Source organism: Peromyscus maniculatus, chromosome 1 (assembly GCF_049852395.1).
Source record: "Peromyscus maniculatus bairdii isolate BWxNUB_F1_BW_parent chromosome 1, HU_Pman_BW_mat_3.1, whole genome shotgun sequence".
Taxonomy (NCBI): domain Eukaryota; kingdom Metazoa; phylum Chordata; class Mammalia; order Rodentia; family Cricetidae; genus Peromyscus; species Peromyscus maniculatus.
The window spans coordinates 190,687,886-191,206,419 of NC_134852.1; the positions used below are offsets into that span (position 1 = coordinate 190,687,886).

At 43.1% G+C, this 518,534-nt stretch overlaps 3 protein-coding genes, 4 long non-coding RNA genes and 1 pseudogene across 9 annotated transcripts; 4 read left to right on the top strand and 4 right to left on the bottom strand.

Moving 5' to 3' along the window:
* The first annotated feature begins 14,158 nt into the window (after nucleotides 1-14,158).
* On the top strand, nucleotides 14,159-15,344 carry LOC121826897 (uncharacterized). Its single transcript, XR_006069056.2, has 3 exons — nucleotides 14,159-14,240; nucleotides 14,704-14,797; nucleotides 15,056-15,344. It is a non-coding gene; the product is annotated as an uncharacterized LOC121826897 (long non-coding RNA).
* Nucleotides 15,345-46,881: 31,537 nt separating this feature from the next.
* Nucleotides 46,882-54,922, bottom strand: LOC143271129 (uncharacterized). Its single transcript, XR_013048345.1, has 3 exons — nucleotides 52,821-54,922; nucleotides 51,677-51,964; nucleotides 46,882-49,585 (listed from the first exon to the last, which is right to left on the bottom strand). It is a non-coding gene; the product is annotated as an uncharacterized LOC143271129 (long non-coding RNA).
* Nucleotides 54,923-57,743: 2,821 nt separating this feature from the next.
* On the top strand, nucleotides 57,744-75,381 carry LOC143271130 (uncharacterized). Its single transcript, XR_013048346.1, has 3 exons — nucleotides 57,744-58,696; nucleotides 59,500-59,699; nucleotides 74,862-75,381. It is a non-coding gene; the product is annotated as an uncharacterized LOC143271130 (long non-coding RNA).
* Nucleotides 75,382-95,978: 20,597 nt separating this feature from the next.
* On the top strand, nucleotides 95,979-104,638 carry Slc35g1 (solute carrier family 35 member G1). The gene is made up of 3 exons (XM_076563011.1): nucleotides 95,979-96,273; nucleotides 99,773-99,953; nucleotides 101,840-104,638. The coding sequence occupies exons 1-3, from the start codon at nucleotides 96,102-96,104 to the stop codon at nucleotides 102,576-102,578; spliced, it is 1,092 nt and encodes a 363-aa protein (XP_076419126.1). The 5' UTR covers nucleotides 95,979-96,101; the 3' UTR covers nucleotides 102,579-104,638.
* A 67,860-nt stretch (nucleotides 104,639-172,498) lies between these two features.
* On the top strand, nucleotides 172,499-475,273 carry Plce1 (phospholipase C epsilon 1). Of its 3 annotated transcripts, none has more exons than XM_042263101.2 (33): nucleotides 172,499-172,722; nucleotides 212,648-214,173; nucleotides 308,739-309,027; nucleotides 335,543-335,859; nucleotides 380,894-381,039; nucleotides 384,696-384,954; nucleotides 386,542-386,747; nucleotides 399,518-400,193; nucleotides 405,023-405,205; nucleotides 409,083-409,200; nucleotides 409,928-410,036; nucleotides 412,866-412,988; nucleotides 413,076-413,212; nucleotides 415,739-415,977; nucleotides 417,416-417,477; nucleotides 417,560-417,725; nucleotides 428,995-429,102; nucleotides 430,406-430,522; nucleotides 431,677-431,835; nucleotides 436,831-436,960; nucleotides 440,917-441,038; nucleotides 441,879-441,996; nucleotides 449,267-449,398; nucleotides 450,466-450,756; nucleotides 456,411-456,574; nucleotides 458,269-458,530; nucleotides 462,223-462,341; nucleotides 463,532-463,660; nucleotides 465,778-465,987; nucleotides 470,397-470,555; nucleotides 471,532-471,750; nucleotides 471,995-472,217; nucleotides 474,216-475,273. In XM_042263101.2, exons 2-32 carry the CDS (start codon nucleotides 212,977-212,979, stop codon nucleotides 472,181-472,183), a joined length of 6,855 nt encoding a protein of 2,284 aa, XP_042119035.2. In that variant the 5' UTR covers nucleotides 172,499-172,722; nucleotides 212,648-212,976; the 3' UTR covers nucleotides 472,184-472,217; nucleotides 474,216-475,273. The 3 variants fall into 3 exon arrangements, with proteins under 3 accessions (XP_042119035.2, XP_076419132.1, XP_076419131.1); XM_076563017.1 differs by lacking the exon at nucleotides 172,499-172,722 and adding an exon at nucleotides 194,392-194,605; XM_076563016.1 differs by lacking the exon at nucleotides 172,499-172,722 and adding an exon at nucleotides 194,392-194,605 and having other exon boundaries at nucleotides 471,995-472,207.
* LOC121823645 (uncharacterized) lies at nucleotides 360,284-367,338 on the bottom strand. The gene is made up of 3 exons (XR_006065143.2): nucleotides 367,208-367,338; nucleotides 361,808-362,025; nucleotides 360,284-360,792 (listed from the first exon to the last, which is right to left on the bottom strand). It is a non-coding gene; the product is annotated as an uncharacterized LOC121823645 (long non-coding RNA).
* On the bottom strand, nucleotides 423,246-423,619 carry LOC107401180 (cytochrome b-c1 complex subunit 7 pseudogene; annotated as a pseudogene).
* A 3,754-nt stretch (nucleotides 475,274-479,027) lies between the features above and the next one.
* Nucleotides 479,028-512,244, bottom strand: Noc3l (NOC3 like DNA replication regulator). Its single transcript, XM_042263120.2, has 21 exons — nucleotides 511,915-512,244; nucleotides 510,777-510,984; nucleotides 509,830-509,962; nucleotides 507,793-507,950; nucleotides 507,200-507,253; nucleotides 505,409-505,539; nucleotides 502,980-503,141; nucleotides 502,722-502,815; nucleotides 500,573-500,748; nucleotides 500,166-500,294; nucleotides 495,440-495,571; nucleotides 489,376-489,456; nucleotides 488,965-489,065; nucleotides 487,545-487,617; nucleotides 487,401-487,464; nucleotides 487,252-487,323; nucleotides 486,757-486,938; nucleotides 485,337-485,465; nucleotides 483,509-483,606; nucleotides 481,153-481,237; nucleotides 479,028-480,229 (listed from the first exon to the last, which is right to left on the bottom strand). The coding sequence occupies exons 1-21, from the start codon at nucleotides 511,921-511,923 to the stop codon at nucleotides 480,101-480,103; spliced, it is 2,400 nt and encodes a 799-aa protein (XP_042119054.2). The 5' UTR covers nucleotides 511,924-512,244; the 3' UTR covers nucleotides 479,028-480,100.
* Between the last annotated feature and the right edge of the window lie 6,290 nt (nucleotides 512,245-518,534).

Below are 518,534 nucleotides of genomic sequence, written 5' to 3' on the forward strand. Positions count from 1 at the left end.
AGCAACTTTAGAAGAGGTTTCAGTCAACTAAAGATAGTCCTCTAGAGAATGGCATCTGTGGGATGAGTGCGTGGACTGGGAATGTGAGTCTGGGTTGGGTACCAGGAGCCTATGCCACCACGACAGCGACCAAGGAGCTGAAGCCACCATTTCTGAGCAGTTGTGGTGGCCTCTGCACCAGGATGCTGGTCAGAAGACTAAGAAGAGAAGCAAAGGTGAAAAGCTGCAGAGTGTGTGGGAGAGAGCAGAGAAAGGGGAAGGAGGAAGAGAAAGGGTGAGAAAAGAGGAGAGGAAGGGAGGGCAGATGGAGCATAAAGGAAAGGGAGGCAGGCAGGGAGGGACAGAGACAGGCAGATGAGGAGGTGTGGGGTACCGGGGTAGGCTCCCTGACAACCAAACTGTGTAGGACTGTTGCGGGGGCATTTGTGGGGCACATTCATGAAGTCAACATCTGGGAAGGAGGGAATGGAAGCAGGATTAGGCAGAGGGACGGGATGCCAGCGAAAGCCCCTGATGGCTCTGTCTTGAGTTCTGGGATTGAGATGTCTCTTCTCAGTGATCCCAAGCTGGAGCAAGGGAACTCGCTTTATAGATACACAATCCCCTTAGATATGGAAGATTGCCATTCCGGAAGGAAGCATGGGATCAGGGAAGGCTGTGGCTTAGCTGAAGCCATCTGCAAAGACATCAACCAGCAGAGCCATCTTCTCACTGAACTCCTTGAAGCTAGACAGATACGGCCTATATTCCTGAAGAGGCGTCTTGGCAGCTCAACATGCCCACCCCACAGGGGAGAGAGGGAAGAGGAAGGCAGCTAGTCCGAGTTTTGTTTCCTGCGCCACACCTCAAGACATCTGGTTGTGCTTTCTGACCCCAGTTATCTGAGATACTTCTGTAATCATCCAGTTCCCCCTCCACACACACACTTTTTATTTGAATCAATTTGAAAGATTTCTATATTGTTATCAATTATCCCCAACTAAAAATGTGTAAGCGAAATTTGCTGTGCTAGAGACGTGATGGAAGTACTAGATAGTTCAACCTCTCTCTGCGGTTCAGACTACATCATTTCTATCACTGTCTTCAAGTTCATGGACTCCTCTTGTGAAATTAATTTAAAAATTATTATTTCAACCAGAATAGGATTTTTCAACTTTTAAAACAAAATTTCAATGCATCAAAATGTTTTGGGCCATGGCAATTAAAAGACTTCTGATGTATTTTGAACCTGTAGATTTCTAATTATATTGTAAACCAATAATTTTTGCAATTCAAATTAATCCAAATTACTGGGGAAATGATCATATGCTTTGTTGCCATGACAATGCCTCAGATTTTGTTACCTCACCTCACACTGATTCTAAACCCGTCTTGTCTGGCGTTGGTCCTAAGAGTGCACCTGTAGGAACACCACACTAGCTAATTATGGTTCAACTCACTCAGCTCAGCTATTACCATAGTATGTCAGTCCTAATGGGTGTGGTGAAGGCATTTTCATGTGATTGGTGCCTATGACATTTGGTCTTTTAGAGATGCCATGTTTTGAAGTTCTAAAATGACCCTTCTCCTCCTACCCCAGCATTCTTTGTGATTTACACACTTCTAGTTTCTGTAACTATTTTCCAGTCCCCGATCACCAAAGCACTACATGATTCTATGCCCAGGCTGCTCAGCCACCTCTTACACTCTTTCCCCAAATTTCCTACATTTTGGAATCTCTATCCATATCTAACTCATTACCATTACATGTGATTTCTCCTCTTCTGGTTTGCCAGCCCATTACTTTTACCATGAACAAGGGTCATGATTCAGTCTGCCATGATGTGGTTAGTTGCTGATATTCCATCTTTCCTTCCATGATTGCATCCTAGGCTCCTGCAACTCTTCCATCTCGTTCTACCTGAAGCGTAAGCTCCTGAAACACTGCTACCTGGTGAAGGACCCATAAAATGGGCAGAAATCAAATAGCTAGAGTACACTCCTGTCTGTACATCTAAGGAGCACCTCCTGCTTTCCAGTTAGTTCTCAGCCCCGCAGAGAATCCTGCCCATGGATCACGCACAGGTCAAGAGCAAAGGGGCAGGAAAGTTGACAGCAGGGCTTTCTTAACATCTATATCCTTTGAGATGGTTGCTCTAGAGAGAAATGCAGACCCACAGCCAGCTAGTCAGAGCATCCTCCCAAGCTGAGGACCTAAACGTCAATCTCAGCAAATCTGTGCCTTAGGCACTGGGACCTTTTATCTTTAATTTCCTTTACCCTGTATATCCATATATACTCTCAGCAGTTATAAATAAAGTACCCATAGCATAGAATGCATCCTTTAATATTTTAAATATAACAGGTGATGCTTAGTGGGTACTGACTATGAGCCAGCTACTATATTAAGTGCTTCTTCTGCATCATTATCCCCTCCTCTGTAATTCTAAGATTACAGCATTGTTTCACAGATGGGAAAGTGTTTAGAAAGGCTAGATAACTTGCTTATGGTTGTCTAGCTGGTTAAGAAACAAAGAAAGATTCACTTGGATAGTATCTATCACTGGTAGCATTCTAGGAACTGCCGGAGAACAAAATTTAAATTAAAAGTCCAGGACTCTGTAAACTGCCAGAGACACAAGTACACATTCAGGAACTCATCCCCAGTAGCACACTGGTAAGTTTCATACTTATGGATGCAGCAGGTTCAATTGTATTGAGGATGTTTTTTAAACACCTACTATGTGCAGCACACTGTGGTGGACGACATAAAGAAAACAAACCGTGCCAAAGTTTTCTCTGTCCTTAAAGGGTTTGCTGACATTTATAAAGCTTATTTATAAGGAGCAACATGCAAATCATGGACAAATATGGCAGAAATAAGTCCTTTAAGAGCCTAACAGCAATAGCAACCACGCCCCCCAGGAGTTCTGTGGTTTATAGGCCAATCCTGCTGCTACCCCCAATATTCCTCTTTCTGGGTCAATAGATGTAGTGGTAACACGTTTACAGTTAGGGAAACCTGGGTTTGTATCTCAGAATGTTTTTTTTTTAACTAGTTTTATGATTATAGACAAGTTAATTAATGTTCTATAAAATAGATAATGCTAATTATAGGGAAGGTTGGTAGACTAAACCTAAGCTTATGATTCTAAATGATCCTATTAGATGGCCACACTTCTTAAAAAATGTGTCTCTTTGAAATTTTTTTTACATTTTACGTGTGTGTATGTGTGTGTGTGTGTGTGTGTGTATGTGTGTGTGTGTGTGTGTGTTGCATTTATGGGGGTCAGAAGACAGTCCGAGGGGTCAGTCTCCTCTTACCATGTGGGTCCTAAAGATCAAACTTAGGTCATCAGTCTTGGCAGCAGGCACCTTCAGCCACCGAACTGTCTCCCTGTCTCTTTTTATTTTATTTTGAGTGTGTGTATGTGTGATGTGTGTGTGAGTACATGTGTGAGAGTGTGCCACAGCACATGAGTAGAGGCCAGAGGAACAACTTTGAGGAGATTCTCTTCCATTAGGGGTCCCAGGGATCAAACTCAAGGCACGAGACTTGCACAGCGAACACTTTCACCCCGAGCCTTCTCTCGTGCTGACGTGGCGTCCTTAATAGCTCCTCATTCCGTGCAACTAGCGGTTCTGACTGGGACATGCACTGGTCCGTTCCAGTTTGTTCCCAAGGGTGGTACTGGGTAGCTGACCGGCTATGCCCTGCTGTGTGGGAGCTATAACAAGAGGGTAAGTGGAAGACTACTATATGTGGTCTCATCCTTCTCTGTGACGGCCAAGGATGTATGTGGGCTTCTGGAAGAGGAGATGAAACAAACCCCAGTAGGTTCTGGCATTACAGTCCATCAAATTTAGTAAGTGGGGAGAGATCTCAGACACCCAGGGTGAAGCACTGGTGTCAGTCTTATGTTCCAACACAAAAGACAGCAGTGAGGCAGGCTTTCTTGGACCGCCAGCCCCCAAATCGTGACACAGAGACTTAGTATTAATTATGAATGATCGGCCTTAGCTTAGGCTTGTTTCTAGCTAGCTTTTTTTAAAACTTAAATTAACCCATTTCTATTCATCTATTTGCTGCCCCAAGGCTCCTTCACATCATCTACATACTGTCCATCCTGCTTTCCTGCTTCCTCCGTGTCTGGGTGACTGGCCCCTAGCCAGCTGGCTGGCTGGCTGGCTCCATTTTTTCTCTCTGTCCATCAGCCCTGTCTATTCCTCCTCTGCCTAGCTACTGGCTGTTCAGCTTTTTATTAGACCATCGGGTGCCTTAGGCAGACAAGGTGAAACAGCAGCATATCTTTACATAGTTAAACAAATGTAGCATAAACAAAGCAACACACCTTTACATAATTAAGCAAATGCAGCATAAACAAATGCAATACATCGTTTCATAGTTAAACAAATATTATATTCTCCAACACAGCAGGACTGTGTTTTTCACGGAAGGACTTTGGCCTCTGGGAAATTACTTCTATTTTAATAGAACTTGCTTTTGTTTAAATGTGGCCAATGGTGTATCAGTGAAGGGAACACTCTGTGAAAAATAGCTCTTCAAACTTCTGTCTCCCTTTTGTGCCAATAAAAGTCAAACACGTCTGAGTGACAAAATGAAGCAATCTACCACAGTCCCCATGAGCAGAGTTAGATTCGGAAGGGATGTGTGCCTTCACTTTTTAAGAAGAGATGTTGTGATTTGTATGTGAAAGAGGACAGAACTGAACTCAGCAGAGGTTTCCTGCATTCTAGTTGTATGACTATGGCTGAGTTTCTTAAATGAGTTTATGTTGGTCTTAAGTAGAAGTGTCCAGTGAGGAAAAGCAGACTCCCATTTCCTGGTCTCAAATGACAACCACCCATTCAGTGGATGTATCAAAATTATCTGGATTTTTCCAAATGCACATGACTATGTCTCTACCCCAGATTTGGATCTCTATGGTATCAAAGCAGTCAAGAGTTCTGTTGGCTGCATTACAGAAACTCAACTGAGCTAGTTGAAATGTGGCATGCACTGTCTCAGGGTTATTATGGCTATTAAAAGACACCATGACCAAGGCAACTTATAGAAGAAACAGTTTATTGGGGATTACAGTTTCAAAAGTGTGTTCATTCATAACCACGTGATTGGGGGCATGGCAATAGGTAGGCAGTTGTGGTGCTGGAGAAGCAGCTGTGACCTTACATTTTGGGACAGTAACCATGAGGCAGAAAGAGAGAGCTAACTGGGAATGCCCTGGGCTTTTGAAACCTTAAAGTCCACTGCCAGTGGCACACCTCTTTTAGCAATACCACACCTCCTAATCCTTCCCAAACAGTTCTACCAACAGGGGACCACACATTCAAGCCTATAAGCCTATGGGGTCATTCTCCTTCAAACCACCACATTTATCTAGCTTCAGAAATGCCTGAACCATATAACCAGATGATTTTTCCATAACTCTGCCATTCCTTGTCCCTTGGGTTTTTTGTTTTTTTGTTTTTTATTTCTGTGTTAGTATCTTCCTAAGTCTTCTTTTGTCTGTGGTGGGGAGACATTCACAAGCAGCTCCAGTCATTGGTCCCGTCAGGTTATCCATGCCCAGCAGAAAGCCTGGAAACCACTTTTTTCCTGTAGTTCTAACAAAATCTCAGTGCTGATGCTCATTGGTTCATGCTAGATCTGACAGTCATTGTGGCTAAAGGGTAGAATTATCTTGTTAGAGAATATTTGTTTACACTGTAAAGATGTGTCTTTGCCTAAGGTGCCTTCTGATTGGTTTAATAAAGAGCTAAATGGCCAATAGCTAGGCAGGAGAGAATTGGCAAGATATCTGGGCAGAGAAAGAAAAACTGAGAGAAGGAATCCAGGCATGCAATTTCATCAGCACACTTGAAGCGTTTCGGATGTGCTATATTAAGAAGAGGTAACCAGCCGGGCGGTGGTGGCGCACGCCTTTAATCCCAGCACTTGGGAGGCAGAGCCAGGTGGATCTCTGTGAGTTCGAGGCCAGCCTGGGCTACCAAGTGAGTTCCAGGAAAGGCGCAAAGCTACACAGAGAAACGCTGTCTCGAAAAACCAAAAAAAAAAAAAAAAAAAAAAAAAAGAGGTAACCAGGCCACATGGGGCAGAAAGTAGATTTAAAAAATATATATGGTTTAATTAAGTTATAAGAGCTAGTTGGGGAAAAGCCTAAGTTAAGGCCAAGCTTTCATTAATTAATTATAAGTCTCTAGGTCATTATTTGCAGACTGGCAGTCCAAAGACAAACCAACAAGAAAGCTTGCTACATGATTCCATTGGCCAGTATGGGCCATAATGCTTTTCCCTGGAACCCGTGGATGGAAACTAGATAGACTAAAGGTGAGTTAAATGATTACCAGAAGTAAAAATCAAGCTATTGTTATAAATAGAAAGGGAATGCTGGGACAAGCAAAACCAGACGATGTCACTGGTAGGTCTAATCTCAACTCCTAGAGGTAGATGCTCAGGCCAGGCCACATTCTCCCATGTGTCTAAAAATCTCTTTACTTGGAGGTTTCAAAGCCTGTGTTTAACTGGCCATCCAGCCCAGGGAGAGGAGCCAGTGTTCCTGTACCATGTCCTGTTCTTCTGCTGGCTGAGCTCCTGTTTCAGATGACTGTAGCTGGAAAGTTTTTCTCCGGGTCCACCAAGCCCCTGCAGTTCTGCAGCCCACTTATAAAATAATCACTCAGAAGCTCATTTTAATTAAAAACTGTTTGGCCTAATGGCTTAGGCTTCTTGCTAGCTAGATCTTACATTTAATTTAACCCATTTCTATAAATCTGTACCTTGCCACATGGCTCATGGCTTACTGGTATCTGTACATCTTGCTTCTCATGGTGACAGCTGGCAGAATCTCCTGACTCAGCCTTCCTGTTCCCAGAATTCTCCTCTCTCTTTGTTCCACCTATACTTCCTGCCTGGCTACTGGCCAATCAGTGTTTTATTTATTAACCAATCAGAGCAACACATTCACAGCATACAGAGCGATATCCACAACACATGACTCTCTTCCTGGCAAAGACAATATGGCTGCCTTCTCTCCTTATTTTGGAATTAAAATCTCAGGGCTTCCTCATAGCCTAGACTTACTCCTTCCTGACCTAGCTTTCCTGAGGCTATCTAGTCTTTTTTCTTTCTTTCTTTTTTTTTTTTTTTTAATTATCTTAAGCCAGACTTAGAAAAGAAGAGTGATTTGGGCATCCACAGAATCACATGAGAGCTAACAGAACATGGGCCAAAGAGATGGCTCAGTAGGTAAAGACACTTGCTGTCAAGTCTAATGACCTGTGTTCCATCCCTAGGTCCCACGTGCTGGAAGGAGAGAACTGACTCCACAAATTGTCCTCTCACCTCTACATACATATGTACTTCCTCCCACACATACACAAATGTAATTTTTACAAAGTTCCTTAAACAGTCTACACACACACACACACACACACACACACACACACACACACACACACATGCACACACATATCCCTAGAGTCTAGGGTCCATCCTCATACACACTGCACCTGAAACTTCAAAGAATGAGGCAGGAATTTTCATTTTTTTTTAATGCTCCCTTGGAGGATACTGAAGTTGACAGCCTGGGTTTTGGAACCTCTGGGTTAAACAGCCACATCCCAGGAATAGTAGTACCCCAACAGTACCAAGCCTGTTGTTGGGAAAGCCTCCCTAAAGCTCTGGGTACAGTGAAGTGTCACCCAGAATATAATGTTTAAGTTTCTTTGGGTTTCAATTTTTTTTTAAATAAAATGATCCTAAAGTCCTGTCCAGTTCCAAACAAAACAAAAACAAAAACAAACAAACAAAAACCCCAAAATAGTCTGTTGTAGAGGGTTGGCGGGGGAGGGGGAGGATAAAAATTAAAACAAAACAAACAACAAAAACAAAACAAAACTTAGAGTTTCAAAAAGCTTGACCCTATCCGACCTTCTTTAGAGATGGATTCTGGGTGTCCTGCATCCCGAGGTGGTTCTAAGATGACTGACGACTTAGCTGAGTCTGCATTACTTGCTGAGATGCCCGGGATGAAGCCACAGAACATTCCAGTTTCCTGCTCACTTGGCTTTGCCTGGTTAAGGATCTGCAGGCAGCATTTGGTATGTTGTTGTTTGACAGGTGTGACATTTCACTCACCAAATGGGACATATTTTTAGCATAGAATCACCAAGGTTTAGAGAAAAAAAAAGACTAGTATTTGGAATAGAGAATGAACAAGCAGACATACTCTATTAAAAGAGCTCGTTCACAAAAAGCTCATGTTCACCACATAGCTTCAACAACTCCCTCTCTCCCATGTTTCCCAAAAGGCAGTTTTCCACTTAATGCAGTAAATTCTGGATCATGGATATTCCTCCTGTCTTTAGATGGTCCAAGCACCTGTGGTCAGTAGCCTGAAAATGTTGATTGAGGTAAATTCTGGAGCCAGCCGGTGATGGCCCACGCCTTTAATCCCGGCACTCAGGAGGCAGAGGCAGGCAGATGTCTGTGAGTTTGAGGCCAGCCTGGGCTACAGAGGCAGATCCAGGACAGCCAGGGATACACAGAGTAACTGTGTCTCCCAAAAACTATAAATTTTTGGGGAGAGAGAGAGAGAGATTGAGAGAGAGAGAGAGAGAGAGAGAGAGAGAGAGAGAGAGAGAGAGAGAGAGAGAGAGAGATTCAACTTTCCTCACATTTAATCATTTAATTATCACAATAATATTATTATTGGCCCTACTGTACAGAGAAAGAAATGAAGATTCCAGACCCAGGCACACAAGCATGGCAGAGACCAGGGTGAAGCACAATTCTTTAAATGAGTGAAATGCCTAGAAACCAGAAAACTAAATGGAGGGCCCTCCCAAGCCTGTTTTCCTGACTTATTGCCAGACAGAAAATGGAAGTATTGGGCTCACACAGTGCCATAATTTTTACTTCCTATGAGTTTTTCCCTAGAAGATACTGCAAATGTCCTCCATCAAAATGTAGGAATAAACCAAGGAAGCAGGGTACACAGGATCAGGAGTTGAAAATAGAATCAAGGCTGAGGAGAAACAGCAGGGGTGTTGTGAAGATGATGTGGCATTTTCAAGATTTCCCTTTTAGAAGATGTTTTATTTATTTATTCACTTATTATCTATTTATTTGTGTGCATGCACATACCACAGCCCAAATGAGGACGTTCGAGGACAACTTGTAGGAAATGGTTCTCTCCTTCCACCACGGAGGTCCCCAGGGTTGAACTCAGGTTGTCGGGTTTGGCGGCAAGTCCCTTTACTTACTGAGTCAGCTTGCTGGCCTTTGTTCGGAGATTTCCATGAAGATAGCAAAGACAACAGAATGCCCAGGAGGTGGAAGTGACTGGAAGCGTCCTGGCGTTGAGCCCAGGGTTAAAATGGAGGTGAGCGATGATTGATGCTTTGTTGCTGTTGTTGAGCTTGAGGAGGATTCACAGAACACTAAGCAAAATGATGCAGTTATTAACTTCATGGGAACAACTCCTGAAAGCAGGAAAACTGAGCAACAATCAGCAGGAACTAATATTTATGTATTTGCAGTGATCTAAATACAGAATCTATGTGTGTGTTCTTGTTTACGCGTATATGTGTGCACACAAGTTCACACGTATGTATGAGTGCACAACTGCATGTGTGTGTGTGCGCGCGTGCACGTGTACACATGTAGACTAGAGAGCAATGTCAGGTGTCTTTCTCAATTCTCTATGTTATTGTTTGAGACAGGGTCTCTCACTGACTGACCAGTGAGCCCAGGGGATTGATTCTCCTGCCTCTGCCTCTCTAGCACGGGACCCCTGGGTAGGGCTGCCAGGCTGGTTTTCTTCTCTTTTACAGGGGTGCTGAGGATCAAACTCAGGTCCTCAGGCTTCGGTGGCAAGCACTTTACCAACTGAGCCATTGCTCCAGCCCCTAAATACAACTTTTTAATTTAACACTAACAAAACCTAACAAGAAGCCGACATTGCAGAAACATTTGCTCTGAGCTAATGTTACTGCTCCTATGGTTTAACCCATTCAGTTACTTCGCTCACCTAGGTGCCCTTTTCATCAACATCCTGTTAAGCTGGATAGTTTGCATGCATTTCCTGAGGTCACAAAGCTGGAATGCGTATTTAAGCAGCCTGTACTCAGAGGACCTGCTCTTCATGCTATTATGCCATCTCACACGGGTCCTGTGGAAAGGGAGGAAAACGGAGCGGCTACTAGGAGATAGTGCCGAGAAAGCTAAATCTTCATCTACTCTAATAATAAATCGACAGATGCATATCCAGAGCAGATAATGCAAGGAATGTCAGCCCATGCATACTACTCCATTTAGAAGACGTAAGTAGGTATCATTAGAAACAGATAAAACAGCTGAAAGTATCCGTTTCTGGAGAAGGAGACTAGAGAGGGGTGGGGAAGGGAACTTGTGCTATTACTGGAATTGCTTTGTTTAATTTTTTTGTGGGGGAGCAGGCTTCTGAGACAGGGTTTCTCTATGTGGCCCTGGCTGCCCTGGAACTCGCTCTGTAGACCAGTTGGCCTTGAACTCAAAAAAGTCTGTCTCCCTCTGCCTCCTAAGTGCTGGGATTAAAAGCATGCACCACCACCACCCTATTGTTTTGTTTAATTTTTAAAGTGACTTTCTTTTTTAAATAAATTTAGTTTTGCTACCTTAATCTATTGTATATGTATATGCATGCATGTATGCATATGTGCATGTGGTGTGTGTGTGTGTGTGTGTGTATGTGTGTGTGTGTGTGTGTGTGAACACCTGTCAGGGGTCCATTCTCTCTTTCAATCATGTAGGTCCTTAGGATTGAACTCAGGTCAGCAGGCTTGACAGCAAATACCTTTATCCACTGAGCCACCTTGCTGGCCCTAATATGACTTTCACATAACACTTGAACAGCTTTTTAAAAGAGAAATTTTCCTCACAGAGAAAAAGGTGCCAAGTCTCCTTGCCATCCAGTCCGCTGTCTTGTGGAGACCACTGTTGGCTTGATGGTGGTTTTGCTGCCTCATACCCCGGAACGAGGCCAGGTATCCTGGCAGTCATTGGTGACTGAGCCAGATGTTCTCTGTTACATTTATACTGGGGGCAGCATACAGACCACTTATAACAGATCCATCTACTGAAAAGGCTCCCATGGCCAAGACAAGCACATCTACCCAGAACTACACCCCCAGGTAACTACCTGCATGAGACTTTCAGTCACTATAAAATGAAACTTGGCATGCATTTCTGATCCCAAGTAAGCCAGCACTCTGAACTATCTAAATTCAGTCTTCTCTATTTCTAAGATTTCAGATTTCACTCCCTTGGCATCTTCTGAATCTTCTCCACTTTTTTCTCAGCTTAAAGAGTCAACCTGGGGCTGGAGAGACGGCTCAGCAGTTAAGGGTACCTGCTGTTCTTGAAGAAGGACTGGGTTCAGTTCCCACCTGTGCCTCCAGTTCCACCAGTTGAATTATGCCCTATTATGTCCCCCAGAGACATCTACACACACATAGTGCCCATAGACTCACACACATACACATAAATTTCAAAATAAGAATGTTCAAAGGAGGTGACTAATGCTGATACTGGAGATTTCTACAATCTCGGCTACTTTGTCATGAATGCTATAAGTGAGTCACAGCAATGACAATTATTACCACACTGTAGCGAGTGGCTTTGTCCTTAAAAGGCCCTTGAGTTAGAACTACCACAATACATGGGTACAAGATGAAAAGATACCATTGCCTGACAATAAATCGAAGAAGAACCAGAGCACAGCTGATGACCTCAGACATTTTTCTGACTGTACTTTTGGGTCCTTCCCAGAAACAAACCATTAGCCAGTATGATGAATGCCAGAATCATTCATCCAGGAATGATGAAACTCTACCTGGAAGCTGCAGTATGGCTCTATGCCATAGATCTTCACAACAGGGCCCTGGTACCTGTTAAAGGATTCTGAAGAAGGAGACTTGAACAGCGTAAACCATAGCTTTTGGGGAAGGAGACATGTCTTAAGAAGAACAGGTCTACTGTGCCCACCAGAGAGCTGCCAGCCGAACTGGCCAGCCTCTTGCATGTAGCTTCAGTGGCTGTATGTGGTAGCTGTGGACATCCACACTCCAGGAAACAAAAATTAAAAAGATTTGCCTAATGTGGGCAAGAAGTTTTGGAAAGGCAATGTCTTTCCAGAGAGTAGTCCAGGGATCTCTGCTGGTGATTCCAAAAACAGAGTCCCAGGCTACCTAGAATGATTAGCTTTTCTGAATGTTTGCCGAAGCCCTGCCTCCGCTAAATGAGAAGGATGGTTGTGGGAGACAGAGGAAGAGCAGGGAAGACAGTGTAGAGCATCCCAGTTCGTGCAATGTGAGTCTGTGGTAGAGGCTGTTCACATCACAGCAGATCAAAAGGCAAAGTTAGGACAGGCATCAGATGCTGGGCAGCACCTTCAAAGACCCACCTCTGGTGACCCACCAGCTAGGCCCCATCTCCTAAACATGACCTTCTGGTGAACGAGCATTCAAAGTATGAGCCTGTGAGGGAACATTTCAGAGTCCAGACATAACAGCTCATGAGGTATCAACTAAGATATGAACAATTCAATCACCCGGAAATGATCACACAGCTTTTCCTGTGTGCCAAAACAGAGGCACTATTAGGATACCGTTGTTTTCCTGCCCCCAACAAAGAGGGATGACGTAAACACGTTGCTTTCCTCTTCCCCAGAGGCCTTCAGCTTCCCATCCTATTATCAAGAGAGCAACTTCCTGACCTATGTGATGGGTCACACAGTGAGAGAGCTGCCTCCAGAGACCAGCATAAATTGTCTCTTTCTTAGATGGCCAAGTGTGTGGAGACTGAACGTGGGTGAATTTGCAGCAAGGCTCAGTCTCACGTATAGGGAGCGAGTGACAGAAGAGTCACCAATACTTGAGATGCCTGTCCTGTCGTTAGGTGTTTCAGAGAAATCATGACTACCTTTGCTCCTGTTGCTGATTAGGCCAAAGTGTTGCTTTCAAGTGTGTTCCCAACTCATCCAGGAGCCCTCTGAGTTGAATGTCTGGCTTTCGCTACTCCCATGCTTTCCCACAGCCCTCCTGGGAGCTGTCCGGGGACCTCTGTGAAGCAGAAATGAGAAAGACTGATGGAAAGAGCACAAAGTCGGCCAGAGGATAGGCTGGGGGAGGGGTCAGTGGTGTTCTGAAAGCCAGGGGTCCAGAAAGGAGCCTTGTAAGGAGGGAGAGTGGGTGGGGATGGGGCGGGGGTAAATCTTGAGAAGTGTATCTGTGGGTTACAGCCCTAACACCATTTAAAAGCACATCGCTGGACCATGTTCATCAGATGTGTCTTCTTTGAGAATAGACTCCATGAATCATAGTTTCAACAGAATTACGGAAAAGACTAACATAATTCCGCTGCTTCCTTTGAATGAGCATTTGCATAACTTGAGTAGGTTATCTTGTACCTTAAGAGAAGCCTGGAAAATTACCCAACTCACAGGATCCTAAGCAACCAGAAATCCAGCAGACGGATCCCAAACACTCATCAACACACAGCTATCCCTGCTCTTCTTATCCATGCGACTGTACCAAGGTCTTCCAGAATCATCTTTGCTACTCAGAAATCAATGGAAATGTTTCCCCTCTCTGTCTCTGGAAACCTTGGCTTTTAACCTCATTACAGGCTGTAGGCTGTTCCCTTAGAGGGCTCAGCTGTGGCTTGGGCTGACTTGGTTGACATTTTGCATTGATGTCGCCCCCATGTGACAGCATGGGTTCCTACTTCAGGTCACTGGTCTCTAAGAAAGAGACCCTTTTAACTTCCCAAATTGAAAGAACACAGATATTTAATGTTTTCACAAAACCAAGAGCTGTTTAGTAAGTGTATGTAGATTTGGGTTTACAGCAGAGGAGAAGGCAAAGGCTTTCTTTCTCTCATACAAAAGAGAGAGGAAACAACCAAAGTCTGGTATCTGAGCTGTCTCTCTCTCTCTCTCTCTCTCTCTCTCTCTCTCTCTCTCTCTCTCTCTCTCTCTCTCTCTCTCTCCTTATTTGTTGATGGAAAAGGATGAGGACAAAGATAACTGAGTTGGAATTCACTGGGAAATTACTCCAGAAACTATGGAACAGGGCAGCACAGAAACTGGTCCCCACGGTAACCATAGTGACAGAGCAGCAGGAGGGTGGGAGGTGTGGAGAAGAGTGGGCAAAGAGCATCACTGGACGAGGACAAAAGAGAAACGGAGAGAAGTCACCAGGTCAAGGGTTCAGGGGCAGGGGCTGGGAATAGCTGGAGCTAAATTCAGGATTTTAAAGGAAGAATTTTAAAAGTAAATTGCAGTGACTTAGGAAGGCAGCCGCTCAGACAACTGTGGCTGGCCACATTCCTTTACATTAGAAAGGCGGTTTACACTTGCGGATGCAGCGGGATCGGGAGGCAGGTGTAGAAGCTGTAGTTGGAGAGGAGACCAGGAGGCGCCCTTAGGGCTGTGGGAAGGCGACCACAACACCCCAGAATTGCTTATCTGGGTGACCACGGCATAGGGCTGCCCCCTGGTGGCGAGTGTCTCCAAATACCAGGAAATTTCGCTCTGCAGCTGAAGTGACCAAACCCTACCAGGAGGGATGGACAGATGAGAGCATAAAAAAGCCAGAACGATCTGTAAAATATAAATAGTAAGCCAATGATGAGTAACGGACTTGTCTGTGCTTCTCCCGCAGCCCAATAGGGTGGCACACGCTGATTAGATTTCTTCTTGCTGCCTCATCCTCTGTGTGATTAAAAAAAGAGAGGGAGGAAAGAGAGAGAAGAAAGGTATCTTCCTTTCCCTCACCCTCTTCTTCTCCTTCACCCTATCCCATCCCTCCTCCTCTCCCTTCTTCCCACCTTTGTCCCCCAACCTTTCATTTTAAGGACTTACTTATTTATTTTACTTATTATATATTTATGCCTTTCAAAATAAAATGAAATCAAAACAAATCTCTTAAAAAATAAAATAAAGAGGAGGTTGAACCCTGCCCTGGACTGTTCCATAAAGGCAAGACCTGTGCGGATCTTCTCTGCGTATTTCAGGATCCTCGAGAGTGTCTCAGCAGCCCCACCCAAGCTGCTAGCTCCTGTCAGGCCGCTGCCAACAGCCCCCCATGGCGGTCTCCCAGCTCCTCATCCCTTCCTGGCTCTCATCCTGGCTCCTGGTCACCCGTCTGCAGTCTATGGATTCTCGTCATCTGCCAGTTCTCTCTAGCTCCGCCTCTTTGCTCCCTCAACTGCATAAGCTCTGATGTTGAAAAATCTGTTTGATCATGTAACAAGGGAGCTCCTTTCGTCACTTGTCTGCCATGACAATTAAGATTTAGAATTAGTCGCTTTGTGGCATGTGTATGCATTGTCTAATCACTATACACACACACACACACACACACACACACACACACACACACACACACACACACAAACCATCTTAAAATTTCATCTCCATCTCTCAGCTTTTTGTCAACCTACTTATATTCCTTCCTATTATAAAAATAATTCCTAAAGGGGCTGGAGAGTACCTCTGATGCTCTTACAGAGGACTGGGGTTTGATTCCCAGCACCCACATGTCAGCGAACAACTGCCTGTAACTCCAGTTCCAGAAGGTTCAGTACCCTCTTCTAGCCTCTCTGGGTACCAGGCATGCATATGGTATGCATAAAATAAAATAAAAATATTAAACACTTTAAATGATTCCAAAATAGAACATGTATTATTGAAAAATCAAGATATAAACAATTTTTGCTTCTGAAAAAGTAAAAAAGTCACCAAGAGATTAGCAATTGTAGCATTTTGGTGTGTTTTCCATCATTCTATCTTCTTCCTGTGCTTTTATTGATTTCTTTTTAGACACACATGTGTGAAGTAACAGCAATAACAAACTAGCAAGAAAGTTAAAGATGTGGCCCGGGAATGTGCCTGGTGTCTTAGTTACTTTTCTACTGCCGTGTGTACCATGACGGAAGTAACTTAGAGTAGAAACAGGTTGGGAGCTTACAGTTACAGAGAGTGAGTCCATCACTATTATGGAGGAGAGCATGGTAGCTGGCAGGCAGGCATGGCACTGGACAAGTAGCTGAGACCGTGTATCTGATCTACAAGCACCAGGTAGAGGGTTTTGAAACCTCAAAGCCCACCCCCAATGACACACTTCCTCCAATGGGGCCACACCTCTTAATTCTTCCCAAACAGTTCCACTAATTGAGGACTAAGCTTGCAAATAGATGAGCCTATGAGAGTCATTTTCATTCACACCACCACACAGCATATATAATGTCTTGGTTTGATTTCCCAGAACTAAAAACAAACAAACAAAAAGTAGTTAAGAGCAATACTTTACTTGAAAATCATTATTTTATACTTGCTAAATATTTCTCTGCTGCTAGAAAATGTATTGTGTCCAGATCTTTATAATAAGGTATAAAACTCCCATAAACATCTTTGTCATGAGCTTTCTATTCCCACTACTTGGTTTCCTTGAGTGAGATTTCTGGAAACAGATCCTGGCCCCCAGCACATGTTTTCCAGTTCAGCTAAATACTGTCATCCTTAACTTTTCAAAGGCCTGAAGGGCAGAACCCTCAGAATAAATGAATCCATGCTTCCCGTTCTCTATGCTCTAAGTTCTTCAGAATGAGAAACAGGATATTTATATATTTACATGTGTCTCCCAAAACCTAACAGGAAAGTTCCAGTGGCTCAAAACAGTAAAACTTATCATTCAACCAACGTAGGGACAAATGGTGGGGTTGGAGTCCAGCAAGTCCCCTGGAAGAAGACGGACCATTCCTCCTGGCAATACGAACCCTCCTCCCCAGCACAGTGGACAGACCAAAGAGCTCCCCAATACAGAGCACACACACACACACACACACACACACATACACACACACACCCCGCACCCCCTTCTCAGCACCAGTATCCAGAGCTGAGTCTGCTGGGAGGAAAAACTTTACATGTCTTGGTTCGGAGACTAGGAGGAGCTGATAATGTAAACTGACAAAGGACGGGTCATCGGGTGGTGGTTTTATTTGAGCAATGGAGTGCTCAGAGGCCCTTCCTTGCAGGGCTGGTTAGAACTCGGGGCTTGACAGGCGGCAGTGGCCCACGCCTTTATTCCCAGCACTCACTCGGGAGGCAGAGCCAGGCAGATCTCTGTGAGTTCGAGGCCAGCCTGGTCTACAAAGCAAGATCCAGGATAGGCTCCAAAACTACACAGAGAAACCCTGTCCCGAAAAACCAAAAAAAAAAAAAAAAAAAAAAAAAAAAAAAAAAAAAAAAAAGAAGAAGAAGAGAAGAAGAAAAAGAAAGAAAAAAGAGACAACAACAAAACCAGAACTGGGGCTTATTGACTCATGGTGGCAAAGGAAACAGAGGAGGAAGGTAACACAAGTGGCCCATTAGAGAAACAATGGGGTACAGAAAAGGATGTGGCAGTGGCTGAATAGACAGGTGTGTGTGTGGGGGGGGTTCCTCCTTCCCCAGGACCATGACTCTGCCCAGGAGAGGGGAATGATGCAACTTCATTTTTCAAAAGTTGCTTTTAGTTTTTTAAAAAAAGGGAGAAGCAGCAGCTCCAAGAAGGCTATTGACTCTCTGGCTCTCAGATATCTTCAGTTTGTCTTTATACCAACACTGGGGTTCTAAGTGGGTCCCCACACTGCCCCTACCATGTGGGTTTTGGAAAGCTGTCACTCCAGAAATGAGGCCTCTAGGGGAGCTGAGAACTTCGGCAAACGTTGAGTCTAGTCAGCCCAGGAGACAGGCTGAAGCAGCCACAGCCTGAAGGTGCTTGATGGGCTGGGGGTACCCGGGGGAAGCGTTCATCCCACTGGGAGAGAATAAGACCACCGCCACAACTTCTGAGCCAAATCTGAAGCAAGCTTTATTAAATACTGGCCAGGACAATGGACACCGGCCAGATCCATACCCATGATTCCCAGAGTATGGTTCTGAATTACATCAGTCAGAGACTTATAAAGGCAAAACCCACAAGGCTACATACTTCCACCTTCATCCAATCAGGGCCAAGCGTAGATCCTGACATACTTCCTGCCTATGTACCTCCCACCTATGTGTGATCAAGCACTTCCTGTGCAGTTGGGGCAGCCAAGCTTGTTTACAGAAGCTACACGTGGCTAGTTATCTTACATGAACAACAGTCTCCAGCATTCCAGGAAGTTATCTGTCCTTGGGCAAGCAGGGCTTACAGGTTAGAGGCATTTTTTGGTTTATAGATCTCTTAAGCACAGTAATTTAAACTTAAAACACAACTTTAGCCATCACAGAAGTCTAAGAAGGCTAAAAAAAAAAAAACAGACTTTCCCCTTTTCATTTACATAGAAGTGTGTGTGTGTGTGTGTGTGTGTGTGACTCTTTCCACGACATCTGTGTGGAGGTCAAAAGACAAACTATTGGAATGAGTTCTCTCTTCCCACCACGCGGAAAATCCTGGGTAGTCTGCAATCCTAGCTCTTGGGAGGCCAGTCTGCTCTATTAGAGTTCAAGGTCAACCAGGGTTACATGACAAAGACCCTGTCTCAAAAAGCCACAAAAACAAACAGTAATTAATAATTAGTACATCTCAATACAGCCACATATGTGTGAGGGGTTATCACGAAAGCCACTCTGTATCTGGAGGCTATAGAAGAAGCTGAAATAATCTTCAAGAAAACAAAACAAAACAAAAAAGCAAAGCACCCAGAAGATAATATCTGCAACAACATGGGTAGGAGATTTGAAACTGTAATAGGGTAAATAAAATAAATAAATAAAAATGAGAAGGGCCAGCAAGGTGGCTCAGAAAAGATAAGTGCTTGATACCAAGCCTGACAACCTGAGTTCTACCCAGGATTCCATGTGGTGGGAAGAAAGAACCCACTCCAACAGTTTGTCTTCTGACCTCCACACAGATGTCATGGCAAGAATCACACACACACACACACACACACACACACACACACACACACACACACACACACACACACACACACACACACACACACACACACTCACACACTCACACACTCACACACACACCCTTCTACGTAAAAGAAAAGGGGAAAGCCATCTCCCGGGGATTGCACTTCACTACACTGCCAGAAGAGGGCGACCTTGAGCTGGGAATGGTGTGCTATCCCCGATCCATGAAGGTGTGTCAGTGAAATGAAACAGTGTGGATCTAGACAAAGTCGTGCGGGGGAGGGAGAACGGGAGAGGAAAAGGGGCTCAGCTGCTGAAATGCTCCCCAAACACGAGTGCATTCCCTAACGTGTCCCCCTGGAGCGTTTAAACCTGTCATCTACAGCAGAGACTCACTGTGTTCAAGCCCTGGAAGACGCAGTACTGTTGAGATGGCCGTTCCCCTAAACTACCAACTTGACTCATTCATTTCCTTTCAAAAGTCAGTAAGACAATAAAGCATAATGAAAAACAGCCTCACAAACATTCCTCCGCAACAGAAATGCCAGGTACAGACAAGCACATACCTCATGATCTCCCTTGTGTGAAGTTCTGCAAAGGCAAATCTAATCTGTCACAACCAGAAACTTGATCACTTGGGTGGGGGTGATGACAAAAGAGGCATGAATTTTTTAGATGAAGAAATATTTTTGTTCTAGTGATGGTAACAGCATGATATACATTCGTTAAAGCTTATTGAACTGTCCAGGCAAAACTGGTTCATTTTATATGTGTCAGTTAAATTTTAATAGCTTGTTTGTTTGTTTGTTTGTTTGGAGACAGGATTTCTCTGTGTAACAGTCCTGGCTGTTCTGGAACTCACTCTGTAGGCCAGGCTAGCCTCAAACTCACAGAGATCTGCCTGCCTCTGCCTCCCGAGTGCTGGGATTAAAGGCGTGTGCTACCACCACCTGACTTAATAGCCGATTTTTAAAGGCATAATCTAAGGAAAGTTCTAAGAATAAAGAGAAAGGGATCTGAATCTATCACTTGAAAGAGATCATGGAGTTCTTGACAAATCAGACCAGGTCCCTGAAAATATGACAGGGCTGTGATATACACAATTGTAATGTATTTCATATGCCAGAAGTTACATTCCCGTTCTCTCTGAGGGTTGCCTCTCATTCTTGCAGACTTAATCAGGGTATGCCAGGCTACCTACAGAAACTGAGTATAAGATTTCAAGAAATCCCTTTGTTCAGATAAAGAGAACAGGGGGAGTCTCGGGAGGCAAACTAGGGAATCTACTGTGTTACTGTGCCTGTCTAAAACACCTGATGGCCTAATAAAGAGCTGAACGGCAGGAGAAAGGATAGGCAGGGCTGGCCGGCAGAGAGAATATATAGAAGGAGAAATCTGGGAAGAGATCTAGGAGCCAGGGAAGGAGGAGGACTCCAGGGTCAGCCACCCAGCTCCACAGCCAGCAAACCATGGAGTAAAAGTAAGATTTACAAAAGTAAGAGAACGGGAAAAGTCCAGAGGCCAAAGATAGACGGGATAATTTAAGTAAAGAAAAGCTGGCTAGAAACTAAGCCACACTAAGGCCAGACATTATAATGAAGAATAAACCTCTGTGTGTGATTTATGTGGGAGCTGGGTGGCAGCCCCCCTCCAAAAAAGAGTAAAATACCAAATACAACAGTACTGTCAAAATAAATGACCAGGATGAATAAGCACAGACTGATGTAGTCAAAGACGTTCGAAGGAGAAACTCTCTAAACCCAGGAGTTTGGGAGAAGGAGCCAAGAAGACCAGCTGAAGGCTATTTAAGTAACTCCAGTAAAAATGATGGTGGTTGGGGCCAGCAAGATGATGCAGTGGGTAAGGACACCTGTGGCCGGGCATGATGACCTGAGTTCAGTCCCTGGAACCAACATGGCGGAAGGAGAGCACCAGCTCCTTCAAGTTGTCCTCTGACGTCCACGTGCATGCCATGGGATCTGTGTACCAGTGAGCACGCACATGCATGCACGCACACTGACACTTACAATAATAAAAACAAGTGGTGAGGGCTGCTGTGATTTGTGATTTGTGACACAAGAAGAGGCGGCAGGGTAAAGGCATCTAGGGACACTGATGGGAAGAAAATCCAGCTTCCTAATGCAGCCTTGTATCATGTGATCAATAATATACAGACAGATAAGACAAATTACAGGCTCCAGCTCATTTTTAAGAAAGTTAGCATTTTATTTCCCTCTTTTGCATAAATAATCTCTAATATGTGTTGTTGGATTGGCAGAAACAATTATTGGATTTATGGAGTAGCTTTTAAAGTTTGATTCTGGGGACTAGAGATCCACTGCCCCCATCTGGCTTCTGCAGGCACTGCATTCATGTGCATATAACACCACACACACACACACACACACACACACACACACACACACAATTTAAAAATAAAATAAATTTGAAAAGTTCCAGGACAGCCAAGGCTACACAGAGAAACTCTGTCTCAAAAAAGCAATATATATATATATATATATATATATATATATATATATATATATATATATATATATATATATATATATATATATATATATCTTAATCCTGAGCAATGTATTTCACAGGGTTGCCTGCTCAAGGTTCAGGACATTAGACTGACTTCAGTCCTCACTCTCTGGATACCAAGATGACTTTGCTTAATGTGATGGTTTGCATGAGAATGCTCCAAATAGGCTCAGATACTTGAGTACTGTGTACCCAGTTGGCAGTGCTGTTTGGGGAGGCTTAGGCGGTATAGTCTTGCTCCAGGAAGTATGCCATTGGGGGCAGGATTGAAGTTTTAAAGCCTTATGCCATTTCCAATTCTCCTTCCAGCCACCATGCCTCCGGGGTGCTGGGATTAGGTATGAGCTGCCACACCCAGATGCCACCCCTTGAAACTATTGCAAAAAAAAAAAAAAAAAAAAGTTAATCTCTGTATTAGAAGGGCTCGTTCCTCTAACACAGCATCTTAGAGTGTGCTGTTGTATCTGCATCTTTCAAGGGACTCTGTCCCCTTCCTATACTGTGAGAAGGTGGCCAGCATTCGAAAAATCCAAGAGTGTGGCAGCAGAGGGGTGTGTGCGTGTGTGTGTGTGTGTGTGTGTGTGTGTGTGTGTGTGTGTGTGTGTGTGTGTGTTCTCTCACGGTGGTTGGCACTTTGAATGTTTTAAGCAGATTTGTTTTCCCCTCAGAAGACCTGGTGATTCGGTGATAAACAGTTCCTGAACACCTTGCTGTGCTGGCCTACCTCAGCTGCTAACCTTTGAAGTTGCTATGGGAACCAGGAATTTTTTTTTTTAAATAAATTATTGATGTAGACGAAAGAGAAGCTGGAATGCCTATCTCAAAGAAAAGCAAATGAGGATTGGGAAGACGTTTAAAAATGAAAATATTGACAGCTTTTTTTTTTTTTATCTTCACTCAAATTATACAACAGAGGTTTCTCAGAAATTCTTTTGTGTGTGAGGAGTAAGCACATATCCTCTCTCAATTAGCATTTGTTAGATGGATGGATGGATGGATGGATGGATGGATGGATGGATGGATGGATGAATTAATGAATGAGTAGAAAATGAAAGACAAGGTAATCCTGAGACAGTTTTAGGTAAACTGTCCTGCTCAGAGCTTAGATAGAATTGAAGGTGTCTATAACCCCAATAACAAGCTAGAAATCCTGCTTCTCTTCAGCACGTTTTTGTGGTTGTCTTGTTTTTCCAACTCTGGAGAGTACCCTGTGAGTCACTCATTCATTCTCAGAATTCTTTTCTTCTGGCCTGTGAGGGTGAGAACGCTGATATCTCCAAAAAATACCCCAGTGTGAACCATTCAGGAGAGCCTGGGGCAATACATCCTTGCAGGCCAGAGGCCTCCTGCCAAATCAGCGTAACCGCCGTATCCAGGTATTTATCGTGCTCTCTCAAGCAGAAAATAAGATTGCATGCATTTTTAATGTCTAGAACCCACACCGCCTTCATTTCTAGATCTCAGAGTTGGCGTGCACACAAGAGATCCGCTGCCTTCAAGGAAGATGGATCCCTTTCCAGGAAGGACTCTCCTGGCTGCTGGGAATGCAGGGTCCCTTCAGCTGGGGCCACAGTGGGCCTCAGCTGCAGAGGAAGGCTTCACTCGAGGACCTGCCCCTCCAGGGCCAGTTTACGCCCAATGGTAGATGGGCGCTGAATACAAAGTCCCAATCATTGGTTTTTGTCTGACCGGCACCTGTGATTGGCTGGGTCTGCTGGGACATCTCTGCGGGAACCAACTTCTTTCTCCTCCTTTTGACGTGTGTACATCTCCGGAATGCTCCTCCGTCTCAAGCTTAGCTTGCCAGAAGCCTCACCGGCAGGATCTCCCGACCTGTACCGATTGCCATTGAAAGACAGAGAACGCCCAGTTCAGATAACAATATGTAATTTCAGTGTAGTCGTGGCCAGTTCTTTTTTTAAGATTTATTTATTTATGATGTATACAGTGTTCTGCCTGCATGTATGCCTGCCCACGAGAAGAAGGCACCAGATCTCATTATAGATGGTTGTGTGTGGCTGATATATTGTGTACCCCAATAAATTTTTCTGGGGTCAGAGAACAGAACAGCCACTAGACAGACATAGAGGCCAGAAAATGGTGGCACTCACACCTTTAATCCTATCATTTGGGAGGCAGAGATCCATCAAGATCTCTGTGAGTTCAAGGCCACACTGGAAACAGCCAGGAATGGTGACTCACGCCTTTAATCCCTGGAAGTAATGGCAGAAAGCAGAAAGGTATTTAAGGCGTGAGGACCAGGAACTAGAGCTGGTTAAGCTTTTAGGCTTTTGAGCAGCACAGTTCAGCTGAGAGGCTTCCAGTGTGAGGAAACAGGATCAGCTGAGGTATTGGCAAGGTGAGGTGGCTGTGGTTTGTTCTGCTTCTCTGATCTTCCAGCATTCACCCCAATACCTGGCTTTAGGTTTGATTTTATTAATAAGACCAGTTAAAATTCATGCTACAGTTGTGAGTCACCATGTGGTTGCTGGGAATTGAACTCAAGACCTCAGGAAGAGCAGCCAATGCTCTTAACCTCTGAGCCATCCATCTTTCCAGCCCTATGACCAGTTTTTTTTTTTTTTTTTTTTCTTCCCATGGCTCTGATCCATGTTGCTCATGAGTGTTTGGCTTAAGCAAATGTTTGTTGGATGAATGAAGATTTTAGGTTTTTAAAACAGAGCTCATTATAAGAAAGAAGAGGTGGGCCCTCGTCACATAAGCATCTCTCAAAATTTCCACAGATCAGTAACACATCAGCATCCTCATTTACCTGATGGTGCATGTTATGGATGTAGATTTCTGGTACTTATTAGATTTACTGAACAAGAGTCTCTGGGGATGATCCCAGAGATCTACACTGAGGTAGGCCCTCTAGGTAGATCTGTCATGTAAAGTCTGCGAACCTTTTCACACAGAACAGTGAATGTAGGAGGCACAGAATCAGGCCCATCATCCCTTCCCTTTCCTCAATCTCCCTTGGATGGGAGTAAGTGCCAGGACCAGGCTGGTCCTTGTCTACTCTGGGAGTGTTGTGAGAACACAGATCTACAAAATCACAGATGGAAGGAAGCAGGCTAAGTGGGGGAGGAGAGGTGAGAAGCCTTGGGAGGAAATGGCTTGAATCAGCAGCAGTCCTTGCACTGTGGGGTTGAGCATTCTAGAATAATAGAATCTACAGGTGAATACAAGCATAAATTCTCTGATGAGAAGCATGGGTTTCAGATCCACTCTCCAAAATACATACAGATCATTGTCGATCCTGAATTACGTTTGAAAAACTACTGACTGTACAAGTTAGTCAAGCTGTGTGAACCTTCTGATTTGTCACAGACAGAAAAGAGGAAGGAAGTTTCTATCCAGCATAAATCCAGAAGTGAGAAATGCTCCCGACTCTTGCTTTTTAAAACCCTCAACATGAAGAGCCTTAAGACAGATGAATGAATTTTTTTCAACTTTATTTTATATCAGAAAAAGTAAATTTAGGTGAGTCTTCCTTATAACTAAAAATCAACTTCCAAGAACCTGTAATTCCAGCACCTGGAAGACAGACACAAGTGGATCCCTTTTTGAGGGCAGTTGGAAATTCCTTGTTCACACAGGGAGTTTGAAAGCCACCTAGAGCTACATAATAAGACCTTGTCTCAAAACAAAAAAGGGTAAGTAAAGCATCCCCTAGTCTGTTGATTGATGGAGAATTTTAAGTTAGGTGGGAAGAAACTAATTTGTATTAGCCACTGGAAACGCAGAGTGCAGTTAACAAAAGAGAAGTAGGAAACAGAATTTTAAAACTTTCCACACGCCAGTGAAGTGAAGCGTGCCCACTAGTTTCCAATATGAAGATAATGATATTCAAAATTTTAGTTATCTGTTGCAAAGGGTGATCTCTTCACAGCAGCAAACCATAAAGTTTTTCAAAAAGGGGCGGGGAGAGGGAGAAACTCGTGACTTCTTTATCCTTCTGAAGTCTATGTGTGTGTGTGTAGTTACGACTTGATGTGAAAAGGGAGGCAGCTGAATTATCTGCGCCATTTAAAGAACTATCCAAGAGTATGATTAAGGGGCCTGGAAAGAGCTTAGTTACTAAGACTGCTCGTTGCTCTTCCAGAGGACCTGAGTTTGGATCCCTGCACCGTGTCAGGCCCATCACAATCACTTGGAACTCTAGCTCCAGGGGATCTGACTCCCTCTTCTGGCCTCCACAGATACCTGCACACATGGGGAAACACACACACACACACACACACACACACACACACACACACACGTAAAAATGAAATAAGTATTTTTTGAAACAAGAGTTTGATTAAGACTATCAGTTTGCTAGGTGGTTAACTAGCTTGACCTAGCCTATTTGGGCTCTTGTTTTTTGCTTGTTTATTTAGTCTTTCATTCATCTCTCTTTTGTTATTTGAGTTGTGGGTCTTTTTCTTATAACTGAATAATGTTTTATCTAGTTAAACTTAAATTTCAGAGCTTCTGTATCCCTTGCAAAGCCTATACATATTAATTAAAAATAAATTTTCCAAAGTGTTTTGTTACAATAAACTACATGCTACAGTAGACAAAGACCTCTGCCTTCAGGAAGCTTGTATGCTATGGAATCAGCAGACAAATCATTATGTAAATTAATAAAATAAACATTCCTGTGTTTTGGTCCGTTTTCCATCACTATTAAAAAAATAGCTAAGACCGGTCATTTGTAAGAACAGAAGTACTGGGTTGGAGGCGTACATATTTAGTCCCAGCACCCAGGAGGCAGATGCAGCTAGATCTCTCTGAGTTCGAGGCCAGCCTGATCTACATAATAGGTTCCAGGTCAGCCAGGGTGCTAGACAATAAAACCTTGTCTCAAAACAAAACAAGAAGCACCCAGGCACTTACTTGTCTCACAGCTCTGAAGGCTGGGACATGCCAGAGCATGGTACCAGCTGCTACTCTGAACCTGATAAGGATCTTCTTGCCTCGTCATAACCTGTTGAAGGGCATCACTTAGAAAGCCAAAGCAAATTTGCTAGCTCAGGTCTCCTTTCCTTTTCTTTTAATGCCACAGATATCATCAAAGGGACTCTTGCCCTCATGAACTCTTCTAATCTCGGTTACCTCTCAAAGGCTCCACCTCTAAATACCTCTGCATGTAAATTTAAGGATTAAAGTTCTTAAACACAGACTTCATGACACATTCACACAATAGTACTCTGCTAGACTGAGGAGGGTCCATAGAAAACATTTATATGGATAGAGGGGGAGATTTTAAGTAGCATGGCCAGAAAAAGGCTCAGAGGAATGAGATGGCTTATGAATGAAGATGGGTGTGGTAATCTGAACATAATTGGCCCCATGAGCTCATAAGGAGTGGCACTGTTGGGAGGTGTGGCCTTGTTGAAGTAGGTATGGCCTTGTTGAAAGAAGTGTGTCACTGTGGGGGTGGGCTTTAAGGTCTCTTTTGCTTAAGTTTTGCTCGGTGTCACAGTCCACTTCCTGTTGCCTTCTAATCAAGATGTAGCCAGCAACATGTCTGCCTGCATACCACCATGTCCCGTCATGATAATGGGCTGAACCTCTGAAGCTGTAAGCAAGCCACTCCAATTAAATGTTTTCCTTATAAGAGTTGCCGTGAAAAAAAAAAAAAAAAAAAAAAAAAAAAAAAAAAAAAAAAAAAAAAAAAGAGTTTCCGTGGTCATTGCAGGCAGACTTTTCTTTCCCACCCTCCAGTTCCCAAATGACTGACACAGAGACTCAATTTTAATTATCAATGATCCATTGATAGCTCAGGCTTGTGGATGTGTCCACTGATAGCTCAGGCTTGTTACTAATTAACTCTTACAACCTAAATTAACCCATTTATATTAATCTACATTCTGCCACATGGTGTTACCTCTCTTTCATCTTGCACCTCCGGTTTTCTCTCCGTGTCTTACTAGCAACTCCTCTGACTCCGCCCTTCTTCTGCCTAACCTTATGCTGTCCAGCTATTGGCCATTTCAGCTGCTTTATTAAACTAATCACAGTGTAATTTACACAGTGTATAGAAGGATTATTCCACAGCAGTTCATGATGTCTATTTACAGCAATAAAAAGCCTAACTAAGACAATGGAAAATTAGAAAAGTATAAACACACTCATTATGTGTGTGTGTTACACGCACGCGTGCATGCGTGCGTGTGTGCGTATGTGCATGTGTGTGTGTGTGTGTGTGTGTGTGTGTGTGTGTGTGTGTGTGAGTAATTGAACCACAGAGATGGGTTCTTGGCTCTCCAGTGTTTGATATTTCTACTCCTCTCCAGAGCTGATGTGCCTATTTGTAGAAGTCGACCCTTCCCAAAGCTTTTGGAACCTGTTCTCATTCACAGTCTGTATATTTGTACAGCATGATCCTGGAGGTGGTGGAAGTTCACATCTCCATCCTCAAGAATGAATGAGTCTGTGTTGTCAGAACTCAGATGGACGCACAGGAGTTCATGCAGCAGCTCAGATTCAGGAAACAGATATGAAACCACCTGCTTTGTAGGGAAGGTAACAGTGAATAGAAAGAAAACAGGATAGAAGGATTCCATGACTTCCAAAGGCACAGACATAGACACAAATAAGTCTTGCCACTGAGAGTTAAGGGACTTTGTTTTGCAGTGTTTTGAGACACAGTCTTATTATGTAGCCAAGCCAGCTACACTCTCAAACCTCTTGCCTCAGCAAGAGTACTAGTCACAAGCCCTAGTCCTAGTGTGAACCACCATACTGGGCCTGGGTTAGGTTTTAATCATAACAGATTCAGTTCTGAACCAAAGAGAATATGAAAGTTCTGTAGGTAGAAATTTCTGTCCTGCAAGCTGCTCCCAAGTAACCATACAGAAGCTTAATATTAATTGTAAATGTTCAGCCAATAGCTCGGGCTTGTTACTAGCTAACTCTTACATTTAAATTAACCTTCATTTCTTATCTATGCTTTGCCATGTGGCTTGGAACCTTTTCTCAGTATGGCATACCCATCTTGCTTCTCTCTGCATCTGCTTGAGACTCCAGACTCTGCCCTTCTTCCTCCCAGCATCCTCTCTGTCTGGTTCTCCCACCTAACCTTGTCCTGTCCAGCTATTGGTCAGTCAGTTTCTTTAATAAACCAATCACAGCGACATATATTCACACGGTGTAAAGGAATGTTCCACAAAGCTCCTTTCTCATTGCTGTAGTTTCTGCTGACTCTGCCCCAGCCTTGTCTAGTGGGTTCTTCTTGTGACTCTGCTGCCCGGGAACTCAATGCTCTTTAGCACATGCAATGGTATCTGACCTTTTGCCTCCTGTTCATTCTTCCAAGACACACCTCAGCATCTCACCTGCTCTCTCAAAACTCACTGGATTCTGACACTTAAAACGGGCTCTACCTGTACTTCAAAAATGCAAAAGTTATAAAGATAATCCATTTTCCTCGATACTCCTTCCTGGTACCACCTCCCACCCTCACCTCTACCTCATCAAGGCTGGCCATCAAGTTGGGCAGTTCCAGGACCTGGGAGTGACCTTCCCAGTGAGCGAAGGAGAAAAAGCAAGTATTTAAGTGCTATGCACTATGGATCCTCTTTTCAGCCACAGGCAGGCATTTTCCACTCCTTGGGCATTTGTCCATCAATGCTATCAAATTACTAAGAACTAAACATAAATTTAAAGTTTTCTTTATCCTTGATTCCTTCTGGGAACACTAATTCAAATTTTGGATTCTAGCTCTGGCATGTCTCTCCCTGTGGTTGGTATTTTTGTTGGTATCGTTCTTGTTGGATACAGGGTCTTGCTATATATCTCAGGCGGGCCTGAAACCTACTAGGTATCCTAGGCTGGCCTCATAATCATGATCCTACTGCTTCAGCATTGTGACTATTACAAATCAGGCATGTGCCATCACCCTTGGATCCGTTCACTTATTTATCCGTCTTGTAATGGTTAGTTACACAGCCTCTGAATCTCAACTGCCTAGCTTAAAATTGTGATATCATAACATACCAGGCAACCTTGGACAAGTTATTAACCATTGCAAACCTCCACTTATTCACTGTGGGGCGGTGATGATCTATATTTTATAGAGCTCCTCAGAGAAGGAAATGAGTTCATGCATTTAAAATACATAAACAGTGCCAGCATGTGATGAGTGTTCAATAAATGTAAAGTGTTACTAATTGCTCATTAATATTTCAGGGCATTGAGTTTGACACCATGGAAAAGTAAATAAGATGGGACCCTAACTTTAAGGAGCTGAGGGAAGGCAGACAGACAGACTGTCAGACAGACAGGGAGGCAGAACAGGCTGGTGTTATGACAAGGCAAGTCTAAGGCCTGTGGGCCACAGAGAGTGTGACGGTCTTACGGGCGAGCCTTCAGCAAGGCCTATCAGAGGCAGAGGTTGATGGACCATGTCTTGCACGTTATCTGGCCCCTTCTGCTCGCTCCCTCCATTTCACCATCCAGCTGGCATCTTTGTGTCTGGCCCAGCTTTTCTGACTGTGTCCTGAAATGACAGCTGGACCTGGCCATTTGTATTACTGTTCATGTCTTGAGTCCCCTGTGACCCTCCAGAGCACCAAGCCTCTTCCCTAGGAGTGGGCTGAGAAGACCACTGCCCTGGTAATATGTTGATAAATGTTATATAGTCTTCGTTTCATTCGAGGCAAAGGCCTCACAACAGCATTCCCCGAGTTCCCACTGTCACATCTCCAGCCTCTGCTGGCATGCTCTCCCCATCCTCACCTGTTCCAGACCGTCCTGAGATTCTTGAACATACCAGGCACATTTAAAGCCCCAGAGCTTCACATTGGTTCCTCTATTCTCTGCAACACTTTGCCACAGATATATTCAAGGTTGCTCTTTCCCGTTCAAATCTTTGTTCACATAGCAACTGCCATACTGACTTCCCCACCTAAAATGCACCTCCTAAAGACTGGCCAGTGCTTTCAAAGTTAGAGTTTGGAGTAAGAGGTCCTGGTGTGCTATTGCACAGTAGTGTGACTAAACGTACTATGTATTTTTAAAAACTAGGGGGGAAGAGTTTCAATGTTTCCGCCATAAATAAATGATAAATTCTTGAGGACATAAATAAGTTTAACCTGATTTAAGCATGATATAATTTATCTACATATGGAAACAGTTTGTGGTATCCTATTAATGCCCTCAATTTGTATGTCTTTATAGGTTAATTACAATAATTTAAAATTTCTTGGGCATGGTGGTGTATGCCTGTATTTCAGGCACTCATGAGACTGAGCCAAAAAGATAATAAGTTCTAGGTCAGTCTGGGCTGTACAGCTTGACCCCATCTCACAAAACAATTTAAATAAAGTTATTTAATTTATACAATTTTAATTTAAATAAATACACGAATAAAAGGCACCACCTAGTCTATAGTTCTGTTATACTTTGGTCCTTAAGTGTCCTCTGAAGGTTCACATGTTAAAGGTGTGGTCACCAGCCTGGGCTGCTGCCAGGAGATGGCGGGTGAAATCTTCAGGAATGGAAAAAAGTCCAGTTACTGAGGCGTGACCTGGAAAGAGATATATTAGGAACCTCACCCTTCCTCTTTCTCTTTGTTTCTCGGCTGCCATGAGGTGAGAGGCCCTTCTCAGGCACGATCTCCCACCATGGTGTACTGTGCCACCGCTGGCCCAAAGGGATAGGTAGGGCTAAGTGACCATGGACTGAAAACTATGAGGCCGTAAGCCAAAGTAAACTCTTCCTCCTCCTAAGTGGGCTATGGTGGGTAGTGTTTACAGTACTGGAAAGCTGGCTAACATCACCCCCCAGCTCCCATACTTTGCTCTGTTTTCCTCTAACGCACACATTATGTTCTGTCATTCCACATGGTTCACTTATTTGTTGTTTCTTATCTCCCTGCTCTGCTAGGCTGTAAGCTTCAGAAGAGGAAGGACGTGTGTCTGCTTTGGCCACCAAACAGTCCACATCAGTGCTAGCGCATTGTGATACTCAAATATTTATTAAATGAAAGACTATTCATCCAGGGTATGGTGCACACATTTTACAATCCCAGCCTTCAAAAGGCTAAGTTAGGAGGCCAGGCTTGGCTACATAATGAGTTAACTCCCCAAAAAGCTTGGTATTAGAAACCCTAGCAAAGTTTATCTGAGGCCTCCCACACTAGGAAACACAGAGCTACCTCCTTGCCTTTTAATCATTAAGCCGCTCAAGTGTAGAAACTCATTTTCATTTTACCCTTCAGTCAACAAAGCAGTGAAGGTCCTTAAACTTGCTTAATGAGTCCATGAGAATGATAGCTAATTAACATGAAGTAGTCTAGCAACTTTGTGGCTCAGATTGCCCAGAGTCTCAGACAGAGAGCAGACCTCTCCCAGGGTCCCTGTGTATTTGCCTGCTTGTCCAAGATGACGGGAGGGGGGGGGGGGGGGGGGGGGGGGCTTTGGGGTCTTCCAAGAAAAGCACAGCCAGATACTCCAGCTCCCAGCTGTTCCCTTGCCTATAAGGGCCCGGGAAAAATACTCTCTCAGTCCAGGACAAGGGTCCTGGGTTGCTAGATTTTCCAGATACTGGTCCTGGAGCCATTTAATTGGAATCCAGTCCTGTGGTTACATCAGGAGTCACAGGGTAGTTTGGGTGGGAGCTTGCTCTTTGCGTCTTCCTTTGCTGGTTTTTCTGCCTAAGGAATGTCTCTGATTGTTCAGACTACAACTCTAAAATGGATTGCACCAGTCACTCTCGGTCTGAATTCAGGTGGGCCACGACCTGGCTGATTAACTTCGGACAGGTTGCTCAACCTTGTGACAACAGTGATTTTTACTTGAGCTCTGAGGGGAAAAAAAAAAGTTAAGAAACTCTTCCACCTTTTGTATTCTCAAAAGCAGTAAAGGGCCACGCTCCCCTCCCCGATTTCTTCACAAGACCGGTCTGTCCTTCCTCAGACTCCTAGCTGGCTCACCCACTTCTTTCTCTGACTCTATAAAAGCCCGAGCCCCCTTCCCTTTCTTTGAGATCGTCTTCAAAATGAACATTCTCCTGCAAAGCCAGAGTAAAATTTCTTGAGGGCATTCATTTTATCTTTCAGGCTTTTAAAACTTAACTTTCCCATCTATAAAAAAAAAAAAAAAAAAAAAAAAAAAAAAAGCAATCATTGCTACTTTTTGTTCAATTGTTTTGTTTTGTTTTTTCAAGACAGGGTTTCTCTGTGTAGCCCTAGCTGTCCTGGAATGCATTCTGTAGACTAGGTTGGCCTCGAACTCAGAGATCTGCCTGCCTCTGCCTCCCGAGTGCTGGGATTAAAGGAGTGTGCCAGCACCACCCCTCCCAAGTGCTGCTTCTTATGGAAAGTAAACAATGAACATAAAGTAGAATAAATGCTCAGTGAAAATTTTGATGGAATTATTAGTCCTGTTTTTAATTCTGACTACCACCACCACCACCACCACCACCACCTCCACCACCCAGCTCTGGGCTTGGCAGTATTCTACACTCACCATGTCCAAAGGAAATGAAAACTTCCTATTGTTACACATTTTCCTTGATGGACAGAATTGTGCCAGACATTCTTGCAGTTTAGTCACATGTAGCCTACTTAGCCACTATGAACTCCACGAGTATCCTAATTGCATTGTCTAATGCAGGCCCAAACTAGAGCTTCCAAGTTCCCTGTCCATCTTGAAATAGGGAGACTGGAGCCACTTCCCTAATCTGCCCACACGGTTTTCTTTTCATGCAAGACCAGCCCTGCGTCTCCTTTTGAATTTGACTCTGCATGATTTCTGTAGCTCTGGTCGCCGCTCACCTGTTCTCAGCATAGGGTAGGGCCACTTTGCTTTGAGGGAGTGTTAGGGCTAAGCGCATCCTTGCTGGGCTTTTGTAGGGGACCAGTCCTCAGGACTGGGATCTCCTGGGGAGCTTTTAAAAGACACTCCTGATGTGCGGCCAGCTCTCCAGAACCTCCACTGTCAACACTTGAGTTGTTGGAGCAAATACCCTTTGGTATAATGTGTTTGTTCACCATTCCCATGAGACGAAGACGCTTGCTTAATCTGCAATCCATAGACCACCCACGGGGATAATAAAAATTTGTAACCAGAAAATACTGAGAGTCATTCTTCCCAAGCCCAGGAGCATCTTGAGAACCAAGCCTGTGGCTTCTCCACCGAAGTAACCTCTGTGCTAACAGCACATGTGGTCATTCAATAATGCAACATCATTCATCAGTGAACCAGGCGCTGGGGGACAGCACTCAGGAGGCATTGCTGAGACATTGTTTGTGGGGGAAAAATAAAAACTGGGTTAAGAGACAAGCTGGGAAAAATGGCTCCTGCCTGTAATCCTGGCACTTGGGAGGCTGGGATAAAAAAAAAGTGCCTTGAGTTAAGGTCAACTTGGTATACAGAATGGAACATCATGTAATAATAATAAAATGAACAGCATAAAAGTAAGCAAGGAGAGAGATAGAGAGATATTAGATATTTAAAATGCCCCAACATTTGCCCAGGCTTGTCTATTGGGATATTTGGCTGCCAAAAACAAAACAAAACAAAACAAAACAAAAAATTATAGCTCTCAGAAGATGTTCAGTCTCTGAAGAATTATTGCAAGATGCTTGTACCGATGATCTGTTGCGGCAATAGACTTGAAATTTATTTAAATATTCATCTATTTTCCTTTTTCTTTCATTTTATTAGGATAGTGAGAGTTATATAGAATTTTTGAAATAGAACTACTTTTAAGTTTTTTTCTGTACATTTGCACTAATGAGCTGAGGTCTCAACATTGTCCCTGGCATGGAACATCACACAGAGATCAAATGCTTGGTCACATCACTGGCAATTTCTCCTACTTATTTGCTCAGTGTCTCCGGCTGTCTTGATAGGAGGAAACACTGTAACTACTTTCCTGAGTTCTTAGGGAGTGCATGCGCGTGAGAGAGAGAGAGAGAGAGAGAGAGAGAGAGAGAGAGAGAGAGAGAGAGAGAGAGAGAGAGAGAGAGAGAAACTGTCAGTCTGGAATCCAACAAAGTGGCTGCTGCTACGGGGGCAGGGGGCAGGGAGGGAGAGGTGGGGGTGTTGTCTTCCACTGAAGGCAGCCAGTATCTGCACTTCCCCCACAGAAAAGAACTTCCGGACAAGTAGGAACAAGGCAGTCAGCAGGTCAGCAGGTTCACTGACAGGGCAGACAGGCACAGTCCTAGAGTAGGTGCAAGCATTAGAACAATGCACCCTAGTGCCTCAGCATTGTGTGTGTGTGTGTGTGTGTGTGTGTGTGTGTGTGTGTGTGTGTGTGTGTGATGCACCCTAGTGCCTCAGCAGTTCTGTGTGTGTGTGATGCACCCTAGTGCCTCAGCAGTTCTGTGTGTGTGTGATGCACACTAGTGCCCCAGTGGTTCTGTGTGTGTGTGATACACACTAGTGACCAGCAGTTCTGTGTGTGTGTGTGTGATGCACACTAGTGCCTCAGCAGTTCTGTGTGTGTGATGCACACTAGAAATGCATTAAGGACACTGTCAGCAGGTGAAGAAGGGAATGATAGAAGAGATAAAAATACCCATCAAAGGACCCTTGCTTATACATGGGTCATACGGAGATTGGATTTGAGATATACATGGTTCATTCACCATTTTGACATCTTATTTGTGAGATGTTTCTCACTTCTTTTGCAGGTGATCTGAACGGTAATGCCTAAATTCCAAGACATCAGCTCAAGAGTGACAAATCAGAGCCAGAGTTAGATGTTAGAGTAAGGGGCTCTGGGCTGGAGAGACGGCTCAGCAGTTAGGCACTGACTGTTTATCCAGGACTGGGGTTCGATTCCCAGTGCCCACATGGCAGCTCACAACTGTCTGTAACTCCAGTTCCAGGGGATCTGGCACCCTCACACAGACACACTTGTAGGCAAAACACCAGTGCACATATCTCTCTCTCTCTCTCTCTCTCTCACACACACACACACACACACACACACACACACACACACACACACACGAGTAAGGGACTCTTTCTATCCTCATATCTCCTCTATTTACTGATTATCTATCCTCCCTCAGGGGCAGCTCATGATAACCAGCTGCCATACTCTGCTGCCCTTGATGGAATTTTATTTTTGGCATTCTGATGCTTAGATAACCTGGCTCACTAACCCTAGAATGACTGCCCCTTTGGTGTTAACCGATTTCCAAAGACAGGAAACCTCTCAGGTAATGTGCCTGTCTTATGCAGACTAACCAATCCAGAGGCTGCCTGTTGCCACTATTCAGAAACCTTTAGGTCAGTTATCAAATAATCAGAGACAGCCCCTATATCCTAGACCAGCTAGAATGACTCAGACCAGCCAAGCTTAAACCTTCTTGCCGACAATGAAAACTACCTAGCATACTGAAGTTCTGGCCACTACTCACACTTACAGAATAAAAATGGGCGCAGTAAAGAAACTAAAATACCATAGTTAGAGCCAGGGACCTCTGGGAGAATCCAGAGTGAACATGACCAGACTGAGCTGGGTCATGTGGGGAGAAGGAGAGGAGAGAAAGAGGAGCCAGGTACAGCAGCCAGAAAGCCAAAGGTACAAAAAGGGCAGGTAACCAAAATGGCTGAATTATATTAAGAAGAGCCTCTGGGGGAAGGGCAGTCCAGCCCCTGGGCTGGAGAGTTCAGGGTAGAGGGCAGGATATATCAGCCATGCCCTATAACTGGTAGGGACTGAGGGATGCTGGGAGAAGCTGGCAGCCAGGTCCTCTTGGATCCGTTAAATAGGCACCTCAGCCGTTTGTCCGGGTTTCAAACTTAACAATAAGGAAAATGGCTCCTCCAGTGGACTGACTTCACAAGTTCCTGAGGAATGCTGACGTTTGTCTGACAGCCAGAATTTGGGGACATAGAGTTTCCTTTGGACCTGACTGCATAAAATTAAAGCAGATCTTCAAGAGGTCTGCTACAGCCATGAAGAAGGCTGAATGAAAAAAAGAAATAAAAAGGAAAGGAAAGGAAACATGCTCCAGGCATGGGGAGGAGAAAGTGTGTTATAGATATGTGGGAGATCATACCGGTCACAGGCAGGGACCTCTGGGAGAGTCCAGAGTGGACATGACCAGAATGAGCTGGGCCATGCGGGGAGGTAGGGTTGGGGGGAGACAGGGGAACCAGGTATAGCAGCCAGGAGGCCTAAACTACAAAGACAGTAGGTTACCAAAACGTCTGGGTTATGTAGGGAAGAGCAGCCCAGCCCCCGGACTGGTGCGTTCAGGGTATGGGGCGGGGTATGCCAGCCAGATGGGCCCTGTAACAGGTAGGGGCTGGGGGGATGCAGGGAGACCCTGCCAGCCAGGTTGGCTTTGATGTGTTAAATGGGCACCTAGGCCATTTGTCCCAGGTTTGAAACCTAACAAAGGCCTGCTTGGAAAGACTTATGATGAGCTTTAGTTTGACTCTGTCTGAAAGGATCCTCCTTCCAAGGGGAGTGCGTTAATTCCAGGACCACAGCAGAGAGGAGAAAGGGAGGAGGAGGTGGGATGGGGAGTCTGGCTGAAGGTGAAAGAGTGGGGGCTGGCCCCAAGAACCCAAGGTTCACAAAGGGACCACGGGGTGCCCGTTAGTTCATAAACAGCTCAGGACTAATTGATTTCTTGCTTTAGTGTTTTTGTTTTCTGCAATCAAGAGCCGTAATGCATCTCAGCATCTCCAAGTAGCCAGCAGCCTTTATTGGGAAGAACAGTCATTTACCACCTGCAGGTTGCTGTTAGCATAAGCTATACAGATAGCTTTTTGTTCTGGGAAGAAGAAGAAAGAAAGAAAGAAAAAAGGCTCTCTGTAGCTTGAGGCAATCAGACATTCTGCTTAAGAAAGACAGAATTAATTGGCCGCGGAAACTAAACCCACGTTCTGCTGCAACAGTCCCCTCGAAGAGAAGGAATCTTCAGTGGGTTTGTCACTGGCTCACTTAACATGATTTTTATTGATTTAAAAGATTCTATGAGCTCTTGGAGGTCAGAGGCTGCTGGGTGATGAAGTCTACCCCAGGTGAGATGTCACACATTCACACAAACACACGTCATGGCATCTTTGTTCCCTGTCTATTACTTACTCCCAGTGGCTGCTGATGGTTCTGTAAGGGGCACTAAGCTAGGACACCCCAAGGCGTATTTTCACATTTCTAGTGCATTTCACTAATTATCTCTTAACACACAGTTTTTGTGATTGACCCCCATCAGCTCGTTGGTAACGGGAAGACTGCGAGGAAAACTCTGGTTTCAACATTCTAGTCTACCTGATGGCTGGTTTAGCAAAGGAAGCTTGGAGACAGTGACCAGGGAGCCTGGGATTGATAAAAATGCGGTGAGCAGTGGGCGGTCTTGGAACTGAGAAGTTAGGAGTTCAAGTCCCTCTCTGCATAAGACAGGTTGATCAGATAACGTCTGTTCAAACAAAGGTGCTTCTGAAAGTTCACCCAGGCCTGCGAATGGGAACTCCTCACTACAAGTTATGTCTCACAGACTGACTGACTGACTGACTGACTAGAATTTCAGTACTGTGGAGATGCTGGAATGCTGCCGGGCCAGAAGCTAAGTACCTTGTGTTGGGCTAGTTCTAACCCTCTGGAACAGCCATTCCTTGCTCACCTCTGCAAGGTCACTAATATTAACAGATAAAAACTTTTGCAGACCCACTGGCTTCTGGGGGGCCCCCAAACAGCTTGACCACACAGCTGCCATGACAGGCTTCAAAGGCCCAGACACAGCTTCTGTGACAGGATTACTGACAGGCAACACCCAGATCCAGGAAGAGCCATAAGCTGACCCTACTCAGGGAGGGCCTGTATCTAAGGGGAAATACCTGACATTCCAAACATTCTCAGCACACACCTATACTCCTAGACAAATGTCAGCCAATCAGGGTCCTAAACCCTGGAAATCCCCTCACCCTAACCTCTGCTATGATAAAAACCCTACCTGCCTGAGCTCAGGGCTCTATGCTCTCACCTTTGCATCAGACAGACAGAGAGACCCAAGCTCTGAGCTTGAAATAAAGGCTCTTTGCTTTTATATATGGGATTCGGTCTCTGCGATGGTCTTTTGGGGGTCCCCGAGATCTGGGCATAACAGCTTCCACCAATCCCAAAGCTAAGGATGTCATCAGAGAGCATCTTGGACCTATAGAGAAGCCTCCCCCATCCTGCTGTACCTGCCTCTCTGATGTACCCACAAATGTACTTTAAACTTGCCGTGATTTATGACTTTCTTTGTCCTGCAAAACTATAAAAACTTCTTGAAACCGATTCCACATGATCATTCCAAATGGCTCTAGAATAAATTATCCCTTATTTTCTTTAAGAAGACAGCTGTGGCTTTTACATTGCCAGATAGTACCAACTGAACGGGGTGTCTGAAGAACTGGACAGTCTTAGCAGCATTGTGACTTTAGAAGGTCACAGTGTCAACAATTGGGGGTTGCCTTAGTTTGAGTTTCTATTGCTGGCAACTCTTACAAAGAAAACATTTAACTGAGGTGGCTCACTTACAGTTCAGCACTTCAGTCCATTATCATCATGGTGGGACATGGCAGTGTGCAGGTGGACCATGCTGGGGAGGTAGCTGCTACATGCTGATATGCAGGCAATAGGAAGTAGACAGTGTCACACTGAGCAAAGCTTGAGCAAGAGAGACCTCAAAGCCCTCCCCCACAGTGACATACTTCCTCTAACAAGGCCACACCTCCTAATAGTGCCACTCCCTTTGGGATTATGGGGGCCAATTACATTCAAACTACCACAAGGACACTGGTAAAAGAGACACAGCTCCCTACTGTTACCCTCAGCAGCCTAGGGGAGTTTAGAGTTTTTGGACTCTCAACTCAAGTCAAACCAACATTGATAAGAATTCAGGACTAGTAAGTACGGTAAAGCAGAGTTGGGCATTTTATGGAAGATCTTTTTAATACGGGTTTAAGCATGAAGAGTAAGAGAAAGGGAGGTACTACAGGACACTAAGGCATACCCAAGAGAAGCAAGTAGCCCTCATCATTTTTACAGTAGTCATGTTTAAAATTTTGTTAGAATTTGACATTACTACCTTATCACTGGGTGGTTCCACAGTGAAAGCAGACAGCAATACAGAAGATTAGCTCAAAGGTGACCCCACCAGACTAGAGGAAGGTAGGCTATCTTTACTATGGATGAAATTATGTTTTGTTTGAGATTCTCAGACAAGGACTGACTAAAAGGAATGAAACTCTGCCCACGGTCCTGCACATTCAGGACTTGAGCCTGGGCTGTTGCAACTTTAGCATAAAATAGTATGTATATATGCCAGGGTTGTTAACGCTGCCGACAGCCTTTACAGCAAGTGTTATTTTGGGTTGGGATCCTTGCTTCTCAGCCTGCTCCAATCCTTTCTTGTCCCTTAAATCTCCCGGTCTTTCCATCCTGCTTCAAACAGACTTTGGGGAAAGAAAAAATTAGCCGTGAAATCAGTGCTTAAGAGAGCTTTCCAGACAGTCTAAACGCAACAGGGCCAATAGAGGTCTCACGCACTCTTTAGCAGTGGGCACTCCTGGTTATGCACCGATCGGCATCTTGAACGACTGGCTTGACGCACATCAGAGACTCCAGCTGGATGTAAGGAGGCAGGGGCACAGGTGGGTGCTATGAGGTTGCTGAGGAGATAGCTCAATGGGTAAATCGTTGGCAGTGCAAACACAGGGACCTGAGTTTAGTGCCCAGTGCCCATTGAAAAGCCGGTGTGGAGTGCATGTCTGGAAGCCCAGTGCTGGGAGTCAGATACAGGAAGGGGCTTGCCCAGCAGCCAGTCCAGCTGAAAGAGCAAGCTCTAGGGTCACTGAAACCCGATCACAAGAGCTAAGGTGGAGAGTGGACGTCGACCTCTAGCCTCCCCTCGTGTAAGGACATGCACACCGCACAGGCGTATGCCTACACACAGACCCAAAATGTGCACTCACAGGCAGGCGTATGCCTACACAGAGACCCAAATTTTTAAAAAGAAGTTGTTGGGTTCCATTATGATATTTTCACTATGTTGTGTGAACTATTTTATTGGTTTATTGATGGTTGATTGTTTGATTGAGTCAGAGACTTGCTATGCAGCCCAGGATAGTCTGGAATTCATTCTGTATCCCAGATTGGCCTTGAACTTGTGATCCCCTTGTATCCTTCGCCCTACCCATCACATAGCTCCACCCTCCCTCTAATATTCAAGGCAATTGCTACAAAGGTAAATCTGCACTATATCAGTTCCCACACCCCCTACTCCTTTCCATAAAGCTATATATAGTGCTTTCTGAACCTGTGTCTCTGAATTTGCAATCCTAAAACACCACCACTACCAATAAAGTTCTTGTATAATCTCATTTGTTGAATTAATGTACATTTCTGAGCCTACTCCTTGGCTTTATACAGTCTTGTATTACCAATCATGAGATAAACACAAATGCACTTTATACATCGTAAACGTGATAATCATGTGAGGCACTATCATATTTGATGAAGTAAGGCTGGGTTTACTGCTTACCATGAGGAAATGGAAACATACAACCATCTCTGAAAACAGAACTTTAACCCAGCAGCTGCTCAGGGAACTAACCTCCGGTACAGTAAATAGCTTGCCAAGTCAGCCTGTCCTAAGGCCGTGCCGGTCGCTGTTGCTAATCTCAGAAGAGCTCTCTCACAAGCTCTTTACAATAGCTTCCCTATCAGCCGCCAGGCTCTTCAGCCCTTGACAGTGACTGACACTTTCCTAATCCTCTCAGCTCCCTGCTTTCAGTTCAGTACTGATAAAGGCAGTCAAAAGTGCATCCCAGCCAATCCCAGAGGATGTCTTACTTTATGGTAGCCCACCACAGCTTCTGCATGTCAACACTCTCCATTCAGGACAGACTTGTTTCCCACTACTTAAAGCTTTCGTACTCCTTGGAGTCTCTGCCAAAACACAGTGGTGACGGCTCACTCTCTTGGGTCAGTAGATCAAAAGAAACAGCTTTTGCTCTCCTTATCTGTTTGCTCTACACTTTTCCATATCTCATATTTGTGTGTAGAACCTCGGTCCACAGGCTATTGAATGGGGCTCTTACTGCAGTCACGGAATTAATTAGCAAGTTCTAAGCTAAAGCTGAGCACTTAGGTGCTAAGTCCTCCTGTAGAACTGAGCAAGAGACAAGTCAGCAAGTCCAACCATGACATCAGGTTTCCCTGCGGCCAGGAAACAACAACAAAACAAGAAAAAGAATATGCATCCAGAGACCAGAAAAACAGATTCGCTTTACGTAACTTCAGTCTTCTGAATTTAAATTTGAAGTCTGGGTGAGCAACGGTTCATTTTGTGGTAGACACTGACATCTACTGGCCACAATTGGTAGTTAAACATTTAATATATTTTTGCCCCAAAAGAAGAAAAGCTGTGATCCTGATCGTGGAAGATAGAGTCAGAAGGGCTGGGGTGGGTTCAGATTGCAGCTGTGTAAGGGTAAGAAGAGAACCAGCAGGAAATGAGGACCTGAGGATGAGGACAGGTCCAAGGAAAGGGATCACGGAGTGGATTCTGGGATGCCGTTGGAGTTGACCCCAAACGCCTGCCTTGTTAGTCTTAAGATTCTTGCCCTAGGATTTCTTATCTCAATTTTCTAAGAGATTTTTCTTCAGGTGCACAGTACATTTTAAAACCACAGGTTCTGGGGAGAACTATCACCCAAGCCACCTCAAAGGGAAGTGCCCCTTGATCATGTAGTCAGTATTGCCAGGAGCTTCAGGGTGCCTTACTCAGTACTTCCGTGCTCAGTGCTTTATAAGTAGACAGCCTGGAGTCAGGCTGCCCCTACACAGACACCGACTCTGTCATTTATACATTGTGTGACTTCAAGTGAGTGTCTTCAAATGAAGATGGCAATCATGTCTTCCACACACATTCTTGAAAGAGTTTAAATAAATCACATATGGAAAGTGCTCGAAACAGGAGCTGGGACATCCTAAGTGCAAAACAAATGTTAGTGTCATTACCTACATTTATCTTCACAACATTTTGAAATAAATACTGTATCTCTAATACTAGGAAAGAGTCTGGTGGGAACTATTTTCAGCCTCCAGCAACAGAAAATGTGACTAATGTTTTGTGGCTTGTGTTTTTGTTTCTTCTCTCACGTAACGAGCATAGCAATCGGTCTAGAGGTAAGTGGTTGCTGGCCCTGGCTCATGCCTCAGAGATATCAGGGCCAGTGTCTCAGAACTTCCTAGGCCTTTCCTTCAAGGAGGTGAGGTAATACTCTACCTCCAGTTCCAAGCATCATGTTCATCAAGAACAGAAGCAGGGGAAGAAACTGGAGCCCTGGGTATCTATTTGCTTTTTTTTTTTTTTTTTTTTTTTTCTGTTTAATCAGAAAAGCAAAAAGATTTCCCACTAAAGTCTTCTTCTGTTTGGTTGGCAAGAACTGTCACTTGGCTCCTCCTGGCTGAAAAGGCTCCAGGGGAAGTGGGTCTTCAACTTGCCCAGTTTACAAAATGGGCAGCAGAGAAGAAGGGAGTCGGTGATGACTGTCGTCAGCCCTCAGTCTGTGTGCCACACCTCAAAGGGGGATAACGCGTTTGCTCAGATGGTACAGCTCCCGATGCTGCCATTCACACCAGGTAGCCCGGATCCTGGTATCCGAAAGTCTACACTGTGTTAATGCTGTGTTGGGTAGACTGTGGGATCATGGAAGTCTACTCCACTAAAACTCCGGTACCAAAGCCTGCAGCTTCAGGCTTCCTGGTGGCTCAGCCATGGTGTTGGAGGTTAGGAGAGAGTCTTCACTCCCCCGCCTCTGGGATGTGGCTAGCAGAGGTTAGACTCCTGTGCTGAAGGCCTGATAGGCCTAGACTCACTCCAACCACCTCTCCCCATCCCCGTGTCTCTCATTATTTAAAGGCAAAGCAGGTCGGTAGAGGTGACTTGTTGCAGATGCAAGGCAGGCAAACAGGAAGAGAAGAGTGAACCACAGGAAGAGGCAGCCTGGGGGCCAGCAGGAAAGGGAAGTAGCAAAACAGTCAAGAGAAACTGTGGAAACTTCACCCAGACAGATGAAAAAGTGAGATATAGGAAACTTAGGCTGGAACAAATAACAACAGATAAAGGGAGAACACAAGAGAGGCTGGGTGTCTGCTTAGAAAGATTTAACTAGAAAAATCAGACATCACAAACTGAACTGTGTGGGGCTTAACTGTCAACAGATGTCTTCCGATCAAAATCCATATGTCTTGCAGATCCCAACTTTTTCCATTCTAAGGTGATGCCTGTATTGGCGGAGCGTCATTGGGAGAACCTGTGGTGCCAGAATGGGAGCGAGGCTGTATGCCGAAACTTCAGTAGAATGAGAACCTCTGAAGAACACCCATAAAGCATACTGCGGGACACTGTGTGTCAGTGCGGCATTAGCCTTGGTCAGGAGTCTGACGGGAAGCAGGTGGCATATTAAAGTGGCAATGCCAAGTGTAAGAGATTGACCATGGAGTGACGTCACTCGGGCTGTCCGTAGCAGAGAGCCATTGTCACCTAAAGGAGCTGAAAGGTGGTACCAGTGGACACCAGTAAGAGAGGCAGTGGTAGGGTGGCTCCGTGGGTAGGACTTTTGCTTAGCATGCATGAAGTCCTGGGCTAGATTCCAAGCACCACAGAAACCATGTCTGATGTAATCCCAGCATTTGGGAGGTAGAGGTAGGGGGATCAGAAGTTCAAGGCCACTTTCTGCTACATTGCTAGTTCTAGTTTCAGACCAACCTGGGTTACGTGAGATACACACACACACACACACACACACACACACACACACACACACACACACACACGCACGCATGCACGCACTCACGCACACACACACTTTATTTGTAAGTGTTGACATTTTAATAGGAGAAGTCTCAGATAAAGTAAACATAAATCCTGAAATAGCAATCACAGGGAGGAAGACAATTGTTATTCATAAAGCCATTTGTTTTTATTGTGATAAAATGTACAAAACATAAAATTCAACATTTTAGCCTTAAAAAGTGAATAGTTCTTTGGTAGTGAGTACTTTCACACCACTGTGTAGCCATCATGACGTCCATTTCTAGAACTTTTTCATCTTCCTTACTGGACTTTTGACCCATTAAACACCTACTCCTCCTTCTGTCCTCTCTCCAGGCTTGCCCACCACCGCCTTGCTCTCCTATCATTTTCACAGAATCACTATGGCTGTTCAGAAGAATCAGCTTGGGCGAGCTGAACATGTTACAGGATGTCCTGTGTCTCTGACTGGACCCATTCACCCGTGGACTGACCCGTTTCTGCTGGGCAGTGAGCTGCATGCCTGTGCTCTGCTGTGGTGAGCCTGAATGCCACTGTAAAGATGCCAAGAAGGAGGGATGGTGCCTCAGGGGACATTCTCACCTCTGCTCCCACGGGCTGCCTTCTGGCTGTCCAGTCTTTGGTCCGTGAAAAGGAAACTTGGACCAAGGACTACAAGCTGTTTTCACTGAAAACAAGTTGGTCAAGCTATATAACCAGTCTGTCCAACCATGAGTCACCGGCAGTTAAGGCCACGTTAAAGGTAATGAATCGTATTGCTGAAATACAGCCTTTTAAGGCAAGTGTTCAACAGAGGCCGGAATGACTAGTATTGGGTGGCAGCGAGGGTGGGTGGTCCCTACAGCAGGAATTACAGATCCGCAACCTGGAGGCCAGACTCAGTCCAGACGCATCTCACTAGACCTGTGTGCAGTATTTTCAAATATGATTAGCTGGTGGATTTGAAAATCAAATTTCTGGTTTCGGTTGAAAAAATTTGCAACGTGGCCTGGAATCCTGCCTGGTAAAAGAAATAAGGCTTCCCACTCCTTTATTTCCCTATATCCTGGCCCAAGGGGCATTGGGTTGTGACTCTTGTCCCTGGGGGTTTTAGAACCATCTTTTGGGATACATTTAACAAGATATTAAAGAAGCAATTAATCATAGCTTGAAAATAATTTTTAAACCAATTAAAGGAAATCTTTGAAGATGAACACATTCTATGGGTGTGATAAAAAGGTAGTTAAGTTTCAAGTAAATTTGAAAAGTTGGTAAAATAATAGAAATCATATCTGAGGAGAAAAGATCAGTCAATATGTATTTGGGGGCACGTGTAACATCCCAGGATTTTCAGTCTGCACTCTGAATTTTCCCACAAGCACTGGTCATTACTAAGCATGCTACCGGGTACTTCAGGCTTTAGTTATGGGTTAGATTTATATCTTTACACATGGTTATCATTACAGCTGAATAAATATTATTTGTGATATAGCTATTTGTGATAGCTTATTTTCTGTTTTGGTTCCACTAAAATATAAGTTTACAAAGAGTACACTCCTCCATTTTATTTCCAGAGCTGAGGATGATTTCTGGCACAATAGCAGATATCCAGTGACTATGGGCTGAACAGATGTAATTTCTGAATGTATGTATGTATGTGTGTGTAATCTAGTATGGAACTGAGGGATGTTAGCTGTATAAGCCATCCTCTTCATATTCAGAGAGCTCACTGTAATTATAAAACAAGATAGAAGCTGGGCATAGTGGTACATGCCTTTAACCCCGGCATTCAGAAGGCAGAGGTAGATGAATCTCTGTGAGTTTGAGATCAGCTGGTCTATACAGTGAGTTTCAGACAGTCAGAGCTACATAGTGAGACTCTGTCTCAAAAAATAAATAAAATAAAATAAAAACAAGATATAAGGAAGAAGACAACAATGTAAGAGTTTGTGTGTGTGTGTGTGTGTGTGTGTGTGTGTGTGTTTAAATTGGCAAATGATTAAAGAAAGCAAAATACTACAAAAGTCTGAAAGAAGAGATATTTTGCCTTAGAATGAGCACCCGAGAAACTTCAGAAAGAAGGCGGATTTGACACAGACTTGGGAAGAAGGGGAGGGTTGGTGGGGCGGTAGGGAAAAGCACATTAGGAGAAGGATGGAATCTACGATAGAAAATATTGGTGAAATAGTTTGATAGCATTCTACAAAAACTTCCCGCCTGTAATTTCATAGCCAGAACCAAAGTCTAATTCGATGGGTGTGTGTATTTGTCTGATCAGAGGTTTCTGAGCAAGTACCTTGTACTTTGGAAGTTCCGCGTCATACCCAGGAGAAAGACAAGTCCCTAGGACGGAGTTGTTGGATGCAAAGGAAAGGAAAAGTCTGGGAGGTTCCACAGCTTGTTAGAGTATCTCCTACAGGAATGGGGAAGTCGGGACAGGTTGGATTGCAAGAACAGAAATTCAGTTTGAATTCCTGGGAGCAAATGCGCTTTATCACCCCCATAAAACCAAACTGCAGAGAGAGTGGATGGCAGGAACAGTCGGCAGCAGGACCCTCAAGCCTACCCCACCCTCCATCTGCTGCTGCCGCTTCTCTCCACATCCACTTCCTTTATGAAGGACACTAGAGCCACATCTGCCCGTCTTTCCCAGACCCTCATCCTCCAACTCCGCCCCCAGTGGTGGGTGACAAAACTTGCTTGCTTAGTGCCAAAGGGCAGTCAGTCACACTTTGTTTTGCTGCACTAAAAGTGAGTAAATAGCACACTTCTCAAATCACAGAACCATCTCATCTCAGGGCTCCATAAAAGTCATCGGATCTCACGACCTGATCCAACGTATTAGTCATTTCTGGCAACATTCCCAACAAATGATCTTTCAACAAGCACTTAAAACACTTATGTCCCATTCGGGCACTCCATGTCACTGTAAAAGTGCTCCAAGCTGTTACAGAGTTGGTCTTTACAGCCAGATAAGATCTACCACCAGTTGCCAGTGGCCTTCCCCGGTACATCAGATGCTTGAAGAGTCCCTTCCTTGCCAGTGAGCCGTCGCAGGCTGAACTTCAATTTCCTCTCACTATTTCTTAGGCGGCATGGAGTTTACATCCCTTTGGACTTTTTCAATGGGCTCTTTCAACCTCCAAGAAGTATTTATCGTGCACTCTTTTCATTCTGAGCAGTTAACTAGGTGTGAGGAAGAAGACAGCAAGGAAATCAGGTTCTTGGCCTAATACAGTGTGGGCTTTTGAAGAGCAGCAGATGGATATTAGACGGACAATCCCACTAACGGGAGACTTACATGTTTCAGTGTCACAATTAAATGTGTGTGGTCTTACTGCTATGGTTTGGATCTGGAAGGTCTTCCTAAGGCTTGGTCCCAGGCGATGGTGCTATGGAGAAGTGGTGGAAACTTTAGGAGGTAGGGCCTGGCTGGGACAGTGGGTCACTGGGAAGTGCTTGAATATCTTAGGAACCTGGCCCATGAACACTCAAGCTTGGTGAAATTATTAAGGTCACTCCACGTAGTTAAAAGGGAGGTTTATTTTGTGGGGTAACTAACAAGTGAAGGGATAGTTTACAGGGTCTGGGAAAGGTGTGGCGCAGTCCGGCGGTGTTCTCTGGAGAACTCTGCTCGGTCTACCTCCAGCGTCCAGGGTCCAGGAACCAAGGGAGCGGTGCATCTGGATCTCGGGTCTTCAGGGTCCTCTCTTGGCCCCCACCTTGTAGGTGTGACCATTACCTAAGCCTCAATGGGGGTTGGAACTTCCAGATCAAAGCTGGAATGGCTACCTCTCTCTCTCTCTCTCTCTCTCTCTCACTCACTCATCACCTCTCCCCTTTCCTTCTCCTCCTCTCCCCTCCCCTCCCTCATCCTTCTCAGGGGCAGGGGATGAGCTGCTGTACTCTATCGACCATTCCCTTCTGTAGGAAAGTTCTGCTTCACCACAGTCCCCAAAACAAAGGCACCAGCCAACCAAGGACAAAAGTCTCTGAAGCCAGGAGCCAAAATAAAGCTTTCTTCTTTTAAGTTGATTTTTTTGGGGGTGGGGGTGGGGGGTGGTATTTGGTCACAGAAATGGAAAACCGACTCACATGTGAACAGGGGGTGGTAAAACACACCCACAGATTGGTTTTCAAAAGGTACAGTCCTACTTTTGAGTAAGAACTGAGTTTGTTTAAAAAATAAATTAAAAAAAAGAAAGGATAGGATCTGAAAGAAAAAAAAAGGATTGAGTTTGTGATTGGCTTTTGACAAACAGTGAAGAAGGGAAATGCCTAAGTGACAGATTGCAACCTCACAGACACTGTCTAGCCTTCCTCAGTCTGGCTCCTTTGGCTGCCTGTACCATCCTGGCTCTCTTTTCTCCAGGTTCCGTAGGAACAAGATTAATTTTTCCTTTTTAGGGCAGGGTGTGTTTTTTATTATCATATAACAATAAGGGCTTCATTATGACATTTTCATTCATGGATATTACATATTTTGATCATACCCCCATCACCCTCTCCCTCCCTCTTCTCAAGTGGCTCCCTTCTATTTCCATGTCTTCCCACGTTTGTTTCTGTGACTCATGAGTTGATTAGAGCTGTTTCCGGGAGCACGGATGAGTGTTTGCTCACAGGAGCATGGCCCCCAATTGGCGGCCACACCACTGAAGAAAATGCCTCTCCCTCATCGGCCCTTAACCGGAAGAGTCTTAAAGAGGGTTCCCTATGTTTTCATCCAGAAGCGTCAGGATTTCATGTCTGAAATTAAGATCTTCAATTAATTTCTAATCGATTCATGAAATATATTTATCTATGTTCATTTTTCTCCAAATGGAGATCCAGTTTTCCTTTTGTTGTCTCTTTCCCAGGGTGTTTTTGTCTCCTTTGTAAAATGAGATGGAGTCGGGGTTGGGGGGACGACTCCAACCCGAGCACTTGCTGCTCTTGCAGAGAACCTGGTTTGAGTCCTCGGCACCCACGTGCTATCCCACAATCTGCCATTACTCCAGTTCTAGGGGATCCAATGCCCTCTTCTGAAGGCACCAGGCCCACACATGGTGCACATACATCTATACAGGAAGACAAAACACTCATCCACATAAAATAAAAATAAATGAATTTTTTGGAAAATAAACCTCTGCTGTCAGTTAACTTCTCGGCCCTCCAGTCGACCTCACTGGTTTACCACTTTGTTCTTACGCTGGTACCGGGCTGTCTCTACCACTGTGGTTCTGCTGTATAGTTTGAGGGTGGGTATTTTAATACTTCCAGCGGTGTATTGTTCAGCTACTTGTGGTCTTCTGTTCCATATGAGTTCTTGCATTGCTTTCCCCCTTCAAATCTGTAAAATATAACACCAGGGTTTTCATAGGTATCACATCAAATCTATAGATTAATTCCAGTACCAGAATAAGAGCAATTTCATAGGATGAATTTGGCAGTGTTCCTTAACTTTTGTGGAATAATTTAAGAAGAATTGGTGTGAGGTCCTCTTTGAAAGTTTGCTAGAACTCAGCAGGGGATCCATCTGGTCCTGGGTTTTCTCTGAGGGGTGGCTTTTGATTACAGCTTCTAGTTCATTGCTTGTAACTGTATATTGAAATTATTTCTGTCTTCTGCCTCTAATTTTGTGAGATGATATGCAGTTAGAAATTCTTCTGCTTTTCTAGATATTTGGAGTGTATGTTTCATAGTAATCCCAGTAAGAGTTTCGGCACAGCAAAGGGAACTTTTGGAAGCGCTCACAGATGGTCCACAGAATGGGGGAAAAAGCTTTTGTCAGCTATATTTTAAACAAGCGGTTAAAAACCCAGAATTTACAAAGAATTGCAGAAATTAAATAAGGAAGTAAAGCTGTCAATCAACAAATGAGCAAATAAATGGAATAGGCAGTTTTCTAAAAAGAAAAAGAAACAGGTATAGCCGAAAACTACTTTTGTTGTTGTTGTTGTTTTTGTTTGTTTGTTTGTTTTGTTTGAGACAGGGTTTCTCTATGTAGCTTTGCGCCTTTCCTGGAACACGCTTTGGAGACCACACTGGCCTCAAATTCACAGAGATCTGCCTGGCTCTGCCTCCTGAGTGCTGGGATTAAAGGCATGCGCCACTGCCGCCCGGCCAAAAACTACTTTTAAAAGTATTCAACATCCCTAGCCATCAGAGAAAGGCAAATTCAAATTAATTTGAGATACTGCCTCACCCTCAGTGAGAATGGCTATCATCAAGAAATCTGACAACACTTATTGGAGAGGATGTGGAGAAAAAGGAACCATTATTCACTGCTGGCTGGGATGCAAATTAAAATGGCCATTATGGAAATCAATTTGGAGGTTTCTCAGAAAAATTAAAAATAGAAATGCCATATGACCTAGCTATTCCACGCTAGCCTATGTCCTGAGAACTTCATACCCTACCACAAAAATAACTGTACACTCTTGTTTAAAGCTACTCTATTCACTATAGTGGAATATGGAAACAACCTAGATATCCATCAACATCTATGTTGAATGGATAATGAAAACCTGGCACATACATAAAATAGTGTACTATTCAGCTCTAAAGAAGGATGAAACCACAAAACTTTCAGGAAAACAGATGCCTCCACTCCTAATCTCCTACCCCCAATGCTAGATACCCAAACTTTTGTACAACCCCAGGGAAGCAGTGAACCCCAGATTGACCAAGAGTCAATGGCTCCCTCCCAAACCAGAAAGAAGCATGCTCCCAACAGAAACTCAGTTTGTAGAAAACTGTTTTTATAGTCTCCCTACCTGAGTTTATGTGTCAAGCTAAGATCTGAAAAATGAATAACAATTAGAGATTAAGCCAAGTAAAAAGAAAGGAAGAAAATTCTAAAGAGAAGAATGCATGTGGTCTTATTTTTAGGAAATTGTGCAGCTCATTTAAAGTAAAATTCTACCAAAAGACTTCTAGTGTGTATGCTCTTAATGTCCTCAAGGGAACAGCTCTCAAAATCGACCGAAACCAGTGGCTCCTGACTACCAAAGATGAACTCTATATTCTGTTAACACAAAAACAACCAAAAGAATGTTCTCCAAAGAATAATGATATTGACATTGCTCGGCTACCACAAGCATTGTAACAGTTATACCCACGGCACGGTAAATGCTGTGTGTGTTCAAAGAGGATGAGGAAGGAAAAGGCTTCAAAGGCAAAAGAGGAGATAGCTATACAGATCCCGGAATACTAAGTTCACTGATTTCGGAGGACTCAGCTCATGCATGAACGTGCCACCTCTGGGCAAACACTCTGTCCAGAGCATCTTGTTCGGTCTTTACAGTCTTACCACATGCTGAAGATGATAAACTTTGCTACCAAAACTGTCCATACATAGGCAGCAGGTGAGCAAAGCCTGTGGTGTCTGAGAATGTGAAAGTCTTTTGCGCTGCCTGTAAAAAGTTCTTGAAGTACTTACCTTAGACAGTACTTCCCACTTATGACTGCGTCCAGATCCGACAAGATTGATTTCATTTTCCTGTCATCAGCTGAGCCAACTGAGCTCTCATGGTATTAGGGACCACCATGAATTTATGCTGTTCCTATGCCCATGCTAGTGTGTCACTGCCGTGACAAATGCCCAAGAGAAACTTTTAAAATAGGAGCATATTTCTTTTGGCTTCTGATTAGGTAGCTTCATGAGAGGGGCGGGGAGCTGTGAGGCAGATTATCATGGCAGATGGGTAAGGTAGGGCAGTGTTATCACCTCATGGCAGCCAGGAAGAAGCCAGGCAAAGAGACAAGAAGGAACACGAGGTAAGATATTTTTCCAAAGCCATATCCCCAATGATGCATTTCTTCCTTATGAGGTCACAGAACTATTAATCTATCTGTGGATTAATTAATGAATGGTCCAGAGCCCTCAGGATATAATTAGCTCTCAGTGATTGGAACCACCAGCTGGGGACCAGGTCCTCACCACAGGAGCCCTTTGCAGGACCCTTCACATCCAAACCATAATAAGCCTTATTCCACAGCGCCCCTCTTCAGAGTGAATTGATGATTCAACAACCATGCTTGTAATAAACAATTAGAGATTATGAATTAGACCAGTAGAGACATCTGGCCCTATTTGGAACAATCAGATTCACGACTGGAAGTTAAGTCTGATGGCTTCCAAATTAGTAATTCTCAGGGTGCAGCTGGAACTAAGCGCTCTCTCTCTCTCTCTCTCTCTCTCTCTCTCTCTCTCTCTCTCTCTCTCTCTCTCTCTCTCTTTCTGTGTGTGTGTGTGTGTGTGTGTGTGTCTCCACACACACCATTATAGATGGATAGATAGATAGATAGATGATAGATGATAGACAGACAGATGATAGACAGATAGATGACAGACAGACAGACAGATGATAGACAGACAGATAGGAGATAAAGCTAAGAAGCTTTCCCTAATTGAATAGAGCAGTAAAGAGAGGCAGCCTGAAGAGTTAGGGAGAGCTAGTGTCCAGACCACACGGATCTGAGAGGAGCCCAAGGTTACCTTACTCATGATGACCTAGACACCCAGCTTGGTTCCCGCCCCAGGATTCTGAGGTGCATTCTGCAGGTCCTGAACTCAGCCTTACCTCTTTTCTTTCTGACACTAGCTCAAGTGAATCTCCTTGCTCGGCAGTCAGAGTTGAAAGATTGAACAATGAATAGTTGTGATTGTTTGCTTCCTTAATGGGGCACCTGGTAGCAGCTACATGCCCAAGCAGTGAGATTACAAATCGCCAGGCCAGTTAAGATTATCTGCTCTTTAACAGGCATGCTATGACTCAGCAGTTTTCTCCTTTTAAAAAAACAAATCTCCATAAAGTCCTGGGAAACCTCAGAAAATTACTTCCCTCTCCACATTCCCCAGTTAATTAGGGTGGCCACTTGTACAGTCTCAGGGCACATGTAAGCAAGTCTTCTAACACCAGGATTTGTTGGAAGACCTACCAAGCCTCTACCTGCCCCCAGACTGGTGAGGGGACACCAGCCATGAAAAGAAAACTTAAAATTCTCTTTCGATGCTGTTTAGCCCTGAGGAGGACTGCACATTACAGAGGCATGTAGCAGGGGTACGTCTAGTCAGAGAAGGAGAAGAGAAAGTTATCTTTTGATAGAGAGCACGATATGGAACCCATCAAAGTCATCATGTATGTGGTGTTTACTAATGCCATATGTTGTTTAAAGACATATACATACAAAATTATATCATATATACGCCCACACATATTAATTCAACCATCAAAGGCTAAATACGTTGTTGCTCTAAATTAACAAGTGTCTGTAAATATGTAGCTAGCACTGGCGGAGCCAAGCTTCAAATTCATATTAATAATGAATGTTTGTTTATTGATTACACAGCTACACAGTAGATAAAGTACATAATGCTTATCTGCCCTCGCATCCCCATGGAGGTTATCTTTATTCCAAACTGTAAATATCTTTAGGCTTTGAAATGTGCATCTAGTATGACCCAACTCTGTGCACAGAGTCGATGTGAAGAGGGCTAAAAGGAGTATTTCCAGGCAATTCCACCATTTTATCATATGCCAGAAAATAATGAGCAGCCTCCACATTATTTATTATCTGCAGTGACCTCTACACTTGGGGAGCAAGGAAGACAAACAGATCATTTCAAGGTTGTACCAGCTGCCAAATGCAATTACTCCATCAGGGGGAACTCCAGAGGAGGGTTGCTGGGTAACAGGAAGTTTGTTTACATGAAATGTCTCTTTTTGATAAAAATCCCTCCAGGAAGATTTTTATTCCCTTATTTTTAAAGCTGATTTTGTAACTTCATCATAAATGCTTATTTAGTTAATTTATCTAACGAAGTGTCCCTGCTGAAGTTCCTTGTCAAGCTGTCGTCGCTTGGCTGTTCTGTGTTTGTTTTTAATTAGGAAAAAACTGTGTGCATGTGCGTGTGAGATTGTGTGCATGTGAAATAAGTGTGTGTTAGTGTGAGGTGTGCATGTGTGTGCTACAGTGTGATGTGGGAAGGTGAGAGGACAACTTGCAGACTTGGTTTTCTTCTACTTTGCTCAAGGTCTCTCTTGTTTCTTTTCTCTGCTGTATTGTACTCCAGGCCAGCTGGCCTCTGAGCTTCTGGACGATTCTCCTGTTTCTGCCTCCCACAGCAGCAGAGTGATGGGATTATAGCCTGTGTGCTAACACACCCAGTTTTTCATGTGGGCCCTGGGGGTCATTAGGTTCTTGTGGTAAATATTTCCATTCACTGAACCATCTTTCTGGTCCTGTTTTGAGTTTTTGAGACGGGGTCTTGCTACATAGCCTAGGCTAGCCCAGAACTCTTGATCCCCCTGCCTCAGATTTCTGACTGCTGGGGCTAGAAAGGAATACCCCCACATCTGACTGACAGTTTAAATTTGTTCCTGCTTTTCTTTCCTCTGTTTCCATGTTTTTCAGTTCACATCTGCATCCCTCTCAGAGATTTCTACTTACTCACTTCTGGAAACTTTATAGTATCTAAGCAAGAGCTAGCAGTCTGGTTGGGGCTTTGACTTGCAGATAAGTGACATTGCTATCACTCACCTCCCTCGATATCACCTGTGTGGCTGTCATTAGGGCTGTTCACACACATCCAGCACGCCTCCTGCTCACACGTGACAGGACTGTGTCTCCTACCTGTCTTGATGGTTCCTGTAGTCACGTGACTTGCTTTAGCTGCTGAAACAAGAGGGGTGGTCCAAATGTCTGAAGAGCATGCATCAATTCTAATAACAGTGGCAACAATTTCTTAATGGAAAATAACAAGAGGCGACGAAGGCGTAGAGAGATGGATACCCGTGTCCTGCTGGAGGGAATCCAAAATGCCGTAGACCTTTGGGAAACATTTGATCGCTGCGTAATGAATTAAATGTGGAGCTGGGTGTGGTGGGGCACACCTTTCATCATGATACTTGGGAGGCAAATAGAGGTGGATAACTGAGTGCCAGGTCAGACAGGGCACACCGAGACTGTCTCAAAAAAAAAAATTGCAATTGTCATGTAAGCCAGAAATTCTATTTTTTTTTTTTTTTTAAGCCCTGGCTGTCCTGGAACTTACTCTGTAGACCAGACTGGCTTCAAGCTCACAGAGATCTGCCTGCCTCTGCCTCCCAAGTGCTGGGATTAAAGGTGTGTGCAGTAATTCTACTCTCGGGTATATACCTGGAAGAGAAAATAAGCATTCAACAGGCCTGTACACAAATATCCATAGACGCTCAACTACAATAGCCAAGTTCAGATAGACTATTATCTATCAACCTATTAACTGGTAAACAAAATCTGATGCATATAAAATGAGATATTATTTAGCCATAAACAAGAATGAAGTACAAATATATGCAGCAACACAAATGATAGCTGACGATATTAGGCTAGTGAAGAAGTTAGACACAAAAGGACATTAATGAGTGATTCCATTCGTAAGAAATGCTGGGAAGAAGCAAAGCAGGTTGCTAGCTTCCAGGTGCTGGGGGATATGGGGGTGGGCTGTGACCGCACAGTAAGGAGGGAGTTTCCATCTGGGGCTAGAAGGGTTTTTCTGGCTCTAGACAGTGGTGATTGCTTTCCATAACTGTGAATACAATTAATTCCACTAAATGATAACTATAATTTGTTAAGAATGCTTCTGTTTATGTTATATGTTCTAGATCGCACATTTAAAAAGAGTATGGGGACTCGAGCACACACAGTCCTTCAAAGTGGTCACAGACAGGTAAGCTGGTAACAGCATCCGTAAGTCAGACCTTTTGACACTAGTCTGATTGGAACACAAGCTTTTGTGCTGCCATTTGTCCCAGCAGCATAACCTCGCCATCCCCGCTGTAAGTATTATGTTGGACTGGGTTCACCTAGCTTCTCCTTCTACCTCCTTTGTGCCAGACAGTGGGAACACAGAGAAAAAGCCTCAAGCCATTTACAAACTAGCAAAGGAAGTAAACATATAAATCAGAAGATGTTCTTCAGTGTGATGGCAACATAATAGAGGTAGATTATAAGTTATAGTGAAAGCACATAATGGAGGGGATTATGAGCTACGGTGGGAACACATAATACAATAGATTATGTGTTAGTTACAGAGGAGACACATAATGGAGGGAAAAGTACATAATGAAGCTGGATTATGAGTCACAGTGGCTGGACTGGCCAATTCCACCCCCCAAGCCCAGAGAAATCTACTCAAGAAGGCTAAATCTTGAATTTAAAAATTCAAAAGATGTGTAAAAATTTGCCGGGTAGAAAAAAGCAGTCCACTTCAGGTTGGGTGAAGAGCTTGGCCTCTGTGCAACGATAAAGGCTTGCAACAGCTTGGCATGCAGGGGGAATGGCAATTATTTGATAACAGGATACTGGCGATGAGATCAAAGAGGTTGGCAAGGGTCTGGATTTTAGACAAAATCTTGTTACCAGTTCTTTCTAAGTTTCTGTTCACTCTATACAAGGGAAATGAATGCATATGCAATATGCTGGCTTATGGTACACCTTGCCAAACTGGGCACATCTTAGTTCATGTGGGAATGCCTTTGGGAAAGACTCTTATGGGTAATGGGGAGCATGGATGGCACTTGTTAGGGTTGCTAGTGCTGTGATAAAACACCATGATCAAAAGCAACTTGGGGAGGAAAGGGTTTATTCAACTTATATTTCTACACTGTAGTTCAATATGAAGGAAGTCAGGACAGAAACTCAAGCAGGGCAGGAACCTGGAGGCAGGAGCTGATGCACAGGCCATGGAGGGGGGCTGCTTACTGGCTTGCTACCCATGCCTAACTCAGCCTGCTTTCTTATAGAACCCAGTACCACCAAGTCAGGGGTGGCACTACCCACAATGGACTGGGCCCTCCCACATCAGTCAATTGAGAAAAAGCCCTACAGGCTTGCCACAGACTGATCTGATGGAGGCATTTCATTTTCTCAATGAGGTCCCTTCCTCTCAGATGACCATAGCTTGTGTCAAGTTGACATAAAACTAGCCAGCACAACACTGAAGCTAAGAAACAGGATGATCAGATCCACATTCTAAGTCATGGTTTAGAAGACAGAGCTGTATGAAAAATAAGCATCAAATCAGAAAGATCTGGGTATAGAGGAGGAAGAAGAAGCGTTTAAAATGGCTCCCAGGCTGAGTGATTGGTAAGGAAAGGGACGGCCTGGCCTCTCACCGTTATAAACCTGTTGATTGGCTGTGCTGGAGGAAGCATTTGATGGATGCTTAAAATCGGGGTACTTATAAATGGATTCAAGGAGAGGACTGGATAGAATTAAAGACGTAGGCGTTCTGGGCTCATACGTGAGATGGTTAAAGCCTAGAGGATGGTGAGCTGACTGAGAGAGACAATAAGAAATTAAAAGAGCTGAGGGCATTCAAGGGGAGCCCAGAGGAAGGAGAGCCTCTGGGAAACAGCAGATTGGCATTTCTTTGATGCCTAATGGGATCTTCTCAACTGACTGAACACCGAGACTCTTTGAAAAGAGCGACTCTCTTTAATCTGACTAAATTCCACTAATACATAAAGGTACCTCTGGGATTCCAGATGCTCGGTCCCTTGTGCAGGTTGACACTTTTTGTTAAAATGGCATGTTTAAAAGATTATACTATTTCAGTAATTTTAACAAATCCATAGCTATCTCAAACATTCCAGCACATTGTCATTATTTATTTATCTTCCTGCCCTTCTAACTGGGCTGGAAAAATGCTCAAGGGCCGCTGGGCTTCACATCTGACGTGGTACTTGGCATATATTTGTGAATAAATATGTGAGTTTTAGAGTCCAGCCTAAGGAGAGAATGTGGTAACAGTTTTTGAAACTCAGGTCCAGTCTTTCCAAGAGTTTGCAACAGAATCGTAGTAAGTGGGCAAGAGCTATATAGTTCTAAACATGGCAGTGTCCTTTGTACTAGTCAGCGTTGATGACGATGCCTGGACTCTGTTTAGAATGTAGTCTCACACAGCAAATGGAACGAATCAACCGGAACCACTGTTACACATACGAATCTCGCAAGTATTAGTGGAAGAAGTCACATAAACGCATGCTCTCCCAGTCCATTTTGTACTGCCATAACAGCAAACTCAAGACTGGATGCCCTTTTGAAGAATAGTTTTACAGTTTTCTTTTACAGTTCTGGAGGCTGGGAAGTCCAGGTCAGAGGGAGGGATTTCTTGCTGCCTCACCCCAGGACAGAAAGCAAAAGGGCAAGAGGGCACATGCAACAGAGGGTAGAGGGCGGCAAATTCATCTTTCTTACGATCCCATTCTCCTAGTGACTAACCTACTCCAGGATAATGGCATTAACCCACTCAAGAGGGCCGTGCTCTCCTGACCTGATCATTTCTTAAAGGTCCTGTCTCTCAACACGGCAACACTGAAGATCACATTTCCAATATGAACTTCTGAGGACACACTCAAAGCATAGCAGATGGGAACTATAGAAAACACTTGAAGTTTAAACAAGCAGGACTAAGGTAGTGTTTAGAAGTCTGGAAAACTCTTGTCTTTGCAGGGTGTAGTGATGGGAGGGCACAGGGGATGGACTTCTTGAGAACTATGCTCTATGTCTTGATCTGGGTCATGTTTACATGAGCATGCTCAGTGTGTGATCTTGCATTGAGCTGTACCTTTTTCAGTATGATTGACGTTTCCATGTGTTTTTTGAAAATAATTACAGTATATAATACTACAAATATGTAGAAGCATTATGGAAAAATTTTGACATGAGTACAGCATTAAGGCGGTAGCTGAAACCACACTATCAAATAGTGGATTTCATAAGGCATGGGAGAATTGGCTGGTTTATAAGGCTAAAGATTTCATATTTTCTGGGGAAAGGGTGTCTGTCTCTTAGTGGTCCATACTTGGCTGGCAATATAGCAAACAAATAAATAAATAGGTTCAAGAAACTGTTGGTAACTGTTATTTATATATTATTATGGGTTCTGTTAATATTGTTATAAAATTGCTTTTCTTCATTTCATAACATTCTACTCCAAGAAGACAGAGATTTTTGAAAGATACCACAGCTTTAGTGCAAACCACATTAGTATCACTATCGTAGCAAAAGCTGGCAAAGGATGTTGCCAGTTAAGTGGTCTCAGAGTTGAAGCCAGAAGATCAGGTGGAAAAAAAACTGCTATAATGAGGTGCTCTCAGAAGCCAGCAATCCTGTTAATTAAAGTACTGGCCAAGTAGCAGGACAGAGTCGTCCAGACCACCCACTGAGGTGTCTAAGGTCCTGAATTCTAATCCTGTCTCTGCCCCTCCCTCTCAGTGTGACTTTAAGCAAGCTGTTTGACATCTCGAAGCTTCATTTTTCTCGTCTATGAGATGGAGATAAAACGCACACGTTAAAGAAAAAAGAGCACTTAGATCTGCTGTTTGCCATGAATCCTCTCATCTTCTTCCATTTTATACTTGAGAAAAAAACAGAGGCTCAGTCGGGGGTCATCACTTGGCTGAAGTCACAAGCTGGTAAGTGGTATAGACAAACAGGACGCCCGAGCCCTGTTTTTAACAATTACTGAACTGTTGAACTACCTGGCAAAGTTCCCCGGGGGTTAAGTGAACCGATGTACCTAATTGTGCGTGACATATTTGGAGTATTTCATAAACGTTAATTATTAAAACAAGAACGGAGTGGAACCCAGATTTCAAACCACAACAAACCCGAGGTTGGCATGGATCATCCAGGGTCAAGTCGAAAGCTGAAAGCCGGGCATGCCCCGTCTCCAAGCATCTACAAACGAAAGCAAGTTCTTAGCAAAGGTCCCAGGGTGTCAGGAATAATTTGTGTATGTAGGAACCACCTGTGTGGGAATGGATGGGAGGGAAGTAAAATGAGCAAGGACTGGAGGGTGCCGACATGGAAGTAGGGAGCAATGAGGCCTGCGGGTGCCCTCTGCCCAGGAGACTGCGAGGGGGTACAGCCCTTTGACTCACTGTGGAAGACATGGAGGCCAGAAGAGCTAGGGGAGCCACCTGGAGCTCCCCAACCACACATACCAGGTGCCCTGACTCCCAGGCCAGTCTGTCAAACTGGGAGCAAACAGAGCCTAGGTCTGGACGCCCTGCGTTTGCATGTTAGGTAATGACAGCATTACTCCTCCATCACCTCTCCCCACCCCTGAGAGGTCAGGAGCCCTGTCTCTTCTGTTTCCCACTTAATCTGCTGTCATCCGGTGAAAGCACTTAGACATTAGTCAGGTCTGTTACAGTTTAAAAAAATGGGATAAGGATAAATATACTGGGGACTAGAAAGGAAAACTGACATAAATATTTCAGATGGAACACAGGACTTCAAAGTCACTTCCAAAATCTGATAAGGGCTGCACACCCTGTCTCCAGAGATTAAACGGTAGAGCCCCAAGTTCACATTTATACGACTGGTAATGTTTAGCGAGAAAACACTGAAAGGCTGGGAAGGCACCACACCAGGTTTCCTCTCCCCTTAGCGTTTCCTTCTCTGATGTTCATCGTTAGATCCCAAGCCAGCTCAGGCGGCTGCCCAGGTCCAGCTCATCTGCAGCTGGATCTCTCCCCACCCTCAGAGCTGACTTTTCGAACCGGTCCCAGGTTAATACAGTCTCCTCCTCCCATTTGTTACCCAGCAACCAGAGATAGCCCGACTGCCAGCACTCTGTTAAGGACTCATCATTCACACGGCCTAGACCCTCTCTCCTTCCTCTGAGACCTATAAGAAGGGACGCCACCACTCCACTCAGCCATGTGGGCCTGAATTTTCCTCAGAGTCCCCATCACATCTGCCTGTCTGCCTGTGTATAGTGTTAATTGCTCTCCTAATAAATCTCTTACCCCCAAAGACAATCTGTCTCAGTGTCCCATAAACTCAGAATGTTTTACTCATCTTCCCTGTAGTTATGAGCCAAGGTTGGTGCTAAAGAACATAGCTCACATGTCTTGGTGGGGATGAAGACCCAGGTTAACTGCAGCTGTGGATCTATGCTCCCGTGGAGCCTTTTGTTGATGCTTGTTTTATTTTGAGAGAGAGTCTCACAGTGTAGCCCGGGATGCCCTCCAGCCCCCCATACTCCTGCCTCACACGCTCTCGTATGGGGATTGCAGGCGTGTGCCACTCTGCCTGGCTCACACTGCTAATTGATTAGCTGACTACTGTATACTCTCAGAAGGGTTTTCTCTGGGAGTTTTTACCCTTTTAAGATTAGTTGGGGATGGAGGTGTGGCTAGAGATGTAGTTTAGGTAGAGTGCTTGACTAGCGTGCAAAAAAGCCCTCGGTTCTATTCCCAACACTGCATAAACCAAGAGTGGTGGTGCATGCCTGTAATCCCAGCCCCAGGTAGGTAGAGGGAGAAGGACCAGAAGTTCTTGGCTAAATAGAAACCTCCAGGCCAATCTGACCTACATGAGACCCTGTCTTGAAGATAACTCACTAAGTAATTTCATAACAAAAAAATTAGACATTCCCATAACGGTTACAATTTTTACTATTTTGAACACAGAGCTCGGAGGTATTAGTATTTATATCACTAGACAAACATCACTGCCGTCTACCCACAGAACTCTCTCATGCTGTGGAAATTAACTATGTAAAGATGTGTTACATTTGTTTATGCTGTGGAACATTACTTTAACTGGGTAAAGGTGTGTTACATTTGTTTCCGCTGCATGTGTTTGGTGATGTAAGGATGTGTGTTTAATTATGTAAAGATGTGTTGCGTTTGTGGCACCTTGCTTGCCTAAGGCACCTGATTGGTCTAATAAAAAGCTGACTGGCCAATAGCTGGGCAGGAGAGGGATAGGCGGGGCTGGCAGGCAGGGAGAATAAATAGGAGGAGAAATCTAGGCTTGAGAGAGAGGAAAGGGAGGAGAGGAGAACAAGGGAGAAAGAGAGGGACATGTCCAAGGCCAGAAGCCACGCAGCTGCCAGCCAGGCAGACATAGAATAGAATATACAGAAAAAAGGAAAGGTCAAAAGCCCTGAGGCAAAATGTAGATGAAAAGAAACAAATAGTTTAAAAGAGCTAGTGAGACAAGCATAAGATAAGGCCGAACATTGATAACTAATATTAAGTCTCCATGTCATGATTTGGGAGCTGGTTGGGGGTCAAAAAAAGAAAGCCTGCTACACTCTCATTTACCCAAATTAAAATTATCCCCCTAAACATCAATTCCCCATCCCTCCCCCACCCAAGGCTCAGAAACCTCTATTATACTTCCCATCTCTATGAATTTGATTTTGTTAGGCCACTCTAACAAGTGAAACTATACAATGTTTGTCCCTTATGTTTGATTTATTTCATTTGCATAAGATTAGTAAGATTCATCCATGTTGTAACTTGGGTCAAAGTTTCCTTTTTAAGGCTGAAGAATATTCCATTATATGGTGTATATCATATTATAGTTATCTATTGGTTCATCAGTTGACATTTGAGTAGTATTCACCTTTTATCTTTGTAAATGATGCTTCTGTGAACCATGTGTACAAATGTCTGTTCAGGCCCCTGCTTGGAATTTCTGAAATCATGTGGTAATTCTCAGCGTAACTTTTTTGATGAGCTATTGTAGCATGAATATTCAAAAGTCTTATTAATAAAAACAAACCCAGAGCCATGCACTGGGGTGAAGGCTGGAAGATTAGAGAAACAGAACAAGCCACAGCTACCTCACCTGGCCAGTTCCTCAGCTGATCTCGTTTCCTCAAACTGGAAGCCTCTGAGTCCTCACCCGAATGGATCTTAGCAGAACTGCTGCTAAAAAGTCTAAAAGCTTAATAGACTCTAGTTCCTGGTTTTCACGCCTTATATACCTTCTGATTCCTGTCATCTCTTCCTGGGATTAAAGGCGTGTGTCACCATGCCTGGCTGTTTCCAGTGGGGCTTTGAACTCACAGAGATCCAGAATGCTGTATTAAAGGTGTGTGTGCCATCATTTTCTGGCCTCTATGTCTATCTAGTGGCTGTTCTGTTCTCTGACCCCAGATAAGTTTATTAAGGTACACAATATATTGGGGGACACAATATCACCACAAGCTATACTTACATTCTTTCTTACTACATTTCCAGAGACAGTTACCTATCTGAACAATCTATTTTGCCTTTCAAGTGTACTAGTGTGCCTCTGTCCTAAGTGACCTCTCTTTTGCTTGTCCCTTCTTTAATAACAAGGTTATTTCAAAACATGATCTTAATGTTCCACTCCACTAACTCTTTCAAAACAGAAACATTAAGCTTCACTCTCTGGAACAAATTGCTGTTTCCTAAGTCATGCAGTATATATTTATACTTAAATGGATAAGAATCTATACTTTCATGGTGAGAGTGTAGGGGAGACAGTCTTTGAAATCACTATCAAGATGCCAGTATAGCTGTGTTGGGGCATGCCGGTAGTCCCAGCTACTCAGGAAGCTGATGGGGGATGATTGCTTGAGTGGGTGAGTTTCAGATCAGTCTGGGAAACTAAGAAACTAAGATTGTTACCAGACTTAGAGTCACAGCTTGTTCTCCAAGGAGCCAGGTTTGGATACTTCTACTCAAGCCGTTAAAAGTGTTAAATTAATAGTGAAAAGCAAACAAACAAAACAGAGAAAGGAGCTTTATTCAATGTAGCCACTTAGGAAAGAGTCACAAAGAAATCAAGCTGCTTATAAGTCTATCTTATCAAGCTCCTAACCTGAAGCTAAGGGTATGCATTAAAAAAAAAAAGCAGTCTAGCTAAGGTTTGGTCTCCATCCATCACCCACAGCTTCAAATCACTCTTTCAAGCCTGACGGTTTCTAAAACTTTCTCCAAGAGAAAAGCTCCTGCTCTTGCTCCCCCATCCAGGGCAAATCCTGGTTTCTTGGGGTTTATTGTTTCAATAGTGTGGTATCCAAATGGAGGGGCACAGACATTTCTTTAGACTATAGTCAGTCTTGCAAGGCAGCTTGGTTACCAGGCTTGCTTGAGTAAAGGAATTTAGTATTAGCCTAGGCAACAGAATGAGACCTTGTTTTTTGTTTTGTTTTGTTTTGAGACAGGGTTTCTCTGTGTAACAGGCCTGGCTGTCTTGGAACTTAATTTGTAGACCACGCTGGCCTCCAACAGGCAGAGATTAAAAGGCTGCTCCACTACACCCTTCAAGGTCTTGTTTTTATTATTTAGATAAAAACCAGAGTGCCTACCTGTTCTCTTGATACAGTGCTCTGGGATAGCAACCTCCTGATTAGATTCTGTTTCTTCCTCTTTCGTAGGTGGTGGTCATGGGGGTGGGGGTGGTTCCCATTTTCACAGTCACCATCTCAGCTGTGTATAATTTTGTAAACAGTCTTAAATTATTTTTCAGACAAGGCAAAGCCATAGATTAGTCAAGTTAGAATCGAGACAGTCGCTTGCCTTAGTTTGCTCAGGACAGTTCCAGTTAACCCCTCTTGCCCTGCAAATTTTAAGAGCTCCCCATCCTTGTCTAATTCTAAAATATAAAGACAATTTCAGTTTGGAGGATAAATTCCTGATTCAGCTCAGGTGAAATACTCCTTGATCTTCCAGAGAAGTTTGCATGTTCTGCTCTGAGCCCGAGTTCTTGCATCTCATTTACTAACAGCTCTGCAAAGGAGGCAGAGACACATTTCCTCTCTCTTCAGTGAAGGAGGAAATCAAGGCTTCCAGGATGCAAGCTGACTGAGGCCCTGCCGGCAGACCAGAGCTAGAATTCTCGACTTCAAGTCCAGTATTGTTTCTGCTATGAACCGGTCTGTGCCGGTGTCTGTCTACAGTCTAACTTCACTTCCTCATTTGGTAATCTGGTCGGCTCCTGGACCGAGAACAGTTTAGGCACGTCCATCCTTGTCCAGAGTCTAGGCAAGCACTGAGATCGAGCAAAGAGATGGGAAAAGGTGGATGAGCCCAAGAAGGGCGTTAGCAAATCCTGAGACAAATGAGGTTAACCCTTTGACTCTACTGGATTGTGTCAGGTTGTTTGAATCTTACATCTGGCCAAATTAAGGATGGAGTGAACAGGAGCAGAGGAGAGAAGAGTAAGAGAGAAAGAGGGGAAGAGGGAGAGGGAGAGAGAGAGAGAGAGAGAGAGAGAGAGAGAGAGAGAGAGAGAGAGAGAGAGAGAGAGAGAGAAGTGCATTTTGAAGAACATATATTTAAGTTCTGCTCTGTCTTGTATATTTTCCCTTTATCAGATGAGACAAAGGTATGTATTCATCAAGTAAGAAGTATCAAATATGACTCTTTTCCATCAAATACTATAAAACTTACGTTTAGGATAAGGAATTAAAATCTTTTTTATCACCCCCACCTTGTAAGACCTCTGTGTAAATGTTTTAAGCCTCTAACCCAGTAAAATCTCTGTTTATACAAAGGCCCACTGCTTATTCCAGTGACAGATGGAGATATGTAATAGTGATTGACAGATCATAAATTTGACGAAAAGGATCAAAGGGAATGTTCAAAGGAAATATTGGAAGTTTAACCAACAAGGGAGCTAAATCCATCCCTGACTTAATACAGTTACTAAAAGTTGGCTGATGTTGCAGGGCATTGTGGGGCACACTTTTAATCCCAGCACTCGAGAGGCAGAGGCAGGTAGATCTCTGAGTTTGAGGTCTGCCAGGTCTACATAGTGTGTTCAAGGACAGCCACGGGTACACAGAGAGATCCTGTCTCAAAACAAACAAGGAAGTTGACTGATTTCTTTCACCTGTGAACACACACACACACACACACACACACACACACACACACACACACACACACACACACAAGGGTTTTGCTGGATAAGGATCATTAAGGTCACAGGGTATAAAAGAATGTAGGAGTGGATGAATACGATAGAGTCTGTCTTCTTCACGGTCATTAATGAAGAAGTGAGGATACAGGCATCCACACTCATCTTAGTCAAGAGGCTTATCTAATAGGTCTACTTTTCTCATGGTTACTTCTGAGAAAAGGAATAAAAGTTAGGAACTCTTGAGGGGCAGGGGGTGCTGGTGGCACTCGCTTTTGATCCCAGCACTGGGAGGCAGAGGCAGGCGGATTTCAGTGAGTTTGAGGCCAGCCTGGTCTATGGAACTAGTTCCAGACAGCCAGGGCTACACAAAGAAACCTTGTCTCAAAAAACAAAAACAATGAATAAAATTAAACTTAATTTTTTAAAAAGGAGGATCCTCCAGAGATGCTATGGAGAGGAAAACAAAGATCTGGAAGTCATTCCAATAATCTTTTGTCTCACAGATGGGTACCTGTCCATGAAGACTCCCCCTCACTGTGCCCTTACCCACTGGGTTCTCTTCCACCCACCTGCCTAAAGAAAGAAACGTCTGATATTTTTCCATACACGGATCTTGCCTGAATATGAACTAGAGGATAAAATGTGGCTTCTATAGAAAACTACCATTATACTGCCCTACAATTGGATTTCTATATGGGAGGGAGGGCACTTACCACAATTTTCAGATTGTCTGCCTCCATTTGCAGCTGCACCTGTACTGACCGTGGTTATTGGTCACTCCAGGTCTAGCCAGGGAGGGTCCTAGTCTGAACATTTGTAAAGACAGATACTTCTGTTGACTTGATCCTCCTTCATGATGGATTCTAACTGCCACTCACCCATGATAAACCTAGCAGAGGATGACCCTTGAAAACAAATGTGCTGTTGGTATAGGATCCTATATCTATATCTATAACATCTTTATTTAGCTATAGCTATATATTTCTTTTTCTGTTTCTTTTTAATTCCTATCCCAAATGCATTACCAACAGATGGTAAGACTCTGGACAAATCAGAAACAGCTGCTTTTGGTCCAGCCAGTTGTCATTGAACTCAACAGTGAGCCTCTTGTTCAATGTAAACTAATGGGTTCAGATTTGTAAAGGAACAATTATTTTGTGTACACTATTATTATTGCATGATTTAAAGATGTCTATAGTAAAAGCAGATACTTGGATGCTCATCCATGGAGAGGATAGAGATGATCTCTCTCTAAAGATCTCTCAATAGTAACTCCAATATCATAATTTTAGCAGGAATTCCTTGGTGAGTAAACATCAGTTCAATAATGTTTTACTGCATATTTACTGATTCTTTGTATCTGTGGTATATATTTAAAAAAGCACAGTTATGGTAGTGACTCTTTGCACTGAGTAAAGACTGTCTTGTGTTTTTCTAGAAGGCTTACCTGGGAACTTTTAAAGCCTCATAGTTTAGCAGTATGTACACAGGTAATATAATATTAATTTGTTACATTATCCTATGTATATAGCTTTTTTTTTTATAAAGGTGGTGTTGGACAGCATTGTCATAAGCCAAACAACTGCCATCTTCATAAGGTCAGCTGTGCCTGCTTACAGAAGATGACCATCCCCGGGCTTGTTGACTGTTGATGCTCCTTCATAGAAGGGGTGGGTGAGGAGAGTCACTGGGTCCTCACCTGTGTGTCCAGCTTCTCTCCCAGCAGCTGTGTGCAGTTTTGCCCTAATCACATGTGGCCTCATGGTATTGAGGAGGAGCTAGAGTATACAGGCTGGAAAAGACTTGGGGTGGGGATCTCTGATCTCCACTGATGCAGCTGTGGGAAAACCATTGTACATACTGGGTACAACTTTTCAGTGTGGCTGTTTTTGGGTGCTCACACACCTCTCAGTAACTCTCACACACGCAGAGGAAGTCCAATAAGCTCATTGGTTCACCAGGGTGAAGACTGATGAAACTGAACTTTGGTTTGTCATTGGGACCTGATGAGGAGAGAATAGACATTGCTTAGTGCCCCTCCCCTTCCAGGGAGATTTTCACAATAGATAGTAAATTCCTTTGTTAATACTATTATGTCTTATGGTATAAGAAAGGAAACCTGTAAGTACAAATAAAACATTAGAAGGACGTATACATGGAAATTGTTTTAGTAAAGATGGATTTATTGCATATGAAGATTAAGATGGCTGGATGTTTCCTGGATGGGAAAGAAGAGTAAGTTACTCAAGGTACACAAAGGATGAGACTTAGAGATGATATATATGGTATTTAAAGTTTCTAAGGTCACTGGACATGGTGGCACACACCATTAATCCCAGCACTCAGAGACAGAGGCAGGCAGATCTCTGTCAGTTTGAGGCCAGCTTGGTCTACAGAGTTCCAAGACAGCCAAGTCTACACAGAGAAACGCTGTCTCGAAAAACAAAACAAAACAAAACAACAACAAAAAAAGTTTCTAAGGTCAAAGATCAGTGAGGACTACAAGATCTATAAGGACTATCTAAAATCAACATCTTTTTTATTTATTTTTATTTTTTATTTTTTATTTTATTTTATTTTACAATATTATTCAGTTCTACATAACAGCCACAGATTCCCTTGTTCTCCCCCTTCCTGCCCCCCTCCCCTTCCCCCCAGCCCACCCCTCATTCCCACCTCCTCCAGATCAAGGCCTCCCCCGAGGACTGAGATCGACCTGATAGACTCAGTCCAGGCAGGTCCAGTCCTCTCCTCCCAGATTGAGCCAAGCATCCCTGCATAAGTCCCAGGTTTCAAACAGCTAACTCATGCAACGAGCCCAGGACCTGGTACCACTGCCTAGATGCCTCCCAAACAGATCAAGCCAATCAACTGTCTCACCTATTCAGAGGGCCTGATCCAGTTGGGGGCCCCTCAGCCTTTGGTTCATAGTTCATGTGTTTCCATTCGTTTGGCTATTTGTCCCTGTGCTTTATCCAACCTTGGTTTCAACAATTCTCGCTCATATAAACCCTCTTCTTTCTCGCTAATTAGACTTCCGGCACTCCACCCGGGGCCTAGTCGTGGATGTCTGCATCCAGATTCCTCAGTCCTTGGATGGGGTTTCTGGCACAACTGTTAGAGTAAAATCAACATCTAATCGAAGTTTGTTTAGAAGTACCTAGGCGCTGGGTGGTGGTGGTGCATGCCTTTAATCCCAGCACTTGGGAGGCAGAGACACATAGATCTCTGTGAGTTCAAGGCCAGCCTGGGCTACATAGTGAGTTCTAGGAAAGGCACAAAGCTACACAGAGAAACCCTGTCTTGGAAAAAAAAAAAAAAAAAGAAGAAGTACCTAGGCATTAAAATATTATACAATAGTATAAAGTACCAGACAGTTGGAACTTGATCTTCTGGGTGTTTAACAACCATAGTTGGAGACTATTCTAACATGATCAGAGGTACTAAAAGGGAGATTATCTTCCCCCTTGCCCTTTAAGATCAATGAAGTCCCAGGGGACTGTGGACAACTCTCAAGTTGTCCTGTTGTGACTGGAGAATCACATGCTCTCTTGTTCTGGGAGGCCATGGAAAATTTACTCCACTCAGTGAATTCTAACCAATATCCTGTCTAAAAAGAGGAGGGTCAACACAGAGGAAAGATTTCTGTATACCTATTTTTCTTTGGGCCAACAGCTAACAAGGCAAACAAACAAACAAACAAACAAACAAATAAAACACGACACAGAGACTTTTTATTAATTATGAAAGCTTGACCTTTGCTTAGGTTTGTCCCACTAGCTTTTACAACTTAAATTAATCCATATTTTTAAATCTATGTTCTTCTACATGGCTCGGTTGCCTTTACTGTGTACTACCCATCCTGCTTCCTCAATGTTTGGCTTTTTCCCAGAGCTCTCTCTGTCCAGAAGTCCTGCCTGTGCCTCCTTCCTAGCTATTGACCATTTAGCTCTTTATTAAACCAATCACAGTGATACATCTTCACACAGTGTAAAGAAATATTTCACAACATATTTCTTCAGTGATTCCAAGCAAAGCCACTGTCAGGTGAAGCAAGGCCTTTGACTTATCCTCACATAGATGGACAACTGGCAGAAGAAAGGCTAGCAGAGCCTGAGGTTCCTCTGAAGCTCAGTGATCCCAGAGGACCAGATCCTCACCTGGCTTTGATAATACAAAAAGAAAAGAAATTTTGGTCACATGCATGGTCTCAAATACTCAGCAGGAAAGTATAACCAGAGACTAAGAGAACTGGTAAAAATCCAAGGGATTGCACTGCCCAAATATTAGGCATAAGTCCACAAGAGATGTTATTTAGACAACTATATCTCAGTGGTATTTTTATCTTGATAAAAAGATGTTGTCCAGCCAGGCATGATAGCACACACCTTTAATCCCATCACTTGGGAGGCAGAGGCAGACAGATCTTCCTGAGTTCAAGGCCAGCCTGAACTACATAGTGAGTTCCAGGACAGCTAGTGCTGTGCAGAGTGAGATTCTGTCTTGGGCTGGAGAGATGGCTTAGAGGTTAAGAGCTCTTCCAACTCTGGACAATTATATGTTACATTTACAGGGTCCGACCCATTCTCAAAATACATAACAGTTTCTCTTAGACTGGAGATGTCACACTAACTGGCCAATGAGTAACACTTGGCCATGCATGTAGCCTGAGTGGTCAGGGCTCCCAGACAGAAAGTGACTTGAAACCCAGAACCTAAGCAATAAACAATTAGTTGGCTGAACCTTGAGTGGTAGGAGTATGTTCGGAAAGTTCATTACTGCAGAGGGTTATGTCTACCAAAGTTGCTTCAAGTCTAACCTTGATTCAGCAAACACTTGGGAATTTGTCTTTGTGTATTCTCTGCAGGGACAACTAGTCTGTTCTGAATTTGCTTTGAGGTCTTAGCAAAATGTATAAAAGGCTGTCTTTGTAGCTGAGAATTTTCCTATGTCAGTCTGAGTATGAAAAATATCCTGGTATTATTTCTATTCATCAGAATTATACAGCTTAAGCAGAAATCATCGTCCTGACCATCCACAGCTATATGTGTGCCCAATAGATGGAATATATTCAAGAGATAAACATATAAGCAGTGGGAAAACACCAATAGCTGTTTTTAGGGAAGATAAGTAGTGGCACATGAGAACAATTACAGACAAGCAACTAGTCCAGAGTCTGCGGTTCTGTAAGACTTGCTTGATGGTATTCCTCCATCGGAGGGTTACTCCTCTAGTGGGCTGACATCTGAATTATTAATTGCCATCTGTTGTATAGTCCCACAGCCTCTGGTAAAGCCATTGCCACCAGCAGCTCTCAGCATCTGTCCAAACCCCACCCTCTCAGCAAGCTTCTGAACAAATCAGAGGCACCAAAAAGTCCAGTTCCAAATTCTTGTCAGCTACTGCAGCTCCTCCCCTGAAGTTTCCTCTGCCCAGGTCCCCACCTAAATTGCTCAGCTTCTGACCACACTTGGGTATACATCCAGCTTGTGGCAGACACATTATCACTCCTCACCTACCACCTATAAAGTCTCCTGCTTTCATTTGTGGGCATGGCTTCTCCAGCCTTGATCTCTGGGACTGGAGAACCCACCTGGGAGTTGCTTTGTGCAGATAAACTGGTTATTACACTTTTTCAGTTTGGCTTGATCTGGCTTACTGTGTTGGTGGAGAAATATATTATCAGGGGACAGAAAATCTATTGTCTTGGTGCCAAAACCCAGGAGGAGTTGAGCTCTCCGGCCCAGTGGACCAGGCACTCTGACCATATGGGAAGCCACTCCTCTCCCTTTATCTTTCTCTCTACTAGACATGATTGACTTTAGTTGTCACCCATTGCCCAGCCATTGCCTAAAGAGATACTGGGTACCTCTTCTGGGTCTAGGACCCCTGGGATCACTTGCCAAGCTGTGGCTGCACCAGGGCACACCCTATCCCTTACAGAGCAGAGACAGTCTTCTGTCCTTCCCAAGAGGCTAGCCCACCCCCTAGGCTATTGTTTAGGATGCCTTGCCCTAGTCCTTGGTCTCTGTCACAGGCTTGGAAATGGGTGATGCTGGGTCTACATCTGATCCTCAGTCAGCCCTGGGGTGTCTGCTATGAAATCTATCTACCATTTGTGGCTGTCTCACACCATATGCCCAAAACAAGTGATTTGAACTCCCTTATGCCCAGGGGTTTTGAGCTCTGCATTCCTGCCCCTCCCTCTGCAGCGAGTGCTCAGCAGCCCAAGTTTTGTTGGCCAGGGTTGTGATAGCTCCAGATGCCTTTTCACTGACAGACTGACCCTGATCCCTCTCCTCTGACTGAACCACCCGAGTCACTGGTACACCACACCTCTCTTCTTCCTCTTGTCTCTTCCCTGTTCTGTCTGTTTGTCTGTCTACCTGCCTCTATCATGTCTCTACTCAGAGATGGTCTTTTGTTCTTTCACTCTCCCCATCCCCCAATCAACCTCTTGTACTAACTCTGTTGTGTGTAGTGTGTTCTTTTAGTGGCATACCTTGTCAGGGCCCACCAAAAGGTACCCACTTCACTTTTTTCCCCTTTCCATTGGTGCCAAAGTCTCACTAGGATCTCCTGGCATTTGGTCTGGCCATGCTGGGATCCTACCTGCCCACTTCATCTGAAACAGATCCAATATCCCTGTTTGTTTCTATCCACTCTCTCACCCTACCATGCTTGGATCCACCTCCTCTATCCACAACAGATCTTTTTGTTTGTTTCTGTCTGTTCTTCCACCCTAAATTGTATAAATGTCCCATCCATACATTTGTTTTAACATATGAGTCAGAGCTGGAGAAGCCAGCTTCTGTGTGCCCAGAACACACCTGTTCTCTGTTGCAGTATCTACTGATCTAGCCTTCAATAAGGTATGTACAGATCATCTATCTGTCTATAAATTTGATTCCAAATTTTAGAGTCTGATTCTTCAGCTGCTGCTTTCCTCTGCCCTGTGTTACCATCCATGTGGGCGCATATGAGCTTGTCTGGCTCCTGCAACCTGCAGCACCCACATGGACATCTTTCCTGCTCTCTTCCCCTCTCCCAGCAGCCTGGGAGATCCACAGCTTAAGCTCTAGGCCACCATATTCCATGTGGCTCTGGATCTTTGACCTGCTGACCCACATGGACACATCCCTTCTCTTCTCCTTCCTTGAAGCCAGCCTGACCACACTCACAGTGTTCCACTTTGATACCCTCTCTCTCTTGTTGAATATTTGTCTACACTGTGTGAATATATGTTGCTGTGATTGGTTTAATAAAGAAGCTGATTGGACAATAGCTGGACAGGATAAGGTTAGGGGATGGGAAGAAGAAGGATGGAGTCAGAGGAGTAGGGAGAAGATGTAGAGAGAAGCAAAATGGACATGCTATACTGAGAAAGTTACCAAGCCATGTGGCAAAGTGTAGATAGAAATGTGGATTAATTTAAATTTAAGAGTTAGCTAGGGGTTAGGGATTTAGCTCAGTGGTAGAGTGCTTGCCTAGCAAGCACAAGGCCCTGGGTTTGGTCCTCAGCTCCAGGAAAAAAAGAGTTAGCTAATAACAAGCCTGAGCTATTGGCCGATCATTTATAATTAATATTTAGTCTTTGTGTGTTACTTGGGAGCTGCTTATGGGACAGAAGCTTCTGCCTACACTCTCTTTCTCCATGGACTCAAATTTTATTTTAACAGCTTGGCTTCAGTACAAATCAATTACCCAAATTAGCAAACTTGATTTCAAAATTCTCACAAATTGTTAACTGTTATTGCTGCAAACAAACGATCCCCAAATATCTTATACCTAAACTTGCTGTGCTACACTTCCAAAGTCCCTTACCTCTAAGGCTTTACTTCCTCCCATGACCTTGTCCAGACTGTGGACAAACAGGACGCTGGGGAGTAGATTGCCCCACTTTGCCTAGATGAGGTAATCCAGTCCCCCCAGGTTCCTGCTTACAGGAATGTCTGTCAGATCTTCTGGGCCTGGCAGTTGAGGACTGATGCTGCCCTGGGACCTCTGACCCCAGTGACCATGGAGGAACCTGGGGTAGCTGTCTTGGTAGTTAGTAAGTCCCTGTCATTTTTAATAGGTTCAGAAGTTGTTTGGTCTGCATTTCTGCTTACTCAGGTGAAATTTGTCCTCAGATCTGATGGTGTTTGATGACTAGACTACTGATAGCTTCAACAGTTTAACAGCACCCTCCCCACACTTCCCACCCTGCCCCAAGGCTAAAACCATCTTGGTAGTTCATTAGTTCATTCATTAGTTAAGTTTCTAGTTAAAAAATACAGACAGGTTTGCCTTATTCGCAGGCTTCATAGTAAAGGATAAACAGGTTTCAGATGTAACTTTTCACTAAAGGAACCCAGAATATGATTTGAGATGTATAAATGCAAGTTGTAAAGGCATAAGTAAACTATTGAAGGTGTGTAAAGATGTTTTGACTTCTGTCTCCTTTCTATGCTATTGTTACGCAGGGATTTTGGCAATTCAGAATTTTAGCATTGATAAATGGAGTTCCGAAAAATGGATAGAGCACTAGCTACTATTCAGCCACAAGCTCAAGGTTTTAAATTTCCTTTGGTTGTCCTCTAAGTATAAACTTAAAGATGTATTTCATTGGGTTAAAACATGTATCAGGCTCTCTAGACACAGAAAAAAATGTTCATGCCTTTTAACCCAAAGCCATGGCCTTTGCTATGACACAGAGGTGCAAACCTGTTCCAGCTATTTTGCAGGCACCTGCATGTTCTTGGGGAAAGAGTATTGCTACTGTATGAAGGAATCTGGCCTGGTGGAAACTAATTATCTAATTGTCTCCACAAATTATCTGAAGAACTTTGCCAATACAACCAGGGCACACCTCTGTTCCACTCTTTCTGGTGTATTCACTCTTTCCATGTCTAGTCCTGTTCATAGGGCTGGTGGTAATAATCTATTTTTTCTCCTAGCACCTTGCCTTCTCTGCTGCTTCCAGGAATGGATTCAAAAGGTCTCCAGGATGGTGGTTAATGGAATGCTTCTTCACCCTACCTCCTGCTGAGCATGAGCTCACCGACTCCAGACTTTCCCTCCCCATGTCGTCCCATGCCAACAGGAAGTAGCCAGATTTGAACCAGCACCCATATACCCAAAAAGGTTGGGACGTTCTGTTGGAACCTTCAGCTCGCTCCTGCATGGTCTGAGAAGCTCCATTCCTGTCTCTCCAAGCCCACCCACTCAGAGAATCTCCAAACATGGGAAGGCACCAAAAAGTCCAGTTCCACATTCCTGGCAGCTATTATAGCTTCCTCCTCTGAAGTGCCCGGCTTTTGACCATCCTTGGGCATAAACCCAGCTTGTGGCAGACACATCATCACTCCTCACCTACCACCTATAATGTCTCCCTGCTTTTGTTTGTGGGCATGGCTTCTCTGGCCTTGATCTCTGGGATATGAGAACCTGCCCGGGAGTCGATTTGTTCAAATAAACCTGTTGTTACACTTTTTCAATTTGGCTTGATCTGTCTTACTGCATTGGCAGAGAAACCTATTATGGGGGTGGGGGAATTGTTAGCATTCTTACTCACCCCTTAGGGGCCCGCCCAGTGTCCTCCTGATGCCATCCTAAGTTTCCTTTAAGTAAAAACTCCTCCCACTTCGCTTTCTCTCCCCCTTCTCAACAAGAGGTTGCGCACACCTCTTTCTTTCTCTCTCTTTCTCTTTCTCTCTCTCTCTCTTTCTCTCTCTCTTTTCTTCTCTCTCCCTCTCTCTTTCTATCTCTCTCTCTTTTCTCCTTCCCTCCATTCCCATTCCCCTCCCCCCAAACCCCAAAATAAACTTGCCACGTGGACATCTAATCTACATGCATGGCATGTTTCATCCGCCGTGTGGCACCTTGGTCCAAAACCCACCAAGGCCCTCCTGCACGCCATATCATTACATTGGTGTCGCGACTCGGATAGGCCCTCCCGACAGCCCCTCCCGTGCCAGGATCCTGGACCTAGTCTACCCACAACAGGCTCCAGCTCACCCCATCACTCACCACCCCATTCACTAATGGAAATCTCGTAAGTTTTAATTGGGTTGTTACACCCCCTCCAGAGCTGCCCACAGCTCCTTTAGGCCCTTCTGGCTTTTGTGACATGATCCCTGACCTTTTCCTATGGATGTGATTCTCTCCTGGAGCTCGGTTTTTGTTCTCACCTCCTCAAAGATCTTAGTCCTAGGTGCCGAGACTTCTGACTTAGCCAGGCTAAGTTGACCCCTGTTGAGTGTGGCGATGGCCCTCTTCAAAGGCTTGATCCTCATTCTGTCCTCTCTCTAGCCCCTGGGGACACCCACAGCTACAGGCTGTAGGGATTCCTTTCCCCTGCCTCATCCATGGGTACCATGATTTTGGGGGGGGCATGTACGACATCTGTGAATGATCAGGGCCTGTCCCCACTCTCATGTGGTCTTTCACTCTTTTCCTCTCTTCCCTCAAACCTCTTCCACTAACTGCTGCATGTGGTGTGTCTGTTTGGTGGCCTACCTTGGCAGGGCCCGCCCGCCGAAAGGTACCCACTTACTTGCCTCAACCCTCGGCAGATCTGCTCCCTCCCACCTGTAGCAAGTCTCCTTTCTCTTTTACTGACCACTTTGCCTTCCATTCAGTACCACCACTCGGGGCTCTGGAGGAGCTGCCCACTTCTGACCTCCCATCACATGGTCAGGCGGGCACCATCTTGACTAAGGTCAAAGACAGACAGGTCATATGGCTCCATCGCCATATTTGATAAAGGCAAGTACATGGTCAGACAGACGTCTTGGCTAAGGTCAAAGAGGGACAGGTCCTATAGCCTTATTGCCATCTTTACTAAGTGTAGATGTAACCAACCGTCTTATTAAATAAGAAACACAGAAACAATGTAAAAGAGAAAGCCGAGAAGTCAGAGCTCAGAGCTAAAATCTCACCCTTCCTCCTGCTGTCCCAGCTTCGCGAAAAGAGACCTACTTCCTATCGGTTCGTTTTTTTATAGTATGTTGTTCTGCCTTCTCATTGGTTGTAAACCCAAACACATGACTGCCTCGTCACTGTCTGAATGTACAGCCCCCTAGGTCTTAAAGGCATATGTCTCCAATGCTGACTGTATCCCTGAACACACAGAGATCTTATGGGATTAAAGGCGTGTGCCACCACCGCCACACTCTTGCTATGGCTCTAATAGCTCTGACCCTGAACACACAGATATCTAGGGGATTAAAGGCATGTGCCACCACCGCCACACTCTTGCTATGGCTCTACTAGCTCTGACCCCCGGACAACTTTATTTATTAACATACAATCAAAATAATAATTCAGTACAATTAGATTACCACCACATTTCCCCTTTTCTATTTTAATAAAAAGAAAAAGAAAGCAAAAGGTTATAACTAACAAAAGAAAAACTATATACAAAAGTACAATAACTATATACAATATATACAAGTAATAAATACCTAAACAGGTATTTGGCAAATCAGAGAAAATAATTCCATTATCTATCCTATTTTGGTAATTCCAAGATGTATCTAATGTACTTTCTATCCTAATTAATTTTCAACTATAACTAACTAATCTTCAACCATAACTAACTAATCTTCAACTCCCTCAGAGACCCAAGAAGGGAATAATATTAGCTAACAAAAATAAAAACAGGAAGTGCATGCAAGCAACTTCCAAAAAATTTGTGAGTTGACAGAAACAGCCAGCTGCCTGGGCAGTCACCTGAGGTTTCTCCGTAGTGTTGGGGCATCATCTTCAGCCTATAGGCTTAGTGTATCTGACAGACTCATTTGTGATGTAGGATGTACACAAGGTCAACAGTTCAACCTCACATTGGGTGAGAGCAGTCCACGTACCAGAAACACCTGAATTCCACTAGTGTCCTGTCATGATTCAGGATTTTAAATTCTGGAAATTGTTGACAGTTTTTTAATTCAGCTGTCCATTCTTCTTGGCTGTGTATATATGGCTTCATCTCAGCATCCCCTTCTTCTCCACATCCCTCTATTAAATGCCAGTCTACTTTTGAGAGGCATGAGCTTTCAGCTGCTGTTACATTGTACAACAGAATCCATCGGCCCTCTGCCTGTTAAGCTGCCTTAGAAGAAAAGGGCACTGTACCTTTTCCAGATGCGAAGGCCACTTCAGGGATGGGGCCATATTGTCCTGGCCTCAGAAGATGCCTTTTGATAAAGCCATAACCACACTTGTTTTGGCAAGAATCAGTAGTCCCTTGTTTCGTGATCTGTCTGTCCATTTTGTCCTGTTGATTCGAGGATACTTTGTTGTCCAGTGGCTAACTTTTGCCAGAATGAAAGTTGACTCCATATGCAGTTTCTTCAATGCCCATATTTTCTCTAAAGTAGATTGGTACTGCCAGGAGCCAACATGTCTCAAAAAAGAAAAATTTTCTAAGTTATTAAAACATTTTAAATGCCATATTCTGTAGATCTCTGAAGGGTTTGAAGATGACCTGTCTAAAACATCTCTGCTCAATTTTTAAAACATATCTAATATGATTACAAGTTCTATGATAATGTCTAACTACTAGCTTTCATTTCTTTATATCCTAATAGTTGATAATAATAACATTCAAGGATCAGAAATTTGCATTACATTGTTAAATGGATGGAATAAATACAATTAGAAATATACATATAGCATTTTCTTTTTTTTTTTTTTTAATTTTTTTTTGGTTTTTCGAGACAGGGTTTCTCTGTGTAGCTTTGCGCCTTTCCTGGAGCTCACTTGGTAGCCCAGGCTGGCCTCGAACTCACAGAGATCCGCCTGGCTCTGCCTCCCGAGTGCTGGGATTAAAGGCGTGCGCCACCACCGCCCGGCACATATAGCATTTTCTAACAATATCAGTTTCAAATTTGTGTACAATATAAAACAATTCAATCCAATGTAAAGTATTTAAAACTAGTAATTGTCTTTTTCTTTTCTTTCTTTCTCTTTTTTTTTTTAAACAAGAACCTTAAATCTAATCTCCTTTGCTTAGCCTTTTTCCTAACCCTTGACAATAACTTGTAACCAACCCCCCTAAATACTGAAAATTATCCCAGACCCAAAACCCATTAAAAGGACCAAAAAACCACCCACCCCACACCACCTCTTTGGGAATGTGGGCGTCGTATTCTTAAAATTGCTTCCTGCTGGGTATGGGCGAAGTTTTCTTTATCCTGAAAGAAAAATTTTAGGTTAATTGTCAAATTCTAGGAGAGGTAACTATATCCTTCATTATCCAGTCTGTGTATAATGCCAAAGTTCAGGGTTTATCTCAAGTCCTTATTCAAGTAGTCTTTGAGACTGGATCATCTCAGCTAGTCATCTCAAATTTGCTCTGAGCACCTTGTAGTTCAAAGCTGATCTATGGATGATGTTTGTCAGCTTAATGATATTGTTATTGTCCACGTGGAATTGTTGTTGTTGTGGGGCCCCATCTTCTTTCTGGAGACTTCAGTTGATGTTAGGCCTGGCCATGATTTCCTGCAGAAAACTGATAAGAGACTCGAACACAAAAACATATATATGCAGCTAGCCTTTTTTCTAGAATTAGTTAGTACTCTATGTGACCATACATATCTTAACAAAGTTTAAAATGTATATATATATTAATCTTGTAAATTTTGATATAAAATTTATACTTTGAGAAAAGTTTAAAGAATCAGAATAGAATCAAAGAGTTGAGATTAGTAATAGAATAGTCCCTTAATTAATTTTGGTTTTGTCCTGTACCATAGCAGAAGATGGCTCTTATTCTGGCATGATACAGGGAGTTTGCATTTTCCTTTTAGCAACATGCTTGAGTTTAAAGAAGGAGAGAGCCATTCTCCAACTCCAAAGTCAGCTTTAAATTTTAATTGAACTGGGACTATTAGAAAACCAATAGTGTTAAATCTTTAGAGAAAAGCAGAAACAAACATTTAGGAAGACATAAAATTTTTTTAGATAATATATACCCATACACCGTTTCATTCTGTTTCTTGGGATAGATGATTTGTCCCTTTTCTTCAGGTGTCCCATTTGTCTAGTGTTCTTCAGATTCCTTAACCTTCATTCTCCTACAAGACAAAAACAAAAACCTTTCCCCAAGACTAATTTTGGGGATGTTCCTTTTTGGCAAGTTATTATCTGATGAAATGAAAAGGCATGTTTTATTGATACAAGTTAGTTTAAATTGGATGTTCATGCTGGTTGATGAACTATCACCTCCTCTAATTAAGAGGTCTCTCTTGTTCAAATCGAACCTTTATCAATTTTGATGGTACCCACAGCTTATCTTCTCCTGTAGAAACAAAAGCAAAACCACGTCCCCAATGTAATACATACCCTGGTTTCCATTCTGAGGTCAGCACATCCTTAAAGTATATAGGCTGATTTAATTCTGTAGTTTTTTCTATTATCCAATGTCTCTCTGCAGCTGTTGTTCCTTTCTCATTGGCATTCAGAAAATTCAAAGTTAGAAGAGCATTATGCAGTCTATTTCTGGGGGTTTTTGTTACCCATTTCTGTTTATTTAGCATATCCTTTAGAGTTCTGTTTGATCTTTCTATAACTGCTTGACCTGTAGGATTATGTGGTATGCCTGTAATATGCTTTATATTGTAATAAGCAAAAAACTGTTTCATTTTAACAGAGACATATGATGGAGCATTGTCAGTTTTGATTTGTGCAGGTATACCCATGATGGCCATAACTTCTAGCAAATGAGTGATTACAGAATCAGCTTTTTCAGAACTCAAAGCAGTTGCCCATTGAAATCCTGAATAAGTATCGATAGTGTGGTGTACATATTTCAATTTTCCAAATTCTGCAAAGTGAAACACGTCCATCTGCCAGATTTCATTTCTCTGAGTACCCTTTGGGTTACATCCTGCTGGTAATGGCGTCTGATTGTAGAAGGAACAAGTAGGACATTTCTTTACTATTTCTTTGGCTTGTTGCCAGGTTATGGAAAAATCCTTTTTTAAACCTTTACTATTAACGTGATGTTTTTTATGAAATTCTGAGGCCTCCAGCACATTTCCTATCAATAATTTATCAATTTCATCATTGCCTTGTGCTAGAGGGCCTGGCAGACCAGTATGGGATCGAATGTGAGTTATATATAAAGGATGATTCCTTTTCCTGATTGTATCTTGTAATTGAATAAATAATGAAGTTAATTCTGAAGCATCAGGGATAAATTCTGCAGTCTCAATATGTAACACCACTCTTTCAGCATACTGAGAGTCAGTTACTATGTTGAGAGGTTCTGAAAAATCCATTAATACCAACAGAATAGCATACAATTCTGATTTTTGCACTGAATTATACGGACTTTGAACCACTTTACTTAAATTTTCTGATTTGTAACCTGCCTTTCCTTCTTTGTTGGCATCTGTATAAAATGTATGAACTCCAGATATGGGTTTTTGCCGTACAATTCGAGGCAAGATCCAATCAGCTCTCTTTATAAGATCAATTCTATTGCTTTTGGGATATTTGCTGTTAATTTCTCCCAAAAAATTACTGCAAGCTCTTTGCCAAGGTTCACTTTCTGTCCATAATTTTTCAATGTCCTCCTTAGTTAATGGTACGACAATTTCTGCTGGGTCTATGCCTGCTAATTGACGAAGTCTCAGTTTTCCTTTGTAAATCAAGTCAGAGATTTTTTCCACATAAGTTTTTAATTTTTTATTTGGTTTATTTGGTAAAAATATCCATTCCAATATAATATCTTCCCTCTGCATTAATATTCCAGTAGGAGAACGCCTAGAAGGTAAGATAACCAAAATGCAATCCAGTTTTGGATCAATACGATTCACGTGTCCTTCATGCACTTTCTTTTCTACCAAGGCTAATTCTTTCTCAGCTTCAGGTGATAATTCTCTTGGACTATTTAAGTCCTTGTCACCTTCTAAGGTTTTGAACAAATTAGTCAGTTCATCATTTTTTACCCCAACAATAGTTCGTAGATGAGAAATATCTCCAAATAATCTTTGAAAGTCATTAAGAGTCTGTAGTCTATCTCTCCTAATTTGCACCTTTTGGGGTCTAATTTTTTGTAGCTCTATTTTATATCCTAAATAATTAATAGAATCTCCTCTTTGTATCTTTTCAGGAGCAATTTGTAATCCCCAGCGAGGCAAAATTTTCTTTACTTCTTCAAATATTATTTCTAAAGTATCTGCATTTGAGTCAGCTAGTAAAATATCATCCATATAATGATAAATTATAGATTTAGGAAATTTTTTACGTATCACTTCCAATGGTTGCTGTACAAAATATTGGCACAGAGTTGGGCTATTCAACATTCCCTGTGGGAGGACCCTCCATTGAAATCTTTTAACCGGTTGAGAATTATTATAAGTAGGCACTGTAAAAGCAAATCTTTCTCTGTCTTTTTCTTGTAAGGGTATTGAAAAGAAACAGTCTTTTAAATCAATAACTATGAGAGGCCATCCTTTTGGTAACAGAGTAGGCAAAGGCATCCCAGATTGTAGAGAACCCATTGGCTGAATTACTTTGTTAATTGCCCTAAGGTCTGTTACCATTCTCCATTTACCAGATTTCTTTTTAATAACAAATACAGGAGAATTCCAAGGGCTGGTTGATTCTTCAATATGCTGAGCATTTAACTGTTCTTCTACCAGCTCTTCTAAAGCCTGGAGTTTCTCTGTTGTTAAAGGCCATTGCTGGACCCATACAGGCTTGTCTGTTAACCATTTTAAAGGTAGAGCTGTTGGTGTCTTTGGAAGATCATCAGTTATTGTGCCCTGTTCTTGTATAATATGGATGGCTGGTGACCACTCATTAGAACAATATCTTCTAATATTTCTCTCAGTAACATGTGCTAGTTTATGATTTGTTTCTGAGATTGGAGGGATGTTAATCTGAGTATTCCATTGTTGCAACAAGTCTCGACCCCACAGGTTCATAGTTATGTTAGCCACATATGGTTTTAATTTTCCTCTCTGTCCTTCTGGACCTATACATTCGAGCCATCTTGCACTCTGTTTCACCTGAGATAATGTCCCAATTCCTAACAGTTGAACGTTTACCTCCTGAAGAGGCCAAGTTGGATGCCAAAATTCTGGTGCAATTATGGTAACGTCCGCACCTGTGTCTACCAGACCAGACAACAAAACACCATTTATTTTTATCGTTAATTTTGGTCTTTGTTCATTAATAGAAGTTTGCCAAAAAATTTTCTTTATGTTTTCTCCTGAATTTTCTATTCTCTCTGTTTCATCATTCTGACCAGCATGATTTATTCCAATAGGCATTTGGTTATTTAATCGCTCTCCAGAGCAGGCATTTCCTCTATGGCTGCAGGAAAGGTTTGAACTGGATTTGCACTGGGGGCCTGCCTGAGGCCCCTCTGGGAGTTTCCCGAAGACTGAGGCAAAGGATTACCCTGTCTGTCCTTTGTTGATCTACATTCGTTGGTCCAGTGTTTTCCCTTACCACACCTTCTGCATACTCCAGAAGGAAGAGGCATTCTGTTGCCATTGTTCCTTGAAGAAACATTGTTTCTGGAAATGACCTGTCTACAGTCCCTTTTCAAATGTCCTTGCTTTCCACATCCAAAACATCTAACACTCCTCAAACCTTTTGAAATTACTTCTCCTACCCATGTATCATCATGCTCATCAGCTTCAACATTAATTGTTTCTCTAATCCAATCTTCCATATGTAGATGTAACCAACCGTCTTATTAAATAAGAAACACAGAAACAATGTAAAAGAGAAAGCCGAGAAGTCAGAGCTCAGAGCTAAAATCTCACCCTTCCTCCTGCTGTCCCAGCTTCGCGAAAAGAGACCTACTTCCTCTCGGTTCGTATTTTTAAAGTATGTTGTTCTGCCTTCTCATTGGTTGTAAACCCAAACACATGACTGCCTCGTCACTGTCTGAATGTACAGCCCCCTAGGTCTTAAAGGCATATGTCTCCAATGCTGGCTGTATCCCTGAACACACAGAGATCTTATGGGATTAAAGGCGTGTGCCACCACCGCCACACTCTTGCTATGGCTCTAATAGCTCTGACCCTGAACACACAGATATCTATGGGATTAAAGGCGTGTGCCACCACCGCCACACTCTTGCTATGGCTCTAATAGCTCTGACCCCCAGACAACTTTATTTATTAACATACAATCAAATTAATATTTCAGTACAAATCAAAATAATATTTCAATACAATTAGATTACCACCACATTTCCCCTTTTCTATTTTAATAAAAAGAAAAAAAGCAAAAGGTTATGACTAACAAAAGAAAAACTATATACAAAAGTACAATAACTATATACAATATATACAAGTAATAAATACCTAAACAGGTATTTGACGAATCAGAGAAAATAATTCCATTATCTATCCTATTTTGATAATTCCAAGATGTATCTAATGTACTTTCTATCCTAATTAATTTTCAACTATAACTAACTAATCTTCAACCATAACTAACTAATCTTCAACTCCCTCAGAGACCCAAGAAGGGAATAATATTAGCTAACAAAAATAAAAACAGGAAGTGCATGCAAGCAACTTCCAAAAAAATTTTGTGAGTTGACAGAAACAGCCAGCTGCCTGGGCAGTCACCTGAGGTTTCTCCGCAGTGTTGGGGCATCATCTTCAGCCTATAGGCTTAGTGTATCTGACAGACTCATTTGTGAAGTAGGATGTACACAAGGTCAACAGTTCAACCTCACATTGGGTGAGAGCAGTCCACGTACCAGAAACACCTGAATTCCACTAGTGTCCTGTCATGATTCAGGATTTTAAATTCTGGAAATTGTTGACAGTTTTTTAATTCAGCTGTCCATTCTTCTTGGCTGTGTATATATGGCTTCATCTCAGCATCCCCTTCTTCTCCACATCCCTCTATTAAATGCCAGTCTACTTTTGAGAGGCATGAGCTTTCAGCTGCTGTTCCATTGTACAACAGAATCCATCGGCCCTCTGCCTGTTAAGCTGCCTTTGAAGAAAAGGGCACCGTACCTTTTCCGGATGCGAAGGCCACTTCAGGGATGGGGCCATATTGTCCTGGCCTCAGAAGATGCCTTTTGATAAAGCCATAACCACACTTGTTTTGGCAAGAATCAGTAGTCCCTTGTTTCGTGATCTGTCTGTCCATTTTGTCCTGTTGATTCGAGGATACTTTGTTGTCCAGTGGCTAACTTTTGCCAGAATGAAAGTTGACTCCATATGCAGTTTCTTCAATGCCCATATTTTCTCTAAAGTAGATTGGTACTGCCAGGAGCCGACATGTCTCAAAAAAGAAAAATTTTCTAAGTTATTAAAACATTTTAAATGCCATATTCTGTAGATCTCTGAAGGGTTTGAAGATGACCTGTCTAAAACATCTCTGCTCAATTTTTAAAACATATCTAATATGACTACAAGTTCTATGATAATGTCTAACTACTAGCTTTCATTTCTTTATATCCTAATAGTTGATAATAATAACATTCAAGGATCAGAAATTTGCATTACATTGTTAAATGGATGGAATAAATACAATTAGAAATATACATATAGCATTTTCTAACAATAGCAGTTTCAAATTTGTGTACAATATAAAACAATTCAATCCAATGTAAAGTATTTAAAACTAGTAATTGTCTTTTTCTTTTCTTTCTTTCTCCTTTTTTTTTTTTTAAACAAGAACTTTAAATCTAATCTCCTTTGCTTAGCCTTTTTCCTAACCCTTGACAATAACTTGTAACCAACCCCCCTAAATACTGAAAATTATCCCAGACCCAAAACCCATTAAAAAGACCAAAAAACCACCTGCCCCACACCACCTCTTTGGGAATGTGGGCGTCGTGTTCTTAAAATTGCTTCCTGCTGGGTATGGGCGAAGTTTTCTTTATCCTGAAAGAAAAATTTTAGGTTAATTGTCAAATTCTAAGAGAGGTAACTATATCCTTCACTATCCAGTCTGTGTATAATACCAAAGTTCAGGGTTTATCTCAAGTCCTTATTCAAGTAGTCTTTGAGACTGGATCATCTCAGCTAGTCATCTCAAAATTGCTCTGAGCACCTTGTAGTTCAAAGCTGATCTGTGGATGATGTTTGTCAGCTTAATGATATTATTATTGTCCACGTGGAATTGTTGTTGTTGTGGGGCCCCATCTTCTTTCTGGAGACTTCAGTTGATATTAGGCCTGGCCGTGATTTCCTGCAGAAAACTGATAAGAGACTCGAACACAAAAACATATATATGCAGCTAGCCTTTTTTCTAGAATTAGTTAGTACTCTATGTGACCATTCATATCTTAACAAAGTTTAAAATGTATATATATATATTAATCTTGTAAATTTTGATATAAAATTTATACTTTGAGAAAAGTTTAAAGAATCAGAATAGAATCAAAGAGTTGAGATTAGTAATAGAATAGTCCCTTAATTAATTTTGCTTTTGTCCTGTACCATAGCAGAAGATGGCTCTTATTCTGGCATGATACAAGGAGTTTGCATTTTCCTTTTAACAACATGCTTGATTTTAAAGAAGGAGAGAGCCATTCTCCAACTCCAAAGTCAGCTTTAAATTTTAATTGAACTGGGACTATTAGAAAACCAAGAGTGTTAAATCTTTAGAGAAAAGCAGAAACAAACATTTAGGAAGACATAAAATTTTTTTAGATAATATATACCCATACACCGTTTCACTCTGTTTCTTGGGATAGATGATTTGTCCCTTTTCTTCAGTTGTCTCATTTGTCCAGTGTTCTTCAGATTCCTTAACCTTCATTCTCCTAAAAGACAAAAACAAAAACCTTTCCCCAAGACTAATTTTGGGGATGTTCCTTTTTGGCAAGTTATTATCTGATGAAATGAAAAGGCATGTTTTATTGATACAAGTTAGTTTAAATTGGATGTTCATGCTGGTTGATGAACTATCACCTCCTCTAATTAAGAGGTCTCTCTTGTTCAAATCGAACCTTTATCAATTTTGATGGTACCCACAGCTTATCTTCTCCTGTAGAAACAAAAGCAAAACCACGTCCCCAATGTAATACATACCCTGGTTTCCATTCTGAGGTCAGCACATCCTTAAAGTATATAGGCTGATTTAATTCTGTAGTTTTTTCTATTATCCAATGTCTCTCTGCAGCTGTTGTTCCTTTCTCATTGGCATTCAGAAAATTCAAAGTTAGAAGAGCATTATGCAGTCTATTTCTGGGGGTTTTTGTTACCCATTTCTGTTTATTTAGCATATCCTTTAGAGTTCTGTTTGATCTTTCTATAACTGCTTGACCTGTAGGATTATGTGGTATGCCTGTAATATGCTTTATATTGTAATAAGCAAAAAACTGTTTCATTTTAACAGAGACATATGATGGAGCATTGTCAGTTTTGATTTGTGCAGGTATACCCATGATGGCCATAACTTCTAGCAAATGAGTGATTACAGAATCAGCTTTTTCAGAACTCAAAGCAGTTGCCCATTGAAATCCTGAATAAGTATCGATAGTGTGGTGTACATATTTCAATTTTCCAAATTCTGCAAAGTGAAACACGTCCATCTGCCAGATTTCATTTCTCTGAGTACCCTTTGGGTTACATCCTGCTGGTAATGGCGTCTGATTGTAGAAGGAACAAGTAGGACATTTCTTTATTATTTCTTTGGCTTGTTGCCAGGTTATGGAAAAATCCTTTTTTAAACCTTTACTATTAACGTGATGTTTTTTATGAAATTCTGAGGCCTCCAGCACATTTCCTATCAATAATTTATCAATCTCTTCATTGCCTTGTGCTAGAGGGCCTGGCAGACCAGTATGGGATCGAATGTGAGTTATATATAAAGGATGATTCCTTTTCCTGATTGTATCTTGTAATTGAATAAATAGTGAAGTTAATTCTGAAGCATCAGGGATAAATTCTGCAGTCTCAATATGTAACACCACTCTTTCAGCATACTGAGAGTCAGTTACTATGTTGAGAGGTTCTGAAAAATCCATTAATACCAACAGAATAGCATACAATTCTGATTTTTGCACTGAATTATACGGACTTTGAACCACTTTACTTAAATTTTCTGATTTGTAACCTGCCTTTCCTTCTTTGTTGGCATCTGTATAAAATGTACGAACTCCAGATATGGGTTTTTGCCGTACAATTCGAGGCAAGATCCATTCAGCTCTCTTTATAAGATCAATTCTATTGCTTTTGGGATATTTGCTGTTAATTTCTCCCAAAAAATTACTGCAAGCTCTTTGCCAAGGTTCACTTTCTGTCCATAATTTTTCAATGTCCTCCTTAGTTAATGGTACGACAATTTCTGCTGGGTCTATGCCTGCTAATTGACGAAGTCTCAATTTTCCTTTGTAAATCAAGTCAGAGATTTTTTCCACATAAGTTTTTAATTTTTTATTTGGTTTATTTGGTAAAAATATCCATTCCAATATAATATCTTCCCTCTGCATTAATATTCCAGTAGGAGAACGCCTAGAAGGTAAGATAACCAAAATGCAATCCAGCTTTGGATCAATACGATTCACATGTCCTTCATGCACTTTCTTTTCTACCAAGGCTAATTCTTTCTCAGCTTCAGGTGATAATTCTCTTGGACTATTTAAGTCCTTGTCACCTTCTAAGGTTTTGAACAAATTAGTCAGTTCATCATTTTTTACCCCAACAATAGTTCGTAGATGAGAAATATCTCCAAATAATCTTTGAAAGTCATTAAGAGTCTGTAGTCTATCTCTCCGAATTTGCACCTTTTGGGGTCTAATTTTTTGTAGCTCTATTTTATATCCTAAATAATTAATAGAATCTCCTCTTTGTATCTTTTCAGGAGCAATTTGTAATCCCCAGCGAGGCAAAATTTTCTTTACTTCTTCAAACATTATTTCTAAAGTATCTGCATTTGAGTCAGCTAGTAAAATATCGTCCATATAATGATAAATTATAGATTTAGGAAATTTTTTACGTATCACTTCCAATGGCTGTTGTACAAAATATTGGCACAGAGTTGGGCTATTCAACATTCCCTGTGGGAGGACCCTCCATTGAAATCTTTTAACCGGTTGAGAATTATTATAAGTAGGCACTGTAAAAGCAAATCTTTCTCTGTCTTTTTCTTGTAAGGGTATTGAAAAGAAACAGTCTTTTAAATCAATAACTATGAGAGGCCATCCTTTTGGTAACAGAGTAGGCAAAGGCATCCCAGATTGTAGAGAACCCATTGGCTGAATTACTTTGTTAATTGCCCTAAGGTCTGTTACCATTCTCCATTTACCAGATTTCTTTTTAATAACAAATACAGGAGAATTCCAAGGGCTGGTTGATTCTTCAATATGCTGAGCATTTAACTGTTCTTCTACCAGCTCTTCTAAAGCCTGGAGTTTCTCTGTTGTTAAAGGCCATTGCTGGACCCATACAGGCTTGTCTGTTAACCATTTTAAAGGTAGAGCTGTTGGTGTCTTTGGAAGATCATCAGTTATTGTGCCCTGTTCTTGTATAATATGGATGGCTGGTGACCACTCATTAGAACAATATCTTCTAATATTTCTCTCAGTAACATGTGCTAGTTTATGATTTGTTTCTGAGATTGGAGGGATGTTAATCTGAGTATTCCATTGTTGCAACAAGTCTCGACCCCACAGGTTCATAGTTATGTTAGCCACATATGGTTTTAATTTTCCTCTCTGTCCTTCTGGACCTATACATTCGAGCCATCTTGCACTCTGTTTCACCTGAGATAATGTCCCAATTCCTAACAGTTGAACGTTTACCTCCTGAAGAGGCCAAGTTGGATGCCAAAATTCTGGTGCAATTATGGTAACGTCCGCACCTGTGTCTACCAGACCAGACAACAAAACACCATTTATTTTTATCGTTAATTTTGGTCTTTGTTCATTAATAGAAGTTTGCCAAAAAATTTTCTTTATGTTTTCTCCTGAATTTTCTATTCTCTCTGTTTCATCATTCTGACCAGCATGATTTATTCCAATAGGCATTTGGTTATTTAATCGCTCTCCAGAGCAGGCATTTCCTCTATGGCTGCAGGAAAGGTTTGAACTGGATTTGCACTGGGGGCCTGCCTGAGGCCCCTCTGGGAGTTTCCCGAAGACTGAGGCAAAGGATTACCCTGTCTGTCCTTTGTTGATCTACATTCGTTGGTCCAGTGTTTTCCCTTACCACACCTTCTGCATACTCCAGAAGGAAGAGGCATTCTGTTGCCATTGTTCCTTGAAGAAACATTGTTTCTGGAAATGACCTGTCTACAGTCCCTTTTCAAATGTCCTTGCTTTCCACATCCAAAACATCTAACACTCCTCAAACCTTTTGAAATTACTTCTCCTACCCATGTATCATCATGCTCATCAGCTTCAACATTAATTGTTTCTCTAATCCAATCTTCCATAGGTGCAGATCTTGCCCTTAATGGCCTGATTATTCTTTTGCATGCTGCATTCGCATTCTCAAAGGCCAAAGATTCAATTATTGCCTTACCAGCTTCTGAATCCGAGACTGTTCTCTTTACTGCTGAAGCCAGTCTTTGTAAAAAATCTGTAAAAGACTCTTTTGGGCCTTGCTTCACCTTTGTAAATGACTCAGATTTTTTTCCTGGTTCCTCAACTTTGTCCCATGCATTCAAGGCTGCCGTTCGACATAAAATTAGGGTTTGGACATCATATAAACATTGTGCTTGTGCTGAAGCATATTGGCCTTCGCCCATAAGCTGATCCTGGCAAACTTGTACTCCTTTATCCCTCCATTGTTTTTCTATGTTTTTAGCCTCCTCCTTAAACCAAGTCAGAAATTGAAGTCTCTGGCTGGGTTCCAGAACACCTTGTGCGAGGTCCCGCCAGTCCTGTGGTACTATCCTATTATATGTTGACCAAGTGTTTAACATTTGCTTTACATATGGGGAATGCATGCCATAAGATACTATTGCCTCCTTAAACCTTTTTAAATCCAACATTTCAATTGGAGCCCAAGTATTTTGTGTAGCCATTTGATCAGGCATCTGCTGTACTGTTACAGGATAAATTAAGGGTGACTGTGTGAAAACAGGCTTTCTTTCTGCAACCTTATGATCCCGACTTGAAACAACTTCACTGTTAATTTCTTCTGTCTGAATTTTTACAGGTTTAACAAGTTCTTCTAACGCTGTTATCCTGGCACTTAAATTGACTATCTTTTTAAATATTAAAATGTGGATTATTATAGTGATGAGGTGCATAATTCCACCAATACTAATATTATATAGTTGTTCCATTGCCAGAGTGCCTAAAATTTCGAACAAAAACCAATTTTCTTCCAATGTACACATAAAACCCATTTGTTTTTTAATGTGGAAAAAAATTCTCTTTTAGATAGTTTCCTTTAAAATATCTGATATATTATGACTTACCAAATCTGCGTAGAACAGTAGAAATCCGAGGGGATTTTCAAAGCAGCCACCTAGTGTCCCAGGTGTAAATCCAGAGAGAGAGAGAGAGAGAGAGAGAGAGAGAAAAGAGAGAACGCACAAGAAAGCGCAGCCAGCTAAAGCTTAAATGCAGCCACGTGTTCCCTCTTGTGCCGAGTCAAGGCTTGGGTCTGGTTTCCTTAAGCTCCGACCACGTGCGTTGGCTTTACAGGCAGGGCCCTGTTCGGCAGGGCAGGTCTGAGTTGTTTGTAGCACCGGCTTTAGGCAAGCTGCTCACAGACCTAGGCCCGGGCTAGAAGTTGCTACCCGGACTAGGACGCCAGCAGCTCGGACTAAGAAGCCGATCGCCGCCGGCCGCCGTGTGCCGCCGCTGCCGCCGCCGCCGCGGGCCGCCTGCCGCCCTTGCGGGAAAGCGGACCTGCCGCCAAGCCAAGCAGTTTTTAATGGATTCTTGTCACGTTGGGCGCCAGATGTAGATGTAACCAACCGTCTTATTAAATAAGAAACACAGAAACAATGTAAAAGAGAAAGCCGAGAAGTCAGAGCTCAGAGCTAAAATCTCACCCTTCCTCCTGCTGTCCCAGCTTCGCGAAAAGAGACCTACTTCCTGTCGGTTCGTTTTTTTATAGTATGTTGTTCTGCCTTCTCATTGGTTGTAAACCCAAACACATGACTGCCTCGTCACTGTCTGAATGTACAGCCCCCTAGGTCTTAAAGGCATATGTCTCCAATGCTGACTGTATCCCTGAACACACAGAGATCTTATGGGATTAAAGGCGTGTGCCACCACCGCCACACTCTTGCTATGGCTCTAATAGCTCTGACCCTGAACACACAGATATCTAGGGGATTAAAGGCATGTGCCACCACCGCCACACTCTTGCTATGGCTCTACTAGCTCTGACCCCCGGACAACTTTATTTATTAACATACAATCAAAATAATAATTCAGTACAATTAGATTACCACCACAACTAAGGGCAGCAAAATGTCACTTCCTGTCCATGGTTCAAGCATGAGCAGAGCACCTGGCGCTTGGGTCCTATGTATGGGGGAGGTCAGGTAAGCTCTGCCTCGAGCTTACAGAGTCGAGGACCTGAGCCTCCAGTCAAGGCCTGGCATTCCTCCACAGCTACTCTCAGTTAATATGGGCCGGGCCCAGAAACCTAGCCTCTCCTTCCTGGGCTCTAGGGCATCAGCAGTGCCACATGCTGGTGATCTGATCAACTTGCTGCTCATTTTATGGATTAAAAAATCAAGCCTTACTTTTCCTAGAGCTACTAGGTCCCTTGACATAAATAAATGATTTAAATGCTTCAGATTACTTTCCTCTTCTATGATATTGCTATATTAAGATTCCAAAGGTTCAGATTTTAACATTAATAGAATTCTGATATTCTTTGGGTTACAAGCTTAGGATTTTAAATTTTACTTGGTTGTCTTCTAAATATAAACTTAAATTTCTCACCAGGCCAAAGACATCTCTGTCCAATCTGTACCTGGACAGCCCTCAAATACTTTAGAGATCTGCAGAATATTGCATTTAAAATGTTTAATTAAAAAGTTTTCGTGATAGAGAGACATTCTGGCTCCTGGCAGCACCTTTATTTCCTCCAGAGATGATGGCTGGGCACAGAAAAACCTCCACCCAGAGCTTGCTCCAGAGGGGCGGCACCAGCCACTGAGATGGGCAGAGAACCTTGACTGCTGCCAGGGCCTTCTTCAGACCACGGACAACAGGACTCTGGGAACCCATTGCCTCACTTCTGCCTAGACAAGGTAGGCTGGTCCTTCCCACAAGTTCTTACCCCACAACTGTTGGATCTTCTGAGGCCTGGCAGGCTTAGGCCTGGCAGATGAAGACTAATGTTGTTGCCCTCAGTGACCATGGAGGACCCTGGAGTGGCTGTCTAGGTAGCCAGCAGGTCAGTCTCTGTCAATTTCAATCGCTAACTCAGGTAAAATGTATCCTTCTCAGATTTCTGATGCCATCTGACAACCAGGCTTTGCTTCAGCTGCCTTCTCAGTTCTCTGTAAAATTCACAGCCTCACTCTCTTAGGGCTACTCCTGCTCTCACTGTCTTCTGGTGAATTAGATAAAAAGAAACAGCCTTAAGGTTTATGTATGTGACGCTAGGAACACTGTCTCACCTCTGTTCACTCTGATGATGTTCAGGGAAGCTTCTCTCCTCCTTCACTCATTCAACCACTTCCATTCAGTAAATTTCCTCTGGTTATAGATTTAAAGATATGTTTCACTGGGCTGAAGCCAGGAAATGTTCATACCTTTTAACCCAAAGCCATAGACTTTTGCAATGACACCAGGATGTAAAACTATTCCAGCTGTCTTACAGATACCTGCAGGCTCCTGGGAAAAGTTCTGCTACTGTATCCAGAAATCTGGTCTGATGAAGACTTAGTCTCCAGAGCCCATTTTGATGAAATAGATGCAATAATTATTGTTTTAGGCTAGGGGCCTAACTCAGGCTCATTGAGCTGACCACCAGCTAAACAGTATTATCTACCTATTGCAATTTCTTACACCAACGTAGTATAGAAAAAGGGCCAGTGTCTTAATTAATTTGAAGAAGTGTTTTTGTTTGTTTGTTTTTGTTTTTAAAAGGAGTTTAAAATATTAAATGTGTTTAGAAGAAAGGATTAAAGTCTGTATCTCTCCCACCTTGTAAGACTTTTATGCAAATGTTTTAATCCATTCCATCACCCAGTAAAACCTTTGTTTACACAAAGGCTCATTGCTGTATCCCAGGAATCAGATGACCAAGGATCAACCTTCTGGTTAATCTTCCTCCTTCATTTCCTGGGCCCTGATTTTTTATTTTATTAAGAAAAAATTTCCATTCATTTTACACACCAATCAAATCCCTCTCTTCCCTCCTCCTGTCCCCCCAGCCTCCCCTCCCAACCCACCCCCACTCTCCCCAATAAGAAGGCAAGGCCTCCCATGGGGAGGTACTTGCAGTAGAGGCAAGTCCAAGCCCCCCCCCCCCCCCCCCCCCCCCCCCCCCCCGCCGCCACCCTCAAGGCTGCACGAGGTGTCACATCATAGGTAGTGGGCTCCAAAAAATCCCGCTCATGCACCAGGGATTCTGATCCTACTGCCAGGCAGGGGGTGGGGGTGCCCAAGCAGATCAGGCTACACAACTGTCTGGCCATGCAGAGGGCCCAGCCCAGTCCCATGCAGGCTCCACAGTCATTGATCCAACTTTCATGAGTTCCCACTAGTTTGGTTTGGTCGTCTCTGCAGGTTTTCCCATCATGATCTTGATGCACTTGCTCATAGAATCGCTCCTCTCTCTCCCTGACTGGACTCCTGGAGCTTTGCCTGGTGCCTGGCTGTGGATCTCTGCATCTGCTTCCATCAGTCATTGGAAAAAGGCTCTGTGATGACAGGGTATTCACCGATCTGATCTCTGGGGCAAGCCAGGTCAGTTCAGGTACCCTCTCCATTATTTCTAGTAGTCCAAGTTGGGGTCATCCCTGGGGATTCCTGGGATCTTCCCTAGCACCCGGTTTCTCTCTATCCTCATGATGTCTCCCTCTATCATGGTATCTATTTCACTGTTTTTCCACTCCATCCCTGGAGGATGAGAACATAAGGGAACGGAATGGCCCCTATTTTTTAAAGACCAGCTGTTGAATAAGACTGGAGATCCAGGACAGGCACCAAAACTACACGGAGAAACCCTGTCTTGAAAAACAAACAAACAAACAAACAAACAAACAAAACAAAACCAAAGACTGTGAGGTCTGAAACCAGAGAATGGGGGAAAGACACAGTCCCATCTGAGTCAGGATAAAAAACACAACTGCTTCCTGTCCTGTGTTCCATCTTCCAAGTGCACCCTCTTAATCAAAAGTAAACTTTGCCTTGCTCAGACCCTTCAGCTGGAGCAGTAGTCTCTTCCTTTGCCATCCAGAACTTAACTTCTAACAGAACTGAGGCATCTACTTGTCTCAGTTTGTTCCAACAACCTCCTCTGCCCTGCAATTTTTGTTTGTTTGGTTTTTTGGAGACAGGGTTTCTCTGTGTTGCCCTGGCTTTCCTGGAACTCACAATATAGACCAGGCTAGCCTCGAACTCAGAGAGATCCTCCTGCCTCTACCTCCCAGTGCTGGAATTAAAGGCATGTGCCACCATGCCCGGGTGCCCTGCAATTTTTAAAAGCCCACCCTTTTCAATCTATGCTTCTCCATGATGATTACACTTAAATCCTATTTCCCTTGGTCAGGTAGCAGTGTGTTTAAAAACTGACATAATACTTTGAAGTCCCCGGACCCCACACCAATAAACAGACACCCAGTCTTTTTAAATTTCATTTAATCCATTTATTTAGAAACAGCGTCTCACTAGGTAGCCTTGGCTGGCCTTGAACTCACAGAGATCCACAAGCCTCTGTCCCCAAACCCTGGGATTAAGGGCGTGTGCCACACCACGCCCAGATCACACACAGACACACTAGTCTTTCTAAAGCAGCAGAAGGCCCCAAAGAAGACCCGCGGCGCCGGAGCTGAGAAGCTCCAAGACAGAGGAGGACCAGTGTGCAGTCTAGCCGGACTGCACCGGAGGGACCGCCGCCGCCGGGCCAGCTGTGGCCACCGCAGCCCGAGTGCACGAGCGCAGGCGGCAGGCTCCCCGGGGGCGGGAGGGCAGCGGAGGACAGGCGCGCGGAGCCGGGAGCGGGCGCACGCGCACACGCACCGGCGCGCCGGGGGCCGGAAGAGCTGAGCGGCCCGGCGGCGGCTGCGGGCGCCAGACGGCGCGCGGCTGCTGCGGGGAGAGCGCGGGCTGCGGGATGGGGCCCCCGGAGAGCGCGGCGGAACTCGGAGCCGACGCGGTGGAGCTGCGCGAGCCGGAGCTGTGCGAGCCGGAGGCCGCGTCCCCCGACGACGAGCACACGGACGCCCCCGGCCGCGGCAGGTGCTGGCCGTGTGGAGCCTGGGCGTGCTGCTCGCGTGGGGAGCCGGGTGAGTGCGGGGCTGGCGGGCCGGGCGGGGCGGCTTCTCTGCGCACCCGTGGGAGCCCGGACCCAGAAAGTTTCCGAGTGTCGCAACCCCAAATTGGTGGCCAGGGCAGGCCCTCGCGGTCCAGGGGCGGTCAGAGGTGAAAGGTCACCGAAAGGGGCAGGCAGCGGCTGGGGAAGCCGACCAGGAGGAACCCTCACCACGAGGGGAAACTGATCCTCCAGAACCAAGTTGGAAAGACTCGGGTTCTGAAAGTGTTTGTCCCGGAATCTTAAGCATCTCAGAGAGGAGCGTGGAGGGGACCACACTGGTCCTCAAGCTTTTTGGGATAGGAGGACTTTTTAGCTACGGGCTTAAAACAAGGTACGCCTTGTTAGAAGCCCGGGTGAAGAGCCCTTGTCTTTTCTTCGGACTCCTCTTACACAGGGGTAAAGTGAGGTCGTGGAAGATGAGGGCTTCGCGGTTGGGTCTCACCCCTACTTCCATCTGCCAAGGTCTGGGTAGGGCAGGTCCAGGCAGTACTAGGTAGGGCTCTGCTTTTGCCAGGGACTCCGCCTAGGGCCCTTTCCATTCCATAGCTTTCCTGAAGAAACTCCAGAAGGTCTTTGAGAACCGAGTTAGCACCTTTCGCCATCCCAACGCCTGCAATATGCCCGGGGGCTTCTGTGCCTCCTGTCCCACCAGTTTTCCTTTCTCCTCGGTGCGCTTTTCTGAGTTTAGAGAGAAAAGTCCTACGGAGGTGATTGTTGCTACATTTCTGTCCTTAAAGCACAGGGTTTCTGATTATGTTTGCATGGGCTTTGGCTCCAGGACAGGGTTGCTCCGTACTGGGCTGACCAGATGGGCAGCTCATGAAGAGGTCAGCTTCTCACCTAATCACCCTTAAGGCTGCATGTCATTTTGGCTTAGTGTGGAACTGGTCCTTGCAAATTCTTTAGTTTCCCATTTATGAATTAATGAGGGGGTCTGGATACTCAGGCAGCACATGGCAAAATGTCAAACCTGTGTGAATGCTCAAGAACTTTTGACTGGCTTATTTTAGACTTTTTTTTTTTTTTTTTTTTTTTTTTTTTGGAGACAGGGCCTCCAGTTCAGGGTGGCTCACACTCAGTCCTCCCTAAGCCTCCTTGAGTGCTGGGATTAAGGGCATTCAACACCATGCCTGGCTTTGAGATTCTTGATCTAAGTGGTTTCTTAACCAAGCTCATCTTCAAGTTTAGGTTGGAACTGGAGAACCTTACCGGACAGTTTACAGCTGTCAGGCTACCTGTTTGCCGTTTTCGGAGCAGTGTGGATCTGGTACTAAAGGGAGAGATGTCAGCTTAGCCTTGTGCCTCACACTCTCCTGTTGGAGTGAACACTACTGCATCACCGGACCTCCAATCAGCTTTTACAAAGTTCCAGAAGTTCTGGGGTGGGGCCTGGAAATGGAATTTTTAAGTCACTCCCGTGGTTCTCAGCCAGGTCCAGATCACTGGCTTGAAGCCAAGTGTGGAGAAGCCAGGGAAATGGGTTTTTACTTTCTTCTAGTATATGTTGTACGGTGACCACTTAATCTGAGTAGTGTTCTTAACTTGTGTGGAGTGATGAGACACACTTTCTGTGAGTGTGGAAGTGTATCTTGTGAGCAAATCCCTCTTTAGACTGCTCAGCTCATCGCCATTGTCAGAGGGAACTGGAATGATCATTTAGTAAGAAACTGAGGTCAGAACATCCTTGCCTTCAGTAACAGTCAAGTTCAGTTCAACTTTCTGTGACTTGCCTTTCCCTAATCAGAAAACACAGAATCTTAAATATTTGCTGGTTTTTAAGCTGGGCACGGTGGCACACACCTTTGGAAGCAGAGGTGGGCAAATCTCTTGAGTTGGTGGCTAGTCTGATTACATAGTGAGTTCCAGGATAACCAGGGCTACATAGAGAGACCCTGCCTCAAAAGAAGTGTGTTTTTTCTTAAAAGTGTTTTAAAGTTGAAAGCTAAATTATACTGTTACACTTCTTAAAGAAAAAGCCATTGAATTTAAGTTGGAGAAGATCCTTGGATTATAAACCTGGAGGGTGTTTTCTGTCCTAGGACTTTTCATTCTGTTCTGTCTGAGGGTGGAGGTTTCATTTGAGAAAACTTGTTTTATTTGGATCTAAATTTTGTAATTTCAGAAGCCCAACTCTTAGGCTGACCACAGCCAAGGCATGTATTTTGTGGTGCTTTTGCCTGGAAGTCTCCTGAAGTTTCCTCCTCGGGGCCTGAGTGGCTGTTTTGTAGTTCATTCCCACAGTGTTGGAGCACAGGGGTAAAGGTAGCATGGAGGAGAGCTTCTGGCACCTGTAACAGAGGAACAGTTTCAAAGCAGTCCCTCCACCTGTGTGCCTAGAACAGGGAGGTTTCTGTAAAGGGCATCTGAAGGCCAGGCTGTATGGTGTCACCAGAGAAGCTAGCTGTCTTCATACCTTGATCACGATTTGCAGGCACCTGTGGACAAAGGTATCTGCTGTGAGGATGTTGAAATATATTACCCGGTGTATCATTTATCAGAGAAGGGCATTTTAAAAAAAGAGAACATAATTATGCAATAGAGTTCCGTAGCTGAGTAACACTTTGAACACTCTGAGTGGAGTGGCTGACCAAGTTCAAAGTAAATTGCATCGTTCGCAGGTTTCCTGTCTCCAGCAGACTCTTAATTGACGAGAATCACTTATTTTCCTTATTACTGTCTCTTTTTGGTGTTCATGAGGAGAGAGTGGGGTGTGTCCATACACTGCGTGTGTGACTTGTCGTTAATGCTACACAGGATGTCAGTAATAAGTTACATATTTGAAGACCTTCAGAAAGCACAAGTGTCCTGGTTTAGATTAAGGCAGGAAGGAGTTAAAAAGTTAGCAGCTCACATTTACGCAACAGGAGAGCCTTTCCAGTTTAATCTTCTTGCCAGTAATGTTAGACCCTTGTGTCTTTCTCTGGAGTTCTCCTATTCTTTCCTTCACTAGATACTTATTCAGGTTGCGTGTGTTCCAGGCATGAACATGACAGCTGAGGTCCCAGCCCCAGAAAAGCTCATAGGCCTGTAGAAATCAGATTATCAACAAATGACCAGATGAAACAGTTGTAAACGTCCTTCCCGAAGCTCCCCAGTGAGAGAATGGAAGGCTCTATATCACTGAGAAGTGCTTTTCACTTGCATTTGACAAGTGTTTCTTAAAGATCCTCTCACCGTCTTAGCAAGATTGTCTTGACTTGTAAAATGAGGGATGATTCTTAGTGAGCCAGAAGGAATCATCTTTTATTGGGAGAAATGTCATCTTTTAAAATGTAGTTTTAAATTGTTAACCACGCCTATGGACTCTTCGTAATGGGTAGGGAAAGTGGTACAAGACCAGGGATGTGAAGGTCTTACCTTAACATCTAGCTGTTGGTTAATACAGTGCATCTTCCTCAACTTATTTCTAAGTGAAAGTGATGAAACATATACTTGGAAGCAAGGACTAACCAGAATTTAATCTTTTTCAGAAGCCAAGAAGAAAGCACCCTGTCCTGGACTTGGCTTGTTTTACACAGTGTTGTCTGCCTTCCTTTTCTCAGTGGCCTCTTTATTTGTTAAAAAAGTGCAAGACGTCCATGCTGTAGAGATCAGTGCATTTCGATGTGTGTTCCAAATGCTAGTTATTATTCCTTGCTTAATATACAGAAAGTAAGTATGTTTTAGAGTGAAGTAGAGGAGATTAATAAGTGTGTGTAAATCTTTTGAACTGCCTTGATATTTTCTCTGTAGTAGCTGGTTTATCATAGAGTGACCAGTCTGTTCCCCTTCACCCTGATTAATGACATGTTCTCAGGATCTACTCACAGAAGATTCCACCATAAGTACATACCACATGCCCATCAAAGGAGAACAATGGCATGTGGTTGTTCACCCTCTCTGTTTGAAAACAAAATTCTGGGTGTACCACCTCCTTCCTTTACTTCGGCATAACTGGTATTTTGGAGATTAAAAAGTAAATGATAGGAGTTATGTAGTATCAGGTTTCTTTCAGTGGGACAGACTGCCCTGCCAGATCATGCCAGTAAGATGGCGGTCTTACAGAGGACGGCAGGCAGGACCTTGAGCAAGGTCTTTGACTACTTTGGTATTCAGTTTCTCACTCTGTAAACTGGAGGGAGTGGCGCTCTCAGGGCTGTGCCCCAGAGCAGGTTGCAAGGGTTAGATAAGAGTTAGGTTAGGGTACTTTCTGGAGACTTCAGCAGACAGGTACTTTTATTGTCCCCTCCCACTCTCCTTCCATACTTGACCCCTTTTCTTCTGTGTGGAACCTGTCATTCTCAGTAGGGCTGGAATTACGAATACAACCCCACACCCCCGCTTGTAACTTACACATACCTTCGTGTTCTTTGAACCCTGGGAGGAGACTACCTGGGCCCTGACTGGCTACCTGGCTCTTTCTGTTTGGAAGCTGAAGATGCTTAAATCTCAAAACAAGTTTCCATTGCCTGCCTCCAGAACCTCCTTGTCTCCATGCTGTGATGCAGATTCATTTAGAATAGTGCCATTCTGTATCCTGAGAAATTGGTTAGAAAGTGACAATCTGCAAAGATTCATATTGCCAGCAATTCCCATGTAAATGTATAAGCCGGAGTGCTTCCAGAAATAATGGTGAGCTGGCACCACTTTCTAAAGGAGGTAACAACACTGGGGTTAGCAACCATATTCTCCATGTTTCAATAAAAATATCCAAAGCTAGAAAGTATTTTGAAAATCTTTGGCTCTAATCTGTTTTGATGTTGTGTTCACTATCATGGAACATTCATAGCTTTTCCACATACATATGGGCCACAGATTTGTTCTGAGTCTAGATACACAAAGATGTTCATGTTTACCTGGATGAAGTCTGCTGTAGCCTGAGTCAGTGAGTTGTACCTAGCTAGGAACTATCAGAGTAGGTTCTGAGTGTTTAATTGAAAAAAAAAAAAAATCACTAGTTTTATGTATCAATCCACTGCTTTTGTTTTTCTCACTGTATTTTAACTCATAAGAACAATGAAAAGTTACCTTATATTCAGTGACTAAATTCTAGCATTGTTCAACTTTGATAGAAGAGTTGATTCGATTGAGTGTACATTAGCCAGGATTAAGCTGCCTCATGTAGTGTCACAAAATCTCGAAATTATGTTTATTATAAAACAATGTATTTTCATCATAGAAAGTTTGGGGGAAATTACATAATCCTACAACTAGGATATATAACATCTCTTCACATCTAGTCCTTTTTGTCTTTATGTTTCGCAAGAATATACATGGGGAAAACAATTATCTATATTTACCGACTTTTTGTCATGCTGTTTATGAGGTTCTGTGTTCTCTTTTTGCTCCTGCTATGAACATTTTGAACCATCATTATCTATACCTAGAAAAATATTTTTAAAGGATTCATATTATTCAACAGTAGGTAGCATTTACTATTTATTACTCCCTTATTTTTAATATAATGTACTTTTAGAATAATGTCTGATTAAACATTTTGATTTGAAAGCAATGCCAAGTTCATTTAAAATGCATTCTTTTTTCATTTAAATTTGCAGAACTGGGTTCATAGGTCCCAAAGGTCAACGACTTTTCCTTCTTCTCAGAGGGGTCTTTGGTTCCAGTGCCATGATCCTTATGTACTATGCTTTCCAGACGACGTCCCTCGCAGATGCCACAGTTATTGCATTTAGCTGTCCAGTGTTTACATCAATATTTGCTTGGATATTTCTCAAGGAAAAGTATAGCCTTTGGGATGCTTTCTTCACATTGTTCGCGTTCGTTGGAGTGATCCTTATCGTGAGACCGCCATTTTTATTTGGCTCCGACACTTCAGGCATGAGAGAAAGCTATTCAGAGCACATTAAGGGAACATTTGCTGCAATTGGACATGCTGTGCTAGCTGCAATGACTCTGGTTATCCTAAGAAAAATGGGAAAATCTGTGGACTACTTTCTGAGCATTTGGTATTACGTCATACTTGGCCTTCCTGAATGCATCATCATCCTCTTTGTCATAGGAGAATGGAGTCTCCCGTATTGCGGGCTGGATAGGCTGTTTCTCATACTCATTGGACTCTTGGGTTTAGGGGGTCAGATATTTATCACTAAAGCGGTTCAAATAGAAAAAGCGGGGCTCGTAGCAATAATGAAGACAATGGATATAGTCTTTGCTTTTATCTTCCAGATTGCTTTCTTTGATAATATGCCGACCTGGTGGACGGTGGGTGGGGCTCTCTGTGTAGTCGCCAGTACTACCGGAGCAACCATTCGTAGGTGGGTCCAGAGTTCCAAGTGAAATGTCCCTGTTGAAATCTATATTTTTTTTCAAGTATGCCATCACCCAGCTTAGACATCTTACACACCTACACACATACCTGGAAAATCTGCATTATTCATCGGTTATATTTAATAAATTTCATAAATAAAGTACCATTTTTGAATATGGTATCTTTTTAATTAAGAGTAGCTAGTCTAGCCTAGCAATTTTTGGATAGCTTTTATTTTTGCTTTGGCTTCTTGGGGTCGGGGTGTCATTTGAGAAGATAGCTCATTTGAGGAATTTCAGAAATTTTTATGAGTACAATTTTTAAAACTTTATTTTTGACACAGGATATGGATGGGAAATACTCTATTTTAGCGGTATAAATAAGAAGCTTAATGTTGACAATGCTGCTATAATTAGTACTGTGTTAATCCTTCATTTGCAGTGTGATTCCATTTAGGATGCCAAAGCTGAAACTTGGTACAGGTGCCTATTTCCCGATAGGAATATAAGTGAACCAGCCTTATTTTCAAGGATCTCCCAGATGGTCATTACACTTTTAACTCTTATTTGTGCCTTTTTGTTTTGAGGCTGGAATTTTTATATGTCCTCTCTGAACAGAGCCTTTAGCTCGCCACACGTGGTTAGCAGTCCTCTCTTTCAGTCTGTTAGTAACTCTGGCTATCATTTTGAAGTTTTAATGGTCTCCTGTTTTATTGAGATTGCACTATTTTTTTTCTCACATTCTAAGATTTCCAATCTTAAAATCATGAGAGAGAAATCTTGGCGTGACTAATGTGCACATTCCCATCCTGAGGTGTTTACATTTGAGATGTGATGATTTTCTACAAATTCACTTTGAATTCATAGTGTGATGCCAAATACAGTTTCCTCAGGATTGTTCTAGGTTAGGCCATATCAAATTGCCCAGATTGTACCATTTTCATTGACAAAAGCTCTAGCAGGTAGCCCCTTTAAAGTTCAGGTCTGTTATTAAACTTACTCTTACAGTCTTCTTCCATTTTGGAACAATACATTATAACATGAAAAATGTAAAGACCTATTAATCCACAGTAGATTGACTTTCACTGTTTCTTGCATATATAACACAAATCACAAATAAATGCTAGTCTTTGACTGACCGGCTGTACCACAAGACTAGTGTGAACTCAGACAGTAGACTCTAACTGTGGAGCATCAGCAGGCCCCTACTCTCCTGTGAAAGAGGCACGTTTGGGAGATTGGTCAGGGTGTTGAGAGTACATGACCATGCGTCTGTCCCTCTGGATGCCTTTATGGTAAGGCCATAGTGGCTGCCACGTCTTACTCTGCCAGACAGCCTCTATTGTTATCTTCAGCTGCAGAGTTGGGGGGCTGTCTGTTCTTTCCCAGTCTCCCACAGTTCTTCCAAAGGCAGGAACCGGGCTCCTGGGACTTAGATTCTGTTAAGAGGATCTCCTCCAGTAGTTCCAAAGAGGAACTTTAAATGCTTTTTTTAAAGTACTTTCCATCTGACATCCTAGATGATACTTGTTTAGCTGAGTCATCTAAATCACACTTGACCTGACTCATACTCTTGGAACTTAGATTTGCAACCATGTCATTCTATCAGCATCTCAGAAAACACAGTCAACAGCCTTTTTGAGCTCAGAGCTGTCTTAGAGATCATCCTGTGGGGGCCAAGCTCCATAAACAGGGATGACAGGATGGAGACCCGCAGTAGCTGGGTTTCCGTGGCAGCCTCTTCTCAGTTCCACCTATGGAAAGTCAGACACTCCTGGAAACACCGACTAACTTACAAAATAGAGGAGTCTCTGGTACTGTGGAAGACAAAACCATTTGGAAACATGTTTCATTTTTGGCTGTATCTTAAGTACTTGAATGTCACAATATGTGGCTGACATTGTTCTTATCCCAACCTTTACAGGGTATGATTTTTAAACAATGTTCAAGTGGTATACAAGGCTATGTATTGTAACAAGTATGGGGGGCTATGTATTTTCCAAAGATTGTAGTTTCTATATCTTGCAAAGGAAAATATTTTTCCTAACTTGTTTTTATTTTGTAAGTAATAAAATTATAAAAGAAAGTGATATGTTGGTTTTTATGACTATAGAAAAAATGTCTCAACTCATTTCTCAACTGGGTGCTTCAAATTTTATTTTCTATAGGAGACTGGCTTCTAGCCATTTAGCCAGGCTGTGATCTTAAAATTTCAAACTATGTCCGTTCCTTATACACAGTAAATACAACAGCTGCAAAATAGAGTAGTCTAGCCCACTGAATTAACTAAGCAGGCCTCACATGGGCTCCCAGAGACAGAAGCTGCAAGCACAGGGCCTGCCTGGGTCTGCACAGGACCTGCCTGGGTCTGCACAGGACCTGCCTGGGTCGTCTGCACAGGACCTGCCTGGGTCGTCTGCACAGGACCTGCCTGGGTCTGCACAGGGCCTGCCTGGGTCTGCACAGGACCTGCCTGGGTCTGCACAGAGCCTGCCTGGGTCTGCCTGGGTCTGCACTGGCTCTGCACTGGCTCTGCACAGGGCCTGCCTGGGTCTGCACAGGACCTGCCTGGGTCGTCTGCACAGGACCTGCCTGGGTCGTCTGTACAGGACCTGCCTGGGTCTGCACAGGGCCTGCCTGGGTCTGCACAGGGCCTGCCTGGGTCTGCACAGGACCTGCCTGGGTCTGCACAGGACCTGCCTGGGTCTGCACAGGACCTGCCTGGGTCTGCACAGGGCCTGCCTGGGTCTGCACAGGGCCTGCCTGGGTCTGCACCGGTCCCTCCTGCATACATGTTGTGGCTGTTAGCTTGCTGTTTTTGTGGGACTCCTGACAGTGGAAGTGGGTGTGTCTCTGACTCTTCTCCAGCCTGGATATGAGGACTTTTGCCTTGTCTTACTGTGTCTTGTTGGGTCCTGTTTGCTGTCTCTTGGAGGCCTATACTTTTCTGAAGAGGAAATGGAGGGGCATTGGATCTTGGGGAGAGGGGAGTTGGGGGGAGGTAACTGGAAGGAGTGGAGGGAGGGGAAACTGGTTGGGATGTATTATATGAGAAAAGTCTGTTTTCAACTTAAAAAGACTTTAAAAAGAGGTGGCAATTGGTTCAGAGACCTTCCTTTTTCTAGACCCCCAGACTTAGCGGCTTGGCGCTTTGCTGTCTTTAGATGGTCTGCTGAGTTCTGCAGTGTCCTTGCTGTCCTAGGAATTCATTCTGCTCTCACCATGTCCACTGCTGCCGACCCGGTTGTGACACCTGCTTTTGTACAACTGAATTTCTAAGCAAGCTGCCTACTTAAGACTTTGACTTTGACCCAGGTGTCAAGGCAGGACAGTCTTCCCGAAGCCCTGATGCCACTCCGGTTCTCAGGAAGTCACTGTGGTGGCTGATAGTCACACTGTCATGCCCATCTGACCACACTCCCTCTTCACCCTGCTTTCCCACATCCCAGCACAAGGTCCTTGGGTCAGCCTTTCCATCAGCTCACATCTGTGAGAAGAGTCCTTCCTCTTTCCCCTGCTTTTCTTAGTCTTGCACGTGTCCTCAGAGGTCTAGTAGCCTCAGTGGCTGAGCTGAGACTTGTGATTCTTATGTTGCCTCCAGTGACTCACCCTCATTGACCCGTGTGGAGAAGAGGACAAAGTACTGGGTTAGGCACCTGAGGCTAGGTGGAGTTTTGCTACTTTCCAGTGAGACAAACAATGTACCTGGGCTATTTTCATTTGGTAAATAGATTATTTTTGTTCAAATCCTTCTAGCTGGTGAGTGGCATAGACTTTACTTTAGTAAGCCAAAAAAAGAAGCACAGAGGGGTTAAGTGTTGAGTTGTGGTTAAGATTATTCACTCTCAGGGGCTGGAGAGATGGCTCAGCAGTTAAGAACACTGGCTGTTCTTCCAGAGGCCCTGAGTTCAATTCCCAGCAACCACATGGTGGCTCACAAACATCTGTAATGAGATCTGGTGCCCTCTTCTGGCCTGCAAGGATACATGCAGACGTTACACTGTATATATAATAAATCTAAAAAAGAAAAAAAAAAGACTATTCACTCTCTTAAAAATGATGCCTCCTGTGGGCCCTTCCTCCTGAGGAGCCTTGCCCAGAACTACGGGTACAAATGTCTTAACGCAAACTTCAGTCGGCCCCTCTTGTAAGCATAGACTTGAGTGGGTGGGCACCTTTTCTGTTCACTCTGAGCTGCCCACAGAGGTCTGCCGAGGGCCACTGCTTCTCTTACCTTGTGCATAGGAGTGACCGTTTTCCCAGTTGGCTCTAAAGCTTGTCTCGTCGAGAATGATGTTTGACTAGGCCAACCCTCGTGTGCTTCCTTTGTGCTAAGCATGATTCTTCTAGCTTCTTTGTTTATCTACTAGCCATGACAAGTCTTAACAGTGGCAAGAGAGCTAATTTTCCCTGATAGCATCCGGTCTTCTCCTCCTGGAATGTGCAAGTTCACAGTCAGTAGAATTGACTTATTGCACATAAGCAAATTATTAGAACTGGTTTATTATGGTATCATTTGGACATGTGATGCCTGCACACTACCCCCAAGCATGGTTTTTTTTTTGAGGGGGGGTCCTTTTGGTGTTCTGTATCAAATCTAATACAGCCACCATACTTACCTAGAATTCTACAGAATGCCTTACTAGTGACTCCCTGTGATACCCAAAGAAACACTCACCTGGCCTATGGCCTATTTGAAACTAGACTTGGAAAACTTCACAGAGAGCCCATGATATGTGGTACAACCTTTTATCTAGAAATTGAGGGTAAGGGTTAGAACAGGAGGGTAAAGAGCAATTAATTACACGTGATATCAAGGCAGGACAGGTAACATGGCAGCCTGGACAAGAGCAGATGTGCTGAGTCATAACCTTTCATGACTCATAACCATTCATAGTCCCAACATGTAGCCATAAATCACAGGAACTAGCCCATATTTGTGATGATTTGCCAGGGTGGGGTTAAAAAAAAATATAGATCCACATTTGAGAAAAGGTAAACATGGGTGGGAGAAAAATGTATTGAGGTTATCAGTACAGAATCAAAGAACCAAGCCAAGGTCAGATGCAGCAGCTGGAGACTGAACTCAGGGCCAGAGAGAACACTGAGCCAAGAGGCCTGTTCCTGGTGCTCTAAGTACCCAGCTGTTCCCACAGGTGATCAAAGCATTCAAAGCCCAAGCAGTATGTGCCAAAACACACCAGAGGGATGGAAACAGAGGGTCTAATTATTTGGGGTTCTTTATGATTACACCAGGTGTTACCATGTTAATAATAGAATCAAATTCAAAGCATGAAGTCTTATTCAGACTTCCATTTCTAATCTGGTCTAACCATTTCTCTCATGTGATGCTCCCCCTGGGAACCCAGTTGCGCTGCTGTGAGGAGGCCAGGGCCACATACAGAGACCCACATGAAGAGGAGTCTCCACCCCTCAGGCCTTTCTGCACCCCAGCTGACCGCTCACACTGGCTTGCCAGACAGAGTGTGCACAGTGGGAATGGATCCTCCAGCCCTCAGGTAGGCTACCCCGACTAATGCTGTGTACAGAACACCCAAACCTAGCCCTCCACTGGGTTCTCGGATTGCAGATTTATGAGAATAATAAATTGTTGTTGTTGTTTTAAATTACTGAAAAAGATAGAGAAAACGTGTTTGAATCTGTATGTACCCAGTTATACATTATCACAATTATATATAGCAAAACACTTCAATATAAGAAACAAAATAATGAAAAGGACAAGTAAACAGATTAAGTTGTCAGAAGTTAAATATATAGGGATAAGAATAATAAAGTTATCTAAACCAAGTCTTCTCTAATACCCAAACTATTTTAATAATGATGCTGAGAATGTTGATGTGTCTTACACTCTTTCATTGGTATATTGTAGAGTTTTCTAGAAGTTATAAGATTTAAAAAAAAAAGCAGATAGAAGAAGCTAGCTCTCGTCTGTTAAGCTAAATTTGTAACGTGTATTTATGTAAAATGGTGTCACTTTCATTTTGGGGGAAATATTTATTTATTTGACAATAAATGGTGCGTTGTGATTATGTTCACTCTCATCACCCTCTCCTTCCCTTCCCACTCCTTCTGAATGGAAAATACCTTAATAAAATATTGCTATTGACAAGAAATGGAGTTTGCGTGTGTGTTTGCAGCCTGGGGAGTCCTCCTAGGGTCTTGTGCATGGTATTCAGGGGCTCTGCCACTGAGCCATATCCCAGCCCTGGCTTAGAGTTTTTTTTATGTTAGTTTTGCTTTTAAATATGGTAATTATATAATATATACATAGAAGCTCTTTGACATCTTCAATATTTTTTAAAAGTTATTCCATTTTATTTATTACCATTATTGTTATATTTTACAGACAATCGATTTGCTGCAACATGATCTGACCAATAATATTTGAGAGTACAGGGGCACAAGGACAAGATGTGTGAGAACAACACATTTAATAGACATAGTAGAGGGGCAGAGGGTCTGCTCGGTGATGGAGTACCTGCCCAGCATCTGTAAGGCCCTCAGTCTGATCTTCAGCATTCAAAACAGGATTGCCAAGTTTGAACTCTTGAGAAAAGTATGGAACACAGAGAACTGCCTAAACTAGACACATCTTCACTGATGCTCCCTTAGAATGGTACATTTGAACCACTAGGTCACATAGAAGTCCTTCAGAGGTCCATAGTTCGTGCAGTTTAGACACTAAGGGCACTTGAACACTTACAGCCTGTGTGCATAGGTACAACTGTGAAGCTATTTGGTAGCTTCTATCAGATTTACAGATGCACACACTGCACACCCCCAATATTCCATTTGAGGAATTAATCTACAATATATCTGCTTATGTGCAAAACGGCATATGCGAGACTATTTGCTGTGGCCGTGTTTGTAATAGCAAACAATTGAACAAGCCTGATGTTCTTCAGTGGAGTACTGGCTAGATAAAGCATGATGCATATGCAAGATGAACTAACACACAAGCCTGGTGTTCTTCATTGGAGTACTGGCTAGATAAAGCATGGTGCATATGCAAGATGAACTAACACACAAACAATAGCAAGACCAAGGAAGCTTTTCATCCATGGTTGTGGACGCCTCCAGTCTGCTAAGTGAAGAAAACAAACAAAGGTTCTGATCAGAGTGCTCATTTATACAAAAGGGACCCTTTCAGGGGGACACACACAAGGTGTTGACATGAGCTGTCGTTGGAACAAGGGATCTGGTGACCGTTAAGGAAGCTTTTCACTGAATCCCTTCTATATTTTGCATTTTGAACTATGTCAAAATAACATTGGTGAAATAAAAGCTAAAAGCTTTTTATTAAAATTTTATTAGAATAGAAAACAGAGCTAGAGGCATGCACACACTTTTTTGGGGGGTTGCTTACTATAATTTGGGGTGTCACCCTGCTCACCTTCTTGACTTCTTCATGTTGTCTCCTTCCTCTGCCTCACGCAGTCTACAGACCAGACTTTATCCCATTGGCTCCAGGACTGAAGAAAATACAAAAGATAAAGCTGAATCTCAGATTTTTAATAGGAAGAGGTCCTCCAACGATGCACAGGAAGCATGGCCTGGCCCTGATGCGGATGTTTAATTTCCAATAGAAAACATTTCTCTCCTAGAGGAGACACGGCTTTTGAGTAAGCCCTACCCAGACCAGGAGCTTCTGGACATTTTGTCATGTTTAACCCTGGCCCATTCTAGAAAGGCCAGTTGGTACCTGTCACTGTGGTAAAGGATCATTTCTTGGAAACTGGGGGTATATGTGTCCCTCCACCTCCATCCTTAATATAGGAAGAGCTAGATGTGAGATAGAATAGGATGACCACCAGCATATGTATTTTAATTTTATTTCTTCAGTATTCTTTAACAATGTCAAGAAGCCCCATTATTGCCGAACCCCCAAGTCAGTCATACCTATAAGGAAACATGAGGTGTACACACTATATATATTCAGCATGTATGGATGCTGCCTGAGAACTTATTTTTGGATTGACTTCCTTCTGCCTTCAAGCAGGAAAGAATGGAGCTATGTGAAGTCCCCATATACACAGATATAAACTCTGAGCTGGCTGCATTCAGCTACCACTTTCCTAAGATGCACTGGGGACATTGCTAAGGATGCAGAGTAGGAGGGAGAAGCAGTCAGTCTCAGAAGTGAGAATGGAGAGCGGGAATGGTGGGCTTCTCCCTATGCTCGAGATGAGATACACCAAGATGGCACACTCCCCGCTGTTCTTCCCACTGGAGGCATGGCACGGGTAGATTTTTGTACTCTCGGGATCCTTGATTCCTAATAACTTTGCTGTGTTGTTTAGAGGATTGTTTGTTTTTTTCATTTTATTACTGAGGAACCAGAGACTTGGAGACATCACATGACTCGGCCAAGGACACATTGTCAACACAGGTAGGAGTCTAGGTCCTCGCAGCCCTGGCCTCTCAGACTCCAAGCCTGGGTTCTCAGCTCTGTCATCCCACGGCTTGCACTAAGTCTAAAGCTTCAATCTCAATACTTCCTTAAGACTCCATGCTTTTTTTTTCTCTCAATTGGTGTAATTTTTTTTTTAATGTGAATGACTACTTCAGGGTACTTAGCTTTTATTACCCAAATCTTTGCTACTATAAGAAGGTGTGTCTTGTTTGTCCCTGTCTCAAGGAACCCTTGACCTCATTTGGGGGGACATGGCTCAGTGATTAAGTAATCAAATCTTTATGCAATTGAACAGCACAATTATAAAACAAATGCCCCTGTGTTTTGTATCATGTTATTAGGTAACCACATAATTATAATTTTGGCTTCTCATAAGGGTTTTCATTGAATATTAATAAAAATTTATGTTTGCCCATTATTCTCTGTATTTGGTTTTTGTGGCTCTTCCTAGGGAGATAGAATCTTATACCTTTTTTTGCTGAGTGGTAGTCTTTCATTAATCAGATAAATTATGCTAGCTACTGAAACAATGACCCCCCCAAATCTCAGTGGCTTAACAGACTTGTGTTTCTTACACCCACCAGTCTGCTACAAGATGCTATCTTTTATGAACCGCCCACCACCCACCCGTTCCTGTGTTCGAGTCCTTGGGCGCCATCTGGTGGTGCTGTTTTGGGAGGTTGCAGCTTCTTTGGGGTGAGGGGCGTGGTTGGGAGGGCTGAGTTCCTGGGTGCTGGCCTCTGGGTATTATTTATATCTTGGCCCTAGTTCTGGCTTGAACTCTCTGCTTTTTGGTCCACTGAGATGTAAATAAATGTTCTGCAAACTACCACCACCACCACCACCACCACTGACTGCTGGTCCAGCCACTGCACCTTCCCCTATTGTGATGGACTGGACCCTCTAAACTCTGAGACAAATTAAACTCCTCCCCTAAGTTGCTTCTGCCGCATACTTTGTCTTGGTGATGGGGAAAGTAGCCGATACAGGAGAGCTGTTGTAGCTCTCCTTCAGCACTGGTCCAGGACTCCAGTCTCCTCCAAGCTGCTGGTCCAGGCATCTTAGCATGTAACTTCCAAGCTTGTCAACATTCTATGTGCACAGGGGCTTGGATGTGGACAGGCATCATCACCCACATTTTAACCTAACTGAACAAGAAGGCAAGAAACAAAGTTTTTCCTTATGCTGAGGAACAAGGAAAGGAATTTGGGGGACATGAAGTAATGGTCCAGGGGGAATGGCCCAAACTCCAAGAAGCCTAAAAAGCCAGTGAGGATCCTGACTTGAGCTCACCAGTCAGGTGTGTCAATCTGTGTCTCGAACAGAGTCACACAGGCAGATGTGCCACAGAGTGGTCTAGGGGTGGTGCCCAAGGACCTGGCTTTCAGTGCCGGCTCTAGAGCTTCTTGGCTACACTGTTGTTCCTCATACCCAGTCATCTAGCTGTCCTGTTGAGTCTGAGATCCTGGCTCCCTTTCCCATGGACTCCCTATTCAGTTAGAATCCATTTCTAGTGCTTGCATTCAGAGTACCTTAACAGTACCCAGTGGTTGCCACTTACATGCGGATCAACCAGATTTCTGTTCCCTTCAGTGATTTGGCCCTGATCTGTGAAAATCTTCCTGTGGAGAAGCCTTTCCACCAGGGCAGATGGCATTTCCAGGCATTTAAAGCTAAATCAATGGTAAAAACGGGGCATCCTTATGAGCCAAGTCTGGGCAATGGAATCATATCCATGAGCGGTTGATAAAGATCCCACTCAACAACTTGTCAACCTATCTCACAGACAAAAGTCAGGATCCTGCAATAGTGCTGTTCAGTAGAATGAAAATTTGAATTTTCTGGGAGCCATATTGAATAATGTATCAAAAAACAGATGAAATTAATTTTAACAATATTTGACCCAGTTCCAATATATCTAAAATATTACCCATCTCAATATATAATCAAAATAAAACTTAGTAGTGAGATGTTGTATATCCTGTTCATTATTCAAGGTTGAGAGTCTGTTTCATGATGGTTGAATGTCTCAATTAAGATCAGTAAGATTTCCAGTGTCCAGTGGCCATAGGCAGTAGTTACCAATCAGCACAGATGCAGCAAATGCAGAGAGGAGGATGCTGCAGGCACGGGCAACACATGCCAAAGCTCCTTGAACGTTCTCCCTTGTGACCCTCTGGAAAGCCCTTGGAAATGATTATTTCCCCCATATTGCAAATGAGAAAAATGAAGCTTAGGGAGTTCCGACATCTGTCCGAAGTCACACAGCCAGCAGAGGACAGACTGTGCACGGGCCTGTTTGTCACACAGCATCTTCTGATTATTCTCACCCAGAGATACAAGGCGATGATTTGGACTTCCCCCAGGAGACTGCAGGTCAGAAAAGAACCTAGGCAAAGCTCAGAAGTGTTGGGAGCACAGAACGAAGGTCCCTGCACCCACAAATCTCCAGAGAAACCAGGAAGGTTAAGATGCAGGGTTGCCTTTCCAATGAGAAAAATGTAAAACCAGTTATTCCAAACAGAAAGCTGGGGATTAGAAGTGATTAACAGTTTAGTGATCAGCACACGCCTTTAATCCCAGTGCTAAAGGCCCATGATCTCTGTGAGTTAGAGGCCAGCCTAGCTACAAAGACGTTCTAGGACAGCCAGGGTTGTTACACAGAGAATCCCTGTCTTGAAAAACAAAACAACAATAACAACAAAAAACCACCTAGTGATCTGTGTTATCTGTTGGACCAAGTCACATAAAGCTCCTATAACCAGGATGGGGATGGGAAGTGGGGGGTGGGGATAGAAGTGATGGCGGGGGTATGCAGATGGTTCCCCAAGCTCCCACATCCAGGATGAGAGGTGGCTAATAATCCAAATGACCTCTACACTATTTGTATGACTGAGAGCAGCTGGATCCTTCCTTAGGCTCTTAAGCTAATACAGGTAGAACCCATCTTCTTGGAAGAAATGACATGCACCCTGAGTCGAGTTTCAATGTAATTATGCTTTCTTGTGCACCGGGGATTGTATTACACCAGGAACTTAATTTGTTGGGAATAAACCCCCTGGCATCAGACTCTCTGGAAGTTTGATCCAGGTTGACGAAGTCAATGTGAGCCAAGTTTTCATTCTCACCTCCTTGCAGTTTCCCTGCCCGACACCTGCAGAGACCCCCTCACAGAATGGCACAGCGCCCAGCGCCCAGCGAGCATGCAGCCAAGCCAGCCATCCCTGTGAAGGCAGAGACAGCTAACACACAAGTCAGAGGTGTAGAGACGGGTGCGGATGAGTTCCCCAGCCAAAACCCAAGAAGCGGGGCTGAGACTAAAGACTCCCAAGAGAAAGGCGTTTGAACATAAACAGGGCAGAGTTGGTGATAAAAAAAAAAAAAAAAAAAACATAACATAACCTTGGCAAATGAGCAGTGTCAATAAAGTGACTGCAGGTGAACACCCATGGGGTCGTCCTTGTGATGAGGTGCCAGCAGCCTGGAGCCAGGGCGGGACAGGCAGCCTGGTCAACTGTAGAGGCAAAAGCCAAATGAGCCAACGTCACCATGGAGCAGGTTGGGATGTACAGCCATCCCGGATGTGAGTCTGGGATGCAGCCAGGGAGTGATGGTCTGTACAGGCTACCGAGAAGGTTGTACTCAGCTGGGACAAGCTCAGAATCTAGACTGGAGTCCATGCAAACAGCGTTCAGTGAGGTGAAAACAGCCTGGCATTCATCCAGCATTTGTACTGTGCCCTTTCTCTATTATTTATGACACAGTGGTGGTAGTGGGTAGTCATCGTTTGGCTGACTTTGTCTTCCCCTCTTCCCTCAGCAGGTGTAAGTTAACATGGGACCAGTGAGACGGCTCAGTGGGTAAAGACACTTTCTGCCAAGCCTGACAACCTGAGTTTGATCCCCAGGAAGGAAAAAGGACAAACTTGATTCTCACAAATTGACCTCTGACCTCCACACAAGTGCCATGACAAATGCTCTAATTCACACACACACACACACACACACACACACACACACAGAGAGAGAGAGAGAGAGAGAGAGAGAGAGAGAGAGAGAGAGAGAGAGAGGAGAGAGAGAGAAATAAAAAAGATACAATAAAATGTTAACATGTAACAACTTCATGTTAGCTCTCCAATACAAATATACATATCACACACACACTTGGAAATGATAGACAAAATTCTGGATCCTACAATAGTACTGCCCAGAAGAAATATAATGCACACCGTGTGTGGAATTTAGAATTTCTTTAGGAAGCCATATTAAATAATATATAAAGAAATAGATGAAAATGTCAAAAATACTTTATATATGTATATACACATATACATATACATGTATCTCTTCAAATATATATATATATACATATATATGTACTTACATACGTACATATTCTGAAATAGGGGCCAGGCTGGCTTTGGATTCACTATATAGCAAGATAACCTTGAACTTTGGATCCTTCTGCTTCTACCTCCTAAGTGCTAGGATTATAGGTACGTTCCACCACAGATCATTATGCAGTGGTGGGAATTGAATCCAAGGAACCAGGCAGGGACTCTATCAACTGAGTTACATCCCTAGCTCACCATACATCATTAATAAGCTCAAATTTCTTCCCATACATTATTGGTAAACTCAAACTTCCTCTTGGTATAGAAAAAGCAATTTGAGATTAAAATGGTGCCAGGCAGTGGTGGTGCATGCCTTTAATTCTGGCACTCAGGAGGCAGAGCTAGGCAGATCTCTGTGAGTTCAAGGTCAGCCTGGTCTACAGAGCGAGATCCAGAACAGGCACCAAAACTACACAGAGAAACCCTGTCTCGAAAAAAACAGAGAGAGAGAGAGAGAGAGAGAGAGAGAGAGAGAGAGAGAGAGAGAGAGAGTAAAATGGCAAGGCCAGGAATGCTAGGGAAATAACCAGCTGGCCAGCCAAGGGACAAGATGAACTCTGGTGACTAGGTCATGCTGACAGACCGGCTGTCTCCCCCAGAAGCTCCTGGGGGACATAAGCAAAAACCATTGTCCTCAAATATTCTTGCTTTTAATGCAGCAAATTGTAATAGACAAAATAGTAAGTAAGGGTTGTTTCTAACAAGCAGATTCCATCTAGTCCAGGATGAAGACCACCCCAGACACCCCCTGAGGTTGACTCAAGTATGAATTAACCAAGAAAAGCTAAAACCACATTGTAATGGCTGTGATAAGAGCTACTCCCTGCCAGTAAAACTACAGGCTGGTCATGTAAACATGATAACGAACGGAGCATCGTCTAATTAATGGTTAACAAACTCTGCCAAGCTCGAAGAACAGCAGCCCCTTCAAGGTCATAAGAACCATCTACAAGGCTAACAGTCAAGCTAGCCAGGCAAGAGAAGAGCAAAGCCTTCAAAGACCCTAACTGGCCGAGTACTGTGTAAACAGTGCATTATTGTCTCTCCAGTTAGACCCTGACATGTGCACATTGTATGTGGGTTCTCCATTGCCTCAATGTGGGAGACGGTCAGATCGAACTCTCAATGAACATGGCCTCAGACTTTGTTCGATGTCCATCACAAGTCCTATAAAAAGTCCCTGGACACTCCAGTGGGTTTTTCCCTCTCCCAGGAGTCTCATCTGGAGCTTTGCTTGCTTGAAGAGCTCTGCTTTTCACAATAGGTCTTTCCTCTTCCTTGTTTGGTCACCCTCTCTCTAGAATAAGAACTTTTTTTTTATTAATTCCATCTGCTCACTGACGATACCATGAATGTATGGAACACATTCCCATCATTCCCATCCCCCACCCTCCCTTGCTTCTCTCTCTTACCCCTGTCAATCCCTGCCCCCTGTAAGTCCCTTTCCCCTGGGGCTGTCTTTTTGTTCTGTGACCTGCTGCTGTTGCTCAGGGTCTTCTCTGTGACTGTGTTTAGGACTATCCCATGGAGCCTGGCGGGTTCACCTGTGGGCACACAGCTGGAGACAATGACTCTTCTCTCCCCCATCGGACCTGTGAGCCCTTCCCCATCCACGGCAGACTGTTGGCAGGTCCAATCTTGTGAGGGCCAGGGCTAGACACTACAGATGCTGTGACTTCATGATTGCGATAGCTATGTCCAGCCCAGAAGATGGCATTTGTGGCCGTCTCCCTGTCTTCTGATTCTCACATCCTTTCTGTTCTGTCTCCTGCAGTCTCCCTGAGCCTTAGAGGGGGTGGCATAAATGTGTTGTCTAGGGCCAAACACTCGACTCTCCCTCACTCTCAGCACCCTGAGCAGCCATGAGTCTGTTTTCACTACTGTTCACTGCAGATCGAAGCTCCTCTGATTAAGGCTGAGAGCAGCCTTCATCTGTTGGGTATGAACTTAATTATTCAGAAATTATTTAGTTTGACATCATGTCAATTTTGCTAAACAACAGCAGTAAGTTTCCCCCAAGGGCTATGACTCCCAAGCCATGGTTTTTTTTTCTTGTGTTTTAAAATCGGACATTTTTCTTTTGAAAACTCATTTGTTCTATTGTCTTGACTTTCATTCTTCCATTGAGTTCATAAGACAGGGACCCAGAGCAGAGGCACATCTCACTCACGGATCCTATCCTTTCTCTGCTGAACTATTAGCTGCTGATGAGGAGGGGAGGGTCATTGTCTTCAGAGTCAAGGACTCACCCCTTTCCTGATTTCATTCTGAAATCAAATCAAGCTTGCCTTAACCCACCCCCACCCTCTCCAGGCACACCTCAGCTCTTCATCAGTTACCATCTTTCCTCCACTTTCTCACATTGGCAATTTAATATAAACAACTGAGCAATAGCTTTTCCACCCAGGGAAAGACATATTACTGGACTTTAATGTCGTCGTCCCCCCTCACCCCACCCCGGGGTAGAATCCCTAGTAAAACAGTACTGCTTTCTTCCCATTTCGCCCTTGGAAGGTCAGAGTATTTCAGCTTCACAACACGTACAAGGTCTTTGTTGGCAACCTTGGTGTCTTAGCCAAGGTTATGTGGATGTGAAGGAGATAAAGCTGTTCCAAAACTGACTTTCAAATACATTTTGCTTCTCTTTTAATTTTTTTCACTTTGACAAAAATTCAGATTTACAGAAACACTGTAAGAATTGTACAAAGAATTCCCATTACCCTTCACCCAGATTTCCCGAGTTAATAGTGAGAGTTGAAAACATGGTGCCATGTTCACACAGTACAAAACCGGATGGCCTGAAAGTTCATGCAGAAACTCATTTGCAGTCTAGCCTGGAGTCCACAGGACAGGGGACTGAATTCAAGCAGAGTTTCTATGTTGAAGTCTTGAGTTCCAAGTCTTTGCTACTACGCGTTTGACTGGAAGGCTGAGACCCACCCATATGCTGGGACTATTCATCGCTTCATAACACTGCTGTGTTATTCATGGCTCACAACCATTCGATGCCATATAAGTTACCTTAACACCATACCTCGCCAAGGTTCTGTGTGCAGATTCGCACTTGGTCCCTTCAAAGTGCTGCCTGGCAACTCCCTCTAGCTATGATTTTTCTTCAAAGATAATATTATTTCAAACAGAAGAGACTTAAAATTCAGAAATCATTAACAGGAAAGTGATTTTAGTGAAATAGTTTGGTGTGTCTTATTAGCAAAGAGTGTTGATTTGGGTATTTGTCTCTCTGTGTGTGTGTGTGTGTGTGTGTGTGTGTGTGTGTGTGTGTGTGTGTGTGTGTGTGTGTTCAAATAACTGATACTAGACGCTGGAAATTCCCTTAGTGAACAGCTTGATCTTACCAGTAGATGTCACTACAGTCTAACATTATTTTAGAAAATCGAAGGGAAAATCAGACTGATGAGCAGCTCCTTGAAGGTTGAAGGCTAAAGGCAGAGCAGCCACTAGTTCTTCTCTGTCTAAACAACATGTTTCTTTCTCTCCCTTTAAGAAAAAACAGTCCAGCAGTGGTGGCACACACTGCTTTAATACCAGCACTCGGGAGGCAGAGACAGGAGGATCTCTGTGAGTTGAAGGCCAGCCTGGTCTACAGAGCTAGTTCCAGGACAGCTAGGGCTGTTACACAGAGAAACCCTGTCTTGAAAAACAAAAAGAAGACAAAAGAAAACAAAAAAGGAAAGAAAAACAATCAACATGCAATATGATTCACTGTATGAATTTGTGCAAAAAAAGCAACATGTACAGGATACTCTATCTTCACAAATAAGCTGTTTTAATAGGAATGCCAGAGGAAAAGCTTTAGTTTACAAAATGACACTGAGCTCTGAAGCATAATAAGACAAGGACAGAGGAAATGAACACAGCTCAGAATCCTTTCATGAGAAAGTACGTAAGCATTCAAGGAACTCAGCTGACGGACATCAGTGCTCCTGACCATGTGCTAGGCACTGAGCCTGTTCTACTAGAAACACGGGAGGAGATGTGGTACCCAGAGCCCTTCGGGAAATGAGACAAGAGCCTTTGCTCTGTTCGCCATCGATGGCATGGAAGAGGAGGAGAGGTTATGGGTACCAGAGACAGACAAAAATTCTAAAACCAGAGCGAAGGAACCAAGAAACAACTCCCGCGCATACTTACCTGCAAATGACACACACACACAGAAAGATGAGCTGCAAGCCTTCTCACAGGGCTGAAACAGTGGACAACTGTGACAGTGTCTGTGACCGCCACGCTGGGTGGTTAAGTGACACATCTCTTAACATCTCTCTCTGAGCAGTTTCTCTTCTTAATCCTCCCGAGAGCTCTAAACGAGGCAGGAGTTGTTTTTTTGTTCTGTTTAGAGGGAAGCGATCTGAATCAGTGTGAAGGGTTAAATAACTTATCCAAGGCCATTCAGTTAATGATGGTAATAACTCGGTTCGGTCTGCCTCAGCTCATTTGCTAGGGCAACAGGGTAAGTCCTGGCTGACTGAAGAATAGACTCTGGAATCCATATCCTCAACTGACTTTCCCTAATCACTGACCTAAAAACCATCTTAGTGAACCCTTCCCATCAGCAAGGCATTCTTTAGGAGAGTCAGGGAAGTTGGTTAACTGAAAAGAACTTAGAACTATCCTACCAAAAACAATTGGGGGAAAATGTCAATGTAATGATGCCTAAACCATAGTCTGCTATATACTCTTAGATTGGTGACTACCCAATTGTCATCAGAGTGTTTTCATCCAGTAACTGATGGAAACAGATGCAGAGACCCACAGCCAAGCATGGAGCCAAGAGAATCCTGCAGAAGAGCGGAAGGATTCTAAGAGTCGGGGGTCAAGGTCATCACAAGGGAATGAACAGAAACAACTAACCTGGGCTCATAGGAGCTCACAGAATCTGGACCAACAACCAGGGAGCCTGCATGGGACTGAGCTAGACCCTCTACATGTGAGTGATAATTGTGTAGCTTGGTCTGTTTGTGGGACTCCTAACAGTAGGAGCCGGGGCTGTCCCTAATGCTTTGGCTGGGTCTTGGGAACCTAGTCCTCATACTGGGTTGCCTTGCCCAGCCTTAATACAAGGGGAGGAGCTTAGTCCTACCTCAACTTGATGTGCCATGCTTTGTTAATACCCATGGGAACCCAGCCCCTTTCTGAATAGAAACAGAGGAGGAGTGGATGGGTTGGTGTGTGTGGGGGGGTGGGGGAATGGGAGGAAAGAAGGGAGGGGAAACTTGGGCCAGGGTGTAAAATAAATGAATAAATTTAATTAATTTTAAAAAAGGTTAAAAAAGAGCGTAGAACTGACTGCAGAGGGCAGCACTTGGAGATAAAGATGAACCTGAATAAAGGTCACCCAGCATCTTTCTGTGTCCTCTATACAATTTAAAAGTGTTTAGAGGGGCTGGGAAGATCAGTTAGTGTGTACAGTGCTTGCTTGCCACACACGAATGAGGATCTGGTCCCCAGAACCCATGCAAAAACACTGGTCATGGTGGCTTGCTGCTGTAATCCCAGCACTGAGGAAGCAGAGGCAGGAGGATGCCTGGGACTCACTAGCTACAGTTGAGCCTAATCAGTGGACAGTGTCTGAGGAGAATGATACTTGAGGTCATATTCTGGCCTCCACATGCATGTAAAATTTACATTATAAACATACACCTGTACACACACACACACACACACACACACACACACACACACACACACACACAATTTGGGGAAAGCAGAAAAGGTTTGGACTGAAGAGGGAGGGGACATGAGCTCTCTTGGACGTGGAAGGCTTCCTGATGCACCTCATGGTTCGGCGACCTGGTCTGGAACTTTCCCCATTTTTCCCTGGAAGGCAACGGCATCATTTCATTTTGTATCAGTGAGTCTATTTTCCCTAAAGAACTCCTTAATAAATTGATATATATAGACCATTAAGGCTTTCGTTACACTGCTGTGAAGAACGTTCTAGGCTGAGTGATATTTCTGGAGGGAGAAGAGACTTCAGAATTAACGGATCTTATTTTCTCAGATTTTCCAACATAAAGTTCACCTCCAGCTGACACTCAAGCTTGAAGACTCAGCCCAAAATTCACTCTTGTTTCTTGAAACACTATCAGCACCCTTCATTACACACACACACACACACACACACACACACACACACACACACACACCACAAAATAGATGATTGTTTCACACTCTCTGAAGAGGAGGATGACGTGCAGCCTTGGCTCGGAGTATTAATGAGTTATGCAGCTTGATTTCTCCTACAGTCACTCTGCTCTGGAACAAGGAAACAGCCACGTGAGTCCAACCCTCAAGGCAAACTTGTGGGCTGTCTGTGTGAGCATCTTCAGGACCTGTGGGTCACAACAGCCTGTGTGAGCATCTTCAGGGCCTGTGGGTCACAACAGCCTGTGTGAGCATCTTCAGGGCCTGTGGGTCACAACAGCCTGTGTGAGCATCTTCAGGACCTGTGGGTCACAACAGCCTGTGTGAGCATCTTCAGGACCTGTGGGTCACAACAGCCTGTGTGAGCATCTTCAGGACCTGTGGGTCACAACAGCCTGTGTGAGCATCTTCAGGACCTGTGGGTCACAACAGCCTGTGTGAGCATCTCCAGGGCCTGTGGGTCACAACAGCCTGTGTGAGTATCTCCAGGGCCTGTGGATTACAACAGTCAAGACAATGTCATGTCTCTGTGTTCTTCCTAAATATGCAGGTATTTTCTGGCTCCACCAGGCTGCTTTAGTTTCTGCCTCCACACTACTTGATACATTTTATTAAATTGTCTCATAGCATTTTGTGTTTAGAAATGCTATTTGGGAATTCTGTCTCGTTCCTGGGGAGCAAGTTAAGTCTGGTTGAGTGTTAATTACTAATAGAATTTCATCAGAATCTTCCCCACACACTTCACCCAGGGGCAGGTAGAAAAAGCTGCTTGGAAGAAAGGACAGGATAAATGTCTCTAAATCAACAACTCACTGACCAAGTCCTCAATCAGTGTAGTGTTTTTCCAGAACTGCCGTCAAAAACCATGTAAATTCATCATGAATGCCCTAAGTAGTCAGAAAATCTTTTCCTAACAGGAAACAAACACATTCAAAACATTCAGCTCTACCATAGAGAATGAAGTACTGGAGCAGTGACTTCTTCTTACCTGAACTCAGAATTAAAGGTGGGCTTGTTAGTTTCTAATATAATATTGATAGAAGGGTTCAAATTACCAGGAGACACTGGATCTATCTATATATATATAGATATAGAGATATATAATATTTATTAATATAAATGTTTAGTATTTCCTTTGGCCCAGGAACTCAATTTCTTAGACTTTTTCCTTAAAAAAAAATCAGAAACAGAAAACAATTTAAAGATATAATTTTTATAATTTATAGCAATAACAAAACTATTGCTTTAGTTGAGTACATTAGGCTAAAAGAGCTTCATACCTTCATAAATTAAAATCTTACACATTTTCACAACTATATGTATAAAGTAAAAGGAAATTGTGATGTGATATTAATGGACAAGAGTATAAATATAGTTGCAATATGTAAAGTATAGATGAACGTTTATCTCTCACACACAGACACACAAGTACACTCTCTCTCACACACACACTCTCACAGACAGACACAGACACACATGCACTCTCACAGGCACATAAGCACACACTCTCACACATACACACTCTCATTCATAGACACAGAGTGTCTCTCTCTCTCTCTGTCTGTCTCTCTCTCACACACACACACTCATTCACAGACACAAACTCTCTCTCACACACACACTCATTCACAGACACACAGACACAGACACACAGACACAGACACACACACAGACACACAGACACACAGACACACAGACACACACACACACACACACCCCTCTGTAAAATGACTCTGGTGCCTGTAGTCTGGCTGTACAGAGTGTAGTTGGCTACTCTATCAATGTACTGTCACTGTGTAGGCTGTTACTGTTGGGAAGGTACCTGAGCTCTAAAATGATGGCGTGGACACTTAGCACTTAATTAGCAAAACCCGAGACAAGCTGAGGACCTGCCTGGGACTTACTAGGCACATATTCTTCGAGATGGTCCAAGAGGGAAATTGAGCAGAAAGGGGAAGCAGTGAGCTAATGTGAGGCCTCTGGTGAGTCTACTAGGCTGATCCTAGGAGTGCCCACGCTTGCTGGCTGTCCCGTCAGAGTTCCATCCTGAGAGCTTGGGGAACCTGTGAGCCCTTGACAATCAACACACTCAGCAGCCGGGCAGTGCAAAGGAAAGGGGATGTGGGCTGCTGCTCAGAGGCCATCATCATGTCCTCTAAGCCACAAAGGGGCAATGTGAGGGCAAATGACGTCACCGTTGTGGCCTCACAAGAGCCATCGAGGACCAGCTCTTCTTCCTGTTGACTAGATGGATTTTTAGCACCCACAGCTAGTTTTAGCTGCATCTACGAATCTGACTCTTCCAGGAGCTGGTCCAGTTGCTGCTTCTTCTTCACACTTCCGAGGAGCACAGGCACTATGACTAAGGATCCCCGCACACAGACACCGCTGCTCACAGGTCACCTGGCTCCTGTCTGGTTTTACGTATTTGCAGAAAAGGCAGATGGAGCCAGCATCGGGAGTGCGGTCTTGGGGTTGTGAGTTCTCACTAAGTGCCGTCGTGGAGAATCTTCAGGGAGCATGTTCAAAATTTAGCAAGAAAAAAAAAAAAAAAAGAGGAAGAAGAAAGGAAGGAGGAAGAGAAAGAGGAGGAGAAGCAGGAGGAGGAGGGACTTTCTCTAATTATGGCACCTAATTTTTGTCTGATTTTTAAGAAAGTGGACTAAGAAAGCTACTTCAGGCTTCCCCCACTCAGAGAAGAGAGGCAATGCCCAAAGAGAAAATATTCCGGATTTAGGATTGATTTGAACAAAGATTTCCTTGGTCTCACTTTCCTGCAACAGCCATTCAGGTTTAAGATAACCAAAGGTGACCCCCAGGACCCTGCCGTTTCACAACTATACGGTTTCATCTCCCCCACCGAACTGTGCGGTGGGTGCAGAAGAGGAAACCCACAACAATGATGTGACTCATTCAAGATCCAATGGCGCCCTCTTGTGGTTCGGAACTAGATGGCCTAGATATGCATAGCCTGGATCTTTTTTTGGAAAAAATCTTCATTGAAATGATCATACATTATATTTGTAATCTCATCACTCGGGAGGTCAAGGTACAAGGATTGTAGACTTGAGTCCAGCCTGGGCTACACAGAAGACCCTGTCTCACGCATATTTGCTACTAGAAAAGAATTCAACAGTAGTGGATGTGGAGAGAAAGAAAACCTTGCCACTGAGGATAGGTATGTAAATCGCGGCAGCCACCATGGAAAAGGGTCTGGTGGCTACGTGGAAAACTGCAACTAGAGCTACTTTGTGATTCGGCAACCCCACTCTGCATCCATACAGCCAGAGGAAATGGGAATCGGGATCTTGAGATATCGCTGATTATCGCAGGGGAATCCACAATAACCAAGCCACGAAGTTCACCATGTGTACTGTTCAAGAAGGGCGACGCCCAGACCATGCTTTTTTCTTCTTTTCTGACATCTACACAGACAAGTTCTTGGAGTTAATTCCAAGGAAAAGCACGACGTTACTCAGCTATCCATGGCTGCTGGTGTCCTGCAAGGATACCAGTGCCCACCACCACCATCTTAGATGTTAAACTGACCTGAAGAAAGGGCTTCGTTTTCAAGCTAAGAATTCAGAGTGGAATGACTTCCTTTTTCCATTAAAGTGATATGTGCACACACTAAAGGAAAAAACACAAAACATGACAAAACATTGCACAGCATAGACAATTAAGAATTAAATCTCCTGTTCCCCCAACATTTCTTGTTCTGGTTCCTTGCTCCATTTAGACATCTGGTTTCTGGATCTTTGATTGGCTTCTCCCTGTAGACACACAAGTCAACTTGTGACTTACCTAAGAGGAATTTGGAAGCTGAGTAAGGAAATGAAAGCAGTCCAGGTTTATTTCATTATGCTAAGATGCCCGAAAATAAATCTAGATCATCATTATGTGCCCACAAAAAGAACAACTTGGCACTGATGGAGAGGTATTTCATTATAATTTGGATGTGTTACGGCATTCGGTGTTTTGTTTCATTATGCTTTCATTTATTGACAGACCAACACGACCACAGAGAATGTGGAGTCCCTGCCAGTCCTTTGCTGACCTCCAGTACTGTTAGGGGAAAAAAAAAGAAAAGAAAATTAGTTGAACAGAGAATATGTCAAAATTTTGCTTTCATACTCAGCTTTCACGTGATGTTGGGGAGGAAAACTGCATCTTATTACTCACTTAAGCATGTTACACAGGCCCAGACTCAGCCCCGGTTACAGCCTTTCACCTCACCTAGAATGAGTCTGTCCCTCTTGTTATCACCCTGTCTTTCCGTGCTGTCCCCTCTCTGCCTCCCAGCATCTCTCCTTCTGTAGAGGCCACCCTCATTTCAATAACCTTATTAGCGGTGTATTCTCTGCACTCCCTTAGTGGTTTGTCTAGTCCGCTGGCCAGGGAGCTCCCTCAGGGGCCAAAGAATGCAAGAACAGCCCTGTTTATTAGTGGGATGTCCACACCAATGAGTCCTATGCAGCATTAGGGCCGCTATAATCAAGATGCCAGACACAAGCAAACCTTGGTAAGGATGCTGAGAAAGGAAAAATTTGCCAGGGGGAGTATAAAATGGTGAAGTGGCAGTGTTAGGTAGGGTCTGGCAGTGAAACGGAACCTAGAGAATGTATGGATGCTCTGAAAGGGCATTCACTAGAATGGCTGACATGATAGATGGCCAGCAGGGACCTTCTGCAAAGTACAAAGGCCGAGGGTCCTGCACCTGCTCAGTCTGAAAAGCTGGATGCCCCTGTGGTCTCAGGCTGGCTCTGGAGCTCTGCTGGATTCCTGCAAAACCTTTGCTCCTCAGCTTCCGTGGCAAAGAGGAAGAAGCTGCAGCAAGAACAAGGTTAGATCCGGTCAGAAACAAAGGGAGAAGGCAGGCACGCCTCTCCTCCTACTCCTTTACATCTACCCACCTCCTCGGAAGGTGCCCTCCACTCTGCAGGGGTGAGGGGGGTCTTCTCCCTTCAGTTACTTCTTCATGAACATGCCCCCACAGACTCACTCACAGGAGAGTCTCTTGGTTGATTTTATGTCCAGTCAGGTGGACAATCAAAGTTGATGCAGGGGTTAAGAGCTCAGAGGACCCAGCACCCACACCTAGAGCTACAGCCATCTGTAAGTCCAGCTCCATGGAATCCAGTTCTTCTGGCCTCTGTGGGCACCTGCACTCACATGCACATATCCACACACCAACAGACACACAATTAAACATAAAAATAAGGCCGGGCAGTGGTGGTGCATGCCTTTAATCCCAGCACCTTGGAGGCAGAGGCAGGAGGAGCTCTGTGAGTTGAGGCTAGCCTGGGCTACATAATGAGTTCCAGGAAAGGCTCCAAAGACACAGAGAAACCCTGTCTCAAAAATAAATAAATAGATAGATAGATAAATAAATAAAAAATAAACATAAAATCTTCATGCAAAAAAAAATAAATCATTTCTGCCACTATGGAAGACAGCCTGGCAGTTCCTAAAAGGATTCGTGGTTGCATTTATTGAGACAGTAAACTCCTAGGTCCATACCCAAGAGAAATGGAAGCATGTCTACACAGAAACTTACACGTGAGTGTTATAGCAGAAATTTACAGCAAACAAAAGCTGAACACAACCACAAATCCAGCAGTCGATGAACGAAGAAGAATGAAGTCTGTTGTATCTGTACAGTGGAATAAAAAGGACTGAGTATTGACATGTTATAACTCAAATAAACCTTGAAAATATCCTGCTAAATGGAAGACAACAACCCCTAAGGACCACATGTTATACTCCTGCCTGCATAAAGGCCCAGATAAGGCCAATCTACAGAAACAAAACAGGCTGGTGGCTCCCGAGGGTTACAGTTGGGCGGAAATGGTGACTGACCGCTAGTGGGCACGGGGTTTCTGTGAGCTCTGAAATCAACTAGTGGTGCTCACGTGACTCTGATTACCTAGAAACAGAGTGTGCAGTGTGTGAATTAAAGGTCAACAAAGCTCTATAGAAGAGCTGGTTAATACTACAAAATGTGGTTCTAAGATTACAAAAAAAAAGTACAATTTATGATATGGGGGTTGTGAAAATGTGGAGCAATAGTTTATTTTTTTCAGAAAGACTCCCAAGAAGGATAAAGGAGAAATCAGTGGTGATTCTGCAGGAGAGCAGGGACTTTGTGGCACACAAGGTATGAACAAAAAAGGCTGCTGTTGTATCTTCTGTTCCCCAGGAGTGCAGTGGCCAAGGGGGGGGGGCAGACTCACTTCTAATAAAATTCTGTATGGTTTGGATCCTTTGAACCCATGTTAATGTTTTCCCAAATTCTGCCCCCCCTCCAAATTATACCAAATGAAGTTGGTAGGAAAATTAAATTTCACACACCGAGTGCAATTGAACTATAGATCAACATAGGATAAATACATAAATAAAAATAGCTGATTCGGGATTGTATGACAGTTTAATGATGACGCACCTGTAAGTCCATCTTCATCCTTCCTTAGGAGGTTTGCTACCGGCAGTATTTTGTTAACACCGAAGGAGGAAGCAGCAAATCACTCAACTTGTGTCTAAGGCCTTTGAAACTGGAGTGTTTGCCATTGGAAATGGAAAATGCAAATGTGAAATAGGGAACCCTCCTCTAGGCGTGATGTCAGAGGGAACCCTCCTCTAGGTGTGATGTCAGAGGGAACCCTCATCTAGGCGTGATGTCAAAATACATATGCACAAATTTTCTTTCTTAATGGCTGAAAGGGTCCAGATGCTGTCCACAAGGGATCCTTCTACAACACAACTCCTGCACCTAAGCCTCGGGCATCATTTCAGAAGAGGGGGCAGGGAGATTTGTAAGAGCCAGAGGAACAGCAAGTTTGTTGTAAGGCTGTCTCTCTAGGAATCAGAAGCTACACCCACAAAGTCTCACCAAAATGGCTGCCTAAACATGGGCTCAACAAGGACGACACCAGTAGGCATGCTAACCCGGAAGGGGGGAATCTCACGGGGTGTCAATCCTAGACAAGAACTATAGGCAACAAAGGGATGCTGAATGGAGAAAGAGTCTTCCCCAAACAAGAGGCCCAAATTGGTTATCCAGTGCCAAGTGGCCAGCCCTGAAATCGTAAACAAACAAGAACCTTGATACTGACTGGGCAGGATGTGTTTATGTTTTTAGGAATGCACATACATATGTGTGTATGCATGTGTGTGTGTGTGTGTGTGTGTGTGTGTGTGTGTGTGTGTGTGACAACATTTAAAGAAACAGAAACCACGAATTTGAGGCAGAGCAAGTATGTGTATGGGAAAGGTTGAAGGGAGGAAAGGGAAAGGGGGAATGATGTAATTATATTTTAATTTCCAAAATAAAAGGCATTTTTACGAAGTTCAGATACCACTCAATGACAACAGCACACCTAACATCTTGATCTTGCTTACAGATTCCTTTCCGATTAAGCCAAAGCTTCTTGAGGGAAAAATAACCAACACTGAGCCAGAACAAAATGCAGGAGTGCCCTGTCCAGAGAAATGCCCTGGGAGTGGTAAGGACCTGTCAAAAAAAACCTCAGCTTTCGGGGATTCCCAGAACTGACCAACTCAGGGACCATTTGGGTATCAAAATAGGTATCATTAGCAATAGCTTTTAATATGTTCAAATAGAAATCCATGAGCTTACCATGACATTAATTTTAACCAATAAGTTAGCTATATATATATATATATATATATATATATATATATATATATATATATATATATATATATATATATATATTATATGTATGTATATGTATGGTAGATAGATAGATAGATAGATAGATAGATAGATAGATAGATAGATAGATAAATCTTTTCCTAGCAGTAGATGGCCAACTGGGGATTATAAACAGGATGATGAAATCAGAAAATCAGTATTTGGCAACTGTCACAATAGCAAATGCAGCCAAGAAATATCACTGAATGATCACATGGCTGAGTGGGTGTTTGGTGAGGAACACATAGTCACATGATCTCAAAGTAGCATTACACAAAACACGAAACATTTGCCAAGTATGGAGAGAAAGCTAATACGGTCAAGAAAGTTTGAGTCAGAATCCCCTTTAATCAGGCAATGAAGCTTAACAGCAGCATTAGACGATCTAAAATTATACACTACTTTGAAAGAGACATTTGAGGACACACACCATTTCCATGGCATCCCTACCAAGATGCTAAGCCATCTGCTCAGGGAAGCAGTGGGCAACGGTAGGGACATTCTCAGAGTGTCTAGGTCATTGTTTTAGTTACTCTTCTGTTGCTGTGATAAAATACTATGACCAAATGTGAAAGCAAGAGTTTCTTTTAGCTCACAGTTCCAGAGAAATGGAGTCCTCAGGGCAAGGATGAGAGATGAGACTGTCCTAATTCTAGGGAAATATATGTGGGGTGGAATTGATCTTTTTAACTTTATCATGGGGGTGGGAAAGAGAGTACTGAGTCAGAGGCGGTAAAATGTCAAGTTTTTAAGCAGGGAGTGGTAGTTTGAATGCAATTGGTCCCCATATTCTCATAGAGAGTGGCATTATTAGGAGGTATGGCTTTGTTGGAATGGGTATGGCTGTGTTGGAGGAAGTGCGTTACTGTGGGGATGGGCTTTGAGGTTTCCTATGCTCAGGATACCGCCCAGGGGCTCAGTCGACTTCCTGTTGCCCATAAGATGTAGGACTCTCAGCTCCTTCTCCAGCACCATGTCTGCTGCATGCTGACATGCTCCCTGCCATGATGATAATGGACTGAACCCTGAAACTATAAGCCAGCCCCAATTAAAGGTTTTCCTTATAAGAGTTGCCATGGTCATGGTGTCTCTTCACAGTAATAGAAACCCTAACTAAGACACAGGGTTTGATGGTCTGCACCTGTAATCCCAGCGCTTGGGAGGTGGAGGCAGAAAAGGCATGGTACGGTTCAGTCCAGCCTGGTCAAGCAATGCAAGGTGATGCCCTGTCTCAAACAAACAACCAAACAAACAACCAAACAAACAAAACTAAGGATTTTAAGTTGTTAAGAGACTTCCTCATTCATTTCTGTATACCCAACATTTCCTAGCACATGTTTACCTGATGCTCAAGTTATGTTAAATTTTTGAGAGAGAGAGAGAGAGAGAGAGAGAGAGAGAGAGAGAGAGAGAGAGAGAGAGAGAGAGATCAGTATATTAGCTGTAAAGTAAAGTTAAAGGGCACTTGCCTCAGGCATAGCTGGATCCAGGGGCTCAATAATCCATGTAACCAAGTGTTGTGGAGTATTAGTTGAAGATGTGTTATATTTGTTTATACTGTGGAATATTTGTTTAATGATGCAAAGATGTGTTGCATCCTTTTGTTTTGTTTTGTTTTTCAAAACAGGATTTCTTTGCATAGCTCTGGCTGTCCTAGAACTCACTCTCACAGAGATCCACCTGCCTCTGCCTCTCTGAGTGTTGAGATTAAAGATGTGTTGCATTCTTTTATGTTGCATTTGTTTAACTCTGTGAAGCTGTATTATTCTGTCTGTCTAAAACATCTGATTGGTCTAATAAAGAGCTGAATGGCCAATAGCTAGAGAGGAGAAAGGATAGGCAGGGCTGGCAGGCAGAGAGAATAAATAGAAGGAGAAATCTGGGGTGAAGATTGAGGAGCAAGAAAGAGAGAAGAAGAGGATGCCAGGGGCCAGCCACCGAGCCACCCAGCCAGACACAGAATAAGAAGGAAAGAAAAGATACACAGAAATAGAGAAAGGTAAAAGCCCAGAGGCAAAAAGTAGATGGTACAATTAAATTAAGAAAAGCTGGCTAGAAATAAGGCAAGCTAAGGCCAGGTATTCATAAGTGAGAATAAGTCTCCCTGTATTTATGGGAGCTGGGTGGCGGGCCCCCAAACAGCAAAGAGTAAAGAGTAAAAACAAATAAGCAAGCAAACAAACAAAACAACTACAACTAAGATCTGTCTATTCTCTCCCACCCTCTCTCTTGTTTTCTCTTGATTTCTATTTTCCCTTAATATTGGCTCTATTCTCTCTTGCCAGCCCAAGGAAATAAAATTCTGTTCTTTATAAACTTCACAATCTCAGATACTTTTGTTCTAGCACCACAAACAGACATAACACTTGCCAAGGTTTTAAAAACTGGGCAAATTTATGCAGTACCTGCTGTGGGATAATGCTTTTGTACACTGGTTTAATAAAACACTGATTGGCCAGTAGCCAGGCAGGAAGTATAGGTGAGGTGAGCAGACGAGGAAAGTTCTGGGAAGAGGAAGGCTGAGTCAGGAGTCGCTAGCCATACACAGAGGAAGCAAGATGACAAGGCAGAACTGAGAAAAGGTACCAAGCCACGTGGCTAAACATAGATAAGAATTATAGGTTAATTTAAGTGTAAGAGCTAGCCAGTAATAAGCCTGAGCTAATGGCCGAGCAGTTATAATTAATGTAAGCCTCTGAGTGATTATTTTATAAGTGACTACAGGTCTATGGGGGCCAGGCAGGACCTGAGAAACATTCCAGCTACAAGTATGTGTTTTGGTTCTTTTTTTTTTTTTTTTTTTTTTTTTGGATTCTGATAAACATTCAGGAGACCTAGTGACTGAGTTCACACATTCTGTCGTGGTGAAAGTTGGCTGGAGTCTCCCAGATGGGATGTGCTCTCAGGCCAGGACAGCCCTTGCCCATAGTGTCCTTACACTGAGCACAAGTCTCTCACTTGCATGTCCTGTGGGTTCCTCAACACAGAGGCTCATGATACCTGTGATGACACTTTATGTTTCCTGCCTTAGCCCTTCTTTACCCCTCCATCTTCTGCCTTCCAACTTTCTGTTCTCAGCAAAATAATTAATCAATTAATTAAAGAATAATAAAAAAATAATTAAAATTAATTTAATTAAAAAAAAAACATGTATGGGTGTTTTACCTGAATGTATGCCCATATATTCTCAGAGGCCAGAAGCGGGCATTCGATCCCCTGGAACTGGAGTTACAGCCCTTTGTGAACCTCATGCAGGTGCTGGGAATTGAACCCCGGTCCTCTAGTCCTCTGGAAAAACAGCCACTGCTCTTAACCACTGAGCCATCTCTCCAGCTCTCTGTTCTCAGCAAAATTTTATGAAAAAAAAGAAAAAACCTGAATAAAAAATTGTAAAGAAGGGACTCAGAAGGCTGATGAAACGAAGCGTGTGCCTGACAGTGACAGAGCAAGCAGCCAGAAGTATTTTACCAGCCTGCCTCAGTTTCCCTAATCTTGCCTTAGTTGGAATACGCTAGCAGCAAAGGTGTGGTTTACCCCCATTACCTTCTACCGCACAGCCTCACAAAAACAGCCCCAGGACTTCAGTCTCTTTAAGGGCATCGGCCGCATATTTTTCTTATCTCCGTTCTCGAGGACTTTCAGAAACGTAACACATGTTGGCTGTGGCAGGTGTGATGCTAATTTTAACATGGGTGGGAGCCTGCCTGGCAGCCATCTCAGAAGGGCTTAGGGAGCTGCGTAGAGCCTCGGGCTGGCGGGAGCACTGTGCGGCCTGAATGAAACCCCATGTGGCGGTGAGGCCGTTGAGCGGCACTTCCGTCTAGCTGCTTAAATCCCTTGAGCGCTGAGTGATGAAGGGAAAAGGGAGTCTGCACCTGTTGCGGCTTCGGAAAGAACCTGAAATAGAGTGAGCATCTCTTGCGAGGGCTCAAAGGCGTGTGCAGTTGCTTCCTGAGCATCAATCGATTCCCGGCGATTACATAACAGGAATAGGATGACCTTTGCCCCCAGTCTAGGCACCACTTCTTCTTCTAAAATAATAATAATAAATAATAATAATAATAATAAAAACAACAAGAAAACCTTTTATTTATTTTATATGTGCGGGTGCTTTGCCTGCATGTATGCCTGTGTACCACTTGCCTGCCTGACACACTTGGAGGCCAGAAGAGGGCACCGGGTCCCTGGGACTAGAATTACACATGGTTGTGAGCCACCAAGTGGGTACTGGAAATTGACATCCCACCTCCCCACCCCGTCCCTGTCCTTTGGAAGAGCAGTGAGTGCTCTTAACCACTGAGCCAGGGTGCCAGGGTTCCAATCACACCATTTTCTGAGTTCTCTCTCTCTCTCTCTCTCTCTCTCTCTCTCTCTCTCTCTCTCTCTCTCTCTCTCTCTCTCTCTCTCTCTTTTGAGACAGGGTTTCTCTGTGTAGCTTTGCACCTTTCCTGGATCTCACTCTGTAGTCCAGGCTGGCCTCGAACTCACAGAGATCTGCCTGGCTCTGGCTCCCGAGTGCTGGGATTAAAGGCATGCGCCACCACTGCCTGGCTCCCACCAGTTTTCTCCTCAATGAAAGGAAGCTTTTGAGCACTTCTGTGTGGAGTGAATGGGGAAAAAAAAAAAATCACAGGAACGTAAAGCTTTGCTCAGAGCAGGCAATAACCAACAAAACAGAGTTCAGTTTAGCACAACAGTATACAAATTTCCACTCTCCCGACAGAGAGATGGGGAAAAGGGAGAGCAGAAAAAGGGATGAGAGAGACGGAGAGGAGAGAGGTGTAACGAGTGAAGTGGACAATGGTGGAGACAAGTAAACGTTCACCTGACCTCTCCAGGAGTCCAGGAGTCTTCGCAGCTCTATATCAGTTCTCCCTTCCACTAGCATTCCGTGCTTCCTGATGAACGGTGCTTGAGATACAAAGAATAATTAGATCCAACGGAGGACTTCACATATCAAATCTCTAGTAACCAGACCATCAACCACAGCCAGAATATTTTGCATATGACCCTGTTTCTTTCTGTTTTTTTTAATTAAGAAATTTTTTTTTCATTCATTTTACACACCAATCAAAGATCCCTCTCTTCCCTCCTCCCATCCCCCCCCCCCAGTGTCCTGTGTGCAGAGGGGTGGTGGTGTTACAGGTGCATACCACTACACTCAGTTTTTCACAAGGATGCTGGGGGTCTGAAGTCAGTCCTCAAGCTTGGTCTGCAAGCACTTGGCCGACAGAACAGTCTCCTCAGCTATTATATTTTCTTTGCTAAAATTGTCTGACCTTGTCCCACTGAATTTAAGCTCCCTATGTGTGAAATTTTACTCTTCTTTTTAACCACTTCTTAGAACACTACCATATAATAAATGTATACACATGAGTGGCTCAAAGAATGCTGATGTTATTAAGCAAATGGGAGAAAACATTTAGTTTGTCAATTGGGACTTAGCTTACAGGGAGGTTAGAAAGTTCCCACAGTTTGTGCCTTTCCTGTGACCCTTGTTTTCATCTGTAAAATGCTGGGGTTGAGCCATATTCCTGGATCTTTCCAGCTCTATATTCCATATCCATAGCAAAAAAAAAAAAAAAATTGAGTGACTTGATGTAAATAGGAAAAATAATTTAAAATTAATTTTGAAAATTAGACAATAATCACATCTTTTCTTAAAAGTTTATTTCACTGTTTTTAGCCTATCTGAAACTTGCCACTCTGTCATTCAAGCTTATGAGAGAGCATGGAGTGACTGGATGGGGCTCCTGCCTGTGCCTTATTCAAGGGAGTTGTGGAGTGACACTCTACGTGGCGCTAAGGTGACATTCAAATGGAGGTAAACATGGTCCCCTCAAGCAAGGTGAGGTGCCATTGTTGGAAGACAGGACTGAGACAGGGTGGGGAAGAACTACAGATGTCGATGACCCTGGTGTCAGGAATTTGCTAGGGATCTATGCAATGAGTTGGACGCTAGAGGCTGATATGAACCGTGAGCAGACACATAGATAAACACAGTATCAGGACTGTGGATCAGGCCAGGAAGGTCCAGACAGGCCTGAGCCAGGGGAGGAAGGCCCTCAGAGCTCCGAGGGTGAGCAGCTGTACTTTCCAATACACATTTCATCCCTCCGCCTGCACTGAAAACCCGGCACATGGTCAGTGGAATGGAATCTGGAGCCGACACAAGCCCCTCAGAAGGCACAGAAACCTGATAGGCCGGCTTTAGCCTAGTGTTCTTACAGGCATTTCCTCTCATTTGATTCCAATTCTTTGTGATGTCCAACAGAACGAGGTCTGCCTACCATGCCAGAGGATAAGAGCTAAGTAGACGGGGTAGTCAGGCCAAAAATGCCCATTTAGGTGAGATGAGGAAGTCAGTTGAGGCAGGGAGAACCCTTTTTTAAATTAAGCTGGACTCACTCAGTTGAATTAGAGATGGGCCCTGGTTTGGTTAGAAGGTGCTGGTCCCAAGGAGGGACACTTACCGAGACAGATGTGTGCAGTGAAGCTGCCCTTGGAGCAGCATCGAGGATAAACAGAACAGCATCAACTGCCAGGTCCAAGAGGTCAGCTTGAGACTGTGGGCATGAAGGAAGGAGGAAACAGGGATGGATCTGAGATTGAGAGGAATCTGTGAATACACCAGGAAAGAAAACAGCTTGATGAAGTTTAGGATGTATGTACCGAGCAGCCCTGGAGCTCAAAGCCTTGGTCTTATTGGGTGGCAGGCTAATAGGGCCGGGCAGGGGGAGTGTACCTTGGTGGCAAAACACTTACCTAACATGCAGTGTTCTGGGTTTGATCCTAAACACCAAAAGAAAGGAAGAAAAGAAGAAGGGACGGAAAGAAGGAGGCAGGGAGAGGGAAGGATATCGTCAAATACCCGAGTTCACTCCTGCAGCTAGTCTAGAGAGGTCAACACCTGAACGAACCGCAACAGGAACCAGAGGTCTAAAGTACAGAATCCAGAGGTCCAAAGCCAGACAAGATAGGTGGCCACTGGCTGGCAAGGCGACTTCTGCTGTTTTAGGACACCAGATGTGTTAGTTAGCTTTCTGCCGCTTCCAGATAACATAGTTAAAAAGGAAACAAATAGGCCGGGCGGTGGTGGCGCACGCCTTTAATCCCAGCACTCGGGAGGCAGAGGCAGGTGGATCTTTGTGAGTTCGAGGCCAGCCTGGTCTACAGAGCAAGATCCAGGAAAGGCGCAAGGCTACACAGAGAAACCCTGTCTCGAAAAACCAAAAAAAAAAAAAAAAAAGGAAACAAATTTATTCTAGCTCAAAAGCTGAGTTTTTGGTCCTTGGTCACTTGGCTCTGTTATTCCTGGGTCTGCGTGAGACAGGAGAGCATGGCCTGGGACACATGGTGGAGCGAAGCCGCTCCCTCGTGCAAGTGGGCAGCAAAATGAGTGAGTGACTAGGTCCGGTCCCGGCACCTCTCAAGAGCCACCCCCCTGTGGTGCAGTTCCTCCAAACCCTTTCCTCCCATTTCCACCATCTCCCACAGCACCGCCAGCCAGGGACCGAGCCCTTGGGTGATACAACAGATATAAACCACAGCAATGAGTCTTTGCAATTGGCAGTGACATCTAAATGTGAGCGATGGTCTGACTGAGCAAATGTGGGTGCTTAACAAAGACGTGATTTTCACATAGAGAGTCTCCACGATCTCTGCACACTGGAGTCACTTGGAGGTTTAAGTAAAGTGATGCTTCAGGACCTTCAGCAACCTCGTTTATCTGGTCTGAGGTGCAGCCTGGATTTTAGATGGGGAGGGGACAGTTGAAGGCATCTCAGTGAAACTACTGTGCAGCCAGGGCTGAGGACTGCCCTCCCGACACTGGGTCCCAACAAGCACCCCACGTATCTTCACTGAAAACCAGTCTCCACATCCACAAAACAATGTCACTATGGACATGTGCTGGATAGTTTTATGACAACTTAACACAAGCTAAAGTCATCTGAGAGGAGGGGATCTCAATTAAGAAAATGCCTCCATAAGATTGGGTTGTAAGACAGGCTGGCAAATCATTTTCTTAATTAGTGATGGATGGGAAGGACCCAGCCTATTGTGGTGCCATCCCTTGCCTGGTGGTCCTGGGTTCTACAAGAAAGCAGGCTGAGCAAGCCATGGAGAGCAAGCCCATAAACAGCACTCCTCCATGGCCTCTGCATTAGTTTCTGCCTCCAGGTTCCTGCCCTGTTTGAGTTCCTGTCCTGACTTACTTTGATGATGAAACTGTATGTGATGTGGACACTTTAGCTAAATAAACCCTTTTCGCTCCAAGTTATTTTGGTCATGGTGTTTCATCACAGCAATAGTAGCCTTAACTAAGACAGGAGATGTAATCATTTTCTAGGGACTTTTCAGAAAAATAGCCTACCCCCATGCCTTAATAAGATAACTTCTACATTTAGTAAACGATCCAGGTTCTAAGCATACAGTTTCTTCTGACAAGTGTATACATCCAACAGTTGATGAATCTCTGTGAGGAGAGTGTAGAAGGACCCTGTCCTAACTGTTCTGTAAGTTGACAATATACCAAGGCTACTCCAAAGTATATGCTTTTTGGGTCATCACTTAAAACATTCCCATCACTCTATGCAGATCTCTGGTGCCCTTTCCAGTCACCACCAGACTGTCGCCTGAGACACCCATAGATATTTCTATCACCATGGCTAAGCTTCAGCTGTTCTAGTATCTTATAACGATAGTATCATGTGGCAAGAATTAGTTTGTGCAAGCTTGTTCCCCTAGACACAGTGTTTCTGTTGTGTTTTGTGAGTTGGTATTCATGTTTGGGAGGTCCATACATGTGAGTGGTTCAGCAGTTCATTGCTATTATAAGCAAACACTCTATGAATTTTTTTTATGGTAGTGGAAACACTCTTTCATTCATCTTAGGCACAGCAAGATTTTTTGTATGCATGTGTGTGCATCAGATAATCATCACACACACACACACACACACACACACACACACACACACACACACACACACACACGCTGAGACTCTAGTCTGTGAGAGGCTTAGAGCTGCCGATGGCTGTTTAGTAATTGCTGTATTCATAGCGGTACCAGGAGTGTATTACCGCTGACCCATTTCTTTACCCACGCTTTGCATGTCTTTTTCAGCTATTGTAATCAGTGTAAAGTGGTACATTTTTGTGGTTTTAATTTGTATTTCCTGACTGCTGTTTATTTTAAGTACCTTCTCTTGTGCTTTCTGGCTACAGGAAGCTGAAAGACCACATAGGTTATTGTGTGAAATGATTTAACTCTGTTGCCTAAACTCTTGGTTTTATCTTTTTGTTTGCTGCTTAATTGATCTCAAGGAGCTATTTATTCTTGAGTGCTCTGTCATGCACAGCTTGCAGTCTACTAATTTCCATTTCAAACTTTTCTCCCCTCCTTCTCTTCCTCCTTTCCCCTCTTCTTGTCCCTCTCCTTTTCTTTCTTTTTTTTCTTTTTGAGATAAGGTGTCTCCTATTCCACTATATATAGCCAAGAATGACTTTGAACTTCTATATTCCTGCTTCTGTTTCTCAAGTGCTGGATTACAGGCCACATGCCCAGGGCTCTGTGCACACTAGACAGTCACTCCACCAACTCAGCTGCATCCTCTCCCCTCCCTCCCCCTCCCCCGCTTCCCTTCCATTTCCAACTATTTTTTTAATATGTCTTATGTTTAAAGTGTTTCATGTGATGAAATTAAAATTTCTTTTTATTTTCTTTTCCTTCCTTCCTTCCTTCTTTCCTTCCTTCCTTCTTTCTTTCTTTTTCTTTGAGACAAATTCTCACTAGTATCCCCAAGTCATTTCCAAACTTGTGATCCTCCTGCTTCAGCCTTCTGTGGGCTGGGGTTGCAGGAATGTGCTACCACACAACAAGACAGTGCCTAAGAGGAATACATGCCTTTCCATCACTGTGAAGAATGTTTGTAGCAAGTATTGAAAATAGAAACGAACTATGCATTCTCCTGGCCACTGAAGTCAAATTTGTCTCTTTCTAATGTTCTGCTAAGATATTTTTGCCCATCTCAAAGTCATGAAAACACTATTATTTTTTTGAAACTTGATGGTCTATGCTTTCTTATTCAGGCTAATCAATTGATTTTGTATTATGAGGATTATTTAATCTTCATTTCCCCAAATATTTTTGGTTATGAAATCTATTCCCTTCATAACACCCATCTCCTCGCCCCCCCAATTCACATATAAAACAGTGAGAAATGGGTGCTCTCCTGAAAGAATCAGTGTAACAACCCAAACTGACCAACTGGACTTAAGTCCATCAGATCCCTTTAGTACAACTTGGGCCAAATGAACAAGTCACAGACTTGAAACCTTGAGTATTCAAAACATGGGAAACTCTCAAATGTCAGCTAATTTTCCTGTGAATGTGTTGGTCAGCTTTCTGTGGCTGGCACAAAATACTGAGACAAGTAGCTTAAAGAGAAAAGGTTTATTTTGGCTCCTGGTTTGTTATAAGGCAGAGAACGTCACGGCAGGGAGCTCAGAGTGGAAGAGTCTGCTGCCTTCGTAGGAGCTGGGAAGCACAAAGGATGGCTAGGAAGCACCAGATCCCACCATCCTCTCACAGACAATCCTCCCAGTGACCTGAGTTCCTTTCACTAGGTCCAACCCTAAAGATCTCCAGCAGCATTGGGGGCTGGTGACCCAGCCGTCAGCACTTGGGCCTTTAGGAGACATTGGAGATCCAAAACATAGCACCCAACATACTAGCTTTGGGTAAAAAAAAGAACACGAGTCCTTGGAAGCAGTCATCTCACCTTCTCTGAGAATCTAGACAGTTCTGAACGTCTAGAAACACTCTCTAAGTATATATTATATTAATTATATTATATTATCATATGTGTGTTGAGATTATATAGCACAATTTGGCCTTGAAATTCCTATATAGTCAAGGCTGGCCTTGAAATCCTGATTCACCTCCCTCCACCTCCCAAGAACTAGGATTACAGGTATGTGCCACGTCATACCTAATTAATAAACATATTTTCCTTTGAAATATATAATTTCTTGAGAAGTTCATATTAAGATGTTTAATCTTTCTATTGGTGGTGGGATGAGTGACTTTTATGTTAATGCTTGTTTGTTTGTTTGTTTGTTTGGAGACACGGTTTCTCTGTGCAGCCCTGCCTGTCCTGGAGCTTGCTCTGTAGAGCAGACTAGTCTCGAACTCACAGACATCTGCCTGCCTCTGCCTCCTGAGTTCTGGAATTAAAGGTGTGTGCCACCACCATTTATGTTCCTTTTTAAATCTCCATATTTGTATTTTCTAGAGCAGTTAAAACACTTGTTGCACAAGCATGAAATCTGGAGTTTGGATTCCCCAGAACCCACATAAATGCTGGGTGGGCATGGCAGAGGACTCCTGGAGCAAGCTGACTAGCCAGAGTGGCCATATTGTTAAGCTCTAGGTTCAACTAGGAGGACTTCTCCAACAAATAAGGTGGTACAAGTGAGGAAGACCCTTCTCACAACACATACACACACAAACACCTACTCACACATGAGCATCCACATGTGTGCAAACATGAGCATATGTATGTACACACCACAAGTGCATGAAAAATAAAATAAAACGTACATACATACATATAATACTGATTTTGAGGAACCCTTAAGCCTCCATTAGGAGAAAAGACAAAGCAACTAGTCTTATTATTGCTTAACTAATCTCCAGTTAAGTAACTTATTTTAATATTAATGCCAGGATAATATTAAAGTAACCTCAAGGTTACTTTCCTATTGCTGTGAAGAGAAACTATGACCAAGGCAACTTATAAAAGCAAGCATTTCATTGGAGGCTTGCTTACATCTTTAGAGGGTGATTCATGACCACCATTCCTGCGAGCATGGCGGCAGGCAGACAGACATGGTGCTAGAGCAGTAGCTGAGAGCTTACATCCTGATCTGCAGGCAGAGGCCGAGTAAGAGAGAGACTGGGCCTGCCAAGTACTTTTGAAACCTCAAAGCCCATCCCCAGTTACACACCTCCTTCAATAAGGCCACACCCACTAATCCTTCCCAAACAGTTCCACCAGCCAGGAACCAAGCATTCAAATATATGAGCCTATGGGAGGCTATTCTTACTCCAACCACCACTGGTTCTGTTATTTAAAAAATTAATAACTAATAAAAGTAAGTGGCCAGGAGACTATGTTTTGCAAGTATGTATCAAATATATGATAAGGGACTCAGAAATGGAATGATTTATAAAATAGGTGGGTGTTGATGGCTGCAAGATCTGATGTTGCTTCATGTCAGTTTACCTTTAAACATCCAAGATTATGATCATGGTAAAGACTATTGAGCTGGGTGTGGTGGCAAAGGCTTGTAATCCCAGCACTAAGGCAGAAGTACAGGGATTTGAGGCCAATCATGTATGTTGAGCAGGGCCAAAAAGCCAAAACAAAATAAAAGAAGAACACAACTACTCATCAAAATGCCTGCATCTCAAGCAATTCATTTAAGGCTAATGACTTTTCAGTCTTCATAATCTATAGTGACATTGGCCAATGAGAGCCAACTGTGATTCAGAGAATTCTTGGCTTTTAATCTGTCACTGGAACCATTGTGCCTTGTAAATTAATCAAAATGTAATTAGACTGTGTTTACTTAAAAGAAAAGAAGACATTTTATTTATACTAACTATGGAGCCCTGCACAGTCAGACAATGTGGTATGGAGAGGGGCCCACAGTAAGCCCTTGTGAGTATGAATGCTTTGATATAGGACTGCTTGTCACTGTATTAGGCATTTTCTACCACCAATAACATAATACCACAGACTAAATTAATTAAAAATGGACATTTATATTGGCTCATGATTCTTCAGAGAGAAGGTTGAGGGGTCACATCTGGTCATGGTTGTCCTGCTGGCAGCAGAGTCCAGAGGCAGTACCAGGAAGCACACGGCAAAGTCAGAGCATGCACACATCTCTTCAGGTCTCTGTCCTTCTTAGAAAGTCACAGGATGGAGTGATGGGGCTCCACCCTGGTGACCTTATCTAGCCCTAATCCTCTCCTAGCTTAGCTTCTGAATACCCCCTTAATGCTTCACAATGGGGGTAGAATTTTGGTATATGAATCCCCCGAGGGACACATTCAAACCAAACCTAAGCCACAGTACTTGCCAAAAATGAATACTTTCCACAGCCAAATGGGAGTATTCTTTTCCTTCAGAATGGGAAGCAGTTTTCCTTATTCACTTTCTTAAAAACAAAGAAAAATTTAAATATAAAATTTTTTAAAAAAAGAAGGTAGTGAATGCAGTAAAGTGATACATGCCAATATTTGTCTATTGATCTGTTTTGTGGACTATGTTGTGGAGTCCTTGCTGGAATATTAAGTAGCTGCTCTTATGTTATTATGATCATAGGAGATGATATGTTTAGATTTGAAAGGAGTATTGTGGACAGCAGGGCTATAGTGATTGCTCCAGCAGGACCAGACTGGGAAGAGCTGGTTTTACAGAAAGTTGGAACAATCCGGCTTCAAATTTCACTCATGTGACCCAGCAGGTTGTGGTAGGTGGCCAGGATCAGTCTGGCAGCATAGGTCCTGTGGCTGGATTTGGGATCAGCTTCTCAGACAAGGACAGAGCAGCACTCCGCAGGCCTGTGTTCTGCTGCCGCATCTGTGGTCAGAGGACAGTTCTGAGAGCCATTTCTCTCCTTCTACCCTGTGGGCCCTGGGACCAAACTCAGGCTGTCCAGCTTGGTGGCAAGGGCTTGTACATGCTGAGCCATCTCACCGGTCCCTGGTATTAGTATTACTTTAGTGACAATTATATGACAAAGGGATGCAACTCAGGGACAAGCCAGGTGGAAGAGACAGAGAAGACGAAGTATAAGGACTTACGGCACTTAGTGCTTGGAAAACTCTGAGGTGTCCTAACTTCAATTTCTAGGGCTAGAAGATGGAGATTACAACATCCGCTCCAGAATACGAAACGCTCCATTGTTGCTTTGACTCAAAGTTGTTGCCTGATTAGTGACACTCATCACCCTTCCATCTTGTAACTCCTGCGGACTTTCCTCCCATCTCCACACTCCCCTGCCCTGTGTCAATCCTCCTTCTTACCTACAGCCAACGGAGATTCAGTTTGTAGATTCACGCCTTCCTCTTCCAAATTCTCTTATATAAACGGTCTGCTGTTGGATCTGGTGGACATCTTTCCTATGGCTCTCTAGCCTTGTTGCTGGTGATTGTGAAACTTGTCCCAAGATCTGGTCCTTTCCCTAACTAGCATCTGTAACATCTCTTGTTCATACATTTATTTTTTTTGTTTTTGTGCTGGGGATTGAATCCAGGCTTTTGTGGCTGCTGCATGGCGCTCAGCTATACCCAAGCCCATGAACTAGTTCTCAATAGATTCCTTTATCTCAGAGATGCATGGCATCTATGTCCTCTCAAGCACACTATCCCATCAGCATGCTGTGTGTCCATCAACCTAGAAGTGAATCAAGTCTCCTTACTTGGGTTCCTTACAATTTAATCTTAGCACTCTCTTTCCCCTGAATGGGCAGTAGCCTGGGCTGAAAGTTACAACCTTCTCATTCCTTGGTCTTTGTAGCAGCCAGACCCATCCTGAGGCTACCTAGGGATCAGTCTGAGTTACCTCATTAACATAAACCCAGGCTAGATCAAAAGGCACTCCTTTTGGAAAAACAAAAGCCAGGTTCTGTCACTCAGGAAATTCCAGAGGTTTTAGGAGCTCTGAGCCCAGAGTCAGGTACAAAGACCAAATATATTTCTTATTACACCACGAATACTTTTTCAGTGATGAAATAGCTATGTTTAAGAAAGCACATCCAAATTTTGGTAAGCCAAAACCATTCCTTTCTAATCAAATGGGGCCAATAACAGACTATGTTGGAATAGTGTACCTCATGTCAAGAGATGTTTTAATGGTGCCTCAAATAGTGCGGCCTTTAAGAGGGCCCCTGGAGCAGGTAGTTGATCTCAGATTTTGGAGCAAAGGGAGGTCATAAGATGCCAGGGGACACACAACTACAAAATTGCAGAAGTTTAGACTTGAATTCATATTTTCAGATTCCAAATCCAGTGCCCTTTACCCTATACCAGACCTTCCATCTTAATCTTAAAAGCATGAAACAGGACTAAATGTGGGAAACAAAATGATGGGCCCATTGTTTCAGGCTAAGGTCCCAGGGGTTTGGCCCCAAAGGACCAGGCTAACAACTCAGAATAGAGTTCCATATCACCAAGAACCAAACTGTTTATCCAGCCTTTTATGACTTTGGGATTAGAGAGGGAAAACAGGTAAAGGACCCCATCATTCAGATTCTGATGGGTGGACATGAGGTACCCTCTGCCTTCACCCTAGCACACAATAGAGTGACCTCAATTCATCCGACACCCATCAGCTACTTTTCTATTGTTCAGTCTCTCTCCCAGCCTTACGAAGAAAGGAACTTTGACATCGACCTTCTGTTTTTGTTTCTACAACCTTCAACCCTTGTCTTATCAGCTCATTGAAACACTTATTCAATTTTCTGAAATGAAACATGGCATGATTATAAAATCAAAAGTATTGCTCGGGCTGACAAACTGGCTCAGCAGATTACAGGGCAAGCCTGGTGAGCTTAGTGTAATCTCCAGAAACCACAGCAGAAGAGAACTGACTTCCAAAAGTTGTCCTCTAACTTCCACAAATGCACTATGGCGTGTGTGTGTGTGTGTGTGTGTGTGCATGTGTGTGCGCGCGCACACACATGCACACACACACACACACTAAAGTGAAGCTAATTAAGAGTTTTACATTTCAATTTTGTTCTTTTCTATTTTTATGGTTTTTATTTGGGGGGTGTGTAATCTTTTACTGTTCTTGTGGTATATGCCTACCTATGTGTGTTCAGAGGCCAGAGGATTTTGCATGTCCTGTCCTATTCCTCTACCCCTTATATCCTTGAGATCAGGTCTTTCTGAATCCAGAGCTTGCCTCCTCCCCCTAACACTGGGATTGCAGGCACACCCACCATGCCTGGCTTTTTATGTGGGTACTGGGAATAGGAACTCAGGTCCTCATGCTCAAGAAGCAAGGGCCCTTTTGAGCCATCTTTCTACCTGGTCCTTACCTTTTTTGAGGCAGGGCCTCACACACTGTATCTAGGCTGGTCTGGAATTCATTATGTAGCTCAGGTGGGCCTCAAACTCACAGCAATCCTCCTGTCTCAGCCTCCCAAGAACTGAGATTACAGATGTAGGTCCCTGGCCTTGATTTGTAAATTTGTCCTTTGACAAAGGCAATATTAGTCGTTTTCATTCATACATCATAATTCTGTGCTAAAGACAACTTGAGAGAGAATTTCCTGAGCTTTTGAGCAACAGCATCCTCATTAGAGTGCACGTTTTCTTGAAGAGCAAGCAGGTGGGTTTTCTGCCTCTTCGTATACATAGCTGAGTTTCTGGAGTTCCATTATCTTCTTGGCCCAAGTGGAATGATTTTAAAATGCTCACTCCCACAAAAATCATTATTCAGGAAAAATATTGCAAGCGTAAGCGATCCAGCAGCTGCCAGGGGGAGAACTGCAGGACACCTAATAGATGTCGACATAACAGAAAACCAGATTGGTAAGCTGCTTTTATCTGGTTGAAGAAAAACACGTTAGAATAACACCCATACCTCTCCATCTTCAGAAGAACCTCATCACACTTGGAGGCCATCCACTAGAAATAACAAATTATTAAAGAAATACGAGAAGGGTGTTCCCCCAACTCACTTTCTCCCTCCCATGTCTGGCTCTTGACCATTTGTTCCAGTCATACCCACCTTTTTCCTAGGCATGGTGACAATATGTTTGAAATCAGGCTATGATGAGGTTATATTGAGATAAAAGTGTCTGTTGTGTGGGTGTCACAACTGGTCACTGAAAGGCCCGGTGCTGGTGACTCACAGCAGCTCGGCACAGTTATTACATATTCAGGCGTCTTGTGAGCCAGTTGTTTAAGCTGTTGATACTGAAAGCCAGCCTCCGTGTGAGTGTTTACTATAGAAATCCAAAGGCCTACAACTCGGACCTCCGCCTCTGCCCTCATCCAAGCCAGCTGAACCGCACATGCTGGCCTGAGATGGTAAGAGCTGGGGAAGAATGTTGCTGCTCAGCACACACATGCTGAAAACCACAAACCAAGATTTCTCTGTACTGGCAGAGACCAGAGATTCTGCCAGCTTCTCTGGTGACTCGGGATTTGGTGTGTACATGCAGTTTTACTTCTGCTGGTACAACAGGACTGCACGTAAGTCTATCTCCATGGTGCCAGTCAAACATTTGCTATGACAGAGGTCATCCGAAGTGTTTAAAATAAATTGTTCAGTTTACCTTTAGGTTAAAATAATGTAAACCGGTCATTACGCATCATTAAACGAGAAAAAAAATCAATCTGTAATCTATGAATCTGTGATCCAATGTTAGCAAAGACAGTTTGGGGACATGTGTATTGCAGAAGGCCACATCGGATTGACTGTCTTTTAGCAGAGTAGGGATGGGGATGAGTAAACAGGGATGGTTACTCATTTTCCTTCTGAATTGGTCTTAGTTACTCTTTCTGGAAAAAAAAATCAAGCACTTGATTTTCTTTTAGTTAAATACTACTTTTGAGAGAAAGATGAGATCCAGCAGTGTCAGACAGATTTGGTCATGCTCATCATTCGACAACAGCCTCTCCAAGCTCAAAGCACATCCAACTGAGCCACGCCGTCCTGTTTCTTACAGTCCAAACCTACTTTCCTAGTTGTTTATTTATCTTTAGACAGTCTCACTATATCACCCTGGCTGGCTTGGAACTCTATGTAGACAAGGCTGGCCTTTAACTCATGGGGACTCGCCTGCTTTTGCCTCCTGGCTGTTACTTTTCCTCTTCAGTTTGTGTTTTTTCAAAGATGGATGCTTTTCTTGATAAACTGGATACTCAGTTGTGCTTGTTTCCGAACACTTTTAAATCAGTTTCTGCACAACACTGGCACTCACTGCTCGCACTTTAGGGATTGTTAGATTTTTTGGTTTTGTCTTGCTTGTCTTGTCTTGTTTTTTATAAAGATCTGTAGCCCAGGATAGCCTCAGACTTGTTATATTGCCAAGGATGACCTCGAACTCCCGACCCTCCTTCTTCCAACTTGGTTGCTAGGGTGACAGACCTTTCCCCACCACACCCAGTTTATATGATGCTGAGACTTGAACCCAAGGCACACTAGACAAGCAGTCCGACAACTGAACCACATTCTCAGCCTGGTTAGGTCTTGAAAGCCAATTGCTGTGGACCTCACAGGACTCTTTCCATGTGTTAGCAGGAGACAGATCTGGCAAAGCTTTTCTGACATGCTGTTTCATTTTTGTCAAGGGGGATCGAATATAGGGAGTTGATGGTTGGGAGCGTCTCTGGCATCAAGGGGGTTGGGCTGGAGTTCTTGCTTGATGGGGGGGGGCTTTGTAACAACAGGGGGGTGTACTATAGTTCTTGTTTGAAGGCAGGGCTGGGCTGTAGCTCTTGTTCAGCCAAGGAAGAACCGTGTGACTTGGAACAAATCATTTAACCTTTTAAAGTCTCATCTGAAAACAGAAATAATTTTGTCTCTGTGATTCTGTGACTCAGAGACATGTGTTTTTTTCTTGTAGTTTATTTTTCCTGAGATGGAATATATCTAATTAAGGTGGCTGGGCTCCGGGCCCAGCATGGATACCCCAGGGTGAGACACAACTGGTCCTACCTAAACTTAAAAGGAGATAGAGAAGGCTGGGTGTGATGGCACACACCTGCAATCCCAGCACTGGGGAGGAAGAGGCAGGAGGATGGCCAGGTTGAAGTCAATTTGGGTTACATAGTCTGAAGACAAAACCCAGGCTACCTACGGTTCTTTTGACATCACAGCGCAGGGGACGTTTGCACTGATCTAAATACACACGCTTATTTACATTTCTTCCTGATAACTATCAACTTACACTTACCCTAACAGGAGTCTCTGGAGGGCTGATTAATTACCCACACTGTCCTGTTAACTAACAGCAAGCTCTCTCTAATAACTGTTATTAAATTGATGGTCTTCAATTAGTGACATATTGAGAAGGGAGAACGATATGAGCAGGCTAATGTCATTGAATGTTAAATAAAATTATGTCTTCATCATCATCATCATCATCATCACCCTTTATAACACAGAAGCTGACGATGACTTTCCAGAGCTACATTTCATTTACAGTCCCTGTGTAAGGAAGACAGGAATGCCTGAGCTGATGATTCTTTATTTTCTCTGAACCTCAGAAAAAAAAAGTCAGTGCCTGGAGTCCCAGATCAACTATAAACTCTCTTATCTATAATAGGCTTGGGTCTAAGTCTTTGAAGTGTTATGAAAGCATCCCCAATGAGTCTGAATAGTAGTTCTTGGTCCTAACTACACCTAATCAGAGACCACCACAGCTCAGAATATGTATATCAGCAATGAAGACAGGGGGATTTGGGCAACAAGAATGCCTTCTAACAGTAAATCCCAAACAACAGAACCAACTGGGACGCTTATAATTAAATTTAGACTCATGTGTACCATCTCCTGAGTTCTTAGATGTGGAGTAAATGCCCCAAGGTTTGTGTTATCAGTGTGTTCTGGTAGTTTTGGTGTAGTATGAAACATGGGAATTGCCAGGGTGTGGTGACCAGGCTGCCAGAAGATCAGGGAGCTACTTCTGATTGTTACTTAGTTTTATGGACGTATTTTTCCTCCTCGATGAGATAGGTGATTGGACAGATGCTCTTAGAGATAACAATTGTCCCTCTGGCTCCAACAAAGGGAAGTCTGAGTCATTGTCCTGCTGTTTTGTCTGTTGAAGGCAAAATGTCCTCCTCTTCTGGGAAATCCACCTCCCTGTGATTCCAGGGATTTTCTTGCAAACATGGAACTGCTTTAGTTTGCATATCATGCCAAAACGGGTCAGTTGGAGCCGTTCTGTAGGACTTGAACTTGTCCAGAGAAGCAAAGACTCATCCTTCTACAGTGACAGAGCAGGAGGAAGCTGCCTCAGGAGGTTGGGCCCAGATACCCTTGGAAAGCTGCCTCAGGAGGTTGGGCCCAGATACCAAGGAAAAGATGGGAAAGAAGTGGACCCAGTTGGAATCTCTTGTTCCAAGGATCTGTGGCATCAGTAAATTCTCAGCTTCCTAGTATTTGAGCTCAAAACAAATAAAACACAAAAGCACAACAGCACCAAGAAAGAAAACCTTCCAGTTCCTACAGCTTGTCATCACTGAAAATGGCACTCTATTGTTTACATATGCTTTCCCGTATGCTTTTCTTACCACCTTCTAAGCACAGTGCCTGACCCTGCTTTAAAAAATGAGATTCAGGACTTGCTCAGTGGTTAAGAGCTTGTACTGGTCTTGTGGGGGACCTGGGTTCAGTTCCCAGCACCCACATCAAGTAGCTCACAACTGCTTCCAGTTCCAGGGGATCTGCTGCCCTCTTTTGGAATCTGTAGGCAACCTGCATTCACATGCATATAGCACCATCACAAAGACACAGACATTTTTTTTTTATTTAAAATAAGATGTAATTCAGATGCCATGAAATTTGGCATTTTAAGGTATATAATTCAGTGTTCTTTAGTATATTCATAAGGTGTGCAACCATAGCAACTACCTAATTTCAGGACATGTTATCAATCCAAAAAGAAACATCATACCGAGCTGTCTTACATTCTTTGTCTGTTTCTGAGATAAAATACCCTGATAAAAGCAACTTACAAGAGAAAAAATGTTTATTTGCCTCACAGTTCCATGTTAAAGTCCATCCTTGTATGGCAGTTAGAGGAGCAGGAACTTGAAGCAGCTGGTCACAGCACATCCATAGTCAGGAGTAGAGAGCAGCGGATTGATTGATGCATGCATGCTTCTGCTTAGCTTGCCTTCTGCATTTCATATAGTCCAGGATCCCCTTGCTCCAGCCCCCCTGCAAATACGATGGGTATTCCCACATCAGTTAGCATAACCAGGACAATCCCTCACCGACATTCTCAGAGGCTAACCTTAAACTAGACAACACTCACAGGTTGGTGTGACACCTTACCTCCTAGGTGTCAAATGGACAATTAATAGTAACTGTCACATTATTTGTAGACAGCCCTTTCCTCCCTCACCCCCCACCCCATTCTTACCAACCCCCGTTTAACTTTTAGTGCAGGTGATTCCATCCTTCATTTATGGAGAGGGAAACGGAGAGATAGCTTTCTTATAAGAGTAAAGCTGGGATGAGAACCAACTAATTCATCTACCCTTTTCTGAGCATATTTTCATGCAGTTTTTATTGCCCCGAGTTGTTATATTTGCTTGCTACTATAGACCCTTGCATATTGTTGTCTCTCTTTGGAAACAGTATTGGTTATTCTGAGAGATTAAGTCACCCAGACATGGGCTGCCTTGTATTTGATAACCTTGTGTTATCAAATGAAATGAAAGAGATTCTTTGTTTGTTTGTTTGTTTGTTTGTTTGTTTTGTCTTATTTTCTTCTGCAACTGGAACCTACTTGACCTTCTTAGGAAAGAAATAATAGCTACAGAAGGAAAAGTGATTTTCTTGGAAACCTAAGGAAGAAAACAAGCTGATCGTCCTTGTCAGAGCCACACTTCTTGTGGCAAAATGTCTGGCTACAGTTTTTAAGTGTCTAATCAAGATGAATATACCTTGCCTCACAATTCTCTGTTCAAATCTTCCCTTGTATGGCAGTTAAAGGAGCAGGAACCTGAAGCAACTGGTCACAGCACATCCAAAATCACAGCAAAATTAAGGGAGAGTTCAGCGGGAAACGCAGAGGGAGGAAAAGAAGATGGTGGTATTATACTTCGAATCATTTGGCGTTCAAACTTAGAGGTTCTCCTTCGGGCGGATATTATGTTAATAAGACTAATTGCCCACTGGTTGCTTTAATGGAATCTCAGAAAGCAGTACGTTGCAATCTGATATTTAGATGATGAAAGACAGCGGAGTGGTTTGGAGACACCAATGTGTCCGCATGCCGTTTTTTCTGTGTTTAACTTTGTGGGAAACAGAGATACCCAATCTCTACTTCAAGGGTAAAAAGGCATCAAGGGCTACGCCCCATATAGCTGGGTGGGTGCCCCCTTTGTGGCCTCTTTCCATGACCGGGAGTCTATTTCTGTTCCCACAGATAATACCAGGCCTGCACACCCCAGGCTCCAGAGCCCCCCCAGGGCAGAAGACTAAAGAACAGCAAGTCCTGGGAACAATTGGGGAGCCTGTTCAGCTTTGGCTGTCTGTGTCACAGCCTTGCCAGGCTGTCTGAAGCTCTTGGGGGAACACCCAGTCTTTGCCAGGACTTGAGCGGCATAGTAGAAAACAAAAAGTAAATACCCTCAAATTTCCCAGAAACTGAGAATTGGATCCTCTACTCTCCTGCCGCATTTGAATCAGAAGAACCTCTGTTCCTCAGCATCCAGACTCCTTCCTATCCTAGTGTGGACATGCTGGTCCAATGGTCTCTCTAAGGACCAATATTAAAATATTTTCACGTGTTTGCTTCCCAAACCATGGAGGCCTCCTCCAGACCTGTCTTTCATGTTGCTCGGCTGGCGCATTTGAACCTTGCTGTCTGCCAGGCTCACTCTAGGTTGTCCTTGTATAATCGGACTCTCGTCTCCTGTTTGCTAGGTTTTTCTAACCTCCTCACTGCCGTTCAGTTAAGTCACCTCCTCAGGGCAGCTCCTTCCATCCGAGTCAGTTCGCACCTTCCTAGTACGATGGCTTCTGGACTTAGTGATGTGTTTAATTTGAGTTCCTTAGACGGTTCCTACAGGGTCTGACCTGCTCTCTCTCTGTATCCCTGGGACCTGATAGCACTCTTGTCCTGGGCATCCTATCCACTCAGAAATGAGTGTTGGGTCCCTGAGACACAGCAGGCAGTATGGAGGGGTTGCAGCAAACAGCATGCCGCTTTTGCAATCAGGCTGAAGCAGTAAGGCTTAGTATGAACTAACTTCAGAAGTCTTGGGCCACTTCCATCACATTTTGTTGTTTAAAAGCAGTACTCAGGGGCTGGAGAGGTGGCTCAATGGTTAAGAACACTGGCTGCTGTTTTGGAAGACCCAGGTTCAATTCCTAGGACCCGCATGGTGGCTCACAACTGTCCGTAACTAGTTCCAGGGGAGCCAAGGCCCTCTTCTAGCTTCCACCGGCACCAGGTACCCAAGTGGTAAACAGACGTACACGACAACAAAACGCCCTCACACAAAGTCATTTTAAAGCAACAACAACAACAACAAAAAAAAAAAAAAAAAAAAAAAAAAAGAAAAAGAAAAAAAAAAAAAAAAAGCAGTGACCAGGGACTGGAAACAGGGCTCGGTGATTAAGAGCACTCACTGCTCTTCTAAAGAACCTGAGTTCAGTTCTCAGCACCCATGTTTCGGGGCTCATAACCACCTCCAGCTCCAGTCCAGCAGAGCCAACATCCTCTTCTTATCCCTAGGGCCCTTCAACGGACACCCTTGTGCTTGTCCATTTGGACACACACACATCAATACCAATAAAATAAGAATCACATAAGCAATTTAGTTAGCAGCATCTAAGGAACATGTGACTCAGAGCAGAGGCGTACGTTCTCTGCAGCAGTATCGAAGGTGGAAGGAGTCTCCTAAGAAAGATGCGGAAAGCGGCTTCGGCCGGAAAAGCCGCTGACTCCACAGTTCCGACCTAAGTGGCAGCAGAGAATAGCTCGGAACAGAAGAAAAAAAAAAACATAAAGCACACAGTAAGTGCCAAATGAACGGGAGCTGTGGGTTTCACTCTGTTTCTTCTGTAAATTGTGTGTTATAAGATAGTAGTGAAAACACAGCATCGGGAGAAAGAGAAGCGGTCAGGATCGGACCACCGTGGTGTGTTCTTCTTTTGCATCTTAAGCCATCTCTCTGACATGGCGTTTTTCTTTTTCTTTCTTTCTTTCTTTCTTTCTTTCTTTCTTTCTTTCTTTCTTTCTTTCTTTCTTTCTTTCTTTCTTTCTTTCTTTCTTTCTTTCTTTCTTTCTTTCTTTCTTTCTTTCTTTCTTTCTTTCTTTCTTTCTTTCTTTTTCTTTCTTTCTTTCTTTCTTATGATTAGCTTATTTGTTACTTGATATTTAGAATCTTTGTCAACCGGCATATCCTGAAATATGATGCCTTTCCACAAGTTTATATAGAAATAAATGTAACTTTCATGAGTTTTTTTTTTTTCTTCTATTGCATACATTGGGGCAGCTTCAAATGACTACTGGAAAAGATTCATATTTCTGAAACCCTAATTGAGTGAACTAAATGTTTACATAAAAGGTGTTAGTCTTATTTCCTTTCATGCTTTTTATGTTCAAATCGCAATCACATCGTTTCATATTTTATTAAATGCTAGTCACAAGTTCTTAAAAATCTTTTATCATTTTGCATGTTTGTATTCATGTGTGTGTTTGTTACACATGCATGACGTGTCTGTGTAGATGCACAGATGCTATAGTGCACATGTGGAGGTCAGAGGACAACTTTGTGGAGTCATGTCTCTCCCTTCGCCTTTACGTGGGTCCCGGGGATTGAACTCAGGCTGCCCGGCTATTACGGCCAGCTCCTTTCCCGCTGAGCCATCTCTACAGCCCAACTTCTGCTTTTCATTTCATGAAACTGTAAAGCCTGTGTGTAGTGTTTGTGTAGTATGTCATCAAGTAATAGAGTGTAATTTCTTAAACCTAACCCGCCAAACATTTGCAGTGTTTTCATTTCTAATTTTCAGGCACATTTTTATTTATCATCATTATTATTATATCATCATTTTATTTTTGTCAGCCTAATACCTTGAAAAGAATCCTGGGGGAAGTGACTGTCTTCACGGCATGAAGAATTCCTATATGATGCTGCATTTTGGTCCCAGCAAGCCAAGCCTGTGGTCCTGCCTCTAGCAATTCATGTGGACCAGCCTCCCCACCACCTTGGCAGCATTTGATGTTGTTTCAAAAAACCAACCACAGTGAGGTGGGAAAAACTGGTTTAATAGACACAAAGTGATGTTTGCCTTTCTTTAACTGTTTACTTTTCTACCGTTATTTTCTCCAACTTTTTACTTCAAAAGTTTTAGGATTTACAGAGAAGTTGGAAGAAAAGTATAATAAGCACATCTTCCTTAGCTGGATTCACCTGTTGCTAATATTTTCCACATTTGCTTTGTTTTCCTTTCCCAACACACACACACACACACACACACACACCACAGATACCACATACATACACACAAACACAGATGTGAATACATACACACATACGTGCATACACCTACATTCAGACAGATACACACTCACACAAATTTTTTTTTGGTTAAACCAGTTGAAATGGGAAGACATCATGATACTATATCTCTAACCTCTCCATCATGTTCCTTCAATAAGCTAAATAATAACCATGCACACCATATACAAGAAATTTCATCACGGGATATGACAGTGTATGCCGACAACCCCAGCACTTGGGAGGCTGAAGACAGGAGGATTGTGAGTTCACTAGCCTGGGATACATAGTGAGACTGTACTGGTGGTTTTGTGTCAACTTGACACAAGCTAGAGTCATCAGAGAGGACGGAGCTTCAGTTGAGGAAATGCATCCATGAGGTCCAGCTGTAAGGCATTTTCTCAATTAGTAGTCAATGGGGGAGGACCCCGCCCATGGTGGGTGGTGCCATCCCTGGGCTGCTGGTCCTGGATTCTATTAGAAAGTAGGCTGAGCAAGCTAGAGGGAGCAATCCAGTAAGCAGCATCCCTCCATGGCCTCTGCATCAGCTCCTGCCTCCAGGATCCTGCCTTGCTTGAGTTCCTGTCCTGACTTCCTTCAATAATGAACAGCAATGTGGAAGTGGAAGCCAGATAAACCCTTTCCTCCCCAGCTTGCTTTTTGGTCATGGTGTTTAGTCACAGCAACAGAAACCCTGACTAAGTCAGAGATTCTGTCTCAAAAACAAAGAAGATGTGACTTGGTGGTTAAGAGCGCTTCTGCTCTTTCAGAGGACCCGGGTTCAAGGACCCAGACCCCACGTGGCAGCTCACAACCATCTATAAGTTCAGTTCCAAGGGGTCTAACACTCTCTTTTGGCCCTACAGTGACCAGGCACGAAAGTGGTACACAGATACACGTGCATGCAAAACATCCAAATACACACAATTTTAAATAAGAACAATCTGTAAACAAACAAACAAAAAAGAAAAAAAAGGAAAAAGAAAAGAAAAAAACTCCAAGAAGGTCCCAAGTGGCTCTGCTTCAGATGGAAAACTAGTAAAGACATGCATGCATGCGCGCCTGGGGTGGGGGTGGTGTGGTGTGGGGTGGGTGTGTCACCTAGAGAGAGGCTGGCTGAAGAACAGCGTAGGTGCTCAGGCTGAAGTCCCATCTGAGGACAGCCACGTGAGCAAGGCCAGCTGGCACCATGAAGAGCAACAGGAAAGCCCCCAAGTCATAAGAAGTTATAAAGCGTTACTAATTTGGTGTCTGTGAGGTTGTTAAGTTGCGACAAACAGATAATACAAAAGATACAGCTGAGGGAGGCGGGCATCTGCTTTGTTTCAGATGTATTATAGTCTTTCCCAGAGCCAGTGATCAAATTCAGGCCATCAAGTTGTATATTGATACATTATTAAAAAGGCAAAATTTTCAGGCTTATAGCAATGGTTTATTAGTATACCTTATGGTTTAGTTGGTTAAGAATTCAGAAAAGATGCCTTGGGCTTTGTTGGACCGGATGACATTGTGGTGGTCCCCACGTGGTGCATGAGGGCTCCAAGAGTGAGAATGGAAGATCCAAATCTCTTAAACTCCCAGACCGACACAGTGTCACTCGGAGCAGCAACAGAATATGCCCATGTTCACCTCTCACCCACATTGTATGTTTTCTTTAAAGATTCATTTTTATTTTGTATGTATGAACCCTTTGTCTGCATGCATATGTGTACCATGTGAGTCCAATACCCAAGGAGGTCAGAAGAGGGGGTCAGATCCCCAGAAACCAGAGTCACTAACAGTTGTGAGCTGCCATGTGGGTGCTCAGAACATAATGAGAAACCTATGCAAAAGCAGCAAGTGTCTTTAACTGATGTCTCTTCAGGCACTTGGTGGGTTTTTGTTGTTGTTGTTATTGTATGTCTTGTTTTTAGTTAAGAACTTACTCTGTAGTCCAGGCTGGCTTAGAGCTCACTATGTAGCCCATGCTGGCCTCATACTCACAACCTATCTTAATCTTACCTGGGGTTATAGGTCTGTGCCACCCTGCCAGCTTTCTCCCATTTTAAAAATTTATTTATTTATTTTTTAATGTCATACATGTGTACTGTGTTTACATTATCCCTCTCCAGCCCTTTCCATGCTCTCCATCTCAAATTCATGGCCTTTTTTCCTTTAAATATTTATTTATATATTCATATTACACACACACACACACACACACACACACACACACACACAATCTGCTGAGTCTATTAAGTGTTGCTCTTCTGGAAATATTTTAGGGATAATTACTTGGTATTGGATGACCAATCAGTGAGTTCACTCCTGGAGAAGACGGCTGTCCCTCTCTCGCAGTCATATTGCCTGTAGCTCTTCATCCAGCAGACAGAGACCATTAAAGAAAGCCACAACTGGGCAAAAGCCAGGGGACCATCGACCATAGGGTGGTCAACCGATGTATCTACAACACCACTCCTATGTCTAAGACTCAGGGAATACCACAGAAGAGGGAAAGAGGAAACACTGCGAGACCCAGAGGGCCAGGACATCTATATTTGATAGGAAACTTTCACCCATGAACTCAGAACAATACGGCCGCTCAAACAGGACCTGAATAATGACAACACCATTTGACATACCAGTGTGAGTGGAGGAAACCTTGTCAGGTTCCTCCCACCTTTGAAATTAGTTTTTGAAATTGATTTCCATGTTATGTGCATGGGTGTTTTGTCTGCATGCATGTCCATGCACCGTGTGCGTGCTATGCCAGTGGAGGACAGAAGAGGGCACTGGACCCTCTGGAACTGGAGTTACAGATGGCTGTTGACGGTCATGTGGGTGCTGGAAAGAAAACACAGGTTCTCTCCAGGAGGACCATCTCTCCAGCTCCCTCCTTTCCTCTTTTTGTTGTTGTTGTTTTTTAATAACAGAAAGTTGTCAAAGAATTTGTGACCATCTTTTCCATATTATCCCTTCTTTTTTCATCCTTTTTCCCCTTCCTCTGGTAAACCATTTGAATTACATCGGTTTCTATCACCCCTAAATAAGCAAAACATCTGTAAGTCTTTTTCTTCCTTTTTTCTATATAATGAGAAGCATAATCTAAACACTCTTTTGTGAGTTGCTTTGCTCGAATAGCTTCATCAATATATGGCTATAGCCAAAAGGTATAAATTTTTTGTTTGTTTGTTTCTTTTTCTTTTTGTTTTTTGAGACAGGGTTTCTCTGTGTAGCTTTAGAGCCTGTCCCAGAACTCACTCTGTAGACCAGGCTGGCCTAGAACTCACAGAGATCTGCCTGCCTCTGCCTCCTGAGTGCTGGGACTAAAGGTGTGCGCCACCACCACCTGGCTAAGAGGTATAATTTGACACATTTTTACCTGTGTATACATCTGTAAGCCACTGTATTAGGGTTTTCTAAAGGAACAGACCCGATAGAATGAACGCACGTGTTGTTATATTTGTATATTTGTTATTAAACATAATTTAATGAATAAATATTATTTATATAAATTAACTATTAAAATACATGGGAGGGATTTATTTGAGTGGCTTACAGGCTGTGGTCTAGCTAGTCCAACAATGGCTGCTTACCAACAGAAAGTCCAAGAATCTAGTAGCTGTTCAGTTCACAAGGCTGGGTGTTTTAGCTGGTCTTCAGTATATGCAGGACTCCAGAAGAAGTAGGCTCTCATGCCAGTGAAGGAATGGACTTGCCAGCAAGAGTGAGAGCAAGCAGAAAAGAGAGAGAGCTTCCTTCCTCCATGTCCTTCATTCAGGCACACACATGAGAAGGTGTGGGCCAGATTAAAGGTGGATCTTCCCACCACAAAAGATCTGGATTAAAAGTAGGTCTTCCTACTTCAAATGATTTAATTAAGAAAAAAAGAGTCTCTCACAGGTATAACCAGCCACTTGGGTTGTAGTTCATTCCAGATACAGTTAAATTGGCACCTTCCAATGCAATCAAGTGGCCCCATCATCCTAAGGTTTCCTTCTAACTTTTTGCAATCCTTCCTTCTCCCCTGGCCCTCCCCAGGCTCCACATCATTTAACAGAAATATGTTGTATTATCTATGTTGTTTGTACGGTGTTTTGTTAAGTAGCTATGGCCATATTTATTCAACAATCCTTTTAAACATAACATAGGCTATTTTCGGTATTTTATATCTTAGTGTTACAAACAGTGCTTTATTGAATAACCTTGTATATATATCTATGTCTGTCTTGTAGATATGCATCCTCAGAGCAAATTTTGCAAATTCAGGCTGCCTAATTTTCAGTTAGTTTCAGATATAATTGTGTGGATGAGGCCTAAGCTTGCTTAGCCATGTTAATTAGCTGAGTTCTTTCAACCATGTATGAATTACGTTGGTGCTCTGCGTAATCTAATCACATCTTTGTATTTCCTGATGCTAATTCTTGTTTTAAAAACAAAAGGAATCTTGAGGTTCAGGGAGATAATTCAATGATTCTGAAACACGTTTGTGTCTGGGCCTTTATGACAATCTGATTAACGCCACGAACTTTCCTTGGAGAAATTCATCCACATAACCTCAGACCTCCAATTGCTGGACATTCACAGATACTCCTGTTCTTAGACACTAATCCCCACAGTTAGAGGTAGACAGGAAGCATACCTGTGATTTATACTTTCCTTCATCCCTCTTGCTATCAGGCTTTACACTTCTGATGAATGAAGTGATCAGCAGAGAGAGAGAGAGAGAGAGAGAGAGAGAGAGAGAGAGAGAGAGAGAGAGAGAGAGAGAGAGAGAGAGAGAAGCCCTTATTTGTCCCTGCAGCCTGTGTGGCGTGTTGTTGCAGAAGCTACAAAAAAAAAGTACAGGCGATATCATAACTACAAGTCTATATTCCCTTATTGAACATTTACTATGTGCCAGTTACTAATCTAGTTATGGTGGATACTAGGTAAATGGTACAACTAGTCAGTAACCCCGTGGAACATTCAATGGTGGTGATTGAATCTAATCAGCTGCCGGAGATAAGTATCTCGGAGGAAAACAGAAGAGAAGGTGGATCTTCTTTTTAAAGGGGGGCTTCGGGGAGATGGGAGGCACTGGAGGTTTTTGAGTGGAATGTGAACATTTTACGGCCCATGCTTTGAAAGGGTCACTCTGGGTTCTGTTTGACAAAAGGCTGTGCAGGGCAAGAGCGTAAGCAAAGCGATCAGCCGTTGTTGCTGGGCGAACAGGTGAAAGCCAAAGGTGACTGCGGCCAGTGAAGGGATGGGAAGAATGCCATCTTTGGAGCAGTAACTGAGTGTCTTTGCTCGTTTCCTGGTGGCTTGTGACTAACAGGGTATCCACAGGATACATGAACCCCACCTGCAGGATTCCTAAGTGAACATGGGTTCAGACTAGGAACTGCTTTGTTGAGGAAAGTGTATGGTCTGTGTTGGCTGGTTTAACCAGACAGTGTTGAGCTTAACAGAGATGAAAAATGAAAAACATTAATGAACTATGGCAGCGCCTCCTCTGCCTTCTAATAAATCTGAGCCTTACTGCTCTTCCAGCCATGGAATTGTACTTGGAGTTTGGACCAAATTGCATTAACTGTTGCTTCCGTGTACTCAATAAAAACAGAAGAAGAAGCATGACTCACAGCCCCACTTATAAAAGTAATGCTTTTCAATACTGAGTGAGGGCTGCAGGAACGGGTCCAGATAGATCTCAAGACCTTTTTCCTTGTGGATCACCATGGTCAAGGGCGGGCTGTTCTCTCTCTCTCTCTCTCTCTCTCTCTCTCTCTCTCTCTCTCTCTCTCTCTCTCTCTCTCCTTCTCCCTCTCCCTCTCTCCCTCTCCCTCTCTCCCTCCTTCCCACCCTCCCTCTCTTTGGTTAATGATTTAATGTGTTCCGTTGACCCCAAACCACTCAGAAGCTTGGCCTGCCTCAGGGGTATGTGGTTAAGCAGCAGCCACATTGGTATATTCCAGCGTGAGCCAGAGCCTGAAGAGGACAGTGAGATGTCAAATAGCTTAACTGAGACGCCACAGTCAGCACCAGGAGCTCAGGAGGAAGCGGGGTCATCAGAGACAGAACACCGCAGTCATTAACTACGTTTAATGTTAATTAACATTAAATTCGGGGGATTTCCTGAATTCACACTGATTCTGCTCCTCCCTGCCTGGGCTTTCTCTTCCTGTGCCTGGATGAAGTGAATTAAGACAGTGCCTGACATATAGTAATGAATCAGGTGATAAATGTGTTATTATCTGATAGTAATGCAACTCAGAGAAGAGCAAAGATAAGCTAAGTCAGGACAGGTGCCGAGGGATGGGATTGGAGGAAAGGCCTCAAACCCTGTCTAAGGTCCGAGTAGTGCACCCTAGTGACACCCATGTCACAGCCCTTGGAAGAGGTGAGCATGTCACTCACCGTGCATGGCAAAAGAGCCTTTTCACATATGACTGTGTTAAGGATCTTGAGATGGGGAGATTGTTCTGGCAGGCCCAACATCAGTGAGGCAGACAGAGGACCAGAGGACGAAATGTAACACCAAGATTGCAGTCACTGGGGCCAGGAGCCAAGGAAAGCAGGCAGTCTCTAGGAGCTGGAAAGATAAACTACTACTAGTACTACTACTACTACACTACCACCACACTACTACTACTACTACTACTACTATTACTACTACTACACTACTAAAAACAGGTTCCTCTCCACCCTCCTGAAGGAATTAGTCTTGCTGATGCCTTGCCTTAAGTCTGATGACACAGAACTTGGACTTCTGACCCCTAGAACTCTAAGATAACACATGTGTGTTGGTTTAAGTCGATGGTAATTTGTCACATCAGCAACAGGAAACTAACACTGTCCTCAAAACTCCAACAAACACCCGTACTTCTGTGTTATTGCTGGGGTGGGGGTGGGCTCCTGTTTCTTGGTAACAGACCACTCCAGCAAGGGGTCTAAGCAGCCATTGCACATCCCTCACAGGTTTCTGGCCCCTTCAGCCACAGAGGGAGGAGTTTGCTTTACTTCATTCACTGACTGGGTCACATGGTAAGAATCTAGATCCTGGAGTCATGGTCCAAAACGTCAACTGACTGGAAGAAAGGAAAATATGTTTGCATAATTTATTTAAGGGTATTTCAGTTTATGTAGGAGTTTGTTCAAGTTTTAAGCCTTCTTGTTATTGTTTTGTTTTCATACAGTGTCTCTCTATGTAGCACAGGCTTGTCTCAACAACATGATCCTCCCACCTCCCGCCCATGTGGAGTGCTGGGATTTCAGGAATTTACCACCATACCTAGGGGGTAGTTGTAGTTGATGAAAATGTAAGTGTTTACCAGTGGATGACTCAGGCACCAGTGTGAATATTTTAAAATCTATAATGAATGCTTTTGAAATGTTTGCAATAACTTTTTACTTTACTGATTTTTCTAAATCAATATTTTTTGTCTTATAATTAGAAATATATCAATATAGAACCTGTAAATTTTGAGTTTCACTTACGGTCTCTCTTATTCATTCATGCCTTCAGGTGACATCTGTGGAGCCATTTACTGCCAACATGGTGACAAGGGAGCCAGACAATGAACCAGCAGGGAAGTACAGCAGCCTACCAAAAGCCATGACGAAAGAGCATGATGCCCAGGTATTCCCCACCTGATGAAAATCCACAGAATGGTAATAACAGAAATCCATTCCTTTACTGTCCCAGAGGCTGGGAAGACCAACATCCAGTCACCAGCACACACAGTGTCTCAGGGCTGCTTCTCTGCTCCCAGTTTATATGGTCCCTTCTTATCAGTCTCTGGTAGGGTTACACTTGGCAGGTGGGAGAGTGTTTTGCCTGAATGTAAGTCTGGGCAACACATGCATGCAGTGCCCATGGAGGCCAGAAGAAGTCACCTGATAACTTGGAACTGGGGTTAAAAACCAGTTATGAGCCACCAGGTGGGTGCTGGGAACTGAACCAAGGTCCTCTGCAAGTGCTCTTAACCACTGTTAGTTAGAGCCTGGTAAGTAATCTCTCCAACCCCCAGCCTTTTTATAAGGAATGAATTCTGTCCGTGATGATGGAGCCTTCATGAAGACCCTGCTCTCAAAAACATTGTACTGGCAATTAAGTTCCAACATGAAGTTTGGAGGGACTCAGACAAACAACAGTTGGTTGTGTAGCAAAATTGAAATACAATCTAAACACAGTGAGACTGTGTCCTGAGAACGCTTTATCACAGCTCAGAGATGGGGTCCAAGAGGGATGTCAAACTGTTAACCCTACAGGTTAAGCTGCTTATCCCTTTTAGGATAGAGCTCCAGTCTCAGCCTTTTGGTCAAGATCAAAGTGAAGGCAAGAGAGTTGTTAAAAGACTTTCACAAAATAGACTCACACTAAGTATGGATTTGTATTACTCTTGTTTGTTTTGCTTTTGGTTTTTCAAGACAGAGTCATTGTGTAGCCTTGGCCAGCCTGGAACTCGCTCTGTAGATCAGGCAGGATTCAAACTCACACCTGCCTTTGCCTTCCCAGAGCTGGGATTGTTTGTGTTACTTTGAATTGGTCAGTACCCTGCTCTCTATTGCATACTTTGGTTCAGTCAGTGAGTGAAATTTAAACTGAACAGGTATTGGTCTCACTTACCAGGCAAGAATCTGTCCCAGGTTTTCATAGTTGAAGGGAAGGGATTGGAAAAGTCATCTGAGTCCCTTTGGCAACCCCATGTAATGACAATGGTGGTGTTCACTTCTCAGAGGCAGGTTCCTGTACAGTGTCACCTGCCTGTGACTAAGGTAGCTGCTGTTAGGTGTGAACAGCTTTTACTCAGCTTAAAAGGTGTCTAATATTTCTCCAGGCACAGGGGAGACACTGCCATGGTTAGAGACCTTTGAATCTGTGTCCCTAAGCACAAATAAGGAACTCCCTCACATGAGCTGGCATTTTCTCATTTTTTACTCATTTCCCCCTTTGCTCCTTGCTGTCAGCTTTGGGTTTGGCTATCAGATCTACTTTTACAGTGGTGACCTTAAATCTTTCAGCAATGATCACTCTCTATCTCATCTCTGGGGCTTCATGGCTCATCTCTCTCTCTCTCTCTCTCTCTCTCTCTCTCTCTCTCTCTCTCTCTCTCTCTCTCTCTCTCTCTCTCCTAGCATCCTTGAGTTTACTTCAGCTCTTCTGAAGAGGTGACTCCATGAGGCCACACTTGTGTGAACGGCCCCAAGTCTTCCAAAGTTCCCTTCTGTGAGCTTGAAACTAAGAATTCAGAGTTCCTCATGGAATCAGATAATGGCTGTATCTGAAAGACAGGTTGTTCAAGTGGGCTTTGTAATGGGGATGGGGGACAGGTAGGTTAGGGGCGCCACCAACAGTGCCAGGAAAACACACCCTGGCATTGAGAGCTTGCTTGGAGGCTCTGCCGGGGCACTGCTGTATGTAGATTCTTCATGAACAAATAGTCCGCTGCTACAGAGTGTACCGCTTGCTACAGAGTGTACCGCTTTGGGGAAAATAAACATGCCAAGAGAGATGTGTATGTCTCCATGAGAGAGGAGAAGGGGATTCCTGACTGGCCAGATCAACTGCCTAAACCCCGGGGACTAGTGGAGTGACAGATGTTTTTTTTGTTTTTTGTTTTTTTTTTTTTTCACAACCACATTACCTCACAGGCAATGCATCAATCCTGACTTAGAAAAGTAGGTCTTCCACTTACTAGCTGTGTAATGTGGGCCACCTCCCCACTGTAAGTCCCAGCCTGCTAATTAAAAAAAAGGGGTTCATGACTCAATGGCTCAGGTAGATAGATAATGTTTAGGGTTTGGTACATAGTAAGTAATGATGACCACCACTGGCTGCCACTCTTGTTTCTTTGGCACAAATTTGCTCACCAACATCATAATGACCTCCAAGTGTCTACGGATATCTAACTCTCACCAGGTATAATGCAAAATAAGTGTGAGCTTTTTAACACTATTTGAATACTGTTGGAAATCACAGTGGGAAAAATGTGCAGTGGTGTGGTTCATGAGAAAGATGGTATGGTGGTTTTCTGGAAGTTGCTTACTCACTGCACATGGCAGATCACAAGTGGCAGAATGGGCTGATCCAAAACTTCGTAGGGACTACACTAAGTACATCCTTAGCCCAATGGAATAAATGGAGCCTAATGCTGGAGAGTTCCTGCCCAGGAGACACATAAACAAATGTCCACCCCGTTGTTCTCTACGGCTCCAAAGATAAAACAAACTAATTCCAGCAGTCTCTCTTGTAGAGCCAATGAGTTTATTGGACTTTCTGACAAAGCACGAGAAAGGAGTTACGGGAGTGTGGTGACTCCAAAGCAGCCATCACCAGAGAGTCTCGGCCCAGCACAGAGGACAACCAGCTGTCCCCTTCCGTCAACCCCTTCCAGTTTATGTCCTTTAGCAGCTCCCAGGACCCTGATGCTACAAATAATCAGGGTGGATTTACATACAGGTGAGTGGGAAGTGCAGGAAGACACTGCTAGCATCTCAGATGAGGGAGGGGACATCAGCAGTCAACAGGTCCACTAGGGGTCTCTTGCAAGCAGTCTCAGCAGATCTGATGAAAATGGTGAGTTTGTTGGTTTGTTTGGTGGACTGTGTTCTACAATAGCCAGAAAGGTGTCATAAGGTATGGAGAGATCCTTGAATGGTAGCTTAAACAATGGACTGTGCGTTCTAGAGACCTAGGGCCCAGGCATGAATTCAGGGTCCACTTCATAATAAGAAGGGAGTGGCACTCAAGCATTGCATAGCATTTTATCTCATGAGTAAGCAAAAAAACATTTATATTCATCTATCTCCAGAAAGTGGACATTCAGGTATGTTGCAGTCTGTCAATTTTGTTTGGGAAATTCCTAAACAAACTGCAAAGAACTCACAGTGTATCTCATTATGCATACATGAAATTCCTCTAGAAATTTCTAGAATTCTAAAAATTCTTCTGGTGTATAGACATAGATATGAACCTGGATTTGCAGTGTAAGATTATCTTCTACAAGACCGGATATCGCTCTTCACATGGTTGTACCAGTTGAGACTCTCATCAACATGGCATGAAACATTGCAGCTTCTCATCTTAACATTTGCTCTCACAGTCTTGAAGGAGTATTGTTCCTGTGCCAAGTAGTTTGTGTAAAAACGTATCCCATGGGAGGGGTGAGGGTGGATCTTGTTTATTCCTTTCTAGAATATAAAATAGGAACCTGAATGCTCTTATTTGTTCATATAGTTTTCCTACTTTCTATCTTTCTGATTCGAAGACGCTCTCTGAAGGATGGTAATGATTCACATCTTATGCAAGCTGCAACTTTCATTTCCAAGTTTTCTTTGCAATTCACTTTATGCATTTGTGTTTTTTTTCCCCTGTGGTTGTGCAGGTTACATGGTGTAGTCATTATTTTTGTGTTTTTGTGACCAAACTATCTGATGGAAACAAGTTAAGGCAGTAAAAGTTTCTTTGGACTCATGATTTCCGAGAATTTCAGGGCACCACAGCATGGAAGCCAGAGGGGAGCAGCTCCCCTGACCACGACAGCGAGCAAATGAGGAGGAGGAGGAGGAGGAGGAGGAGGAGGAGGAGGAGGAGGAGGAGGAGGGCAGCTGCTCACACCTCAGAAGCCAGGAAGCAGGGGAAGAGCTAGACTGTGACCTCCAGGAGTCCTTCCCTATTCCCACGAGCTGGGACCCACCTCCTGAAGGTTCTGCACCCCTCTCAAATACTGCTACTAGCTGGGAAGCATAGCCCATTGGGCGACATTTCAGATTCAGACCATAGCGTACAATTAGAACTAAATTTGTCTAATTAGTCTCTTTTGAAAACTGGAAGTTTTAGAGCTTTTTGTATTGTTACCTGCTTGCTACAAGAGTCGGCTTGACTCTTGTGTATGTGTTAGAAGACATGGGCCTTTAAACCCTCAGGAAAATGATCATATCATCTAAAAGTTGAAAGAAAATAGGCCTCACACAGCCCTTAAATACACCGAGCAAAGGAGCCGAATACAGTGGAGGCCAAACAGGTGTGGAAAGATCTCTAGTAAGGATACCCTGGCCAGCGAACCTCCCACAAAGGAGGCAGGATGCCAAGGTAAATGACACACCCAGCAGGGAATGCCAACAGCCCCTGCTGGAATAGCCTCAAGAAGTCTGAAAAGGACTTTGTTGGCCAAGAGGAGGGAAAACAAGGACTCACATACATTGCCAGAGGAAATATAAATGGTTACAACCTCTATCACGGTCAATTTGGCATCAGCCTTTAAATTTAAAACGTCTGAAGCCTTTTGACCCAGTAGTGGGGACTTGTAGCACTCTACACTATAGAAATATTATTCATCTGGAGATGAAATGATATGTGCCCAGGCTGTTCATCACTTTTTTTTTTTTTTTGGTAATAGAGAAAGGTTGGAAGCAAATTTAATTTCCATCAGCAGGAGACTGGATGGGTAAATAATGGCCTGGCTATAGAATAAAACACAGTATTGATGAAGGAGGAGGTTCTCTGTGTGCAGGCACGGGACAATCTCCAACATACAGTGAGAGATGGAAATGCCAAGGTCCATGTAATATGGCAGGTGATTAATAAGATATCAAATAAGATACTCTAATATGCACTGAAGAACCTTGGGAGGGTGGGTACCCAAGTGGTTATGTCTGAGTGATGGAAGAGGTGGTTGAGGATAATGAGGAAGAAATTTGTTTGTTTATTGGCTGGGATCAAATCTAGTGCCTTAGATGTACTGGGCAAGCATTCTACCACTGAGCTACACCCCAGACTATTGACTTTTACATCTTTTGAAAAAATTTTCCATACTCTTTCATCTTCAGACACAAATGGATTCAGATGGATCTACGGGTTCAATACAACCCCTATCAAAAGAACAGCTTCCTTTTTACACAAATTGATTTTAAAATTCAAATGTAAGTGTAAGGGACACACGTTATCAAAATAACCTTGAAAAAGATCAAAGTTGAAGGAGTCACACTTCTTATCATTAAGTAAATTTGTTTAAAAAAACAAAAACAAAGCTAAATGGCAAATTTCCCATTTCACTTCTTTAAAAAAAAATAAGTGGTATTCCATATTTCTCCATAGCCAGCTGGGGTCTTCTGGCTATTACTCACTATGGCCACCATCTTTAGCCTAATGGCAAAGAATAGAAACCTGTAACCAAACTACTTGATTTCTTTTACAGGTATTTATGAACCAGGCAAATAGCTCCACACTTCTGTGCCCCAGCTTCCTCTCTCATTAATAGAAATGACTGCAGCATTTATTTCATAGATTTGTTGTAGAATTCAAATGAGTGAATTCATGCCAAGTACTTAAAACTTAAATATCTGGCATTAAGTAACCTTCTAATACATATAGACTGTATGGTTATCCCTTCATTTTATTTCTACATAGTTAAAAAAAATCTTAGTCTTACTTGCTGTGGAACAATCCTTCTGTACACTGTGAAGACGTGCTACTCTTATTGCTAATAAGAAGCTGATTGGCTGATGACTAGGTAGGATTTTCGGGGCAGAGAGAGTGCTGGGGAGAAGAAGGGTGGAGTCCACAAGACACAGAGCAAGCAGGATGGGAAGTACACCCATGAGGTAAATGAGTCTCGGGGCATCATGTAGATTAATAGAAGTGGATTAATTTAAGTTATAAGAGCTAGCTAAAAACAAGCCTAAGCTATCGGCTGAGCATTTATAATTAATTAAGTATCTGTGTGGTTATTTGAGAGTGGCTGCCAGGACACAGAGAAACTCCTCCTACACTTATTAACAGTTTGCTTTTTGGTTTTCTGAGTTTTAATTAATATTTTTTGCATGTCTTGTCTCCTGTCTGTTTCTCTTGTCACTTTATAACTAGTTTCTTTTATTGAGTCTTAGGTAACTCATTGTAGACCTTTCTTTTCTGATAAATGCAACTATTAGAAAGTTATGATTTACCGCCAATACTGTTTTAGCTATTGCCAACATTTTTGGTGTGTGTGTGTGTGTGTGTGTGTGTGTGTGTGTGTAGTTTGTTGCTATTTTATTGTTTTTCAGTTCTAGTACTTAGGTTTCTAATGTAATTTTTCTTTAACCTATAAATCTTTTTTTTTAAAGAATTATCTTCTCTCTCTTTTCAAAGATTTGTTTTCTTTTTATTGTTTGTATGCATGTGCATGCATATATATGTGTGTGTGCATATGCGTGAGTTTATGTGTGTGTATGTGTGTGTGTGTGTGTGTGAGAGAGAGTGAAGGCATGTTACATGTGCATTAGTGCCTGAAGAGGTCAGCAAAGAATGTCAGATCCCTTGAACTGGAGTTACAGGCGGTCATGAGCTGCTTGACTGAACTTGGGTCCTCTGCAAGAGCAATAGGTACTCTGAACTGCTAAGCAATCTCTCTAGGGGAGGGAGAAAGAGAGAGGGGGAGAGAGAGAAAGAGAAAGAGAGATGAGTTGTTTCCTCTTTTTAAAACTGCTCCACTCAGACTTCTTGTTTGCAAACAGGGAAAAGGAACGTAGTGTATAAGAAGCAGCGGAGGGAGTGTATCACCTTCTGCTATGCTGCGTGTTTGACTTGTTTAGATCCACTCCTGCCAGAATATCAGTACCAGGAAGGTGGAGACTTCTGCTGACTGCTCTGTTCACTGCCCTCATCCTGGCACCCAGGGCAAACACACCAGAGAGGAAACAATACACACAAAAACCATTATGTAAATAGCCATCAACAAAGCAAAGCCTGGATAAAGCTCAGTGACTCCCCCGGGAGTAAAAAAGTACAAGAATGTCACTGAGTGATTGCTGTTACCTCATTATTACTATCTGGCAGCAGTGGTTGAGAGTAGGCTGTGCTTTAGGTGGCAATGATTAATGACAGGGTTCAGGAATGGCGGTGGCAGCGACATGTAGGCATTCATGAAGGGATTTCTTGTTCATTAACCTCTTAAAAAACCAGTTTGGGCTCTTTATCTTCTATTTAAAGAGTTCCTTTGGCATGTATTAGTTCCTCTTCAGTGTTGGCTGACACTCTGTTGTTTCCTGACTTATTTATTGTATCAATTGCTGAGCCACTGAAGAATGGGATTGGTTATAAATCAGCTCTAGGGTTCCAATTGGAAAAATCAGCGAACCAACTGGAACTGTTTGATGACATGAACTTCACAGATGAGGCCACTCTAGGAAGCCTGGATCAGGCCCTCCTGATGGAGACTCTCGCGCCTGTTTGCCAGCTAGGAAGGTCGGCACTATCTACGCAGTCAGTGTCTTGGAGAGGGAGGAAACAACTCCTCATAAAGCAAGGTTGTACCTTCAGTCCTGCTTCAGCCTCCCAGGGTCTCAGATAAACATATTCTCAGCAAACCTGTTCTCCCCAGCGGCTTACCATAAACCACTGTAGTAGTCTGTATGGACTCCTCAGTCCTTCACCTCGGGGCTTATATAAGAGCAGGTTAGCTCAGGGCTGCCTTGCTGAGTGCTACAGAGGGCCCATCTTTTTGTTGTAGTATGTGCACAGCGGGTGTGGGGCCTCCTGCTGGTGAATGATTGTATGAATTAAATCCTTAGTTTTAAGGATTGCCTCTTAAGTCCATTCCCGCAGTTTGATCTGTTCTGTAACAATTTCAAAAAAGATGCTGCTGCACTTTCTTCTGCAATTTCCGTCACAGATGCACTCCATGTCGATACGGTTTTCACGGTAGTGTTTCTCGAAGCTGTTGTTTACTGTGCAGAATGGTCTGTACTGAGATGCCGACTCGCTTCTCTGAACTGAATTTTCCATGGAAATTGTCCAGCGCTTCTCCGATTCTCAGGCGCTTTATCTGACAGTCTTTCTTCCTGCAGATAATGGCTGGCAGCAACCCACAGCGCAGAGGTTATACGCTGTACTTCTGAAAAAGTCTTGAATGGAGCCATTGTACCCCTGAGATGGTCTGCATGTTTGACTGAACAGAGAGCGGGGTGTAAAAAAGGCACCTTGTATGCAACTGTTGGCAAGGTTGCGGAGTGAATTAAAATCTCCAGAAAGTCTGGGCAGTGGTGTTCAGAGGGAGCAATGAACCCTCTGGAAGCACTGTTAGCTCAGACATTCCAATGCGGTGAGGCAGCCTCGGGGACTAGGCTCCCTCCAGTGGCATTTACAGAGGGGGTGAGCAGGGAACATTGATCTGGATCCTTTCTTTGCAAAGATTTGGGAAAGGCACCCCTTTGTAGGGGCGGAGCCTGTGGATCATCACACTTGGGTGATCAGCTTTCTGCTTATGGGACCCATATTTGTCTGGGTTCTCACTGGTGCAGGGACTCGGGTGGAGGACTTGATGTTGACTGCCTGTGAATTCACCACTTTGCAGCAATCTAATTCCCACAACAAATTTAAAAGAAAGAACAACCAACCGGAAGTCTGGAGGTGCCCAGTAATGATGATATCTGGATTACTAGCTCTATGAAATGAACTATAAAAAATCACAGCGTAAAGCTGTTTATAAAAGTCCACTCTGCTTATCTATTAGTGAAGGTATTTCTTGCTACCCCTCTCCACTTACCTGTCCAAGTCTGAGGTTGGGGTAAATGACCATTTATTTCTCTTTGATCTAAAACTAAAATCCTAAGTGCTTAATGAACACAGAATTTCCCCCAAAGCCTTCTGCTAAGGCTTTCCGAACCAGCGCTAGTGGGAAGCAGTAACATTAGTTTTTATTAAAATCCTAGTGGTAAGAAAACAGCAAAACAGTATAAGGATAGGGCTGGCAGATTTTTTCTTATGGGCAGAATTCTTTGGCTGTCTCGTGCATTCTTGTTCCAGCCTCTCCTGTGCTCTAGAGGCTCCAAGGAGGGGAGATCTTTTTCAAGACAGACCTAAGCTGAGCAAGAGCAGAGCCTGTGGGAGGCAGCCATGATCCAGATACATAGATCAGCGAAGTTACAGGTAGAGTTGGGGGAGGTTGGGAGCTGGACATACCCTATTGTGTGGTTCATAAGGGCTACAGCATGTTGGCCTCCTCCCATGAGTTAGTATGGAGGGAGATATAGAGATTAATGAAGGTTTCTGCATTAATTAAAGCTGTGGAGGAAAAAGACTATGGCTGTTGTGTAAAGGGTTGGTTTGGTCCAAGGGAAAGACAGATGCTAGATGTGAGCCAAAAGGATCAGTTCTGATTGAATATGTGAAGTGGTGTCAGGCCAAGGGCCTCTGTAAAACAGGTAATAAAAGGAGAAGGCACAGGTTTAGGCAAACGGGAGGAGTTTGGATTTTTCTCTAGGTCTCTGGCTCTCCCAACTGCAAACAGGGCATAAAACTTTTGCCAGTAGCAGAGGATGCTCTACATAGAGCCGGCAGCTGCTGGCAGCTGTGAAAAATCTCCAGATTCGCTTCGAAAAACCAAACATATGGGTGCTTTTTAGAGGTCACAGGAATGAGTGGTCACACATAAGCAGGAGGGTTGGTTGTCTTGAGCACAATGATTGTGTTCTACAAGTACTCGTGAAATGAATGGATGAACGACAGAGCTGAGTCTCGCTGCTGGCACCTATTAGGGAAACCTTGGTCAAGTCACTTAATAACCTCGGCCTGGGTTTCCGGGTCTGTCACCCAGAGATGGTCTGCAGGAGGGGTGGCAGTGAGAGAGGACCTCCGCCCCTGAGGTGTGAAGCGTTCCCTCTCTCCCAGGAGCAGGGTGACCCGGCGTAGCTGTCGCCAGCTCCCTCCTGGGCCTGAGCCAGAGAGTGGCTCCTGGGCGCCTTAGCCAGGGGGGCCAGGCGAGGGTCGCCTGGACTGCCAGGGCGGGATGGCAGGGTGGTGGGGGCGGGCCCCGTCCGGCAGAGTCGGGGGCGGGCCAGGCACTAGCCGCTCCCCTGGTCGCCCAGCGGCCCACGGAGGCGCTCGCGGCCTCTCACCCCGCGGGCGAGTTCTGGGAAAGCCCGGCCCAGGGCGGGGGCCCGCGCCGCCCCGCTCCGCTTGGCTCCGGGCAGCGCGCACTGCTGGGGCGAAGGACGCGCGGGCTGCGCCCGAGTGCGAGCGGGCGGGCGGGCGGGCAGGCGGCGCGGGCAGCGGGCTCGAGCGGTGAACAGCGGCGGCGCGCCCCGCCGGACTCCCGGGCACTTGCCCGCCTCCTGCGCGCTCCTGGGCAGCGGCGGTGCGGCTGACACTCCAAAGCCGGGACGCCCCACGCCTCTTGCGACGCGCGCGCGGACGAGGTCCCCGAGGGACACGACACTTGGGGCGCGCCGCACGACTGGCTGGAGATCTAAGGTGAGCTTGCAACTCTGCCGCTGGGTCCCCAAGGACCGTGGACCCGGAGAGCTGGCCTGGGTGCTCTCAGGGCTGGAGTCGCGCCCAGCAGCAGCCTGACTTCTTGTACCTGGTGGCCCAGCGTCTCCCGCCTCCCAGGGGACAGGCCAGGCAGCCATCCCTCGGGGAATGCGAGGCTGGAGGTCCCCCGGTGACCCCCGCCTCGGATCACCATTTCATGCTGTGTGTGTAGTGTGGAAGTGGCCAACACAAAGAAAAGTAGGAGTTCTTTTCAAGTGGCGGGACTCAGCGCGTTATTTCAAGGAAAGTTCTCAGACTTTGTTCCCGGAGAGATTTATCTGCAGAGTCCTAGGAAATACAAATACAGTACAGGACCCGTCTCACTCTTACTGGTGACTTCGAGAATGACTATCTATGCTTTTTCTTCAAAGTCCTTCTAGATAACCAAGATACACACAGTTATTTGGCGATGGTCCGTGCTAAGTGCATAGTGTAAATACGCTCCCCGCCTACATTTAAGCCAAGGCGCACTTGGTTCAATGGACTGAATCAATTAGTATAAGAAATATCCATCATTAAATGATTTCAGTGTTATTTTAAAAAATAAGCTGTCTGAATGTAACTAGAGCTGACTTTGCTAAAAACTTTTTTTTTTGTACATAAGTTCATCAACGTTGGTGGGTTTCCTTGACTTTCTTGCAGCTGCCCCCCGCAGGGGCAGAGTGAAGCCAAGGCCACAAATAGGCACAGCTAAAACCAGGAACATTGGAATCCCGGAGGAATAGCTGACACCAGTCTGGGGAGTGGTTGCAGGTGGTTCCTGGTTGTCAGTGCAGGAAGAGGCAGCCGTCCCTCAGCTACTGTACATAACTGTGACTTTTCTGATGAATGCCTGGCAGTATACTCCAGACCAGCGGCTCTCAACCTATGGTTTGCAACCCCTTTAGGGCTGACAGACCCTTACACAGGGCTTGCCTAAGACCATTGGAAACACACACACACACACACACACACACACACACACACACACACACACACTACGAGTTGTAACAGTAGCAAAATTATAGTTATGAAGTAGCAACAAAAATAATTTTGTGGTGGTGGGGGGGCATCGCAACCTGAGGAACTGTATTAAAGGATGACAGCATTAGGAAGGTTGAGAGGCACTGCTCTGGAATATGTTTCTTCTTCCTCACTGATTTCCCCCAGTCTCCCCAGTGGCCATTCTGAAAACTAATCAGCGTTCACTCTCAAGTTTGTTGCCCCAACCTGAAACAGCCAGCGCCCTCCTCTTTGATTCCGGTAGCCTCTTACCTCAATGGACCTGTGAGATTTGTGTAGATGTCTCTTCCCCCCACTCCCACCCAAGGTATCTGTGACTTTCCTGGCCTGATACTTACACCTGGAAGGCTCTCTAGAAATAATCATGGGCAGGTTTAAATGTTAAGACTTTGGTTTGTACAGAGCAAAGCTCTGTTTCAGAGGAGTTAGGGTAACCAACGGGATTTAGGGAAGCATTTACCATCAGCATATCCTTCACTTACAGCCCCTCAGGGGCGATTTGCTTTGTGCTCAGGAGTGCCTTCTGGTCATCTTTGGCTCTAGGCCAGATAAGAGGTGAAATTAAGGTGGAGGGTCATTCTTCCCCGGTCCTTCTAGTAAGACAAGCTCCTTGATGCATTCCAGATTTGACCTTTGTTAATAAAAAAAATTCCATACTTAAGCATATGGGGGTGAAGCTAGAGTCCAGTGAAGGTTGTTGGTTTTCTTTTTCTATTGCAATAGTTCTTGGTTACATGTTTCTTTGGCCTTTCATCTTATATTTGATGGCATTTGTTTGCTGTGTGTAGTTTGCTACAAATTTCTAAATGAATAAAGGAAAATTGAAACGATGAGGAGTTTTGTAAGTAGAGAGGACATTTTCATAAAGCGTGGCTGTTCTCCAGGTATGTGTGTTGGTAGTCCCTGCCTTCCACAAGCAGCCTGCACAGGACAGCTGCTTCGGTCCTGGCTCCTACACTTTCCCTTGGGGGCTACTAGTGATGGAAGGTACAGAGGGCACTTAGAAAAGCATGTAGCCTTGTGAACCTGGGGTGGGGAAGACAAGGGTTGTGCATTGATGGGATGGGAAATGGGAAAAGGAGGAAGGATATATCAAAGTGCACCAGCTGTGAGGCCTGGCAAGGAAGCTAAGAGTCTCCGCATCCCCTTTGCTTCCTGGGTGCGGAGTTCAGGCTTGTTAATTCAATGCTAATTCAGTTGAGTTATGGCCTAAGTAGGTTTTCATGGGTCAGATTGGGAGCATAGCTCTCTGTGGCTGTATTGTTAATATGGCAGCCAGGAGCCACATATGATTAAGTTTAAATGAGTTAAAATAAATGAAATTAACCACATCTAAGTGCTTGGATGCTTCATGTGGCTCTATGCACAGGGTGCAAATCCAGGGCATTGCCATCATTTCAGAAAGTCCTGCCCCATAAAATTGTTTCCACAGAGTTCATCTCTAAAGGGCACTGGTTTGCAAATAAAATCTTTAAAGTTTCCTGTGTATAGCCCCCTTCCCAGTCTATGTTGATGAAAATAACTCTAGATGGTGTTCCACACACTTCATCTGTTAATGTATTTCATTCTTATAGCATTGGGCAGAAACACTAGACATCTGACTCCTTACCTGTAGGCTTCTGTGGATTTATAGGTTTAGCAACAAAACTTGGTCCAGCCTGATGTGGCTTTGCAATAGTCTCTCCTTTTCTTAACTGGTAACAGCTATTCATATGTCTTCACTTCAGAAACAATGGACAGACATGTTACGTAGTATTGGGCATGTGTACTCTTCATGTGGAGACAATTAAAATGACTTTTATATGTCATGGCTGGTTTCTCAGTTTCTGCTGAGGAATGTATACTTCTGTTATTAAGTCCATTTTGAAGATGGGAAAACAGAGGTAATGGAAGATTAATGTGCTTTAGGCCACAAGCCAAGACTAATCAAAGAATGTTCCAGAATCCATTCTCTTGACCGCTGTGCTGTCCTGCATCTGACTTTGAGCCCATGATCCATTCAAGCAGCTGGATGAAGCTTAATAGCTTTAATTCAGCTCATTGGAAAGTTTCAGATAAGGCCGGGGCTAAATTGTTTAGTGGTTGAGGTTTGAAGGCTTTGACTACCCAAGCTAACTCACTAGGCATGCACAGCAATCATGTAGCTTGCCCCTTCTCTCCTTTGGCCAGCCAGACTTAGATTGTAGCCATTGGCTGTGTGAGACTGGAAAGGGAAGAGGCCATTTTTGGATATTTAGGGATAGTAGAGATACAAATGGACTCTGTTGGTACCTGTGGAACCGGGGACTTGTAGCTAGAGACAGGAACGGCCTCCTTCTATCTCCTTACCCCCATGAAACTCAGTTGGCTTCTTCTTGGCTTTTTGGCAACCCCAAAGCTTCTCTTTTTCATGAGGGCATGTTCTGAGTGCTCTGCCATCTGTGTGTTCCCTTCACCAAGGACTCTGCAGGACCCTTTCTTTAGCCAGGGAATGTGAGTACCTCTTGTCTTGAAGTCTCCTAATGGTCTTTGTGGCTTTTCCTACCAGGTAGTGTGGCTTAAAGGATAGGTTCAGATACTCTTCTGGTCAAAGGCAAAGTATCTAGACCCAAACTTACCTGAGTATACTCAAGTCTTGCCCCCAACCAGTTCTGTAACCTTGGACAAACAATTGCTTTGTAAGGTAATTAAAGATAAAGCCTCCAGTTAGATGAGTCACCCAAAGCCAGTTGCCCAGGCCCTTACATAACATATACTAACTATTCCACAAGTTAGCTACTAGCATTATTGCTTCTTCACTGTGCAAGTCTGTAGTTTGGGGTTTGGGAGGTATATGTGGGAGGTCAAGGATACTCAAGGGTGAGTCCCTGGAACCTGTGGATACATCACTTTATATGACCAAATGGAGTCTGCAGCTCCGTTTAAAGTAAGATGTTATCCTGGATTTCTGTGTAGGTTCAGTCTAATCACACAGCCCCTATAAGAGGGAGATGGAGGGCCAGAGTTTGTAGAGAGGTATTCTGCATGATGTAAAAAGAGGTAAAGGATACAGACCTAGCATGTATGAGGCTCTGGGTTTGATCCTCAGCCTGAAGGGTAGAAAAAAAGGCAAGAAAAGGACTTCTTTCCTAGAGCCTGCTGAAGGGAATAGGCTTGTAACCCGTTGGAGACTTCTGACCTCCAGGGCCGCCCAGTAACAGGTTTGTGTTATTTAATTCAGTCAGTATGTGGTCATTTGTCACAGCAGCTTGGGAACCAGGATGCAGCATGGAAGAGAAAATGGAGAGTGCTTCAGGGTGAGGTGGAAGCTTTCCAGGTGAGAGAGCAGTGAGCCAGCCTTTGCCTGCAGCACTGCCTCTGAGTATGCTATGTGTATTAAAGAGCTTAGCCTGCCCGCCTCTGTGTTATCATCTGTAAGTTGCAGGAGTCCGAGGCTCTCAGAGGTTAAGTATTGCCCAGGCTCCCACTGCTCGTGCAGGTACAGCTGTGCAGTAGGACCACGTCTCTTGGGGCTCTTCACTAGGAACCCCACAACCCCCAAAGCAGGCACCTCTGGAGAGCCTGAAGCCTTCCCCCTTCGAATGGCATGCTTCTGTGCATAAGGGAAAGGCAGTGTTTGATTTGGTGAGAAGGGCGATGTAGCTGTTTTTTGTTTTCCCTTTGAATACTGATTCTTGAAGTCCTGGTAAGTTCTTGTGGCTGTGTAACAAGCTGCAGCCTGAGGAACAGGCTGGGTGAGCAGAGCCTGCAGGCACCCCTGCCTGCTCCCACCTCTGTTCCTGCTGAACCTCTCTCCTCACCACAGACTGCTGGCCCTGGCGCCCCGCTGGCTCTGTGTCCCACCTCTGCCTGTTTATTGGATTTGCCTATTCCCGACTCTCCTTCCAGCCCCAAATTCCACCTCCCCTGACCCCTCTGCCACTCAGACTGGAGCTGTTTAGTGTCAGAGCAGGGATCAGGGTCTCTTAGGTCCTTCATGACAGCGAGTAGGAGTATCTTTGTTATTTCTTTTGGCGTTTGTTGATGATGGTCAGTGTTCTGCCAGGGCTTCTTTTGAGTCCCAAGTGTCTAATTCTGGGAGACAATCATTTGGATGAGGTGTTTTTATTTTTTAGAACAGTGTTCCAGGAGGTTTTGGAGCCTCAGCCTGGTGACTGAGGTGCTGGCCATGGAGATCTTAGCATTTCATTCTTCTTCTCTTGAGTAGTCCCACGTTTACTTGCTTTATATATTGGGGCTCTGCCTTGTATTTCACATGACAGGAAGCATTAATGTGGCGGGGGAATATTACATCCTAAGTAAAGATAGAATATGTGTGATCTTCAATGCACAGATTTAAATGTGAAAGAAATGCAACTCTGGATTTCCCCTCATTACATTCTGTAAGTTTGGGCTCTGGAGGCCGGCTGCTTGTACTGTTTATATCCTGGCTCTACTGCTAATAATTGGTGTGGCCGTCCCTCTGCAAGATATGCAGTCAGAATGCCTGAGTGCACACAGTGGAGGGTGATAGTATTATTTATATAATAGGTTGTGAAATTGAATGGGATACATTTATGTAAAAGTAAGAATTCAACACATATTAGCCAGTGTGAGATTTTTTTTGTTTTGTTTTGTTTTTTAAGACAGGGTTTCTCTATGTAGCCTTGCCTGTCCTGGAACTCACTATGTAGACCAGGCTGGCCTCAAACTCACAGAGATCCACCTGCCTCTGTCTTCCAAGTGTTGGGATTAAAGGTGTGCACCACCACTGCCTGGCTATCATGAGCTTTTTTTATACCCAGTGGTATGGCAGGAAACTAATTTAACCTTTCCTTTTCACTGCAGTGATTCAGGACTGTTTCCTAGGGGCTCAGTAGCTAGACCTGCCTGAGGTCTCTGAGGTCTCATGTTCTGCCCAGAAGCAGAATGGCTGCTGCTTGCAGAGGCTACCAGACATTTCTTCTTCTCCCTCCTGCCCGCCCAGCCATCAGGGTCCAGGATGACACTTGCAGCCCTCCCCCTCCCCCTCCCCCTGCAACCTCAACCCATACTCTGCTCCAAATTCAGAATATAATATAAACTCTGCCCTCTAGCTGTAAGGTGTAATATGCCCTGTTCCCCGCCCCCTGCGCTCCCCCTCCACATGGCATTATCCCTTCATTGAGGTTGTGAGCACTGGGATGAGATCAAAGTACCTAGGGAAACAAAACACAGTAGCCCAATCCGGACAGGGCTAGTAGACAGTACTGGCCAGCTGGTGTCAGCCAGACTCGAACCTGTTATATCTCTCTACTTGATAGTGACTCTGTTGTGATCAGGGTATAGTATTGGCTCTGCACCCACTACTCACAATGACTATGGAAGGTCTCCTTCAGAGGGGCTGTCTGCGGGTGCACCCACATCCGGAAGTCAGCTGGCATTTGTGTATTTTTATTTCTGGACAGCTAGCTACATTGTAATAATTAAACAGTGGGGCTTCTTTATTCAGAATTAGAGAGGAGGCAGAAGCAAGGAGAGACTCTTGTTTCGATGACTTCATTGTAAGTTTAAACTATATAATATTACCGAGTATGGAAAATCCAGGGAGTGGAAAGAAAATCATTTGGGAAAAACACATGTGACCCAGTGCATGCAATACACATCTGGGATTAAAGTATCATGTAACGTGCTTTAATTTGGATATCACTGGACTTGCTTCAAAAGCTGTCATTTCTAAAGAAAGCGCCAGTTCATTTGTTATTCTACACAAGAACAGACCTCATTGATGAGCAGCCTTTTACCAGTGAAACGTTTGCTTGGAAGAATTGCAGTGTTCCCATCAGCCTGTTTTGTCCATCTCTGCGAGGTGGATAATAGTCACAGAAGTGAAAGACTCTTGGCATGAGATTTTGTCTCCACTTCTTCACTCCCAAAGGCAGAATGAATTCAGAGGACAAGGCAGAGCCTGAGTTCTTTGTTAGCTGCTTGGGGTCTGGACTGATTCATTGCTCAGCAGGCTGGTTTGTTCTGGCCTCTGCCTGGCTAACGGGGTTTGAGGTTTTTCCCTTCAGTTGTGGCTTGGGCATGATTTTAAAATTCACAGTGGTAGAGATTAGTAAAACTAGAAGTAGTTGTGAAATAAATATGCTCCATTATGATTTGAATTGAGGGTTGAGAATATAGCTCAGGGCAAGCTCAGGCTTGCCTTGTATGCATGAGGCCCCAGGTTTGATCCCTGGTACCATGGCAGACAGGGGCTGGCCTTTGAATCTAGGAGAAGAAGACAGGAACTTGTAGAATCTGCATGAAATGCTGCATATGTACAAGAAGCTTTCCAGTGATGCATTTCCGGAGGTTAATGCAGCAGCAGCAATCTGGCAACCTTGTGTGTTCTCCAGTGACACCTCTTGAGTCTAGTTTTTTTTTTTTTTTGGTGACTGCCCAGTGCTGGCTGAGAACGGCTGGGGATTCTCCAATGTCAAGTCCTGGGATGGCTGACAGCAGGTGAAGAGTGCCCACATCCCAGACAGGCAAACCCAGATCAAATTAGTTACAGAGGACGGCAGAGTGTGCTTATTTCTAGCCGTGCTGTGCATTTCTGAAGAGCTGTCACTATTCCAGCAATCATGTCTTAAAGTATGTCACCTGTTTAAGTGTTAAAACAATCTTTAGTACAAATGTCATTTTAACGACTGAAATTCTATGTATTATCTTTGTGGGGGGTGCCTGCGGGGTGTTACGTATGCATATGCATGCATGTGGGTGTGAGGCTGCAAGTTGATGCTGAGTGCCCTCCTCAGTCTCTGTCCATCTTATTATTGATCCAGGGTCTCTTACTGAGCCTGGAGCTCACTGATTCAGCTAGGCTGGCTGACCAGCCAGCTCCAGGGATCAGCTTGTCTTTTCCTCCCCAGCTCTGGGATTACAAGCACATGCCACTGCCATTGGCTTCCAGGGATCCACCTCAGGTCCTCACGCTTGTTCCGCAAGTACTTTCCTGACTGAGCTGTCCTCCCAGTCCCTATATTTTGTCCTTTAATTATTAATGCACACATTGTGCATCTGTTTATGATTTACTCTCTGAGCTGTGCCATACAGTAATTCAGAATTAAAGACTGGAAAGGAGAGGCATCCAAATTTGGCCCTCTTTCCTGAGAGCTGAAGGAAATGGACTACTGGAAAACTCAACGTGAGGAGAGATGGAGTTAGACTTTTGCTTTCCAAATCAGAATTGAGACCACCCTGTGAATATATCACACTGAATTCTAGAAGCTGGGTTCCTTGCATCACAGTCTGTCATAGAGAGAGCCCCAATACCATGAAATAGTTTCACACCTTGAAGTGGTTCTGGGTTCACATTAGCCCCTTCTACTCATTCTGGGCACTAATCTCAGGCCTCTTCCTCTGTTATGTTCTCTACCCCTAAACGACATATATAACCTTTGCTTTATTTGGGATAGAGCCTTGCTGTATAGTCCTGTTGGTCTCAAAATTGTTATTCTCCTGCTTATGCCTGCCGAGTAGCTGAGATTATGGGGAGTAGCTGGCTTATAGGTTTGCACCACCATAGCCAGCCTCTCCACATGGTGGCTCCAGAGAAGGTGTCTACATCCCCCTCCTTTGGGTGTTTTGTGGATAATCTCCACTTGATTTCTGTGTAAGTATTGACCAAATTTCTAGTTTCCCTCCTCCCTCCTTCCTTTTTTCCTCTCTCTCTCCCTCCCTCCCTCCCTCCCTCCCTCCCTCCCTCCCCCTTTCTTTTGGTTACTGGGATTAAACCCAGGGCCTTGTATATGCTAGGCAAAACCCTACCATGGATCACATTCTCCCACAATTTTTATTAGTATTAACTTTTTTTTTGGTAGGCCCTTCCTAAGTAGCCCAGGCTGACCCATACTCTTGGCCTTAAACAATCCTTCTGCCTCAGCCTTCCAGACCATGCAGTGCACAGCACCATGCTTAGCTTCTGATTCTCTCTTTAGCTTACAAAGTCCTAGAGGTGAAATTAATAGTTCAAAAGGTACTTTAAAAAAGAGACTCCCAATAGGTGTTGTCAAAAATACTTCCTAAAACTGTCTTAACCAAGCATGATGATTCACTCCTGCTGTCCTAGGTACCCAAGAGGTCATGGTAGGAAGGTTGCTTAAACCTTGGAGTTTGCAGCCAACCTGGACAACATAATGAGACCCCATCTCAAAAGAAAAAAAAAAAGGTACCAATTCGCAGCTCTATTAATAACATGTAAGAATGGTCTTTCCAAGTGATGTTTCAGTGACAGATTCAAGTCTCTCATTTTTAACCTTTGCCAAAGCTTGGCATTTTATAGTTTGAAAGTGCATTTGTCTAATAGCAATGAAGGGCATTTTATCTATTTTACCACCAGTTTGCTCTTTTAGTTATGTAATTATGCTTTTTGCTCTGTGTCCTTGGTCTTCTCTCTTTTCCTCTCCATTCCAGAATCTCCCCACCACCATAAACATATTTTTAGCAAGTATTTTTCTGTGTTTCTCATCTCCAACTAGCATTTTTCTTGATTACTGGATACTGCAAGTTCAAAAGCTGGATAACTTGAAAAAAACTCACCTAGAGTTCTACACAAACGTTGCTAACATTCAGCGAATAGTTTTAGGGCTTTTTTTTCCCTCCAGTTGGGCTAATGCTGCTGTATGCCATAGTGGTGTCCTCAGTTAACATCATCCATCACTATGGAGCAGATGATGTCTATTCCTATTGTGTGGCTCTACAGGCAAATGTAAGAATGCATATTTCAAATGCTTACAGTGCTTTATTATTTTTTATGATGCTTTAAAATATTTATTATTAGCTGGGCATGGGGGCGTATCCCTTTAATCCCAGCACTCAGCAGGCAGAGGCAGGCAGATCTCTGTGAGTTTGAGGCCAGCCTGGTCTACAGAGCGAGTTCCAGGATAGCCAGGACTACACATCGAAACCCTGTTTCTAAAAACAATAAAAAATATTTATTTATTTATTTATTTATTTATTTATTTATTTATTATTGGTGTGTGTGTGTGTGTGTGTGTGTGTGTGTGTGTGTGTGTGTGTGTGTGTGTCAGAGGATAACTTTGTAGAATCTGCTTTCTTGTTCCTTCTTTACTTGGGTTTTGGGGATTGAACACAGGTCACCAGACTTCTTCAGCAGGGCCTTTTGCTGATGAGCCATATGAGCCATTTTGACAGCCCATGATAATTTTTAACTTACTGAAAAGTTTACCATTTGTGTTGCCAGATATTTGTTCCCTGATGATTTATTTTTTATATTTTCATCTCTCAGATATAAATTTTTTAATTAAAAATTGCATTCCTCCCTCTAATTCCTCCCGTGTACCCACCCCAGCCCCTTTGTCCCTCTCAAAATCATGGCCTCTTTTTGTTTGTTATTATTTCTCTCTCTCTCTCTCTCTCTCTCTCTCTCTCTCTCTCTCTCTCTCTCTCTCTCTCTCACACACACACACACACACACACACACACACACACCTAAATATATGAATACAGCCTGCTCAGTTGATTGAGTTTTCCCTGTATGTATCTGGTTTCAGGGTTGACCACCTGGCTAGCCAACTGGGAGCCTACCCTTGAGGAAGACGAAGACTGTTTCCCCCACACCCGACATTCCTTTACTGCCTGTTCCGTCTATGGATGGCTGCATGGGGCCCCAAGAGACTTCCCTGTTCCACGTCAGTTAGCATGTCTATTGGTGCTGCACTTCTTCAGGTCTTGTTTAGACGGCTTTATAGTTGAGTTATCACGGATGTAGCATCTCTGTCACTCCTAAGAGACATGCTCTCACAGCAGATTTCCTGACCCCTAACGCTCACAACCTTTCCATCCCCCTCTGTCACTATGTCCCGTGAGCCTTTAATGTAGGAGTTACGTTGTAAATATCATCAGTTGTGTCCAGACAACCCATAATCACTTGTTGCTTGCTTTTTTAAAAAAATGTAAATGAATTTTTATTTTATTTTTTTGAGATTATAAAATAACTACATCGTTTTTCCTCATCTCTTTCTGCCATCCAGGGCATCTGGGATTTGACTGGACTGGGGCAGGGAGGAAATGAAAGAAGAACAGACACACAGACACATGTACAGAAAAGCTGGGGTCAAGTGGGCTGTGCATGCTCTGACGGAGCCTTACCAACTAACTGACAACCAGGGACCTCAGCAGTGTATTGTGTGCAGCAGGTGGAGAGGATTAGTCTCTATAGGAGGTCTCTGGAAGGAAGCAGTAAATACGAACAAACATGTACATACAGACACACAAATAAAAGGAATACTTAGCTAAAAAATTTGTAGTATTATTTATTGCCTAACCCTGAATGATTCCTAATCACATATTGTATACTTAAAAAGACTTAGGTCTGAGGTGTCTGTCCTTTGATTTTTTTAATGTATTTTCAGTTGGCCTTATAATATTTGTTAATATCTCCCAGGGGAAATTCTTGTACTTACTCAAACAGTCTATATACCTTTTTATATAGTCTTACAATTAACTTACATTAACTTTTGAGACAGTTGCCAAAATCTTAGACGTATTTTGAAATTCTAGTTGGAAGTATAATAAATTTATATATTAATTCAGAATCTCTCTCTCATAGTTGGTTCTTCTGTCATGTTTTTTTTTTTGACTTCTCAAATGTTTTTTTTATCTGTCACTTGAATTCTTCATATAAATCCCATCTTTCTTACTCATAGTTTTGAAATGTGTTAATATTTTTTCAACTCTAATTTTTTTATTTTTCTTTATTCTTAAGAATTTCATATGTGGATTCAATGAAATTTGACATACCCTTATTTTCCTCTTCTGACTCCCTCCACACCCCCAACATGTCCTTCTTCAAACTTTGCCTTCTTGAAATATATTAGTACTTTTTATTTAATCAACTTAATTTTATAGTAGATTGTCCTCAGTCTTGTAGGTAAAGAATTATGTTATCCTCAAGTTATTATTTCTTTTTTTTTACAAAGATTTCAGCATATTAATAACTAAAGGTGAAAACATTGGGCTTCTTTTTATTAGTCCTGAGCTTGAAGAAATGTCTTTTGTGTTTACTAGTGAGTTTGACATTGGCTTTTGGCTTAAAATAGTTGAAATCCTTTGAAAAAGCAGCATCATATTCCAGATTATTTTTAATGAAAGAGAACTGAACTTAGTCAAATGCCTTCAGATGATTTATGTATCTTCATATTTCGTCTACTGCCGTGTTGTGTCTTGTTAACCAATGTCCTACTGGTCAACCATATTTGCAGCCAAGCAGAGGCAGTTGGTTATCATTTTGTTAATTCATTATGTCTCCAGTGCAGAGATGTTAATCTGGAGCCCTTTCAGGTTTTATTTTGGAGTGAAACAAAAATAGCTCTAATGGAGCCATGGTCACTACAGGTCAGAATTAAAATTAGCCCAGGGCTCCTGAGTGTGCATGGGTTGAATTCCGGGAGATCCCTGGTGCTTTTCTAAAAGGGTAGGCAGCTTCAGATGTGGCCATGAGCTGGGCCTCTGCTTCTGGGGGAGGCAGGTGGGAGCATGCAGCCATGCTATGGCTTGGTTAACTGGGGCTTGTGGTTTTTATTTTTCTTTTTAAATAGACGTTTTTGGTTAATCAAGGGTAATCTCTAAATTTGCCTGCCTGGGAGATGAAAATGGAATTTCTTCCCCCGACCCATTTTTTTTTTTTTTTTTTTTTTGAGGACACCATTTCTCTCTAATCATCACAAGATAAGCAGCATCAGAACTTCACCATTAACTGGTTAGACACCATCCTTGAAGCGTGGAGAGCTGCTGAGGCACTAGATTTGAAAAAGGGAGTATGTGCCTCCTTCTCTAGAGTGAGAAGGCCTTAAAAATGGGGCAGCAAACCTGGGCAACAAAGTTGGGCCAGGACATACCTTAGAATCTACCACCAGCCAAATTCAGTGTCAAATTTTAGTTTAGATGAAAATTCTTTAAGAATGTGTTCCTAAGGCACATAGAAAGGAGAAACTATGAAACTTAAAAAGTCAACATCGATAGATATGAGAAACTGACCTCCACATTTGGCTGCTCTGAGGCATCTTTGTGAATGAGTTGAGGAGGATCTGAAGGTGACCTTAAGGAGTGGGCTGGTTGCCTCTTCTCTCCACCTTCTTCACATATCCTTGCCACTTGCATTCTACTTATTTTTAGAAACCATGATGAGAAAATATCCTCACTCATTCAGTACTTGGGTATTCGGTGATCATTTTGAGTCTCTACTATGTGTCAGGTACTAGATGACTATGTCAGCTGATAAGGATCGTGATGAGCAAGAGCCTCCCATCTGTTGCCCACCCAAGCAGACCTGAGCCGGTTGAGAATACTGGAGAGGACATGACAATTTCTTATGAAATAAGATAACAGAGTGTCTTTCCCTTTCTCAGTACTTCAGATAATTTTTGCTAATGAAAGAGTCATACATAGAGCATAAGAAGAGAGGAATCACTTATAAGTTGTAAATTTTTGGTAATGCTTTGTAAAAGGGGCTTGACTAAATCCCTGTGTCTTGACTCACGGGAAAGACATTTCTATTACCACTACTTTCTTTTATAAAGCATTTCCACTCTCACTTTTTCTTTCTGCAGACTTTTTTTTTTCAGTCTGAAGGATTCTGAAGGTAATAGCTGATTGGAACTGAGCAGCCTCATCCAACACATAAAAGTAGACTGCGTAAGGAGAAGGGATTGCTTACCTTGTGCTAGTTCTCTTTAGCACAGAGGCTCGTGGGAAAGCTTGGGTGAATGCCCAGGTTGTCAGATGCTATGGTATGAGGAAGCTATGCAGGTTCATGTGGAGTAACTAGTTCTCATAAATACTTCATTATTGATTTATTGCTTTGTTACTCTTTGTAATAGAGCACTACTGTGGTGGTTTGAATAAGAAATGGCCCCCATAGGTTTATATCTGAATGTGTAGTCACCGGAGAGTAGAACTGTTTGAAAGGATTAGGAGGACTAGGGGGTGTGGCCTTGTTGGTGGAAGTATGTCACTGAGGGTGGGCTTTGAGGTTTTAAAACCCAGCCTACTGTCTCTCTCTTTCTGACTGTGGATCAAAATGCAGCTCTTAGCTTCTGCTCTACTGCCCTGAGTGGTGTCATGCTCACCCCCACCATGATGATAATGGACCAAGTCTCTGAAACTGTAAGCAAGCCCCCAAATAAATGCTTTTTTTAAATGTGAGTTGCCTCAGTCATGGTGACTCTTCACAGCAACAGAACAGTGACTAAGACAAGTACTTTGAGTGCTGCTTCTGAAATGATGTTTTCTGAATGTCTCATTCTACATCCAGGATTTGCCTTCAGTCCTTTTACAGTCCAGGAAGGGAGCCAGGGTACAAATACCTAAAAATTTCAAATGTCCTTACCAAACATCTTAGTTCTAGCTTAGTTTTAAATGGCTTGAGGATAGAGCAGGATCTCTGTCCTAGGGTGGGGAGGAGGCAGGCTGTGACTTACTTGAAAGAAAGGTCATCCTTCTGCCAGAGAAGTGGGCCAATCCTTAGAAAGCTTGGAGATTAGTTGGCCAGGTAGGAAGGGTGGCTTTTGAAGCCTTCTCTTTTCTTGTGTTAAGGTTCCTCACATTTGTGACACGATGATTCCAAAGCTGGCTGCAGCCTCTGCCTCACGCCTGGCCTCCAGAGCTGCAAATCAAGCTGCCATGATGCATCTCTCCAGAACCAATATCCCAAATTGAACTGGTATCTCCTCAATGCTGTCTCCCCTGTACTCTGCACTGTAGGAAGGCAGCCTTTACCCGCCAGTTTGCTGAAGCTGGACCCTCGCTCCCACTAATACCTTGGTTTCTACCACGGAGAGAATTTCCTGCTGAGCTCTCACCGTGCCTCACTGCTTTGCATCTGGACTTTTTTGTCTTTTCCTATAGGCTACGTGCTGGGGAAGATTAGCAGGACTCTTCCTGGCTGATCATCTGTGTTTCCTCCAGCGCTTACCCCAGATGGAGCCTGAAACAAAGATCCTCAGTAAATACTTGCTAAATTGTACAAGTGGCGATTCCTGCATATTCTACCTCCTAAATATCTCTCTAGTCAGGCAGGCCTAGATCTGATCCAGCTCTGTAGTTTCCTGACCCCATGAAGCTATTTTAAAAATTATTTTGAGATAACAACTAATTTACAAATCAAGCTAGTTTTGATCTATATGCATCCATCTCTGAATTAGTAGGATGGGTATAGTTATAATATCTGGGTCTTGAGGTCTTAGGGTTGTGTTGAGACTAAGGGAAATAGAATATGTAAAATTTACTGTAGTGTTTAACACAGTGTGGTCCATTGTTATAAATGTAAGACCCACCTTGGGGTGTGGAACTTCATCAGCACAGCTTAGGGGGTATGTGCTTTATTTTTGAGAAGGCGAGGATCTGTGAAAGGTCCAACTTTATGGCATAAAAACCATATACTCTGCAGTTATAATATGGGTTCACATGAAAACCCAACCATTTAATAGCTTCAAGACTTTTCAAAATTTGACTAGTGATTTTCAACCTCAGTCTCAAAATAGCTAAAACTGGGGCAACAACAGTACCGATTACTAGGGCTTATTATAAGGTAGAGAATGGCATCTGTGTTAGCTACCTTTCTGTTGCTTGATAGAATACCCTGGCAAGAAGCAACTTAAGGTAGAAGGGGGTTATTAGTCCCCAGGGGACACAGTCCATCATGGTGGGGAGGTCATGACAACAGGAACAGGAGCCAGCCTGGCAACCAAGAAGCAGAGAGATGGCATTTCATCCAGGTACAGGAAACAAAGAAACAGGAAGTGGGCTAGGCTCTAAAGCCACAAAGCCCGCCCTCACTGAAGCACTACCTTCAGCAGGACTTTATCTCTCAAAAGTTCCACAGTCTTCCCCAACAGCATGCCACCACTGAGGACCAAGTGTTCAAATGCTCAGCCTATGCAGGACATTTCTCTTCAAACCACCACAGCATCTAACATTTTTTTTCTTTTCTTTTCTTTTTTTTTTTTTTTTGGCACTTTCTTTACTCTAGTAAAACACTTCCAGGTTGCCTGTGTCCAAAGTCTTGTTTTTGGCCAGCTGAGACATTTTCATCAGACACTCGGTCTTGAGGTGTAAAGTCGTATTTCCCAATGTGTCCTCTGCTGGGGAGATAGCTAATAAAAGAGGTGGTAGAGTGACCTCAGTGGGCTGGAACGTTGGTCCTTCATCCAGGAAGATGTTTAGTGGGTGTATCAAAGCAGCAAGAGCAAGGAGACCACTTGAAGGTAGTCTAGTCCACGGCTTCTTAAACTGTGAGTCATGGTCCCTATGGGGTCACATAACTGAGTGTAGGAGTAGCAAAAAATTTGGCCACAATAAAAAGTTTTTGAACATTCAACAACTATAAATTAATTTAAAATCAAATTCATAACAGATCCAAGGTATTTCTGGCAGTGTTCGCCTGTGTGTAACCTCACCACAGCCTCAGGCCTGAGCACACAGCACTTGCACTTTGCACTGGATATGGACGCACACTGCACACCACCAATCAATGGTGTCAACTCAGCTCTAACTCAGCATGTTACAGACTGCAGCGTTTTTACTGCATGTACAAAGCTTGCTCCTTTTATGGAAATACTATTATTATCATTTTGTTCCATTCTTTTGAGACAGGGTTTCTCTGGGTAGCCCTGGTCATCTTGGAACTCACTTTGTAGACCAGGCTAGCCTCTAACTCAGAGGCCCACCTGCCTCTGCCTCCTGTTTTCAGGGATTAAAGGTGTGTAGCACCACTGCCAGGCAAGAATATTGTCTAGAGAAAAGAAAAACTTTGAATATTTCCCTACTGTCGTTCCTCAGTATGTAAATATCAAATTTGTCTACCTTTGGACAGTGTTATTGTAGAGTGTTTGATTTTAAATATTGCTGTTTGAATTGCTGACTTGAGATTGATTAAGAAAAAGTTAAATGAATTTTAGCTTGAGATCAGGATAAAATTTTATGTGGCAGCACTGTTATTTATTAAGCAGGGCTGTTCACTGTGTGAGAAAAGCCACAAGGCACAACAAAACCCACTATAAGAGTTTATTAAGAGAAGGAACAGAGGAGAATGTGCTTAGGCCTATGAAGATTGTGCAGGGAGAGATGGGGAGGAGGAGGAGGAGTCTGGGACCCGCTTTTTATGGATTCCCCTGCACATGCGCATATGGGGGCACATAGCTATGCTACGCATGCGCATAGATTGTGTGATCACACTGCATACAAATTACGTGACCATGCAATGCACAGATTTGTAGGATGTAAGGCCCGGGATGACCAAGCCTCCTGCCTGGCTACTGGACAGCACATTCGTGGCCACGTAGATGAGAGAGTAGCCAGCAATTCCAACAAGAATTTTCTACAATTTCTGAAATGGCTCTAAACAAACTTCTGCCATTTTGAAATATGTAAGATGTGTGTGTGTGTGTATGAAGCATTATTCTCAGCATTAGTGATTATAAGAGTAAAATACCAGTTAACTCTAAAAAATGTTGAAGATGCTCTATGTCCTGTAATATCCAACACTTGACTAATATTGAATTCTTTGTGCAAAACTAATATATGAACATCCATCTCATTTGTATGCAAATTTGGTTTAATCTTTACTAAATCTTTACTAAACTTGAATGTGTCCCAAAGCATTTCTTTCTTTGACTGATTTGTATGCCTGTTTGATATACAAATATACCTGAGATCTTGTGAAAATTTCTTAGGTAAAAAAGGATCATGAATGCAAGTGCTTAGGAAGCCCTGGTCTAGTGTGAAAAGAATGTGTCCCGGGGTGGGGTCATTGGCAACAGAAAGCAGTTAACAAGGGGAAGAACCTTTTAGATAAATCTGAGGGTGACAATTAGCAAAGTATTTGGGAATGGGGACGTGGATAAAGAAGGGCCAAGGATGGCTGGGAAGTGTTTCTCTGCATTCCTGGGGGGAGGGCGCCCATTGAGAGGAGTAAAGAAGTTAGGTGGAAGAACGGAATCCTGGGAGGGAGGACTCTGGCTTCCTACTGGTGTGCTGGCTCTACTTGGCAGGAAGTTGGGAAGTGAGGATTGTTTCAGGGAGGGAGAGGCTGTTTCTGGAAAGAGGCGTTTGGGAGTCATCCATGGAGGTGATAGTTGAAGCTGTGTGTGGGAGTGGACGGGGTGGTGCAGGAGTGGCCCTGCTATTTGCAATCATTAGCGATGTTGGCCTTCACTTGAGATAAAAAGGATAAACAAATGCTTGCTGAAGTAGGAAATCATTCCACTGCCTTCCCAGTTCTGCCTAACTCATTAAAACCAAGCTCTACAGGAGAAACAGTTCATACAAGAATTTCAGGTTTGAAAAAACTATATTCCTGATTTATTTTTAATCACAGAACAATATGTGAGTGTATTCTTATTCAAGAAGAATATAAATATTACATATAGCATACCAGCCTCAAATTAATCCTTACCACATCCTAGTTTCTTTTTCAAGTGTGGCTACTGTGCTGCCATTTGGTGGGCATTCTTAAGGACTTCTTTATGCATTTATATTGGTGTGCACACATACACATAAAGATACATTTTTGGCTTTCATGTAGCTGTATTTTGTTTTCTACTAATGAGTTCACAGTGTATTTTGCTCTCAGTTTATTTATATTTTAGAGTGTGACTGTCCTGAGATGTAGCTCAGTGAGTTGGCAATGTCTTTGCCTTGTGTGCTGACTAGTTTTATGTCAACTTGACACAGGCTAGAATCATCTGAAAGTGAGAAAATGCCTCAATAAGATTGTGCTGTAGGGCATTTTCTTGATTAGTGCTTGAGTGGGGAGGGCCCAGTCCATTGTGGATGGGGCCATGCCTGGGCTGGTGGTCCTGGGTTCTATAAGAAGGCAGGCTGAGCAAGCCAATAAGGAGCAAGCCAATAAGGAGCACCTCGCCGTGGCCTCTGAATCAGCTCCTACCTCCAGTTTGCTGTTTGAGTTCCTGTCTTGATTTCCTTCAGTGACGAACAGTGATATGGAAATGGAAACCAAATAAACACAAGTTGCTTTTAGTCAGGATGTTTCACACAATAGACTAAACTAACTAAAATACCTAGCATGTGCAAAGCTGTTGATTTGCTTTCTCTACATGACAAAACAGTAAATAGAGGTATAAAAACAAAATGAAATAAAAGGAATTTTAAAGGTAAATTTATCCAGTCTCAAGTTGTTAAAACAACTAAACCTGCCATTCTGGGAATGAATGTGCCGTTGTATTTACTTAGTTCCCTATGGGTGGAAGACACCTCATTTCCAACTGTTTTACTCCTTCTTTCTACAGGAATTCATTCCCAGCTGACTGTAGAGCAGGTCACTGTGGAAAAGAGGAAGACAGGAGTTTATAAGATACCTGGGGCAAAAAGAAGCACACAGGAAGAAAGGAGATGGGCAGTGTCACTTTTTGAAGTTGCTGAAAGAAAGATGTATGCCTTTGAGGATGCAGAAATAGAAGGGAGGGGCTGAACCATTTGTGCGGGTTTTGCAGTGTACAAACATGAATGATTGAGATAGACCCTAGTTATTACCTTTTGACATCTTAGACTCTGTAGCAGGAATCTTAAAAGTTCTTATCAATAAAATCAAACCTGAGGCCAACTACTAATATGACATCAACTTTTGTTTGTTTGTTTGTTTTTGGTTTTTTGAGACAACCCGAGCTGTCCTGGAACTAGCTCTGTAGACCAGGCTGGCTTTGAACTCACAGAGATCCACCTGCCTCTGCCTCCGAGTGCTGAGATTAAAGGCCAGCGCCACCACTGCCTGGCTGCCATTGACTTCTTAAAGCTGCTTGCTGTGTTCACCCTTGACAGGACACTCCCTTCGTCCAGAAGCTGGAAGTGTTGGAGGTTTTCGGGAGATGCCTGGAAGAGGAATGTGCTGATAAGATGTGGTACCCTACCTCCATCCCCTAGTCCACATCAAAACTGGGGAAGGTTGACTTGAAGACTGGGGAGGTCTGAGATACTTTTCTGTGTACAAATGTATGGTTTGCTCCATTCCTCTGGAGTGCTTGGGATTGAAGCAACTCCAGCAAAGACTGCTGGGAAAGGAGATGAAGAGCCTGCCCGTTCTTTGTCTCGGTTTGATAACATACTCTAGCCGTCTGTTTCTGCCCCTTTCTGCTGCCCCAGTCTTATATCTTTTGAATCCTAGCACATCTTGAGCAGATTGGGTACATTTTTAATGTAAACCACCAGGGCCTCCGTTTTCTTCCCCTTTATTTCTGATGTCTCCTCCTGGGATTTGGAAATTTCCCTGAGTGCTAATCTGCAGGGATTCTAGCTGGTTTCTCCTTTCTGCTGGAACCCTGCTCTGCCAGGCTAGGGAAGCTGCTTGGTGAATAGTCCTTTGGGTGATTCAGAATTATCAGCATATCCCTTGTGGCTCAAACCTGGCTGGAATTTCTCTCCACCTCTCTGTCTAGTTCTCTATTCGTGGCCCGTCCCAACCCAAGTCCTCCCTGCTAGCAGTCTAGTGAACTCTGGTTTGCCCTAGTGTCCTTTGCTTCTACTCTAGCCAAACTTCACTCACCCTCTGGACTGCTAGACTAATGAATCGGCCCTTTGTCTGCATAGCCTCCACCGATGTGTGTGTGTGTGTGTGTGTGTGTGTGTGTGTGTGTGTGTGTGTGTCTGCCACAGCCTGCAGGAGAGTGTCTGCTGCTTACATCTCCAGTTACATGTTCCAACCCTTTGCTCTGCCTAGGGCTTCCCCTCCCCACAGCATGCTGGGTCCTCTGGCAATAAAGGCTCAATGCTTTCAGTGCTCGGTGCTCCCCTCCTTAGGGTAGGGTGCTCCCTGATCCTCATTCCACTTCCCTCTGAGCTGTAACCTCTGGTGAGGCATGGATTACTCTAGACAGTCCTCTGTGCCTACCTGGAGCCAGATTCCCTGTGTTGAATTGAGTTTTCTGTTTCAGGAATGTCTCCCCATTGCACGATGTCACTTCTCTTTTTGGGCCGAGCCCAAACCATAGTGTAGCCTGTGGCCTCAGTTCCGACATGTTGAACACCGCTGACCGGGGACAGCGAGCATCTTTGTGGTCTTCCTCTAGGTTTGCCCTCCTGGCAGATCCCTGACTTCAAAAGCACAGCTTGCTGTATTTTGAGGCTCACATTGAGAAAGCTCCCTCCCTTGGTACTGATGCAGTTTCATTCTGTTTGGATGGTCTGCAGGTAGATAGTGTTCTCTGTCTAGAAAAAGTGGTGAAGCAAGGAGAAGACACACCCTGGGGCAAAGTCACAGAGAGAGACCTCCAAGGCCCACGGGGTTTGGCAAACAGCCCTTCTTTCTCCCAAAGCACGATGATCCTATTGCTGTGTGGCCCTCTTTCCCTTCACCAAGCACCTTGGCGTACTCAGTCTCATCCAGCCTTCCCCGTGAATCACTCTGTGAAGTAGAAAGCTCTCATTATACAAAATACAATGGATTTGGCTGCCTGGTTTGTTTATTCTGCAAGCAGCCACTGAACTTTTGAAGGAAGTCCTGGTTCTAGTCAAGGCGATCAAGTAAGTGACATGTGTGTAAATAAATAATTTCCAGTGGTGGTATGCACCAGGAACACGCAGGCAGAGTGATGCTGTAGACACTCGTGGGTTGGTGGGGAGGGGCTGCTTTCCCAGCAGGCAAAGCGCTTCTGAGATGACAGTTGAGTAGAACAGAGGGTGAGATGGAGTGAGCAGGCTGGTGCCCAGGGTATGGCTGAGGTCCCAGGACACAAGGGGCAACTGGAGTCCTGAAGAGAGCTTTGTACCCAGCATCCTTTACTGTTCTTCTCTTCTGTCTTTACCATGTTCATGGACACCCGTGAGTTGTGTCAAAGACGAGATTTGGACTTATCTAACACTTGAGGTAGGCAAAGGCATGGAAGCTCTTACTAAGCACAAACCCCAGACTCTGAATTTGAGTATGTCCAGACAGTCTAGAATGAGGGGTGCCACTTGGGGGACTCATGTGGTTTTACTTGTGTTATGGTGCCTCCCTTGACCCCTTGAGGTTAAATTTCTCTCTTTCCAAGTCGTCAGAGGTGACTCAGAGACACCTTTCCCAATGTAGTTACTAAAGATTAGTATCCTGACATTTTTTTTCTAAGTGTGGCAAAATAAGTAAAATTTAACCTTTTAGCTATTCAGTTTGGTGGCATGCGTATATTCATGTTATTATGCAGTTATAGTCATGTAAGATCCACTTCCTGTTTCCCCCACCCCCATCCTCCCCTGTCTCCTTGTCTTTCCTTCCTTCGTCATAGCCCAGGCTGGCCTGCAACTCTAGATTCAAACACAGCAATCCTCCAGCCTCAGCCAGCTGAGTACTGGGATTATAGGTATGAGCTACCATTCATAGCACCCTTAACATTCATCATCCAAACCGAAACTCTGTACCCATTAAACAACAGCTCCCTGCCATTTTTTAAGCTCACTTGAGTGGTGGGTAACTGTCATTTGTGAAACCTCTTCCCTGATGGCAGAGCCTCCTAGCGCTCAGTGCCGTGTCCTCCAGTGCAGCCTGAAGAACACTAGAGTGAGGATCATCTGGTGGCAGTCATGGTGAAGAGTGGGAGCCTGCTACAAGTGCTGTCTTCCTTCCTCTGCCTCAACCAGGGTTCCAGCCATGCCAATCCCTCTACGAACTGTGCCTGATGTAAATGTGAGGGTCACTGGTCTCAGGTTTGTGGGAAGAACAGTGGGGGAGTGTAGCTTGGTTTTTCCTGCCTTGCCCACAGTCAGGACAAATCTTTGTCACCCTCCAGTCCCACAGCCGCTCAGACACAACCAAGTAAACACAGACACTTATATTGCTTTCAAACCGTATGGCCGTGGCAGGCTTCTTGCTAACTGTTCCTTTATCTTAAATTAACCATTTCCTTTTATCTTAAATTAACCATTTCCATAAATCTATTCCTTAAAGCAATCCATTTCTACAAATCTATACCTCGCCACGTGGCTGGTGGCTTATCAGCGTCTTCACATGCTGCTGGTCATGGCGGCGGCTGCAGCCTCTCTGGTCATTGCGGCGGCTGCAGCGTCTCCTTCTGCCTTTCTGTCCTTTTATATCTCCTCTCTGTTAGTCCCACCTATCTTTCCTGCCTAGCCACGGCCGATCAGGTTTTATTTATTAATCAATCAGAGCAACTTGACATACAGACCATCCCCCAGCACAGCCAAGTGCAGACCATCTCAAACACCTGCACTCAGGCCCATGGTCCTAATCATCCTCTATACGGACCTACTGGGTAACGCCACAAAGAACCCAAGAAGGGCTCCCACAGGACATACAGAACATCCCACAGCAGGGGAGATGATTCATCCTGTGAGGAGGTGGTAACTCAGAACAGGCTGCTGGGGAGGCAGCTGCCTGGATTTGACTTTCCACTTCAGCCTTTGTGGGTAGCTACACGACTCCAATTTGCTCAGTCTCTCTACACTTCCGTCTTCTCGCCAGTTGGAAATTCTAATCGTGACATGTTGCCCATGAAGGATGAATAAGATCAAACACGTGAGGTACTTATCATGATACTTCATGAGGAGTGAGGTTGTTTTTCAGAGAATATTATTTAATTTTTTCATTTTGTTAACTTTTTAGTTAGCATACACAGTTCATTATAACAGTTTCACACATGTGTAGTATTGTGCCTTATTCCCGTGCCTCTGTCTTCCGCTGTCTCCCTCCCCACTTGGGTTGAGCCCTTTCTTCTCCCCAAGTAGTCCATCCTCCTGCTTCCATATATTCCTTTACCCTCTCCTCTTCCCTTCTCCCAACTCCCTTCAGACTTCTTCAGGTCACACACACACACACACACACACACACACACAGATACACACACACACACACACACACACACACACACACACACACACACACAGGAGAAAGCATGACATTTTGTCTTTCTGGGTGTTTTAGTTACTTTTCTCATTGCTATGACCAAATACCAGACACAAAACAGTTTAAAAGGGAAAGGATTATTCTGTTTTACAGTTGAAGGGAATCATTCCATCACGACAGGGAGGACACAGCAGGAACAGGAGGTTAGCTGGTTACATTGCATCCACACTCAGGGCCTTAACAGGAAATGGGGTTGGGCCATAGACCATCAAGTCTCTGGCCACCCATTTCCCAAAGTGAGGTTCCACCTCCTAAAAATTCTTCAACCTTCCCAAACAGTACCACCACCTGGGAGCCAAGTGCAAACATACCAGCTGATGGAGGACATTTCACATTCACACCACAACACCAAATCCGTTTTATTTGGTCACCATAATGCTCTCTAGCTCCATTAATTTTCCTGCTAAATAAAATTCCAGCATGTACCCTAGTTTCTTTATCCATCTGTTGATGGGCACCCGGGTGCTTGTGCATCTTGGTGTGACGAATAGTGTAGCAGTCATCACAGATGTGCGACCATCTCTGTGGCATGCCAACTTGGAGTCCTTCAGGTATATACCCAGGAACAGTAAAGTGGGCTCATATGGCAGTTCTATTTTGGGGTTTTTGAGAAACACTCATATTGTTGGTCATAGTGATTACAGCAGTTTATATTCCCATTAGTAATGCATACGGGGCTCCCTTCCCCCACATCTTCGTCAGCATGTGTTGTCTTTGTTTTTTTCTTTCTCTCTGTCTCTCTCTGACTCTCTGTCTCTGTCTCTTTATCTCTCATGTGTATTAGTCATTTTTCTGTTGTTATGATAAAATGCCATGACCAAAAGCAGGGAGGTAACAGAAGGGATTGTTGTGGTCTGCGGTTCGAGAGGGATAGAGTCCGCCATGGCATGGAAGGGATGACAGCAGTCAGTGATTGCATGTAGCAGAAGCAAGAAGCTGACTGATGACGTTTTCATCTGCACACAGGAAGCAGGGAGGAAGAAAGGGCAGGCTATAAAACCCCAAAGCCTGCCCCCAGTGATCCACCTCCTCCAGTAAGTCTCCACACCCTAAAGGTTCCATAACTTTCTGCAACAAGCAGTGGCCACTAAGTGGGGACCGAGTGTTCAAATCCATGAGCCTATGGGAGGCATTTCTCATTCAGAACACGACATTATGCGTGCATGTGTGTGTGTGTGTGTGTGTGTGTTTGTGTGTACATGTGCATGTAAGTGTACTCTCCACATTATTTTTTGAGACACAGTCTCTCAGTGAATATAGAGTTCGTCAAAGTGTTAGATTGTCTGGCCAGTTAGCCCTGTGGGTCTTTCTGTCTCCACTTCCCCAGTGGAGACAGCCAAAATTAATAGTTGTCTATGACCACACCCAGCTCTTTATGTGGGCATGGTGGATCTGAATTCAGGTCCTCATACTTGCTCAGAAGGTGTTTGCCCACAGGATCATTTTCCTAACCCCTGTTACTAGTTTTTTTTTTTTTAATGATAGCCATTTGACTGGAATGAAGTAGAATTTCAATGTCATTTTTTGTTTTGTTTGTTTTAGACAGGGTTTCTCTGTGTTACAGCCCTGGCTGTCCTGGAACTCGCTCTGTAAACCAGGCTGGCCTTGAACTCACAGAGACCTGCCTGCCTCTGCCTCCTGAGTGCTGGGATTAAAGATGTGCACCACTACTGCTTGACTAGAATCTCAATGTCATTTTAAATTTGTGTTTTCTTGGAGATTAAGGATGTTTTATACATTTTCAAATATGTACTGGCTATTTGTATTTCTTCCTTTGATAACTGTTTATTCAGTTCATTAACTAATTTATTAAAACTGTGGAAAGACTTCCCATGAATATGGATTAGGAGAATTAACATTGTGAAAATGACCATATTATCAAAAATAATCTACAGATTCAGTGCAAACCCCATGAAAAAAAATCTCCGTGACTTTCTTCACAGAACCTGAGATAACAACCCCAAATTTTATGTGGAATCATTAAAGACCATGAATAATCAAAGCAATCCTAAGCAGAGAGGTGTCACAACACAATTTAAGATCAGTTTTTAAATTACACTGTAGACTTATAGTAACAAAACCAGTATGTCACTGGTCTAGAAATGGACACATAGATCAATAGAATAGAATTGAGGACCCAGAATAAACTTACCCAGCTACAGCCATCTAATCCTCAAAAAGGGTGTTAAAAACTTACATTGGAGAAAAGATAGCCTCTTCAATGAATGATGCCACAAAAGATGGTTGGTTATCCACATGTAGAAGTCTGAAACTAGATCTGTATATCTCACCCTGGACAGGGCAGCAGGTAAGGTCATTCATTGCTGTAGAAAAAAGATATGCCTACAGTTCAGAGGATAGAGTGCTTCTTGTTTTGAAGGATACATTTTTATTCTTTGAGAATTTCATACATATACATGCATATAATGTAATTTGATTGTATTTCCCTCTAACTCTCCCCTGAATCCACCCTTTATCCCTCCCAACTTCACGTTCTGTTTTTGTTTGTTTTTCCCTTCATGACTGAGTTCAGTTTGTGCTGCCCATACACTCATGGGTGTGGCCATCCACCGACTCTCCCTCTCCCAGGGTGCTGTTCTTAAAAGTCTTTCCCGGGATAGATTCAGGTGTGACTATCAGTGGTGCCTATATTGCTGGGCTGTGGGAAGTGAGAAATGAAATGGGTGCTGGCCCCTGTCCTGGACACCTGCTACAGTCTCACTGGGAACAAGGACCTTCAGCGTTGTCTGAGAATGTTCTGGATGTTTGGATTCTGAAATAGTTTGAGAGGGACCCTCATAGACTCTGATCAGAAAACCTTGGTAGAATGCAACTTGGCAGGAAGAAAGGCAGAGGGGCTTGGGAGTGATGGACAGAACACAAAAGAGGTCACTAGGCCAGACTCAGGGAATTGGGGCTGGACCACCTTGAGTGAAGTGGATGTCTGTTGGTAGATGGGACAGGCTAGCCTTGGTCACATCAGCTCCAACAGTGGCTTCTCCTAATTTAATATGAAATGTCATCTGAATCTAGCAAATATACCTTTGATAAATATCAGTTAAACAGTGTGTGTGTGTGTGAGTGTGTGTGTGTGTGTGTGTGTGTGTGTGTGTGTTACACCCACATGTGGGTGTAAGCATGTGCAAGCCAGAGCTCAACCATCCTCAGGTGTCATTTCACAGCCACTGACCACAAGCACTTTTTTTTTTAAAGACAGGGTCTATTAACTGTGACCTGGAACTTACCAGTTAGCCTAGGCTAGCTGACCAGTGAGTTCCAGCAATCTGCCTGCCTCTGCCTCCCCATCACTGGATCACAAGTACATGCTACCACACCCATTGTTTTACATGAATACTGAGGATTCAGCTATTATCCCTAGGCAAGTACTTTATACCAACTGAGCTGTCTTCCCTGGCCCCATCAGAATACTTTTGTGGAACATTTTGTACTCATTTCCTGTTATATGGTCTGACACAAATGATTCATAAAATAGTTGTTAGTCAGTCACTTAGCTGGGTACAACTTTGGTCTTAACTACCTTACAAGGAGGCAGGAGGATCCCTTGAGCTCAGATAGTAGGCTCCCTTTGGGACCAGCCTGGGCTACAGGACAAGACTCTGTCTCAAACTTTAAAAAAATATATTGTATGAGCGAATGAGTGAATCATAGCTGTTGATTGTCCAATGCTTGTAAGAAATGTGGGAACCTGTTGTAACTTCAAAGAGGAAACAATGTTTACAAACACAAAACAAGGGAGCCCGTGTGTGATTTTAGGAAGGCAAGGCAGTGTGATTTTCCATGATCTCCTGCTCTTGACAGGGGCATTTATAACTTTGGTAAAGAAATGGTTACTGGGTGGTGGTGGTAGTGCACACCTTTAATCTCAGTAGTCAGGAGGCAGAGGCAGGCAGATCTCTGAGTTTGAGGTCAGTCTAGTCTACAGAGCAAGTTCCATGACAGCTAAGGCTACACAGAGAAATTCTGTCTCATAAACAAACAACAACAAAAACAACAACAAAAAACAACAGCCCCCTAAATTCTCCCCCCCCAAAAAAAAACAAAAAGGAAAAGAAAGAAAGTGTTGGTGTTTCTTCGGATTTTATTATACCCCAAACTATTCTTTTAGAGAATATAATGGCATTATCTACTACCGTATCTAGAAATATAATGCTACTGTTTATAGGGATTGTACATGTTTAGGGGGAGGATATAATATAGTCAGTGTTATGGGCAGTATCTTTCCTTTCACCTATCAGGTATTTTGTGTTGTTTGTTTTAAAAATTTCTGCAGTAAACATGTACTACTTTTATAATTTGTATAGGTTTCTTTTCCTTTTCTTTTTTCTTTTGTTAAGAAATTGGTGTGAAATGTGGTAGAATAGCTTTTTAGAAGCGGCCTTTAAAAAATCAAATCCCTGGCACCATATAATCACAATTGCTGTTTGAAATAGTGACAGAGTGGTTCTGAGAACAACCATATTCCCTGTACTTCCTAGATTAGGAGCCTAGTCTTCCTAGCCACAACATGATTAACTTGGAGAGGAGCCAGCACCACCCAGGGCTTGGGATTTGCTACATCCTAGCCCCATCTCCCCACCTACCTCCTGGGTACCCCTGTCCCCCACTCTTGCTGGAGCCTTGGGATGGACCTGAAGGCTGGCAGCACAGGCTGGAGCCACCGGCTGACTTCAGACTGTGAACTCTGCAAACAGCTCTCTGTATATTTACCTTGGGGTTACACCATCTTGAATAATAGCAAAAGTGCCAAAGTATTAGCCTGAAGAGGAACAAACAAGAGACCCCAAACAAAATAACAGGAACCCCAAATTTCATTGTCCCTTCTCCCCAAGTCAGGTAAGAAGTATGAATAATGTTGCCTCTCATCACAGAGGCACACAGCTAAAATGAACTTTGAGTTTTAACGAGGTGTTCTATTTGCATTTTTAACTGTACTCAAAACAAGTCTTGAGAATGACATCAACTGTTTGAGTCAGCTGTTGGCCTGGGCATCCACCCAGCATTTGAGGTCATTGGTGGCATCCACGAGCAGCAGGAGCAAATTTTTTTTTTAGCTTGTTGACTAGAGGGACCCTCAGTGCCTTCATTGGTGCTAGCATTAAGTAGAACACGGGTTTGAAGTAGAGCATGGCTCGAAATGGAATGCACTAAATATGTGGGTTAAAATGCCTCCCATCTGCCAGGGCTTTGTGGGAGAACTCCCATGAGACTGGGGAGTTATTTAATCTGGGAAATATCTTGCTTGGTGTGATGATGAAGTATAACTTAGGCATCCTCATCGGGGACCCACAGAAGAGGGCTCAGCAGGCACAACCATGAAGTAAAGTTTGCAGAAGCCGGTTCCTACCTTCTTTTGATGAAATAGGGATCATCTTACTGAGAAACTGTAATGTGAGAGCAAGCTAGAGGAGAACACTTCTGTTGAATTTATCTCATCCAGGCTGAGTTTTCATCACATGTATTTTTAATTCTTTGGAAGACACTCAGAGTAATTGAAGAATGACTTGTAAGAATGCTAGCTTGAAGAAACATTCAGCAAATGGATGTGTTGATGTTACCTGTCAATTAATTAAAAGTCACTTATAATAGGAACCTGTAGTTATACCAGGTAATTGGTGGCAGCTGGCTTCTGGGGAAGCTTATGGGACGTGTAATGCAAAGCCTTTAAGGTAACAGTTTCGGGCCCTTCCTGCTTTTTATTTCTCTTCAGTGTCTGTGTTTCCAAAATGTGCTGCCTTTCCCAGGAGTGGGAACTGTCCAGTGCCTGTTGAGTTCTGCTGCCTCTGCTGAGATTATGCTCTGAAAGGGCAACGTGATAACCATGGTCTAAAGCCTGTCCAGAAGCTTCTGTCTGTCTCAACTGTAAGAAATAACTGGGACTCCACTCTACTCTGCTGTTTTTTTCCCTGGCCTTCCTCATTAGGGTAGGCCCTTGTCAAAGCATCTGCCATACTCTGAGAGGTCCCCCCTTGTTGGCTCCGGTCCATGCTGATCTCTGTCGGTCCTATCTCTGTGTTTTTGAATTACAAGTTGTATATACAAATAGCCACAGCCCGTGTGTGCATTACTGAATGGAATAACTCCCCATGCTCAGGCTGTCTGGACTGTAACATCTGGTAATTTATGGCATTAGCTCATAATTACTACATAAATAACTATGTAGTAATTTAAGTTTGCCCTGTATACAGGGATTATGCCTCCCCTTGTCAACGTGTGTGGGACTTCACAATGTGCTAGTCACTTTCAGAGTCATTTGGTCACCTTACAGTATAGGCTAAGGAAAACAATTACATCCTAGCAAACAAATGATCTGCACACAGTAGAAAGTGAGCAAATATTTGTTGAGCCTTTATAATTATAGTTCTAGGTAGTAATTTAAATGAAAGAGACATGATTCCACATCAGGATGCATGAGATAACTCCAGAAAGTATTCATCGTGATGAGAAGAAAAGATACTAATTTTTTTTGAAGGGTTAATACTTCAAAGGTTAATTGTGAGGGTTACATGAGAAACTAATAATTTTTTTTCCATTTTGTAGATGGAAGAACCAAGGCTTTAGTGAGACTGAGTTGTCCAAGATCAGTCTGTTAAGCAAGTGGTAGAGGCAGGCTCTGAAACCTGTTGTGAGAGCCTTTAAAGATTTCAGCACAATATCTTACAGTTAAGCAGGTTGCTTGCTGTTGGTTGTGGTTTGAATGAGAATGGCCACCACAGGCTCATATATTTGAATGCTTGGTCTGTGGTTGATAGAACTGTTTGGGGGAAGAGGTATGTCACTGGGGGTGGGCTTTGAGGTTTCAAAAGCCCAGGCCCAGTCTTTCTCTCTTTCTGTCTCCAACAGTGGATCACTCTGTAAGTTCTCAGCTACTCCGGGTCTTCTGGAAGATCAGCAAGCACTGTGACTGCTGAGCCATCTCTTCAGCCCCGAGTTATTGTAGTTCCTAAAAAAAAATTATTCAGCAGTTTGTGACTGCTGGGGTTGGGGAGGGAGTCAGTTTTCTTTTAGGATGTGGCCCTTTGTAGGTTACTCATGCTCTAGTAGATGGCCCTATACACACACACACACATACATACACACACACACACACACACACACACACACACACACACACACACACTGGCAACACTAACTGGACTCTGTGGGTTTAAAGAAAAAGAAGAGTACATGAAGTTGGAAGGAAGACGCAATGGGCTAGTTCTCAAAGGAGTTGGAAGGGAGGAAGTGGGGAATGCTTTTGATCAGAACACACTGTATCTGTATAAATAAGAATCAATAAAAACATTCTAAATACAAGACCCTTTTCAGGCAAATATATTTTAAAACCTGTTCCTTTTCTGTGGCTTTTCTTTTTAGTTTTTCAAGTTTTGAGTAAGATTTCATCTTTTCTCACCTTTATGGCTAGTGCTTCTGGTGCCCTAAGAAAGTCATTTGTGTCTTAATGTCATTAACTTCCTTCTGGAAGTTTTGCCATGTGGATGTTCTCTTTGGGTCTGTATTCCATTGTGAGTTAACCTTGTGTATGTCGGGGTATAGTGGGTCACAACCCAATGCTGGAGATGAGTCCCATGAGCAGTGTAGCACTGAAATCCCATTCTTCTTTTGACTTCAATCTGGATGCTTAAGTTCTTATTATTTCTGGGGAGATGACTGTATTTACGAGAAGGACTTCCTTTCCTTGTGACTTTTACAACTGAGACTTAACTTAATATGGACAACTGTAGATGTAACCAACTGTCTTATTAAATAAGAAACACAGAACCAATGCAAAGAAGAAAAGCTAATAGATCAGAGCTAAGAGCCTTACCTGTCTGCTGCAGCTAGCCTCTTCAGCCAAGAGACCTCTCTGAAAGAGACCTACTTCCTGTCTGTTTGTCTTTATATAGACTTTCTGTTCTGCCTTCTCATTGGTTGTAAACCCAACCACATGACTGCCTCGTCACTGTTGTACAGCCCTCCAGGTCTTCTATGGTATTGAGATTAAAGGCATGTGTCTCCAATGCTAGCTGTATCCTTGACCACGCAGAGATCTACCTAGCTCTGCCTACCAAGTGCTGGGATTAAAGGCATGCGCCACGAACGCCCAGCTCTGCTATGGCTTGCTATTAGCTCTGACCCCCAGGCAACTTTATTTATTAATATACAAATAAAATCACATTTCAGTACAATTAAAATATCACCATAGACAACCTTTTTGTGAACCTCCACTTTGATTTTTTGGCAACTCTATGAGTTGGAAAGTACTTCTGTAGCATTCTCATCTACATATCAGCCAACTCCTCAAGCCTAACATACACAGACTATAAAGTCTGGGTATCTTGGTCTTTGGGTCAGAAACCTGACATTCAGACTGAAAGATTTCTAGTGGAGAATGTTAAAGCCATGAGGGGTTAAACCTCTGTGGTCTTGGACAAGGACCCAGATGAGTACACCAGTGCCTTGGGGGAATGTTTCAAAGCTTTATTTCCTGTGAGTTATGGAATTTCCATCGTAATAGTTCAGAGAAAGGAGGTCAAGAGGGAGTGGAGCTGCAAATACTTGGAAGAAGAAGCAGTGGGGACCGACTTGTACCATGCAGTATTTGTGTGTGGGCATGTGCACATTGTACCCACATGCCCCGTGTGCACGTGACAGAGAAAGGGAGGACAGACTCATGAGAGCACAAATTCCTTCTTTAATCTCTTTGCATAGTGAGCCTGGGGGAAGAGAATGTATAAGCAAACAACTGTTCCCAGGTTGGTTGTCTGTCATCCACAGACATTCAGAGCAACTCTGTAAGGATGTAAGTGAGACTGCTAAGTTCTGCTTCCATCTTTCACAATCGCCTTCGTGTTTTCTCTCACGATGGTGAAATCGATGAGTACCTTTCACTTTGATTGACTGAATAAAATGTTCTCTTGAGAACTTTGGGCAAGCTCTCAGCTCTGCATTTGGGTACTCCCTTCCTTTGTCTTGTGTTATGTGCACTGCTCCCTCTATTCAGTCTTCTTTTCTCTCCATGGCTATAAATAATTGCTATCTTTCTGTAAAGTCCCAGCTCAAATCCCCCATCTGTCAAATCGTTGCTAGTCTTCTGGTCAAGAGCCATCTGAACTATGCACACTGTAACAGGTGCAAAAACGGACAGTTTTCTGGTAACTAAGGTTTATTTATTTATTTATTTATTTATTTATTTATTTATTTATTGGTGTATATTTATTGTACATGGTGCTGGGTTTCATAACAACATTTTCCTACAAGTATGTAACATACTTCATTTAATTCTCATGTTCATCTCGTCACCTAAAACTGCTGTTTCAGATCCAGCCATCACATCTTTCCTCAGACTAGCAGAGAAGAATAAGGAGGGGAGGAGAGGGGCGTACTCTGTACTTGAAGGACATTTCTCAGAAGCTGCAAACCATTTTTGCTTATACCTCATTAACTGTAACATAATCACATGGCCACATTTAGCTATAAGGGCTAGCTATAACCTTGCCCTGAAATTCAGATATTATGTTATTGTGGATAACTATGAGCACAGATTTCCAGAGAGAGAAGGGACCACGACTAGAACTCTTTGCCACCCAAGGTGATATAGTGTTGTTGCAAATATTAAATGAGTGTATGTGTGTGTGTGTGTATACATATACTACAGTTTGAAAACGTTTTACACACAGTACATCTTCTGTTAAGTATTAGCCATTATTAAATTTGATAGACAGCCATCCATTCACTCAACCAGCACTGCAGCTCTATTGAAATCCCTCTACCAATATCTAAAGAAGGCCATCGTCAAAGATGGTTCCCCCTTTGTTAAACAGCTCCACAAGACAGGGAATTCTTTGTTAGGCTGAGCCAAAGACTTCCTTCCTAATAATTTATGTGCTTTGGCCCTATTCCTGCCTTTGGAGACAATATGAAGCAAGCTTTTATTCATCTTGAGACTTCAGATAGGCGAAGACAGTGATCAGGACTCCCACTTCATTTTCTGGCTCTAAACACGCAGCTCATCATCTCATTATTTACCTGGCACAGGGTTGGTGAGCCTCTTTTATAAAGGGCCAGATGGTAAATATTTTTGGCTTTGTGTACCACATGGTCTGTGTCACAACTTCCCAACTCTTCTGCTATAATGTAACAACAGACATAGGTGTGACATAAATGAGTAGATGTGTCTGTGTGGCAGTAAAATTGTATTTATAACGTCTGGTGGCCAGCCAGCTTTGGGCCTCAGGCTGTGGTTTTCTACCCCGTTTTAGCCCATGACAAACCATGAGCACCACTGCTCTTGGCTGATATGCCCCTATTCTGAAGCTACAATCTGCCTCTGTGTCATTCCCCAATTCTTTATACCTTTTATCTGTTTTTCTTATCTTACTGCTTTGTCTGTGATTTCCGATATAGCTTGTATCTCCATAGCTTTGTTCTGGTTATGCATTTCCCTAATCATACTCTCTACCTCTAATAAATCTCTAGCTTAGACACATTACCTTGACACCCGCCCCCCATATTACATATTCTAAGGCCATACATCCCTTGAACTCTCATGGGGTGGTCCTTTTCTAGTCTTCCTCATAAACATGTCCATGTTAAAAAATGAATCTTATTTTACATCCTTTTGCTTTTCATATCTGTTAAGAGTATGGTCCACATTTCGGTACTTCTAATTTTGTTTAGGTAATATCATAATGCTCACTGTAACTTTAATTCTGATATTCCTTGACCATATCTTTGGAAGTCAATCCAGGATTACCTAAGAGGGTCTAGGTAGAAATTAGTACTTGTTGATTGGCTAACCACTTTTGACATATATAACACAGATGTTTCTTCCTAATATCGGTAATTCAAGAATGATAGCAATTGGTGGTCACAAAACTGATATTCAAGGAATTAATTCCGGTTATAAAGCAGAAATGAAACCCAAGCAGACCTGGCAAAGACTATGTGTAAGGTTGTCTTCTGAGAGTAAATTCAACATCAAGTCACCGCCACAGCAGAGCCATTGAGCCTTGCTTGGCCTTTCTTTGTAGAAAAACACTTCTCTTCTGACTTGGTATCTTTCAAAGCATTTCATTCACAACCTTATTTTTGAAGGCAATTATATTTCTATTTTGCCTGTGAGAAACTCAAACCTGACCGTAAAATATTTACCCGAGGTCCCAGACCCTGTACTTGGCTGTTCTAGTTCATTTCAATTCTCATTGCTCTTCTCTGAAAAGTACACTGCACCTCATCATTTTGCTGACTCCTACTTGTCTTTAATAATGCAGCTCAATCATCATCATCTCCAGGAAACCCACTGTGGAAATTAATCCTGCCTCATGCCCACCATCTGTTTTAGGTGTTCTTCCTCAGTGTTGACACAGCACTGTTTGTAACATACCTTGACTGGTAATTTATTAGCTCATAAAGAAATCAAGGACAAGATGCTTGCCTCATTTAATTTTGCACTCAGTAAACATTTGTTGAAAAAAAAAGGAATATCCTGAGATGGTGCCAAGCCTGGGGAGTCAGTTCCCAGTGATGTTTCTCATTCCTGAATATAGCTGGAAGCAAAACAAAGATCATTGCTTCAGTGGGCTGTCTATAATCTCCAGCCTTCTGAAACAAACTCAGATAAAAGATAGGCTACTCCCATCAGCCGTGTGTCTTTGTAAACACCAGAACCTGAGCCCCTGAGGTCTCTGACTGGATGGAGGAGGAAACAGCACAGTTCATGGTTAGGAGTTTCTGGAGTCAGGCTTCTTAGATTTGAATCTTGTCTCCATCATTCCCATCAGTTGACTTAGCTTTTTCTGGGTCTTGTTTTCTAGTCTTCCAAATACAGAGAGCAGAACTTTCTTGTATTATCTGTTGCTGTGTAACAATCTACAACGAAATTTATGGCGCAAAGCAATAAACATGTTTTATTCCCTGTAACTCTGTGGTTAGGGTTTGGGAGAGGGCCCCAATGTGGTTGAGGCTCTCTTGTGAGGTGGCAGGTGCTGTCTGCAACGGTAATCATTGGAAGCCTCGACTGAGGCTGGAGGAGCCACTCTCAAGATGATACCCTCATGTGACTCTCACCAGGGGCTGGCTAACAGCAGCTGACCTAGAGCAGCATGACCTATTGGTCTCAGAAGTCCTCAAGGTTACTTCCCCTATGTCCTGTATGGTAGAAGGAAGTCACTAGTGTACCCATGCCCTACCTTTCATAAAGAAGAGTATCAAAAGCATTGTTACTTAAAAGTCCTCACTTTTACTTCACAGGGTTGAGTGAGAATGAACCGAGATATTAATTGCGCTGTACTTAGCGTAAGACTTAGCACCAAAAATGTTTGTTCCTTTCTGCTACCTAGAATTACTTACCCTTCTCATAGATGAAAAAACAAAAACCGGAAACAAAACATGGACCAGCTGTCAATTTGAAGGCTTTGGAAAAAACAAACAAACAAAAACCAAGCAAACAAAAACTATTTTTTTATTTATATTTTTTATTTTATAATTTAATTTAATTTTACATATCAGCCACGGATTCCCTTGTCCTCTTACCACCCCCCCCCACCCCCACCCCCCACCCCCCGTCTTCCTCCCTTCTCCCCCATTCCCATCTCCTCCAGGGCAAAGACTCCCCTGGGGATTGAGTTCAACCTGGTAGATTCAGTCCAGGCAGGTCCAGTCCCCTCCTCCCAGGCTGAGCTAAGTGTCCCTGCATAAGCCCCAGGTTCCAAACAACCAGCTCATGCACTGATGACAGGACCCGGTCCCACTACCTGGATGCCTCCCAAACAGTTCAAGCCAATCAACTGTCTCACTTATCCAGAGGGCCTGATCCAGTTGGGGGCTCCTCAGCTATTGGTTCATAGTTCATGTGTTTCCATTTGTTTGGCTATTTCCTGTGCTTTTTACATTCTTGGTCTCAACAATTCTCGCTCATACAAACTCTCCTCTTTCTCGACAATTGGACTCCTGGAGCTCCACCTGGGGCCTGGCTGTAGATCTCTGCATCTGATACCCTCAGTCATTGGATGAGTTTTCTAGCACGACAGTTAGGGTGTTTGGCCATCCCATCACCAGAGTAGGTCAGTTCGAGCTTTCTCTCATCCATTGCCAGTAGTATATTGTGGAGGTATCTTTGTGGATTTCAGGGATCGCCCAATGACAGAGAAATGGATGAGATCTACATGAACAACCTGGACATGAGTTGGGGTAATGAAGGGCAAGGTTCAAGGGAAAGAGAGCTTAGGGGAGCAGGAGATCCCAGCTGGATCAAAAACAGAGAGGGAGAACAAGAAATAAGAGACCATGATAAATGAAGACCACATGAGAAGAGGAAGAAGCAAAGTGCCAGAGAGGTCCACAGAAACAAAAACTCTTTACTAGAGTATAGCAACGACCCTGAATCCAGATTAGTGAACTAACCCATTAAAGTTGTCTGTAGCATTCTTGAAATAGAAAGCTGTTTGTGGATACATACTTTGATTTTTTTCATTCTTTAAAAAAATTGATATGATAATATAATTACAACATTTCACCCTTTCCTCTCTTCAGACCCTCCCACATCACTCCTCTCTGCCCTCTTTCAAATGTATGGCCTCTCTTTTTGATGTTATTTTATGTTTATTTGTATATAGAAAATATAACCTGCTCAGTCTGTACACTGTTATTTGTATGTGTGTTTCCAGGGCTGAGCAGTTGGTATTGGATCACCAATTGGAAGGCTGTGTCTCCTGCTCTCAGTGTTCCTAAGTTGCCTATTGCTCTTTGAGTCGGGTTGAGGCCTCCTGGACTTTTCTCTACCTGCTTTGGTATGTCTAGTGTTGTCCTTGTTCAGCTCATGTTTAGGGAGTCATGTTGGTAGGTGTCCTTGGAAAAGAGTGACATCCACGTGACAAGGAGAAAGGCAGCCCAGCTGGTGTTGGCAGTGGGTGGTGACCTCAGAAGAGTTGCCTCAGGAGGAGGGGCTGCGTCTCGGAAGAAAGGGTCTACTTTTGATGGGCCTCTCTGGTCCAAACATGCCTGGAAGAGCCTTGCTAACAGCACCTTCCACATCACATTGGAAGACATTTGACTCTCTCTGTTAATAGGGTTGCACGCAGGTGCTGGCTGTCCACCCCACAGTACAATGTGCAACACAAGGAAAAGGTTCAATAATTTGATTGAAGAAAAAAGACTAAGTCATTAAACTAGCTAAGCCACTTAAAATACTGCAGTGTCATAAGTCATTCTTTTATGTCTACTCACATTATACTGAACAATTTCTTACTCAAATGAAACCAAAGGGATATTTTCCTTACATGAGTAACGTGTGAGGGGGAGGAAAGACTAGAAATGTTGACTAAAGATGCATTTTGGAATATTTAAATCCACTCTTGGTTCCCTTTTGGTCTCACCTCTTGTTTACTGTTTGGTTTTGTAAATGTTTAAAATTGACTGAAGGGGCTGGAGAGATGGCTCAGTGGTTAAGAGCACCCACTGCTCTTCCAGAGGACCCAGGTTCATGTCCTAGTACCCACATGGCAGCTAATAACTGTCTATAACTCCAAGATCTGACACCCTCACACAGACATACATGCAGGCAAAACACCAATGCACACAAAATAAAAATAAATAAATTTAAAAGAAATAAATAAAATTGACTGAATTAAATGTCTTTAGTTTTAATACATTTTTTCTAAGTGATTTCTTTAGGATTCAGAGTGTACATCTTTAGTCTACCTTTAAGTAACCATATAATGATTCACGTAGAAATAACCTTATAGCATTATTGTTCCTAGTCCCTTTCTTTGACCTCTGCCATTTAGAAATCTCACAATACACAGTTACTATTTTGCTTTAAATGGTCAATTATCTTGCTAAGATTTTAAAAAATGAAAAATATCATGCACATATTTAATATGTTTAGGCTATTTACTCCTTTTAAAAATAATTTTTATCTCTTTGTTTTGTGTGCGCTAGTGTTTTGTCTGCATTTATGTCTCTATGAGGGTATCAGATCACTTTGAACTGACTTACAGACAGTTGTAAGCTGCCATGTGGGTTTGGGAATTGAACCTGGGTCCTCTGGAAGAGCAGCCAGTGCTCTTAACCATTGAGTCATCTCTCCAGCCCCCCCCCCACACACTGGTTTTATATATATATAGTTATAGTTATATATGTATATATATTATCCAGTTCCTTTATATAGCCATCTCTATAATTTTCCTTCTGCACAGGGCCTTCCTTTATTACTCTCTGTAGTTAACTCTGCTACTTGATGAATTCTTCCGGCTCTGCACGTCTGGAAAAGGTCTTACTTCATTTTCATTTGTAGAAGACATTTGCTGGGTATAGAATTCTGCTTAACAGCATTTCTTCTTACTCTGCTCTTCCCTTGCTTGCCCTGTTGATGAGAAGTCTCTTGTGTTATCTCTGCAGCTCCCTCTCTATCTATCTATCTATCTATCTATCTATCTATCTATCTATCTATCTATCTATCTATCATCTATCTATCTATCTATCTATCTATCTATCTATCTATCTATCTATCTATCTTTCTATCTATCTATCTATCTATCTCGTTTCATCACCCAGCTCCTTCGGCCTTCCTGGAGCTGCAGCCTTTTCTCTTCTGTTCAGACAGACTGTTGGGTTCTGCTGCCTGGGCCTGGAGACTCTAAGCAGTGAGCTCAGCTCTTTACACTGCGCTCACTTCATTTCTCTCTTGATTCTGCTGTCAACATTCTGTTTGGGCTGTTCACGGTGTGAAAACCATTATTTTTGTCTTTCTCTTTTCTTATTTAGACTTTATTTAATGCACCAGGATAAACTGGATTCTTCATACTCTTCCATTGCTGCCCCCCCCCCTTCAGAAGCAGGAGTTTTGAATTGTCCAGCCAAAGTGATAAATGCTTAAAATATTAAAACTAACTTTTTGATTGTAAAACTCTGTTCTTGGAATTGACCTGTATTTTCTATTAACTAAAAATTATCAACTCCCTTTAAAAACCTATCTAATGCCATAAATGTTTGATGTTATTTCCTTTTTTACAGGGAACAGAAAACATCCAAACTGGATTTTTAAATCATTGCACATTAACAATAGACCGCAAGTCGCAAAATGTGATCCTGAACAAAATGCTTCTGAAAAATTAACTTCGAACAGCAGAGGAAGGAAAACTGACCTGCTGTTTTGGAACACTGGTCTAAAGCAAACCGTGCTAGTAGGAAATTTCAACTGGAAAGTTCTGTTTGCCTCTTAATATGAAAGGAACTGTCACCTTGTTTCTCCCAAAGACCAGGATTAGGTGGGATTATCTGCTATCTTGACATGGTCACCAGGGAAGGGAACCCAGAGGAGTAACTGAAGGACGCTGGTCAAAATGACTTCCGAAGAAATGGCAGCTTCCGTCCTCATCCCTGTGACTCAGAGGAAAGTGGCTTCCGCCCAGTCAGCAGTGGCAGAGGACAAGAGTGAAGAGGTCTCAGATGCTGGTGTTCCAAAGGCATGTGCCGGCATGCAGAGTGGCCAGATCCCTCATACCATCTCACGGTGGAGCAAGCCTGAGGCCGAGCCTTCTAGAAGTGATTTGTTCAAGGTCCTCTCAATAGCAAGTGGGGAGATAATGAGTGACGAGAACCACAATGAAAAGTGCTGGGAGCAAAACCTCCCGGATTCTGTGAGAAACCACGCCATGAACTGCAACAGCTCATTGCAAAGCCACCAGGGTGGCCTTCCTCAGAGCCAGCTTTGGGAAGCCTGCGACTCTGTCACCGAAGAGGACCTGCGTTTGCAAACTGGAATTTCTTCTCCACTGGAAAGGACGGCATTTCCTGGACTTCAACTGGAAATGGATGACCCTCCTATGGATGTGAGCCCTTTGGGAAACGAGCCTGGAATCATGGAGACCAGAGGACCTCACCCTGACAGCAACATGGCAGAATTTCATTTCCATTATGAAACTGACAGAACAATGTCGGACGCTTTTCATACCCTGTCAGAAAAATTAATTTTGGATGACTGTGCAAATTGTGTTACTCTTCCTGGGGGGCAGCCGAAGAAAAATTACGTAGCCTATGCTTGTAAACTAATGGAACCCACAAAAAACTGTGGCAATAAGAACGGGCAACTGCAGTGTGATCATTGCAGCTCGCTGCATGACAAATACCTGTGCTTGGAAAGCTCCTACCAGCAGCCCCATGTCTGCTCAGGCGGGGGACTTTGCAGGGAGGGTTCTACTCCCAGCCCACCGGCCAAGACTTTTCTGGGCCCTTTGGAGGAGTTCTCTGACAGTTGTGATGATGGAGACGATTTTTTTAGAAGCAAGAAGGAACGGTCCACTTTGTTAGTCAGAAGGTTTTGCAAAAATGACAGGGAAGTTAAGAGGTCTGTGTATACTGGGACAAGAGCAATCGTGAGAACCCTGCCTTCTGGCCACATTGGGCCAGCTGCTTGGAACCATGTTAATCAGAAGAGAGCAAGGCTCTTAGGGCCTTTTGGGGATTTAATGGAACCTCTGTCAGCAATGGACGTAAGGCCACGTGCGAGCCAACATCTGTCTGAAGCCCAGTGGTGTCTGGTAAGAGTTTGCATTTCTTTTATCACTTTTCCTCCCTTCCTTCATGTCCTCCTTAAGAGTTTTTAATATAGGGTCTTACTGCATAGGTCCCACATAGGCCTGGAACTTCCTATGTATATGGCCTAGCTTGTTCTTGAACTCACGACCCTCTTGACTTAGCCTCCTGAATCTTGAGATGACAGGTATGTGCACCTGTTTCTTTCCATGATTTCATTAACTTGACTCTTTTTTAAAAAAAATCTGAATTTCTATTGCTTTACTTAAAAGATAAAGCAAGATCTGTCAAAATACGGTTCTTAGAGGAATCATTTATAGTTATTGGGAAATAGATATTCCAATTGATAGGTCTCAGGTCTAAGTCTAAGTAGACTCTGCAGCAATATAGGTCATAAAATATACACAGGCCTACATAGGGAGTGGAGAAGTTAGAGATTGTCTGATGACAGAAAAATGCCTTTGTCCATTAGCTTTGGAGATGCATTCCCAAGTCTTTTTCATGCTGTGCCATCCACTGTGGCCTGTAGCTTTACAGGCGGAGTTTAAATCTTGAAGCTTCCACTTTATAGCCAAAGGTCTTTCCTTTCTTAGACTGTGTGTGTGTGTGTGTGTGTGTGTGTGTGTGTGTGTGTGTTGTGTACCCCTTCAATGAAGCCAACGTACTTAAAATAATACTTTAAATGCACCAAATGAAATAAAAAACATTAATAATGGAGAAAATTGTGTTGACTTACATTTATGAGACACAAGATGGTTTGAAATTGTGAGATGGTAATTTAAATGCATCTTTATTGACACACGGACCATCATTACCTGGAAATGTGATAGCTAACTGAATTTCCAAGCAGTAAGGAATGTAAGAAGTGTGTGACTTGCTTGGGACTTCCTTAATTCCAACATTGTAAGCCTCATGTTCTAGGAAATCGCTTTAATCTGGGCCAATGGAGACAACTGGTCACCTTAAATAGCTATAATAGTATAAGGTATCCACCACAACCATGCTATGATGTGAAAAGGTGTTGTTTTTATCGGTGGCAAGATCAGTTACTTCTAATTCTGTCTAGGCTTGTTGTAGATGTTCATAATTAAGGAAATGCTAAATTTCCACATAAGGTTACTGAGAACATTATTTTTTTATTCTTATCTAAGTTTCCAGGTCCTCTAGGAATCTAGATTTTTCTCTCTTTTACCACATACAACCAGACAACTTGCTCTGGGCCCAGTCTGTACTGCTGAAGACAGAACCATGTGCTTCACCTTTTTCTTGCTTCTTTTTCTTCTTCTCTTTCTTGTGATAGAGTCTCATGTAGTCCAGACTGGTCTTGAACTTAATATATAGACAAGGCTGGCCTTGAACTCCTGATCTTCCTGTTTCTACCAAGTGCTGGGATTACAGGATTGCACCACCATGCCCTCCCCATCACTTATTCTTATCCTTGCTAACCATTCCTACTTCCTTCAGCCATTCTCTATGGGAAATTGTTTCTAGAACTTTCCACATTTCAGTTCTTCACACTTCTTTTTATTAAGCTGGTCCTAGATTGTTGTTGCTTGTTTTGCTCTTTTGGTGGGCCCGCCACCCAGCTCCCAAATAAATCACATACACTTGGAGGCTTATTCTTAATTATGAATGGCTGGCATTAGCTTGGCTTGTTTCTTGCCGGCCTTTCTTAACTTAAATTATCCTGTCTAGCTTTTGCGTCTGGGCTTTTCTAGGTCTCCTATTTCTGTAAATCTTACTCTTACTCTGTGGCATGCTGTGTGGCTGGTTGGCTGGCCCTCCTCCTTCTCTTGCTTATTGGAGAAATTATTTTGGCCACTCCACGTAGTTAAAAGGATATTTATTAAATGGCGTAACTCACAAATTAAGTATTGGGTAGGTCGCAGGGTCTGGGGAAGGTGTAATGCAGTCTAGCGGTGTTCTCCGGAGCTCTGCACAGTCAATCTGCACCGGTCAGCGTTCCGGCACCAAGAGAGCGCCCAGAGCGAGCGCTGGCCCATCCAGCTCTCCGGTCCCCAGGCGCCTCCCCTCGCCCCGCCTCGTAGGCGTGACAGTTGCCAGAGTCTCAATGGGGGTTGGAACTTCCAGAACCAAGCTGGGATGGCTACCCACTACACTTGCTCCTAGATCTCTCCTCCCAGATTTATCCTTCTATATATTCTCTCTGCCTGCCAGCCCCTCGTATCCTTTCTCCTGCCTTGCTATTGGCTGTTCAGATCTTTATTAGGCCATCAGGTGTTTTACACAGGCACAGTAACACAGCTTCACAGAGTTAAACAAATGCAATGTAAACAAAAGTAACACACCTTAAAATGATATTCTCCAACACTAGATAAACATTCTTTTTATTGAAATGCAACTGGTGCATTTTTACCTTGGTTATCATCATTGATCAAGAAGGCTGACATTGTCCAAGGAGGGGCACATGGATTTCTCTGGGAAGGGGAAATAGAGGAGATCTCCTAGTTGGACTGTGGCCAGGTGGGCATGGGAACTTGAGGGATCTGGTTGCAGGGTGGGCTGAGGAGGACAGTGCTGAGAGAGATGACTGGAAAGGGGGGCTTTATGGAGCTGGGTAGAAGCCTGATGCAAGGGAAACTCCCACACGTCTACAAGGATGGCCCAGCTAAGACTGCTGGCAACAGTGGATACTTAGCCTGAACTGGCCATCCCCTGTGATTGGATTGGTGACTACCCCAGGTGTCTTTGGAGAGCCTCCACCCAGTGAATGATGGAGGCAGATTCAGAGACCCACAGCCAAACACTGGACTATGCTCAGGGAGTCCTGCTGAGGAGAGGGAGGAGGGGTTGTAGGAAACAGGTGATGATCAGGGACATTGCAAGAAAACCCACAGAAACCACTAGCCTGACTCATAGGAACTCACAGAGTCTGAACCAAGAACCAGGGAGCCTGCATAGGACCAACCTAGGCCCTCTGCGTATATGTGACAGTTGTGTAGTTTGATCCATGTGTGGGACTTCTGGCTATAGGAGCGGGGGCTGCCCCCAGGGCTTTGACTGGCTCTTGGGAACCTATTCCTCATGCTGGATGGCCTTACCCAGCTGGAATACAGGGGGAGGTGCTTGGTCTTATGGCAGCTTGATATGCCATGCTTTGCTGGTGCCCATGGGGGCCTGCCCATTTCTGAATGATTATGGAGGAGGGTTGGATTGGGAGGGGAAGAGGGGAGAAGTGGGGAGTGAGGGAGTGAAAGAAGAGGGAGTAGAGGCTACGGTTGGGATATATTTAAAAAAAGATGATATTTATCAAGCATTTAACACATGCTAGATCTGGGACTACTTTCCATGGACTGATGTCAGCCTGTGATGCTGATGTGATCATCAGCCCCAATGTGTTGCTAAGAAAACTAAGAAAAAGTAACTTGGTGTTGGTTACTTCTTTATTGCTGTGATGAGACACCATGACGAAGGCAACTTATAGAAGAAAGAATTTACTGGGGCTTAAGTTACAAAGGGTGAGTCCATGACCACTGTGGTGGGAAGTGGGGTGGCAGGGCAGCAGGTATGGCTCTGGAGCAGTAGCCAAGAGCTTGCATCTTGATCCACAAACATGAGGCTGAGTGAGAGCACACTGGGAATGGCATAGGCTTTTGAAACCTCGAAGCCAACCCCAGTGACACACCTCCTCCAACAAGTCCACACCTCCTAATCCTTCCCAAACAGTTCTACCAACCATTTCAAATATGTGAGCTTATGGGGGCTGTTCTTCTTCAAACCACCACACCTGTCCAAGCTCACATAGCTAGTAATGACATCACTAGAACTGTCATCCAGGCTGTTTGCACTGTGGTGGTTTCTTTTCAACCAGAAAGAAAACTGGGAATAGCCTTTCTCCCTCTCTGTCTCTCTCTGTCTCTCTCTCTCTGTCTCTCTCTCTCTGTCTCTCTCTCTCTGTCTCTCTCTCTGTCTCTCTCTCTCTCTCTCTCTCTCTCTCTCTCTCTCTCTCTTTGAGACAGGGTCTCTGTATGTAGTCCTGGCTGGCTATCGTGGAACTTGCTATGTAGACCAGGCTGGCCTCAGATTCACAGAGATTCCCCTGCCTCTGCCTCCCAAGTGCTGGGATTAAAGGCATGTGCCACTATGCCCTGCCCAGGAGTAGACTTTTAAATGAACCAAATACTCCCATTCATTTCCGTGTCTGCTGATGGGATCATCCCACTCACTCTCCATTGTTTGTGGTATTTCAGACTTGGCTGTATTATGCTGATTACAATCATGGACCCATATTATAGTGCTCAGATCCCACCAAGACCCTTTCAATCAGAGTCTCAGACTTGGACACATGGTGAACAATCCTCCCCCCCCCCGAAGTTCTCTTGGAGATTTTGAGTTCTGGGGAACCACCAGCTGGCAGTTTAAACTGAGTGCTTTGCCTTTACTTACTTATTTTTTTTAAACTATACATATGGAAAGTATTTGTTCTGCCATATAAATCCAGATAGTGCTGAGGCCCTTGGGGGCATTAGGGATCTTGTCTGACTAAGGGAAGGTTTTCTATGTTTGTTGTCCATTCACCACAGTCAGAGTTCAGGTTCATTTTATATCTCTTCCCGGGATCCCACATGAAACCTGAGTCAAAGCAAGACACTCAATACAGAGTGGCCTGTCCTGCCCTGCACGCTGAAGACTCACCCCTCAGCTCTCCACCAGGAGGCTGCTGCTGGGGACAGCATGCTACCCCATTTGAAAGGATATCGATTTCTAAAATCATGTACAGTTAAGAGCACATTAGAAATTTCAGGATAGCAAATGAATACAAAGGGATTGCTGTCGTAGCTCCGAAAGAGGCTTGTGTGGGGTGTGAGTTTGAGGATGATTAGTAGAGTGACTGCGCTTCCTTCCGGCTCCCTCCACCCTGAAGCTGCTGAGCAGTAGGCTTCTAAACACCTCCCCTTGTCAGGCTGGTTAGTTTACAGCAGAAAAGAGCTGTGAGATGAGGCAAGCTGTCTCCTCCGTGCTCAGTCTCTGGAGGCTAGGAGAGGTCACCACAGCTCTATTAGAGTGGGCCTCAGGACCTGCTCTTCCCTTTGTCTCAACTGCCTTTTGGAGGCTGTGGGCATTCTTTTTTTTTTTTTTTGGTTGCCACTTATGGTAAAGCTTGGGATGGGCTCACTGTCCTGTCCTTTATAGGGAGGCTTCTGTAAAGGAGAACCTTTTTTTCAACACACACGCCACACTGTGTCAGAAAGTTACCGGTCCTAAACTATGGCCTTCTCTACATCTTGCTTTTTAGTTTAGTGTCTGGCGGAAATACTTAGCAATTTGGCACAGCTGAATTATATTCACTTGCCTCGGGTCTTGTGAATTACTCCCTTCATCTGAAAGCACGATACTCCCACGCTCACTCGCATTCTGTTTTCTGATTGTTCCATGAGCCTGGTTGCTCAGTCAGGTTGTAAACTTACAAAGGGCAGGGACAGAGCCCTATGCTTTTTCCCCCTCTGAATAATGCAAGCTAATGCCGGATGCATAGAAAACAAGATCAATGACATGGTTGGAAACAGACTCTGGAGGTAACCCAAATTTAAATTATGGCTTGGGATCCAAAAGTGATTGACAGGTCCATCTCTTTGCTCCTAATTACCTTTCATGTAAACCAGGCATAAAGGCGCCATTGTGGGCCCCTCTACAGTGAGATGCTATCCTTCATACAGTGCTGACAGCAGTGAGTGCACCTGTCCTCCCGACCTTGAATTTTCTGCTTGTTGATGGACTCCTTCCCACCTTGCCATGCTCTTTGGTGGCCTCGCAGGGACGTTTACACCAGTATGAATTCTAATGTTCAGTTTACCCTCCTTATCTACAAGCTCTGCATTCACGAACTCCATTTGATGCAGATTGAAAGTATCTGAACAAATTTGCTAGAACTGTCATTTGGTGGTAGAGTGCTTGCCTATCACATATAAAGCCCTGGGTTTAAACCCCAGGAACCACTTCCTCCATCCTAGCCACAACATTTAGCCAGGCCTGGTGGCATAGACCTATAATCTCAACTGTTTGGGAGCCTGAGGCAAAGATATTGAAAGTTCAAGGCCACTGAGTGAGACTCTGTGTCAAAATAAATTACAAAAGTCTGAGGATATAGCATGTGTGAGGCCCTAGGTTCAGGAATACACACACACACACACACACACACACACACACACACACACACACACCTGTTAGAAGCATCTACAGCTGGTTTTTCTTGTCGTCATTCCCCACACAACACAGCACAACAATTCAGAGTGTATGCAGGGATGAACAGGTAACACACAAATACTATACAATTTTATATAAAGGACTCGAATATCTGCAGTTTTGAGTTTCCATGGGGGTCCAAAGAACAACTGTATTATCTTAGTCTATAACACGACACCCCAGTCTTTCTAATGCATTGCAGGCTTGTGTTATTCATCTATTTAGTTCTTTGGCATTACATTTTTACTTTTTCCCCCTGGGTGTGTTGATTAGAACAGTTCAGTGGATTTATATTTTCACAGCTGTGTGGAGAGAATAGGTTTGGATGAAGACATTAATGAGGATTCATGCTTGCTGACTAACCAGATTGTTAGCCTCCTCCTTGTAAAACATTAAAGTACATCCCCCATCCAGTCCCATGCATACTCCCTCCTGTTCTAAATCTATTGGCTCAACAAAGTGGAGTCTTTGGCAAATGGCTAAAGTCTGCAGGGTAAAGATTTAACTGAGAGTGTTTATCCCTTTAAAAAAATGTCTCCCTGTCTGAATCTTGGGGAGTTCAAAGCCTAGAGTTATCTTACAGGTGGATCTGAGCGCAGAAAGTGCCAGCTTTTGTATTGATAAACTTGCCTGTGTAACCTAGCTCTACTCAGTAGCAGTGGAAGGGGAACTGGGTGGCCAAGGCAGAAACATCGCCAGCTCCTGTGCCAGCTAGCACTTCAAGGATTTCCCATCTTTGACCCTTAAGAGGGTTCACTCTGCATGAACACATACGGCAAAGCAGAGGAGATTCGTGTTGAATTTTAAAAAGAACAAGAAATAATTTAAGAAGATTTTATATGGGAATATAACTCACTTTAAAAAAAATCTGAGTAGAAAAACTGTAAATAAAAAAAAGATGAGCACAGCAAGCTTCTGGGACTGCTCTGCCTCTTTCTAAAATGCTGGCTCTTTACTGCTAAGCTCAGATCATTAAGGGACAATGATGAGTTGAGCAGTAGTGTCTGTGTTGAGATAAATGTGCTTGAAATAGGAGAGAGAGAGAGAGAGAGAGAGAGAGAGAGAGAGAGAGAGAGAGAGGTGTGTGTGTGTGTGTGTGTGTGTGTGTGTGCGTGCGCGCGCGCGCGCGCGCGCGCGCGCGCATGCTGGAAATTGAACCTACAACCCGATGCTTGCTAGGCAAGCACTCTACCACAGAACTATTTTCCCTTTCAAATGGAGCTGAACCAAACCTTAGCAGAAAGCTAATGCCTCTGCTATGTGACCCACTGGTAATAAATTCATGTTCTAAGCTGTAACTCGTACAAATGACCCAATCCTTTGAGTCTCACTGTCCAGCCTAAGAGGTACCTTTGAAACAGCAACAAGGCTTTGTTTTCTGCTTTTGGCATTTGGTTGCCCTGGAGATCAGTGACAATTTGAACCTTGAAATAATTAAAATTTCATTGGGTGCTTAGACTAAAGCTGGAAGCCAGTGCCTGGTGAGCTGCTTGGTGGCTTCTTCCTTTACTGGGGCCTCAGCAACATTTATGACATGGGATTTGGGAGAAGCTGCCCTTTCCTGCTGATTGCTGTGAGAGAGAGAGAGTGGGCTTCATCAGCTCTGTACAGTGCAGTTATATCCAGTGCATCAGTGATGAGCTGTCTGAGACCAGCCCTGGGATGATGGAACTACACACCACCGTGATTGAATGGCTGACCTGGGATAGCGTCAATCCATCTCTCCTGTCTCTGTAGTTATCCTAGCTCTTTGGCTTAGGATCTGATGGGAGGTGGAATGAAAACCTTTCACTTGAACTCTGGTTTGAGATATATGCATTTCTGGCTACTACTACTCTGTGACAGCCTTGGGACAACATCAGCATTAGGACTCTTCCCACCCCTTTCCTGCATAAATGGAGATATCAACTTCAGAGACCTATCTTTTACAATGGCCATTTTTCTGTGGCCTGAAAATAATCAAAGACAGTGGGCAAGGACATGCCATCAGGTAAAGACCTGGTCTCATCCTTGCCCTGCATTTTACAGGACAGAACCTCAGGATGCCCATGGAATGATGCCCATAGTCATGAGCAGTGAGAGTTTCCCTCTCTGGGGACATGCAGACAGTAGACAGTGGGGCTCATAGACATCTTGGGGTGATGGGGAGGTTTCTACTCTGGTGATCAAGTGATTCATCATTCAGGGCCTTGAAGCATCAAGGATAGGTGTGACCATCCTCTGCCCTCCATGACTAGACTAACTGGTGGCTTGGTCCTCTCTCAAAAACTCTTCTCAGATGGGGGTGCTGACTCATGCTCTGGCCCTCAAAGGCCCCAAGACACCCACGTGATGCTCCTTTTGGTGCGCTGCGTGCATAGAGAGCTCAAGAGTGCAGACTCGTAACTCTTACACTTGGCCCCTGCTTTGAGCTCTAATCTCTTCCCTTATGAAGGCTCTCCTCCCCTCAAACCTTCAGAAAGCTCAGCAGAAAACCTCCCCAGCCTTCAGCAATATGAAGATCTGCAGGTGTCTCAGGGATGGGAAGTGCCCTTTCTCCTTTGAAGCACAAACCATATCTCCTTGTTTGAGGGAAGGGGTGCTCAGATGTCTTCTCTTTTTGAATATCTCTTTTTAGATATAGTTTACTGTAGCTGGAGTTTTCTCTCTGGGTCCTACCAAACCCCGGCAGTCCGACAGCCCACTTATAAAATAAACACATAGACGCTTATATTATTTACAAACTGTATGGCTGCAGCAGGCTTCTTATCTAATTCTTATATCTTAAATTAACCCATATCTATTAGTCTATTAGTTGTCACATGGCTCGTGGCTGGGGAGGTTTTCTGCTGAGCTTTCTGAAGGTTTGAGGGGGGAGAGACATCACCGGTACCTTACATCTCACTTTTCATGGCAGCAGCTGGCAGCGGCTCTCCGCCTCAGCCTTCCTGTTCCCAGAATTCTCTTCTCTGCTTGTCCCACCTATACTTCCTGCCTGGCTACTGGCCAATCAGTGTTTTATTTATTAACCAATCAGAGCAGCACATTTAACATATAGAACGTTCCACAGCAGTTTACCCATTTGTACTCAAAGATAAGTGCAGTCTTCACCGCAGTCTGGAACACTGTAAAAGAAACTCTGTGCCCTTCAGTGTCACCCCCACCCCAGCCTCCTCTTTAACCCTTTTCGTCCACCATTCTTTCTTTCTGTCTCTATAGAATACACTGCTGTGGATTTTCATACACTTGGACCTACAGGGTATATGATATTTTGGGAATGGCTTAATTCACTCAGCTTTAGCATTTTCAGGCCAATCGACACTATAGCATGTATTAGTGCTCCATGATTTTTATTGTGTAATTAGATTCCATTGTGTTGTGTTTAGCCATTCATCAGGCTTTTTCACTCTAAGGCTATTATGAGTGGTGTTTCTGTGAACCTGGTTTTTCTTTGAAGGGCTAGGGATTAAACTCAGGGCCTTTTACTTGCCAGGCAGATGCTCTGCCACTGAACTGTATCCCAGCCCTGTGGATGTTCAAACGCGGGCCTTTGTGAGAACACACGTTTCCTATTCTTGTCAGTATACACCTAGGCGTGATGGCTGGGGCCTAGACCTCTCCATTTGATCTTCCCAGGAGTCACCAGACAGCTTCTCCAAACATCTGCCTCATCCCCACAGCAATGCACAAGGCACCAGGGTCTCCACATCCCGAGCAGTGTTTGTTGTTGTCTCTGTCTTTGTTTATAGCCATCCTACTTGGATGTGAAGTAATAATTTCATTATAACTTTTATTTGCATTTCCCCAATAGCTAATGGCTCTGAGCTTTTTCTCATGTGCTTGCTGGCTTTTTGTGTTTCTCTGGAGAAATGTGTAGACAAATCCTGGGACTCAACCCAGAGCTTTGCTGGTGCTAGGCAAGTACTCAACCACTGAACCACCCCGGCTTCTTTGCCCATTTTAAAGCTGAGTTCTCTTTCATTATGAGTTCTTTATATCTTGTGGATATAAGTCCATGATCAGCTATATGATTTACTATATATATTTGATAAGTGTATAGATGTAATGAATGAAGGTTGAGAAAGTGGCCGAGATGGTTTACAGCTTTAGTATCTATCCAGTGAAACTTAAGTATTTCCTTTGGACATCAGTTTATTTCTTCTCTTTCCTGATCTTTCTCACGTCACTCTGCAAGTAACAGATTTAATTATGAGTGATTTCCCATAATCTTACCTGCCCCCTAGACTATCCTTAAGTCCAATTTATACAACGTTTCATTCTCTTCTCCATAGTCGCCCTCAGCTTTTTATTACACAGATCATTTTTCTTGTTAAACAAATTGTGCTTCCCAGAGGAATGGTTGGGAATCATAGTTTCAGCGTGCCAATGGGCACACCACCAGAAGGGCATCACAGCGGCTCAGGTGGAGGTTGCTGCTTCATGATACAGTACAGGTGCCAGCCAACCTAGAACTGTGGTGAGCCAAGTAAGGTGTCCAGGGTGCAAAATTTAAGGAGGCACTATGCTCTCAGGTCTCCCAGGTGGCAACCTTATACTCACCAGCGACTGCCTCCTTAAATTCTGAATGCTGGGCAGCTCAAGTGTCTCACTTTGGTCCCAGCCCTGGCCACAACAAGGGTTTAAGAAAGCCTGTGGCTTAGATGCGTATATCATCTTCTTTGTTCAAGATTGGTCTCCACAGGGTCCCATAAGCCTTGGCAAGGATAGTCTTAAAACACACACTCATAGGAGTGGCTCTTGCATTTTTTAAAGGTTGAAAAAAAAAAACCTCAAGAAGACTATTTCCCAGCAAGTGAAAATTCTATGAGACTCAAGTGTGGATGCCGTAAAGGTTTTAATAAAGGTTTTTGGAATGCAGCCACCCCATTCCTTTCCACATTGTCTACAGCTGCTTTCACATCGGAACAGGGGAGCTGGGGTGCTGCTGCAAAGGCAAAAGCAGCCTTTGTTCTGTGGCCTTTTACAGCAGAAATTTGTCTTTTCTGGCGAAGAGACTCCTACACCTGGCCAACTCCTTGGGGTCTGAGTTTTGTGTCACGTCCTCTCAGGGGTCTGCTGAGCCAGCCCCAGCCCCACCCTGCACCCTGGCCTAGAGTTTCTCTCATAGTCAGTGCTCTTGACTGTCTCTGTGAATTACAAATGGAGAGACACAGTTTCTGCCGCTCCTGCTCTCTCTGTCTCCTCCCCGGGCCGGCTACAGGCTTGTTAACCAGCCTCCTCTTGACAAAGCCGGCAAAGCAGCTCATTTTGTGCTCTGCCTAGAGCAGAGTTGGGATTTTTCCACTGAAGTTCAAAGGCATCTTTTTCAGGCCCATGAACCCAGACATCATGCTCTCACCTCTCCAGACTTGGCCAGAGAGACAAAGAAGGGTCATGTTCATCTCTTTGTCTCTGGCTGCTTTTCTCAACTGGCTGTAAAAACCCGGGAGGCTTTCCAGAGGTGGAGACAGAGAAGTGGATCCTCCTTCTAAAGTTCTGTTTCCGCCCTTCAGACAGACAGACAGACACAGACAGACACACACGTACACACACACACACACACACACACACACACACACACACACACACACACACACTGCCCGTACAGGGCAGTTTCTGCATGGACCAGAAGAAATCCTGATTTGAGGGCAAGGGACAGCACACTGTGATTTTACGGTGGGAGACCATTCTTGGAGTTTGTTAGGTGTTTGGCCAATTTCTTAGACTGTCTGACCCGGTTACTCTTGACAATAGCCTCTCCTGAAAAGACTCAAGACCAGTTCCACTTCTGCCATTAGCTGCTGAGTGCCCTTTAAGGAAGTCTCTTCCTTTAAGGAAGGGCCTGAGATTTTGTTTACATTGAGTATAACAAGTGAAGACAGCCATATGTGCATTGACTTCTGGGTGTCAGAAACCCTGAATACAATTTGCATGTGTAATTTAACATATCATAAGTTACACTTGGCTCCTGACTCTAGAAGCCCATCAGCCTATGGCGTCTCACTTAAGTCCCAACCCTGAGTTTGGGGTAGAGAGAATATTCTACTTCTCTCTCCAGCATCACCTTGAGCATTGACTGAAGTGAGTCTTGTCCCTCCCTGACAACTGGTGAAGTCCATGTGTTTAACATGGGCCAAGTCTCCAAGTACACATATGCAGTAAAAAGCAAACATTCCAGATGTGGTGAAATAAGTCTGGGATCTTACCACTTTCCGGAGAGTTTGAGGCCTGGGCTACATATCGAGACCCTGTCTAAAAGAAACCCAAACACCAAAAAAAAACAAAACAAAACAAACAACAACAACAACAACAACAACAAAAAACCAAGCAGGCAAAGGCAAACATTTGCTGGATGATGGTAATATCTCTCTCTCTCTCTCTCTCTCTCTCTCTCTCTCTCTCTCTCTCTCTCTCTCTCTCTCTGTGTGTGTGTGTGTGTGTGTGTGTGTGTGTGTCGGGGGGAGCTATCTTTTTCACTGTCATAATGATTGTCTACAGGGCAGAGAGATTATCAGCATCCTCACTGAATACTCAGAACAAGAAGTGACTCCGTCCCAGGTCTGACTGCCTCTGAAGTTCAAGTCCACAGCCTCTCCTCAGAAGTTCCTCTAGAAAGTTCTGATGCAACTCACCCCTCTAACTTGGCAGGGGCTCTGCTCCCTTATTAAATGTGCAAATGCTGAGCTAGACAAGACCAGGAGATCTTTCCTTAACTGTGAGCTGGGTGTGACCCTTGGATGAGATGGCAGACTGGGGAACAATACCAATTCTTAATGTGAGGGGCGTGTTGGCTATTGAAACGGCTGGGATTTCTTTTTATGACTCAGCCAGCAAGGGGAGGAAACCAAGCCCAGGGCTTGATTTTTTTTTTTTTTCTTTCTGGATTGCTGTAATTTAGAAGTAAAGTACATTTACCACATTTTATAAGTAAGTGAGCAGGAACAATGTCCAAAGCAAACTGCACACACATCTAAGTCCGAATCCATAGCTTCTTCATGGTCACGCTGAAATACCCATGAATGTTGGGAACTTAATTGAGAACTTTGCCATTTGAAAGTTTTCCAGGATCTCGAAGAGTTCTGACCAACTGGCCCGGGCACAGGAACATGACTGGGTCGCTTCTCTTTGCAAAGTCATGCCTTTCCGATGAGCTTGTCACCGCCGTCATTTACAAGGTCGTGAGGCAAGAGAAAGGCTGGAGTTGGCTGTGTACTCAGGCAGCTGGCAAGCATTAGAAAAGTCTCCCTGCAAGGGTGACTCTCCTCCACTCATTTCATGCAGAGGGTGGTACATAGAGGATGGGCACACAAAACGTCTGCAAAGGCATAAAGTCAACCCTGTCACAGCTGGCTTGCCTTTCGTGTTAGGAGTGTGGAGTCAATCTTGCTCCCAAGGCCTATGAAGAGGTTCTCTTTTCATGGCGCTGGTCTGAATGAACAGTTTCAATTCCAGCTTGAGATTAGAGAACCTGTATCATCAACGCCTGCTTGGTCTCACCCCTGTATTTTAATAAGGAATCACTTGGTAAGCAGACCTTGCTGAGTAGCTTAGCTTTAGAGAGATTTAGCACCAAATTATAAATGGTGACACTTTAATAGTGAGTGTAACGTGCCTCGAGAGCCAGCGTGTAGGAGTTTGGCAGCTGGAAAGCCCCGTGGCTTCAGATTTTCCAAATTGTGAACCCTTCCATCAACTAGGAACTCCTTAGCCTTGAAAATTTCTCCTCAAGAGCAAGGGAAAAGTTCATCTGAGTTCTAAATTGTTTAATAGAAAATGCATTATTTTTCTCTTTAGTGAGACTTGGGTTTTAGGCCCTGGGTGGGGTCACCAGCTAGTTCTCCTTTTAATGGCCAAACACCCAACATGGGCACCATGATGGTGGTGTAGCTGATATTTTTGTGAAGCAAATGCCATTATTATGGAGACTATATTTTCCAAATTAAAAAAAATAAAAGGAACTTCTTATTCAGAGGAAAGAAAAAAGAATACTTGAAATTAAGAATGACCTAGGAAATCCAGAAGAAGTAGTTTCAGTAGCTCCTAATAACACGAAGCGGGGTGGAGATGAGTAAATCATTGTAAGTATAACTCATTAGAAACATCAGGTATAGCCTGGACTGGTGGGTCATGCCTCTGTTTCCAGTTCTTGGGAGGCTGAGACCAGAAGATTTCCAGTTCTGAATTACAGAGTAAGATGCTGTTAAACAAACAAACAAACAAACAAACAAAAAACCAGCTACCCTAAGCTGAGTATTGGTGTCAGGACAACTGTGCTGTGAAGATGTCAGCAGTTTTCTGTGTTTGTGGTTCTGCCAAATCCATTTAGCAGTTACCATGTTTAGGAAAGGTGAAAATAATGAAATGGCTAGAGTATATCTATGAAGGGATGTTCTACTAACTCGGGGGTGTCTTGTTCTTCAGGATCACCATCAGAGGTTTCTGTTTAGGCTATCAGTAAGCAAAACATCTTCATCCTCTTGGGTTGGGGTGAGATTTTGTAAACAGGCTATTCCGTCATCCAGGGTAACGATGGCTTGGTCAGATCATCTCTTTAAAGGATGGGGTTGGTTGTGTTGGGGTATCTTACCGATTGGTTGGAGGTGAAATGGGGAGCTGTGAAGGTGTTCTGAGCAAAGGTTAAATGGTAAGCTCTGTATACAACGTGAACTTCAATACAAGCCTGGCCATAGCTTCCCAGTCTTGCCTATTAATTTTCTTTGATGGACAGTCCAAAGACAGCTCCAACCCAATAATACACCCTTGGCTTGGACTAGGGACACTTTGGAATTTAGCCCCACTTCCCTGACCTCCCTTGGCTGGGTACCTCTGCACAGGGCACAATACGTCTCACCATACATGGTCATGCTGGGTAGCACCACCTGGAACAGACTTAGAAAAGCTGCCAAAGCCAAAGGCTACAGCTGCATTTCTCCTGGTTTCAACTCTTCCGTGCTCAGCACAGTGGATTCCATTGAGAGGCAGTGGCCCAAAATAGAAAGAAATCCAATTGGCCCAGCACCTGCTTTTCTAGGTAAATATAAAACAAGTGTTTAATAACTACAACCTATAGAATTTTTTTTAGCTGAAGGCCATCTTCCATAAACTTAATCAACTCCTCATTTTATTTTCATTTTTTATTACTGTATATTTAATGCCCAAAGTGATGTGTTTCATTATAGTTCTATAACACAAGAACTCTTCCTTCACTGAGTTCACTCATTGCCCTTTCTTGTCCCCTCTCTCCTTCTCTTTCACTGTCTCCTTTTTACTTACCTATCCCTCACGCTCCCTAAGTTTTGCTGTTTTAATTTTTCATTAACTTGTTTTTATTAATTTTTAAGTTATATACAATGTCTCCCCTGAAATTTAACATGAGAGAAAACATATGGAATGTGTCTTTGTCAGGCGGGCCTGTTTCGTTTAACATGATGAGGTCCAGTTGCTTGCATTTTCCCGTAAATGACACAATTTTGTTCTTTATTCCAACTGCTCATTTTACGGGTGGATAGGGCGCCGGTCAGGTGAAGAGACTTGACAGAGTTTACATCACCAGTCCCAGAGAAACCCAGAATTAGAATCTGGGTCTCCATATACTGTCTCCTCAGCTCTAGAAGTAGGATGAGATTATTATATATATATATATATATATATATATATATATATATATATATATATATATATATATATATATTTTTTTTTTTTTTTTGGTTTTTCAAGACAGGGTTTCTCTGCGTAGTTTTGCACCTTTCCTGGAGCTCACTTGGTAGCCTAGGCTGGCCTCGAACTCACAGTGATCCGCCTGGCTCTGCCTCCCGAGTGCTGGGATTAAAGGCGTGCTCCACCACCGCTTGGCTTGAGATTATGATTTTTAATGCCATCTGTCACATAGTAGATGCTCTGTTTGTGTCAGCAAATTCTGAACCTCACAACTTTAGGACTCCTGGGCTACATAGATTCCCATTCACAGCATCAGCCAGGGAAGAGTTCACTGTGGGCTGCTGTGGTGGCGGTGGCTCTCTCCCGTTTCTTCCCTTCTTTTCCAGAGCATCGGTAGCCTTGGTTGGCGCATCGTTAGTCAGATCTGTCCTGCTTTTTCTGGTTCATTCTGGCTTTTACAGCATATCCTACCTTCGTGAGATTTTTTTTTTGCGGGGGGGTGTTTGTTTTGAGTATTTTTGTAATAGGCTTGTATGTATCACAGACTGGCCTAGAATTTGCTTTGTAGCTAAGGATGACCTTGAACTTCTTATCTTCCCGCCTCTACTTCCCCAGTGATGCAACCATAGGCAGAGGCTACCACACCTTCCTGTATGTGGTGCTGGGGATCAAACCCAAGGCTTTGTGCCTGGTAGGCAGGCACTGGTTAACCAACCCCGGCCTCAGCTCCTGCCTTCTGTGCTTTGCAGGGCTGGCTCATCTCCTTGCAGTAACGTGGTCAGTGCTTTAAGTCCTTGGAGATGTCCTTTAATCTGAGTGTAGCTGGGTTTTGTGAGTTCATTTCTCCTCTAGTCTAGTCTCTTTCCATCCTTCCCTTGGCAGTTACTGCTCTCTGGCTGATGACTGCAGTTCTACAAAGCATGTAAAACAGCCGAAGGGATCCCTCCCAACCTCTCAAGAGGTTATTTCCCCTGTTCTTTTTCTCTTATTTATGAGAAGCAGAGCCAAATGTGAGACACAGCCCAGTGGGAGGGGCTCGACCTGGCCCAGGAAGAGCTAGGATTGTCTGGGCTGCAAAGAATGGAGCCAGGAGCCCAGGCTCATGAGACAGCACCAGAAGGGCCCTTGAGACCATTGAGTTTAACCTTTCATCTTGTAGGGAAGGAAACTGAGGCTGAGAGCAAGACAAAATAGTCCTGTCCAGGTCTGGTCAAGAATCATTTTGGGAGCCAGGACTGGTACCCTGTTTGATCTCAAGCCAGCTGCCTATTCTGGATAAAAATACCAAAAACCAGAGTGTGTGCAGCTGAAGTGATGTTATTTAGAGCTTGAAGTTGCATAGTGTTTAAGACTATAAACTTGGAAGCCAATATGCTTAGGTTCAAATTCTGACCTGGCCCTTAACAGCTCTGTGATCTAGTGCAGATTTCTTAATCTCTCTATCTCAGTTTACTTCTAAGTGGGGATCATCATTTAACTCTCTTGTAAGGTTGTTGGAAGGAAATAGATTTTTATATGTTAAATGTTAACATCTGTTTACAAAAGTGTTTTTAAATTTTTAAGCATCTATTGTAATACCTGGCATGGTGTGAATGCTTTCCTCTGGTTCTTGAGCTCAGTTTGAACCACAAGACTGGGTCACTTCCCAGTAAACCATTTTCTCTAGGGGGTTCCCTGAGGGAGTAACATAAATTGTGGCAGATAGTCTCTAATCACTATAAGAGCCTTGAGAGAACTGGTATGGTCTGAGAAAGCTTTCTGGAGAAGATGGGGTACCAGCTCTTATCTGAAGCCAGAATTGTTTCTCCTCCACCATGAGAAGCCAGAGTGTCCCAAGCACGAGAAAAGCCTCTTGGTGGGAGCAAGTCCATGTGGCTCATTCTGATTTCAGAGGCCCTTTGCCATTCCATATCAGCCATTTCTTTCCCTCCTCCACTTTTTACTACCTCACGTAAAATTTAAGTGATGCAATTACTGCCAATAGAACAGGAATTTTCCTGTTTTGTTTTTGAGCACCTATTATAAAACTCCACTTCTGCACTTGCAAAAAGTTGTTTACAAGTTCTGTTGATGTGAGGCAGCAGGCAGCTCCACTGTTTATGTAGTTGGTGATTTTCACTAATGACATAAGCAAACTCCCATAAGCTTACTGCCCTAAGCAAAGCTGGACCCTCGGCAAGTCCGCATCTAGACATATGGGTCCCGCCTCCCGACCACGCAAACATCGGCCTGCCTCTCCCATCCCAGGTACCACTGTGTGAGGCTTGCTTCTCTTATTTCCTTACTGTCTTAATGAAGGAGTTTTGTCCACTGGTACTGTTGGGAACAATATATTTGTAATGCACGCCGCTGAAGTAATGCTTCAAAGGGCTTCATTTCTTATTTTATTTCAATCCCCAAAACTATAGATATTTTATTTCAGTTGCTTTTAACTTTATATAAGGACAGAGTGCATGCCATCTTTTAGGACTTTTTTAAAGCACGTTATATTTCTATTTGATGTACACTGCTCTATACTGCTGTAGTCATTTGTTTGTGTGAATATATCCGTTTCCTCATGTAATTTCTAGCTGATGAATATTTAGATATTTTTATAGATGTAAGCCCTTCTTCCACGAACATTTTAAAATATATTGCTTGTTATGTAGGCCCCCAAATTCTCTTTCCAGAGCATTGAGCTTGCTGAGACATGGGGTAATGGGGTCCTGGGAGCTGTCAGTGACCTGTTCTCTAACATTGTTGTACCACTTACCCTTGTCCTCTCCAGCAGTGGAGCAAAGAGATGGCCAATAACCTCTCTGACACGTGATGCTTTCCAAACCGTTATTTTGTCAAACACTTTGAGAAGTATTTCTCTATGGTTGATTTGATCAGCATCACCATGTCTTCATGTTTTCATTGGCTATGTGTGTTCTTTTTTGGGTGAAATGCCTCAACTATTTGGCCCATTTTCTGTTGGTGCTATGTTTCTTACTGATTTTTTGTGGTTTAAATAATATACATTCCTAGTATTGTCTGTTTTTGTCTGCACAGATTACTAATATTTTCTCAGTTTTAGTTGTGTTTTTTCTATTTTATCTTTTACTTTTTTGAGATTATGATTATATCATTTCCCCTTTCCCTTTCTTCCTTCCAAACCCTCCCATATACCCTTCCTTGCTCTCTTTCGAGTTTATGGCCTCTCTTTTCATTAATATACATATACGCAGATACATATGTGTTCCTAAACATGTAAATGCAGCCTTGTCCGTTTGTATAATGTCACTTGTATGTATGTTTTCAGGGCTGACTGTTTGGTATTGGATAACCAATTAGTGTGCTCTTACCCTTTACAAAGAACTTCAGGCAGCTAAGGAATGCTGAGATCAAGAAAAATAGTCTTTTCTTTTTTGTAAAATTTATTTTGCTATGATTCTTAATGTCTATACTCAAACTCATCACAATTTGCTTTATGAGCAAAAGACAAAAACAAAAACCACAACTACAACAAACAAAGTGAGGCAAATGTGAATCACAGTGGGGCCCCAAGTTCAGAGAGATGCGTTTGAGAATTCAGCAAGCAAGCTGGGAGGCGATGTGCATATGGCAGCTGAGTGTTTATGCTGCTCGATAGCATATGCTGCCTCAGAAACACCATGCTACATGGGAACCATACACATCTTAATGACAGAAACATATGAGCATATTTACACAGCTTATTACTAGCTAACAAAATTATTGCCACTCAGCTATGGGAATCCTGTCTAAATTACACCCTATATTTATAAAATAAGACTACTTGAAAAAAATATCTTTAGAGAACTGATCTGTAGGCACTCATGTAAATTCTCACCAAACTCAAGCTGACAACGTGTTAGTGTGAACATGTTAAGGATGATTTTTCACATTGAATCAAGAATAAAATCCATAACAATATCAGAATAATTTTTAAAATTATTTGCACACATGTAAAATCCCAACTTGTATACCATAGTATTACCTAATCACTACATCAGCTCCAAACAGAATTTGTTATATCTTGTGGTAATACTGACAGAGAAAAAGAAAACGAGAACTGTCTAATACCACCCCATCGAGTACATCTCCTCCATCTCAAACTCCCCATTGAGTTTGAAAATACAACTGTAGGAAGTAAATGGAAATCCCAAATAATAGCTACTGCCCATGTGTGACTTTGAACCAACAGTAACTAACCTGAAAATTTATTTTCATTCCTATCCATACTAGAAGTGGATGAAAACACAACTCTTAGTCCATTGCTTGGAAGCTCTAAGGCTAAACACAATCATTTCTGTGTGTCACCTTCACAGCAGTGTCTATAACCAAGAAAACTGCCATCCTGATGTGTTGAAACATGGGGGAGAATCTGTGCTTTGGGACTACATAACTGTAGCTTGCTGTACATTGAATGGCTGCCATTCAAGCATATAGACTGACTGTAGAGAGCAAGTTCTGAAGCTCGGAGGGTTGTTACCAGTGATATCTTCCTTTAAAGCCATGCTTTATTTGGTGTGTAGCAATGTAACTTACTTATGAAATAACACAATAATTAAAATGCATTCTAAGATAAACACTTTTTCTGTAAGAAGCTTAACACATTGCTTTTCACATCCAATCCTCTAACCCATTGGAATATTTGATATTGTATGTGGTGGAAGGCAATGATTCATATTACCTCCTATATTAGTATCAATTTTCTAACTCTCATCTGCCATGCCACTCCTTGAATTATTCCAGATTACATACATAGGTGGGTTTTCTCTGAGTTCTCTCAGCCCTAGTGTATGCGCTTTACCCATCCTGTGACAGTCATGGGAGGAAGTCCTAGCAACTTCCTTCCAGAAGTATCGTTATTGTTCTTGGCCCTACACACACACACACACACACACACACACACACACACATACACACACACACACACACACAGAGAGAGACAGAGAGAGAGACAGAGAGAGAGACAGAGAGACAGACAGAGAGAGAGAGAGAGAGAGAGAGAGAGAGAGAGAGAGAGAGATCCCATCTTTAAATTATTATTGAAGCCCAACACACCTGCAGAAGAATACACCAGCTGTAAAAAGTATAAAGGTCAAAGCAGTTCCCAAATCAAACGCTGATTTAATCAGTACCAAACCCTGCAAATGGAACATTCACACCCTAGAGTCTTCCTTGATTTTTTTCTAACCTCTCCCCATCGTTCTCTCTCCTTGCCACAAAAGTAACCAGTCCTGCTTTCAAATGTGTGGATTCATTTGAACTTTACAAGGGTGAATTTTGCTAAGTCCCTTGTACTGTATTTATGAGATCCCACCATATTGTGACATGCATCTGCAGTTTATGTGTTCCGATGGCTACTTCCTTTCCCATGTCATGAATATCTACTTTTTAATTTATTCTCCTGTTGATAGACATTTGGGTTGTCTTGGTTTGGGGTATTTTGAATAGTGCTAGTCTGTTTCCTAGCAGCTCTAAATGTTCACCCAAGTGAATTCTCTCTTCCTGTCACACCCTGTTCACTCCAGTACTTAAGATCCTGGACATTTCAAAAGTCCAAGTATGTGTTCCACCCTTTTGTGAAGAGCTCTCAGAATGCCTGGATCTACCAAGTTCATATCTGCTGGGCATCTGAACTTGTACCCTGTGAGTTGATCTCTTAAGTGCAATACTCCAAAGGCTTTTTGGAAAAACCAAAACTGACACCCTGGAGGGCTGGAGAGATGGCTTAGTGGTCAAGGGTACTTGCTGTGCCAGCATGAGGGTCTGAGTTTGCATCCCAGCACCCACAAAAGCTGGGCTTGCCTGTCACCCCAGTGCCTGGGGGTGGGGCAAAGACTGGAGGATCGCTGGGGCTTCATGGCTACAAACTTCATTTTAGAATCAGTAGGAGACTCCATTTCATAGGAATAAGGTGGAGAGTGATAGAGAAGGATACCTGATGACCACCTCTGGCACCCACGTGTGCATTTGGAACATACATACACACACACACACACACACATACACACACACACACACACACACACACACACACACACACACACACACAAAGGAAAAGACCAAAACCAAAAAGAAAAAAAAATTACTTTCTAGCGACTATGAACTAAGAGTCTCTAGCTGTATTTGCAAGAAGGAATTCATTTAGGTTTTCTCAAACATGTAGACATTGAATTCCTTTTAGTCATATGCAATGTGAAATGAAATGTAGGAATAAACAGCTTCACGGAGTTCATTTAAGTCAATGCGATGGTTGGCATAGCCACCTCTCATTGTCATCATTGTCTGGGAGAAGGTGCACGCCAGATTCACAGCATGAAGTGATGCAGAAAATGACCACGCTTGCTAATGATTGTGGTTCTGCCTAAGCTATTGCTGTTTAATGGGACAGGATGCTTAGAAGAAGTCAAAGCATTACATACTAATCTTAGTTTATTTTAATGCCACAAGATGACTAGACGATGGAAACGTGTCAAGATCTACTCATGTACTTCGAGAATCAAAAGTTCTCTGTAAGTTGATCCATGTTCAACTTGCATAACTTTCACCCCTGCAGAAAGAGGCATCTGGATATACTAAATTAGAAAATATTTAGGTAAAAGGAAAATCCCAACCAAAAAAATACAACTCCCAGAGTCACTTAGAAGAAACTGAAATTGCAGAAGATATCCATAGTTGTTCACAAATGAGAATGAGGGTTTAAGATTTTTCTATCAGCCTTGGTCTGCTGAGTCAGACATCATTTTAACTCAAGAGAAATGCATCCCTCTGAAAATAAACTATCCTCACCAGCAAGACCCATCACTGCACAAACTCTGGAGATAAGCGTATGTATCCCAGAACCTACTAGAAGCTTCTGATTAGATGATCAGACACAGGTCGTGTTAGAAGCCAGAGGCATTGGAGAAGTGCACAGTTTTATTGTGACAGCTCCGAAATTTAGTCATTACTAGTGTTAAAGCTGGGTACAGAATTGGGAGATTCTGGGGCTGAACACAGACAGCTAGCTCATGACTTTTTAAATTCGCTTTTCTGTTGGTTTTTTTTTTTTTTTTTTTTTGGTGATGTTTTCTAACTCAGGGCACTGCTGGTATGACAGAAAGTTCCTATTTGAGCTCCGTTCCTAGCCTCTTGGGCGTTTTGCTGTTGCTATTTGTTTTTCTCATTCATTTCAGGTACGTCTCACACCCTCAGTCTTCCTGCTTTGGCCTCCTAAGTGCTAGGATTACACCTGGCCACAGTTCATTGCTTTTGAGGTCAGCTAAATCTGCATAACCATAGCATTCTTATTAGCAGGACACTCCTACAGACAGGTTGTGGACCATCAGACCTGCCCCTTACACACCCTCAAGTATATGCTTTTTAACCTTTTCTAAACTTCAATTATGGGGAGAGGGCTCAAAACAAAACAAAAAACCCACCAAAAGTAACACGTATTTCTCATGCCAAAAAAAAAAAAAAATCTTTGGATACAGTTTTAAAATGAATAGTTTCTTCCTGTTCTATTTTTTCTGGACTTCTGTTTTCCCTAAGTTTGTTGGGTCTGCTTTTACCCCTTTGAATTCTGCTGCCATAAGGTTTGATCAGGAGCCATATATTTCTTACTTAACAAGGTAACCCTTTCTGTCCCGAATAATGCTTTTCACAGAGGTTCCCTGGGCAGGCTCATCTGCCCAAAGGTCAGTGTGATAGTGACTGGGGTCAGGAGGGTGGGACGGGCGGGGGGGAGGGAGGGGGGGGCCGGGACCGACTTCAGCACCTCAGTGGGCACAGCATCGATAACAGCCAGAGCACAATGGCTGCTAGTCTTTTACTTTCTTTTCCCCAGATCTTAACCTTGGAAATGGAATAAATACTTAAAAAGAGATAACTGCAATTTTTCTGTCCCTGTCTCTTCTTTCTTAGAGAGGCAAGGTGCAGTCCATAAATCTGTTAGTTTGTATTGCTTGACCGTAAAATTTGCCGTGGAGTATTTTTTATTAGTAATTTCTTTTACAGATGTTTTTGAAGAAAGTTTGAATTATGCTGGCAAAAGCACATCCAAGCACTACATTGCAATTTAAACATTGGTATTTTATTTCCTTAAGCACAAAGGCAGACAATTTTCCCCCTTTCCTTTCTTTCTTTATTTTTAATTAAAAAAAAAAAAAGGTAAGAATATCCAAAGAGTCTTTTCTGCTTGGGCTGCAGAGTTAATCATTGCTTTGGGAATAAGGAGAGTAAGCATCTCATTTCTAGTTAACTAGTAGTTGCCTTGAAACAGAAAGAACAGTGACTTTTGAAGACTGAAAATATCCAGCGGTGAGGTGTGATTCATATTATTTTCCCCAAGGATTCATTTTCATTTTCATTTTATTATTCTCTGAGTCCATGACTAAACGTTTATTTGGTGCTTGCAAATTGAAACAGGCTGGACCAGAAGGAGCCACTTGCCCTTGCCCATGGGTCGTTTTGGGTAGGTTTCTAAGTCTTCCACTGAACCTGAAGTATACTGTCTCAGGGGGCATTTCTAAAGGGAACAGTTCTGGAAGAACCTCCATTTCTTGGTGTTGCCGTATGGTGATGGCATGTGTCATGCAGGCAGTCTGGCAAGCACTTAGGAGTTGGGTATGGTTCCTGGCTCTCCTGCCAAGTACAGCAGTGCAGCTGTCGGCAATTTCCTTATGTCCCTAAACCTCTGTTTTCCTCCCCTGCAAACGGAGAATGATGAAACTCACACCTCATCCAGGGAATCTTGAGAACCTGATAGCTGCAGAAACTGCTCACGTGGCAGGTAGAAATTTGCTCAGCAAAACTTAGCTGTTGCTATCATCATTATTCATTCCTCTAGTACTTCTAGTAATAAGGACCGTGCTGGAGAAGCAGGGAGTGTGCACTCTGTTTGAGTGAGTGAATGGTTTTTAGCGCGTGGGGTATCATTACCCTGCTACATGGTACTTGTTTATGTAGGTCGTCTCTCGTAGACTGTAAGCCTCTGGCCAGAATAACCAGTTCTTATACATTAGCTTTTGGACTCCCAGCATGCTTTGTAGGTTGCAGGACAGCACTGGGAACGAATAGGTAGGAGGTTGGGTCCTGGCCTCTCTACAGTGAGGACTCTGTCTTAGAACTATGCTCAGAGTTGCAGACTAAAGGAGGGGGATAGGGTTGGTGTTTCAACCAAGAATTAGGGCTATTATGGCACTAGCCACAGTAGTAGCAGCCATTTTTCTAGTGTCTGAATGAGGTTGAAATGACAAGGATTCTTGGTAAACAGAGGGAATCTGCTTTATTGAGTGGCCATTTTCACGACTTTTTTTTTTAATGTTTGTGTGATGTGTGTGATGATGTATGTTGGGTGGTGTGAGGAGGTGGGTGTCCCTGCACCATGGTGTTTATGTAGAGGTCATAGGACCACCTTGGGTGTCAGTACTTGTCTTCTACTTTGTTTGAGTCTCTTTTTGTTGTTTGTGTGACTGGAGATTCTCCTGTCCTACAGTGAACACAGTAATTAGACATGTGACTAGCTTTACCTGGGTTCTGGGAATTTAAACTCTTCATATTTGTGGAACTTGGTCAATGAGCTATCTCCTGCTGTGGATATCGTTCTGTATAAATAAAACACTGATTGGCCAGTGGCCAGGCAGGAAGTATAGGCAGGACAAGGAGAGAGGAGAACTCTGGGAAGTGGAAGGCTGAGTGGGAGTCACTGCCAGCCGCCACCATGACAAGCAGCATGTGAAGATGCCGGTAAGCCACGAGCCATGTGGCAAGGTATAGATTAATAGAAATGGGTTAATATAAGATGTAAGAACTAGAAGGCTAGAAGCCTGAGCCATTAGGCCAAACAGTTTAAATAATATAAGAGTCTGTGTGTTTATTTTATAAGTGGGCTGTCGGACTGCTGGGGCTTGGTGGGACCTGGAGAGAAGCTCTCCAGCTACAAATGGCACCCAACGTGTTGGCAAGAGTTTCCACCTAAAACCTGAGTAAAAAGATTCTAAACTGGAGCTAAAAACAGTTCCTAGCTGTCTCTTTCAAGTTAGTAGCAGCCTGTTTGTTTGAGCTACTATGGCGTGTTCCTGGCATGCTCACTTGACCTGCCGTATGGTAGGAATGAGTCCTCTGCAAGTGGCACATTAAGCTGCGTGGTGGATTTAGCCTTTGCTAAATTTCACAATACATAATATTAAAGAAAACAAATCAAAGAGGTTTTTGAGCTACACACTGCTTGAATAAAAGCATAGACCCAAGATGGCTCCCAGAGCTGGTGGTAAACGTACCACCGTCATATTGGAAAGCTGGAGTGGGCGGAGCCAGCAGCCACAGCACCATTTCAGTCTTAGAATGCTTCAGTTTAAAGCAATAGGCTCAAGGTAATATAAAAAATAAGCCACGTAAAGATGGCTACCACACAGAGAATCTGGATTATGTTCTCTTTGATATTCGTAACTGAAGAAAAACATTTGATTGCAAAAGCTGTTGAGTTATGCCAAAATGTATGTTTTAAAGGTACCTTGACTTCAAAATTTGGATATGAGGATATGTTGCTTTGGAAAGGAGGCTCTGCTTTTATTTCCACAGAAAGCCAGAGGCTATGGATTTGTTCCAGATTAAGATACATCAGGTTTGACCAGCCAAGACCCCCTGAAAGGTCTCTGATGACACCATGGCCCAGATGATATAACATCCAGAATGGTTTGAAGGCAACTGGCTCAGACAATACAGCCTCATGGACTACTCCATAATCCTAAAATTTTCTTTGTGTCCCCATAAGATACAGCACCCCCCTCCAGCAGGAAGTAGTAAGAGAAGCTACACCCAAATTCCTAAATTATATGTAATTTTACTATGTTAAGGTTAAAACCTTCCTTTTTGAAAAAAAAAAAAAAGAAAAGAAAAGGGGAAGTGCTGTGGATATCGTTCTGTATAAATAAAACACTGATTGGCCAGTGGCCAGGCAGGAAGTATAGACGGGATAAGGAGAGAGGAGAACTCTGGTAAGTGAAAGGCTGAGTGGGAGTTACTGCCAGCCGCCACAATGACAAGCAGCATGTGAAGATGCCGGTAAGCCACGAGCCACTTGGCAAGGTATAGATTAATAGAAATGGGTTAATTTAAGATATAAGAACAGTTAGCAAGAAGCCTGCCACTGCCATACAGTTTGTAAGCAATATAAGTCTCTGTGTTTACTTGGTTGGGTCTGAGTGGCTGTGGGACTGGCGGGTGACAGAGATTTGTCCTTACTGTGGACCAGGCAGGAAAACTCTAGCTACAATCTCCCTATCCCCTCTAGTAAACATTTCAAATTATATATTCAGAACTTGAGATTCAGATTTACAAACTTCTTGAATCCAAATTGAAGAAAGAGTAGATTCCTAGTGTCAGTACAAATGCTTGACTCATCTAGGGAAACCAGTGAGTCTCAGAGTCTTGGGACACAATCAAGGAGCTTACCAGACAAGCAGGGACAGTCAGCTCCTAGCTTCAGCTGTGGATTGCCATTGCACTGCTGATCTTCTCCAGCAAGAATTAAAGCAAGCCCAAGCAAACTGAAAGATGCAAGCACCCTGGAAAGTTCTGTGAAGACAGAGCTGTTTGATAATCCTTGCTGAGCTCTACTCCAGGAAAAGAGGAACCAACATTAAATTCAGTCTCATAGTTTTCCCCTTTCTGCTTCCCGGTCAATTGCCATCTTTACCCTACTCATCTTCAATTTCTGCATCGCCCCCAAGCTCAGGCATTTCTATGCACCTGTAGTTATTTCTTTTAAATTTGTAGAAGCAGAGTGACTGATTGAAGGGTATAGATTCTTGATTCTCAGGGCTGCATTTACCTCTAAGAAGGATTTGTGTTTTAGGGTTTTTTGTTTGTTTGTTTTGTTTTTGTTTGTTTTTTGCCTCTGTGATACAGTATCTGAAAGGAGCAAACTTCTGGGAGGATAGATTTATTTTGGCTCACAGTTTGAGGGAACATAGTCCATCATGGCAGGAAAGGCTCTCCAGCAGGGTGGGGATTTGAAGCAGCTTCTTGTAGCATAGTACTGACTAGGAAGCCAAGCAACTGGGGCAGGAAGGGGGACTGAGACAATTGCTTCAGAGACTGGGTCTGGGGTCGAGGCAGCCAGGTGTGGGCAATGATCAACAGTAACCAGTTTGGTGTCTGTAGAAATGGAGAGGAAAGTTTGTGGTGTCGTGTAGTTCATGAGGTCTGTTTGTGGAAAGAGAAGAAAGACCCAGCAGTGTTCCAGGGTGGAGATCTCGGAAGAGGTAGATGGCATGGTTTTTGAGGTGCAAAAGAGGTGTGCAGAGGTGAAATGACATGTTGAAGTCTAGCAGGACAGTGAGAAGCCTGGTGGAGCTGGCTGGGCGAACACCTTGAGATGTGAGACTGAGAAAATGACATGGTTGCTTCTTGTATTGAAACTATTTGCATTGGATGTTAATCTTACATACTTGTGTCCTGTTATTATACGGGATGGACAACTATTGTCCTTGTATATTTAATAGCACTTCCATCTTGTTCAAGGGTAGCTTTATTATAATGTCAAAATGTTTCACTTCATATTGCTTTCCTAGCTCCATTTTATGTATCCAATTTTTTTGTAATATAACGGGTGGTCCCTGTTTTGACTCATGCACTTCAGTGTTCACTTTTTGCTCCTTGGTGACCTTGATGTACTTCTTTATTGAGTTTGAAGAAAATGACTGAGTTTGATTAAACTACATCAAGTTACAGTGCAAGAGTTATTTATGCATTTTGTATGTCTTTTGAAAAGGCAACTAAAGATCATTATCCTTGTGGTCACTTCTCTGATTTTTGTTTTAATGATTGTACAAAGTATGTAGGTCAGGGCGTGGGTGGGTGTAGGAGGCAGCGTGACTTTGAAATCGAGGCTCAGTGTGTGTCAGTCTTAGTCAGGTCACATTGCTTGTCTAACCTTCGGCCCTAGGTTAGACCTAGGCCCTTCGGACTATGTGCGGTGTAGATGGTTGTGCTCTTTCTTTCCTGATGTGGTTGTAAGTCTTGAGTGGTGAGATGTATATGAGCTTAGCACTTGTCACCCAGTAAGTACTCACTGAAAAGGGATTACAGCGTCATCACCATTTTTGAAAAAGCAAGTAGATAATGTTCTCAACAGATAGAAATGTTTGAGGCTGTAGTTATTTGGAAAGTAACAAACACAAAGAGTAAGGAGAGTATCAGGAATAAGAGTCCCTCACTTTAAATGTCTGTTTTTTAGTTTTGTGAACTTGGCAAGATTTCATTTCCTTGCGCCTTGAAGAAATGAGTACTCTGTGGCTTGCCTTACAAGAAAATTACAAGGATTAGTGAATTTGTATTGAACTCTTGGACTCTCTGATTGCAAAGTAGGAAATATTTTTTGCAGCTGGGATGCATTAATGCTCGCATGAACCTGGGCACAATTACTGGATTTAGACTATTTTTTTTTTCTGTTCCTTTTCAACTTTTACGAAACTTCTGTGTTTCTTTGCTGTGTGGTTGAGGGAATGGCAGAGAACTTGCATCTGCAGTTTCAGTAGAGAGGAAGCCGTGGATGAGGGTGCTGGATTCTTGGGTGGCATGGTACATGTAAAACCTGTTTTCTGGTTTTGTTTTGGGGTAAGCAACCTTATCCAGTTTTGTTTTTCTCTGAGACGAGCTCAAGAAACCAGTTGTATAGGAAGATTGTAACCAATTGAGGCTCTGCTCCTGGTCATAACAGAGCTGTATTTTCTTCTGTTGAGAGAAGGTCATTAGCCAATGAGAAGTGAGCTTTTATAGTTGCTATCAAGATAGTCCTGGGATTGGAGAGATGGCTCAGGAGTTAAGAGCAGTGCTTCCTCCTGAAGACCTGAGCTTGATTCCCACAACCCACATGACAACTCACAACCATCTGTAACTCTAGTCCCATGGGATCCAAGGGCAGTAAGCACACATGTGGTACACAGACACACATGCAGACCAAACACCCATGACATAAAGTAAATAAAATTTAAGAAAGATGATAGTCTCAAGAGTGTTATTGTTTTTGCTCAAGTGAGTAAAGAAGTGAAAGTTTTGCTTGGTTCTGTATATCTATCTTGCTTATTTATTGGTTCATTTATTTTTCTGGTGCTAGCAACTGAGTTGAGTAGGAGACTCTGCTATCGAGGAGGTATGGTGTAGACATGGAGATCAGGTAGGGAAGGGGAATACTGTGGAGGTGGTGACAGGGGAGATGAAAGGAAGTGAGGATACCAGGGAAGATGGGTATTTAATAAGAGAAATGGCCCACATCGCCCCTGTGCACACTAGGGAAGAGCGCTACCCATTGAGCTACATCGCCAGCCCCCAGTGGCATCTAAGTTGTAGTGCACTGAAACTAAAGTATACAGGCTAATCCTTAGTTTTACATGTCTCCTGTGTCACCATGTAGAGGGACAGTCATGTCAAAGGCTTAGCACAAGAACTAGGAGCAAACTCTTGAGGCAGGCCATCCAGGCTGTAATCCAGGCTCAGCCTCTTCATAGCCACGTGCGTTTGTGCAGATTTCCTGACCTTGGAGGAACAGATCTCAGAGTTGTAAGCATTAAAATAGTTAACAAATACATACAATTTCTGATACTCCTTAATACTCAGGATCAGCATCGAGTGCCTGTGGGTTAGCTTTTGTCATTTTGAGCTGTGGGTTCAGGACAGGCATTGGACTCAGGTGGCTTGAGTTTGGGTCCCAGATGTCTTGCTTGTGAGCTGACTTCCGCAAGTCTTTATTCTGTTAAATGGTTGCACATCTTGCATCCACTCCAGACTAATGGGAGGAGTTAAGTGAGAATTTGCAGAGTGCATCTGAATTCCTACTGTGCTTGGTAGATAGGAAATACTGTCTGTGTTATCTGCTGGTGTCTCAGCCTTCTTTAGATGGCAGTGGCATCTTTCTTAGCCCTTCAGCAGAAAGTTGGGAAATCTGAGTGTTGTGGGCTTCTGGAAGCTGGTGTCCACCTTCCGCCTCTGGAAGATCCTTCCCAGATTTTGAGCTGGCTGCTAAACAACACAGTCAGTCATTTCTGAATTCACTCTCCAGACCACGGTGTTCTGCATCAGATCTTGGCAACACATCAGGTTCCAGGAAAGCACATGAATCACCACAGGACTCCCGACGCTGCACTTCTGAACCTCATAAAAACATGCAATGCTGTTACCAGATCTCCTAATACCCATCTTCCCCTGGTGTCCTCACTTCCTTTAACTTCCCATCTCCCTCCTCCTCCCCCACCCCCATCATTCTCCTCTCTTCCCCGGTCTCCATGTGCAGACCATCCCTCCTACTGCCTTCAGCCCAGACCCCAAATAGGTTCAGTCCCTTCCTACCTGGACTCCTCCTACCTCACCCCTCCCTCTGCCTCTGCCTCTGCCGCTTCTTTTCTAACGCTGGCTCTGCTGCAGCACCTTCTGCCTGTCAGCCTCTCTCATCACTTCCTCCTGCTCTGCTCCTTTCTTGTAGAGCACTTTTGTGTGTAGGCATCTTGAATCCCACTGTCTCTGTGTGTGGAAGTTCTGCCTGCTCTGGGAATGGCCAGTGTTTGCCTTCCTGGGCATAGACAACTGAATGTGCTTCTCTATGGCTGTCACAAGATGAAATCCTTGCTGTAGTAGTGCCATATCTCGTTGCTGTCATCCTCTTAGAACAGAGCCTGACACATGGATGGCACATACTTTTAATCCCAGTACTCGAGATGCAGAGGTGGACAGATCTCTGTGAGTTCAAAAGCAGCCTGGTCTATGCAGCACGTTCCAGGCCAGTCGTGGCTACATAGAGAGATTATATCTCAAAAGACAAAAACAGCAAGCAAGGAAACAAGAAAGTGGTAGTTGTGAGGTTTCTGTAGTATTAGAAACAGCTGATATCAAGGGAGCTTGGAAGAGGATGGTGTGTTTCAGGCAGATAGATCGTCATGTCCAAAGGTCCTGAAGTCGGCAGCCTGGGCTGAACAAATCCAGAGGTACAGGAATAAGAGTGAGGAGACAAGTGAGGGAGCTGAGAAGTGAATGCGGATGCCGCTGGAGGCTTCAGCAGCGTTCATTTGATGGAGCCTCCCTCTTCCCTTACATCATGTCTGTCGGCTTGGCCTGTACCATGTCTCCTTGCCCTGTGCTATCTTTGCCTTGTCCCTGACTCAGAGTGGGGATATTGATGAGATCAGAAGCCAAGCAGTATGCTGATTCATTTTAATTGTCAAGTCAACAATTTAGAACCTCCTGGGAAGACGAGAGTCTCCCTGAGGGATTGTCTAGATCATATTGGTCTGTGGGCACCTCTGTGGGGAACTGTTTTGATTAAGTCATTTGATGTGGGAGGACCGGGCCTCCTGTGGATGTGCACCATTCCTTGGTTTGGGTCCCAAACTATGTAAGAGGGGAGACAGGGAGCTGAGTAGACGAATGCATGCATTCATCCTTGCTCTGCTCTTGGCTGTGGAAGCACTGGCTGTAGTCCTGGCTTCATCATCTTCTCGAGGAGTGGTCTTGGGCAAGTTACTTACCGTCTCTGGGCTTCCACCCCAAAAGGAAGCTTCCACAAATGAGAATGGACATGGTAGAGATTAAACAAGTGAATGTAGTGGGAGTGCTGAGTGCAGCCCATGGCTGTGTAGCTTACTTGTGGGCTCCTGCTTCTTTCTTTTTCTTTTTCTTTTTCTTTTTCTTTTTCTTTTTTAAATTACACTCATGATATTCATTAATTACACTCATGATATTAATCACATTTGTGGTATTCACAGATTACATTCGCAGTATGTATATATGTAATATATATATTTTTTATTTTAAATGCTGAATGTCATTTATTGAAGGAGGAAGGAGGTCTTAAATACAGGCTTACAGCACAGTGGGAAAACCCCAGAGGGCAAAAGTTCACTACAGATACTTTACAATCTTGCATCTAAGCTGTTAATGCCCATTATTCAGGACACACAGACAAGGAACTTCCCTTAAGCATTCAGGAGGGTGGAACCTGGCGGGGAATTAGCATAGGGAGGATATCAAGGTCAAGGTCTGCAAGCAAGGCAACAGTTACCCAAAATGGGGGCCAGGGACCTACAGGTCCCCTCTTTTATTAAAAAATGAGCTTCTGACTTGAGTTGCGTGGGACGTCAGCAGGTCACCTTACCCATCATGGAGACGCCTGCCCAGGCCACACAGGCTCTCTGTCTTAGGTTGGTGAGTGCCCCCCAGGCATTACCCGTCTCTGAATACTCATTATCATACAGGCTCAATCGTGTGTGAGCTGCGTGCTTAATTGCTGCCAAAGATCTCAAAGTGGCACTGGGCTTGCAATCTGTGTGTTCAACACAGAAAAGACCCACAGAGGTCCTGTCTCCCCCATAGCCAGTAGGCTTAAGGCAACTAGGGCTCCTGCTTCTTGAAGGAGGTTTGAAGACCATCATGGTAGGAAGCGAAGAGCTCTTTAGCTGCAGATTTATCTTTCTTCACAGAGCCTCCAGCGTTGCCCGAGGTGAGGGGTCAGTGCTTTTCATGGTCTGGTCTGTGACTTCCTTCAAGAAGATCTGAAAACTTTTCCTCACCCCTTGTTCTTCCCTGAGTACCTATGGCACCCATGTCTATAGTTCCCACTCAGCACTACTCAGGGAAGCCATCCATCCTTAGGTCTTCTAGCTTGTTTCTTAAAGTCGCTCGTCATGGTTTTATTTGTCATTCTGCTTTCTCACTTAACCTCTGTTTTTCCCTGGCATGAATTCTGGAACTTTGTCTCCTTTGGTTGCTGGAATATGACTTTCTGTGTTTTACTACCCACAACTCTAGCCCCAGACCCTTGGGTGGCACTGGATTGCTGATGCAATGTACCCTTTTCCTGTCCCTATGACCTCTCGACTCTGGGACCACTGTTCGTATCTGACACTTGCTAGCTAGGGAAACAATTTTATTTTCTGATCTAAGATCCACACTCATGCCTGACCTTCTCTGGACTTAATGCGTTACACATTGAACCTCATGCTGTCACTGCTTTTATTTCTTTTTGGATAAGAGGCATGGCCCTTGAGTTCCCACCTCCAGTTCTATATTCACATATCAAAACAAAATTCCTCTTCCCATGTCTCACTGTGCTTTGCTGTTGTTGTTTTGAGACAAAGTCTCACACCATAGCCCAGACTGGCCTGGAACTCCCTTTATAGACCAGGCTAGCTTGGAACTCATGGCAGCCATCCACAGCCTTCCCCAGCCTCCTGAGTGCCGGGACTGCAGGTGTTAGCCACCACATCTGACCTTTCTGTGTGCTTTGGTAAGGTGGCAGGAAGAGAGCCCAAGGCACTGTTTACATTCACTATGACATTGTACATTCTTTAAAGGCAGCAAGCCAGACTTAATTATCTCTGGGATAATCAGAACTTTCTTCTGGCTTTCCAAAATAAAAGAAGGCCTTTAATGAACGTTTTGTTTTTTTAAAAATTAATTAGAGTTTGTAATCCTTTAAGAAAAGACTAGCCAGTCTGAACCACAGAGAAGATAGTTGGATGCTATGGTAACTGTGGAACGATCCTAGAGACAGCTATTTGTGGGGAGGAACCTTCAGCTGATGAAGTCTTTGAGGCAGCCTCCCTCACTGCCTGGGGAGAACTTTCTAGATAACATTGTGACATAAAAACTAGTGTGTTCAGTTTTTCCTCCTCCTTTGACCTGCTGAAGCATGTGTACCTTTCAGTGTCCTGTTTTTCATCTTTTCTGAAAGGGGTGGTACTCTGGCTAGCTGAGAGGGAATCAGGTTCTTCTGTTGCAGAATAACAAAGACAGCAGAGGGAAGAGAAGATGCCTCAAAGGCCTGTGTGGACAGAGTGTGAGCCTGGGGAAGGTCATTGTGCAAAGAGCACTACAAGGTGAGCAGGGTTGAAGAGGAAAGAGGTGATAAGGGGTCTTCTGATGTTCTGTATAAATGAAAATAAAGATCTGACTTAGCAATAGACTTTCTCTGTCTCTAAAAAATGTCTTTGTTCTTTGCAACTAGCACAGTCTTAAGCATGTGTGAAGCTCTCAGGGAACACTTACCGAGTTAACTTAGTAAGTAATAGTTGTGACAGTTGAAATTATATCCTTATAAATTATTATATGCAGCTTGAAGGCCCCATATTCAGACCATTTTTGGTACTGTAGTTCTGGAAGCAGGATCTTTGAACATCCTCATTCTGAAAGGGTGAAAGTATTATGGGAAGGCAGGGAAACACCTCCCAACACACTCCAAGCAACTCTGATTCAGGACCAAGGACAGCATTCCCTCCAAGGGGCTGCTCTCATTTCCTGCTGCTACTCCTGTGATCTTGTGTATGCATTCAACATCCTGGGTCCCCTTCTTCCCGTTGCACCTGCTCTGCAGCCTTCCCATAAGGAATTCAAACGACTTTCTTTTCCAGTCTATGAAGATGCGGCTGAGCACTGCTGGAGACAAATGGCAGAAGTCCTTAGGTGCCACAGTTGCAAGTCTCGTCTCGGTTCCATCAAGACGTCTGAAAATGTCCACTGTCCTCATTCTCTATCGCAAGTCCCACAGTGACTATCTTAAACCAGTGTCACCTTAGCCCTGTGTCCCTCAGTTTGTCCTCTGAGTCTCAGTTGGGTAACTGAAGGTTAGATGGTCAGAAATCCTTTACCTTATCACACTCATGCTTGGTCCACCTGCAAAGAAAGGCTGCCCTTTGGTCTTCTTGAAACAAAACACCCTCTCTCTGTATCTGTGTCCTTCCAGATCCTTCAGGTCCTCACATAGTCTTTCCCCATCCCTTTGATCTGTCTGGATCCTGACAAAGATACTGGTCAGCATTCCCAGACAACTGTGAGATTCCATAGTCCGAATTTAAAAGATGGTCTTATTCCAGACCTCACGAGTCAGTCTTTGGCAGTCAGTCTTTGGAGATACATATATATCTCAAGACCCCATATCATTTGGGAAGTGTTATTCATAAAGATATGCCTTGGATCTTTCTTTCCCTCAACTGTCCTCCAACTCTGAGTCAGAAAGTGCTGTGGAAAATGTTCTCATAATTCCCTGTTAAATTTCAAGATGGGGCATATATAGAACATCTAAATGGATGAATTGATGAGTATTTAGTGGAGGGGATATTTGCAGAGGTGTGGCAAATGAGGGTCAGGGCAGTGTCCTAAGGCTGGCACTAAGGGTGATGAAGAGGAATGGTTTCCTGTCTAGAGAGATAGCTGACCTGTAATTAGTTCAGAGAGGTGTGCAACTTATAGCCAGTAGCAGGAAAGAGCAGAGCAAACAAAATTCTCCTCCAACTGGTTTCTCCCTCTGAGCTTCGGCCAGTGCCCCCACCTCTGAGGACAGAGGAGCTTTGTGAAGGCTAGTCTGTCAGTCTCTAGCTCATGAAACAGCAGAAAGGGGTTGTGCATCTTGGAGGAATGAGGAAATACAAGCAGAAGTTACGTAGTGTGCTTTCCAACCAGGCCTTCTCCCACCCCGACCCTCCATTGTAGCTTCTGTGCAGGCTTCGGGGGCTCTTGCAGTCTCGGACTGGCTCTTTGGTTACACTTTTGTTCTGTCTCTTTGCTCATATGGCCTCCTGTATGTGAAATGCAAACTCTGCTCTTATTCACCCAACAACTGTCAAACTTTCTGCAAAACCCAACCGAGATACTATAGTTTGGATATTGAATGTCCTCCCAAGACTCATTTATTCTGAGGACCATGATTAAGGAGTGTGTCTTCCAAGATGCAAAATAGAACTCAGTCAAAGCCAGAACAGAAACCCTATCTGGGGCTCCAGTTCCATAAAAGATGCTAAATGTTACCCAAATATACTGGAAATCCCGTTCTGCTTAATTCAGCATTCCATGGCAATCTTAAAATGACTAGAAAGAAGAATTTGTCCTTCATTGTGTAAGACTTCTTCCAAGTAAGGACTGTATAAAAGCTTGCCACTAAAGCAAACCAATCCCTGTGTAGCCATGGGCTTCAGCTCCAATCCCTCAAATGGTCCTCTGACACCAGTATGTACTGTTAGATGTGAAAATGAAATATGCATGGTATGATAAGCATTTATCTGCTTATCTAACTGAATATCTCTTTTGAGACAGAGTCTTGTATATCCCAGGATGGCCTCAAATTCACTATGTAGCGGAAGACAACTCTGCACTTCTGATTTTCCTGTTGTTACCTAATAAGTTCTGGGATTACAGACATGTACACCAGATACACATGGTGCCAGGGATCAAACCCAGGCTTTATGTGCTCTAGACAAGTTTTCTGTAAACTGAGCTATGGCCTCAGGCCCCTTACCTAATTTTCAAACAATCAGGATGCCTAGCTGGAAAAACTATGACATAAAATCAATCAGAAATCTTTTCTTTTTTAACTGAGCATGATGGGACACACCTATAATCCCAGCCCTTGGGAAATAGTGAACAGAAGATTCAAAGCCAGCCTTGCATATATGTTCAGTTGAGACCAGCCTGGGCTACATGACCTTCCCTTGGCAAAAAGGAAAGCAGGAAGGAAAAAAAGTTTGCTTTTTTGCCTTTGGATACAGAGTTTCTCTGTGTCCCAGGCTGTCCTAGAACCTGCTTTGTTTACCAGGCTGGCCTCACATTCACAGAGCTCCACCCACCTCTGCCTCCTGAGTGCTGGGATCAAAGGCGTGTGCCACTAGGCCCAGCTTGCTTACTCTTATTTTGAAATGCTGTGTGAGGTGCTTATTTGGTTGTTAATGGAGGCTCAGCTTCTGTCTTAGCCCCAACCAATGGATACTAATTGACTATGTTAAGAATACCAGCGAGGCTAAGCCTGATAATGTCCTCTGATAAGTCAGAGCCCAGAAGACCAACACAGGAGGATCACTGAGTTTGAGACACCCCCTCTCCAGGAGGTGGGGGCTGCATGGTGAGACCCCATGTGGCTGGCATTTTTCTCTTTCTTTTTCTACCTTTTCAGGCCAGGCTCTAGTTGCCTAGCTACCAGGCTGTGAGTAATGCCTCCCAAGTGTGCTCAGCAGGTCACACCATGGCACAGATAAACACTTTTTTGAACATAACTTCCAAGCCTTTCTGCAACCTGAAGTGTTTCCTTGACTACTCCTGCTGCTTATTTTGACTGGGGAGGCTTCCATCTGGGTCTCACATTTGGAGAATGGCGACTCTGTCTCCGAATTTCCTGTCCCCTCTCTACCTTCAGCCTCAATTCCCTTCTTTCTCTTTTCTCATGAACTCCTGCCTGTCTTTATAATCTCTTCTCTCTGTAAAGCCTGATCAACACTGGCTAGCAGCCGTCCATTCCTCACGATGGTGACCTTGTTCATGCGGCAAACCAGGCACCCTGCTAAATACTCTGCCCCCATTGGCGCTTACTCTTGCCCATAAATCCAGAAGGACATGTTCCCATGTCCATTCCACAGATGAACACAGTGAAGTGAAGTCCAGATCAGACAGCCCAGTTGTACGGTCAGGTGTGTAAAATTAACACCTCTAATGCCAGCATATGACCCTCCAGCCTGGGCAAGCCCCGGCTGTGTGCATGGCTACAGTCTGATTTCTCTCTTTCTCTCTCTTCCCACTCGTGACTCCAGATCCCAGATTGTTGTTTTCCGGCTTGGCCATCGATTGCTCCCTCTTCTATCTGTTACCACTCACGTTGCCTCCATCCTCTCTTAATTACACTGACTCTTTGTCTTCCTGTTTCTGCCTCTCTTCTCTTTCATCCATGTTATTTCACTGTGGAGCGCGGGGGGGGGGGGGGGGGGGGGCGGGGGCGCGCGGGAAATCCCTGCAGTGTGCCTGAGAAGGATAGCTGTGTTCCAGAGCTGATCAGGGCATGGGAGCTTCTGCCTCAGTGTGACATTACTGCTTCATCCCTCGGGCACATGGCTAAAACTCTCTTCCTGTTTCCTCATCTGCAGAATGGGTACTGAGACTGAAGTATGTTGTTCCTTTGATCCTGATGCTATTATTCAATTTTTTTTTTAGATTTATTTATTTACTATGTGTACAGCATTCTGCCTGCATGTACACCTGCATGCCAGAAGAGGGCACCAGATCTCATTACAGATGGCTGTGAGCCACCATGTGCTTGCTGGGAATTGAACTCAGGTCCTCTAGAAGAACAGCTAGTGCTCTTAACCTCTGAGCCATCTCTCCAGCCCTATTATTCAGTTTTGTTCTTGAACTTGATAGGATCCTTAGTCTCCAAAGTTTACTGTAGGTGGAGTTTTTCATCAGGACCACTGGCCAGCTCCCAAAAAACCACACAGAGACTTATTATGAATTATAAATGCTAGGCTGATAGTTTAGACTCGTTACTAACCAGCTCTTACAACTTACATTAACCCACATTTCTTATCTAGTTCTACCACATGGCTCATGACTTGTTACCTCATTTTCTACATGTCCTGCTTCCCCTGAATCTGGCTCAAGACTCCTCAGACTCCACCCTTCTTCCTAGCATTGTCCTAGTCTGGCTCTCTCACCCAATCTCTTCCTGCCCAGCTATAGGCCAGTCAGCTCTTTATTAACCAATGGGAGTAATACATATTTACAGTGTGCAGATTGTCCCACAGCAGTTCACCTTCCTATCACTTTACCATTATCACTCTTTCATATCTGCATGATTTCTGCAGATGTCTGAGTTTGTGATGGATGCTTAGAAACTCTTCAGAGATCTCCCTACATTCCCATCTGTTACTTTTTGTTTATGAATAAATGAGGGTTTTTTTTTCCTCCCTGCAGCATCAACAATGACACTCATGTGTGTTGTTTTTGTTATATTGGATTCCTAGAATTTCAGGAAGTTTTCTGTCTCCATTTCTTATGTAGTGATGAGGGCTAGGTAAATATGACCTGGTGCCAGGAGGTGACCCTCCTCTTAGAACTCTCCACAGAGGTGTCCCTTTCTCTGCACAGGAGTACTGGTTAGCAGTGTGGACATGATGATGCTACAGGAGAGGCCTTACATCACCTCCCCTCAGGACACAACCCCAACCATCCTGACATTTCCAACTACGTAGACTCTTCTGTCTGATGGCACCAAGAGTCCCGCTCTGGGGAACACCCGGCTTCCCTGGCTCTGTCTTCTTCCCTCTGTGTCCAGTTCCATTCACAACTTTGAGCATTTTCTGAATGGAACTTCCTTTACTCCCAAGCAGTCCATATAGCTTATTTTTAAATCAACAGTGTGGTAAATTCCTCTTTTCCCATGGCGTTACTTTTATTTCTGTGCTCTAGCTTAGGATACCAACCAATATTTATGTTACATTTTCTATGGGCAAATATGGCCTTATTTACAAATAACTGACTTGCAGATATGTACGTGGTATGTCTGAAGCCAAGCAGAGCTCAGTGGGGACTGGTGCTTGTCTTTGGCTTCAAGGAAGGTGGGTCTGGTGTTTGCTCTTGGATGATGGACAGAACGTTGGAAAGGGAGAATTGCCTGGGGAGAGAGGAATCCAGAAAGAGTGGATAAGAGAGCACAAAGAGGACAAAACATGTCAGAAATTTCCACTGCTCAATAACTAGGAGCCAGCTGGCTGTTTTAATTTATCTACTCTTCCTGCCCACTTTCTTGATGATTTTAAGTCAGGGGGTGGCACTACTAAGCACATTTGATGCTGTGGTCTGCCCATTGCACTCCACCCAGATCATAACACCTTTGTCTTGATGAGTTTAGATGTGACCTAAAAGTCTTTCATCACTCAGCATCTCTAACAGTTTCACCTACTAGCCAGAGCTGATATGCAATACACCATCCCTTTTTGTTTGTGTCTTGGCCTTAGTCAACCTGGTCATGTTTTACTTTTAAATGAGGCTCTTTTTTTGTGCCACTGAATTGAATGAAAAATTGAAATGAACATTATAACAGAATTAATGTAATTGCTCAACTACATTATAATGCCATCTTTCTAGCCTGTCCACTTCATAATGATCCTCTTTAGAAGATGGCATTCAGTCCATTTACCCAATACTAATTGCTTCGTTTCCCCAGATCACAATTTTGCATTGATCAGCTCCATTTTGCAGAACTTAGCATTGATTTTCCTAAAGAATACTTCTCAGCCTACCAAGTGAGACAATTATATTAACAATTTCTAGTCCTTTCTTATCAAGTAGAAAATTTACCCCTTGACAACATGGAGTCTGTTATGTGTACTGCTTTCCTTTAGGTCAGCGTGACTGCTGCTTCCCAGACTCTGTCCTTGTTCCCTGTGGATCTCCTTTTTTCTTGCTTTTTGTCCCTTGGCTTAATTTTTATCTTTCAAGAACTAGAACAAGGCTGGCAAGATGGCTTAGTGGGTAAGGGCAAGTTGAGTTTGACCCCTGAATTCAGATGATGGAAGGAGACAATTGACTCCCAAAGTCCTCGGACCTCTGCATACACACTGTGGCATGTGCCTGCCTGAGCCCCCAAAACACACACACACACACACACACACACACACACACACACACACACGATAACTATGAATAATGTTTTAAAAAATTGGAAAATATTAATAAGAAAAATTAGAGCAGAGACCTTCCCCACAAGATTGTTCCCAAACTCCCTCCTCAGCTCTCTGAGGTCTGCCTTCCCCGGTGCTGCTGTTGGTTGGCACTTTTGCGGGATGCTGATGAGTTGGGGACCTGTCCTTCTCTCCAACTAGACTCAGAGTCCCTTCAGGGCAGCCTGAACCTGTTCTATCCATCACCCATCACACAGTAGACCAGCTGCATCCTTTCCCAGTGACAGACGCTCATGACACAGCAGCAGCAAATCATCTTTACAGCACTGGGCTGCTAGAATTTTCCTTCTGTTCCTGGGCATTGTTGGTCATGCTGCTTCACTGTAGAAAACATAATTGGTGTAAAATTAAATGTCAAATCTATGACTGGGCTTGGGGAGCCATTCACATGGAAAGGTGACTACTCACTCTGACAATAGTGCTAGCTGCCTCTTGCAGTGATAATAGCATTGGCATCCAGCTGTTTCCAGCTGTGTAGCTTGATTTTTTTCGCCTTGCCCACAGTCAGGACAAATCTTTGTCACCCGCCAGTCCCACAGCCGCTCAGACCCAACCAAGTAAACACAGAGACTTAATTTGCTTTCAAACTGCATGGCCGTGGCAGGCTTCCTGCTAACTGTCCTTATCTTGCTAACTGTGCTTTTATCTTAAATTGGTCCATTTCCATACATCTATACCTTGCCATGTGGCTTACATGGCTTATTTTTTATATTACTTTTACTTTCTCTTTAACGACTTTATTTTTTTAAACTTTCTATTTCTTTATATAACTGTCTATGTTCCTTTTCCTCTCTCTTCCAAGCCCCAGGAACCCGCCAGTAACTCAAACCGGCGGCTGCCGCTCATTTGAGAGAGAGAATTAGGAACTGTGGGGCGTTTACCGACGTCACCGTTCCTGGAGAACTTACCGACGTCACCGCTCCGTGTGTTGAGTTCTGAATCCTCTTTACCACCACGCGAGGATTCTTCTCAGATCACACTTTATTGGAGCGCCTCTTGGTTAAGGGACTTTGTCTTTAGTATTTATTTATTTATTTATTTATTTATTTATTTATTTATTTATTTATTTATTTATTTTGCTTGCAAACCGTATGGCCGTGGCAGGCTTCCTGCCAACTGTCCTTATCTTGCTAACTGTGCTTTTATCTTAAATTGATCCATTTCCATACATCTATACCTTGCCATATGGCTGGTGGCTTACTGGCGTCTTCACATGCTGCTGGTCATGGCGGCGGCTGCAGTGTCTCTGGTCATGGCGGCGGCTGCAGCCTCTCTGGTCATGGTGGCGGCTGCAGCGTCTCCTTCTGCCTTTCTGTCCTTTTATATCTCCTCTCTGTTAGTCCCACCTATCTTTCCTGCCTAGCCACGGCCGATCAGGTTTTATTTATTAACCAATCAGAGCAACTTGACATACAGACCATCCCCCAGCACAGCCAAGTGCAGACCATCTCAAACACCTGCACTCAGGCCCATGGTCCTAATCATCCTCTATACGGACCTGCTGGGTAACGCCACAAAGAACCTGAGAATGGGCTCCCACAGGACATACAGAACATCCCACAGCACAGCTGAGCCTACTTTCGTTGGAGTAGAGGGAGTACTTGGAGCCTCTGACTGGAAACATGCATGTCATGGGACAAATATGCTGGCATTTCTGTTGGGACAGCAGGTGATATCTGCTTCCTGAGGGAAGTAGGAGAGGCTGGGCATGTGAAGGGGCCTGCATCATGACCTGGGGTTGAGGGCCACACTGAACCTGGATCCTGCTGTCAAAGCTCCCTTCCTCCCTTCCTTTTGCCTCATGGTTCCATATTGTAAGTAGTTGGAAGTCAGTGGACTTACTGTGTAGCAAGAATAGTTGGTACTTGTTTCCTGAGTCAAGCTGAATTCTTACTCATTTCGATTTTTTTCCAGCAGCACTCTGAGACTGAGGCATTAGGACCCAGCTTTATGGGAGAGGAAACAGCTGTTCACAGAGGGTGAATGGTAAAGTCTGAGAGTGGAGCCCGCATCTTTCAGACCTTAGAGTCTATTTCTCTACCTGCATGCTAAAGTGCTGCCATTCCTGTCCAGGAGAGCCCTGTAAAAGAGGCACCATTGGAAACTGCACATCCAAGGGTCCAGTTGCCTCTCCTGAAGTGCAGTGAGCTGTTGTCTTTTTTCCTACCAGTAGGTGGAAATAGAACTGAATGTTTCAGCCGAATCCTGAAAGTATTGCTTTAGTCTCTCCCTCAGAAGAAAAGGGGGAGAGAAGAAAATCCTCGGGAGAAGTCCAGGGCTACAGTTAGAGCACCGCAGTTAAACCTGAACAGGTCCCCCAGTCTGAAGGTCCAGTGACGGTTTTAACCTCTTAGAGGCCAGGGTGCCTGGAGCAGCCTTTGGCAGCTGTGGAATCTTGGGGGCTTTACTCAGTAGGGGCTTTCTTTGTCCTGATTAACAGCATTTTCAAAGTATTTCCCCTCAGTTTTAAGACATTACTCTTACCATCAGTGTGTAATTCATGTTCATTTCTAGAAAGCATGGTTTTAAAAATAAAACAATTAAAAGAGTATAAGGAGTAAAGGGATGCCTGTCCTCACGGTCTCCTCACCATCTAGATGTGTTCCTGCATAGTGCTATTATGTAGATTTATGTAATTTATGTAGTGCTACTTATGTAGATATTCAGTTTTGTTCTATACATATGTATTTACCATACACAGCTCCGTTTAAACCGCGTTATAACTGCTGTGCTGCATTTTGCTTCTGAGTACGTCCAGAGCTACACATGAAAGTGATTAGGGCTGGTTCCTTTCAGCACAGGTGGTTTTATCCCTAGCTGGCACTTGGCAACATCTGGAGACATTGCTGGTCATCACAACTGGGCTGGTAGGTGCTGTCTACTCGGATCTAGTGAGCAGAGGCCGGTTGCTAACCATCCTACAATGTTCAGGTCAGTTCTACAACTAAGAATTTCCAGCCCTGATCCCTACTGCGGGTTGAAGAACCCTCCCCGCCTAGGAGCCCCATTCTCTGATAGGTATGCAGAGTTCGTCAGTGTGGAGTTTGTGTTCTGCAGTCATCTGCTTCGAGACTGGCCGTGTGTCAGTCTTCTTTCCAAGGCAGTGATGGCGAAACCAGTGTGGCAGTGAACGCTGCCTTACACCTTTGTGCTCTTTGGGACCTTATTTCTGGAAGATGAAGACGAAAAGATAGAGCAGATAGAGGGCTTGTTGCACAAACCTGACCACCCACGTTCGATCCCTGCAACCCACTCCCAAAAGTTGTCCTTTGCCCTCCACATGCACTCCTGCACACATGTAATACACATATACAACAATAATAATAACAAAAACAGTAATAAAATGATATTTACATCCTGGATCCCTCATCTTGTTCCCCGAATCAAAAGAACTAGAAACAGCGGTTTTGAAAGTTCACAGTAAACATGGGTTTGGGTAGCAGACATTGATTAGAATTAATACAAATCTCTTTAGGCTTTATTCCATTGAATGTGCAAGCTCACAGGTTTCCTTAATTAATTTAAGGACATTTAAACATAATTTAAAACATTAATGTGTTTGGCTATGGGCCGTCACCTCCATCTCTCATAGGAGTGTTAGACAATATATGTAACCAGTCCATCTCTGATCTTTTTTTAAATCTGAAAAGCAAATCTTAAAGATTTTAGAGCTTTTGATTAACACTACTATGGGATAAGTCAATTTATATTGAAACATTTTCCCCAAGAATTTAGTACTGCAGTGGCATGCAGAATTTAGTCCCTAGAATTCTCAGGGGTAGAAATGAGCACACATTGGTGACTTCAGTGATTTTCATTTTCAGCATGTAAACCCTTTAGGCTAGGGACCTAGCTCAGTGGAGCACCTGCCTAGCATGTGTAAGGCCCTGGATTAGACTCCAGCACTACAATAAACAATAGAATAATCTCCCTTTGAGGTTGGATTTAGTTTATCACTCAGAAATGATGATGGTAAAGTCTTCAGGTCACCATTCCATGCAAATTAGCACCCACCCCAAAACCCACAAATGACCCTTGAGAAGCACCTCTTTCTTATTTAATATGTTGGCAAGGCCTAGGAGATATTGAATATTTATAGTGTTTCATATTTAATAAAAATTCCCAAATCTGGCCTTCACAACTTTCTGACTTCTCTGAGAGGTAGTCTTTTTATTTTTAAGAAAATGAATTTTTGAGCCGGGCGGTGGTGGTGCACGTCTTTAATCCCAGCACTTGGGAGGCAGAGCCAGGTAGATCTCTGTGAGTTCGAGGCCAGCCTGATCTACAAAGCGAGATCCAGGACAGGCTCCAAAGCTACACAGAGAAACCCTGTCTCAAAACAAAACAAAACAAACAAACAAACAAAAAGAAAGAAAATGAATTTTGGGGAATAGAACCTACGTAGGGTGAGTCAGAACCCCAATCTATAGTTCTGTGGGCTGTATCCCTGCCTGTATTTTCCAATTCACCCACCCCTGGGCAGACAGTTTTAGTATTTCTATATTGATGGTCATTAAAATTTTGTAGAAAATAAAAATCATCTCAAGTTGAATTTTCTTTCAAGAGATTGGACTTGGACTAGGGGAAAGTTGGCAAATTTCATTTTAATGGAATAGATATTTTTATCATGATACTAAAACAAAGTCACTGGTGCAAGTTTGAGGTCACAAAGCTCTGCCACCAAAGATCCCAGTGCTAAGCACAAGTTGAAATGAGGAAACATCAATGGAGCTCCCTGGAGCCTGCGTTTGATGTGATATTAGGGAAAGCTTCCAGATGTATTTATTTCTCTTGGTTTAATCCCAAGAAGCCGTTGGAGCTGCCAGTTTCCATTATGACAGCTGCAGGTGTAAAAAATATTATCTTCAATTCTCTACAGCGGAGCCAACCCAAGAACCTTCCAGAGAAATTCGAGATTCTTTCCCTGAGTCAACAGGACTCTCTAATTGCCTCCCCCTGCTCTCCGCCCCCCATTCCCTGGGTGTATGTGTTTGTATGTCGATATCCAGGTTAGCCCTAGACTGAAGTAGTGTCCAAGAAAAATGTTCCTGGTTCTGTGATGCCCCCGAGGTTCTTCCAGAAACAATAAGCAAGGGACATTCCTGTCTTCAGCAGAGTCCTCAGTGTCTCATCTCCACTGTGTCTTAAAACTCAGTTTAGCAGGGTGGTGGTGGCGCACACCTTTAATCCCAGCACTCTCGAGGCAGAGCCAGGCGGATCTCTGTGAATCTGAGGCCAGCCTGGTCTACAGAGCTAGATCCAGGATAGGCACCAAAACTACACAGAGAAACCCTGTCTCAAAAAACCAAAAACCAACCAACCGAACAAACAAAAAACTCAGTTTAATGGTGTGTTTTTAAACAAGTACACCATTGACTTTATCACAGTGATCAGGAATACCAGGTACAAAGTGTGTACAGGCTAGCTCGGTTCTCTCTGCTCACTTAGTTTTCATTTCTTGCCAAGGGTCTTTCAGCCTCGTGAATTATGTGGGGGCTCTCCGGTCTTTAAGGAAGACATAAACACACAGTCACTGATCCTGTACTAAACTTCTTTCTCTGGTAGCACCCCCTTTTACCTGGTGATTAATTTTAGCTCATCCTCAGAGAGAAGGCTTCCTAGACCAGCATACGTCTTCCCTTCACTGAGATTGATTATTGGCTCTAATTTTTCCATGAGTCTCTCTTTCCTGTGGGATTGGACGTGCTGTTAAGTCCAGACAGGATGATTCCAGCATTCCAAAGTTCCAGTAAGTCTTTGTGTGAGGAGTGAACCAGAAGGTGCTGTATATCTCTGGATTCTCACATCTCCTCTACATTTAGATTTTATCTTACTACTAATAATAACCAAACTTTCTCTGAAGTGTCTCCTCACATCATTCTCCTGTCCCTTCCTCTGGCTACCACACTGTTCTCTAGGGCATTCTGGTACTTCTCATCCTTGCCCTAGTCAGCTCACTGAGAAAACTGACATTTATAGGCACATCTCTAGACACAGCGTTTTTGTTTTATTTTATTATTTGCTTGTGTTTACTCACTGTGCATTTTTGAGCATACTAGGAAAAGCAAGGAGAAACTTAGGACAGAGAGCCAAGTACCAATGCTTATACTAACAAGTGCCAATGTTTTCCATGTTTGTCAAAGACTAAAACAAAACAACAACAACAAAACCCCAAAACAAGAAACAACCACAGCTTTTAATAAAATAACAATGATATATAGATGTTAGGAGGACCATTCATTGCTTACCCTTCTCTCTCCCCTCAGAAGAAACAACTATGCAAACAATTGCTAGACGGGTTATTGGAAGGTTCATAAGTAGATAGCAGTAGAAAATAATTTTACTCCTCTTGCAGGTGGGAATTACAATCTCATTCTTGTTTTCCCTGATGACTAGTAAGGCTGAACATTTTTCCTATTTATTGGCTATTTGATCTGCTTCAGCAAATTGCCCATTTATCCCTTATCTATTTGATTGCTTTTACTATTTGGTTTGTAAAAGTACCTATATTTCAATTATTCCTTTGCCTGCTATATGTGCTTCAGATAGCTACTTCCAGACCATAATTTGTTTCCTATCTTTATTGCCTGTTATTAACATGTAGATGTTTAAAATATTAATGTGATCTAATTCATTTATTTTTCCTTTATGAATATATATATATATAATATATCTTGCTGAAGAATTTCTAGCTTATCCTGCGTCAATAAAGGTATCATAAGAATATTTTTAAAGTTTTCCTTTTTACACTTCCATCTTTCATTCATCTAAAATGTATTTTCTTGTTGTATAGAAATACAATTTATTTTAACTGTGATCCCCAAATTGTTTGGCTGTATTTCTACCTTTGCTGTTTTTGTACCACTTCCTTGTCTTTTTCTTGTCTTATTGCACTGCCCAGTATCTCCAACACTAATATTAAATATCTATGTCCTCAGCCATGTGCTAGCTCTCACCTAATCTGACCACATCAGTCACAACAATGTGGATGTTATCTCAGATTTACAGATGATGTGACTGGAACCACATTGCAGAACCACACAGCTAGTGGAAATAGAGTCTGAATGAAAACCCCTCTGAGTGATGGCAGAGTTTAGCTGCTTCTTCCTCTCGGTCACTGCTGACTTGGGAGGAGCTGACTTCCCGCCTTGGCTGCTTGTGCCCAGATTCTCCGTTGCTAATAAGGAAAAGAAATGTTATTGAAGTGATGCCAGAGAAGCACTTGCAATGCATCTGAACAAAACTAATAGACTTTGTTTAATTTAGACCTGCCAAGAGTAGATCAGAGCACCTCTTGAGGATGGGATAGTTCTTATTCCAGACGGTGTAAGCATTCACTCAGGTAATGTAATCACATCTCAGTGGAAACTCAGAAACAATGGTTATTCATAGAAGTTAACATTCTGAGAAAAAATGTCTTCTTTCCTTCTCCTCTCTCTTTCCTCTTCCCTCCCTCCCTTCCTTTCCAGCTTTTGTTCATAAAAAAGCTGAGGCATCTTACTAAGATGTGCATGAAACAAGGTAGACCAAGAAGATGGGAAAATCAGAGCAAAAGGAAAACAAATGTGGTAAATTAATAATTCTTCCTTAGAGTTGTTTCTGGAGTTTGGCCACAACATGGCCTTAAGCTTCCTAGCAACTGAAGCAAAGAAAACCTGTCTGGCTGCACATTTCACAGTGGGCATGGGATGGAAATAGAGTAGTCACTAAGGGAATACCCAGCGTGTCCTGATTCAGAGACTGGAGAGAAACTTTTAGGCACTGGGCTTCAGTGGACTGTGCTCACTAGGGTCTTCTCAGTGGTGGGAAGTGATTTTGCATGGACTGCATTATTTTACTCAAACTCCAGCTCCTTGAGGGAAAGACTATTCTTTATCATGAACAGTACCTAAAATGGTAGGTGCTGATAATGGGTTTTGGGGATGAATGTTATTTATAATACATAACTATCTGTAAAAAAAAAACAAAAAAAAAACAAAAAAAAATGACTAGAATAACATTTGTAATGATTGTAGACACTATCAATGAACTACCTAGAAATGACATTTTTGGGAAGTACTTTTTAATTCCATGAACAAAATCATCAAAAACAACTGATTACTTAGGAATAAATTTAGAAAAGTAGTGCACCATTTATCCACCGGAAACTACAGAACACTGTGGGAAAGCCAGTGGGAAACTCGGGAACAAATATACAACAGCAATTTTTTTTTTTCTTTTTCGAGACAGGGTTTCTCTGTGTAGCTTTGTGCCTTTCCTGGAACTCACTTTGGAGACCAGGCTGGCCTCGAACTCACAAAGATCCACCTGCCTCTGGCCTTTGTGGTCACTAGGTACACATATGGTGTACAGAAATACATGTAGGTAAGCACCCATGCATATAAGATAGAATTTTAAAGGATTAAATTATAAATTTAGAAAGGTTAATGTAACACAGCCACATGTACACACACTGTTTCTTAGCAGTCTTGGAATCAAACCAAGGGCTTCAGACATATCTGGAAAGTACCACTCCCCCCCCCCCAACACATTGAGCTTCTCTTCCAGCCCCAAAAGGTGTATATTGGATAAAATAAAATCATGCTATATATAGAAAACTGCCACAAATGTTTAACACTGTGTAGTTTATATTAAGGATACTCAGCATTACTGATTACCCATGAATTGGTATTCTGGTATCTAAAACGGGCATCTGCTATCATTGTTAGCTAATTTTCAGAGTTCATAGCATGTACCTGTTGTGTTTGTGAGCAGCTCTATTGATATTACTACATTTAATGCCCCACAGGACCAGGGAAGTTAAGCCCTGTGCTCAGGGTTAGTCTCTAACAGAGAAAGGACCCAGAAACAGGACCAGGCCGGGGACTTGGGCAGATCGAGCTTCACGCATGTCCCCTGCTCTTCCTTCTGACCTGGTCATAGCAAACCCTGATGTCCAGCTGGAAGCCTTTGGCCCATATGTATGGAATGAGGATATGTTTTGTAGGGTCTTGTTTTGATACCATCATCGGGATACCACAATTAAATAACTGTCCCCATTTTAAGATCGTCGTTCCAGGTGGCCACTTTGGAACTTCAGAACAGTCACGTACAAACTGGAAGTAGTGACTCCCACAAGTAATCTCAGCACTTGGAAGGCTGAGGCAGGAGGATTGCTGCAAGTTTGAGGACAGCCTCGGCTGCGTATTAAGTTCTAGGACGGCCTGTGGGGCAAAGTGAGACTGTGTCTCAAAAGCCAAATAAACAAAAACCAAAATCCAAGAGCAGTTTGTGTGATATTTGCCAAATGCTGGCCTAAGAAAAGATATTACTCAAATAGGGCCTAGGCACCAACCAACACGGTTGGTTGACAGGCCTTGTTTCTCCCTGGTAGACTTTCATTGTGCCCAGGAACTGAGGCACCCTGGGTTAAGACCTTGGGTTGTAGAGTCTGTCAGCAGGGTTCAAATGCTGCCTTTGTGACAGACATCTACCCTGTTGGAAAGATGAAGGAGGCTGTCGGCCAAGGTGCTTAGAACTTAGGGGCATGGAGGAAGCTTTTGAGACTAGAAGCGGATGAAACACACAACTTTATAAAACTGGACTTCAGATAAGAGGTGCATTTGCACAAGCAGCCACCACCCTCCAAAGTGAAGAGCTGTGAGTGGTGGTGCACGCCTTTAATCCCAGCACTGGGGAGGCACAGGCAGGCAGATCTCTGAGTTCGAGGCCAGCCTGGTCTACATAGGGAGTTCCAGGACAGCCAGAGCTTTGTAGAGAGATCCTGTCCATCACGGAACAGGAAGCTGAGTCTCTGTCCTCAGACAACTGTCCCCTGGGTCCTGCAGGCTATTCCACTTCTAATAGAACAGGTGACTGGGGTAACAGTTACCCTGGGCTACACTTTTAATGTGAGCACCTAATGTGTTAGTCTGGGCCAAGGAAAAGATGTTTCAATGTCTTTTACCAGAGATGGTTTTTGGGAGGTGGGTCGTGTTGCCCATTGTTTCCTGGTACTGGAGACTCTCAGCTTATAAATCTGATGCCAAGGAACAACATTCACCACTCTTCATGGGTCTTGACATTGTTTCCAGCTGGACAGTATCAGTGATACACCTTGAGGTATTAAAACTTAGCATTCTATCTGCTAAGCACCTCAGGGCTAAATGCCATGGTCCACAATTGTGGGTTTTCTCCAAGAATTCAGGCCTCAGAATCTGTCTTAGGTGGAGTTTAGGTACTTCAATACAGAAACTACACTATGCCATAAATGGGACAAATCGTTCCTGTAGAGTGGTACTGTAAATCAGTGCAGATGTGCAGACACTCGCCTCCCCGCTGCCCTCTGCACCCATAACCTGGTGTCTTTCCAGGAAGGTTATAATAGCAACTAGATGTACTAGGCACCTACCCTGTACCTGGCATTGGCTCTAAGTTCCTTATGCACATGCTTACATTGAACTGTTGCCCTCAGAGGGCTGGGAGAGCCTTGCTGGCCTGACTGTCCTGGGACCTGCTCTGAACTGACGGGGTTCTGTGGTTCAGAGGTGTCTGTCTTTGGGGTTTCAGAGGCATCATCCGACTTTGCGGTATGTGTGTGGTAGGTCTATGCTTGCAGGACGCTTGCTGGGGTATCCCAAGCTCTTAGAGACTTAGGCATGTTAGGAGGCCACACTGGCTGCAGGGGGTGCCTCGGTTCCAGAGTTGGCAGTAATGGAAGAACCAGTCAGTCCCTTTGGTTGAAGTCTTAACCAGGTCCAATGTGGTCCAATGTGGTAGCATCTTAGGTAGGTGCCCTGTGCCTGTCCTGAATGCAGAACTGGTCATGTGGATATGTAGGCCATTATAGTAGATAGTCATGGCCTGGCCGAAAACAAATTGGTAGGTGCAATCTTAAATTGATCCTAATGTTCATCCAGGAAGGTGCTCAGATTCAACATGCAGATGTCTAAGTGAGACTAAATAGCATGGCAATTAAAAAAAAAGAAGAAGAACTAGAACTTTCACTTTCAAAATTATCTCAGTCTGTTGACAAATACTTACTGAGGACCTCTCACTGTCCCCCTCATGCCAAGTACACTTGGGAGCGTAGCTGTGAGCAAGTTAATCAGACCTGCCCATAGGATGCTCAGAAAGCAGGTGATTCTGTGGACCTCTGCTTCCAGTGTGGGCAGGTGCTATGCTGGGGAAGGCCCATGCTTCAGAATCTCCCCGGCTGGCTCTGCCTTTAGCCTGGAGATTACATCCTTGCTCGAAACAGTTTCTGGACTCACCCTTTAGGAACTGCCTTTGCAGCAGCTCTGAGCCACACAGGAAAAACCATCTCACAGTTTTATTTTATAGCCACACCTAGCTTGTGACCAAAAATGGAATCACCAGCTTGATGACCCACTTTGTTCTCCAGAATTGGCTCTGATTGACTTGCCTGTGAGCCAAAACTGTGTCCACTCTTTGAGGTTGGATATTTACCACTGCTGAGCCAATTATCAGTAATTTGGATCGTTTTGAAGCAATTTCTTACTGCCTCTCATGGTGCTTTCTCTCTGTGGTAACACTGTGTCCAATCTCTCTTGCAGCAGTTTACCACCTGCCCTCTCCCCTCTCTGATAGTTTAAAACCCTTGGGAGGGCAGGACCATATTTCTATGTGTCCAAAATGTATACTTATTAAAATTGAACTTACAGTTTTTGAAGAATCATTCCAAATCGGTCTATCAGTATTGCTCTAACAAGAACCTTTTTTGGGACTGTGGGCAATGCAGTAGGTTCTAGAACCTGCCAGGCCTGGCTCTAGTCTCTCTTTTCCAAGTTTTTGACCCTATGAAGTCAGTTATTTCTCCTGACCCTCAGTTTCTCCATCTGTGTAATGGGGACAGTAATACTTCCCTGATGGGCGAGTTTCCCATCTCCCAAATGCAAATCCTAAATGGTAGCTATTGTTACTACTATTGTCATATTGAATGAATATGAATTGAATGAATAAATGAATAATGTCATATGGATTGAGACATCATGTAATGCACTCATTCATCTTTAAAAATATAAGAATTTGATTAGCAGTCACTTTTAAAAAAATTATGTATTCTTCTCTCATACAGTATATCCTGACTGCAGCTTCCCCTCCCTCCACTCCTTCCAGTTCCCCCCCACCTTCCATCACCTCCAGATCCACTGCCCCCACCATACCCAGCTGGTGCTCAGTGTTTGATGTCCCTGGGAGCAGTCACTTCTTTTAAAACCACGTAGTGCCAAAAAGGCACACTGACAGACTGAGGGTGTAGTTCAACAGTAGAGTGTGTTCTTAGACTGTGCAGGGCCCTGCGTTCAGTCCTTAACCAAAAGAGGAGGAGGAGGAGGAGGAGGAGGAGGAGGAGGAGGAGGAGGAGGAGAAGGCCTGGAGACATTTATGCTGAAGAAACGCTAGAGCGCATTCCACTGTTCTTGAGACCCAGAAAGAGAAGTGGGTTGACGAAGGTCACACAGCTCGTTGGCATGTGACAGACGAGCATCAGGTTGGAGCATTTTGTGTAGCGACTTATTTCTCTACCTTTGGAGGCCTTGCTTGCCTTGCACGTAGGTCAAGAATACTGAGCCAGGATACTCCTGCTGTAAGAGCAAGGGCTTCAGATCTACATTTGGAGAGAGGCAAGCACACCCGTCCTACATTTTTGTGAAGTCACACTGTCACTTTGCCCAGTACAGAGCACACAGTGGCTGTGCAGCTCACAAAGCTGGCAGGAGTGATACAGCATGGTACAGGGTGGTGGCCAAGGTGTCAGTCAGACAAACTCGGTTCCACCACCTGGCAGCTCACCATACTTCTCTGAGTTTTGGCTTCTTTATCTGTGGAACATGAACAACAGTATCTACTTCCCAGCATCACTGTGAACGTTAAAGGCAACACTAATACACAAAAGTGGTGTGTGGCACATGCTAGGTACTTTCTAAAATATATAATCAATATATATATAATATATAATCAATATATAAAATATATAATCAATAACACATTTTTAAAAAAGCCTCCCTATGACTTCCCCGTCATCTCTAGCTAACCTCTCACTGGCTGTAAAACTTTACCAGGTCTCCCAAGCAGATGCTATTGATGAGCTAGCTCTCTCTTACCCTCTCAAAGCCCTTTCTCATACAGAAACATGAGACCCTTTACCTCTGATGTCCTACCCTACTCAGGGACCACAAAATCCTGAAGTGATGGATAGAAGTTGTCCATCAGAAGTAGAGTTGTAGATTGAGGGAGATAACTCAGTCAGCAAAGTGCCGTGAAGGCATAAGGATCTGAGTCTGATCCCTGGTATACACATACAAAGCCGGGCACGGTGGTGTACACTTGTCATCCCAGCGTTGGGGAAGCAGAAACAGGCAGATCTTTGGGGCTTGCAGGCTCGCCAGCCTAGCCTGATTGGCAAGTCCCAAGACCCAGTGAGAGACCCTGTCTCAAGGAACAGGAATCTGCATTGCCCCCAAGGAACAACACCTGAAATTGACCTCTGGCTTCCACCTCTCTCTCTCTCTCTCTCTCTCTCTCTCTCTCTCTCTCTCTCTCTCTCTCTCTCTCTCTTACACACACACACACACACACACACAGGGGTAGAGAGAGAGAGAGAGAGAGAGAGAGAGAGAGAGAGAGAGAGAGAGAGAGAGAGAGAGTTTTCTTGATAATTAACAGACATGGGAAAGAAAGTAGAACACCGACTTTCACAAACACTGCCATTCCTAGGAGTTGCCTCTTCTTTGAAAGCATTACCTTCTGGAGACTCTGCTCAGATGTTCTGCTCAGATCATACTTCTTTGATTCTACATTCTTTGCATGTCAACATATGAGGCTCTGTTTGCTGCCTTTTCCTATTATTATTTGACTGAAAGTATGACTAGTTGAGGAGTTTTTAATTTCTATTTAGAAACTGATACTCTTAATGAGACCAGAACAATTCAAATGACCCCAAAATTAGAGGCCAAATTAATATAACTCAAGGGTAATTCCCTCCACCCTGGTGGAGAAGTTGTATTTCCCAGCAGGTCTTGCATGCCCCGACTCTGGATCTGAGCCCTCCCTTGATTCTGAATATTACATCATTTCATTTTGTCTAATGTAAACACTCATCACCCTGCATGTTGCAGGATCCTTCTCTACGGGTTGAGACTGAGCCTCATTCGTTCAGTCGTTGTGGTGATGAATGGTTTCAGAAAGAAGCACAGCAGGAAGAGGCCTTGCGGCAGTGGACGAGGTGAGGCAGTTCCATGTGAGATTCTGCAGAAGGATTAAGATTTGGCACCAGGCTGAGTTTCTATGCAGCCTCTTAGGCAGAGCCCCAGGAGAGGGAGCAGAGTGTCAGCTGGGCTTTGCACACTCCCAGCCGGTCTCAAAGGGTGGTTGGCTCCTCTCTCTCTCTCTCTCTCTCTCTCTCTCTCTCTCTCTCTCTCTCTCTCTCTCTCTCTCAGTGTGTGTGTGTGTGTGTGTGTGTGTGTGTGTGTGTGTGTGTGTGTGTGTCTTTCTCTGAAGTACCCAGATTTACCTTACTAAAGGATGGATCTAGATGCTGGAGTTTTGAAGACGATCAGGTAAGCGTTCTCATTGTCTGAAGTCCCCTGGGGTTCTTAATGCCTGGGACTGCTCCTTCTCTGGTGCAGTATTAACCAAATACAATTCCTCTGAGACATTTTACAGAGAAAATTAGCAAAGTTTCTTTCTATGTTAAGAAAGTTTCTAGAATGTTTTAACCCAAAATACTTCATTGTAGAGGTACAAATTTCTTTCCCCAAAATCACAGCTTTGAGATTGCCTACCTTCCTTCCTTCCTTCCTTCCTTCCTTCCTTCCTTCCTTCCTTCCTTCCTTCCTTCCTTCCTTCCTTCTTTCCTTCCTTCCTTCCTTCCTTCCTCCCTTTCTCTTTTTTGTCTATGAGATCTTGAAAAAGATCCTGAGTATTTGTGAGGTGTGTGTTTGGAGGGGTTTATATTGCTTTTACAAATGCCTGCAGTGTGCTCTGTATCATTTTGTTCAGTGAAAATGTCTAATTCATTATATTTTCTAGCATACTAGTTTTTGAATAAATTACTGTTTTATGCAGATTTGATTTTTACATCTCTTATGGGTATTTTGTGAATAGGATATTGATAAGGCATATCCTGAAGTATAAGCAATGTTTAAGGAGAAAAACCCACACTGAAAAGCTCCTTGTAGACATATCTGCTGGCTTTCCTCCTCAAACTGGGGGGCATTCTTTTTGGTGATTCAAACAGATTGCATTTTTCAAAATTTCAGTGTAAATATCCACAGTTTGTGGAAAGACTGATCTGATTTATCTGATGAGTTAAGCTATTTATCCATATGTATTAAAAACTTTACAGATCTTCTTGGTAAGGTTAGCTCAATAATGGATCTTTACAAGAGGAGTTTTATGCTCAGCACCAACTCCATTCCAAATGCTGTTTCTTTTCTGTTTAAAAAAAAAAATCAGAAGTTAAAAATAACCCTAGGATAAAACTTGAAAACTGTTTTGTTTCTCTGTATTTGGCTAATTTCATTGCAAAGTGCTGTGTGTAAAGAATTTAAGTTATGAAGACTACTCTCAGATCAGCTCACAGGAGTCCATCTGCAAACGTCCATAACTTGCTGTGAGCGCGTATGTTTTATGGCTGTTAGGATTAAAATTATCAGTTAAGCACTCCTTTCTGCAGCCCTACAAGAAGGGAAACAACCCTAAGCAAATAACTTGAGCAATTGTGTTCATTTCCTGACACAAGCCTGCATCCAAAGTCATGTGGAAAGGGGGCATTTGGCAGATCTGGGTCCAGTGAGTGTGTACGTGGGGTGACGGACAGGAGAGAATGGCTGTGACTCGGTGGCAGGCAGAAAGATGCAGGGATTCCTGACCATGTTAATTTATTGAAAATAAGTGGATGTTCTCATTAAATGTAGAGGACCGGTTAACAGTGGCTGTGGGAGCATGGCTGTGCATCGTTTCTCTTTATTGTTTTTGTTTGATGAGCCATTTTAGTTCACGTAATCCTGTTTTTCTCATGAGAACCAAGCAGCCATACAGTCTCTTGCATTTTGCATTACTTAAGCATTTTAACCACTGTGAGTGTTTTTATTTAATGGTTGACTGTTAGTAGTGGTTGGGGAGTTTGGTGAGATGGTGGATTTAAGCCTTAATCTGAGAGATGTGTGAATAATTATAATCTCTTAGGAAAGAACGTTATTCTAAGAATTGAAATGTGCAAACTTAATTGTTATGTACCCATTCTCTTTGATTGTTGGAGAATCTAGACAGAAAATGCTCTTCATACTGAATTTTATAATGATGTGCTCAGAGTGGATGATAAGTCCTGATGTTGCCCTGCTCTGTCCATCGTCACACTGCTAATGTCTTAAGAAATATCTTTAGTTCTCAATTACTTTTAGAAGACAAGAACAAAAGAGAAATGTCCCCGAGTATTACCATATGCCCACTCACTCTATCTTCTTCTTCCTCAGCTCTCATTATGGAGAGGGGGAAGTGTCCAGGTAAACAATGGAGGGATAATTGCCAGGAACATCCAGGGATGTTGGCTCTTAGTTCATTTTTTTTCCTTCTTAATGCTTTCTTGGTAAAGGCTCTGTTTGTTGTTTTTATTTCTATTGAACCAGTAAGGCAGACACCAGACTGTAAAAACAATACAGCTAGGAAACAGTGAACCATGAAATGTCTCTTCCATGGGACAGTCCTTGAGAGAGAGTTTTGTAAAGTCATGAGCCGTACTTCTGAAAGGTATTTGTCCACCTTCAGTATATGTATCAGCAACATGGCAGAGTTGGTTCAAACATAGCTGCCTGGGTTTGCCTCAAATGGATGGAAAGATAGATAGATAGATAGATAGATAGATAGATAGATAGATAGATAGATAGAAAGATAGATAGATAGATAGAAAGATAGATAGATGATAGATAGATAGAAAGAAAGAAAGATAGATAGATAGATAGATAGATAGATAGATAGATAGATAGATAGATAGATAGATAGATAGATAGTGGGTGCTTAGCATTAAACAAATGCTAACCAGAAATGTTTAGTAGGTGGAAATAGCCAAAAGTTAATGAAAATATGCCAGTAGAGAGGGGTTACGGGCCACCTGACAAGGATAATAAGATTGAGCTAGAAACTAGAATCAGCCTGACTGATTAAGAAAATTAGGCCAATTAGTAATAACGAGGGTATTTACTCACAGGTTCGCAAAACAACTCCCAGGGCTGAATTAGGACAAATGATTATTTATTTCCTGTGCTAATGCTTTGATGGGAGAAGAGCAAGGGCAGCATCACAGAAGGTACTGGGTATCCGTATGTGAACCCCTGTGATTGAATGACATGCTGAGTGTCCGGCTAACAGTCTCCTGCAAAACCAGAAAGCTGAGATAGTGTGGCCACGGCGAAAGAACGACTATGGAAACATCAGTAGATTTCAACAATGTAACCAACTAATTATTTTAAAAGGTTAACTGTCACCTATGGGAAGCAGGAAGTGTGATGAGATTTGAAAACCCTTTGGGGGTTAGGATCAAGAACTAAATTCCTTTCTCTACCCTTTGTCGGATAGAAATATCAACAACCCTTTGCTCCGTACAGTCTTTGCTCTCAGCTCCAGGTGAAACTCATGCGTGTCTTAATTTATTGTTCCCTTTTAACTCTGGAAATAGGATTATTAGCTGGGATAACTGTCATTTTACAGCTGCAGCTCAAGGCAGAGACTTTTTGCAAGAAAGAGACATTTGAAAGGAAATAATTAATTCTGCTGGAAAAACTGGGGAACCCAGGCAGGAAGCCCGTGAAAAGGTTCCATACGCAGTTTAAGGAGCATTCCATGAGACGCCGACTTTGGAGCAGAACTAACACTTACAGGGTCTTTTAGAGGAGTTGACCTGGAGGACCCAGCCCCAGTCCTGTTAGGCTTTGCAGATATCAGAATATGCCTTGGAGGATATAAAAAGGAGCCAGCGGGCACCACAGGCCTTTGCCCTCTTCAGAAGACTATGTCAGGACGAATGCCAATCTCAAATCTTCTTTAGAAATAGAGATACCAGATCAAGTCGTAATAGATGTACAGAATGTTCTAGACCTAGCTGACAGACTGGATTTGAATAAATCACGAGGACAGGTTGGCCTTCATCCAAGAGTTATAAAGGAATTCCAGAGTGAATTCATGGGACTGTTAGAAAAGCAGCTAATTTTTACCTTCACAATTCCAGCAAGCCTTCAACCTTAGCTGATGAGTAAAACTGCCTGGCTCCATTTCTCTGGACATAAATTAGATTACGTGTGTAAAATATAATAGAGTAATATTTTTAGATAGCAGTGGTTGAATTTTCAAGTCCCATATTTCACCTTGTTGGATGTCTTTGTGAACATTTCATTCTTGAAATTGCTGAGAGTTACCAGCCCCTTACAATCATGTAAAATAAGCTCCTCGTAATTCATGTGAACTGAGTAGCAGAAGCACAAAGAAGTGAATGAATGGTCAGTAGTCGGTAGTTGGGGAATGTAGTCATCATTCAGGGCTGCTTCCTAAAGGGGAGAGGACTTCTGTGGGCTCCCAAGTGGATGCTCCCTGTCGAGTAAGTCAATAAACGGCCATGGGAGAGTTGAAAGATCTCAGCATCTCAGCCCCATGTGCTGCCCCTGCTCCACTGGCCTGGTGGCCAGGCCCGGCTCCCATTTGTCTCAGGCCATCTTCTGGCCTTTCCTGCTCTAACTCTGCAGCCCAGACACCCTGTGTTCTGCTTTGCAGCATGGAGTTCTAACTCTCCGCCGTCTGTGACCTGCAGTGTATAGCAGGGATATTTGGGAGGGGGTCTACACAGAGTCAGTGAGTCTGACATTTGTGCCAGGCGGGACAAAAAGCTTCGTGCAGGGAGCTGGTCACAGTCAGAAGCTAGCAAGAGTAAACAAGGGCTGCGACCTGCACTCCCAAAGGTCATTCAGTCATTTAACAGATATTTTCTGAGCTCCTGGAAAAAAAAAAATGCACTGGGGTTGTAAATGTGAATGAGACAGCCTCTCTGAGAACAGGAAATACATAAACAATTACAGTAGAGCAGGGTGTCTCAACCTTAGCACATGTGACATTTTGAGCCAAATAATTATGTGCTGCGGGGGTCAGTTGAAACAGCATCCTTAGCCTGTACTTACTGCATGAGAACAGTGCCCCCACCCATAGATATAACAACCTAAACACACATCTCTGTTAGCACTCAGGGTCCCCCGCAGGCAAAAGCACCCACCGCTGAGAACCACGGGAGTACATCATGTTGGTTGCCCTTGTAGAAATGCATAAGCTGTAATGAGCTCACAGGAGGTACCTTCTAACCCAGCCTGGGCACAGGCTTGCTGGAGGCAGTCATGTCCTGGAGGACCCCTGCAGGGTGAGAAGCCTTAGCCCCTTTCAGAGGAAAAGGTTTGAGATGAGGAAACAGCTAGGCTTGGAGACTTAGAGGGAGGGGAGGAGGAAGTCCTGGGCCAGCCTGGGGGAGTTATTTTTACGGGTGGCAAACTGCACTTTTTGAGCCCAACCTCAACTATCCCCAGTTCACACTCAGCATCTGGCAGCAGGTACCAACCTTTGGGAGTTACCAGGCAGATAGGAGTGATATGCTTTAGTGGAGTTAGGTCTGTTGTTCTCAGTGTATAAAGGGAAGAAATGAGGTTCCTCTTCTTACTGAATTTTCCATCTAATTCAGACTAAGCCAACTACCCCTTTTAGTTAAATTGTGGAATCTTGGTTAGGTAAATGCAGTTAGACCAAGATGCAAAGCTTTGTTAGCAAAAACTGTTCTTAGCTTTACTACAGCTTGAGTCCAATTGCTGATACCCACATGTTTTGGCCGTGGCTTGTCAAAATACCTTTTATACATCTTTAGACCTCCCTTTTCTCTCTCCACTACTCCCATAGCTGGATCCTTTTAGAGCAGTGGTTCTCAGCCTTCCTAATGCTGCAACCCTTTAATACAGTTCCTCATGCTGTGGTGAACCCCAACCACAAAATTATTTTCATTGACACTTCATAACTGTCATTTTGCTAAAGTTATGAGTTGTAATGTAAATATCTGATATGTGGGTGTCTTAGGGGACCCCTGTGAAAAGGCCGTTCAACCTCAGGTAGCTAAAGGATGGGTGCAGTTGGAGCCCACCAGTGTGTTAGACTCTGGAGCCTCATGTTTCTCTGCTTCTATAGAAGAACAACCCTCCAAGACTAACAACATGTCTACTGAGCGCCAACTCCCCTACTGTTAGGACAGGGCCATTGAGAATGTTGTTTACCTAAAAGGCAGGTCTGGACTTGGGTAGGCCCCAGGTGTAAAAGTGAGGGCATCTCCACATGTTCTGGGGGCTTCTGGTGACTCAGGTACATCCTTTCTGGTGCCATCACATCATTGCCTCATTCTCAACTTGTCAGGAGCACCCTTGTTCCCCTTACCCCCAGAGTTCTCCAGCTTCCTGCTCTGGGGAAAGCATGGGGTGAAGCTGAGGAGTCCAGGGCAGTATTCAAAAGTTTAAGTTTCTGGGTGCCATGGCCTTTCACTTACTGATTGGTTCTGACTGTGTTGTTGGTACATCTGCAAAATGATAAACTGCTCATGACCCCTGCTGACCTTCTCTACAGGTTGCCCTGGACATGAAATAGTGTATTGGCTAGAAAGGCATGCCACCAAGATGTGTAATGTACAGTTGGAAGGAGGTGCTGCCCCAGCATAGGAAGAAACCTAGAGAGCTCATGTTTGTTAAAGAGCGAATGTGACTCTGTGTGAGTGAATCCAATTATCCTATCAGGCAAGCTGCTGGAAACTACAGTAAAGGGGTGCCTCATGGCATTTTGGGTGCAGATACTATAGATGCTATAAAAGAAGTGTCTTTTATAAGGCTGTGGGGATCAGGGCTCAATTATGTGCACAAGGCTTTGGGTTTATGTCTAACTGCCAAAACCATAAAAAAAAAGCAATTGAAAGGATCCAGCCAATCAATCTGCTTCTTTTAATGTTGAAACAGAGAGTCAGAGATATTGATGATTGATTCTCAGCAAGCAGAGGTAAAGCTTGGAGAGTTTGACATGTCAGTGAAGGTTTGCTTGGACTATGTATGTAGGAAGAGGAGCGTTCTGGGATACTTTTTGTTTGATAACCTGTGATACAGTTTCCCAGCAACGCTTCTTGAGGATTTAACTGGGGGTTGGAGGTATTCTGTGTGGACAGGATTAGGACTGCTGTGGAGAGAACATCACTCGAGGAAGAAGTGAGGCTTCCCCGGTGTCTGTTCATCGTGCCATCTACTCCGTTCACTTTGGTTTCCTGTCATCAGATTTATGCTAAAGTGATTATAGGCACTGCCTGTGAACCGTGAAAGGTGGTAAGAAGAACTTTGGCTAGAAGAACTCCTCTGGGCTCTCTGGAACAGAGTCCCTGCAAATGGTTTCAGAATGCACAATTCCCAGCCACAGCCCGAAGCATCACAGTCTGAGTTTAGGGAATTCAGATGCTTACACAAAAGGAGCCAGGCTGAGGGAGGGAAAAGCCACAGGGGGACTGCAGAAACCCAAGCATGTGGTGCTGCAGAAACCCAAGTGTGTGGTGCTGAGGCCTTGGACAAAGCTGAAGTCGTCAGCATGGAGGGAAACCTAGATCCAACTTGAGTTACGTTCCGACGTATCCTTGGCTGCTTGGCCCTAAAGGGGAAAGAGACAAAAGTGACAGGGGAGGGGGGGGGGGGTTCTCAGCCTTCAGAGGCTGGGAGATAGCAGCGGCCCGTCTGGGACAGCAGACAGTGAGCATGCTGGATGGAGGGAGACGGGTCCGTTTGGAGTGACGGGTCGGCCAGGAATGGCAGAGTTAGGAGAGCTGCCGTCCCAGTAGACATTCAGCTCTTACCTGCAGACTTAGGAAGAAGACAATGTTCATGCCTCAATCCATTAAACTAGTTTGGAAGTCCAGGAGGCCCAGAACAAGGCAGAACATTGCTGGGCAATCACCGTTTGTTTTGTTTTGAGACAAGATCTCATGTAGCCCAAGATGACTTCAAATTGTGTAGTCACGCGTGGTTTTTGAACTCCCGATCCTCCACCCTCCACCTCCCAAGTGCTGGGATTACAGAGCTGTGCTGTCATGCCCAGCTTTGTTCCTTTTAAACAGAAACTCGTCATTATATAAACTTTCAATCTTAGAAACACAGGGGAAAAAATGTGGACCGCATAGGCTCCTCACTTAGCTTCAGCATTTATCAGTGATGGCCATCTTGTTTCATCAGCCCCCTCTACTGAGCATTTCCTTTCTGCTGGAGTATTTAAACTAAACTCGAGATCTTTATATCCTACTTCATACATAAATCCTGGCCTGGAATTCTTAGTACTCCTGCCTCAGCTTCTTGTGTAGCGAGGATTACAATGTGCATTGCTGCACATGACTTGAAATTATCTTTCTTGTATTTCTTCTGTCCTGACTTCTCAGTCGCCATAGTTGATGCTGCGTAGGTTTCTGAGGAGAGATTGGGTACCAGGCTACCCAAGGAAATCATAGAACCCGGTATTGTAGTCACAGCTGTAATTCCAGCATTTGGAAGGTAAAGGCAACGCTATCGGGAGTTCAAGGCTGGCTTTGGCTATGTAGCAAGTTGGAGCCAGCCTGGACCACACGAGACTGTCTCAAACAAACGAACAAACAAAAACTCCAATCCTAAAGACAGCGTGAAGTTTCCTTACCAGCACTGTATTCAGGGGGCAGCATGTACAATGCCATGTCTAGCCATCTAAGAGATGCAGGGGAAGTGGAAATTTGTCTTTGCTCGACTCTAAGGAGTTTATCATTCAGTTGGAAGGAACTAACAGAAACTAACAGATTAACTCAGCAGTGCAGGCGGGAAGTCAGGTAAAGCTCAAACCCCAGCCTTGACATCTAACAGCTGTGTGGGTCTGAACAAACTGCCTGGCATTGCTGAGCCTGATTCCTCCTCTTTAAAAGAGCGATAAAAACTCTGCTGGCCTCGGGATTCTATTAAAAGCAGGAGTGTGGCCGTGACATTAGACACTGGAGCTGACACTAGCCCCGAGGGAGCAGATTTCTCCTGACAGTACGGATCCACAGTCACCAGCAGGACTGAACACTATGCTGCCTCTTCTGAATCGTCTCAGCAACCCCGTTTTCTATGTCTGCAAACCAAGGCTTAAAGAACCAGTCTGTGCATAATGACCTGTGCAGTGAATGAATCAGGATTCCAGCCTAGGGAGGCTGATTCAGAGCCAAGTGCTCACACTTTAGAGTGTCCTGCTTCTCCACGTAGGTTAATAAGTCTCAATTTCCTTTTTAGGATATTGTTGTATCCTTGTAAATTGTTATCTATTTGGTGGAATTATCATAAAAATTAATAAAACATTTGCAGATAGTACATGATCAAATGTATTTGTTTTTTAGTGATTGTTACAAAACTAATATGAATTATTTATACAAATGGTTAGACAATTCTGCGCAATTATTAAATTGTGCAGAGCCAACAAAAAACCTGACAAGAATATGGAAAATGGTGACATTAACATGCATTGAAGCCTTTATGGTGAGGGAGGGTGGGTAGGACCCAGTGGGTCTTGGGCCATAAAGAGAGCTAAAAGTCATTTCCCTAGGAGGTGGGGGTGGGGTGGATTCCATACTAGACCTCCTGATCGACCTGTTAATACAATGAGTAGTCAGAAATATTTGACTAAAAATTGTTAATATTCGAGTAGTCAGAAAGAGAAGGTATGTGTCCCTGACTCCTTTAAGCAGACTGAGTAAAAAATTGTAGAAAGTTGCCCTGTCCCAGGTTCAAGGGCTCTGGGTAAGTCTCAGGCCACTGCCTGCTTCTGTGGTCTCAGCATGTCGCTGACCTTTGCATCTCATGGTTCATTCCCAGGTAAAGGGAGGTCATAAAGGACAGAAGTATAAGGGTTGTTTGGTGAACTGCATGAGATAATGGAATATCCAGGGCAGAACCGCGAGCAGCCAAAAACTGCAGTGACTGTAGTCCGGCCTCTGGGTTGCCCCTCCTGTCCATCAGGATTGCAGTCTCCCCGCCCCCTACCTCAAAGGGCAGTCAGGACCCTGGGGGAGCCGCTACGGCAGCAGAGTGGACACGTTTTAAGGACACTCCTTTCACAAATCAGGACCCTGAGTAACAAAAGAATAGAATAGAATCAAGAAGAGGGGGCTGCATGTGCTCATCTGGTCCAGCGATTTCCTTGAGCGACAAACTTTTCCCGAACTTCTTGGAAACTTTAGAAGGCCATTTGCTCTAAGACGATGATGCCTTTAGTGTAGGGCTTCTGACTGCTATTTGGATTATTCCCTTTCCCCAGGAATCAGGCGCTTAGTGCTTGGGCTTGTGCAGGTAGGAGAGATGTTCAAAGCCACTAACCTTGCTTATTGAATGTGCTCTTTTCTCAAGCCGTATATAGGACACTGGGGAGATAGGTATACATGGGCGTGGTCTGTGGCAAAGCAGGTGAGTGATGCCAGCTAGGGAGGGTATAGAATGCATCCCATGAGAGGCTTCCATGGTAGAACTGGAGGCTCAGGAAAAGGCACCTAGGGATTGATTGTGACTTAACCATAGTGACCAAAAAGAGGAAATAGCATGTGTAAGAATAAGGGACTGGTAAATGCTCAGCCCTAAATAGAACGTCCGTATAATCCCCTCCAAGGCTTGGGGAACATTGTGGAAGAGAAGGCAGAAACAGCATTAGAGGCAGAGTATTGTGGAACACTGTCTTCCAGGCATGACATGGCCCTTGCACTCTTGAACGCTCAGCAATGGTGATTGATTACCTGCACCAGAACAGAATCTATTGGCAGATAATGTTTGCCGGGGGAGGGAGGGACATTTTCTTCAGTGGTGGAGCTGCTGGTAACTTACCATGCTGTGTAAATAAGCCTCACCCCTACTTTTTTGTTTGTTTGTTTGTTTTTCGAGACTGGGTTTCTCTGTGTAGTTAAGGCGCTTTTTGCTGGAACTCTGTAGACCAGGCTGGCCTCGAACTCTCGGAGATTCACCTGCCTCTGCCTCCTGAGTACTGGGATTAAAGGTGTGCGTCACCACCGCCCGGCCACTCCTACTCCTGTAAGCAACTGTAATCACACTCACTGGGTCATAAAACAACAAAAACCCAACCAGGCAGTAGAAGGGGACCAGTTAGGAAGAGAAAGTGGTCAGTGGGCATGGAAAGGTGTCAAGAGAGGTGATGAAGGGTGAATATGAATAAAATACACTGTACATATGTATGAAAGTGTCTTTTTTTGTTTTTGTTTTTTTGTCATAAGAAACCATTACTTATACAATTAATATACTAATAACAAATCAAAACCCCTAGAAGTGAGAAAAAAGAATGAATCCTTGATGTTGGGACCCCAGGGGGAGCTAATTCTACAACGTTGCCAGGCTCTCAGAACTCTCAGTAGAGGAGACTAGAAACATGGCCTTGGGCTGCTGAGGGCAGAGGGTGTGGGACAGAGGACACAGAACAAGTGTCTGCAGGAGTCTGGGGCCTGCTCAGCCACCCCATGTGAGCAGCACATGCCTCAGCCCTCTGGAGTGTTTTCTCATGAATGAAATGAGGATTCCACAACATCCTTTTTGTCCCTCAGTTCTATGGGTCTCTGAAATTATTTTTAAAGTTGAGGGGGGGAAAGAATCAAGTAAGTACTGAGAACAGATTTCAGTCCTTATTAGGTTGCAGAATGGGAACAGAGACAGAACCTGGTACTGAGAAAGAATCCAAAGAAATATTTGAGAAGAGATAGCTTTGATATTGAGTAGGAAGACCATGGCAATTGTAGTCAGTGCCAAGCCTGAGCTACCAACAAACAAGACATGAATCACAGGAGAAATGTAAGGAAGGGGGATAAAAGCCCTCCCTGGAGCCAAAGGGCATTTAAAGACAAGTGCCCGAGGTCTCTGCTGGGAGGGGTGAGCTGCTTGGAAGTATGGAGATCAATGACTATCACAGGAGACTATGCCAGGGTGCCAGAGAGGAGAGCCCCCCTGAAGGCGTAGGCTGGGGTGATGAAGCATGGTGTTGCTGCTCCCTGTTCTGCATGGAGGCACCGGAGGAAACGGACAGGAGGAGGCTGGCTCTTCAGCCTGGAAGGCCAACTGAGGCACTGTGTGAACTTCAGTCACTGGGCAGAAGTGGTGTGTGAGCGTGCATGCGTGCGTGCGTGCATGCATGCGTGCGTGCGTGCATGCATGCATGCGTGCGTGCATGTGTGTGACAGTAGATGTTTGTATTGGGCACTTGCCTGGAGTTACCTGAAGACTGCTTTGGTTCAGTGGTAGTAGAGTCACGTAGGAAGCTGGAAGAGCTAAGCTACAGAGAAACAGTGGTCCCTGAGAACTCCCAGAATGGAGAACAGAATAGGTTTTCTCTCCTGTGGCATCAAACATGAGCCAGATGCACAGTCAGGCACTGTCTCCCGAGTCATAGCAGCAACAACAACATCTGCTGTCTGCCAGATGTCAGGCCAGACCCATTAGCTGCCTGGCCACAGATCTCATAAAAATTCATCAAGGCAGCATTATATGTTTATCCCCAGTTTACTGTATATTCCAGGGAACCTGACAGGGTTGATACTCAAAACTAGTAGTAAATTGCAGAGATAAAGACTCATAACAAGTTTTCCTTGACCTCTTCCACATTACACAATAGGAGTCCTTCTCCAGTCCACAGCAGGTGCATCACTTTGCCACACTTACAGTAATGCAGAACATAGCCACTCCAAATACTACTGTTTTGAAATGTTTACTTTAGTAAATATAAAATGATATTTCTCTTATCTTTAGTTTACATTTCTTTGATGATGAGTGAAGGTGTACACTATGTTTGTTGATGGTGCTCCCAGGGGAATTGTCTAGCCCCTTGTGTCCCAGAGGAAGGCAAGGTGGTCCAGCACATTTAAGTGACCCATCCAAGGTCACACAGCTAGTTAGAGAAGGGCCAAGGCCAGAACTGAAGCTCTAGTTTGATCTTCTCAGCTCTCCTGACTGTCCCCACACTGCTACCCTGAGCCACACTCCCATCTCCTCCCCATATGATGAGAGAGCCTCCTTTGTCCTCTGGGCTTTCTAGGATAAAGAGAGAACGAGACAGCGTTGGCCAGAGCATCCACACATGGAGTCCTTTCTACACAAAGCTCTGGGACCTCTTCTGTGAATAATAGCCATCCACTCAGACATACTTTAAAATAGCTGGTTTGTTTTGTTTTGTTTTTTAAAGCAAAGGAGAAAAACAGCAGAGGAGGCGGATGGTATATTTAAAAAGAGTTGTCACTGGAGGTTTCTAAAGCCAGTATAAAGACCAGCTAATAAACTTGCCATCACACCCAAGAGCTCCCCGAAGCACTTACAGCAGCCATGGTTGTAGTCTAGTTCAGTGCGCACCGCTAGACAGCACACTGCTTTCTCCAGTTTCACTCTGTTCCTTATTACTGTTAATAAGATGGAGTCTGCCCTTGTCATCATCCCTACCGTACGAAGGGCAGACTGAGACTGAGTAAGGTTGTAATACAGTACATGGCGAGGCTGGGCTTGAACCTGGGCTGGATAGCAGTACTTGTTCTCATCATTCCTGTGGATGCTGAGAATGTGGTCCATGGCAAGGGCAGAGGCTGTGCACATTTGACCAGCCAGACATTTAAATAATAGGTCTTGACCCAGAGAAGACAGCCAAAGGCCCCTTGTTGAGATCCCTGTTTGAGATGAACAGCAATAGTACTTTTCTACTCTGCTAATCAAGATGCAAGAAATGGGCTGAAATGATCCAAAGTCAAGCATATTGTTGCCTTCTGGGCCACAATTTCCTCCCTCCACCCCTGTGCATATATGTGCATGCACTCGCACGCACGCGTGCACGCGCGCACATACACACACACACACACACACACACACACACACATATGCAAGTACATGCATGCATACTCAGACACACACTGGGACATACTATACCTCACACATGCAAAACAGCTAAGAATAAGATGAGTTCAAATAACTCAACCCAACAGTTGGTTGAAATTCCAGACTCCAAGGCTGGTGGGCACAATGCCAGGGCTTTCTAATTCCATGTCTTGCCAGCAGGCTGCTATCTCCATTTTAAAAGAGAAGAGGCATTTTGCTTTCAGCAATAGTTGCAAGAGGCTTTTCAGTGTCAATTCCTTTTGGCCCTCCCTAAGCAAAATTGAAGAGCTAGCTAATCCTTGTCTTTCTTAATGTGTGGTTTTCCTTGATGAGCTGACAAGTGTCATTTAAGAGAATCCATGTATGACCGCTTAGCTGCCCTGTGTTGCCTGTAGCAACTAAGATTTATTCCACAAACACATACACACCAGTCACTGCACAGCAGGCACTGCCCAAAACAATATGTAAATAGCATCTGGCCTCCTCCTCACAACCCTCAGGGGAAACTGAGACAAGGGGTTCTGAGTAGCTTGCCTGAAGTAGCGTAGCTGGCCAGTAAAAGCAACAGGCTCAGGATTCAGGTAGCCTGACTCCTCTGGGCTACTGATCAGTAGTGGAAAGTTGGAATTTCTTCTTCTATCAAGTTCATTGTCTTCACGCTGGACTTTTCTCACACAGGCACCGAGCCTGCAGTTCATGTATCCTGTGACCTTGGGGATAAGAAAGAACCTAACCAAGCCGCAGCAAGCAATGGGAAATGAGTTAGAGCCCATTTACGTTGATGATTTATTTTGTGAGGGAGACTTGTCCAGTGAATGAACACATGAACCTTGGCCGTTTGTAGCTTCTGTCTGCCACTTTGATGTCATGACTGATTTTGTGTGACACTCTGGGTCATTTCATTTCAGTACCCATAAATTCATGTATCGCCATCTATGCCTTTCAGCCCCACTTCTGCATCTGGGATGGTCGACTCAACCACATTTCACCTCCTGTGCATTTGACCCCGATGCTAAAAATAAAGGTGGGGTGAATGTGTAGATTCCTCACAGGACAGATGGTGGTTTTACTAGAGGAGTGTGGTTTATGCTTTACAGCAGCTGCATTTATGGAGAAAATCACTCCAGTGACCTATTTTCAGACCATGACACATACATTTGACTAAAAATTCAGCATGCACTTTGTCAAGAAGGAAGTGAATATAAACAACCTCATACAGTACCCTGTACATCAGAATCCTGTGTTTTAATGGTTTCCCTTTGACCTGTAGTATAGTATGTTGGCCATGGGAAAGGAAATCCCTTTCTAGTTTCTGTGGTGATAGGGAAACTGTAGGAAGCTACAGCCTGTATTCCCTGGATATCATCCGGGTGACCCTCTCATTTTATTAGAAACTTCTAAGAGTTCAGTTCCCCAGAGTCTCTCAAGGCGTGGTGCCGAGCATGGGACAAGGACTCAGGACCAACTAGGTGGGTTGGGTGAACTGTGAAAAGCTGGTGGGTAGAGGTTCTCCAACCTACCAAAGCACTTCTCTTGTCTCCTCCAGCCTCAGCCACTACCCAGATACCCAGATACCAGGGCCCCTCTTTGTGACATCACCTCAGACTTCTGTTCTGAGTGTCAGGCTTGGATTCCCTGTGTATTGGGACGTCACCAGTGTTCCTCCAAACATCATGGTAACTCCTGGTCCCCAGGCACACACACACACAAATTATAGGACATATACTCCTGATGTCCCCAAAGCCACTGTTGGTTGTCTTAGTCCTTCTCAAAAATGCTGCTGTTACCCATTTCATTCACTGATGAATCCCAACTACTTACAATGATCTCTGTCACTTGGAAGGCACACAGTACCTACTGAATGAATGAAAGTCTCTCTTGACCTACTTGATCAGTTCTCATTGATCAAGAATTGATGAGCTTTTGTTCCTTAGCCTAACTTAGTGGTCAAGGCCCTTGGTTGCTGTGTTCTTTCTTAGTGTGTGGCCGTTTCCAGTGATTTGTTTGCACATACGCTCATGTTCTCAGCTTGGCCTCGCTGTTTTTCAGAGTACTTTTATTTTCTTTTCCCATGCTGCTTGGCTGCATCAGATCTTCAGTGCCCCTTTCTTGATTTCATGTTCTTTGTCTCTTCTCTCTCCTTTCCTCTCTCCTTCCTCCATCTCTCCCTTCCTCCCCTTCTTCTTTCCCCCTTCTCCCTTTCTTTCTCCATTTTTTCTTTTCCTCCCTCCTCCTCACCTCCTCCCCCCTTCCTTTTGATCTATCCACTGTTATGTAAAACCACAGTGCAGAACCAGTGTTGGCACTGAGAGAACATAGAGGCTGCCCAGAGGAGTACGAACTGTGCGCCTGACTGAGGTGGCATTTTACACAGTACCAGTTGAAGCTGGTGCTTGGAGTGCTGATGTTTGTCTGTCTCTGTTGGTAAAGATGGCTCCACCTTGCCTCCTTTATTTAGAACAAACAGTGAGTGGAACTGATAAAGGAACAAAGGATTGTGGTGGCAGGTGAAGTTAAACAGGGAGCTTCTTTTTCTTAAAAAAAAAAAAAAAAAAAAAAAAAAACGGTCTTGCTATATAGTCTGGGATAACTTGAACTCAGGACCCTTCTGTCTCAGCTTCCCAGCCACTGAGATACAGGCATATATCCCCATGCCCATCTTGGGGTGAGTCTCTGAGAGATGAGGAAGATAAGAAAGGAAGCACTTTGTAGAATGTTTCTGAGTTCCTCTCTGACCGCATTTGCTGGGTCTTTCCATACACAATTGTGTGGGGACAGACTAAACACATCAAGAATGTTCTGTATGGAAGCAAGGACAGACAAGAACAAAGTTCCTCAAGCTATAAATTGTTATAGCGCAACCATCTAAAGGACACTTCAAGCCAGAACAGTGAGTCTGGGAGAAGAGGGTGTAAGTGGAACTTCTAAATAGTGGTGCTGCCGTCAGAATTCTGACACATACGTACAACTTAGTTAACTGTTTAGCAAGGGTGATCATTCAAAAAGGCAGTCAAGCATTGCCATTGGATCACTGAGGGGGGTTAGAATGCTTGAGATCTTCATTGTTTGTGTTGGTGCTTCTGGTCCCCGTGCCCATGAAGGAGGAAGAAAGGGATGTAGGACTCTGGGCTCCTTTATCTCTTTGAACGGGGATCTCTCTACTTCCTACCCCTGTTAAGTTCTTGGATTTCCTATGAGAGTTCCCTTGGGGGGAAAAGTTCTGCTGTTGAAAAAAAAGTCTATAAGTCATTGTATTAATTGAAGATGCTTCTTAGTCACTTTCCACAGTCGTAGGATGCTACAGCATTCTGCATGTCATTTGTAACCGTCTGTCTTGTCTGTGTGTATAACGTTCCCATGGGACTGCAAGGTATTCCACAGAGTACATCACCCTTTGTAGCTGCTGCTGCTGGGTGGTTCTTGCCATAGCTCCCCCTGTTGTTGCTGATAGCCTGTTCCTAGCCTGTGACCTAGAATGGATTTTTGACTCCTATCATCATGCCTCCTCTGATCCCCTCCTTGGACACCTGCCTGCTCCTGGTCAGCCACACTGCTGCTACCTGATCAGTGATGGTGGGTGGTGTGTCTTCCCTGCCCACACCTGAACTGGCATCACAAAGCACAGTGTGCAATTCCCAGTCACATACAACAACCCCCTTGTATGCATCAGCCTAGAGGAACACATTGTCTTACATTGTATTGCCTTGTAAGAACAGCTCAGGTTGCTGTCTCATTTGACGACTACAGTTGAAATGTAGAAATGACTTCCCTACACAGTGAGTGGGCTTGTCATGGCACAGGCAAGCAGAAACTAGGTTCTTTGCTTCTTATATTACTGTTGCCTACACCTTTGTGTATACATCTCAGGATGTGCTGTGTTGCTTTGATTGGTATAAACTTGTGCCCCTGAGAGTCTGAATCAGGAAGAAAGAACCTAATGTCTCCTTTGCGGCTTTTAACAAGGTACTGAAACATGACAAAACTATCTGGGTGTCATTGAAAAGGACTTGCTTTTCACTTTCTCTTGGCTTGAAGTTCTAAGTTGATCCCAGCAGACAACTGATATTTGTAGAACTTAATGCATCCCACAGATCAAGATAAATACATATGATAGAGAGAAAATATGACCAAAAATAAATCAATAAGTATATAAATGAACAAATAAAACTTAAGAAATCAGCTACTTGAATGAACAGAAAACAGATTGTGCTTAAAAGAAAGACATTTTAAATTTCATGACCAGCAAACCCTACCATCTTAAGGACATACTAATCTTGTCTGTTTGTGCCAAAAATCACAAGACCTTTATTCTTGTTCTCATGCTCTATGCAATGCTCTATTCAGAAAGTTCTGGGATTTTTTTTTTCTTTCCTGGCTCTTTTGATGTTCCTTTGTTGGATACACCCGAGGCTGTGGGTCCATGGGTTCTTACATTAGAACGGAGATGGAGTCAGGAGGATCTTTCAAACCATCTGCTAGAAAGTCCCATATGCATTTCAAAATTATATCAGGAGAAGCTGGGGAGATGGCTCAGTAAATAAAAGCTCTTGTGCATGTGTAAGGACTTGAGTTTAAATCACCACGAGTATGGCTTGTCTCACTATGAGTTGGTTATGGAAAAGAATCTCACAGAGAAAGTCAAGTGCAGTTTGAGAGCTTCTTGGAACATGGAGAAAAGCTGATTAGCACATTGTATAGAAAAAGCAGAATATAAATTTTATTTGTCACTACAGCTATGTGAAAATATAGTGATGGAGATATTAGCTGTTGTCTTTTACCCATCTTAATTTTTTAGCTTTTCTGTAAGGAACATGGATTTTGATCATTAGATAAGGTGTGCATTGAAAACAGAAGCATCATCTTTGTTGGTAATTTTTAGTTCTGTTTTTAATGCTGCCCCTGGCCATTGAGACATCTCTAGAAACTGTTTTCAATCCTGGCTAGCAGTGAGAGCACCTTTATGCATTGCAGGACACATAGAGTAGGATCTTAGCCTCTATGTAATGAGAAGTGTTTGTTCTGAGAAAGACGTGGCATCATATAGCCCTAGTCCTTCCCTCTGCAGGGTAGGATGTCCTAGGAGGAATTCAGCTGCTTGTTGCAAAGGTCCAGTGAGGAAGGGGTCTGGTGATTGACAAGGCCCCTAAGGACAGAGATGCCAGCAGCACTGTTCACAGGAAGGAGGTAGAAGCCGAATTCCCAGCCCGAGAGGGGAACGAAAGCAGAAGTGCTGTTGACTAGACATTGTGGAGCCTGGACCAGAGCACTAAAGCTCCTTAAATTCCTCCTGTCCAGAGCAGGCTTGTCCTCAGAGCTGGGGGCAGCTCTCAGCATGTGAGTGGAGGAATCAGGACCTCGGGTTAGGAGGTGGATGGGCAGGTGCTGAAAAACACCTGCACAGCCTCACCGAGGCTGGGATGACGACCAAGACATGTACCTGGTGTGGAGGAGAGTCCGGAGAAATGAGTGGTGCTTTCAAAACGACCAATGGGGAAAGTGTGCTTTGTAGTTCCCGAATAATGTGATCGTCAGTGTTTGTAGAAGTTTCTGACTGCCAGCTCCTCTCATGGCCTGACTACTGATCATATCTCTGATTTATATGAGACCTAGTCCAGGAGCAAAACACTAATCATGAGATCTTTCTTTGCTATGGGAAAATATATCTTGCTTTATTGTACTGTCCTTTATGATGAATTTTCCAGAAATAATGTGTGGAAAAAGGTTTCTTATACAGTTGGCCTTTGCTGTCTCCATGTGTGGATTTTTGTGCCCTTGTCTTCCTCCATGGCCAATGGCTAATTTATTTTTCATCCTGTGCTAGATATAATAAAGCTTGACGTGTTCCTTTTTAATAATGTATAGCACACAAGAAAAATGAATAGGGGATTATCAAGATAATGGTTCATATTGAGTAATATATATATTGCATGAAATAAATTATTCAGTTAATCTGAATGATATAAAATTTCCATTTTACATGTCAAAACCAATCAAGTAGCAGCAATTTCACATGGCCCAGCCAAATACTAATGTTGGCTATAAAGAAAATTTTTGTGAAGTGAATATTCTATTTTTTATTGCTTAAAAAAAATTCAGAGTTTCATTTCCCTGAAGATGGAGTCAAAAACTTTGGCTGTGTATCGTGTTGGGCATGGCTGGAATTCAACACATTATTTTTGTTTAGAATCTTGTTTCCATTGGAACAAGAGTTCTCAACCCTGGCTGCTCACAGAATCCCTGGGGAACCTTCAGAATACCGATCCTACCCTGTGCTGATAAGTCAGCCCTCTGGGGTTGGTATGTGGTAGGGCAGGACTCAGCCTCAGCAGGTTCTGCTCTGTAGGTGGCACAGTGGTGCAGTCAGACTTGAGAGCTGCTGTACCAAGGTCTACATGGCTTCTCTGTGCCACCTTTACCTCCTGGCCTATTTCCCTATCTTACTTTGAACCCAGAAGACCCAAAGACTAACTGTGTAAAATAAGCTTAACTTGGTCAGCTCCTGTTTTGGTTTTCATTCAACAGAATATTGATTGAGGAGTTACTAGGAGCTTGATCCCATGGCTGAGTATTTTTGGAAAATCATGACAGTCTAGAGAGAAGTTTGGCTTCCTTAAAAAGCCAGGCGATTAAGCAAGATATCCAGAGACGACTCTGTAAAGATAGAAAGCAGATTAGTGGCTGTGTGGGACTGGTGTGGACTGTGGAGGGGAGTGGTAATGTGCAGTGATTGCCGTGGTCTGTATGGTGGCGATGGTTGCTCAATTCTGTGAATATATTAAATACCATTGACTTGTACACTTTGAGTAAGTGGACTGTATGGAATGTTAATTATATCTTACTAACACGCCTATTATTTTAAGCCAAAAGTTGTCTTTTCTGGGAAGGCAAGCACCAAACAAGCAGATTAGGAACAATAAGGGAGATGCTGTGCCCAGTAATGCATTCCTCTCAAGAGGGTGGAGCTTAGAACAGATAATCACCAAAAGCCAAAGTACAACCTACATGGAGACATTCAGTACTGCCGTTTATGTTTCAAATAGCTCCTGAGTGTTCCGAGGGGTGGGTGGGTCCAGGAGACAGAGATGTCCTAAGTGAGAACAGGACAAGAATGTTCAGGGAGCTCACTGTCCTAGGCACCTCAGTAAGCCATCTCCATTAGAGACATTCATTTGGTCATCACACAACTGTCTCCATGTTACCAAATTGAAACTAAGTCACCCAGAAGGGACCTGGCTCAAAGTCATAGTGTGAGTTAAGCGGTGGCATGTGGAGCATCTTAACGAGTGGGAAGGACTCTGACAGGGGTGTAACCATGACAGCATGGGAAGTGACGAGGACAAGGAAGCATGAGTGTGCCGATGGGACAGGCAGTACATACCTGTGGGCTTGGCTCAGCTAATAGTGGAGGATGTGGCCACAGGCATGCACAGGGAAGTCTTCTGAGCTCTCCTGACTATTCTAAAGAACCAAAATGCATCACCGAGGACAGCTGGGTCAGAGCTGGGCTTCAGAAGGCCCTGCACAGTGTTCTAAGTGTGCAGACATGTGCCTATCCAAAGGAGTGTTTATCTGAGTCTGTTTCAATATCTCACCTGGTAGGTGGGTGGACATTAATCGCAGGACCTGCCATCCCATCTGGCTCTGTGCCATGACCTCTGGGGGACAGCCACCAAACAAGAAGTCATAGTAGCCTGAGGGAGCTGCACAGTCTCCTTGGGATCTGCCTTATGATTCTTCATTCCTTGTGACAGCAAAGCCCTGGCTGAGGGAAACATCCAAAGAAAGTGCCAAGTGCTCAGAACACTTAAGAGCCAGTGAATCCTACTGAGGGCCGGGAAAGAAAAGCCTGCTTCACTTCCCCCTAAAAGGGGCAAATAGAGTTCCAGATTTTTCCTCCCTCCCCCCACCCCCCCGATACTTACCTGAGTAACGGAGCTAGAGAAGGGAAGGACAGAGGAGTCTGTCCGTCTAGAGCAGTGGTTCTCAACCAGTGGGTTGCGGCCCCTTGGAGAGGGTTGAAGGACCCTTTCATGGGGGTTGCCTAAGACCATCAGAAAACACAGATATTTATGTTATGATTCATAGCAGTAGCAAAGTTACAGTTATGAAGTAGCAAGATAATTTCATGGCTGGGGGTCACCACAACATGAGGAACTGTATTAAAGGGTGGCAGCATTAAGAAGGCTGAGAGCCACTGATACAGAGCTTCAGGCTGATGGTCTAGTTTCTGATCAGATTCTGAATGCCAGACCCAGTAGCTTTTCATCCTTGTGAACACATTCTCCTCTACTCTATCAAAAGTCAGTTCATTCATGAGATCTTTTTCCTGTCATCTCTTCCTCTTCTGGCTTCTTGTCCTCCTTGGATTTTTATACCAAGCCCCAGTGCCTCAACTGTAGCTCAGTATTATTGTCTCCATGACACCTCCAACCAAGACTCCCCAGTACATCTATTCTTTCTCTGTTTCTTTTCTTCTGGACCTAACCCTGGGTCAGTCCTCGTATACCCTGTTTCACTATTTTGCCCTTGCTGTAGCTCTTCCTCTAGGGGAGCCAGCCGGGTCCCTTTGACCTCCTTTGACCTCCTGGAGCCCAGTGGCCTCAACCTCCGCTTCTCACTTATTATCTCCTATTTGTCCAATTAGTTGATTCCCTCTTACCTGCCCTCCTGTCCGCCCTGTCACATAAGAGGCGCTAGATGAAACAAGTGTGAGTCATTGATTTATCTAGGAATGCTTCTTGAGGCAGGAATGAGGGTGATAATTGTGCTGATGTCCAAAACCTGAGGTGAGCAGCAGGTGTCCCTGAGGCACACCAACCTCAGACACACTTGCCCTCCGTTCTTCTTCTTCCTGTTTCTCTCCAGCCCGGGAAGTTTCATTCTCTGAGTCTCACCTCACCAAATCCCTACCCCCAACACATGCACAACCCACCCCCAAGCCAGTTCCTTACCCACTCAAATCCAGGAGGTCTTTTATCCTCTTACTTGCTGTGCCTACAGCCGTTGGTTTTTTTATTTTGTATTGTGTCTGGAAAAGGTAATAACGAACACAGATAACACATGGGGTGGGAAGTTCTGGTTGATTTTTGAAGTGTGGAAAGGACACAGGGCATAGGCAGGTAAAGATTGGCGACTTTACTTGGGAGTTCTGAGTGGTGTGTTCAAGCTGCAGTGTAGAAGAAATAATGATGAGACTTGTCGGATAAACTGGTGGAACTCCAAATTCAGCTAGCTAGAGACAGTTTCTCTCTCTTTTCCTAAATGAGGTTGCATTTGCCTCTCCGTGGCTTCAAAGTGAAGGATTGAAGAAATTTTGAGGGAGAGTATCAAAAGAAAGAGTTCTTAGTATAACCATTGGTATCACAGTTTCCCAAAGCTTGTATTCCAAAAATTCCACTCCATTCCTTCCTATTCTGTAGCATATCACCTTCACCCCGAGGCACAAATAAGCAAAGTGGTGATGTATTCACTCCTGTATGTGGACCCTCCAACTCAATCCCAAATACAACAAATCAAGCTCTTTGCTCTCTACTTCATGCTCATGAATCTAATGGCCCAGCAAGAACCAAGGTCAGAGTTCTTGTAGTGAATGTAGAAAGTTTTGAAAGAAGAAAGTGTATATGGGTTATGTTCCCTGTAAAACAAAAGATAGTCCCACTCTTGGGCCTTTAGTGATGGCAGAACCCTCCAAAAGAATTGCATTTGCTTTGGAAACATTATCTGTTGATATCCAGTGCAGCTTCTGAATTACTGAGGTTTAAACAGAAATGTAACACAATAAAAACAAACAAACAAAAAACGACACTCCATTCTGGGCTCAGCACTGTATCTTCCTTGGTTCTTATCCACTCTGCTCAGAGTGAGCCCTAGTGGCCCCATGTGCCATCTGGCCCATGCAGCCCAGGAACTCATGCCAAAGGCTGGCTTCACTGACTTTGTTTGTTTTCTGTCTTTGGCATGCTGGTTATGCCCAGTAAATGCAGATGCAGGTCAGCTACAATCCAAGGAATATTTCATGAGTTCCAACTATATGCAATATAATATGCCACATCACTGAATTGGCAAGGTCATAAAGGGAGAAAGTCCTCAGAATGCCCACAAGTGGTTGGTACCATTGAGTTGGTGATGGTTGAAATACATCCTGTAAAATCCTATAAAATCACACCTTCATGTTGTCCTCTATATGCTCTCAAAAAAAAAAAAAAAACCATGACAATACATAATTGTTTAGGGCTCCCTCAAAGCAAAGGACAATAGTATTTTGATTTGTTCCAAGAAATCCAAAGAATCTGGAGACACAGAAACCTCAAGTCTGCTTTTTACACATTGGCATTTCACACAATTATTCTTTATACCAAACACTGTCGCCTGATTCTTTCAACAAAAGACCTCTTTGTTTTGATAGCCAAGAAAAACCTTAAACTCACCGAGACAACAGAACAGGCTTTTTAAATTACAAAATATAAGAGCTAAAATGCTGTATTTGGGAAATGTAAATTAGAAAAATATTTGTTTTGTTGATTATTCAATAGTTTCATTTAAAAACACTAAGTTTTGTTCAACTTTAGGGTCTTATAGGGTACTTTCTTTGTGTGTTAAGACTCTGGAGGTCTCTGGAGGGTGGCCATATCTTATCTGACCACATCATGAGGACAGATGATATGAGAGATAATAACTTTCTCATACCCTTTCGTCCTCTCAAGGTCAAGTATGTTGCTTTTGACCTTTTGTCTCTCAGTATATTAGCCCTGAGCTTATGTGCACACACACACACACACACACACACACACACACACGTTATAGCTGAGAACCTCTGTGACAGGACAGGATAGAAGTATGCCTCACAGCCATAGTCAGAGTCCCCGATTCATCCCCACCAACTACAGTGTCATTGTGGTATCCTTCCCATCACCATCATTATTTTGTTCAGCAATACTTTAGAAACTCTTTGAAGATTTCTCTCTCCACTACTATATTCCAAAGAAAGAAGAGTGTGTATTGCTTTTCAGGTTTATACCTTCAACTAAGCAGGAAAAGTTGAGTCTATTCTCACTCTGTGGGGGTGTCTCTGAGGTTATCATTGTTAGTGCAAATGAGATGGTCTCTACTTATAGGCAGGTAGGTAATAGGCACACTGCACTTTGTACCTTCGTGTGTGTGTGTGTGTGTGTGTGTGTGTGTGTGTGTGTGTGTGTATGTGTGTATACAAACATATTAAGAAAACTGTCAAGTTCTAAGAAATCTTAGCTCCATTTCATCAGTGCCTACGTCCATCAGTGGCAGAGCCTGTGTCTTGTGTGAGTTGTGTGTCTTGTGTACTTAGCACTATGCTGGAAGGTGATGGGAGTCTTAGGAGATATAGCTTGTTTGTTTAGAAAATATTTGCTAAAACCTGGACAAATCCAAAACATACCTAATTTCAACAAAAAGGGGAGATGGGCACACAGTCTCATTCTTCACCAGAGCTATAAGCAATTGTTAGCTGCTGTGAGAGGGAGAGGCAGGTTTTGGTGAGTGTGTAGTCCAGGGCAAGTCAACTATGCTCTAGTGGAATGCCACACACCCAAGAATATTTGGGCAACATTAATTGGTCTTGAAGGGTTCAAAGAAGAAAGGGAGGAAGGGAGGGAGGGAAGGAGGGAGGGAGGAAGTACATGAAGTTGAGTGGTTAGGGAAGGCAGGTGGATATGGGAAAGTTGGGACAGGGATGGGTGGAAATGATCAAAACATGTACAAAACTCTTAAAGAGCGATTTTTTAAAGATTAATGTCTTTTATAGTAAAATGTGTTTTTCCTCATAAAAAAGAAAATATTTATGAAAATGAGTGGTTCTTGACTGAACTGTGTACCTGTGAGGACTCAGAAGGTTCAGTCATATGGAGCTGTCTTTCATACACTGCTTCCATTCCTGTGGACATTTCTGCCTCTCCTGGCTTCCCCCAGCTCTGTTCTTACCTTTAGCTTGTGTTCCCTCTTAGAGGAAGCCTTCTGTGGTGGGCTAAGACCCTCCTTTTCCAAAGCATGCTGTGCTTACACATTGCATAAGAAACTAAAAAGCCAATAACAAAATAATAATAGTCACCCAATTATAATGGGAATATAACTATAATAAACTTTTTAAAAGAGAGAATATTTATTTTGACTCACAGTTTGAAAGTCCAGTCTGTCATGATGGGAAAGGCATGGTGTGGTGGGGAAGGCATGGGATGATGGGGAAAATGTGGTGTGCTGGGGAAGGCATAGGATGATGGGGAAAGTGTAGTGTGGTGGAGAAGGCATGGGCTGATGGGGAAAATGTGGTGTGCTGGGGAAGGCATAGGATGATGGGGAAGGTGTGATGTGGTGGGGAAGACAGGCATGATGGGGAAAGTGTGGAGTGCTGGGGGAAGGCATGGGATGATGGGGAATGCACGGTGTGGTGAAGAAGGCATGGGATGTTGGAGAGAGTGTGGTGTGGTGGGGAAGGCATGGGATGATGGAGAGAGTGTGGTGTGGTGGGGAAGGCATGGGATGATGGAGAGAGTGTGGTGTGGTGGGAAAGGCATGGGATGATGGAGAGAGTGTGGTGTGGTAGAGAAAGCATGGCGTATGGGGAGAGTGTGGTGTGGTGGAGAAGGCATGGGATGTTGGAGAGAGTGTGGTGTGGTGGGGAAGGCATGGGATGATGGAGAGAGTGTGGTGTGGTGGAGAAGGCATGGGATGATGGAGAGAGTGTGGTGTGGTGGGAAAGGCATGGGATGATGGAGAGAGTGTGGTGTGGTAGAGAAAGCATGGCGTATGGGGAGAGTGTGGTGTGGTGAGGAAACCATGAGGGCAGGAGCGTGAGGCAAAGATAGGATGAGAAGCAAGATCAGATTATAAACCTCCAGGCTCACTCGAAGTGATCCATTTGCTCCAGCTGACCCTGCTTCCCAAAGGTTCAACAGCCTCTCGGAACAGCTGGGAAACAAATAAGATAACGAGGATGAAAATTAGTACAGCCATACTGGAAAGCAGTGTGGCGACTCCTCAAAATATTAAAAACAGATCTTTCATCTGATTTAGCTATCCTGCTTTCAGATATACACCCAAAGGAGATTGACAGGTTATCAAAGAGAAACCCATACTATTGTATTTACTGAGGCATCACTACAAAAGTGTAAGATGTTGGGCCCCAGGAAACATCCACTGATGAATGAATGGATAAAGAAGTATGATATGCATTATCCAGCCATAACAAAGAATAAAATCCTGTCATTGGCAGCAAGGTGAGTTGATTGGGAAATAAACTAGGAGCAGAAAGAGAACTGTCACATGTTCTCCTCCCTCACTGTGGACACTGTAGCAATTGGTCTGACAGAAAAAGAGTGAGAGGGTGGTTTAAAGGTTCAGAAGGGAAGGGGGTGAAATTCAGTGGAGCTGGATAACAGGTTCCAACACAACTGGATAGAAGGAATAAGCTCTGTGTACTGTGGCCTGCTATGTATTTTGAGATGAACTAGCAGAGCTCCAAGGCCCTGAGCAGCAGTGACAAGGAGAGGGCCACGCTGGTTATCTTTATTTGATCCTTATGTTCCATGTCATATACTGGAGTTTTACCTTGCACCCCACATACATGTATGATTATGTGACTTACAAGAGAAAAGTAAAGCAATGATCACAATAAAAAGGAAGTCAAGGAGAGAAATGGGGTGTTGGTCCAGAAGCAGTGCACAGGCAGAGGGGCCTCAGAACGGTAAGGACAGAGGCAATGGTGGCTCTCGCCAGCCGGCCAGATGGAGGAGGGGTCAGGAAGTGGGTCAAGGGCAGCCAGGATTCTGGTCATAAAAGGAGTAACACACAGAAAGCGCATAGCCTGGTCCCGTGTTTGGCTCTGACCCCCTCTTCCTCTTCAGAACCTGCAGCATCCCTGAGCAATGGGATGCCCAGAACTTTCTGTCCCTCACAGCTTTCCATGTGTACATCTTAGCAAGAGGGAAGCTCCGGACTCTGAGCCAGGGAGAAGGACTACAGCATTTGTGGAAGTTTGTTTTTACTTTGCAGGGGCTTTGTCCTGCGTCTTTCATTAGATGACCCACTGCTCCTCGGAGCTACATGAAGTCTGGCAGGTCAAGCCTTTAAGTCCCTTCTGTAGGCCTAATTCACCGCCTGACATCCCAAGCCTAACAACATAATCCATTTGTCCTAATTTGATTTTTTTCTTTTCCAGAGACTTCCTTGGCAGCTAGGTTTTCTCATTATGACATGATTCATCCCTGTGGTAATTCCCATTAGAATAAGTATCTCAGGCGTGATTCATCTCAGCAGATACGAAGCTGGAAGTTTCCTTTATAACGGTCCATTACACTCACAGCCATGAGTAACTTCATGGAGAGATGCCCCGCCCGCCTGCCCGCTGGCACTGGTTAGCTTTGCCCCATAATAGATTTAAACCCAGAAGCTTTGCAGCAGGAGAGATGAATAGGGCGTCAGCAATGTCCTCTGTGGCTCATTCTAGAAGGATGGCATGGATGAGAAGGATCATCTGAGGAGCACAATCAGAGATGAAATATAACATAAAAGTCTCTTTAAAGTCCATGGTAGTAGATCTGAAGTGCTGGCAGGAATTAGAATCCTGTGGAGAGCTGATGAAACACAGATCGCTGGGTTCCGGTCTCAGAGTTTTTAAAATATGAGATTTTAATGGATTGTTTGGTAATTTCTTTCATGCATTCAATGTAGTTTGATCATATTCAACCACCCCTACTCCTTCCTAACTTATCCCAGGTCTTCCCTCCACCCACCCCTTCCAACTCTATATCCTCTTTTTTCAATTTGTGTTGCGTACATACATGGGGAGTGGGGCTCCCCACTGCAATGTGGTCAACCTTCCAGGAGCCACAACCTCAAAGAAAACTGACTCTCCCTACCTTCAGCAGCTGTCAACTATCAACTTCTCAGCTAGAGGAGGGGATCCAGGAGTCCCCACCCCCATTGGAATGGTGACAGGCTTGCTCATGGGCAGGTCTTCTGTGGGCAACCACAGTGGTGGTGAGTGCAGGTCCTGTCTTGTCCAGAAGACACTGTTACCCTTGGGAGCTCTCTCACACCCCCTCGTCTGAGACAGTCCATGAACATTGCAGGGAAGGGTGAGACATTGTCCCTTTTGTGGCTGAGCACTCTACAGATATTTTCTGCACTTTTTTTTTTGTTAGTTTCTGCATTAACTGCTGTTGACCGCACCAACTTCTCTGATGAGATCTGAGAGCTGCACTCCTTATGGATACTGAGATATGAATTTAGAAGGTAGTTTGATACTATGTCTATTTAGCAAAACAATAGTAATAGATTCACCTGTGAGGTCTATGGGCTCCTCCATTGTAGGCTCTTGGCCAGACTTACAGTGCCAGGCATATGTTTTCTCATGTGGAAGGGATCCTAGAAGTTTTTGATTCAGCACATCTGGGACTGCAATTCTAACAAGTTCCCAGATGCTGCTGCCACCACTGGTCCGCTGCCCTTCTTTTGAGATCCAAGGCTATAAGTTTCCAATTATTTCTCCATCGTCCCCTCTCTCTACTGTTTGCACTGTGCCTCTGTGCTGGGAGCAAAGGGTTTAATAAGAGATGGTGCTAACAGCATAGCACAGGAGCAGCGCCTTCTGTGGTTCACAAGAGGCACCGCTATTATAAGGTTTTGCTTTGAGTGTGGTTTGAGCACCAGGAAGAACGTGCCTCTTTCTTGCTGATGACTATACAAAGGAAGCAATGTGGCCCGGCCGAGGTTGTGGGGAAGGGTATTTGTATTTGTTGCTGTCAAATTCCCAGATCATTACCAGTGGGGCATCCTCTTACCCTCCTGAGATGCTTCCCACGGTAATGAAGGTTCAGCTTGCTTCCTGTAGTCAATGCTACAACTCCAGTTAATTGGCATGGTGCTCACAAAGCTTTTATTTTTGGCTCTTTGGAATTGTGTTTGGTCAGTGTCTTGTGCATGGTCTCAGTACTCTCAGGAGAATGGAATTCTCCACACAGGCTCTGGAATGGAATGTGGAATCAGGAGCCGAGGAAACACAGACTGCTGCCAAAATGTGGCTCCCCATCTTTTTCCATTAGGTCTCTAAGCCACTGCAGTCACCACCCCTCCTGTTTTTCTTTACCCCTAGGCAATGTGTAGTCCCTTTTAGCCATTGCCTTTGGTTTACATATGAATATCCATGAGAAATTGCCTTCAACCTTTGAGAATTTTCTAGACCCTTCTAGACCACTGCTTTTAGATTCCAGTCATTAAGAGAGGAGTCTATTAGGCCAATAAAAGGAGATTCCAAAGCAATGCACCATATCCATCTTTTATTTCATTCTGGACAGCAGGCCCCCACCATGTTATTCACCTTATGATTAACAGAGTTTAAATAACTGTGATTGTTTTTCTATCCCAGGACATCCTAGAAAGCATATTATGGGGGAGAATAAGGGTACTGTTAGAAGTAGATGTACAGTCACTACTGAAGTGATCATTGATATTGAAGAGCATTGATAAGATAGAAGGGAGCACAAGAATCAACTTGGATTATAGAGTAACGGTGATCAAAATAATCAGTTTTGGAGCTGGAGGGATGGCTCAGGGGTTAAGAGAACTGGCTGTTCTTCCAGGAGATCCAATGCTGTCTATGGGTGTCTGCAGGTACTGCCTGCACGTGGCACACAGAGGTACAACCACCCACACACATAAAATAAATCGTTGTTAAAAAGTTTAAAACAGTATTAAAGCCAATTAATACCCACCTTCCCAGCTTAGGAAGGTAAGTATACGTCTGAGAACAGAGACTCTGAAAGGATCTTGGTGATAGTCTGGACTGCCCTTCTCATGTCAACGAAATGCTGGGCCAGGTGCGGTGGCACACACCTTTAATCTCAACCTTGGGGAGGCAGAGGCAGGTGAATGTCTGTGAGTTCTGGTCTTCATAGCATGTTTCAAGTCAGCCAGGTCTGCACTGCGAGCCCCTGTCTTGAGAGTGACAGAGATTCAGAGAGAATGATCTCTAGGACAGTCTTCTTTTGGGGGGTGGGGGGTGGGATTTGAGACAGGGTTTCTCTGTGTAGCTTTGGAGCCTGTCCTGGAACTCACTCTGTAGACCAGGCTGGCTTTGAACTCGTAGAGATCTGCCTGGCTCTGCCTCCCAAGTGCTGGGATTAAAGGTGTGCGCCACAGCCGCCCGGCTTAGGACGGTCTTTTTTTAAAAAAAAAAAAAAAATCGCTGTTCTCAGTCATTCTATGTAAGTCTAAAAATGTTTATTAGATTAATTTTATTTAAGAAAGTCAATCCATAAATCCACATGTGGGGTTTAATGAGGTGCTATGAGCCTTCCAAATGATCATTTTAATGAAAATTTATAATTAAAAATAGATAAGCTTAGTATTCTTGACTCTAAATCAGTCAACATATAATAATGGAGTAGTGGTGAAAACTATGAATGAAGTTTTCAGGACTGGACACATTTTGTTAGTAACAATAACAGCCTTATTTGACAATAGCTGTTCTGAATACTTTGTGAGGATTTGATACAATTTAATATGATTTCTATATCTAAAGTTCACCAAATATAGTTTATAGTACCATGTCATTTGTGATTCAGATGAGTCCAGTAGATCCATGGCCTCAAAAATTGAAAGGTTCTCAGAAAATTTGTGTTGAAGATATATTGTAATCATTCATTTAAGCAGGAGTGTTTATTGAGATGCTACAATATCCAATCACTGCTCTGGACATACAGCAAGGGAAAACAAAATCCCCATGAGCTGAGCTTCGAGTAGGAGTAGATAGAGTGGGGGACCCTTAGTAGGTTTCCATCTGTAGTGGACTGCCTAGGGACTCAACTTGGTAATTAGTAGCACTGTGCTAGAGTTCCGGATTCTGACACCAAATCCTAGCCATGTGCATCTTATTGCTGGTAATAGCAGGACCTCTTCTTTGAGCTGTTCTGAGGCCCATATGGAATCATGTGTCAGTGCTCAGTGCCTGATTCATTCTCTGCATACCAGAAATGGTGAGGTGATGGCAAGCATTATGAAGTCAGTGGACGTCTACATATAGGCCTTCTTCCTACTGGGAGATTCCAGAAAGTGTGTCATCAGAACCCAGAACGTCATTTTTTTTTTTTTAACTCTGAACCCAGAAAGATAGCTTTGGAAACAAAGCTGTACGAAGTTGACTCCCCTTGGCCATCTTCAAGTGAAGACAAAGTCCGTCTTTGCTGTAGAGAAGAAAAAGCTTTCTCCCTGAGTAAGGTCTGCTAATGTGGCGTGTGTGACTGCTGGGTGCCTCTCAGCTCTCCAGTGCTTGGCTGTTTCCACCTGCATCATGGTACAGTCTTGACCTTCATTATACATCTTTTATTCTCTTCTGCATCTGGACTCTATGTCTTGTTATTGGTTTCTTCAAGGCATCCCTCTTGCTAGAAGCACAAGGCTCTTTATGTGTTGCTGTTTCTACAGATGTTGTCTAAGCATTAATGACTCAGCTAGTGACTTTAAAATGTTAAGATCATTTTGCTCCAAGCCATGTCACCCCCAGCACCTGTCACAACAAGGTAAGTGTAATTCTGTATAGAGGATCATTCATTCACAGTTGCAAAACTGAGGAGGCCTAAGTGGCACTGAATACAGCATTGATCTTACTATATAAATCTTAAATCTCTAAAAACTTAACAATGGCTTAATGTAGACTCTTAGGGTAATTTCCTTTTTTTTTTTCTTATAGTAATGTAAGCAAGACCTATAACACCCCTCCAAAATATATCTTGGCTATATAGAACACCATGCTTTTGTTTTCACTACTGGGGTTTGAGTACAGGGCCTTTATATGCTAGACAGTTAGTCTAGTGTGAACTATAGCCCCAGCCCAGTCTACAGTTTAAAAAATATATAATTGTGGTACTGAACGTGATGGTACATATATTTAATCCTAGTACTTGGGAGGCAGAGGCAGTGGATCTCTGTGAGCTTGAGGTCAGCCCGTTCTACATGGTGAGTTAAATTTGTGTGTGTTTATATGTATGCATATGTTCATACTTGTGAGTGCAGGCTCATACATGCAGTAGTGTGTATGTGTGAAGGTCAGAGGACAACCTTGGATGTTAGTTCTTGCCGTGAACTTTGTTTGAGACAGGAAAGGTCCTTTTGTTGATTGCCACAGTGTACACCAAGCTAGCTGGCCTGAGAGCTTCAGAGATTCCGTTGTCTCTGCCTCCAATCTTTCCATGGGGCACTGGGTTTGCGGACACACATCTGTCTCGATGTGGGTCCTTTGAATTTGAACTCAGACCGTCATGCTTGCCAGTTGACAAGTTTTAATGAATTTATTTGGTCCTCTTGCTTGTCATTTTCCCTATTGACACTTCTTTATGGATTGCCAGTAGTTTGGCCAGGCATGGTGTATGTCGTCAGTAAATACAAATGGACTGCTAAGCAATTGAAGGAGGGAATGAGTACATGGCTGGTTAGCAAGCCTGGTGGCTATATTGTGACATTTTCATTTTATCTTAAAAACAATATTGATCCATGTAGGGCAGTAGTCTGTCTTCTTTTCAGCACATTCTCTTACCACATTAATCAAATGGGATAAAGTTTATATGTGTTCTCACTTTGTGATTTTAAAACTATAAATCTCCATATAAAGGAAACGCTTTTGGCCATTAGTCACAACTTGACTATTTTAAAAAGTAATTCAGCATGAAAAGGAAAAGCACGAATAAAAACAACATCAGTGTTAGCATCGCCGAGACCTCTTGCCAAGTAACAATGGAATCTTGACTCTCACAATTGAGCTGTGTGACCATGCATGGGCCAGTAGATAAAGCTAGGTAAAGGAATAGGATAACATGTCTCCTAATCCTGGCTTAGCTGCTTATCAGCTGGATAAGGTTAGCTATGTTTCTCACCTGTAAAACGAAATCAGTCTAAATAGGTTACCGTGTGGAGTCAACAAACGTTCCTAACACGTCACAGTGGTGTCTGTTGTAGTGGCTTTTCACAGTAGTCATTTACTTGCTCCATGATTTTGTAAATTAGCTGGCTGTAATCCTAGTCTGGTTCTACTAGTATCTACGTGTCTGTCTTGTGCGTCTGTAGCAGTACCTGGATTGGCAGTGGAGGACTTGGGAACCAGGATGGCTTCACTGTGATGCTGGATCTTGGCGGACTGTCTGCTGGGGTGACAGGAACAACTGAGCTAGGGTCCCATCCTCTAGCAGGCCAACTGAGGCTTCTTCACGTGGTAGTTGTTCCAAAGCCTAAAGCAAAAAGAGGGAGCAAACCCCATTATAAAACTATTTTTGTAAGGTTGTGCTTGAATAAGTTCCTACTGGGGAAGCAAATGGCAAGGCTAGCCAAAGTTAGTAAGGAGAGAATGCATGGCAAGTTTTATAGCTACCACAATCAGTAGTCACCACTATCACCATCGCTCTAAACCTAATGTTTGTTGAGCATTTAGTAGGTGCCAGGTGCTCTTTTGATACATTATCTTTATCAGAGACTGTAATTCTATCTCAGTTTTACGAGGCAGGTAACGTCCATGTCCATACACTGTAGAGACAGTAACTGGGATTCAGAATGGCGCAGTAACAGTTTATCCGAGGAAGATCACAACCCTGGGAATCGGGGCAAGGAGCTAGGATGTAAAGCAATGATCTGGAGCCTTAGTAAGTAGTGAGCACTGGTCTTCCTGCTCCGTATGTAGCAGATGCCCGAGCCTCCTTCCTTTTTATAAGGGAATCATCTGGTAATGGATAATAGCCTGGTTTGGGCATGTTCCCTGATTATTACTGTGTCAACTACCACTCTGGCCGCACTCAGCATTTTTCTAATAACCATTTTGAATTTGTTTGTCAAAAATTGGTGTGGTTGGATGACTGGGACTTGTTAACTCAGAGCCTCTTCCTGGGCCTTGGAGGTCGACATGGCGGCAGGTTAGACATTCATTCTTAGAGCTCTTTACCTTCTATCGCTTCATTCAAGTTTAAGATGAGATACAACCTTTGTATTTTATTTCATTTTTTAATTAAAGTATAATTACATCATTTCTCCCCTCCAGTCCCTTCCATGTACCTTCTTGCTCCCTCTCAAATTTATGGCCCCTTTTTCTTTGTGTGTGTGTGTGTGTGTGTGTGTGTGTGTGTGTCTGTGTCTGTGTGTGTCTGTGTGTGTCTGTGTGTGTGTGTCTGTGTGTGTATACTGATACACACATGTACAAATGTAAGTACATAAACACAACCTGCTGAGTTCATTTAGTGTTACCTGTGTGCGTTTGATCCCGAGATGGACTACTGGTTATCCCAGGATAACCAGTTAAGGGGCTCATCCTTAGGGAACACTAATTTTCCTGCTTGCAGTGTTCCTCAGTTGCCTGTAGTTCTTTGTCTAGGGGTGGGCCCTGTGAGATTTCCCACTTGCACAGGAGTATGTCTGTTGCTGTTGCCCTTGTTCAGGTCTTGTTTAGGCAGCCATATTGGTGAGATATCATGGGTGAAGCTTCTCTGCCATTTCTAGGAGACACAGTCTCCTAGAACCACAGAATCCTGGTTCTCTGGCTTTTTACAATCTTTCCATCCCCTTTTCTAAGATACACCCTGAACTTTTGGTGCAGGACTTGTGTTGCAGATGTTTCCACTGGGGCTGGGCACCCATGATAACTGTTCTCTACGTTTTGACCGGTTGTATTTTTTTAATAATGCTCTCTGTCTGTTGAAAAGAGAAGCTTCTTCGATGAGGGACGAGGGCTGTACTTGTGTGTGGGGATAAGGAGAAGTATTTAAAATGCGTGCTGGCTTAGTAAAGTGGTATTATAGGTTCTCTTCTTAGGTCCATGACCTCACTAGCCCCAATTAGCTGACTAGGCTTCTAGTACCAGGCATGATTTCCCTCTTGTTGAGTAAGCCTTAAGTCTAATAAGATATCTGTTGGTTACTGCTAAGATATGAGCACTACTATTGTACCCTTTTGCCATGCTGGTCATTGTTAGTTCATGGGCATCACAGCAAGGTAAGACTGTTGGTTGCATCCCTCCCTTGGCAGCTTGCATAGCATTGTGCAGCCTTTTGAGAGCACAGACTGGCTTGCTCCATGTATAGTCACCAATTAACACAGGAAGAGCATATGTAGGACACACTGGAGAAGCTCTGTGCATATTTACCGTGTAAATCTACACTCCTGTCCATAAATCACTGAGGGAAGGGCCACAGTATATACACTACCAACAAGCAGATGTTGGCCAGATGTGATAACTAAAGAGAGGTAGGAACTGGTACCAACCTGTAAAACCTTTTGCTCCATGTGACAGTAGAGAAATTCTGCCCACATGACACCTTGTGGGAAGCTCAGTGCTATGAGACTGTTCAGGTATTCAGGGAATGCTGCAGCTTCACATGTGCATATTAACTTCACTGATCTTGAAACACTGTTTGATGAAGCCAATCTGATACCTGAATCTGGCTCACAGCCATCACTTTGTGACCTCCCTGTGCTCGGTACTTATTGGCACTTCTCTATTGCACTGCAACTATCCTGAAGACATGCTAAAAGAGAAACCAAACAGATGAAGATGAAACTGTGGAACAATGAGAGAAAGGACATCAAGAAAGTTGTGGGTGTGGGAGATGTATTTCAGAGATTCCACCAAGATCAAGGAACTGGAAATAAGAAAAGTTAATTAGATTCCAACAAGTTGTATTGTACCACACACTTCACCCGTAGGCTAAGTGTTCTTTAGAAAATAATTCTTGGTCAAATAACATGAGAAACACTTAAACATCCAGTTAAGCAAAATGAAATGTTTCTTTACAACATCTGTAGTTGTCTTTAATATTCTATTGGGCACTATGAATCTCTCTCCAGAAGGGGAGCTTTTTACTGTGTTCAAGTTTCTGTGATCATGAAGTCTATATGTCATGTCACTCCTTCTAGATCTAAAGTTTTGAGAAAAACACATTGGAAAATCTGGAGAAAGGGCTAAATAGACCCTTAAGAATCTATGAAAGCATTATAATAGGTAAAGTTCATAAAGCAATGATTATGGGCACGGTAAGCCTGGAGGGCAACTTGGCAAGAAAACGGAGTAGGCAACCTATTAGTAACTGGGAACTGTCTGTTCATCTGTTTAAACAAAACATTTTTAGCCTCATTCCTCTTTTAAGAACAAACAAATACCAAGTGTCAAGGGGCGCTACCTCTAAAGGATTACAACTCTTTGCCATAACAGTCAAGGCTCTCCTTTATCAGGCTGTCTGGCCTTCCTCGCTGCACAGTCAACACCCTCCACTCCCTGCTCTACACACCCCCGCTCTATTTGCTGTCGATAGGACCGAGTCTGCATTTTCCAGTCTCATCACTTGGATTCTCTCCTGAATTACCTTCCCTGCTTACTGCAGTTAGAGTCACAACTGCTCTCCAAGGCTCAGGCCAGTGGAGCCTTTCTTAGTTCTCACAGGAGATTCCTGTCCTTGAACTTGTGGACCATTGACTCTTGAGCTTGAGTTGGACTTACCGTGGTGTGTATTGCCTGTTTGGTTTGGTTTGTATGGCAGGGTGACAGAGGAGACTGTCTTCCTTCTTTAATAACATCAACCTCTAGGAAAAGGCCGACATTGAGAAGAAAGACATACCCTGAGCTCTGTGTTTGCCCAGATAGGGTTAGGATGACATTGTCCAGTCATACAGAAAGCACAGTGAAAACTAATCATGCTGAATAGCGTAGACTCTGCTCTCTAGTTAACAACCTCCCGTCATCCCTTGAAGAGGAGTGCATTCTCTCCTAGAGACTTACTCAATAGTAATGCATGCTGTTTCTTCACTGTAAGTCAGGATGCTACATGAGTTTCCTCAGTGAATCCCACAATGTCCCTCAGAAAGGGTATTATTGGCCCCACTTTACAGAGGAGGAGCCTGCCTCAAAACTCTTAAGCCACTTAACTCGTGTTCACCCCCAGTTCTTTGGCCAGGCAAGGCAGAACCAGGTATCTATCCCCCATACCTTACCTCAGAGTCTGGATGCAATCACAACACACCATGCATTTGGACACACTGGTCTGCAGAAGTTTAACGACAGAGAATAAAGCTAAAAATTCTTACTCTCACTCCAGTCGGCATCAGCATGCAGAGAAAAGCAGAGCAGAAATCTAGGTTAGCCCAGTTTGAGTGCTGTGGGGGTTGGGTTTATTGTAGGGTTTTATAAGGACCAAATATAGGGGTCTCTTAAGGGACACAGTTGAGGTAAAACTCAGGTTGTACAGCACCATGAAGGCACACCATTGCAGGTCTGTGATCTCTGAATGATGAGAAACTAATTTGCCCAGACCTGACACAGTGACTGTGAATAAACCAAAGCAAGCTGTTCAAAGTGTCATGATGAATTCATTGTCAAGTAGTGTCCCTTCCTTCCTCCTTTAGCAAGCTACAGGTGTCCCTCTGTGTAACATTTCTTCCATGTTGTTCACACACTATCAGAAAGACTCCAAAAGACTCCAGAACGCTTCCCACAATTCCACACCTCCATGCCATATTCTTGAACTCTATAAGAGTCAAGACTCTTCTTCAAAGCAATGTGGAAATACTACAGTGCAAGCGGTATGTTTTACCCTTTGCATTTGCCCATGTTTTCTGACAGTGAATCACACAGAACAGGGTCTATGTCTATGTTGAATGACTACATTAGAATGGGCAGAAGACATGGTGAGATCCTGTTCTAATCAGATCATACTTGGTAAATACAATTGATCAAAGAAGGACTCAAGAAAATGACAGAGCGGGAGTACTGGGCAGGGACCAACTCTTTGAATGTGGGGGATGAGGGAAGAGGAAGAGAACAAAAGCATCAGAGACGCTGATGCTACCTGATAGATGGGAGAGTCTGCCCATGAGGAAATCCTTCCCCATGACCTTTTCATCCTTGCTTTGTTTTGTTCATGGGGCAAGAATTCCCTATGGAGGTCAGATTGAAACACAGATGGAGGCGGGCAGGCATGGTCAGTCATACAGGGGAGTCCAAAATGATGAGAGAAGGGTTTGTCCTTGTTGCTCTACAGAAGAGCCTTGTGGAGGAGGAGAAATTTGAGCTGAATGTATTTTTGGTTGGTGCAACTTTAAGTGCTCTGTTTGATAGCAGAGTTGTTTAAATGGCCTATTTCATAACTACACAGAGCTTCTCCAAATAAATGGTGTCTGCAGAATGTTCAGGTTAATGCATGAGTGCAGAGCTCAAAGGTGTTTGTGCTTAGACCGACCAAGCCTTCTTTCTTCATAAGTCATCTTGGCATTTTGTCAACAAGTTAATTTGCTTTTCTAAGAAACTAGATTAATACTTCCTGTGCTTTGTGCTATTCACAGATCTACAGTGCAGTGAGAAGAGGAGACGAGACAGAAGATACGGTTGGATCTCTTCTCCATTGCTCCAGACAGCTCCCAACCTCCGAGACAGCCTGCGGAAGGATTAGAGATGCTCCATGCTTAAAGCAATGTGTACGAGACACCGAATGTGAGTACCGTGCCACCCTCCAAAGGACATCTATAGCTCAGTACATCACTGGTTCTCTCCTGGAGGCAACCACCTCTCTAGGAGCAAGAAGTGGCCTTCTCAGTACCTTCGGAGGATCCACTGGACGAATAATGCTGAAAGGTAATATCTGGAATTTCATTTTTAACTCTTTGTTTTTGCCTTTAGAGAATGATAACCATCTAATATACAGCTACTGATGGAAAATTGAGTCCACATGTCAGAAATGCTAAAAAAATAAATCAAGAGTAGTTTTGAGTAAACAGAAAAATTTAATCTCTTAAGACTTAAACAAATAGCAAGCATTAATTTTTGAAGTTCATTTTTTTCAAAAATAGTAAATGGCTAAAAATTTGTCTTTAATATTTTTACATTGGTTTACTTATTTTGAGTGTGAGAGTGGGTAGGTTGAGTGCACATGTATCACAGTTGCGTGTCTAGAGGTCAGAGGACAATTTGTAAGATGTTGGCTCTCTGCTTCCACCATATGGATTCCAGAGGTTGAACTCAGGTCTTCAGGATTGATGGCAAGCACCTTTACACACTGAGATATCTCACTGGTCTTTTAAACCTTAAAAAAAAAGTATTCAGTGGGTAGTTTCTCTGAGTCATAATCCATGAGAGACGTCAATTAATCTGACAAAATACTAGTAAGTGAATATGATCATATGATTGCACTGAAAATCAGCCACGCTTGAGAACAGAGTGAAACCTAAATATCCTTCACGTAGAGAACCAATAGGTTTCTGCTGCCAGGAGAAGAAAAGAACCATTTTTCAATGTGTCCCGTTGTAAAGGCCCAGAAAGGCAGGCATAGCACAGAGAAATGGGAGCCGGTGGAAAATAGGGTCCTGAGCATCCAAACTCCCGTGACTTCCCACGGCATACAAACAGGCGGGTCAGAAACGGCAGTGCACGAGAGAACCTCAGAGACCTGTTCACGACACAGCTGTCACAAACTGCTTGGCAGCCTTCCCTGGCAGGAAGCTACCAGGCAGAGAGGGACCATGCAAGGTTGTGTTCCACTGCCAGGGGAGTGCCAAGAGCTCCATCTGACATCCGGCTGCTCTGTCACAGAGTCGACACTGTCCCCCTACAGTGAGCCCTCAGATGAGGGCTAGCTGGCCCGTGACCTTGCTCCTTGCTCTTCAGCCTCCCTTTTCCACCCTCATATTCACTCTTGCCATGCCTAAGAGGAACACTACTGCCTCCTGCTATACCACACTGAGTACCATGTTGGATGATTTTCTGCTATCACCTTCCCTTCTGGGCACTGGCTTCAAATGAGGAATAGAAGGAAAACACACAGTGTGTGAATACTAATCTGAAGCAGTAATATGGAGAAAGTTGGTGCCGATACACTGCTGGCAAGGGAGTAAAGCATCACCCTCACCATCATGAACTTACACTGTCTGGGCAGTAAGGAATCCCCCACCACCACAGGGTTGAAGGCTTCTCCGCTCCAATGTGGCCTCCAGACACTAGCAGGACAACATTTTCCATGGTGCTCTTCCCAAGACATTGAGCTGAGATTAGCATGTAGAATTGTCATGGTTTCAATGCAGGTGTCTGCATGGCAAGGCCTCATGGAAGTTCACCAACCCACAGCCACCACATACCCAGGCTATACTCCATAGAGTGAAGGTGTTATGGGAGATCCCGTAACTGGTCTTGCCAGTCAGCTTGCTTGCTGTACATTTACAAGGAGGCAAAATCTGTATGCATGAGATAATTAAAGAATCATATGTAACTATGGCAAGTTAAGTATCATATAAGGAATGTAAAAGACCCTACGTGTTCAAAGGGTGGAAAAGGAGTTGTATCTGACAAATCACTCAGCCTGAAATAAAAACAAAGTCAATACAAGCTACCTTCTTTATTCTTCCCGGATACATAGGGTCCCAACTAGGGTTCCAGAGACCCATGAAAGTGAAAGCACTGGCCAGTGCACCCGCTGCCCTCATAGTAATGTGATCTTGATCGCTGTTTTCCTTCCTTGTTCAGAACAGCATCTCATGCATTATTTCCCTCTGGAGCCACACTAGACCATCAGCTAATGTGACAGCCTTCAACTGGTGTCTTAAGCAAGAAATGAAGTTTAATTTTCTGTTTTGTGGCTTCTTCATGGTTTCTAATAATTGTCAAATTAGTTCTTGCTAGATAATAATATTAGCTGGTTGGTTTTTTTTGCTCTGGGCTTATTTCTGTTGTTTCTAGTTTTCTGCCTTGGAGGATGATTTCAATGCTGTGCTTTCTTCCACGGCGTTTGCAAAGTTTCCGAGTGCCTTAGTCAAATATACGTTTCTTCAACATGCAGTAGGAAAATAATGCATCAGAAAAAAGGAGGTTTCTCACCACACACACACACACACACACACACACACACACACACACACACACACACTATGCAAGGTAAATCCATGTTAACTAATTCAAACAGTGTACGTATATTTTAAAACATTATTTCAAAACAGCAAATGCATGTGATTTTTGTCAATTTAAATCTTCAAAGTAAGGCCAGCTTGGTCTACCTAGCGAGTTCCAGGCCAGTCATGGCTACATATTAAAACCCTGTCTCAAAAATTATATTTAGTTTAATTTAAAAAATAACAGTTTTTAAAGAATAAAACACAAACACATGAGACTTCAAAGGCATGGGGTATTGTCAGAATCTGTAGGGCCCTCATGTTGAAAAGTAGGTCTTGAGCCCCTAGCGGGATCTGGAGGAAATGGGTGAGTGCTATGCTTCAGTTGGCCACTTCTGTTATTCAGCATGTGTTCTGTGGCAGAGATTTGGTGAGTAGCTTTCAGCTCGGAATTGCTAATGAAAAGTTGCTCATAAGGATCCAGGCATGATGGCACTTAGGAGGCTGAGACAGGAGGATAATTAGCTTGTGCCAGCCTCAGCTCCATACAAGACCCTGTCTAAAAGAAAACCAAGAAAGCAGAAAAAAAAAGTTATAGAGAATGGGTAACACACATTCTGTCTCCAGCTTCTAGAAGTTTATTTCTCAGGAGCTATGTGGACCTCCAGACACTTTCTGGGAGAAGCGGCACCAAGTGTGGTTTGGTCCTACACTCTCGAATGCGGGCTGCTAAAAGTTGGCCCTCAGCAGGGTTGGGGTGGGAAACGTTAGAAGTGGGCTAGATGGCATTTCCTGTCAAGAAGAAATTATTTTCATTGGAGATGAGTGCAGAGTTAAGACTTTTACCGGACTTTGAGAAGAACTTTCAACCAGTTCTGAGATGTTCGTTGGTGGCGGCTCTCATTCTTGATTATGGTGGATTGCACGTTGATGCTTTACCTGGATGGAAGAACCAGAAATTACCCCAGTTACTTTTTAAAACAAACAAAAAAAGTAGAATGAAGTGGGAGAGACGGAAAAGCACAAGATCTTTTCCCCAGAGAGAAAAGAGAAGGAAGAGGGTCAAGGGATGACCTCTCCAAGGGCGAATTCATGTTTGAAGTCTGTGAAAATGAACTGGGGGGGAGGTAGAGACAAGGAAGGAGACAGAAAATTCCACTTGTATGAGGCACATAATCTTGGCGGTGGAGCTAGAAAGCAGAATGGCGATTATAGAAGCTGAGGCAATGGGGAACGTGGAGTTATGGGCACAGTTTCAAAAAAGGAAAGTTCTGGAGATAGGTAATGACAAGGCCGTGTGAATCTTCTTAACACCTGTGAACTCTGCTCAAAAAAGTTAAAGAGGAGTATCTAATTTTCGCGTATTTTACTCCACCTGAGAGAAACTGAGGTGGATGTGGACAAGGCTCATCCTGTGCTGGTCATTATTCCCAGGTCTACATGAGTTTACAAAGAACAGAGGAGTTCCTCCTGAAAGTGGCTTTGATTACAAATGGGGATTGCAGTAACCTGTGGGGGAAACGCAGGGGGAGCATCTGTCCAGCAGTTTATCATCATGTCCAAGTTCAGGTGCTCACCCAGAGCTCTGCACCCGTGCAGCTTTGCCATAGCTTGTGGGGTGGCATGGAGGTGATCAACAACCAGAGCATGATCAAAGCTGGCTCTTTTGGGGTTTTGTTTTGTTTTTTATCCTTAAGATGGTCTATTAAGTTAAATATTTCCAAAATTTAGAGATACTGAAGATGTGTTTGTTTATGCATGTACATGTGTGTCTATGTATGAACTTATACGTGTGTGTGCAAGTTTGCTTGCCTGTGTGTATGTGCAGAGGTCAAAAAAAGGCATCAGGTGTCCTCTTCTACCATTCTCCACTGATCTCACTGAAGCAGAGTCTTTTCCTGAACCTGTGTCTTTCATGTTTTGGGGTAGGCTGGAAACCAGCAAGTCCCAGCAACATTCCTGTCTCCAGACTTCTTCAGAGCCTGGGTGGCAGGAGTGTTCTTGGTGTCCAGATTGTGACATGGGTACTGGGATCTGAACTCCAGTCCTCATGATTTCACAGTGTGATAGTTGGTTTTAATGTCAACTTGTGACATGCTTAGTCCTGTGGGAAGGGGAAACCTCAACTGAGGAATTGTATTCACAGACAGAGCTTGTCTGTGGGCATTTTCTTGATTGTTAATTGATATGGGATGGCTCAGCCCACTGTGGACAGTGCCACCCCTGGGGAGGTAGTCATGGATTATGTAAGAAAGCAAGATGAGCAAGAAGTGGAGAGCAAGCCAGTAAGCAACATTCCTCCATGGCTTCTGCTTTAGTTCCTGACTTGGCTTTCCTCAATGATAGACTGATATGGAGGTGTAAGTGAAGTAGACCCTTCTTCCCTCTGCAGGTTGGTTTTGATTGTGGTGTTTATCACAGTAACAGAAAGCAAACTGGCTTTCAGGGTAGTTTCTCTTAATTGTTGGGCTCTCTCTCTCTCTCTCTCTCTCTCTCTCTCTCTCTCTCTCTCTCTCTCTCTCTCTCTCTCTCTCCTCAAGAGACATGTTCTGATATAAAGCATTGATCAGCAGGGATGTGCACTTAATTGCACGGGTGTGCTAGCTCTAGATAGACAAGTGGAGAGTAAGCACTCTGGATGGAGCAACTGTTTGACACAGTTAATCCCCTCACTTCCTGTCCTTATTGTCATCCGCCTCTCCCCACTAGCCTCCTTAACCGCAGGATTAACACTGTGGAAATGGCGGTCAGAATCACTGGCTTTCATAGACTCATAAAATAGCCAAGTGTGGTGGCATCTGTGAGCACACACCTGCAATCCCAGCACTTGAGAGGCCTAGGCAGGAGGATGGCAAGTTTGAGGCTAGCCTGGGCAGAATTAAGAGACCTGCCTCACCCAAAGCAAAGTGGGACAAAGTTTAAAAAACAAAACCCACAACAACAACAACAACAACAACAAAATACCCACAAGATAAGGTAAAAATGGAGAGAAAAGGGTGAGGTAATCCATAGAAATGTACAGTGCTGAAAGAGAAAAAATAAAGATATGATAATGAGAATTTTTCAAGTAAAGCAGTTGAGTGTTCTCATATGTGTACATGGCATTAGCTGATAAAATAATGCTACAAACACAGTTTTTCCTTCTTACACTGTTAAGTTTGCAAATGACAAGATTAAATATTACACTTAACCAGTACAAAGTGTAGTTACTGATATTTAAGGTATGTAGCAGGAAGGAAAAACTCCACTGTCCATTTTTAATAATTTTGCACCTGTCTGTACATCTGTGAATAACTATTCAAGTTATTGGTCATGCATAGGCTGTAGCTAGAACAGTGACTATAAAAATAAAGCATGCCTTATAGAGTCAATCTTCTTATTTCAAAATAGAGGGTATTTTGCTTTTGATAGAAAAGTCGGATACATTTTCAAATTATATATCTTTTTTTAACTGCAATAAGCATTTCCTATCTCTGTCTTTTTCAAGAGTTAATAGCTATGAATATTAAAACCAGAAATCACAGTAGGAAAACACAGACATTTGAGGTGCATGACTATACCTCATAAATAGCTTTGTTTATAACGGCTGTCTTAGTTGACTTCCTCCTAATCAAAACAGCCCTTGCATGCTTACCAGGCTTAGAAGGTATGCACATAGCTCCAATTCCAGGATTTCTGTTTATTTAAAGAAATGTCCTGACTTATTAGTTTTGCAACCTTGAAATTATTTGTGGATAAAAATATACCTTAATATGACGCTGAGTATATTTCTGTAGCAGTTAATTAATTAAGGAATATTCATTAGCTGCCCACTGTGGCCTAGAGTTGTGTCAACTATGGGAAGAATGCAGATACATTTAGAAGTCTGCAGCTTGTAGAATAGTGTTTCTCATTCCAGAGAAAACGTAATGCTTGGTCTCGGGCCAGCTGAAGTAGCCCTTACCACCTAAAGTGAGAAAGCACTGGGCTGCTGAACTGAAGTGGGGCGGTACTTCATAGCATCAGGAAGTCTGATGGGCACAGGACAAAATGCCTCTGCTGTGGGGCCCCGGGTAGTCAGGTGTCATTCAAAGAAGAGAATCCATACACAGGGTAACCTCAGCATTCGGTCAGCTACCTGTGACCCAGGAGCGAGTTTGCCATTAGATATGACCTCTAGTTTGAGTGGGTAGCTGGGCTGCTGTCACCTCTTACTCATCTTCGTTTTGCCCGTAGAAATTACTTTATGAAAACATTCTGATCTGTATCTCAGTGAAAGTGTTGACCCAGGGGGAGGGAAGGAAGGAAGGCAGTATGTCTGATAACTGAGGGTCCTTTGAGTTCCGGTCAGTGCACCCAGAAAGGTGATTGGTCAAAACTGTAGTGCCATAGAGACACTCGAAGTTTCAAGTTAAAATGTCTTGGTTACATATTCCAGAAATTCATCCACCAAAGTTATCTGAAATGCTACACCAAGATGAAATCTAATGATGACTAGATTCCAAGGCTTCCCCCCCCCCAAAAAAAAAGACTCAGTAAATGTTGAAAACAAATACAGTTCTAAAAGATGAATTTTCAAAAGAGACCAATGGGAAGATTTTGATGAGTTCAAGCCTCTCATTTCCAACATGGCTGTTGTCAGTGACTGTAATGAAGACCATTCCGGCTTCACATTCAAATGATATCAGAAGAGAGGAGACAGAGAAGCTTTGTGGAAGGGAGGTGATGAAAGTTGTTCAAACATGAATGAGTGTTACCTTAGGCTCTCTTAGTCCTGTTAGGAATATCAGAATCCGTGACTTGTGTTGTTGTTGAGGAGGCACTGAACATGAGCATCACTCCATCTTGGGTCTGAGTCTTGACATCAGTGTTCTCACTTAAAACTCCTTTACTTCTATGAAATTCAGTTTCTGCATCAGTAAAACGAAAATCAGACCAATAGCTCTAGTTGTTTTCAGGACTGGATGTGATAATGTGTACAAGGAACTTAGTGTCCGGTACATAGCAGTCTTCAGTCTTGAGACAGCGACAGTCACTAGAGATGGTGGTGGTGATGCTGCCGCTCTCCTGTGAGCTCAGTCATAGTGTGCACAGAGAAGAAAATTCCCCCCTGGATTTTCCTGGCTGTGTGCCCTTGCACTAGCAACTTGAGGAACACCTGAGAGAAGGTTATCTAGTGGCTTCTGGCAACCACTTGCAACTTCATTAGATTTTCCTTAGTTTTCATGCATTTAGCAATTCATTCATCCATGTACTTAACAGTATTTATTGAACATTGTCTCTGTGCCCAAACTACAGCAGTAAACAAGATGTGGCCTCTCCTTCAAGGACTGTGCTGCCAGTGAGAAGCTGGACAAGTGACAAGCCAGTATGCAGCTTTAGCAAGGTAAAAAGATAGTGTTTGAAATAAGCATAGTACCCAGGGACACGGAGGAAAGTCCCTGAACTGTCTGGAGTGAAGTGCGGGCATTCTAAAACCACTTTAGAGCCCAAAGAAACGTGAACAGCATCGAACAAGGGGCAACCTCTGACCTACATTAGGGAACTCCTACTTAATTCTCTGCTGACCATCTCTGTTCCCACAACAGTAGAAAATGTGCTACATGTTCACTGCTGGCATTGGGAGCTCTGCTGGCTAGTTTTTATGTCAGCTTGACACAGGCTAGAGTCATCCGGGAAGAAGAGGGAACACCAACTGAGAAAATGCCCCTAAACATATTGTCCTGTGCATAAGCCTGTGGTCTGTTCTTGATTGATGATTGATGTGGGGGAGCCTATCTCCCAGCGAGGAGTGCCACCCATGCATGGGTGGATGGTCCTGGATGGTACAAGAAAGCAGGCTGAGCAAGCTATGAGGAGCAAGCCAGTAAGCAGCACCCCTCCATAGCCTCTGCATCAGCTCCTGCTTCCAGACCCTGCCTGGAGTTCCTGCCCTGACTTCCCTGAGGGATAGTACTCAGGGCCCCAGAGTTGTAAGGTAAAACAAGCCCCTTCTTCCCCAAGTTGCTTTGGTCATGGCATTTATCACAGCAATAGAAACCCTCACTAAGACAGGAGCTGAGTCTAAACTCTGTAATTGGCACAAAATTTAGCGTTCAAGTTAAAAATTTTCTTGTATATTTTAGTAAAGTTACTCATTACAGTAAACATTAAATGAGCTTTTTTTTATTACATGAAATTAATTCTTTTTCAAGTTTCCAAATTGTCTTAAAGGAGTAGAACTCACTTAAATGGGTTATGAAAGTTCTTGTCCATGGGAACATTTATAGAACATAATGGAATATGTGTCTAATCTGTTTATAATGGCAATGTGTGGGTCAGTAGCAGACAATTGGGAAACAGAGAAAAATCTCAGGATAGCCTGAGTCATTCTTTAAACTTCAATCAAATCTGAATCTTGAAGAAATAATGAAGAAACCAGTAATACTGTTAAATTGAGAGTGTTTTGTTTCATTTAACTGAATTTTTAACAGAACATATTTAACCATGTGCGGGAAAGTCTAAAATGCTTTGCCAACTAGAAATACATACCTACTATTTTAATTCTTTGTTTAAAGTCTTCTTAACTTTGTATTTCTTCTGACAACAAATGCTATTTAAAAATGTTTTCCATGTGCTAACCAACAAGCAATTCTTGTGGAAACTTGAACAAACTTATGCTTCATAATTTCTGAGGCTCTCTGTGTAGAGATGGTATTTCCCCCAGTTTATACTCAGTCACTCTCTTGATTAATAAACAAATATCTGAACACCCATTTCAAGCAAATGTTGCAGACAGCCTGTGAAACAGAGGGAGTGTGCAAAAGTTTCAGAGACTCTGGAGACTCAAGTTCTGGAGTAGTGACTGCTAACACACACCTTCAACCGGAGTTTCCCAGCCAGCATATGCAAAACCAGTATTTGATCCCAAGTCTAGCTGAGTCCCAGATCCATTTTCTGCACCTCTAAGATAAGTCTTCTTGAACTTTTCCATGCACAGCCCATTTTTGCCTGAGAAATTTTATAAAACTGTGGATATGGGGTTATTATATATTTAATAGGTACATATGTCATACAATTATGACAATAAAGAATTTTGTTTTAGAATAACTCTTTTAAAATTGTGAAGTCATATTTATACCAATGTGAAAGATTGTGAGGGGGGATGTGTGGAGAGCTTGGGGAGCAAAGGGAAAGCGGTCACAGTGAGAGAGAAGAGTCATTTGGCAGCTGAAGCTACAAGTCAGATAGTGAGGCAAAAGATAGCTTGACCCTAATGGTTTAGAGAGCCCATGCGGGTCTTAGCAGATTGGAGTTTAGGAAAGTCCTACCAACAGTGTGTGGCCCAGAGCCTGAAAGGCAACCTCAGGGAGAAAGAAGAATGGCAGTTGCAAACCTGCCTATTCCTGCATTAGAAATTGGTGTGTTCAAACAAGGCTCCAAGAGTCGGTGTGAACCCTCTTAGTTTGGCATGAAATAGTGGTTGCAGAAAAAGGGCTAGTTTAGGAAATTCAACATCTCTGGGGAAAAAATGAAATGTAATGAAAAATACAGTTGGTTAAGAATGGGGCATTTTTACTACAGCATGGCACTGTTGTTTAAAAAAGCAAAAAAACAGCTCCACATCTGTGCCGAGGAATAGCTTCTACCGTGAACGAGGGTGTCTGAATGCTTCTGGCATGTCTGGCTCAGCAGAGCAGCTGAGAGCAAAGCCTCCTTGGGTCTGACATAAAGCATAGATCTTGCCCAAATGTGGAAAACCTTTAGGGACGCTAAAACCATTAGGGATCCGTAACCCTGACTTGAACCAAGCAGAATAAACAAACCCCTGCCCAAATTGGAACTTGCTGGACGTCTTGCAGAGCTATCCAAGGGGAAAGGCTGGAGCCTCCAGGGTCTTCGAGTGGGTTAACATCTTGTTTCAGCCGTTCAGCTTGGGTTTGATGAGAATGTGTATGTTTCACTCTGTCCTTTGAAATATCGTAACATCTCAGTCGCCAACCCACCAATGGTTGGAGCTCTGAACCAACAACATACACTTCTTTTTCTTTCTGAAAATGGGATGTTAAAACCAAGTTAGACCTATTGGAATTGTGATACAAATTCCAAAGTTGGAAAGGCTCCAGAGAGCATTCACATTTTCCATGGATGGAGTCTTGGTACATTCCCAACCTCTATTTCTATTTTCAATGTCCTTTGTTACCCTTCACAGCTTAATAGTTTAGTTTTCTATATGCACAACAGAGTGAGACATTATGTCTCTCTCTCTTTCACAGCTAAATGGTATTGTTTTTCAGAATCTGTTGATTCCATTTATAAAAGAAAAAAGAAAGAGAGAGAGAGAGAGAGGACAGAGAGAAGAAGAAAGGAAGAAAGAAAGAGAGAGAGAAAACTGGGCAGACAGGTTGGAGAGTTATTTTATCAATAAACAATCACTTTAAGCTGGGTGGTGGTGGCACACGCCTTTAATCCCAGCACTTGGGAGGCAGAGGCAGGTGGATCTTCGTGAGTTCGAGGCCAGCCTGGTCTACAGAGCGAGATCCAGGAAAGGCACAAAGCTACACAGAGAAACCCTGTCTTGAAAAACAAAAAAATAAATAAAATAAAATAGTTTAATTCCCTGGTGTTCACAACTTATCAATCATAAGGTAGAAGTGAGACATTTGCAAGGAAGCCAAGGCACAGAACAGCTTGGAACTGAACCCTCAATGATTACAGACCCAGAGCTCATAGGAACATGGTTTGAATAGTTCTAGAGTTACATTCAGCTGTTATCTTGACTCTGATTTACCTGTAGGAAATGGGTGTCATATAGTATAGTGTGGAAAACACCTACGTATAGCTGCTCAGACCCTTTTAGCTAAGGATGAAACAGCAGAGAAGGACCTCTTTTCAGCTCCAGGAACTGGTAATTTAGTTGACAGAGAGATGACTATGTGAACAAGTGATTACATTGTTGTGTGATAAACCAAGGCAAAGATCAGTGGTAAAGAATGTAGGGTTTATGAGGGAAATAGAGAAGTTAATAAAATGTCATGAATATAGAGGAGGGACTATTTGGGGGAGAGGAAGAGGACCAAAAAGAGAGGGCAGGGGGTGAGAGGAAGTGGAGGAGGGAAATTAATTAAAACAAAATATAATAGCATATATATATTCATATATTATATATAATAATATACTTACATTATATATAATTATACATAATGTCAATATACTTAAATATAATAATTATGTATAAATATATTAAAATGTCATATTGAGACCCTTTTCTTTGTATGCTAACTTTACAAATAATTTAAAATTTAAAAATATATATTTTATACATTTTTGAAAAAGCTTGTAAGATACAATAAGACTCCCAAATGTAGTCACAGAGTGTTCTGAGGTCACCTCATTTCTCTCTTTCTGCACTTCATCAGTTTCACCTGTAAAAGGGGCCAGTGTAGATAGAAAGTACAATGAGATAGAAGAAATAAAGAATATAAATTTATTGGAATACTTTCCCTCAAAGTGCAGATGGAGCAAAAAAGACACTCAGAAATAGCAAGAACAAAGTTCTAATGGTAGGACGAGTCTCAGGAAGGGATAGCAGCGTCAGGTTTGCCAAAAGGAGGGAACATGGAGGGCCTGAGCAGGTCTCTGGAGCTGTGTTGGGTGCTCGGTCATAGAAAAATCTCAGGAGAACAGGGATTTGAGACAGTAGCCCTTCCTGGATCTTACCTTCAGAGTTCATCTCTCCCATCCATACCTGGATCTTCCGTAATTCCAAGGGCTATCGCCTTCCCTGCCCTGGGTCTCTCCATCTTCCTAGAAAACTCAACTGGGCAATGTTATAATTCCCTTCCTCCTGCTCTAGCTTAGCCCTGAGAAAGCCGGGTTTTGTTTTTTTTTTTATGGAATTCCCTCTCCAAAGAAAAGAGAGAACAAGTGGAAGGAGGGTAGAAGGGAAGATGGGAGGGGAGAAGACACAGGGAGGAGGAGACGGAAAGTGGAGGTGATAACACGGAGATTGCACTGAAGCAGACATGTTCCAGAAAGCAGAGGCAGAGACCATCTTATCAAAAACTGACTCCAGTCCCAGCCTTGTCAGTGGGGTCCAACTGTAGAACTTCAGCTTTTCTCTCCTCTGCTTCAGCCTGCACACACGGCCTTGGGGAGAGTAAGCTGGCTATCTGAGAAGATTCTGCCAATATGGCTGCCATGTCACTTCTAGAACCTTCTGACTTATCCCATGGAGGGCTCTGGGTCTTTGATCTCTTTGTCTGTGTCTGTTCCACTCTACCTTGAGATCGACTCAGGAGCCCAGAAGGTGGCATCTTCAGTTTGTTGTGGACACTTTGCCCACTTTACTTGAATCAGCTTTTGAACCCTTTATCTAATCAAGCTCACAGACCCCTAAACCCAAATCAAACAATATACATACCATTTGTTGACTCGGGCACCATGTGCCATTCACTGTCCTAAGTGCTTTATCAACACCAACCTTCTTGTAACTGGGAATGCAGCCCCAGAGCCAGCAAGGGTCTGACCTCACGTGAGACACCAAGAGTCGGGATCTGCTCTTTTGTTTTTTGAGATGGAATCTCCAAATGAAAACCTTGGTTCATTCTTGTTTGTATCACTTCATTGCACATCCGTAATCTTCTCTCCCTTGCCTCCGTCACCAATCCCTCTGTCTGTTTCATGATCCACTTTAAAATTTTCCGAATTTCCTCCACTGATGAAGTGGTTGGAGTTACTCTTTGCTGCCCAGGGTCTATAGTCAACAACTATGAAATACTCTGAGTGGTCAGAATGGAGTTCTGGTAGACTATTATCCTGTAGAGGAAGCAGGATCTGATCAGATGGGTCCCTTCAGGTGAAAGGATCAAAGAGTAACTAGATCGTATTGACCAGCTATCAGAAAATATACAATCTCCCGGGATCTTTTACATCTACCCCTGTATATATAGAACAAAAGGAAATGCCCCTGAAAGAAATATGTGACCAGTGAATAATTTGCATTTTAGTGGAATGAAGGAGCCATGTGGCTTGTGTGTATTAATGAGCTGTTCATCCTTTTCCAACTCTCATATGCTTAAATAAGTAAATACTAACATGTGCCCAGGGTATAGGATGACCTGCCTGGCATTCACACAGAAACATGCAGGCCTTCTGTTATTGGCCTGGTCACTGGGCTATTTAAGTTATGTTCTGTGTAATTCTCAGAACAACCATGTGAGTCACATTGTAAAACCTAGACACTTTAAGTTGATGTCGCTGTAAATGTTAGTTATATAGAGAGACTGGAAAAAGGAAAGAGAATTCACATCTTTAAGCCCTGTTATTCAGAGCTATTCTCTTCTTGCTCCAGACCTGATTGCTCCAGTCTATAAACTGAAGCCCTATAGTTAAGCTTAGTAGGTACACCTATTTTGGCATGTTTGGGGCATGCTATTAGATGACTGTATGTGAGTGATATCTCTCATCCTCAACTGTGAAGTATGGCCTTGGAGAGAATAAGTTGGCTGAGAAGAATCAGCCAATATGGCTGCCATGTCATTTCTAGAACCTTCTAACTTACCCCATGGACGGCTCTGGGTCTTTGATCCCTTTGGCTGTGTCTGTTCTGCTCTACATAGACACACATAGGATATGTTGACAGGTGTGAAGAGCTCAGGAATATTGACTTGTATCATCTTTCTGGTAATGTTTTGTACTCTTAGCTAGGAGTCACAGGAAGTTTCCAGATAAATGTCTCTCCCCAGAGATCTTGATTTCAGGGTTAAAGAACCAGGGAATTGCCAAGCAGAATTTGAACTTGGGTCTATCCCAAGTTTAGAGCCTACACTCCTGAGCACTTTTTACTTGATGTGAAAGAAGGCCTTCAAGGGCGCTGGTAGAAGGAGGCATCTGTCGTGAGCTAAGGTGTCAGGATTCTTGGGCCGTCAGCCCTGGCTTGCAACCATCAGCAATGGCAGCAGTTCATCAGGGGCTCCCAGATACCAGATGCTGGCAACCTGGACTGTTCCCATCCAGCTGGAGGAGCCAACACTGTTCTCGTGTGTGCTTCTCGGGCCCCAGAGAGAGACGCCCACAGCTGTCTTTTTCAGATCAGATGACTGTTTTATACCAAGTCAGAAAAAACTAACTTCAGGAAGGAAGTGTTGAGGGCTCTCCCAGACTTGTATAAATGGTGTTGTTTTCTTTACACAGTTCACTGGGCTGACCTCCATCCTCCTACTGCCTGGCGTTGACATCCAGAACATCGTCTCACAGGGTCAAAGGGCCTTTCTGGGTCCCTCTATTTTGATCTAATGGGAGTTTTATAAATACTCCCTTGCTTTTTTTGTAGCACAGAACAATCAGAGGCTGATGTAAACATAAGCAGGTGAACATGAGGGGCAAGCTGAGGCAGTGGAGGGGAAAGGACCAGCCAGCCCTTGAGTCAAGTGATCAATAAGGGCAACCATGGCCTAGGACACAGAAGAAGAAATAAGACATGCCTCTGGTACTTGGGGTCTGAGAAAAGGAAGAGGTTGGTCTTATTTTTTTTTTTTTTTTTTTTTTTTTTTTTTGGTTTTTCGAGACAGGGTTTCTCTATGTAGCTTTGCGCCTTTCCTGGAACTCACTTGGTAGCCCAGGCTGGCCTCGAACTCACAGAGATCCGCCTGCCTCTGCCTCCCAAGTGCTGGGATTAAAGGCGTGCGCCACCACCGCCCGGCTGGTCTTATTTTTTTAAGTGGAACCTATATACACTTTGGTTGTCTTAACTTTGGGAGACTGGGATGTCTAGATTTCATCACAGCAAAAAGCCGAAAATCAGAGTTGTATATTTGCAAGCCATCTGCTTAGCTATGATGGTTATAACATACAGTGAGCTTTCTTAAGATAAAATAATGATGAGCAAAGGACTGAGAACTGTGACTTCAGGATGAGGAGCTGTAAAGTGCCCCATCAGTTAGCATCATGGCTGTAGAGTTAATAAGGGCTCCAGCAAGGACCACGGTGGTAAGCATGAAGTTGTAGATTCCCAAGTTTCCTCCACACAACAGCCCTATAATGATCTTAATGTGTCCAGTCTGAGGTTCCTAAATGTATCATTGGCCACTTTGCACAGCCATTTTTTTTTTTCTCTGTTAAAGTTGGGTTTGGCTTTGTCAGTAAAAAGCATTTGCTTAAATCATCAAACAATAGTCAAAAGCATGCTGGTTGTATAATTAAATATAAAATAGTCCTTGTCTGTTACTAGAATATTTACATTATTTGGGTTGAAGTCATATGATAGGCACTCAATGCACACAGGATTTATGCGTCAGGTTAGCAAGTAGGACGCAGCAGATCTTGTGAGCCAGCATTTTTTATCCCATTTTCATTTAAAAGGAGGAATGAACAATCTTGAGTTTGTAGATAAGTTAAATTCTGGTGCCCAAACCACAGGAAATGTTTAAAAGCACGGGCTTTGGAGCCGCCCACATCTAGCTTAGAATTCAGGTGCCCCTTCTCACCACTTACAGATGTTCGGACAAGTTGCTTGTCCTCCCTGAGTTTGCTCAGCTATATGATGGAATACTAATCTTACCTTGGTTAGATTAAGATGCCTTGAGGTTTTGCAAGTAATGTGCTTAGTACTGAGCTGCGTGGGAGGCTTTTAAGTGTCAGTAAAGGGTACGTTATCAGCACATTATTGCTGCCTTCTAAGGGAAAACAAAGTCTCTAGGACCATATGGATTTTTTTCCATTAAGTGACTTTGACCTATCTGAAGTTTGGTACAGACCATTTCTACAACAATATGTTCTAAGTCAGAAATGATCATGGTTAACTTTTTACTCTGTAGAGCTATTTTAACTGATACTCATTGTGACAGGTGGAAAATGTGAGTATAATCACAATGATGATAATGAGTTTGTATTTTGCATTAATAAAAAGACACGTGTTTCTTTGTCAAAATCATAATTTTAAAAAATACCAGATTGTGATTTGAAGTCATGATTATAGTTAGATCTCATTCTGCTTTTTTTTCCTTGTCTAACATCAGGGCTGAGTTAGAGCCAAAAATGCAAATAGACAATAAAAGTTCTTCTCGGATTGAAATTAAACATGCAGTTTTTTTCATATCAAAGTGAATGTGGACTTGAGCATGAAATCTAATCCAATTAGTATAATTACTAATAAAATAATAGATGAAAACCCACACAGTCATTTAAATAGGCACCAAAGATGAATCTTAGAAACTCCAACATCCTTTCCTAAAAAAAAAAAAAAAAAAAAAAAAATACAAAAATACAAAGAAACTTCTTCAAGCTAATGAAGTGCATCTGTGTGAAATCCTCAGCTAACTCTATGCATAACGATGGAAAATAACCAAGCAGAGATTCCCACTCTAATGTTGTACTGGAGGTTCCATACAGGGAAGGTACACAAGAATATGAAGCTACATAAGAACAGGGACAAATGGCCAAACGAGTGGAAACACATGAACTATGAACCAAGGGCTGAGGGGCCCCCAACTGGATCGGGCCCTCTGAATAGGTGAGACAGTTGATTGGCTTGGTCTGTTTGGGAGGCATTCAGGCAGTGGTACCAGGTCCTGTGCTCATTGCATGAGTTAGCTATTTGAAACCTGGAGCTTATGCAGGGACACTTGGCTCAGTCTGGGAGGAGGGGACTGGATCTGCCTGGACTGAGTCTACCAGGTTGGTCACAGTCCTGGGGTGGGGGGAGGCTTTGCCCTGGAGGAGGTGGGAATGAGGGATGGGTGGGGGGAGGGGGAGGGAGCAGGAGGGGGGAGAACAAGGGAATCCATGGCTGATATGTAGAACTGAATGGTATTGTAAAATAAAATAAAAGGGGAAGAAAAAAAAGAATATAAGGAATCCAGACTGGAAAAGAGAAGTGAATCTACTGTGTTAGCAGATGACATGATCTCATGTATAGATAGTATGATATAATCCACTAAAGCAATCTTAGAACAGGCAAGTTCTCAATATACATAGGTATTTGTTTCCTCTTTTACAGTGACATGTAATATAATAAACCCAAGCAAGTTGCTTATCACAATGTATAATATATAGCATGGACTTTTAAAAAAGCCTTTTAAAATTAAACATAGGATTATGTTTAGGGTCAAAGAATTATGTACTGTATGGGTTTTTTGTTAGAAAAAAATTATGTGTTTTCATATTTTAATTTTTCAAATTGTGTGTATATGTATATAAGTATACATGTATATATACATATATATGAAAAGAATGAAGTCACAAACAAAAATATCAGTAGAAATTTGAGTGGGTGAAATATTGACCATTTTAATTCTGTTCCTATTTGTCTTTATATTTTCTGTACCATGCATTTCTTTGGAAAACAAGGACAACAGTGTGTTCCCTTGATGGGAATGCTGTCCTATAGTTTTCTCTGAGGGTTTTCAGTCTAGTAGATAGTTTTATCTAACCATCTTTTAACTCTCAATCTAGCGATTCCTTTTAAGGGGTGAACTAGAAATAATGACTTCACTGGCTTCGTGCACTCATCTTTGTTAGGGGAGGCTGTGAACAAGCCAGACACTTTGATTGTTAGATTGATTTTGCTACTCTAAAACCAATAACAGAAAATAAAGGGGGAAACTCACACCAATTTACTAACCTTTTCTAAGTCTGCCACTTCCCCAGCGAGGCAATTTTCAGCTCTGTCTGAGAGTTAGTGTTTTTAAGCCAATTTTGTGTCTTTTATAAAAGGAAATCGATGTCCTTCTCTCTGTCTTATTTTATATAATTGGAAGTGTGCCATTAGAGATGTGCAGTTGAGAATCTGAAGTTTAGCTTTTTAAAATAAAATAACTGTTTACAAAATTCACTCAAGGTTTTCCAAAGGAAAACAGAGTCCATACAAGAGGTTTTTCCTGCTTTCTTGCCTAAGTAACTACGTTTGAAAAGTAATATTTAGTCACTCGTTTAATGTCTGAGTGTTCTGCCAGCCGTATGTCTATGCACCGTGTGTGCCTAGTGCCCGGGAAGGTCAGAAGAGGACTCTGGATCCCCTGGCACTGGAGTTACAGACTGTTATCAGCTGCGGTGTGGGAGCTGGGAACTGAGCCTAGGTTCTCTGTAAGAGTAACAAGTGCTCTTAACTGCTGAGGTATCTCTCCATCCCCAGCAATATTTATTGGGAAAAAATATGAACACCCCAAAACTGAGCCAGTTTTTGGTGATAAGAATATTGGAGTTTTGTCCTCTGGATAAATTTTCCAGAAACCTTTTTAATGTGTTTTTAAAAATACTCTTATTTATATATTATTTAAAAACCAAGCACAACAGAACTGTGTGTACTGGACAGATATGAAAACATAAGGCTACCATTACAAACCTCCCCGCCCTTTAATGGCATCATATTTATTGTTTTCTGTTTACTTTTTTCACATAAACTAGTGAAAAATTTCAGTTCAATACAAATTAATTTACCTCAGTCTATATTTTTGCAAGAATCTCTGTTGAATAAAATACTAGAATTAGAATGGCTGAAGGTGTATTCTTATGATCTTATTGTGTCTTCCAAGCTGTGCATAGCTCCTCACTGTCTGCAGAATGGGAATGAAAGCCATAAACAGGTTCTCCTGGTTTGTAAGCTGGTGTTGTTTGAAGTTATAGTTGGAAATTAGAAAGACAACCTTTTTTTTTTTTTTTTTTTTTTTTTTTTTTTTTGGTTTTTCGAGACAGGGTTTCTCTGTGTAGCTTTGCGCCTTTCCTGGAGCTCACTTGGTAGCCCAGGCTGGCCTCGAACTCACAGAGATCCGCCTGGCTCTGCCTCCCGAGTGCTGGGATTAAAGGTGTGCGCCACCAACGCCCGGCGAAAGACAACCTTCTAAATTTAGATTCCATAAGGTGAAAAACTGGCCATATTTTGAGTCATAACAAGGTTAAAATTCTAACTCCACCTCTTTGGAGCACTGTTATCTTTAGGAAAATTGCTTCACATTTCACATCTGTGCTCCATGGTCTAAGGCATGGAGATGATCATACCCATTACATGTTCTCTGTGAGAATAAAGCATTTCATGTAATGCAAAAGATAGTAAGTGAAAGTTTAAATCCCCCAGTAGTGAGTAATGCTGCCAATGTAATAAGTCAGATCAGGCCAAATTAATGAATCCAGGTTTAATCTGAACAGAGCAAAGCAACTCCCAGATGACTCTCAGGAAGGTAGGAGAGAGAGAGCACATGGCAGGTCTGGAGACCAGGTCTTAAATAGCCTGTAGGCATGGTCTTGAGCAGCCCCGGGAGAGGGGCTGACCCTTGGCGGGCTTTCTGAGGGCAGTGTCAGGAGAGGGAGGAGTGGAGTGTGGATGTGCCCCCTCAACTTTCCCTTCCACGAGCTAGAGATCCCCAACAGTAAGATTTGGAAAGCAAGGGCTAGAATGAGTGGCTATTATTTGCGATGACTGTGGGGGGTCATGACAGGCAGAGAAATGAACCAGAAAGAGGTGAGAATGAAAATCGAGTCAGCTTGACTTTATCAAGCCAAATCAGACTTTGGGAGTCTGATACCAGGCAGCTTATTGCCAGTGCATTTAAACACAGTATAATTGGGAAACTTTCCTGATATAGTACAAACTCCAGTGCACAAAGAGGCATAATTACGTCAAAACTCAACTCAAAGTACATGCCACTTCTTCCAGGAAGATGGGTTCTAGAGATAGGTTACATATTGGCTTAAGGACCTAGGGAAGGATCTGGTGTGGTAATGCATACAGATAGTGTAGAGGTCATCTGGGCTATTAGCCACCTCTGGTCCTGGTTGTGAGAGCTTTAATATGGCCTGGCCCTACAGATAACACCAATCACCAGGCTATTTATCACTTCTAATTCCCAGCGTTCTAGGTGGAAAAACAGGTTTTACATCCTTTCCTTTGAGAGGCCAATGCTGCATGTTTAACATTCCTAGTTGATCTGTGTGTGCAAGGACCTTTGTGCTTCCAGCAGATGACCAAGCCAGGAGTATCCTGAGTGGCTATGTTTCAATGACTTTTGTAGAAAATGCTACCATTTTGCTTAGTACACACTCTGTAACACTACACCTTCCCCACCCACACTCCGAAGCTGCCTTCTGATTTTCACCATTACATTTTTATCACCTTCCGATGCGTTTCATTGTGTTTGTCCATATCCTTTCTTAAGATGCTCTGTATGAGCAGTGATCTTTTCTTGTTCACTAAATCTCAACATCAGAGTACCTAGACACAAAGATTGGAACACAGTAGGCACTCGGTAAATGAACAGACAAAGTTTGACATAGTTTTTCTTACATCCATTCAGATGTACAACATGCTCGACCTGAGGGTTGGCCTCTGAGCACTGAACACAAGCATGATAGTTGCATTTTGGCGTAGGGAGGCAGAGTGCTCCGCCAGAAGCAAGAATCTTCAGATTCCCTCCCCCTTTTTTGCTGACTGCTGATAAGCTAGATTCTCAGGCCTTTTGCACAACAATTTAGCTCTAGCTATATACAAAATAAGACTAGCAGTGCCCACCTGTGATGTGAGTAATGGTTCCTGTCTTAGTTAGGGTTTCTGTTTCTGTGAAGAGACACCATGACCACAGCAACTCTTATGAAGGAAAACATTTAATTGGTGCTGGCTTATAGTTCCAGAGGTTTAGCCCATTATCATCATGGCAAGAGGTATGCTGGCATGCAGGCAGACATATCAGGAGAAGGAGCTGAGAGTTCTACATCTTGATCCACAGGCAACAGGAAGTGAACTGTGTACCATGCTGGGCGTAGCTTGAGCATAAAAGGCCTCAATGTCCACCTCCACAGTGACACACTTCCTCCAACAAGGCCACACCTCCTATAATGCCATTCTTTATGGACCAAGTATGCAAACACATGAGTCTGTGGGGGCCATACCTATTCAAACCACCATGCCTCCCTCACAGTATGATAAGATTACTTTGGAACTCTGGATGATCATATGAAGCATAGCAGGAAAAAACAAATGATTTCACTTTTGTTAAGAAACAACAACCAATGAGAAGTGGAAGTGACCATGGTTGTTGTACCTTAGCTCAAGGCACTTGGGTGGGATCATGCACTGAATAAGCCATTGGTTTTTTGTTTTGTTTTGTTTTGTTTTTGTAATGCAACTCCTTACAAGGTAGGAAATTTCCAAAAGGTACTAGATGGATAGATTCGTGGAAACCACTCATAAATTTAGAAGTTTATCCCCTGGGTCTACCTGGGTGATTCAGGTGATTGTAGACGGCCCCTGGGAATGGTCCTAGTAGACAAAGTCAGGGGCTGGTGATCACCAGAGAGGCAGGAGAGAGAGGAGGACTTCCTGAGGATGCTCTGGCTTTTCAGAGGATCTCTGAAGATTTTAGCACCTCACAAGAGAAAGGCCTGACCTGTGCCTCCCATCCCCCAGGCAAGGTGCTACTGAGACAGGTGATGACCCCCAGATGTCTAAATGCATGTGTGTTTGTTTCTTTGTGAGCACCCCATATTCTGGTGCTTCCTCGTTTGCTACAGTGATACCCTTAAAATCCGCTTAAAATAGGCTTCAGTCATGGGGGATAAGCTACTGTTTCCTGAGCGGGCGCAGCCGCTCTTGCCCTTCCATCTCTCCACAGATTCCCAGAAACATGGCAGAAGTTCTTGGAACCATAAACTTTACAAAGTCCAAAGGTCTCAGCAGACCCATTGCAGATAGCCGGGGAGGGCGGGGGTAGTGAGAGACACTGTGAAGAGAAACTGATCCCACTGTAAATGACACAAAGACAGACAGCAAGGCTGAAGAGGGCTGCTGTGTAATAGCAGTACATCGCATGGCTGCTGTGTAATAACAGTACATCGCATGACTGCTGTGTAATAACAGCATATCACATGGCTGCTGTGTAATAACAGCCCATCGCATGGCTGCTGTGTAATAACAGCCCATCGCATGGCTGCTGCGTAATAACAGCCCATCGCATGGCTGCTGCGTAATAACAGCATATCCCATGGCTGCTGTGTAATAACAGCATATCCCATGGCTGCTGTGTAATAACAGCACATCGCATGGCTGCTGCGTAATAACAGCATATCCCATGGCTGCTGTGTAATAACAGCATATCCCATGGCTGCTGTGTAATAACAGCATATCGTATGGCTGCTGTGTAATAACAGCACATCGCATGGCTGCTGTGTAATAGCACATCACATTCCCTGTGGGAATTCTTCAAGGCTTTGAGAAACCCTGCAGTTAAGACAAGAGCCTCTTGGGCTGGAGAGATGGCTCAGGTAGCTCCTGTTGTTCTTGCAGAGGACCTGAGTTCAGTTCCCAGTACCCATGTGGCAGTTCATAACCAAATGTAACTCCAGTACCAGGGGATCTAATGCTGGGCTCTGACCTCCTCGAGCACCAAGCATACACATGGTACACACACATTTGTGGAGACAAAACACTCACACACACAAAATTAGATGAATACATCTAAAAAACAGTTTAATAATTAAAAAAGGAGTCTCTTTGCCTTTGTTTTAACCCAGTATTTCCTGGAAATTATTAATCTGGAAATCATGCTTTGTATAAATCCAGTGTAGATCCTTTAGACAGATCTGATTTTAAACATGGGGCATTCCTATGAACTCAGAAAGAGCCCACTTGAATTTCTGCATGCTGCCATATGGTGATTTCAGACTGACTGAGGAAGAGAACTGTCTACCTTCTGGGCCACACCCTCATTTTTAAAGTCAAAAGAGGTCATTTTGTTTGATGACCATTTCTCCATGTAATGAGGCAAACGAGGTGGTTTACACTAACCACAACCTCTTGAAATGCATCTATAACCTGGGATGTCAAGGTGACAGCATGCTGAGTCTAAGGACATGGGGTTTAGAGTCTTGGAGACCCTGTTCAGGTGACAGCTCCGACTTACTACTAATGTCCCCTTGTATGAGGTACGGCGCTTGGGAGTCAAATCTGGAGGCTAATACCGCATCTCCTGGGAGATGGTGACATGACTCGGCAGGTAAAAGTGCTTGACAACAAGCCTGATGACCCGAGTTCAATCCTGGGAACTCACGTGGTGGAAGGAGAGAACTGACTCCTGCAGGTTAACCTCTGACAGCCACATGTGTGGTATGGCACACTCATACCCATGTACATATACAATAAATTAATTAATTAATTAATAAAATCCAAATCTCCTGAATTAATCCATAGAAAGCACTTAGTATAGAAAGCTTTTATTGAGCAGAGAGTCACAATCTGAAGTTACTTTGTCTCATGGTGCCCAGGTGTGGGCTGTGATAGTATCCATAGTCAGCTGTAGAGTGAGCATTACAGAAGACGTGTGGCTGAGAGCAATGACTGAAAGTGAGGTAGATAATTTGGGCCTTGGTTTTGGTTTTTGAGCGAGAGACCAGTAGTTCAAGCTGGCCTCGAACTGTGGATCATCCTGTTTCCACCCCCCACCCAAAGCTATGATTATTATAGGCATGAGTTGCCACACATGGCTGATGTAGATAATTTTATTCACCAGAAACTTTCTTAAAATGTTTTTGCAAGCGAAGATCTACAGATCCCAGTGGACACACAGATGAGTGGGAAAGCTTAGGAGTCCTGAGCTCCAGGTCACTAGGGCACCATCAGGTTGTGCAGAAGGAGGCAGGACTGATATACCGATGAGGTTGGGGGCAGTGCGGCATGTGAGGCAGAAGGCGAATAGCAGGAGGGCCCGGCAAGGATGAGAGAAGAGCAAATATAATATCCATTCAAAGCATGGAAACTGATGGATAGAAACTTACGTCCCGAGGATACTTGTATGATGTTAGCTTGATGTGAATATATAAAATCCCCCAGGAATCCTGCTTTCAAAAAACTCATGCCAAAGTCTAAAAATCTTTCAAGCCTTGCAGCCTTGATTTGTGTTTCCTTTGGGTGTGATGTCATGAGACCATTAGATTTATCATGGATACTCTGATTATATCCCTTTTTTCTTTTCTTTTTTTTTACTGTTTTATTCTAATCTCTATTATTGCCATTTATCACTAGATTCATCATTGTAACAGTGATTCATATCTCAAAATATATTGTTGTCTCAAATATATCATCCTTACTCTTATTTATATATTTTGTTTCATCATCTCTTCTATTATATTTTATACAAGTTGTTATTTCATAAGATTTATTGTTATTTTATTTCCTCTATAGAGTACTTTATTTTGAAATCATGTTTTCAGTTGGTTGCTTCTAGGAAAAATTCCTGTATGTGACTAACTCCACTGTACAGAAAATATCTGGACCCAAATCTGTCCCTGGCATCTGGCTTTATTGTGACTCAGTTTTCAGGAAACCTAGTCCTTTTCTAATCTATCCAAAGAATTGAACTGTGAGCCCACAGTGGCTGGATTCTGAAATCCTGTTAGACTCTCTAACATCTGAGCTTAGATGAGCCACGTGGTGGTCCCCACTTTTTGCTACTATAGGTTTTTGGTAGTTTGTTGGAGGAGACAGATAAAGTATAAAGTGGACCCCTCACTCACCTATCTGACTTTTAGAATTAAACAGATATGGTCACGTGGATATGATAGAATTTATAGGGAAGACAAAAAAAAGAAAACATTACCAGGCATATATTTAGAACCATCTAGCTTTGTATCAGTGGAGGGCAAAGTCATTGAAATCATAATGATTTTTCTTCCTGGTTTTTTGTTTTTGTTTTTGTTTTTTGGGATGAGGTGCCAGTACTCACTGTGAAGCCCTAGCTGGTCTGAAACTTGCTATCTCCTCTAGGCCAGCTTTGAACTTATGATCCTCTTGTCTCACCTTCTCCAGTCCTGGAATTACAGATGCAGTCCACCATGCTCAGTGATTCAGAGGTAGAGCCAAAGATCTCTCTGCAGGAGAGATTTAAGAAGGGTTAAAGAACACTGAAGTCTGAATGTTATGGGATTCCTTCTGCGACTGATGGATGTCCAGAATCCTGGCTTGACTGTAGGTGGGAGTCTAGTAGTATGGTGTCATCAAGAAGACAGGTGGGCTTTATTTTAACAAGGACCACTTAGACGTGTTGTAACACAAGGCAGGAATGGTTCTGGATGCAGAGCATAGGCTTCCTCCTGCAGCAGTGTGAGAATATAAAGAAGAAGGCCAGGAGGGAAGACATGCACAGGATGGAGATCATGGACAGTTTGGATCCCATAGCAGTGTTTCCAGAAGAGGCTCCAAGGATGCTAGTCACACAGAATGATGCAGTAGATAGTAGATGAAAAGGGGGCCATACTGGGCAAAGATAATGCAAATGGGTCCTTCAGAGCCTGTAGCAATGTACTGTGTCTGAAGTATCTCTAGGAAAAAATGTGTGACATGAATATTTTAACCTTTCTCAAACTTATATAACCACAAAACTGGATGTTCTCTCAGGGCTAGGGATATTGCTCAGTTAGTAGATTGAATGCTGAGCATACACAAGGTTCTGGGTCTGAGCTCCAGTACTACATAGACACCTGTAATTACAGCATTTAAGAGGCATAGGCAGGAAGGTGAGAAGTTCAGGATCATCCTCAGTAAAATGATGAATGGCTCAGTAGATGAATGGGTGAATTAATTTGGGCAGGTAGCTAAGAATTAGAGTAGAAAGGTGTCAAAGTAAATAGAAAGTGTGTATGCCAGTGCTAATTAAAGGAATTGTTTTGAACCTAGACACCCCTGCCTTTGGTACTTACCTGTTATACCCATCACTCCTGTCCTGCATTCTTCCGCCACTTTCTTGTTTCCAGTGTAATACAAAGTAAGATTATTTATTTGAATGTATCCCCTTATAACCCATTTCTTTCTTACCTTTGTAGGTGGTTCTGTTCTTGCAAACTCTCAAATGAACCTCAGTGATATAGTTTTTGAAGATGTGGGGATGGTAGACTATACCATGATGCTTTGGAACTGTGTGTATAGAAGGTTGGGTACCTAGTCTACATGTTTATAACAAATAGGCACATACACATGCAGCCTTCTTCTGTCTTCAGATTCGTATGGCTGTGCCCACACTCCACCTTATTTATCTTGACTCTGATGACTAACCAAGGAAGATAAAGAAGATAATGATCTATAAAGTTTCATAGTGAGCTTGTTGGATAGCAATGTGTTAAATTAATGCTGCTACTAAAGGAAGATAAGCCCCTGCCTCCACCTCCCATGGATTCAGGAAGACGGATGTAAGAAAGGTTTCTATAGCAAGCATTACAGTGTAGAGCTACTCGCTAAGCAAATGATTTGACTAAGAAATTTACAAGGTTTTGACTGGCTTTGTGATAATGATCTCAGCCTTGGTATAACCATAATTTTGTTGCTTTTTCCCCCCCAGAACGCCAACCCGGCACCTCTATGGCCAATTCCAATACTGTTCCTTCAAGTTCAGCTGGGATCAGCAAGGAGCTGATTGATCTCCAGCCCCTCATTCAGTTCCCGGAGGAAGTGGCCAGCATCTTGACAGAACAGGAGCAGAACATTTACCGAAGGGTCCTGCCCATAGACTACCTTTGTTTCTTAACCCGGGACTTGAGTTCCCCTGAATGCCAGAGTTCCCTGCCCCGTCTCAAAGCATCCATCTCAGCATCAATCCTCACTTCTCAGAATGGAGAGCACAATGCCCTTGAAGACCTTGTGATGAGATTTAATGAGGTAAGGAACCCCTCACACATTTCTGTATTGGAGCCACCATGTACGATTCTTAAAAGCATATTTCTCATCTGGGGTCTGTCTTTGATAACTCTTCTACCTGTCTGTCTTGCTGATTCCATGATGGCCAACTTTCTTCCCAGGCCCTGAGATTGCCACCACACTGTCTTCTTTCTTCTCACTCCACCCTAGCAGCCTGCAAATCTGACGGAGTCTACAAACATCTCAACCCCTAGACTCCGTCCACCCATTCCTAAAAGTGTTTTTAAGGCCTGTGTCTTTTTTTTTTTTTTGTTGTTGTTGTTTGTTTGTTTGGTTGGTTGGTTGGTTTTGGTTTTGGTTTTTGGAGACAGGGTTTCTCTGTGTAGCTTTGTGCCTTTCCTGGAACTCGCTTTGGAGACCAGGCTGGCCTCGAACTCACAAAGATCCACCTGCCTCTGCCTCCTGAGTGCTGGGAAAGGCCTGTATCTTAATTGTGAGCTTTGACATCATGAAGCCTGGCCACATCACTTCTCCTCAGAAACTTAAAAGACCAGTGCCTGGGATTCCTCATATAAGGAAGCATGGAGGTAGTTACTGAGGGGTATGCATCACTCTCCTCCCTTCTCTGCATCCTATCAAAATCCTCAACCCCAGAAAGTCACTTTAAAGCCTCAGAGAACATGCCAGAAGCCAGCGCTAAAGAGCACAAGTGTGACTGGAGTCTGCGAACACTGAAGACGGAACTTCTGTATGGCCTCCAGGGATGGGGCAGGGGTGGAGAGCCAATGGCTGGCATCCCTATGGCTTAGGTCAAAGAGGAAGTGACAGGAAGTTGATGCAGGTCTTGGTCTTAAAGGACTCTTCTCTCTATATAGTGTGCCCCACAGTCATAGTTTTCTTTTTCTTTTCCACTTATAGTTTTAATTTCTTTTGCCCCAGTTATTAAGTTAAAAATTTGTAATATGGCTATTGTGTGCCCTTGGTTGGTAGAATTCCACAAACAGCACAGTTTCTGACTTGGGTTCCCAGTAAGCACCACCTAACGCTAAGAGGACTCCCATGGGTCCTGTGTATCTCTAGTTGACCAAGGGTCGGTCAGCCTTTGTTATGAGTGCCCTTCCTAATTCTTGGCCTCAGTGTGCAGCCCCCATAACTTTCCAGAAAAGATGCTGCCGGTGGTGGTAATACTATTGACCAGGATGAAGCCCTGGGTAAAGAAAGTGTTAGAGGCTGCGCCCAACTGGTTCCATGTCCAGGCATGTCCCCAGACCCCATTCCTCAGAGAGGAGCCTGTGTCCACAGGCCTGGCAGCCTCACGATGACCATTTCACAAGCATCCCTTACTGTCTCTTTGCAGCAACCTGGGGGACAGCCTTCCCATCCTACCGACAGGGAAACCAGGGTATAGGGACAGTCGCGGGCTCAGATGACCAAGGATGGGTGGCTGTTGTGAGATCCAAACCCATATATTCTGGGCTTTTACTCTACAGTATCCTGCCTGTCACCTGCATTGAGAGTGACACTTGCTACGGCTGCATTTTCCATCCCATCATAAACTAAAATGGAATCACTGGGAGTCCACAGAGGAGCTTGGAAACCACACCAACCCAGAGTTGTTGTTTTTTGGGTTTTTTTTTTTTTTTAAAGTAAATCTCCTGTGTTCTTGATTTTTCTTACTGATAAAAATGGTCGGGAAAATGAAAGTTCCTGTAAATGGAGTAACTTTACTGTTTCACAATTTATTTGAAATTTCCAGCTCTTTTCACTCTTGTATCTGTAAAATCCTATTCTTGTCTTTTAAAAAAAAAAAAAAAAAAACTAGACCTTAACTTAAAAGTGAATTGCCAGAAGTTTTAAAATCTAATTTTAAATCTAACTTGGACTGTTTCCATCACTGCCAGCGCCTTGGGAGTCGGTGATGAAGCAGTGATTCGCCAGCTCAGAGCAGGGCCAGAGATGGGGCACCCACATCTGGGGTGAGGTATGCTGTAGACTATCTCTGAAAATAGTTTAGAGACAACTTCAGAACGTAAACAAGATTTCTGGGAAAACACTTCAACTGCTTATGAGAATAGAGTGTTTTCAAGTATTCTCAAGCATCTATTTTCATACAAATCATGGGCAAACTAATTAAAACGTCAGACTGGGCAGTGATCAAAGGCAGATTCAAAGGGATTTCCACCAGCCAGTCTGAGTACAGCTCATTCTGTTGCTTTATATCAACAGGTGGAAAGGCTGTGTAACATTCAAAGAGAATGATACAAGAGTGACGTTCGCATACTTACAATGGACTGCCTCCAAATTAGTGTGGCTTTCCACAGTGAAATGAAAGGACACTGAGGGGCTGTGGCAGGGAGAGAGGTGGATCCTGGAGGCCATTGCCAGTCAGCCTAGGTGAACTGATGAATTCCAGATTCAATGAGATAACCCTGACTCCAAAAAAAAAAAAAATGAGGTAGAGAGAAATTGAACCGGACACTGGCCTCTGGCCTCTACCTTTGCTCTTACACACACACACACACACACACACACACACACACACACACACACACACGCTGACACATATCTGTACACACATGGCTATGTACATCCACAACACAAAAAAAGAAAGGAAAGCTCACCTACTTAGTAGGTGCTCTCTGGACTGGATATTTTCACATATTTTAACCCCACTTCATCCTCTTACAGCTGTCATGATCCCTGACTTGCAAATGAAGAAAGTGAAGCTTAGACAGCGAAACAAATACTGTTGGTGTTGAGGCAATTGGGAGACCCCGTGAGAACACAACAGCCATCAACGTTGTGTGTAGAACTGCTGATGCATTTCAAAGTTATTTAGCCAAAAGAAAGGGGATGAGAGATGAGGTATATGCAAGATCCCTAAGCAACTTTCCACAAGATCCTTGCTAATCACAGGGAAGAATAGAACAGTGCAAAAACCCAACCACAGATACTGTCTCAAGGTTCCTTGACCAGTAGTGATACATATCCAGTTGTCCCCTTACTTATCCTGCTTAAAGGGGTGTGATGTCACCTCTATGTGTTCTTGCCACAGAAGCAAACCTGAATCTAGTAATGGGAAAATGTCAGGTATAGCCAGGGTGAGGGACAGGCAATGCTCTAGAACCTGTCAAGGTCATGAAAGGTGGAAAATCTGAAGGGCTCTCAGCATTGGAGAGGAGACTTGACTAGGATGTGTAGTGTCAAATTCTAGTGAATATGATGCTGGGAAGGAAAGGAAAGTGATGGGAAAACAGTAAAATGCCAATCAGGCGTTTTTGATATTCAGCTGTAATTCAACAGTAATTCAACTGCACAGATGAATTAATTACTATATTGTTTGTGTCCTGGTTTCTTACTTGTGCTATGATTGTGAACAATATTAGCATCCCAAGAAGGTGGGGGAAGAATATGTGGAAACTCTGTACTATTTCTACATCCTTTTGGTAAATTTAAAACAATTTTAAAATCAAATTTAAAACAACACAATGAGCTCAGAAAGGCTGAGTCACTTGTCCAAGGTCACCCAGTAGCTAAGTGGATATCAGACCCTGGGTTTGTCTTCAGTCTGTCTTTTCTTACTGCCTTTCTGCTTTTTAAATTATGAAGCCAACTTCCTAATAAAGCTGGAAGTTCTGATTCAGAATTTAATTAGCCTAATCTCTTTCCATATTTTTCTCTAAGTCTCTTGAGCATTTATCCTTTTTTATTTCTATTTCTATTTTTTTTATCTATTTTCTATTTACTCTACTTCTGCCACCAGTGCCCTATTCATTCATACATTTATGCAAGATATAATTTCGGCATGCCTACTGGGCCTTTACCTTCTCTCCTTTTCACACAATGATAGGCCAAACATACATTTTAAAATAAGAAATGAGCAACATTTCACCATGGAACTTAACAAAATTAGAAGCACTTTTCTTAAGAGTAGCAAGTATGTTCCTTAGCACGTTGCAGGACGCTAAAGAGAAGAAAGAGAATGCCAGCCATTGCAGCCTATTCGTCCCCAGGAGAGGCAGATATGTTTATTGGTGCAGTCAGTCATCCTGGCCCATTTATTCAGCACGTCTCAGGAGCAGTCCGGTTGGTGGATATGCTCTGAGGAAAGTAAATAAGAGTCTGCAGCTGACAGAAGCTACCAGGGGCAGACAAATAACTACCAAAAAAGGCAGCAAATGCATGCAGCGTGAGTGCTGCAGACAGCATGGGTGGAGGCGCTGGGGTGGGAGATCGCAGCCCCCTCTGCTGAGCTCTGGAGTCTGGGGCTAGGCCTTGAGCGATAGACAATACTGGGGGGCGGGGGGCAGAATTGTGGGACAGGAGGGACATTGAGACAGGAGGACAATCCACCAGACATTTTCTGTCCTGAGCAATACTTCCTGGCATAGCGAGGTAGCTCACTCTTGAATGCCAGCAGAACCTATGAGCTAGACATTTCCCACATCCCAGCGACTCTGTACATACCGACTTCTCTGTAATAAGGGGAAAGGGAAGAAAATTCCTGATGTAATGTTGCATAATGTTTGTTCTGAGGAAAGTATGGCTAAAATGCAGCTCAGAAAAGAACCATGAAACAGCTGGACAGGTTTTGCTGACATGAGGAAGGTCAGGAGATAAATCACTGACAGCGTTTCTTCCCATGCCCTTTTCCCTGCTCTGTGAGACTAAGGTGCCCACTAGGCAGGCACCTTACCCTGTCTTCCTCCTTGAGAATACCCAGAAGCCCATGGGAGGGAGAGGTCCTTAAGCAGATAGGCCTCAGATCTATACTGGATTCAGCCCTACATGTTTGATCTGAGAGACAGATCTTTGTGGACCTTCTTAGACTGAACCCGTCCCACAGGCCATAACCTTGACCTTCAGCTCCCAGCAGCCAGTGTGCCCTCTCTCCCTTTGGATGAACTGCCTTACTTCCTGCCCACACACGAAGCCTCTCTCTCAGAGAGTCTCAAATCATATTCTTTTCACCCTCTTTTTCTCCCTTCACCCGGTTTCTGCTGCTAGCCCACATTCTCTTTGATCTTACTTTGTTTTTATTACCCTTACAATAAATCTCCAAGCCATTTTCCTCTTCTAGAAGAGACAGGGGTATTTCCCTAACGTCTTCTTTACCACAGAGATCAAGAGCAGCTGAGGAGAGGTGAGCAGAGACTGAAGTCCCCCTCTGACCTTCCCCTTGCTCCTTTTCGCAGCATTCCATGGTGTGGAATGGGCTAAGGGGGGAACTTTCTAGGGTCACAGTCCTGAGTCTTTACTCCCCAAATCTTATGCCCTGTAATATGGCCTCCGCCCTTGGGTGTTGTTCGCCTGTGATGACTGGTTTGCAGGGTCTGTTCCTAAAGGGACTTTTGGACTCCACAGCTTGTCTCTGCTCACACCATGGCCATGCTCTCTTCCATGTCACAGATAGTCGTTATCTATGGCTGGGGAGTCACATTCAGTCGGCTTCAGGAGCCCGTAACAACCATTTTTGCTTATTGAGAAGCTCTGGGCAAGACCACTTGTCTGGGCTCCTCTTCTATACCAGCTGGCGTGAAGGCAGGCCCTAAGCCCTGCATTGAGGCCCTCAGTAACAAAGGGACTCCAGAAGCCTCTGTACCCTGGCTATCTTTTCCCATGTGTGGCTAACTGTGCCATTCACCAACCTGCTTCTCTCAGACACACAAACTTGGTGGCCCAGAGCAACACTCTGTTCTTGATTATCCCTTCCACCTGGCATACTTCATGAGATGCATCAGTTCGGCAGTTCAAAGGTAACTTGTCTATAAAGAATAGGCACAGCCATATTCCTAGGGGAAAGACAAACAAGAAAAATAAGCCATGTTTCTAGCTGGCAGTGGTGGTGCATGCCTTTAATTCCAGCACTTGGGAGGCAGAGGCAGGCAGATCACTGTGAGTTCGAGATCAGCCTGGTCTACAGAGTGAGTTCCAGGACAGCCACGGCAACACAGAGAAACTCTGTCTTGAAAAACCAAAATAATAACAACAATAATAATAATAAAAACCGTGTTTCTAGAGCAAAGCAGTCTGAGCTCAGTGCCACATCCCCCCAGCTCCCCAGTTCCTTCTGTATTTCCCAAGTACAGCCATCACTATAGCAGATACAGATACTGGGAAGTCTGCCTTGTTGGCACTGAGGACAGACAATTTCTCTAAAAAGCAGAATATAGAGCATAGGGTGGTGGTGAGGTATGGTCCTTCACTTGAAATGTTTTGGGAGGTTATTTCTGAATTATATAGCCAACTGTGTTGAGAAATGTTTCCCATCAAAGTCTTTCCCTATTTTATAAAAGCAGGCAACTGAAGAAACCATCTGTTCAGGGCTACTGTATACACTCTTTTCTTCAAATGAATACATTTGTAGGCAAAGAGGCTGGTAAAGTCACTTGAGGAAGTAAAATTTCAGCTCACTGGAAAACCCATTTTCTCCTTGACAAAAGCATCCCTTCTCTCCAAGAGCAGTGTTGACTGGGTGTGGTAGGATAAACCTGTAATCCCAGCTACTCAGAAGGTTGAAACAGGAGAAAAGACTTGAGCCCAAGAGTTTGAGAACAGTCCCAGCAACATACCAAGACACCATCTAAAAACAAAAAACTACAGTGGACAATGACAGCACAGAGGTCCAGCATGCTGTGCGGCATTCTAAGAATCAGCTTATCTGTTTGGTGGTTATCTATACTGGAGCTAGCTGAGAGCAAATCTCACTCACAGTAGCATTTCGTAGTGGCCAGGGATGGCACATTGTCACTTGAGGACAACTTTGGAGACTAGCTGCTTGGAATTAATTCACCTTGCCTAGTTATCTAAACTGGAACCAACTATGTAATCTCTCACTTTTTCAGTCTTAGAGATTGAATTTAGGGCCTCATGCATGCAAGGCAAACACTCTACCTCTGAGCTACAGCCCTGTCCTGAGTCCCTCCTCTTTAAAGGGGGTAATATGTTAGTTATCTTTGTGATGCTGTGGCCAAATACCTGAGAAATATAATGTAAGGGAATAGGTTTTTATTTGGGGTCATAGTTCCAAAGGGTTGAGCCCAAAATCATCTGGCTCTGTTTCCAGGCCCACAGTGAAGTACAACCTAACGAAGGGAACATGTTCACCTCCTGGCAGCCAGGCAGCAAAGAGGGAATGACTACACATGCAAGCTCCCTTCTTTTTCCTTTTCTTTCCCATCCAGGCCTACTGGCCTTCAGGGTGATGCCACCCACATCCAGAGTAGGTCTTTCCCTGTTAAGAAATTCTTTCAGGAAAGGTCTTCATTGACACACCGAGAGGTAGAGGCTTACCTAACTAATGTAGGTGCTTCTCAAGCCGGTCAAGTTGACAATCAAGATAAAACATCACAGGTGGCAATAATACCTAGCCCAGGGGGATGGTGTGGGGAAGAGCTCATCAGAGAGTGAAGGAATAGGACTTATTCAGTGTTAGAAGAGAACAAAAACAAAAAACAAACAAAAACCCACTAAAATAACCATATTTTTTCAGAATAACTATTGACAACAAATTCCATTATAACTTTATTTTTATGTTCACCAGCCACTTAACAAGTGAGGACGTAGGCTTGGACTAGCTAAGTAAAAGATCTGTACTCTGAGAGATAGGATGAGAACGAGGGTGTTCTGGCCTCCCGAGCTATGTTCTTGGTGTAGTAGTTCTTAACTGAACCTTGAAAAAAAAAACCTTATGTCTGAAATTGGTTGTCTTCCTCTGAAGGAAACCATTTTCTTCCCAGAGGATTCAGAACACCTCTCTGACTTCAACACACTGTTGACTTCAGCCCTAGCCTCCGTTTCTGATACTGAAAATATCAGTAGTACCTCCTTCATACTGGGAGACACACAGAAGGACTGCTTTCTACAGTTTAAAAGTGCGTCCAGGAACACTTCAATCTTGAGACTGGTAGAAATTAGAATGGTATCCGTGGAAATGAAAATAGGCAAGAATTGTGACATACTTAAGTATGTTATTACTATCATTATTATTGTTAGAAATAGTAAAAGCAATGCAGAGAAACTGCAGGCACCCTTCAAGGCCTTGGTCTTTGGTGATCAGACTACCTTGATGGCCTTAGACGTGGTGGGAAAGATTACAGGAGCTTTAGTCAGAGACTGGGCATTTGAGCCTCTCTGTGACTGTATTAGCTGACCCTATTAGGATATTTGATTCAGCTCTTTGAAAAACCACTGTCTCAGAGATCTTTACTGCTCATGTAAGAGCCAAGGAGGAATGTATTTATGCTTTGCCAGGGATCTGCATTTGCCCAAAAGATTTAAACAGCCATAAATCCAAATGCCATCTCAATGCTTCTCTTGGGCACATTTTTTTTGTACCAGCTTATGTCTCAACTTCTCAACTGCTGCTTTGAGCACAAAGGTATATTATAGTGCAGTACAGGCAAACCCCTGCCCTGGCAGAGTTTATGATCTAATAGTGCCTAAAAAGCATCTCAAACAGAACTATTGCCTCCCCTCTCTCAGTTCTCAGGGCACCCAGCATTTTCTCTGCTCCTCAGCACAGTCATCTTTCTCCATACCCATCATAGTTAACAGTGTCCCTCTCTTCCCAGGGGTTGAGGCCAATAACCTAGGGTTTACTCTTGGTTTACTGTTTTCCTGAACTCCCAATATCTAAACCATCAGTGAGTCCTATTCATTCTTCCTAAAAAATGCATCCTGAGTGAGACAACTCTTCCCAGTCCACCTGTCACCACCCTGGAGACAGCCACCGCTGCATCACATCCCTCTGCTCTGTAATCTGCTCTCAACCCTGCAGCCAGAGTGATAAGTTTGTAAATGTAAACATCGTGTTCCTTTGCTGAAAGTCCCCCTAACAGCTCAAGATCCTGCCTGAGTTTGCTTCCACCTGCCTTTCCATTCTAACTTTATACTGCCCCAGCCATTGTCTCTCTGGCTCCGGTCCAGGCACACAGAATTTCATTTTATTCCTTGAATATATTTCTCCACATAACCTCCATACTTGGTGTTCTGTCTGCCTAGGGCCTGTTTCTCTGGGTTCTGCCACACTTGTAGACTTCTCTTGATCAAATTTTAGTTCACAGTTCAAGGAAACTACTGATTTGGGTTGGGTTTTTAATCTATCCATCTATCTATCTATCTATCTATCTATCTATCTATCTATATATTTATTTATTTTTGTTGTTTGTTTTTTCTCCTTCCATTATCTCTTTAGACTCAATTTTTTTTTCTAACTTGTTCATGGCTATATCTCTCTTTCCTTACATAGTGCCAGGCATGTAATACATGTTTGATAAATAAGTACTTAATAATTAATGATGCTACTTGGTATTATCAATTATTTGTTGAAACAGATGCTGTTAGAAATACAAAGAAAAACAAAACATGCCTTTTTTAAGGGATTTACAATCTAGTTTAAGGCACATTAAGTCTAAAACATTGAATAAACATACACAGAGGTGAAAACACAGTGCCAAGCACTAACAGTGTCCGGGAGGTGAGAGCAAACAAGCACTCTGGGTTAGAGGGAAGAGGAGAGCTCTACTGTGAAGTCTGGGCATGAGCCTGGGTTCCAAATCATTCTCAGCGAGGGAATCTAGGCAAGTGTGACAGTCTCCGTTGTCATGCTAACTGGCTTTGGGGTCACCTAGGAGACACACCTCTGGGAATTCAAGTGAAACCCCTTCCAGTACAAGTGAGGACCCTTCCAGAGAGATCTAACCAATTAAAAAGGGAAGAGCCACCCTGACTGTGTATGACACTATCCCATGGCCTACAGGGCCAGCTTGGGTCCAAAGGGAGAAAGAAGGTGAGCTGAGTATCAGCATTCGTTTCTCTCTGCTTCCTGACTGTGGATGCAGTGTGACAAGATGCCTCGTGTCCCCACTCCCGTGTCTTCTACCTTGATGGACTTTAAACCATGAGCCAAAATAGTTCCCTTTCGGAAGTTATTTGATCACAGTAATGATAACAGTAACTGATGCAGCAAGAAAATGACATCATTTCAGCTTCTGCTTCTCACCTTTAAAATGTGATTATTTTATCAACTTTATATGCTTCTTGGGACACTTAACGTATACAAAAGCCCAGGATGGATTCTCAGTAAACGACTGCTAGAGTGTTTCATGCCAAGTGAGAGACAAAGGCTATGTGCATGAGAGTTGACGAGCAGGTCACAAGGAGCATTTCCCTTGAGCACGTCTCTGGTGTAGTGCTTTGGGTAGGAAGGGGGCTTTACCCAGGAGCAGTGTTAACTCAGCCTCAAGGAGATTTGAGGGCCATTAGATGCCATCATTCACTAAGTGCATTTTCTCACCAGCTTTTTCTGAAAACTTTGAGCCTACACTCATCTAAACACATGTTTCTCTAAGGTAAGATATTCATAAAAAGCCTTCTTAAGTCTAAGTCATGTTCATAATGATATGCAAAGGAAATTATCCTATTGAAAAGAAAGAAATTAGATTAATTTTACAACTATTTGAGGATATCTAATTTTTAGTAATAATAGAAAATTTTATTGATACTGAATAATGATTATAATGTTTTAAAATGAAAAAAATTACATGCTTAGATTGATCTAATTTTTCTAAATACAACTGTTTCTGAATGTATAGCTAGATATACAATCACATAGATAGTGAAATATTTGCCAAAATTTTAGCAATTGCTCTCTTTTAAAAAAATTTTCCTTTATATTTTATTTTATGCTTATGATTGTTTGCCTGTATGTGTGTTTGTACACCACAAGGCCAAAGGTGTCCACAGAAGTCAGAAGAGGGTGTTAAATACCATAGAACTGGAGTTACAGATAGTTCTGAACCACCGTGTAGGTGCTGGGAATCAAACCCAGGTCCTCTTAACCAATGGGCCTTGTCTCTCCAGATCCACAATTGCTGTTTTTAACTGATAATACTACACATACTGTAGCAAGAATCTTAAGATTTCTTATTAATAAAATCAAACCTGAAGCCAGTTATTGGGGCAAATGCTGGAAGATCAGAGAAGCAGAACAATCCACAGCTAACCTCACCTGGCCAACTTCTCAGCTGATCTTGTTTCCTCAGACTGGAAGCCTCTGTGTCCCCATATCAGAATGGCTCTCAGCTGAACTCCTGCTAGAAGCCTGAAAGCTTAACCAGCCAAAAGCTTAACCAGCCAAATGCCTCTAGTTTCTGGTCTTCACACCTTATATTCCTTTCTGCTTTCTACCACCACTCCCTGGGATTAAAGGCTCACTTCTTGGGATTAAAGGCATGTGTCACCATGCCTGGCTGTTTCCAATGTAGCTTTGAACTCACGGAGATCGAGGGATTTCTGTCTCTGGAATGCTAGGATTAAAGGCGTGAGTGCCACCATTTTCTAGCCTCTGTATCTAGTGGCTGTCTGTTCTTTGACTGCAGATAAATTTATTAGGGTCACAATATTTTGGGGAAACATAATATCACCACATTATACTATTTACCTTTTTGTAAATCTTAAAATTGTTTCGTTGTATGTGGTGCTTTTATATAAGGATATTTTCATACAAATATATATTGTATGTTGAGCATATATAGCCTATAACCCCCTAGTCTCCCAGTGGCCCCTCTCCGTCTTCTTTGTTTCCCCCAAACAGTCTGGCTTCTACTTACATGTCTTCTTTGTTTCCCCCAAACAGTCTGGCTTCTACTTACATGTCATATATACATACATGCTTCATGTATTTACATAAAATCCAGCACCATGTATGAGGGAAAATACATTATATTTGTCTTCCTGAGACTGGTATAATTCACCTAATATGATTATCTCCAGTTGCATCCATTTTCCTGCATAATTAATACATATATTTTGAGGAGTCCTAGAGACTGAAATATCATCCAGGGAGGCAAGTATTTCATCATTGGCCTACAGCCCCAGCCTCTTCATCAGTGTTCCAACTGATGAAGTGATGATTATGGAGAAAGTGATGATGGGCCTGCACTTGGACCCTGTGCCTTGTACTGAGTCAGCAACAACTAAACAAGTAATGTGTAATCATTTTCATGGTAAAACATGATAGTCGTTATTCTGTACCAATAAATGTTTTGTATTGTCACTAAAATTAGATATCTTCAAATAGTTGTAAAATTAACCAACTCCCCTTTCTTTTCGATAGGATGATTTCCTTTGCTTATCATTATTAATGTGACTTAGAGTTAAGAAGACTTTTTAATGAGTGTCTTACCTTAGGGGAACACATGTGAGATGAGTGTTTATTTGTTCTTGTTATTTTTTTTTTAATTTCTTTTAAGCGTTTGAGATTATAACATAATTACAGCATTTCCCCCTTACTTTTTTCCCCTTCTAAACCTTCCCGTATACCCCTCCATGCTGTCTTTCAAATTCATGTTTTCAGGGCTGACCATTGGATAACCAACTGGTGGGTTCTTCCCTGGGGCAGATTGTTTCTCTGGTTCTCAGCATTCCTTAGTTGCCTACAGTTTTTTGTTTTGTTTTTGTAGGGTTGACCTCATGGACTTTCCCCTATCCACAGTAGCATATCTACTGGTGTTATCCTTGTTCAACTCATATTTGAGCAGTCATATTGGTGAGACTTTACAGGTCTAGCTTCTGACATTACTAGGAGACACAACCTAACAGTAAACCCCTTGATCCTCTGGCTCTTAACATCTTTCTGACCCATCTTCCACAATGTTCCCTGAGCCTTAGGTGCAGGAGTGTTTTGTAAATGTAGCCACTGGTAATAGGAATCACAACTCCGCATTTTGATTGATTGGTTGTGGCTTTCTGTAATGGTCTCTGTTGCAAAAATGGCTTTGTTACTGCTGTTTTATTTTGTTTCTTGATGAGTGATGAGAGCTACACTTATCTGAGGGTACAAGAAAAATGTCTGGAGTATCGTCAGGGCTGATGCTGGTTTAGTAAAGCAGTGGTTTGTAGGTTCTCTTCCAAGATTCATGACTTCAATAGCTCTGGGTAGTTGGGTAGGCTTCCAGTACCAGGCATGATTTTCCCCTTGTTGAGTGGGTCTGAAGTCCAACTAGAGAGCTGTTGATTAGCAACAAGGTGTATGTGCCACTACTGCCTTGTCATTGTGATTCACGGGCATGATAACAGGATAGGACTGTTGGTTGCTCCCTCCTTTGGAAGCCTCCATGGCACCATCTGGTACTGTAAAAGCTAGTCCTCAGGAAGGAGGCTTTCTGATCCATTCTGGCTCAGGGGCCTCTGGGCCCTGCTTCTGACATATATGGTGTCTTTAGCAATAGGAACTTACCTTCCACCTCTGTGGGAAAACCAAAGGAAATAGCAATAGCTTGTAATGCTTTGGGACTCTCTTAGACAACCTGACCTCAAAAGAGGATTTCTCATGCTTGATGTTGAGGTTTTTTGTTAGATTGTGTTTGGCTCTTGCAGGCAGCATGGTCAGCCCACATGAGAAAACACCATTTAAACTGTGTATGTATAATACAGACTTATGAACACTTCTCGTTCTTTATCACATTTAGTTTTCACACAACACTGAAGAGAGGGACTCATTGTATGTTAGTTATTTTTCTATCAATGTGACAAAATGCCCAACAGGAACAACTTAAGACCAGATTTATCTTGACTCAGTTTCAGAGGCTTGAATCTGTTTTTGCAGGGAGGTGGAACAGAGAACACACATCATGGCGGCCAGGAAACAGAAAAGGGATATACACAGTCCACAAGGACATATCCTCAGTGACTTTCTCCTCCAGCTAACCTCCCTTCTCCTAGGCATTCATTCCTCAATCCAATCACGTTGACAATCAAGGTTAACCACTGCTTTATTTTGATAATAAGAGTACTGAGGTTCAGAAAGGCTACACAATTTGCCCAAAATTACATAGCCATGAAGTGACTAAGCCAAAAGGAAACTTGGGCTTTTGTTGACACCAAAGCCCAGAGTCTGCGCATACATTTACGATTGCATTTTACAAAATAAATGTGTGTCATGGAATGTTGTTTGTTTGAATTTTTAAGAGTCACCCAGTGAGATTAGGATGTGGTCTTCCAGCACAAGTCCTGTGGGATGTTTGTGTGTATTCTGTGGAAAGGCAGGGCCTGTGGTCTAACGTATAAGCCACACTGTGAGCTAACAATGAGAAGGAAGTTGTTTTTATTTTTCCCACTGTTATGTCAGTACACATGAGGACTCTCCCATTTGAGCATTTCACAAAAATTCTGAGTGCCTAGAGGTTGGCACTCACTATCGGACCAGCATAGAAAGCCCTGTGGGTAGGAAAGAGGTGGGCCTAGGCCTTGAGGCCTTGCTTGCCAAAGCAGCCTGACTACAAGGTCCTTAAGAGCTAGGAAGTAACAGAGGGAGGAGTGTTCCACTGGAGGTCAGAGCAGGACAGACGCCAAGGAGAGTGAGGTCTAGATCCCTCTCATCCTGGCTCATGGGTCTGACCACGTGGGCTTACGAAGTGAGATCTTAATCCCATTGTTCAAATTCCATAAGCCTCAGGCAATTGCAAATTTCATTCCTTCTCATCTCTCCTCATACTTTAGAAGTTATACAGACAGTAAAATTGTGTGTACATTATTAGGATAGAAATAAAAAGTATGCAGGACTGGCTCTGGAGTGGATGCAGCCAAGACATTTATCAACACACCCAACCTGGATACTCTTCTTCCCCTTCTCCAGGTGCCCACAGCCACCATCAGTACTCTACTCTTTTAGAGATGACTTCGCCACAGTAACACACCCCAATCCATGTTAAAGCTGTCCAGCAAGAAAGATTTTTTTTTTTCTGTTGATGGTACACAGTCCAGGGTCTACATATGCTAGACAAGCTCTAGCAACTGAGTGGCATTCACAGTCCTAAGAAAGATGCTTCGAATTTGCCAGCATTTCACACATGTATTAACCACTATGTTATTTCTGATCTTTCTCCTGCATTGTGCAAAAATTGTGTAGAACACACTTTTCTTGGAACTACCAAAACAACAACAAAATTAAGCAATAGGAGATGTATGTGTAAAATATTTAAAGTATCCAATAGTTGAGGGACTCATCTCCTCCCTCCAGGTTAGACAGGGCTGAACAGTAACCAGAGGAAGCCCACAAGGAATACAGCAGGGAGAGCATGTCAAGTGAAGGATCCAACCTGCTCAAATGTGCTAGGCAGGATGGCTCATTGTAGACTGAAGAAAGAACTGGATACAGGAAGATCCAGCAGAAAATAGTGGCTGCAAACTGTAGCTGACAGGGGGATGCTTAGGATGATAGTGAAAATAAGTGGAGAAAATATTCTTAGATGTTTTGAACAAAGAATCCCAGTGTGCCAGTGACAAAATTGAGTGGCAAGGCTGGATGACAGAAGAGAGCCAAGACTGGCTCAGGTTTTCCAGGCAGGATATTTGGGGTAAGTAGACCGCCTGTGACATCATTCAGATAGTTACAAAGATGATTCTAGGTAATCAAGAATGTACATTGTGTTTTAGACATTTGCTGGTTCAAATCCTGCTCCCTCCCTTAATTATTAGTAGGGCCTTGAACAATTATTTAGCTGAGTTCCTTCCATCAACTGTGAAAGAGGGCTGTGTAGTTTCCTCACAGTAAATGGTTGTAAAAGTTTATTAAGACCATGAATCTTTAGTTTAGGATAGGCTCCAAAGACATGGCAGGTGCTCAATAAATGGTATCTGTTGTTTCTTTACTTATGAACATTATCACCATCACTGTCATCCTGTGGGATGGGGCCTGCAGGTTTTACAGTGATTGTAAAGTACGATCTTAAAGTGCCTCCTCTAGGCAGAGATGATGTGCTAGACAGGGGCTCCAGATACAATTTTGGAGTTTGCCCTCTAGAAGGACTGCATGGACCAGGGCAACCAATCTGTTCTCTAAGACATCAAGTATAAGAGAAATTACAGGCTTCAATGAAAGGCTTTGGTTACGCCCACTGCCATGGTGGATAACAAAAGATCGAGTGAGCATGGGGTTGTGGGCATCAGGAGAGAATCAGAGTGAGTGATGGAGACCCAGAGGGGAAGAAATTACAAGTTGGGTATCACATTATATGGCATCTATGAGGTTGAGAAGTACATAGCTAGCCGATTACAGGCTGGTACAGAATTGCTCTCCTCATCTTCAGATTGGCACTCTGGAAGTGTATCCTGAGTTGACATTTGCAGGAAGATTTCTACAGACTACAATAGAATGTACACACATACACACAAACACACACACAGACACACACACAGACACACACACAGACACACACACACACACACACACACACACACACACACACACACACACTGTATACAACAGTTAAAGGATCAGATGTGTGTGGTGATTTGTGCCTCTGATCCCAGTACTTAAGTTTGGAGGCAAGGGGATCAGGAATCCAAGGCAATCCTCAGCTACATATTGAGTTCTAGGTCAGCCTAGGCTACATGAAACCCTGTCATAAAAAGAAAGGAAGGGCCAGGCAGTGGTGGCGCACGCCTTTAATCCCAGCACTCGGGAGGCAGAGCCAGGCGGATCTCTGTGATTTCGAGGCCAGCTTGAGCTACCAAGTGAGTTCCAGGAGAGGCACAAAGCTACACAGAGAAACCCTGTCTCGAAAAACAACAAAAATAAATAAATAAATAGAAAGGAAGGAAGGAAGGAAGGAAGGAAGGAAGGAAGGAAGGAAGGAAGGAAAGAAGGAAGGAAAGAAGGAAGGAAAGAAGGAGGGAGGGAGGAAGAAAGGAAGGGGCAATTTTGCTCAGCTATGAGGCCTCTAAGGTAGCCAATACATGTCAGTGTTTGAAGGTTGAGTGTGGAGATGAAGTTGAATTATTTGTGACTTTGCCTGGGAAAGCTAACCATTCCACTTTAGAGCAAGCTGCCTTCGAAGGCTTGAGCTTCTTGAACTCAAGGCTTACCTGGAGTCCGTCTGACTGGCTGCAAAGCTGGGATGAAACTCATGACTTGGAGAAGAAGCTTGGCCTAGATCAAACCAAAGTCATCCCACAACCTGTTTGTGCATTCTATAGACCCAAAGCAGTTTTTGAGAGGGAGTGATGGAGAACAAAGGAGTTTGGAGGGAGAGGAAGGAGATGATGTAAACACAGTATTCCTGTATGAAATTCTCAAAAAAAAATTCAATTAAAAAGGACTATTTTGAGACAGGTTAAAATTATAGGAAACCAGTTGCACTATTCATAAATAAAATCGTATAGGAATGCAACCGTGCTCACTTGTCATGTGTTGTTCAAACTGTCGTGGTAGAATAGAATAGTTGAAAAACCAATCAAATGGCTTGCAAAGCCTAAATAGGCCAACTCCTGACCCAGGCCATCCAGGGGAAGATTCTGTGAAAGAGGAAAGGTTTTGCCTTTTGTGTAAGTGTCCTCCATTCATTTCTGTTGCTGTGACAAACATCTCAACAAAAAGCAACATGGGGAAGAAAAGGTTTATGCAGCTTACAGTTCCAAGTTACCATCTATCATAACAGAGAAGTCACAGAGGCAGGACCTTGAGACAGTTCATTACACCACATGAAAACTCAAGAGCAGAGAGAAAAACAAATGCATCCATGCTGTCTGCTTGCTAACTTGCTTAGCAGGCTTTCTTCACTGCCATACAGTTCAGGGCCAAGCCTGGGGAATGGTGCTGCCCACAGTAGGCTAGATAATTAACAACCAAGAAAATCCCCCACAGACATGCCCTAACAGCTCAACCTAATCTAGTTAGTTACTAACTGTCATAGTAGATCACTGTCATCATCAAAGCAGACTGCAGGATTGAAAAATAAGCATGTTGTGATAAGGAAATGTAGGGAGGGGAGAAGGTGGAGTGAGCGGGTACCTTTGCAGACCAGGAAGGTGTTTCAGGAGGGTAGGAAAGCATGAGTTTGTGGTAGAAGAAACAGAAAAGCTTTTTCTGTTCTTGATGAGCAGATAGTATTCATAATATCTGCTTTATTTTACAGCCCAGTTAAACATATCTGTTGTCATATCTCTCAGCAAGAGGGGATTTTCTAAATGTTCTTGTTTATAAATGTGCAGAAGATTTTGCACATAGAGTCATGCTTTTGTTGGCCAAAGAGAGTGAGCACTTGCTGGTTCTCTGGCAATCTTAACAAAAATACTGAAGTGTATTTATACTCTGGGGCCAAGACACATTTCAAAATGACATTGCTCAGATACGTGATGAGCCTTCCTCTTCTGCCTCCACCAGGCTTAGCAAGCCTGTCAAGGCCTTTCCTCTGAAATCTACTTCTGACACCCTCTGCAGTCACATAAACACAAAGAGGCTTTCTTGCCGGGTGCTCCGTGGATTGCTCACCAACCAATGAGGGAGAGAAGCAGCCTAAATCTGCTGAAAATATCGTACAAAATTAGCTTTTTTAAACACAGTTTTTTTCCTTGCATTTTACCATGTGATTTTTATCAACATCTCATAACAGTCACAAGAAGTGTTCGCTTCTCACTGTTTTGAAGTGTAACATATTCGAGACTGAACTACAAACCATACACTGGAGCTTAGTCACGGCTCTTACTTGACATAAGAGACTCACGAGGTGGCCAAGTGCAAGTAACTTTTGGTTATCTGTACCAATGAGAGACGCAGATATCTGCTAATAAAAATCCACACAGACACAAATATCATACTTTGGCTTCCAGTTTATGTTATCCTGTTTTGGGGTGATTATGTAACAGTTGTTACACAGCTTCATTCACCTGATTTTAGCATTTATTCTTTGTCCCCGTGGCAACTGTCTAAGATAACTCTGTGGTCCTAACTCTTCAGTAGGTCCTTACAGGAGGCCAAGTGGCATCCATGCATGCTACCCACATTTGGTAGTTTGTCTTGCTGTCTCACCATCCAATCTGTTCATACCCTTTTCACACATCAGTCTTGATGCCTGTCTGTCGAATTCTACGGGACATGCCAGAGGCTTCAAAGTTCCAGAGGGTACCCCTCACATAGTGCACAGGACATCGTCAGCCTCAGACAAGGGTGTTGGTTGGGAGATTTGCATTTAAATCCTGGGTTTGCCACCGTCTCCTGTAGACTCCAGGAAGTTCCCTAACCAGTGTGTGCATCTGTGAAGTGGCACAAACAATGTCCATCGAGTACACAGGAATTCTGTAAGGACTTCAAAAAGAGTTTAAGGAAATGGGTCTTGAAGTGGCTATCGCATAGTCAAGCACTCGTTAAGTAGCTAATAAGGAAAATAATAAATCTAAAAAGCAGCTCTAGATCATTTACTTTCAGAACCAGAAAATAATCCCTTGCTTCAAATACTGTCATATTTTAAGAATCTTGATGTCCTCATCATAGAGAAGTCATCAAGATTTTTATCATTTCTTTTACTTTTTAAGATAATAATATAATCACATAATTTCCTCTTTCCCTTTCCTCCCTTCAAACCCTCCCATATTCCTTTTCTTGCTCTCTTTCAAATCCATGGCCTCTTTTTGTATTAATTGTTGTTATAAATACATATGTGAGCATATATACGTATATATAACCTGCTCAGTCTGTACAGTATTATTTGTACGTTTTCAGGACTGACTGACCATTTGGCATTAGATAACCAGTTGGTATGTTCTTCCCTGGAGAAGACTATTTTTCCACCTCTCAGCATTCCTTAGGTCTCTATAGCTCTTTGTGTAGAGTCGAGGCCTAGTAATAGACTTTTCTGCATTCACTTTAGCATGTCTGTTGGTGTTGTTGTCCTTGTTCAGCTCATGCTTAGGCAGTCCTGTTGGTGAGACTTTATGGGTGTGGCTTCTGACTTTACTAGGAGACACAATCTCACAGAAAAATCCCTGATCCTCTGGCTCTTAGAATCTTTCTGCCCCCTCTTCCCTGAGCCTTAGGTACAGGAGTTGTTTTCTAAATGTAGCCATTGGGAATGGACTCTACAACTCAGCATTTTGATTGGTTGTGGCTTACTATAATGGTCTCCATCTGTTGCAAAGAGAAGTTTCCTAGATGAGGGGTGAGGCCCACACTTAGCTGTGGGTTTAAGGACAAATATTTAGAATGTAGTTAGGAATTACACTGGTTTAGTGAAGTGTGGTTGTAGGTTCTCCTCCAATACCCATGACTTCACCAGCCCTGGGTAGTTGGCTAGGTTTCCATAGAAGCCATCAAGATTTGAAGGAAACAAGGGCCACATGTTGAGAAATTCAACACACTTTTGTGGGCTCTTTGAATGATTGACAGTGTGCTGCAAATATCAGTGTTGGGTCTACTGCATGTAGCTGGATCCATAGAAGCCAGAGACTAGACTGAAAGCTTCTTCAACAGTCTTTCCCCCATGCCTCCTTTCAAATGTTTCAAAACAAAACAACAACAAAAAAAACTCAGCAGCTTATATCCATATTGAAGGTGGATTGGAGGTTGAAAATATAGTTGATAGCATGAATAAAAACATCTATTGTGGATATATTAAAAAAACATGATATCATGATATGTCATCTCCTCTACTTACTCTGCTCTTTCTAGCCAAGATGGTCACCCCCTGCTCCAGAGTTGAGAAAATCTAAAGAAGGGATGGAGAGCTGGTCCAGAGCATATGGCCTCTAATGAGGATGCTCTGGTTCTTGTAGAGTTGTTATGGTCAATAAACTGAAAGCACAATAATGCACCACATGAAATGTTTGAGCAAACATCCTAGCAAAATGAGTTATCCCAAGTCTAAAGCAGCAAGCAGCTTTGTCTTAGATGCATTCTTGAATTTTTTTGGCTCTTGTTTTCAAACTGTTACAGAAACATAAGTGACTAAGATATAAATCATCAGGTGTGAATCAGTTTTATAAAGAAAAATAAGCCTTATGAGGGAAGTCAGCAGTGATTGAGTTAGCACAACAGACAGCGTGACATGCTATAAAGACACCAGTGCAGTCCCAACCAGGCTGTCTGCTCCAGGACAGATGTCTAGGATGCCTGTGCAGTGCCAATAAGAAGCTGTCCAACATGGCTGTCTATGGTGGTGTGGGAGGCATGGGTAAGGAAACAGAACTAAAGATTCAATTTCAAACCTTTTCAAATTTGAAATTTACTTGTTCCATTATAGAACCAGAAATAGGAAAGAAGCAAGCAAGCCGAAAGTTACCTCTTTCACATTATAATGAATTCATATTTAGTATATTACAGAGGTGGTGCATATAGAAATGCTTGTAGATCTTTTAGTATATGTATGGATAGCTCCTTGCTCTGTCATCTGAGAAGGCACAGAAAGAGCCAACACTCCAGGACAATGGGCATACCTAGCCAAGTATTGGTTCCTAATACCATTCTCTAATATAAGGAACTGAGGCTCTTTAAGGAAGGCTGAATCGGGTACTGAGACACAAAGAATGCAGAATGAGCCTGGAGCCTTTGGAAGCGCCAGGCAGTAAGGAAGTGCTCACACTGAAACACAGTTGTAGCAGAGGTTTCTCCGGTCCCACCCGGCCCTGCAGTCCTGTAGACACTTATAAAATAATCACTCAGAGGCTTATATTAATTACCAACTGTATGGCCTATGGCAGGCTTCTTGCTAACTAGCTCTTTCATCTTAAATTAACCCATTTCTGTTTATCTATGTATCACCACATATTCCATGGCTTTACTTGCGTCCCATTACATGTTGCTCCTTGGGTGGCAGTTCAATGTCTCTGCCCACTCTCCTTTCTCCTCTCACTATCTCCCTTGGATTTTCCCACCTGGCTCCATCCTGCCCTGCATAGGCCAGTGCAGCTTTATTTACTAATCAATAAGAACAGCATATATTCGCAGCGTACAGAAAGACATCCATCCCATTGCACACAGTGATAGGACATGTCAAAGAGACAGGGCAGATAGCTGAATGGGCTCCCTGTGGCCAAAGCTGGGGCATCTGAAGCAAATTAAAGTATTGGGTATAGCCCAGAATATAAAATAGACTTCTGACTCTATACTGACATAGGTGAATAAATGTGGAAGCAAATAAATGTATGCGAATAGACATATTTCATATTTTAAGGAAATTCCAACTAGCTTATCATAAATATTCCCACCTGTCTTAGTCTCTTTTCTATTGTTATGAAGAGAAACCATGACCAAGGCAATGCTTATGAAGGAAGGTATTTAATTGCAGGCTTGCTTTCAGTTTCAGAGATTTAGTCCATTGTCATCATGGCCAGGAGCATGATGGCACACAAACAGACTTGGTGCTGGAGAGGTAGCTGAGAGTTCTCCATCCTGATCCATAAGTAGAGAGACTGTTGGCTTGGCCGTGGGCTTTTGAAACCTCAGAGCCCACCCCCAGTGACGTACTTTCTCCAACAAGGCCACACCTCTTAATCCTTCTAATCCTATCAGAGTTCCACTCACGACTGGCTAAGTGTTCAACTACGTGAGCCTGCGGGGGTCTATTCTTGTTCAAGTTGCCACACAGCCTATGCCGGGAGGTGGAGCATAAGGCTTCCCTCCTGAGTGTGTACACATAGTGTCTTCCTTCCAAAGGGTGCAGTACAGAATGTAGATTCCCAACACAGGCACCTAAGAACCTACCTCACCCAGGTGGTTAACTACAGTGTGCAGCACAGTGTTAATCTGTGCCCTTGATGTGGCGTGAGTGGCACTTTACCTTTGTGAGGTCTCCTGAAAAACCCTAATACTAAGCTGACCACAGGCAAAGCGCTAGACAATCCTATATCTAACTACACCCTACAAACACCTAATCAGTACATCTAAAAAAAATGTCAAGGTCATTCAAACTATGGAAGAGAAACCACCATAGGGTGGGGAGCGGGAAGAAGCCTAAGGAGACAAGGATAACTAAGTTAAATGTGACATTCTGGCTAGGAGCCTGTAACAATAAAGAAGATGTGAGATAAAAACTGAAAACTGAAGACGTTGGAATGTAGTTGTTGTGGTCTGCCCCCACAGACTCAGGGCTAATGCTTGGTCCCAGCTGGTGGCTCTGTTCTAGGCAGTTATGGAGACTTTAGGAGGTGGGGCCTACCTGGAGGAAGTAGGGCCCCAGGGACACCTTTGAAGGATGTACTTGATCCCTACTTCTGTAACACAAATTCCTAAATAGTCTTAATAAAAAAAAAATCCTGAGCCAGATATTGGCGTAAATGCTGAAAGATCAGAGAGACAAAGGAACAAGCCACTGATGCATCTCATCTCACCAACTCCATGAATCCTCTGAGTCTTCACCTGAAAGGCTCCAGCTGAAAAAGCCCTGGCTGAAAGGGATGTTTCTGCTGAAAAGCCTTTAGTTCCTGTCTCCTCCCACCTTATAGACCTTTCTCCACAGCCATCACTTCCTGGGATTAAAGACATGTGTGCTTCACAGTACTGGAATTAAAGGTGTGTGCCACCACTGCCTGGCTCTGTTTTCTCTCCTAGACTGAATCAATCTCATGTAGTCCAAGGTGGCTTTGGACTCACAGAGATCCAAATGGGTCTCTGCCTCCCGAGTGCTAGGATTAAAGGTGTGTGCCACCACTGCCTGGCCTCTGTGTTTAATCTAGTGGCTTGTTCTGTCCTCTGATCTTCAGACAAATTTTATTAGGGTACACAATATGTCACCACAAGTTCTCATTCTTTCCCTGTCCCTATCCCTTTCTCCCTCTCTCCTCTCTCCTTTCTTTTCTCCCCTCTCACTCTCTTCTTCTCTTCTTCCCACCCTGAGGTGAAGATTTCCCTTTATCATACATTTCTGCCACCATGATGCTCTTCCCACATATGTGGGGCTAAGGAACCAGGAACTGGATCTTCTAAACTAGTAAGCCAAAATTAATTCTCTCGAGAATTTGGTAACAGTAACTACTAGTACACTGTGGAAGTAAAACTAACTAGTAAAGTGGTTAGTCCTAGTGTATAAATAAATATTCATTAATTACTTATGATAATCATATCATGCAAAACTAAGACCTTCATACAAGCAGATACTGAGTGCCAGGTGTATGAAAATTTTCTTTTTCTACAAACTTAAGAGTATCTACTTATTTATTTGGTATAATTTTAGTTTCTCTCTTCTATATTAAAACCTTAAAGTAAAATTAGGTAAGAAATAAACATGATTTTAGGATTTTATAGGTTTCTTAGCAAGATAGTAAAGTTTTGTTGCATGCTTGTGTATGCGCGCGCGTGCATGCATGCACGTGTGTGTGTGTGTGTGTGTGTGTGTGTGTGTGTGTGTGTGATATAGGGTCTCACTATATAGCCTGGGTTAGTCTGGACTAGAGCCTGCCTCTCCTCCTGACTGCTGAGATTAAAGGCTTGTACCAGCACACCAAACCCAGAAGTTTACCTTTTCATAAACCTATCTCCTCTTAAAACATAAAGAGAACTAGAAAGAACTCCAAAGCCAGGCAGTGGTGGTGCATGTCTTTAATCCTGCAGAGGCAGGTGGATCTCTGTAAGTTTGAGGCCAGCCTAGGCTACAGAGTGAGTTTCAGGATAGGCTCCAAAGCTAAACAGAGAAACCCTGTCTCAAAAAAACAAAACCCTCCAATATCTTTTTTCCCCTGAAACAGGGTTTCTCTGTATAGCCCTGGCTGTCCTGGAACTCACCCTAAAGACCAGGCTAGCCTTGAACTCAGAGATCTACCTGCCTCTGACTCCTGAGTGCTGGGATTAAAGGTGTGCATCACTATGCCTGGCCTCCAATAACACTTTGCCCCCACTGAAAAGTCCTCTCTGAGGAATTTGCTTTAAATTGTGAAATTCTTGACAAAATATGTTCATTGAAAAGCTGTTCAGCTTTGAACTTAATGAGTCTTGCATGAAATATTTATTATGAAGGTTTTATTGCCGCTCACTAAGGTACTCACAGGAAAAGTAGGTATCAGACCAATGGTCTGTTTCAAAAACGGAAAGAAATATGAAGAAGAAATTGTTTTTCTAGAAGACAGTAGATCACCATTTCAAACATCAGGCAGGGAACCAAAGGCTTGATCTTCTGCCAGGTTAGAGACAAAATCCAGCTTGGCTTTAGCTTGTTGTTTCAAATGTTCCTCAGTTTTTCCTTTCACCTTAATGAATGAGAGCAAATAACATCCACTTAAAAAGATTGCTTCATGCAGCTGTTTAACGTTTGTTTAATATGACTGCCACACGTAGAACAGGTCTGCGCAATAAATAACTGGACCTTTTACCAACTTCATCCCTGAAGGCAAGCACCCTGCCCCTGATGGCCAAGGTATAAGTCATGCCACTAATGCCAGTGTAGCAAATCACTCATCCCTTGCTTTTAAATGAACTTCCTATAAGAAAGATTCTGGCAACATGTGTTATATTCAGATCTAGATGGGTTTGTGCAAGCATGGACCAAGAACACCACCACCCCTGTGTAGAAGCAAAGACTCCTCCATAGATCCCTCTCTCTCATGTCCTCATCTAGTCTCTTCTCCTGGGTGGCACTTGGAATCTGTACCCAGTATTCCTCGCTAGGTCACTTGGCAAAGTCTATGCTTAGTTGGCTGTTTACACTTGGTGACAGTGTGAGGAAACCCTGGTCAGTATAATCTGTATAGGCACAGCAGAAGTAGACAGTTGCCTTCAGGAATAAAGTTGGTAGAAGGTCCAGGTATGTGTCGTGCAGACCTGTCCCACACACGGCAGGCATATTAAACACTAACATCAGTAGAGGCACAGCAGAAGTAGGCAGTTGCCATGTCATGCATCCACTGGCTTGTTTTACTATAAGTGTCTCATCACAGGGGCCGTCTGAAACCTCACCTGCAAAGCAGCCTGGCCCAGGGAGTCAAGGCTGTTGGCTGCACCCATTTAGCATGTTCACTAACTACTCCGTCTTTGAGGTTTCTCTTTGTGATGCTTGCCTCATTGCTAAAATGAAATAGATTTGGTCTATGGTAGTGGTACTAACTCCACTCATGGCCATACTAACTACAATTCGCTGTTAGCATGCTTAGAGCTACAGCTGTGCTGTATGCTTCACTGCTCTGTGCAGCCTGCCACATCCTCCCCACAATCCTAGCCAGAGGTTTTCTCATACTATAGAAGGACGGTTGACGCTCAAGGACTCACCAGACATAGATGGTAAATGGGAGAGCATCAGGGTATCATGTGTGCCCCCAGAGCTCCCATACAGAGCGACACTGCAGGTGGACTGTGGGTTTGTCACATACTCTGCTCCTGACTGTGGCCCTCTTCTCTACAGCACCTCTGAGTTCCCATCAGTCCATCCTGAATATTTATGCACACCAGCATCTCTCCCGGACTCCTTTTGCATTTGTCATGTTTTTCTACACAGCAAAACATGAAGGTACAAATAGGAATATTTACTTCAAAATACAGTTTTCTGTAGGCATTGCTCGTTTGTATCCAATTAATTGTTTACAAGTGATGCGGCATATCTGTACTACTGAGCCACATACCCATCGTCTAAATGAGATAAAGAGTTCTTCAGGTTGCAACAAACTTATTATCTCTTGGTTTCTGATGAGCCCATACCACACTTTGGGACCAAAATATAATAATCAGGAACACCTTGATTCCTAAAGCTGTTTCATTTATGGTATCATAATTATACATAAAATCCCATGTGGACTTGCTAAGATGTCGGATCTGAGCCTCCATATGAAGAAATAAAAAGATATAAGCAGGCTGGGGGTGTAGCTCAGTTGGTAGAGTGTTTGCCCAGGATTTAATCCTCAAAACCTGGATGTAATGATTCACCTGAGCATACACAGGTGGAGCCAGAAGGATCAAGGTTCAAGGTCTGTCTTTGGCTACACAGCAAGGCCAATGTGAAATACATAAATCTCTACTAAAAAAATAAAGGAATAGAATAAAACAAAGATGTGAGGGTGTGTCTTCCTGCCTCCCGGACTCTCAGCCTTGTGTGCTAAAGGTGATAACAGAAAGAAGAGTACTAGGGCCCCACGTTTGGCTGCCCTTCCCAGGAACAGAGCAAAAAACTAAACAAGTTGAGTGACTAGCTGCAGCACGTGAAGGCGAAAGACTTATTAGTCCCAAGTTTGAAATAGTTTCAGGTAATGGGAAGGACAAGAAACCTCAGCTCTTCATCTAAGTCCTTCCACTAACTGGCTGTCTTTGACTTTAGCAAAGGGAACTTCGTTGACCTTTATTTTCCATTCCTATAAATAATAAAACGGCAGCACCAAACTGTTGGTGTCTTACTTATGTTTTCTTCTACCTGTAATGGGGGGGGGGCATTTTGAGGAAGCTTTCAAAAATCATAGTATAAGAAGTTCCAGAATCTTGCAAATAAGAAAATAGATGCCACCAACTACAAAGTTGGTCAGAGTTTTCTGAAAACCCAGGCCAAAAAAAAAAAAAAAAAAAAAAAAAAAAAAAGAAGAAGAAGAGGGGAGTGAAAAGGAAGGGAAAGGATAAAGAGAGAGAGCAGAGGGCCAAAGATGTAGAAGCATGCCAAGTCAGAGAATCCATGATGCCTCCCATGGCTCCTGGAGATGTGTGTCCTGTGGCTCCTGGGTAGCGTCTTCTAGGACAGACGCATTCGCAGAACAAATCTCCCTTGTATTGGGTCTTGTAGAGGGTCTAGTTCAAAGCATGACTCTAAGTACTCTGATGCACTGATGCAGGCCTGCCCAGGTATGCAGCTCACTGACAATCCTTCTTGGCCAAGGGATGAGGCCTAGAGAATCTAAGGAATGGATGCCTGGTGTGAACCTTAGAGTGTCTTCCTGGAATTCCATATGCATTAGCCAGAGTCTTGACAAGTGTGATATGCTACAGACAATTTAATATGGATATTTCCTGGCAAGGCCTTTTACATGTTAAGGCAATCCAGATTTGAAAGTCATCCTTCCCACCAGCTTTCCAGTTTCCAGGCCACTGTTCTCTTGAAGCCAACGAGCTGAATATTTTCATGGTAACCCACAGTAAGGTGAGGAGGGAGGTGACTTCATTTCCTACTGTATAAGATGTTATATTGTTGGATTTTTTTTTTTTGTCTGCCAGCATATATTACTTTGTAAGATAAAGCCAGGGTTGGAGATGGGGAGAGGACAGAATGAGATGAAGGATAATTGCATGGAAATGCATTTGAAAAGGTCTGTTTAAGACACACAGTGCAGACCAGTCTTGTCACTTTGATGCTATTCCACAGATGGCTCAATGACTAAGGAAATGGGATGCAGAAAGGAGGATCAGCTGGCGAGGGTCTGGTGGGAGGTGCTATCTGACCACCTCATCTAAGAAACAACTTACTGTGGCTTCTTTAAACCTCTCTGCTGTGGTTAGGGCAGCAGCCCTACAGCCTTTGCAAGATGAGCAGCCCCAAGTACATCTTGAGGTCCCCTGTCAATTGGAATTACATTTCAGAGGTAGGCTGCCAGAGATGGCTCTTCTGATCCAGCCTGACTGGAAACAGGCTCTTCCTGTCATCATCAGCCAGCCAGCAGTTGCTGTTTGAAGGTGTGCCTGGAATACCATCCATTTGTTCATTCATTCAGTCATCCAGAAATGCTGATTAGATGCCATGCATTGTTTTAGGCTCAGGAGATCCTTTAGTAAAAGCTAAACAAAATGCTGACCCTTGTGGAGCTTACATTTCAGTTAGCTGGAGACATGATAAGTTGCAAAAATAGATGGATTGATGAGTATTGGGTAAAACCCGGAAGACACCACCTGAGCAGATAGTGAAGATTCCTATCTCCAGCTGAAAGGGGTCTCCATCACCTGCCCTCCGTTGTGTTCTGTCTGCAGTGATGCAGCCCAGTCTCATCCACCACTTTCCCAGCAGCAGGCCATCACCTTAGTCTGGTCATGAAGAATGTTCTGTCATCAGAACAGGCTGATGGACCATCCTCCAGCACGAAAGGCCCATAGGCTTTGAAATTGCATGAGGACGTGAAACTGAGGGGACAGTGGCAGGACTCTAGGTTGGAAGAGACCAAAGAGACCTGAAAACAAAATGCAGCTGCCAGCAGCTGCAGCATCTGAGAGCTGGCTGGAAATGTGGACTCCTCTGCCTACATCTCACACCCTGAGGGGGTCGTAATTCTCATTTGAACAAGACCCTCAACCACTCCTGTACACATCTAGGTCCAGGGCCCTCCACACACAGCTTCATCAGAATAGCTCAGAAAACCTTGATCAGGACGTGCCTTCTCCCGTCTCCTCATCTGTTGAATTAGATCACAAAACTGTAGATTCTACAGTGTCAAGTGTGAACTTGGGTATTTTTTAATCTGTCCCAAATGATTTTCACGTGTGCTACATTTAAGAATCCCTGGTCTCCAGATGGCATTGCCATTTGTAAAAGTTCCACACCCATTCCACTCAGACTTCAGAACACAGACTAGAGAGTCAAAGTAATTGTCACCACGATTCCAGCTCTGAGCGCCAGTCCATGACCCCAAGCTAATACTGTAATGCAGCCATGGAATGTAAGTAAATATTGCTGGCTCACATTTCAGGAGTTTTCTAGAACATTTAAGTAGATTTGAAAAATACTTTGTAAAGGATTGTTTGTTCAGCCATCATGCTCTTTCCAATCCTTGTTTGGCATCGAGTTTAACCAGATTTACACCGGTGAGTGTTTGTCGTAAGGCTGTGTGTTTCCTTTCTTCCAGGGCATGTAAATCAGAACATCTGGGTTTTATCATTCAAATACTAAAACAGGTCCAATGATTTTAGGAAATTTAGGCCAGATTTTATATGCCACAGGTGTTGGATGTATTTAATAGAGGACTGGATCTACTTATTTGGAGTTTAAAGGTTAAAAAAACTATGCATACCAATTTTGTTTCTGCAAAGTGTTTAACTAAACATTTACAATTTTACTACATCACCAAGCACTTGGAAAAATAGGAGGAAAGAGAAAGACATTTCTTAGTTACCTTTTTATGAAAATATAATTTTCAGATATTCTTCATTTTATATACTTAACTTTCATCAACCTATTAAAAATTGCTTTTGTTTTCTTCTTAACACCTATAAATTTGCCTGTGGTGTCTCCTGGACCTAAAAAGCATAATCCTTTACTAGTGTTTTTCCCCCCCTGTTTCCTGAAAGAATATAAAAATGTAGACTCTGAAGCCCAGACTAAGTATAATATAGGCATATTCCATAACTGAGTATAGAAATGATGCCATCTAGCAGAGAGCTCAGGAGGATGCTACATAGCCAGCAAGGGACATGTAATAAGTCACTTGAAACTTTGTTACAGATTTAAAGAGACACCACGTGACATGTAGTTGCCTCACCAACCCAAATGCCACAGTTAGAAATCCCTGGCTGTGCAACCATTAATATTACAAAACTGGCTAAACTTCTTGCTGTGCCTCTAGGGCTAGAAAGTGCTTGTCTACCGCTTCTTTTAAACCTGCTGCTCTGCCCACAGCCTACCTTTAAACTCTGGGCAAGGGAAGAAGACTGAGAAATTGTACTGCTTGCTCAGTAAACACTAGAGCTGAGCCAGCAGCCCTGGATTCCCCACAGCACCTAGTACAGAATATCTGCCCAGACAGCAAGCCAAAACCACAATCTTTTGTTGTTCAAGTTTGGCTTGAGGGTTTTTTTTTTTTTTTTTTTAAATCAATCGATGTCATCTTCTGCTACTTCAGTGTTGTGTTTATTTTGGTTTTGTCTGTTTCTGTCATCTACCCTCTAAACATTTAAAGAAAATATTGCTTAAGTGATTGCCTGAACCAGGTATAAAGTATGTCTTGACCCCTGAGGCTAATATTCCCCCCCCCAACCCCCCACCCCCCCACCCCCCCCACCCCCCACCCCCCCCACACACAAGGAAACAAGGCTGGTGTTTGGCTCCTACACAGTTTCTTATCAGGATATGTATAACCCTTAAATTGTCAGGCACTGTAGACAAATCCCTGCCCTGACCGAGGGGTTCTGTCCTGACCAAGGGGTTCTGTCACTTTCACAGGAACTGTCCGCAAGCTCCTAATCTGCCTTGATTGACTGCCCTGAAGAAGACAAACAGGCTTTCACTCCTCCCTTTCAGTCCTGCCTACTGAAGCCCCCCACCCCCACCTCACCCTGTCTCCAAAACAAATGCCCTTCCTTCCTTTGCAGGTCTGACCCTCACAGGACCAAGGTTTTGAATGTCTGCAGCTCTTAACCTTGAGTGTGCCTGCTGAGCCCCCAATTCACTGTGGGTGGTGACAGCTGTGCCCTCCCGTTTTGAAGCAGATGCTAACCAGAAGGTTCTCCAGGGGCCTCTTCCTGCTGCCTTTGCCTCCTTATGGGAGCCTGGGAGTTTTCTTCCTATGGTCTGTCCTTCTCTCCCATGGGTAATTAGACAAAGGACGGCTGCACCATTAATTCTCTCCTGTTTTCCTGGAGCTTCCCTGCTGGCATTCTGCCCCATCTCCAGCCTCCTCCATCCTCTTCCTCCCACAGTCCAGTCTGCAGGGCACAGCTGGCCTTCCTCCCTGGCTGGAGCTAGAGGCAGAAGTTGAAGCCACAGTGGCATACCTGGAGTCCTGCAGACAGGTCTGCTGCCACAACCACCCTTGGTCCCTCCAGACTGTTGAGAGCTGCGTGCCGGCAGGTCCATCCTGAGCAGGGCATGCCCGTTTGTATTGCCCTTTGTCCTAGGCTTTTGCCTTGGCATTGCCACTCACTCAGGTTGGTTATCTGCGGCAGATGCTGCCATTCCCAACCCCCACCCCCACCCCCTTTCTCACTCTCAGATCTTCCCAGCATGCACCATTTCTCCCAGGGGAACCTTTATCTAAAGACCCACAGAGGGAGGGCAAATGTATCAGGGCTTCTTTGCAGAGGTAGCTGACACCCAGCAGGTGAGGCCAATAGGATGTTCAAGCAGAGGGTCAGGTGACCTCGAGTCTAGGCACAGAATTGACACTCGCTAGGTGACATTTGCAAGACACTTAACCTTTTCCCCTTCCATTTGTCTAGCAACTAAAGAAAATGAACTAAATAAGATAAAAGGCCTTTTTAAATTGAAGCACTCTAAAGTCCTTTGCTGATTATATCATAGAGTAGGACCTTGGTAAGAACTGCTCTGTTCTCTGGGTAGTTGCCTCATGGTTACCTTGACTGCGAAACAACAGCAGCCTGTTGGAATTATAAGGAAAACCTTCCTTTGTGTCTTGGATTTAGAATTTTTCCAGTGACACACTGATTCTGAATTTGTGGCACCAGTCATCATACACTATGTTACTCTTTGTGACTGTTCCAACCTCCCACAGCCCCCCACCCCAGCCCCAAGCCGTTTCTAGTGATGAAGGGATATGTTTTCAGGAAGCCAGATGCAGGTATCAGATCTTCAAAAATGCCAGTGGGTAGGAGCCCTGAGCTGTATTCACACCAGGTGCAAGGGGCTGAGAGAAACCCGAGGCTCGTGTTCCAAGCTCTTCTGGCTGCTGGAAGAAAAGAAAAAAAATCACATAGCTACAGGATCAGGGGACACAGGACTAAGCCTCCTTGGAGATTCATCTCTCTCATCAGCATCTTAAACACTCCAAGAAATCCTGCCAGTAAAAAAACAAAAAACAAAAGAAAGCTTTTTTAATCCCAGCGTTTCCTGAACTTATACGGGCCCCAGACACTTCTTCACAAAATGTGTAACATCTGGTACAATATGTGCCCTGGAGCGTAGTTTGGGAAACATTACGTCAGAACACTGCTGACCTATTTCTGTCTGGGGTCTTCAGAACAGGACTGGCTGACACCTGCCGCTGGCTATTCACTGAGCACCCACTACCTGGAGAACATGGGGGACTACGTTGTCAGATCAAGTGTCTGTCCATCAAGATTTCAGAATCTAATGGCACAGAGGGACCCAGCCCATGTGAACAGGCAGCAAACAGGGCCATGAGTACCAAGCACAGGGGAGAGGCTGGAGCGGGCCGTTGGACAGCTGTTGATAGTCTGAACTGACTTCTGTGCTCACAGCTTCAAGTGTGCTAGGTGTTCCTTTGCTCTGCTCCACCAGGGTATCGAGCACTCTCAGATCCCATGGTCTCGGAGCATACTCACTGCCTGTTTTACAGGATCTGTAATTGCTGGGGAATTTCACATAATTGTACCTTGTGCTAAACGGCCGCAACTCTGTTGGTTGGTTTTTACACAGAATTAGGATGTGTTCTTTCTCCCCAAAAGATTACTTTGGCTTTTTTGTCTTTTTTTTTTCTTTTAAAAAAAATGTGCTTATATTATGTGTGTGGGTGCTTTGCCTGCATGTGTGTCAGTTTACCACACATGTGGCTGGTGCCATGGACACAGAAGAGGGTCAGATCCCCCAGAATTGGTATTACAAATGATTGTGAGCCACCACGTAGACGCTGGAATCAAACCCAGGTCTTCTGGAAGAGCACATGGCGCCCTTAACGGATGAGCCATCTCTCCAGCCCCTACTTCCATTTTCTTTATAAATTATTATTTATTTATTATTCATTTACTGTTGCTGTTGTTTGTTGATATGGGGTCTCTCTCTGTGCTTCGAAGCTTATCTAGAACTCAGACGCTAATGTGGCCCTCCCACCTCAGCCTGTTGAAGAGCTGGGACTAAAGGCATGCAAAGGCATGCATGCACCACCATGCCCAGCAATGACTTCCTATTCAATAATCAGGGAAAATGTTGAAGTAGCAAGTGTCATGTGGACATTTGAATCCCACCTCGTCCAAGCTATAACTATACACCCATGCAACTAATCTTTCTGGGACCCAGGACCTAGGTTCCTGGGGCAGCAGCTTGTGACTTCCCATTTTTTTCAGGGGTTCTTTCTCTAGCCAGCCTTATCTATATGTCCTCACATTCTCATAAGTGCCTCAAGCTGGCCTCCTGCTCATCTGCCCCCAACCTTTTACTGCCAGTTTTTTTAGGCCATCTACTGATGGTTTTTTTTTCCCCTTATATATGAGAGAGAGATGGTGGGGAGGGAGAGAGAGAGAGACCTCAGTTCCAGCTGCACCCTGAGAATTACTAATATGGTAGCCATCAGACTTCCAGGGGTGAATCTGGGGAGTGGGGGAGAAGAGAGAGAATGTGTATGTGGACTTGTTTGTGTGTGTGTGTGTGTGTGTGTGTGTGTGTGTGTGTGTGTGTGTGTGTTATTCATAGAGGCCAAACTTTGGTGTCCATTGCCCTTTCTTGATCACTCTCTACCTTTAAAAACAAAACAAAACAAATCCCCATATTTGCTTATTTATATATGTCTGCATGTGTACTCATGTGCCAAGATACTCATGTAGAGTTAGAGGACAACTTGTGGGTGTCAGTTCTCAGGGATCAAACTCAAGTTGTCAGGCATGGCAGCAAGTGCCTCTACCCACTGAGCCCAGCTCTCCAACTTTATAATGTGAGACAGGGTCTCTCACCGAAGCTGAAGCTTATCAACTAGACTAGGCTGGCCAGCCAATGAGCTGCAGGGGACCTGCCCATCTCTGCCCCTCCCCATGCCATCACTAGTATTATAGACACGTGCTCTCAACCCCTGCTTTTTACAGGGGATCCGGGGATCCGAACTCAGGTCCTCCTGCTTGAGTGACAGGCACTTTACCCACTGAGCCATCTACCCAGCCCTATTGGTACTTTTTTATGAAGGTTTTTCCTGCCCTCCTGCCTCCCTTTGCTTCCTCTTTCCTGGCCTCTTCAAGAGCAATGAAGACTCCTTCTTCTGAAGGCTCTTATCCTTGGGAAGTCTCTCTTTAAGTAGAGGGGTGAAGCTGCAGTGGCCATTAAAAAAAGTCTCAGTGTTTCCACAAGGTCTACAGTGTGAAGAGGGAACTGCATCTTTTTAATTGTCAATACTGGTAGGCATTTATTGAGATGTCCTTGGCTCTGGGCACTGGAACCCTTTTCATATATTATCCCTTTTATGAGATACCACACCCATTAAAATCGAGGGCATTTAATTATGCCTGGTTTATAGGTGAAGAAATTGAGTGTCAGGGTAATTAGAAAATTTACTCCAGGTCACAAAAATAATGAGAGGCAGAGCCAAGAAATGAACGTTCCTGCTTTTGGCTCAAAGTCCTGTGTTCTTTGCCATCTGGTACACTCTGCTATCTCTCTGCCCAGAGGAAGAGAAGCAAAGAGGCGGAGATCCACTTGATCACATTTGACTCCCCACTGAATTCTATGCCCAGGTCACCCTAAGGACTTTTAGTGAACAAATTGACTGGTCTTGGCTGTCTATTACATATCCCCATGTCTAGTGGGACTGGGAGGTAATTGAGCTCTGGGAGATATCAATGTCTTTTGTTTCTCCCCACAGATCTATCTGAGGGGAACATCTGCCAACACATGCAGATTGTTTGTTCCCCCCTCTCTCCCCTTCCTGACTGATTGTTGGTGTTGGTTGAGGCCTTAAGGCCCCAGCTCGCTGCTCATCATCTGCATAGTAAAGGGTGAAAGTCTGCATTTTATACCAAGTGACATACAGACTTTCTGGACTCTCTTTCGCTTATGCATGGCAGGTGTTTCCCTGCACGGGGGCTCTCGAGGCTCACAGCACATCTCCAAAGCTCCTGGTCCTTCTCAGTAATCCTGGCAGGCAAACTTCACTCCTTTCTTTTCCCCAGGAATTTTGGCCTCTGGCCAATGGCTTCTCCAACCAAGAAACTAAGCCAGAGAACCTCTGGATGGGCCCAAGACATTCCAGAAAAAAAAATATGAGAAGTCTTCCACTACCTTCATTCAGCAGTACTAAAGTGTCTCAGGGAAATAGAATCTTCTAGGATAAACCAAATTATCCATCAGCCTTCTGGGTCCTGACTCCCTGGGTGTATTTCCCCATACCAGCCTTTTGGGTAAAGAGCAAGCTGACATGTGATTGTCATGGGACACCATCAGGCCTGCAGTCAATGACCTTGCCTCACTTTTCATACCACGACCGCCAGTACTCTGGCCTGCCCTGGTACAGAGTGGTCTTCTGAAAAGGGCAGCACTAACAGGGAGTCAGCTGTTGTGCTTCGTGCATAACACAAAGTGAGATGCTTGCCACTCATGCCAGACCTGCACAGGGAGACATGAGCAAACTAATCCTGCTTCAAGGAACTTGTTCTCCTGTGAAGGATAATGGTCACTATCCAGGGTAGTCAAGGTAGTAGTAAGTTATTTTGGCACAGAGGGACTCTAAACTCTCTGAGAGTTTAGGGTAGGCTTCCTAAAGGAGATGCTATTCAGACTACTGGAAACCTACTGGATAGAAGGATGGAGGGAAAGGAGTCAGGGAAAGGAGATAAGAGAGGAGGCTTTGAGTCCTCCTGATAGATATGTCCAGTTTGCTCTTGTATATTCAGAACAAGAGATGGATGTTTAAGTCTGGCTGCAGAGATGGTTAGCAAGACCAAGCCGAGTGAAGAATGGTACCCATGGAGAGGACAAAGCAAAGAGATTGAAGATCAGTACCGATTAAACATTGGAGTTCAAGAACCTAATCATACCAGCAGAGACTGGTGTGGGGAGCCCTTGGGGCAGACTATGATCCTACCTCTGCACTTACCAGCTCTGTGACTGGACTTCTCTCTGTGCTTCAGTTTTGTTTTGTTTTTTATAAACCAAGAGACCCAGCATGAGCTCTTTGAGTCATCTCTGGGAGTAAGTTGCCAGCTGGACATGCTTTCTCCCACACATTCTTACTTCTTCAAGACTCTGGAACGTGGGGAGTCCCTGGCCTACTCTTGAGGCCAGAGATAGAAGGGTAACCAAATAGGATCATTAGTGAGCAACCAGCAGACCAAGTGTCACAATCCCTGTACATTCAGCACACAAGCATTCTGTCTAAAGGAGGTCTGACCAGCTGCATTTCTCAGACCTTGTGGCTTTTCCAAAGTCTTTGCTAAGAGGCATTTTTTTAAACCATGAGCTCAGAATGGCTTCTGAAGGTCCAAAACTATGATTAATTCCCTGTTAATTCCTATAAGAGAAGATGGAAAGTATCAAAGCCTAGTAGTTTTACAGCATATTTTTCATTTTGGTTCACTCCTAGTGTCGGTGGATAACCTTGGAGCATGCTTGTGTAGCCACTCTGAACCTTGGGTTTCTCATCTTAAAATGGGAACAATATTAGTATCAGCTTGCAGAGCTGGGTAAATAGAAGGCTTATGCTTTTCATAAATACATGTCTAACATATCTAAGCTATTGACCTTGTAATTATGATCTTTAAAATCATGCAAAGAGACACTGGAGATGTAGCTCTGTGCTAGAGCACAAACTTAGTATGTACAAGGCCCTGGCTTCAATCTCTAGCACCAAAAAGAAAGATCCTGTGGAGAAAAAAATTCATAAATAATCCTCAAGTAGGATCAGGCTAATTTTGAGCTCACAACTTTCTTAAAGGCTTTTGATGTAAATGTTAGTTATGGATTTTAATTCCATCATGTGTAAATGGGATGAAATAATTAAGACCCTATTCTAAGGGTATCAATATATACTTTTACAAAATAGGGTGTGTATGAGATGAGGCTTAATTTTGAACCCCATTTCATTATAAGCTTCAGAATGAATGATCCATTCAGTTCCACTTGGTGTGGTAAAGAGGAGACTAACACTACCTTATAGCTGCTGGGGATTCTCCCAAGCCTGCTTAACTAAAAATTATGCTTGCACATCTGTCAGAATATGTTCTGTAGTTGCTATGAGTCACTAAGTAACTGTGGATGCAGACCCAATTTCTGAGTATTTAAGGAATTTATAGCCGAAGGATTCAGGGATAAACAACTGTGTTTTGCTAACTATGGACAAGAAATTCTTCCAGCGGTAGGAACGTGGCCAGAATGTGTTCTTACTGTCTAGGAGTCGACAGTGCAGAGAAGATGGACATGCACACAGCTGGCCGGCTTGCAGGGCCAAGTATGCAGCCCGAGTTTCTTCTGTTCACTCCAGTTCTTCCTGCCCACGTGCCTCACACAGTCCCCAGCAAGTGCACAATCATGCAGAAAGTGTGGAAAGAGTGATGTGGCATGGAGATGTAAACAGCCTTGGGAGGTGTCTTAGTTCGGGTTTTATTGCCGTGAAAAGACACCATGACTGTGGCAACTCTTATAAAGGAAAGCATTTATAAGAGTTGGGGCTTCCTTACAGGTTCAGAGGTTTAGTTCATTGTCATCATGGAGGGAACTATGGTGGCTCACAGGTAGACATGGTGCTGGAGAAGAAGCCAAGAGTTCGACATCTAGATCAGCAAGCAGCCAAAGAGTGAGACACTGGGCTTGGCTTGAGCTTCTGAGACCTCAAAGCCCACCCCACACACTTCCTCCAACAAGGCCACACCCACACCAACACATCCTAATCCTTTCAAATAGTGCCACTCCCTATGAGCCAATGGGGGCTATTTTCATTCAAATCACCACAAGAAGACACCTGGGATCCAGCACTGGTAGAAAAATCAGACTTCTAGAGAGGCAGCATATGAATGGGCAAAGGGGACCTTGTACTCATCAATGAACTGACCATTAATTAATTTGTTGTTGGTCTGATTTTTCTCCCACAAAGCTCCAAGGTCTAGTCTTGTTTACTCTGGACAAGCATGGCACATGATACACAGCAAGTATTTGTTAGAAGAGAGAGAATCACCTGAAATTAAGAAGTACTTGACAGGATTTTATTTTCAGTCACATTTTAGAAACAACTCAATTGTAAACTGCTCAACAACCCCACCCCGCACCCCAAATATTTATGTATATGGAGTTATTGAAGAGTTTCAGGTATGGCTGGGGCTAGGCGTCTGAATGAATGAGATGGGGTAACTTATAACTTTAAAATGCCATATTGTTCCTAATAAGGAATCAAGGGAAAAAAAAAATGACCTGTGAGTTATCCTGTTAGGGAAGGACTGTGCTCCGGGTGCTCACACATTCTTCTGGCCTAGCCTTGTAGTTAAGAAGTGAGACTTAGCGAGTCTTTCTCCTGGGTCTCTGAGGTCCATATCTGGAATCCAGCCACTCCTTCACTCACACAACAAGATTTAATCGTAGCCATAGCAGCAGCAGCTGCCATGGTCACGCAGAAAACATTCATCCAGCTCTTATCTACACACAAAGGGCCTGCTGAGATCTGTAATTTCCCCATCTCACTCTCACCATAACTTTATGATTATTATTCCCATTTTACTGAGGAGGGATTGAGGCTCAGAGCAACGAGGCAGCTTGTCTCTGAGACATGGCTGAAGAAGCAGTGGAACTAGAGGTCGAACACAGTTCTAGTCACCTCAGACACCTGTGATTTCCACCCCTGCTTCTTGCTGCCTCTCTGTGACTTCTTCTTCCTAGTTCCAAGTGGACCCAGCTAGTTAGGACGATGAGGAGGCCAGGGTGGCTGGTCTGCGGTATGAGACTATCTCACAGGCACTGTGCTACAGCTCTGCTCTGCACCCCAGGGTGCCAACAAAGGACATGGAGCCCCTGCACCCGCTCTCAGACTCTGGTGCAGTTAGGAATCGCCATAGAGTTTACATGAAAATGCAGGTTCCCAGGCTTGGCCCCGCCCTGCTGTTGGCGAGTCTGATTCCTAAGTCTGGATGAGGCCTTGGGGTCTGCATTTGAACAGACACCACCATCACCAGTGCTCCCCATCTGAGTGTCCCACATTTGGGGAGCACAGGGTAGGCACGGGTATGTGCACTGACACATATGTAGCAGGGAGCATGTGTGGGTGGCCTCAGTCTGTGGAGGGTGGTGATGTGTGCACTTTCCCTAGCTGCTGGAGAGAAGCTTTGTTCAACTTCCACTGACTTCTGTATGTTTCACCATTTGAGCCCAGCCTTTGCCATTAGAGTGACTAGATACCCACTGCAACAGATCTTCTTTCTGACTACATCCATACTGGCATATTCAAACATTTTTGGCAGAAATTCATCTGTCTCCTTTTTTTCCGGACCTGGGAATAGCAATAGGAAGTGCTTAGGCTTTTCCCAAATATAATTCCTGAGCTCTGAGAATCCTCCCTACCCATGGCCTCCTGGGACTCTGGATGGCCTGCCTGTTGGCCAGAGGCACCAAGCATCCCCATCCTGGAAATGTGGGAAAGATGGTCTCTATCCTTGAGAACTCAGGGTCTGCTGAGACAGACAGAGCAGCCTCATGTGAAAGTCAGGCACACAAACATAACAAAAATAAACCAGACGTACATGCGCGCAGCAGTGAGAAACCCAGCACAGCACAACTGTGGCCTCACGGTCCTACATTAAGTCAAAGAGAACTGGATGGAAGGTGCTAGGTGAACCACCAAGATTGCCTTCTAAAGATACATGCATTATTCATTTGTTTACCCACTTGTTTCCTCATTCTCTTTAGACCTACAGAGGGTAGATCTCAGTCACTGAAATTTTTATTTACTGTAAATACAGCAAGCTCAGCATCTGCCTTCATGGGGACACAACATCAAATATGCTCTTGGGTCAGGGTGGTATGGGGCACCAGAACATGTGCACGTAGTCCAAAAGGAAAGTCAGTGATGACTTAAAAACAGTGATTTTTTTGTCTAGTTCCTAAAGGTAGACTTGTTCCTTCCTTCTGGGGCCTAGGGCACAAGAACAAAAGAGTTCTAGATTATTGGCCTCCCCCATGCTCCCCTCTTGATTTGTGTACCAGTAAACAGACATTTCAGATCTCTAATTCAAATTTATCCATATGCCACTGCCACCCCTTGGCCCCTTATGGTCTATTCAGGAGGACTGAGACACATAAAAGGTGTTTGCGGACGTGGAAAAGGGCTTAGTATCATTTGGTCATTGAACATGGGAAGCCTGGGTTTACTGAGGAGGAATGATCTAGAAAGTAGGTGCACAGTCTGTGAACAGGCATGTCCTCTCTACCCACAGACTTTTCACTAGAGGAGCTACAGCTGGACAAGGGTCAGTGAAGGCCCTTCTAAGGTATGAGTCCCAGAGGTAAGTAAGACCTTGATGTCAGGTCTAGGGAAACTTCTTCCTAAAGGATGAGTAGATATGAGCTAATAAGTTGGGCCTGGGGGAGTTTTCCATAGGAAGAGTAGCATCCTAAGTCCCCAAGATGGGAAAAGCCTGATTTGACTCTAAAAATAGGGTATGAAAGGAGATGAGGCTGGAGAATGGAGTCTGTGGGCCAAGAGAAGGATCCAACCATATAGAAGACATAGACAAGACATAATGGACCAGGGAAAGATCATTTTAATGCTGCAAGAACATTCCTTCCTGGTGGAACTATGATGCAGCCAATAATGGTACTCCATGTGGGAAGAGAGAGCAGGATGTTCAGTGTCGCTAGGCCTACAAGTACTGAAAGGGGCATGATAAGCATGACGACAATGATGTTGCACATGCTGGCATACCACTCTAATTATACCCACTGGGAAGGTTGAGACATAAGGACTGTAAGTTCAAAGACAGCTTGGACAACTTACTGAGACTCTATCGCAAAATAAAGAATGGCCAGGGATGTAGTAGAGTATTTGTCTAGCACATGCAAGACTATGAAGTCAATCCCCAGGATAGGAGGAAAAGAAGGTTGGAAAGGAAGAAGGAACAAAGGCAAGGAGGAACAGAGCAGGGGGGAAGGGAGGGAGGAAAGAAGGGAGAGAGGGAGGGAGGAAGGGAGGAAGGGAGGAAGAAAGGAAGAAAGGAAGGAAGGGGGAGGGAGGGAGGGAGGGAGGGAGGGAGGAAGGAAGGAAGGAAGGAAGGAAGGAAGGAAGGAAGGAAGGAAGGAAGGAAGGAAGGAAGGAAGGAAGGAAGGAAGGGCATATTTTAAAAGTAGTTGTAGAGAAGCTGTAGGCTGTAGGTGTGGCTCAGGGTTAGGGTCATCAAAGTGAACCCAAGCCTTCAGGACAAGCTCTTAAACTGAGGGGCTGGAGAGGTGGCTTAGCATTGGGGTGTACTTTTTGCATAACCGTGAGTCCTGGAATGCCTGCTAACTCTAGCTCTGAGGGATCTATCCAATGCACGTACTCACAGAGAAACTCACACAGACAGGCACGTATAAATAGCTCAATCAATAAATCATACGTTTGTGTATATATGAACTGAGCCAAGAGTCTGATTCTCTGCTTATTCATGCTGACCATTGAAATTAGGCAAAATAATCTCCTCCAGGTAACTCCCCTGTGCTCTGGGCTCTGGGTGTTCCCTGTAGCAGAGTGATAGTACTGTGTGTGTTTTTATGTTTTTCTTTGTGACTAATATCCTGAAACTCTTCCTGAGCTGGCAGCACCCTTCATTTCTACTTGGTTAGTCTAACTGCCATTTATGTTGTGGGCAACAGTTGATACCACCAAAATTTTTGTCTCCTTTTTTCCCCATTTATTTTGTTTCATTGTTTACACTCTCCCCACTTAGCACCAATAAAATCATAAATATACTGTGTCATCACAAGAATTGTCCTTGCAGTTTGTGAGCTGATGTGGTGTGTGTGTGTGTGTGTGTGTGTGTGTGTGTGTGTGAGAGAGAGAGAGAGAGAGAGAGAGAGAGAGAGAGAGAGAGAGAGAGAGAGAGAGAGATTATGATAACAGTGCTTATATAATCTCAACAACCAGGGGCCCTAGGGACTCACACTCAGGGATGGAACAGTTGGTTTAAATTATATTTCCATGTGAAATACTGTACTGCTATTTTTTCCCTAGCATGTGGGAAAGTGTATGGGAAATGATTTGACTGATAGGAAATAAATCTGTGTGCGTGATCAGGATTGAGACACAAACACGTGGTGGTCTGTACTTCTATGGGAGGGGCCTTTTCAGAGTGAGGAGGGTTAACCCTTTCCATTCACTACATGGTAGGAGAATAGTCAAAATATTACAGTGATTTTCAGCATGGAAGGTCCTAAAGCCGTGGGACTCAGACAGCCCCTGGCCTCAGGCAGGAGCTGGGTGACTCCGAGGAACCATTTTAAGTATTCAGGATCCCATTTCTACTTGTAAAGAAAAGTTTGATTTGGTTCCCATTCCAGGTTAAGGTCCATCAAAAGCAAACCAAGCTAAAGGAAGAACTGGCTAGTAGCACCAAGCCACGGCCAGTCTCTGTTGGCACAAAGATCTTCTGGGTCCAGCAGGGCCAAGGTTTCCTGAAATGACTGTTAAGTGGTGAGGAGACAAGGCTTGGATACAAAGCAAAGCAGGGGGGCTGCTTGAATCTGCAGCAGAGCTCAGCTCTGAGAACCCCAGAGAATTCGTGGAACGGAGCGGGAAGGGCTGGCTGACTCCAGGTCTGTTCTGATGTTTGCATGGGGCCTGCAGCATCCTCTGGAGCAAGGAGACAACAGAGGGGCCTCACCCAGAGCCTCCTGGGTGTTGGAGTGATACGTTTCACTTCAGCCTATTTCCGAAAGGAGTCCTCGGTTTCTTCCTCCTGGGCACCGGCTAGCAGAGTAGAGCCCTGCTTCACCACCACCCTGCTCCATTGCCACTGTCTCCCTGTTTGTCTCTGTGCAAGGGTTAAAAAGGAGGGGCTGAGCCTCCGTTCTCTCCACCGTGGTTCCGATTGGGTTTTGTTAGTGATGGTTTTTCTTTAATTGCTTTGGGGGTACAGTTCTTGGAGTGTTTTCCTTTAACTCTGTCTCTGTCTTCAAATGTGCAACTCCAAAGTGAGTGCTTAGGAAGATCCACCCAGGAAAGAAGTTGTAAAGTAAAGAAACTGTCACCTTTCACCGGCTAAATAAGAGCACTAAACTGAGAGTCCTAGTTTTTAAGTATCATGGCTTCATAAGAAAGTCATTTCTCCTCTGAGACATATATTCTTATGATTTATTTGTTTTATTCTTGGTTTCGTTTCATTTTTTTGGTTGTGATGCTGGGGATCAAACCCAGAGCCTGGCATGCCACAGATTCTAGATGTGAAAAACCGGCATTGGCCATCTCTCTATGGTTGCTCCCGACACTAAAGGTCATTAATTCTTATTGTTTCCATTTGTGGGCAGTGCGCCCTCTACCTTGAACTCCTATTTCCTCCGATGTCTGGGTCACCATGAACTCTGTTCAGGCCTCTTTTCACACAGGCTGAAGAAAGAGTCGTTCCTTAGGTTTCAGCTCTGTGGCTGACCCATATGCAACTAATATGGTCAACAGCAGACAACTGGTCACCCTCCCCGTGAGTTGGCCGGGGTAGAGAAGGCCCATCAACAGCAGTGGCCAAACACCAGGATGAACAACAGTGAACTAATTTCAGAGCAGAAAGAGATACTTAAACACTGAATGCCATAAAGGGGATGGAGATGTGAGTTACCAAGTTTTATACTCCAGACTCTCTGATAGAAAAAACAAGTCACACTAGAAAAATGTAACCCTAGAGACAGCAAATATGAGATTTCCTGTGTGCCCACTCAGGGGTGAGGGCTTTATGGTGCAGGCCACCAAACGTCAACCCCGAGTTCAAGGCAAGCTTTTGCTACCTGCTGCCTGAAGATCTTCAGCAAGCTTCTTGGGTACTAACCATCCCTGACTCTGAACTGTTGTGAGAGACAAGTGAGGTGGCGTAGCCAGAGTACTTAGAATGGCTCCTGGTGCATTCTAATATTTTTGTCATTTGAAGAACATAATAAACAGTATATGTAAGAGATTGTTCCAAAATATGTTTGTATTTTTTGTTTGGTACCACCCACTTTCATTTTTTAAAGGTTTTTATTTATTTATGCACATGCTTGTATGTGTATTCGTGTGCGTGCTTGTGTGTATACATACACAGGAGCTCATGCCATGGCAGGCCTGTGGAGATCAGAAGACACCATCAGAGATTTTATTCTCTCCTTCCGCCATGTGGGTACCAGGGATGAAAATCAGGCTGTCCAACTTTTATGGCAGGTGCCTCTACCTGCTCAGACATCTTACCAGCCCTCGTATAACACATGTCATTGCTTGATAAATGTTTTCAACTTATGAGCTAAATGCAGTGACTGCATTTAATCTTCATGTCTCTCAGCCACATCGCATCACGAGTATCCATGGGCCCTATATGTTTTTAGTTTCAAGGAATCGTGTAGATCAAGAGAGGTTTTATTTTACGATGGAGCCTTTTTAATTTCAAGATGGAGATGAAGATGCAGACAGATTGGCTTGCCCAGAGTCATATGAAACAGCAGCGGAGCTGGTTTTCACATTAGAGCTCTTTGCTTACTTATTTTCCAGGTCCCAAACCAATTTCTTTTAAACAAACAAACAACAACAATAAAAGGTATTTGTCAAGCTTCCAGGACATGTCTTCAGTGAATGCCTCCCTCCCTTCTTCCAGGTGAGCTCCTGGGTGACTTGGCTGATCCTCACAGCAGGCTCCATGGAGGAGAAGCGGGAAGTCTTCTCATACTTGGTGCATGTGGCCAAATGCTGCTGGAACATGGGCAACTACAATGCCGTCATGGAGTTCCTGGCTGGCCTCAGGTAAGAAAGTATGGTGATTTGGACAGGTTTCTCTTTCTGCTTAGATATCTCTGAATTCGTTCCCTGGGCAGCCAGCCACATTTACCAAGGGACGCACATTAACCAAGGTAGTTAGTGATCATGAAGGGGAAATGCCCCACTTTCTTCCAACTCCACAGCCCTGGTCCCTCAAAGGGGGAGAAAAGAGAGGAGAGGGAGGGGACAGGAAAGGGGAGGGAGGGTTAACAGGGCAGGGGAGGGAACAGGTGTTGAAGGAGCTCAAAGTCCTACTTGGCTGGCTGTGACTGTCTCTACCTTCACAAAGATAGATGTGGATGATGCTAGAGTTCCTTCCCTGTCTGCCCATCTGCTCACTTTGCCAGGGTCTCTCACTGTGTGGTTACCTAGTTATTATTACCTTTCTCACTGCATGATTACCTAGTCATTAACTTTCTCAGCACTGTCTCAAGTGCCTGAGAGAACAGCTTGAAGGAGCAAGTGTCTATTTTTGGCTCATGGTTTCGAGGTGTTCCCCACATGTTTGCTTGGCTACTGGTGCCTGGGTAGAACATGATGATGTTGGAAGCATGTAGTGGAGAGGCCTCTTTCCCTCACTGTGAACACAGTGGAGGTGAGAGAGAAACAGGAAGGTTTAAGGACAAGGTGTTATCCCCAAAGACCCACACCTAGTGACCTTCTTCTAGCTAGCCCACCCCTCCTAAAATTTCATCTGACAGGCAAGCTTTTCAAGATAGCTCAGGCCCAGCTCCTTCCACATTGTCTACTCTGGACTCAGGGGGGACACCCCCACTTCCTCATTAACTTTGCAAAGGCAGAAAACATTTACAGAGCTCTCTCTCCCTGGCCATTGGGCAACTCCAGCCAGTTGCCCATCTTTAGGCAAGAGTTGCACAGTAGAGCCTGTGATAAACAAAAAGCGCAGGATGAGTGCCCAAGGAGTCCACTTGACACCCCCTCCGCTGAGGCTCACTCCATGCTTTTTACATAAGCCCTCTCACTACTCTCCATAGAAATATTTGTCTGCTTAAATCTAGCTTTCCTGTGTGTGTGGACTGAAGGAAGACAAGAAACCACCGAGGGCAGTCTGGACACTCCCTCATGATGGCATGACACGTCCTTTCTTTAGACTGCCAGCTATGGTGTTACCTGTTGATCTCGGCATAAGTTTCAAAATGGAAAAACTTCCATTTAATACGTTGTTAAGCAAATCATACTTCAAGACACGGTCCCAAGATGGGGTGGAGCTAAGGTCGGGCTTTATTCTGTAGAAAGCTGTTTCTCATGAGAGTCCAAACCAGCAGGCTTCTTTTATACCGCAGAGGGACTCAAAGAGCGGGAGGGATGTTTAAGACACACTTTCTGTGGACAAAGCCTCGGAAATATGTTCTGGTTTTCTTTCTGTTTCTGTGATAAAAACACCTAAACAAAAGCAGCTGAGAGGAGGAAAGGGGTTATTTGGACCGTCCTTTCAGGTCATAAGTCCATCACGGAGGGAAATCAGAGTAGGAACTCAAACCGGAACTCGGAGCAGAAACCTGGGAGGAATGCTCCTTGCTGGCTTAATCCTGGTCTTATACTTAGCTTTTTTTTTAAAGCAATATTTTTTATTAATCCTTTAAGAATTTCATACAGTGTATTTTGAATGGATCCATCTGTTTCCCCCCAAACTCCTCCAATAACTACTCTCCTCACCCTCCCATCCCTTCCCATCCTACTTAGAGATTTCTCCTCCTCCTCCTCCCCCCTCCTCCTCCTCCTTGTCTTACACCATGGAGTCCAGCTGTGTCACCCAACAGGAAGTGAGGTCTGCCCTGGAATGTGGTCTGCCTACCAGGGATCACATCATTAAAGAAAACTGACTTCCCCTCTTGCAGCAGCTAGCAAATGCCAGTACCTCCTCGGCTAGCGGTGGGATTTTGTGTCTACTTTCCATTCCCTCTCTCTGGTGGGATTTTGGCTGCCTGGGCCTTGCATAGCTCTTGGGCAGATTGTCACAATTGCTGCAAGTTCATAGGTTTAACTGCCCTGTTTTATCTGGGCTCTTTTATCTGACAGTTTCCTTTATCCACCACCTTGAATTCTTACAGTGTTTCTCACTCTTTCATGAAGATCCCTGAGCTTTGGGAGGAGGGATGTGATCTGTATGTCCTCTTTAGGGACAAGCACTACACAGCTTCTCTTACTCTATGCATAGTAATCAATTGAGGGTCTCTGTGTTAATTGTCATCTACTACAAGAACCCCTGAGAGATGCCCTGACCTAGGGGTATAGGAACATGTCATTAGGAGGCATTTTATTATTGTGTCCATTTAGCAAAATAATACTCCTGGGTTCTCTCCTTGGATCTATGACCTATCTAGTCACTGAATTTTGGCTCCTTTAACAATACCAGGTAACGGGTTCCATGTCATGGAGTAGGCCTTAATCCAAACAGAAAGTGGTTGGTTACTCCTCTAACAGTTATGCTACTATTGTACCAGCTCAGAGAATGGTGCTGCCCACAGAGGGCTGGGCCATCTTACATAACAGTAAGACAGTCCCCCACAGATAAATCTGATCTAGACAGTTTATCATTCAAAATTTTCCTCTCAGATGTGTCAAGTTGATAATTAAAGCTATGTAGGACCATGTTACTATGAACTGGAGTTCTTTGAAGAAGCCATATCTGTACTGAGGACCAAGCAGACTGAGCATGTCAATTGATTGGAGAAGAGGGATATTGCAAACCAAGAGTCAACACTATCATGGGCTGTGTTTAGTCTCTTTTATATCTTTATTGTTGATCCCTGTATTTGACCTAACATTGAGATGACTCTTAGGTAAAATGTTTGGAATGTATTGCTAAGCTTCACAGATCTCTATCCCTCACCAACCCTAAAGCTAAGAATGTCATAAGATAGCATTTGAAATCCAAAGAAGAGCTTTCTCTGCTTTGTCAATTCCACCTACCCACTGTTCCCAGCAATAAGTATTGATGTATGAGTTTATTTTGTTCTGTGACTATAAAAGTTCATGTAACCTATTCCATGGTGGGGCATGTCATTCAGAAGAATCAGATCCTATGTTTCTAGGCCATGTTCGCTCATATTTGTACAGAATAAGCTATTTTCTTTATTGGAGAGTAGTCATTTACATCAGTATTATCAACCATGTTTTGCTCTTGATGATAGCCTCCAGGGATACTCTAGTCAACATATAGTTTTCAACTTTGATAATTAACCTTATTTCTTTTTGAGTCTGTCCTATTTAATTTTTAATTTTATTATTACTGTGTGCATGACATATGTAGGGAGTGTGCATGCAGAGGTCAGAGAACAACCTTATGGAATTTGTTTTCTCCTTCCATGTTTACTTGGGTTCCAGGCCCCAACTCAGGTCCTCAGACTCCTGGACCCACTGAAACAGCACTAACTCTGTAGTTTATTTTGCATAAATAATATTCTTGTCATCTTGGAAAGTAAATGAAGATAGAAATCCTAAATAAATAAATTAACACACACACACACACACACACACACACACACACACACACACAAAAAAAAAAAAACACTAAGAAGGTAAAAGACAATGAAGTTGTATAGAATTCAGCCTACATACTGTAAGCTACATTGTCCCCCCTCCAGGCTTGAAAAAAAAATATCATTTACTTGCAATAGGTCAAGGAAGGTTCTGAAGATGTGGCAGTTTATGGATCAGTCTGACATTGAGACCATGCGGAGCTTGAAGGATGCCATGGCTCAGCATGAGTCTTCCCTGGAGTACAAGAAGGTTGTGACCCGTGCCCTGCACATCCCTGGCTGCAAGGTGGTTCCCTTCTGTGGGGTGTTCCTGAAGGAGCTCTGTGAGGTGCTTGATGGTGCCTCTGGCCTCCTGAAGCTCTGCCCACGGTACGGCTCCCAAGAAGAAGCCCTGGAGGTGAGTCTCTCCGAGTGGGCAGCCCCCAAGAGGTCCTCCTGGCCCTCGTGTGCTCAGTAGTACTGCAGGAAATCACTTCCTGGGTCTAGAGTAATCCTTGGTATGCTGTTTCTGGGTGGTGAGGAGGTCCTTGAAAGTTCTGGAGAAAGCAACACCAGCTGCTTGGAACTCAATGTTGGTACATTAGGTTTAATATGACACTGTTGAGCACAAAAATGTCACTGGAGTTTTGTTGTTTTAAAAGTTGGTAATATGTTGCTATTGGGTAAAACTGTCTAGATTCAGAGAATAAAGTCAAATGAGAACAATAACTTCCTAATCAGTGGGTGCAGGAGCAGGGAAAGCCATCGTCGCCTTCTCTTCATGAAAACAGGAGCCTCATCCAGGCACATAGGCTCTGACCCTTACCCTACTCTCCTAGGCCGGTGGCTTCTGCTCTTAACTCCTGCCAAAGTGGAGAGGACAGTGTAAGCTTTACCTCAAGACATGGCACACTGAGTCAGGGGCACTGAGAGGCTCAAAAGAAATAAGGAAATCTCCCTCTGTGGTGTTTAAAAGTGAAATTAAAGTCTTTTTAAAAATGTGTTAGGGAGATTTTGAGGCATTAATACTTTGGAAATCTCAAACCAAATCCAAGGTCATTCACATTCTCATCAGTGTGGATGACAACACTCAATACTGACCTTACACACACACACACACACACACACACACACACACACACACACACACACACACCATCTTTCTTAGTTGAAGTGGAAAGACTCATAAAACTTTGGCCTATTTCACGTCACCTGAGAACAGAGGCATCATTTGGTCCGGAAAGACTTGAAATTCCCGACAGGCACGGGTGATACACACTGGCTAATATTTCCTTGGTTTTAGCAGCTGGTATTAAATGTCCGGTAAATGAAAGAGAAGGCTTTGAAAAGCCTCCTACCCTCCACTCTGCTCCCCTCCCTGTGGTGAAGAAGGGACACTGCCTCTCTTGACTGAGCTGTGGGTCTTCCCTCTGATTCTGGAAACTTCCTGCTCAAGATCAAGCCACAATAATAGCTTAAAAAACACCAAGAAGCTGCTGTCTTCCTGGAGCACATATGGACAAGAAGGCCAAAGACAGCTTTTTAAATGTTTTTCTTGAGTTGGGTCACTTCATCTTGTTCCATGTCCTGGTGATCTTTAATCATGGTTCTCTTCTCAATTCCCATTACAAGAATAAAATAACTTCCCTGCTCTGTAAAGTGGCTAACCTTATCCCTAGGGAGCCATGAGATAATATTGCTTTTAGTGTTATAAATTCAAAGTGCAGTTTAGATTCCTAGAGGTGCTGAAATTGTCGCAGCAAGAAAAGGGCACATTTTAGGATTTCATGTGGTGGGGATGAAAAAATAGGAAATAAAAGCTTTTCTTGGAGCCTCTTGTCTTCATTCAGTAAAATAGACACACACACACACACACACACACACACACACACACACACACACACACGCTGTTATTTACCGCCATTACGGTTTAAGTCCTCTAGCCGAGTAGGTTATTCAGACATAGTAAGTTGCAACAGTGCATTCTTGAACTTTTCTTCTGTAGTTTGTAGCCGACTACAGTGGACAAGATAACTTCTTACAGCGAGTGGGACAGAACGGCTTGAAGAATTCAGAGAAGGAGTCCACAGTCAACAGCATCTTTCAGATCATCCGGAGCTGCAGTCGGAGCTTGGAGATGGAGGAGGAGGACAGCCCCAGTGAAGGGGCCGGCTCCAGGAAAAACTCCTTGAAGGATAAAGCCCGATGGCAGTAAGTCTCAGAGTCGATGTGTATGTGGGTGGGTGCCTTTCTTGTCTTTCCCACTGACTGGTTTTTTCCTACTCAGTTGAATTTCACATAAAAAAAACTAATAAAACATTGTCACTTTTATGCCTAACCGAATTTATGTCACTTCATCTCCAAACTTTATAATTCGGAGTTTGAATTTACCTTTCCTGTGTTGCTCCTTTGTTCTAAAATTACTATGTACATTTTACTTTTTCCATGAGTCATAGCCTTTTTAAAAGAAAAGTTTTATTAGTTTTGTTTTTTCACTGATAGTAAAATTTTTGGGTTGTATATATTAATGGGGTGCATATTATCCCTTTAAAAAATATGGCTATCCTCCCATTTCTAAAACATCAGTAATTGAATTTCAAAATTGGAACCTCCATCTTGTATTTACTTTATAGTCTTAGTAATAGTGGCTCCTGTTAAATCCTGGATAGGATGCTAGGGTGGATATTAAAATATTTTAAAATAAAATATCCTGGTGTAATAGGTATTGGATGGTACTCAGAAATGAGTACTTTCAGTAGCCTACCTGTAAACTGGGGTTCTAACATCTCATTTTGAGTAACACTACACCAGGAGGTATTTTAATTGGCCCTACACACTGGGGATCTGATACTTTACAAGTGTTTAGTTGTTTCAATTGCTGCTTATCAGCACACACTACGGTCTAACCAAACACGGTCACCCATAATGAAATGAGAGAAGAGAACTCAGTTGGGCACCTGTCAGCTTTCCTTAAGGTGGCCCAAGGGGAGGAATACTTTGAGGGTACCCCAAACCTTTAAGTCTACTGGCTTTGCTCTTCAAGGTTTTATGTGTCGTCAGTCTTGTGAGTTACGCATTGTAGTTGCCTTCGTCCCTAGCCTGTGGATCATACTGTGGTGAGCTCTTATATGGAGAAGGACGGCAGTTGTTAAGGAAAATGGCTTCTTTGGAGTTAGGCTAGAGCCTTGGGATTTGTTGCCAGTATAGAAAGGAGTGTCATTTGACTGAGTCTCTGCTGCTACTTTAAGGGAGTAAACATAATTCCAGATTTCTCCAAGGCCTTTGGGCTTTCTTCTACACATCACTTCCTAGCTCATTCCATTTTGAAGGAGTAGTGCTCAAAGATTAACTGGTGCCACCTTGATTGGATGTCTTGGCTGGAATGTTCAAATAGCTCACACATATATCACCTATTAGATCGTCTGTTGTTTTACTGTGTCTCAAATCAGAGAACACTTCAACGTGTTCTCAATAGCAGGTTGCTGACATCAGTGGCAATCTTTACATGGAAATAAGGCCATCTACAAAGAAGGACATCTCTACAGGAAGTATCTCCCAGCCACTGAAATCCTTGATCTATGCCAGTCCTGTCCACCAATCCCACCAGGTAGCTATGTGTGTATCTGCCTCCACAAAAGATTTGTGGATGTTTACAAGAGAAAATGAATAATTAAGGTTATTAGGGAAAATGAAAATAAGGATAGGAAAAATAAAATGATAAAGAAACACCATACAATCTTTACAGTGACTAAATTTTATTCTGAAATTCTTAGTAGCCAACAGAAAGGAGGACTCCAAGTTCACTGCAAGCCTCATAGAAAAATCAGACACTTAGGAGAAACATACCGTTTCCTCACACTGAGAGCTGGATGAAATGCCTTCCTTGAACTCTACAAGTAGCCATATACACATGCCCAGTGATTAGACTCAGTGGGGGTGGGGGAGGACAGTCAGTGGGAGAGGCATGGCAGGGGGCTGGGAGGAGGTGGGGAGGAAGCAGGAAGCGGGTATGATTAAAGTTTTACAAGAATGTATAAAATATCCTTCGAAATTATTTATTTGCCTTTTTTGTCATAATTGCTTTTCTTTAGAAATTGGACTTTCTAGATCACAGAGTATTTGCTCCTTTGGGTGTTTGTGTTTTGTTTGACAGAGCAACTGTGGATCTTTGTCTGCAGTGGGGTAACTTCTGAAATCAAACGATTGTTTGGTTAGCATACCGAGAAACAGGTTTCATTATAGTATTTTCATAAATATATTCCATTATACTTTTTGTAAATCCAGATTCTCTATATATACATATATATATGAGAGAAAACACCCGGTATTTGTCTTTCTCAGTCTGGCTTATTTCTCTTAATATGACCTCCAGTTCTGTCCATTTTCCTATAACTGTCATGACTTCATTCACTGTGTATGTGTACTATATTTTCTATATCCATTCATCTGTTGATGGACATCTAGGCTGAGTCCATACCTTGGCTCCTGTAACCAGTGCAGCAATAAGCATGGGTGTGTATAAGTATCTCTATGCTGTGCTGACTTAAAAGCCAGAAATGTCATAGCTGGATCATATGGTAGTTTTACTTTTAGTTTTAGGAACCCTCATACCTATTTCCATATTGGTATGTCACTAAGCATTCTAACTAGCAATTTATAAATATGCATCTTTTCTCACATCCTTGTGATCATTTTTTTCTTAATGATTGCCAATGTGACCTAAGTGAGACATCTCAAAGCAATTTTAATTTGCATTTCCCTGGTGGATAATGATGTTGGGCACTTTCCTTTCTGTCTCTCCTTTCCCTCACCTCCCCTTTGCTCCCATCCTTCCTCTCTTCCTTCTTTCCTTTCTTTTCTGACATATGTTGTTCCCACCTTAGATGGTCTTTTAATAAAAAACCCAGAACCAGATATCAGGGAGAAAACTGAAAGATCAGAGAAGCAGAACAGGTAGCCACTAGTTCTTACCTCTACAAAAATCCTCAACCTACAGAGAGTGAGTTCCTGTTTCCTCACACCTTATATACCTTTCTCTCCCCAGACACCACTTCCTGGGATTAAAGGTGTGTGTGCTTCCCAGTACTGGGATTAAGGCATGTGCCACCACTGCCTGGCTCTGTTTCCAGTGTAGCCTTGAACTTACAGAGACCTATCAGATGGATAGGATTAATCCTGAGTGATAGGATTAAGGCCACCACTGTCTGGCCTCTATGTCTAAACTAGTGGCTAGCTCTGTCCTCTGATCGTCAGGCAAGTTTTATTAGGGTACACAATATGTCACCACAGACATAGGATTCTATGTAGCCCAGGCTGGCCTCAAATTCATATATAGCTGAAGATATATATGAATTTGGACTGATCCTCCTGTTTTTTTGTACCAAGTGCTGAGATAACAGGAAATGTGCCCCATACCAGGGTGGATGTTGAGTACATTTTCAAACATGTATTGGTCAATTGTATTACTTCCTTTGGCAATTATCTATTCATTTCATTAGACCTTTCTAGAATCTGGTTATTAATTCCTGTGGGGTAAATAGTTGATAAACTTTTCCTATTCCACAGACTGCCTCTCTACTGTGTTAATTTTTTTCCTTTGCTGTGAAAAAGCATTTTGATTTAATGCAATTTTATTTGTTGTATGACAAAACTTCTCCTGGAGGTACAACAGACACATCTACTCTCACCAGATAGGGATCCCATGAAAGACCAAAGTTTGGATCTACCCAAGTCCAACTTAGAGAACCAGTGAGTTTTATTGAGGTTCCTTATAGAAGCAGAAATCACACAAAGACAGCTACATTACTAAGGTCAACCCTCACGAGTGACAGCTCACAAAAGCTAGGAACGCAGATCACACTGCACAGCCTGTACGTAACTCAGGAGGCTGGAGAGTGTCCCTTCTAAGAGATTCAGTTGGTTTAAACCTCTCCCAGGCAACTTCACTGTTTTCTGCTTCTCCTAAGAAGACAACCTCAGAGTCTTCTTTGAACTTGGCTCCTCTGAGTCTTCTTTGCAGCTGGGCTTCCTTTTGTCTGAAGGGGATGCTCAGCTTTTAGTGTTTACTCTGGCAGAGAGGAGCCTAGTGAATCTGCTCGGTTTCAGGAACTTCCTAAAGCTATTTTAAGTTGTTTACCTTCCTGCTTACTGAGCTTCCCCACGAGATGGAATGTTTCATATGGGAGGAAACTGTGAAACAACACTTGTCAGTTCTTGAGATTATTTCCTGTGCTATTCCAGTCTTTTTTAAAGAATTTCTTACCTATGTCTGTATCTTGAAGCATTTCACTCATGTTTTCCTCTAGCAGTTTCAAAGTTTCAGCTCTTAAATTCAGGCCTTTGATCCATTTTGAATTGATTTTTGTCTTGGGTGAGAGATAAGGATTGAGTTCTTTACTAGGTATAGTTTTTCCCAGTGCCACTTATAGAATGTATGTTTCAATGTATGTTTTTGATGTCTTTGTCAAAGATTCGGTGGCTTTAGCTGTGTAGATTTATTTCTGGTCCCTCTATTATATTCTATATGTCAGTAGCATGTTCTTTATATTGCTATGATTCATATAATACAGTTAAACCCATAGATTGCTTTCTGTGATATGCCCCTTTTTACAATATCAATTCTGCTAATCCACCAACTTGGGAGGTCTTCCCATCTTCTGATACCTTCTTCATTTTCCTTGGGGCTTTAATGTGTTTATTGTAGAGGCCTTTCCTTAGTTACATTTTATTTCTTAGGCGTTTTTTGCAGGGTTGTTTTGTTTGGGTGGGTTCTTTGTTTTGAAACAGGATCTCACTATGTAGACCTGGGTATTCTGAAACTCACTGTGTAGATCAGGCTGGCCTTGAATTCACAGAGATTCCCCTGCCTCTGCCTCTGTTTCTCTTTCTGCCTCTGGAGTGCTGAGATTAAAGGCCTGAATCATCATGCCCCACTTATAGGTATTTTTTATTGTAAGTCTATTGTAAATGAGATGTTTTTCCTAATTTCTTTCTTCCTCATTTCATTACTGACATAAAGGAAAGCTACCGATTTTTGTTCATTATTTTTGTATGCTGCTACATCTGCTCATCTGCTTGTTTGTTCCTCTTTGAGGACATTGATCACTTTTACCAGTAAATTTTGAAATCTTCATTCAGCATTTTACCTAGTTCATCATCTCTGAGTTCAGTAGTTGAGGAGTTATACTCCTTTGGAGGAGTGTTGGCTGTGTGTTATTCTACCATAACCCATACTTTTATTGGCCTAAATGTCAAACCTGCTTTTGTGTGGACATCTTCTTATTGGGCAACTCACTTTTGAAGGCTTGCACCTCTAGTGTAGCTCATGTTGGAGAGAACAATTAATGGTAGCCCATCATCACAGCACCAAATGAAATAAGGTATAGAGACATACATTTAAAAAAGGTAAAGCCCACTGACATGTCATTCTTGCATGTAAGTCAGAAAAAGTGAAAATGAATGTAAGTTTTACTATTAAATTAAATTTTATTTAGGGTCAAAGTTATAAATAAATGCGATGAAGGGATGGGGCAGGGAGAGGGGGGAAATGGAGGAGAAACAAGGTTAAATAAACCAAAAAAAGGAAGAGTGGGAATAGAGGAAAGTGTAATGAAGGGAAAGCGGGAAAAGCAGGAAATTAGAAAAAGTAAATTGAAGAAAGACTTCCTGGCAGTGTGAAAACCCCTAATCAAAATTAGGTAAGTAGATAAGTGGAAAAAAAGAAGAGAAATTAAAATCTGAGAGGTTTGGGGTGGTTTTTTTGTTTGTTTGTTTTTGTTTTTAGCCAATGTGTCCAAACACTACTAAAAGTGCAGTAGAAAGAAAAACTAAGAGGGGTAGTAATATAGGAGACTAGAAAAGAGATTGATCAGGGGAGTAATATAGGAGACTAGAAGAGGGATTGATCAGGGGAGTAATATAGGAGACTAGAAAAGAGATTGATCAGGGGAGTAATATAGGAGACTAGAAGAGGGATTGATCAGGGGAGTAATATAGGAGACTAGAAAAGGGATTGATCAGGGGAGTAATATAAGAGACTAGAAAAGAGATTGATCAGGGGAGTAATATAGGAGACTAGAAAAGGGATTGATCAGGCAAGTAATATAAGAGACTAGAAGAGGGATTGATCAGCAAAAACCCATGCATAAGCAAAATTGGGTACATGTATAAAGGGGAATAAAAATCAATATATAAAGCCTTTTAAAATATGATAAAATAGTAGACTTGGTACCCACATCCTCTCCTTGTGCTGGGATTTTGTCTGGCTTGTGCTTGAGTTAGTCTCAAGCACGCTATCACAATTGCTGGGAGTCCATATGTGCCTCTACCTGTAGCATCCAGAAAACACTGTTTCTTTGAAGTCACTCAGCACCTCTGGCTCCTAGAATCTTTTCTTCTTCTGCAAAGGTCCCTGAGCCATGAAGGAAAAGATGAAATATAGTTATTTCATTTAGGGATGAGTACTCTGATATCTCTTATTCTCTGCCCATTAGCTAGTTGTGGGTCTCTGTATTTATTGTTATGTACTGCAAGAAGCTTCTTTGATGAGGGATAAAGGATGCACTGATCTATGAGTATAGCAATTAATCAATAGCAGAATAATAGTGCTTGGTTCTCCGCTAGAGATATCTCCAGAGGAGATACTGACATTTAATTACTTCTGGGAAGGAAAAAGTTTTCTTCAATGGAGTGACTCCAGGCATATTGGGCACACTCCAGGGCAGGTGCCACACTAGGAGTAGTTGGCTAACACAAACTGGTTTAGGGAGTGTCCAAAATTTGGGTATGTAGGGATGTGGAGGAGAATCTGAAAGGACTTGGGAGAGGGGAATGAATATGACCAGAGTGCCCTATGTGCAAGTCTCAAAGGATTAATAAAAGCGTAATAAATAAAGGAAAACGCAAGGGACAAAAGACAGGGGTGCAGGGTGCAGCAAATGGTGAAGGGTTAGAATGGCTTTTTTCTGGAACCTTGAAAATGGGAGAGTGTTGGGTATATGCATCAGGGAGAGGATGGGTCAGCTCCCTGAATTTTTTACTTTTGGCACCTGTCAGAGCTGTTTGTCTTCACGCTAGTAGCTTCCCTTCTTTGCACACCAGGGACCTCTACTGGCCACACTTAACTTTGCAGTCTGTGGACTAGGCAGATTCTCTCCCATCTTCCCAAAGAGTCCCCATTTCACACCCCATGGGCAGGCTAATGTTCTAGCTCAGAGGTTCCTCCCAAGTTCACTGGGAATAGAAGAAATAGTCATTCCACTGAGATTTATACAGGTGGATCTGTCTTTGTGCTTTCAAAATCCACTCAGCATTAATTACCCTGCTGGAGGGATGCAGCTTTAGATGTCAAGGAGTCTGCTGCAACTTCATGGCAGCTGGATAGCTCCAGAGGTTGGTGTACTTGATGACCTTGGGCTCAAGGATATTAAAGTTCAGAATGGCCCTCAGGTGTTGATTCTGCTCCCAGCCACTGAGGTTGGGACTACTACCTTTTCCCATATACTCCTCTTCCTGGCCTTTTGCTACCTGTCAGTGTTCAGCCCTCCCATTCTTTACAACTGCCTCTTAGGGTTGTCTCTCACCCTTGGGGCTAGAGCCAGTTGAATTTGGCTCCTGAACTTGTGGCTCTTCCCTTGTCTTTAGCTGCCTGGTAGCTAAGTTTTAAATGACAGACTCCCTTGGGATGGGAGGACCTTTCTTCAACTGCTGGCTCTTCCCACCAAAGTCACTCTCTCAGCAAGACCTACCAATGGACTTGAGGTTCCTGAGAACTATGGTTTTGTCTGTGGGTGGGACTGCCAGTCTCTTCTCTCCAGAGCCACCTGACGATATGCCTTTCAGATGACAGTTCTGATTCTGCTTCCCTGAGCCGGGGCACCCTGCCATTGGTGCTGTATTCCTCATGTCACTTTTCTTTTCGGCCACCTTTCTGTTTCTCTGCACCATTCAGCTGTCCTGTCACCCCATGTATGGGTTTCCAAAGCTCTTCCTCCCTTTCTTAGTAATGGTCTTCTTTTTTTATCCTGACAACTCTTCCCAGGGTCACAGGGCGGTAGCTTCTAGTCGGTCATCTGACAGGGAAGTTACTTCCAATTTTCTGTTTATTCCTTTGTCTTCTTCCTCATCATTTAATCATCTATAGCCTAAGAACATTCTCTTCCACTGTCCATTTTCCAGATCCGGGTGTAAGCATCCTGAGAATGGGGGAAGAAAACCACAAAGATGCAAATATTTATTTCACAAAGCTTGGGAAGACATATTGAAATCCTCACTTTGAGACCTTTGTGCCTAAGTAGTGGAAGTGGTTTCCTGGCCCTGAAGTGATTGCTCCTTTAAAAGGAAGCCCTGGATACAGCAGAGAGGCGGGGTTTAATAGGTTCACTGAAGCCAGCCCAGTAAGCACTGTTTCCTTATTTACCTCAGTCCAGAGCACCTTGTGGAAATGCCTGGCTCAGGCACAGTGTTTGCAGATCCTAAAGGACAAAGGAATTGGACTTTATTGAGTTTAAAACCAATAACCTTCAGCCCTTGTTCGTGTGGCAATGCCCAACTCGGTGAAAAAGATAAGAAAGGGGGAGAGAGAGGAAGGAGGGAGAAGTGGGGAGGGAGGGAGGGAGGGAGGGAGGGAGGGAGGGAGGGAGGGAGGGAAAGAAGGAAGCAGGGATCCAAGCAGTCTATCTCATGGTCCTTCAGTCTGCCCAGTGTGCAGGGTGTTAGAATTCCTCTCAAAGCCCTCAGCTGCTCCTGCCAGAATACCCAATGGGAATACTCACAGAAACCCCAGAAAAGTGATCATAAAAAGCCCATGGCCTGGGACTGGGGAGATGACGCAGCTGCTAGCATGAAGATCTCAGTTGCTAGCATGAAGATCTGAGTTCAGATTCCCCAGCACCCATAGTAAAACAACAACATTGTGTGCCTGTAATCCCAGCACTGCAAAGTTGGAAGCAGGAGGATTCCTGGGACTTTCTGACCATCCACTCTAGTAGAATTGTTGAACTCTGGGAGCAGTGAGAGACTGTGTCTCAAAGACTAAAGTGGAGAACAATTGAAGAAGACACTCAATACCAACCTCTGGCCTCTGTGAGCAAACACACACACACACACACACACACACACACACACACACACACGCACGCACGCGCACACGCACATCCAGGGGCTCAGCAGAAAATGAATAGAATGGAGAAACTATGAAAATGCCATTGACATCTATGATGTGCTTATACATCCTCTGTAAAGATGAAGAAGTGGTACCTAGAAAGCTGGAGTCAGTTGCCTAAGTGATAAATAGCAGGCCAGGGCATGAGGCTGAGCAGCAACTTCTACAGTATTAAAGACATTTAAGTGGAAAGGAGCTAACCCTTAGCTTCTCTTCATACCTAGTTCTGTGGACTTGGAACAGTTCTCATCTTAGTTGGGATATTGCTGTCATAAAAACACTATGACCAGAAGCAACTTGGGGAGGAAAGGGTTCATTTCAGCTTAGAGCTTGTAGTCTGTTGTCTAGGGAATTCAAAGCAGGAACTAATGGAGATGCAATGGAGGGAACTTGCTTACTAACTTGCTTTTCACAGACTGCTCACTCTGCTTTCGAACAGCACTGAGAACCATCTTCCTAGGGATGGCACCGCCCACTGTGAGCTGGACCCTCCCACATCAGTCATCAATCAAAACAATGCACCACAGGTTGCCCACAGGCCAATCTGTTGGGGTCCTTTTCTCAGCTGAGGTTCCTCTTCCCAAATGACTGTAGCTTGTGTAAAGTTGACATAAAATGAGCCAGCACAGGTCTCTTTTGTAAATACATGCTTTTAACTGACTACAGCCGAGAAGAAAAACGATAGGTTGATTAAAAGCACAAATTAAAAACAAAACAACAAAAAAAAAAAAACTTTAAAAGCAGTAGAATTTTTATTATGGGGAACAGCTGTAACAAATCAGATGGTGAAGGTGATTTTCTCCTATTTTAAAACAAAATTTAGGCTTTATCTGTTGGTGATTCATATTCAAGCAGTCATTGTAAATTTGTACAAAGTAATGAACGCTTACAAAGAAAATACATCAGCAGGTTGACAAACAGCCTTTTGTCACCTAATAGAAGATGGTTTGTTAGCAGATATCCCCAGAGAAGTGGCTTCTCCTGTGGGATACCGTAGAAGCTCTTCAAAAGCAGAGTAAAGACCTTCCTCTGGTTTTCATGCCTAAGAGTCGGGTATTTTCTTTGCTGATTGACCACGTCTTTGATCTTGGTTAACATTGCTTGATTTCTAAATAAATCCTAATTTTCCATCTTCCCCTTTCTCATAAACCCACAGAAAACTGTCTTCCAGGAGAATCGGGCTCAGAGCTACACAAAATCCACTCTTGTCTAAAAGACAAAAGATACTACTAGCTTCCTGCTTGAAATGAATTTATTGCATTACAAACAATTGTCAATTTTATTTTGGAAATCATCCCTTGGATAAATGCTTTTTAATGGAATTATTACCATGTGGCATTAGTTCCTTTTGTATTCTAAAATACAAAGTGACGCCAAGAAAGACAGTCCCTCCCTCCACCACACACACATAGCTTATATCATCACAGAAAAGCAGAAACAGACTCCAGAAAAGCTGTTTTTTTCATTCTATAGGCTTTTTTTCTATCTATAGGCTTTTTTTTAATACCTGTAGTTTTTCACTGGAAAAAACTTTATTAAATTAAAATCAGAAATTCTACATTTAAACTAACAGGTTATGTTTTAATCAGTACCAGTGCTCACAACCTGAATCTCTTTCAACTTGGTTGGTTGATTTTTTTTAATGGATCTTACATTGCATTTAGACTGGCCTGGAAGTTACTGTGTAGCCCAGATTGGCCTAAAATCATGGCAATCCTCCTGCCTCAGTCTCCTTAATGTTGCAATAAGTATCACAGAAGAAATATGATAGTGGCCCCAGAGAGAAATTTAGATGTGATCTCTGAAGAAAGTCACTCTAGAGAAACAGCCGGCTAATCAGCCGGGAGCAGAGATAGTGGAGAAGAGTTCAAATGAGCAGCGCCTGCTCTCTCTGCTTTTAATCATAACAGCACCTTCACTGAGCCAGACCGGGGGCTGGATGTAGCTAGAGTTTTCCTGCCTTGCCCACAGTCAGGACAAATCTTTGTCACCCGCCAGTCCCACAGCTGCTCAGACCCAACCAAGTAAACACAGAGACTTATATTGCTTACAAACTGTATGGCTGTGGCAGGCTTCTTGCTAACTGTTCTTATAGCTTAATTTAATTCATTTCTACAAATCTATACCCTGCCACGCAGCTCGTGGCTTACCGGCATCTTTTCATGCTGCTTCTCAGGGTGGCGGCTGGCAGGCAGTGAGTCCTTCTGCCTTCCTGTTCTTTTATTTCTCCTCTCTGTTAGTCCCGCCTATACTTCCTGCCTAGCCACGGCCAATCGGGTTTTATTTATTGACCAATCAGAGCAACTTGACATACAGACCATCCCACAGCACAGCCAAATGCAGACCATCTCAGACACCTGCACTCAGGCTTGTGGTCCTAATCATCCTCTATGCCGACCTGCTGGGAAAAAAAGCCACGAGGAACCCAAGAACGGGCTCCCACAGGACATACAGAACAGCCCACAGCAGCTGGGTGCACTTGTAATCTTTGTTCTGTTTGATGCCCACCCCTACTTTGCGAAGTGACCATTTTCCTCCTGACATTCAGTGGACGGAGACTTGGAGTTTGAATGTTTTGACCAGATCACACAGAATACAGATCTATGCATTCTTCCCAGTGTGACTGCAGAGGGTGTGAAGCATGAGGCGGTCTGGAGATGAACACAAGTGTTTGTTTCCTTCCCATTGTCACTGAGAGCACTGCAGAGAGGTGCTAAATTACCCATGCAAGACTTTCTTTCTTTTTAATTTTTTATTATAAGATGTGACATCAAGAAAAGTGCATGAAATTTTATGTATTTGCATCAAGTACTCAAAAACTGGTTTCTAATACCATTCTTCGGTGAAAGGAAGCAAGGTCCTTTGGGTAAATGGCTGATTCTAGGATTGAAGCAGGGAAGGGTGAACCTGGGGTGTCTTATAGTGTTACAAAGTAGGACGTGATCAAAAGCAAAACAACAAATCATCCAAGCAAACAGATTGGAGTCTGTGAAAGAAGCATATGCCTATGGAGCTCTGAGTGGCCAGAGCAACAAAATAGTGTTGTTATAACCCACTCAAAGCACTAAGTATTTGTAAGTCCCTACAGTAAGAAGCTGGTGTATAAACATGATAGGGAGGCAAACAAATGGGGAGAAGAGGTAAATCTCCTATGCAAAGAATTCCAAAAATGTAATTTATATAGCCTCTCCATTCCGTAAGAGGTATAATATAACACCCTTCTCCTTCAATGTAATCTGGACATAGTGACTTGCTTCCAATTAGTATATATGGGAAGGAACTTTAATTAACAACAACAATAATAATAATAATAATAATAATAATAATAAGAAGAAGAAGAAGAAGAAGAAGAAGAAGAAGAAGAAGAAGAAGAAGAGAGTGGGGCATGAGAAACACTGCCTCAGTCATGTTTAAGATCAGAATTAGTGGGTTGCCATGTTGTGAGTATGTGCAATTTATAAAGTTTGATAATAATAGTTTCTCTGTACCATTCCTCACCCAACCCCATAATCTTAGTCTAATTTTGAGCAAAATACTGGACAAATCCTAATTAAAGCACTTTCTACAAAATACCTAGTTGTACTTCTCAAAACTGTCAAGATCATTAAAAGCATACCTATTGTCAGACACCTTGATAAATATAAGATTGTAGAATATGGTTATAAATAAATTACCCTATAGTGTTTAGCATTTTATATTTCCTATGCTTATTTGAATTCACAACATGATGGAAAAAAAAACTATTTTGTGTGAAGAGAAGGCTTTGTGTTGGTCCCCTTCTGATTATAAGACAAAGCAAATTTCTATCTGTTTCCATCAGGTTTATAATTGGAGATTTGCTGGATTCAGAAAATGACATCTTTGAGAAGTCCAAAGAATGCGACCCTCATGGATCAGAGGAGTCACAGAAAGCCTTTGACCACGGGACAGAGCTCATCCCATGGTACGTGCTGTCCATCCAAGCTGATGTGCACCAGTTCCTATTGCAGGGGGCCACAGTCATCCACTATGACCAGGACACACATCTCTCTGCCCGATGCTTTCTCCAGTTACAACCTGACAATAGCACCTTGACCTGGATGAAGCCTCCCACCGCCTCCCCCACCGGTGCCAGACCCAAGCTTGGTATACTCAGTAATACGTCTGAGCCTGGCAAGTTCCCATCACTGGGCAGTGCTGGGCTGAGTGGCCTGGCTGAGGGAATCCTGGATCTGTTTTCAGTGAAGGCCGTGTACATGGGACACCCAGGCATTGATATACACACCGTGTGTGTTCAGAACAAACTGAGTAGCCTGCTTCTCTCAGAGACTGGGGTGACATTGCTCTATGGACTTCAGACCACCGACAATAGACTCTTGCACTTTGTGGCACCAAAGCACACAGCTAAAATGCTTTTCAGTGGATTGCTGGAACTCACGACAGCTGTGAGAAAGATAAGGAAATTCCCTGACCAAAGACAGCAGTGGCTTCGGAAACAGTATGTCAGCCTCTATCAGGTAAGGGATGTGTCCAGCCCTCTCCCTGGAGTAGTACAACCCTCAGGAGCACCCGCTTGCCATTTAAACTTCTAGGTTCCCAGCCCTGTTACTTATTCCTGTGAAAACTTGGGCAGCTTTCTTTAGCCTCCCCTGGCCACAGTTTCCTGGTCTAAAAAGTGGAAATGAGCTGTACTTGAGCATAGTGTATCTAAGAGACTTTTCTGAGCTCATAGAGTATAAAGACAAGGTGCAAATTAATATGCTTGTCTTATTATTTTGTATGATAACAATGATGGTGGTCTTTGCAGTTCGCACATCTGGAAAGAACCCAGTTGATCCAGGCATTTCACCAACTAAAGGTTTCCGCTGAAAGCACCGAAAGTCACACATGGTGGCCATACCTACCATCCCAACACTGGGGAGGACAAGGAAGGCTCAAGAGAAGGCTTTATTAACTAACTTATCAATCTGGCTTTTCCAGCTTCTTCCAAGAGTATAACTTGAGGGACTTTTAATTGATTAGTGTGAAGTCTATGCCCCATGCTAGGAAAGGAGGAAGGTCATGGGACACCAGGAGGTTGAAGAAATTTTTGAGGACTTTGTTCAAATCGGCTTCTCATGCAGTCCCTGCATTAGTGATTTTTCTTGTTGCCATGACAAAGTACCTGTCAACAGCAACTTAAGAATGAAAGGATTTGTTTTAGCTCACAATTTGAGGGTACAGGCCATCGCGGCAGGGAAGTTATGGCAATGGGAGCTTCAGGAGGCCAGTCACATTGCATCTGTAGTCAGAGAGAGAGAGATGGATGCTGGTGCACTCAGCTCACATTCTCCTTTTTCTGCAGTCCAGGACCCCAGCCCATGAAACAGTGCTACCCACGTGTAGAATGGGTCTTTCTCCTCAATTAACCCAGTCCTGAAAGTCCCTCATAGACGTGCCCAGGAGTTTTTTTTGTTTTTGTTTTTGTTTTTTTCCAACTAGCTCTTCAAGCTCAAAGCTCCCTGTGGAACACACAGGAAGCAAGTATTTTTATTTCCATTTTAGAAGGACTAATTAGACCTGGCTCTGATATATAACATTAGAATACTGAGTAAGTGACTTACACTTATTAACACAATGCTCTGCCTGCACTAGTACCAAAGTCTTTTTTAATTTATAAGTTAAGTTTTTTGAACATCTATGGGATCCAAAATTCTGTTATCAGTCCTATAAGAACATTATTTTATCCCAAGTTTGGAAAAAGTGTACATAGAAAATAAAAATAATCTTTCCAACTTCAAAGTGAAAAATATAACGAAAACCAAGATGTTGATGTGAAAGGTGGAAGAGATATGAAACCCTTAAATTGTCAGGGGCAAAGCTGGGTTCACACTCCTGATTATTAAAATGGAGTCCTGAGAAGTGGAAAAGCTTAAATGTAGAAATTATCAGGTAGGCATCTTTGGTTGTAAACAATGAACACAAATTCCTTACTATAGGCAGAGGAAAAAATATTTAACCAAATGGTGTGGATTTGTTTCATGGTCTTCATAGAAAAGAGATGTCAACATGTTTAAGGACATGCATTTTTTTTTAAAGACTCCTTTTCTTTTCTTTTCTTTTCTTTTCTTTTCTTTTCTTTTCTTTTCTTTTCTTTTCTTTTCTTTTCTTTTCTTTTCTTTTCCCAAGACAGGGTTTCTCTGCATAGCCCTGGGTGTCCTAGAGCTCACTCTGTAGACCAGGCTGGCCTCAAACTCAGAGATGTGCCTGTCTCTGCCTCCCAAGTGCTGGGATTAAAAGGCATGCAGCACTACTGCCTGGGACTTGTTTTATTTTACTTTTTAACTAATTATGATTCTTAGTGTGTCTGTGCCGGGGGGTGGAGGGGGGGCGGGGGGGCGTGGGGGGGGGCAGTGTGTGTGCATGGAGGTGCCAGTCAAGGACCTGGAGTTACACGCAGTTGTGAGTTGCCATATGTGTGCCAGGAACCAATCTCTTGTCCTATAGAAGAACAGTCAGCACTCCTAAACACTGAGCCATCTCTCCAACCCACGCAGATTTTTTTTTTAATGAATCAGTTTCCTAGTCATCAACTTCTATGTGAATTGTTTGCTAAAACTAAGAATTTGTGTTCATTCATAAGCATCCTTCATTTACAATTTTAAAAAGAGAAAAGAAACTATCTCCTTTACTGTCCCAAACATGTTTTTTGTTTTGTGTAAAATGAAAGGAAGATCCATGCCATATTTTAGTTTCCAGAAAGCCTCCTTGAGAGAGTAAACAAAAGTATCATCTTCTCTTGGCCTAGTTTTCTTTTCTTTTTTAACTTCTTTTATTGAGATTATAATTTATATTACAACATTTCTCCCTTCTCTTTCCTCCCTCCAAATTCTCTGATGTACCTTTCCAACTCTCCTTTAATTTCATGAGCTCTTTTATTTTTTAATAATTGTTACTGTATGCATATATGTATGTTATATAGATATATATTCTTAAATATAACCTGTTCAGTCCATATGGTGCTACCTGTACGTATATTTTCAGGTCTGACCATTTGATCCTGGACAACCAATTGTCTTCCCTGAGGAAGACCACCCCTCCCACTCCCATCTTTCCTCAGTTGCCTATAGTTCTTTATATATGAGTTCCTGGCCTGCTAGTCTTAAGAATAAATTTTGCACCGTGTTGGGATATTCTGAAATTAGCAAAACTGAAACAGCAGAGATTAATCATGCTGATGATTCTTTCATGTGTAACTTGTAGCAGATCTGTTAAAAATTTAAAGGTCCATGAATTAAAAGAAGAACAGTGAGTAAAAGTTCTACAAGACTTCTTTCAGCTTTAGAGTATGTTCTTCAATAAGGTAGATTGAGTCTTTTGTTGATTTGTCTTAGATGATATCTGTTCAGTTTGGAGTAACCAGAATAGCTCATTAGCTCGTACTGTCTTCAGGAGGCCTGTATCAGGTGGAATGATCGTCATCCATGTTCATTTTCTCACACCCAGTAATTCTATTCCTGGGTACTGTGGCATATGCCTGTAGTCTCAGCTATTTGGGAGTCTGAGATGAAAGGATTATGGGTTGGAGGTTGGTCTGCACAACAGTAGAACTCTGTTTTTAAAACTGCAGGGAGGAAGATTCTGATTGATTTATTTGGCTCATGTATCAATCACTGGTTAAGAGAGTATATTCCACTTTGATTGACAGATCCATCAATATCTACTGGAAACTGATAAGGTAGAAGTTAAAAAAGGAAGAAATAGACATAAAGGTCACAGCTGCAAGTCACATTACAGGTGGTCACCTAAAGGTTTCTGCATCAAGTATTTAGTATTCTGCACCCTAACAGGATGCACAAGGCGGAGTTCGTAGATTGTCATGAAAGCAGATAACCACTAACCATTAGAGTAAAGAAACAAAGGTACACAAAAATCTTTATTATGGGCATAGTATTTGCAATGAATCAAAATCTATTTGTGGGGACAGGAACGATTGCTCAGTGGTTAGAGCACTCGCTGCTCTTGCAGAGGACCTGAGTTCAGATCTTAGAATTCACATTAGGAGGCTCACAACTGCCTGCAACTCCAGCTCCAGAAGATCTGACACCCTCTTCTGGCCTATGGGTCAATGGCACATATGTGTGCACATGCATACACACACAAATCATTTTAAAATATATTTACAAATATTTCCTTGGACGTGTAAAGGAGAGCTGCCCTTAAAAAGTTACAGTACACACACATAAAAATAGGTAGGTAGGTAGGTAGGTAGGTAGGTAGGTAGGTAAGTAGATAGATAGATAGATAGATAGATAGATAGATAGATAGATAGATATAGATAAAAAAAACATTATTGAATCTACTTTTAAAAACAATTACTAGTTTTAAATACTTTACATTGGATTGGATTTTTATATATTGTATACAAATTATATATATTGAGATTGTTAGAAAGTGCTGTATATATATTTCTAATCTTGTTCAAGATATTGTGCTTATCCAGTCATTTAACAATGTAATACAATTTGCTAATCCTTAAATGTTATTATTACCAACTATTAGGATATAAAGAAATGAAAGTTAGTAGTTAGACATTACAATTGAACTTGTAGTCATATTAGGTATGTTTTCAAGGTCGAGCAGATATATTTTAGATAGACAGGTCATCTTCAAACCTTTCAGAGATCTACAGAATATGGCATTTAAAATGTTTTAATAACTTAGAAATTTTTTCTTTTTTTTATGACTATGAGACATGTCAGCTCCTGGCTGGCTTGCTATGACCTCTGATCTCCAGGCAAACTTTATTAACATACAAATTAAATCGCATTTTAGCACAATTAAAATATCATCAGATAAATAGATAGAATAAAAATAAAGGTTACAGGAAATAGTAAATGGAAATAAACTTAAGGAGAGTACTAAAGATTGACTCCAAGCCTCATAGGCGCTAGACAATTTCTCAAGAATCATAATTTTCGAAGTCTTAAAGATTTCTGAAGTGCATTCTAGGCAAGCACTCTACCAACTGAACTACATCCCCATCCCCTAATGTACAGTCTGAATGAATTTTCCCATGGGACTAGTTCCTGAATAACCTTGGAGACCAGGATGGGAAGTGTTTTGGTTTGGTTTTTGTGTTTCCCCCAGCTGATGGGTATATCACTGACCTGGAATGTAACAACTGAGAACACCATCAACCCACCAACAGGAAGTCCCTAGAGTCTGAAACAGAACCACATGGGTGGCCAGATCATGCTTCTCTCTATAAATGCCTGAGCTATCCATCTCTGGGAATTTCCTGGGCCCATTAATATTTACTCCCTGTTGCTGTTTGCTTGTGTGTTCAGCGTATGGTTCTTTGTAGGAGGATGGTCGGTATGAAGGCCCAACCTTGGCTCATGCTGTGGAGTTGTTTGGTGGCAGACGATGGAGTGCTAGAAACCCCAGCCCTGGGATGTCAGCAAAGAATGCTGAGAAGCCCAACATGCAGAGAAACAACACCCTGGGCATAAGCACCACCAAGAAAAAGAAGAAAATGCTCATGAGGGTAGAGTAAATTTGTCTATTAAACATCACTCCCAGCCTTCTAAAACGATGATGTGCTCTACATTGCTGTAAGCCACTCTTCACAGTGAAGAGCACACTGGATAAAATAGCCACCTTAGGTTGTTTGAGTTGTGGACAAGATAAATTATAAAACAATGGTTAGAAGGACTTGCCACGTACCCCTCAGGTGCCAGGGTCAGTGTCAGGAATCAAGCGAGGAGAAGACACCAAGGAGAAAGCAAAGTCCTTAGAAGTCTGCATTGGCTTAAACACAGTACGTGGTAACTGTGAGCCATTGTTAAGTCACCTGTAAGGAGCTGTCTGTATCAGTAGAGCAGAGGCAAGCAGTAAAGACCTCAGAGTGGTGGTCTTGACGTGTGTGCAGGGGTTTTCCAAAGACAACACAAAGGAAAGCATCTGCCACAGAGGAGAGAGCAGAGAGACTAAAATGCTTTGCTTATTCCTCTCACATACAGAGGTGTGTGAGAGGCTAGAGCATCACATGTAGAGGTGTACATGAGAGGCTAGAGCATCACATGTAGAGGTGTACATGAGAGGCTAGAGCATCACATACAGAGGTGTGTGAGAGGCTACAGCATCACATACAGAGGTGTGTGAGAGGATAGAGCATCACATACAGAGGTGTGTGTGAGAGGCTAGAGCATCACATGCAGAGGGGTGTGTGAGAGGCTAGAGCATCACATGCAGAGGGGTGTGTGAGAGGCTAGAGCATCACATACAGAGGTGTGTGAGAGGCTACAGCATCACATGCAGAGGTGTGTGAGAGGTTAGAACATCACATATAGAGGTGTGTGTGAGATGATAGAGCATCACATGCAGAGGTGTGTGTGAGAGAGGATAGAGCATCACATGCAGAGGTGTGTGAGAGAGGATAGAGCATCACATACAGAGGTGTGTGAGAGGATAGAGCATCACATGCAGAGGTGTGTGAGAGGATAGAGCATCACATGCAGAGGTGTGTGAGAGAGGCTAGAGCATCACATGTAGAGGTATGTGAGAGAGGATAGAGCATCACATACAGAGGTGTGTGAGAGGATAGAGCATCACATACAGAGGTGTGTGAGAGAGATAGAGCATCACATGCAGAGGTGTGTGAGAGAGATAGAGCATCACATGTAGAGGTGTGTGAGAGAGATAGAGCATCACATGCAGAGGTGTGTGTGAGAGGATAGAGCATCACATACAGAGGTGTGTGAGAGGATAGAGCATCACATGCAGAGGTGTGTGAGAGAGGCTAGAGCATCACATGCAGAGGTGTGTGTGAGAGGCTAGAGCATCACATACAGAGGTGTGTGAGAGGATAGAGCATCACATACAGAGGTGTGTGAGAGAGGATAGAGCATCACATGCAGAGGTGTGTGAGAGAGGCTAGAGCATCACATGCAGAGGTGTGTGAGAGGATAGAGCATCACATGCAGAGGTGTGTGAGAGAGGCTAGAGCATCACATGCAGAGGTGTGTGAGAGGATAGAGCATCACATACAGAGGTGTGTGTGAGAGGCTAGAGCATCACATGCAGAGGGGTGTGTGAGAGGCTAGAGCATCACATGCAGAGGGGTGTGTGAGAGGCTAGAGCATCACATACAGAGGTGTGTGAGAGGCTACAGCATCACATGCAGAGGTGTGTGAGAGGTTAGAACATCACATATAGAGGTGTGTGTGAGATGATAGAGCATCACATGCAGAGGTGTGTGTGAGAGAGGATAGAGCATCACATGCAGAGGTGTGTGAGAGAGGATAGAGCATCACATACAGAGGTGTGTGAGAGGATAGAGCATCACATGCAGAGGTGTGTGAGAGGATAGAGCATCACATGCAGAGGTGTGTGAGAGAGGCTAGAGCATCACATGTAGAGGTATGTGAGAGAGGATAGAGCATCACATACAGAGGTGTGTGAGAGGATAGAGCATCACATACAGAGGTGTGTGAGAGAGATAGAGCATCACATGCAGAGGTGTGTGAGAGAGATAGAGCATCACATGTAGAGGTGTGTGAGAGAGATAGAGCATCACATGCAGAGGTGTGTGTGAGAGGATAGAGCATCACATACAGAGGTGTGTGAGAGGATAGAGCATCACATGCAGAGGTGTGTGAGAGAGGCTAGAGCATCACATGCAGAGGTGTGTGTGAGAGGCTAGAGCATCACATACAGAGGTGTGTGAGAGGATAGAGCATCACATACAGAGGTGTGTGAGAGAGGATAGAGCATCACATGCAGAGGTGTGTGAGAGAGGCTAGAGCATCACATGCAGAGGTGTGTGAGAGGATAGAGCATCACATGCAGAGGTGTGTGAGAGAGGCTAGAGCATCACATGCAGAGGTGTGTGAGAGGATAGAGCATCACATGCAGAGGTGTGTGAGAGAGGCTAGAGCATCACATGTAGAGGTGTACATGAGAGGCTAGAGCATCACATGTAGAGGTGTGTGAGAGGATAGAGCATCACATACAGAGGTGTGTGAGAGGATAGAGCATCACATGCAGAGGTGTGTGAGAGAGGATAGAGCATCACATACAGAGGTGTGTGAGAGAGATAGAGCATCACATGCAGAGGTGTGTGAGAGAGGCTAGAGCATCACATGTAGAGGTGTGTGAGAGGCTAGAGCATCACATGCAGAGGTGTGTGTGAGAGGATAGAGCATCACATACAGAGGTGTGTGTGAGAGGATAGAGCATCACATACAGAGGTGTGTGTGAGAGGATAGAGCATCACATGCAGAGGTGTGTGAGAGAGGCTAGAGCATCACATGCAGAGGTGTGTGAGAGGATAGAGCATCACATACAGAGGTGTGTGAGAGAGGATAGAGCATCACATGCAGAGGGGTGTGTGAGAGGCTAGAGCATCACATACAGAGGTGTGTGAGAGGATAGAGCATCACATGCAGAGGTGTGTGAGGCTAGAGCATCACATACAGAGGTGTGTGTGAGAGGATAGAGCATCACATGCAGAGGTGTGTGTGTGAGGCTAGAGCATCACATGCAGAGGTGTGTGTGAGGCTAGAGCATCACATACAGAGGTGTGTGTGAGAGGATAGAGCATCACATGTAGAGGTGTGTGTGAGGCTAGAGCATCACATGCAGAGGTGTACATGAGAGGATAGAGCATCACATACAGAGGTGTGTGAGAGAGGATAGAGCATCACATGCAGAGGTGTGTGTGGGAGGCTAGAGCATCACATACAGAGGTGTGTGAGAGAGGCTAGAGCATCACATACAGAGGTGTGTGAGAGAGGCGAGAATACAAGTTCTGTGGTGGGTAAAGGACTGGAAAAGCAAAAGTATAGTAACAGGCGTGGTGCCTCACTCCTGTAATCCCAACATGTTAGAGGCTGGGGCAGGAGCATTGCAGTAAGTTCAAGGCCAGCCTGGGCTCCAGAGTAAGACATTTGTCTACAAACAAAATCACCCAAAAAGAAAGTAGAAAGATCACATTATGAAGGCCCACAATGCTATATATGAAATAAACTAAAATGTAGTAGCACTGTGCATTTTTGATTATATAATGTATATTTTCATTATGGCATGATGCATTTGTTTCATAGCTGTCTAAAACAGTCCTGTGCTTTGCTCATGGAAGGCTTATAGGACTTCATTGCTTCTTATCTTGTCTGTCCCGAGAGATTCCAGGAGTGTGTATCCTTTCCTCAGCCTCCTTCTCTGGGGGGACACTGCTTCACACTGAAGAGCACACTGGGTAAAATGACCTGAGGTCACTCGGGCAGCCTAATGTAGCTTTTTACTGGTCTCACCGGGTGAGACAAGGTTGAAGGACATCGGTCAGAAAGCAGAAGGCTACCTGAACTAAAGCACTGGGGGAAAGCAATACAGTCCAGGAGCCATGGTGGGATTTCTGTTCTCAGGGAGAGAGCGGAGAGGCCACTGACGATGAGATGGCGACGCGCAAGGCCAAAATGTACAGAGAGTGTCGAAGCAGGAGCGGCTCTGATCCTCAGGACGTTAACGAACAGGAAGAGTCCGGTAATGCATCCTGCTCACATCTGAACTTTTCCGTTTTACTTTTATGGGAAAAAAAAACAAACACAGATTTGGCTTTATGCTGTGATTTCAATTTGACGTCATGGGAATTCTTTTTTTTACATCCCTTTAAAAACATTTATGTGTGTGCACACATGTGTGGGTGCCTTCAGAGGCCAGAAGCTCGCATCAGATCTCCTGGAGCTGGGGTTACCTGACGCTTGATGTGGGTACCAGAAATGGAACTGGAGTCCCCTGTAAGACCAGCAAGTGCTCTTAACTTCTGAGCCATCTCTCCAGCCCCTGGCGGGAATTCTTGAGGAAATTATTTGTCTTAATGAGATATGAAACCTGGGAGGTATTTCTACAAGCACACCCTACTCGAAAGAAAACCTCCTTAGCTTGCTATTATTGGCATTATAGAGATAAATAATATTAGCTATACAGGGTACAAGTGGCTGGATGTTAGTGCTTTTAAAAATATTCCCGGATGTCACAACCACACCCATGACCGAGTCATTTACATATTCATTTTAGGCATCTGTGTGCTTTTTTTAAGCTCCCGTGTTAGCTTGTAGCCAGCTGAGAACCCACCAGATTGGCCCATTCATCCAAGTATTTGGATGTTTCTTATATAAAAATCAGTTGTGTGGATTGTTTTGCTGATTTTTAAGGGGGGGGAGACAGGAGCTAACTCATCACCCCATTTGTTTTTCTTTCATCCCTGCAGAAGCCAATGCCATCGCTAGCCCTCCCAACCCCCTCCACTCCAGAAGAGCTCACTCTTTGACCACGGCTGGGTCCCCCAACTTGGCTACCGGGATGTCATCTCCCATCAGGCCAGTCTCCCGCCCTGTGCTGTCTTCTTCAAACAAGAGTCCACCCAAGTGGGGCCTTAACATGACGAAACAGGGGATCTCCACGTCACCTCAGCTGTGGGGAAGGGCGTGCGCCTTGCTCTCTATGCAAAGCCTGTCTCTGGTTCTCACTCACAGTTAAACTGGCAAACCTCTAATTGAAAATATGATCATAGTTTCTCATACTGCTATAACCGCTTCTAATTGTTTGAGAGAGCAGTCCTTCCCAGGTCAGAGGCAGTAATAAGAAGCCAAGTCGCAATCCTCTGAACCTGCACCATCTAGTTCTAGCCGCTGACCACCTGTAGTCATTCAACATCAAGCTTCAAGTATTCAAAATTAATTGGAAAATCAGTTCCTGGGTCGCATTTTAATTGCACCACAGGTGGCTAATAGCTCCGGAGCTGGTAGAGATCATGTGTGTCACTGTACCAGGTTCCATCAGATAAGCCCCATTCTAAGGGGAAAAAATGAATTTGAGTGTACGCTGCCTGACCTTACTGATAGTGAAATACACGTCCTGCTTTTCTGACATGTGGTAGAAGTTATGCTTGCCTGGAGAAGTTAATGTAAGTATTGCAACAAGTTGGATAGCTTTATCTAAACCCCAAGCTGGGATTGTTGCAAATGATGTTGTAAGGACCATAGACTTAAAAACCTCTGCCTTTGCTGGTCATGACAGCACACGCCTTTAATCTTAGCAGCTGAGAGGTAAGAGGATCTCTGTGAATTAGAGGCTGGTCTGGCTATATTATAGCTAGTTCCAGGCCTGCCCAGGCTGCATAGTGAGACCCTGTCTCAAAAAACAAACAAACAAAAATCTACATCTTAGAAAGAGAAGTAATAATAAAATGAAAAGCCACCAAAGGGAGCCGGAATGCCACCCCATACACAACAGCCAAAGAAATGTGGAAGATCCAGGCAGAACCAATGTAAAGCAGGTCCTGTTCACTGTACCACAGAGAGGTGGGCCTCAGCAGACAGACGCCGGCTTTGGGGATGTTCATTTCAGCACACAGTACACACACACGCACACAGATACAGACACACCCTGTGTAATTGCTCTCGTGGGTTTTCTCCTTGCTATTGGTAAGAACTCCACAGTGAATTATCTTTTAAAGGGATGACTTCCCTCACACCATGAGTGATGAACTTGCTCTTTAGTGTTTGTGCCTTCACAGTTGGTAAAGATGGGCCGAAGGCTAGACGACTCTCTCTATTACTCTTGCAACCGTTCTGTAAATTCAGATTTATAATAAAACTGAGAAGAGTTGGAATCCTTTATATTTTCAGCCCATGCGGGAACCTGGATATATAAAATAGACAAACCACCTGGATCGAGTGTATTTACCTTTTATTATTTAAGTCATTTGTGAACAGGGAAAGGCAGAACAGAGTGATGGAGGGCAATCTTTTGGAGGAGAAACTAGCATGCTGGGTCTGAGGTCAAAGGCTCAGCCCCAGGGGGCAGGACCAGTCCCCACTTAGAAGTTCTAGAACAGAAAGAAGAAAGACAGAAGTGACACCAGCCTGAATCCTGTTAAGGGGCAGAGAAAGACTGAGCCCCTGGAGTCAGAGAGGCCCACAGCCGAGGATGGAACTGGAAACGAGGAAGACAGAAATTCACTTGTGTAACTGCAGCGTGATTCGGTGAACTATTGATGTCTTCCTGAACTTGTACCCTAAGCAGCCCACCCTGCACACAGCTGTGAACCCATCCAGAGAGGTGACGGTCAGATCTTAACACTAAATAATTTTCAGTGAGGGAACACAGGTAGCAAAAATTAAAGTGGACTGGCTACTCAGTGTTCTTTGTACTTTTCTTATAAATAAACCCTTGAAATATCTCCCTATCCCACCCCCCAATCTAAGCCTACCTCAAAAAAAAAAAAAAAGAAGAAAGAAAAGAAATGAAAAAAGAAAGAAATATCCCATGGGTTGATTTAACTGAAAGCCATAGTCAAAACATTTCTTCTACTACTTTGAGTAATCCACATAGAAAATAAAAAGTGTAGTGAAATGACCAGACCGACTATTTGCCTGAGAGCGATGATATTTTTATGGTGAATGGATGTAGTCTTGGTAGGTGCAGATGGGCTCCAAGGCAGGGTTGGCTTCTTTCCATTCCTAATATTTTTCTGACTCACATTTTCCATTAATATTAAAAGCTCTTCCCTGTTTTCATTGAAGAACTGGTTTAAAAGGGAAAAAGAAAGACACCAACACATTTCAAGCTTGCCTCCTGGTTGTGTTTCCATAATTAGAATACAGAAAAGAATGTGAATTGCTTCCCATAGATTATGAATGAGGAGTTTGGGGGTCCTTTTTTTTAACATTACTTTTCTTCAGACACACTAAATTTAGGAGACTCCCCCTTGATTTGTCAATTTGTGCTTCCAAAGAGCTGTTTTGTTAGTGAAGGACTGTTAACCCCAGTGTTTTGTCCCAATTAGGTAAACTAGAAACACTGTTACCAGTGCGTATTTATTACCTCTGATGTTGATTAAGGGAAATACAAAGAGTCCAACACCACCAGGTGGTGGTGGCACACACCTTTAACCATAGCACTTGGGAGGCAGAGCCAGGCAGATCTCCGTGAATTCGTGGCCAGCCTGGTCTACATGAGTGAGTTCCAAGACAGACACCAAAACAACACAGAGAAACTCTGTCTTGAAAAACCAAAAAAAAAAATAAAAAAAAAAATGTCAAGGATAGTATCATTTCCCTTTTCGCTCAGATCGTCAACTGAGAGTGTTGAGGCAGAATGACTTGGCGTGTGCATTGGCCAATGACAGCTGTGTCTCTCTGCAGTGCGTGGAGCAGCAGCAGCTGGCATGGTCGGATCAAGGGAGGAATGAAGGGTTTCCAGAGCTTCATGGTTTCAGACAGTAACATGAGTTTCATTGAATTTGTCGAGCTGTTCAAATCATTCAGGTAGGACGCGGGCTTTCTTCTTACTCTTTCTGGGCCCACAGTTAGAGGACAGATCTAAACGGGAGGTGTTTTCCATCCCCCCCTCAGCGTAAGGAGCCGCAAGGACCTGAAGGACATCTTTGACATCTACTCTGTGCCCTGCAATCGGTCTGCCTCTGAGTCAGCACCCCTGTACACCAACCTGACCATTGAAGAAAACACCAGTGACCTTCAGCCTGACCTAGGTTGGTTTAACATTTTAGGACTTCCCTTTGGGAACTTTCTCTCCAGAGATCTCCAAGGTGGGAGGTCCAGTCATACAAACGTTCAGCCTGTTACTACTCATGGTGGGCTGTTACCTGGAGCTTTTTGAAACACTGAGAATTGTTTCCAAGTTCGTTTGGTGGTGAGGGGTAGGCAGGTGCTGTGGGAAATCCATTGTCACGTGGTTCTTTTGGCACTTAGTTAAAACTGGGGTGTTTAACTAAGAATGCCTTCCGGTCACCCTGACAACCTTGCTTCCTTTCCTAACCATTTCCAAATGCCCACAAGGTTTGGACTGTGTCTTAACTGAGAAACATCAGTATCTGTCCTACCCATAGGTAAGTGCTTACTCAGGCCCAGGCAGTGAATGTCTGTTCTTTGTTAAGGCAAGTCTTGGATCACCTCAGCATAGTGCCCCTGTCTGAACATCAAGGATGTTTTTCCTCCTTTGGAAACAAGAATGTCTCCTTCTGTCCTACTTACACATTTTAGTCACCCATGAATTTTTAAGCCTATCATTTTTCTCCTAAATTCTTGATAGAACTATAAGCACAAAATTGCACACGTGTGCATGTGCACACACACATACATACACTACCCTTTTTTCATGTACTTACTTCATAATTACTTATAACCTTCTATTGCCCTTATTAACTATTGTACAGCTCTCAAAACATGCATATCTACAGACTAACCAAGTAATTACATCTTTTAAATCGTCATATTTTATCTTATAGACCAATTATAGGTTTCTGGAAAATGAGAAGAAATAACAGAGTTCCCATACACTGGCTCCCTGCACACCTGTGTAGATATCTGCCCACACATACTTTCCCTGTTTGTAATGCCCTGCATTAGTAAAGTACATTCGTTACAATCCAGTCACTATCAATACATACTGGTAACTGGAGTCCATGGTTTTCCTTAGAGTTGTACATTCCATGGGTTCTACAGACGGTGACATGTATACATGGCAGTATTAGGCAGAACAGCTTTGCTGCCCTGAAAATCTCTGCCCCACCTTTTCAACTTATTCTCCTTCCCTGTAAGTTCCTGGTTGTCACCAATTTTGTTACTATTCCTTAATTGTGCCTTTTCTGGGATATATCATATCATTGGAATCCTACAGTCTTTTAGGATGAGGTCACTGGGCAATGTGTATTTACATTGCTTTTTTTTTTTCAACTCAATGGCTAATTTATTTTTAAATTGAATAATATTCCATTGTATAGATATGCTGCTATCAACATTTGTGTGCATAATTTTATGTGGATATACATTTTATAATCTTTTGACTAAGTACCTAAGAGTGCTAGATTTTATGGTAAGCCTTTGTTTTGCTCTATAAAAAACTGTCTTCCCAAAAGGCTAAAATTGAAATAACTAGCCTTGCCAAGTTTTTCTGAATGGGAGCAATGAAAACCTTAGAACACTTCTGGTTAAAATGTAAAATGTCGAGCCGGGCGGTGGTGGCGCACGCCTTTAATCCCAGCACTCGGGAGGCAGAGGCAGGCGGATCTCTGTGAGTTCGAGGCCAGCCTGGGCTACCAAGTGAGTTCCAGGAAAGGCGCAAAGCTACACAAAGAAACCCTGTCTCGAAAAAACAAAACAAAACAAAACAAAATGTAAAATGTCAGTGTGGTGGCTTCTTGCAGAACTAAACATACTCTTTATGTAGACTCCAACTATGTTCTTTGATCATTTGCCAAAATGAATTTTTTATTCTTCTACGTATTATATTTATTGTTCCAGAGTTGCTATTACCAAAATGAATTTTAAAATGATATTGATGCCAAATCTGTATACAGATGTTCATAATTATAAATTAAAAATTACAGAAAAGATTAGGAGTATGGTTCTTTGGTCTCTACCAAAAGAAAAGCTTAAAAGCAGTTATTCTCAAAACAAAACAAAACAAAACAACAAAAACAAACAGAAAAAAACCTGGGACAGAGAGATGGCTCAGAGTTGAAAATATTGCAGACCTTCCAGAGGACCTGTGTTCAGTATCCAGTACCCATATCAGGTGGTTCACAGCCATCTGTAACTATAGGTCTAGGGGTTCTGACACCCTAGCCTCCCAGGGCACCTACACACACACACACACACACACACACACACACACACACACACACACACACACACACACACACTTTTTTAAATCTCTTTTTCAATCTGAATTTGGGCTAGATGTGGTGGTACACACCTTTAATCCCAGCACTCAGGAGGCAGAAGTAGGTGGATCTCCGTGAGTTTGAGGCCAGCCTGGTCTACAGAGTGAGTTACAGGCTGAGCATCTTTCTAGCCCCTAGATTCTTTTATTTTTTCATTGATTCATTTTGTTTTTCCCTCTACCGCGGGAAGCCAGCAATACACACTGACTTTGGCCCCTTATTTAAACAGAGTAGAGTTTCACCAGGGCATTGACTCCCTAACACAGTTATCTCCAGATGAACTCTGTCAAAAGGCTTCTGGGTAATCCATTGCTGTGGGTGGCTGTGTTTCAGATTTGCTGACCAGAAACGTCTCAGACTTGGGGCTGTTCATTAAGAGTAAACAGCAGCTTTCTGACAACCAGAGGCAGATATCTGATGCCATTGCAGCTGCAAGCATTGTGACTAATGGCACTGGCATTGAGAGCACATCCCTGGGCATATTTGGGGTTGGCATCCTCCAGCTCAATGACTTCCTGGTGAATTGCCAAGGAGAACACTGCACGTACGATGAAATTCTCAGCATCATCCAGGTATCATGTCTATGGCATGCCTCTGACTGATCTGATAATTTGATGCTAAGCATTTGTTTTGTTGATACATCTTCCCAAGGCCTTCATATCTGAGGTCCAAATAGAGTTTTTTTTTTAAATGCCAAGTCCATAGGTATTCCTATTTATCATGTAATTAACATAGGTCCTAGGGCATCTCTGACTCTATGACAATTAAGGAACTGTGCCCAGTTCCTTCTTGCTGTTCTAACACATACAGCAGCCTATATTTTCAACCTGTCACTTAACACATATTTGTTAGCTCCCGCTCTGCAATCTGTGTTTCAAGAACTGGGAATATAGTACCGGGTAAAGTTCTTCTGTGCAGCTTACATTCTGGCATGTGAGGCAAACAATAAACAAATATGTAATTTCAAGAATGAGTTGTTCTTTTAAAAAAAAAATGAGCAGGCTGGTGATAACAAGAAGGCTGAGCTGGAGAGGGGCATTTGGGCTGAGCTCTGAGTGAGTGAAGTCATTTAAAGTTCCGAGGGAAAGAGGATTCTCAGAGAAACATAAGCAGCTAGCTCAAACCCTGGGACAGGAGTGAGCTGAGGGTTTGTGGGGAGCATCGAAAAAGCTAGTGTAATCAGAGCCGGGCAGGACTGGCAGATGCGATTTCAGGCTGGTATCCAAAGACCGGCTCGTCTAGGACTTTTAGACCACAGGAAGGGTGGAGGTTGTCCGTGTGAACCGGGAAGCTTTGGGAAATTTTAAGCGGGAGGGTGGGGGAGTGGGGGGGGGAGTGGTGCCTGATTTATGCTTGAAGAGGTCACTGTGAGCCCATTTGGGAATAATAAACTATGCTGATGAAGGATGGAGACGGGTGAAGGGTGGAAACTGCCCCGGTAGTCCCAGGCCAGAGTAGACAGCTGTTTAAAGGGTGGCAGCTATAGGGAGCGAAACTTTATACTGTGGCAGAGTCACACCCAACAGAATTAGGTTAATCACCTGATTGGGAATCTTCGGAGTAGCTGCGTAACCTTTAGATTTAACTGCTAAAGATGGTAAAACTGAGGGTCCGTTGTGACTCAGTTGAATGTATGTTTGGTAGGGGATGCGCCAAGAGAATCATCTTGTCCCACCCCCCCACCCCCACTGCTGGAAGGTAGCTGCCATTATTAGCCTCACCTTCACCTCAATAATGCACAGTGTTGTCAAATAAATCAGCCTTATTCTCTTCCCTTGCTCCCTTTTTTCTCTTAAGTAAATACGCTTGGTATAATAAACTCACATATAATAAATATTTTCTTTTGGACTAAAAACTACATCTTACCACTACATAACTAAATTAGTTCAAATATTTGGTTTAGACATTTCCTAATGAAAACAGAACAGCTTTTTAAAAAATGATGTAGTGTTACTTCCCTCTTCTTAGTTTTCTTTACCTAAAAAATGCATTTTTTTTAATCCCTTGCAGAAATTCGAGCCTAGCATCAGTATGTGCCATCAGGGCCTAATGTCGTTTGAAGGGTTTGCAAGGTAAGTCTTCAGATCCCCTTTGCATGTTATTTAAGGGTATACATTGCTCTTATGCAGCCTTAAGAAAATGTGCTTCGTCTAGGTTTCTGATGGATAAAGATAATTTCGCCTCAAAAAATGATGAGTCACGGGAGAACAAGAAAGAACTGCAATTTCCTCTCTCCTACTATTACATAGAATCTTCCCACAATACCTACCTCACAGGCCATCAGCTCAAGGGAGAGTCCTCTGTGGAGCTCTACAGTCAGGTACGGAGAATGCTGATTGAGTGTGGCTTTCATGAAGCTTTCTTACCATGTAGCCCCCAAGTGACAAAACCTTGCCCCTGGACTCCTTTGAAGAGCTTGTAAACTGTGATGCGAAATATAGAAGCCGTCATGTGTGGGAAAACAGGCTATGTACACAGAGGTTGTTTTCTTTGCTTCTTTCTGCCTGCCTGTTTGTTTGTTTGTTTGTTTGTTTGTTTTCCCCTCTGTCTATACTTACCCTTCATAGTAGGCAAGAAAAAAAGAAACCATTTGTTTGAGACCCACAGCTTTTAGATCTTAGTCCGGTCCACTCCTACTAAAATTAAATTTTCCCATGGGAAAGCTTTCCAATGATTTCGCTAAATGCTAAATAAATCCATATATTGTGGTGGGAAAGCATAGTAGCAACGCAACTTTCTTACAGAGTTAATCCCAAAATGTTGTTTGTTTTATTTTGCTTTGCAATTTGTTAGACAATCAACCCATCCCTATGGCAACCAGCTAAAGAAAAAGCTGCACAGACTGGAGGCACTTTCCTCCAGGCTGAACTTCATGGGAATATTCTGGGAAACAGTGGACTCTCTGGACTGGGAAAAGCACATCCTTTGACCTGACCAGCCAGCTCCCAGTCATTTACATGCCTGTCTCTGTTCCACTGTCTGCAGCTTCCTCTTCTGGTGTCTGTTGTTTTCAACTTCTCCCAGAGAGCAGGACAGCGCCAGGTTAGGTCCAGGGAATGTAAGTGTGTGGTTCTGTGCTTGTGGGTACAAGTCTGAAAACCGTGATTATATTGTACTCACACAGCCCCAAGCAGCAGTGAGATCCCTTTGTTCTCCAGGTTGGTCCAGTATTCATAGTAGACTATGACACAGTTTTTTCCCCCAAAGTCTGTTTAGCACAGAGTGTGTGTTTTAATCTCTGAATTCTAAGGAATCTTTATAATGACATGAAAATGTGTCCTTAGCGTAGTGATTTTCAGTATAGGACTCTCAAGGGCCCTCAGCTGCCTATGCAGAGATGAGAAAGCCTCAGCTAGAAGGGGCTGTACCCTGACCCAGTTCTGCTGATGGACTACTGGCCAGTCTTTTACGTGCTTCCCACATTACCCATTTATTTGCACAAAGATTTCAAAAGTCAAAAAAATGTTTGTGGAACCAGGGAAATGGCTCAGTGAGTTAGGGCACTTGCCACCAAACCTGAAGACAGAGTTCAGTCCCGGAACCCATGTGGTGGAAGGAGAGAACTCCTGCAAGTTGTCCTCTGACCTCCATACATGCCACGACATCCATGTGCACACACACACAATCAGTAAATAAACAAATAAATGTGAATTGTGAAAGTTTAAAATCCATTGTTCTGTGGGAAATATGTATGTATATCTTTATATCTAAAATGATTTCTATATTTTTTTATCTACATACACATGTACATATTCACAGTTATATCTATGTCTATGTATATCTATGTACTGTGTGTCCATTCCTCACAGGAAAACAATCAAGGACCATTTCTGAGCTTTGATTTCTAATTCATTGTTTGGAAAAAAACTTTAAGAAAATTTTAACTTCTTAATACGCTACCCAAAGCAGAGATTACCTCGGCTTCTGAGTAAGGCACAAAGGCCCTCACATAGACTCGCAGATTAATCAGACCATGTGCAGAGCCCCTTTGCTTCACTTCCAATCCTCTTAGGCTCTCTCTGCCTTGGCCCTCTCAGTCACTTCACATGGTGTCTCTGCTGAGCAGATGGAAAACAGCAACAAGACCTGTTCTCCTCCTTACCTGGAGTTCCCAGCCCTGGTTCTCCTTTTCTAACTTGATAAGGAAACATTAGGTTGCATAGACTTTTGCAAAGACTTATAACCTCTTCACAGTGAAAACCACTATCACCAGCTGCTGACCATTCTTGTCAGTTTGGCAGGATTATCAGAGGAAGGAAGCATTTCATGTTGCAGGTAACATGCTGACTGCATAGCTCTCATCGGGCCAAGGCAACATCATAGACACAGTGGCGGCCAACCGAAGCTGATGGGCTTGGGATTCTAGGCCACAAACTACACTATGTAATGGGAAGATTCTACCTAGAGTCTTCATAAAAACTACTAGAATAGCACATTCCACTCTATTTTGTTGCAGAAACTCTAGTGGCCAGGACACCCCCAAATGTATTACTGTCATGTGGGAATACGTACATGTATTCTCAAATCACACTGTGTTAGCTCTATCGAAGATAATTAGCTCCTTGTCTCGGGTCACTGCTTCATGATAACTTTTAAGATAGTACAGATAAGTCTAGGAAAGATGAGAAGGCTCCAAACAGATGTTACAAGGCTACATCTACAAAATTGTGTTAAGAGTCCCACTTCCAGGGCTGGAGAGATGGCTCAATGGTTAAGAAACCGACTGCTCTTCCAGAGAACTAGGTTCAATTCCCAGCACCCACATAGCGGCTAACTGTCTATAACTCCAAGATCTGACACCCTCGCACAGACATACATGCAGGCAAAATGCCAATGCACATAAAATAAAAATAAATAATTTTTTAAAAAGAATCCCACTTCCAGCCTTAGATCCAGAGTGGCCAATAAATGCTGTCCCATCTGCCATTTGCTGAAGAGGCCGAGAGATAATGTCAAAGTCAGTGTGCAAGAGTGGTCGTTGGTGCCTACTATGCCTGGGGAAGCGGGAAGCTTATGGATATTTGCTGTCTCTGTCCCAGTTGTGATTCCAGGCTTAGATAACCAGGCAAATTCTTGGCAATTCCTTGCATCTATTCTTCTTACATGCTACATTGAGTAGCAAAGATGTTTTCTTAGGAGGAGGTTATGTCTTGATTGGATATTGACTGACATAGATGTTTCATCAGCTCATTAAAGGGTCAAGGGTTTAATTCAGTTTCTTCACCTCTACTGACATTTCCTCAGAGTACTCTAGCCTCTAAATTTTTCTGTGATTTGTTAATTTCATTTTTTATATCTTTTCTTCTATTAAAAATAGATTCTTAAAAAATAAAAAATTAAAAAAATTTAAAAAATAGATTCTTTTTCTCATACAGTATATCCTGATTATAGTTTTTCCTCCCTCTACCCCTCCTAGTTCCTCCTTACCTCCCCTCTCCTCTGGATCCACTCTTTTTCTGTCTCTAATTAGAAAAGAACAGGCCTCTAAGAGATAACAAAACATGACAAAATAAAATATAATAAGGTGAAACAAAAACTATCATATCAAAGTTGGATACAGCAACCCAACAAGAGAGATAGAATCCCAATAGCAAGAACAAGAGTCTGAGACACACCTGTTCTCACAGTCAGGAGTCCCATAAAAATATTGAGCTAATTATAATGTATATGCAGAGGATCTGGTGTAGACCCATGTAGACCCTGTGCTCGCTCCTTCGGTCTCTATGAACCCATATGCACCTTGCTTAGTTGATTCAGAGGGCCTTGTTCTGGAGTCCTCCATCCCCAATGGCTCTTACACTTTTTCTGCCCTCTCTTCCTTGGTATTTCCTGATCTCTGAGGGGAAGTATTTGATGGAGACCTTCAATTTAGACTCTCACACTGAATAATGTCTGGCTGTGTGTCTCTTAATCTGTTTCCATCTGCTGCTGGAGGAAGCCTTTCTGATGATGACTGGATATAGCACTGATCTATGAGTATAGCAGAATATCATTACGAATCATTTTGTTGATATTTTTCCCTTTAGGTCAGTAGTGTTCGGTTTTACCCTAGCTCTATGGGCTGTCTAGTCTCTGGTTGTTGGTTACCCAAGCAATGTCAGGTGCAGGTTCCTTCTTGTGGAGTGAGCCTTAGGTCAAATCAGACGTTGGTTGGCTGCTCCCACAGGTTTGATGCCTCCATTGCCCTAGCATATTATGCAGGCAGGACAGATTATACTTCAAAGGTTTTGTGGCTGGGTTGGTGTGTATGTTTCTCTTTCAGTAGCCTACAGAGTAACTTCCTGCACCAAAGACACTAGAACATAGAGGTGAGAGCTTCATGTGGGCACCAGCTCAACTTCGCCATGTTCAATGAGATCTGTGGGAATTGTCCTCAGCAATGGGGACCTGCTGTCAGTTTGCAGAGAGCTATCTTTTGTTTTAGCAACAGCCTGGGTTGTTTGGAAATTTCCCCTTGGCCAATAACTCAGTTGAATGCAACCTAGTCCCAGCATTGGAAGTCTCACCTGGATATAAGAGATGGCCAGTTAAGATTCTGTATCCCCCCATTATTAGGGATCCTCATTAGGATCACCTGCATACATTGCAAGAAGTTTTCACTGTACTAGGTTTCCACAACACCTCTGAAAATCCCCCTCAATTCCAGCCATCTCTCTCCCTCCACTCCATCTCCCCCAATTGCCTGGTCCCTGGCTCCTGTCCCAACCTGCCCCCAGTTTACTTACAAAATATATCCTATTTCCCACTCCCAGAAAGATCTCTGCATACCCCCTAGAAACCTGTTGTTACCTAACCTCTCTTGGTCTGTGGGTGTAGATTGCTTATCACTTACAACAGCTAATATACACTTATAAGTGAATTCCTAACATATTTGACTTTCTGTGTCTGGCTTACCTCACTCAGGATGATTTTTTCTAGTTCCATCCATTTGCCTGCAAATTTCATAGTGTTATTTTTTAACAGCCAAGTAATACTCCACTGTGTAAATGTACCATAATTTTTTTTTTATCAATTCTTCTGTTGAGGGACATCTAGGTTGTTTCCAGTTTCTGGCTATTATGAATAGAGCAGCAATGAACATGGTTTGAGCAAGTGTCCATATGGTAGAATGGAGCATCCTTTGGATATATGCCCAAGAGTAGTATAGCTGGGTCTTCCTAACTTTCTGAGGAATTACCAAATAGATTTCCATAGTAGCTGTACAAGTTTGCATTCCCAGCAGCAATGGAGGAGCGTTACGCTTGCTCCACATCTTCACCATGAGCTGTCACTTATTTGTTTTAGCCATTCTGATAGGTATAAGATGGAATCTCAGAGTGGTTTTGATTTGCATTTCCTTGAAGGCTAACATTTCTTTGAACATTTTTTAAAGCGTTTCTCAGCCATTTGAGATTCCTTTGTCGAGAATTCTCTATTTAGATCTGTACTCCATTTTTTAAATTTTTTTTATATCTAGTTTCTTGAGTTATTTATGTATTTTGGATGTTAGTCCTCTATTGGATTTGGAGTTGGTAAAAATCTTTTCTCATTTTGTAGTCTGCTGCATTGTCTGATTGACATGTCCTATGCCTTACAGAAGCTATTCAGTTTCATGGGGTCCCATTTATTAATTGTTGATCTTATTGACTGTGCTATTTGTGTTCTGTTCAGGAAGTTGTCTCCTGTGCCAATGAATTCAAGGCTATTCCCTCTTTCTCGTCTATCAGGTTCAATGTATCTGGGTTTTTGTTTGTTTTTTTTTGTTTTGTTTTTTTTACGATAGAAATTTATTTAAAACAAGGCAACTGCAGAGCAAATAATTCTTAAGTTGTGATTCAGGTTGAAACAACTTCAGAAGAACATGCTGAGACCAGGCACATCCACAGATCTCAACTACAAGATCACTTCTTTGCCCATTCTTCTTTCCCTTTTCTTTCCCGAATAACCTCTTTCAGATAGGGTTCAAGGTAGAATTTGTCCTCCTCATATTTTGTCCACTGCTCCTTAGGCAAGATCTGATGCCTCATGATCAGGTCCAGGGCTCTCTTAATTCGAAACATCTGTCATTATAAAGATCCTCGGAAGCCTTCTTATGGCTTCTTTCACGTCTTCAGTCTCTGTATACTGTGTCATCTTGTGTTAACCCCAGTTTATTGAATCCTGCAGCATTATAATAGCATTTTCGAAAACATCCAGCCACTTGCTTGACACTGCAACAGCAGGTCAGCCTGCCATTTTGACCTCGTGTATCTGGTTTTATGTTGAGGTTTTTGATACACTTGAACTTGAGTTTTGTGCAGGGTGATAAATATGGATCTATTTGCATTTTTCTACATGCCAACATCCAGTTAGACCAGTACCATTTGCTGAAGAGGCTTTCTTTTTTCCATTATATATTTCTGGCTTCTTTATCAAAAATCAGGTGTCCATAGGTGTGTGGATTTATGTCAGGGTCTTTGATTCGATTCCATTGAGCAACGTGTCTTTTTATGCCAATACCATGCAGTCTCTGTTACTGCTAGGAATCAGGGATAGTGATGCTTCTGGACGTTCTTTTATTTTTCAGGATTGTTTTAGCTATCCTGGTTTTCCATGTGAAGTTTAGAATTGTCCTTTCAAGGTCTGTAAAGAATTGTGTTGGAATTTTGATGGGGATTGCATTGAATCCATAGATTGCTTTTGGTAGGATGGCCATTATTATTACATTAAGCCTATTGATCCGTGAGCATGGGAGATCTTTCCATCTTTTGATATCTTCTTCAATTTCTTTCTTCAAAGACTTGAAGTTTTTAATTGTACAATTCTTTCACTTTCTTATTTAGAGTTACCCTAAGATAGTCTATATTATTTGAGGCTATTGAGAAAGGTGTTATTTTCCTGATTTCTTTCTCAGTCCATTTGTCACTTTTACATAGGAGGGCTACTGATTTTTTTTTTTTAGTTAATCTTATATCCAGCCGCTTTGCTGAAAATGTTTATCAGTTGTAGGACTTCCCTGGTGGAATTTTTAGGGCCATTTTTATATATGCTATCATATCGTCTGCAAATAGTGATACTTTGACTTCTTCCTTTGCAATTTCTGTCCCCTTAATCTCCTTCCGTTGTCTTATGCTCTAGCTAGAACTTCAAGTACTATATTGAATAGATATGGAGAGACTGGCCAACCTTGTCTTGTTCATGATTTCAGTGGAATCACTTTGAAAATCTTTCCAGTTAACTTGATGTTGACTATGGGCTTGCTGTAAACTGCCTTTATTATGTTTAGGTATGTCCCTTGGATCCCTAGTCTCTCCAGGACTTTTATCATGAAGGAGTATTGGATTTCGTCAAAGACCTTTACTATATCTAATGAGATTATCACATGGCTTTTTTTCTTTCATTTTTGTTTATATGGTGGATTACATTTACTGATTTTCATATATTGAACCATTCCTGCATCTCTGGAATGAAGCCTACTTGATCATAGTGGTTTATCTTTTTGATGTGTTCTTGGGTTCAGTTTGCAAGTACATTATTGAATATTTTTGCATCTGTGTTCATGAGGGAAACTGGTCTGTAATTCTCTTTCTTTGTTGAATTTTTATGTGGTTTGGGTAACAGGGTGACTGGGGCTCATGAAATGAAATGGGCGATGTCCCTTCTGTTTCTATTTTGTGAACCATTTTGAGGAATATTGGTGTTAACTCTTCTTTGAACATCTGGTAGAATTCTGTGCTAAAACTGTCTGACCCTGGGTTTTTGTTTTTTTTTTTTTTTTAATGACTGCTTCTACTTAAGTAAGGGTTATAGGTCCATTTAAACTGTTTATCTGATCTTGATTAAACTTTAGTAAGTGGTAACTATCTATAAAATTATCTATTTATTTTAGATTTTCCAATCTGATGGAGTACAGGTTTTAAAAATATGTCCTTATGATTCTCTGGGTTTCCTTGGTGTCTGTTGTTATGAATCCCTTTTCATTTCTGATTTTGTGATTTGGCTATTCTCTCTCCGTCTTTTAGTTTGAATATGGGTTTTTCAATCTTGATTTTCTCAAAGAGTGAACTCTTTGTTTCATTGGTGCTTTGTATTGTTCTCTTTGTTTCTATTTTATTGATTTCAGCCCCAGTTTGATTATTTCCTGCAGTCTAGTTCTCTTGGGTGAGCTTGCTTCTTTTTGTTCTAGAGATTTCAGGTGTGCTGTTAAGTTGCTAGTATGAGATCTCTCCAATTTTTTTATGTAGGCATTAAGTACTATAAACTTTCCTCTTAGCACAGCTTTCATTGTGTCCCATAAGTTTGGGCATTCATTTTCATTGAATTCTAAAAAGTCTTTAATTTCTTTATTTCTGTCTTGATCCATTGCCATTCAGTAGAGAGTTGTTCACTTTCCATGAGCTTGTAAACTTTCTGTTGTTTTGATATCCAGCACTAATCTGTGGTGGTCTGACAGGATGCAGGGAGTTATTTCAATTTGCTTGTATCTGTTGAGACTTGCTTTGTGTCCAAGCATGTGGTCAATTTGGAGAAAGTTCCGTGAGGTATTGAGAAGAAGGTACTTCTTTTTGGGTGGAATTATCTGTAAGTATTTGTTAGGTTCGTTTGGTTTATAATATCTGTTTGCTCCAGTATTTCTGTTTAGTTTTTGTCTGGATGATCTGTCCATTGGTAAGAGTGGGGTATTGACATCTCCCACTATCAGTGTTTTTGAGTCAATATGTGATTTAAGCTGTTTCTTTTACAAACTTGGGTGCCCTGGTGTTTGAGGCATAGATGTTAAGAAATGAGCTGTCATCTTGGTGGATTTTTCCTTTGATGAGTATGCTGTGTCCTTCCCTATCTCTTCTGATTAGTTTTAGTTTGAAGTCTATTTTCTTAGATACTAAAATGGCTACCCCCACTTGCTTCTTAAGTTCATTTGTTTGGAACATCTTTTTTTCAATCCTTTACCTTGAGCTAATGTCTATCTTTGATGTTGAAGTGAGTTTCTTGGATGCAGCAGAAGGACGGATCCTATTTTCATATCCATTCTGTTAATCTAAAGCTGGGTGGTGGTGGCACACACCTTTAATCCCAGCACTCGGGGAGGCAGAGACAGGCGGATCTCTGTGAGTTCGAGGCCAGCCTGGTCTCCAAAGTGAGTTCCAGGAAAGGCGCAAAGCTACACAGAGAAACCCTGTCTCAAAAAACAAAAACAACAAAAAAAAGACCATTCTGTTAATCTTTGTCTTTTTATTGCAGAAATGAGACCATTGACATTGAGAGATATCAATGACCATTGATTGTTGATTCCTGTTATTTTGTTGTTGTTGTTGGTGGTGGTGGTGGTGGTGGTGGTGGTGGTGGTGGTATATGTGTGTGTTTCTTTTGATTTTGCTGGTATGAGATTATTTATTTCCTGTGTTTGTGTGTGTGTAGTTAGCCTCCTTGTGCTGGAGTTTTCCTTCTAGCACCTTCTGTAGGGCTGGGTTTGTAGATAGACACTACTTAAATTTGACTTTATCATGGAATATCTTATTTTCTCCTTCTACGGTGATTGAAAGTTTTGCTGGGTATAGTAGTCTGGGCTGGCATTTATGGTCTTCTAGAGTCTGCAGTACATCTGTCCAAGCCCTCCTGGCTTTTAGAGTCTCCATTGAGAAGTCAGCTGTAATCCTAACAGGTCTGTCTTTAGATATTACTTGGTCTTTCTCCCTTGCAGCTATTAATATTCTTTCTTTGTTTTGTATGTTTACTGTTTTGATTATTATGTGGTAAGGAGACTTCCTTTTCTGATCTAATATAGTTGATATTCCGTATGCTTTTTGTATCTTTATTGGCATCTCCTTCGTTAGGTTAGGAATTTTTTTTTCTATGATTTTGTTGAAAACATTTCCTGGGCCTTTGAGATGGGTTCTTCTCCTTCCTCTATTCTTACTATTCTTCGATTTGGTCCTTTTATAGTGTCCCAGATTTCCTGAATGTTTTGTGTAAGGAGTTTTTTAGATTTAACATTTTCTTTGACCAATGTATCCATTTCTTCTTTTATATCTTTGACAACTGAGGTTCTCTCTTCCATCTCTTGTATTCTGTTGGTAAAGCTTTCCTTTGTAGTTTGAGTTCAAATTCCTAAATGTCTCATTTCCAGAACTCCCACAGTTTGAGTTTGTTTTTGTTTTTTAATTCCATTTTCAATTTCAGGTCTTGAACAGTTTTACTTATTTTCTTACACTGTTGTTGTGTTTTCCTAGCTTTCTTTCTTTTTTTTTAATTTTTTTTCTTTTTATTAAGAGATTTTCTATTCATTTTACATACCAACCACAGATTCCCCTCTCCTCCCTCCTCCTACCCCCCAGCTTCCCCCCAGCCCATCCCCCATTCCTACCTCCTTCAAGGAAAGCGCCTATGGTGAGACACTTTCCTGGCTTTCTTTACTCTCATCTTCATATAGTTGGTTTTGAGGTTCTTTTCTTGTGCTTCAGCTCCTGAATATTGGAATATCCAGGGCTTGCTGTGGTAGGATAGCTAGGCTATAGTGAAGACATATTACCTTGGCTGTTATTGATTGTGTTTTTATGCTGGCATTTAGGCATCTGGGTCTGGGCTGATTATAGGTCTAGGTGCCAATTTCTGAGTTTGTCTTTGTTAGGTGGGTGTTTTGTTCCTTGGTTTCTGTTTCTCCTCTGGATTTTCAGAGCGTGTGATTGCCTGTTTTCCTGGCCTGCTCAGCTGTTGTGTTCACAAGGAATGCCTGCTGGTGTTGGAGGCTGGGTAACTGGGATGAGTTGGGGGAAGGAAGGTTTGAGAAAGGTCTGTGTGACCCCTTGGGGATGGGGACAGAGAGGAAAGGGAGACTGCAGCAGTTTCCAGCTACAGAGCTGGGGATGATGACTGGGGGATGGAATCTGAGGAGCAGCAGGAGAGGTGTGGGTCTGCCTTCAGCCTACTTGTTGCCCTGGGAGAAGCAGCCCTTGGGTTAGCAGGGAGTGCCTGCTGGAGTTGGGATCTGAGACAAAGCAACAAGTTGGGGAAGGAAGGTTAGGAAGAGAGGGTTTGTGGGATCCACAGGCGATGTGGGCAGGAATGAGAGAAAGCTGAAGCTGGTGTTCTATTTCAGTGCTAGGGTGGAGACTGGGGAATTGAGTCTGGTGGAATGGAGAGGAGAAGGTCTGCCCATGGCCTGTGGTTTAGCGAGTTGTGGGATAGGATACAGCTACCGGGGGATGGTCTGTGGGCTCCACAGGAGATGTGGGCAGTGGGGAGGGAAGGGTGCAGCTGGTGTTCAGTTGCAGCACTAGGGACAAGACTGGGGGATTGAGTGTGGGAGAACAGAGAGGCCTCTAATTTTAAGATGTTCCATTTCAAAGAATGAAAGATACCTTTAAAAATAAAAGAGAGATGACATGTTCTTACACCCACTTTACCTTCCAACAGTCTTCATTTCTGATAAACATTCTTCTCACATTGATTTGTTCTCTCCATCCCAAGCCCATAATTATGGCCTTTGACCCAAATGCCAATTATCTGTTTTCCATTTAATATCCATCTGCTTCATCCATAAATGCAAATGCTGACTGATGTGAACTGTGTTTGGTTCAGTTTGAAGCTTTATCTCCTGGTGCTCATCTGGGGTGGATTCATTGATCACACAGGTCCTCTTGCAAGGATGCAGGAGCATAGAGCTGGACTGCTGGGATGGAGATGACGGCATGCCCATTATTTATCACGGACATACACTGACGACCAAGATCCCCTTCAAGGTAATGCTTCCCATCAGATCCCAGGCACATTATCTTCATTAAGTTACCCATGCTATAAATTATACTTTAAGACATTTTCTGGGATTTGACCAAGAGCTCTTACTAGATCCCTATTCGGCTAAAGTTTTGATAACTGTTACCTCATGTTGGTACATAATGATATTGTTGCTATTTATTTTCACATGATATAATGATAAATAAAGACAGAGACCGTTCTCTTCCTGGAGAAATTAAAGGCCATTTATCCTGGTATCTTGGCTGACAAAGGAAGATGTCATGGAGATGTCCTGATGTCAGATGATTAAGTAATTACCATTAGAAAGTAACAAGAAGCAGTTCCACCTGGGAAGATCCATTATCCCGGAAGACTGACCTTATTGGATTATTTTATATTCTACATAGCTTATTAGTTTAGCTATATAGTTATTTCTCCCTCAGACGGTCTTAAGCTACCTAACATCATTTTTCTCTGAGCTATAGCAAGGCTGGGAATGAATATTATGATTATATGTAGTAGCTAAAATGCATTTTTTTCAACTCATTTTCTACTTATCATTCATAAAGCTCTTGTACTGTATATTGGTGGGTGACTATGTTTACAGGTACACATTAAAAGATATGGTGTGAGCCATATTGCTACAAGTATAGTATTAACTGTTTCAATGTGTCTTAGGCTTCATTATATTGTATGCTATAACAAAAACAATGTCTTTTATGTAAGGTATTCTTTCTTGATATTATACTATTTTTTTTTTCAGTTCAACATAGTGATAGATGTTCCTTATAGTGTAGGAACAAGGCTCAATATGAATAGTTTGATGTCTTTATACAAAATAGCCTAGTCTCTTGATTAGTTTACAATCACATTTGGCCCTCCTTAGCTATGGGTTCTGTATTCATGGACTCAATCATACAACTATAGGTCCAAAAGTGGGCTAAAATTGTGTCTGTAGTGAATTTGTAGATTTTTTTTTCTTGTCATTATTTTGAAACAATGTGTTCACATTATACTGGGGATTTTAAGTGTGTAGAGATTTTTTGAAGTACATGGGAAGATAGACTTATGGAGATCATATGTAAATATTATGCCATTTTTATATGAGATCTAAGCATCATATCGATTTCAGTATCTGCAGGGGTCCTGGAATTAATCTCCCACAGATGTAGAGAGATACATATACTTTTGAAAAGATAAAAACCCCTTTTGTCCAGAATCTGCTGAATGCAACAATTAAGACACATTCTGTGGCTCTGACTCCACTGAGCAGACACCTGACTCTAAGGAACTGTTTGGCTCTTACAGGAAGTGGTGGAAGCCATCGACCGCAGTGCCTTCATCACCTCTGACCTGCCAATCATCATATCCATTGAGAACCACTGTTCATTGCCTCAACAACGAAAAATGGCAGAAATTTTCAAGGTGAGCTTTATCTAAGACACTCTCATCTTTCAGTTGTTGGTAACTACATAGGGCAGATGTGGACCACAGCACAGCTGGAGTTTAGCCGTGAAGCATGTTCTATTAGGATTCTACAGACCTGAAGAAATGGCATTGCTCAGAGAGCTTAGACTTTTTCTAAGATGGTCCTTCTTTTCATCAGTGGGGATATAGGTATTATTTTCTGGTCTCCTGACCCTTTCCAGGAAACCTCAGGAGGTAAGGATAGACCTGACACCAGCAGGAGGAACACCAAATGTCACTTGGCAGCTGTACATGAAAAAAACTAAACTGTATCGGGGAAAGTCACGTATTCCTGTGACCCACACTGTATTACAGAGATCCACGTTAGCAAGTTAGACTGTGTTAATAGTAAGCTTCTTTATACAAGGGAAATGTAATGCAGACAAATTAAGGAGCAGATATTCCAAAAGACAACCCCCTTCTCCAGTAAGAGAAACATTCATAGAAATGTAGCTCTCACGAAAGGAGGGAGCATGGAACATGGAAATGTCCTTCAATATGAATACCAATAAAACTTTGGCTTTTCATATTGCCTTAGCCTGCACTTGGAATTTTTTTTGTTCTTGTTTATTTAAAAATAACTAGAAATAAAAATTGCTGTGTTCTCTATCCTTATCTTGAGTGATCACCCTGTGTCTACCCTCCACCCATGACCTCCTTAAAAGAGACGTTCTTCTTTGGAGACCAGTGCTCATAAGTCCTTGTGAAAGTGGTATCTATTCTTCATCCATGGCTGGAGCAAATGCTCCCTGTTGCTTCTCATCTCTTCTGTTCACTGGGAATGAAACCATGTTTTTGCAAAACCACAGCCACTCATCAACTCTCTGCTTGCTTTCTTCTTTAGTACATTGGACTTGGGAACATTTTCCTAAGTCATCACAGCTGGCTTCCTCTACAGACTGACCTAGGTCTTCCCGCTTGCCCTGAACACATCCCTGCCTTCCGGCGGGAAACTGCCAGGAGAATAAACAGCCTCTTCTTTAGTTCCTTTTCCTGGGATTTCTCAAACAATTCAACTAAGTTGAGCTATCCAGTATATTTAGGGGATGTAAATGTATTTATCAAGTAGGGGTGGAAGGCGTTGATGGTGTATTTCCCTTTGTGCTTTGTAGAGTGTGTTTGGAGAAAAGCTGGTGGCCAAATTCTTATTCGAGACCGATTTCTCAGATGACCCAATGCTTCCCTCACCTGACCAACTTAGGAGGAAAGTGCTCCTTAAAAACAAGAAGCTAAAGGCCCATCAGACGCCAGTCGACATCCTAAAGCAAAAGGTACTCCTCTCTGACTAAGCAAGTTAGGAATATGCCATGGGGTTGGGACAAAGAAATTGATGTCATTTGGACTTTTCAAATGACCTGCAGCATAGCCGGGTTCTGAACCTTGAGATCCCTCAACTGATGCACTTGATTTTGGAATTTCTAATTCATAGATCAATAGATTCCCTCATCCTATTGACCTAAAGTTTTATTTTGTGAATTGTACCCATGTGAAATGTACCTCCAGTGTTTAATTTGTTCTAAGTGGGATGATGTGTGACTCCTGCCTCACTGGAATTGAAGGTATGTGCTCCCAGGCCCACCTATACATTCCTAAGAACATTAAAAAATCTTAGCACAAGTTGAAACACGTATAGGATATAATTTCTATATCCTGAAGGCCAGCCTATAGGGTTACCAGTCCTGTAATAGTTGGCGTAGTCCTCTTTAGGGACAGCATGTGGGGGTCCAATAGCAACATCCCTGAAAGCCCAGTGTGTCATGGCATGTATTGATCACAGTACTTCCACTCTCACATCATGCAAGAGTTCTGTGCTTAATCCCCAGCCTATACGTATGGGTCCAGGATACTCCAGGAAGTGTCTTCAAATGCTTTTTGCTTAAACATCAAGGCTTTTGAAAATGCACGTATCCCTCATATTTTTTCCTCTCATTTTTAAAAAGATGGTGCTTGTTATAATGGCCCAGTCTGACCTAGAAGTCCAGCCCTCCTACCTCAGAGCCTTGAATGCTGGGATCAGAGGTGCGAGCCTCTCATGCATATCATGTTGGTTTGACTCTTTTTGGAGACAAGTCTTTCTGGATTCCCCTGGCTTACCTTGAATTCACAGCAGTCCCCCTGCCTCAGCTTCTTGCATATTAGAATTGAAGGTATGTGCTCCCAAGCCTACCTGTACATCCCTAAGAACATTAAAAAAATCTTAGCACAAGTTGAAACATTTACAGGACATAATTCCTATTATATTATTTATTTATTTATATCTATATACCTACAGATGTTATAATTAAAATAGACCTCACTGCTGAATCAATCAGCCTTACTTCTAGACTTAATTTCTGTTGAAAAAGTCTGACTTTTTAAAATTCAGATAAGCATCATATTCTCACCCCTATGATGACCATCCTGCTCTTGAATTTTTACTTCAAGATTGACAGAGGTGAGGAAAGAGTGAGGGAAAAGAGGAGGAAGTGACGTCCGTCTTTGTAGGCATTTACCAGGTAGCTACAATGGTGTTCCCGTGTCTCCTTTACTCCCTCAGGACCTTCTCTCAGGCGCTGCACATTCTTGAGTGCCCCTTTTAGTTGACCTCAAGCATCATACAAAGATGGTCGATGGGAGAGAGTTCTGCCTCTCTTTGAACAGGATTAAACAGAGCATGCAAGCCCCCACAACTGAACAGCCCTCATCAAATTACTCTGGAAGGATTTAAAATATTGTTTCCATTGAGCACCCATGGTGTGTGCCTGTAATTCTAGCTACTATGGGAGCTGGTACAGGATGATTACTTCAGCCCAAGAACCGGGGATTAACCTGGGAAACACAGTGAGACCCCTTTCTCTTTTAAGAAGAAAGGTGGTATACCAGCCCAGTGGTTCTTGACCTGTGGGATGAGACCCCTTTGGCAAATTTCTATTTCCAAAAATATTTGCATTAAGATTCATAACAGTAGTAAAATTACAGTTATGAAGTAGCAACGAAAATAATTTTATGGTTGGGGTCAACACAAATTGAAGAACTGTATTAAAGGGTCAAAGGCTTCTCCAGGAGACTGGTATTTGCTTCAGTTCCAAAAGCTGTAAGAACGGTACATGGGCTTTGTAGTGAAGCTTTTTAACTAGATGTTAACATGTGTATGTGTACTCTAACTGGCCTTCCTTAGATGTCTGTGACTGGCCACCCAGCAGGGAATACTGTTTCTTCCAAAACACTGTTCACCAAAACTATTTCCTTTCCTCCTTCTCCTCCTCCTCCTCCTGCTTCTTCTCCTCCTCCTCCTCCTTCTCAATTTGTATTTTATATATTTTACTTTATTGTATACAGGTCCGTTGTAAAAACAAAAAGGGGGAGCACAGGAGTAGGGTAGAAGAAGTAGTTAATATAGAATGCATTACCAAGTACAGCATAACATAGATTATCACAGATGGTATGTGTATAAAAGGAAATCTGAAAGAATGCATACTGATTCAGTGAAAGAGGGAGGGAGGAAGGGAGGGAGAGATGGAGGAAAGGAGAAAGGGAGGGAGGGAGGGAGGGAGGGAGGGAGGGAGGGAGGGCTGGGGGAGGGAGGAAGGGGTGGGAGAGGGAGGAAGGGGTGGGGGAGGGAGGGAGGGAGAGAGAGAGGTACTCGATAGATTGTGAAATGCCGCAGTAGAGATCATGACACCCTTTAGCATGTTTAATGAAGGCTGTGGAGCCCTGTGTTCTGAGTTGTGTTTGGCCAAGCTGCTGCTCCCAGGCTTGCCCTGCCTTTTGTGGCTAAGCTCTCAGTTTTTCCATGCTAGCCACTAACACCCACAAAGCTCCCTAAACCTACTTTAAGAAATCTGAGCCTAGCCAGTGAACATTTAGCATTCTAGGTGGACAGCACTGTAGAATGTTTTATCTAGATGTGGACACAACTTCCACGGAATCTTTCTTATTTGTACATTTTTATTACAAAGATAATACAACCACATTTAAAAAAATAGGGAATATGGGCTGATAGAATGGCTAAGCATGTAAAAGTACATGCTGTCAAGCTTGAAAGCCTGAGTTTACTTCCCTAGACCTATATATTAGAAGGAGAGAACCAACTCCCTACAGATGTCCTTTGAACTCCACACACACTGTGCCATAAATCTGAACACACACACACACACACACACACACACACACACACACACACACACACTGTACAATAAATAAATGTAACTTCTAATTTTGTTAAATGTTTAAAAGTTAAAATCAGTGGCATGGTGGCACACACCTTTAATGCTAACACTCAGGAGGCAGAGGCAGGCAGATCTCTGAGTTTCTCGAGATTTCTTTTGAGTAACTCTGTCTCGAAAAACAAAAAAAAATTAAAAAATACATAAATGGATAGATAGATGGATGGATGGATAGACAGACAGATTAGATAGATAGATAGATAGATAGATAGATAGATAGATAGATAGATAGATAGATAGATAGATAGATAGATAGGGAACCTCAGTAGCTTAGGCAATACCTAATGTATGTCTTTTTCACCCGGAGAAACCACAGAGTTTTCTTATTATCTCACAAATGTTGGTAATACCTCCAAGAATTATGTTCATCCTATATTGAAAAATATCACTTGACCCACTATTATATGTTTTTGACATGTTTCCTAAAGTTTTTTTTAATGATTTATTTTTATCTTTAGTTATTTGTGTACTTGCATACGTGTTTGTGTGTGTGTGTGTGTGTGTGTGTGTGTGAGAGAGAGAGAGAGAGAGAGAGAGAGAGAGAGAGAGAGAGAGAGAGAGAGCTTGTGCACATGACTGTAGGCATAGATACCTGTGGAGACCAGAAACATTAGATCTCCCTGGAGTTGAACTTACTATTTTTAAAAATAATTTCACATTATTTTATGTATATGAGTGGTTGTGACCACCACATGGGTGCCGGGAATCAAAACCAGATCTTTTGCACAAACAAGTATTCTTAACTGCTGAGCCATCTCCCCAGCCCTGGAGCTGAACTTTTACATATGCACTCTTAACCACTGAGCCATCTGTCCAGCCCCAGGTTTCCTAAAATTTCTAAGCCTGTTTTGTTATTTTGATTTATAGTTCAGATAACGTCTGTTGAAAAAAGTGTTTTCTAAACTAGCAACTGTTCTTTTGGTCTGCTTGTCCACAGGGATTCTAGCATTGTTCTCAAGGTCAGAGGACTTTCACTATTATTTTAAGACAGAAAAAAAATTAGTTTCTTAGCTGAGACTTCCTGCTCTAAAGTTGATGGGCTGTTTTACTCAGTCCCTTGGGACTGATGCTAGTTTTCCAAACATCAGTGTTTCTCTTGCAAGACTTTCCAGAAAGCCTAGGAACCCGGACACCACACACAAGTTCCTTGTGGTTGTTTCTAAAAGCTCCCAGGATCTTCAAGGATGTTGATATTCACCTAAAAAGCTATATCTGGAGTGTTTAGGGTCAAAGACTAGGCTGTGGCATCCCCCACAAACTAAGCTCAACCAATGGCTCTCAATGTGCCTATCAGAAGTACGTGTAATGTTGTAAAGTGATAAGATGCGCTCTCAGTGTGGCTCCCCTGGGAGAAAGAACAGATGGATGAACTCAGGGACCCCAAGTCCATCTTCAGCGCACTGGCAGGAGCTCTAGCTTTAAATGGAAGGCAAGAGGTGTGCACTGTTAAACCAGGGCTGGCCAAGGTGTGGTCAAGCTCAGCATTGTCTTGGCACTGGGCCTGTCAGGTGGTCCAAAGAAGTCTTTATTCCTTGAGAGACAATGAGATTTTGGGGAGAGTAGTGCTGATTCAGGGAGCAGCCTCCCATCGTGGATACCTGCCCTCATCTGGGGCTGGGGGTGTATGTGTTCCATGAGGTTCTACTGTTCTGGGAATCCAAGGTGACTTAAGAGGAAAGGTTAAGGACAGTGAGTTATCCCTGTTCCTTAGCCTTGATGGGAGATGAGACAGGTTAGGTAGACACTGCTTGAGTGACTACCATGCCTGTGTGCCAAGGGAAGCAGTTAACCCCAAGTAAAGAAGACAGGCACAAAATGAAATTCAAGATGCTATGCCCGTTTTTGTTATCTGTGGGCCCCAATGAGGAGTCAAAGCCTCAAGCGAGCACCTGTTTTAACACCAACATTTCTATTGCATCCAGATACTTTCTTCCTCTCTCAAATGAACCCACAAGGGCAATCTGCTTTTATAACCCCAAAAAGTGCTAGGTGGTGCTTTTAAAGGGTTAGGTGGAAGCTCAGTAGGTTGCATTGGAGTCTTTAATTATTACTATTTTACAGGCTCATCAGTTAGCATCCATGCAAGCACAGGCTTTCACTGGTGGGAATGCCAACCCCCCACCTGCTAGCAATGAGGAAGAAGAAGATGAAGAGGATGAATACGATTATGATTATGAATCCCTTTCCGACGGTAAGAGAAACAGAGCCTGCTTCTGTGAGCAGGGAAATGCTTAGGTGATTTTTCTTTTCCCCAAAAAGTAAATCTGGAACTCCGTAGATAAGCAAGAGAGATTATTCTAATAATGTCTGGGAGTTTGAGAATCCAGTCACTTAGTGAGGACCAAGGAAGAACAGGGGCTCTGCTAAGCATCACAGCCACACCCCAGGAAGATAAGGATAGCACAGGAAGCAATGCGGGGACGGGGGGGTGGGGGGGTGGGGGGGGTGGTGTCATTCCTAAAATGGACTTGTAGAGGAAGAGGTGGAATAATAGCAAAAAAACTGCATTTTCAGCCTTTGAGTTTCTGAAGTGGGAGAAGCTCTTGGCAGACTTTCCAGAAATCCTCTCTCTCCTGCGACATCCGCAGGGGAGGGACAGCTTCACTGCCCTGAGCTCTCTTCCTCATTGCCATAAAGCAGTCTGGGACCAAGAAGAGGAGCAGCATTTTCCTTCCTCCCTGTTCTCAGATTACTAAACCAACAAGACATTTCCTTCCGGCCCCACCAAAGAGAAAAACATGAGCGATGGCTAATGACACAATTTGTAAAAGTCAAATAAATCATGTTAACTCACGGGTACTGGCGAAGCATTCTTCTCAAGCCAGAATTGCACGTAATTAATCTCATTAGCAGGAGATTACAAAATGTTTTCTCCTGCAACATTACTGACAGTGGGCTTTCACTTTGCTGACCTCTAAAAGGCAACAGTATTCCCATAAGAAAATGCAAAGTTTGTTTTTGTTGTTGTTTTGTTTTGTTTTAATAAGACAGCATCTCTTTTGTTTGGCCCTGACTGGTTTGGAAGTCTTGTTCACTTCCTACAAAGCATTATTGGCTTGAAGGTTTGGCTCAGTGGTAGAGCATTTGCCTCATACATCAAAGGCCCTGTGATCCCTGGCACACACGTGCTGCTTAAGGTAGACTATTTGCTAAATGTGTAGTTGTCCCCACACTAGTAACCATTTACCGTTGATGTAAAGACCACTAAGCCACCTCCACATATCAGCTTCCCATACTCAGGGTTGTTTCCAGTCATGTTTCAGTTCAAAGCCATCATTACTGGTGACAGTCTAGTTGTGTTCCAACTTAAAATATAATACTAAGCAATATCCACTTAATATTTAATCTTCATGATAATTGGTTATTTCATGCCATCAGTTAAAGGCCCACTTATTTGATCTGAAATGCCATGAGGTAATAAAAAGGATACAATTTGAATGGAGTCAAGACAATTTATTATCATCCTAGTCCTAAATAGTCATGAAAATGCAAAAAGTTTTATACTGACACATTTACTCCCATGGAAATGCCCCCATAGCAAAACAAATTGATTCAGAGATTAAATGAAAAAAATATTCCTAAGAAATCAGCCAGTCTGCTGCCTTTAATCCCTGCACTTGGGAGGCAGAAGCAGGCAGATCTCTGTGATTTCAAGGCCAGCCAGATCTACAAAGTGAGTTCCAGAACAGCTGGGGCTACATAGAGAAACATTGTCTAAAAAAATTTTTAAGTCGGGCGGTGGTGGCGCATGCCTTTAATCCCAGCACTCAGGAGGCAGAGCCAGGCGGATCTCTGTGAGTTCGAGGCCAGCCTGGGCTACCAAGTGAGTCCCAGGAAAGGCGCAAAGCTACACAGAGAAACCCTGTCTCAAAAAACAAAAACAAAAAAAAATTTTTTTAAAGAAAAGAAAAAAAGAAAGAAAAGAAATCAGCCAATCCAGATGTTATTTGTTCCTGTAATAAGTTGGTCCACCAAAATATAAATTCTTCTCAATCATTAATTACTCTTGGACATTTTTGTACTTTAGAGAACAGGAATTTGAGCTTTTTAAATTATTGTTCTCAGTATTTATTTATTTATTTGTTTGTTTGTTTGTTTATTTGCAAATAGAAAAACAAACAGAAGACAGAAAGATCTTTCTGGTTTGGTTTTGTGCAGGGGAGTAAAATTTAACTCTGCTCCCCACTGAATTTTTAAATTAGTTGTATGCATTGTTTAAAGCTGGGGTAGAGTATTTGTTAAAAGTGGAAGCCCACCAGACTCTACTCCCATGGTGTGAGACTTTGGACAATGACTTTTCACCACTATGAACAATAAGTCTCTCTGATACACCATGAAAAAGTTCTATCCAGTGTTTGGTGATGCCCCTTCCCCGCACCGCACACACACACACACACACACACACACACACACACACACTTCCAACACAAACATCTGGGATCTATGACAGCTGAAGGCCACTGTCATGGTTATTTCCCATTTCACTTAAAAGATCCCTCTGGCTAGCTGACTTCCAAATAAAATAGGCCTTGAAGTTATGGCATGCCTTGTAAATTTGTCCTATGACAGCTTACATAAGCAACCGTTAAATGCCTTAGCAAGCATATGGTTTTGATGGTGGTTGCAATGCCTCTCTCATTTCTCTGAGTTTAATTAAAGCCATATCAGAAATGTTACAGTCTTCACTAACTAGTAATATGAATAGGCAGCTTATGGCATGGTTAGCTTTAACAATGTTTGCTCTTTTTTTTTTTTTTTTTAGACAGTGTCTCATACAGCCCAGGATGTCCTTAAATGCTCTATGTAGTTGAAGATGACCTTGAACTCCTGATCCTTTTGCATCCACTACCCAGGGACAGGATTGGCTGTGTTTCCTTTGTTGCTAGTCCTTGTATCTATGACAGTCAAACTATTGGGTCTCTGAGGCGCTTCCTGTTTCACTCATCTTGTGATCTAACCTGCTCTTGACTCCACACCTTCATTTGATGGCTCTGGCTCGGTCTTAATTCTCCTCACCTGTATTTTCCTTCTGGTTCTGTCTCTCTGTAGCAGATGTCCTTACTGCTTCCCCTGTTGCTAACAGTCAGGAAGGTAAACACCGTTTGAACCCGGTATTTTAACTGCATGGATGTCCGCATTATGTCTCTACTGTCTTGGGTCTGATTAGCATGGAGTTGTGACACTTCTGTGCGTAGAAATGCAGTGACATTGTTGATCTCTTTGGTAAGCTGCATGGCCCTGATTTGCTATAAGGATATTTTGGTCTAAGCATTTGTGGTCCAGAAAGATAGTAAATTTGGAATGAGATATTAGTTCTCTTGTTTTTCACTTTTAAAGAGTAAAATCATAACATACTTCTTAGACTTCTACACTTGTTCTAGAGACACCAAACATGACAAAAATCTAAGATCCTCTACCATACTTACAAATATTTGCATTCTTGGGACTGGAAAGATGGCTCAGTGGTTAAGCACTGCCTACTCTTCCAAAGGACCCAGGTTCAATTCCCAGCACCCACAAGGCAGCTCACAGCTGTCTGTAACTTAATTCTGTGGAATCTGACACCCTCATACAGATATACATGCAGGCAAAACACCAATGTACTAAAAATAAGTAAATTTTAAAAAAATGTATTTGCAGTCTTAAGATTATAACAAAAAAACAAAAACAAAAACAATCATGAAGATTTTACTTTACAATTAATTTAAATTGGGGAAACTTTGCATCGCGCATAACAATAAGTCTTCTCCCATGAAGATTGGCTTTGACATTTCAAGAAGCAAATAGCCTCATTTCGAGGGAAGGCTGGTTACCTCATGAATGCACCTCCTAGAAGTGCTTCAACCACTTCTTCCCCAGATCTGTGGCCATCAGCCTCTTGACATAGGATACAACCAGCTGTGCACCATGAGCCTTCCGGTTTAGATTATGCCTGTTTGGTACCAAAACTACTGGTAAATGAGACCATGAAACCTAAGCTCCACATATAGCCCAAGTTTTAAAATTGTGCTTCAAGCCATCGTTTTAGTAATGCATAGCCAGGACCTCAGTCTTGCAGATACGTGCAGGTGGCTGGATACCCTCACACAAAGTGCCGAAGGGACGCATTTGGTTCTCTTTCACTGAAGCCTGATAACTCATTTTCAGACAATATTCTGGAAGACAAACCTGAAAACAAATCATGTGTTGACAAGCTTCAGTTTGAGTACAATGAAGAAATCCCCAAAAGGATAAAGAAAGCAGATAACTCTTCTTGCAATAAAGGAAAGGTAGGAGACGGCTCTTTTTTACTTGATTCTTGGTATTCTGTCACTTTCAGCCGGGACTGCCCTCCCCTCCCTTCCTTCCTCGCTCAATGTCCCTCAGATGCCAAAGACCACATGGAGATGTTATGGGACACCTGCCTGTCACTTGTTATTACTTCACCCAGCCAATACCTACTGGAGGTATATGCATGGCAGGCACTGGAGTGGTACAGGGGATGGATGGTTTAGGGGTAGAGACAGACCTGTGAGTCATGTTTGTAGATAAGTAAAAAGCTCGGTGATCTCAATGTGTAATCAGAGAATTGAGGAGGGCGCTCATGAAAGACGCTGTTTAAGAATGAAGTTTTGCCCAAGTCTACAGAAACAGGGCATTCAGACCAAGAGGACAACTTGGCTGTTCAAGAAATTGTAAGAGGTTTTAAAATCATTTACACTGAGAAGATAAAAGGAAAGTAGATTATGACGAGTTAGCAAGACTAACAAAGACCAGAAAGACACATGAGGCACCCAGGCCTCACCCTCAGGTGCCTCACAGCCTATGGACACTGAAAAAAAGAATCTATTCAGACAGCTGCAGTGTCAAAAATTTGAGCCAAAGCTCATAAATCACCAATCCTCTATTAATTCAACAAATGTGTATAGACTACTCTGTGTATAAGATAATGGATTCTGTCCTGAGAGACATGAAGGATGAATTAGACACTCCCCTTTCCCTCAGAAAGGTGAAGAAATGCTGAGTAAGGGGAAGTTAGCAACCTGGGAGAAGTATAGAGAAAGTGCTTTGGGGATCCAGAGCAAGGGGACTCCACCTTCTGGTAAAATGGTGTCATTTTCCCTTGAAAGGTGTATGACATGGAACTGGGAGAGGAGTTTTACCTCCCTCAGAACAAGAAGGAAAGCAGGCAGATTGCACCGGAACTCTCTGACCTCATCATCTACTGCCAGGCAGTAAAGTTTCCGGGTAAGAGTAGTCGATATCATCTCTAATATTAAAAGTTACTAAAGGATAAAAGTGTGCTATTTGTCCAATGGGGTACTGTGAATACTGAAAAATAACTGAATTGTGTGACTGAAATAATTTCCACAGACGATTTCTGACTTTTCATAATAGTTCTCCAAGGGTAGTGGGATTTCCACTTGTATTTTTCAAATGATTTGTTGTTTTTATTTTATGTGCATGGGTGTTTTGTCTATGTGGATATATGTGCATCGTGTGTGTGTGTGTGTGTGTGTGTGTGTGTGTGTGTGTGTGGTGTGTGTGTGTGTGTGTGTGTGTGTGTGTGTGTGTGTGTGTGTGTGTGCCTGGTGCTTTCAGACACCAGAAGAGAGCATTCATTGGACCCCTTAGAACTGCAGTTATGAACAGCTGTGCGCTACCACATGAGTGCTGGGAACTGAACTCGGGTCTTCTACAAGAACAGCACTTGCTCTTCGCTGGTCAGTTCAGGGTACAAGTCTTCCCTCTGTCATTCTCTCACCAGCCACTGTGCTTGGGAGGCATCTACTCTACAGTAAACCAGCACCAGAGGCTTCCAGACTGGCTTCAGTCTGAGATTTCTTCAGAACCTCCAGAAGAAGTGTTACTGTTTCTCACCGAGTTATTTTCCCAAACCTTAACCGCCCCCCACCCCCCCATCCCCCCCACCCCCCACCCCCGTGACCTCAGAGCTGCAGTATTCTGAATGCCTGGTGCTGGGAGGATTGCCACAAATTCAAGGCCTGCCTGGACTACACAATCCCATGCCTGAGCTGTGGAGTTGAGGCTCTGCCCAAACCACTCGATAGGAGTTGTGGGAAGGGAGAAAGTTTTCCCACTTGGCCATTTCTAGAAACACAAAGAACTTATTGTGATGAGCTGCTTCAAAAAAAATGTATTCAGCGGGGCGGTGGTGGCACACTCCTTTAATCCTAGTACTCACGAGGCAAAAGCAGGTCGATCTCTGTGAGTTCCAGGCCATCCTGGTCTAGAGAGCTAGTTCCAGGACAGCTAGAGCTGTTACACAGAGAAATCATTTCTCAAAAAAAAAGTGTATTTAATTCATTTAGCAAATGATAGATCTATGACTCTGAAGCCTGTCTGTCTCCAAAGTCCCTTCCTGAATAACATCTACTCTGCCTTCTCATCAGGGTGTATTATCAACCAAATTATGTGTCCCAAAATGGAGACCAAAAGGTAAAAAAAAAATTAAAAATAAGTGAAAAGGTAGAATCAGCAAAAATAATCTCAAACAAACATAAAAAACAAACTCTTGTGCCCAAGATTTCTGAGGCGGGGAAAGAGCTAGGCCTGGAGGATCTGTCTGAATGTCAGTATTTCGGGCATAGAAAGGTGGCCTGGGCAGAGGAGTCAGAATGGCAACCCTGACCTTTTCAAGATGTGCTGAACTCAGGGCCCGGCAAACATCACTTCTCACATTGCACCTGGCAAAGAGGACAGAGATGTTCAGCGACTATCTTATATAATGTTGGAGATTTAGGTCTGGAGATACTAGTGTCCATCTTACACACCCTATGAAAAAAATCATAGAATTTTCTTAACTTTAAGTTTTCTTCCAGAAACTATAAAATGTTTGGCAGTGGCTACTGCTCATCTGCTAGTAAATCCTGTTGAAGGGGATATGAATGAATGAACATGCAGCAAATATTTCAAAACATACAGGAAGGTAGCATTTGAATTTAATTTTATGTGGTTAGAGAGATGGCTCAGCGATTAAGAGTACTTGCTGCTCTTGCATAGGATCCAGGTTTGGTTCCCCCAACCCACATTAGATGGCTCTCAACCACCTCTAATTCCAGCTCCAGGAGATCTAATGCCTTCTTGTGGCCTCTGTGGGTACCAGGCATTCACATGTCGCACATATACATAAGAAGGCACATATACATACACCTAAAATGTTAAAACTTTAGTTTCACAGGGTATGATTTATGTCACACGAGTAAGTATGCCCCAGTTGTACTTAACACCAGTGATGCTTATTTCATTATAGAGGAGGAAAGTTAACCTGTCAGCATCAGATCAAGTGTGAGGGCTGTACTGTTCAAAATCAACACAAGCCTGTAATGCACAGCCCAGAGAATTGCCACAGGTTCGAAGCCAATGTGATCTAATGTAGTGAATTCCAGGCCAGCCTGAACTGTAGAGGGAGCCCCTGTCTCTCAAAAAAAGAAAATCACTTTTGCTTCATGTTTCATTCTTTATAAGCACAGGTAACACTAGAAATACAGAAACAACTCAACTAGCTTTGTCTTTTCTCAGGATTGAGTAAACTGGGAACACAAATTCTCATGGATATTTCAATTCAGTGGGAAAGATAAAGTTATACCAAATAGAGAATTGTGATAGTGTCCGGGGGGCCATTTGGCCCAACTCCTGACTTGAAGTGCAGGATAAACATATAGTTTTTTGTTTGTTGGTTTGGTTTTTTGTTTTGATTATATAGCTTTGGCTGTCCTCTATGTAGACCAGGCTGGCCTTGAACTCATAGAGATCCACCTGCCTTTGCCTCCTGAGTTTAAACACATGGCTATTGTTCCTGGTATATTGTTTTAAAACACTTACAAAGCACATACTCTTTTTTTTAAGATTTTATTTTTATTTTTATTTAGGTGTGTGTGTGTGTGTGTGTGTGTGTGTGTGTGTGTGTGTGTGTGTGTTGGCACTTGAATGTTCATGTTTCATACATGCCCCAGGAGATATATTGTGGTGATACATTGTGTACCCTAATAAACTTGTCTGAGGATCAGAGGACAGAGCCAACCACTAGATTAGATATAGAGGTCAGGAGGTGGTGGCACACACCCTTAATCCTATCACTTGGGAGGCAGAGATCTGTCTGGATCTCTGTGAGTTCAAGGCCACACTGGAAACAGAGCCAGGCAGTGGTGGCACACACCTTTAATCCCAATACTAGGGAGCACACACACACCTTTAATCCCAGGAAGTGATGTCTGGACAGAGAAAGGTATATAAGGGATGAGGAAACAGGAACTCACCCTCTTTAGGCTGAGGATTTTGTAGAGCTAAGAACTAGTGGCTGGCTGCTCTGTTTCTCTGATCTTTCAGCTTTGACCCTGATATCCGGCTCTGGGATTTTTTTAATTAAAAGACCATCTAAGATTTGAACAACAGAAGAGGGCCTCTATCCTCAGAGCTGGAGTTAGAAGCTATTGTGAGCCACCAGATGTGGGTATTGGGAACTGTCCTCTGCAAGAGCAGCAGGTGCATTTAACCACTGAGCCAACCATCCCTCTGACCTGACACAGCACATACTCCTGATGTGCTGTTTGTTAGCAATTGAAGTTTCTCTACCCTGTCTATAATTTTATAGCCTTTCTCAGAATAATTAAAATTATGTCCTCAGAGTCACTGTTATAATAATGTCTAAAAATTAACTGTTATTATAATTTTCTGATGTACATGAGGAAATTATAAAATGTTTATTTTGTTGCCTTATTGGTTTTGTGTTTGATAAATTAATAAGCTGCCTTAGCAGTTTCAGTGAATCTCATTTTTCAGACTTATCTAATCTGGTCCCAGGAGCACAGGCCTATAGTCCAGCTGCTTCAGAGGCTGAGGCAGGATTGTGAATTGGAAGCTTGTCTACAGAATGATTTCAAGGCCATGCTAGGCAGCTAAAAATGACCCTTTCTCAAACTTCAAAACAAAAGTGGGGGTTATTGGCTCAGTAAACTTTCTGGGCATTTGTAAAGACTCAAGATTCAATTCCCTGTAATAAAGATTAAAACACACACACATAAACAAAATACCCAAAACCTTCAAAGTGCAGCCCAAGCCCCGCTAAGAGTAAAATAACCTAGCAAGGCAGTGGTGGTACACACCTTTAATCCCAGTACTCAGGAAGCAGAAGCAGGTAGATCTCTGTAAGTTCCAGGCTACCCTGGTCTACAAAGCAAGTTCCAGGTCAGCCAGAACTGTTACACAGAGAAAACCTGTCTCAAAAAAAAAGGTAAAATAACTTTTGTACAGTTGTGAACCAAGTTATTGGCCTAGGAAGAAGCAGAACTTGGGTGTCTCAATTCCCAGGACTGTGTTCTTTCTTAGGATGAAGGAAATAACTGAGGCTCTTTATGTTTATTTTTGCTATAGAATTTGTTTCTCAGTTACATTTAATCCTTACATCTCTATGGCTTTTCCTTCTCCAAAAATGTGTGTGTGTGTGTGTGTGTGTGTGTGTGTGTGTGTGTGTGTGTGTGTGTGTCTGTGTCTGTGTGTCTGTGTCTGTGTGTCTGTGTGTGTATTGATCCCTTCTTGGGATGTGGAGTCCCTCCCATTTAAAAACATCATTATGTGTGTGGGGATTTTGCCTGCATATATGTCTGTATACAGTGCCCCACTTCTAGTTTCCAAGGGCACTGTCTGCCCATGGTACACAGACATACATGCAGGCAAAATACTCATAAATAATTTTTTCGAATGGACTCCACATCCCAAGAAGAAGAAACCAGTCTCCTCTCTCTCTCTCTCTCTCTCTCTCTCTCTCTCTCTCTCTCTCTCTCTCTCTCTCTCTAAAGAAATATTAGGTGACAAAGTCATTAGGCATGATTTATCATGACTCTTATCTGTGACTTTGGCCAACACCAATCCCCTCTCTGAGCCTCAGTTTTCTGAATCCATCTCCTGTGCATCCCCACCCCCTTTCATTGAAAATAGATTCTTTTCTCATCGATATATCTTTATTACAGTTTCTCCTCCCTCCAATCCTCCCAGTTCAACACACACACACACACACACACACACACACACACACACACACACACACACACACACACTTCAATCCGGATCCATTCCCTTTCTGTCTCTCATTAAAAAAAGAACAGGCTTCTAAGAGATAGCAACAGAACAACATAATAAAATATAATAAGATAAAACAAAAACCATCATAAAGAGGGACCAGGAAAACCAACACAAGGAAAAGAGCCTAAGAAAGCATAAGAATCAGAGTCACGCGCCGGGCGTTGGTGGCGCACGCCTTTAATCCCAGCACTCGGGAGGCAGAGGCAGGCGGATCTCTGTGAGTTCGAGGCCAGCCTGGGCTACCAAGTGAGCTCCAGGAAAGGCGCAAAGCTACACAGAGAAACCCTGTCTCGAAAAACCAAAAAAAAAAAAAAAAAAAAAAAAAAAAAAAAAAAAAAGAATCAGAGTCACACTTGTTCACACACTCAGGAATCCTGTAAAAACATTAAACTGAAAGCCACAGTATATACGCAGAGGACCTGTTGCAGACCTGTGCAAGCCCTGTGCTTGTTGCTTCAGTCTCTGTCTGTTCATATGACCCTTTGCTCAGTTGATTTAAAGGGCCTTGTTCTCCTGGTGTCCTCCATCCCCTTGGGCTCTTACACTCTGTCTCATCTTCCACAGTGTTTCAAAGTCAGTCTCTCTCTCTCTCTCTCTCTCTCTCTCTCTCTCTCTCTCTCTCTCTCTCTCTCTCTCTTTCTCTCTCTCCCCTCTCTCTCTCTCTCTCCCTCCATGATGTCTGGCTGTGGCCCTCTGTATTTGTTCCCATCTGCTGCAGGAAGAGGCCTCTCTGACAATGGCTGAATAAGGCATGGATCTATGAGTGTAGCAGAATATCATTAGAGGTCATTCCATTACTGCTTTTTTAAGGCAATATTATTTGGTTTTACCCTTTGTCTCTGGGCTATCTGGTCGCTGGTTCCTCGTCACCCCAGCAGTGTCAGATAGGATCGTCTATACTTCTAAACACTTCTCTGTCCTTTCTCTGCTGGTGTTCTTAGAAGACCTCCAAACTGCTGCAGCATAAGAAGTCACTCTCCAGAGGTTTAGCTGTGGGCAGTAGGGATGATTTTAAGTCAGCTGCTTCCCTGGGGCCTTTAAGTCACTCTTCTTATACTAGAGTTGGGTCTATGTGGTGTGCATTCATTTTCTCATTCAGCAAATGCATACTGAGTTCCTGCTGTGCACCAGGCACCATGCCTGGCATAAAGAATGCAGGGGGTGATTGGACCAGGAGTGAGAAAGAAAAGCCATAAAACATCATCATCATACCTTTCCCATTGAACCCTCAGACTAATCCTACGAGTAAGTTCCTATAATCACACCCATTTCTTAGATAAGGAAAAACAGGTTTAGTCCAAAGATCATGCCAGAAGGATTTTTAAAATTATTTTTCCATTTTCTGAGATTATATCATTTCTTCCTTTGCTTTTCTCCCTCCAAACCATCCTATATACCCCTCCCCTTCTCTCTTTCAAACTCATGGCCCATTTTTTTCATTAATTGTTGATGTGTGTGTGTGTGTGTACATATGTGTGTATATGCATGCATGCATGTACATATGTTCCTAAATACACAATACAACCTGCTCATTCTGTATAGTGTTAGTTGTATGTATTTTTTTTTTTTTTTGGCTGACTACCGTAGTATTAGACAACCAATTGGTGTGCTCATCCCTGGGGATGATTACTTCTCCCTCTTCCAGCATCCTTAAGTGGCCATTACAGAAAACCACAACCAATCAGAAGGCAGAATTGTGGAGCCCAGGCCCAGAGGATGCATCTACATAACAACTCCTGCACCCGAGGCTTAGGCATCACTGTGGAAGAGGGGCAGACAGGTTGGAAGAGCCAGAGGATCCAAGGGATTATGAGGTTACTAGGAGGTCTTGTCTCCTAGGAACGTCGGAAGCTACACCCATAAAGTCTCACCAACATGACTGCCTAATCATGAGCTGAACAAAGACAGCAAGAATAAGCATGCTAATATGAGTGGATGAAAGCCCACAAGGCCTCAACAAAGAATACCAGAAGGCTTATAATGTTGACAATATTGTACCCAGCTCATAATCATTCTTTCATCTCCCCAAGTTGAGTTGTTAGCCTCAAGGAATTAAATATTAACTGTAGCATATTCTGTACATGAAATTTTAAAACTCTTTCAGGCACACAGTTCATTAGGAATGTGTGTGTGTGTGTGTGTGTGTGTGTGTGTGTGTGTGTGTGTGTGTGTGTGGTTGTAATTGGGGATTATTCTTTAATAACCATGCCATGTCTGTTGCATCTGTCTAGAGATTGAATAAACTCTGCTATAATTGCCTACAATACTATTATCAACCATGTTAACTGTAATGGGCCTTCTGTGCTGTGTAACAAGGGAAAAATAGGACTTCAATATAAACATTAATGAGGATGGAAAATGGTGAGCTCTCTTGCCTGTGGCTTTTGGCTTATTTATTTTCTTTTTATGAGAACAGGCCTGTCAACTCTAAATTCATCTGGCTCTAGCAGAGGGAAAGAAAGGAAAAGCAGGAAGTCCATTTTTGGCAACAATCCTGGCAGAATGAGCCCAGGGGAGACAGCATCGTTTAACAGGACATCTGGAAAAAGTAAAATCACCTTCCCTCAGTGTCTTCTCTTGGTCCTGCATGCTGGATGGCTCAGATATCTGCTGTCTAACCACTTCCCTTGAATTTTGAAATTCACTTTTATTTTCATAGATGTTTACACTGTCCAAGTACAACATAAATATCTTTTGATTGTTAATTTATTCTTTTAACTCACTAAAAATAGCATTTTTACTGAAGATAGTCTCACATTGTTTGCCTCAAAAGTGAAATTGGAAGCACCTTCCACCGTTCAAACAGTTCCTGGAACTGTGCCTTTTATCCGCAAGATACATCATTTTATTTCTAATTATTTTTTATTGTAAAAGTAATAAATCCCCCCTAGTTAAAAGTCCAGCTGATACATGAGATGATTAAAATTCCTTTCCATGATCAGTGTCGTGATGCTGTTTCTCAGAGTTGACCACTGAGAGGTTCACTGTAATTTGTTCAAGAAAAATTGTTTTAAAGAAAATCCAAATGGGATGTAATCAAACATAGTTGCTTAACTTCTTAGGTGCTCTCAGATGTCACACACCAGGCTGCACATTTTTCTGTGCCTGTGTGGTACTCCTTTATATGGATACTTATTTAACTATGTCATCGATAGAATATTTGGTTTGCTTAGGAGCTTTGTTTTCTTGTGAGTTTCATACAGTTACATACAGATGTTGTATTTGTAAAGATTACCCACAGAACAATGATGTACTGAGGCAAAAGGACTTCTGGATGTCTAATTTAAATTGACATTACCATCTTCATGTTATTCCTTGTTTTATTTATTTATTTACTTGCTATTTACTTATTGGTGCTGGCAATTGAACCCAGATCCTTGTGCATGCTAGATGTGTGCCCTAACACTGAGCCATACCTCATCTTGCTACCCTCATTTTAAAACTCAATAGCCACCATGTTTTAAGGTAGCGAACCAACTCACAAGTAAAATTCGAGATATTTTCTGCTTGTTTCCTTGCTACAACTGTGTATTTGGTGTGCTGTTGAGCGTAGTCTTTCTAAAATGTTTGAAGTTTTGACATTAATCAGAGGCTGGTCTTTTGGGGGGAGTCTAGGTTCCTATGAAGGAATTCGACAAACCTGGGAGGAATCGTCTTCTCCACTCAGCCCAAGCACATCCCTCAGCGCTATCATTAGAACTCCCAAATGCTATCATATCTCGTCACTGAATGAAAATGCCGCCAAACGTCTGTGTCGCAGGTATTCTCAGAAACTGATCCAGCACACCGCTTGTCAGCTGCTGAGGACCTACCCTGCCGCAACCCGAATCGACTCATCCAATCCCAACCCCCTCATGTTCTGGCTCCACGGGATACAGCTTGTAGCCCTCAACTACCAGACGGATGGTAAGGGGCCTGCGTCCTCACCTCTCTCTGCATCTTCTCGTGTTCAGTAAATATAGTTCCATGTAAACATTTGTTTTTTCAAGGTTAAAAAAAAAAGTCCAGACTGGGACACACATATGTGTGTGTGGGGGGGGGGGGGAGGAACACAAAAGATGAGAAAGCAGAAAGCTGATAGGAATTGTGCTCCTGATGTTTTAGAGTTGATCTGATAGAGAAGTGGGTGATGATTCCTTTAAATAGCATTTTTTAAGCACAAACTGTTCTTGATGGACCTATCTATATTCAACTGAATTTAAAACTCTACGAGGGTAGGAATTTCCTACCATCATTTAATTAACCCCTTGTTCCTGTAGGTCAGAAAGTAGTGGCCTGTGATTAGGGTGTTGCATACCTCTCTTGAATTACATGCCACACTTCAGAAGCCGAGAGAAGAGGCTGACAAGTCCAAGGCTGGCTTGGGCTACATAGAGAGCTGGTCTCAGAGAAAAATGCAGTAGCATTACTTCAAACACTGTCCAGATGCTTTGTTTGCTCAAGGTTCCAGAGTGCCTTGTAGTGATAAGTCCAGGTTCTCCTGGAGGTCGGGGACTAAGACATTTTGTTTCCATGTGGTGATTGAAAAAAAAAATGAGTGATATTTCCTAGAAACTCATGAAAAATCTAGTCTTTCCTTTGAACAGCAGAGGTGCCAGCAGCCCCACTGTTCATCTCCCATGAACCGAATCTGAACCTGTGCTGAACCATAAACCACAGAGGGGCCCTGCCTCCAGCTGAGATCAGACCACAGTTGATCTTAACTCTGGCATAGCGAGGTGCCTGGCTCTGGTGTCAGCTGCAGCTGCCGCTAAAAACGTCTACTTGTCGATCTTTGCCACGCTTTGTTTCGCCCTCATCATTTTACTGTTTTCAGTTGAGCGTACCTACGACGGCGTAGGTAGAGAAGCAACTCGAAGAGCTCCTAGCACAGGAAAAGCACGGCACAAATGTTAACTCTCCCCAGGAGTATTTGATAAGCTGTAAAAAGAGTGTGACTGGACTCACAAATGGAAATAATGGCGAAATACTTTCAGAGCTGTGAAAGTTTTCTTTCCCATTTCATTTCAATCTCTCACAAGTGGCCTGTGGCTTCACCTCCTTGGCTCTGTCTGTAGCCCTGTGTCCAAGGCTTCCTGGGCTGTTATGCTACTTAAGTTTCTAAGTGCACTGAAATAACTAGCAGAAGGGTTTCCTCAAGGAAATGTGCAGATACTTGGCTTGGGATGTGCCCTGTTCCTGAAGAGCCAGGACTGGTACAGACACGCTGGCTCCAGTGATGGCAAAGGGCACCCTAGCTACAGGGAATAGAAGAAGCTGCCACTCCTGAGCCCATACCACAGTCCACAACAGCAGCTGAACCTCAGAGTGCCTTCCACTCACCTCTGCCCAAATCAAGTCTCCCCAAATCAAGCAGGAAGTGCCTGTTGGAGCTGCCCCACTCAAGGGAAGCCGATGACTATTGTGTGGTCCATCTGCAAGGTTCTCTGCATAGCCTTGCAACCCAGAAAGAGTACTGTCATCTAATCTCAGTTTGGTTCACTGAGCCTTAAACATGTACCTGAACCTACGGTCTGGATTTTTTTTTTTTTTTTGGTCCAGATCTGTTACTTTTCACATTGACATATTAGTTAATTCCCACTATGACAAAAATACTTGACAAGAAGCAACTTAAAGAAAAAAAGGTTTGGGGTTTCCCAGCACCCACATGGCAGCTCACACCTGTCTAGAATTCCAGTTCCAGGGCATCTGACTCCCTTACATGTTGTACAAATACCAGCATACATAAAATAAAAATAAATAAATCATAAAAAGAAAGAGAGAAAGAAGGAAAGAAAGGTCTCTTAGTTAGGATTTCTCTTGCTGTGAAGAGACACCATGACCATGGCAACTCTTATAAAGGAAAACATTTAACTGAGGTGGCAGCTCACAGTTTCAGAGGTTCAGTCCATCATCATCATGGCGGAGAGCGTGGCGGCTAGGAGTATGGTTGTAAGTGTGTAGGCAGACACGGTGCTGGAGAAGGAGCTGAGATTCCTACATCTTGACCCACAGGCAACAGGAAGTGGTCTGAACTAGGCATAGCTTGAACATATATGAGACCTCAAAGCCCGCCCCCACAGTGACACACTTCCTCCAACAAGGCCACACCTACTCCAACAAGGCCACACCTCCCAATAGTGCCACTCCCTATGAGCTTATGGGGATAATTACATTCAAACTACCACAAAAGTCTTATTCTGGCTTACAGTTTGAGAGGATACATTTAATCATATCAGGGAAGGCATGGCGGGAGAATCAGAGGCCAGCTAGTCACAGTGCATCTACAGTCAGTAAGTAGAAAAGGGACAAGAAATGGAGCCAGGCTGTAAAACCTCAAGGCATACCCCTATTGACCAACTTTTCCAGCAAAGCTCTACCTTCTAAAGGTTCCACAGCCTTCCCAAATGGTGGCCACTAGCTGAGGAGCCAGTGTTTAAACTTACGAGCCTCTGGGGGAACACTTCACATTCAAATCTTAACAAGACATCTTCCGGGTACTTCTCTGTGACTTGAGAATCCAAACAGACAGACGGGCAATCAGTATCAGAATAACCATTTCTCAGTTGTTCAAAATAATTCCTAGTGAAGAAGCACTTGATTTTCCAAGACCCTTCCTGTGCCCGGTCAGCCTCTTATATCACAGGGCTCATTTACTTTGTCATTTTATCGATGTCAGGGGAGCTTGGTGCCTTCCTGGGGTGTCTATGAAACTAGGGCCCTCTATTCTCAAGCTTCCTGCCAGCCTGACAACCCCAAGAAGGTCAGAAGTGATCAGCCAGTCCATGCTCAATAAGAGCGACCATTGAGCCTACGAACCTAAAGCTAGTGTGCACAGCTGTGGTTGCCATTGGCAACAGTCCACACTAGTTCTTTTCTCTGAAAAACTAGCCAGAATGAATCCTGCTCCATATACAGAACCCACAAGAACGTAAGCATTGCAACCCCAGTCAGAAGAAAAGATTCTTTCTAAAAAGCATTTATTATGCTTTATTGGATTAGAGTTCCAGTTTTCATAGTGATTTTTCAAAATCCCTAATACAAGGGTAACTATTATGAGTGTGGTATCTGCCTACCACAGTGTTTCTAAGAATAAGAGACCATGCAGGCAGGGGTATGTCTGATTTACCCTCATATGCATCGATTCAGATGGGCCAAGCAGGATGTACTGGTTCATGTGCTTTCTTTCATTTGGTTATCAACAGGGGTTTCCAAAGTGCAGATGACCACTAGGCCTCCCCTCGGAGACAGGGAGAGGACTAGATTTGAGCCCCTCTTTATTTCAAACTGAGCAGCTTCACAGAAGTCTGTTCCACATCCTGGAGTACCAAATGGGATCTTAGCTAAGCAAAGGTGCTGGAGAGTTTTTCAAAGCTGAGGAGGGCACACTTAGACCCAGACAGGCAGCACTCTGGGGCAGAAGCAGGCCAGTCTCTGGGAGTCTGAGGCCAGCATGGTCCCCACAGTGGGGCCCAGTCTTAAAAAAAAAAAAATTAAAAAGCTGTTAGAGTCAGGCAGTGGTAGCACACACCTTTAATCCCAGCACTCGGGAGGAAGAGGCAGACGGATCTCTGTGAGTTCGAGGCCAGCCTGGGCTACAGAGTGAGATCCAGGACAGCCAAGACTGTTACACAAAGAAACCTTGTCTTGGAAAATTAAAAAAAAAAAAAAAAAAAAAAAAAGGATAGGCACAGTGCTAAGGAGGTCTGACTCCAAATGAAGATAGCATCCTAAGTGTGAGTCACCATTACTGTTGTTAAGAATGCTAATTGGTTATTCTTTATCTGCTTAAGACTAGAAGTGTTTGGACTTTTTTTGTTTTGTTTGTTTGTTTGTTTTTTGGGTTTTGGGTTCCCCCACCTTGGATTTTTTAAAATATGTGCAGTAAGAGACTGTTTTGACTGCAACCCATCATGCGGTCAGACAGGGATTTTTACACTGTGGTGTCATATCAGTGCTCATAAAGTTGTGTCCGATTTTGGATTTGAAGATTAGGGATGCTGTGTTTTCAAATTGGGGTAAATGTCCATTTCATATTTAAGCACCACCAAGTGGGCTCGTTTGCTTCACTCTCTCCGCCATCCTAGCTGTGCCTGGCTCATGGTCACAGAATGGCCAGGGAAGGGACCGCGCAGCCTGTTTAAGCCAGTCACATCAGCACAGGAAGGAACCTGACAAATGGGTGCTATGCACTAATTCAACAGAGGAGACCAAGGCCCGAGGAGCTTGATGTGCCTAATACATCTTCTCCAGGAATTCCTGCACATACGCTTGGCCAACCTCAGATACGTGGAAAACTTTTATACACAAGATGCGAGAGCAAGGGCCAAGTCTTTGTTGTTTCGAGGCACTTAGTTCGCTTCCCCTTGATGTTGGTTCACGGAGCAAAGTTCACACAGCACATGGAAGGAATCCACCAGAGGGGACATTTGTCAGGTGTGTCTCGTAAACCTTTTGCTCATTTGGGCAACGTTTATACAGACGGAGCCATCAGATGATCATGTGAGTGTGGAAGAGTCCAGAAACTGTGCGGTCATTCATCAAAAACTGTGCCAAATAAAATTTGGCGACGAAACACTCAAAGCCTTTGTGACGGTTCCGAAAGTTTATGATTGAGGAGGCTGTGGACATGATGTGAATCATATGTGATGGCTTTTTTCATATTTAACTATAAAAAGAGGTAAAAAAAAAATTAATTATGGGCTGAAATTAAGATTTCAAGGAAATGCTGTTTTTCTTGTTGTTTTTCTTTCTTGTATCATTAAGATTTTATCTTACCTTTGAAATATCGAGAATTGGCCATAAAATGGTCTGCATGGTTTGGTATTTATGGATGAAAAAAATGGAATGATTCTTTCCCAAAGTAATGATTTTGTTCCAAACTTCAGTGTAAAATAAGGTATTTACACAAGGTTTCTGATGGATGTGATGACATTTTCCTTGCAAAATAAGTTTTTAAGGGACAAAACCTAGCTTGGAGTTAGAATGTGGGGCATTTCCATAGACTATAAGGGTGGTGTTTATTATTGTTATTATTATTATTACCTCTGATACCTGCTGTACCTCTGTATCTTCGAGCCTCCCTACACAACCTGGCACATAGTTAGCATTCATCAGTCTGTGGAGTATGTCTCAGGGTTTCTACTGCTAAAAAATACCATGACCAAAAGCAGCTAGGGGAGGAAAGGGCTTATTTCAGTTTACAACTCTCAGGCCATGCTCCTTCACCTAGGGAAGTCAGGACAGGAACTCAAGGCAAGAACTGAAGCAGAGGCAATAGAGGAACACTGCTTACTGGCTTGCTTTCCAAGGCTTGCTCAGCCAGCTTTCTTGCAGCTCAGGACCACCTGCCTAGGAGTCGCATGACCCACAGTGGACTGGGCCCTCCCACATCAGACATAAGAAAGTGCCCTACAGAGTTGCCTACAGGCTAATCTGATGGAGACATTTTCTCAGTTGAGGTTCCTCTTCCCAAATAACTCTAGCTTGTGTCAAGTTGGCAAAAACTAGCCAGCACATACATGGCTGATTGTCTCTTCTTCATGAAGTTCTGTGTAATTTTGGCTTTCTTTGTTCTACAGATCTTCCTTTACATTTAAATGCTGCAATGTTTGAGGCAAATGGTGGCTGTGGTTATGTTTTGAAGCCCCCTGTCCTGTGGGATAAAAGCTGCCCCATGTATCAGAAGTTCTCTCCGCTGGAAAGGGACCTAGACAATATGGACCCTGCCATCTATTCTTTAACTGTGAGTATGCCCCTGTTGTTAGGGGGATGTAGCATTTAAGCCTCCAGGAATAAATATGAACTGGTCTGGAATCCAGGGCACTACAAAGCTGTCGTGTTTCAGATCATGCTGGTCCCACAGTAATTTGTTTCTCAGAAAGCAGTGACTGAGGTTAGGCATGCTGTCACTCAGTCTGTGTTTCTGAGCTGAGCAAGTGGAGTTATAAGATTTCTGCTTTATCTCACAAATGGTCATTTTTGTCTTCTGGGGTACACAGAATCATAACTGGGTGTCCCTGTAAACGATGAGCTCTTTCCTAGATCAGACAGACTGGCATCGGTGTATACACACCCGGAGGGCATATTACCTTCATCTAGTCTAACCCTGGGCTCCTATTACTTAAATCATCACTGAGTTATTGGCAAAACTCTACAGATTGCTGCCTTCAAATAGAGAACTGCAGGCCATTAGTCACCTCTACTTCCTCATTAATTTGCTCCCTCTTAGCCAACAGAGAAAAAAAATAAGGGCAGGAGAGGAGAGAGGGGGGGCAGGGGAGAGGGAAGGAGGGGGGGAGGGAGGGAGGGAGGGAGGGAGAGAGGGAGGAAGGGAGGGAGGGGGAGACTGGAGTCATTTCTTCTCTCCATCTTTAAATCTCATTTTTCTCTTTCCAAAGGAAGTGTCCTCACGACACTTCAAATCCCTGTGATAACTCTGTTCACATGTTCTCTCATCACCCAAATTGCTCTGCCTCTCGCCCTAAGCTGGGAGAACTATTGTACCTTTTGTATTAGACCATTTTAGTAGCAGTAGGGTGTGGATTTATCTTTTTTACAGAAGGCTACTACAGTAGGTGACAAGGAAAGCCAGGACAATGGCTCACTGAGGTGCCTATTAACGTCAAAGCAGACGGAGGCCGCTGTCTGCCAGCCTCTCTCAACAGCCTGTACCTGTCACAGAGACGTCCTGGCTAGCATACCCTGCGGCCTGTCCTAAACTCTCCAGCCCAGCCTCTCTGACTCCTGTCTAGCCTAGCCATTTTGGCTACTTGGTCTTTTGACCCTTTTTGCCTCTTGGCTGCCGCTCTGGGTTCCCATGCTCCTGGCCTCTTGGCTTCTGGCTTTCCCCTCTCCCTGCCCCTCTCCTCACATGGCCGGCTCAGTCTGCACCAGTCTCCAGGCCTCTGCCTATGCTCTAGCTCAAATCTACAATAAACCTCCCCCACCATACCTAGGAGCAGTATATCCCCATTTCATCTTCTTTTCATTCAGCTGTGAGTTAATTTCTGTCAACAATATCCCATGGCTTGCTCCGAATCTATTGAAGAAGATTTTGTAGTTGTAAAATATATTCCTGCAGCATTTAAAATGGAAAATAAATGGCAAACTCCTGTTTACAGGAACATGATGTCTTCTTTTCTCTTGACATCTGTAAGACATGCTGTTTCATTTCAGTGCTTCTTTTTTTTTTTATCATATTTCAAATTCTGTCCATTGAGAGGTTCAGTCTAAGTGAATGTTATACGCACAATAGGATTTTCAAGTGTTCTAGCCACGTGACTACCTGATTACAGTCACTTGTGTCTGTTTAAGGGTTTTATTAATCATTCACCATATCCATTGCAGCATTCTCTGTGGACAGAAGCCGAGAGAACTGGTGGTTCCTTTGCTTCTCTTTCGTCTTGTGTGACCTCGATCCTTCATCTTCCCCTTTAGATCATCTCTGGCCAGAATGTGTGCCCCAGTAACAGCACCGGAAGTCCATGCATTGAGGTTGACGTCTTGGGCATGCCCCTGGACAGCTGCCACTTCCGCACAAAGCCCATCCATCGAAACACTCTGAACCCAATGTGGAACGAACAGTTTCTCTTCCGGGTTCACTTTGAAGATCTTGTATTTCTTCGCTTTGCAGTCGTGGAAAACAACAGTTCGGCAATAACGGCTCAGAGAATCATTCCACTCAAAGCTTTAAAACGAGGTAGGATAAAATTTCCAAACAGCATCTGCAGTGCCGAGGGCATTTTAAAGCAGAGCCTGAAGTAAGGAAATAAAACCAAAGAGGGGACCCGGGAGGTGGTGGCGCATGCCTTTAATCCCAGCACTCAGAAGGCAGAGACAGAGAGATCTCTGTAGTTCGAGGCTAGCCTGGTCTACAGAGTGAGTTCAGACAGCCAGGGCTACACAGAGAAACCCTGTCTTGAAAAAAACCAAAAAAGACCCAAAGCAAAACAAAACAAAACAAAAACAAACAAACAAACAAACAAAACACCCAACAACAATAAAGGGAGAGCTGGGGGGCCATAGTAGCACACTGAGGCATAGCTGGGGTGAAGCCTAGCAGTACTGGGAGGGTAGGTGTTAGATTGTTAGATAAAAGGCGAAGGCCAGCACCGTGGGATTGTGGGTTGGCTTTGGTGTGGTCCTCAGGAATGTTGGCTCTTTGTGTTGCCTCACAAATTCTGATGTGTATAAGATTCTCCTGGAGCTCTTGGTAATAAAATATAAACTCTGATGCAGTAGGGCTGGAGTGCAGGCTGAGATTCTGCCTTTGAAGTGCTTCAGGAAAGCTGACTGCTGGTCCATTCTGAGTATCAAGATGCACATATGTGTTCCCCAGAGTTATACTCAACCTAACATCCTCTGGGTTCCTCAAACAAGTTATGCTTTCCCACTTTCTGTGTGCTTCCTATTCTTTTCCTATGCAAGCAGCCCCCTGGTCACTGGATGTGTTTGGTAGAGTGTCCAGGACAATATACTAAAACCAAATTTATTTCCTCACAGTCTTGAAGGCTAGAGAGCCCAAATCAAGATGTCATAAGGCTTGATCTCTTCTAAGACCTCTCTCCTTGCTTTTGAGAAAGTATAGTCACATAATATTTGTTTGTTTATTCATGTCTGATATCTCTATCTTAATTTCCTCATCTTTTAAAACAATGATTGTATTTATTTACTTCATTTGCATATGTGGATGGGTACCTGTGAAAGTCAGAGGACAGCTTGAAGGAGTTGATTCTCTCCTTCCATCATGTGAGTTCCAGAGGTCAAACTCAGGTTGTCAGGTTTGGCCATCGATGCCTTTACCCACTGAGTTATCCCTTAATTTCCTCTTCTTATGGGGACATTAGTCTTAATTGAATTAGGGCCCACCCTCCTGGCATCATTTTAACCTCATTAAACATTGAAGGAACTATCTCCATGGTCACACTGTCAGGTGCTAGGCAGCTTGGCTCTCAATATATCAATAAGACAAGTCTGCTGGAGGCCTTTCTCCAGATGGGTGTGTTGACCTGGGAGGGATGTGTGGAGTCAGCACCAAGAAGGGCCTGTGACCACCTGTGTTGTTCAAACAAGTGGCCCTGGATAGCTTGAGGCATTTTTTATTTACACAGTTTCAATGGTTTGCATGAACAGTTTTATAATCAGTTTTTACTTCTTAAGTTTCTAAAAATGATTACAGTAATTGCCAGTTTGCTCCTTGCCTCTTTCCCCTTCCATCTCCCAACTCTCCCGCTGGCAGCCATTACGCTTTTTATCTATACCTCTATCGTCAAAAGCATATGCAGTTTTGCAAGCTACAAAGGAACTTTTCTAACTAGGCACACCTACATGTAGAACAGTGTGCCCCATTGTCAGCACATGTGGTTACAGCGTCATGCAGTTTTGTCTCTTGTGATTAATATTTACATCGGTAGGGTACGGGTTCTCACGATCAACTCACCAGCCAGAGAGAGATCAATCCATTCTACATTTGTATTATTCTATCCTCTCTGGGGGCATACAAAGTTTTTCCATTTATCCCAGAAGCAACATAACCTGGAAACATGCCAGGTGGTGGAGGCGCATGCCTTTAATCCCAGCGCTCAGGAGGCAGAAGCAGGTGGATCTCAGTGAGTTCGAGGCCATCCTGGGCTACAGAGTGAGTTCCAGGAAAGACTCCAAAGCTACACAGAGAAACCCTGTCTCAAAAAACCAGAAAAAAAAAGCAACATAACCTGTGGGGCGTTTACCCACCACCCCCACAGTTCCCCAGAGTTTTCTTTTCTTTTCTTTTTTTTTTTTTTTTTGGTTTGGTTTTTCGAGACAGGGTTTCTCTGTGTAGCTTTGTGCCTTTCTTGGAACTCGCTTTGGAGACCAGGCTGGCCTTGAACTCACAGAGATCCGCCTTCCTCTGCCTCCCGAGTGCTGGGATTAAAGGCGCGCGCCACCACCGCCCGGCCAGAGTTTTCTTGAGTGCAATCAGCAGGAAATATTAGATAGAAGGATTTATAGTGGAGACTCTTGCGGAGATAAACAGATAGAAAATAAAGGATAGCCTCGAGAGGGTCTGGAACCTGTTCCAACGGCCCCCGACTGTCTCTGGCCCAGGGTTTTTATAGAGACACCCAGGGGTTGAGCAAAAGACCTCCTCCCCCAGCACAGCCAAGTGCAGACCATCTCAGACACCTGCACTCAGGCCCGTGGTCCTGATCATCCTCTATTCAGACCTGCTGGGTAAAGCCACGAAGAACCCGAGAACGGGCTCCCACAATAACCTGGAAACTTACTCTTAATAGTTGGCCCTGTTTATCTGTTGTCCTTATGTCTATCTTTCGACTTCTTGGGGTGTTGGCACAGCTATTAGAAATAGGCAACTGTGGGTTTCTATGATTCTGCTTCATTCCTTATTCCTTGAATATTCCCATTAATTCCTGATATCACCTGTTTAATAGAATTCTTTAACCCTCTTATGCAGTTATACAAATGTGTAGTATTAAACTTCATGACCTACTGTCACTCATCCAGACCAGCAGTATGGCCAGCATAGGGGAAGCAAGGAGAGCACACAGCACACATGCTCCCGGGGTCATGCCCAGAATCATGCAGCAAACTGTCCACAGGTTCCTGCCAAGTGGGTCAGAGTCTCCAGAGGTCTTGCCACAAGGAAAGCTATTCATGCTATTCTCAGGCTTTATTCCCCAAAGAAATCACATGGCTTCTGCCAGGGACCTATAATTCAGGTTATTACAATTACTAGATAATTGTGAGAAAGGACAGAGAAACAAAAATTAGTTGTTTCAAGAGTATCTATCGTGCCATTTCCCAGTCTAGTCACTTTAGATAGGCAACTGTCGCAGGCTTTTTTTCCCTGCCCATGTATATGGCAATGAGATACACGATTAAGAAATAGACTTCCTACTAATTCTAATGTTTTAAGACTTCCTGGCTTTCCATTTCTAATGTGTTTAGTGAGCACCTTCCTATATTAATAATCATACAGCTACATTGCCATTTTACTGGCTGCATACTGTTGCATTTTATATTTATATACAATCTCTTGCTATTAAAATATTTTATGATGAAAGGTTTTCTAAAATTATTGCCCTTTAGTAAAGCAGGGATAGTAGCTGCCTTGGTGTCAAAATCATCAGGATTCCCTATTTCTTTGTTGTTGTTTGAGTTTAATGATTATCCATTTGAGTCTAAGTTAGAAAGAGTACTGGACAAGTTAATTATTCATTGACAGTCCAGGAACATCCCCCAGGGGACAGCTCTTTTATGGTGAAAGATTTTTTCTGGCATACCTATTGCTACCCACTGCCCATTTGGGGGATGTATTGACCTCCACGGAGATATCTGCAGAGCTCAGTTGTGCATGGTTAACAGGCTTTTCCCAATTCTGCATCATTCCAGGTTATCGACATCTGCAGCTGCGGAACCTCCACAACGAAATATTGGAAATCTCTAGCTTGTTCATAAACAGCAGAAGGATGGAGGACAATCCCTCTGGCAGTACCATGCCAGCCTCTTCGGTAACTTAGTTCTTATTTCTCCTAGCATATCTGCAGGACTGCTACACCGAAGGCGGACTCTCTTGTGGTACAACAGAGTGGCCAATGAGTTGTTAATTAGGTAGCTATGGAAGCGATAACAAAAATGGCTGACACTTGGTGCGCACATATGCACTAACTCATCGGTTAAGACCCCACATCCAGCGATGTTTGAGAACCATCGGATTAGGGCTTACCCCTCTAAACTGAGGTGGTTTGTTTAAACAAAGAAAACTGCTCCAATTTACTTGTTAATTCTATGATTCTTCCTCTATAAATTAAAAACTTATGTGACAGTGTGTCCGGTTCCCCTCTGTCTGTGTTCACAGGCTCAGGCACTCTCTTGGACCATCCTCATCTTATATAGTCCTGCTTTCTTCTCCGGCCTCTCTCTCCCTCACCTCTGCCCATTTCTTCTGTCCTTGTGCCCCTGCCCTTATTGTCTTGGTTCTCCTTCTTCCTTTCTCCTTTTTCTTGCATCACTCTACAAAAACCTTGGCTCACATTTGTTTCACCCAAGGAGCTTTCAAAGGTGAAAACTAACATGCATTTCATATGATACCCATCCCGGCTCATGTTGAAAAGAAGCACTGTCGTTTCAGTAAGTTAATCTTCTGGTGACTGAATTTCCTCGTGACGGTTGTGTAGCTAGAGAGTTTTCTCTCCAGGTCCCACCAAGCCCCGGCAGTCCGACAGCCCACTTATAAAATAAACACACAGACGCTTATATTATTGAAACTGTTTGGCCTAATGGCTCAGGCTTCTTGCTAACTGTTCTTATATCTTAAATTAACCCATTTCTATTAATCTATACTCTGCCATGTGGCTTGTGGCTTGTGGCTTACTGGCATCTTCACATGCTGCTTGTCATGGCAGTGACTGGCAGGTCTCTCCACCTCAGCCTTCCACTTCCCCCACCTCAGCCTTCCACTTCCCCCAATTCTCTTCTCTTTGTCCCACCTATACTTCCTGCCTGGCTACTGGTCAATCAGTGTTTTATTTATTACCCAATCAGAGCAACACACGTAACATACAGACCATCCCACAGCACTGTTGGTTGAGGAGATGTGCCTCTGTCTCTTCTACCACATCAGCCTGTGTCAGGTTATGAGTAGGTCCTAGAACTTCTGTTATCTAGAATGCATGAGAAACCATGTGATCTTCATTGACAGATGTTTAATACTGAAGAGAGGAAATGTTCTCAGACGCACAGAGTCACGGTGCATGGCGTCCCAGGACCAGAGCCCTTTGCTGTCTTTACTATAACTGGAGGCACCAAGGCAAAGCAGCTTCTCCAACAGGCAAGTCCGCTGAACCCATGGTTAAAGAAATCCGGTCTCCAAAATGTATGTGTGTGCAAATATGTATGCATATACACGTTCACATAAACCCATAAAAGTCCATGTTGACGATACATCTTTTATTTATTTATCTATTGTTTGTTTATCTTTACATGTTGGGGCTTGAACCTACAGCCTTGTACATGCTAGGCAACTGTTCTACCACTGAGCCACCACCTTTTATTTTGATTTTGAGACAGGACTCCCCCAGCCTGACCTTAAATTTACAATCCTCCTGGCTTTATGACTTTTGATGGTTTGAAATCCTAAGAATAGTGTAAGGTATTGTAATAGTGTAAGGGTTCTTGGTACCACTAGACAAGCCAGCTTAACCATAGAGAAGAATTTCTGTGATTCAGTGGCCTACCATCCCCCCACATGCTTTCATCCTTAACCCATTTTAGAACTACTTCTCTTCGAGGGTAGACCAGGGAGAGCACTGACTAAGAGGAGTACCCTGGGCCTTCCTCCAAAGTTAGTGCATATGATGAAATGTAGCAGGAACCATACGACAGAATTAGAAACTAATTGGGCAGTGATGCATAAGTATTATTATTATTATTAGCTGTCTCTATCATTTAAAGGCACATCTCTGTGGATAGTGCAACATTTTGCCCAACATTTTATAACTGACTTAAGTAGCATTGTAGTAAACCGCTTTAAGGTCCAAGTTTTATAGATAAAACAGAAGCCACTGCCAAGGGTTTGGAGTGTTTTTTTTTTTCCCTTGATTGCTTTTTAGTCAATTAGTCCATAAACATCAGTATCAAATCACTACTAAGATTCTGTAAAATCAAAACAACTTCCCATGGCCACTAATGAAAGCAGCACCATATTTTCACCCCATGCAAATAAACAAATGAGTCCTCAGTGCTGAAAAAAAGTGGTGTTGAGTTTCTTGACAGTACCAAGGGAACCTCTGGAAACTTCCCATCCTGATAATTCTTATAGTAGCAGATGTGTGTGCGGTCCAGATTGTTTACCTTGGCCCCCATGGAACTACTAGCATGCTGCTTTAGACCAAGGGCTCGGGTAGAGAGATCAGGTGTCAGAATTTTCTGCTTCTACCATCCTTAGCACCCTTATACTGTGCTTCCCCTCCAAGAGAGAGATACTAACTATGGCCATTGCATCATTGGCAGAGACCTGGGGAGATGGATGTTTGCTTAATCCAAGTCAGGTTCCCTCTCACTGGAAGGGAACAAAGAGGATTTCTTCACTATCTCTGATGCTTCATCAGAAGTCTATCTGACAGGAGTGAGAAGAAAACATCAGTGAGACTCTAAAGATGGCTAGTACTCATCAAGTGCTTGTAATGTCTTGCACGGTGCTTGATGCCTCCATCATAAACCAAAACTAATAGATTCTTACTGTGAGCATTCCCATTTTTTAGATGGGAAAACCAATTCTCTTTCCAAAACTCCGAAGACAGTATATCTTTACACCCTCATGTATGCTAAGCTGAGCAAGTGCTCTACCACTGAGATATCCTCAACTCAAAACACATACATCTTAAATGGAAATATGAGACCTAGGTCTAACTGACCCCAAAGCTCTGTCTTAACCCTCCATCTATGGTTCAGGCCAAGGCCAACAAAGAAACAACCCTCTGGGCACAGTGTCAGGAATCTCCTGAAAGGAGAATTCTCAGACGAGACCTTAGCCTTGTAAGCCGTGCATGACAGGATAGTTGTTTCCACTGTGAAAAACAGAGATGGTGTTTGCAAACTGCACAGGGTTCTTTGCATCAGTGCTTTGTTGCAAGATTTCAAAGAACCAAATTCAGGGAGTAAGAAACCTGAAGTTTTAATTCAATAGGATCTCTCATTCCAGCAGTGGGAAAAATAGTTATGCTGTCTGGGGATTAGAAATAGTGTCTTTGCCCAGTATGAGCATAAATAATCCATTTTGGACATGTACGAATTATTACAGCTCTAGAAAGAATTATGCAACACTCCCAAGTAGGCCTCACTTATAAATTGCCCAGCAAACCCGCCAGAACACCATGAAAACAGACTAGTGTTCAGTTGTGCCACTCTTCAGACATGTGCCTCATGCTGCCTTTGCCTTTTCTTTAGATTCTGGTGATGGACAAAGACACCAAACATACCGCCACAGACTATTTTCTGATGGAAGAGAAGTATTTTATATCTAAGGAAAAGAGTGAGTGTAAGAAACAACCATTCCAGAGACCTGTGGGTCCAGAAGAAGATATCGTGCAGATTTTAAACAGCTGGTTCCCAGAAGAAGGCTATGTAGGCAGGATTGTCTTAAAGCCCCAACAGGAAGTAAGTACAACCTGGACACAGCCTGCGTGGCGATTGCTCAGTGTGTCCCCAGCCATCTCAGCACTGACACCTTCCTCGAGTCCTGAATTCCTTGTCACTGAAACATGGTTCAGATGATTCTTCTCAAGTCAATATGGAGACATGGTTTTATTTTCCTGCACATATTCAGGTGGTTAACGAAAGCACTCAGTCTGAAAACAACATCCTTTGTAAAATGAAGGAAGCAGGAACTTAAAGGACTCCTGCGCGTGGCCCCCGCTGGGAGTCTAGTGCCGTATTTCTAAGTGTGACATCACTGCTGGAGGAAGGGTCGTCCTAAACCAGCAGCCCTATGGAAATGGCCTAGGCTGCCCTTCCCTGTAGGTGCCCGAAATCTCAGATAGAACCAGTCGCTGGTATCCACGTGTTAGGATACCACGGCATTTGATCTGATCCCCAAGGTAGAGAAGACTGATGGGCAGATAGTCTGATAGGGATGTGCTGGGCAAAGGGTGACTCGTGACCACATCTATACCACTCCTAACCCCGAGGACAGAAAAAAAAGCAAGAAATGTCACTATTCCCATGCAATTTTAAACTTATAAATTATTTATTTATGGCATTTTCTTTTTTTAACTTTCTCTTTTACTATATTTTTTATTAAGAAATTTCCTATTCATTTTACATACCAACCACAGATCTCCCTCTCCTCCCTCCTCCCGCCCCGCATCTTCCACTTACTATTTTCAAGTCATAGAAAGAAAGCAAAACCTCAGGTGAGGGGAGCTGCCACACTGCCTAGCACAGGAGCGCTCTTCTCGGTGTCTGACAGGGTTTTTGCCTAGCCGGGGACGTCCAGCACATACAGTCTGTGCAAAGATTCCCAGATCTGAAAGTTGACAAACTCCAAGGCACACTGGGTTCTAAGTTTTCCAGGTGAGGGATAATCAACATCCAAAAGGTTCTGGGCTTATATGTTAGCTCGTTATGTCTTTGAAAATATTCCACAGTTTCACCACAAACTAAAAATAATCTCTCAGACTTAGAATCAGTAAACATTTATATATGTTGATGCCCCATGGTTGTCCTCATGGAAGGAAAGCAAGCAAGAACTTCCACATTGACTCGGAATCCATTGGCTCCTGTATGAGACTGTCTGTGAAGCAGTTTTCTTTGCAGAACAATCCAGCAGGTGCACAGTCCCTTACTATCCCCTTTTAAAATGGGACATAAAGCCTTTGGTTCATCACATCCCATCAGGCCTCAGGACAAATCAAGTGATGAACGGTTGAGTCGATTCAACAATGTAATTAAACACACATTTATTAAACACTCATCATGAACTAGGCCCTGTTCCAGGCCCCCAGTCAAGTCTCTTTAGTCTGTAAGCCATTGTGGGGTGCAGTGGTGTGTGTGTCTGTAAGCCATTGTGGGGTGTAGTGGTGTGTCTGTCTGTAAGCCACTGTGGGGTGCAGCGATATGTCTGTCTGTAAGCCATTGTAGGGTGCAGTGGTGTGTCTGTAAGCCATTGTGGGGTGTAGTGGTGTGTCTGTAAGACATTGTGGGGTGCAGTGGTGTGTCTGTACCCATGGTGGAGGAGCGGAGACAAGCAGATCCCGAGGGCTGTCTGAGCAGCCAGCTGTGCTGAAACCTCAGGTGCCAGGTTCAGTGAGAGAGCCTGTCACAAAAAAGAGTGTAGAGAGCGACAGAGGAAGATGACAGAGGAAGATGCCTGATGTCGACATCTGGCTTCCATACATGGACACGTGCACGCGCGCGCGCGCACACGCGCACGCGCATGTGCACACACACACACACACACAAAGACAAAGGAAAATTAATAACAACAATAAAAAACAAGAATTAAAACAAAAAACAACAATGTTTCACTATGTAGCCCAAGATAGATATGCAGACCAGGCTGGCCTTGACCTCATAGAGAATCACCTGTCTCTGCCTCCATAGTGCCAGGGTTAAAGATGTGTGCACCACCACACCTAGCAAAACATGCATTGTTGCTGATTTTATGAAGCAACTTAGAATTTTTCCTCTTTGTATGCGTGCGTGTATGTGTGTGTTCACATGTACAAATGTACGTGTGTGCTGTGCATGTGGAGGCCAGAGAACCACCACAAGGACTCTTCAGGAACTACCTATCCCCCTTGTTTTCTTTAAGACAAGGTCTCTCACTGGATTTGGATCTCCCCAAGTTGGCTTTGTGGACAGCCTAGCCAACCCAGGCTCGGCCTGTCTCTGCCTCCTGGTGCTGGCATGATAAGCATGTGACACCCCACTTCGCTTGTCTACACATGTCCTGGAGCCTGGAGTCTCCTGCTCTGCAGCAAGCACGTTACTGACTCTCTCCTCAGCCACACATCCTCTCTTCTTCCTTCTGGCATCGGAGAATGCTACACCATAAATTCTGTCATGTGAACTACCCCAACAGCACTTTTGGGTTGTTTGAATATATAGCGATAAATGTAATGACACATCCCATTATGTAACAAGAACGGTAATTGGGGAGAAAAGCATGCTGTAGGATGGTGGGGAACAAACATGTTTTATGCAACAGAAGCAGACAATACCTGCACTCCTCCTCCTCCATTGTGAGATTGGGTACGGTTGGAAACCCAGGTCATATAAGCTGTAGGGCTGTGACTTCAGGGCTGTTGAAAAGGCTGAGGCCGATCCTTTCCAGTCTAGGTGACAGTTTGGCACCACCTGGTGGCAGTTTCCCATTCTGACCTAAGTATCAATGGGAACAATCCTGGGTGATGGGACCAGCAGAAATTTGCAAGCCAGTGACAGCAAATCTTGAATTCTTCTGGTTAATTAGCATCATTTCGGTACCCTGTCTATGGAGATCAGGTTAGAAGACTTCTGGGAAGAGAATTTTCTATGTGAAGTCTCGGGGTCGACAGGATTACCTACTACTTCCTTCATCTCTCTTTTCCTGTGTCCACTCTCTTGTAGACCGTAACTTTAAAACTACTGTCATTTGAAAATGGGGACAGCCAGGCAGTGGTGGTGCACGCCTTTAATCCCAGCACTTGGGAGGCAAAGGCTGGCGGATCTCTGAGTTGGAGGCCAGCCTCGTCTACAGAGCGAGTTCCAGGACAGCCCAGCTACACAGACAGACTTTGTCTCAAAAAATAACAATAACAAAAAAAGGTGCTGATAAATGGACAGAAACTATATAAAAATTACAATCATATTCACACAATTTCAGAATTTTGTGCATTCACATACTTGGAAAATACACTTTATGTATCAATGGCAGATGCACACAAGGATACATCACCTAACAACAGTGAGATTTTGTTTACAGACTTCTTGGCTCATTTGTTCATGAGAATGAGGTGATACAAAAAGAAAAGGAGAGAATAGAAAAGGGTTTATTATTTTCTTGACTGTTGGGAAAACATTTTTATGCATTCGGTGGTTTTGCCTACACATGTATCTGTGTACCAAATGCATGCCTAGTGCCCATGAGTGTCAGAAGGCAACATTGTATCTCTTGGAAATGGAGTTACAGATGGCTGTAAGTCACCATGTGGGTGCTGGGAATCAAACCCTGGTCTCCTGGAAGAGCAGCCAGTGCTCTTTTCTGCAGAGCTATTTTTCCAGCCCATTTGAATTTTTTAGTAAAATAAAAATAGGGGCTGGAGAGATGGCTCAACAAATAAACACACTTATTGCTCTTGAAGAGGACTCAGGTTCGGTTTCCATTCACTCACGGGATCTAATACCCTCTTCTGACCTCCAAAGGTCCCTGCACTCAGGTAGTATAATACATATCTGGAGGCATACACTCCATATTTAATACACCTAAATTAATAAAGAAACAAACCTTTTTTAAAGATGATGCATACAAGAGAGGGAAATTGGATTTCACTAAAATTTACCCAAATCCAATTAGCCTGATAATAATTCTCATATGATTGGGAATTCTATCAATATTCACTAAAGTGTGGTTTACCTGAAGCCACTGATTGGGCCTTTTCACTCTGGGCTTTGCTTATTCCACCTGGATGAGTACGCCATGCTTCCTATTTCATACACCTAGTATTTCTCTTTTGTAACTTTAAAATGAGGAGAGAGAAGGGGAGGGGGAGAGGGAGGAAGAGAAAGGGGAAAGGGGGGGAAGAGAGGGAGAGAAGGGGAGGGAGAGAGGGAGAAAAGGGAGGAGGAGAGGTACAAGAGGTCATCAGGCTTGCACGTCAAGCACCTTTACCCTAAGCCGTCTCTCCAGCTCCCATGTCTCATATTCCCTAAATGTTAATAGTGTTTGGGGAATGAACTTCTCTTCGACGCAGCTCAGATTTTTGCTAGATTTTTTTGTCTTCTAAATCATCTTACCAATTACTCATTTATTGTTATTATTATTGTTTATTATTATTATTATTATTATCATTATTATTTTAATGCAGACCCTAGAAGAGAAAAGCATTGTCCAAGATGACAAGGAGGTGATCTTGAGCTCGGAGGAGGAGAGCTTCTTTGTTCAAGTTCATGACGTCTCTCCAGAGCAACCCCGAACTGTCATCAAAGCCCCCCGGGTCAGCACTGCACAGGATGTCATTCAGCAGGTAAAAGCCTCCTTGGGGGCCAGGTGCAGTTCAGAGATACTGCCTGCCTGGCAGGCACAGGGCTCTGGGCTTGATCCCAGCACCGCAAAGACTCTCGCCTTTCCTCACACCATGCCTCTTGCTGATACAAATGATTGGGACAAATCAGATGTGTATGTGTATTGACAGCTCATTTATGAATGAATCAAGACATCTCTTAAGAATAGCAAACGGTTCTTCAGTCCGCAACAGATACTTAGCTACCATCTACAATGAGTTTGGATCTCTGCTGATAATAGGTTTAGGAGGTGACCCTGCAGAAATTGCCCCAGAAACACCTGAGTAAATACTGAATAACCATCTCTGAAGGATGCCACAGAAGACAAGTTAGAGGCCAACTCTGACTGTTGGCCAAATCTTTTCCTCTAGATCGGGCTGCTTTTTTTTTTTTTTTTTTTTAAACATGACTTCAGAGAACTGCTCCTCATGGCCTCCTCAAGGTTTGCATTCATTGAACTCCTGCTTGAAAAGTGATATTGCACAGTAAACAGCACAGACTCCTGATCACATGGCTGAGGGTTCAGTCCCCAGCTCTGTCCCTTACTCACTCAGAGATCTCCAGCAAGGTCTCAAAAGCTCACTCAGATCTGTGTCTAAGTTACACTGTGTGGGCAGACTTCTTTTTTGGGTGGGGGAGGGAGGACTCTGAGTAATTTATGTTGCATAAATCTTCCTCCTGTGTCTGACGTCACTAGCCCATTCCAGTTGCTCTGACACCACCGAGTAAGTCAGGCCATTTGGAAACTAAGTGAAGTAACCTGAGAAAGAGTGTTATAAGCCATAGCTACTCAAATGATAACGAGGCATTGGGTGACCAGATTTGGAAGATACTCTCCATCGCTAAAAGTCTGAGCCACTTTCCCACCTTAAACTTTCATTCAGGATGGATGCAAACACAGGAGATGCTTGATTCAGACGACCCTAACTTATCTTTCAGACCTTATGCAAAGCCAAATATTCCTACAGCATCCTGAACAACCCCAACCCAGGTGACTATGTGCTTCTGGAAGAGGTGATGAAAGATGCACCCAATAAGAAGTCTTCTACTCCAAAGTCCTCCCAGAGGATCCTTTTGGACCAAGAGTGTGTGTTTCAAGCCCAAAGCAAGTGGAAAGGTGCAGGGAAATTCATCCTTAAGCTAAAGGAGCAGGTTCAGGTAACATGAAAGTTACTTTGCTCTCTTTATAAAGCATTGATAGTCAATCGTATCATAATTAAATTTGGGAGCTGGTGAAATCTCTAGAAAGGTCCTAAGTTGAGCTGTTGGAAGGTAATTATTTTGTTTTTTCACTGTTGGGAGAAAAGACAGAACATACTCCCTCTCTGAGTATGCCATGGGACTCAAGAGCCTGGGTTTACCTTTCCATCAAGGAAGGTTCATTTTTTTTTTTTCTACATAGGCATCCCGAGAAGATAAAAGAAGGGGCATCTCCTTTGCAAGTGAACTCAAGAAACTCACCAAGTCCACTAAGCAGCCTCGAGGACTCACATCGCCTCCTCAGCTTGTAGCCTCAGAAAGTGTCCAAATTAAGGAGGAGAAACCTGTGGGTGCCTTGTCCCCCAGTGACACAATGGGCTACCAGCAGTGACTGAGGGCAGCATGTTTGACCCAGGTACATTAAGGTACTGTAGCATTTTGAAACAAGACTCAACAGACAGGATTTTGTAACACAGGATGGAGCCTTGTGTCTTTTCAAGAAGCTTGTCCTCTGAAGACAGGTGGGAATGGAGCCTTAATAGTACCCAGGCTCTGAATTATATGCAAGCTATTAAAATTTAGACTTCCTGGGCCAGAGAGGTGGCTCAGTGGATAAAGGTGTTTGCTGCCAAGCCTGGTGACCTGAACTGTAGGACTCACATGGTGGAAGGAGAGAACTGACTCCCACAACTTGTCCTTTGACTTCCACACATACGCCATGGCATGTACATGCCCTTGTGTTTATACGCACACACAGTTGTTCTCAGACTTCCTTATTTTGTAAATAACTAACCAAAGGCCTCAAGAAGGCAACCAACTTGTCCAAAGTGTCAGACAGACTTAAGTCATCACATATGGGACTGCCTTAATTATTAATAACACACATAACACTCTTCAAGAACTCTATGGATCATTCAGTGTTTGGGATTCCTAGTATTATAGTCTTGTTTTATTTAGACCCAGAAATCTCACCTCTTCCTGCCTCTAAAAATAGTAATAATATAATAAATTAAAATGTGCCAGGTGTGGTGGCATCTGCCTATAGTCTCAACATTTGGAAGGCTGAGGCAAGGATCACAAACTCAAGGTCAGCCTGGTCTATTTAGGAACCATAGGGGGACTGTATGTTTAAAAAGCAAAGCAAAAGAAAAGTAAAAAGTAATAATAATAATAATAATAACTTCAGTCTCCATCCTGAAAATGCAATGTCAGCTGCCCACCCCACTGCTTGATATTCACACGCAAAGTCAATCTCGGCAGACAGATGATCTAGAACGTGAAAAGAGGTGTGAGGAAAATCAAACACAAGAGCCTTCTTCTCACTGCTTCTGAGGTTGGAGGCTGTATTGCCCAGACTGGCTGTGGTGGTTTGAATGAGAATGGCCTCCAAAGGCCCATATACTTGAATGCTTGGTCCCTAGTTGGTGGAACTGTCTTGGAAAGGATTGGGAGGTGTGGCCTTGTTGTGGGACAGTGATTTAGATGATTGCCTTTGGATTCCATTTCCCTTGGCAAGTCGTAGCTGGAATTATTTCCAGTCCCGCCTGGGCCCACAGCCACTCAGATCCAAATAAACATGCAGATGCTTATATTATTTAAACTGTTTGGCCTAATGGCTCAGGCTTCTGGCTAGCTAGATTCTACATCTTAAATTAACCCATTTCTATAAATCTATACCTTGCCACATGGCTCACCAGTATCTTTACATGTTGCTTCTCATGGCAGCAGCTGGCAGCATTTCCTGGCTCAGCTCTCCTGTTCCCAGAATTCTATCTTTTTGTCCCACAAGTACAATGTTTTAGCCTTTCTGACTGCCATAGTATTTCATGTTATTTGTTCTAAAATAACATCTAAAGTTTCAATAACAATAATAATCTAAGGATTTCTAAAGCAGCAAATGTTCACCTTACTCCTACCTGAAGTGATGACAGTTGAAGGAATTTCTCCTTTTCCTAAAGCTGAGGAACTTTTATTTGATATAATAAAAAGAGCTTCTGTTGTTTCTCCTAAGGAATGTGGTATTCCTTGGGCTGGAGAGATGGCTCAGAAGTTAAGAGCACTGACTGCTCTTCCAGAGGACCCAGGTTCAATTCCTAGCACCCACATGGCAGCTCACAACTGTCTGGGGGACCCGACACCCTCACACAGACACAAATGCAGGCAAAACACCAATGCACACAAAATAAAAATAAATCATTTTAAAAAAGAATGTGGTGTTCCAGGACAGAAATAACAGTGTTCTACCTCCTATGGGTACCATGTTTTAACACCGTATTACAGAAAGTGACTTCTTCCACCTAGCCACGCGGGCTGTGGGCTTCTGGAGTTAACGACTCTGAACCTGGGTAGGCTGTAAATATTTGTACTTTACTTTGTAAATATTTGTTCAATACACTAATAAGCTTATGTGGATGATGTTACAGGTGAAGATCCTTGGTGAGAAGCTCTGAAGAAGGAACGTGGTGGAAAGAAATATATTTTACTTCCATCACATTTAAACTGGAAACTGAAGATTTCTGAACTCCTGCCCTCTTCACACCTGATGTCAGGGACATGCAGAGGACAAGCAAAATGGCACAGGGCTGCCAACCAACTTCCTGAGGAACGGAGCAGGGACACCCAGGGTGGCACACGGTTGTTACAGCTGGAGAAGCCATGCCCTAAGCTTGAGGCAACAAGCTTCATCTGTGAAGGGCCAGGTGGTAAACATTTTAAGGTCAGGGCCACACGGCTTCCGCTGGCACAGACTCAGCTCTGCCACCGGGGAGCAGCTGCCGCTGCCAACAACAGGTACAAAAGTGAACATGACTGAACAATAAAATTTTATTTATGGACACATAAATTGGAATTTCCTATCATTTTCACATATCACAAATCTTTCAAGTGTTCCAACCACTTAAAATTGTAAAAGCTATTCTTAGTTTAAGAAAACACATGAATCTGGCCCAAGGACCAGCTTGCTGACCCAACTTGGAGACCTGGGAACCAGAGGCACAGAGGTTGGAAAACCTCGAAAATTGGCCATAGGTTTAATGAGAAGTGGCAGTCTAAGGGCACTGGAAATGTAAATATGTCCTGTAAGGTTTGTTAACAATTATCCAAATTAGTTCCTATACTGTGCACCAAAGTGCACTTTTTGCAAATAGAAATGTTCTTTTTTTTCAAAAGCTGTTATTCATATGCCCACAGATTGTTCCAATTTCAGTTCTCACAAAATGAATTTAGAATGATGTACAATTTAGTATCTATTGAGTTGTGATGTCTTAATAAGAAAGCTCAATCATTTTTTTAAAAGCAAAAGCAGACTGAGTTGATGTTTAAGGTAGATTTATTTATTTTGCAATGTTTGTACTGACACTGTACTTGTGTATTTATTAGACATAGCTTTCTTGATATTGCTATGGGTTACAAGCATTAGTGGTTCGAGCTATTTCAAGACATCCTAAAATAAAACATTTGAACAAGAGAAGTGGGCTAGACATTCAGTGCAATAGTGTCTGATTTACTGAAGAGCCATGGATCCAAGTCACACTCGCCATTTGATGTACATTATTTTTAAAACTGTCCTTCACAAAACTGTTAACCAAGTGCAATGGATTCTTCTCATTCTTGAAATGAAGCAAATTGTGACTTATCAGACTGAAATATGTGCTCCTTCAGAGTCAAGCCTACATCTTATCTTTCCACTGGCATCGTTCCATTTGAAGTTATTTTTCCTCAAATTATAAAACACATTAAAAATCCTGACTTTTGCTTTGAGATTTTCCTTTACCAATTATAGAATGAATAAAACAATCACTTCTTTGCACATTCTAAAAAGAGACATGTCAAAAATACACCACACAGCTTTCATGCCAGTGGAAGATTCTTGCTGCGCCAGCATTCTCTTGCCAACGAAACTCAGACTCTGTTCTCATTTGGGCAGTTGCACAGCACTGAGGGTTCCCTTTTAAATAAAATAATAGGTCTATAACAAGTGCACAGTGCTGCCTCATTTTAAAAAAATATTCTGGAAACATTTTATCAAGTTTCTATAAATTAAAGAGGCCAAATGATTTGGGTCACCTTGGGTTGCAAATTAAATTTCTGGTCCTACCAGCCTGAGCCAAACAAACGGTAATAAGATGCAGAGTAAGCCTTATGGCCTAGGTTTGTCCTGCTCACTCTCATGGTCCTTAGCACAGATGGGGATTTGATATAAAATGAATCTGAAACGGACCCCCTACTCAAATACTGATGTGAACAAACCCAGCCTGTTGCATCCTAATTTAGATTAAATGACTCATTCTGTTAAAATTGAGTCTTTGAGATTTTAGCCAGGACATTTTGCTAAAAAATGTACATAAGGTTAGTGAAATGGCCCAGAGGATAAAGGCCACACAAACCTAATGGCCTCAGTTTGATCTCAGACCAATGGAAAAAAGGAGAAAACTGATTCCACAAAATTATCCTCTGCCTCCATGTGAGCCCCCACATCATATATACATACATATACACACATAATAAAATAAAAATTTAAAAATAACTATCCTCTGCCTCCATGTGAGCCCCCACATCATATATACATACATATATGCACATAATATTAAATAAAAATAAAAATTTAAAAAATATAAACAGTTGATTATAGAAATGTGTCAGTTCATGATGGGGACACATTCTGAGAAATGCATTATTTGGGAATCTCGTATGAATATCAGAATATACTTACACAAGCTAAGATGGCTACAGTGTCACTAAGCAAGAGGGTTTCTTTTGAGCTTTATAATAACACTATGGGTGGGACACCCCACACAGCAGTCCATCATGATCAGAGTATCACTGTAAGGTACAAACCTGCATTACAACTGACTAGCACAGTCTGGTGTTTTCTAGAAACACTAAGTTTTGACTAAAAGCTTATCTGAATTACATAGCCACACCAGTCTACCAAATGCAAGAAATAATCCTATTCATAATGAATTAGAATGACTATTAGAATTATCCCTATCACCATTTTATATTTTTTTAGGATATAAGAAATCTGGTTAGCAAATTCTTAATCAGTAAAACTGGTATGGAAAAGAACTTAAATATGCAAGCTGCTTTTATTGCAATTTTTTTTTTTTTTTTTTTTTTTTTTTTTTTTTAATGTGTGAATGTGAAGTCCCTGTAAAGGCTTACAGCCTACAGAGAAATGATCTGCAAGAGGCAGGAAGGAAATCAGGTTCAACACAACTTAGTTTGCTGGGCTGGTTCGAACTTCTAGACTCTGATACCAGGGAGTTTATTTTAGCCATATTTAAGCACAAGCACAACTTTGGAAAAGAAAGTTTCCTGATGACAATTCACTCCATCCTGTGTGTACAACATTTAAGCCACATAAGTCTACATTGAAACTCTTTACAAAGTACCTGTGGCTTCTTCCATAAAGATAGGTACTATTGTCTTAAAAAACAATGGTCAAGATAAGGGTCTAGGGGTAATGACTGAGGTAAACATAACAGCCCATGGGAGTCAAGATTGTAGTGGCCCTAAGATAACACTGCAGTTACTTAGCCTGTCGTAAAGCACAAGTGCATGGGTTTTATTGACTGGGAAGCAATGCTCAAGGTCTACAGAGGGAGAGTCTGGGATAAACAAACATAATAGTCTGGGCGATTGATTCAGGTGAAGCCAGGGCTTACAGATAGCAAAAGATTAACAGGTTGTAAACTACATCCATTCCCAGCATTCTGGGTAGAAAACAGGTAAATATCTCCTTCCTTTGAAGAGACAAGCCTGCCTGTTCAACTTTCCTGATTTCCCTAGTACTTATCAAGGTGAACAAGGACCTTGTACCCTCTACATGTGAACCATGTGTCAAAGTTGGCAGCCCAACTTATAAAAAAAAAAAAAAAAACAATCTGGCAATAAAGAATTAGAGTGGAAATCAAGCGTGATACTTGGTAGGAAGGTGACAGAGACCCTCTTCCTCTCAGTCACCCATCTGATGACAACTGATTATTGGACAAGATAAGAATATTAGAGTGTCTGGGAATTGAGCAGTAAGGACACTATCTGAGCAGAAATGCCCTCATGAGGTAAGACCTCTTCACACGTTATCCACAGCACAAGCACAAGTTTACAGTTTCCTGCTGACCAATATGGAGTCTGGACTCAATAAAAGTGGAGTTACAAGTGCCTTGTTTTAACCAGATTTGTTTCCATAAAGGCTTCCCATCTCGATGGCTCTGGAGGTACTGATGGCTCATGAAGGCCCAGAATAAAATATGCCAGGTCTTTTTAAAACCCATCTTCCCCTTCCTGTTCCCTTCCAATATCTCTACACACACTAAAGGCTTGGTTCTAAAAAGGAACAAGGGCTGGCTTTGTTGCAGTAAAATGGAATTAACTCTAAAACACAAAGCTCCATAGACCGCTACACTCTCCTGTCAATAAAGAATAAGGTGTTGGAGCTATTTTCTTTGGTCGTATATTTGACAGAGTGAGAGGCAGGCCCCAGAAAAGTGACAAGGTGCACTTTTAACCCCTTTACTGTTGCCTCTCTCAAAAGCACCAAGGCCAGAAAAGGTGAACGGATAGGTCTACAAGTCATCAGACAGCAAACTCTTAAACTCTTTCTCACCCCCCCACCCCCCGGGAACCATGGTTAAGCTACATGTTCTCTGCTATCTTTTCCTAAAAGTAACCAAAGCTAAAGAAGTCTGACACAAGAGTAGGTTAAATAGTGGCTTTTAAACACATCCTGAGCCTGCATTATGAAGATGCCCTGACATCTCTTTGACTGAACACATACTGTGCTTATTTCAGATGATAGCCTCTGAACTTAGAAATAATTCTTTCTGACAGTGAACTGGGTAATGATGCATTTTTAAGAAGTGTGAACTACCTGACTTGGCATCAAAGATCATGGAGCACTAAGACTGTTTTACTCCTACTATCCCACTTCAGTTTTAAGTGCCTAGTGTACTGCTGGGCACATAGTAGGTGATCAAGATCTGTCTTCAAAAAAATTAAGGCTATAGTTTAATATAGCCCTCAAGGTATATGTATATGTGCCTGTGATTACTAATGCCTGGTAACTGGTCACTGTTCCAGAGTTTGCTGGGTGGTAAGGGAATTTTCTGTTTTCACATTTTCATGAGGAAAGAGCTCTAAGTCCCAGGAGAACTGGCTTCTCTGGTGCTGAATTAACAGTCTATTTAGCTGAACTGCTTTTCACTAACAATAAAAAACAAACTTTCACAAGACTATGAAGTAGAAAAGGAAGCTACTTTATTCAACTATTAATAGTAGAAAATACTTATGTACACATTTCATAAGTCATCTCTACAATATAGCAATAGCTATTGTATAAAATAGTGCTTTTTAACTCTATGTATAAACATATACGGTTTTTATCTGTAAGAATTTAAAAGAAAAACACTTTCCTAGCTTGCCAGGAACCAATATCCCTAGAGCACAGTGGAAATCTCGGATCTGCTTTCATCTTCTTGAGCAATTCCCCCATCACTCTCATGTAAAATAATAAACACAACTTCCAAGATTCTAGAATCTCATTCAAACTTCCTTTGAAACGAGTCATAAGAGCACTCATTCCTTTTTTTTTTTTTTTTTTGGTTTCTTCGAGACGGGATTTCTTGGTGTAACAGCCCTGGCTATCCTGGAACTCACTCTGTAGATCAGACTGGCCTTGATCTCAGAGAACCGTCTGCCTCTGTCTGGGATTAAAGGAGTACGCCCATACACCCCACACACCCCTGGCAATACTCATTCCTTCTAAAGGTCAGATTTAGTTATTCCTTATGTGTATCATTCAACAAGAGCCAATGAACAAAAGTCTAATTTTAAGCTATTTTTAAAAAAATCTTTACAAAATCTATTATTTGCTTTCATCTCTGCTGCTGCAATAACAATATTTATATAGTTATAAAGAGGATTTAATAGCTGTCTTGCTTAGTTTTTGTCAACTTGACATACACTAAAGTCACCTGTGAAGAGGGAACCTCAACTGAAGAACTGCCTCCATCAGACTTGCCTGTGGACATGTCTACAGGGCATTTATAGAATTAATGACTGATGTGGTAGGGCCCAGCCCACCACCAGTGGGCAGTGCTATTCCTGGGCAAGTTGGCCTGAGCTGCATGAGAAAGCAAGCTGAGTAAGCCATAAAAAGCAAAGCAATAAGCAGTGTCTTCTGTGGCCTCTGCTTCAGTCCTCATATAGTCATTCTTAGGAAGTGTTCCTGTACATGAAGAAGGCCCTCATGTATCTGTATGTGTCTCTGCACATAAGACAGTCACTGACTCTTCTCTTCACCTTTATTCTACTGTAAAGATGTTTTCAAACATTTTGTGAAATCCAGTGGTATCTCAGTAGCAACTTCATTGCAGTATCTTTTGATTAGTTGATTTAAATCTTCATTCAAAAATGAGTCCCCTTGTAAAAATTTATCCTGGAACAAAAGGTTAAATTTAATAGTTAGAACTACTCATATTGTGCCAGATAGTGGTAGCACATGCCGTTAATGCCGTTAACCTCAGCATTCAGAAGGCAGAGACAGGCGGATCTCTGTGCATTCAAGGCCAGCCTGGTCTACAAAGTGAGTTCTAGATCAGCCAGAGCTATACACAATGAGACCCAGTCTCAAAAGGAATAAAAACAACAAAAAGAAATATGGTAATGAGAGGTGTCCAGTCAGGTCTTGGACATACCCTATACTGAATGAAAGTCTTACCGATCACCTCTATAGAATTTCAGCCCCATGTATCCAACCCACTCTCAACTCCTAGAGCCAGGCCTTTGTGGTCAATACTTATACTCTCAATCCATGGGAGGCTAAGGTAAGACAATCATAAGTTCAAGGTCAGCCTGGACTACAAAACAATACCATGTCTCAGAAAAAAGAAGAAAAAAGAAAAGAAAATTGGTAGAGTTGAATTGCTAATAGACACATTGATTTAATGTTTGCTGAGGGATGGTCTGCATGTCAAATTGCTCTGATTGGTCAATAAATAAAACACTGATTGGCCAGTGGCCAGGCAGGAAGTATAGGCGGGACTAACAGAGAAGAGAATTGAGAGAACAGGAAGGTGGAGGGAGACACTGCCAGCCGCCATGACAAGCAGCATGTGAAGATGCCGGTAAGCCACGAGCCACGTGGAAAGGTACAGATTTATAGAAATGGATTAATTTAAGATGTAAGAACTAGATAGCTAGAAGCCTGAGCCATTAGGCCAAACAGTTTAAATAATATAAGCGTCTGTGTGTTTATTTTATAAGTGGGCTGTTGGACTGTCAGGGTTTGGCGGGACCTGGAGAGAAAACTCTCCAGCTACAAATGTTTATTTCCTCTATTAAAAAAAAAGTATCACATACCTTCTTTTTGGAGTTTGAAGGTTCAACAGGAGGGTTGAATGTCATTGCTGCCATACTGTAAGTCTCAAAAAGTTCAACTGCAGATCTGTAATTTAAAAAAATATAGGATATGCAGAGATACCAGCATCTGTATAACTTTAAGAGCTACATTGTATCTGAAGTATAACATCAAGCATTCAACCAACTCATTCATTTAAGATACAAACTAGCCAGGCTTCCTGGTATATGCCTTTAATTCTAGCAATTTAGAGGCAGAGGCAGGTAGATCTCTGTGAATTCAAGGCCAGCCTGGTCTACAAAGCAGTTCTAGGACAACCAGAGGTACTTAGAGAGACTCTGTCTCAAAAATAAATAAATAAAACCTAACTTCCTCTGTAGTATCAACATTATCTTACTAAAGTTATCTCAGAAAAATCTAGTACACACTCAGAAATGCAGGCCTACAGCCCAGGAAGAGTGCTAAGAAGATGTCGACCAGCTCACATGATTGAATCCCAGTTCAACTAGTGATATTAATGACAAACAACTAAATCTGTCACTGGAACTAGAAGAGCAAAGCATGGAGCTGTCACCCACTGACTTCAAACACCACTCAATCCTTCAGCTATTAGCCTGGATCAAAATCAAGGACAGGATATTCATGACAGAAAATATGTCAATACCCAGACCATGTAAGCAAATCTTAGTCATCTGGGGTTACTATGAGCAACATTACTCAAAAGAGTGGGGTAAGGACTGTACTCACACCCCAAGTTACATTCCCCAAGGAAAGAAAGCCTTTTCTGCTGGCCAAACCTTAGAGATAAACCCAGGCTTCATCTTCCTCCAGAAAAGGAAAACTGGCACAGAAGAGGCAAATGTTTATGACTATCAGTGAAAATATGCCAGAATAATTACTAAAAACCACGACAAAGAACCTACTCTTTCCCCTTCTTTAAGGAAACCAATGTTAGGAGTCAGTTGAGGATGTGACTCAGTGAACAGCGCATACCTGGCGAATGCCAGATCTTTGCTTATGTTCCTTGCAATGCAAAGAGAAAGAAAATGGAACAAGGCTAGAGACAGACACGGGAAGCTGTGAAGAAAAAGCAGCCTCTGTATTTAGTATGGCCAAAATCATCTCTATTTACCACCAAGGGTTTATAGAAAACAACAAAGCTGAGCCTCATTTGGAGGGCACAGCAGCCGACTATATTGGCAATTTAAAAATACAAAACAGGAGCTGAAGAGATGGCTCAGTGGTTAAGAGCACTCGTTCTTGCAGAGGACCCAGGTTCAATTCACAATTATTTGTAACTCTAGTTTCAGGGAATCTGATGCATTATCATGACCCCCAGGAATACCCAGCACACCGTGGTGCACAGACATATGTGTAGGCAAAACACTCATACTCATCAATGAAATAACAATAAATTTCATAAATAAATAAATAAAATCTAGTATTTCAAGGCAAGTAAGAAAAGTGAATTTTAAGTAAATTCTTCCAATCTTAAAAGGTAACAACTAGCCAGGCATAGGGTGCATACCTATAATCTTCCCAAGTGCTTGGGAGGTGGAGGGGAGAGGATCAAGAGTGTCAAGTCATCACACACAAATACATTCCTATATGATTAAGTTTGTGGCCATCCTGAGCTCCATGGGACCCTGACTCAAACAATCCAACAAAAATATGAATTTCTTCCATTTTGTTCAGACTTTAAGGACAGTATGAAATCAGTAGGTTATAATTCATATGATTCTAATTAAAGAAATCAATGGGCCTATAAAAAAAGAAAAACCTGGGGCTGGGCAGATGGCTCAGTTGCCAAAGTGCTCATCCTGCAAGCAAGGGGACCTGGGTTCAATCCTAGTCACCACACTAAAAAGGAAAAAAAAACCAGGCAGTTATTTGTGATCCCCAAACTGGAAAGACTGAAAAACAGGATGGCAGCAAGTCTAGGTCCTGTCTCAAAAAAAGAAGGTGGATAATAGCTTCTCAGGAACAACACACAATTTGACCCTCAGCCTCCCTAGGAGCTCTTGTACACACATGAACACACACACACACACACACACACACACACACACGGACCCACACACACACAGACCCACACACACACGGACCCACAAATATAAAAGGACAAAGCCCAGGTTGAGTTTTTTAAGTCTTAGAATAAGTTGGTTCTTTGGGTTTGATCCCAAGCACAACAAACAAAGAAACAAAAACAAACCCTAAACAGGCCAGGTGACACGCATTTTAGTCACAGCACTTGGGAGGCAGAATCAAGTGGATCTTTGAGCTGGAGCCAGCCAAGGCGACATAGTGAGAGCCTGCTCAGAAAGCAGGAACATAGAGCAATGCACTGTCAAACCCTACCTTCGGCTCAGCTCGGGCTTGAGGGCCTCAGAACCTTCAGATGGTGCCCCAGCAAGTAAGTGAGTTGCAAATCTTTGCACTACAGGATGGTAATGTCTCTGAAGAGGCAAAGAAACATTATTCACAAGTCAGTACTTTGGAAAACACAAGCCACAGATTATTTTACAACTTAAAAAAAAAAACAAAAAACAAAAACTTGTATACAAATCACAGAGTATTGCCTTTGGACCAGGAAATTTGCTGCGAGATTATGTCTCCTACAAACGACAGGGAAGCTTCACCCATGGCACCTCAACAGTATGGCTTTCTAAACAAGATATGAACAAGGACAACATCCAAGAGACTCGCTAATGTGGAAGGAGGAACTCTGACAAGGGCCCTACTCCTCGGCAGAGAACTACAAGTAACCAAGGACTGCAGAGAGTGGAAGAATTAGTCTTTCCCAGGGTTGATCCCCTTAATTGTTATCCAGTACCAAGTGGTCGGCCCTGAAGTCATATCTATACAACAATAAACAGACTCGGCAAGTTGTATTTATGTATGTTCATATATTTATGTATTTATATTATATATAATTTGTGTGTGTATGTTTGTGTGTTAAAGAAAAAGGCCATTAATTAGAGAGGGAAGGTGGACATGAGAGGGAATGAAGGGAAGAAAGGGAAAGGGAGAAAAAGATATTTTTTAATTTTTAAAAGGAAAAATTTTTTAAAATCTAAAATATTACTAGCCAGGTGTGGTGGAACACACCTTTAATACCAGCACTTGGGAGGCAGAGGTCTCACAGATCTCTGAGTTCTAGAACAGCCAGGGCTACACAGAGAGTCCCTGTCTCAAAACATAAAACAGAGTATTACCTCAGTTCTCAGGATTAAAATACATATCTGGGGGCTGGAGAGATGGCTTAGTGGTAAAGAGTACTGACTGTCCTTCCAGAGAAGCCAGGTTTGATTCCCTGCACCCATATGGCAGCTAAAGGCTGTCTGTAGCTCCAATTCCAAGGGGGATCCAACACCCTCTTTTTGCCTCCATGGGCACTGCATGAACATGGTACATAGACATACATGCAGGTAAAACATTCTTACATAAAATAATGTTTTAAAAAAAGAAATACACATTTGTGAAATGACCAAGTTAACAGTATTAAAAAAAAAAAAAAAAAAAAAAAAAAAAAACTACCGGGGGCTGGAAAGATGGCTCAGAGGTTAAGAGCACTGACTGTTCTTCCAGAGGTCCTGAGTTCAATTCCCAGCAACCACATGGTGGCTCACAACCACCTGTAATGAGATCTGGTGTCCTCTTCTGACCTGTAGTCATACATGCTGTATACAAAATAAATAAATCTTTAAAAAAAAAAAAAAAAACTACCAACAGGCAGTTTCTATTTCATAGTGAAAAATAATTTACCATCGTTTCTATAAGGCTCACTCTACTGCTGGCCTCACTATAGGATCCTAGCACTGTAGGTGAAACTTCTTTGCAATGGAATCTACCAAAATCTCCTTGGATAGAATCCAATGTAGTATAAATGTGCCTGATAAAAAATCCTCTTTTTTTCTGAATAGTGTTGGGGAGTCTTCAATAAATCTCCCTAAGTTCATTACAAAACTACTACCACTCTCTCCTGTTTAAAAAACATACTCAACACCTTAAGGAATATAATGTTAAAGTAAGGTTCCTAGAGAAGGCATCCCAGAACACACCCATGAGCACTCTAGCAGTAACACTTGAGGAAAAGGTGAAAACATTCTGCTCACTCCGAGAGATCAGAGAGGAGGGAAGGGCAGTGGGGAGAGGGAGTGGAGGAGGAAGGGAAGGAGGGCTGTACCCGCAGTGTGTGCAGCTCCCACAGCGCCGTGTTCTGGGCATTGCAGTACTCGGGCTCCTCCAGCTCAGGCAGGAAAACTCCACTGCCCTGAGACTCATTATCAAGCAACAGATCTGTTCTGGGAAAAGTCTGCAAAAACATCACATTAAAAGGAAGAATTAAGTAAGTTAATTTAAAGAATGTAACTGGCCTATACTTCATTTAAATTTGCAGTTATAATAAGGGCTACAATTTTAACATCTTTAAGCCTAGTTTTAATAAGAAATAATTTACATCTTGAAAGATGTATCATGAAAGAATGTCTTAGTTTGAAGAGATTTACCCAATCTGCAAAGATGGCATATTCTTCCTACCTTCCAATCTCACTTTAAGGAATCTTTCTTACAGAAATATCTACAGCATTATTTATAAGAGCAATTTCTGTATTTATTAGGAGAACAAAGAAGCATAAAGAAGCCAAGCTGTGAGTGTGAATCCACTTCTAGCTATTTCTTAATTCACAACAGTTTACTGAGAACACTGCATGTGGGCAGCAGGCTGGGCAGCAACTAGAGCATGCCTGCCACTCACCCCAGCTCTACAGTTCACCAGCACTGTCTGCTGAGGTGAGTCACTTCCCTCCTCTGCATCCTTAGCCCAGCTGTAAAGCAGGACCAGTAACAACTGCTAGAACTATCTCAGTTATAAAAACTAAGTATTATCTGTGAAGTGCTTGTAACAATGGCAAGTGAACTCTAAGAACTGTGTTTGCTAAACAAAGAACTAAAGAAACTTTAATCATTAAAAACATAAAGTAGGAGATTTATACTTACATGAATGTCTATCATTATACAGTCTAAAAACAGCATATAACACAGTTCACATCATCTCCTTTCCATGAAAACAAAATGTTTGTGTGTGGCACAGGCACTTACACAGGACAGTAAGGACAGGCACCAGGTAGTGAAAACGGCTGCCTTCAGGAGCTATCACTAATTGCTTGGTTTTGCTTCTCTTAGCACCTGATTCTTTACAAATGTGAATTTTCTTTTTCCCCCTTTTTAAAGAAATGTGATCTCACTAAGCTGGTGCCACATGCCTTTAATCCCAGCACTGGGGAGGCAAAAGCAGTCAGGTCTTTGTGAGTCTGAGGCCAGGCTGGTCTGCAGAGCTAGTTCCAGGCCAGCCAGCATTACACAGTGAGACCCTGACTTAGAAGAGAGAAAGACAGGCTCTCGTCTGCGGCTCTTACGGCCTAAAACTCTTGGGCTTGAGCTGTCCTCCTGCATCAGTCTTTGGTGTAACTGTAGGCATGAACTGCATCTGGCTATGAATTAATCTAGTTATAATGATAAAAATTCAAGGCAAAGAGACACACACCAAACAAGCACAGTGCCAGTATCCCAAAAACTCAGCTCTACTTCTTCACACCACTACTTACATGCATCAATATTCTGGTAGTTGCTAAAAGGCCAATGCTTGAATTTGGAAGAACCTGCAGAGCAAGTGTACAAAGGCGCTTGATGAAGGCAAGAGCTCGCTGATGAGAAACCTGCTTTCTGCGCTTGCTTAGCATGACATCAAGGCAGTGGAGTACAATCTCAATACCATCGTTGGTAGCACCTAAAACAGACACCACAGGCCATTCTCATTATGCTTTCATTATGCAACCTTCTGAACTCCAGAAAACCCTCGAAATGAATCATCTACCTGCTGCAAACCATCGTCCTGGTCAGTAGAGCAATGTGTAAGAGATGCTCTGGAATGCATCTACTGCATTCCTGTCAAGCCCGGAAGTTCTTTCATTAACTATGGGTATATGACAAGGGCAAGCCAGCATTTTATGTACCAGACCCTATTTCTCATCGGCTACAATTATGATCACAACATAGTCTCTTATACATACGTACCAAACAAGCATCTTCTAAAAACATACCTGCGTGCAGTTTAAACAGCGTTTTGTAGAGATGTGTATAGAATTTCATTGGGTCAATATTGAGAACATCACCTTTGAGATAATAACAAACACAAATTAGGTTACAGTCTTCAAGGACAAACTAAATAAAACCTAAGACAGTAACTCACCTTGTCCAGAAAGAATATGAAAGGCAGTTTGAACACAGTGAAGACTTTCTTGATAACTTAGGTCCTTAAAGAAAAAATTAACAAGTGAGAATGATTGTTGCCATTTATATGTTCAAAAAGTAATTCACTGATAGAGTTACTTACACCAGACTCAATGAGGGTATGAAGAACCACTAACAAATCATCAAAAAACTCCACATTTATAAGATGTGCAAACCTAGAATCAAATAAAACTTAGTTACTAAATAATCCAAAAGTAGAAATAAAGCAAGTAAAATAGCTTTACTATAAAACTGCATTTTAAATATTACTTATTTCAAATTGTTATTCATAATGGAAATAAGTGATCACTGACAGCTTTCACTTAATTCAGACTGACTTGTTATACCATCTCACACTGCTGGACATTACACTTGGTAGGAACATATGAGGCATCAGACAAAAAGTACTCTCTCCTGAGAAACAAGTTACCAAGAGCAAACAACTGCCCTGACTAAATGCATTAGTTTTCTACAAGTCATAACAAGGCAGCAGAAATAAGCTCTCAGGAAACAGGAAGCAATAAAAAGAAAGGAGTCTGCTGGATGGTGGTGGTGTATACCTTTAATCCCAGCACTGTGGAGACAGAGGCAGGCAGACCTCTATGAGTTTGAGGCCAACCTGGTCTACAGAGTGAGTTGCAGGACAGCCAGAGCTGTTACACAGAGAAACCCTTTCTTGAAAAACCAAAAAAGAAAAAAAGGAAGGAAGAAAGAAAAGACAGGATTCTGCCATTTATAAGAACATGGATTTTGGAGGTTGAGGGAGCTACCAAACATGGCTAACATGGCTAAGTTTCAAGTTGCATCTGCAGTGTGTGTTATATTTGTATTGGATAACAATGAGTACAAGATACCACCTCAGATTTAATAGCTATTACTTTTAGCTAACAATTCCTAAGATCATCAGTGTTAAAAGCACACATATGATCTACTTTGGCAGGAACAGATACAGAGAACTAGAGAAATGATCTGCAAGCCAGGTTAATAACACAGACTTAAGATTCATGTGTGTCTGACCCACACCAACTGTGCTGGCAGATAAACAACCACACAGGACAGAAAGGAATCAAGAACTGGGGCTGGCAAGATGCCAATGGTGCAGAGCATTTACTGCTCTCTCAGAGGAAGGTTCGCTCAGCACCCACACGGCAGCTCAACACCATCTGAGACTCCAGCTCCAGGGGACCCAAGCCCTCTTCTGGCCTCTGCAGGCACTAGGCATGCACATGGTACACAGACATACATGCAGGTAAAACACCCATACACATAATCAGAACAGAATCAAGAACTGAGAGGTAAATCTTAGGGATGCCAGAAACAAGTTAAGCAGAAAGAAAAAAGGTAAAATTTAAAAGGTTTGAAATGAGAAAAGCAAAAGGCCCACAAGGAAAGGCTGGTGACTGAAAAAGGAATGAGAAGTGGAGCATTAGGACACATCAGGGGACATTCTGAGAGTCACAGCTATATTGCCACTGCACATTTGCAGCAATGCATCTAAAGGGTTCAGCCTGCACAGCCCTTACTTGGCAAGACCTTCTAGAACCGCTGGCAGAAGAGGTGACCTCTGGGCTTTCTTCAATATTCTGAAGTAGGTCACAAACACAATATTCAGAGTCTCTGTGTGCTGGCAGGGAAAGCAGACAAGAACACCTTAGAAGTAGCTGGTAGCTCTCCTTGAATTAGCACAATCACGACTTTCTTTTCCCCTTCTCATCCCTCCCAGAATCCAGACTTTGAAACAAAACATATGAAGACACACATCTGGTGATTTCAGACTGGCATGCGTCACACTGTACCTTCTTATATGTCACGAAAATCATCTGCCTAAGACCCATGAAATACATCATAATGATAATACAACTTTAAGTTGAAACAACTATAACTAAAAATCATTTAACAAAGCATTCTGGGAGTATGACAGTGGAGCTACCCACCAACTTCAGCTTTCTCTCCGTGCTCTCCGAAGCTTCAGCCTCCCGAAGTTCCCGCTCCAGTTTCTCCTCTGCTTTCTTCCACTGAAAAGAGAAATGAGGGGGAAAAATAAGTAAAAAAAAACGTACCAGTGAAGGCAAAAATGAGGCAGAGTGTCCACACTAGCACACAGTGAGACCACATATGGTCTATGAATATAAACATGAACAGAGTAGAAAAGAATGGATAATATACACAGTGAGAGCTGGGCGGTGGTGGCACACACCTTTAATCTCAGCACTTGGGAGGCAGAGGCAGGCAAATCTCTGTGAGTTTGAGGCCAGCCTGGTCTACTGAGAAAGATCCAGGACAGTCACCAAAACTACACAGAGAAACCCTGTCTCCAAAAATAAAAAACAAACAAACAAACAAAAAGATACACAGTGAGCTAATTTAGTATCACTGGCTACCCATAGGAAAAAGGTGGAAGAATGAAATTAGAGAAAGAGGGACAGAGAGGATCCCTCTCTAACAACGGCAACAACCAATGTTTATAAAGATCGCCCAGCACCATGAACTTGGACATGTGCTATATATGTCATCTCATTTCAGCTGTAAATTGACCCTTACAAGTAGGTACTATTTGCCCTTTTTCTAAATTAACCTTCAAAAGTGTCAGTAAATGAAAAGTGACTGGATTTCAACCCAGACTTAAAAGACTAGCACTCTGAGCAATAAAATAATTAAATCAGTAAAAACTCAAATGAGTGCTTCCTTTCTGTCAAGAAAAATGAAGTCTGTATTTCATGATCCTTAATTGCTTTTCATAGACACACACAAATAAAGAAATGTGGAAAACCTTTTTTTTTTTAAGTTGGGAGGGGTGGCTGCTGTTCAGTGGGGAACGACACTTGCTGCCAAGCCTGTCAACTTAGAGCAATCCCTAGAACACACAAGGTAGGCAAGAGCTTCCACAGACTGTCTTCTGACCTCCAAACACACACCACACCATTCACATGTGCATACATGAAAATAATTAACTAAAACCTTAAAAATAGCTCTAACCAAAGGATAAGTCTACATAGTTTAAAATTTAAAAAAAAAATCTGTTGCTTTCTGCCAACAATTGTCAGTCCAAGTTGATTATCAGAAAAAGTGATTTTGAAGAGGGAGGGACGAGGAATGAAATGCTCTAAATACTTTAGATTCCAAACTTGTTCTATTTCATTTTTGAAAGGAAATCTTGTTAGGTTCCAGGTGCTGGTCTCAATCTGGACTCAAGCAATCCTCCTGCCTCAACCTTCCAAATAACTAGGAATATGAATACATATATGCCATCTCATATAACTACCATATTTCAATATTTTTATGACTTAAGTATGATTTAAAACTGGGTGTGGTGGAGAAAGCCTACAACCCCAGCATTTTGGAGGTAGGAGAGGAAAACCCCAAGGCCAACATAGGCTACATAGTAGGACCTTGTCTCAAAAAAAAGTTCTTTCTTGACAGCATCATCAACAAAAGGCACAGGGAAAACCAGATGTCCACAAAGAGAAGGAAGCTAGACACCTATCTTTCACCCTGTATAAAAATGAACTCAAATGGATCAAAGATCTACTGTAAAACTTGAAACTCCACAACTGCAAAAGAGAAGGGAGAGAGGACGCATAGGCGTAAGTGAGGACTTTCTAAGTAGAACTTTGGTTGCTTGGGGAATAAGGCCAATGAGACCTCATGAAATGAAGATATTCTGTACAGAAAAAACAAACAAACAAACAAACCACCAAACAAACAAACAAACAAAACAACAACAACCCTGTCAAGGGAAGCCTACAGAATGGGAGAGGTCTTTGCCAGCTACATATCTGACAGAGAATCTAGAATATATAAAGAACTCAAAAATCAAAGCATCAACAATACAACTACCTCAACCAAAAGTGGATAACAGATCTGAACTCAGGGCCAGGGAGAAGGCTCAGCAAGTACAGGCATCTGCTATCAAGCCCAATGAACTGAGTTTGATCCCTAGGACACACGAGATGAAGAAAACCAACTCTCACAGCTGTCAAAATTTTTAGAAAGATCTGAATGAGGTGCTAGAAAGATGATGTGTTTTAAATGAGAATGTCCCCCATAGGATCATGTTTGAATGCTTGGTCCCCAGTTAATAAAACTAGGAAGGATTAGGAAGTGTGGCCTTGTTAGAGGTGTGTCATGAGGGGTGGGCTTTGAGGTTTCAAAAGCCCACACGAGTCCCAGTTTCTCTCTGTCTGCAATTTTCCAATCAGATGTTAAACGATCTCAAATATGAATCATGTTATCTCTCAAATACTGATCAAGTACCATGCCTGCCTGCCTGCCACTGTGCTCCCTGCTATGATGTTCATGTATTAACCCTCTGAAACACAAGCCAGCTCCCAATTAAACATTTTCTTCTATAAGTTGCCTTGGCCATGGTGGTTCATCACAGCAAAAGAACAGGAACTAAGGCAGCTAAGCAGTTAAGAGCACCTGCTGCTTTTGCAGAGGACCCAGGTTTAGTTCCCAGCAGTTCACACCAGTCTGTAACTCCAGTTCCAGGGGATTCAATGCCGTGGACACCAGGAACCCATATGGTACACATACATACAGGTAGGCTAAACCATCATTTACATAAAGTAAAATTATAATTAAAAAAGATCTGAAAGCTGAGTGGTGGTGCACTCCTTTAATCCCAGCACTCAGGAGACAGAGGCAGGTGGATCTCTGTGAGTTTGAGGCCAGCCTGGGCTACAGAGTGAGTTCCAAAAAAGGCTCCAAAGCTACACAGAGAAACCCTGTCTCAAAATAACCAAAGGGAAAAAAAAATAAAGTAAAATAAAATAAAACAGATCTGAAAGAGAATTTTCTTTTAAGAAGAATGTAAATGGCAAATAAACAAAATGTTTCAACATCATTAACCATAATAGAAATACAAATTAAAAGCACTTGGGAGTTTCTACCTCACCCAGTCAGTATGGTTATCATCAAGAAATCATTAACAGTAGGGCAGTGGTGGTGCATGCCTTTAACCCCAGTACTTAGGAGGCAGAGGGAGGCAGAACTCTAAGTTAGAGGCCAGCCTGGTCTACAGAGCAAGTTCCAGGACAGCCAAGGCTACCCAGAGAAACCCAGTTTCAAAAAACCAAAAAAAAAAAAAAAAAAAAAAAAAAAGAAAAGGAAGGAAGGAAGAAAACCATTAACAAATGCTGGCAAGGAAATCAAGGAAATGGGTAGAGGAACTCTTGTTCACTCTTGGTAGGAGTATAAACCAGGACAGACGCTATGAAAATTAGTGTGGAGATTACTCAAAAAGCCAGAGGCAGAACTGCATGTGACCCAGGTATTCTACTCCTAGACAGATATCCTATTACAGAGCTACTTGCTCATCCAAGTTCACTGCTGCTCTATTCAAAATAGCTAGGAAAAAGGAACAGACTGCATGTCCACCAACTAATGAATGGATAATGGAAATGTGAAACATACACACAATGGAATTTTATTTAGGTCTAAAGAGAATGAAATCACAAAATTTGCAGGCAACTGGATGAAAGCACAGAAAATTAATACTGAGTAAGGGAAATGGACTAGGCACAAAAAAATGTCACACACTCTCCCTCACATGTAGATTCTAGCTTCCAAACTCTGTGCATTTAAGAGTATCTGCAAGGCCAGGGGTGGTGACCCACACCTTTAATCCCAATACTCAGGAGGAAGAGGCAGGAGGATCAGAGTTCGAGGTCAGACTGGTCTGCACAGTGAGTTCCAGAACACCAGGACGAGGAAATTGCAAAAAGATATTGGGAGGGAGATGCCTTAAAGGAGGAGGTAGCAAAATGAAAATAATACCAAAAGCAGAGAGGGGGAATACTGGGGATAGAAAGATTTAAGCAGGGTAAACATGATAGGAAGGGGTTATTAACCAAATCAGAGGCATATAAAAACCTATTGTCTTAGGGTTTCTATTGCTGTGCCAAAACACCATGACCAAAAAAGCAAGTTGGGGAGGGAAGGGTTTATTTGGTTTATACTTCCAGATCACAGTCTACCACTGGAGGAAGTCAGACAGGAACTCAAGCAGGGCAGGAACCTGGAGGCAGAGCTGATGCAGAGGCCGTGGAGGGGTGCTGCTTACTGGTCTGCTAGTGGAATGTGGTAGTCTGAATGTAATTAGCCCCCATAATCACACAAGGAGTGGCATTATTAGGAAGTGAGGCTTTGTTGGGAGTGGGTATGAGTTTGCTAGAGGAAGTGTGTCACTGTGGGGCAGGCTTCGAGGTTTCCTGTGTTCAGGATACCACCCAATTTCTCAGTTGACTTCCTGTTGCCTGCAAGATGTGAGACTCTCAGCTACTACTCCAGCACTACATCTGCCTGCCTGACACCATGCTCCCCATCATGATGATAATGAACTGAACTTCTGAAACTATGTGAGCCTCCTCAATTAAATGTTTTCCTTTATAAGAGTTGCCATGGTCATGGTGTCTCTTCACAGCAATAAAAACTCTAAGATACCTATCTTATAAACAAATTTAATTTTTTTTTTTTTTTTTTTTTTTTTTTAAGCAAGAGTTTGAAGGGAGATACCCTGCATGGCTAGGAAAAGCTGCTCCCAGAAGCTGTCAGTTTTTAAACAAAAATGCCAGTGCTGGGAGTAGATAGTTCCTCATGAACTATCTGGGGTCAAAGAGCCCCAGAAGTCCCTTAGGTAATACAGGTTCTTACCATTCCTCGTTGGTGCCCACTAGAGCTAAACAATAAGACCCTGTTGCTGAAGATACCATATACCTTGTATTGATGATATAGAGAAATCAAGCTGGAATTTAGCTAGAACAATGCTCAATGCTGACTAACTTTCATAGTCCCTGAAGGTGCTATACATCTACTGGGCTGTTATCTAGTTGTGAATCCTACCTTTTGGAATGACCAATCAAGCAAGATGTGCCCATCTGTGCATAGTAGCCTACTGTTATGGGACTTAAGACTTGCTTCACAGGACAGAATATAAGCCTGATACTGAAGACACAGCAAAAAAACTATAATGAGGGAGATCACAGGCCCTAGAGGAAAACTGAATACTGTTAATTAGCTAAACTGACATAAGCTTCAAGCTGCCTTCTAAGTATTTATGTTCATACTCACAGATGAATGCTACTCTCAGCCTTAATCAGAAAAACCTCTTTCAGGTGAACAGTTGTGAGTCCATGGACTCATGGCAGCACCCGATGATGAGAATAAGTGATAGATAAGTGCACAGCTCAAAAGAATGTTATCATCCTCTCGAAGGTTCTGGGAACAGTGCAGTAAAGGGGGAAGGAGAACTGTAAGAGTGGGAAATCTATGAAAGTCATCTTCTGAACAAGACACAGCCACTGCAATCATGAATTAATGACAGCTGGGATGTCTGCACTAAGTCAAGGGTGCACCTGTCAACAGCCAAGCTGGGAGGGAAAAGGAGCTCAGGCAGGCCCCCCACTAAGTGCCAAACTGTTGGATACTAATAGATTTAGAGAGAGGGGAAACTGCCTTTGGTTGTTATACCCAGATGACCCAACCAGGCTCCAATCAATACTTTAAATGGTCACGACTGGCCCAGATTAAACTAAATGGGTCACAAAATGAGCCTGAGAAAGAGACTACTGTGCACATCCGTGGGGGTGGAGGGATTGATCGAGACAGGGATGAGGGGACTGGACCTGCCTCAACTGAATCTACCAAGCTGAGCTGAATCCCCAGGGGAGTCCCTGCCTCAGAGGAGGTGGAAATGGGGGGTGGATTGGGGGGAGGGTAGGGGATGGAGGTGGGAGGAGGGAGGACAGGGGAATCCGTGGCTGATATGTAAAATTAAATTAATTATAAAATTAAAAAAAGAAAACAAAACAGTGGGAGAGGGTAATCAGAATACACTATATATATATAAAACTGTCAAATAACAAAAGTAATCAAAAAAGGTCCTTTCTTAACTATGATTTATATAAGATTTACCTAATTACACTTTGATTCCACTTGTAATCCAAGGTCAATCAAAGCAGAATACTTAAATGAAATGAAAAAGAAAATAAACCAAACCTTTCTTTGCATTCTTGATAGAGTTTTTCTCTTTTCCTTGAAAGTCATGAATTTCTTTGGCTTGTTAATGTCCTCTGTATCTTTTTTCACTTCTACTTCCTTGATTCGCAAGCATAAAAATGTTTTTAACATCTAATATTGGAAAAAAAAACAAACACACAGCTTAGTACTCACATTATCCCCAAAGACCGTAGGAAAGAACCTAAGCCAAATGTGTTGAATGTCTTATTCACACACACAGAGTTCTACCCTCTCTGCTATCATATTCAGACATCTGTCTACGAAGGGACACTAGTATTTGGCTAAAGATTCAGAACAGCTCATCCATGAAAGTAAGGGACAAGCAGCAAGTGCACTGGCAGACAGAGGGCGCAGGTGAACAGGCCAGAAGGGTTGGAACCGTGTGGAAAGAGAGAAACCAACACATTCTAAACCAGCTGCACTCGACCAGATTTTGCAATTAATAGTGCCAGCGTTCATCTGATCCTCACAATACAAAACGGCACCAAGAGAATGAGATTTGAGACCCTTCATTTTCTCTTGAAGGAGCTACCTCACTGAATTCTCATTGAAGTCATAGCAGCTTTCAGGAGACAAACTCTTGACAACTACAGCATTTGTAATCTTTCAATGTTTCAACTTGCGCATACGGAAGGGAAGGTGAATATTTCAGGTAACAGGACTAAAAAGCATGGGATGAAAATGAATAACCAAAAGCGTACAGTGTGAAGTGGATCTAAAGTTATTCTCAGTATTAGAAAGAAATTTCAAATATTCTGTAGGCATTCTATGTGCTCATAAAATATTACCAGCCAATGAAAAACAACTCCAAATTGATTAAAGGAAACAGTTTGAAGGGAGCTGGGAATGTAACTTTTATTCTGGCATCACTGAAGGGAAAGTATTTCTCTACAGCTGAGTTTCATGTTCAAGCCACACTATCTGATTATCTTTTCCCTTAAGAAGCCTGTTACTTCTCATTAACTAAGTATCAGCACTTTTAAAGGGAAAAGGGAATTGAAAGGGATTTAAAAGCAAACAATGACAATGAAATAACAAAACACCACACTTTAATCCCAGCACTCGGGAGGCAGAGGCAGGCAAATCTCTGAGTTCAAGTGCAGCCTGGTCTACAGAGCAGATTTCCAGGATGGTCAGGGCTACACAGAGAAACCCTGTCTCAGGTGGGGGTGGGGGATCAGCATAACCACCAAAAATACATGACCAAAAATAATGTAAACATCTAAGGACCAAATGAAGAAGACAAAACAACAAGTAAGAATGTGAAAGTCAGTAATCCCAGAAACAGAAGGGAATGACAAGTTTGAGGCCAGCCACAAATAGTTAGAGACCCTATATCAAATAAATAAAAACCAAACAGACACCATCTTAAAGATACATGTCATCCACTTTAAATATGCATTTAATACAGTCATATAAGTTAAACATATCTGTAGTCATGTAACACACACACACACACACACACACACACACACACACACACGAACACATAAAATAGCTTACATATTCAACATAAAAACCAGAAGTCAGCCACGTGTGATAGTGTACACCTGCAGACCTAGAATTCAAACAACACTCGGACAAGCTGATCTCTCTAACTTCTGAGCCAATCTGGTCTACAAATAGAGTTCCAGGCCAGCCAGAGTTACATAGTGCAACCCTGTCTCAAAAAACAAAAAATAAAACAAACAAAAACCAACCATCAGTCTTCAGGAAAGAGAACCTACAAACCTGATACTGAGGTGGTGAAGCTCAATGGTGAGTTAAAGGTAGCTGAGCCAAGAAGACTTCTAAATACCGACAATAAAATTACATTCTTACTATGTAGTAAAGCATATCATTTTACCCTCAGTACCAAGAACAGTGTCTGGTACTACACGTGCATTTACTGAAATGGTATTTTAAAAACTATCCCAAACTGGGGGCTAGAGAAATGGCTCAGGAGTTAAGAGCACTTTTGCTCTTCCTGGATTCAGTTCCCAGCACCTGAGCTGGGCAGCTCACAGTCAAATCCAACTTCATGTCCAGGAGATCTGGCCTCTTCTGGCCTCCAAGGGCATCTGCACACACATGACACATACACATAAATAAAACTGAAAACATAAATCTTAAAATAAAATTGTCCTAAGTCATTACAAAAGATACTTAATGAGAAAAACTGGCAAGTAACACAAACAACAAAACATTCAAATAAGCAATGGAAGTACAGACCGGCCACCATGAGAATCTGTGCAAACGTTCCTCACTAAGATAACCACAGAACATCCCTATGCCCCAGCTGTACCTCCTGACACATACCGAGGACTATAGGCACACGTGTAATTTACCGCTGTTCTACTCCTAAGAGCCAGGAAACTCAGGGTAGGTGCCCGTCAGTGGATGAATGGATAATGAAACACAGCATACATGCACAAGAGAATCTTATTCAGCTCTAAAGAAAAATGAAATTAGGCAATTTGCAGGAAAATGTATGGAACTGGAAAATAACATATTAAGTGAAGTAACCCATGCCCAGAAAGAAAACTACATATTCTCTCATATGTGGATTTTTTTTTGTTGTTTTTTTTGTTTTGCAAGACAGGGTTTCTCTGTGTAACAGGCCTAGCTGCCCTAGAACTCACTCTGTAGACTAGGCTGACCTTGAACTCACAGAGACCACCTGCCTCTGCCTGCTGGGATCAGAGGCGTGTGCTACCATCGCCAGGTTTAGTTTCTAATTTTTTTATATCTGTAACTACATGAGGGTGAGAGACAGTAGACACCAGAAAAGTAGGATGGGGCCCATGAGAGGAAAGAGAAGAAAAAAAACTTTTAGCAAAAAAATTACTCTACATTTAAATCACAGTAACTGTTACCTATGCTATATTAAAACTTAAAAAGTGTGATTATGTGATAAGCACCTAGCCATTTTGAGGTTTTTAATCCCTGATTATGTTCTGTTAGGAACTGCTGCTTCAAATTTACTTACAGATGTTTCCTCTTCTGATTAGTAATGCTACTGAAATGTGGTGTGTTTTTACACATTGATATACACTGAACTTTTCCATTCAGTTTCTTTTCTATTTTTGTCTGTTATCTTTCATTAGTTCTCATTATGTAAATTTAAATTTTCTAGTAAAGCAGCATCTTTGAAATAGTATACAGAGAAGCAAAACTTTATTAATAAACATGTACATATGATTAGAAAAAATGCCTTACTCAGTAAAGTGCCTGCCATGAAAGCATGAGGATCTGAGTTCAGATCTCCAGTACCCATACAGAAAGTTGGGTGTATGGGTTAAAGAGATGGCTTAGCAGTTAAGAGCACTGGCTGCTCTTCCAGAGGTCCACACGGTGGCTCACAACCATCTAGAATGAGATCTGATACCCTCTTCTGCCCTGCAGGCATACAAGCAGGTAAATAATAAAGAAAGAAAGAATAGAGTTGGGTGTGGTGGTGTGCCCATATCCCCAGTGCTGGGGAGACTACACAGAGACAGGTGTATCCCAAAGCTCAGTGACCAGGCAAATCAATGAGCTTCAGTATGGTGATATTTTATTTGTACTGAAATGTGATTTTAATTTTATGTTAATAAATAAAGTTGCCCTGGGGTCAGAGCTATTAGAGCCATAGCAAGAGCGTGATGGTTAGAAGAGCTAGGTAGATTTCTGTGTGTTCAGGGATACAGCCAGTATTGGAGACATATGCCTTTAAGACCTGGAGGGTGGTACTTACAGGCAGTGATGAGGCAGTCATGTGGTTGGGTTTAGAACCAATGAGAAGGCAGAACAGAAAGACTATTTAAACACAGACAAACAGGAAGTAGCTCTCTCTCGGGGAAGCTAGGAGCACTGCAGGAGGTAAGATTTTATCTCTGAGCTCTGACCTCTCGGCTTTCTCTTTTACATTGGCTCTGTGTTTCTTATTTTAAAAAGACGATTGGTTACATCTACACTTCAGGTTCAGTGAGAGGCCCTGTCCCAAAAAAAAATAAAGGTGGACAGCAATCAAAGAATATACTCAAAGTCTACCTGTGCCATCAACAATCACACACCTACATGTACACCTGAACACATGCATGCACAGACCCAAGTTAACAAGTCCAATACCACACACACACACACACACACACACACACACACACACACACACACACACACGATATTCAAATAAACACATGTGCAATGTGGGCAGCTTTACACCTCACAAACTAACAAAAGATTCAACAGTAACATTCATTACTGGGCAGTCAGTTGGGAAATGACTCAAACCACTAATGTTAGCATGGATGATGCAGTATTATTAGAAAACCATTTGGCAATCTCTTGTTTTTTAATGTGATTACTGCTGGATCCACTAACTACTCAAGAAATCTAATTCATAAAATACTCTCTAACATCGACTATATCAGGAAAACTCTTGAGACAACCATCTACCAAGCAGGGTGCTGTATGTTCCTGAGTGGGATGCTGAAACTCACCACACCATCATGTCAGTTAGCAGAGAAGTATTCCTACTAAAAGCCTATTTTTTAAGTTTTGAAACAAGGATGGATATATCTCTTTCAAATACATCTGGGGAGATATACATAACAAACTGCCAGCAATACGTACATTTAATAAATACATATATTTAACTTTTTATCTGTAAATAAATTTCTTCAAACAATAAAAAATTAACTTCATAATTTAAAACAAACTTCAAAGTAAGAAAAGAAAGGCTTACCTCCGGCCTAACTTCATAATTTCTGCCCTTTACAAAACCAGAAATCACTTTAATTACACCAAGAGAAGCTTGGCCTAATTTATCTTGTTTAAAGAGTTTCTTTACTGCTTCACAACACATTTCAGATATCTGAAAAAGAAAGTGTTTCAATAAGCAGTGTTGACACTTTGGATCAGGCAAGCCTGCTGTTGGGGGACTGTCCTGTGCATTATAAGATGTTAAAAGCCTCCATGGAGAACCACTCACTAAACTAATGCTCAAATCATTTTCTTAGAGACAGTGCACAATAAACTGATACTAAGTTACTATGAACAGCTTATAAAGAATTTATAAGGGTAAGATGAAGAACATAGTGTGTAATCTTCCCATAAGGACAAGTGCAAGACACTAGTTTTGGAGCAACCCACCAATTTGGACCCGTCGTTCATCAAAGGGACAATGAGTACAATGATGTTGTTGTGGAAGTTAAAATGGGGCAGGGCCACCAACAGCTCACACAGGCTCTTCACAGCCACCTCAGCCAGCCCTTTGTAGGCCTTCAAGGACACCACGTTGCTCTTCTTCAGCTTCCTTTGCTTCCAGTCTAATTAAAACACAAATGCAGTTACTTTAACCACTGGTCAGAGCTTAAACTGGTTAGCTTTTGGTCTACAGTAAACATGGATTCCCACGCTTTTACTAAGCTATAAAATATTTTCAAGGTCAGATCTGTATAGAACATCTGCATCTTCATGGTCTCAACAGAAGCTACAAGCTACATAAAGAGGAAACTGTAAAATACAGGATTTTGATCTTGGGACCAAAAAAAAAAAAAAAAAAAAAAAAAAAAAGAGAGAGAGAGAGAGAACATAAATCATCTTACTAATCTTTCAAATTAGTTACATGCTGTGAGTAATGGACCTGAGTTCAACCCCTGGAATCCACAGGATGGAAGGAGAGAACTGCTTCCCCCAAGTTGCCCTCTTGACACATTCCCACAGTACCATATGTTCACCCACATGTAGACCCACAAACAAACAAACATAGGTAAAAGAAAACAATTGTGAAATGGTAATTTGGGGTATCTTCTTTTTGTGGTTTTCAGTTTTTCAAAACAGAGTTTCTCTGTGTAACAGCCCTGGTTGTCCTAGAACTCACTCTGTAGACCAAGCGAGCCTCAAACTCACAGAGATCCACCTGCTTCTACCTCCCAAGTGCTGGAATTAAAGGTGTGCACCATCACCGCCCAAAGAAATGGTAATTTAAATATACACATAACTTAGTATTAAACTTAATTTCATTTTTAGTGGTTACATTATATTCTTTTATGTGTGTGCACGGTGCATGACTGTCTGCCCACATACATATGAATGCCAAACTCAGAGGTCAAAACCAAGTGTCTTTTTCTATCATCCCTCACCTATTTTTTAATGTGTATGTGTGTTTGTGTGTGGGTACGGCACAGGTGACCACAGGTGTCCACATGGTCCGGAAGAGGGCACTGGAATCATTGGAGCTGGACTTATAGGCAGTTGTGAGCAGTCTGACATGGGTCCTGGAAACCAAATTTAGGTCTCCTGAGCCATCTCTCCAGGCTCTCCACATTATTTATTGAGACAAGGTCTCTACTGCTCTGTCCTGGGGCTTGTCAATGGCCAAGTAAGAGCCTCCAGGATCAAACCCTAATATGTTCCAGGTGGCTGCCAAAGCATTAAAAAAATATCCAAGCCTCCCATCTCCACTTTATGTCCACTCGACCACTTCTCTACCCCACTTGGGCCAACAGGAGGCTCAGCAGTACTGTCTCAGCCAGTAACTACGTGATCTTTGGCCCTAGCACTCAGGAAAGGAGTCCAGTGAGACCAACTATGCATCTAAGTTTCGTCTCCATTCACCACTCAATTCTCACTATGCCTCTCTTTTTTTGAAGGGTGTGCAAAGAGCTTATCATCCTAGCTAAGTTTTAAGTTTGCTTTTAAAGCATGAACACCTATTTCAAGATACAGCCTTTTGTCTGCAATTCTAAAAGAAAAAGATGATGAGGACAAAGAAGAATAAATCCCAACTGTTCATAAACTCAACAAACATATGGCTACTTATGAAGGACTACAGCACGCTGACCACATAGCTCAGCTGTAATGTATTGCCTAGTGTGCATATGTTCCTGCATTCACTCCCCACTATCACAAAAGGAAAGACAAAGAACTACAGAAATATTAAGGCTAATATTAATAGTTGATAAAATATCTAAACACAGCTGGGCGTGGGTGGTACACGCCTTTAATCCCAGCACTCAGGAGACAGAGGCAGGCAGATCTTTGTGAGTTCAAGGCCAGCCTGGTCTATACACTGAGTTCCAAGCCAGCCAGGGCTACATTAAGGAAACAAACAAACAAAAAAAGCTGGGCAATGGTGGCACAACCTTTAATCCCAGTGCTTGGAAGGCAAAGGCAGGCAGTTCTCTAGGTTCAAGTCCAGCCTGGTCTACAGAGTGAGTTCTAGGGCAGCCAGAGTTACAGAGAGATCGATCCTGTGTGAAAAACCCAAATTAAAAAAGAAAAAAAAAAGTTTATATACCTTTAACCATTTGTTCCAGATTTTCCAAATAAAACTTGTATTGGCTAACCAGGCCTTCTTCAAATTCTCTTAACTTCTGGGTTTCTTTACGAATCTGAAAAGATCAAAAATGAAAGCCTTAACTTCAAAAGCTGGAAAAAAAAATCAAGTGCCTTATACTTTGGGTGAGAGCAAGAGCAAGGATTAAATAGCAACAATAACACTCATTTTCAGATCTCTCATCCCCTCAAATTTTTGGTTTATTTTATCTAGCATCACCTTAGTAGATTTTTCTGCTTCAGTTAGGGGCCGGATTTTATACGAGGGAGTGATGTCCTTAAATAGCTCCATCAGCGAAATGATCACCAACTTCCGGACAGTGACAGCCACATCAGGGTCCTGTTCCATCAGCATGGAACGCAACTCTTTCAGTTTTTTAATCTGTTAAAGAAACGATTGGTAAGACTACAGAAATGGTGGCAAACATTTCACAACAAAAGTCAACAGTCCTGCATCTGATGTCATAAGTGGAATTCACCTAATGACTCACAGAGCCCAGCTACATTAAACTCCAATGGACACATCACTAAAACTATAGGAAAATTACACTTTAGTTATGTAGGCAAGTACAAACTATTAAAAATAGGTTAGAATCCAGGTGTGATGGTGCACATTTTAATCTCAGCACTCATTTGGAAGGCAATCTCCGGAACCCACTGAAAGAACGGACTTCTGAAAGCTGCTCATTGACTACCACATGCACTGTGTGCAGCATACACACAGGTATACGAAAGTCAAAAAATGATAATAAAATAAAATCCTTTTATTCATTTATCTTTTGTTTGGTTGGATTTTGTTGTTGTTGTTGTTGTTTTTGTTTTTTAGTTGTTTTTATTTTTCTTTCAAGACAGGGTTTCTATGTAGTCCTGTCTGTCCACGAACTCACTCTGTAGATTAGCAATCAGGAGGCAGAGGCAGAGGTAGATGAATACCTGAGTTCAAACCTGGTCTACATAGTGAGTTCCAGGACAGACAGGGCTGTTACACAGAGAAACCCTGTCTCTAAAACAAAAACAAAGGAAAAAGGAAAAATGACAAAACAAACCCTGCCCTGTGCACATCTGAACAGCACTAATTAGACTTTGATGGGTTATCAAAACAAACAACAACAACAGCCCAGCATGGTGGCGTAAGCTTTTAAGCCCAGCACTTTAGGAACAGAGGCAGGCAGATCACCGAGTCTTGGTCCACACAGTCACTTCCGGCCAGCTGGAGTGACATATCGAGGCCCTGCTTCAAAAAAAAAAAAAACCAAGAAGCTGGGAGAGTGATTTGTTGGGGTGATTTGGGGAGAAGTAGAAAGGAGAAATGAGGAGTGAACATGATCGCAGTTTACTGTATACATTTGTGAGATTCTCAAAAATAAAGAAAATGTATTCTTAAAAATTAAAATAAGAATATCTCTATGGTCCTATGGTGATTAAATAAAAGAATAGATATGAAAAATATTGTGGCTCAGTTGTTGGGAGCACTGGCTGCTCTTCCAGAGGACCCAGTTCAATTCCCAGCACCCACATGGCAGTCCACAGCTATCTGCAACCCCAGTTACAGGGAACCTAGCACCCTCACACAGACATGCAGGCAAAACACCAATGCACATAAAATAAAAATAAATTATTAAAAAAAAAAAAGAAAAATATACTAACTTCCCGTCTGATTCTTGTCCATATTACCTTTTTTAAACTAAAAAAAAGACAAGTACTACTCAAAGTTTGCCCACATGACATTTTTCTTCTAGACATGTAAATAATTGGGGCTAGAGAGATGGCAGGCAAAACACAAGACTGACAACCTGAGTTCAATCCCTGGAACCCTCGTGAAGATGAAAGGAGAGAACCCAGTCCACAAGGTTGTTCTCTGACACCCACATTACAGTGACACATCACTCCCCCTACAACAGTAAATAATGTAAATAATCTAATTTATCATTCAATAAATATTTGTCATACTCGGATGCTGAGAAAGTCAATACAAGAGTCATATCATTTAATATGACATCACATTTATTCTCATTTAATCCTCACAACAAAGTGTTTAAATGCTGTCTTCTTGGGGAAAATGACTTAGCCCATCTGAAACAGCACTTACGGGAGCCAAGACTGAACCTCAGATATCTTGAGCTTACACGTGATAAATATCGCCCCTTTCACCGCTATAACCAAGACCCAGCGGCGATTTTCTTGGGGACTCTGGCTCTACTTCAATCAAAGCATTTCCTTCCTTATTGTTCTCTCTTCTTCCTTCCTCTCGTATTTCCCTCCCTGCCTCCTTCTCTCCCTTCGCTTCTTTGTTTCTCTGTTTTGTTTTTTTTTAAGTCAGGATCTTACTCACAGGCTGACTTTGAAGTAGTAGCAATCTTCTTGCCTCAGCTTCCTGAGTGCTAAGGTTACAAGTGTACACCATCATGCCTTGCACTGTATTTCCTAATTACAAATATTCCTCAACTAATTCCACTGACTTTTATACAAAATGTTCCTTATTAAAAACTCCAGCCGGGCGGTGGTGGCGCAGGATGAAGCTAAGATTCCGTCTTACTCTTTCTTTCAACTCCAGCCTATGTTTTGTTTACTCTTCTCAGTTTTGTGTACACTTACAAGAAACTAGAGCTCTTTAACGTACTGTGTTTACACATAATTAGTACCACTCACATTACTCTCTGGATCTGATAGTACAGCTGATGCCAAGGCTGCAATGTGTATTTTCTTTTCCTGTAGTTTCTTCTTTCTCTCAATTAAGTGTTCTTCTAATGTGAGCTCTTGACTGGGGTTTTCAATAACCTCTGAAACAAATAGGGTTTTCCTTCTTAAATATTCCTTTATTTACAGAGATCTAACAAATTCATACTTTTCACATAAAATAAGTATTAATGATGATAGTGAGAATCTATGTTTATTGGTATGCTGTGCATCATCCTCTGGACAATCATGTAAAAGACGTAACACCACTCGACTACCACACATGTACATGTCACTTTGTAGATGCAAAAACTAAAGAAAAGAAGTAGCCGGGCAGCAGTGGCACACACCTTTAATCCCAGCACCTGGGAGGCAGAACCAGGCAGAACTCTGAGTTTGAGGCCAGCCAGGTCTACAGAGTGAGATCAGGACAGGCACCAAAACTACACAGAGAAACCCTGTCTCAAAAAACCAAAAAAAAAAAAGAAAGAAAAGAAAACCTAACAGAAATGGATCCAAAGCCTAAGCTCAAACTCTTAAGGGATTCATAGGGAGCTGAGTGGTGGAGGCGCACACCTTTAGTCCAGTGCTTGAGAGACAGAGGCTGGCCTGGCAGATCTCTGTGAGTTTGAGGCCAGCCTGGTCTACAAGATGAGTTCTAGAAACCCGGTCGAGAGAGAGAGAGAGAGAGAGAGAGAGAGAGAGAGAGAGAGAGAGAGAGAGAAGAAGAGGAGGAGGAGGAGGAGGAGGAGGAGGAGGAGGAGGAGGAGGAGGAGGAGGAGGAGGAGGAGGGGAGGGGAGGGGAGGGGGGGAGGGGAGGGGAGGGGAGGGGGGGAGGGGAGGGGAGGGGAGGGGGGGGGAGGGGAGGGGAGGGGAGGGGAGGGGGGGAGAGAGATTTTCACAGGAAACTAGATAATAAACACACAAGTATAATCTGTGATGAGCAATCCAATAAATGATTGAAACCAGCTATATATAACAGTTGATCTATAATCTCACACACATTTTTAATGAGGTCTGTTAAGTTAAAGTAAAATTTAACTAACAGTTTCAAATAACATTTATTTTCAGGTTAATTTTGATTAATTAGAACTCTTCTACTGGGCATGGTGCCTTACACCTGTTATTCCAACATTAGGCAGGCTGGGGCAGGACTGCCATGAGTTTGAGGCTATCCTGGGTTAAACAGTAAGTTCCAGGCCAACCTGAGCATATGAGACCGAGAAAATAAAAAAATAAAAAAGCAAGAGTGGGGACAGTGAGTAGAAGGAACCTGCTGCCAAGCCTGTCCTCTGATCCCCCCCCACACAATCAATAAAAATATAATTTTAAAAACTTAAATGAGCAAAAAGTATCTTAAATGTTAAAAACCCACATTTCAGTATGTGAAAAAGATATATACTAAGCACAATTGTCCTTTAAAAAAAAAGACTGTACATTGTAAAATCAATTTCGCTATTTTAAAAAGTAATCACTTTTATAAGCAGGCCCTTTTCTTATAATTAAAAGGACTCAAAACAATAACAATTAAAATTCTTCATGTTTGCCTCACCACTAAAAAAATGCAATTGTTCACATTTTTTTCCATAAAAGAAGTGTATCAAGTTTCCCAGGGTGAGACTTTCAGATGTAGAAACTGACCTTTACAGGAGCAGTGCTCCATGATGCCCACTCCAAGTACACTTCCTACAATTAACACACTCACTGGACAAAAGACCACTTCCCAGTTAACGCTCTGTCAACTACAAAGACATGTCTTATTACCTTCCTCAACGTGCAGCTCTTCTTCGTCCTCCTCTTCTTGCTGGATGTCCGTGACTATTGGACAGATTTACATGTTAAAGCTGTGGTAACACCAAGTGGTAAAACAAAGCAGAGAAGAAAGCAAGAGAGCTGTGGTTACCACAGATCCCAGACAGGCAGTCCTGAGTGGGTGAGGGAGCACCAATAAAGTTCAGGAAGCCGGCAGAATTTAGTTTTTGCCTAGATAGATTTATAGCTTTACTATAAATCACTATAATGTTGTCTTTGATTTCTGCCTTTTCTGTTTTATTTCACAAACACATTTTCTCTCTTTTCCTTTCTCTACCTCTGCCCCATCCCCCTCTCTCTTTAAAGAGATAATCACCTAAACCTTGTAGCTCTAATTGCAGTCTCAATGCAACAGACACCCGAAAGAACTGTCCCTCTGGGACAATCACTAAGTCTGCTATGTGTTAATGGCAGCTACTCTTATTCTGTAGACATGAGTAAAAGCCAAACACTAAACTTTGAAAGAAAACAAAAACAAAAAAACCCAAAAAACGTGTTCCAGTAGTACAAACTAAGTGTAACTAGTAGTCAGCCATTAGACTCACCTGGCTTCTCCCTAGTCTGTGGGATTATACCACTTTTATCCTTGATAGGAAGCAAATGAATCAACTCCTTCTCCGGTGCAGTTTGCAGAGTTCTTGGCATTTTTTCATATTTATCTATCACACTCTCATGCTTTCGTTTCTTGATATGAACTGGCTCACTGCAGAACAAAATTCAATTTAAGTTTTAAAGGGTATTCTTCTAGTCAGGTCTCTATTGCTGTGATAGAGCAACCTGGGGAGGAAAGGGTCTATTTCAGCCCTTGTGAAGGGCAGGAACTCAAGGAAGAAACTGAAGTACAGTTATGGAGGAATACAGCTTACTGGCTTGTTCCTGCTAGCTTGTTCAGTTTTTCATACAACACCCAGGATCACATGCCAAGAAATGACATTGCCCACAATGGGCTGGCCCCTTCCACATCAAACATAAACCAAGAAAATGCCCCCCAGACTTACCTGTAAGCCAGTGGTTCTCAGCCTGTGGGTCCTGACCTCTTTGGCAAAACTGTGTCTCCAAAAATATTTACACTACAATTCATAACAGTAGCAAAATTACAGTTATGAAGTAGTAACCAAAGTAATTTTATGGTTGGGGGTCACTAATAGGTTTTCTGTCCCCCAATAATATGTTTCTCTGCTGACACAGTATGCCAGATCAAGCTGAATTGAAAAAATATAACAAGTCTATTTGAGCAAAGCAACTAACTCCTGAGCAGGTTCTCCAGTCTCAGAGATCCAGGCCGGAGAAGCCACCCCTCACAAACTAAAAGAGGGGCATTATATAGGTTGTAGGCGAGGGTTGATGACATGTCCGCCACAAACTGGGTTTGTGCCCAATTATGGTCAAAGAGCTGACCGCTTTAGGTGGGGACTTGGACAGCTGGCAACTTCAGAGGAGGAAGCTGCAGTAGCCACCAAGAAGGCAGAACTGGGCTTTTGGGTGCCCTTTGTTGAGAGACTCTGAACTGGTGGGGTTCGGAGAGATGGGCATGGTGCTTTCCAGATCTAGAAGGAGGGAGCTGGAGGTTCCAATCGAACAGTTACCACAACATGAGGAACTGTATTAAAGGGTCCTGGCATTAGAAAGGTTGAGAATCACTGTTATAAGTCAATCTGATGGAACATATTCTCAAGTGAAGGTCCTTCTTCTCAGATTACTCTAGCTTGTCAAGCTGACACCACCCTCCAACCCCCACCCCATCCCCGGGCAAAACAAAAAACAAAAAAACCTAACCAGCACACGTACTTAAAGGCATATCATTCCGAAAATCTACTGTAAACCAGGCAAGACAATATATGCCTATAACCCCAGAATTCTGAAGGCTGAGGCAGGAGGATCATCAGTAATAGTCCATCTTAGGCTACAAAGTGAGAACATTAGTCTAGTACATATAGGGCTATTGTGGAATACTATTTTAAGATGTGATATATTGTGGAATACTATTTTAAGATGTTTATGCTGTGGAATACTTGTTTAATGATGCAACGATGTGTTGCATTCTTTTATGTTGCATTTGTTTAACTCTGTGAAGCTGTGTTGCTTTGCCTGTCTAAAACAACTGACTGGTCTAATAAAGAGCGAACAGCCAATAGCTGGACAGAAGAAAGGATAGGCAGGGCTGGCAGGCACAGAGACTAAATGGGAGGAGAAACCTGGGGAGAGAAAGATCAGGGAATGAGAAAAGGAGAGGAAGACTCCAGGGGCCAGCCACCCAGCTACACAGCAAGCCACAGAGTAAGAAGTAAAGAAAGATATACAGAAATAGAAAAAGATAAAAGCCCAGAGGCAAAAGGTAAACAGGACAATTTAAGTTAGGAAAAGCTGGCTAGAAATAAGCCAAGCTAAGGCCAGGCATCACATTCATAAGTAAGAAAAAGTCTCTGTGGGTGCTTATTTGGGAGCTGGGTGGCAGCCCTCACAAAAAAGCCAAAGAGCAAAGAGTAAAAACAACTAACTACACAGGCTCTGGGTCTGATGCTCAGAACCACATCTGTGACACATACAGATGTGAACAGTTATAATCCAGATAAAAATATTACCTAGAAGAAAGATCTCTTGTGAGAAAAGATGCTTTTTGTCCTAAATCTTTCATCAGTTGTAAGTCGTCCTCATCCATCATATCTAAAGGAAGGGCTTCTTCCTCCTCCTCCTCTTCCCTCTCCATCCTTTTAACTGTTCCACCAAAAAAGAAAAAAAAAGCATTAAAATTCTGCATTTTTCCATCTTACCTCCCCTCCTTCCAGTACTCTCAGTGAAAGCACTACTGACATGCTGGGTTATAATATTTTCCATGTGGAGACAATCCAGCAAAGGGCTGGCATCTTAGTATCTCTGATTCCTGAATCCTAAAAATTAATTTTCCCTATATTCTGAACGGTGTCTCGGGGCATCTGAGAACCAACGGCTGAGTTCACCAGCACCTTCTCATCTCCAGTGACGTTTGCTTCACTTCAACTGCCCTCTCCAAAGGTCCCAGGCCTTGATGCTCACTCTCTGACCACAAACCCCGTCCTTCCAGTATCATTTGGTTATTTCCAACGTACTGTTTTACTAACTGTGTATGCAGAACTTTATTTCTTCAACCACTTGCTGTCCTGTACACTAGTGTGTTCCACTCTTATTCCCTTGCTTAGACTGCGTGGTAACACCTCAACCATTCTAACCCTCAGTGAATGGGAAGGTGAAGGCCCTGACATGTAGCCCAAAATCTATTTACATAGCTACTCTGAATGTCTCCCAAGTACGACACTTTCAGATCCGCTGTCTGACCAACTAAAAGCAGAAGCTAGCTTCCTCACAGTGAAGTGTTTCTCATCTGGGAATGTTTTCTCATACTGACTGTGGTAACGCATAAAGGAACTCTATCCTTACCTAGGCCTATGAAGATCTGAACACAGGATGAACAGTTACTAGAAAGTAAGTCACTTCTGCGGAGAATATTTCAGAAGAACTAATGAGAACTCGGGTGAGTGAATGCTCTCATTACCTGGTCGTTTGCTCTTCGGGTCCTCCAATGGGATGGGTTTTTTAGACACAGCATCTTTTACAGCTTGCCTTAGTTTCCTCTGCTCCTTCCGGTACTTCTTGATAGTACTTTGTTGTTTAAATTGCTTATTTTTCAGTTTGTTTTCAAGTTTCACTTTACTGGTTTTGATCAGCTTGCGAAAGCTCGGGACCTGCTTTTTATTTCTTCTCTAGAAAACAACAGAAGCAGCACTGCAGGTGAGAAATTTATCTTTTAAATCAGGTTAAGAACTAAAATCAACACATGGCAGTAACTAATCCTGCAGAATGGCACCAGAACATCAGTTACTCGTCACTGGATTCTCCCATGATCTGAATCCAGTCTCTCAACTGTGTAAGATCTGAAAAGAAAAATGTTATGACTCTCTTATCTTGAAGTAAATGGTTACTCAAGGGTAGCTAAACACTTGTACCATAACACCATCAAATCAAAGGAAATGATGGCTACCTTCAACAATAACAACTGACATTCACTTGGTGTTTTATTATTTAGAAAACACTCAAACTTCCCAATACCCTATATAATGATCCTCACATAAGAGATGAAGAAGTGAAGTTTACAGAAGTCATGCAACTTGGAGAAGAAGATCCCCGACCTAAGGAGGGTAAAACTGAATTATGCCCTTTGGATGCCAACTCTCTTGCTGGTAACTGCTTTATAATCCAAATCCCATAACTACTTCTGAATGTCCCTCTCCATCTAGGAAAATCACCAGCCTTCCCATCTCCTTAAACTTAAAGGGGAATCGGGTCCTCTCTGGGTCCAGTGACTCATAAGGTAGGTTAATGAAGTGTGACTTGCTTCTCATGTGTAGAAAAGGGTTCGAGAGAGCATCTGGAAAAACTCTTCAGCCTGACATCCCTCAGAGGCAGGGCCCATTGCTGGCCTCACACCTGCTCCCCGAGTCCGTGCACCGCGGGCGAGGAAGCAAAACTCCAGTAAGGAGCCGAAGCAGATGGTGCACAGAGCCGCCAGGAGCCCCAGCACAGGCCACCGCCCCCTATACCAGAGTGAAAATCTACGGGAAAGACAAGCGAGGCGGAGACTCTGTCAACCCGAGTAACCCTGTCCCCAGGGCCGGGGTCCCGAGGGCACTTACCGCCTTCATCCTTAGGCCTGCAAGGAGCACCACAGACAAGACCAACGGGACAGGGGGAGTCGCGGGAGCCGGGGGAAGTAACACACGTGCCCAAAGCGCAACCTTGCTCCAACAGGAAGCCGCTTCCAGCCCAACACCTTCCTGCCGCCGGAAATGGGAGGCGGGACTTCCGTCTTCGGGCGGGGGCGCGCGCGCCCCCTGGCGGCTCCGGGGTTGCGCTCAGGCGCTCGCAGGCGGACCCGGGTGAGACTCGCTGCTGAGGCGGGGTGCGGGTGGCCGCGACGAACGGGTGGCCCAACTCGGGGACGAGTTCGGGCCCGGGTTCCTCTGAAGTCCTGGGGAAGAGAGAAGGCGAAGGCTTGGCCTTTTCGGTTGCTTGCATCCCGTGGCTCATTCCGTTGCGGGTGTTCGCCTTCCCGGTCTGGAGGGCGAAGAGCAGCCTCTTGAGCAGAAGCTGGCCCCTCCACAGGCGCGGCGGATTTGTTCCAAAGGAGGAATGATTTCTCTCCGCCCTCTCCGCTTCTTAGTTTAGGTGGCGGCGGGGCGCACACGCCTTTAATCCTAGCACTCTGGAAGAGGCAGAGTAGGTGGATCTCTGTGAGTGCAAGGGGTCTGTCTACACAGTGTAGACCTGTCTAAAGAAAAACGCTACAGTTTTACTGTGGAATCGTTTTGCTTTGGGTTTAACCATTGTATGAGAAAGTACTGTATTAGCGAGACTTGCAGAATTAGGATTCTCTTAACCTTTTAATAAAGATACCGTTGTCTGTTTAGTAATTATGACCAAATCGTTAATTCTTACTGGAAGATACAGGCATTGCAAGAATATGTTTTTCAAGTCCCAAAGACTGCCCTGCATTAAAAAAAAAAAAAAAAAAAAAGCCGGGCGGTTAATTCCAGCACTCAAGAGGCAGAGGCAGAGGCAGGAGGATTTCTGTGAGTTAAAGGCCAGCCTGATCAGAGCGAGATCCAGGACAGGCACTAAAACTACAGAGAAACCCTGTCTCTTGAAAAATACCAAAGAAGAAAAGAATTAAGAAAGAAAGAAAAAAGAAAAGAAAAAGAAAAAAGAACGAAAAGAAAAACTCTAGGAGGGAGGGGGGAACTGAGGTCAGTAAGAAATATGAAAAAATAGCCGGGCGGTGGTGGTGCACGCCTTTAATCCCAGCACTCGGGAGGCAAAGGCAAGCGGATCTCTGTGAGTTCGAGGCCAGCCTTGTCTACAGAGCGAGATCTAGGAAAGGCGCAAAGCTACACAGCTACAAAGCTACCCTGTCTCAAGAAACAACAACAACAACAACAACAAAAAAAAAAGCAAAAAGAAAAGAAATGTGAAAAAAATTAAATGAAAAAAAAAAGAAAAACACATAAAGCTGAACTTAAGGCTATTAAGGGTTGGGGGTGGGGGGAGATGTCATTTGACTACTCCCCAACTCAATACGCTCCTGTCTCAGTCTCCCAAGTACTGACTACAGAGTAGAGCCACTGTGCTCCGGCTAAAGCATATCGTTCTTGACCATAACCCTGACACAGTTGGCCTCACAGCCCTGAGCTAGTGAGATAAGCCAGAAGAGGCCCAGAGGACACTGAGGTCATGAACAGTGGCCTTCTTACAGAGCCTGAGAAGAAACTAGTCCTTTCTGCTTTCCACCTCCCTTCTAACTCTCTCCTTGTTCTCGCTCTCCCTCCACACCCTGTCTCGGCAACAGTAGAGCCTGTCCCACTGTTAGATTACTTCATCACACAAATTGAAAACATAAGCCTGTGTTCTTACCAAGCGCCTGAATTCCTCCCAGAACATAAGTTACTCCCCCTTCTTCGCTTTGCCTTCTAGTTATTCCAAGGATGAGGCATCCCCATTCCTAGTCCAAACTAACTCCATGTTTCTTCCTCTTCTCTCAACTGTCTTCCCCTCTGCCTTTCCCTAATACTTCCTTTCCTGTTAGCCTATTTGCATAGAGCTCTTCACTCTTTATCTTTTTTCTAATGATGTTTTCTCCTTTTAATTACTGTTTTGTCTTTCTCCTTCCAGGAAAATTGTCATCCTGTGTCTCCACTTCCTCTGCTCTGTTATCGTAACCAACTCTGTGCTAGCTTTTTAAATTTTATTTTAGATTATTTTAATTAATATGTATGAGCATCTTGCCTGCATGTATGTATATACACCACATACCTGGTACAGAAGAGGGTGTCAAAAAAATCCCTTAGAACTGGAGTTGTGGATGGTTGTGAGCCACCAAGCGGGATGTGGGGAATGAACCCTGGCCTTATGCAAAAGCAACAAGTACTCCAGACCATTGAGCTCTTTCTCCAGCCCCCGCCCCTCAGGGTAGCTTTTTAAGGAACTGAATCTTATTCTTTGCCCATTTTATACTTGAGTTTATAATCAAGTAAAATCTTTGGGGTTATCTTTAAACATTTGTTACCATGCTAACTCTCTCCTGTCTCGAAATCAAGCAGCTTTCTGTTTGAAAGCAAATTTTAGAATGGAAGCTTTCATGATTCCTGCTAACTTAATATAAGTAAGCTAAGATGAACTTAATCTAATCGGCTTGTTTGTTTTCCAGACACGGTTTCTCTATGTAGCCCTGGCCATCCTGGACCAGGCTGGCCTCAAACTCGGAGACTGCCTCCTGAGTGCTGGGATTGAAGGTGTGTGCCACCACCGCCCGGCCTCTAATCAGCTTCTTGATCCTCTCCACTCCAGCTTGTCACCCATTCCGCTAACCCACTGTTAAGCCTAGTTTGTACCTGAAGTCTTCTTGGCTTCCTCTGAGCTTTGCTGGATACAGGCTGATAGGGATCAATGGACTACGTTAACAGGACTCGAGATTCCTTGAGTCCTTTGGGGAGGCATCTGATCCTCCTGTGACATTCCCCTGAAGCTGGTCATAGGAAGGAACCAAGAAGCTCCAAATTGTGGTTTTCTCCCAAGTGTACACAGTGTTACAGTGTTTTCCTCTTTAGCCTCTCTGGGTCTCTTGGCTACTTTTGCTGCTATTTTATTTTCTCTTCTGTCTTCTTTCTCCCCGCCCCCTCCCTTCTCTGCATAAGAATATGGGCTCCCTTGGCTCTCCCAGCTGTCTCTTCCCCAGGTTCTTCTATTCCTTCTCTCTCAAGCCTCTTCAGTGAAGGAGATGTTCATTGATATGAATAGTGCAATGCAGCAAAGCAGCACTATTCATAATAGCCAAGTTATAGAATCAGCCCAGCTAATCATCATCGAATAAATGGATAAAGAAAATAAATGGATTAAAAAAAAGCTGAGCCTGGTGGTGGTGGCACATGACTTGAATTCCAACACTGGGGAGGTAGAAGAAGCAGGAGGATCTCTGTGAGTTCCAGGCTGGTCAATAGAGTGAGTTCCAGAGCAGCCCGGGATACACAGAGAAACCCTGTCTCAGAAAATAAATAAATAAATGAATGAATGAATGAATGAATGAATAAAATAATTTTTCCCTTACGGAATGAAATTATGTCACTTGCAGTAAAATAGTTGGAACTGGAGATCGTCATTTTTTTTTTTTTTTTTTTTTTTTTTTTTTTTTTTTTTGGTTTTTCGAGACAGGGTTTCTCTGTGTAGCTTTGCGCCTTTCCTGGAACTCACTTGGTAGCCCAGGCTGGCCTCGAACTCACAGAGATCCGCCTGGCTCTGCCTCCCGAGTGCTGGGATTAAAGGCGTGCGCCACCACCGCCCGGCTGAGATCGTCATATTAAAATAAGTTATGCTCAAAAAAATACCACCTTACTCACATATTTGGAATCTAGATTTTTATTTATTTATTTATTTTGAGACAGGGTTTCCTTGTATAACATCCCTGGCTGTCCTGGAACTCACTCTGAAGATAAGGCTAACCTCGAACTCACAGAGATCTGCCTGTCTCTGCCTTCAGAGTGTGGGATTAAAGGTGTGTACCAGTAGTGCCTGGCTGGCATCTAGATTTTTAAGGCATTAAGGTAGAATTAAGATTAATTGGGAGGGAGGAGCAAGTGGAAGGGATGAAAAGATGAGAGGAGTAAGATTGAAGTGTGCTGTATTCACTTTACGAAATACCATGATGAATTGATCATTTTGTGCAAATCATATACCTTAATAAACAGAAAAGATAGAACTTCCAGCAGCCACCAAGGGTGTCAGAAACAAGAAACCAAATATCCCCTCAGTGACGCTAGTTGCAGACTTCTGGCCTCTGAAACTATGAGAGAATGAATTTCTATTGCTTTAAGTCACCAAGTCTGAGGTAATTTGATATAGCAGCCAAGGAAGACTAATACACTAATATTTATGCCAATGTCCTCCTTGGAGATAGGACAACACTTCCTCATGTAAAGGTTCACAAAATGATTGTGTTCTACCTACAAAGACAGCCCACTCACAATCACACTATCGGGGTCCTTCTCTTTCCAGTCTCAATTCTATACCCTATAATCAGTGGCTCCTGGACTTTACCTTCAAAAATAAATGATTTACACCCGGATGCTTATGCATTAGTTCCTTAGGGCTACCATAACAAAATACCATACTAGATAACTTCTCAGAAATGTGTTCTCTCAAAGTTATCAAAGCTACAAGTCTAAAATGAAGGCACTGGTACAGTTGGTTCTTTTTAGGGTCCTTTGTTCTCGTTACTGGTGACAGCTGGTAATCCTTGGCAGCCTTTGGCTTGAAGACAACCCAGTCTCTGCCTCCATCTTTATTTAGTATTCTCCTTTGTCTCTGTGTCTTCACATGGCTGTCTTCTCTGATGACACTGGATTAAGGGCACAACCTAATGACCTCAAATTAAATTGATTATATCTGCAAAAGCCCGATTTCTAAGAAAGGTGGTATTCCTGTGTACAGCCACTTAGAATTGTTAACATATATTATCGTTCTCTTATGTGCAGAGGCTGTGTTCCAAAACTGGAAACCAAAGATATTATTGAGTCCTAGGTACTGTTTTCCCTATGAAAACATAAAGATTATCAGTTGGGCACACAAGGAAATAGCACAATAACTAATAATATATTAGAACAAGTATAACAATATACTGTTGTAAAAGTTATACAAGTAACTCTGAAGTGAGAGGGAAAAGTGCAGATAACATGAACTGTGTCTTCTCTGTGAGAGGAAGTACATGTGATGCTATAACTAAAACCATTTTTACAATTTCTCATCTGAACACCTTGCAAACTGACCACTCTCACCTCCCACCTCTCTGTCACCCCTATACCCTCCACTTTCCCCACAGATCTCTCTCACACATTCATGTCTGTTTCTTTTGTGATCTAACAAGATTACCCAGGGCCATCTGTGTGCCAGAGAGTTTGGAGCTATCTGTTGGAGCCTGGTGAGCTCAGCAGAGGCTACTCAGCTAAAGACAATGATCTACCCTCTCCCAGACTCTTTCAAGAGTCATTAGCGCTGAAGTAAAAGGTAGGGTTCTCTGAACCCTCCCCTTCCTTGACTGATTGTTGATAGGGCTGGTCCTGGGGCAGGTATTTACAACTAATGTGAGTTAATGAATACATATTAAGTCATGACATTTGGACTCAGAGTCAAACCTAAGACACTTCTACTTATTTAAGCACTTAATGTTTCCAAACTAAGTATAACTTATTTTCTCTTATTGTCAATAATCTTTTGAGATAAATATTAGCTCCACTGAATTAATACAGATATATAGATATAGATATATAGCCCTGGTTAGCATTGAATTTCATGACAGTTTTTCTTCCTAGACTCTCAGGTGCTGAGATTACAGGCAGGAATCACCATCATAGCATAATAGTTAATTTTTATTTAAGAATCAGGGCATTAGGTATTACATTGAATTACAAATTCAGCTGGGAAATGTAACAATGTGCCAGTTCCCTTAGAGAGAGTAGTTTTTCAGCCAACGGGATCAAATACCTAAGGTTCCTTTTTCAGTCTGCAATAATGTAGACAAGGCAAAAATTAAGTTGAGATTTTCCTAGGGTCATATGTGCTCTTTCTCCTTTAAGATTTCTGCTGGTAAATGAAACCTTGACATTTCCTCATTCATTGCATACTGCATGGATAGTTCAGAGCCATTCTCTATTCACTGGTTTTCACAATCCCTAGGGAAGAGAAAGTAATTCCATGCACAATAACATGAGCAGTTTCTGCACACCCCTGGGGCCATACGACTTCCTCATCTTCCCCTCTGTGCCTGACTCTGCTAGGAACTGTCTGTGAAAGAATGTCTGTCAAACAAGGATGTATTGTCAGGAAGGCTTTATTCTAAAGTTGCTGCCCAGTATAGCTGACCCAGGAAGACTACAGAGTAAAACCAACACCTAAGGTGTCGTGTATCGTGTTCACAAGTCCCACAGTGCCACTCTGCTTATTCTAATGCATTCTCCACTACACCTATCAACAAACACAAGTCCTTGCTCTGGTTACAAGTAGGAAATGTTCTGCTCACAGGCTTATCCACATGTACTCTGAAGTTGTGCTTTTAATTTTTCCTTCATTTTCCAAGCTGATGCTCTGAAATGCATTTAAAATCTACTTCAGCATATAAATGGTACATAAATAAAACACTTATCTGTGAAGATGGTGAAAGATCTGAATGATCCAAAACATCTCTCCAATATGTCAAACAGGAAAAAAAAAA

Bases quoted from the DNA above. Each gene is read 5' to 3' on its own strand.
- Plce1 (XM_042263101.2), top strand. From the start codon at position 212,977: ATGACTTCCGAAGAAATGGCAGCTTCCGTCCTCATCCCTGTGACTCAG. The intron at 450,757-456,410 runs GTAAGGGGCCTG...TTTGTTCTACAG, and splicing joins CCTCAACTACCAGACGGATG to ATCTTCCTTTACATTTAAAT. The intron at 465,988-470,396 runs GTAAGTACAACC...ATTTTAATGCAG, and splicing joins TCTTAAAGCCCCAACAGGAA to ACCCTAGAAGAGAAAAGCAT.
- Noc3l (XM_042263120.2), bottom strand. The intron at 495,572-500,165 runs GTAAGCCTTTCT...TTCCAATATTAG, and splicing joins ATTATGAAGTTAGGCCGGAG to ATGTTAAAAACATTTTTATG. The intron at 487,618-488,964 runs GTAAGGGCTGTG...ATTTGATTCTAG, and splicing joins GTTCTAGAAGGTCTTGCCAA to GTTTGCACATCTTATAAATG.
- Slc35g1 (XM_076563011.1), top strand. From the start codon at position 96,102: ATGGGGCCCCCGGAGAGCGCGGCGGAACTCGGAGCCGACGCGGTGGAG. The intron at 96,274-99,772 runs GTGAGTGCGGGG...AATCTTTTTCAG, and splicing joins CTGCTCGCGTGGGGAGCCGG to AAGCCAAGAAGAAAGCACCC. The intron at 99,954-101,839 runs GTAAGTATGTTT...TTAAATTTGCAG, and splicing joins CCTTGCTTAATATACAGAAA to AACTGGGTTCATAGGTCCCA.